Source organism: Rhineura floridana, chromosome 20 (genome assembly GCF_030035675.1).
Source record: "Rhineura floridana isolate rRhiFlo1 chromosome 20, rRhiFlo1.hap2, whole genome shotgun sequence".
Lineage (NCBI taxonomy): Eukaryota > Metazoa > Chordata > Lepidosauria > Squamata > Rhineuridae > Rhineura > Rhineura floridana.
In genome coordinates, this window is record NC_084499.1 from 2,862,371 (window position 1) to 3,404,275 (window position 541,905).

General features: G+C 46.7%; 3 protein-coding genes across 17 annotated transcripts; 2 read left to right on the top strand and 1 right to left on the bottom strand.

Annotated features, from left to right (window-relative positions):
• Positions 1 to 19,472: 19,472 nt before the first annotated feature.
• On the top strand, positions 19,473 to 24,707 carry LOC133373771 (uncharacterized). Of its 3 annotated transcripts, XM_061603952.1 has the most exons (3): positions 19,473 to 19,529; positions 21,793 to 21,914; positions 23,461 to 24,707. In XM_061603952.1, the coding sequence occupies exon 3, from the start codon at positions 23,523 to 23,525 to the stop codon at positions 24,534 to 24,536; it is 1,014 nt and encodes a 337-aa protein (XP_061459936.1). In that variant the 5' UTR covers positions 19,473 to 19,529; positions 21,793 to 21,914; positions 23,461 to 23,522; the 3' UTR covers positions 24,537 to 24,707. The 3 variants fall into 3 exon arrangements, with proteins under 3 accessions (XP_061459936.1, XP_061459938.1, XP_061459937.1); XM_061603954.1 differs by lacking the exons at positions 19,473 to 19,529; positions 21,793 to 21,914 and adding an exon at positions 22,283 to 22,372; XM_061603953.1 differs by lacking the exons at positions 19,473 to 19,529; positions 21,793 to 21,914 and adding an exon at positions 22,692 to 23,072.
• Positions 24,708 to 42,485: 17,778 nt separating this feature from the next.
• Positions 42,486 to 408,525, top strand: DAB2IP (DAB2 interacting protein). 12 transcript variants are annotated; one of them, XM_061604332.1, is made up of 18 exons: positions 42,486 to 42,647; positions 45,352 to 45,433; positions 164,154 to 164,257; positions 205,566 to 205,684; positions 331,974 to 332,127; positions 345,123 to 345,221; positions 348,938 to 349,492; positions 376,097 to 376,241; positions 379,239 to 379,383; positions 384,885 to 385,121; positions 389,934 to 390,135; positions 391,695 to 391,873; positions 393,911 to 394,796; positions 396,569 to 396,721; positions 401,649 to 401,854; positions 403,872 to 403,959; positions 405,572 to 405,642; positions 408,490 to 408,525. In XM_061604332.1, exons 2-18 carry the CDS (start codon positions 45,391 to 45,393, stop codon positions 408,497 to 408,499), a joined length of 3,396 nt encoding a protein of 1,131 aa, XP_061460316.1. In that variant the 5' UTR covers positions 42,486 to 42,647; positions 45,352 to 45,390; the 3' UTR covers positions 408,500 to 408,525. The 12 variants fall into 12 exon arrangements, with proteins under 12 accessions (XP_061460316.1, XP_061460312.1, XP_061460313.1 ...); XM_061604328.1 differs by having other exon boundaries at positions 405,572 to 408,525; XM_061604329.1 differs by having other exon boundaries at positions 401,652 to 401,854; positions 405,572 to 408,525.
• A 20,938-nt stretch (positions 408,526 to 429,463) lies between these two features.
• Positions 429,464 to 523,033, bottom strand: TTLL11 (tubulin tyrosine ligase like 11). 2 transcript variants are annotated; one of them, XM_061603638.1, is made up of 9 exons: positions 522,537 to 523,033; positions 504,682 to 504,778; positions 500,096 to 500,229; positions 494,674 to 495,249; positions 488,488 to 488,583; positions 485,823 to 485,941; positions 442,269 to 442,526; positions 439,803 to 439,912; positions 429,464 to 432,237 (listed from the first exon to the last, which is right to left on the bottom strand). In XM_061603638.1, exons 1-9 carry the CDS (start codon positions 522,951 to 522,953, stop codon positions 431,948 to 431,950), a joined length of 2,097 nt encoding a protein of 698 aa, XP_061459622.1. In that variant the 5' UTR covers positions 522,954 to 523,033; the 3' UTR covers positions 429,464 to 431,947. The 2 variants fall into 2 exon arrangements, with proteins under 2 accessions (XP_061459622.1, XP_061459623.1); XM_061603639.1 differs by lacking the exon at positions 442,269 to 442,526.
• Positions 523,034 to 541,905: the final 18,872 nt, after the last annotated feature.

Genomic DNA, 541,905 nt, shown 5'->3' on the forward strand with positions numbered 1-541,905 from the left:
GGTGACAACCTCCCCTCCTTCTTTGCCCTTACCATCTGACACCCACTTCTGAGCACGGAGGGTTGTTTTAGGTCTGATTGCTCCATAGGAGGGATGGAAAGATCTGTCAACTGCAGTTCTCCCCATTTCTCAGTTTAAATCCAATCTCTCAGATTGAATTTAAGATCCAATCTTAAATGCAGTTCTCCGCATTTTGGCAGCAATTTCCAAATTTTATTTTTAAACCATCCTCATGAAAAATCTCCAGCATTTTACTGCGAATTTCTCCTAACAAACACATTTTTGTAGGCAGTTTTGACTAATGTACACCTTTTTTGCAAGCTTGCCATACAATGCCTTTTTTGGTGTTATTTTCACGCATATATTCATTTTTATTCACACTTTCCCCAACATATGAATCTTTGTAAACGTTGGTTGGCTGGCGACCTGCATTGCAAAACTCAAATAAGTGTGAATTTCAAAGGGTGGCTGTGTTTTGGTTCTCATATTGTTTCGGAAAGTGCAAATTTGATAGCTTCAGCTTAAAATGATTGAATTTCTCACCCCTCTCTGACACGTAGCCAATGGTAAACCTCTCCTCCTCTTCCTCCCTCCACAAATGGGCCCAATCTGTTCTGAATGGCCATCTGTACTACGACCACACCTTGTAGTATCTTCATTGTCAGCTAGCAGTACGTATGAAGAGCCACCTGTTGAGGTCATGTGGGTGACTAGTGTCCCAGGGATGAAGCCTGCTCAGTAGTGGTGTCTCAGCAGTGGAACTGGCTCCCAGTATCAGTTCACTTGGCACCAATATTGATGTCTTCTAGGTACCAAGCAATAATTATCTCCCCCCCCAGGTTTTAATGCAAGGATGAGGCCCTGTGGCCCTCCAGGCCCCAATCCCCACCAACCACAGCTCCAGCTGTCAAGCCCCCACCTGTTACAGCAAGAAAGGCCAATGGTCAGGGACGTTGGGCACTACAGTCTGGCAACATCTGGAGGGCCACCAGTTCCTCACTCCAGTTTTGTGCAGTGCAAAGATGTGCATTGTCTACTCAGAGATAAGCCCCACTATACTGCCAAGAAACCAGGGGTAAGTTTTGAGTAGACATATACAGTGGAAGCTCATAATAACGCATCTCGCTGTACCTGGGATTCGTATATACCACGGGTATAGAATAGAATCATAGAATCATAGAGTTGGAAGGGGCCTTGTAGGCCATTGAGTCCAACCCCCTGCTCACAGCAGGAAATCCACAGCTAGAGCATCTCCCGCAGATAGCTGTCCAGCCTCTGCTTGAAGACATCCAGTGAAGGGGATCCCACCACCTCCCTAGGCAGTCGGTTCCATTGCCGAACTGCCCTTACTGTCAAGAAGTTCCTTCTAATGTCCAATCTGAATCTACGCTCCTGCAACTTAAAACCATTAGACCTAGTCCTCCCCTCTGGGGCAGCAGAGAACAAATCTGTACCCTCCTCTATGTGACAGCCCTTCAGGTACTTAAAGAGTGCAATCATGTCACCCCTCAGCCTTCTCTTCACCAGACTGAACATGCCAAGTATGACGATGTAATGTGGAGCCCCTATAACGCAGATGCAACCTTTGCCCCACACCCCCTGCATTATAACAAGCCTTCAGTGTAAATAGGATTGCACTCTTAGTGACTCTTTTTTAAAGTGTGATCCTATATGAATCTACTCTGAAGCCATTTTCATTGGGTGATCACTCACATGGAAGTGGGGATATTATTTGATATCCTGTCCCTGCCTGCCCACTTCCCCATTCTGGTTTTCTCTATTTCATAGGCATATTTTCTGTTGGCATTTGTTGGTGTACTTCTGCCAGTGTTTATGTTATTCCAGTGGCGCATTCCAAGATCTGCTGATGTAAGGGGTCTTCTGTTGCCTCCGTGGGCCCCTCTGAAGTGTAGAATCGCCCTGCTTTCAAATCAAGGCGGGTTGATCAGTTTCATTGTTGTTTGATGTTGTACACCAGCCTTCCCCAACCTGCCCCCCTCCAGATGTTTTGGACTATGATGCTCATCATTCCCAGCCAGCACTAGCTTGGGAGTTGTCATTCAAAACATCTGGAGGATGCCAGGTTGGGGAAGGCTATTGTAGAAAATTAACATTGTCAGCTGCCTTGAAAATCTGTCACTGAAATGTGGAGTATCATTATTTAAAAGAAAATAAAACTGCATGTTTCTTGGCATTTTGTGCGTGGTTGAACTTGTGATGAGGAACTGGGGGAGAAGTTTGGTTCTGTCTGCATTTTAACCCAAATCTTCCTAATTCATACTTCCTACAGCAAACCAAAATGCAGCGAATTTTTCACTTCTCTTTTGCAGTACTCTAACCAAAAACGGGTACTAAATGGATATGTTAGGGGAAAGTGTCATATAGTAAATGCAATGGGGATTTTGGGGGGGATGGTACTCATCACCAGTACAGACTCATCCCGCCACCTCTCTTTTTTAGCTGCCCATGGTAACCATTTTGTCCTGGCAGCGCCCACAGCACTTTTATCATGGTATGAGTGCCGGCACTTCAAAAAAAACCCTCAAAAAAAGCACTGAGTAATGTATATACAGTAGGGTAGTGGCAATTTCAGAAGTGCAGGGTCTGTTTGTGACAGTCACAGCTATGCCTCCTTCTAAGATTATACAACCTTCTAAAATTATAGCATAATCTGGCCAGGCTTGAGTACTGCTTTCTGCTTCTCTGCCACTGTCACCATGATTTGACTGTCCTTTCTCACTGCCAAAGATATCACTTCAAGATATTGCTTGAATTACTGGATTCAGTGTCTATACATCCATCTCCTGCCGCTACCAAACTGCTTGATGATGAAGATCAGATGCTCTCACAGTCTCTTCTTCTGCAATTACAGAATTCTCACTCTCCACATCTTGCCTTGGCTTTCTGAAGTAGGAACTAACAAAGGCTTGCTTGCAACTGACACTCATTGGGACCCTTCTCAGTGGCTAACACACTCCATTTTCATGCTGATTGGCTCGTAGGACACTGGAGACGTAGGGACCCTGCTGGGACCTGGTTCCCATAAAAGTAAGGGGTCTAAGGGCCCCCCCTGGGACCCTGGACGACTACACCCCTGTGTATATAATAGTGAAAATTGCTTGCAGAGGTGTTTATTAAGAGACATGAGCAGTAAAATGCTGGTGAATTTTCGTGAGGACTTTTAATTTTCAAAATAGCAAACTGATACAGAAATGTGGAGTCGAGATTAGAAAAAATTAGGAGTAACTAAAATTGGAAAATGTGTCTGTTCCTGTTTGTGAGATTTATAAACCACTTCTTAGCTCAAACACTCCCAAAGCAGTGTACAAGGAATTAAAGCATCAAACTAAAGACCAACCACCCTAAAAATAAGCGATTCCAACCTTCTTCTTTTTAACCCTATCAACAGCCAAATACTTACGCAGCAAACAGCAGTAAATATATGTGGAACAGCTGATCAGTCTCAAATTGCACCCAAACAGAATTGTCTTAACCTGTCTCTGGAATGCCGTTCACGAGGGTGAAAAACAAAGATGAACAAATTGTGCAACTCCACCTCTGACTTTTTCACTTCTCACCTTCGAGGCTTGTTCAGCTGAAGAACAAGCACGTGTGTGTGTGTGTGTTTGTGTGTGTGTGAGAGAGAGAGTTTTGCATGCCCACACACATTTTAAACATTTTCTTATTTTTAAAAGTACCAAAGAGTACCATTTATCATAAAAAAATAACATCATGTCTGGACTGACACCGTTACATTTGTCATTTCAGGAATCTATCCCTCCCTCTCTCCCTCCCTCCCTCCCTCCCTCCCTCCAGTTCTGCATAAACCAGTGGTCACATTGGCTTCCTTCTCTGACTTGGACTCAACCATATGCTTTATTTATTTATTTATTTAAGGGATTTCCAAAGCGCAGTTCTCCAACCAAAGAATGTTCACAAAAATACAAATATCAGAGGAAAAGGGGAATGAAATGAATAAATCAGTGAAAATAACATACAAAAATGCATTCCATTAGGAGAAATCGCTTGTAAATGTGCATAGCACTTAAAACTGCACACAAAAATGTGTCTATTAGGAGACATTCGCATTAAAAAGCTGGAGAATTGTCACAAGGACAATCACAAATTGCTGCATAAATGTGGAGACGCAAAGTTAAGGTTGGAAAAGTAAGAAACGGAGGGAACCAGAAATGGACAGATCCTTCCATCCTTAGGGCCACCTCGCATTTGGCACAGACAAAGGAAAGGGCTTTTTGCACAATGCAAAATTATCTTGCAGAATCCATTGCCACACAGCCATAGTGATGGCCAACCGGCTTAGGTGGCTTTCCTTTGTCCTCCTACCTGAGCCCAGGGGTGTAGTCCTCCATGGTCACGGAGGGTCATAGACCCGTTACCTTCTTTGGGGAGCAGGGTCCTGGCCGGGTCCCTATGTTCAGGCCAATCAACCTGAAAAGGGCGTGTGTTAACCGCTGAGAAGAGTGCTTGTCCTTTTGTGCTGATTGGAGACAGAGTGAAAGGAGGTGAGTCAGCCACTGAGAAGACTCCTCTCAGTAGCTAACATGCAGCCTCCCCCCTTTCATGCTGATTGGATCCTAGGGGTCTCTAGGGGTGTTGCAGTGGAGTGTGGACTTGAAGACAACAGAGAGAGAGCAAGGGAGTTAAAATGAGATCGGGGACATGGCTGTGAGGCAGCTATCATGACAATCACTTCTAAATTTGCCACTACACTGCTGCACAAGCCTTTTTACATGGATACATAAATGAGGATTAGATCAATTCATGGAAGATAAGACTGTCAGTGGCTACTAGCTACAATGGTTATGATCTCCTCCACTGTCAGAAGCTATATGCCTCTAAATACCAGTTGTTAGGAATCACTATTGCACTGGAAACACTATTGGTTGCCGGACTAGGTGGCTCTTCATATGTTCTCAGATATGCAGAAGAGATGCTGTGGCCCCTTCCCATATGGAACCTCTGTGTTGAGTGGCAGTCTGCCTCTGAATACCAGTTGCTCATGGCAATGTGTGTCCAGGACAGGCTTATGGGCCCCAGGCCCGAAGGCATCTGGTTGGCCACTGTGGAAAGCAGGTATGAATTGGGGACAAACTCATTTCGTTCATGTTTTAATGTGAACCTACCTAATTCTTTCTTTCCAAAGCAATACTGTGAACTGAAATGAAGGTATCCTTCAAAATCTGCAGTTCCCCAGATATTGCATCATAGTTCTCCAACCTGAATATATATACATATATATGGACCGTGGAGGCTGGTAGCTCCAAGGTCAGCAGGGCAGTAAATCCACTCCAGGTTTTAGTCTAAACTTTCAAGGAGCTGTCCAAGGTACTGATTCACTGTTCCATTGACCTCAGAGTCACCAGTCTCCACTGCATATATGGGGAAAGTGCACCCCAAAATGCATATGTTAGCAAAAATAACATTCTTCCATTTATATTAGGTAAAAATTGCTGAGGAAAATGTGTTTTGTTCGGCAAAATTGCATACAGATATGAGTATATTAGGAGAAATGGACATGAAAATACAAACAAATCTGTGTGTATACTTTAACCAGGGGATGCTCCTGGATCTATCTTTGTCACTAGAGGCCCAGGTGACCTCAGTGGCTAGGAGTGCCTTTTACCAGCTTTGGCTGGTAAGACAGCTGCGGCATTTCTGGACAGGGATAGCCTGACCACTGTTGTCCATGCACTGGTAACCTCCAGGCTGGATTACTGTAGTGCGCTCTATGTGGGGCTACCCTTGAGGTTGGTCTGGAAGTTGCAGCTGGTGCAAAATGCGGCGGCGAGACTGCTCACTGGAGCAGGGTATTGCCAACATGTCACCCCACTGCTGAAAGAATTGCACTGGCTGCCCATTTGCTACCGCGCCAAGTTCAAGGTTCCCATTTTGGTGTACAAAGTCCTATACAGTTTGGGACCAGGATACCTGACATACTGTCTTATTCCTTATATTCCCAGTCGATCACTACATTCTGCACGTGAGGGCCTCCTGCAGATACCATCTTATCAGGAGGTCTGTTCTGCACAACATAGGAAATGGACCTTTAGTGTGGCGGCACCTACCCTGTGGAATTCTCTCCCCTTAAATATTAGGGACGTGCCATCTCTGTTATCTTTTTGGTGCCTATTGAAGACTTTCCTCTCTCAACAAGCCTTTTGAGACCTATCCCAGTCTGCCTCTGTGTTGGAATTGCTTTTTAATATGTTCTTAAACTTTCTTTTTTTAAATGTTTTTAATCTTAGAAGATTTTTTTTAAGTAACATTTTTGAAGATGTTTTGGTTTAATGTGTTTTAAAGTTTGTTTTTATGATGTTTTATTGTTTTTTGTGCTTTTGTTTGCCGCCCTGGGCTCCTGCTGGGAGGAAGGGTGGATATAAATCAAACAATAACAACAACAACAATTTTGCTCTCTCCATCCCCCCCCCCACCCCAAAGCTGATCAAAGAGTGAAACAAACTGTCTGGAAAAGTGAGGAGCTAGAGAAACCAGATTTGTCCATCCTTAAAAACAGGATGCTGGACTAAATTGTTCTGGCAAGTTTCTCCTTTTGGCCAAATCACCCGTATGTTCATTACAAGGATAAGGAGCAGCTGTGTCTTATCCAGCTACCTGTTCTGCCCTCATCGTAGATTTCCATGTTTTGGCTTGGCGCCTGAGCTGGCTGTGTGGGAAACCAGCCTGTATTGCCAGACTCACCCTAATTTACAGTAACGGAAATATGATTCCCCCCCCTGCCCCTGCTGCCTCTGGGTTGCCTTTTTCACTCCAATTTGCATCTGCTGTGTTTATATTTAATCATTTTTTGACACCGTTTCCTGAAACTGTCTTCGGGAGAAAGAGAGAGCTGTCAAAATATCCATGGGTTTCTGTTTATTAAATCAATATCCTAATCAGCGTCGTGAATGTGTTATCAGTTTAGCTGTTTTACTAGCTGCTTGGTGACAGAGAGAGAGAGAGAATTGTTCCTGGCTATGCACTAAGACTCGGGGGTTGTGAGCAAATTTACAAAAATGATTAAAAATGATCACAGGCAGGGATGGCCTGAGGACCCTCCTTGGCACAGCAGCTTCCTCATCCTGCACCTGAGTCCACCCCCACCGGTGGTGGTGCTCCTCTGACTGGTGTCAGGAGGCCAGCCATCTTACACTTCCCATAATGCCCCAGAGAAATGCTATTTCAGGTGCTCCAGGGCATTGTGGGAATTACTGAATGGCAGCTCACAGTGGCTTGCTGCCTGGCACAGGAGGCACCCCAAGAGCTATCCAAGGATGCCAGGCGCTGTTGGTACTAGCCTGATCAGAAGATATGGCTGCCCTGGCTGCCTATTAGCTACCAGGCTAAGTGCAAGGAACTGGTTTTGGTGTACAAAGCCCTATACAGCTCGGGACCAGGATATCTGAAAGACCATCTTACCCCTAATATACCCAATTGATCACTGCGCTCTGCAGGTGAGGGCCTCCTGCAGATACCATCTTATCAGGAGGTCCATTCCACACAACATAGGAAGTGGACCTTTAGTGTAGTGGCACCGACACTTTGGAATTCCCTCCCCTTAAATAGCAGACAGGCACCATCTCTGTTATCTTTTTGGTGCCTCCTGAAGACCTTCCTCTTTCAACAAGACTTTTAAGTTGAGACCTTATCCCAGTCTGCCTCTGTGTTGGAATTGCTTTTTAAGTTGTTTTTAAAGCTTTTTTTACATGATATTTTTAGAAATGTTTTGTTTTAATGTGTTTTTAAGGATGTTTTGTTATATTTTAAAGTTTGTTTTTGTGATGTTTTAAAGTTTTTTTAGTGTTTTTGCCGCCCTGGGCTCCTACTGGGAGGAAGGGTGGAATATAAATCTAATAATAATAACAATATTATTATTAATAACAACAACAACAACAACAACAATAATAATAACAATAACAATATCAAACATACATACCAAGAGACTGCAGGTATTTATTTATTCATTTAGATGATTGCTAACATAAGAACATAAGAACATAAGAAGAGCCTGCTGGATCAGGCCAGTGGCCCATCTAGTCCAGCATCCTGTTCTCACAGTGGCCAACCAGGTGCCTGGGGGAAGCCCTCAAGCAGGACCCAAGTGCAAGAACACTCTCCCCTCCTGAGGCTTCCGGCAACTGGTTTTCAGAAGCATGCTGCCTCTGACTAGGGTGGCAGAGCACAGCCATCACGGCTAGTAGCCATTGATAGCCCTGTCCTCCATGAATTTGTCTAATCTTCTTTTAAAGCCATCCAAGCTGGTGGCCATTACTGCATCTTGTGGGAGCAAATTCCATAGTTTGACTATGCACTGAGTAAAGAAGTACTTCCTTTTGTCTGTCCTGAATCTTCCAACATTCAGCTTCTTTGAATGTCCACGAGTTCTAGTATTATGAGAGAGGGAGAAGAACTTTTCTCTATCCACTTTCTCAATGCCATGCATAATTTTATACACTTCTATCATGTCTCCTCTGACCCGCCTTTTCTCTAAACTAAAAAGCCCCAAATGCTGCAACCTTTCCTTGTAAGGGAGTCGCTCCATCCCCTTGATCATTCTGGTTGCCCTCTTCTGAACCTTTTCCAACTCTATAATATCCTTTTTGAGATGAGACGACCAGAACTGTACACAGTATTCCAAATGCAGCCGCACCATAGATTTATACAACGGCATTATGATATCGGCTGTTTTATTTTCAATACCTTTCCTAATTATCGCTAGCATGGAATTTGCCTTTTTCACAGCTGCCGCACACTGGGTCGACATTTTCATCGTGCTGTCAACTATAACCCCGAGGTCTCTCTCCTGGTTGGTCACCGCCAGTTCAGACCCCATGAGCGTATATGTGAAATTAAGATTTTTTGCTCCAATATGCATAATTTTACACTTGTTTATATTGAATTGCATTTGCCATTTTTCTGCCCATTCACTCAGTTTGGAGAGGTGTTTTTGGAGCTCTTCGTAATCCCTTTTTGTTTTAACAACCCTGAACAATTTAGTGTCATCAGCAAACTTGGCCACTTCACTGCTCACTCCTAATTCTAGGTCATTAATGAACAAGTTGAAAAGTACAGGTCCCAATACCGATCCTTGAGGGACTCCACTTTCCAAAGCCCTCCATTGGGAGAACTGTCCGTTTATTCCTACTCTCTGCTTTCTGCTTCTTAACCAATTCCTTATCCACAAGAGGACCTCTCCTCTTATTCCATGACTGCTAAGCTTCCTCAGAAGCCTTTGGTGAGGTACCTTGTCAAACGCTTTTTGAAAGTCTAAGTACACTATGTCCACTGGATCACCTCTATCTATATGCTTGTTGACACTCTCAAAGAATTCTAATAGGTTACTGAGACAGGACTTTCCCTTGCAGAAGCCATGCTGGCTCTGCTTCAGCAAGGCTTGTTCTTCTATGTGCTTAGTTAATCTAGCTTTAATCATACTTTCTACCAGTTTTCCAGGGACAGAAGTTAAGCTAACTGGCCTGTAATTTCCGGGATCCCCTCTGGATCCCTTTTTGAAGATTGGCGTTACATTTGCCACTTTCCAGTCCTCAGGCACGGAGGAGGACCTGAGGGACAAGTTACATATTTTAGTTAGCAGATCAGCAATTTCACATTTGAGTTCTTTGAGAACTCTTGGGTGGATGCCATCCGGGCCCGGTGATTTGTCAGTTTTTATATTGTCCATTAAGCTTAGAACTTCCTCTCTCGTTACCACTATTTGTCTCAGTTCCTCAGATCCCTTCCTGCAAATGTTAGTTCAGGTTCAGGGATCTGCCCTATATCTTCCACTGTGAAGACAGATGCAAAGAATTCATTTAGCTTCTCTGCAATCTCCTTATCGTTCTTTAGTACACCTTTGACTCCCTTATCATCCAAGGGTCCAATCGTCTCCCTAGATGGTCTCCTGCTTTGAATGTATTTATAGAATTTTTTGTTGTTGGTTTTTATGTTCTTAGCAATGTGCTCCTCAAATTCTTTTTTAGCATCCCTTATTGTCTTCTTGCATTTCTTTTGCCAGAGTTTGTGTTCTTTTTTATTTTCTTCATTCGGACAAGACTTCCATTTTCTGAAGGAAGACTTTTTGCCTCTTAGAGCTTCCTTGACTTTGCTCGTTAACCATGCTGGCATCTTCTTGGCCCTGGCGGTACCTTTTCTGATCTGCGGTATGCACTCCAGTTGAGCTTCTAATATAGTGTTTTTAAACAACTTCCAAGCATTTTCGAGTGATGTGACCCTCTGGACTTTGTTTTTCAGCTTTCTTTTGACCAATCCCCTCATTTTTGTGAAGTTTCCTCTTTTGAAGTCAAATGTGACCGTGTTGGATTTTCTTGGCAATTGGCCAGTTACATGTATGTTTAATTTAATAGCACTGTGGTCACTGCTCCCAATCGGTTCAAAAACACTTACATCTCGCACCAGGTCCCAGTCCCCACTGAGGATTAAGTCCAGGGTTGCCGTCCCTCTGGTCGGTTCCATGACCAACTGGTCTAGGGAATAGTCATTTAGAATATCTAGAAACTTTGCTTCTTTGTCATGACTGGAACACATATGCAGCCAGTCTATGTCCGGGTAGTTGAAGTCACCCATTACTACCACCTTTCCTAGTTTGGATGCTTCCTCAATTTCATATCTCATCTCAAGGTCTCCCTGAGCATTTTGATCAGGGGGACGATAGATCGTTCCCAGTATTAAGTCCCTCCTGGGGCACGGTATCACCACCCACAACGATTCTGTGGAGGAGTCTGCCTCTTTTGGGGTTTCGAGCTTGCTGGATTCAATGCCTTCTTTCACGTATAGAGCAACTCCGCCACCAATACGTCCTTCCCTGTCCTTCCGATATAGTTTATATCCAGGGATAACCGTATCCCACTGGTTTTCTCCATTCCACCAGGTCTCCATTATGCTCACTATATCAATGCTCTCCTCTAAGACCAAGCACTCCAGTTCTCCCATCTTGGTTCGGAGGCTCCTAGCATTAGCGTACAGGCACTTGTAAGCAGTGTCTCTCTTCAAGTGTCTTTGGCACTTGTGGTTAGGCCTGTGGGAATTTTGCTCTTCTGAATTTATATCCTGTGCCTCTGCTCTCACAATGCCTACTTCTAGGCCTACCCCTTTTAAAATTTCATCATTTCTTTGGTTTTTATCCCGGGGGGAGGTTTATTCCGAACCGGACCTTTCTCAGCTCCTGTCGGGTTTCCCCCCTCAGTCAGTTTAAAAGCTGCTCTGCTACCTTTTTAATTTTAAGTGCCAGCAGTCTGGTTCCATTCTGGTTCAAGTGGAGCCCGTCCCTTTTGTACAGGCCCGGCTTGTCCCAAAATGTTCCCCAGTGCCTAACAAATCCGAACCCTTCCACCCGACACCATCGTCTCATCCACGCATTGAGACTGCGAAGCTGGGCCTGTCTGGCTGGTCCTGCGCGTGGAACTGGTAGCATTTCAGAGAAAGCCACCTTGGAGGTCCTGGCTTTCAGCATCCTACCTAGCAACCTAAATTTTGCTTCCAGGACCTCACGGCTGCATTTCCCCATGTCGTTGGTGCCAACGTGCACCACGACCACTGACTCCTCCCCAGCACTGTCTACCAAACTATCTAAACGACGGGCGATATCCGCAACCTTCGCACCAGGCAGGCAAAACACCTTGCGGTCTACACGCCCATCACACACCCCACTGTCTATGTTCCTAATGATCGAATCACCCACTACAAGGATCCCTCCACCCCCTGGAGATATATCCTTGGCACGAGAGGATAGCTGCTCATCCCCCAAGGAATGGGTCCCTTCTAAGGGATCGTTTCCCTCTTCCTCAGCTGGATGCTGTCCTTCCCCGAGACCATCGTTCTCCATGATAGCAGGAGAGCTATAGCGCCCTTTGCACAGGCCATAGGACAGCGTACGTTAAAAATGAGTAGATAAAATTCCATAACATCAATACAAATAAAACAAAACTATCACTATATTACAATGACTAAAAACAGCAGCAACAGCAGCAGTCTGGTCTGTCCTCTTCCAGATGCTCTCTAAAAAAGCTGCATCTCTTGACCACCTGCCTGAATCTATGAAGAGATGAGGCCAGAGGCCAGGGATGGAAAGTTCTGTCAATTTCATTCCTCTCAGTTTCTCACTTTCCCATTCTGAAATTCAGTTCTCCCCATTTCTGCAGCAGTTTGCCATTTTTTAAAAATCAAAAATTCTTCATTAAAATTCTCCAGCATTTTAGTGTAAATTTCTCCTAATAAACACACTTTTGTGTGCAGTTTTGGCTAATATACACATTTTTGCAAGCACTTTCAGTTTATATAATAAATTTTTGTTATTTTGTTATTTTCACTCATATTTTTATGTACACTTTCCTCTAACATACGCATTTTTGTAAACATTGTTTGGTTGGCGAACTGCACTGCAAAATTCAAACAAGTGTGAATTTTGAAGAAAGGCTGAGTTTCAGTTCTCATATGGTTTCAGAAAGTGCAAATTTGATAAGATTTGGCCTCAAATGCAAAGGGCATTAAATTTCTTGCCCATCCCTGGGCCAGACGCACCTCAAAGGCAGAGAGTTCCAAATTGAAGTTGTTCTTCAAGAGCGGAGGCTTAAAACCAGGCTCTTCTACTAAACACATGCCTAATGCAGCAGCTCAGTGGCTTTAACTGGAAGCAATGAGTAAAATGTTGCATAGCCAAATGCATTTTTACCACACTGTCTTCTTCACTGCATAGGTATGGGTGAATCTGCCAATTTTGGCTTGTCTCTATTGCTCATTTTCCCAATCTTACATTTAGTCCTCCTCCATATTTCTACATCACTTTATAGCCCTCATGAAAATTCATCTGCGTTTTTGTGCAAATGCCTCCTACCGTACACATTTTATATACAGCTTTACCAATTGTACACATTTTTTGAGAAGCAGTTTCTCCCAATGTTTTTAAAGATGTTTTGTTTTAATATATTTTAAAGTCTGTTTTTATGATGTTTTAAAGTGTTTTTAGTGATTTTGTTTGCTGCCCTGGGCTGTTATTGGGAGGAAGGGTGGGATATAAATCTAATAAATAAATAAAATAATATAGTGCATTCTTGCTAGGGTTGCCAGGTTCATGGCCTGAGACTGATCCTGTATCTTTAGGAGAAGAGACAGTCAGCTAAGTGCAGGTGTTCTTGCAACTCTGTAATGGGAAAAACCACAAGGTGGAATTCTCCCTTCCCCCTTTTAAAGATACAGAAGACCTCTAGGTTGCCAGGCTCAGCCTCCAAGAGGTCTTCTGTATCTTTCAAAGTTGTGCAGGGGAAAGGGAGAATTCCACCTTGTGGTTTTCCCATTACAGTGTTACAAGAACACCTGCACTTGGCTGACTTTCTCTTCTAAAGATACAGGATCAGTCTCAGGCCCTGAACCTGGCAACCCTAACTCTTGCATGTTATTTTCACTAATATATGCATTTTATATGCACACTTTAGCATAGTATATGCATTTTTTGTACACATTACTTCACTGGGAGAACTTCACTGAAAGATTTAGAGAAGAGTGAATTTCAAATTGCAAATTGCTTCAGAAAATGCAGATTTGGTTTGCCTTTAAATGCAAACTGAATCAAAATTCTCCCCCATCCCTATCAGTGGGTCAAGTACAAAGAGTGAAAATTAAATGCTCAGCAACTGATTGGCATGCATTAATTTCAGGTATTGATACGGTGTTAGGCAAGGCTCCTGTGCAGCTGAGGGCAAGTACTAAGCAGACCGTCTTCAGTTTATCCTTTATAATGGTGAAGGTGTAGAAAATTATGCAAGGTATGGAGAAAGTCAGCGAGGAGAAATCTCCCTCTCTCAATATACTAGAGCCCAGTGTGATCATCCAGTGGAGCTGAATGCTGGAAGGTTTAAGGCAGACAGAAGAAAGTCTTTCTTCACACAACAGCACTTAGTTAAATTATGGAATTCACTCCCACGATGGGCAGCGATGGCTAACAATGGATGGCTTTGATTAGACAAATTCATGGGAGATCAGAGAGCACTCTTCAAGTACATGAAAGGTTGTCACATAGAGGAAGGCCGGGATCTCTTCTCGATCGTCACAGAGTGCAGGACACGGAATAAAGGGCTCAAGTTGCAGGAAGCCAGATTTCGACTGGACATCAGGAAAAACTTCGTAACTGTTAGAGTGGTACAGCAATGGAACCAATGACCTAGGGAGATTGCAGGCTCTCCAACACTGGACCTTCAAGAAGCAGTTGAAGAGCCACTTATTGGGGATGTTTCAAGTTGGATTCCTGCACTGAGCAAGGGGTTGGACTTGATGGCCTTACAGACCCCTTCTACTACTCTATGATTGTATAAGGCTGTCAATGGCTACTAGCCATAATGGCTATGTTCTACCTCCACTGTTGGGGGCAGTATGTCTCTATATACCAGTTCCTGTGAGGAATCACAAGTGAGGAGGGTGCTGTTGCACTAAGGTCCTGCTTGTGGGTTTCCCATTGAGGAATCTGGCTGGCCACCGTGAGAACAGGATGCTGGACTGGATGGGCTCCGTTTGGCCTGATCCAGCCTCAGAGCTCTTCTTAGGTTCTTGTCAGGTGAAGACAGTTTGCTTAAAACCACTGCAGCAAGTCAACCTTCTCCTGGGATCCTTCGTTAAGGACAGATAAAACTGGATGTCAACACCATGTTTGGTAAAAGAGCTTGGTTTTAAACTTCAGCTCTTGAACCAAGAGTTTCAAGAGCAACTTGCACAGTCTCTTGATTTGTATGTTCATTTTATGTATCCTCTGCTCAGGCTGGTAACAGTACCTGGCATCCTTGGATAGCTCAGACCCCACCTTTCCTCCGAGGAGTTCAAGGTGCCATACATGGTTCTCCTTTCTCCTGATTTTATCCTCACAACAACCCTATGAGGTAGGTTAGGCTAAGGGAAAAATCACTAGCTCAGGGTCTTCAGCTGAGCTTCATGGCTGAGTGGGGATTAAACCCTGGTCTCCCAGGTCCTCATCTAACATGCTAACCACTACACCACACTGTCTCTGCCTTGACTTATGTGTGAGAAAGTAGCTAAAGGTGGTAACAGGAGAAGGTGTCCTTGAAATAGGGTCTAGGCTGAAAGCAAGGTATGGCCTCCACTTTCAGATTCCTAGCTTGCAAGGCCATGGTGTTTCTTTTTTATCATTTCAAATTTCTGCAGTGGCAGAGGGTTGGACTAGATGACCTTTGATATACCTCCCAACTCTATGCTTCCGTGCATCCAAGGGTTTTCTCTGCCCCATTCACCTCTGCAGTCTTCTGAAATAAAATGAATGTAAGGCATCTGGTGAATTAATACTGAATCCCAATTCAATGTCATTTTGCTTGGGCCTTGAAAACAATGAACTCTCCAGAAAGACTCAGATTTCACTTCAGCAGCACCACCTAGTGGTTAGTGGGGGAATCAGCTTTATACATAACTACAAACTTCTGTTCTTTCCCCCCAACCGTCTTTGTCATGTGAAGCTTTTGTTATTTTCTGGGTTTCTGTACTTTTATAACGCTGTGCGGTTGTTGTTTTGCACCTGCAATTTACTGATGTTTTCTGAGCCACACTGCAACTGCCCCTGAAATTAAAAGCAGCCGGGCTAGAAATAATGATAGCCATAGGCCTGAATCTACCCCTGGTTTTTCCAGGACATTCTTTGGCAGGGGAAAGTCTCCCCTTTCCAGCGTGCCCTCCCAGAGCTCTTTTTGCAGAAACGTTCTAGACATCTTTTATGAAAAGAGATTACATTTTCCCTTCCACTTACTGTACCATCTCCGTTTTTTAAAGATGACCTGGATGATATTTGATATTATACAATAGCGAGCTGTCTGTTTCCCCCCTCCAACCCCATCCCAATCTGTTCCCAAAATGTTGTGTGGACAGAGAAAAGAAAGGAGCCTCATTTTATGCAAATAAGAAGACCCTGCGTTTTACAGACCCGGCTAGCCAGCGAAGGGCCAGCTGCATTCATAGCTCTGAAGGCCACAATAGTTTTAGTCTGACATCGATTGTCTGGCATCCTGCACACTCACATTGAGTTCAGTTCTCTGCATTTTGGATCCCTATGTAGCCAAACCACCCCACCCACTCACAAGAGAGAGGTATCTGCAGGGCTGGTGGAACGCCAAGGTTTGCAGAAGTACAAAAAGTCTTTGGGAGTGGCAAAAAAGCCCTAAGAGGAAAGGGGAGAAGAACAACAGCCCCAAAACAGCCCATTGAGGAGGACTGAGCATGCCCAGTGCACATGAAATGTGGACTGATTGTTGCGAGGGGGGATGGAAAACCATGAGGAGAGAGGGAATGTGATGGAGTATCCTGGAAAAGGTGTTGCTGGAGTCCTTAGGGCATGGATGGGGGACCTGTGGCACTCCAGGTGTTGCTGGACTACTAAGGAGAAATTGGACTCAGTTAGCATTTAAAGCCGAAGTTGTCAAATTTGCCCTTTCTGAAACAATCTGAGAGCTGAAACACAGCCACCCTTCAAAACGCACACTTCCCTGAATTTTGCAATGCGGTTCTCCAATGCAGCAACGTTTACAAAAACACATATATTAGGGGAAAATGTGTGTAAAATGAATATATTGCTGAAAATAGCATACAAAATGCATCATATGAGAAATTGCTTTCAAAATGTGCACATTAGTTAAAACTGCTTACAGAGATGTGCATATTAGGAGAAATTCACACTAAGATGCTGAAGAATTTAAAGTTTAAAAATTGCAAATTGTTACAGACCTGAATTTAAGACTGGAAAAATGGGAAACAGAGAGGACTGAAACTGAAAGAACTATCCGTCCCTATATGGACTAACATCTCCCTTCGTTGCTGACCATAGGTCACACTGTCTAGGGCTGATGGGAGTCAGAGTCCAGCAACATCTGGGGGGCCACATGTTCCCCACCCCTGCCTTAAGAAGAACACTGCACAAAGCAATGCTTTGTTGCAGATTTGACTTGTGAGAGCTGAAGTGGAACCTCCCTGTTCAGAGACAGTCTATCCCTGACTATGAGACGCTGAGGACAAACTACAGGAGAGGAACATCAGGCCCTGTTTGGCGAAGCATCTGCTGGCCTCTGTTTGGGGCAGGATGTTGAATATGGCAGACCTTTGGCGTCATGCAATATAAGGCCATTTGGAAACTCTTATAGCCCCCAGCCCTTTGATTCAACAGCTGAGTGAATTTTCAAACAGGCTTGTTAAAAGGACCCGTAAATTAAGATAAATGCAACATTGCTTGCCGTAGTTTTTAATTGAGCTTTCTCCAGAGCTGCTAAGATGGCTTTCTGCTCCATGAATTTTATTGCTCTTCAACACGGCATTCCCTTCTTGCTGTCATCCTGCCATTGGCTGTTCTGTTTTCTCGGCTGGAAAGTCAAGGGCTCCATTTGTTCTGTTCTGGAGGGGGGGGGAGAGAGAGAGAGAAATCCTCGCAACTTGATCCATCGCTCATGTCCCTCTTTTGTAGCAGGAGTTTATCTCAGTGACCCAGCAGGGCTCTGGAGTCTGGACCACAGAAAGAGGCCTTCTTAGAAGTCCCAGAGAGGTCATTTGCTTTGTGTCTTTCCATGTGGGACACTGAGCCCCCCCATTGATGTAGTATTGCTTTACTCCATCATAAGCACTGAGCAGAAACAGAAAGTGTTCCCCTTAAAATAATAATTCTCCAGCACACACTTTGAACTCAAAAACAGCTATGCTATTCTGTCCGACTAGTGCCAATATTAGCAACAGGCGGACCCGTACACTTGATTCAGAGGAGGGGTGGGGGACAAATTCAATTCAGTTTGCATTTAAAGCTAAATTTATCAAATTTGCACTTTCGGAATCAATCCGAGAACACAGCCATCCATTGAAATTTGCACTTATCCAAATTTTGCGATGCGGTTCTCTAACCAAGCAATGTTTACAAAAATGCATATAGTCTGTGAAAATGAATATATTGGTGAAAATAACATTCAAAAATGGGTTATATTAGAATAAATTGCTTGCAAAATGTGTGTACATTAGTCAAAGCTGCTTACAAAAATGTGTTTATTAGAATAAATTCACAGTAAGATTTGCTGGAGAATTTCCAGAGGATTTTTTAAAAAAGATTGCAAATTGCTGCGGAAGCTTGGAGAACAGAATTTACAATTAGAAAATGAAAAACTGAGACAACTGAAATCGACATATCATTCCATCCCTCATTCAGAGGGAGCTTAGTTTGTTCATTCCTCCCAAATCAGAAAGTTGTTCCTTCCCCCGAAAAAACACACTGTACAATTTTAGCAGTGTGTGTGTGTCTCAAATGACAGTTATTTATTTATTTATTTATTTATTAAATTATTTATCTACTGCCCTCTTCATAAGAAGCAACAGTTCCACCCTATTTACCTCTGGGCATCTGGAGTGCTGAGTCCAGTTCTGAGCGCCACTTTGCAAGAGGGGGCATTGACAAATCGCAGTGTGTGCCCAGAGTTAGTTTTGCCAATGTGATGCCTTCCAAATGCTGCTGGATTACAGCTCCCATCGTCACTGACTCTGACCATCGCCTACGTTGACTGCAGATGAGGGGAGTTAGAGTCCAGCAGTATTTGGACGGCACCAAGTAGGGGGAAGCGGGTCCAGAGGAGGTTGACCAGGATGGAGAGGGTTCTGGAGACCAACCCTTACAAGGACTTATCCTCTGTTTACCCAGAGAGGGCAGGACTAGAAGCTATGGCAAGAAATGGCTGGGAAGCGGATTTGGGCTAAACATTACCTTAAGACAGTACAATAGGCTGACTGAGAAGGTGGTGAACTCTCCTTCACTGGAAGTTGTTGTTGTTGTTGTTAATCAATTAATTAATCATCTTCAACAATCATCTCAAGGCAATATACAATAAAAAAGTTAAAAACACAAAAGACAGCAGAAATATTGAAAACAAAACAAAATTGACACCCAAGGCAGAGACCCATTCACTCGGCTGGGAAAGTCCGTTGGAACAAAAATGGTTGTTTCCAGAAAGTGCAGATAGTGGGTAATGTATTTAGGGGAGAACCTGGAGAGCCATCTGTCAGTGACACTGTGGTTGCATTTGAGTGGGAATCTGCATTGAGCAGAGGTCTGGACTAGATGGCCTCTGAAGTACCATCCATCTTCATAATTCTATGATTCTATAGGGAGCAGGGTTGCCAGGTTCCTGGCCTGAGACTGATCCTGTATCTTTAGGAGAAGAGGAAGTCAGCCAAGTGCAGGTGTTCTTGCAACCCTGTAATGAGAAAAACCACAAGGTGGAATTCTCCCTTCCCCCTGCACAACTTTTAAAGATACAGAAGACCTCTTGGAGGCCAGGCCAGGCCTCTCTGTCTATGGCCTTGATCTGTTGTAGCTGAGTTATGTCTTTTCTCTCTTTAAAACAAGCAAACAAACCCTTCAGCAATGTGGTTTATAATGGAACGGCTCCTTCAGTGAGCATAATGGGCCTCTTCTGTTGCATCGTCTGCTGGGGGATTGGGAGGCTGCCTTCAAAGCTCTGCAGGAGAGAGACAAAGCAGAGGTTCTGTGGAATGAGGGGATCTGGGCCAGGGGCTGGGAACAGGAGTTAAGCCAAACTGGGTGTCCTCTTCTGGGCTGGAGGGGGAGGAGGGCCTGGCTAGTTTTCCTCCTTGGCCCCTTCCATTTCTGGGCTGGTGCCAGGAAATCAAGGCTCAAAGCTTGTACCTTTAGCTGTACATCTTAGATCAGGGGTCCTCAAACATTTTGGGCCCTGAGGACACCATTTGAAAATCCAAGAAACTGAATTTTGTGGGCACCGCAAAATTGTCCATTTCACAGAAGGAAAACTGGTGATGCTTGGGGGGAGGGACTCATAGGCACAAACAGCAGGGAAAACACACCTGCCTGCACCCTAAAAGAAATAAGACCAAATGAGGGAAACCAGGCCACATGCACCAAAAGCAGACAACCCATCAACCAATCTCCCCCAGTCTAGAAAACATAATATTAAAAAAATGAGGGGGAGAGGGCCTTGGCAGACACCAAGGGAGTGTCTGAGGGTGCTGCGGTGCCCCTGAGCACCATGTTGGGGACTTAGAGTCTTAGATGACTAGGACATCAATTGCACTTTTGCTCCCAGAATTGCCTAAGTCAGCTGAGCTCCATTCTAGCCTCTGCCCCACAACTCCACCCCCGCAATTGTGGCAGGCGTGAGTCCCCTGCCTTCCCCCTGCCTGCCTGGGTGTTGCCATCAGCCCTGCTCCTTCTTCTGATCGGGGGGAAAGAATGCTTGCAGGGAGGGCAAGACAGCCAGAACCGCCACACTGACAGTAGAACTGTAACTTATAATAATAATAATAATAATAATAATAATAATAATAATAATAATAATAATAGTAATAATAATAATTCCATTTATAGACCACTTACTATCTAAAAGATCTCAAAGCAGTTTACAATACAAAAGGCACAATAAAAAGATATCAACTTAATTTACATAACAATATCCATATCCATAAACACGTACATAAACACAGTACAAAAGTCAGAATTCACCAAGGGAAGCCTGTAAGCCGCCCTTCCCGCTCTATGAGAGTGTCAGAAAACTGAAATTATGTTGACCATGGAGGAGGGCGACAAGCAGGTAAAAGGTTATCGCTCCCCTGGTGCGGCTTGCTGCCGTCTCTCTTGCCGCTCCTTCCTCCCAGGGGGGCGGGTGGGAGCGCCCGCCGGCTGCGAAGATCCAGGACTCAAGCCTCAGTGGGCCTGAGCGTCCATTGTTCTGAAGGTGGAGCATCTTTCCGGGAGACAGGTTGTGATCAGAGAGCAGGACGGGCTTCAGCTGGGGGTTAAAGAGGGTGGCTGTCGTGTTGATGTTGATGAGGGACTGCATGTGACCCCCACAATAGGGAGTTACACAGTGCTCTTTTAGTTATGTTGTCATGGGATACACCAATACACTCACCTCATAAACAGCCAGGTCAATGCCAGCATAAGGAATGATGCCCAAAATATTGGGAATAATATAACCTTTGTAAAAGGCGTTCACACCTTCTCTTCTTAAGATCTTCTTAGCACAGTCAAACATTCCAGAGTATTGTCCTGTTTTACCCACAGCCAGTCTGCTTTAAGACCTTGTGCATGAGCTATGTCTTTCATCCTCCCTCCTCTTCCTTATACCTCTTGTGTCATGTCTTTTTAGAGTGGGAGCCTGAGGGCACAGAGCATCTTTGTACTCATTATAAATTCAGTGGCGGCTCCATGTCACCTGGGCAGTGGAATCCATTCTGGGTTTTAGTCTGAACTTTCAAGAAGCTGTCCAAGGTGCTTCAGTTTCTGCATCACAAACAGATACTTTGCCACTGATCTATGGGCCCTTTGTTGTGTTTCCATGGGTATGGGCTGGCTATGACAGTTGGTAGATTTAAGAAAACAGGTATCCTCTGAGTGTCCCAGTCTCCATGTCTCTTACTTCTTTGTTCTCTGCAATCTGCCTTGCCAAGGAAGAGAGAATTTCAACCATGGCTGGAGGTGCCTTACCCCCTCACTGGGCTGTGCCACTTTGATAAGTGGCCTTTTGCTTCTATATTCACTGCTAGGGAGGGAGGGGGAATCTTGGCAGAATAACCTTGCAACAACAACAACAAAATCCAATTGCCCCCCGGAAGAAAACAATGCATACTGTTACAGGATTGGGGTTGGGCTGGATGTCCTCTCGAGATCCCCCCCATCCCTATGATCTTGTGCCTCTGAGATTTGATTCTGCAGAAAGGGAAACTTCTGAAAGAGGGTGTCCTTGTTTCTTTGTTCTTTTTCCTGGCCAGTTTTTCTTTGGATAACTCAAGAGTTGGCTGCCATAGGAGGCAACGGCTGGAGTCTCTCCTGGAAGGTGAACCAAAGGAGGCAAGTCTTTCTCCCTCCCGTGCTTGGAGGTGACACCATTCAGGTATGTGTGGCCGTGAAGGAGAACAAAGGCAGTCTTGGTGGGCCTGGGAAGGGAGACGGAGGCCTGACTTGCTCTCTGTGCTGAAACCAACCCTATGGCTTTGCCTCCCTCTAGAAACCCAGCAGGGGAGTAAGTTCTATTGTTCACACTGTGAGCCTATTCATCTTGTGTTCAGCCTGTGGGATGTGTAAATAAAATCATCCATCATAAAGATTTCACAAGCCCCCGGTGACATTTATGCCAAGGAAGCCAAACCAGAGATACCCCTTGGGACCCCTGAGATTTTTCGCAGCTCACCATGATCAGGGTGCTCATCACAAAATGCTATATATATATTTAGATGATGTCTCAACCTGTCTGAGGTTAACCACCAGAGGGAGCTGAAACATCTTTTCTGGAAAGAAAGAAAGAAAGAAAGTTATGAAATGTGGAACTGCTTTCTCTGACCTCCTATCAAGGTGGAGAACTTGTGTCCGTACAGGTATTGTTGGATTCCAACTCCCATCAGACCCAGCCAGCATGACCAATGGTTAGGGATGATGGGAGTTGGAGTCCAGCAACATCTGGATGGCCAAAGGTGCTTTAAATGAATGGCTGCCTCCTTTCTCATAGTCCATTAAGAACTCGCCCGTTAACAGAAGCAAAATTATCTTCGTGTCTCCTGGCTAGAGATGGGCAAGGATTTCAATTCAGTTTGCATTTCAAGCCAAATCTATCAAATTTGCACTTTCCAAATCAATATGAGAACTACAACATAGCCATCCCGGGAGACCGGGAGTCGACCAAGGCCTAAGCACCACGGCGTCGTTTTGCAGGCCGTGGGAAGCAATGTCTGGGGCCCGGTAAAGAGCGGGGGTGGGGGTGTTGATGCGGTGGGATTCACCCACGATTGTTCCCGCCTTTGCTGGTACGCTCGGCTGCTTGGTGTTGAATGGGAGCGATTTCCATCAGGAAGGAAGGAGAATATTCCTGCAGGAATATTCGCTCGGCCAAACTTGCTTCCCCCACCAAGTTCTTAGCTTTGATTCAGTCAGCTTCCCAGTTTGTGATTGGAAGGGTCGGTTCCAAATTATAGGGGTCCCTTAGCAATTTTCCTTGAGGACGAGGACATTCTTCTGACCCTTTAGTCGCTAATGGGCTCCGGCTCCGGCTTTTCAGGTGGGATTCAAACTCTTGCCAGCAAATTCAGATTACGGGATTAAATTCAGGTTGCACAATTAGAGTTAATTGGGAAGGACTGTGCAATAAACCCACTAACCCAAAAGAATGGATGGGGAAATGCACTGGGAAGTGTGAGATAATGCTTTCTTCAGAGGGAAACATACTCAGTGTTTTCCCCGCAAACGAATCGGGATGAATCCTCAATAAGCAGGTCATATGGAAGCGCCCAAAGAGAGAGAGACCAAGACCACACATGTTGCCTGCCAAATCTGCCATTTCCTTTTCTGTGTCGGCAGTGGAGGATTGGGTCCATTTTTTTGCAACTGGGTAGTAAAAGATTTTGTTAGCTGTGTACTGTAGTTCAGATTTCATTTTACCTCTGCAGCGCTCAGGGAGGAGAGAAACTGCCAATGTAGCCGCCGCCGCCCGTGTGGTACCTAGTCAATCATGAAGAAGGCAGACAATCTCGCGAAGATATTCCGGCTTAGTCAACTGAGGAGAAGCAGACACCGGCGTGAGGGAAGTTTGGCAGCAGCGCTGGCCCAAAGCATGGCCCTGGCGATCATCGGCACGGCGGGTGCCTACCCCAGCTGGGTGCTGGTACAAAACGCAGAGACACAGATTGTGTTGGGGGCGGCTTGGGCAATAATCCAAAATGACCCAGCTCCCGGCACGCCACTGCTGGGCCCGACGGGGGGCCAGCTCATGCTGGCCATCGCGTTCTGCTGTCTCTTCAGCGTGCCGGCTGGCTCGCTGGCTTTGACGCTGGATTTCTTCGGACGGCAGCGGTACCGATCACTGACCCCGCTGATGCACGGCCTCACCGCTGTGCTGATCGCCTGTACCGCGGCGCTTGGCTCTTGCCTCTTAGCACTGGTCCGTGGACGGATCCGGGCGGATCCGGAACTGAGCGACTTATCTACAAGCCCCGGGCAGAGCCTTTTCCTGGCCTTCCTGGCCTGCACCTTGGCGTCCACCGCTACCGGCTTTAGCTGTGTGTCCCCGGCCCGAGTAGAGCCAGCGCGCTCCTCCTGGGATTTAGGGAGACCTGGCGCACCACGATACTTCCACAGCTCCGTTTCGTCCGAAGGCTCCTCGGTGGGTTCCGACCTATTGCACAGCAAATTTCTCTCCTCTCTGCACTTGGACACCAGCTCAACGGTGGGTGGGCACTCCGGAAAAACGCAATGGTATAACTACATGACCCAGAACCAGTTTCCACCCATCTTTCTGGAGGAGCTGAAGTCTGACACCGAGAGCTCGCTGGAGGATCATTCCTTATTGCGAAGGCAGCAGCAGCAACAATCAGAGGACAGGCACAGTTTAGGGGAGCAGCAGCAGAACTCTCAACAGGAAACGCCCTTTTCAGGGGCACGAGATTCCCCACTGGAGGTACACACGGAGTCAGAAGTGTGGAGTTCAGACAGCCTATTTTTGGGGCAAAGCACCTCAACAGTCTGAAACCATAACCACCACACTACATACAGCCACAAAGGGAGAATGAAGGACAGGGGAAAACCCTAAAAGTCAACAAACCCAACTACCAAACTGTCCATGTCTTGGTTTACTGACAGTTCTTATTGTATTCTTCTTGTTCACCGCCCAGAGAGCTAATGCTAGTGGGGCGGTATAAAAATTTAACAAAATAAATAAATAAATAAATCCTTTGAAATTTGCACTTCTTGGAATTTTGCAATGCAGTTTGCAAACCAAACAGTGTTTACAAAAATGCATATGTTGGGGGAAAGAGTGTATAAAAATGAATATGTGAGTGAAAGTAACATACAAAAAGGCATTATATGACGAGAAATGGTTTGCAAGAATTGTACATTGAGTCAAAACTGCGTACAAAAATGTGTTTATTAGTAGAAATTTGCACTAAAATGCTGGCGAATGTTCATGAGGATTTTTTATTTCAAAAATGACAAATTGAAATGGGGAGAACTGAATTTCAGAGCAGAAGAATGAGAAACAGAGATAACTGGAAAGGACTGAACATTCCATCCATAGAGTCTGGCCTCATCTCTTTATAATTTCAGGCAGTTGGTCAAGAGATGCTGCTTTTTTAGAAGAGGACAGACAGGATTGCTGCTGCTATTAGTAATTGTAATTTAGTGATTGGTTTTGCTGAGTTTTTAATGGACTGTTTTATGGATTTGATGGATTTTTATCTACTTGTTTTTACCTTAGTCAAAACTGTCTAAAAAATAGCGTTTATTAGGAGAAATTCACACTAAAATGCTGGAGAATTTTTAAGAGGATTTTTGTTTTAAAAACTGCAAATTGATGCAGAAATGTGGAGAGCTGAATATAAGGTTGGGAAAATGAGAAACCCAGAGGACTGAAGTTGATAGATCTTTCCATCCCTACTCTTGCCCTTGAAGCAGGCTCAGGTGGGTGGGAATCCTTCAGTCTATGCTGTCCTCCAGGTCTCCCTATTTGGTGCTTGGGACTGTCTGCAGGCTGTGCCTCCTCCCCCAGCTGCACCCCCAATGGCTCTGCCCCTAGCCCTCCTCAAGCGCTCTTGCCTGGCTGGAATGTGCCCTCCAACTTGATAATCTGCTCTGCACTCTCAGAGCTAACCTGGTGCTCTCAGGTGTAATGGAGGATGCTATCTAGGGATGGGGGAGAAAATTGATTCAGTTCACATTGAAAGGTGAACCTCCTTGATGTGAACTTTCCAGATACATGGACAAAGCACAGCTATCCTCCAAAAGCCGCACTTCTCCAAACTTGGCAGCCTAGTAATGTGCACGAAAATGTACATACTGGGGCAAAGTGGGCATAAAAATGATTATCTTAATGAAAACAAGAGACCAAAATGCATTATATGAAGGAACATTCTTTGCCAAAATTAAACCCACACTAAAATGCTGATGAATTTTCACGAGGACTTTTACAAAATATATATCAGAAACTCATGTGGAAATGCGGGAACTGAACTGAAAGATCGTCTTACCCCTTATATGCCCAGTCGATCACTGCACTCTGCAGGTGAGGGCCCCCTGTAGATACCATCTCATCAGAAAGTCCGTTCTGCACAACATAGGAGGTGGACCTTTGGTGTAGTGGCACCAACACTTTGGAATTCCCCCCCCTTTAAATATTAGACAGACACCATCTCTGTCATCTTTTTGGCGCCTGCTGAAGACCTTCCTCTTTCAACAAGCCTTTTAAGTAGAGACCTTATCCTAGTCTGTGTCTGTGTTGGAATTTCTTTTTAAGATGTTTTAAAAGATTTTATTTTTAAGAAAAGATATTTTAAAAAATGTTTTGTTTCAATATGTTTTTAAAGATGTTTTGTTTTAATATACTTTAAAGTCTTTTTAAATATGTTTTAGTGTGTTTTTAGTGTTTTTGCTTGCTGCCCTGGGCTTTTTCTGGGAAAAAGGGCAGGATATAAATTTAATTATTAACAACAACAACAGCTTTAGACTGGAAAGGTCAGTCTAGGTCAACTTCCAGCTGCAGCACTTGAAGGCCAAGAGGGCCAGAGATTGGCAATATTATCCAAGGTGGGTGCAGAGCAGTGAAAGCTGGTAGCTCCGATGTCAGTGAAGCAGTGAATCTGGTCCAGGTTTTAGTCTGAACTTTCAAGGAGCTGTCCAAGATGCTTCAGCATGGCTCATGGTCAGGGACATTGGGAGCTACTGTCCAACATCTGCCTTAGAACATGTCAGAGCCCAAAGTATTGCCAGAAATCGTACCTCAAAATTAGAATGCTGCCTCTTTAACTGAGGGCTGGTTTTCTCCAGGGGGCAGGGCCAAGTGCACCTCTCCCCACAGCTGTATTTCAACACTTAGTTGTTTCTGGTGCAATGCTCTAGGTTTGCACTTGGCCTTAGTTGGGCCTCCAGCTCCACCAAGCTCTGTCCAGGGTCTTGATGCCTTTGTCAACAAGTGTTGTTGTTGTTATGTGCTTCCAAGTCAACTACGACTTATGGCGACCCTATGAATCAGTGACCTACAAGAGCATCTGTCGTGAACCACCCTGTTCAGATCTTGTAAGTTCAGGTCTGTGGCTTCCTTTATGGAATCAATCCATCTCTTGTTGGGCCTTCCTCTTTTTCTACTCCCTTCTGTTTTTCCCAGCATTATTATCTTTTCTAGTGAATCATGTCTTCTCATTATGTGTCCAAAGTATGATAACCTCAGTTTCATCATTTTAGCTTCTAGTGATAGTACTGGTTTATTTTATTCTAACACCCAATTATTGGTCTTTTTCACAGTCCATGGCATGCGCAAAGCTCTTCTCCAACACCACATTTCAAATGAGTTGATTTTTCTCTTATCCACTTTTTTCACTGTCCAACTCTCACATCCATACATAGAGATCGGGAATACCATGGTCTGAATGATCCTGACTTTAGTGTTCAGTGATACATCTTTGCATTTGAGGACCTTTTCTAGTTCTCTCACAGCTGCCCTTCCCCAGTCCTAGCCTTCTTCTGATTTCTTGACTATTGTCTCCATTTTGGTTAATGACTGTGCCGAAGTATTGATAATCCTTGACAAGTTCAATGTCCTCATCGTCAACTGTAAAGTTGCATAAATCTTCTGTTGTCATTACTTTAGTCTTCTTGATGTTCAGCTGTAGTCCTGCTTTTGTGCTTTCCTCTTTAACTTTCATCAGCATTCGTTTCAATGTTGGGTAGTGCCCACCATTACTGATCCCTGCCTCAACCCACCTTTAGGAGCTCTCCACAACCCTTGGGCAGTTTCTCCCCTGCAGGCCTCATTCACAAATAAGAGAGAAGTTATGCTACAGACATGATAGCTTCAATTTCTGAAGCTTGAAAGAAAGGAGTTATGTATTTGTGCTTGGCGCTCCTTGATCAAAGATTAAAACCGGGGCAGACGTACATTTTTGCAATTTATTTGGCGTTTCTTCTTCAGTGATCCCAGTCGTATTCCTGCATGTATGTGGATAGCAAAAGACTTTCAAAGGCTGAATGGCAGATTTGCATCTCTGTTATTCTCCTGTTTTGGAGCCAAGGGTACTGTGCAAAGGCTGGATGTTAGATCTGAGCTATCAAGCAAAATCAATTTGCAAAGTGGCTGGGGAGAGCTCTGTTCACCTTGGGCAATGAGAATTTGGCAAGAGCTTTCTGAAGCTGAGTGCTTCTTTGCAAGCGTGATCATTTGCAATAGAACTGAGCTGTAGAGTGAAGTGCATGTTGCTTAACAAGTAGGCGGTTTCAAAATGCTGCATTTTGATCTTGCAATGAACTACAACTTTGTGAGATTGATGGATATGGCAAGCTGAAACCAGATTATTCAAATACAATTTGTGTGCATGTTTATAGCAGAGTAGCAAGAAACAAGAATGTCAAGATGGTGGATTCTCTGTTTTTGGCTGAATTTCAAAATTGGGCTAAGTGGTATACTAGCTTGAGTTACTGGAATGATTAATATAATATTAAATAAATAACACAACTGAACATGATTTAAAACAACCCAAACATACAATTAAAATATCTTCAATACAAACATATATAGAGATGGAAAGCTTGCATAACAAACACAAATACTCCCTGTCTTATGTATCCAGCCATCTGTGCAGCTGTGGGCAAGCTGCATAGTCCCAAGGAGCCCAGTTGTCCCCCAGCTGGCAGTTGTGGACAAGGAAAAGGCTGGCTTGTGCAGCTGTGGCAAGCTGAGCAGGCCCTAGCCAGCTGGGGAGGACTAGCCTCAGAGGGAGGCAATGGTCAACCCCCTCTGAATACCGCTTACCATGAAAACCCTATTCATAGGGTCGCCATAAGTCGGGATCCACTTGAAGGCAGTCCACTTCCATTTTTTTATGTATCTGAACATGCCAACTTCACAAGGGCAGTAGTGTAGTGGCAAATTCAGAAGTGCTGGGTCCCTTCATGATGTTCACAGCCACCAGCACCCTTTTCTGCTGCTGGGTTGAGAATGAGATCCTTGTTAATGCCTCCTCCCACAACAACAGACGTCCCTAGCAGCCAATAAGCATAAAAGAGGGGAGAGTTAGCTACATGTTAGAAGCCTTTCTCAGATAGGTGGACTAATGTTAGCGTATTGGAAGAAACAAAGACCACCAGTGTTGAAACAATGATCCTCCAACATCAACTTTGCTGGACCGGCCATGTTGTTTGAATGCCTGATCACCGTCTTCCAAAGCAGCTACTTTACTCCCAACTTAAGGATGGAAAACGGAATATCGGTGGACAGCAAAATAGGTTTAAAGATGTTCTCAAAGCTAATCTAAAAAAATGTAACATGAGCATTGAGAACTGGGAAGCCTTGGCCCATGAAAGTCCCAATTGGAGGTTGGCCATTATCAAAGGTGCTGTGGACTTTGAAGAAGCACGAGTACAGGGCGAAAGGGACAAACGAGCTAAGCGGAAGGCACGTCAAGCAAATCCTCATTGCGACCATCTTCCATCTGTAAACCTATGTCCCCGCTGTGGGAGGTTGTGTGGATCCAGAATTGGCCTCCACAGTCACTTACGGACCCACTGTTAAAGACCTTACCCTGGAAGACAATCTTACTCGGCCACAAGTGATCGCCAGCGAAAATGATCAGTGGCTAACACACTCCCCTTTCGTACTGATTGGCTCATAGGATGGTGAAGACATTGGGACCCTGCTCCCAAAAAAGTAAGGGGTATAAGACCTCCCAAGACCCTGGACGACTACACCGCTGCACAAAGGAGTCATATTGCAAGGACTTTGCAAAAGAACAAGGCACACTATCAAGGCAGTCTACATAAGACAGTGAGAAAACTTTCTTCGTCTGTCCTGAATCTTCCAGTATTCAGCATCGTCAGGTGACCCTGTTTGGGTTCTTGTGAGAGCGGGTTTATCCACTTTTTCCACAACATGCACAATTTTCTACATCATCGCAGTCATCATAACCATCATTTATTAATTAAGTTGATGTATAAATTGCTTCCCATGAGGCATTCTGAAGCAATTTACAATATATTAAAAACATACAGGACAGTTACATATATAAAAACACTTGAAACAATCGCATGCATAAAAACATTTTTTAAAAACCAATTATGTATATAAAAACACTTTAAAACAACAACAGTTGTGCATCAATTAAACCCACTACAGATACCAGCTGAGATAAAGATCTCCACTTAAAAAGCTTTTTGAAAGAGGAATCTCTTTAGCAGGTGCAAAAAAAGATAACAGAGAAGGTGCCTGTCCGATACACATCATTCCCCATCACCACCCTTACTCACCTCCGTGCAGTGACGAGCCAAATACTTTTGAGTAGGGATGAGTGAATCTGTCCATTTTTTAGGGTTTTTAAGTCCTCGTGAAAATTCATCAGCATTTTGGTGAGAATTTCTCCTAGTATACACGTTTGTATGTAATGTTGCCTAATATGCACATTTTTGCCATGCAATTTTCCCTAATAAAATGCATTTTGTGTGTTATTTTCATAAAATATATGCATTTTTATGCACACTGTATCTTAATTTATGTATTTTTGTACACATTACTTGGCTGGAGAACTGCATGGCAAAATTTGGAGAAGTTTGAATTTCAAAGGATGGCTGTGTTTTGTTTATTGTTTTTGAAAGTGCGTATCAGGTAGGATTGGCTTTAAATGTGAACTGAACTGAATTTGTCCCCCATTCCTATCCTTGAGAAGCTCTGGAGGAGCCATATTGCTTCACTCCAGTGTTTGGTACTTGGAGAGTTATACTGCTCCTGTACATGGAGGCTCCCTTTGGATTTTGTGGCTAATAACTGTTGGTAGATCCAACCTTAGTTAATTTGCCTCTCCTTCTGGAAAACCTGCCTAAGCTTCAGGAATCCATGCTTCTCTGCTTGTGAGTGTCCGTGTGTGAACTAGGTTTTTGAAGGTAAATCCTGAACACACTTTTTTCTACAGATGAATATCCCTTCCCCTCTGAAAAAGTTACATAAGCATAAAATTATTATTATTATTATTATTATTATTGCCTTCCCTTGGAGTTATTCATATATTTCATCATAGGAGAACTTCCAAAGTTTATTTATTTATTTATTATTTATTTATTTATCACATTTATATAACACCCCATAGCTGAAGCTCTCTGGGCGGTTTACAGCAATTAAAAACATTAAAAACAAATACACAAATTTAAAAACACATTTTTAAAAAGCAATTTAAAAACACATACTAAAATGCCTGGGAGAAGAGGAAAGTCTTGTCCTGGTGCCGAAAGGATAACAGTGTTGGCGCCAGGCGCACCTCGTCGAACTCATCAGTCCATAATTTGGGGGCCACTAAGAAGGCCCTCTCCCTTGTTGCCATCCTCCCAGCTTCCCTTGGAGTAGGCACCCGGAGGAGGGCCTTTGATCTTGAACGTAGTGTACGGGTGGGTTCGTATCGGGAGAGGCGTTCCATCAGGTATTGTGGTCCCAAGCCGTGTAAGGCTTTATAGGTCAAAACCAGCACCTTGAATCGAGCTTGGAAACATACAGGCAGCCAATGCAAGCGGGCTCAGTTTAGTTTAGGTCAAGATTTCTTTTTTTTTTTATCATTAATTTTTATTCAAATTTTCAAAAACATAAAACAAAACAAAAATAATTAAACAATAAAATAAAATGTTGACTTCCGATTTGTCGCAGATCAGTTATAAGTCTACAATATATAACAATCCTGTCTCTTAAATTATATTACAGAATCACTTTCCTCCAGTAGTTATCTTAGTTAATCATCAAATCTCATAAGCATTACTTTATTCTTTCCACAAAAAGTCAAAGAGAGGTTTCACTTCCTTGAGAAATATATCTATCAATTTTTCTCCAAATAAACATATCGATTAATCCATCTCATCAAATTTATTAGGTCCAATAATTTCAATAGCCATTCTTCCATTATCAATGTTAATTCCATCTTCCATCTTCAATAATCCTGTTAAGTCCAATAATTTCAGTAGCCATTCTTCCATTATCAGTATCCCATAATAATCTTGCTGTCATAGCCATAGTCATATAATAAGAGTCTAATGGGAATTTCCTTTTTCACAAATATTTAATCCATCTCATCAAATCTGTTAAATCCAATAATTTCAATAGCCATTCTTCCATTATCAATGTTAATTCCATCTTCCATCTTCAATAATCCTGTTAAATCCAGTAATTTCAGTAGCCATTCTTCCTTTGTCAGTATCCCATAATAATCTTGCTGTCATAGCCATAGTCATATAATAAGAGTCTAATGGGAATTTCCTTTCTCACAAATATTTCCTTGCCATCAATTCTGAATATGTTGCTGAAATATTGTTGTAAAGTCATATCTCTGTTCTTTTTTTTTACATAATGCACTGGCACATCTCTTGAGAGTTTGTCCATTGTCACATGTCTATAGTTAATTCCATAGATTTTTTCTATGTCAAACTCCATCACACCATTCCAGTCCAAAAATTTATCCAAGACATTAATATCTCTAATATCTTCATTAATTTCTTCAGAGACAACGTTGAATTCCAAACAGTAAACTTTATCTCTAATATCCATAAAATCCAGGTCTTTTTCCAATTCCACATTTGTTCCAATCTCCAGGGCTTGCATCTTCTCTTTAATTTTTCTTTTCTCATCTCTGATATCAATCTCCTCTCTCACAAGATCCCCTATTTCTTTAAGCTCCTGGTTCATTTTGCCAAATTCAATTTTCATCTCCATTCTACCCTGTCTCAGGGTTTGTTTCGTTATCTCAATCTCATCCATTATTTTCTGAAACATAATTACTTCCAGATTCTCAGCCACTTTCTTGATTGCCATTCTTAAAACCACGAAGAAGAAAAAACACCACTTCTTATTTCAGCAACAATTGGGTTAATATTTCAGGCCTGATGACATCATAGTGTAGACAACACAGCCTGCCTTATCTCTTGTATGTTCAGGAATGCAAAACAAATTTAGTTCACAGCTTCAGAACAGTTAGTGGCATCGTGAACAAGCAGATTAGTCAAAATGAAATAGACCAAAAAAAAATAGTCCCAGACATATAATACTCCAAAGTTCATAAATCAAATTTATTTATTTATCTCCTCGGAATAGAAATCCCTCATCCGTTTGTATCTTTAAAATTCACAATTCCAGGCCAGCTTTTTGCAATCAAAACAAAGATAAGCTTTTTCAATTTCTTTCCTCCTTAATTTCGTGAATGAAAGAGAAGAGTTATAACTCACCCAGAAATTCTTTATAGCTGATTCATTGACAAATCTCTATTTGCTGCAACAATTTAAACCAGATGAAAAAAATAGAAAGAAAAGTGCTTGCCTGTTAGAATCCGTTTTTCTTTGAAGAAAAGATAAACGTGTCGCTTAATCAGTTAGAGCTTGTTTGAAAATCCGTCCGGCATTGCTGGCTGAACTTTCTCTCATAAATTAATGAAATCCAGTCCTCCCAACTAACACAGGCTTTTGTGGTTAATCTCTACGTTTCTCCCTGCCCGGGAGAAAATCTTTACCAGTCAAAAAGAACGTTCTGACTGATTTTAAAACTGAAAAAGCTTCTTCTGAGATGAGAGCTCGTCTCAAAAGCAGGCACAGGCGAAGTCACCCTTCCCAGAAGTCCAGTTTAGGTCAAGATTTCCAGGGGATCTAAAATCCCCTACCTTCTGCTCACAGGATGCAGCATTTTTTTTAAAAAAAATCATTGTTCATGAAAGCTTGTCCAAAATGCTTTGTGACCCCTGTGGTCAGATGCAGCTTAGCATTTCTTGTAGCTAAGGGAGAAAGACACTTTGAATCAGCTTTAGTCCATTGAAGCTGAATAAATCTGCAATGTGTTCGTGCCAAATGCTATAAATGGGAATACAGAACTGTTCCTTGGAGAGGCCCTTGAGCCCTTTCTGAGCTTTTCACTCACAGTCATTAGCGGCTGCCTGTCGTGGTGTCCCTCAGTGCTCCCAGATGGCAGTTAGAACAGGCGGAGACTTGAACTGGAATGAATTTACTGCCTTCTCCCACAACTCCCCTCTGGAAATTGTGAGGGTGCATATTCTCTGAATATTCTTCAGACAAGCAGCTATTTTGTGAAGATTTTCTATTAAGCATCAGCATGTAACATCCAAAGGCCATGCAATAACACTGCAGTCGGAATTATATTTGATGGCATCTAACAGATGCTATAGCAGGCCTCTGGCTCTTGCATTTAGGCTGTGACCTAATGCATGGGTACCAGGGTCTCAGTCTCATTAAACACTGTTTGGTTAGGGCTTACTTTTGAGGAAACATATACAGTGCCACTATACAGTTTTATATTAATTTCATTCATTCAATTGAGGGGGGGGGGAGAGAGAGAGAGAGAGTTTTTTGAAAGCAACAAACACAACTTCATCCAAGCTTACTCTGGATCCCTATAAGGATTCTGTTAATCACCTAAAACTATATGCATGTAATTGTGATTAACAGAACAGACATTTTTATTGTTCTGCCAAAACGTTTCGGCTTCCGCCTTCATCAACTGCTAACATACAAATGCCGTTACCAAGGTGGCCGTTATAGAGCTTTGAGGATGGAATGCTCAGAGGGGCTTCACCTGCAGAAGCTAAGTCATGGTGGTACTGTCCTCCAGGTTCAGGCCATGCGGTGCCAATGTGTCCAGAGAGTATATCCAAAAGTTCTCCCTTTTAGTCAATGCTGCTGGATCTGTTGGCATCTCTGTAGCTGTTATAGAAAAGTCCAACAGGCTGCGGCCCTCAGTGTTGAAATGTTTTGCAACTGGGTGCTCCACTTTCCCCCCCCAAGATTGCCAATTTGTGGTTTCTGAAGTGTGTGCATAGGTCAGTGGTGGTTTTTCCTACGTATTAGATATGACATCCTGGTCTTTTGCATTCAATGACGTAAATTATATTGCAGGACCTGCAGGTGATGTTCTGTTTGATGTAATATGTCCTGCCTGTCCTAGTGATTGTAAAAGTGGCTGTCTCCCTGAGGTACACACAGGTGATACAAAGTTTGGAGTGACAAGGAAGAGACCCAGGATTGGTGATAGGTGGCTTAAGCACAGCTCTCACCAACAGTCTGCAAATTAGGAGGCTGGCGAAAAGCTACAACAGGAGGCTTGTTGATGGCTCTAGGAAGATGTTCAGAGTTGACTAGCAATGGGTAGCTCGCCCTGATTGCTCAGTGCTACAACAGGATCTCCCTGGCTCATTCGCCAGTTAATGGGCACTTGATAGCCCCATTAACCCACCTGGCCACTCTATTAGATTAACAAAAGGGGACTCATCTGACCAGCAAAGGGAGTTCCTCACCCACAGGTGCAGGGTTCCAAATCAGAGGCTGGAAGGGGACTCATAGAAATCATCCATCTCAACCCCAAACCTATAACAATATATATTTCCCAAACTGCAACATTCAGTAAAATGTCATGGATTTTAAATTTGATACAATTCTGTTTCGGCTCTACCAGCTACTCGATCAAAAATGAAAGTCGAGGATAACAGGTCAACAGTCAAGGTTCAGCCTTCCAAAACACCCCCTCATGATGTAAGAATCAGTTATGGTCCTTTGGTAGTAAAAGGAAAATACACTGCACATGGTCAGAGGCATTCTTTTCTTCAACTCAAACTTTCCAAGTGGGTGGGGCCATGTGCAGCACATCCTGCTGTCTTCATTCTTGTTTGAACACGCTTGCATCCCGTGAGATTGGGTTACCTGGACCAGTGCCATGTTCACATCGCAGTGTCTGAAAGAGGGAATGATGGGTAAGCTTTGATGCACTTGCATATAAATATATACATATAAATGTGTGTACACGGACACCCAATACTAAAGGACTATTTCTGTTACTATTTCTGTTACACACACACACACCATAATCATCTACCCAGATATTGTGGAATGTTTTTAAGTTGCTGTGGCGTAGTGGTTAGAGTGTTGGACTATGACCTGGGAGACCAGGGTTTGAATCCCCACCCAGCCATGAAGCTCACTGGGTGACCTTGGGCCAGTCACTGCCTCTCAGCCTCAGAGGGAGGCAATGGGGAACCCCCTCTGAATACCGCTTACCATGAAAACCCTATTCGTAGGGCTGCCATAAGTCGGGGTCGACTTGAAGGCAGGCCATTTCCATTTTTCACTCTTATATAATATACTAGGAGCTGTGCCCTTGCTCACTCTGCTGGACAAACCCCCTCTCCTCCACCTCCTTTTCTGCTGCCTCTGTGCACACAGACCACCCACATGGTAACCTCTGCCCCTTCCACCCATTCCAGCTACTAAGCACCCTTTTCACCTTCTGCCTTCAGCCCCTTTTGTACTCTTTTTTCGTCTTCACCCCCATTCCCATGCCTCCTACTCCCTCCCTGTAGAGACAGGGAGTGTGATAAGTACTTGAATGTCTCCTTGCTTTTGTCTCTGAAATGTTGGAGGGTGTTAAAGGGTCTAGGAGTACCCTCTTAGATCTCCTTGTTTGATTTTCAGCCAGCTCAGAGAATGAGCTCAGCGTCTATTGGCACAGATCATGCGTCGCCAATGTTCCAGCGGGCTAAGCTGCCCTGCCTCTTCCCACACACCATTGCTAAGCAACACGTGTGAGCAGGTTCTTAGCTTCCGGCAGTCAGAAAGAGGGGGGCTTCTCTGATGCAGTCTGTAATAGAACTATTTTGAAGAGTGCCTGTATTTCCTATCTCCCATACACTTGATTCCACATCCCAAGTACGTCTTAGAGATGGAAAACACTGTGCTTCTGTGGCCCGGACCCATTGTTGTCTCTGTGGTTGGGGTCCCAGGGGGGACTGTGGAATGGGTGGGTGTCTGAAGCTTGAGTGTGCAGAATGTTGGACTATGGGTCTTTGGCCTGATCCGGTAGTATTGTTATGTTTTTATGTTGCAGCAACAAGGTGGTTAAAAGACAGCACTGTCAGCCAGTCTCTGGGCATGGTCTTGGGCAGGGATGGGGAATCTGTGGCCCTCAGATGTTGCTGGGCTACAACTCCCATTGTGCCTGGCCATTGTGTCTGGACCTGATGGGAGCTGGAGTCAAAAATACACAAAATACACTCGGAAATAATCTGGTTCATTGCTCATTCATTGCTCAACTGGGCCCATAACCTGTTGGGTTTTGTGAGATAAAAAAAACAACTGTAGTCCTGTCTCTAGCACAGTAAAATTGGCTAAAATTGGAATTAAGCTCTAACCAGCTCACCACCTCCCCTCACATCATCTGGAGAGCACCACCAAGGAACGACTGCCCTAGAATATGTTAGGGCTGGAGTAGAGGGGTCCTCCTTCTCTTCTGAAAAGGGGCTCTTGGCTGGTCTAAGGCAATGTACCCTCATATTTATACCAGGCTGGGTGTGAGTTAGGGTGAGACTTCATATTGCCTGCCAATCCAGGGAGCCAACACTGCATTTCCTTACAGTGACTGAAGAGGGTGCTAGAGCCTAATTGCACACAGCCCTTGACATCCAACTCAGGGTTTATCCATGTGCGAGCATAACTTTGTGCTAAAGACACTGTTTTTACCTCTGCTTTCTGTTTGCACCGTCCACAGTAAGGGCTCAATGCCAGCTGCAAACACGGTGTTTTCTAGTCACACTTGAGGGGAAGCATCAATCACACAGTTTCCTAAAGACCACACCCTCTAATTTAACATTTCCACTGTCTCTGGTTACCTGGCAACCGAGCATGCTTAGTTTGTTCTACCAGTAAGTTTCATTTTAAACAACAACAACCTGGAAGTGCAATTATTTGTATGTTCACTGCAACAGTACAACTGAAATACAAATCTTTGGTTGAGCAGTGTTATGCTTTTCTGCACAAGTTAGGGGGGGAAAGAAAACAACGGCACAGTTTGCAGCAACATAAAAAAGGCTTGCAGAACAGGAGAAAGCAGCAGAAGTTTTTCTTCAGCCCACAGGAAATGAAATGAAAGAAGGGAGGAGGAGGGAGTGGGCATGGAGAGGGGGGAAATTGACACACCCACCTAAAAGCATCAAAGCAAAATGCCTGCAAGCCTTAGAGATATGGAGTGAAGATTTTTTTCCTTCCCTTTTCGGATTATCAGAAGATTGGATTAGTACAGATTTACAGGAGGAAACTGTGTGGTAGCTTTGGTTTGCCAGTAATGTCATGTGAACCATGTAAATTAAAAGGGGATGCGTAGCACCAAAACCACACTAAACTGCTGTGTAGATGAGCCCTCAGTTTAGCACCACAAAGTTTCCTGAATCTCCTCTGGCTGGTCATCTTAATGTAGCCCATCGGTCATCTTGCAGCTTTCCACCACCTACAGATCTGCTCCTACTCTAGCATCTCACAAAGTGGCAGCAGTTACTAATCCTCTATGCTCAGTCCGTTGCTATATCACCGTTTTGAAATGGCCCCTAATTCACTGCAAAAGTGTTTTTGCAAACCCTCCCCTCCGTGCACATCTGAGAGACACAAAACCGCCCTCTTCCTCTGAACTAATTCCTTTTTGAGCTTTAGACAGAAGCACACAAAAGCACCCAACTCTTTCTCCCTCTCTCTGTCTCTCTCTGGCAGATGGGTCTTTGCAGTTTCAGAAAGGCCTCCTCAGCAATTTAAAAATAGTATGAAAAAGGAGCTAAGAAATTAGCACCATCATTCTGATGCAATCATTTCAGAATACAGTGAGGGCTGTCAGAGCCCTCCTCTCAGATCAGCACTGTGGCATTCAGTCAATCTGTGCAGGCCTCTCCTTCCTCCACAATTAATATCAATCTTGTGTTAGATATTTTGATAGCAAGTATTTGATACACTTCAGTTGCCTCGACCACATTAGATCAGATCAATCAAAGGTCCATCTCATCCACTATTATGTTTCCAACTGGATCCTCTCATGCAGGGGTGAAGGCAACCACCTTCTGTTGCTAGTCATCAGGATCTTGTAATCAGAGTTATGCTGCCTTTGAAGCTGGGGGATCTGTTTTGCTTCTTAGTTTGGGGCTACATCTGGATTCATCCCTGATGCTGGATAATCACTTTTGCACAGCCAAGGCTAGTGCACCAACTGCAACCGTTCCTGGTGATTTCAGATCAGGCCAGGGTGATACAGTACATGCCTTAATCACATCTCATTTGGGCTATTGTAAAACACTCTGCATGGGGCTGCCTTTGAAGGGCATTCAGACACATGAGCTGGCTCAGAATGTTGCAGCCAAACAACTGGCCAAAGCTGTTTATGCAATGCCTGAAATATCATCTTACCCCTTATGTACCCAGTCGATCACTACGCTCTGCAGGTGAGGGCCTCCTGCAGATGCCATATCATCAGGAGGTCCATTCCGCACAATATAGGAAGTGGATCTTTAGTGCTGTGGCACTGACCCTTTGGAATTCTCTCCCCTTAAAGATTAGACAGGGGCCGTCTCTGTTAACTTTTCAGCACCTACTGAAGATCTTCCTCTTTCAACAAGCCTTTTCAGTAGAACCCTTATCCCAGTCTGCATCTGTGTTGCAATTGCTGTTTAAGATGTTTTAAAACTTTTTAAAGATGATGTTTTTATAGATATTTTGTTTTAATATATTTTAAAGTCTGTTTTTATGATGTTTTAGAGTGTTTTTAGTGTTTTGTCTGCCACCTTGGACCCCTTCTGGGAAGAAAGGTGGGATATACATAAACAAACAAACAAACAAACAAATTAATAAAATAACAGATTCACTAATTACTGGTCCATTTCCAGGCACAATTCAAAATGCTAGTTAAGACCGAAGATGTCCTACGCAGCTCGGAACCAGGTTACTTGAAAGACTGCACTCTTCCATATGCGTCTACCTGAGCATCAAGATGTAACGGAGACACCCTTCTGTCTGTCCGACCACAGAAGCACATATGGCAGGGTCCGGAGTGGGACCTTCTTAGTGGCTACTCCCAAGCTCCAGAACTCCCCCTTTTTTGCCAGCAAGCAAAGGTATTTTTAATTTTAAAAATATTATTGTTGTTGTCGTTGTTAGAGTTATTAGAGTTATTAGTCGCTTGATACCCGAAGGTCCCCAAGTGACTTACACAATGTTAAAACAAAACAAATAAACACACTTTTAAAACATAACAATATCACAAAGCAATAGCAATAGCGCTCCCACGCAGCCACAGGAAGGTTTGGCAACATATTAAAAACAAAACATCATCTCAATCTATCAAAAGCCTGGGAGAAAAGATACGTCTTTTCCTGGCACGGAAAAATGTCAATGACAGCTGCAGGCGGACCTCACTGGGGAGCATTTTCTGCAGATGGGGAGCCACAACTGAAAAGACCTTTGAGCTTATAAACCAGGTGTAGGTTACCTCTGGCCTGTGAGCCAAATGCAGACCTCCAAGCCTGTCTGTCTAGCCTGTGGGACTCTCCCAAGGCCATGCCTCTCATGCTCTGCCTCCTCCTTGCGTGTTTTTGCCTGACTTGCAATGTGTCTTATCATAGAATCACAGAATAGTAGAGTTGGAAGGGGCCTGTAAGGCCATCAAGTCCAACCCTCTGCACAATGCAGGAATCCAAATCAAAGCATCCCTGACATGTGGCTGCCCGGCTGCCTCTTGAATGCCTCCAGTGTCAGAGAGCCCACTACCTCTCTAGGTCATTGGTTCCATTGTCGTATGGCTCTAACAGTTGGGAAGTTTTTCCTGATGTCCAGTCGAAATCTGGCTTCCTGCAACTTGAGCCCTTTATTCCGTGTCCTGCACTCTGGGACGATCGAGAAGAGATCCCGGCCCTCCTCTATGTGACAACCTTTCATGTACTTGAAGAGTGCTATCATATCTCCCCTCAGTCTTCTCTTCTCCGGGCTAAACATGCTCAGTTCTTTCAGTCTCTCCTCATAGGGCTTGGTTTCTAGTCTTTGAAGTATGATAATGAGCGTTTTCTATGTGATGGACACACTTGGATTGCTTCTGCTGAGAGTGATCAGGTTGTGCTAGTTATGATTACAGAACATAACCAGGACTTCACATCTGAACCTGGAGACAAACTATAGCGTAGTGGGAACTTAGGATTTGCTTGGTCTTAGCCAGACTTTGTCCGTCAAGCTTCATGGCTCTCCAGGGTGGAGAAGGGAGCCTTTCTGTACCATCCCCTGACTGCTACCTGAGTAGGGATGGGCGAGAAATTTGATTCAGTTCACATTTCAAGCCAAATTTATCAAATTTGCATTTTTTGAGACACTTTGAGAACTGAAACACAGCCATCCTTTGAAATTTGCACTTATTCCAATTTTGCAATGTAGTGTGCCAACCAACCAATGTTTTACAAAAATGCATATGTTAGGGGAAAGTGTTCATAAAAATGAATATATGAGTGAAAACAACATACAGAAATGCATTGTATGATAAAATTGCTTGCAAGAATTTGTAATTATTCAAACTGCATACAACAATGTGTTTATTAGGAGAAATTCACACTAAAATGCTGAAGAATTTTCATAAGGTTTTTTTTAAAAAAACATTGCATATAGCTGCAGAAATGTGAAGAACCGAAATTAAGATTAGAAAAATGAGAAGCTGAGAGGACCAAAACTGATGGGTCATTCCATCTCTGCGCCTGAGATCCTTCCATGCTGGGAACTGAACCAGGGACCTTCTGCGTGCAAAACAGGTGCTATGCAGCTGAGCTATGGGCTCTCTCCAAACAGCAAAGCCTTTAATGTAGTTTGAGAAGAATTTGCTTCCGAACAGGGCAGTCATACATCTGCAGTATCATCCCAGGCAGGTCTACTCAGAAGAAAGCCCCACTGAGTTCTCCCAGGTAAGCGTGTGTAGAATTGCTGCTGCCTTATTTTGTCCCATTTTGTCACCTCCAGCCCAAGAGATTGCCCAGGCTTTGGAAGCGCCCCACACACACACACACACCAATCCATGCACAGAGCAGACAGGGCATAAAAGCACTAACCTGTCTCCCCTCATTGTTCCAAGCAACTGGTATTCAGCAGTAGAGTGCCTCTGAACGAGGAGGTTCAGATGAGTTCTCATGGCTGTTGACCAGCTTCTCCTCCGTAAGATGTGCCCTGACAGAGGCCCATTTCCTACACCTGGCTTGGTCCAAAAAGGCACTGCCATGCTTAGCCCTGACCTGGGGCCTGAGTCCTCAGAGGACCAAAGAAGACGTGGCCACTGTTATATTCAGGGTGTTGTGTGTGAGGAGCAGGCAGGGCCTTCTGAATCCAATCCCAAGGATCCCCTTGAGGGGCCCTCTAGGTGTTGACCTGTGGAGGACCCTCTGGGAATGTCTGAGGAGAAGGTGGGGGTGGAGTCCCCCCTGTCCTCGAAAACACTGGTGCCAGAAGCTTTGGGGTCCAGACCGAAGAACAACAGCAGTCCCAGAGTTGGTGGTCTACTTGTGAGTAAAGGGTCTACTTGTGAGTAAGCAACCCCTGGTACTCCTTCACCGCCTGCAGCTGTGGTGAGGGTGTGGTTTAGCAGCCAGAGTATATAAGGCCTTGGTCTTAAGCCTTCCAGGTGTTGCCTCTTTGTAGCCTTGCTTCTGGCTTTAGTTAGTCATCTTTGCTGTGTGGCCTACCTTGTAGAGTTTCCTTGGACTGCTTCTTGACCATGGTTTGATCTGAATGGGTATCGCTGTGTTTGACCTTGGCTTGTTTGGATAGCACTGCATCAGAAACCCTGTCTGTGCTGGTAAGTGTTTTGATGAGAAGCTGATATTTCTGGGGTTGGGACCTTAGCCCCTAAGGGGACCCCTGAAAGTGCTGCAAGCATCTTAAAAATACTTCTCTTTACGATAAAAAGTATGTTGCTTCCAGCATCTGGATCACAGGGGTAGACTGCCTCTGAACATGGAGTTGCCATTTGGTCACCCTAGCAAACAGCCCATTGATAGATCCCCCCTCCAGTTTGTCTAATCTATTCACCCTTTAATGTATCCTAAACTGGTGGCCGAGGGACCCTGCTTGTGCATTGCGTCCATTGGTAAAGTTGCTCACAGCGCCCAATTGCCTTGCTGTCCCTAAATGCTGTTCTCCCCCCCCCTTTGCTATAAAGCAGTGATTAAGAAAATAAAAGCAAACTCTGTTTATTGCTCACACAGCTTTAAGACCAGGGGAATGGCCTAGAAATTTCTGACTCTCCTGTGTCTGAAGGCTACAATTACAGTACAGTCACTGCAGCCCACTAAGTTTCATTGTCCCCCTGTGCAGTGTTTGCAAGTCTTTCTCCCTCTCTCTCGCCAGCCAATCATCTGCCTACCCACTGCCGCTGGGGCTGGAAGTGCCAAGCTGGTTGCACAGCTCTTTTCATAATCTTGAAAGAAAGACTTGGGTGACTAATTCCAATCAGGCCATGTGGAGACACTTTACCCATTGGCTGCTGGGTCGCCTGGCCAAATATTCTACAAGTCGGGTTGGTGTTCTCCTGCCCATCAAACATGCACAGGCCTCCCTGTCTCTGGGTCCTGTCTGAAGGGGGCCTTTTCCTCCATCCCAAAAAAGCTGGTTCCTGTCTCCACTTTTCCACCCCTTTCACTCCCATCAGCCAGATGTCCCTCTTTGCCCATAAGAGTGTCTTGGCACAACAGGAGGAAGCAGGCCAGCACCATCGGGCAGAGTTATACTGCCCCTGGAAAGGGAAGCTCCATTTTAGCTCGAGGGATCTTGCTTATCCTTCAAAGGACAGCAGTGCGATTTGTCATGCAAGGAGAAAGCTGCCCTCCCCAGGTTCCCTCTGGGACCCCAGCTACCATATGGAATTAGCTGCTGCAACAGCAGCTTCTCACTTAGGTGGCTTTTAACGGGTGCTTGCACAGATTTGTGGAAGAATGTGATAACTAAAATGGAACCTCCATGTTCAGAGGCACTATACCTCTATGTATTTTATTTATTTATTTATTAGATTTATATCCTGCCCTTCCTCCCAGTAGGAGCCCAGAAGGGGATGCCAGAAAGGGGAAGCCACAAAGGGGGCTATTGCCTTTGGGTCCTATTTGTGCACTTTTGGCTGTCCCCTGTTGGAACCAGGATGCTACTCCGCCTCTTCCCCACCCCATCTGGTTATCACCAGCACACTGCTCCTGCCCACACCCCATGAAGCGTTTCACTCAGCCAAACAGGCTTCGCTCTTTCTTGGCGCACCCTTTTCTGTGCTGTTCATGGACATTCCATTGCTGACAATTTCCCCTCTGAGCAGTCTGTCTGCAACTGGTCCAAGGGCTTTGCAGTAAGCCAGCCCATAGCTTGGGGGGGGGTGTGGATGGGTACGGGTGGCTGACAGGGGCCAAGTCAAATTCTGATCCTAATCCCTCCGTGGTCTGTTGCCTGGGCTGGATAAGGAGTGCTGCCTCCCGCACCCACCCAGTAACAGCAACCCAATGTTTTCTGAACCCTTTTGTGCCACTTCCCCCCACCCCACCGCTCAGCAGTCCTGTTACTAGTGAAGGCTGGTATCTCCCATGTCGGTAGGGCAGGGAATCGGCTTTCAGCACCTTGGACAGCTCCTGGGCAGTTCGGCCTCCAACCCGGAGCGGATTCCACTGCCCCACTGACACGGGTGCCCATCACCCCCACTGCCTGTTCCTAAGGGCGGGTCGCCCTGCCCCGACCTCTGCCGCTCTCGGAGCCCACGCAAATGCCGGCAGCGGCAGCAGCGCTTTGCCCAAGGAGGTAAATCTGGGACAAGGCACTCCAGCAGCATCGTGCCTCCACTGTCGGGGCAGAGTCGCTGGGGGCCTTGCCTGCCAGGTTTGGGGGGGGAGCCCTCTCTTTGGCCAGCGAGGCGACTGGAGGGAATTATGCGCACGGTACTGGAGGGTGGTCCGATTTAAAGGCAGCCCTGGTCGGGACCAGGAAGACCGGCCGGAGTGGCTGCATGCCCCTGAGAGGGCACCGGAGACCGCCTGCCCCCTCCCGTCCCCCTCGGCCATGCTCAAGCTGGGGGTTCCCCCGAGCCCCGATTCTGCCTGCCCCTCCGCCCTCCCAGAGGCGCTCTCCCCCTCCCGAGAAGCCCGCCACGATGCCTAGTGGTGCCATCCGTCATCCGCGCGTTATGCAACCGCGTGGCCCGGCGGCTCGTGTGCTTGCGCGATGAGCCTTTTCCAGGCTCTGCCAGCCTCGCTCTCCGACGGCTGCTGAACTTTCGTCCCGGGGCCCCGGCGGTCCCGGGCAGGGGAGGCCAGCAAGAGATGCCCTTTCAGCCGCGATGCCGGCAGCGGCCCCGCGAGGCGAGAGGTTTGGCCGGCGGCGCCTCGGGCGCGCGGCCAAGGAAGGGGCCGGTCCCCTTACGGCTGTGGCGCTAGCTCCTCAAGGATCCGGGGTTGGCTGAGGCGACGGCTCGGTGAGCCCTTCGCGGGTTTTCCCGGAGCGGCTTCGCCTACTTCATTTTTCCCGTTCAGATCTCTCTGGGTTGCATCGGAGACGCTGCGCGGCGGGTAATGGATCCAAATCATCCCTCGGACCAAGAGGACGACTCTCGGGGTAAGGGGCGCTTAAACGACGAAGTTCTAGAAAGTCTTTTCTCGGATGTGGCCTCCTCCCGGGCTGGGGTGGGATGCGGCGTGTCTCCGCGGTTGTGGGCCTGTGCTCTCTTCTCTCTGTGTCTTTTGGAGATCTGGAGGGCGGCCGACTGAAGTGTGCGGCTTCCAGGTTTCACTGGGTTCCTCTCTGGGCGGAGTGGATAAGCGAGCAAATGTCCAGACGTGCAGGGCGACGTCCGAGGCCAAAGGTGTATGCTTCTTCTACCTCTGGTGCTTATAAGGGGGGCTTTTGCTTCCGTGGGGTTTGTGGAGGGCTCACCATTGTTGAGGAGGTCGCAGCATCACAGCTGTGCAACCACCGGACTTGCCTTTGGCCAGAGGTGAGAACCTAATCTTTAGTCTCCCAGCCTGGCAAAAGTTATATTCAGGGTGTGTGTGTGTACACATCTGTAGTATAGTGGCAAATTCAGAAGTGCAAGGTTCCTTCAGGTTAGTCATAGTCATGCCCCTCCCCCCTTTTTGCTGTGGGGTTGAGAATGAGATCCTTGTGAATGCCTTCTCCCACAATAGATATCCCTAGGTGCCAATCATCATGGAAGAGGGGAGAGTTAGCTACTGAGAAGACTCTTCTCAGTGGCTGACTCACCTCCTTTCACTCTGATTGGCTCCAATTGGCAGGAAAGGTCAAGAAAGAATGTTAGAAGATCCTTTTCAGTGGCTAAGACACTCCCCTTCCATGATGATTGGCTCACAGGATGCTGGAGACACTGGGACCCTGCTCCCCAAAAAGTAAAGGGTCTAAGACCCCCCCAAGACTCCGCACGACTACACACCTGGTGTACATATCATAATCTTTCAAGAGTGCAGCGTGTGAGAATGGGCACTTCTTGACAATTTCTTCTTTCAAAAATTAAGTTTCTAGATCTCATGGCAGTGCTGCTATGCTTCGATATGGGTAGGCAACTGCACTTCAAATCTCCAAGATCTTGGGACCCTCCGCAGGGCATACTCTCTCCTCACTGGCCTTGCTTTGCCCTCTCCTTGAATGTTTTTGCCTAGCTGAGTGTGTCTGTGAACTCGGATCGTGTCTCTGGCTTGCCTGGATGGAGGGCAAAGGTGGGTGTGAGTGTGTGTAGAAACCAGCTTACTGCACAAAGGTAAAATGTACATTAATCCACCCTCCTACTTTTGCTGCTGGCTCCGCCCACCAGTGGCATGTGGCTCTCGGAAGGGAATGTGGCCCTTGGGCTGGAAAAGGCTACACACACGTGCATGACTCCTGCTGAGAGGAAGGGAAGCAAGCAAGCAAGCTAGAGTAAACTTCCCAGTGGTTGGGTACAAGATTTAATGTTTGCCCCCTTGCCTTTGCTAGCAAAAGTAGAATAAACTACACAGTTGTCCTTAATAGTGCATAATGTATGCAAGTTGTGGAATTTAGCATTTTGGCAGAGCATATAGATGGTCTCAATGCGGATTATTAATATGTTGTGGGGGGTTTTGTATTTGCATAGAGTGCACACTGATTCTGTGGTAATTTCTGATGGGTTGGCAGCGGATTCATGTTGCGTTTTTATTGCTTCCAAAATGGTTTGGGGATTTTGGTGGCATTTGCGTGTATTGTGAATCATGTTCAGTTTGTGTGGGAAGGGCCATTGGAAAGTTTTATGAAGGAAAGACTTCTTGATTCCCTTCTCTGTGCATTGGTTGGGATGGCTGGTAAAATGTCGGAAGATGCCACATACCAGCTCAGATCATCTGTCTGTCCTGCCAGTTCCAGGCATGAAGGGCACTTTGTCATCACCTGACCAGCGGCGGCTGGCGGCTCCATGTCAGTGGGGCAGTGGACTCCACTCTGGGATTTAGTCCAAACTTTCAAGGATCTGTCTCGGACAGCTTCTTGGAAGTTTGGACTAAAACCTGGAGCAAAGCCTATTGCCCCACTGACATGGAGCCATTGCTGCACCCGACCTTTCTTAATTGGAGATGCCAGGGATTGACTCTGGGACCTTCTACATGTGACGCAGGTGCTCTGCCACTGAGTTGTGGCCCCTACCCAAAAGCTCGAGGGAAGAGGGTCTTGAACCCAGGACTCAGACAGTACTGCACAGGGGCCTTATTTATATACCGCTTGATTGTAACAAGCTGTAAGTGGTATACAAGAAATATTAAAGTTACCAACAAAATCAGTTAAAAACAAGTAATTAAAAACCTTTATCAGACGATTAAAATCAGCCATAAACTTACAAGAGATAAAAACACATCAACATCAACGTGTCTGCATAGGCTTGCCTAAATAGAAATGTTTTAAGTAGGCTGCAAAAAGAATACTGTTGAAGGCGCCTGCCAGATGTCAACAGGCGGGCTGTTCCAAAGTGTAGATGTTGTCAGACTAAAATAACATTTTTTTTTACAGTGTAGAAAGAGTTTTGAAGAGGCCGAGTTGGGTACATTACAGGGTAGGCAGTCCTGCAAGTAAACTGGTCCCAAGCTGTTGAGCACCTTCTTGCTTGGGCTGTCTGGCAAAACCACATTAGCACTGCAGGTTTCAGTCCAGGAGATATCACGTGACACGATAAAGCCTTTCTGGTGTCGGATGTATCTGCTGAGTCGGGCTAGGTCCTCAGTCTTGCTATTCCAGAAAAGCTGAGCTGCTTATGGAGCCCTTGGCAGTCCTATTTATACCTCCTATCTGTCTTTCTGCAGGTCACCAGAGCAGACATTGCCCCAAACAGGCGTACAGTTTAACTTGATTGGGTATCAGTAGCTATGTTGCTTCAAAAGGACGCAAAGATAGGGCAAAATGATTGATTGGGTTCAGTGAGCTTGTTGAAGGACTCCAGGATTTCAGGGTTCATTGGCTTCTTCATCAGAGAGCCCAACTCAAATGCTGTTTCAGAAAGACACTCTAAGAGAGCATTCCCCAACCTGGGAATCCAGCAACATTTGGAGGACACATCATCATCCCTGACCATAGGCCATGTTGGCTGTGGATGATGGAAACTGGAGTCGCAGTCCAATCACATCAGTAGGGCACCAGGTTGGGGGAGGCTGGTCAAAGATAAGTTATCCATCAGTGTTATTACTATGATGGAAATTTATTGTTTTGTTGTTCTTTTCTTTGTTACTTTTTAATCTGTGGCATTTATAAGACTGTAAAGTGCTGTGTGGTCATTCTTGTATATGATGCATAGAAGGTCTCCTGGGTTTATAAGGCAAATGTAAAATCTGTATTTGGCCAACATGGCCATTTGCATTACAAATGCATCTTCAACTCTTTTCCAATCTCTCTGACATTTGTATTGACCAGATGTGTCCGAGGGTAGCCCAACAGACACTCCGAGGCGATTTTAAGAGGGCATAACTATCCTTGCAACAACAGTCAAGAGGCAGAAAATTGCAGTAGATTCAAGGCAGAGCTGGTTCAACTTATGGAGGAAATCCTGTTTCTTTCTTTAGGAGAGGGATTAGTTGCTCAGGTTGGTCAGAGATCAGAGCATCGTGCAGTCCAGTCCAGCTTCTGTGAGGGTACAGTAACTTGTCAGTTTGGCCGGGATGAAAACCTCACACTGGTTGGGCTGAGAGTCCAGGATGCAGGGAATAAATGGGCAGGACACTAGAGAAGACTGAAGAAAGTATGCAGTGAAAGGCTGTTGCCAGATAAAAGATCTTAATTGATAGAACAAAGTCATTAATAGTCTGTCAATTAACCCTCAATACATTTGCATATGACTAAAACAAGAGATTTGGAGGGGAGGGGAGCAAACTTTGTTTTTAGATGAAGCATGCATATGTTGCCCATAGGTGTGTATTGGAAGAGGCATTCCTCTCTGTGTGATAGTGGAGAGGAATGCCTCTTCTAAGATGCAGTTGTTTTTCAAATAATTAGTAAGAATTTTAAAATTCCTGCTGGCAGTACAGGATTGCCCAAGCAAGCAACGACCCCATCACGTTGATTCCTAACCAACAAGGGTTGTAGCCATTTCTAGTCCTACTCATAGTGGACACATTAAAATGAATAAGCCTGTTAGTCATGCCCACTCATTTCAATGGTCTACTCTGAGTCAGTCTAGCATTGTATACTAGCTGGGATTTCTTTGTTTAACATCCTGCCATCACTGAAAATGCACAGGGATTATTATGCAACTGAACTCCATGAAATATCAAATAAAATAGGATTTTGGAGCTGGGCTGGCTGCATTTCAGCCCAAGGGCTGCACTGACTCTTGGCAAGCCTTTCAAGGGCCACGTGCCAGCTGTGGATGTGGTCAAAAAGTGGATGTGGCCACTGTGGGCATGGCTACCCCACACTCTTGCACACCACACAGACACCCAGAGCACATAATCAGGTACCCTTAACACAATGGTCCATTACTCTGCTCTTCCTTCCATATGGGGAAGATGCACACAAGTGTCTTTTTTTAAAATCACAGCTACTGTTCATGCGCATGCTAAGTACTAGCAAAGATGTCGTATAGCAGGGTTGGGGAATCTGCAGCTCTCCAGATGCTTATTGGCTCCCAACTCCCTTCGGCATGCACGAGGGCCAGTGGTGAAGAGTGGTGACCGGTGGCTCCACATCAGTGGGGCAGTGGAATCCACTCTGAGTTTGTGGCCACATTCACACCATACCTTTATTCCACTTTAAACAGCGCTTTCCCCCAAAGAATCCTGAGAAGTGTAGTTTGTGAAGAGTTACCTGGGAAGAGGGTTTGATTGTTAGACCACTCTGGACATTGTAGCTCTCTGAAGGGGAACAGGAATCTCCTAACAACTCTTAGCACCCTTAACAAACTACAGTTCCCAGGATTCTTTGGGGGAAAGCCATGACTGTTTAAAGTGGAATAAATGTCTGGTGTGAATGCGGCTGCTCTGAACTTTCTGGGTGCTGTCCAAGGTGCTGACACGGTGCCACCAGCCGCCTCTGTAGCTTAGCAACATCTGGAGGGCCACCAAAGGTTCTCCAGCTTTAGCTAGCCATTCCTCCTTTGTGCTCCTCTGGGTGTTGCTAAGTACTGTGTCGGGTTTGGCCGCTGCAGGAGAAACTGGCTTTGAAATCTCGTTGTATGTGCTGCGCATTGCTGTTCTGCCCGCCCACCCCTTCCCAGACTGTGTCAATCATTGCACACTTATATAATAGTCAACTATATATAGAATAAGTCTTTTCATGATTGTTGTTTGCTGTGACTTCAGAGAAGTTCTGTAGGAAATTGTTCAGCTAAGGAACGTTTGCAAAGGAGGAGGAAGAGTCTTTGAAGAGAATTCCAGGGGAATCTTTAGAAGGGCGCGCACACACACACAGACACACAGACACAGAGGAGGAGATTCAGGAGTGGGGAAAATCCCAACTTTTCCTGTTCCTAGACTTATAACCGGTAAGAACATAAAAAGAGCCTGGCTGTTGGCTCAGACTAAAAATCTATCAGATCTAGTCCAGCATCCGGCTTCATACAGTGGCTAACCAGATCTTTCTGGAAAGCCCACTCCCAGGGGTGTGAAGGCAAAAGCCGTCTCCATTGCTTAGCCCTCTGAGGCACACTGTCTCTGAATGTGGAGGTTCCATTGGACCACGGGGGCTCGTAGCTGTTCAATTAGTCTCATTCCCACTTACAGCGGAGAAGCAAGTGACCAGTGCAGCCACTTTTTTTGTTGAATGAGCCAGATGAACTCTTTGCCAACTCTGTGGTGGAGAGCGGCTGTCGTGAAGGAAGAAGCAGAGCTGTGAGACAGTCCCAGGGCATCGTCTTAAGCACTTGTGGATTCCATCAACATCCAACACACTTCAGCCCCGGCCAGCACAACCAGGGATCAAGAATGATGGGACTTGTAGTCTGCAGCATCTGGAAGGCCAAAGAGTCCTCATGCCTGCTGTACAACATCGAAGGGCTGTGGCTTAGAGGCAGAGCACCTGCTTTGCATGCAGAAGGTTCCCAGTTCAATCCCCACTGGCACCTCCAGGCAGGGCTAAGAAAACTTCGGTATGAAGCCCTGGAGAGTTGCTGCTAGTCAGTGCCAATAACACTGAGCTCAATGGGCCAATAGTCTAACTTGGGACAGGACAGCTTCATGTGTTCTAGTTCAATTCAGCCCTTTATTTAGAACCACAAGGACTAGAATCTTATTTTACATTTAGGTTAAAGCCCACAGTTCAGTTTTAGAACACCTGTTTGGCAGGCAGAAGGTCCTAGGCTCAATCCCCACTGGCTATACAGGCAGAGCTGGGAGTGTCCCTTGCTTGAAAGCCTGGAGTCAATGTAGATAATACTGGCTAGAAGCCATAGGGGACAATGTGGAGGGCATCACCACCCGCTTCACCTCTGCTGGGCTGCGTTGCTGCTGCTTACAGGGAGGTTAACAGGAGAGAGGAGAGGAAGTAGGGAGGTTAGCATGGTGCAAACATACTAATGAGCCAATTGGGCATTTCTGCTGGCACATTTGCACCATGCCGCCATCACCATTACCTTGTGTTAAGGAGCAGCAATGTGACTGACTCGAGGTCAGGTGAGTGGTGGCACCCCATCATGCCATCTTCTATTGGCTAGATAGAGCAGTGGTCTGGCTCAATATAAGGTTGCTTCCTACCAGGCCTGGAGCCAGCAGGTGGCCAGATTGGACACTGGCCAAGGGCCCCTGAGGATCAGAAGGGCCCCTCCTTAGGCTGGGAGGGTGGAGCTCCCACTCCACAATCCATTGGGTCGCGGGTCCCTAAGGAGTTGATGCCCCTGCTGCCAATTTGGGTGAAAGCAGGCATGTGCACACAGTGTGTTAGCATGTTGATCTGCCAAAGTAGAAAGCGGGTGGGGGATGTTAATGTCATCTGCTAGCCTGCTAACATTTCTGATGAAAACAGGAAAGGGAGTGGAAATTGTTGCAGTTTGCATGTTGACCTGTCAGGAACAGAAATCAGTCAAGCAAATGCATCATTGTTATTGTTTTTAAGTCTGCAAGTGATACATAATGAATTACTTTTTACATTGTTTTGATGTTTCCTTTACAGTGAAATGAATGGAAGTTATTTAAATAGCTACATAACTCATGTTGAGTAGTAGGCAGTGAAATGAAGAGTGTAGCATTTGGAGGAAACTGACCTGCAGCGGCATGGAAACAGTGCTGATTGTGACGAATGCAGATTGGAACAGAAATTGCTACCTTCTTACTGATGGAAGTGTGGCAACAGCAATTCCTGTTTGGGTTCTTTTTGCATTCCAGAAGGAAGATAGAGTTAGGGTCCTCCAGCTGGCTAGGCTGGCCTACCTTTACCTGTGCTCTTCTCTACCTAACTTCCTTCTCTTGTAAACTGAAGTGCTGCTCAGGGAAGCTGACCTGCCCCTCCTTCCTTTGTCGTCTTCTTTGATTGTCTGAGAAGAGAGGAGACCTCTTTGTCTTTGCTTTCTCTCCTGAGCCATGAGGGCAATACTCAAGTCTGGGCATTGTGTCTCCAACTTGTGCCTCCAACTTAGCTAGCTAGTTAGAAGTAGGTATGCCTTTCCTATCTGCTATGTATTTCTATAAATAAAGTAGCTTTTCTTATTTTCCCATAAATCAGAATTGACTTGAAGGCAGTCCATTTCCATTTTTAAGTCTCAGTGATCTAAATGCAGGGTACAAGCCTGCTACTTAGGTAAATACACACTGGCACACATGCAGCTCAGACCACTGAGTTACACTGCTTATGCGCAACACTTGCATCCTGCCTTTGCATTTGCATCAGTGGTGACTGGAATGCGGAAAGACAGTTGCAAGAACCTCTTCTGCCCCATCAAAGTTCATTCTCATTCCACATAGTTCTAAACTTTCCTCTTAAAGCCCAAACAGGCATGGTGTTAAATGTGTGAATGTGTGCAGCATGCCTGGTTTTTCCTTGAAACAGTTGTACCTGTGGGGAAACCCCAGCTCCGTCAGGACCCTTTTCCCTGCACCATAGCTCCCCCCCCCGGCACTATCAAAAAAACCTGCTGCTTATCCCAGGTCTGAAGCTTTTACTGGTTCCAAACTCAGCTTGATGCTTCACTTTCTAGAAATTATCTCAAGAAAACTGGAGCTCAAGTGGACCAGAGAAATAATAGATGGTTCGGAGAGGGGGAGACTATCTCATCTCTGTTTCAGTTTGGGAATTTGTATAGCCCCCTAATTTTTTCTGGCCCCTAATTTTTTAAAAATTATTACAGAAAAATCATTTTCTGCCCCCTATTTTTCGTGTCCCCCCCCAAATTTTTCAGCTGGCTACAGGCCTGTCTGCAACTTGATGGTGTCTAACAGTTGTGGACTACAACTCCTATCATCTTTGGCCATTCATCACACTGGCTGGAGGTGATGGGTGTTGTACTGCAAAACATCTATCTAGCACCAGGTTGGGGAAGTACCTGGTATCCCTAAATTTCAGCTGGAGAAGATAACAGTGAATGGAATGCTAGATTTTAAATAGTTCTGTCTGAAATGGGTGACCCCCCCCCCAAACAGGCCAGTAATGCACCACACACAACAAAAGAGCAGGCCTGTGCAATATGAAAAATTGGGAGGGGTTCTGCTCCAATGTTACTTAGCACTGAATGTGTAAATTTAAAAGCATCTCTGAACAATGCCTCTTGTTTTGGTAAGCCTTAGTATGTGGTAAAGGAAGCTGAAGTTTCAGAGGCATAATAAAGCCAGAGGAAGTGTCAAAAGAGCTGAAAGTGGCAGGGGTTTTGGAACCAGGGGGATTATTCTAGAGGACTCTTTCCAACCTACAGAAAGCCCCAGTCTTCAGGGAAATGGGAAAGGATGCATGATTGGTAAGCTGACTGTCTACATGCCCCGTGGCAAATAGGGAAGAGAAAGAAATTTGATCACCTCTAGACTTCATTATTGTTTTTAGGGGGGGGTCCTTTGATGGAGGCACCTGTCATCCCATGGAATGTTTGCGAACATTCCAGCTGAGGGGGAAGGACTGTTGTGGAGTATAAGCAATCAGTGGAAACTGCCATGAAGGAAATGGAAGAGCAGCTTGGCCCAGAAGAAAAGTCTCACCTGAGGAGAGGGGAAATGGGAGCTTGTCAAATATTCATAGAATCACAGAGTTGGAAAGGGTCTGTAAGGTCATCCAGTCCAACCACCTGCTCAGTGCAGGAATCCACCTTGAAGCATCCCTGACAGGTGGCTGTTCTGCTGCCTCTTGAAGACCTCCAGGGTTGGAGAGCCCACCACCTCCCTTGGTCATTGGTTCCATTATCGTACTGCTCTAACAGCTAGGAAGTTTTTCCTGATGCTTATGCGAAATCTGGCTTCCTGCAACTTAAGCCCATTATTCTGTGTCCTGCGCTCTGGGATTATCGAGAAGAGATCCCGGCCCTCCTCCGTGTGGCAACCTTTCAAGTACTTAAAAAGTGCTATCTTATCTCCCCTCAGTCTTCTCTTCTCCAGGCTAAACATGCCCAGTTCTTTCAATCTCTCCTTATAGGGCTTTGTTTCCAGTGACTTGATCATCCATGTTGCCTTCCTCTGAACCTCTTCCAGTTTGTCTGCATCCTTCTTAAAGTGTGGTGTCCAGAACTGGATGCAGTACTCAAGATGACATCTAACCAAATAGAGGGGAACTAGCAGTTCATGCGCTTTGGAAACTATACATGATGGCTGTGCTCTGCCACCCTAGTCAGAGGCAGCATGCTTCTGAAGACCAGTTGCCGGAAGCCTCAGGAGGGGAGAGTGTTCTTGCACTCGGGTCCTGCTTGCGGGCTTCCCCCAGGCACCTGGTTAGCCACTGTGAGAACAGGATGCTGGACTAGATGGGCCACTGGCCTGATCCAGCAGGCTCCTCTTATGTTCTTATACTTCTGTTAATGCAGCCTAAAACAGCATTTGCCATTTTTTGCAGCCACATCACACTTTTGGCTCATACTCAGCATGTGATCAGCACCAATCCTAAGATCCTTCTCACATGTAGTATTGCTGGGCCAAGTATCTGCCATCTTATGACTGTGCATTTGGTTTCTTTTTTCTAGGTGTAGAACTTTGCACTTATCCCTGTTAAATTTCATTCTGTTTTCAGCCCAATACTCCAGCCTATCAAGATCCCTTTGAATTTTTTTTGTCTTCCAAAGCATTAGCTATCCCTCCCAATTTTATATCATCTGAAAATTTGATAAGCATTCCCTGCACCTCCTCATCCAAGTCATTAATAAAAATGTTGAAGAGCACTGGATGGGAAACTGCAAGAAGTGTGAAGGAGGAATTGGCCACCTCGCCTTCAACCTTCTTCCAAGTTACGAATAGGAGGGGTTTTTTTAAAAAAAAGCTGAAGAGCATTAACAGATGAAACTTCATCCATCTTCAGCCAAATGTCCCCTGTGAGCGCACAGCAGGGAGACAAAAATGAAATGAATGGTGTGATTTCTGAATGTGAGCTTGCTACAGCACACCACCCCTCTCCAAAATGAGACAGGGTGGCAGGTTTGGAAAGATCCAGAGACAAGATGCGTTGCACAGGCCAATTAGCTGAGCTGAGGCTCCAAGAGCTTTATTTAGATCAGGCCAGGATAAGTGGGGCAGGGCAGCAATGTCTGCAGCCTCTTGATGAGAGGCTCACAATTCCGGAGAGAACCTTGAAGGATGGCATGGGGCCAGCGGTAGGTTATTTTTAAGGATGGGGCTGGGATACATGAGGAGAGGGACCTTTAGTCCAGGGTTATCTCTGGGTCCCACTTGGCACAGCTAAGATGCTGGATGCCTAATGCACACGCACAGCTCATTGCTCATATGTCTTTGGTTGGCTGAGTCTCCTTGGAATTTAGCTGGGCTGGGCCTCGAAGGAATTAACAAAGTAGGTCTGCTCTGCACTGCGTGAAACTACCTGTGGCCAGCTGCAATAATCTATGCACATGCTGCCCTTGGAATGAGTCACCAGTCCATCTACCTGAGAGGTACCGCTCAGTCTCCGCCACCCTTCTATGCGCCGTCAAGGGCATTCTACACAGAGCTGGCCTTGAAGATGGTTCAGAAGCTTCAACTGGTCCCAAATGCAGTAGCCAAATTACTGGCTGGGGTAGGTTCCCTTTAGGATCCATATACCCCCTGTGTTAATTTATTTATTTATTTATTTATTTATTGCACTTGTATACTGCCCCATAGCTGAAGCTCTCTGGGCGGTTTACAGCTGCACTGGCTGCCAACTTATTTCTGGGCCCAAATCATGGTGCTCGCATTGGTGTTTAAAGCATCAAACAACTTGGACCCCAAATATCTGAAAGGCCACCTCCTTCCCTACCAACTCTCTGGGGTGTTAAGACTGGCTGGAGGTGGGTGGCTGGGGGCTTCTTTAGGTTCTGGGGGTGGCAGACCCTAAGTAATTCCTTCCCCACCAAACTGCATCCAGGGGTGTAGCTTTTTGGGGTCTCAGGGGGGTTTTAGACCCTTTACTATTTTGGGAGCAGGGTCCCAATGCCTCCAGCATCCTACAAGCCAATCACCATGAAAGAGGAGTGTATTAGCCACTGAGAAGAGTCTTCTAACTTGCTTTCTTGTCCTTTCCTGCTGATTGGAGCCAATCAGAGTGAAAGGTGGTGAGTCAGCCACTGAGAAGACTCTTTTCAGTAGCTAATACTCTCTTCTTTCAGGCTTATTGGTTCCCAGGCATTAACAAGGATCTCATTCTTGACCCTATAATATAAAGAAAAGCGGGGAGGGGGCTTGGCTGTGATTAACATGAAGGGACCCTGCACTTTTGAATTTGCCACTACACTGCTGGGTGCATCTGGCAATTTCTTTAAGTAGTTTCCACGGTATCCTCTTTACCCTGGCCTTTGAGAGAGAGATGTATAATAGACCCACCTTATTCTTCTGACTGTAATTAGTTTTAAACTGCTGTTAATAGTTTATTTTTAAATTGTTGTAACCCACCTTATGGTGATGGGAGGGTAAGAAATGGTTCTAATCATACCATCCTGAGTTAGAACATTTGTTCCTCAAGTCCCGTTTCAGACTGGCTGAGGTTGCCTTTCACAGCCTGGTTTCCTCCTGGCCTGAGCCTGGGCAGTTGTGCATGCAAACTACCTGCTCAGCCCCTCTATCTTTAACTGGATTACTTCCCAACCAGATGTTTTCCCTCCAGTTTGGCACACTTTCTTTGGCTCCTGGTTGCCCCTCCCTGCAATACCCCTCCATGGGGCCTGCGAGCTGTTCTCTGGGTCAGCAAGCATCTTTTGCAAGCTTTGTTAAATGTACTTATTTTGGACTGTAGGTCTGGGGTTCAGCCAGCAGAAGGCTGCAGGTTTGGGGGTGGTGATAGTTCAGCTTTTTTAACTGATTCCTTGTCAGGTTTCTTATTGATTATATATACAAATATTCCTCCTCAGCTGTGACCCTCCCTCCAGCTAAACTGTCAGTGCTAACCCTCCACCCCTAACCTCCAAACATATTAAAGGAAGAAGAGAAAATATATTTCTTCGGGTTTTAAAAACTCCTGATTCATATCAGAGATCTGCATAAGCAACCAGTCTCTGAACCATGTTCCCAAAAGGCATCTATAGGCATATCGCCTGCCCTGGTGTATGTACTAAGAAACGTCCTGTTGGAACATATTGTTGTGAGTTTGGGGATTGGAGTGGATGATCCCTGTGAGTCCCCTTCCAGCTTCTGATTTGGAATCCTGTGCCTTGGGGTGAGAGGCTGGCTCTGCTGGTCAGATGAGTTTCTTTTGTTAAGCTAACAGAGTAGCCAGGTTGTTAATGGGTCTATCAGGTGCCCAGCAACTGGTGAATGGGCCAGGAAGACCCTTTTGTCATGGAAACTCTTCAGGAGAGCCTCCCCCCCCTTCCTGGCAGCTAGGAGAGGTTTGTGTTTTTAGTGTGTGTTGAGTGAGTGGCAGAGAATGGCTGGGAACTGGAGGCAGGCAGAGAGACTGGCTCTCTGCACCATGGCTTTAGGATGCCTCCTGTAACACTGATGGAAAAGCTGGATATTGGACTGCTGATGCCTTGAACCCCTCCATCCTAAGCTCAGGTTGGAACGTGTGTAAATAAATTAACCATATTTCATAAAGACACTGCAGTCTCCGCTGACCTTCTTCCCAAAGGAAACCAAGCCCTGGACAAGTGCAGGGACCCCTGGAACCTGACCGCTCGGAGATTGGGGAGGCGCACAACAATATCCTCTTCTGCTGAGGTTTGCAAGGAATGTGGCAGCAGCGAGTACCAAAGGCAAGGCAAGGGCCCTTAGCAGCTTCCAGTGTGCTCTGTGGGCTGAGTTAAGGAGGAAGTTGCCAGCAAAGGACCAACATCATCTGAAGGCTTCAGAGTCTTCCCTTCCAGTGGCCCCCCACCCCCAGCATTCAGAGGCAGTGGGTTGTAGAACATTGCCGTTGTGGCCACTGATAGCCCCATCCTCCATGAATTTATCTAATCCTCTTTTAAAGCTATCCAAGCTGGTGGTGGCCATGGCAGTATCTTCGTACAGCCTACTGTGCAAAGATAAGAGCCTCATCTGTTGCTCCGCCCACCTTTGTCTAGGCCCCACCCATCACTGGCATGTGGCACCCAGTAGGCCGCCCAGAAGGCCATGTGACCCTCACGGGTATTCTTTCTCCTTTTCTTATCATTTTAGTTTGTTTGATGGCAGCCGCAGAGTGTTAACTATGAATGAAAACAGCTTCAGGCAGTAACGTTGTGTGAAAAGGAATCTGCAGCTGTAAAGGGTTGCTAAGTGTCCCTACACAATGTGTTTCTCTCCCCCTCCCACTAGCAACAACAACAACAACAAAAGCTGTGGCTTTTTCCTGAAGGCACTTAAAGCTTTTTAAAAAAATTATTGCTATTATGATTAAATGCCAGTTGCACAGGGAGAGCGTGGGAGAGAAATGTACATGCAGCAGGACGCAAATCTCCTGCCTCCCCTCTGCCTTCCGGCCCCAGCTTTCCATCCTTAACCGTTTTTTTGGGGGGGGGGAGGGAGATGACAAAGGAAACCACTTTTCCAAATTGGTGGTTGGAAAGGTCTGGGTGCACAGAGCACTTTGGATGAAGATTTCATAGGGGCAAAGAGGTCACGGGGGAGAGGAGGAACGCTCCTTTTTTTAAAAAAGTGACACCATCATCCTGCATCCTCTTAAGTCTTCCTCCCCCCCCCCCATCCACCCTCTGTGCAGAGCTGGTTCACCCTATTAGGAACTATAGGGCTCAAACCAGCAATCTTGTGGGGAGGCCATGGGGAGTAGGGATGGGGTGCGCTGCCTAGTCCCGATCCACCTGTATTCTGATAGTCCATCATCCCATCCTGATCCGGCTTTTTTTGTTTCCGCTCGCTTTGGCACTTGACGTTCAATCCGCTGCTTTCTTTTTGTTCCCAAAAAGAATTGCGTAATTTTGAATGTAAATGCCTATGTAAGTGATCATGATATTGCACGTGGTTCCTCCTTCCCCCATTTATCACACCTACACACTTACAAATGCATAAACATAGATGAAATTATGAAGAAAATTATGTGAAATTGGGGGGGGGATCTGTTCCGATTACAGGGCCCACCACAAAAAATCAGTGCCAGTCCGAACAGGGGACTGTTGAATTCAGTCAGAATCTGGTACTGTCCAATTTGGTGGATATTCCCAGTGGCAGAGCAACAGGCTTTGCACATATACAATCTGTGGCATCTCCAGTTAAGAAGGAACGGGTGCCAAATGATGGGGGAGGGAGACCTTTCTCTGCCCAGGACCCTGGGGAGGCACTGCCAGAGAGGGCCAGCCTGAGACATTTGCTGCCTGAAGCTAAGGACAAGATGGACCCTCCCTTGATCCCACCTCTCCTCCACAGGGGCGTCATGTTAGCTTCTGCTGTCTTGGAGAGCCATCACCATATGGAGGAGACAGCTACTCGGCTGTATGGACAAAGAGGATGGCCCTTGTATAAAGTGTCCTGTGAGGAAGGGTGTTTTTAAAGGAATTGTGTCGGGGTGCCCATTTTGTCATTCAAAAGGCTTGCATGTAGAAGCCGCTCTACCTTGTCCAAGGCCTGACATTTGGATTGAGGAAGTGGTTTAAGCTAACACACGCACACGGAGTAAAGACAGCCTTGCAAAATGCATTTGCACATGATACTACCCTAGCAAAATCCTTACTAGCCTGCCCGTTACAATCCAATTAAAGTCTCCTTGCCATACATCCTCGGTAGAAGAATCTATGAATGCGAGACTATTTTCACTGAATGGCATGGGAATTGCTGCTTGAGATTCATGCCCTGCTGTGGCAGAATTCTTACAGGAGGAAAAAAAAAAGAATGAAAATGCAAAGAACCAGACTTCACAGTGTACAAGGACAGATTTTAAGACATTTTTTTTTTCAGAAAGACCGGTGGTTTGTAAGAAGCCTAAGGATGATTGTGTAATGTTGCCCCCTTGTTCTCCTGTTTCCATGCAATTTCATAGAAATTTCATATCTCTGGTCAGCGTTTCAGTGGCTTCCAATCTGAATGTGTGTTCTTGGCTCATTGATTAAATTATGTGTCTATTTGTGTCCACTGGGTGTCCAAAAGCCAGGAGTAGGTGTCCTTGCCCTCAGCAGCTCCTGCCTGAGGCAGCGGCCTCCCTGCGCCTGATGGCAGTTCTGCAGTCAGACTAGATGGAGCTAGGCTGTGGAAGAAGGGCAGCTTCCTGGCCTGTTTCCAGAGGCTGGGAGAGGATTAGGGCGGAAAGCTCAAGGGAAAGTGTGGGAGTGTAGAAGTTAAGGAGGAATGGGAGAGAAGTTCAGTTCAGTTCACGTTTGAAGGCGAACCTACCTAATTCACACTTTCTTCACTCCTGCTTTAAATAGTGACATTAGAAAATTATCAACAGTGGCAGTTGGTGGCTCCATGTCAGTGGGGCAGTGGAATCCACTCCAGGTTTTAGTCTGAACTTTCAAGGAGCTGTCAAAGGTGCTCCTTGTACAGCTCCTTGAAAGTTCAGACTAAAACCTAGAGTGGATTCCACTGCCCCACTGATTAGTAATAAAAATTTCCATATAAAATAACTCATTACTTACTCAGGGCTGGCGCCAGGCCCTTGAGCACCAGATGGCTGTGGCCCCTTCTGGACAGGTGCATGCTTTAATCACTGAGTTGCGCTACCTTTTGCATCACCATTTCAGCACTCATGCCTGCAATCACCCAAGGTGGCCGCAGCGGTGTCCATGTTCATGGAGAGTGTTCTTGCACTCGGGTCCTGCTTGCGGGCTTCCCCCAGGCACCTGGTTGGCCACTGTGAGAACAGGATGCTGGACTAGATGGGCCACTGGCCTGATCCAGCAGGCTCTTCTTATGTTCTTATGTGCCTCTGCTGCCATCTTGGGTGGTGGCAGGCATGTGAGGGTGCAACAGGAGGTGTGTCTAGGCCTATTTAAGCATGCACTAACTGTGCATGTGTGTAGTGGTGGTGTCACCTGAGAGAGTGAAGCTCCCACCCTGTGATCTATGCCATCATCCAGTTGTGCAGGTGTGGGCTTGCATTTACTTGTGACACTTTTAATCCCATGGTCCTTTCAAGGAGTTTGGGTGTGTGTGTGTGATGTTCCTGCTTATATTGTAAATATGGTAAGTGCTGGTTATATAGAAGACATATGGTAAGTGGAGTGAAAGAGGAGGGGGAGTACATGAGCCGTAGAATGCTGGATGATTGGCTGAGCGTTTGAATGGCTGGGAGTATAAATGGAAGAATGACAGTTGAATCTGGGAGGTGAATTGGGAGGTGGTGAGTTGGGAGGTGGATGTTGGAGACAGGTGGATGTTGGAGGGTCGGTGTTGTTGTTGAGAGTGAGTCGGAGTTCTGAGGCCAATTATGCCGCCCAACTAGATCAGCCACACAAGGCCTTCTCTCAATCCCTCCAACCAAAACAGCTAGGTTGGTGGGTACTAGGGAGAAGGCCTTTTCTGTGGTGGCCCCCACTCTCTGGAACTCCCTCCCATATGATCTTCGACATGCCCCTTCCCTAGATGTATTCCGCAAGGCCCTGAAGACGTGGCTATTCCAGCAAGCCTTTGAGGTCATTGGGTAAATCACCATGATTCTGTCATTTATCGTATGTTGTTAATATAATTGCTTTTATATGTATTGATGACTGTCCAGTATTTTACCTATTGTTATTAATGTGATTACATCTGTTATTGTATTTTATCTCTTTTAATGTACGTCGCCTAGAGTGGCTAATTGCCAGATAGGCGACAAACAAATTAAATATTATTATTATTATTATTATAGTAAGAAGTCAAGTACATAATAGAATATAGATGAAACCATACGCTTGTGAAACATTCCTTAAGTAATCTTGTTATTTCTAATTCTTTATAAATATTTCTTGGTTAAACAAAAGCCTGATTCCTTCAGCTGGGAAACACAAACCAGGGGGAATAGCAAAGTAACCAAGGCTGAACAGTTTGTATCGAATGGTGGCAGCGGTGGATCGGAGGAAAGTGCATCCAGTCCCACAGAGAAACCCAGGGCTATATGCTTCAGAGTCAAGGCTGCAGGGGGCTTTGGGAATTACCTATACCCATAGACACAAGGTATCGAGATAGCCAGGCAGAGACTAGGCACAGTCTATTGGCTAAAAGGGTTACAGAGTGTCGGGTGGTGCTGCCTAGCAGTGGGATCTTTTGAGATCGATGCTAGTGCTGTAAAGGGTAAGAATAAACCTGACGTTCCTGTCTGCTGGTAGCCACAAAGTGAGAGCTTCACAGGTGGTGCCGGGGAAGGATGTCACAGGGTGTTCTTGATTCTCTCTCTCTCTCTCTCTCTCTCTCGTCCCCTCGCCCCCTCTTGCACACTTTTCTCCTCGTGAGGCAGGCTGTGCTGAGGGGTGGTGATGGGTCCCAAAGTTATCAGGGACCTTAAGGCTAAGAAGGGATTTGAACTGGTGCCTTCCTGGCCCTAGTTTGACACTCTTAATGTTACACCCCACTTGGGTACCTCCATATAAGCAGGAAACCAGGCCAGTGGTGTGTAAATTGCCTGCTTTTGTAGAGAAATGAGGTTGTGGGATTTACTGCCACTGGAGCTGGGGCGGAGTTAAGTTTTGAAAAAGGTTGGGAGTGTTATGGGAAAGAAAGCCCATCAGGATTGGCCTTGATGAACCTCCATGTTCAAAAGCAGTATGCCTTCTTTTATTTAGTTGATTTCTTTCTCATCCTTCACCATGAGGTCCCAGGGTGAGTTATTATAAGTACCATGTTAAATTCAGTTAAAACATTTACCAGGTTCTGGGGATTTAAATGGCAACGTTCCCCTTGTTCTGCTTTTGAGCCATAGAAATCTTAACTTGCTGAGGTCAGTGGCGCTTCCTAGCAGCAAGATCCAGTGTGTGTTGACTCAGAAGTCAGCCCTGCTGTCCAGCCATGTAGATGCAGATAGGATTGCATCTCTGGTTTCATATCCTTCCAGTCTGGAGATGTTAATGATTATTAATTAGCTGGGCCCGTTTGTGTGCATCTGTTGACTTCACATTTACGTTTTCATCTCCAGCTCTCATTGGAGACATGCAGATGCGTAAGTTGTTGGCGTTAAATATTGAAGGGCCTTCCCTGACGTTTGGCACAGTTGCTGAAAAAGGGCTGCTTGGTATGCCAAGAGGAGAACGCTGTGAAGTTTGCAAAGCGCTGTAGTTTTCACGGCATTTTTGGCTCAGCCTGAGTCTGTGGGCTGCAGAAGTGTGTTGAGAAGGGCCTGAACAGATGTGGACGGGAACGTGCATCTCTTCAGATGTGTTACCAAAGGACAAGTCAAGCAACAGCAAAGCACTTGTAAGAGGCAGGTGAGGTCCAGGTTTTGGTGCCTCATCTAAGGCAAAACAAGCTCCCCTTCATCCATCCTTCTCTAATGTGGTGCCCTCCGGATGTTATTGAACTCCATCAATCCCAGCCAGCCCAGCTGTATTGTCTACTCCAGGATGGCCATCCTGCCCCGGGCTGATGGGAGTTGGAGTCTGAAAACATCTGGAGGGCACCACGTTGGAGAAGGCAGCCCTGGTCCATAAATCCCACCTCCGTCAAGAGGATGATAGTGGCCTCTCAGTCAGGGATCCTCCACCTGCCCGCAGTTACTATAGTACTCCGCAGTTTGTCTAGGGATCAGTCTCTTGGAGGTGTGTGTCAATTTTGGATGTGTTCATTCACACACTGGTTTTGTTCCATTTCCCCATTCATCTGTGAATTTCTAAAATCCGTACAGAAATGTTGCCTCAATGAATGCATTTCTACATGTAAATTGTTCAAAAGAATGCATTTCTTTATGCATTGTGTGTGAGTGAGAGAGAGAGAGCGCGCCTTTCCTCTTCCAACAAGCCTTTTAAGTTGAGACCTATCCCAGTCTGTGTCTGTGTTAGAATTGCTTTTAATATGTATTTTAATATGTTTTTAACCCTTTTCTTTTAAAAGATGTTTTTAAAGTTTTTTTTAATGTTTTTAACGTTGTTTTATTTTGAAGTATTTTAAGGTCGTAGTGGTTAGAGTGTTGGACTACAACCTGGAAGACCAGGATTCGAATCCCCACACAGCCACTGGGTGACCTTGGGCCAGTCACTGCCTCTCAGCCTCAGAGGAAGGCAATGATAAACCCCCTGCTTACCATGAATACTGCTTACCATGAAAACCCTATTCATAGGGTCGCCATAAGTCAGAATCGACTTGAAGGCAGTACATTTACATTTTTTATTATGTTTTAAAGTGTTTTTAGTGTTTCTGTTTGCCACCCTGGGCTCCTGCTGGGAGGAAGGGCGGGGTATAAATAAAATAATAAATAAATAAATAAATAATAGTCACAAACTGTATTGCAGAATTCTGAGAAGTGCAAAGCATGAAGGATGCATACATTCCGATCCATGCATTAGTTTGGGAGGTGCTAATTAGGCCAGTTTGCTTAAACATACAAACAAACAAAAATTCTCCTATGTCTGTCCTTGTCCTTAAGGTCTGTTCTACCCTGGCATTCCACCTCTCTGGAATTCTTTTTAAAATTAATTCTAGAAATTATTTTTACATAAAGTGAGAGCATGTGCAGCCTGCTGCATGATTCAGCTTTGTCTGTTCATTTTCATCTCCCCAACACCTCCACCACCCTTACTGTTTAGGTTACAGTGTACCAAAAGCCACTGTAAACCCACAGAGTAGAGCTATGCTCTGCTGTCGCTCCTAATAGTGTTACTAATGTATGTGTTTTGTATTAGTCAAACAATGCAAAAGGGGAAAAAATAGTGATCTTGAGTGATTCTGTATATGAGTGCGTTCTTCCTTGTCTGTAAAAGGCCATCCAAAAAAAGGTATTGCTTTAAGCTTGCTTTTTTGGCATGTTTGAATCAATGCACAGATGTGCATCAGAAATACAGAAGGGTGAAAGATGCAACAGGACTGAAAAAGCGGAAAACTGCAGTAAATTGCCCAAAATTTTGAAACGCCACTTGGGAAGGGTGCGAGTTCATAATGTGTCTTTCCACTCTGGAAACAAGACCTGATCATTTGGAACTGTGAACTGAGAAATATGGACAGGGAGAATTTTGGAAGTGCCTCTTTGTCTCAGTTCTGTGATCCTTAATTCCTACCCCCTTTGCTGACCCCTTGAGTGATATGAGCTCCAGACAGCTCTCCAAACTTCCGAGGTAACAGTGTCGGGCATCTGGAATTAACCTGGGAATATGGTCTACTCTGGAAGTAGAACACACACACGTATATTTCACCCTCAGCATGGTCATCATAGATGCCCATTCGCTAGGCTATGGTGATTCCATTCCCAGCTCTTGTGGTCGCTAGCCATCGGTAGGCCTGTCCCTCCATAATCTCAGTATGAGCACCAGAGAGCCAGACTTTTGAGATGTGTGCAGCATCTGCAGATCAGCCCGAAGGCCTTTCCACTGGCCTTTTACAGCCATACTATGAGTGAGTGGGTGAGTGCATTTGTAGATCCTTAGTATGTCTTTTGCTCTGGCAAGAGCACATAATAAATAAACAAATAAATACACAAACAAACAAACAAACCCTCTCATCTTTTTCTGAGCCAAGAAAAAGTGAAGACTCTCTGTGGTACCAGGCTGACTTGAGAAGCATGGAAGAAAGTCTACAGCTCCCCCTAAAGCCCTCTGAGCCTCCAATTGCATTCTAAATATCTGAAGCCTGGTACAATGGAGATAAGCTACCATTCCTCTCCTTGGCTGTGAAAGAGGGCAGTGACTCACTCACTCTCTGCCCAGTTGTGTTAGGTCCTGAACTTAGCATAATGTCAAAAGAGCTGGTCCTCTCTCTCTGTAGGGAGGAGTAGGGTCATAGCAAGGATAAACTTCAGCTGGGAGGCAAGATTTGTTGAGCCCCAACTTGAACCATCAGTCCAGGTTGTACAGTTGGGTGTTGCAGGCCTTAAAATAGACGTTGAAATCCCAGACAGCAAGGGTGGTATGTTTAAGCATGAAAGAAGGAAGCAAGCTTTCTAGGAGACCACTGGGAGCTCTCATCACTCGGTAGTGCTATATTTAAAGAGATCATCAAGCCCATGCCAGGCCTGGATGATGGCTTTATTCCCATCTTGCATCGTTTCCAAAAGCCATCCCAAGGAGGAAGGGAAGGGAGGCTAAATGAACTGGTTTCTTCAGTTTCTCATAAACTCTTTGGGATTCGGGAGCAAAGTGTTCTTGCACCACATAAACACAGAACTTTCCACTTATCTTTAATGTTTAATTCATCTTTTTAAAGGAAAAAAGATTGAACACAGAAGGAGAGAAGCAAAGGCTTTGATTGAAATTTAAGCTGCCTCTGGATGTTTCTGCAACGGAATCACTCAAGAACCTTGTTTCTTTAAGCTGTGAGCTTGCTAGTGATGCATTACTAAGGAAAATACAGCCAGCCATGTGATTACGGAATAGTCCACAGTTGTTCAAGGCTGGCAGCATCGGGCCACATTGCCACAGACTTGTCTGTGTTCCATATTTCAGCTGCCTGAGCAGTCATTCTCTCACACCAAGGACACAGAAATGGAAAAGCTTCTCCACATCCTCACAAAATGATAAATCCTGGAGTTGTTTGGGGAAGTCAGGGCAGTTAGGGCTGTTTCCACAATTGACACCTGTACACTGTCCTGACCCATAGAAATGCCCACCACCATGATGCCCCAAGCAAGGGGGAGTCCAGTAGTCCTAGGATTCTAGGCAGCCAGAAAGGTAAGGCAAGGCAGGATCAGCACCTTGGAGAGGGAGCTAAGTGTGTATTTCAGGACCATGGTTAATGATCCAGCAGCTGAGTCAAAACATACATGTTGTCACAGCAGCGTCCTGGGCTGCATTCAGACTAGAGATGGGTGAGAAATTCAATTCAGTTTATATTTAAAGGCGATTCTATCAAATTTTCACTTTCTGAAACAATATGAGAACTGAAACACAGCCACCCTTCAAAATCTGCACTTACTTGAATTTTGCAATGCAGTTTGCTAACCAAACAATGGTCACAAAAAGGCATATGTTAGGGGAAAGTGTGCATAAAAATGAATATACAAGGTAAACTAACACACAAAAACTGCTACTTATGCATTACCAATCTTATGGAGCATTATATGATGAGAAATTTATTGCAAAAATGTGTACATTAGTCAAAACTGCCTGCCAAAATGTGTTTATTAGAAGAAATATGCATTAAAATGCTGGAGAATTTTCATGAGGATTTTTTCTTTAAAAATGTGCAAATTACTGCAGAAAAGTGGAGAACTAAGTTTAAGATGGGTAGAATGAGAAACAGAGAATCGAAATGAACAGATCATTCAGACAGCCATTTATTCTATTTTCCTGACCTCACCTGACAATTCTCACATTTTAATAATAATAATTTAATTTATGTGTCGCCTATCTGGCCAATGGCCACTCTAGGCGACGTACAAATCAGTTGCAGTAAATGCAGCACAATAAAATACACATAAAATACAATATAACAAGGAAACTATAAATAGGAATGATAACAGTTCAGAGTAATAGGCAATTAGTCCTGAAAATTAACCCTCCCCGGAAGTCCCAAAGGCCTGTCTGAAAAGCCAGGTCTTCAAGGCTTTGCGGAATACATTCAGGGAAGGGGCATGCCAAAGATCGTACGGGAGGGAGTTCCAGAGAGTGGGGGCCGCCACTGAAAATGCCCTCTCTCTAGTCCCCACCAACCTAGCTGTTTTCGTTGGTGGGACTGAGAGAAGGCCCTGAGTGGCTGATCTTGTCGGGCGGCATAATTGGTGACGCTGGAGGCGCTCCATCAGGTACAATTTTATTTTGATCTTTCACACAACATAAAAACCACTTCTGGAAATCTAGCAGAATATAGTGGAAGCTTAGCACTCATTTCCATCTTAATTGCTTCCAGAAAAAAAATTGTTTGCAGTTCCATTAACCCAGAAAATTGCAGGAGTAAAGTGATGGAATTTGGGCAGTATTCTGCCATATAGTTCTTTCCTGGCCATTTTCATGAGGGAATCTTGGGGGAACAGAAGTGTGCATGTGTGGAAAGGGGAGGTAGTGACATGTCCAACGGTGTTCATTGTTGTGTCACTCAACACCCGCTGGTACAAATGAAATTTAGCGTGACATGGCAGTATATTGGTCAAAAAGCCACTGTTCCATAATGCAACATGTACTGCAGCATGAAAGGAATGTTAGAAATTGGGACAGATGCGTTACCATTATAATCAGCAAATCTAATGCAATGAACCTCATATTTGAATGCAGCCCTAGAGCAGTGCAGATCTTTATCGCCTGGGCTAGGTATTCATTGACTAGAGGCCTCACTCCAAGAATACTGCATCTGGCCAGTTAAAGGGTCAATGCTTTCCTCTGCCACTGTTGGTTTCTTTGAGGACCTGGTGTTTCAAGCTGTGGGGATACCTCTTCAGGCATCTCTTGATCTTCTGAGGAGTCTATGGACCAACCATCAGATTATGGTGGCAGAGGTTTTCCCTTGGGGCTCAGGGGAGTAGATGCACACTCTGGTGACAACTGTTCCATGCAGTTACCTCCATGGACCCTCATTTGGTGGAGAACTCTGCCGCTGAGGACTCTCAGTCTGGAGCGGTCACACACACAGTGCTGGCTCCTGATTCTGGAGGACCCTGGAGCAAGACGTCTTCTATGAACCCCACTCCCTCAGGGAGTCTACTTCACTTCTATTATCTCCTGGTCCTCCTCTTCCTCATCATTGCTTCCACCTGCTTACTTGCCAGGCAGAGAGCCAATGAGCAAGCAGGCAGTGGCCTCTCCTCCGAACCACCACAGTTATCTGGGCCTGAGTGATGAGCAAGGAGGTTGCAATGGTGGAGGAACTAGTCTTTGGAGGGGGAGAGGTTCATCAGTGCCTTCCCCCAACTGAGATGTGGGCCCTGGGCGGATGTCTGGGCATGAAGTGCAGCAACAACTTTCAAGTGTGAATATGGAGCATCGCACACGTACAACCGCAGACAGTGAAGAAGCCATTGCTCTTTGGCAGAGAGCACCTGCTTTGCATGCATAAGGTTCCAGGCTGAATCCCCCACCTCTCCAGTTAGAGGGCATCAAAATAGCTGAGCTCTTCTCCATCCGAAGCCTTGAAGAGCAGCTGCTAGCATGCGAAGAGAGTTTGGGGTTAATGCAACCTCTTTCACGGATGTTGGTTCACACAGTGAATTGTCAATCACCTGTAGAGCTATCAAGGGTTCCACATGCAAAGGTGAAGCAGGCTGTGAGCTGGCTGTGATGTCCTTCTATGTTAAAAACTGTAAATATGGTAAGTGCGAGTTAATATAGGGATATATGGTAAGTGAATTGAGTAAGAGGGGGGAGTACATGGGCTAGAATGTGGGAGAATGTTGGATGATGATTGGCTGAGTGTTTTGAACGGCTGAAGGTATGAATGAGAGGTTGGTTGGGGAGAGTTGAGAGGAGAGTGATTGGAAAGGAGTTGAAGTGGGAGGCAGTTGGGATTGAGTTGACAGAGTTCTGAGGGAGGTTTGGATTCTATTAGGCTGATATTTGGACAGAATATATATAACTGGAAACACATTTTTCATGTGGCTGTGGTGACTAGGCTGGGGCTATACCATTTGCCCTGTCCTTTCTGGTGTCTAATTCATGCTAGATCAATGGTTCCCAAACATTTGGGAATACCCCATGGGCCACTTGAAACTCGCTGCGAGTTGGCAGACTGCTCAATACATTTTCTGCCTGTTGTAGCAATTGTAATGTGATGTGCTATAGGCTGTATGCCTTTGGATTGCATTTTTATTGCTTCCTTCGTTTCTTATTTATTCTATTTTATTGTATTACAATTTGAGTTCCATAGGATCCAAATTGTGATACAGAAAAATACAATACAAGAAATAAAACCAGCAATAATATGCAGTTAAAAATCAATATGAATATTTCAAGTGACAGATGTGCCAAAAATCAATGTGAATATTTCATGTGACAGATGTGTCATCTCTCATCTTCAACCACAAATCCATAGACATGCCATGGACCTACTGAACGATGCTTGTGGACCACTGGTGGTCCTTGGAGCACACTTTGGGAACCCTTGTGCTAGACAAATAATTAGCAGCAGGGCTGGGAGTGACAAAGTATCTCTTCCTAGTAAATACTGTCATGGGGGGGCAATATTTTGGCATCCTTCTTCTGGATCCACCTAATGTGTAGAGCAAAATACAAGTGTCTAAAATTGTCTGGAGAAGCCAGTCATTTTAATGATTGCTTTATACTGTTTTTAATGCTTTTTTATGGTTTGTACTGCTGTGCACAACCTTGATATTTTATGAGAGGGCAACTTATAAATACTTTCGTGTGTGTATCAAGTGTCCATAGCAGTTAGGTGAAAATGGGAAATGGACTGCCTTCAAGTCATTTCTGACTTATGATGACCCTATAAATAGGGTTTTCATGGTAAGCAGTATTCAGAGGGGGTTTACCATTGCCATCCTCTGAGGCTGAGAGGCAGTGACTGGCCCAAGGTCACCCAGTGAGCTTTATGGCTGTGTGGGGATTTAAACCCTGGTCTCCCAGGTCGTAGTCCAGCACCTTGAGAATGGAAATGGAAGGTAGCTCTGAGTCCAATATTCAGAGTGTGGGAGACGACAAAGTTGTCTTTGGAAGGGCAGATATACTTTGCAGTGGCCACCCAGATCCCTCTGAGAAGCAGGCAAGGAGAACATATATATATATACTGTATTAGTATTCCCGATCTCTATGTACGGATGTGAAAGTTGGACAGTGAAAAAAGTGGATAAGAGAAACATCAACTCATTTGAAATGTGGTGTTGGAGGAGAGCTTTGCGCATACCATAGACCACAAAAAAGACCAATAATTGAGTGTTAAACAAATTAAACCAGAATGATCACTAGAAGCTAAAATGATGAAACTGAGGTTATCATACTTTGGACACATAATGAGAAGACCTGATTCACTAGAAAAGACAATGCTGGGAAAAACAGAAGGGAGTAGAAAAAGAGGAAGACAAAACAAGAGATGAATTGATTCCATAAAGGAAGCCACAGACCTGAACTTACAAGATCTGAACAGGGTGGTTTATAATAAATGCTATTGGAGGTCGCTGATTCATAGGGTTGCCATAAATCGTAGTTGACTTGAAGGCACATAACAACAACTATATATAAATCCTTATAGGGATCCAGAGCAAATTTGAGGTGAAGTTCTGTTTGTTGCTTTCAAAACTGTCTTCTCTCCCTCTCCCTCTCCCCCCTCCCTCCATCCATCCAGCTTCATTTGCTGTGGATCTCATTGGGGCATCTGGTTGGCCACTGTGAGAACGGGATGCTGGACTAGATGGGCCATTGGGCTGATGCACTTGCAAGGGTCTTCTCATGTGTGCCTGCATGTGCGCGCACAAGAGATGAAAGGGGCATTGCTGAGGGGCAAGGTGTCTGCCTTGCGTGCAGAGGATTCCAGGTTCAATCTCCAGCAGCATCTCCAGGTGGGACTGGGGGAGAGGCCAGTCTGAAATCCTTGAGAGCTATTGCCTGTCAGCATAGACGATACTGAGCTAGACAGACCGATAGTCTGACTCAGCTTGTGTGTGAGAGAGAGATTAATATATATATCAGCTATCAAACACCATAGCTGTTGCAACAGAACCGTCTTGCCCTGACGGCCCAGCGGTGTCGCTTGCCTGCCTGCTGCACAAGCGGCAGCCATCAAGCATTGCATGGGTCATTTCCTCAGAAGCCTCTTGGGGCTCCGTCGATGTGGAGTTTGGCGCAAAGTGTGTTCTGCATGTCTTGGAAACCAACGCAAACAGTGGCGTGTGGCCATTTGCAAAGGTAGCTCCCTGCAGAGGCTCACATCCCTCCTCCGGCGCTCTCACCCGGACAGGGTTTTCGACAGATACAATTTCTCTTAAGGCCTGAAAGCAGGGGTAGGGAACCTGTGGCCCTTTCCCTCCAGATGGTGTTGGGCCCCAGCCAGCGTGGCCCATTGTCAGGGGTAACGGGCAGTTGAATTCCAGCAACATCTGGAAGCTCACAGGTTTCCCACCCGCCGAGGGCATAAATTGGCAGTCTGTGCCCTGCATGGTACTTTAGGGTTCATGAAGTGGTGGCTGGTGGCTTCCATGTCAGTGGGGCAGTGGATTCTCCTCTGGGGTTTAGTCCAAACTTTCAAGGAGCTGTCCAAGGTGCTTTTGGCTTGGACAGCTTCTTGAAAGTTCAGGCTAAAACCTGGAGCAGATTCACTGCCCTGCTGACATTGGAGCCACCAATCTCCAGTGGGCTCACTCCAGGGAGAAACAGAGCCAGCAAACTCTAGCTCTCTCTCCATCCAACTCCCTCCCGAGTTGTATGAGGGGCAATACTGAGACTAGAGGTGGGGTGAGAAATTTGGTCCAATTTGCATTTCAAGCTGACTCTATCAAATCCGCACTTTCCGAAACAACATGAGAACTGAAACACAGCCATCCTTCGAAATGCGCACTTATTTCAATTTTACAGCACTGTTCTCTAACCAGTGTTTACAAAAATGCATATATTAGGGGCAAGTGTGCATAAAATGAACATAGTAGTGAAAATAGCATACAAAAATGCATAATGTGAGGCAAAATTGTTTGCAGAAATATGTACGCTGGTTAAAACGGAATACGAAAATGTGCTTATTAGGAGAAATTTGCACTAAAATGCTGGAGAATATTCATGAGGATTTGAAAAAAAAATCCACAAATTGCTGCAGAAGTGTGGAGAACTGAATTTAAGATTGGCAAAATCAGAAGCGGAGAGAATTGAAACCGACAGGTCTTTCCATCTCTAGCTGCGAGTAAGCCCCATTGAGCTCAACGTAGGCTTACGTAGGCGTGCACAGGATTGTGCTATGAATGGTTTTCTCATGCATACCATTGTGCTTCCAGTTCCCCATTCAGAGAGGCAGGCAACAGCACAGCACTAAACCAACTAATGAAACCATGTGGTCTTCTCCATTCAAAAGAAAAGCTACATTGTTTTGTGCCGGTCCAAACCCCACTGCTACGCACTGCATGCACAATTGAACTAAACGTGCAATCGCTTGCACAATTGAACCACTGCTTTTTTTTTTTAAGGGTCTGGCTTTAATATTTGCAGATCTGCTGCCTGTTCAGATGCACGTTGTTATCAGCAAATACACAGTAGGATTTTAATTTTTATTGCTTTAGGGATGGAATATTATCCCAGATATTTGCCACATCCCAAAGAATTGTTCCTTTGCTCCGTCGCCTTTAAGGCAAGAGAAGCCGTGAGCGGAAGAACAGCAGGGGCCCTTTGGCTGGGCACCATTTCAAGACATGCCCGTGTTCTTCTTCTGCGTAATTAATGCCATGTTTTATTAGCAATGAAAGCCGGGCTTGTTTTGTACAAATGCCGGCGCAGTAAAGTGTGACTCTGCAGACAGTAAAAAAAACGAGCATAACATTACTTCTGCGATTTATCGCCTGCCAGAGTTGCTTATTCACTGTGTAAAACAAGTTTATTGGTATATGGCCAATGGCAGCCCAAAAGCCTGCATTAGTTATGTCTCAGGGAAAATGCAGGTCCTCCAACAATTGGCTTGCAAATAAATCTTCAGGGACAAATTTCCACTTGCTGCTGCTGCTGCTGCTATACTCAGCTGTGCTGCAAAAGCTTGTCCTTGGCCCATTGCAATGTTCACCCTTGCTTTGCTCGTACATCTCTGGCAGTCAAACATCGGAAGTTGCCTCAAACCCTTGGTCCATTGTCAACACTGACTGGCAGAGGCAGGAGGTTGAACCAGGAGCCTTCTGAATGCAAAGCAGGTGCTCTTACTGATTTGCAGCCCTTCTCCTTTGCTCCTCCAGCACCACCACCCTCAACATTTCCCATGCGCCATTCCTTTCTTGTGCCTCCATCAATGGCTACTAGTCCTGATGGCAATATACTACTTCAAGAGAGGCCTCTTGCCTTCATGTCCTGCTTGTGGGCAAGGCCGGATTAAGCTGAGGTGGCCCCCCAGGCTGATTGGTGTTTGGGGGGCCCTTCTCCCATCCCATCCCATCCCATCCTATCCCCCTGCTTCACCTACCTTTCTACTTTTTTTGCGGCTGCATGCACTGTGCTCACAGGTTTGCCATCGATCAAGATGGCGGCCAAGGTTTCCCTAAGGGGCTGAAGCCCCTGCCGCCATCTTGGTTGATGGCAGCAATGTGCGCGTGTAGCACGCATGCGTGCCATCAACCAAGATGGCGGCAGAGGCTTCAGCCCCTTAGGGAAACCTCGGCCGCCATCTTGATTGATGGCAAACCGCAAAAAACAGCGGAGAAAAAGGTAAGTGAAGCGGGGGAATGGCGGGCCCCCAAAAGCTCCAGGCCCCTAGGCTTCAGCCTACTAAGCCTAATGGATAATCCGGCCCTGCTTGTGGGTTTCCAAGAGGATTCAGCTGGCTGTGGTGGAATACAGGATGCTGGGCTTTTAGTCCAGTCCACCAGGCCTCTCTTCATGACAGCTAAGAATGGAGCCTCCATATTCAGAGGCAGTCAATCTCTGAATAGCAGGTGCTGCATGGCAAAGAACAATGGAGGGCTCCCCAGAGGTGATCTGACTGATCACTATAGGAAACAAGGTGTTGGGCTAAGTACACTTTTGCACATAAGCGCGTCTTATGTGCTGTGGAGGCAGAAAGAGAATGAATGTGTAGTGCTTATTAAGAGTAGCTTGGCAAGGCTGCCTCTTTGAGAAACGTGATCTTCCATCCATGTCTTCCCAAAGCTATCTATGGCTACCATTGTGGTGACTATATGGTGCCTCTGGGATCAGGGGTGGCATGTCAGTAGGGGTGGAAGGGATTGGCAGTTTGGGTTCTCTCCATTTTTCATTCTTCCCATCCTAAATTCACTTCTCAGCAGTTCTGCAGTAATTTGCAATTGATTTTTTTTTAAAACAAAATCATGAAAATTCTCTTGCATTTTAGTGTGAATTTCTCTTAATAAGCAGTTTTGTAGGCAGGTTTGTCTAACACACACAGTTTTGCAAGCCATTTCTCATCATATAATGATTTTTTTGCATGTTATTATCATATATTCATTTTTATGCACACTTTCCTGTAATATATGCATTTTTGTAAACCTTGGTTGGCAAACTGCATTGCGTGATTTGGATAAGTTTGCATTTGGAAGTATGACTGGGTTTCCGTTCGCATATTGTTTTGAAAAGTGTGACTTAAATAGATTCAGCTTGAAATGCAAATGAAAATGAATTTCTCCTTACATGTTAGTAAACACCAGATGCAGGTGCTCAACCACACGGAGCAACAAGGCTTCCCACTTTGCCAGTATGGAAAGCAGGATGCTAGACTAGCTCAGCCTTCAGCATGATCCAGCAGCCAGGCTGTTTTTATGCTGTCAGTTTTTCTGTCCAAACTTTTTAAAAAGGCTATATGAAAATTGGTATCTGTTTGCATTTCTCCCAGTTATGTCTTTTGCATGAAATTGCCTAATATACACACATTTTGCAAGCTATTTCCCCCCAGTAGAATGCATTTGTGTACATTATTTTATGTTCACCGCCCAGAGAGCTATTGCTAGTCGGGCGGTATATAAATTTAATAAATAATTATTATTATTATTATTATTATTTGTATCATTATTTATATTTGTTAATCATATGTTAACTACATGTTTCCAAGCAACTTACCAGCACTGCTAAAAACACAAATAAAAATATATTATACCATAAAAAAACAACCACTCCCATAACAGCCACTAGGGATGGTACTGAATAGTGGCAAAATCAGATTTGGTATCAAATTCTGGGATGTCTTCAAGCAGAGGCTGGACAGCTATCTGCGGGAGATGCTCTAGCTGTGGATTTCCTGCTGTGAGCAGGGGGTTGGACTCGATGGCCTCCAAGGCCCCTTCCAACTCTAGGATTCTATGATAATCTGCAAGTTCGTCTCATTGTCAGACAGGCTCACACTCTTCACGTGCGTTCGCGGCTGACACCGTACTTTTTTTAAAAAAATCTGCAGCAAGAATTATGTAATTCTTTACATAATTATTTTTGTAATCTGCTGCTGCTGTGAAAATTATACATATACTGTGTACAGCAGCATAAGGAATAATGGAGAAAATTACGTAATTTTTCAGAAAAAATAACCCCCCAAAAAGAGGGAGGACTGGGAATCATGATAACTACCGGAACGCAATTTATGGCAAATCGTAACTGGCAGCCCATTTGATGAATTGAAAAACAGAACAGGATCAGAGAGCAAACCCCATCCAACAGCCACAGGAAGCGGTAGCATATACAGTATACATAGCATGCATATTTTTGTCTGCACTTTGCCCGAACACTTTGCCTTTTGTCTGTGTTCTTTGGTTGGAGAATTACGTCACAGAATTCAGAGATGTGTGAAGTTGGAGAAAGATTCTGATTTTGGTTTAGGAAGTGTGCATTTGGTAAGTCCACATTAAAAATGTGGACTGAATGAATTTCTCCTCCTTCCCGACATGCATCAGAAAAGTAACTCATTCCCAAATGGAAGGAGCAGTTTTGTTTTCCTAGAAATCTCTGCTTGAGTTCCGTGCTAATCCAAGGCTATATTAGGGCTGTGCACTGGATTCGGTAGAGGCCAAGCCAAACTGGGTCCATGCCGACATTTTTGAGCTTCAACCAAGGTGGGTTTTGACAACCATGGATTGCTACGGGTCAGGTTTGATGGCCCAGAGCAACCTGGCAGCTTCCTCTGTCCTTGAAGGGCCATAGCTCAGTGGGAGAGCGCATGGTTTTCGCGCGGAAGATCCTGGGTGCAATCCATGGCATTTCCTGCAAGGCTTCCTGCCTGAGACCCTAGAGAGGGCTGCCAGTCGGTGTGGACAATACTGCGCTAGATGGACCAATGGTCTGTGACTCAGTCAGTGAGCTCTATAGATGAAGGGCGATTTAAACCTGCGTCTCCTAAAAGCAAGTGATGGTTAAACAGAACCTCTGTGTTCAGAGGCAGCATATGCTTTTTTTTAAATAGCATGGCAGAAAAGGGCTGTTGCTTTTGAGCCCTGCTTGTGAGCTTCCTGGGGGGCATCTGTGGGAAGCGAGATGGGCCTTTAGTCTGACCCAGAAACTGGGCTGTTCATTCAGGGATGTGCAGTGAATAAGCCCAGGGCTCTAGAGTATGGCTGTGTGCCGGAATCTGTGTTCAGTGGTGGACGGGGGGGGGAGCTTTGTTCAGGGGGAATTTCTTTCCATTACTCTCTTGCTCCCCATATTTCTGGAGCTTACAGCCTGTCGGTCTGGATGCGCCTACCAAATCTTGGCTTTCATGTCACTTCCTTTCTTTCTTTTTAAAATGCAATAACTTTATTTTACTGGCAGGGAAAGTAACAAGTTCTGCTTAGAGGAGGGGGGTGGCGATGGAAAGCAGCTTATGGGTTGGTGGGGAGAGGAAAGGAAAAACTCACTGGGGGGAGAGGAATGGTGCGGCAGAGACGCAAGAAGCACAAGTTGCCCTGGAAACTGGGGGTTGGAAAACAGAAAACTTTGGTGAGGCTGCTGTAGTAGCCTCCCGCCCCAGCCTCCGTCTCTGCACTCCTGTGTCCCGTTGGCTGCAGGGAAGCAGCTCTGAGGTGAAGATGGAGTCTGCCATGGAAGGGCAAAGGGGAGGCAGCATGGCTCAAGAGGGCACAGCCAAATCCGGCCTGAGGTAGCCATCGGGGGGTCCAGCGTACGTATCTGCTTTGCTATAAAAGGCTGACGGCCTGGGAAGCCACGAGTGAGCTTTATCCAGGATTGGGGTGAGGGAGCTGGTCTGAGGAGGCATCTACAGGTCCCTTGCATCCCCTCAAAGCTGCTGGTTTCAAAGACGTCTGGACCCCAGGAGAGCAAACGGTCCAAATTGGCAGGTCAGTGTTTTGCAGTTGCAACTCCTAGCGATGGGAAGGAACTAGATTCAATTCGCATTCAAAAGCGAACCTGCCAAAAGGTGCCACTTTCCGAAACAATGTGCGGACCAAAACACAGTCTTCTTTCAAAATTTGCACTTCTCCTAATTTTGCAGTGCAGGTTTTTTTCAGCCAAGTCATGTGTGTAAAAATGCGTACACTAGGGCAAAGTCTCCACAAAAATTCACATAGCGGTGAAAATTGTGGTTGTTGTTATGTGCCTCCAACTCAATTACAACTTATGGTAACCCTATGAATCAGTGACCTCCAATAGCAGCTGTCGTGAACCACCCTGTTCAGATCTTGTAAGTTCAGGTCTGTGGCTTCCTTGATGGAATCAATCCGTCTCTTGTTTGGCCTTCCTCTTTTTCTACTCCCTTCTGTTTTTCCCAGCATTATTGTCTTTTCTAGTGAATCATGTCTTCTCATTATGCATCCAAAGTATGATAACCTCAATTTCATCATTTTAGCTTCTAGTGACAGTTCTGGTTTAATTTGTTCTAACACTCAATTATTGGTCTTTTTTGTGGTTTATGGTATGCATAAAGCTCTCCTCTAACACCACATTTCAAATGAGTTGATTTTTCTCTTATCTGCTTTTTTCACTGTCCAACTTTCACATCCATACATAGAGATCGGAAATACCATGGTCTGAATGATCCTGACTTTCGTGTTCAGTGATACATCTTTACATTTGAGGACCTTTTCTAGTTCTCTCACAGCTGCCCTCCCCAGTCTTAGCCTTATTCTGATTTCTTGACTGTTGTCTCCATTTTAGTTAATGACTGTGCCAAGGTATTGATAATCCTTGACAAGTTCAATGTCCTCACTGTCAACTTTAAAGTTACATAAATCTTCTGTTGTCATTACTTTAGTCTTTTTGATGTTCAGCTGTAGTCCTGCTTTTGTGCTTTCCTCTTTAACTTTTATCGTATTCGTTTCAAATCATTACTGGTTCTGCTAAGAGTATGGAATCATCTGCATATCCTAAATTATTGATATTTCTCCCTCCAGTTTTCACACCTCCTTCATCTGGGTCCAATCCTGCTTTCCATATGACATGTTCTGCGTACAGATTAAACAAATAGGGTGATAAAATACACCCCTGTCTCACACCCTTTTCTATTGGGAACCAATCAGTTTCTCCATATTCTGCCCTTACAGTAGCCTCTTGTCCAGAGTATAGGTTGTGCATCAGGACAGTCAGATGCTGTGGCACCCCCATTTCTTTTAAAGCATTCCATAGTTTCCAATGATCTACACAGTCAAAGGCTTTGCTGTAGTCTGTAAAGCACAGGGTGATTTTCTTCTGAAATTCCTTGGTCTGTCCCATTATCCAACATATGTTTGCTATATGATCTCTGGTGCATCTTCCCTTTCTAAATCCAGCTTGGATGTCTGGCATTTCTCGCTCTATATATGGTAAGAGCCTTTGTTGTAGAATCTTGAGCATTACTTTACTTGCATGGGATATTAAGGCAATAGTTTGATAATTACTGCATTCCCTGGGATCTCCTTTCTTTGGAATTGGGATATATATTGAACGCTACCAGTCTGTGGGCCATTGTTTAGTTTTCCATATTTCTTGAACAATTTTCCTCAAAATTTGGACAGATTCAGTCTCAGTAGCTTGTAGAAACTCTATCATCTGTTCCTGGTGATTTGTTTATTCCAAGTATTTTAAGAGCAGCTTTCATTTCACATTCTAAAATTTCTGATTCTTCTTCATATGTTTCCTCCGTGAATGAATCTGTCTTCCTTGCATCTCTTTTATAGAGTTCTTCAGTGTATTGCTTCCATCTTCCTTTTATTTCATCTCAGTCAGTAAGTGTATTCCCCTGTTGATTATTCACATCCCTACTCTTGGTTTGAATTTCCCTTTCATTTCTCTAATCTTTTGGAGCAGGGCTCTTGTTCTACCCTTTTTGTTGTCCTCTTCTATTTCTATACAATAACTATTGTAATTGTTCTCTTTGTCCCTACATACTAGTCGTTGTATTGTTGCTTTTAGGGTTCTGACCGTGTTTCTATCTCCTTTTGCTTTTGCTTTCCTTCTCTCTTTAATCATTTTAAGAGTGTCTTCAGTCATCCATTGAGGTCTTTCTCACTTTTTCACTGGAGGTATTGTCTTTTTGCATTCTTCCCTGATAATGTCTCTGACTTCACTCCATAGTTCTTCTGGTTCTCTGTCAACTAAGTTTAAAGCCTCAAATCTGTTTCTTATTTGATCTTTATATTCTTCTGGGATGTTATTTAGATTGTATTTTCGCATTATGATTGCTTTGTTGTTCTTTAGCTTTACTCTGATTTTCGATATGACCAGTTCATGATCTGTACCGCAGTCTGCTCCAGGTCTTGTTTTTGCAGAAAGTATGGAACTTCTCCATCTTCTGCTATCAATTATATAATCAATTTGATTCCTATATTGACCATTTGGTGATGTCCACATGTACAGTCATCTTTTCGGTTGCTCATAAAATGTGCTTGTAAGAAACAAATTATTGCCTTCACAGAATTCAATAAGTCTTTCTCCTGCTTCATTTCTGTCTCCTAAGCCCCATTTCCCCACAATTCCTAGTTCTTCTCTGTTCCCTACTTTTGCATTCCAGTCCGCCATGATTATCATCATATCTTGTTTTGGTGTGTGATCAATTTCCTCCTGTACTTCTGCGTAAAATCTCTCCAATTCTTCTTCTTCTGTATTTGACATTGGAGCATAGACTTGGATGATGGTTATGTTAATAGGTTTCTCGTTAAATCTCATTGATATCACTGTGACGCCCTTCCCTGGCTCTCCCTGTCAGGTTCCTACCTGCTCGTGGTTACTGCCTGTCTCTAGGCACCACCAGGGACTCCACCAGTCCGGACTGTCCTTTCTTATGGTTTCTCTCCCCGCTCTAGCACAGATCTCAACAGATCCCCCTGCTAGGCAGCACCACCAGTCACGTCCTATAACCAGTAGTCCCAGAGACTCTGCCTGAGTCTCTCTATCTGGTTACCTCTGTGACTGAGTGCTAAAGCTGTCCCAATCCCTTTGATTTACTCAGACTGCTTGTGGTGTTATTCTCTTCACCGCTGCCACCATTTGTTTCCTTTCAGCCTTGGTATTTACCTTACCCTCCCTTCTGGTCTGTGAAACCCCAGCCAAGGATCAGGCCTTTGGTAAACCAAATAAGTATTTTATTATATAACAGAGATAACAAGATTTCTTTAAAAGGCACTTAAGCATATGGTTACATCTATTCCTGAGGTACTGCTCTTAGTATTAATCCGAACTCCACCCTCTCCTCTCAAAACCCACCAAAACAACCCTCTCAAGTCCACAACGTCCACCAACGTCCACACACGTCCACACCACATCCACTTCACATCCACCCAGATTTACCTGACATTCTTCCTTTTATACTCTCAGCCATTTTAAACATTCAGCCAATCATCCAGCATTCTACTGCCCATTCACTCCCCCTTCCTCTTTCATTCTACTTACCATGTATCTTCTAAACAAACAGCACTTACCCTATTTACACTAATACAGGATCATCACAATCACTCACTCAGACCTTGCATTGTAGCTCCTAATTGCTTTTGCTACATCACTTCTCACTATTAAAACAACCCTGTTTCTTCTTGATTTCTCATTTCCTGCATAAAATATTTTGTAGTTGCCTGATCAAAAATGTCCCATTCTTGTCCATTTTAATTCGCTCACACCAAGTATTGTAATGTTGATGTGTTCCATTTCTTGCTTGACAATTTCTAACTTTCCCTGGTTCATGCTTCTCACATTCCATGTTCCTATTGTGTGCATCGTACAACTCCGGACTCGCCTTTCGCATCTGTGTGCATCAGCCTCTGGGCTTCCTTTCGGCTTTGACCCAGCTGCGTCATTAGTCACAGCGCCACTCGTACTTGTCTGTTGTTCTTCCCCAGTACCTCAGTGAGTGCCTTCTGACCTGGGGGTCTCATCTTCCAGCACTATCTCGGGTTGCATTTTGGATACTCTGTTCATAGGGTTTTCGTGGTAAGAGGTATTCAGAGGTGGTGGTTTACCATTGCCTTCCTCTGAGTTTGGATGCATCTTAATCTGGTGTCTCAGCTTTGACCATTCCGCCATGGGTGCCCGCGCTAGGAGTCTCGCCTCTTGGTCTAGACTTCTGACAGCATTGCTCTCAGCTTCTTCAACACTCCCAGACCCCCTCACCACGTTAAGGTGCGCATCCTAAAGGGGGAGTAGTGAAAATAACATGCAAAAATGCATTGTATCAGGGAAAATGCTTTGCGAAAATGAATATTTTAGGCAAAATTGCATGCAAAAATACGAGGAGAAATTTGCGCTGAAATGCTGGAGAATTTTCATGAGCATTTTTTTAAAAAAAAAATTGCAAATTGCTGCGGAAGCATAGACATGTGCTGAACTTAAGATAGGAAAAATGAGAGCAACCAAAATGGACAGATTAGCCCATCCCTAGTTGCAACAGGGGCTTGTGTGGGGTGGGGGCACCAGATTGTTAAACGGACGGGAGATTTTGCGATGACCTCAAGGAAACCAGCTTGAGGAACGTAGAGACAGATGATCCTGCAATAAGCTAACTGGACAGGGGAAATGTTCATTTCTCGTCGTCCTCCTGCTCTTGGCTATATGACTGCTAGTGACAGTGTTCATGGGATGCATGGGTGCTGTTTGGAACACACACCTAGGAAGCTGCCTTATACTAAATCAAACCATTGGTCTCCCAGCCCTACCTGGGGATGTTGCGGATTGAATTAGGGGCCTTCTGCATGCAAAGCTGAGGTTTTACCACTGAGGTACAGCCCTTCCCCATAATGGGTTAAAAGCCCCCTTAGGGAAGAGAGGTGACTCCCTCCTTCTCTTCAGCTTATCTGCCCATTTTCCATCTCTTAAACATTATTTCTGCCTCACTTCTTGGTACAAAGACATTTGGCCTTCTGCCAAACACACAGTCTCCCACCCCTTGACAATCACTGCAACATTAAGCTAAGCCACATATTAATACGAAGCCACACTTGGAATAGACCCATCGAAATTAACTGGCTTAAGCTAGATGGACTGATTGGTTTTAATGGTGCTATTCACATGTGGTTGGATCCAGTGTGTTTTGTATTTAGCCATTTCTTCTTTAAAAAGAAATCTCTACGGGAGTCACAGAGTGAGGATGAATAAAGCTTTTTCAAAAATAAGAAGAGCAACACAACTTTGCAGAATGCTGAGAAACACAAAGCGCACATCTTTCACCGAATGACTTTAGAGTGAAGTACCTTGTCGGTGTACAAAGCAATCACGTTGTCTTAAACTGTGGACAGTTTGTTTGCGTTGGAGGGGACAAAACATCTGGCCCTACCGTTCGGCAGAGTGAAGCGGTCACCTCTCGCAGCTGAGAGGATCTGGAGAGAAAAGGCCTCCCCCCTCACCACTAGCTTGCTGCCTTCAGGTATGGTGTCGGACATGATCCTGCTGCCAGGGTGGAAGACTGAACTGCCAATCCGTTGCATGCCAGCTTCAGTGCATGGAATGGGTGATCGAGGGAAGTGATAGTCCCACTATATTCTGCATTAGTCAGGCCTCATCTGGAATACTGCGTTCAGTTCTGGGCGCCTCATTTTAAGAAAGATATAGACAAGTTAGAGCGGGTTCAGAAGAGGGCGACGAGGATGATAGCCGGTATGGAGAACAAGTCTTATGAGGAAAGGTTGAAGGAACTTGGCATGTTCAGTCTGGTGAACAGCAGGCTGAGGGGTGACATGATTGCACTCTTTAAGTACCTGAAGGGCTGTCACATAGAGGAGGGTACAGATTTGTTCTCTGCTGCCCCAGAGGGGAGGACTCGGTCTAATGGTTTTAAGTTGCAGGAGCGTAGATTCAGATTGCACATTAGAAGGAACTTCTTGACAGTAAGGGCGGTTCGGCAATGGAACCGACTGCCTAGGGAGGTGGTGGGATCCCCTTCGCTGGATGTCTTCAAGCAGAGGCTGGACAGCTATCTGCGTTAGATGCTCTAGCTGTGGATTTCCTGCTGTGAGCAGGGGGTTGGACTCAATGGCCTACAAGGCCCCTTCCAACTCTATGATTCTATGATCCTATGATATGTTTGTTGGTGTGCATAAGCGCTGGCTTGTCCTCCAGTGTTGGACTCAATGGCCTTATAGGCCCTTTCCAACTCTACTATTCTATGATGCTGTGATTCAGGCAGCAAAATACCTTGGGCTAGCTACAGGTGAGTGAATCTGTCCATTCTGGTTTCTCATTTTTAAAAGTCCTCATGAAACGTCGTCAGCATTTCGGTATGAATTTCTCCTCATATACACTTTTCCACAATGGAGTTTTGCCTAATGTTTCAGTGATGTAATTTTACCTAATGTACACATTTCTGTAAAGTACCTTCCCCTGATATAGTACGTTGTTGCATGTTATTTTTTTCTAAAGTGCATTTGCATGCACACTTTTTATTTATTTATTTAAGGTATTTAGATGCCGCTTAATTACCCAAGTTTCTAAAAGGTGTATGTAAACATTACAAAAAGCATACAATGGGATGAAATCCATTTATTTCTAACTGTAGCATATGCATTTTTGTACACATTACTTAGCTGGAGACGTGTATTGCAAAATTTGGAGAATTGAAAATTTCAGAGGTTGGCTGTGTTTTGGGTTTGCAAAGTACAAACTAATCCGAATTTCTCCCCTGTCCCTAGGACTAGCCTAATCCTTTCCATGTTTGCTTGGAAATAAGCCCTATTGGGCACATATGGTCCCATGGGATGCGCTGATAGTCCCCAGTTCAGACAGCTTCTAAAACGGTATATAAAAATCTACAGAGAACCGGCTTATTGGCAGCTATTGGCTCTGACATTAAATGGAACCTTCGGGGGAAGGGGCAAGAGAGTGTCTTAACAATCAATCCCTCTTCCCAGGGAACTCTAGGAACTATAGCTATGCAAGGGGAGCAGGAGGTCTCCTAACAAGTTTCAGAGCCCTTCACAAACTGCAGCTTCCAGGTTTCTTTGGGGGAAGCCATGAATGTTTAAAATGGTATGATACTGCTTTAAATTAGTGCAGATGGGGCCTGACTCTTGCCTGGCAAAGAAACAGCTGGTGGTAATAATGGTGGTGAGGAGGTCGATGAACTGAGGAGGGGGGTCCCATGGCGGGTGTTGCGCCCAAGGGCTTTCAGAACTTGGAGCCAGCGTTGTTGTTCTTCAGGGCTTCCTGAATATGGCTGCAGCTCAGGGACAGAACACCTGTTTTGCATGCAGAAGGTCCTGGGTTGAATCTTCTGCATCTCAAAGTAGGCCTTGGCATTCCACCCCACCCCACCGCACCTGAGACCTTGAAGAGCTGTTGCCAAGTAAGGTCAGCAATACTGAGTTTTATGGACCAATGATCCGACTTGGTCTCTAAGGCATCTCAATATATTTGTCTTCAAATCAGCCCTCTATTTCGAACCATAAGGACTGGAACCTTACTTGATTGTTAGCGGAAGGCCCATAGCTCAGGTTCAATCGCAGGCATCTTCAGGGGTGGGAAAAGATTCCCGTCTGAAGGCCTGGAGAGCCGCTGCCAGTCAGTGCAAATGATACTGAGCCAGATGCACTGTTGGTCTGACTTGGTGCAAGGCAGCTGCCCATGTTTACAGACTCTTGAATATAAAAAACGCTCAGCAGTTTATAAAGGAAAAGCCATAAAACCTATAAAACCAAGACCAGAATACCAATAAGACATATTGCCAATAAACTTTATTATGCTGAAACAACATAGTGAACAGAACAATCTAAAAATTAAGAGACAGGAAAACTCCTGTACAAGTATCTAAGTATTTAATAGGTGTCTAAAGCATGCCACTGTTGATGTCTCTCAGATTGCACAAGGGAGGGTGCCACTGCAGAAAAGGTCCCCTTCCATGTGCTCACTATCTGCCAGCTTTAGCACAACCAGCAGGCCTAGATTTAACCATTCCACACAAGGAGTGTATGTCATTTGCTTTGGCTCTCAGTTCATTTGCAACTCTCCATGTCAGTGGGGCAGTGGGGTGCACACCAGGTTTTAGTCCAAACTTTCGGGGAGCTGTCTCAGGTGCTCCAGCAATTCAGTCAAGCCAGATTCTGTAAGCATCTTTGATTAATATGGTATACTGCAGGGGTTCCCAATTCAGATGGTCCAAGGCATGTGTGTGAAAATGCCATCAAAAATACAATTGGACAGCTTCTTGAATTTTTGGGCTAAGATTTGGACCGGATTCCATTGCCCCACTGACATGGGGCCACCAGCCACCACTGTTTGCCTCTTATTGGTAACTAAACACGTTCAGCCCGAGATGGTCACCTTTTCACTTGAAAATAGCAACAACATTTTTATCTAGGTCAATCAACCATTAAGGAAATATCTTTTATAACTGTATAAATACATAATCACAAAATCAAAAGAGCAAAGGTGAAGATTAAGAACCAACAGGTATTGAATGTCTAGGAGATGGTATTGCTGTCCCTGTTGTGGTCCCCTTTCCACACAGCGCAGCCCAGTAGCAATTCCCCTATGCTGTGTTTTCCTGCCAGAATGTCCCAGGAGAAAAAAAAAACCCTTCCTCAAACCAAAACAAGTAACGCTCTTATAGATTTCCCCCCAAAGATGTAAATGCACAATTGTTCCTCCAGGGGTCAGCAAAGCTATAAGGAATGGTCACAAAAGACCATTTCAGATGCCTGATGGACTGTGAGAGAGTTTTCCCCATGGTTAGAGGGCAGATCTTTAGTGTGTATGTGTGCGTGCATGCGCGAGCGTGCATGTGTGTGTGTGTGTGTGTGTGTGTGTGTGTGTGTGTGTGTGTGTGTGTGTGTGTGTGTGTGTGTGTGTGTGTAAGCACACCTCCATGCCCTTCACAATGATCAACTGGAACAGACTTAATGGTGCCAATTAAGCAAATCTGCATTAAAAAACATACTGCAGAACTTAATTTAGAATTTGCCTTGCCCTGAGTGGGCGTGCCCATTCCTGATGTGCAGGCTGGAGTTCCTTGTGTCCCTGAGTCCCATTTCCTGAAGGGAGAGAGGCAGGTCTTGTAATGGCTTTAAATAACCATTGATGGCCAGGGTGATCACAGGAATTTATTTTATTATTTGATTTATTATTTGATTTATATCCCGCCCTTCCTCCCAGTAGGAGACCAGATGGGATGGAATGCCATCTCATTTTGTTCCTAGCCAGTGGGGCAGTGAAGGGGGGGTGCCTCCTATTTTTCCTGCCCCACAAATTCATCATCCTTCTGAATCCACTGAGGTCATAGAAAAAATGGTGGTAGGGTTTTGGTAGAGCAATGATCCACTCCCTCCCTTTCTCCATGAGGAACTTGGTACAGGCTGGTAGCCAGTCTAAAAGTTTTTTTTTGGGGGGGGGGACAAAGAGAGATAAAAAAAATAAGGGGGAAGAAAAATATCTTTAATGCATGTAATTATTTGGGAAAAAAATAGGGGAGGAGGAAAGATAGGGGACAAGTTCTCCTCACCGCCCCGCCCCACTAGGAACAAAAGGAGATGCCATTCCTATGATCATCCTGGCCCTCAATGGTTATTTTAAGCCATTGCAAGGGCCACTTTCCATGCACAGGGCCATGTGGGCTGTCATGACCATTGGCCACTGGCCCTCGGTGCTCATTCATGTAAGGTCTCCTGTCCTTCAAAAGCCAGTCTGCAAGGACCTTCAGCAAGGTCCTCTGGCATCTATTTGCCAACAAGGAAGCTAAAAATGAACAGTGGTCGTTGCCTCATTTGATAAACAGGAAACTGCCCTCTGCCAAGTCAGGCCGTTGGTCTGTCTGATTCCGTGTTGTCTACACTGACTGGTAGCGGCTCTCCAGGTTTTCAGACAAGTGACTCACCTTGCCTGACCTGGAGATGCCAGGGATTTGAACCTGAGGCATTCTGCATGCAACGCAGGTGCTCTGCTACCAAGCGGCAGGGAAGAGACAGAGTTTAATGCTGGAACACCTGCTTTGTGTGCAGAAGGCCCCACATCAGCAAGTGGGGCCTGGGGGAGGGCGGAGAGAGACGATTTGAAATGTTGGGGAGCTGCTTCCAGTCAGTTGCCAGTCTTTGTAGTCCTGTGCATTTATCGCATTCAGAACGAGAAAACTGCCTTGTACTGAGTCACACCATTGTTCCATCTAGTTCAGTACTGTCTACTCTGACTGGAAGCAGCTCTCCAGGGTTTCAGAACCAGGGGCCTCACCTAGCCCTGCCTGGAGATGCTGGGGATTGAACCTTGGGGCCTTCTCCATGAAAAGCATGTGCTACGTCACTGAGCTCCAGGCCCGCTCTTCAGGGAGGAAAAAGGCTCCCAAAACAGCTTACAGATAAATAAAAGCAAGGTGTGCCCTGCACTCAGGCTTACCATCTAAAAGACGTGGCACAAAAGAAAAAGGGGTGGGGAGGAAGGAGGAAATAAGGCAAGTGACTAGGGTGTCAGCTCTACACTGCATTAGCAGTGTCGGGGGGGCTGGAAATTCCTGGGTCTTTGGCAGGGAAGGAAAGTCCTTAGCCAGCAGTCGGGTTGTAAATCTGCCAGGCCTATCCGAAGCATACTTGCCGAGTCAGAAGTCCAGAAGCGAGGTCAGTGGAGGTCCGGGATCAATTGCCAAGGAGGTCAGTCAAAGAGATGCTGCAGGGAAACTAGGTCTACACAAAGCCACGCCTGACGTTGCAGTCAGCAACAAGCTGCAGCCAAGGTGTGCCTTATAAAGAGCAGGATGGACAGCAGGTGTGAGCCCTCAGCGTTTGGGCCTTAAGGAGACAGGCCTGCTTCTCTTCTGCCTGACCTTCTGCTGTCTACGTTCTGCAGGTGAGGGGGGAGTATCCTGTTCACTGTCTGTGTCTGGCTGCAGGGCCTCTGCTGTCCCTGGGGTGCTCTGCAGCTGAGGGGCAGAAGGAGCTGGATTCTCAGGAGGCTCCTCCATGTCTCCTGCTGCTCCTGGGTCTGCTGCTGTTACTCCCGAGTCATCCTCATCTGAGGAGTCCTCTGACGGGGCCATGACACTATCCCCCACCCCACGACCAACCCTCCGCCTCCCGCCGGGGCCCGGCTAATCCGGGTAGCGCTGGTGGAAGCGCCGGACCAGACGAGGGGCATGCACCTGCGCCGCATCTTCCCATGAGCGTTCCTCAGGGCCGTACCCCTGCCAGTCTATGAGGTACTGGAGGCGGCCCCGATGCCTCCGGGAGTCCAGGATCTGCGCCACTTCGAATTCCTCTTCCCCATTGACTTGTATCGGTGGTGGGGTCCGTGGTTGACTACCCAAGGGGTGAGGCGGGAGAGCGGGAGTCAGCAGTGATCTATGGAAGACAGGGTGAATGCGGAAGGAGGCAGGGAGTTGGAGCCGGAACGCCACCGGGTTAATTTGCTGGGTGATCCGGAAGGGACCTGCATTCCGAGCCTCCAGCTTGTGAGACGGCCGTTGCGAACGCAGGAATTTGGTCGAGAGCCATACCCGGTCGCCTACCTTCAGCGGCGGGCCTGGTTGGCGGTGGCGGTCAGCAAAGCGCTTATACGCGTCCTTGGCCTGCTCCAGCTGCTCCTTCAGGACTGCCTGCAGGGCCTGCAACTCCTGCAGCATGACATCTGCAGCAGGGACCGGCGACGGGGGTCGCACTGAGGGGAAGAATCGGGGGTGGTAGCCGTAGGAGGCAAAGAACGGGGTCTGGCGCGTGGAGGCATGCACGGAGTTATTATACGCGAACTCCGCCAGCGGTAACAGACCCACCCAATTGTCCTGTTGGAAGCAGGTGTAACACCGCAGGTATTGTTCGACGGTGGCGTTGGTACGTTCTGTTTGTCCATCTGATTGAGGGTGGTGGGCGGAGGACAAGTGGATCTGGACGTTCAGGGCCCGAAACAGGGCCTGCCAGAACCGGGCGGTGAACTGGGCTCCTCGGTCAGAGATCAGGTGGTCGGGGAGGCCGTGTAACCGGAAAACCTGGGTCAAGAACAGTTGCGCAGTTTCTGGGGCAGAGGGTAGTCCGGCACAGGGGAGGAAATGGGCCATCTTGGTGAACAGGTCTACGACTACGAGGATGGTGGTCATTCCCCGGGAGGCCGGTAAGTCCGTGATAAAATCCAGGGAGACCGAGCGCCAGGGCCCAGGGGGGTAGGCAGTGGGAGCAGGAGCCCCGGGGGCTTGCCAGGGTGGCTCTTGGCTCGCTGGCAGGTATCACAGGCCGCTACATAGTCCTTGACGTCCGCTTGGACCCGGGGCCACCAGAAATCCCGTAGGACCAGGTGGAGGGTTTTATACGTTCCAAAATGCCCTGCCGGCTGGCTGTCATGGCAGAGGTGGAGCACCTCTCCTCGCAGAGCTCCCGGGGGAACGTACAACCGGTTCCGGTGATACAAGAGGCCCTGCTGCAAGGAAAAGGGGCTGTCCCGGGTGGGCATCCCTGACTGGAGCTCTCGCTGCTGGGCCAGGGTGTAGGGATCCTTTTGCTGCTGTTCCTGCTCCCGGTCCAGGAGGGGTTGTGGTTGGTGTGTAGTGGCGAAGTTCTCTGGGCGGAGGATTGGGCGAAGGGGGCGATTGACCTGCTCGGCTCGGTATTCCGGCTTGCGAGAGAGCGCGTCTGCTAGGGTGTTTCGGCGGCCAGGGAGGTAGGTGAATGTGAACTGGAACCGGGAGAAAAACAGGGACCACCGGATCTGGCGTTGGTTCAGCCATCGGGCGCTTTGCAGGTGCTCCAGGTTTCGGTGGTCTGTTCGTACCTGGACCGGATGGCGTGCCCCTTCCAGGAGATGACGCCAGGTCTCGAAGGCTACTTTGATGGCCAGTAACTCCTTCTCCCATATGGTGTAGTTCTGTTCCGAAGCGTTGAGTTTCCGGGAGTGGGACGCACAGGGGAGCAGGGACTGCTTGCTCCCCACCGGCTGAAGTAGGACCGCTGCCACTGCCTTATCCAATGCATCGGCCTCCACTATGTAAGGTCGGGTAGGGTCGGGTTGCTGGAGGATGGGTTCAGATGTAAAGGCGTGTTGGAGGCACCGGAAGGCCTGTTGAGCGGCCTCGGTCCAAACAAACTTCTCTTTGCCTCGAAGCAGGTCTGATATGGGCGTGGTGAGTTCGGAGAAGTGGGAGATGAACCGGCGGTAATAGTTGGCAAAGCCCAAGAAGCGCTGCATATCTTTGGGGCTTCGCGGAGCGGCCCAGTGGAGGATGGTCTCAATTTTGGCGGGGTCCATCTGGATACCCGAGGGCGAGATCCGATGGCCTAGGAAATCCACGGTTGTGAGGTCAAAGGCGCATTTTTCGAGCTTGGCGAAGAGGCGGTGCTCCCGCAGGCGCTGCAGCACCGCTCGAACGTGCTCCTTATGTTCCGAGGGGTTCCGCGAGTAGATCAGGATGTCATCCAAGTAGATCACCAGGAAGCGGTCTAGGAGGTCCCGGAAGATGTCGTTCATGAAGTGCTGGAAGATGGCAGGGGCGTTGCACAAGCCAAACGGCATCACGGTGTACTCAAAGTGCCCATAACGGGTGCGGAAGGCCGTCTTCCACTCATCGCCCTCCCGCATACGCACCAGGTTGTAGGCCCCTCTCAGGTCTAGTTTGGTGAAAATGCGAGCGCCCCGCAGCCGCTCTAACAGTTCTTGGATCAGGGGCAGAGGGTAGCGATTCCAAACTGTAATCTGGTTGAGGACGCGGTAGTCATTGCACAGCCGGAGTTCCCCACATTTCTTTTTGACAAAGAGGACAGGGGCGGGTGCAGGGGACGTGGAAGGGCAAATGAACCCTCGGTGCAGGTTCTTGTCGAGGAACTCTCTGAGGGCTGCCAGTTCGGGTTCTGACAGGGAATAAAGCCGGCCCATGGGAATCTTGGCTCCGGGGAGCAGATCAATGGGACAGTCGTAAGGACGATGGGGCGGCAACTGGTCTGCCTCTTGCTTCCCAAACACATCCGCGAACTCCCGGTACTGTTCCGGTAAGGCCTCGGGCACGGAGCTTGCCTCCTGGGTCATCAGGATGCGCTCCTTCGGCCTCCAGCAGTTGGCTTGGCAATGGGGGGATCCGAGGGTCAGTCGGCCCGTGGACCACTGGATGATGGGGTCATGCCGCTGGAGCCATGCCAGGCCCAGCACGACCGGGAAGTGGGGTGCGGCAGCCAGGTAGAACTGGAGGCTTTCCTCGTGCTCCCCCAGGGCCATGTTGAGCGGCACTGTCTCCTGTACTACAGGGCCCGAGGCGAGAAGCCGGCCATCAATAGTCTCCACCAGGAGGGGGCGGTGAATGGGTTGACTAGGAACCCGGTGGAGCTTGGCAAAGGACACGTCCATAAAATTGCTGGTGGATCCTGAGTCCAGCATGGCGGGTACTTGTAGGGTTCCCCTTCCGGGGACTGTCAGTGCAATCAACATGGTCAGATGCTTGGGCGGTGAGGAACTGAGGTGGCGGGCCCCTTGAACCATGAGGTTGCCCCGGCTCAGGGGCCTGTGAAGGCCGGGGCATGGGCGTTTCCCGAGGCAGGGGCTGTGGGTCGTTTCGCGGAACACTGGGCTGCAAAATGTCCCAGGGCCCCGCAATACAGGCAGAGGCCCTGTTGCCGGCGTCACAGCTTTTCGGCCGCAGAGAGATGTGGCCGAGCCCCTCCCAGCTGCATCGGTTCTGCCGGGGGTGTAGGGTCCTTGCCGACAGGCTCCAAGGGCCTAGCCACTGGGGCTGATGCTCTGTAGACTGGCCGGGGTCGCTTGGTAGCACGCCTGCTTTCCAGCCTCCCGTCAATGTGGAGACACAGGCATATGAGGGCTTACAGGGTTCCAGGGCGCTCCACCCTAGCTAGCTCATCCAGGAGCTCATCCGACAGCCCCTCCTGAAACTGGTCCATGAGAGCGGCTTCGTTCCAGCCCAGGGTTTGTTGCAATAGACGAAAGTCTGTTACATATTCCCCCAAGGGGCGTCGGCCTTGCCGCAGCCGGCGTATCTGGCGGTTGGCTGTGGCAGATTGGACTGGGTCCTCGAACATAGCCTTCAGTTCTCTGGTGAAGGCGGCTAGGTCGTTGAGCACGGGGCTCCGCTCGAGGAGCAGGGGCGTGGCCCATCTAGCTGCTGCCCCGGTGCAGAGGTTAATCAAGAATCCCACCCGGGTCTTATCATCTGGGAAGGCCTCTGGGCGTAACTCCATGAAGAGCTGGGCCTGGGCCAAGAAGGCTGAGAGCTGGTCGGAAGCCCCAGTAAATTTCTCTGGGAGAGTCACAGGGCACTTGGCTCTCCCTGTAGGGAGAGGGGGTGGGGCTGCTGCTAGCTGGTTTGCAAGCCTTGGACGGCCAACAGCAGCTGGTCTACTTGTGAGCGCAGGAGCAAGTTTTCCTGCTGGAGTTGCTCCATGGTCAGCACTTCCCCCACTCCTTTGTTGCCTGCTTTGTTTGGGCTGACTGCAAACTGTCAGCTCTACACTGCATCAGCAGTGTCAGGGGGGGCTGGAAATTCCTGGGTCTTTGGCAGGGAAGGAAAGTCCTTAGCCAGCAGTCGGGTTGTAAATCTGCCAGGCCTATCCGAAGCGTACTTGCCGAGTCAGAAGTCCAGAAGCGAGGTCAGTGGAGGTCCGGGATCAATTGCCAAGGAGGTCAGTCAAAGAGATGCTGCAGAGAAACTAGGTCTACACAAAGCCACGCCTGACATTGCAGTCAGCAACAAGCTGCAGCCAAGGTGTGCCTTATAAAGAGCAGGATGGACAGCAGGTGTGAGCCCTCAGCGTTTGGGCCTTAAGGAGACAGGCCTGCCTCTCTTCTGCCTGACCTTCTGCTGTCTACGTTCTGCAGGTGAGGGGGGAGTATCCTGTTCACTGTCTGTGTCTGGCTGCAGGGCCTCTGCTGTCCCTGGGGTGCTCTGCAGCTGAGGGGCAGAAGGAGCTGGATTCTCAGGAGGCTCCTCCGTGTCTCCTGCTGCTCCTGGGTCTGCTGCTGTTCCTCCCGAGTCGTCCTCATCTGAGGAGTCCTCTGACGGGGCCATGACACAGGGTGTCAGCAGTGCATGAAAGCAACATTTGCTGGTGCAGCCTTTTCCAACCAGTGTGCCTCCAGATGTTGTTGGACCACAACTCCCATCAGCCTCAGCCAGCATTGCCAATGGTCAGGAAGATGGGAGTTGTGGTCTAACTACAACATCTGGAGGCACACTGGTTGGGAAAGGCTGTGCTGGTGGCTCCATGTCAGTAGGTCAGTGGAATCCGCTCTGGGTTTGTACACCGCCCTGGGAGCTGCTAGCTATAGGGCGGTTTAGAAATGCAACTAAATAAATAATAAATAAATAAATAATAAATAAATTTTAGTCCAAACTTTTAAGGAGCTGTCCAACAGTATTTTCAATGGCATTTTCACAAACGCGCCTTGGACCATCTGAATTGGGAACCCCCGCTGTATGCCATATTAATCACAGATGCTTGACAGAGTCTGGCTTGATTGGATTGCTGAAGTACCTGGGACAGCTCTCTGAAAGTTTGGGTTAAAACCTGGAGAGGATTCACTGCCCCACTGACATGGAGCCACCAGCTGGCAATGAAAGGTTGCCCCCTCTTATTTTCCCCCAAAACAGGTGTTTCGCAACAGTCTGCTCCTGGACATGGAGTAAGATCCATACCTCCTGGTTCTGCATAAAGTGTTGATTCGTATAGGAAGCTGCCTTACCCCACATCAGACCACAGATCCATCTAGTTCTGCTTTGCCTATGCCAGGGGTGGTCAATGCAGGGCCCTCTAGATGTGCTTGGACTCCAGTTCTCATCTGCCCCAGCCAGCATGGTCAATAGGGATGATGGGAGTCGCAGTCCAACAACATCTGAAGGGCATGATATTGGCAACCCCAGGTCAACACAGGCTGGCAGCGGCTCTCTGGGGTTCCACGACAAGTTTTTTACCCAGTTCTACCTGGAGATGGTCCTGAGATGCTTTGTGCGCAAAGCAGGCGCTCTACCCACTGAAATACACCGCTTCCTTGTGGTCCACAACCCAACAGCTGTTTCAATAGCAATGCGGGGATCACGTGGCAGCCATTCATATCCCATCTGTGATATTCCCTAAATGAAACTAGGAGCACTCTTGGGACACCAAGAGTCATGACTCTGGAGGCCCACAAGTTGGTATTTATTCCTTTGGCTGAAGATAATACGAGAGAGACATAATGCCTGTCCTGTTGTGCGTTGCCCTGGTTTAACTGTTCCAGACAAATGTCAGCAGCTGCAGGGCGTGTATATCCATGCATGCTCTAGGACACAGGATTCAGTGAGAATTAACTTGTGGGAGACAGCTGAGAAGATAAGCCCATGAACTTATATTGCATTTGTGGGTGCAGGTGTGCTGACATGTTTTATGTAGACAGGGTGGAAAATCCCTGGCAGATGGGCCAAATGAGGCCCTCCAGGTCTCCCTGCAGTGCTCTCAGACTCTCCCTGGGCAATGCCATTGCTGGCCCTACTCTGCACCTTCCTCAAATGCTTTTGCCTGGCTAGAACCGTGGTATTGCCTTTTTCTGGCCCTGATGGAGAGATGGGGGTGCCTAGAAACCTCTGGCTTTTGCATGGTTGGAATCGGTGGCGGCTGGCAGCTCCATGGCTGTGGGACTATGGAATCTGCTCTGGGTTTTAGTCCATGGAGCCGCCAGCCGCCACTGGCAGGAATGTAACCTTCTCAGTGCAGAGGTACAGGTCACAGCCATAGCTCCGCCCACTCTTGCTTCTGGCCCAGTCTACTTTTGCCTCAGGCCCCACCTCCTAGTGGTATGCGGCCCCCAGAAAGTTGCCTATAAGAGAATGCGGTCCTTGGGCTTGAAAATATTCCCAGCCTTACCCTGGTTGAAGGCACCAGCCCTCCAAACCTCAATATAAGGCAGAATAAAGGCTTGGAGTAAACGGGGACAGTTGGGAGCATCTGCATTCGTGAGGGGGTGAGACACCTTCAGGAGAGGGAGTTTGCCCCTGTCCCAGGCTGGCTGAATAGGAAGCAAACGGCCCTGAGGTGGGGGGGTGGCCCACCTCCTCTGCCTGGGCTGGGATGCTGTTAACGTCGAAAATAAAGTGTTTCCTTTCATTCTGCACCAGCCGGGCCTCTGCCAGAAACCTAATTGTTTGCAGATGATTTTTCTCTTTTATGGTCTGCCAGATTGAAAAGTGGGGGGTGAGGGAGGGAGGGAGGGAAGGAGAGAGCTCCATTCTGCATCCTTTGAGGTGGGCGGGGGGGGCAAAGAGATGTTTGTGCTTGATATTTGTACCATATGCTGTTCCCAAGTTTCATGGTGGCGCCTTTGCATTTTGGAAGACATTCTAGTCTGGTCCGGTCTTGTCAGGGTGGGGCGGGGCGGGGCTGCCTCAAAGACAGAGGACAGCAGAGCTGGGCATGGGACCCCCAGATGGGTGGAGACCGAGACGTTAGAGGTGTTTAAGAAGATAAGGAGGGGTCCTGCTGGATCAGATCAAAGGTCATCTAGTCCAGTGTCCTGTTCTCAGAGTGGCCAACCGGAGGCCCCACTGGGAAACCACAAGCAGGAAATGAGTGCAAGGCAGGGATGGAACGTTCTGTCAGTTGTGCTTCTCTCCATTTCTCATTCTTCCATCTTAAATTCAGTTCTCCGCATTTCTGCAGTAATTTGCATTTTTTTAAAAAAATCCACATGAAAATTCTCCAGCATTTTAGTGTGGTCTCCTAATAAACACAGTTTTGTAGGAAGTTTTGACTAATACACACATTTTTGTAAGCCATTTCTCCTCAAATAATGCATCTTTGTGTGTTAATTTCACTCATATGTTCATTTTGTGCACAATTTCACCTAAGATAGTAGGCAGTTTTTGTAAACACTGGTTGATTGGAGAGCTGCATTGCAAAATTCAGATAAGTGCAAATGTTGCAGGAGAGCCTCTGTTTTTGTTTTCAGATTGTTTCGGAAAGTGTGAATTTGATAGATTCAGCTTGAAATGAGAACTGAATCAAATTTCCCCACCATCACTAATGTGCACTCATGGCATGTGCTGTTTGTCTTTCAGTAAAGTGGTGTAGTGGTTAGAGTGTCAGACTAGAACCTGGGAGACGAGGGTTCAATACCCCACTTGGCCATGAAGCCCACTGGTTGACTTTGGGCCAGTCTCAGCCTAACCTCCCTCACAGGGCTGCTATAGTGACAATAAAATTGGGAGGGTGAGAACCATGTTGGTATGTTACCTTGAGCTCCTTGGAGGAAAGGTGGGATATAAATGTAACATCATCATCATAAGTCCCAGGTTATGGTCTGAAGGCACATAAGGCCATCACCTTGCTGAAGCTAAGCAGGTCTGGGTCTGGTCTGGGTCTGGTCAGTGCCTGGATGGAAGACCATCGGAGGACCACATGTATGCCGCCTTGGGTCCCACGGTGAAAGAAAGGCGGGGTATAAATGTAACTAATAATAAATAAATAAAAATTTTAAAATATGAACTAAAACCTGGAGCGGATTCCACTGCCCCACTGACATGAAGCCACCATTCACCACTGGCAGAAATGCAACCTGCTCAGTACAGAGGTACGAGTCACAAGGAGAATCCCAATGCAACCATATGCACAATCGCATCAAGTTGGCCTTTTGTGGTGTTAAATGTGCACCGGAACCTCAGTAGTGGGGCGAAAAGGAATACACAGATGAACCGCAGCTGGTGCCCTCTCGGCCCACTTTGCAGTTCAATTTTGGAAGGGGCATTTTGGGTGAACCCTGAAATAGGGAGAAGATGATGGTGCAAATTGATCTGCACTATTTCAGGGAGGGGCTACAATGGCAGTGGGTGGCTTCTTGCCTTTTTGCTTTCTTTCGAGGAGTAACTTTAAAACTGGCAGCATTCATAGGCTTTGGCAGCTTAGGAGCATCAGCAAGGCCCTGTCTGTTGCCTCCATCAACTTTTCCTTCTCAGAATGACCCCCTAGAGCTTCAGTGAAGCTGGGTGGGCGAGGGGGAGCAGAGCTCACTTCATGGGCAACAAAGAAGCTGCTGCCAGTTCAGTTTAAGGCACCTCTGTATTAGGGATGGGTAAGAAATGGCAATTCAGTTCGCATTTCAAGTTGAATTTATCAAATTTGCAATTTCTGAAACAATATGGGAACTGAAACACAGCCATCCTTTGAAATTCGCAGTTATTTGAATTTTGTGATGCAGTTTGCCAACCAAACAATGTTTACAAAAATGCATATGTTAGGGGAAAGTGTGCATAAAAAAGAATACATGAGTGACAATAATATACAAAAATGCATTATATGATGAGAAATGGCTTGCAAAAATCAGTCAAAACTGCCTACAAAAAGGTGTTTATTAGGAGAAATTCACACTAAAATCCTGGAGAATTTTCATGAGGGTTTTTTTTAAAAGCAAATTGCTGCAGCAGTGTAGAGAACTGAATTTAACATTGGAAAAATTAGAAACTCAGAACTGAAATTGACAGACCTTTCCATCCCTACTCTGTATGGCAAATTTGACTTTTTGTACACAAAGACCAGTTTTGCATGGCTGTGCTTGGCAGTGTGTCCTGTGCTCTTAGCCACGATATCCAAACTGGGAAGACCCCATCTAGTGGCTTTGCATAAACGATTTCTGAATGCTGATGCTGTGAAGCAAATGAGTTATGGCTGGGCGTTTGAATGAAGGGCGTAAGAGCCCTGCTGGACCAGGTCAAAGAGCCACCTAGCCCGAGGGCTGTGCTCCCTCCCGGGAAACCTTCTAGGGACCAGAAGCCAGTTGTGAGTGAGGCCAGAAATGGTGATGGAATGGCTGCAACTCTTGTGTTTGCACCGGAGGCTACATTCCAACCAGAGCTTGGAAACATCACTTTTTTTAAACTACAACTCCCATCAGCCCCAGCCAGCATGGCCACTGGATTGGGCTGATGGGAGTTGCAGTTCAAAAAAGTAACTTTTCCAAGCTCTGATTCCAACCATGCAGAAGCCAGAGGTTTCTACGCACACCTGTCTCTCCAACTAGGGAAACAAATGCCATGGCCACAGTTCCAGCCAGCCACAAGCACTCGAGGGGGTGCAGAGGGCCAGTGAGGGATGTGGCCTGAAGAAAGAGCCAAGGACTGGACAGAGAGGCCTAAAGAATTGCAGTTGGCCCTCGGTCCTGTTGTTCCCCATCTCTGAGCTAGACTAGCATCCTGCTTTGTACACTGGCCAGCCACATGCTTCTGAGCAGCTCACAAGCAGCCGTGGAGGCTCTTACTTTTGCCTCCGGCTGGTGGGAATCAAGGGGAGAGTGCTCGTGCGCTCAGGTCCTGCTTGCAGGCTTTGTCCTGGGGCATCTGGTTGACCACTGTGAAAACAGGATGCTGGCCTTGATGGGCCCCCTTTGGCCTGACCCAGCTTTAGGGCTCTTCTTATCTTTATTTTATTTTTTTACTTATTACATTTGTATACAGCCCCATAGTCGAAGCTCTCTGGGCAGTTTACAACATAAAAAATCAATATATATTCTACATAATAAAAAAACAATAGTTCACATTTTAAGTAATAACTAAACAATAAATCTCTAAACAATATACATAACATGAGAACAAAATGAATCATATACAAAACAAATGGAAAGAATATAACATATATATCTAAAAAATTACATGAATGTTACACTAAAAGCATATATGCAATATCTTATTCTTGGCATCACCTCTTTTGTCTTCATCATAAGGATGTCACGGAGGTCAAGTGTTCTCTAATTTTCCATTGTGCTTTTCCCCACCTGACCACCATCTTCTGTAAATAGTATCATTATCAACATTTCTTCCACTGTCTTCTTTCTCCAAGACGACCCCAAGACGACTCCAAGTGCGACGCTAAGTGCGCACTTAGCGTAGCACTTTGAGCAAATCCAAGGCGCTGCCTCAGGCAGCCCCTCCCCTTCATATACCCGGAGCAGAAGACGAAAAAGTATGGCACAGTTGTGGGTAAATGGCCACATTTACGTTCTCCATTATATATACCCCCCGAGCTTGTAGCCACTGACATACTTGCGGCACTGAGAATACAGAGAGAAGAGACATTTGGATGGAGCTTGCAAAACCGACAATTTGTTACATAAAAGGGCACTCATCTACAGGACTTTTTACACCGATTGGCGATGTTTCGCCTGCTCATTAACCAGCAAACAACATGAAGATTGCCTTGTTGGTGGAATGTTCTTTTCCACTTAAACTCCCCCAGTAAACTCTAGCCTCTGCACAAAAATATGTGAGATTCAATCCCTGCAGGAAAGCAGCGCTGCAGCGCTAGTGCATTGAAATGTCAGAAAAGCTTTTTGCAGATTTTGAGGGTGTAAAAAACAAAGGCATCGCTGCTTCTGCTTTTCTTGGTTATTTACTGCTAGCCGTGAAAGCTCTAGGCAGACAGCGAGATCACGGAAATTCTTGAAACCACTTGGGAAGGGGGAGAATGAAATCAAATTAAATCCCTTGGAATGTGATCAGAGTTGAAATGGTAGGTGCAAGCCCCCTTGTGCCAACTGAAAAGCCAGGAAGACTGCTGGGTGGGTAAGTGGAAGGAACCTCCCCCAACTCACATTTTGTGATTCAGGTGAGATTCTGACTGGTGATTTCCTGACCTATCATTTATTAGCTTTGCTTCTCTGGTCCTCTGCCATCTTCTGCTCTCATGATCTAGATGAGCCTTCCTCAACCTGCACTGGCTGCCCATTAGCTACCCGGCCAAGTTCAAGGTTCTAGTCTTGGTGTACAAAGCCCTATACAGCTTGGGACCAGGATACGTGAAAGACTGTCTTACCCCTTATATACCCAGTCGATCACTGCACTCTGCAGGTGAGGGCCTCCTGCAGATACCATCTTATCAGGAGGTCCATTCTGCACAGCGTAGGAAATGGACATTTAATATAGCGGCACCAACACTTTGGAATTCCCTTCCCTTAAATATTAGACAGGCACCATCTCTGTTATCTTTTTGGCGCCTATTGAAGACCTTCCCCTTTCAACAAGCCTTTAAGTTGAGACCTTAATACGATTTTAGCTTCTTCTTTTTAAAAAAAAGTTTTTAACCTTTTTTTAAAGATGTATTGAAAGCTTTTTAAAAAGGTTTCGAAAGATGTTTTGTTTTAATGCATTTTAAAGTCTATTTTTATGATGTCTTAAAGTGTTTTTAGTGCTTCTGTTTGCCATCCTGGGCTCCTGCTGGGAGGAAAGGTGGGATATAAATAAAACAATAAATAAATAAATAAAACCTGGTGCCCCCGGTAGGGATGGGTGAGAATTTCGATTCAGTTCGCATTTCAAGCAGAAGTTATTAAATTCACAATTTCTGAAACAATATGAGAACCGAAACACAGCCATCCTTCAAAATTTGCATTTATTCAAATTTTGGGATGCAGTTCGTCAACTAAACAACACTTACAAAAATGCATATATTAGGGGAAAGTGTGTATAGAAATGAATACATGAGTGAAAATAACATGCAAAAAGGCATGAAACGATGAGAAAGGGTTTGCAGAAACGTGTACCTTTGTCAAAATTGCCCACAAAAAAGAAATTTGCACTAAAATGATGGAGAATTTTCATGGGGATTTTTTTAAAAAATGCAACTTGCTGCAGAAATGTGGAGAACTGAATTTAACATTGGAAAAAGGAGAACCTGAGAGAATTGAAAGAGACAGATCTTCCCATCCGTAGCGCCCAGCTGTTTTGGACGTCCATCAGACTCAGCATCATGCAGCCATGCTGGCATGGGCTGATGGGAGTTGTGGTCCCAAACATCTGGAGGGCACCAGGTTGGGGGAGGCTGGTCCAGATACTGTCAAAGAGAACTGAATTTAAGATTGGAACAATGGCAAATGGGGAGAACCAAAACTGACACATCTTTGCATCCCAGTCCGGCAAATAGCTGCCTTGGTACAGAAAGCAGGGATAAGTAGGAAAATTCCACTGGGCAGTAAAATGAGTTAACTGCCAAATGCTAGAATGAGACCCAAGAGGGCCATAGAGGGTTCCTGGCATAATATTTTTGTTTCTGAAAAGGAAACGGGAGAGTCTTGGAGGCCTAAAGCTAAGGTCTGTCTCCTGCCCAGCCCCCTGCTTTCCAAAGTCAAAGGACAATGGGAGTTTTGATGCTCAGAGATTAATCAGCAGAAGATCCAGTAAGATCAAAAGGAAGGACTTCAAGCATTGCTTAACTGTCTTGTGGAACCTCCATGGCCACTGGCTTGGATGGCCTTCAAGGGGGATGAGGTCAACTCACAGAGGAAGACGAGAAGGTCAATCAGTGACTATTTAGTCATGATGTATAAATAGAGCCTCCATGTACAGAGGCAGTCTACCTCAGAATATCAGGCAGGCACCTTCGCTGCACTCTTTTTCAGGGCCTCTTATGTATATAAGTTTTGAAAGCAACAAACAGAACTTCACCCAAGTTTCCTCTGGATCCCTACAAGGATTCCTTGTCTTTTCATGCTGATTGGAGTCAAACAGAGTGAATGAGGGTGAGTCAGCCACTGAGAAGACTCTTCTCAGTAGCTAACACACAGTCTCCTCCCCTTTCATGCTGACTGGTTCCTAAGGACATCTGTTGCAGTGAAGTGTGGACTTGCAAGACAACAGGGAGCAAAGCAGAGGAGGGAAAATGGGAAAGAGGGCATGACATGACTATCATAAAGGGACCCTGAACTTCTGAATTTGCCACTACACTAGTGTTGTTTTTACATACATTCAGTCCTGTGAGAGAAAGTGGCTGTTCAGACAGGCAGGCTTGCAAAGTTGCCTTTCTGGCAGATTTTTATGGCTATGAGGCCCAGGCAATTTTCTTTCTGTTGACTGGAGATTCTTGGGACTGAACAGAGTTCATGGCCAGGGGAGCACAGGTCACCCAGGGCAGCAATAGCCACTGGGTAGTGATGTGTCCCTTGCTGGCTCTTGCGAATGATGGATCTCGGCTTCTCTGTGGCTGGCAGAGCCCTCAGGCTACGAACGGCTGTTTTCGCCCAGGAAGCAAGCAAGCCCACATTAGCATCTCTCTGCAGCCATCTTAGAACTTTCTCTGGTGCTGCTGACCCAGCGGTTTCTGCAGCTCTTGCAAAACCACCAAAGGATGAGAGATAAATCTGAGCTCTCAAAAGCTCAATTGCAAGTAACATTTCCATCCTCCTCTCCACCCCAAAAAAAAAATTGGGGAGGGGTTGTAGCAAAGCCTTTTAGGGACAGAAGCAAACTGCGTGTTCAGTGACTGGAAACCTCTCTTGAGCCAGAGAATATTTGCTAATTTTAGTGGAATGTAAGGCCATTTCTATCTATATGAGTGTAGTTTCAATGAGTGTAATAGAATTATCTAGTCAGGAACATTTGGCTTGGACTTTGGGGCAGATGAAATTTGGGAGCATCCTGAGGGAGTGGGGGGTGGAGGAGAGAGAGAGAGAGAGAGACTGAGAGAGAGAGACCGAGACCATTCATCCATAATGTCCTGGATGCAACACTGTTCCAGAATATTGTGGGCCAATATGGCAGCCACCACCACAAAAAAAATGGCAGTCCAGGCTTCCGGGAAGGGTGACTTAGCCTGTGCCTGCTTTTGAGACGGGCTCCTGCCTCAAAAGAAGCTTATTCAGATATATCAGTCAGTTTTTTTTTTTTTTTGACTGATTAAACTTCTCCCGGGTAGGGAGAAACGAAGAGATTAACCTCAAAGCCTATTTTTGTTGGGACGACCAGATCTCATTAATTTATGGGACGAGGTCCAGCCGACGAAGGTGGGACGGATTTTCAACAACAAGCTCTATCTGATAAAGCGAACGTTCAACTTATCTTCTAAGAGAGAACGCACTAACAGGCAAGCACCCTTCTTTCTATATTTTTCTTTTACTTGACTTAAATTGTTGCTGTTTAAAAGAGATTTGCCAGATTGATCGGTTTTTGACATCTCACTGGGGAGCCATAACTTCTCTCTGCTACTCACTAATTAATAGCTTATCTCTGTTTTTGTTGCAAAAAGCTGTCCTGGATTTGCATTCTAAAGATATACACAGAAGAGGGATTTCTATTCCAGATTTTTATTTTGAAGAATATTATATTGTCTGAGACTACTCTCTTTTTGGTCTATTTTATTTTGACGAATCTGTTTCCTGACGACCGCCATTAATTGTTTCGATCCTGGGAACTGCATTTTGTTTACTTAAGCATGGAGAGATAAGGCTGTCTGCTCTGTTTATACTGTGATGTCACCAAGTTTGGAGTATTAACCCAATTGTTGCTGAAATAAGAAGTGGTTTTCCTATATTTTTCTTTTAAAATGGCAATTAAGAAAGTGGCTGAGAATCTGGAAATAACTATGTTTCAGAAAATAATGGATGAGATTGAGATAACGAAACAAAACCTGCGACAGGGTTGTAAGGAGCTGAAAATTGAATTGAGTAAAATGAAGCAGGAGATTAAAGATATAGGGGTCCCTGTGAGAGAGGTGACCCTGGAAGGGGTCCCTGTGAGAGAGGAGACCCCGGAGATTGGAACAAACGTGGAACAGGAAAAAGATTTGGAGTCTATGGACTTTAGAAACAAAATCTATTGTTTGGAGACACAGGAGATTAAAGGGGTCCCTGTGAGAGAGGAGACCCTGGAGACTGGAACAGGGGTCCCTGTGAGAGAGGAGATCCCGGAGATTGGAACAAACGTGGAACAGGAACAAGATTTGGAGTCTATGGACTTTAGAAATAAAATCAATTGTTTGGAACTCAATGTTATCTCTGAAGAAATTAATGAAGATTCTAGAGATAAAGTTATCAATGGCATGGATAATCTTCTGGACTGGAATGATGTGATGGAGCCCAATATAGAGAAAATCTATGGAATTAACTGCAGCCATGTGACAATGGAAAAACTTTCAAGAGATGACCCAGTGTATTTTGAAAAAAAGAACAGAGATATGATTTTACAGCAGTATTTCAGCAACCTATTCAGAATGGATGGCAAGAAAATATTTGGGATAGAGGTAATTCCCATCAGACTCTTACTATATGACTATGGCTTTGACAGCAAGATTATTATGGAATACTGATAATGGAAGATTGGATACTGAAATTACTGGATTTAACAAGACTACTGAAGATGGAAGATGGAAAATGGAACTAATAGGGATAATAGAACAATGGCTACTGAAATTACTGAACCTAACAGATTCTGATGTGATGGATTAATTGAAATGTTTATTTTGACTATGGTTATGACAATAAGATTATCATAATTAGTAATGAGATGGATTAATCGATATGCTTATCTGGAAAAAAAAATTGATAGATATATTTCTTAAAGAATTGAAACCTCTCTTTGACTTTTTGTGGAAAGAATAAAGTAATGTTTATGAGATTTGATGATTAAGTAAGATAACTACTGGAGGAAAGTGATTTTATAATATGACTTAAGAGACAGGATTGTTATATATTATAGACTTATAACTGATTTGATCTTTGACAAATGGGAAGTCAATATTTTACTCTTTATTTTTTATTTTTGTTTTTTTTTTCTTTTTTTCTTTTTGTTTAACTATTTTTGATTTTGTTTTTTGTCTTTGAATGTTTTATGATTTCGTCTTGTATGTTTTATGAAAATCTGAATAAAAATTATTGAAAAAAAAAAAAATGGCAGTCCAGATTAACAGGACTAAAAGACTAACCTCTAGGTGAGCCCCCACCCCTCAATCTGCCCCGTGCACTGGCAAATTTAGCTTGAAGGATCAGCATGGCCCAGTTAGGCTTGGTTGGGAGAGATTTAGGTCAACATCTCTCCTACTCCATGTCTCACTTTCTGGGATGATCACATCTGGTTGACCCTGTTGCTTGACAGTCGGGGTGTGTCATAAAGATGTCAGTGGCTTGGCAGGCACAGTGTGTGTGGGCTAGGATGCCATGGGGTCCTCGCTTTGAACAGCCTTCCTGATCAATTCCCGTGGGTCAAGAGGCAGGTGACTGGCACATGGCGCTCTACCTTTCCAGAGCGTGTCTCACATGGCAATGCTATAAGCAGTGGCAGCTAGTGGCTCCATAACAGTAGGGCAGTGGAATCTGCTCCAGGTTTTAGTCCAAACTTTCAAGGAGTTCTCCAAGGTGCAGCACCATGGACAGCCCCTTGAAAGTTCAGAACTGGCCCTGCTTGCTGGGGCTGATGGGAGTTGTAGTTCCGCAGCATCTGGAGGGCCAAAACGTCTCCTCACCTGCTATAAGATGTACACAGAATACACACAGAGCACCCAGGAGCAACTAGACCATTTGCAGCTGCTGTGTAGTGTGTGAGTCACTGAATGGCAGGTGGTAGCTTCTCTAGGACGTGCCTTTCACCGCTGGACTGGCTCCACCAGCCCAGGCTGGCCATTGCATCCCTCCTGGACAGGAAGGAGGGCCACTGGGTTCCTGTTCTGCTGAGCCTCACTCCAGCATCAGGGTCTTCCTGAGCCCAGACGTCTGGCTCCGCTTCCTGGCTTCTCCTTCACCCAACTCCTGGTTTCTTGTCTCCCGGCTTGCCCTTTGATCCTGACTTTTTCTCCAGTCATGTCTACTGGCTTATTCTATATTTATTTTTTTAAATTCATAATCCAGCCTTCATCCAAATGGCTTCCAGAACAGGGTACAACAATGCTGTATAACCCATCCTAGAGCAATGAAAACTGAGAGGCAACAGCTAACAAAAAGTAGACTAAAAGACAAATGTAACCCCAATAAAATGCCAGAACAAACAGGAAAAGGCTTAACCTGGTGCTGGGAAAAGTATGCAATGCCAACGGCAGTTGTGCCTTTCTGAGGAGGATGTTCCAAAGCGGTGGGACCCCCCCACAAAAAAATCTTCTTCTCCTTCATGCACGCGTTTAAGCTAGTGGCGACACTTGAGTAAAGGTCTCAGCTAAAGAACTGAATGCCCAGGCTGGAGAATGCAAATGGGAGCCTCCCTCCTTGTTCAGCCATTGAGTAACAGAGGAAGCTGCCATTGGTCCACCTAGCTCAGTATTGTCAACACTGACTGGCAGTGGCTCTCCAGTTAAGAGCATTTCCCTGGTCCTACCTGGAGATGCCAAGGATTGAATCTGAGGCTTCTGCATGCAAACCAAGTGCTCTACCACTGAGCTATGGCCCGTCTCGCCTCAGTCTGCGGGCCCCCAGCAACCTAGCCCTGGCAGTCCCCCTAATTCTGACTCCTCACCTTGCACTATGTCTGGCTCCTGTTTCCTGGCTCCTTCCTGACAGCTGTCCCCGGCTCAGTCTTAACACCTGGGGACCACCAGCTGACCTCACAGGACCTGTCACTGTTCCCGTTAATCATTTCCATAGTGCTGTGTTCTACTTTAACGGGAAAAAGATTTTTTTTAACAGGGTCCTTATCTTCTTGGAGCACTTCTAGAAGTTGGGCATTTACTTCCTGGCTCCTTGAAAAAAGCCTCTTGTGTTTTGCATGGGGGGGGGACTTGCACTCCTTGCTGAGAGCAAAGCCTCTTCAGCCAGGTAAATATGAAAAGCACCTCCCAGAGGCCCCTTGCAGAGGGGTGGGTGGGTGGGTTGCAGAGAGGCAGAGGCCACCACAGGAAGAGTAGGAGTCATCTGTCACCCAGCTGTGCTCTTGCTTGTTTGACCTGAACTTGATGTGTTGATTGGCCCGCTCCCGGGGCCTTCCAAAAGTTACTTTGGGATGCCTTATGTGTGGCTGCAAAACCCGGCATGGACTCAGAGGAGAAGAGTGGCCGAACGATGGCAGCTGATGAGGACCAACTGTGGAAGAAGGAATGTGCTCTGCTGGGAGGCTTCCTGGAGGAATCAGGGTTGGCTACTATGGGAAGCAGGATAGGGGACTTGCTGGAGCTTAGGGGCTCTCCTTACAGTAGCTCAGAATAGAGCCTCCATATTCAGAGGCAGCCTGCCTCGGAGTATCAGCTGGTGGTTATATAAACTGTTGCTGGGCAATTTCTAACTGATAGCAAGGAAAGACTGATTTCTTGGGCCACTCACTGCCTCTCAGCCTCAGAGGGAGGCAATGGTAAACCCCCTCTGAATACCACTTACCATGAAAACCCTCTTCGTAGGGTCGCCATAAGTCAGGACTGACTTGAAGGCAGTCCACTTCCACTTCAGTGAGATCCAGCTGTTCTTCTGCCTCAGAGGTAGGACAGCAGGAGAACATTGAGGGCAAGGGCAGGAAATGCTGCCTAGGTAATCCTAGTCGCATATGGACCCCGTGGATATTTCTGTTCATGTGCTAGATTTGACTCTGGTTTTATTTTGAGAATCTTTTGTAAGCTGTGTTGCGAGCCTCTTGGAGAGATAAAGTGGGATATAAGTATTCTAAAGAAATACACATGGAGGGCTCAAGCCCTGGTTGGGGGACCTTCTGGAGATACCAGCTTGGCCACATGCAAGAAGTACAGTGGCGGACTTGATAGACCTTTTGGTCTGATGTAGGAGGGCTCTGCTTATATTATGATGATTATTATTATTATTATTATTAATTTCTACCCCACCTTTTGGCCAAAAGGCTCTCAAGGTGGCTTACAAGAAAAGCATAAATATAGAAATACACCAATAAAAACAATACAATTTACAAAAATTAAATAACAAATGACATTATTAAAAAGCAGTGAATTACAACTTCCAGTGAAAATACAGTGTGGGGCAGGCGCCTGAAGCAGCAGAAACATGTCAGGCTGCCCCCAACAAAGCTGTGGGTTGGTTCTCTCTCTCTCCTTCTATGCTTGCAAGTCCGACGCCTTCAGCTGAGCTTCTGATCAGCTTCTCTGATGGCAAAATGCGAGTAAGCTTTCCCAGCACCAGCCAGTCCTGCAGAAGCAGGGTAGGTCATGGCCTGGATGTCATTCCCCAACGCGCTGCTGTAGTTTTATCTTCTCGGTGGAGGTGCACCCACTGCCACGCTGGATGAGGGTGAGCCACGACGACGATGGCCGGGATGCTGAAGTTTATGAATTAATAAAGATTAATTACTTAATTAAGAACCTCCCTGTTCACAGGCAGTCTACCTCAAAATGTCAGCTGCTAAGGATATAAAACTAAGGAGGATAGTGGCCATCAGGCTTCTTGTTGGCCATTATGGGAAGCAGGAGTTTTCTGGTGCTCTTAAGCTGAATGTGTGTGGCTGCTGTCCCCATCTTCTTGCTGCACAAAAGCTTCACCTGTTGCATTTCTGCCTTCCACCCAGCAATCAAAAGCACAACAGTCTTCCTAGAATAAAGGCATCAAGCTGAACTCTGCTTGACATGGGGCAGTGTTTGTGTGTGTATGTGTGTGTGATTACATGAATGAATGAATGAATGATGAAAGAGAAATGTTACATAGGATTGCAAGAGAAGACTCTGTACTCTTAGGGCACTGAGATGTGCAGAAGCTCCCTCCCCACAAAAGGATGAAAGACATTGTTCTAGTACAGAACTGTCTAAATTTACAACTATATATTTCAAGAGGGGTTGGCCCCTATTGCAGCAAAAATGAGTCTAGTGGCACCAAATTTATTGTGGCATTAGCATCTATGGACTATGGTCCACTTCATCCAGTGCACAAAGTGGGCTGTAATGGCAGCTCTCTCTGTGTGGGGCCTGTATTGGCTGACCACTTTCTCAAAGACTTTTTGGGCTACGTGTTCGAGGAGCTCTAGAAAGAGGGGCAATGGCACCTCTAGTTGATTGTGACCAGACGTCTTGAAAGAAGGGATGGACGAGTCTGTCAGTGTCTTATAACTTCTCAACTTTCCTGTCTCAGGGATGCAGTTTGCTATATCAGTGTACAGTTCTTTTTTTAAAAAAGCAGAAAAATTCATCCCCATGTTAGTGCACATTTCTCCTATTCATATAAAATTTTCCTGAATGCATTTATTTATTTATTACATTTCTCTCCCACCCTCCCTCTCAAAGGAGCCCAGGGTGGCAAACCACACATTTGCAAAACAATGCCCTTAAAAATAACATAAAGGCATGTTTAAACAACTAAAACAAAAGCATTTTTATGTATGCTGTTTCCACAAATATGTGCATCTTTATGCACCCTTTCCCCCAATATATACATTTGTTGTGCATGTTTGGGTTGGAGAACGGCATCAGCAAAATTTGAAGAAGTGGTAAAATGTGAAGGATCGCTGCCTTTTGGTTCACATATTGTTTTGGGAAATGCAAATTGTATTAAAGTAAGAACTGAATTTCTTCCCCAATCCCTACCTGAAAGAGGTCCCTGATGGAGACAAGGGCAGCCATGGAGACCATATAGATGAATCAGCAAGACACGGGCATCCATAGTGATGATAATCCAGTCCAGGATTTCCCCCCTTCTTAACTAATTCACATAACCATCTCTTGCTTCCTTTTTTAAAAAAGCTTATCTTTGGAGAGGGGGGAGGAGAAGGAGGGGAGAGGTTGTTGGTTATGTTTATCTTGCCTGCTGAGAATTTTCGGTTGTGGCGTCAGTCGTGGACAGTGCTCAGGCTTTTATTTCTGAAACAGCACATGCCTGCCTTTGAGGAGTTTCCATTTTCTTATTGTTGCTTTTTCATGCTCCTCTCCTCCATCCTTTCCTTTCTTCTTATTTTTTTAAATTACTTTCTTCGGTGAACTGAGACAGTAAAAGAAACCGAGGGACTGCATATGCGCATGAGAGGGATTTATTTATTTATTTATTTATTTATTTTTTAAAAAAATACAAGCTGAGAAGAAATGTCGGTGAACGGTAGGAGAAGTTGTGGGAGACCCTCTTACTACTACCGGCTGCTCCGGAGGTCACGACTTCAGAGGCAGCGGAGCCGGTCCCGGAGCAGAAATAGGCCACTTAGCAGGGGTAATTTTCTGTAGCCGATGTTTTGCTTGATTGAAAACGGTTGGCAGGTTTTTCTTTCTTAATCCACTGACTAATAGGCGCACTGATCAGTCTGGGCCCCAGGGCCGGGAGATATAAAAACCAATGGCAGATATAGAATAAGTATGGCGAGATCTTGTACCTTTGGAAGGAGGATGCCAACTTTTGGATTGTTACACAGAACAGTGTCCAGACTGGAAGCTGTGTTGTTAGTCCGTTGCACCTTAAAGACTAACACATTTGTTGTGGCATAAGCTGTAGTGGACTAGAGTCTATTTCATCAGATGCATGAAGTGTTCTCCTGAGTTGTGTATGTGTGTATTAAGGATGGAAAGATCTGTCAAGTTTGATTCTCTCAGTTTCTCAGTGCTAATTTTGAAAGGTGGCTGTAATTCTGTTCTCCTGTTGTTTCAGAAAGTGTGGATTTGATAGATTCAGCTTGAAATGTGAATTGAATCTAATTTCTCACCCATCCCTAGTGTGTGTGTGGTGGTCATTCGCAAAATAGTTGTTGGTGATAAGTTACACAAATATCCTAGCATTGGTAAGCCAGTTAACACATGCAGCCTGACCAGAAAAAAAGACATTTATCCTGATGCAGCCTATACATGATACCATTGAACCTCTTGATGAATTTTAATTTAGTGGTTTCGCATTGAAAATTCCCTTTTAAGTTCATGGTCACTTTAAGGACCAGTGACAGACATCCTGGAAGGTTGAAAAGTTTTCTCCATCGTTTATTAAAGAGTGAATATTGCCAGAACAGGGTGTCAGTCTAAGAACTCGTGTGTGTGTGTGTGTGTGTGTGTGTGTGTGTGTGTTTAGGTGCCATCCTTCTGTTTTTTAAGAATATCTCAGGTTGCAGGTGATGGGACACTTCTCTGCCTAAGAGAATACTGAGCCAGATAGAGAAATAATCTGGCCTGGCATGAGAGCTCCCATGTGCAGGCTCAGGCTTTGGCAAACCTCCAAGGGAAAGGAATTCCTAAGTGAATGGGCAGCCACTGTGCACCTCTTTCTGCATGCTTTTGCAGCCCTGACCAGGTAGATGGTCAACGACTGTGATGGTCCATTGGGTAGAAGGCCCTCTCTTAGGCATGCTGGCCCTAGGCCATGGCCAACTTCGACCCTGGAGTTGAAATTTCTGAATGCTCTGTTGTGTTGGTCTTTCCATTTTAATTGTTTTTCTGTTTCTTGTAAACCACCCTGGGTACACAGGATTGAAAGGTAGCATAAAAATACCCTATCATCATGAATAATATCTAAATAATAAGGGCTGCACCAAGATTCTCCCCCCCCGTCTCTGTGCAGTGTCTAAAACACTGAAAGCAGGAATCTTGTTCAAGACTGCAGTTTTCCAGTGTTTCATCAATCCATGGAGGAAGAAGCTTTGGTAATGCAGAAGAGAAAATAACATGGAGCTGAACACTGCAGTAAACTGCACAGGCACAGAGCTCTGGGGAGAATCATAGAATAGTAGAGTTGGAAGGGGCCTGTAAGGCCATCCAGTCCAACCCCCTGCTCAATGCAGGAATCCAAATCAAAGCATTCCCAACAGACAGCTGTCCAGCTGCCTCTTGAATGCCTCCAGTTGGGCTAGGTGACCTCCAGGTTCCTTCCATCTCTGTGATACTAAACAAGCAAACAGAATGCCAAATAAGTTGGTTGAAAGGTCCCAGAAACCTCCCAAGATCAGGCTGCCCTGATGTTCTTGCCACTTGAAAGAGAGAAGTGTGGTAAAATCAATGATAAGCACATTAGGTGAAAGTAGGTTGCTAAATTTCAGCTGGAGAGAGCACCAGGCTGGCTAATCCTAGCTTATCTCTCAACCTCCGCTTTTGCCATTGGGCATGTGGATCTTCAGGCTGCAACAATAACAAGGCTATGTGTCATCCTTGGCGGCTGCGGCTGCAGTGGGCTTTACCAACCAATGTGTTGTGTATTTGCTCATACGATTCATTCATTCATTCAACTCCAGGCAGCTACTGACCCAATTGCAGTGTTAAAAATAAGATGCTCTCTTGCACTCTCCCTTCCAGGACCCTGAGTGCTTGTTCTTGCTGCCCCTCAGTGCACACATTAATGCAAGCACATATGCGCACATGCGCACATGCAGATATATTTTATCTTGCCCCATTTTGTGCTTTGAGTGTGTTTGCTGGTTTTCTCACCAGGCTGAGTGGAGAGGATAAAATGCCGCAACACAGGTGCAAAGAGGCTGACAGCTTCAGATCTTTGGATGCCAGCATTAAAAGCTTACACAGGTTGCCCATATATTTCTGGGCCAAGTTCAAGGTTTTAGCATTAATTTACGAAGCTCTGAACAAGTTCAGGATACCTGAAGGACCGTCTGATCCCTTATATCCCTGCCTAATCAGTGAGATCCTCGGTGGAGTCTTTGTTAGTGATCCCTTGGCTCAGATGCACAGCTCATATCCACCGGATATTGGTGGATATATTGCATTTGGTATTGCGGGCCTGACTCTTTGGAGATTCCTCCTGGCTGAGATCTATTGAACGTCAAGCATTTTCTATGTCAGCAGGCACTTAAAAGACTTTTTTCTGTTTTTATGATTAATCTTAACTGGTTTTATCCACTGTATGTTTTTTTTGTATTGTATATAAAGTTTTGAAATATATGAATGAATCCCCCCCCAAATGGCACCAAAATATTTCCAGTAGAGATGAGCAATCTCTCTGAAACTTGCCTCAGATTAATCTGGAAATTACCCGAGATCTTTGGTAATTCTTTTAACCAACCAGGCTTGGAAAAATGAACTGCCGGTTTCATTTCAGGGTTTCCTTGTTCTGATGAAAGCAAAGGCCAGACTGAGCCTCAAAGCATAGCTGAGCAGTTCTAAATGGCAGCAGCAGATCTGGTGCTTTTCTAGGAGAGCAAGGCTTCAACTGGCAGCTGGCAATCTTGAGTATCAGATTGCCCCCTTGATTCTGCTCCTGTCCAATCCTCTTGATATTTTAGTGTGAATCTCCTTTGTAAATTGTTTTTTTTAAAAAAAAAATCACTGTAGATTTTTTTAGGCTGTGATTTCATAGTAATAGGTTGCTCAATAGCTATTTTATTGGCTTTGTTTTGTTGTGTGTCTGTGTGTGTGCGTGTTTTATATTAGTTCTGTTCTATCAATTGTGCTGCTGTTATTAACTTTTGGAAGCTACCTTGAAGATTTTACTGGAAAGGCAAGGTATAAATGCATTAAAATGAATAATGAAATGCTCTGATCAGCACACACGTCTCCAAGGTCTCAGGAAGAAGACTTTTCTAGGCCTGTTAGCAAAGATCTATCTGGTGTGGGGAACATTTTACTCTGTCAAGGATTACATGCCGGTGGACTGCAGGGCTGAAGCCAGAATTGGGCATGTTCTCTCTCTCTCTCTCTCTCTCTCTCTCTCTCTCTCTCTCTGTCTTTTTTCACACACCCTCTTCTCTCTCTCCCTCTTCCTACACAGGGGGCTGCAGGGAGGGGGACACCCTTACTTCTATCAGAGATTTTCTGAACTTGCAGAGGACTTTCCTTCAGTATCATCATGGCAAATTCAGAAGTGCAGGGTCCCTTCATGTTACTCACAGCCACACACACACCTTTTTTTGCTGCTGGGTTGATAATGAGATTCTTGTTAACGCCTTCTCCCACAACAACAGATGTCCCTAGGAGGCAATCGGCATGAAAGGGGAGAGTGTTAGCTACTGAGAAGAGTCTTCTCAGTGGCTGACACACCTCCTTTCACTCTGGTTGGCTCCAATCAGCAGGAAAGCAACAGATAGCACATCAGAAAACTCTTCTCAGGGGTTAACACACTCCCCTTTCATGCTGATTGGCTCGTAGGATGTTGGAGACACAGGGACCCAACTGGGACCCTGCTCCCCAAAAAATAAGGGGTCTAAGACCCACTGAGACCCCAGACAACTACACCCCTGCTTTCCCCTCTATGTTCATCACACCATCTGTTTTGGCTCCCCCCCCATTTTTCCGTTTCCCCCCTCCTGCTTTTCTCTTCTTCCCCAGCATGAAATTAGTCCTGGGGCCACATTAAATTAATCTGAGGGCCACGTGCAGCCCTTGGGCTCCCTGCCCCTCTTCTTTAGCTGAAGGTGTTGAGGGCTGCACACGGGGCCATTTGGAGCATAGGAAGCAGCCTTGTGCCGAGTCAGATCCATTGGTACCGATGCCATTGGATCAAAGCCTTTTTCTGTCAAGAATGTGTGTTGATCGTCGTGCGCTGATCTCCCCACATAAAACAAATTCACGCGCAGGCATCTTCCAAACCCTGGAAGACAATCTTACTCGGCCACGACCAATCGCCAATGAATGGATGGATGGGAGTTGCGGTCCGCCCAACATCATCTGGGGATCCAAAAGTTGGGAAAGGCTGGTCTAGGAAGTGTCAACGGGGGGTGGTTCTTCCTCAGTGTGAGGGTCCCTGCAATGTAGCCACAGTTTGCCGCAGTGGCTAGAAAAATGCAAGTTAAACTGGAAGGGGGGATTGCAACTCAGGAAAAGTTTAAACAGCATTTCTAGCCACTGCAGTGAACTGGGCCAGTGGCACAGAGGCTCGCCTGCCCACCTTGCCCAGAGCACCTTGCGCTGGGAAGGACCTCCTTGGCACTTCCGAGAGCAGTAGTGGGGAACACCAGTCCCGGGTGCCGAATGCGGCCCTCCAGGCTTCGCCATCAGGCCCTCAGGGCTCTCTCCCGGGCCACGCCTCCAATCGGCCTTCTTCAAAGCCTTCTTCAAAGCCTCCTTGAGGGTTTGCGCTTGGCTAGAACATGCCCTGGATCTCTGATTGTGCCTCTTATTTCTCAGGATCGAGGGTAGAGAGAGGGTGCGTGAGGGTGTGTAGAAGCCAGCCTATTCTACAGAGGTGGGATTTATCTTTGTTGCTCCACCTTCTTTTGCCTCTTGCTCCACCCACCACTGGCATGTAGCCCTGGGGAGGTTGCCCAGCAAGGAATGTGGCCCTCAGGCTGGAAAAGTTTCCCCAACCCTGTCCTAGAGTGAGGCAGTGAGGAGGGGGTGGCGGAGAGCTTTGCTGGGTGGGGAGTGGCAGCCGCCGGGCTGGCCAGCAGAGGCAAGCGACTTGCAAGCCTGGGGGGCTGCCAATTTGCTGCCCCCGCTGTCTGAGACAGTTGCCTCGGTTGGCCACGTGGAAGGGCTGGCCCTGGTAACTAGCCCAAATAAGCATAATGTGAAGGGCTCACAAAACCCATGAGAAGTCTTTTTTGCCCTCTCTGTCCATGCCGCCTCTTCCCCCCCCCGTCACTTTTTGTCTAAGGGTGCAAGACCCTGCCAGGAACTGCTCGCCATCCCCGGGGTTCCTTTTTTGCCCTTCTGCTCTGAGTCACGCTGTGCTAAATTTTGACACCACGAGGAAATGAGTTTCTCATTCCCACTGATCTTTCCCTGTGAGTGACTCATTACTAGCGCAATGTGACCTGCAGGGCAGAACAGAAGCCCAAACAAGAGCTTAAGAATGAGAAATGTTGGTTGGGGGCGGGAGAGGGGGAAAAGAGCTCTGGAAGTTTGCAGACACAACTGCTGCTGCATTGGTCAATTTTTTTTTAAAGTGGGAGGATTGGTTTCCTCAGCATGGAATTGGCTCCAGGAATTATGCGTGCAGTGGTGGTGATGTGTTGCTTCGGCAAGGGCTTCTTCACCTTCAAGGGGTGGGGTGCGCGCAGCAAGAATTCTCCCAGGCCGCCTTCCACCATTTGGGGTTCCCTCTTCACAATGAGACCAGTAGAGGGCTCTACAGGGCCGTGGGCCCTTTTCCTCGCCTTTGGGACCTGGTGAATGCATGACAACTTGGAACCCCTGGAACCAGGCATGGGGCATTGAACACAAGGCACCCACACCTCCAAATTAAACCAGGAGCCCACAGCCGAGGAATTAGCTGAGTACTTCAAATCCGCATGTGGGATTCAGCTCCCATCCGATCAGGGATGCAGTCTCCCGGGGTCTTGGAGAGTCTTAGACCCCTTATTTTGGGGGGAGCAGGGTCCCAGCAAGGTCCCCATGTCTCCTATGAGCCAATGAGCATGAAAGGGGAGCGTGTTACAGGGCCGGTGCCAGGCATGACTGGGCCCTTGGGCACCAGCCTGCCCCGGGTGCACGGCACCTGCCTGTTCCACCAACCTCTCTCCTGTCTTCTGCAGCTGCGTGTGCAGGGCTGCCATCAACCAAGATGGCGGAGGAGGCTTCTCTAAGAGGCTGATGCCCCCGATGCCATCTTGGTTGATGGCATGCATTATGCTATGTGTGCACACATGCCTTCCACTCAACTAAGATGGCGGTAGGGGCATCATCCCCTTAAAGAAACCTCTGCCACCATCTTGGTTGATGGCAGCCCTGCGCACACAGCAGCAGAAGACAGGAAAGAGGTAGGTGGAGTGAGAAAACAAGCAGGTGGCCTGGAAGCTCCCTCCCTGTGATCAGCAGCAAGGACCCTGCCACATATCGCAGAAGGGGAGCTCTATTCTCCCACCCTAATGAGAGGCCCTTCAGGGCCCCTCTGAGCTGCAGGGGCCCTCGGCCATGGCCCGGCCTGGCCATCCTTTGGCGCCGGCCCTGGTGCGGTGGTTAGAGTGTTGGACTAGGACCTGGAAGACCCAGGTTCAAATCCCAACTCAGCCTTGAAGCTTGCTGGTGACCTTGGGCCAGTCACAGCCTCTCAGTCTAACCTACCTCACAGAGTTGTTGTGAGGATAAACTGGAGAGGGAGGAGAACCATGTACACCACCTTGAGCTCCTTGGAGGAAAGGTGGGATATATATGTGATAAATAAATAAATAAAGTCTGTCATAAGGGCATAAGGTGAGCTCTGTCAGATGGCACCAAGGATCCATCTTCCTGTTTTCACAGTGGCCAACCAGATGCCCCTGGGAAGCCCACAAGCAGGACACGAAGGCAATAGTTCTGTCCTGTTCTTGCTCCAGGGAAACTGGCTCTCTGAGATACACTGCCCCAGAACATGGAGGCTCCACATAACCATGGCCATTAATAACCCTATTCTTTCCCATGTATTTGTCCAGCCCCCTTTTAAAGCCACCTAAGCCAGTGGCCATCACCACGCCTTGTTATGGTGAGTTCCGTAAGCTCATTCTGCATCGTGTGTGTGTGGGGGGGGGGAATCTTTCCTTTCGTCTGTCTTAAATCTCTTCCCAATCCTCTTTGTTGGATGACCTCGGTTTCTAACATTGCAAGAAAGAGAGATTTTTTTCTCCTCATCTGCTTTCTCCATGCCTTTGCAAGATTTACCCCCCCCCGCTTAGTTGTCTTTTATCCTAAATGGAAAAGGCCCAAACTCATTAGCCAGGTGCTGCAGACCTTTGATCATCCCTCAGATCTGGACCTTTAACAGCTCAACAACATCCTTCTGTCTGAGACAGGGTTGTCAGAATTGTATGCAATGTTTCAAATGTGGCTGTACCATTGATTTGCATCAGAGCATTGTGATACCAAGATTTGTATTTGTGATTCTTTTCTTAATATCTTTGCTGGGAAATATTAATATTAATGCACTGCCACTTAGGCTTATTTCTCTCTTTTCTCTCCCTCCCCCCCCCCAAAAAAAATCTTTCCAGCTGCTGGTAATGTCTTAAAATATCAGGAAGAAGAAGAAAAATAAACAAAATCCTTTCCCTACGTGTTTTGTAAATATTTGGCACTAATTGTTTTTCAGCTCCGTTGCGTGGCCTTTTCCTAATTGTCTTGCTTAGTGCAATCCTAGGCATATCTACTCAGAGATACGGCCTGTTGAGGTCAATAGAACTTGCTCCCAAGTAAGTGTGCTTATGGTTGCTGCTTTAATGCAGTTGACAAATATAAGCCTGAAAGCTTTGAGGAGGTAAAGCTTTTTGCCTGGAAATGTGCATCCTGTTGCAACAACCTTGTTGATCTTGGACACTCAGATTCCAGAAGGCTTTTTCCAGCATGTACAGGAAAGGGCACTGCATGAATTCGACTTTCCCAAGAAGTTGGCTGGAGTGTGCGATGTTTGTAGGAAAACACTGATAAATTTACTTTTAAACCACAGCCCAAGAGGTACTAGGGATGGAAAGATCTCTCTCTTTTGGTTGTCTCCATTTTTCATTTTACCAATCTTAAATTCAGTTTTCCACATTTCTACAGCAATATGTGATTATTATTGTTTTTTTAAATCTTATAAAAATTCCTCAGCATTTTTGTGTGAATTTATCCTGATAAACACATTTTAATTATTTTTTAAAAATTAATTTTCAGATAGAAACAACATAAGTACAAAAAAGCAACCCGAGAAGAGAAAAAGAATCCCTCGCCCCCTCACTTTAATAAACACATTTTATAAGCAGTTTTGACTAATGTACACATTTTTGCAAGAAATTTCTGCAAATACAATGCATTTTTGTATATTTTCAATAACATATTCATTTTTATTCACTTTTTCTTATACATTTTTAATTGGTTATAGAATTGCATCACAAAATTCAGACGTGCAAATTTTGAAGGGCAGCTGTTTGGGTTCTCTTACTGTTTTGGAAAGTGCATTGTACGGAGTTGGCTTGAAATGTGAACTGAAAAGAATCTCTCCCCTTCCCTATGAGGCACAACCACCAGACATTTTGGGGAGCCAGTTAGAGAATTCTGAGATTTGGAGTAATTACTTCTTCCTCACAGTTGTGGCCACAAATGCTTTCCATATTTTATTTAATGAATTTTATTTTAAAATTATTACTTATGTGTTGCACCGTGACCTAAATTTCTCTGGGTGGCTTGCAAATGAGGCATAAAATAAAAATCAACATAAATATGAAAAGTGAATTATTTATTGCAGCCCCCAAAATCAAAGCACTGATAGATCAAATGAAGAATCAAGCACAGCATCTCCACTTGGATTGAATACGGCCATTGGCTGCAGCTCTGGACAAAGAAGGCCCTGGAGGGCATGATTCAGGGATGCGAGGAGTAGAGTCCAGGTGCCTTATGTTCTGCACCACTCTCTGCAATCAGTCGAAGTACATTGCCCGCTTAGGCCCTATCCGCACTGCACATTTAAACCAGTATCAGGCCACTTTAAACAGTTATGGTGTTCCCCCAAAGAAGTTTGAGAAGGGTGATGAGACTTTTTAGGAATCGCCTCTTCCCCTCACAGAGCTACCATTCACAGAATTCCCTGGGAAGAAGGACTGATTGCTAAATCGCTCTGGAAAGTGTAGCTCTGTGAGGGGAAGAAGGAGTTTCCTACTCACTCTCAGCACCCATAGCAAACTGCCCTTCCCAGAATTCTTGGGGGGAAGCCCCCCAAAGTGGCAGTATCATGCCACTTTAAATTGTACAGTGCAGATGGGGCCTGCCTCTCTGCTCCGCCACAGCGCCACCCTTCTGATGGTCAGAGCTGGCATTACAGCTGTTCAGCCCAACCGGGGCCATGTCACTTAACGAACCAATAGGGAAGTAGCTGGCTGCATGTCATGCCAGTGGGTCTGACAGAGTAATGGCACAGACTGCCTCCCTTGCCTGAGTCCTCCAGCCCTGCCTCGCTGGCCCTTTGATCCTCATCTGCCCAACCTGGCACCCAACGGCCGACCTGTCTTCTGTCTTTGGCAGCCTGTTCTGGCCTGACCTCCAGCCCGTCTGTGACTCTGCCTTCTGCCTCTACCTATCCTTGCCGGAATCAGAGCCCTGCTGCAGAGTTAAGCCCCAAGACTGACAAGATGCATCCAGCCTTCTCACCCTCCCCCAATCATTAGGTGCTCCAAATGGCTGCTTCTTGGTTCCAAGGTGGCACTGACATTCTAGGCGTTCTCCATTCTTCCATTTTGAAGGATTTCCAAATACACCTTTGCCTTCCATTCCTTTTATTCCTTCATGTCTTCTCTCCCCCTTGTTCTTTGCTGCAGAAATGTGAAGACTCTGGCCCAAGGGCCAAATGTAGCCCTCTAGGACTCCCTATCTGGCCCTTGGAACTCTCCCCACTCACATCTGTCATTGGCTCTGATTGGCGCCCTCATTACATGTCTAGAATGACGTGGTTAGAATGTGTCCTTGGAATCGGATGTCGCTTGTGTGCTTGGATAGAGAAGGATGTTGAAGTGCCTTGGACAGCTCCTTGAAAGTTTGGACTAAAACCCAGAGTGGATTCCACTGCCCCACTGACCTGGAGTCACCAGCTGCCACTGAAACAAACCTACTGTACAAAGATAAAACCAACATTAGTTGTCCCATCCGGTTTTGCTTCTGGCCTTGCCTACCGCTGACATTTGGCCCCCATAAGGTTGCCCGGAAGGGAATGTGGCCCTTAGGCTGGAAAAGTTTCCCTACTGCTGTCATGTGGCGAGGGACCCTATCTCACTGAGTGAGCATCTGCTTTGCATGCAAAAGGTCCCAGGTTTAATTCACAGTGTCTCCAGGTAGATGAGACCTTGGTGGGTGTTGTTTGGCCTTGCCCAGACCTGAAACCTCAGGTCTCCTCAGAGGAGGAGCAGGGGATGTAGCACCCTCCCCAGTAGATCTTTGCACTATTGGCAAGATCTTCTCAGATCGGCAAGATCTGAGAAGCTGTTGGATCCAGACATCCTTCCCCCATGACTGGAGGTCTCCATGCCTGCCTGGGTTCTTGGACAGCTCTCAGACCCCCCAATCCCATCTCTCCTAAGGCCTCAGGAGTCGAGATGGTGAGCCTGGCAGAAGCTTCTGGGCCGCTGGCAAAGTGCCTGCTTAGCTGCATATGAGCCTACATGGAGGAGAAGGAAGCACATGTAAGCACCTGCCTGGATCTGGGTCTAGCTGAGAGCAAGGAAAGGGCGGGGCCTCCAGCTCCTACCTAAGCTCCCAGTTTGAGCAGCTTCACTGCTGAAGCAACAGCTCCAAGCTCCAGCGCAAAAGCTTCCTGAACTGGAGAAATGGGCCGTGAGCTGCTCCCAGTTGGGATGGGATCCATTGTCAGGCGCTGGCTCACAAGCTTTCCGTCGACCTAACAGGCTGGCATCCATTTGAGTTAGTTTTGTATCCACTAGCCACTGATTTTACTGATCCGTGGGTTTTTTCTGCTCTCTGAGGACTGAGGTGTTCTCTGTACTACAAGGGAAGATGAATAACAATTATTATTATTATTATTATTAATAATAATAATAATAATAATAATAATATCCTGCCCTTCCTCCCAGAAAGAGCCTGGTGAACGAGCTTTCATGGGAGTCAGAGGAAGAAGAGAGAGGTGCTGAGGTTCTGTTCCAGCACTGGGTTCTCCTCTCTGCCAGTTGAAGGTTCCTTTGAGCTGCTGAATTAAAGCGGGGGGAGGGGGAAGTCATTTTGTCCAAATTTCTCCATTCGTCTGTCTGAGAGAACTTTGGCCCCCTTTTTTGTCCTTGTGACATCTCTTCCTCTGGATTCTTTGGTCTGGAGGTGTCAACACCGACTTGAAGTCAGCTGGAGGCGTTGGCTGCATGTCAGTGGGGCAGTGGAATCCGCTCCTGGTTTTAGTCCGAATTTTCAAGGAACTGTCCAAGCTGGAGCGGATTCCACTGCCCTCCAGCTGCCGTTGCATGAAATCCAAGAGGAAACACTGCAGAGATGGTCAGGTGAGATTTGATGGGCTTGGGGATAGGAGATGAGAATGGGGCGGGTGAAGGGAGTGCAAATGCTGGTGCACTGAGAAGATGTTTTGACTAGCCCTGGCAGCTGTCTGTGTTGCTGCATAATGAAGAATGGAGGCATATCTCTCTTCCCCTGCCCCCGCCACCCTTTTAAGCTTGGAAAGAAATATTGGCTGCAGTACTGGAAAGGAAATGCAGCGTCCTTGGCTTGGACATTCCTGGGATGAGAACCACATGTTTGAAGATGACTGTGGCTCCGTCAGTTTAGTTCATTTGTTACAATAGGAGCATAGAGGTGACAGACCTCAGAAATAGGGTTGCCAGGTCTCCAGGTTTTGCCCGGAGACTCTGGATTTTGGGGCAGTTCTCTGGGTCTCTGGATGAGGCACCCCAGTCTCTAGACTCTGAGCTTTCATTTTTTTTAAAAAGTGTCTAGGTGGTCTGTTTCAAGAGATATACACCAAAACGTCGGCCACCTCCCCCCCCCAAACTTCTTTTAAATGAGGTCCTAGCTGGCTGCTCTAACCCAGCCCTTCAGGTTTGAAGCCAGTAAGTGAAGTCAGGGGTGTGATTGACAAGGGATTTGTTGACCTCCATGCAATAGCTAGAACCCATTGCAAGTTCAGAAAACTGCTGTCATTTCCTGCTCGACTGAAAATCTTATAAACTGAGTAAGTATACAGCTTTCAACAGTAGCAAAAATCCCTTTCTCTGTGTGTGCACAAGATGTAGAACAAAAAATCACAGTAGCATCATAGTATGCAATTCTTTACTGTAAACAATTTCAGTTACGATTATATTAAAAGTGTACATGCAGGGTTTTTAAAATTACTTGCAGAAACAGAATATTATACATTTTATCTTTCAAATAATTTTTGAACAGAAATTTAAAAGAAGTGCATATACAGCTTATTATTATAGTGTGTTATACTTTTCTAACTATGAGGAATCAAACAAGTTTACATTTTCCTGGAATGTTGAAGGGAAGGTTTAATTGTCTAATTCATGGCCTGTTTTGAAAACTTTTCCAATATGAAGCTTTAATCCTATACTCACTTTTCTGGGAGTAAAGTTGCAATGCGAATCCCCCATACTGGAAGTAAACCCCATTGAATTCAATAGGACTTACTTTTGAGCAGACATGGTTAGGATTGTGCTGTAAATCAGTGGGACTTTTGAGTGAACATAGCAAAGGATTGTGTTTGTGTTGCAAATCTTTCTCTCCCTCTCCAATCCTATTTTGAAAGCAATTAGGCAGGACTTAGGTGTCACTGCTTTTATTTGGTAGGAAACTAACACTGATTTTATTTTTATTTTTAAATGTTCTGCAATGACCAACTGGTTTGACAATAAATTATTATGTGGGGTGTATATATTTTTACATCTCCAGTGTGTGTGTGTATAAATATGGAGTCTTTCCAACAACCCTGTGAGGCAGGGTTGCCGACTAGAAACCAAGGCAGCTCACAACAAGAAATTAATCCATTTAAAATCCAAAACTATAAAACAAGTATAAAACAGTTGCAAAACAGCTTAAAGTGGCATGATTCTGAATTTTGGGTTGGGTGAGTGAAGTTCCTTATCACTTGAGGTTGCAGTCCTGTGCACGCTACTCTCTTTGATTAAGCCCCATGGAATACATTGGGACTTGCTTCTGAGTAAACATGCATAGGATTGCACTATAAATATCTTTATAGGTTGTGTAAATAATAGACATCTTTGACAGTCATGCTTATATAAATAGTTCTCCATATTGTGTTCCAATAAGTACCCGATTTCACACTATGGTTGTACGTTATTTCCTCTAGTGCACCCTTCTTCCTTGGGGTGGTCATGGTCCCCCTCTCTTGTTTTCACTCTGAGGAGCAGATTAGGCTGAGAGATGGTGAGTAAGCCCAACAATATTTGTCAGGCACCTGTTTGGGATGTGTAGTTCAGTGGCAGAGCATCTGCTTTGCTTGCAGAAGGCCCCAGGGTCAATCCATGGCATCCCCAGGGAAGGCCAGGAGAGACTCCTGCCTGAAATCCTGGACAGTCACTGCCAGTCAGTGCGGACATTACTGAGCTAGATGGACCAATGGCTTGACTCAGTATAAGGCAGCTTCCTATGTCTTCTGTCAGCCACCTTGGCATGCCATAGTTCAGGCCCAGTCTTGTTCTTGATGACCATAGCCGGACCACTGGAATTACACAGCATCACATCAGGATGCTCTCTAGGCCTCTGGGTTGTCATCCCTGATGATTAAACGGTATCCATGGTAACCAAGTGAACAGTTTTGGAGTTAACCTGATTTCTCTCTTCCCTCTGCCCTTTCCATCTTTCTGAGCATAGATAAGCCTTGAATACATCATCCTGGACAGAGTGGGAGGCCTTCAGCAGGACACACCTTGATAAGATGAGGGTCACCAGTCTCCAGCTCCCTTCCTTGTTCTCCCCACTGAGTGTCTTCCCTGCCATGGGGTGAGGGGCATTTTCCCAGGAGAATGAGGGGTGGGGGAGTAGGGCGAGCGCACTGGCTGCAAGGCCACAGTGTTGGCCATGGGGTCCCCACCCTGGTGGTGTTTTAAGGGCAGAGATTTAAGGGGTTGCCATAATGCATGTTGGACCTCAGCAAGGATCTGGATCCAGGAGGTCAGATTCTACGACCCAGTAGAGAGCTGGTTGTCAAAAGCAGGGGTATGGTCCAAAACAGGGGGCAGAGGTCAAGGTCCAAGGCAGCAGTTGCAGAAAAGACAGCAAAAGCTGAACTGGGTTGAATTACTAAGAGACTGCAAAGCTAAAGCTTCTCTTCCTCGGGTTTGATTTGAAGCAAGCTGAGACTCTGCCTTGACGGGACCTGGTGGGCTGGGATTGGCCAGGGGTTTGTGGATTCTATCAGCTAACAGAATCCTCAGGCAGTCTAGAAACTGCAGCCTTGGAGTCTAGAGCTCCGACTGCCTGGCTTGCAGTGGAAATGGAGCACTGGTACACCAGGAGGACGGGTGCCCGACCACTGGGCAATGGTGCAGTTGGGTGGTTTTGGACTCGGGATCTGATGGCCTTAAGGGGGCTTCTTTAGATGGCAATGGGTTGTATTCAACCAAGTGCTACTCAGAGCAGACCCATTAACGTGAATGAAATTACATTAGCCCTGCCTCTTAATTTGAATGGGTGTACTCTGAGTAGGACAAGCGTTGCATGCCACCCAATGTCTGTTCCTTCAAAATGTGGTCCTCCAACTCTGCTATATTTGGGGTGCCCCCTCCTGCTCATGCTGCTTAGTGGGACTCCGGGTTTCTGCCCCAAAATCCTGTCCTGGCCGCCCCAATTCAAGAGCCACCCTCCTCCCTAAGCTAATGAATCAAGATGCATTTAAGTTGTGGTTCAGGGCAGGCCCAATTTTGGCATGGAAACTGGACGACTTCTGTTGGGAGAGAGATGCAGGAGTGCACACCCGTTCGTTTTCTAACTTTTGCCATGGTAGCCTCCAGGGACAGCTGTTTGACTTGGGATTTGGGGCATTGTAGTATGGGGGTTATCCGCAGCATGGCTGGCACCAGGAGGTAGACCCATGGCACTTGTGTTGTGGGGTTCCACAGGCTCCCGTCTTGTCCCCTGTGTGATTTTGCATCCATATGAAGAACTGAATTGTTGTCTGGGCTTGCAAATGGCGTGGATAAGGGCCAATAAACTGAAACTCAGTCCTGATAAGATGGAGACGCCCTACGGTGGATGGTTCCCTAATTCAGTAAAGGGAGATTCGACCTGTTTGGGGTGGGGTTGCACTTCCTCTGAAATATCCAGATTGGAGCTTGGGAATACTCTTCGTTCAAAATTTGCCACTTGAGACAAAGCCATGATGGCTATACTTTGTCACTTGAGACTAGGAATGTGCTAGAATTCTGTCCAGTTTGGATTAGGTACTGAATTTTCTGTTAATTTGCTTATTTTCACTCATTGCAGATCAGATTTTTATGTAATAACTTTCTGCCGCTATTTTCAAAAACATTTTTTTAAATTGCCTCTAAGATATCAATATTACGAACAATAATGTTGTCAGTATTTCCTTTCATTTATTCATATTTCCTCTCATTTATCAATATTTTCCTTTTTTAAAAAATTGATGTTTCCTTTCAAAATGTCAATATTTCCTCAAAATATCAGTATTAATACTAATATTTTTTGAGGGGGAAAATGGATTGGTAAAAGCAAGGGATAGCTGACAAAGAAGAAACTCGAATCGATACGGATTAGTTAAGTTGACAGAATGCTTTCAAACCGGCACTGGCCAATGGATCCCATCCCTTCTTGAGACTCGCCACAAAGGCTATGCTCCACCTCCATAGGCGGAGAAAGTATGCCTCTGAATGCCAACTGAATGCCAATTTTGTAAAACGCCCAGAGAGCTTTGGCTATGGGGCAGTATACAAATGTAATAAAATAAATAAATAAATAAATTGCTGGAAACCGCAGGAGGGGAGAGTGCTCTTGCGCTCAGGTCCTGCTTGTGGGCTCCCCACATAGTGCATAGTTAAACTCTGGAACTTGCTCCCACAGGAGGCAGTGGTGGCTACCAACTTGTAGGCTTTAAAAGTGGTTTAGGCAAATTCATGGAGGATAACGCTGTAAAGGGCTACTAGCCATAATGGCTATGCTACGCCTCCACTTTTCGAGGTTTCTGAACATCAGCCGCCGTGGAATCACAAGTGGGGGGAATGCTGTTGTAGTCTGGTCCTGGTTGCAGGCTTCCCATTGGGGCATCTGGTTGGCCACAGTGAGAACATGATGTGGACTAGGTTGGGCACTGGCCCGATCCAGCAGGCTCTTCCTGTGTTTTTATGTGACATGGGTGTCCTCAGTGGCACAGAATAGTTTCTACCGGGTTAGGCTGCTTCACCAGCTGCAACCTATCCTGGACAGGAACAGTGTGGAAATGGTGACTCACGCTCTGCAAGCATGTCATTTAGATGATTGCATTGTACGCAGGGCTGCCCTTGGAGACTGTTCAGAAGCTGCATTTAGTTCTAAATCCAGCAGTCGGAATTTCAACTGTGGCATCTCATTGGGAACGCATCTCAGCAGTTTGGAGAGATCTCCGCTGGCTCCTGTTTGCTTCTGAGCCCAACGTGCTGGCTTTGACCTTTGAATCCCCTCATGGCTTGGGACCCAGGTCCCTTAAGGTCCCTCTGCTCCCGTCTCAACCCACCTGAATGCTAAGTTCTTCCAGTGAGGCTCTTTTCAGAGTCCCTTCATCCTCAGAGATCGAGTGGGTGGCAACGAAAGATGAGGGCTGTCTTGCCTGTGCCCCTCCCCCAGTTATGGGCCTGTCTCCCCAAGGAGGCTTCCTGACACCCACTTTATTTATCATGTAGGTGTCAGGTTAGGGCTTCTCTTGGGCATCACAATGGTTTGTATTTTAAGTCCTGGGAAGGTTGCTATACAGTTAAACGCTGGAAATGAAGATTTCTCTCTGCTTTTTTAAACTGCTGTTTTAATTGTGCAATGTGTTTATTGATTCTGATTGTTTTACTCTCTTTTAATTGGCACAGTAAACCATGCTGGAATACACATTATGAGGGTTGGTATATAAAACAACTTTAAATAAATAAGAAGAAATAAAATGAATTGCTGCAGGAAAGCAAGCAGCTTCCTGGGCCCAAATGGGCTCTCTGCCTTGCTGTGGCCCTTCCTGCTGGATTAGCCACTGCCCTTCCCAGTTCATGTTATAGGTTTCCCCTTCCAGTGTTGGCACCAGGGGTGTAGTCATCCAGGGTCTCAGGGGTCTTAGACCCCTTACAATTTTGGGAGCCAGGTCCCAGCAGGCTCCCTATAACTCCATTGTCCTATGAGTCAATCAGCATGAAAGGAGCATGTGTTAGCCACTGGGAAGAGTCTTCTCACTTGCTTTCTTGTCCTTTCCTGCTGATTGGACCCCATCAGAGTGAAAGGAGCATCTCTTAGTTCCTACTTCAAAAAGCCAAGTTGTGGAGAGTGAGAATTCTGTAATTGTAGAAGAAGCGACAGTGAATCCTGATGAGAGCATCCCATCTACATCATCCAGCACTTTGGTAGTAGCAGGAGACAAATGCTATAGACCCTGAATTTAGTCATTCAAGCAATATCTCTGACAGTGAGAAAGGACAATCAGATGGTAACAGAGAAGCAGAAAGCAGTAGTCAAGCCCGGCCAGATTATTCTATAATCTTAGAAGGCTGTATAATCTTAGAAGAGAGCTTGGCTGTGACTATCATGAAGGGATCCTGCACATCTGAATTTGCCACTTTGCTACTAGTTGGCACTTTGGCCCGCTTCATACATGTCTGGGCGTTGCTTGATTTCCCTGGAGTTACTTGAAGAAGGGTAGCTGTAAGTGTGGCCAGGGCTCCACCGGGCAGCTTTTCTGTCTTGGGTAATATGAAGGTTTGGTCTGTGAAACCAGAGCTTGCACAGGCAATCTCAAGTTGGTGCAGTGAAGAAGCACATGTAGCTCAAGGTCTCTGCTTCATGCCTTGCCTGGCTAGTTCTTCCTTGGCTTCCCAGCCCCTCCATGTTCTTTTGTGGTTCCACACACACCATCTCCAATTGCTGTGTTGGAGAGGCACTGCTACTGGGTTGCCCGGGCCTGCAGAGGGCCCTGCAGCCCAGAGGGGACCCTGAAGGGCCCCTTCTTAGGGTGGGAGGGTAGTGCTCTCGTTCCATGCTCTGCAGCAGCTGTGGCTCCTGACCCTGCTGCGGACTGAGAGGGAGCTCTCAGGCAACCCACCCATATAGATACCATGGGATTCAATCAGCCCACATACATGCCTCACCTACCTTCTCTGTTGCTGTGTTGTGTGCTCTGTGCGCATGTGCATGCCTGCCATCAACCAAGATGGCGGCAGGGGCATCCCTAAGGGGCTGACATCCCTGCTGCCATCTTGATTGATGGTAGGCATGCGCACGCAGCGCACACGACATTCACAGTGATGGGAGAGGTAAGTGGGATGGGTGGGCGTCACCGGCCTGGGACACACTGCTACATCCTATTTTGGAACGGTTTCCTGGCCAAGCTGATGGAGTTCTTTGGAAGTATGTTTAAGCTGTAATAGTCCCTATGTCATTTTAAACGTTGCCAAATTTTTCAGCATTGTTATTGACAGTAGGGCTAATATGCCACTGCTTAGCAGTTTATAGAGCAACCATTTTTAAAGTCTGTTCAATTGTTTGCAATGGTCACTGGATCAATAAGCATGTTCGGTTCGGCTTCTCTGCTTGGTCTCTCTTTTTTAGAAATGCTGTAAGTTGCCTTTTATGCCAGGTTAACTTGCTCTCCAGGAATTTCTCCCTCAGATCCTTTGGAAGTGGAGATGCTACAGAGGATTGAACATGGGGCCTCTTGCGTGCAAAAGCAGTTGTTCTTCCACTGAGCCATGGTCAGATGCTTTGGCTTGACCCTCTTGCTGGATCTACCCAACCCTGGGAGTCTGGTGAGGGGCATGGCCTGGAGAAGAAATGTGGCCTATGGACTGAGGCCTGACAGGCAGGTCTGGAGGGCCGTATTGGGCCCCCAGTTCTGAGACTCCCATCCCTCCTAGAGAGAGACAAGGCTCAAAAAACCCCAAAATGTAGATCATCCTAGGGAGGTATTAGTTTGATGGAGAAGGGAGGGGGCAAAACTGGCAGAAAGACAGGAGATTTTTCATCCTATTATAGTGCGACTGAATGTTCTGTTTGAATGAGGTATATGCTCGTTTTTTAAAAAAAAAACTGGTATGAGAAGCCCTCCCACACAAAATCTCCTATTTTGCAGTGACTTTGCTATAAACAGATGTTCTCTCTCTCTCCCCCCAGAATATACAAAGAGAGAGAAAGAGAATGACTTATTTATTAAACCCCGCCAATAAAATATGTATGATATTTATCTTGATGCGGAGCGGCGCTGGGTGAACAGATTTGCTGTTTGTCGGCAGCACTTGTCAGAGCTCCCTTCTTCTTCCTCTTCTTCATTTTTTTTTTCCGCCTCTCCGGGGTGAAATTGGAAGATGAATTGTAAAACACATCAGAGCGAGATGAAAATGTGAGCTCAGTTTTGGAGAGAGGTTCGGGGGGGCAGGCAGGCAGGCTGCTTGCACCCCAGTTGATCAGGATGATGGAGCGAAAGCAAAGAGGAAGGCTTCATCTCCTCTGTGCCACGTGGCACTTTGGCAAAGAGGGAGGCGGCTCTGGGGAGGTTTAAAATTAGACCCATTTATCACTCTCAAGCAGGTCGGTGCGGGATTTAAAACTGTGCGCTTGCCGCCTTGCAACGGGGGTCTGGGGGGGCAAGTGAGTGCACCTTTTCAAAGCCCATCAAGACAAAGCGAGCTGCCCTGCCTGCCTGTTGAGTGGCTTGTGCATCTTCCTTGGGCCGCCTTCTTTGGCTTTCTAAAGCAGGGCCGAGGGTTGAGGATCAGCAAAGAGCCTCCACTGCCCAGTTGTCATTCCATTCTGGCTTTGTGCAGAGCGCCTGTATGAGCATATGGAGCTGGCAGTCCATCTAGCTCTATGTTACCTTCTCTGACTGGCAGACGCTCCCCAGAGTCTCAGGCAAAGGGAAGCCTTTCATACCCTCTGCTACCAGATCCTTTTAATGGGTGGTACGAGGGTTGACCCTAGGACCCATCTGCATGCCAGGCATACCTCCGGCCTCTGCCCCACCGTATCTTCGCTGCATTCCACTGGCATCTAGGCACTGATCTACAACCTTGGGTCCCCAGGTGTTTGTTGGACTCCAGCTCCCATCAACCACAACCAGCTTAGCCAATGACCAAGGATGATGGGAGTTGTAGTCCAGCAACATCTGCAGGGCCACAGGTTTCCCCACCCCAGCCTTAAGCTGTCCTTACACCAGCCCAATAACTCTGCTGTCCAATTCTTAACACAAAAATTAACAAGTAGAATTTGCTGCTGTGAGCAGTGGTGGGTGATGGCCATTGGCTTAGATCCCTTTAAAGGGGGAGCAGCCCTGTTGATAGCTATTGGCCACATTAGGCCAAAAGAACCTCCATTTCCAGAGGCAGTCTACCTTTACATACCAGCTGCGGGACAACATGAACAAGGGAGGCCTGTTGCCTTCATGCCCTGCTTATGGGCCTGCTCTTTTGCTTCTCCTGCCTGATGCAGGATCTCCTAAACCACTATATTTCCCGGGGGTTAGGAATAAAAGCCTGCAGGTTGATTTGGGTCCTGGAATCTCTTGCTCTAGGAATCAGAGCCCTACTTGAGTTCAGGTTGTAGTCTCGACAGAAGCTGTTCCACTACAGCAAATGGGGCAGGGTCCCACCATCCTCAGTTTCCCCTCAGTCAGCCCCCACCTGCCTGCCTTCTTACTTTGCAACCAGTCCAGAGGGTGGTGGCTCAGTTTCCCAGTCCCATTTTTGCCCTGGTATGTATATATGTATGTATGTATGTATGTATTTATTTTATCATTATTTTTACCCCGCCCTTTTCGCAAACATGGAACTCACGGCGGCTTCCAGATAAAAGAACACATAAAATTAAAAACATACAAAAGTCTAGATTAAAATCGAATTAAACTATTTACAGTATTAAAACCATTCATACATACAATTAAAATAATTCAGACTCAGTTTAAAATAATACAATTAGACAATAGCAATGCAGCACCCTTCAAGCCCTGTCCTTAACAGCCTTCAGTTCCAAAGGCTTGTTGGAATCAAAAAGTCTTTGCTTGCCGACGGAAGAACTCAGCAGGTCGGACAAATAGGGACAAAACTAGATTGAGTTGGCTCTGCCTGTCGATTGGCTCTGGCGCCACCTACTGTTGGCCTCCCTGCCTTCTGCCTCCACCAGCCCCCGCTAGGTTGCACGATGAGGACACCGCGCAGGGCAGTCAGAGCTGCATTTAAAACGTTAGCAAGTTAGCGTCCCTGTTTCCTCTTTTAGAAGAAGTGCAGCCCTCTTGGAGCAGATAAGCAGAGAGGAGTTTGCAGGGCCAGGTCTACCTCCTTTGTAGCGGCGAGAGCCGAACATGAACCTTTGAGCCATTTAATTACCGGGCCTGTTTCTCGCTGTCAAGCCTGATGGCGGTGATGGTTCTGGGAGCTCATACAGTGCAGCAGTTAGAGAGACTGATAAATAACAGCCACCAGGATGTAGAACTCTGATTCGGTGAGAGAACGGAGGGCTTTTAAAAATGTTTTAAAAAATATTTTCCCTTGCTATTGCAAGAGGGAAACAGATGTTCTGTTGACGGTACTTCATTAGCAAGATGAATGAGGTCACCAGAGCAATTGCAGCTGATATTCATCTGCATAATAGACCCAACCATTAAGACTTGACTTTTTCTTTTTCTTTTTTGCAATGCTCTAGGGGAGGGCTGTGGCTAGAGTTTGTGTGTATCTGGGACTAGGGGTAATGTCTGAATAGTCGAAGCCCAAACAGGCCAAGGAGCAAGGGGAGTAGCCATAGCTCAGCAGCAGAGCGGTAGCTTTGCATGCAGGTTCAAACCCTGGCATCTCCATTTAAAAAAAAAACCAGTTAGTAGATGATAGGAAATGCCCCGCTCTCCCAGAGAGCCTGAAGAGCTGCTGCCAGTCGGAGTTGACAACAGCAGGTTAGATGGGCAAATGGCCTGGCCGCGTATAAGGCAGCTGCATAAGTCCATGTGGTTTGAAAAACTGTTGGTGGGAAGTCCCCAAATGGGAAGAGGGGGTTTCAGCAGGTGCCGATGGCCACACAGCACGGCTAAGAAGAGAACCGGCATCAGCTAAAATTCCCTCTTCCACATAAGATAGGGATAAGCTACTTACTCTCGCTTCTGAGATTTCAGCAAGCATTTCTTACACCAATCTTCTTCAACCTTGGGTCCCCAGATGTTATTGGACTACAACTTGTATCATCCCTGATCAGTAGAGATCAGTTCTGCACCAAATTATCTATGTTTTTTTTAGCATTGTTGTAGAATCATGAAATCCCCACCGCCTTGGGGCAGGCTTTCCTCTCCTGTGTTGAGACTGGCTATGCGAGGAGGCACTGTCAACATGATTATCCATCCTCACTTTTTAGCAGTGTGTGTGTGTGTGTGTGAGAGAGAGAGAGAGAGAGAGAGAGAGAGTGAGAGAGAGTGAGAGTGAGAGAGTGAGTGAGTGAGTGAGAGAGAGAGAGAGAGAGAGAGGTCGTGTTTGTCAGCCATGATAGCCAAACTGAGCCTCCATGTTCAAAAGTGGTATATCTCCAATTACTAGGTACTGGGGACAAACAATACGGAACAGCCTTTGCCTTCATGGCCTGTTTTCCTCAGACCACAGAAGGACCTCAGTTCAGTGGCAGAGAACCTGTTTTGCATGTGGAAGGTCCCAGCATCAATCTCTGTCAGATCCTGTTAAAAGGTGACAAGCATGTATGTGTGTGTGGGTGTGCATCATGTTGGCTCCTGCTGTCTTGGAGAGCCATCACCAGACAGAGACAGCTACTCAGCTGTATGGACAAAGTGTCCTGTGAAGCAGGGCGTTTTTAAAGGAATTGTGTCGGGGTGCCCATTTTGTCATTCAAAAGGCTTGCATGTAGAAGCCACTCTACCTTGTCCAAGGCCTGACATTTGGATTGAGGAAGTGGTTTAAGCTAACACACGCACACGGAGTAAAGACAGCCTTGCAAAATGCATTTGCACATGATACTACCCTAGCAAAATCCTTACTAGCCTGCCCATTACAATCCAATTAAAGTCTCCTTGCCATACATCCTCGGTAGAAGAATCTATGAATGCGAGACTGTTTTCACTGAATGGCATGGGAATTGCTGCTTGAGATTCATGCCCTGCTGTGGCAGAATTCTTACAGGAGAAAAAAAAAAGAATGAAAATGCAAAGAACCAGACTTCACAGTGTACAAGGACAGATTTTAAGACTTTTTTTTTTTTCAGAAAGACCGGTGGTTTGTAAGAAGCCTAAGGATGATTGTGTAATGTTGCCCTCATGTTCTCCTGTTTCCATGCAATTTCATAGAAATTTCATATCTCTGGTCAGCGTTTCAGTGGCTTCCAATCTGAATCTCTTCAGATTGGTGCGTTCTTGTTTGGCTCATTGATTAAATTTTGTGTGTCCAATTTGTGACCATTGGGTCTCCAAAAGCTACATCCAAGTGTCCATTTGGACATGCAGACCTTGCTATGAGGGCTATTGTTTTCATGTCCCGCTTGCAGGTATCTCGTTGGCCTTTGTGGGAAACAGAATGGTAGAATGGGCAGGCTCCAACTGATCCACCTGAGTTCTTGATGTTGTTTTGATGATCTGCCCATTAATATTGGATTCATCTGAAGCTGCCCTCCAAGCTTGGATGGAGATCCAGAGGAACACAGGAGAAAGCCAAATGTGTTATGAGAAGGCTGGCAAAAGTTAAATGTGTATGAGAAACCACACACCGCATCTCAGCCCTAACCAGGGGTGTAGTGGCCCAGGGTCTAAAGGGATCTCAGATCCTGTACTGTTTTGGGAGCAGGGTCCCTGTATCTCCAGCGTCTGATGAGACAATCAGCATGAAAGGTATTAGCCACTGAGAAGAGTCTCCTTACATGGTTCCTTGTCCTTTCCTGCTGATTGGAGCCAATCAGAGTGAAAGGAGGCGAGCCAGCCACTGAGAAGACTCTTCTGAAGGCATTCAAGAGGTAGCTGGACAGCCATCTGTCAGGAATGCTTTGATTTGGATTCCTGCATTGAGCAGGGGGTTGGACTCAATGGCCTTGTAGGCCCCTTCCAACTCTACTATTCTATGATTCTTTGTAGCTAACACACTGATACACTCACCTTGCATGCTGATTGGCTCCTAGGGACATCTGTTCTGGGAGAAGGATGCATGTGGGAAGGCCTGAGGAGTGTGGAGATGATGGCAGACAGCAAGCAAGCAAGTGAAGGGGCGTGGCTATGAGGGGGCATGGCATGACTATCATGAAGGGACCCTGCACTTCTGGATTTGTCACTGCACTGCTAACCCTAAAAGATAGTTCCTTCTTTCAGGAATTAAGAAACGTTAGCGCCCTCTAGCGAGGCAGCTGCTTCATTTCATTTGGCACAGTGTGGGCTCAGTGCCACGACCCGCGTGCCACGAAGGGTGCTGATGAGAAGGGAATGGTGCATAAGAAAAAGACGCAAATCTCTCAGGTAGAATATGGGGGCGAGAGGCAAAAGAGGAGAGCAGGGCTCCTGGATCTTTTAAGAAATGTTTGTTGGGCCTGGTTTAAAGGAGATGCTGGCCACAGAAGAAACCCCTCCCTGTTCTGTCGGAGCTTGACCATTGATGCCTTAGGTAAAAGGCAACGGGGGGAATACTTTTAACAGTTAAATAGAAGAGGGAATTGTGGAGGAGGAGAAATGTTGTTCACCTTGTATTTCAATACAAACACACCTACTTTGCCCTTCCTGAAACAATATGTGCATTGACACTAGGGATAGGTGAGAATTTTGTTACAGTTCACATTTCAAGCAGAATTTTGCCAGATCCGTACCTGCTTGCCAAAATTCACCCAAAGGCCAGTTTTTCCAGCTTTGGGGAGGTTTTCCTCTCTCTTTGAAATGTGGTACACAAGTTTGTTAAATCAGTAAATAAATTTAAAAGCATGACACTGGATGTTTTAGTGGGCAAAGCTGGTTGTGTGGAACCCCCCATAGGCAACGTCCCAGCACGTCCAGCTTTGCATCATCAAACCAGGGGATGGAGGAATTGTTCCATCCTCTCCGTGACAGCTGCATGGACCCACACTCCCTGTAAAGCTGCTGCCTGCCTTTTCCATTGCTCATCCTTGTGTAAGGGATCTGGCCTGGCACCAGGAGGACCATCTCTACAAGAAGACCTGTGGCGCAACATGCAGAAGGGCCCAGGTATCTCCAGATAAGGCTGGGTTCAGTTCAGTTTATTATTCACTAATAAGCAAAAACCTTGAGGTTTAAGAATGTACCTGTAGCCAACAGATATTTCTATCAAACTTTTAAAAGCAGGGAAATTGGGCAGCTATAGTGAATGCACCAGGGGAGCATTCTTCCAAGCTACACAAGAAGTGAGTTGGACTGTGAAAAACCAACCCAAATGTCGTGCAAACTCTTGACAGAGGGTTGTTGAGTGGTGTATATTATCCTCTCAGTGGTCCAAATGTAAAAGACCCCTAACCACTCGAAACAGCTCCACTGAACGACTCCCCGCAGATGCAATGGCAGCAGAGAAAAAAGATTTCTTTGCTGTCCGCACTGCCACGGAGTAGGCCTTCAAATAGGCTCTAGCCCGTGTTCGGTCATACTTGCTCCGAGTCTTCCGCCAGCGTCGCTCTAGTCTCCGTCTTATTTGCTTCATCACCGCCAGCTCCTTGGTGAACCAAGGGGCAGGTTTGGCTCCACTACGTGAGAGGAGACGCTCAGGAGCGATTGTGTCCACCGCCCTGGCCATTTCCTCATTCCAGAGGTCAACCAGGGCTTTGACAGGATCACCTGCCAAGGTGGCAGGAAAATCCCAAGAGTCCTCAGGAACCTATCTGGGTCCATCAGGCTCCTGGGGCGGACCATCCTAATGGGTCCCCCACCCTTGCAGAGGTTCTGAGTCCCAGTGAGTCTAAACCCAACCAGGTAGTGATCTGTCCATGACAAAGGAGCCAGAAAAAGATCCTCCACACCAAGAGCACCATCATCATTCTCCACACAGAAAACAAGATCCAAAGTGTGACCAGCAGCATGAGTGGGGCCAGTTACTACTTGGGACAGACCCATGGTTGTCATGGAGGCCATGAAGTCCTGAGCCACTCCTGACAGGGTGGCCTTGGCATGGATGTTGAAGTCCCCCAGCACCACAAGCCGCGGGGACTCAGTGGCGTCACTAGGGTTGGTGTCACCTGGTGCGGTAACTCATGGTGTCACCCCCCTGGACCTCCTCCCGTATCAGACCATACAGAATCCTTAGTAATGTTTTTTGTACTAATGTTACTCGTAAATCGTAATTCCCATATATCACTGAATGTAATGGCAATAGTAGTGACATAAACAACTAGCAAAATTAAAATTACACCTTTAAATTACAATATCATACGCACAGCTCAAATTCTTGCTCTTATTACTAATGGGAGTTAATTATCTTGCATATGCCCATAGTAAATTTTCAGATACTTTCAGACCCTCAGCAATTTTCAAGTGGTCTATGTAGAAGAAAGGTTTGGGAACCCCTGGAATAAGACACCTGCTTATGTCCCTATGCTGCTCTCTCCCCTCATTTAGGTGCCTGGGATGCATGCGTGTGGACACACCTCCTTACAATTATGGAAAGTGATTCTTAATAATAAGTCTCCAGACACAAAGTTACATAGGTATTTATCAGTTGTTTAGTAGAAAATTCAGAGCTGCAGGGTCCCTTCATGATAGTTACAGCCACGTACACCCTTTTTTGCTCCTGGATTCAGAATGAGATCTTTGCTAATGCATTCTCTCACAACAACAAACATCTCTAGGAGCCAATCAGCATGAAAGTGGAGAGCGTTAGCAACTGAGAAGAGTCTTCTCAGTGGCTGACTCACCTCCTTTCACTCTGATTGGCTCCAATCTGCAGAAAAGGCAAGGAAGCCTATTAGAAGACTCTTCTCAGTGACTAACACACTCCCTTTTCATGCTGACTGTAGGATGCTTGGAGACATAGTGACCCTGCTCCCAAAAAAGCAGAGGGACTAAGATCCCCTGGGCGACTACCCTCCTGGTGCTTATGGACATGACCGTAATATATTTTGTGACATGCAAGTTCGATATTATTTATGAAGTGTGTTTAGGATTACACTGATGGCATTCCCAAATATGTACTTTCACACAGACTTTGGTTTTCCATAACACAATATTTGTCCAAGCCTCCACACTTGGAGGGACACTACTTGCACACCCCTTCCATAAGCACATCAAAGTTGGATACACACCTGAACCAAGACCCAGACAAAAGGGCACTCAAAACAAAAAGGTAATTACAGTGGCTGAGTAGATCTTGTACAGTGGTTATACTGACTGGGCAGCCACTGTCCTTCATATTTTACAAAATACTTTTTCCTATACAGAGATTAAATTTCTGTGTATGAAAAAGTAATATATGAAGTGGTCTCAATAGTGAGAAAAGTAAACAAGTGAATGGTGATCCAAATGTTTTTCATTCTCACGTTATGAAGCTAGCTGCCAGATGATGTATCACCTTCCCTACACATGCAGCGTAGACTGAAAAAACAGTACCCAAGCCACCATTCAATACGTGCACATGTTCTTTCCAACATGAATGTACAGGTCTCAAAAAGTAATGTGTGACGAAGTCCTCAAACACCTTATAACATGCCTCAAACATGGTCTCTTGTTCTATCAGCATGCCTTCACACCATCACTCTGCCAAAACATAAGGATAGGTAAATTGCTTTTAGGGAGGTTCACAATTATGATTTCCTATTTATTTAATCTAAAAATATTTAAAATACATAAAAACAGCCAGGGGAAGATATTGGACAAATATAAAATAAATACAAATTAAAAAGGGGGGGAGGTGAAGAGACCTTAAATGTGCTACTCACCATCTCTCAGCCTATCCTCCCCTCAGGATGAAAACAATGGAGAACCATGACCACCCCCAGGAAGAAGGGCACACTTAAAATGTAGAGGAAAAAATCATCTACAGCCATAGTGTGAAATCAAATACTTATTGGGACACAGTATGAAGAAATATTTATATAAACATAACTCTCAAATATGTTTATGAATTACACAATCTGTAAATATATTTATAGTGCAATCCAATGTTTGTTTACTCAGAAGCAAGTCCCAATGTATTCAATGGGGCTTACTCAAGCTGGGAAGTGTGCAGAGAACTACAGCCTCAAGTGATAAGGAACTTGTTCTTTCAACTACCTTATCCCAGTCTGAGTCTGTGTTGGAATTGCTTTTTAATATGTTTTTAAGCCTTTTCTTTTTTTAAAAAAAAATGTTTTTTTAAATCTTTAAAAAAATATTTTCAAAGATGTTTTAATATATTTTAAAGTCTGTTTTTATGATGTTTTAAAGTGCTTTTAGTGCTTTTGTTTGCCGCCCTGGGCTCCTGCTGGGAGGAAGGGCGGGATATAAATCAAATAATAAATAAACTTCATTCACCCAACCCAAAATTCAGAATCGTGCCTCTTTAGGCTGTTTTCCAACTGTTTATTCTTGCTTTATGGTTATTGGATTTTAAATGGCTTTATTTCTTGTTGTGAGCTGCCTTGGTTTCCAACCCTACCTCACAGGGTCATTGGAAAGACCACACACACACTGCAGATATATAAATACATACAGCCCCCCCTATTGTCAAACCAGTTGGTCATTGCAGAAAAATCAGTATTAGTTTTTAAAAAATCAGTATTCGTTTCCTACAGAATAAAAATTGTAATACCTAAGTAAGCCCTGCCTACTTGCTTTAAAATAGGACTGGAGGGGAGAGGGCAGAAAGAGAACACAAACACAATTCTTTTTTACATTCACTCTAAAGTCCCATTGATTTTCAGCACATTCATAACCATGTCTACTCAAAAGTAAATCCTATTGAATTCAATGGGATTTACTCTGGAGATATGGGATTAGCAATGCTTTTACCCCCACAAAAGCAAGTATTGGGAAGGTTTTGAAAACACTGCCCAGGATCTGACTCCTACACACAAGAGGGGGGAAAGCTGAAATGTATATACTTACCCAATTTATGAGATTTTCAGATAAACAGGGGGGAAACCACCATTTTCTGGCCTTGCAATGAGGTTTACTAGACACTGTCACAGGTCAAACAAACACTTCACTGATTAGCTGCAATCCTGAATGGGTGGGGTTAAAGCTACAAAGTGCTATACAGTAGTTTAAAAAAAGATTTAACGGGGTGGCTGACGTTTTTATGTATATCTCGAGAAGCGGACCACCTAGAAACTTTTTTTTAAAATTAAAGCTGAGAGTCACTCCCCTCTGATGGTGTCACCTGGTGCAGTCCGCACCCCCCGCACCCCCCTAGTGACGCCACTGCGGGGACTCCAACAACAACCCTGAGACCACCCCGGTTAGCTCAGGAAGGGAGACTGTTGAGCAGCGGGGTGGGCGGTACACCAACAGAATCCCTATTCTGTCCCAGCCGCTCAGCTTCAAATACACACACTCAAATCCAGAACACTGTGGGACAGGGCACCTGGTCAGGGAGATGGTATCTTGGTAGATCACTGCCACTCCTCCTCCCTGCCCCCCAGGTCTCGCCTGCTGCTGCAGAAACCTGATGGGCAGAGCTGAGTCCCCCAGCTTCATCCAACCAGGTCTCAGTAATACAGGCCAGGTCGGCATGCTCATCCAAGATCAAGTCCTGAATGGCCGTTGTTTTACCATTCACCGACCTGGCATTCATGAGCAGCAATTTCAACCCAGGAGGACTGACTATGCACCAGGCTGCTAGAAATAGAGCCGCTATTTCCCCTGAATGTTTAGTGTCTCTGAGGTCATCTTATAAGGCACTTTAAAAACAACAACAACAAAGAAAAGTATGCCGAATCAGAATGGCAACAATTAGGCCTGACAGTGCTGGAAAAGGAGGAGTCCCAGTTCTGGGATGTTGTTTCCTTTGGTATGAGTGCTGTTAGGCCTATATTAGTTGAGCACATTGTGCAAGTGAATGGTACCTGCACTTTAGTAAGCTTTATGGGACTACTGATATGGAGTTTAGTCCTCGCATCTCCTTTGCAGCATCTAATCTGCCCCGGAGGCCTTCTGTCTCTGAATTTGAGATAAAGATTTGGCCCTTTGAAGCCCTAGAGAATTACTGCTGGTCAGAATAATTGCTGGTCCAATTATCTGAGTTGGTATAAGGAAGCTTCCTAAGAACTGATGTTCTTCTTGTAGAGAACTCGGCCCAGAAGATTCCCCTGTTCTGTTCTGTCCCTGTTTTCTCTCATTAGCTCTGCCCCACACGACACTTTTTGTGCTTTGCTTCTGATTATTTGCGTCTCCCCTTCAGCTCTGTTACATGTGTGTTGCCAAAAGCACCCCCCCCAAAAAAAATGATGGGGGGAAAAAGCAATATTGATGTTCCTCAATTCAAGATCTTTTTTTTTTTGTAGTGTAACTTTTATTGGGAAGATCCTCCGTGGCGCAGAGTGGTAAGCAGCGGTAACGCAGCCGAAGCTCTGCTCACGGCCAGAGTTCGATTCCAACGGAAGGAGGAAGTTGCATCTCCGGTAAAAGGGGTCGAGGTCCACTCAGCCTTCCATCCATCCGTGGTCGGTAAAATGAGTACCCGGCATACCCTGGGGGGTAAAGAAAGGCTGGGGAAGGAACTGGCAATATATATATACGGTCTGCCTGGTAAACGTTGCGAGACATCACCCTAAGAGTCGGAAACGACTCGCACTATAACTGCGGGGACACCTTTACCTTTTTAACTTTTATTGGGATGCTCTTGTGCTTAAGCACTTTGGTAAAACGCTGCACAGACAGAATCCCAATACAACCATATGTACGATCGCATCGAGCTTGACTGTTAGGATGCTTTTTTTTTTATCAGTGTGTAACAGCTGATGAGGGCAGCAGCAAAACTCGGCAGAAAAAGTGTATTGATTCAGTCACATCAAAACAGCTTTTCTTGTGGTGTTTATTTTAACTGATGCATGCTGGTAAGAGAGAGGGAAGATGTACCTGTAATGTGGGAGGGTGTGGGGGAGGAGATGCAAATGAAGCAAAGGAGCTGAAATCCATGGCAAACCACACAAGATAGCTTGCCAGATGCTCTGCACTAAATTCATAAATAAAAACCAGAACAATGGAGAATTCTTAACGCATCAGTGCCACTTTAAAGACAAGGCTGGGTAATTGGGAACTCTGAAATCCAGGTAGATAAACTTGGATGACGAGAATTTCAGAAGCATCCCTCTTTATCATTGGTTGTTTGCTGTATTTTTATTCTAGTTTTCAGACAGTAGTTGTCTCCCAAAGCAACTCAGGGAGAGAGGGAGAGGCATTCCCATCACGCTTGCAACCTCTGGGAGACCAGAGACACGTGGAAAGAAGAGCAGAGGGGAAAGGCTGAGAAAGGGAACCAGGCCTTCAAGGCCATACCAAAGGGGCGATCTTCAAGTGGGCACTTTTGTCCAGCTGGGGCCAGGCTGATTTCCCCTTGTTCTTCCTCTTTTGGCCAAGTGATGAGGCCAGAGTGCCCTTTGCTTCTGCAGTCCCAAGGCAATGGGACGTTAGAGCCGTGTGTCCTTTTTGGCAAGGAGTGGGGAAGTGAGCTCCCTGCAGCTTCTCCTCCTTTGGCCAGGGGATGGGGCCTGGCTGGCTGCCTCCTTGCCTTTGTGTTTTCCCTCGGAGGCAACCTCTCGGCGGTCCTGGGCAAATGGCAGAACCATCCATCGCCGTTTTGCAATAACGTTTGCTACAGCAATGGACAAGGTGCTTTAGAGTGATATGAACTGATTAAGGCAGGCCTCTGCCCCACAAGGCCTCCAATCCAAATTTTGGCAGTGGGAGGAAACAGCAAAGGGAAAAGAGGCAGAGGTGAGGCTCACAAGGAGGATTTGTGGCCTAAGTTTTTCTCTTTCCCTGGCGACTTCTGTTTTCAAAGATAACGTATGCACAGAATGTAAATTCTTTGCAAGGGGGACATAGAAATGTGGGGAGCGTCTTCCTCCATTCTTGTGGTTTGGTTTGGGGCAAAATGCAATTCAAGCTGCTTAGATTATTGTTCGATGGGAAACACCTGAGGATTCTTTGGCAGAGGCTGAGCGGAGAAGGGAGCAGGTAAATCCAGTTCCACCTCTCTCTGCAGAAAACACCACCCCTTTCTCAAGATCAGAAGGTGTCAAAATCTTTCTGCCAATGGGTTGCACAGCAGTGTCGTCAGATGACGAGGGAGCCTCATCTTTCATTGGCTGGGTATGCTTTCGAGGAGAAAGGGGTGCATGCCAAGTTGGGTGTCGTCTTGCTTTTCTGCTAGTTTGGATGCAAACCAGTCTTCCAAGCCTGGCCAGACTTCTTTAGTCGCTCCCAAACTTCCACCTGAACTGATGGCAGCCAGATTCCCTTTTGAAGCCCCTCTGGCTGGAGGCTGTTTCTGGGCTGCATTATAGCAAGGAGACACACACACACACCGGCTTTGCTGCCTACCCTGGGTGCTTCTCCACCTTTCCTGGCTCAAACAGCATTCCGGCATCCAGCACCAAATTCCATTCCAGCACCTGATGAAGTCATCCCCTCCCACTGCTTGGCTTCCTTCCAAGGGCCCACGCCATGGCATGGGGGTCTCTGACGATCCCAGCGGCTTCTTCCCTTAGGTGAGTTGTCCTCAGAGGAGATATTTGGGCAGGCTCTGGCTTTTGCAGATGTACATTCTCCCCCTCCCTCCTCCTCCGGTTGAAATTTGCTTGCAGAGGCCTCCGTAGGAGTCTCCGCCGCTTTCACTAACAAATTCCAGCTGGCTCCTGCAGACCCCCACCCACCCTAGGCCTCCCTCTTCTCTTTTGTTTCCTCTGTCGGTTGATGCCTGCTGCTGCAGACCTCTGCTTGAGCTGCCTTGGACTGCTGTTTACCTGGATTTTCATCTAGAGGAGCGACATGGCATTTGCTGGGTTAATTTAGGACCAGATAGAACGTGAGTTTGTCAACTTGACAGGCCAACAGCACAGCTGCTTTTCCAATCTTAAAGGACTTCCAGAGGCCAAAGCCAGCCTGTCCTGTCTCTGCCATTTTGAAGGGCATTGCAGGCCTGGATTGGCTCCCAGTTTGGCTTTCTGATTGGCTGTGAGCTAGCCGTACATAGAAGCCCTTCCAGGTCTGGTTGAATCTCAGTCTGCAACCTCAGGCCCCATCTGGTCTGCTTTTCCTTCTCTTTCTTTGTCTGTTTCTTCATTTCCAATGTCTATGTCCCGGTGCTCAAAGCAGTAATCAAGAAGGCTAACAAGAAACATAACTGATATTTGGGGTTTTTTTTGGTTTTTTGTTTAAAACGGAAACGGACTGCCTTCAAGTCGTTTCCAACTTATGGGCGACCCTCTGAATAGGGTTTACATGGTAAGCAGTATCCAGAGCAGAGCTTGGAAAACTTTCCTTTTTTGAACTACAACTCCCATCAGCCCAATCCAGTGGCCATGCTGGCTGGGGCTGATGGGAGTTGTAATTTTAAAAAGTAACTTTTCCAAGCTCTGATCCAGAGGTGGCTTACCGTTGCCTTCCTCTGAGGCTGAGAGGCAGTGACTGGCCCAAGGTCACCCAGTGAGCTTCGTGGCTGTGTGGGGATTCGAACCCTGGTCTCCCAGGTCATAGCCCAACACCTTAACCGCTATGCCACACTGGCTCAAATATCATTTAAAATGTTATATCCTGCTTTTCTTATAGATGATTGCTTTGCATGCGTGTGCGAGACAGTATCTCTTGTTTGCAATGTTCGTAACTCGCCTAGCAATTATTATTGATAATAGGCATAATGTATGCACGTTTTCAATAAATACAAAAATGCAAGGTGGCCAACTGTCAAATTAACAAAGATGGTAAGAAAAAATATACACAATATCAGCACAGCAAATAAATGTAAACATTTCACCAGAATTCCCAAACCGATGATAATCAGCAAAAATGAAAACAAAAATAAAAAACAAACCAAAAAAGGGAAATAACTGGGGGTGGACAGATCAATTTATTTCTTGCCTGTGTCATTTTCGCACATGCCCATTTGTAAGTCTGTCCCATTACTCTGCTGCTTGGCTAATAATCATAATAATAATTCACACAAAGCCCCATATTTAAGTTAGTATTTAAATGCACTATTTTTCTCAAAAATGCATATTGTCCCCAAGACATACCTTTTAAAATGATGTTTGATGAGTTTTGAGCTCTAAAAGGATTTGCCGCCCTGGGCTCCTGCTGGGAGGAAGGGCAGGATATAAATCAAATAATAAATAAATTAAATAAATAAAAGGACAGCTCCTTAAAAGTTTTGACTAAAACCTGGAGTGGATTCCACTGCCCCACTGATATGGAGCCACCTGCCACCAATGGTTCAGAAACACGTTCCAGCTAGGCAAATGCATTCAAGGAAGGTGCACAGCAGGGCTAGTGAAGTGTGTGGCCTAGAGAGAGTCCTAAGGGCCGGATAGATAGGCCTGGAGGGCCACATTTGACCCCTGGGCCTGAGGCTCCCTGATCCTGTTTTTAAATTAATCATTTTTCAACTTATTATTATTATTGTTGTTATTGTTATTGTTTTGTTGTTATTGTTATTGTTATTATCTTTATTTATACCCTCCAGATAAAAAGTACACATAATTAAGAACATACAAAAATCTGCATTAAAATGTAATTAAACTACTGAAATATTAAAACCATTTAACAACATTTAAAATACTGCAAACTCAGTTTAAATAGCCATGCAGATAAAACAGTGACAGTACAGCATCCACTTCAAGCCCTGTCCTTAAGACCTTCAGGTCCCAAAGCCTATATGAAGAGAGAAGTCTTTACCTGCAGACGGAAGGACTGCACAGAGGAGGCCATTCTTACCTCCCTAGGAAGGGAGTTCCACAACCTAGGGGCTGCTACCGAAAAGGCCCTATCTCGCATCCCCACCAGTCTAGCTTGTGAAGGTGTTGGGACTCTGTTGGTTCAGACTGCATACAAGTCCATCAAGTTTTGTTTCTGACAGTTACCAGCCAAAAGTCTTCAGAAGGTCACAAGCAGGACAGGATGTCAAAATACACTCTCTGTTGTTTGTCTCCCAGCAGCCAGCATTTAGAGGTAGACTGCCTCTGAACAGAGGTTCTATTTGGCTGTCATGGCTAGTCATAGCCATTGAGGAAACAGTCCATGAAGCAAAGTCCATCACCACATCCTGTGCTGAACTAGGACCTGGGAGACCAGGGTTCAAATCCCCGCTCATCCATGGAGCTTGCGGGGTGACCTTTGCACCAGTCACTGTCTCTCAGTCTAACCTACCTCACTGGGTTGTTGCAAGGATAAAATCGGAAGGGGGAGAACCATGTTTGTATGCCATCTTGAGGAAAGGTGTGATGTAAATATAACAATAAATCAACCAGTCCTTATTAAATCTCGATTAATGATGCATGTACAGGGGAAATGTATGTCCTTTGTCAGTCCTAACAGCATAAGAGCATCCCTACTGGATGAAGCCAAGGCTCTGCCATTGGCCCACCATCCATCTTCCCACGGTGAAACCACTAGATGCCCCTTGAGAAGCCCACAAGCATGGCTTGATGGGAGCAACAGCTCTCTCCAGTCATTTGCCTGTACACTGCCTCGGGATCGACTTGAAGGCAGTCCGTCTCCTCTTTCCACCAAACAGTCATTGAGGTCTCTCCTCATCTGCACATGTGCTACTTTGATCAAACGGTCTTCTAGCAGCAACAATAATAATTCCCTCTAAATGTTGTTGGACTCCAATCAGCAGCAGGGGGGAAGACACTGACTTGATTATGTGCCTTAATCTGCTTTGCAGTGCACTTGAAAAGTGCTTTGTAGTGCACTTGAAAAGGAATGTAAACAGGCAATAATGACAGAGTTCAGAATAAAGATCTATACCAGTGGACACTCATGAATAGCTATTATAATATTGTTAATTATCTGCAAAGCAATATGTAGGAAAAACCACAACTGACCTATGCACACGCTTCAGAAACAACAAATCGGCAATCTTAACCAAAAAAAGTGGAGCAACCAGTTGCAAAACATTTCAACATTGAGGGTCACAGCCTGTTGAACTTTTCTGTAACAGTTATAGAGATGCCAACAGATCCAGCAGCACTGACTAAAAGGGAGAACTTTCGAATATACTCTCTGGACACATTGGCACCACATGGCCTGAACCTGGAGGACAGTATCAGCACTACTTAGCTTCTGCAAATGAAGCCCCTCTGAGCATTCCATCCTCAAAGTCCTGTAACTGCCACCTTGGTAACAGCATTTGTATGTTAGCAGCTGATGAAGGCGGAAGCTGAAACTTTCTGGTATTACAATAAAACCTCTGTTTTGTTAATCACAATTGCATGCATATATAATATCAGAGGAGATCAGAAAAATGACAAGATATTGGAGGAAAAGGGAATCAGATAATTAACAATCATCAGGTGTCCACACTTAAAAACAGAACATAAACAAGTAGAGGATTCCATCCCTACTTTATCTCCATTGATATTTGATTTATGCTTGGAACCATTGGCATGTGCAATCAGACAGAAAAGGGATGTTTATGGTTTCTTCATGAACATGTAGAATTTAAATTAGCTTTATATGCAGATGATTTATTACTATTTATTAATAGACTTGGAATAGTATTTTATTAATACTAACTAGGGATGGGTGGCAGATTCAATGAGGTTCACATTTGAAGCTGAATCTATCAAATCCATACTTTCTGAAATAACATGAGAACCTAATCACAGCCGTTCTTCAGAATTCACACTTATCTGAATTTTGGAATGCAGTTCTCCGACCAAGCAGAATTGGTATATAAAAATGCATATACTAGAGGAAAGCGTGCGCAATATTCATACACTGATTAAAACAATAAACTGCTTGCCAAAATGTGCACGTTAGCAAAACTACATAAAAATGTATTTATTAGGAGAAATGCTGATGATTTTCATGAGGATTGTTTTTTAAAAAATCCCAAATTGCTGTAGAAATGTGGAGAACCAGATTTAAGATTAGAAAAATGACAGAGGGAACCAAAATTGACAGATCATTCCATCCCTAATATTATTAATAAAAATAATATTTTTGGTAGAATTTAAATGTATACAATAAATTGGTCAATTAATGCCATTAGGCAATTGTGAAAAGGGATTTCAAGTCCACGAAGGGTCTACTCCATATTCCTCCAGTTAAAGCAGCTAGATTGGTAAGGACTAGGATGAGAGCCTTCTCAGTTGTGGCCCCCTCTCTATGGAATTCCTTACCAACCAACCTCCGCCAGGCACCCTCCTTGATGTGTTTCCGCCGGGCCTTGAAGACCTGGCTCTTCAACCAGGCTGGGGAGGTGGGTTAGGTTTTTCAGGTTTTGTAGTCATTAGTTTGTGGTTTTTATTTTCGTGTATATGTTTTTATATTGAATGTACCATGTATTTTATTGTACATCACCCAGAGTGGCAGGACAATGTGCCAGATAGGCGTCTAACAAATCCAATAAATAAATAAATAAATAAATAAATAAATAAATAAATAAATAAGTCAATTGCGACTTATGGCAACCCTATGAATAGGGTTTTCATGGTAAGAGGGGGTTTACCATTGCCTTCCTCTGAGGCTGAGAGGCAGTGACTGGCCCATGGTCACCCAGTGAGCTTCATGGCTATGTGGGGATTCGAACCCTGCTCTCCCAGGTCATAGTTGTAAATCACCTTTATTTTATACTGATGATTCTGTAGGTACCCAGAGGTCTTGACACACTTAGGCATTTTGGTTCTGAGATATATTTCTCAAATGATTACATTGAATTTGAATAGGTTGATAAAAGAGGTTTCTGGTGATTTCAAAAGATGAGCATTACTTAAATTTAGAATTTGGGTTAAGGTTAATACACTTAAGTTACTATACTGCCATGGATAATATATATGCTTCATGATTTTTCACTATGTGTTCCCCAAGTATATTTTCAAAAGATGAATAGGACACTCAGGAAGTTTGTTTGGAATAGCTCTCCATCTTGTTTTTCACTTAAGAGAATCCAGGTGCCAGTATCAGGAGGTGCTTTTGATTTTCCAGATATTAGCTTATATCTTAAGGCATATTTGTTATCTCATAAAAATGATTAGTCAGTTTCTCCATCTATGAATACCCCAGCTCAGATAATTTTAGTGATGGTTTATTTGGGTCTTTGGATGGCTAGTGCTGGGGTCTATGTATAAGTAAAAGAAAGGACCAACACCACCTTCAATTTTAGCAACTAGAGAGACATGGCATATAATGGCTCGTCAGTTACCATTCGACCATATGCCCGTGCTAAATTAACTCCACGGGCTAATCCAGATTTGAAGATAGAGGGATAGCGTTTTTTGTAGAAGAAATGGGTTGTGTGAGATATATACATTAGATCAGCTCAGATGGAGAATTTTTGTCGTTTCCTATTTTACAGCTTAAATATCAATTACCAAGGACTGTGGGATAGCAATATCTTCAGTTACAACATTTGCTAGTGTCTATTTATGACCCATCTGCTCTGAGTGCTTTGGCATCTCCTGAACTGTTGGAGGGAATTATTGGTCCTTACAGAAAGTTGAACCCATAACAGTTGTTGATAGACGTTTAACGGATCTTTGTACAATAGAAGTTCAGGAACTCAGAATGATGTGGAATAGAGAATTAGAATGTATCATACAGCCTAAACAATGGAAAATTGCTTTAGGATCTATACAGAATGTTTCCTTAGACCTGAAATCGCGAATGATCCAGCAAAAATTAATGTATCAGATATATTGGGACTCAATAACATTTGTACAGGAAGGCACTGTTCTCTGTATTAATTTTGTACTGGCAAAATCCTTGATCATAGAATCATAGAATAGTAGAGTTGGAAGGGGCCTATAAGGCCATCAAGTCCAATCCCCTGCTCAATGCAGGAATCCTGATATTTGCAAATGTTTGTGTACTTATATTCCTGTGGTGGGGGGGTTAACGGCAGGACAACAAAAGTAGATTTTGTGAACCCTTATGGTTGCTAAGATACTTCGAGTCTGGAAGGATTAATACCCAAAGTCTTATTATGCAATGGACTGAGAACCTCCCTGCCCTGGCTACACTGGAACATATTTCATATAGATGTCAATTTTGAGTTGATGCCTGTTTGGACATCTGGACAGTTTATATTAACTTACATGTTTAAGATGCATTGACTGATGGGTATTGTGCACAAAAGGCATGTTTTGCCTGGGTTTTGAGTGGACCTCCCAGCAGAACCATGTATTCCTGATTCTTAAAGATCTGTGCAGGCTGCCAATTCGTTTCTGGTCTGAAGTCTATTTATTTATTAAATGTCTATACAGCCCCATAGCCAAAGCTCTCTGGGCGGTTTACAACATAAAAAATCAATATACAATATATAATATACAATTCATATTTGGTACAATTAAAAGGAAAAACAATACATCACATTTTAAATAAACATAAGTAGACATAAATCTCAACAATGTACATAACATAATAACAGAATAAATAAAACAAACCGAACATAACAATTATAAAAATATCTAAAAAATATTTTAAAAAATATTCAAGTCAAGGTTTTACAAACGGCAGATAAAGCCCTCAATGACTTGGAACCTAAAGACTTAAGGCACACTCTGCCTGTGTCTGCCTGTGAGTTAAGCTCTTCTGGGAAGACCCTCCTTAATGTCCTCCTGCTTAGAGCTATACACTTGGTGCTGATGCATTTTTTGTGGTGGCTCTCTGGCTTTGCAGGGTCCCCCCTGAAATTCAGGTGGCACCCACACTACTGGCATTCAAATGCTGGGTAAAAACGTGGCTGCTTGTTCAGGCTTTTGGGCATGAAGGCCACTATTGTTTGATACTGTCGTGTTGTTTTATTGCATTTCCTGTGGGCTTTAAACAGGTTTTTTTGTTTTTATTGTGACCTGCCCGGAGGTCCTGGGATGTAGGGCAGAATACAGAGTGCCTCAATAAAATAAATATTCTTGCATGACTTTTAAAACTGTGCATTCTCTGGCAGTACTTGCTTCCATGGACAAGCCTTGGCCGTTCCCTCTTCCTGGTTACTGGAGAGAGCAAATGAGCCTGCTGTGTTTGAGCTCCAGGGCCTCGTTCCTATTCCCTTGTTTTGGGGTTTGTTGATTAGCAACCGTAACCCAGGTGTAAGACTCCACTGGAAGGCCAGGTAGTTCTTGCAGGACAGTGGAGAGCAGTGTGCAGCATTATCATATGCTTCCTTGTCCGGCTGCAGCAGCAGACCTTTCTCTTCTGCCTCACAGCTATGCACAGATTATACCTTCATTTGTCCACTTATTGCCTTGAGATCACAGCCAAATCAGGGGCTTAGCACTCCGGATGGCATTTGCCATCCGCGAGTCGACGTTGTGTTATTAATGTAAAACCCTCCAAATCTCTCTGTAATGATACGAATGGCCTCGGAAACCAGGGAAGTTAACAGTCTGTAAAGGAGGAATTAGAGATGCCGGGGTCGGGATATGAAAGGTGATCCCACTCAGGGGTAATAACAGGAAGAGGGGTTTATTAGCACACAGCAAAAACGCCATGGGCAGAACAGATCGCTGCCGGGAGCGAGGGCTCGCTTCCAGGCTTCTCTGCCAACTTGTCTGCACTCTTCTGATTAAGGCAGAAGGACCCGAGCAAGTCTCCGAAAGATTCGTTCCACTTGCTTTCAAGTGGCATAGCCAAAATTTAATTTCAGAGCAGGGAGTTTTTGCAAGCGATGCTGTAAATGCCATTTGAGTCTTGAGTTTGTTACTTAGGGGCATCGTTAATACAGTGGAACAATTAGGAGTGTGCCAACAAACCGGTGTTTGCCACTGTTGGTGTAGATGAGTCTTGCGTCCTGCCTAATTGAACCAACAGAGGATCTGCGACAATTGCCCCGTGCTCTCTCCTTCAAAGGAAATCACAGTGGTGTAGCACAGGCCGGGACCGTCACACTGCTCAAAGTAGCGGGGGAACCAGGCAATCGCACAGACCTTGCATATCGCCTTGACGTAGTGATGGCCCCCAACTTGGAGGGCTTTAAAAGGTTAGACAAATTCCTGGTGATTCAATTTTACTCAGAGTAGACCCAATGAAATGAATGCACCCAAGTTAGTCATGTCCAGAAATGTCAGTGAGTTTACTGAGTGGGACTAACAGTAGATACTACTCTAAAGTTACTCATGGCCTCTATCCACAGTAGCTATGTTCTACCTACACTATCAGAGACCCTCAGTTTTCCATTCCCACTCTGTTACTAATGCCAGGAGTACCGGTGACATGTGTGGGCTAGCACATAAGAGAGATGTATAAAATTATGGATGGTGTGGAGAAGGTGGATGGAAATAATTTCCTCTCCCTCTCTCATAATACTAGAACTTAGTGGGGTGATCTGATGAAGCTGAATGTCTGAAGGTCCAAGACAGACAAAAGAGAGGACTTCTTCACACAATGCATAGTTAAACTATGGAATTGGCTCCCACAGGAAGAGGCAGTGATGGCCACCAGCTTGGGTAGCTTTCAAAGAAGATTACACCAATTCATGGAGGATAAGCTATCAAAGGCTACTATTCATGATGGCTGTGCTCTGCCAACATAGAAGTATGCCTCTGAATGCCAGTTCCTTGGGATCACAAGTGGAGAGAGTGCTATTGCACTCAGGTCCTGCCCCAGGTATCTGGTTGGTCACTCTGAGAACTGGATGCTGGAGTAGTTGGGGCCCCGTTGGCCTGATCCAGAAGCCAGGCTCTTCAAAGATGGTGATGTTTTTCCTTGGTGTCATTTCATACATCCATCTGCTGGCTCTTGAGTGCAGAGTGATCACTCATAGAATCATAGAGTTGGAAGGAGCCTATAAGGCCATCAAGTCCAACCCCCTGCTCAATGCAGGGATCCAACTTAAAGCATTCCTGACAGGGCTGTCCAGCTGCGTCTTGAAGGCCTCCAGTGTTGGAGAGCCCACCACTTCCCTAGGTCATTGGTCCCATTGGCGTGCTGCTCTAACAGGTGGAAGTTTTTCCTGATGTTTAGCCAAAATCTGGCTTCTTGCATCTTGAGCTCATTATTCCAGGTCCTGCACTCTGGGACAATCAAGAAGAGATCCTGGGCCTCCTCTGTGTGGCAACCTTTCAAGTACTTGAAGAGTACTATCGTAACTCCCCTCAGTCTTCTCTTCTCCAGGCTGAACATGCCCAGTTCTTTCAGTGTCTCCTCACAGGGCTTTGTTTCCAGTCCCCTGATCATTGTTCTCCTCTGAACCTGTTCCAGTTTGTCTGCATCCTTCTTAAAATGTGGTGTCCAGAACTGGATGCAGTACTCAAGATGAGGCCTAACCAGTGCTGAATAGAGGGGAGCCAATACTTCACATGATTTGGAAACTATACTTCTCTTAATGCATCCTAAAATAGCATTTGCCTTTTTTGCAGCCACATCACACTATTGGCTCATATTCAACTTGTGATCAACAACAGTCCCAAGAGCCTTCTCAGATGTAGTATTGCTGAGCCATCTTATAACTGTGCATTTGGTTTCTTTTTCCTAAGTGTAGAACTTTGTAGTTACCCCTGTTAAATTTTGTTCTGTTGTTTTCAGCCCAATGCTCCAGCCTATCAAGATCCCTTTGAATTTTGTTTCTGTCTTCCACGTTATTAGCTATCCCACCCAATTTTGTATCATCTGCAAATCTGATAAGCATTCCCTGTACCTTCTCATCCAAATCATTCATAAAAATGTTGAAGCAATACATGAAGCAGCCCGTCAGTCCTTCTTTTAGTTTGTCAACTTCCCCATGCTCTAAGGTCATCAGTGAAGACACCTCCATGTTCCATCATTAGGAGAAGTACATCATGTGCTTACAAAAGAGAGAGGGCCTTCTCTGTAGTGGCACCCTCACTGTGGAAATACCCTTCCAAGGTTGCAAACTTTTTATTTGCCCAAGGGTTTTACATTATGGTATTACTAGCTAGTTTAATGGGTTTTTTCCTCATGATTCCATTGTATTATTGGGTTGCATTAGGGATGGGAAGACCAGTCCATTTTGGTTCTCCCAGTTTCTCATTTTCCCAATCTTAAAACTAGTTCTCCACATTCCTGCAAGAATTTGCAATAAAAAAAAAATCCTTATGAAAATTCTCAGGCATTTCGGTGCAGATTTCTCCTAATAAACACAATCAATCAATCAAACATTTATTGCTTTTAACCAAAGGCTGTCGCAATAAAAACAGAACAGGATTAAAATATGACAAAATGCAATTTAAAAGTTATACAATTGAATTATATAAGCAGTTATTATAAAATGTGACACTTTTTTGGTAGGCTGCACGTAATTTTTTGGCTCCAACGCATACTTGGCTGTTGCTACTGTTACCTGCATGCAGTTGTCCTTTAGTAGCTCCAGGACAGACTCCTGTGGGCTTTGGGCATAATTTGGTTGGATAAATTGGGCCAGAAAGTTTTGCCTGGGGTCATCATATAAAGGACAAAATAGCAAGCAGTGGACTATATCCTCTGTGACATTGCAACCGGCAACACATTTCTGATCCTCGGAGGGTATCCCCTGATATCTCCCTTCCAAATAGGCCGAAGGCATCAGTTGGAATCTGAGCTCAGAAAATGCTCTGCGGAGGGAAGGATGAGTAAGGCTCTCAAAGTATCTTGGTCTTGTATGGGAGGTGTTGAGATGGGGGAACCATGTTGAAAAAGGAGCTACTAGTATTGACACTCGATCACGGCCCGCCGCACGGTCAAAGACCGTCTAAGGTCTAAGGGCATGCAGGCTGAGATTCAAGAGCTCGTTCTGTGAGATGTTATACTGGGCCAACAGGTCCTGATTAAAGGTAGCCCATCCATCCTTAACCAGTTGCTCTGACCAGCAAAATTTAACAAGAGAGCTATCTGGTTTTTGATATAATCTACGCCAGTATTTAAAATAGGCTAGGTCTATTCTGGCCGCGAGGGTGGGGAGGCCGAGCTCAGCTCTGAGGTGTGCTGCGGGTATACCAGGAGGGAACCCCAGAATCTGCCTCATAAACTTATTTTGTAGTGGTTCTAGTTCCTGGGTGGCGGGTACCCCCCATAATTCGGCCCCATAAAGTATTGAGGCAACTAGTTTAACTACAAAAACGTTGAGCAGTGGAGAAATCAGCTGGCCTCCCTTGGTATAAAAGAACCTTTTAAGTTGGACTAGAGTTTTGATGCCAATCAATTTGGTGGACCTCACATGTGATTTCCAGGAAAGGTTCTCACTGAGGCAGATGCCCAGGTACTTAAACGTGCAAACTTGTTCTAACGAGCAACTGTCAATCGACCAACTCGATATTGCCCTTTTTCTGCCGAAAACCACTATCTTGGTTTTGGAGTGGTTGATGGATAAATGCTGCTCCTTGCAATAGGAGCTCAAGTGGTTTAACATCCTTTTAAGTCCAGTTTTATTTAAGGATAATAGGGCCAGGTCATTGGCATGTAAAGCAAGAGAGAAACCTTACGGAAGCCAACTGAGGGGGGGGGGAAAGCCGGGGAAGACAACGCAGTGTCACGCCCAGGATGTGACTCAGGAACCAGACCAGCGGTTGTAGTTAATTCGTGTTTTATTAGGGTAATGTCCAAACAAAGACTGCGTTTTCTCATGAAGCAATACAGGGATACAGGTCCTGCGGCATTGGGAGAAAGTTGACAGAGCAAGGGACTTCTTCCCGCCTGTTCTTTAAGAAGGGGCCAAACGGGCGCGCAATCTTTCGCTCCTCCTTAACTGCCCCCAGGTACTGCCCGCCTTCCCCCCCTTCTCTCCTGTCTTTTCAGCTGTCTGCGTGTGCGCGGTGAGGGGGGAAGCATCACCCCCTCCTCTTCTGAAGTTTCCGATTCCAGGATGGGGGATAGGGGAGGGGCTGATGGTAAACTGCCTCCCCGCTTTTCAGCTGTGAGCAGCCCTCCCTCTTTCCCCTCTTGCTCTGAGCCTGAAAGAGGGGGAGGCGTGAGAATGTCCAGGGAGGGCTCAGGCTCCCCGTCGCTAAGCGACCTTATCACTGGCAGTTCCTCTGTTTCGTCTTTGCTCCAAAGGGGGGAAGTTCCTCCCCCTTCCCTCTGCCATCCATCCGAATACTCTTCTCCCAACTCTCCGGGATCCAGCTCCCCGGGATTGGGACCCCAGCTCTGCCTTCCGACACGCAGGGATAATATCGTTTATAAAAAAGTAAAATAGAAAAGGGGCCAGTATACAACCTTGCTTCACTCCTTTTCCCACCCGAATATCGTGGGTGAGAAGACCCTGCAACCCTAGACGCACTTGCAATGTGTTGTCCTGGTGGAGAACACAGTTAAGTAAAGCAGTCTCTTGTCAATATCGGACTGGGCCATTTTTTGCCAGAGTAGGTCCCTATAAGATCAAAGGCAGCTGTGAGGTCAACGAAGGCCACATACAGAGATTTGGCCTTTTGTGATCTTCTTTATAAGATGGTATAACACAAATACTTGGTCAATTGTACTCCTACCTTTTCTAAAACCTGCTCGCTCCTCATGCAGGATGTTGGAACTGGATTCCCAGAGGAGAAGTTTGTTAAGAAGGTATTTCTCATACAGGTTAGAAATGATTCTAATAAACACAAGCAATTTCTCATCACACACATTTCTGTATGATATTTTCACTCATATATTCATAGATCTATCAAATTCTGACTTTGTGAAACAACGGGAAAACCAAAACACAGCCATCCTTCGAAATTCGCACTTATTTTGAATTTTTCAGTGCAGGTCACCAAACAAGCAACATTTACAAAAATGTGTGTAAGGGGAAAGTGCGCATAAAAATGAATATATGAATGAAGATAACATTGTAAAACTGCATTATATGATGAGAAATTGCTTGCAAGAATTGTACATTAGTCAGAACTTCCCACAAAAATGTCTTTATTAGAAATTCACACTAAAATGCTGGAGAATTTTCATGAGGGTGTTTTTAAAATAAAATTTGCAAATTGCTGCAGCAGTGTGGAGAACTGCATTTAAGACTGGAAAAATGTGTAACAGAGAACTGATCTTTCCATCCTTAACTGTAGTTGGGGCACTGTAGTTTCATGTGAAGACAAATAAAACCAGAAAATTAAAGCAATGTTTTAATACAGATTATCCCCCAGCTTCCTAGTTATGTTGCGGTGAAAGGCAGTTGCTGCAAGGCACACGCGTTCGCAAACAGGCATGCAGTGAGTGTTCCCAATTTGCCTTGTAAGGGGCATTGCCAAAACGGGAAGCCTCCTTTGGCCTTGTTAGGATTCTCAAATTGGCTTCAGTAGAAAGACTGGTTTTTGGAAAGAGTTGGGAAATGTGGACAATAAATTCCCTTTAATTGACTTTCTCCACGCTGCAGCGTTATACACTGGACACAGCCCTGGAAAGTGCTCATCTCCCCGTTGGCTTGCCTGCTGGGTCGCTAAAAAAACCCAACCCGATGGCTTCATCAGCAGAAGCAGTTACCTGGAGACTGAACTGTCTGCTTTCAAACTTAAGCTGGCATCTGGGAATTGGCACTGTGGTGTCTTCTAGGATATGATGGTGCTTTGTTTCATTTTTAATAATAAAAAACCACTTAGAAATATTTGTTTGATTGCAAATGCGGTAGGCTGAGAGGCAGGATGGAGGACAAGCAGCATTCGGAGCAGAAAGGTCAACAGGGGGACGGGGCCTTTTGCAGCCCTCCCCGTATCTCCTTTGGCCACGCCCATTTAACCTTGTCACAGTCACAGCCCCTCCTTTTAACATATCCCTCCTTTTAAGGAAACAGATGGGAAACAGATGTTCCTTGGATCATGTGTGGAGAGCACTTCCCTCGCCTCTGAGCAACTTCAGGCTGAGCCCATGCTTTGGCATGATACCACATGTTCTCTTTCCAGAACATGTAGTAGGACTCCCATAAATTCCTTGTGGAGTTACAATTGCCAGAGTGGTTCAACAGTCTGTCTCTCTTCTCAGAGAACTCTGGAAACTGTAGTTTTGTGAGAGGAATTCGGGGTCTCCTTAACAACTCTCAGCACCCTTCAGACACTACACTTCCCAAGACTCTTTGGGGAAACCATGACTGTCTGAAATGGAATAATAGTGTAATCAATGTCTGGGGTGCATGTGGCCTTAGAGAAGGTTAAGTTCTGTTGGTTGATGTTGTCTGCTTGCTGATTAATATAATAAAATGTTCAAAATCGCTACACTGAATGTCGAGCTTCATGTAAAAAACAATATGCAGGGCCCCGACTAGCTTTAGTTTGATTGGGATGGGGAGTGAAGGGGTTAGGCATAGGGCTTCATGGAAGAGGTGACTTCTGCGGTGGGATTTTGGGTGGGAAGAGAATGAAGAGGTGTCAATGCTGGTGTCAAGGGGCTCCTGGCAAATTCTTCAACAAAATCAGCCTTTTTCCATTCCGTGTGGCACGTTGTTTCAGTGGCTGCAAAGTGATGGGTTGCAGCGCCAGCACCATGTAAATTGTCCTGTGTGCCTGTTTGTCCCACCCTCCTTCATGAAGGGGAGTATTTTGTGAGTTATCCCCCCACTACTACCTTGCTTTGCCGAAGCAAGGATTGTTCTTCAATGGAGCATTCCCAGCTGCGGGCCGCTGCGGTGTCATAATATTTGTGATTAGGCATGCCCGTTGGTGAAATATTGCACTTGAATGGAGTTCGTGAATGTTTGTCTAAGCACCGTGATTAGTAATGCCTTCTGACTCTCTCTCCCTGTGCCCCCTTTTGCATACTGATTGTCTCAGAAACTGAAGTGTGCTTTTTAAATTCAAGGGCCTGAATTCTTTCCGCTCTCTGAGCCCATACAGCTGTTCCTTCGGTCCTGTTTGTTTCCCAAATGTCAAGTTGAACTATGAGCCGCAATCCAGACAGCTACTTCAGGTGCACCCTGGGGGATCTGGGGATGAGGAGCCAGGGTGTCCAATGATTAGGGACAGTAGTCCCCCACTTTCCTCCTTTCAAATCTATTATTTTTCTTTGTGTTAATTCTGCTCTGTTCGCTTCTTCTGAATGCTAGAGTGTTGAAAGGCAGTTGCATCAGTGCCTGGATTTTTGGGGGAAATTTGCATTTTTATAAACACTGTTTGGTTGGCAAATTGCGCTGTAAAATTCAGACAACTGCGAATTTTGATGGATGGCTGTGTTCAGTTCTCATATTGTTTCGGAAAGTGCAAGTTCAATAGATTAGACCTGAAATGCAAACTGAAATGAATTTCTCACCCATCCCTACTCACAGTGGATCATTAATGAAAGGGATCTCCTTGTTGGAGCAACTAGAGTTTCTTTGATAATATTGTTTGTAATCTTTCAATATTTAGTTAACCTTTGGGTCTGATATCATCAACATTATGAAGATGCTCATTAACTTTCCCTATCTACAATACATTTTGGAAAATTTGACCATTCTTTATGCATTTTGGACACCTCTTAAGATACTGTAATCAAATTTTGCATGATGGTTTCTGATATCAAGGAGCGGGTTTTCATCTATGTGTAGATACAATTGGATGCCATTTTGAACCAAGATGACGGACTGCATCTGTCAAAACTGTACTGATTTTCTGGTTTCTTAGAATTCCTAAGCAACACTGGGTATGAGGCAGCTAGTTACTAATAAATCAAAATATATGGTCCCTTTGAGTGTGGAATTCATTACCTTTGGAGATAAGGCATGTTTCAACAATTTATTCTTTTCGATGCTCACTCAAAACTTTTTTATTTGCCCAAGCCTTTTCAGAATCAACTTCTTAATTATTGTCCGCTGATCATCTTTTAGTGTTGTATTGTTATTTTATTTGTATTACTTTTGGTGTGTGTTTCATACTTATTTTTGTTTTTTTGTACACTGCTCTGATATATTTTTAAATAATAAATGATACAAAAGAGCCCTGTTCAGGCATTCTTAAATTGTATCCAGGGAGAAGCCATCATGCCAACAAGTCCCGCCCCCTCACCCTGAACTTTCCATTTAATGCAAGATCTGACAGGGATTGCAAGCACATTCAACTGGACCAGATTATGATCCTCCTGCAATTGAGAATCCTGCACAATTAGGGTTCCCGATTGCAGGGAGGATGACTGTATCCAGATTCATCCAAACACACCTACAAGCCCCCTTCAGGCATTCCCACTCATTGTGGGAACAATGCCTTTGAGAAAGTGGACAGAGAAAAGTTTTTCTCCCTCTCTCATAATACTAGAACTCATGGACATTCAAAGAAGCTGAATGTTGGAAGATTGCTCCCACAGGTAATGGCCACCAGCTTGGATGGCTTTAAAAGAAGATTAGACAAATTCATGTAGGACAGGGCTATCAATGGCTACTAGCCATGATGGCTGTGCTGTGCCACCCTAGTCAGAGGCAGCATGCTTCTGAAAACCAGTTGCCGGAAGCCCCAGGAGGGGAGAGTGTTCTTGCACTTGGGTCCTGCTTGCGGGCTTCCCCCAGGCACCTGGTTGGCCACTGTGAGAACAGGATGCTAGACTAAAGGGCACTGGCCTGATCCAGCAGGCTCTTCTTATGTTCTTATGTTCTTATGTGAGAAGATTCGGGAGTGAGGAGAGATCTGGCCTCTCTACAGTTGGGATGGGAGGGGGATTCAATTCAGTCCACATTTAAAGCTGAATTTATCAGATTTGCGCTTTCTGAAGCAATATGAAAGCCGGAATACAACCATCCTTTGAAATTCGCACTTATCCAAATTTTGCAATGCAGTTTGCTGAACTTGCATACGTTGGGGGAAAGTGTGCACAAAATGATATATTGGTACAAATAACATACAAAAATGCATTATATTAGGACAAATTGCAAAAAATTGTGTCCATCAGTCAAAACTGTCTACAAAAATGTGGTTATTAGGAGAAATTAGCACTAAAATGCTGAAGGGTTTTTTAAAAAACGAAATGCAAATTGCTGCAGAAATGTGGAGAACCGAATTTAAGATTAAAAAAATGGCAGATCATTCCATCCCTGCTCCACAGACACAATTTAAACACCCTGAACAGGGCTCAGAGCCAGCTCAAGACATTTTGCTGGCTGAGCCAAAAGGCTAGTTGGCGCCTCTCCCCTTCTGCATAGAGAAGCTGACTGGACTGGCAGTTGAATTTATTTCAACACTGTTGACGAGACAGCATCCTCCACGGCATCTGAGGGCACCACCCTCTTAAGAGGCACAGGGCAGCCTAAGTGGCACATTTCTGTCATTCAGCATCTCTCTGCTACTGCCCTCCTCCTTCTATCGCCACCTGAGTCAACTGTCTGCATAATGGTAGGGCTGGCCCCGACAGGGCTTAGGAGAGCCTCTAAAATTCATTCTGGAATTGGAACACATGAGTGTTGCAGCTTTGAGATGTTTCTTCAGGCCACTTGCAGGTCCCCTGCCCCTCAATTACCATAGTGCATGTGTGGTCTGCTAAAACACTCCCCCAAAAAGCATCCTTGATTAGGATGGCATCAGGATCTTTTAACCTGTGAGGACATGTGCTCTGGCCCAGTGGTAAAACACTGCACACGAAGAATCTTGATGCAGCTATGCAGACGATCTCATTAAGTGTGTTTTTTGTGGCACCTTTTCATTGCGCACTCCTGCAGAGCCAAAATGCTATGTTGGTGGCAGGCAGGCAGGGGAGAGAAATGACCTGAAAAAACCGAGAAGCTGCGGCAAAAAGCTCAGCATAAATTCTGGAAATAAAAACTGGAACCTAATGTGTCGGTGCCACTTCAGAAACAGGACTAGGGAATTTGGAACTTACAAAATCTAGGGAGAAATTCAGATGATAAGAATCTTGGAAACATCCCTAGCTAGTGTGTTTTGATCCCCACCCACCCCTTTGGAACAACAGACCAGTGATTCATATAATGCTGGCAATTGTGGTGAGACTGATACTCTCAAATTTGGAAGATTTCCTTTTTATTGCAGCGCAATCCTCTCCTGTGAGATTCCCTCGCTGCATCCTGCCAAACAGACCTCCCACTCCCCCTGCAGCAGCTACTCAGACTTTTACCAACATTCCGTCTCTGAACATCCAAAAGCACTTCTTGAACATTCTGTGACTTTTCAGGCATTTAACCAATAGCAGGAGAGCGAATGAACTCTCAGCCTGTTACAGGGTGGCTCTTCTGCATCTGGAACACTAAGTGTTGGAACCAGGAAGGGGAGCTATCACAATCCAATCAGGACAGGAGGAGGGTTTGCTCCAGGAGATCTGGCTAAGAACTGTTCCTACCTCATAATGGGGGCAGATCTGAACCAGGCCTGGATTCACTCAGTAGTTGTGGGAATTTGCACTTTGTAGTCCACAGAAGGTTGTTGTTGGGAGTGTGAAGAGCCCTAAAGGCCTCTTCCAGTTTGAATGAGACCATCTCTGTTGCCCACACACACACATCTCTGGTAACATGACCTTTGGATGCTTTATTTCATCAAGGACCCAACCGAAGCACTGTCTAGTCCAACGTCCTGCCTTCCTACAGTGTCCATCCTGTTGCTTCTTAGGAAAGCCCACAAGCAATCGCCTTCTCCCACCGTCGGTCCTCTCCAGCCACCTGTGTCCAGAGTCAGTCTGCCTCTGAACATGGAGGCTCCATATAACAGCAGCAGCCATCAGCAGAGGCTTTAACATCAATGCTGGAGTGACAAAACTGTTTTCTTACGCTTTTGTATTGGAATGTTATGTTATTAATTTGATATGTTATGTTATTAATTCGATAGCCTGTTTTATGATGCCTTTAAATGTGATAATGTTTAGGTAATCAATTGCAGTTATTGTTGGATTGTTATGTCTTGAAATGATTTGAAACGATTCTTATGTTTTCGAAAGGATTGTTATTGATGTAGTGATTTGCACTTTTGTGCTATTGTAGCCACTTTGAGCATATTTATATGGAAAAGTGGGATATAAATTCAAATAATAAATAAACAATAGCACAAAGTACAGATGTTGTGTGGAGGATCCAGTCCATGCTGGGAGGGGTGCAGGCACTAGAAATTGCATTCATTCTGGAGATTCATTTTGGACATCCGCCATCTGTCCTTTTGTTCCATTTCGAATGGATATGTTACTTAGTTGGCATACACTCCTTGTCTTGAGCTCGGAAGGGCTCTGACTCTAAACTCCTACGGCATGGAAAGTTGTCAGCGAGACAAAGCATCCTAAGCAACAGACTGAGAGAAGCGCATTTAACGGCATGCCTCTTCCTTCATTTGCAAGTGTGGGGGTTTTTTGTCCCAAGGGTACACACACTGCCTGTAGTGTGGCCCACTTGCAGCGATGTGCTCTTGCTGTCATTCTTGCGCTTGCACACTCCCCTTTCTGGTCTGGTTCGTCTTCTAAATCTCCTTTCCTCCTTACTGTTCACAGAGTCCCCACCAGAGAGGACAGGGCAAAGGCGTGGCATGCCCAGCGGGGGGCCAGAGAAGAACCCCAGCATGGAGCCGGCCGCCACGACACCATTCCGTGTCACGGTAAGTTTCCCTTACTTACTGGCTCGTGTTGGCAGCAGGGGTCTTATTCTGGAAACTTTTTAAAGGAGCCAAACAAAGAGCCACAGACCAGCAAGGGTTAAAGTGAGGTAGCCAGGAAGCATTTGCCCATGTGCGTGGGGCGTGACAACAGTCAAGGACCTTTTGTGGGAATTCTGATTTGCTTCATGCAGCACTAACTTTGGTGTGCTAGCATAAGAGCATAGAAAGCTGCTTTGTACAGAGTCAAATCATTGGTCTTTCAGCGGCAGGGCCAGCACCAGGCATGACTGGGCCCTTGGGCATCAGACGTCCCTGGGCCTAGGTTGTCATGCTTCCCAACACCACCTCCTGATGCAGAAAGCATGGGTTCAAATAAATCCTCCTGCCCCACCTCCCACGTCAACGCTTTAGGGATGCCCCACCGCCATCTTGGGTGCTTGCAGGCACATGTGTGCAGCATGGTGATGCAGCAACGTGGGAGGTAGGTGGGGCAGGCCTATCTAAGCCCCATGCCTCCTACATCGAGGGGGTGTTGTTGCCTGGGAGGGTGGAGTGCCTGCCATGATCTGCAGCAGCGCCTGGTCACTGGCCATGATTTGTCCCAAGACCCAATGCCGGCACAGATTGCAGAATGGGAGCACTGCCCTCTCAGCCTAAGGAGGGACCCTTCTGGGCCTCAGGGGCCCTCTGCCAGTGCCTGACCTAGACACCTGCTGGCGCCGGCCTTGTTCAGTGGTGTTACTGACTGGCAGCAACTCTTCAGAGCTTCAGACAGGGGTCTTTCCCAAATCCACCTGGAGACTCCAGGGACTGAACTTGGGGCCTGTTGCGTGCAAAACATGTACTCCCTCGCTGAACTGTGGTCCTTCCCTGGCACATCCAACAACTCTTGAGCAAAACCTTAGATAGAAGAGCAAACTGCGTGGCTCAGATTTGTTCTCCTTTATTCTATCATAGTTCTCCCCATCCGGGAGCAATCTGAAGTTCTGTGCCTCAAGGGTGCCATCTAGGCTGCAGTACCAGCCTTCCTGATCCTCCTGTCAGCTGATCCCTTAGAGCCAATCACAGTTCAGCAGGTTGTATAACATCAGCCTTAGAGCTAGCATCTCACTCTGAGCAACTCGTCTCTGGTTTGAGGGCACCTCTTAAGTGCCTGATTCCTATCCCCAGTCGCTACCTGGCATTTTGATCTCTGCCATTGCTGGGGAGCTTGTGGCCCCTGAGACGTTGCTGGACTACAACTGCCATCATCCTTAACCATTGGTCGTGCTGGCTGCTGGGAGTACAACAACATCTGCAGGGCCATAGACTTCCCGTCCTTGACCTAGAACCGTGCCAAAACCAGGCACCATCGTCCCCCCCTCTTTTTTTTTAAGTCCAGCATTCTGTTTCCAGTGAAGGACAGCTCTGGGCAGTCAAGGGAGTTTATATAATTGCACAAGGTATGAAGAGTGGCTTCTTGCTTCTGGCAATCCAAGGTAGGCTCAGCATTTAGATGGTTGCCCTGAGCATCCTCTTAAACAGGCGCTGATAGTTCAACCTTTATTGAATTTGTCAAGACAAGTATGTGTCATTGACGTAGGCAGGAGAAATCTCCTGATAGGTCATGCCGTGTATCTATGTGTTCTGCCCGGATAAACCTCCCCTCCTGCTGTCAACATTCCTTTTCAATTGCATGTGGTACATTGAGTTTGATGGAGGATGCATAGGATGTAGGGCAGCTGACTCCAACCACGCACCCTCTAGCTGCTGTTGGACTACAACTCCCTTCCATCTGGACCATAGGCTTGCTAGCTGGGGCTGCGGGGGGCTCCATGTCAGTGGGACAGTGGAATCCGCTCTGGGTTTTAGTCCAAATTTTCAAGGAGCTGTCCAAGGTACTTTAGCACAAGAAGAACACAAGAAGAGCCTGGCTGCTGGGTCAGACCAAACACCCATCCAGCTCAGCATCCTGCTTTCCACAGTGGCCAGGCAGATGCCTACTGGAAGCCCACGAGCAAGCAGACTGTGAGTGCCACAGCCCTAGCAACCGGTCCTCAGTGGCACATGGCCTCTGGATAGCCCACATGACTAATAGCCCTCAATAGGCCCTCACTTCCTCTATGAATTTGTCTAACCCCTTTTAAAACCATGCAAACTAGTGGATTTCACCACATCTTGTGGCAGTGAGTTCCATAAGAGAACAATGTGTGGTACAGAGACGTTTTGTACTGTTTGCTCTCTGAATGGTCAGGGCAGCCCAAAGAGGAGGTCTCTACAACCCTCTGCTGAGTTAGGGATGGATGAATCTGTCAGTTTCAATTCTCTAGTTTCTCATTTTCCAATCTTATTTGATTTTTTAAATTTAAACAAATGTATACACCGCTTGATTGCAATAACACCTCATAGAGGTTTACAAAAGAAATAAAACATTAAAATTATCAATAAAAGACAGAAATGGGTATTTAAAAACATTCAAAACCTAATTAAAATCAACAATAAGCTAAAAACAGATTGAAACACATGTAACTTTTGCATGTCTGGAGAGTCTTGCCTAAATCAAAATGTTGTAAGTAGGCACTGGAAAAGGTACACCGAAGTGCAAACTTCAAAGGACAGCTGTGTTTCGGTTTGTATATTGGTTCAAGAAGTGTGAATCTGGTTGCTTCCCATTAAAATGCAAACAACTGGATTTTATTCTCCATCGCTGCACTCAGTTGCTCAGGTTTGCTGCCCGGCCCTTGAGTATATACTCCCAAACTGGCCACGTCCCTCAACCAGGATTGGTTCCTGGCTTCCAAGGGCGGAGCAACAGAACAGATACCAGTCCCGTGATCAGCTGGGATACAAGCAGGCTAGGCTTCCTCCAGTGGACCTTTCGCAGGAGGCTGTGTGTCCTAAATTAAGTCCCTTCACAGACTCATCACTGCTTGGGTGGGGGAAGGAGAGGGACGAAACTCTGAAGGCCACTTCAGAACTGGCTTCCTTCCTCCCACCCCTCCCAGTTCTTTCTATGGGGAAAGGCCATAGCTCAGTGTCAGAGCATCTGCTTTGTTCAATCCCCAATGGCATCGCCAGGTAGGCGGAGAGAGTGCTCCAACCTGAAACCCTGGAGAGCCACTGCCAGTCAGTGTAGACAATATTGGGCTAGATGGACCAGCTGTCTGATTCAGTGTAAGGTGGCTTCCTATGTCCCTGTGTTCCTTTTCTGCGGCATCAAGTTTCCATGGCAATCCAATCTGTGGACTATTTGATAAAACGATCCATAAAGCGGAACCCAGAGGAAGATCTGAAGAGAGGAGTCAGTATTTGTCTTTAGCGAGGGATGCCTTGTTTGGCTGTTGTTTCTCTTTAAGTCTCTGGAGAGTTGCTTCTCTGAAGTTGAGCAGCTTTCTTGTTCTGCAAGATCTGGAGTGGCCCAGATGTGCAGTTCTACCTTCCCTCCTTAAATAGGAAAGAAACATTGATCGTTACTCCTGCTGGGAATAGCAAATCATTGTGATGATTTGTGGTTAAATAAGATCATTACGTTATGTTTTGTGAGCAGGGCAGTGAGGAACCCATGTGGACTAAGAGTTCCATAGTTTGGGATGCTGTGGGTGTACTGTAAACCAGCCACTAGAGTCTGCATTCCTGGAGATTATTATTATCTTCACAACAGCTCTGCAAAATAGGCGAGGATGAGAATTTGAGTGAGTTCTAGGCTACCAAGTGAGGTTCTTGCGGCTGGTGGGAGTTTTCTCCGCATGGTTTTTCAGACCCTAATTAGGAGGTGACTCCTGTCTACTTAAATCTCTCAGAGATTTTTTGGATATGTGGAGTTGCTTTACCTTATACCGAGCCTGACATCCATTCATTTGGCAATTTGTCCATGCAGATCAGAAACTGTTAACCCTAAGCTACCGACTATTTCCTAAAGATATGATCACACCAAGCTGTCGTTTCCCAAATCAGACCACTTCTGTGCACCAGGTTACTTAACAGCCCCACTCCCTCTGCTCTTGCAAATGAATGAGGGGATAAGGAGGCTTTCAAGTGTGTTTGTGACTGATTAGCACAGAGTCAGAGAGTGGGGGAAATAGCCACACAGAGCCTAGATACTCCTTTCCTTTCCTTTGATGGGGATCTCACTTCATGCTGGTAGTTTAAATGGGAAACACTTGTTTGTGTGTCTAATTTAAAGCTAAAAGTTGCATTCCAGCTGGCTGAAGATCTTTTAATAAAGTTCAGTGTATTTTGCAAGGGGAACCTACGCGGTCAGAACTAAACACCACTTGGTTCAATGAAACTGCTCTGCATAGGATTTCAGTCGTGTTGGCCCTAAGAAATAGGATATTATGGTTTGGACTGCTGCTTGTGTGTGTGTGGGGGGGAGGGTCAACTCAGCTGCCTGTATTTCCGAACTCTCTTTACGGGTGCAGCTGTGGGGTCTACCGTGAGGAGCTTCTGCACTTCAAAATGTACCACTGTGCCACAGGTATCTACTCTTGACCTGCCTTAGCTCCCCCATCAACTCCTATCAGATCCTTCTAACTGGAGATGTCAGGAATTAAACTGGAGACCTCCCTGGTGGCTGATGCCCATTGCGGCTAGCAGGGCAGAAGGCGGAGCCAGAGCCAACGACAGACGGAGCCAACTAATCCTAGGCTGTTTTCACAGGGCACTTTATTTCGTTATTCTGACAATTTCTTATCTGGTAATTTGTGTGTTACAGTTTATCTTTCACACTATGTACAAGCTAGTTCCAGAAATCTTGTGGAATATAGTGCAAGTTTTGTGCTGATTTTCATGATAAATGATATCAGAAATAATCTGTTTGCAAGCTTGGGTACCCAAAAAATCACAGGAGTTTTTTTGCTAGCTGCAGCCACTCACGCGACAGGTGTCCCAGCATGCAGTGCGCTCCTGCCCTTTAGCACTTTGTTGCCTGACAAAAATTGTACTGGCGTTCCGCCTTAGGCGCAGGTAGCAGCAGCGTTTCCCACACACCCTCCTACTGTAGCGGCTGCTGTTGGAAGTGGGGCAAGAGCCACTCCTGTTTGGGTTCTTTTGTTTGTCTTCCAGAAGGAAGATAGAGTTGGGGTCCTCCAGCTGGCTAGGCTGGCCTCCCTTTATCTGTGCTCTTCTGTACCTAACTTCCTTCCGTTGTAAACTGAAATGCTGCTCAGGGAAGCTGACCTGCCGCTCCTTCCTTTGTTCTCTCCTTCAACTGTCCGAGGAAAGGGGAGACCTCTTTGTCTTTGCTCTCTCTCCTGAGCCATGAGGGCAATACACAAGTCTGGGCATTGCGTCTCCAACTTAGATAGTTAGAACTAGGTATGCCTTTTCTATCTACTACGTATGTCTATATATAAAGTAGCTTTTCTTATTTTACTAAGCCTTAAGTCTCAGTGATCTAAATGCAGGGTAAAAGCCTGTTTTTAAGGTAAATACACACACTGGCACACATGCAGCACGGGTGCTGAGTATCTCTGCATATTTCCATAACATCTACACAACTAAACAAAAAAAAGTCAGATACTAAAGGGAGAGGGGGTGCATGGCAACGGGAGGAGATCTTAGTCCTCCCACACAGTGGGGAATTACAGTGTGCATGTGTATAACGGGGAAGGGATGAAAACCAGAAGTTGTTCATTGCAACTGTGTGAAAGACATTTGAGCGAAATGCCAGTGTATCGGCTGAAAAAGCAACTGTTCTTTAATGCAACAGGTGCTGCAGCGTGAAAGGGATTTTAGAAATTGGGACAGAAGTGCTGCCTTTTTAACCTGTTAAACTAATGCAATAAGATCCATGTCTGACAGCAGACCAAGTTTTTTTCCTCCTCCTTCCTGTTGAGTTCCAGAAGGGCAACGTTGAGACCGAGGAGGAGGAGGAGGAGGAGGAGGAGGAGAAGGAGGGAAGCTGACAGACAGTGCCTCCCCCCACCCCAGACTAGTTGTAAACAAGAAGGCGGGCAAATGTAGGGGCTGGCTGTGGGTAGGGATGGAAAGATCTGTCTCTTTCGGTTCTCTCAGTTTCTCATTTTTCAAATGTTAAATTCAGTTCTCTACCTTTCTACAGCGATCTGTGATTTTTTTAAAAAAAATCAGCATGAAAATTCTCCACCATTTTAGTGCGAATTTCTCCAAATAAACACATTTTTGTAGGCAGTTTTGACAAAGGCACACATTTTTGCAAACCATTTCTCAGCATTTCATGCCTTTTTGCCTGTTATTTTCATTCATGTGTTCATTTTTATGCACACTTTCCCCTAATATATGCATTTTTGTAAATATTGTTTAGTTGGCGCATGCATCCCACAATTTGAATAAATGCAAATTTCGAAGGATGGCTGTATTTCAGTTCTCATATTGTTTTGGAAAGTGCGAATTTGATAAATTGTGCTTGAAATGTGAACTGAATTGAAATTCTCACCCTTCCCAGCTGTGGGTAAACTGAGGTAGGTGAGGCACTCGTCCTAACAGACCAGCCTCCACTGATCTGTTCCCCCTCCCCCAATGTCACTCATAAGGGCTCCTTTCAGTTCCCACATTTTTTCTGGAGTGGCTCCTGGGAAGCAAACACCCTCAAGCCCCTCCCGGCTTTGATCAGTTGCTACCCTCCCCTGAACCTACCTTGCAAAGGTGAATCCCGAATCCCGTAAGATATTAAAGGGGTTTTATTAAGCAATATTGTCGCCACATCATATAGACAATATTTTGCCATTTAGTCTCAAATCACTCCCCTCTCCCCTCCACACAAAATGCACTCAAGTAAATTATATTTTAATAGCCTGATTTGGCGCTTCTTCCTTGTGTGGCTTTCGAGAAGAGGCAAGATACAGTGTGATCCGGTGCCCACCTCAGCAGGAGCCCCCAATCTTTAATTGAAAGCTAATTGTTTACTAAACCACTTGAACCAGAAGGGAAAATTACTATAATTTTGGTCTGTGGATGACTCCCTTTTTCGCCCTCCTTTTTAAAAAGAAAGTGGGGATTGAATTTTAAGGAGAATAGGAACATTATCCTCGATGATACATAAACAGAAAGCGATTATCATTAAACTGTCAACGGCAACTGGATTCAGATAACGAGTCTTAGTGCCGGCAAGAAATTATATGCAAATGATTTCTGGAGGATTTATTGGGGGGTTCAATCAGTGCTCTGTGAAGGGGGGAGGACTGAAGATGCTTTCTTTGGGGAAGGTGGGGGGAGCACAGCCAAGGTCATCAGGTCAATGTTTTGCAAAATGTCCGTGGGTGCATAGGTTTGCTGAAACCCTCCATTCCAATAAATGGTACTTCTTTCACGATCTGAGATCTAGTGCAGTCAACAGCGATACAGCACCGTATTTAGGTCCAGCGACTTGGATGGAGGGCTGAGTTCTTTCCAGGGTTTATTGTAACACATAGCTAGATGCATTTTGTGCAGTGTCAAAAAAAATGTGCAGTGTGAAATAAGTTTTTGTGAAGCTGAGCATACAGGATTTAATAAGGAGCTAGGTAGTTCCTGAAAAAGGAATAGATGAGAAAAGATAAAAAGAAACAAAAAATGAAGAAAAATACTGGTTCCTTTCAAATATTCATAACATTTGAATCATAGAATGGCAGATAAATTCCTGCGCAGTGCAGGAATCCAACTTAAAGCATCCCTGACAGGTGCCTGTCCAGCCTTAAAGTAATAGCTCATTTATGCTTTGATGTATATATATATATATATATATATATATATATATATATATATATATATATATTCTTAATGTAGTGATTATACTTTTTATTATGTGTTATGCTATTGCATTTGGACTATTTGTGTGAACCGCTTTGAGCACATGTGGATTTGTGGAAAATGCGGTATATAAATAAATTTAATAATAATAATAATAGTCAGTGCTTCTTTGGTAAAAAAAAAACCAACATATGAGGTGCTGGTACTTATATCTTGCTAAACGTATTGTGGGTGCCAGCAAAAAAAAGGTGCTGGTACTGTATACCATTGAATATTGTCACAAAAAATCCCTGCTAATAGATATTATGCTTGTGCAGCAGGGGAAAACATCTTAGAATAAACCCTGGCTCTTTCCTCAGCCCAACTCAAGACCACCTCCGGGCCCATGCCACATCTCTTCTCTGCCTGGCCCCTCCCCCATCTACCTAATCCCACCTTCCCATTCCTTGACCTCACCAGAATGTGACCAATGGTTTGGAGCTGGCGTTCATAGATAGCAATATAATTTCCATCCAGTGGCAGAGCAGCTGCTTTGCATGCAGAATGTCTCAAGTCCAATATCCAACAGCACCTCCAGGTAGGACTGGGAATGGCCCCATGCCTGAAACTCTGGAGAGCCACTGCCGGACAGAGGAGACAATATTGTTCTAGATGGACCAGCTTTGCGTGAGGCAGGAAAAATTGTGGCGGCGGGCAGTGCCACCCAGCAGCACCACCCAGCAGCACCAGCAGTAGAGTGGGCCCTCTTGGGACTGCAGGGCCTCAAGACATGCCCAAGTAAGCTGTGTGCTGGCGCCAGGCTTGGTGGGAGGGGTCACCCAGTGAAACCCATTCGACCGTGTTTTTGTTACTATTTTATTTTATTTAACAAAATTTATATACTGCTTGATTGTAATAAAACCTCAAAGCAGTTTACAAGCAAACTAAAATGGTGAAATTATGAAGAAAATACCTGGTATTTAAAAACATTCAAAAACTAATGAAAAACAGCAGTAAACTAAAAGCAGATTTAAATGCCTGTAACTTCTACGTGTCTAGAAAGGCTTGCTCAAACAAAAATGTTTTAAGTGCGTGCTGTAAAAAGTACAACAAAGGCACCTGCCTGGTGTCAATAGGCAGGGAGTTCCAAAGTGTAGGTGCTGCCACACTAAAAGATTTATTTCTCACAACTGCAGAATGAGTGGCACCAGTAACAGTACCATTTCTACAGAAGTTCAGTTCTCCTCATTTCTGCAGCAATTGATGATTTCTTTTTTTTAAATCCTCATGAAAACTCATTATTTTAGTGTTAATTTCTCCTTATAAACACATTTTGTATGTTGTTTTGACTAATATATGCATTTTGCATGCTCTTCTCCATAATGTAATGCTTTTTTGCGTGTTATTTTCAGTAATATATGCATTTTTTGCACATTTCCCATAATATACAGTATGCCAACTTGTACATATTGTTTGGTTGGAGCATTGCATCACAAAATTTGGATGTGTGCATTTAGAAGATGGCTGTGTTTCAATTGTGTATTGGCTTGAGAAGTGCAAATCTGGCAGTTTCTCATTTCAGTGCAAACCAGTCAAATGTCTTCTTCCTCCCTACCCTCGGTTACATAGACAGCTGTGTTTCAATTTGTGCATTGTTCTTCAGTCCAAATGCCCCCAAAGCAATGAACAGTAAGACAGAAAAAGAAGCCATAAAAATGCAATAAGTAAAAGCTAGATAGGAAAAGCAGGGCAGCCTTTGCTGGTCTTGTCTCTTCCAGATGTCTTGGACTGCAGCTCCCATCAGGCCCAGTTGTGCTCAGGCTGATGGGAGTTGTAGTCCAAAACATCCAGAGTGGACCAGACTGGCGAAGGCTGGCATAGCAGGACAGGAATAAAAGGTAGCCTCCCCCAAGCTAAAGGGCTGAAGACGAGTACTCTCACCAACCCTACATCCCATGCATGTAGGGGCTAGAAGCCTGAATAATAGGTTTCAAGACAGACGAAATGAACTATGCACATGCATATGTACCATCGTTAGTGTAGTGACAAATTCAGAAGTGCAGGGTCCCTTCGTGATAGTCGTGTCAGGCCCCTCATAGCCACATCTCCTCACTCTCCGCTGTCGTCTCCACATTCCTCAGTCCTTCCCACATGCACCCTTGTCCCAGAACAACAGATGTCCATAGAAGCCAATCAGCATGCAAGGTGAGTTTGTCAGAGTGCGTTAGCTACAGAGAAGAGTCCTCTCAATGGCTGGGTCACCTCCTCTCACTCTGATTGGCTCCAATCAGCAGGAAAGGACAAGGAACCATGTAAGAAGATTATTCTCAGTGGCCAACACTTTGCATGCTGATTGGCTCATAGGATGCTGGAGACATAGGGATCCTGCTGGGACCCTGCTCCCCAAAAAGTAAGGGGTCTAAGACCCCCCAAGACCCTGGACCACTACACCCCTGTACACTATAATTAACTTATGGAACTTGCTGTCACAAGACTATTTTAGATCTCCAAAATTTACGTTTACAAAATATTTAAACAAAAAACTATTTTGAAGATTATCCCATATTAGCTACCACACCCAAACCAAATCTCCAAGTTCCATGGCAGTTTATCTCTGGATTCCAGCATCACAAGTAGCCTTTATAGCAAGGCAAGCTAGTTTTAACTCCTTCCTTCCTTCCTATAGCCTAGACGCTTTAATAGCAATCTCTGAGCAGTTAACAAAAGAAATATGCACCCCCCCCAAATAAACACACACATTAAAGGACCATGAAATAAAATTAAAAAATAACAATAATAACACTTTCAAAGTTACACCTGCCAACATAATATAAAGCAGAAACTGAACAGTGTGGTCTAAAAATTCCTAAAGAGTCAAGGAAAGCACATCTAAACAAGGAAGTTTCCAGTCATCCATCATTCCCAGTAGTGGCTACTCTGAATGACAGCGGCAGAGGGGAGGGCCTTCTAGCGGAACCTTTTGAGTGGGGTTGTCAGGGACTGAAACTAGGACCTTTTGCATGCCAATCTGGTGTGCTCTGCCACTGTGCTGTGTTCCCTGCCCAAACTGTGGGGGGAAGGCTAGTGCCTTAAGATTCCTTGAAACATCTGGTTGGCCACAGGCAGATCTTGAGTACTGTGTGGAACCTCCATTGCCAGAGGCAGTATATCTCAAAGCATGGATATGTGGGGTCATTTTTGCCCAGCTGTGTGGCTTTTAAATTTTTACCAAGTTTGACACTGAGTCCCCAGCATCCAGGGGGTGCAATCAGCCAGGTGGTTACAGAAGTTTGAATGTGACAGATTTGAGTGCTGGAATGTGCTGTGGAATCCACCCTGGGTTTGTCACATATATCAGGTTGGAGACAGCATTGACAGGCTACAGTGCCTGCAGCAGTGACCTGTTTTACTGAATGGATAGGGCATGGCAGAGCTATAGATCTCTCCCCCCCCCCACTTCCTCTGAGAACTTGTCACTGGGGTTTCTGGATATGGAGAAGATTCCTGCGCAGGATGAGCAAATGACAGCAAAATGGACTGTATTGGCAGGGTTGGTTTATGTTGCAGGCAGAGGCATGAAAGGAAGGATTTTATTCCATTCCACCCTTTCTTTTCTGCTCCATTTCTCATCTGGGCTGCGGTGTTAGAAAACAGGAATAGCAGACACCCAATCTCACCTTCCATTTATAGAAAGTAAGGGCCCTACCATATATATAACACACAAATGAGGCATGCTCATTCAGATTTCCTCGGTTGCATGTAGAGATGGTGTAGAATATTTGCAAAATCAGAATTTGGTATCGAAATTCTAGGATAATCCGCAAGTTTGTCTCGCCATCTAATAGGCTTCCACTCTTTGCTTGCGTTCGTGGTTGTCAGTTACATCATATATTTTTTTTAAAAAAATCTGCTGAGAATTACGTAATTATTTATGTAATTATTTTTGTAATCAGCTGCTGCTGTATACATTATATAAATTATACAGCAGCATAAGGAAAAATGGGGGAAAGTATATAATTTTTCAAGGAAAAATAACCAAAAAATGGAGAACCGGTAACTGCGATAACTAGGAGAACACAATGAATGGCGAATCATAACTGGCAGCTCATTTGACAAACTGACAAACGAAACACAATCCGAGAGTGAACTCCATCCCTAGCTGCATCTTTGGATGTCTCCCCCAGAGATGAGCGAATCAGTCAGTTTCTCATTTCCCCTCATTTCCACATCAGTTTGTGACTTATTTTTTAAAAAGACCTCATGACAATTCTTCAGCGTTTTAGTGCGAATTTCTCCTAACATGTACATTTCTGTATGCATTTTGCCTGAGATTTTGCAAGGACATTTCCCCTAGTGAAATGCATTTTTGTATGTTATTTTAATTCATATATGCATTTTATGCATACCCCAGTATGTCCATTTTTTTTGCACGTGTTACTTGGCTGGAGGACAGCACTGCACAATTCAGAGAAGTGCACATTTCGAAGGATGGCTGTGTTTTGGTTCACATATTGTTTTGAAAAGTGCAAATCAGGTAGGTTCACCTTTAAATGTGAACTGAATTACTTTTGTCCCCTGTCCCTACCCTTCTGTGCTGCAAAGTGGAATTTTTTTATTTTATTTTTGGAGGAAAAGTAGTCTCAGTGCCCCTCTTAACCTAAAAGAAGTGGGCTGAAAAAAATCTGACAATTTGGGTTCCTTTTTATATTACACAATATCAGGCTTAACCATGAGTAGCATTAACAAAGAGATCCAGTTAACTCATTCTTCACCCTTTGTAGGACCTGGCCGCAAAGCTCTGCCTCAAAGGGGAAAAGCCACAATACCCCTTTGGCTGAAGAGTCTCCTCTAGTAGCTAGGACAGTGTCATCAACGTACATCCTTCTCAGAAATTTAAATCACAGTTGTCAATTTCTTACTTCAGTTTACCCTACTTCCTTTCTTTTCCTTTTTAAGTGTGTACAAAAAATGCATGTGCGCTTTTAGGTGTATTCCTCCAAATGCACACATATTTGTAGGCAATTTTGCCTAATATATGCATTTTTTTCAAGCCATTTCCCTTAATATAATGTTTGATACTTTATATATATATATGGGTTGGAGAACTGCATTGCCAGATTCTGTGAGCTTGCAAATTTTGGAGGGTTGCTGCCTTTAGGATTGTGTTTTGAGTTTGGGAAGGGTAACTTAGGTAGCCTCCCATTAAAATGCAAACCAAGTGACTTTCTTCTCTGATCCCATTGTACAGACAAAGTAGTAAGCAAGCCCTGTTGGGATTAGACCAAAGGTCCCTCCAGTCTCTTACCTTACCTTCGCAAGCGCGATTGGTGGGGATGCGAGACAGGGCCTTCTTGGTGGCTGCCCCCAGGTTCTGGAACTCTCTTCCTAGGGAAGCACGAATGGCCCCTTCCTTGCTATCCTTCCGTCGGCAGCCAAAGACTTTTTTATTCCGACAGGCTTTTGGACTAGAAGATGTTTAAGACAGGGCCTCATAAGGTCTGTTGTATTGTTCTATGGTCCTATTCTTAATGCTTTAAATTGTCTTAGTATCTTAAGTGTATGTTTCATGGTTTTAATGTCACGAATAGTTTAATTCTGTTTTAATTGTATATTTTTGTATTTTTTTTACCTATGTGTAGTTTTTATTTGTAAGCCACCCTGAGTTCCAGTTTTGAAAAAAGGGCGGGGTAAAAATAAAGATTTATTATTATTATTATTATTACCTGAATGTTAGCAGATTTTTATGCCGTTATTATTGATACAGTATCATCCCACCCTTCCTCCAAGGAGCTAAGGGTGGCATACCCGGTTCTCTTCACACCAATTTTATCCTCACACCAACCTTGCAAAGCAGGTTAGGCAGTAAGCAGCACAGTGACGGATGGATCTGTCAGTTTCAGTTCTCTCAGCTTCTCATTTTTCAATCTTAAATTCAGTTCTCCACATTATTGCAGCAATTCACGATTCTTTTTTAACATGAATATTCTTCAACATTTTTCTGAGAATTTCTCCTGATGAACACATTTTATATGCAGTTTTGACACATTTGAACACATTTTTGCAAGCAATTTCTCATAATATAATGCATTTTGTTATTTTCAACAGTATATTCGTTTTATGCACATTTTCCTCAATATATGCATATTTGCAAACATTGGTTGGAGAATTGTACTGCAAAATTTGGATAAGTGCAATTTTTGAAGGTTGGCTGTGTTTTTGTTCTCATAGAGTTTTGGAATTTGATAGATTTGGCTTTAAATGTGGACTGAATTGAATTTCTCCCCTCATCCCTACCAATTGACTTTATGACTGAGTGACGATTTGAATCCAGATCTTCCTTAGGCCTAGTCCAGTCTCACCCAAACTGGAGCCCTAGTGTTGTTTTGGACTGCAACTCCCATCAGCTCCAGCCAGCATAGCCTTCTCCCGTCAACCCCAGCATCCTATGGCCATGCTGGCCAGGGGCCGATGGGAGTTGTAGTCCAGCTTAGGGAAGGCTGGTTTAGTCTAACCACTAACCTCTAGAGAATGTCAGCAGGAGCTCTGCCTGTGCAACTTTTGTGCCCGGGTTCCTAAGGACTTCCTTGGGGACAGGGCTTAAAGAGCATCCTCACAATCCAGAGGATACCCCTCCCCCTCCATCCCCATGCTACCATGCCAGACATATTAAATTATCTCTCATTTCCTAGAGCCCACAGGAAAAGACAGTTCAAAAGCGAGGCCGTAAGAAGAGGTAATAGGGAATATTAATCCTCATTTTATTCGTTTGGATCAGTGTGTGTGGAATCATAATTGCAGTAACAACGCTTGACATTTTCTCTGCACCTTTCAATGAAGGTTGGCTGGGTGATCTGCAAATCAGCCTGGATTTAACGTGACAACCCGCCACGAGACTGTTTAAATATTGCTGCCTGGAGAATTGTATTCTGGGCCTGTTCGCTGGAAGAGATTGCCTGCAGAATCAAGATTTCTGCTTACTGCTCTGTCCAGTCAGACATCTCCAGGAAGCCAACTAGCATGATGCAAAGCCAATAGCCCTCTTGCTTTTGCTATGCAGTGTCTGGTGTCTGGAGATAGATTGCCACTACTGCTGGAGGTTCCACATAGTCATTGCAACCCGTTTCTTCTCCTCTCTGTGATTTTGTCTAAGCTGGATGTGGGGAAACTCTGACCCTCCAGATGTTGCTGTTCCCATCAGCCTCAGCAAGTATGGCCAATAGCCAGGGAGTTGTAGTTGAGCCAAAACGTTCCCTGCCCCTGGTCTAAGCCATCTAAGTTGGTAGCTTAGCCATCACTGCATCCCTGTGACAGCAAATTCCATAGTTTAACGTGCTGGGTGAATAAGTCCTTCCATTTATCTGTCCTGAATCTCCCAACAGTCACTTTCATTGAATGAACCTGTTGGGTTCCGGTGTTTTAAGGAAGTAAGAAAGAAGCTTTGTCTACTCATTTCAAAAAGGATATTGTAGAGTTGGAAAAGGTTCAGAAAAGGTCAACCAAAATGATCATGGGGATGGAGCGACTCCCCTCTGAGGGAAGGTGACAGAAGAACGTAGGAAGAGCCCTAAAGTTGGATCAGGCCAAAGGAGCCCCATCTAGCCCAGGATCCTGTTTTCACAATGGCCAACGTGATGCTCCAAGGGGAAAGGGAACATGAGCCCAACAGCACTGTCCCCACCCGTGACTCCGAGCAACTGGCATTCAGAGGCATCTTGCCTCAAAGACTGGAGGTCGTGACTAGTAGCCATTGATGAAATAGAAATGGACTGCCTTCAAGTCGATCCCGACTTATGGCGACCCTATGAGTTGGGATTTCACGGTAAGAGGTATTCAAAGGGGGTTGACCATTGCCTCCCTCTGAGGCTAGTGCTCCCCAGCTGGCTAGGGCCTGCTCAGCTTGCCACAGCCCCTTCCTTGTCCAAACTGCCGACTGGGGGGCAACTGGGCTCCTTGGGACTGTGCAGCTTGCCCACGGCTGCACAGGTGGCAGGGCATGTCACCCCTGAGCCACTCCCTATGGGGGTGATCTTTAGCTGGCCCTTGACACTCAATTTGTCTCATCCCCGTTGGAAGCCATCCAAGTTGATGGCTTCAGATTCTACCAATCTTTGGGGCTTTTTAGCTTAGAAACAAAGAGAGCAACCATGCGATCCAAATCCAAAGTCCCACAGGATGGGCAATTTTAGAATAGGCGGATCTTGGGCTGGGCTGGCTCATCCGGGGCTATGCCAATGTAACTTCTTCAGCCCAACTCAGCTGGGGATACACCGGCTTAACTCCCTTAACCTGGCTCAGCCAGTGGAAATTAAGTCAGCAGAATTTACACCGGTGCAAGTCCCCAAAAAGGAATGTTCCGGGGACAGTATTGGGCTAGGGGAGACTTAAGCCATTCCAAACCTTTTTCAGCTCAGTCGTGTGACTTGGCGACTGGCAAAAAGGGTAGTGCAAGTCAAAGTCTATTTTAAAGGCTTCTTTTCCCTTTGCCAGGCTGGGGCCAGCTCAGCCGGTAATTGTCATGCTCCTGAGCAGAGTTTGGAATACGGGATAATTTATGCCATCTTAATTTAAGCCAGTGGAATTTATGCCACCTTCTTATATTTAGGATCGCTCTGCAAGCTGAGGACATGATGGAAGTGTGTAAAATTATGAACCAGCCGATAGGGAGAAAACCTTTTTTATAACGCTAGAAGCCAGGGTCATCCAGCGAAGCTGAATAATGGACACTTCCGTACAGACCAAAGGCTTCTCATGACGCAGTGTTAAGCTATGGAATAGCTATCCCATGAGATGCAGTGAGCGACAGCCACCAGCTTGGATGGCTTTAACAGGGGGTTAGACAAATTCATGAAGGAGAAAGCTATCCACGGCTACTAGCCATGATGGCTATAGATGGCCCCCAGGATCAAAGGCACCAGGCCCCTGGACATGAGTGGGAAGAGGGCTGTAGCTTTCATGCCCTGTTTGTGGACTTCCCAGAAACATTCGGTCAGCCACTGTAAGAACTCAATAGGCCTTTGGTCTGATCCAGCCGGGCTCTTCTGATTTCCTTAATTCCTCCATATCGCACATAATCCTATAAATCTCGGTCATGCTGTCCCTCCACACCATTAGTCACCTTTTTTTGAAAACTCCAAATAATGTTAGCCTTTCCTCGCAGGGAAATTGTCCCTGCCCCCTGATCATTTCGCATCTCCTTTTCTGCACCTTTGACCAACTTCTTTTGAGGTGCAGCGAGCAGAACCATGGAATCATAGAATGGTAGCGTTGGAAGGGGCCTATAAGGCCATCAAGTCCATCCCCCATGCACGGACCCAGCCTAGGCGAGTGCCGCCGTTGCACCGTTCCACTTCTCTCTGTCATTCGGGGGACATTGGTGAGGCGCTGGACATGGGGACAGCCTGCAAGGGTGGGGGGTTTTTTGGCTTCCAGTCAAGTCTCCCTCCCTCTCTCCCTCTTTGTTGTGCCACGTCGCCTTGCACGTCGAGGTGACATTGATTTCTGTCTGCTCTTTCTAACTTCAGTTACCATGGCGACAGATTCAGTTTCTCCTCCGTGCTGTGCCTTTTTCTCCAGTTCGTCGCGCTCTGAAGAGAGACAAACCATTTGGGGAGGAAAAGCAGTGGGAGGCATCTGTACGCCTGGCCCCACTTTCTCCTGGTGGCCACTTTTGATAATGTCAGCAGTGATGTGGGGGCTAATTTGACAAAATGATGGCACAGAGGAGCTGTAATGGCTCTCTGCTTTTGAGACTCTTTTTTTCCAGGGGGGGGGGACAGGTGTTTTGCTGGGGCTGCAGCCTCAGACCTGAGCTGGTGGTCAGTCTTCTCCTGTAATTCAGCCCTCCTTTGATACCTGATTCCCACTTTACATTAAAGAACTGTGGCAAAGGCTGGCAAGTCCCTCAGATTCTAAAATACTGGCCCTCTTTTAGGGTTGGCTGAGGAGGAGAGCTGAGGCAGGGACAGAGCCTAGAGGATGGATGGGCAAAACCTCTCCATTTTGGTGTCTCTCAGTTCCTTATTTTTTCTGTTTTGAAATTCCATTCTCCACATTTCCATGTCAGTTTGAGATCATTGTTTAAAAGTCATGAGCATTCGCCAGTATTTTTGTGCAAATTTCTTCCTATGTACACATTTTTGTATGCAATTTTGCTTAATGTACCTGCTGCGACAAGCAATTTTCCCTAAAATAATGTGTTTTTGTAAGTTACCATCATTCATATATGTGTGTGTGTTTTATGCACATTGCATGTTAGTGTGAATTTATCCTAATACACACATTTTTTGCATGCACTTTTGACTAATGTACACATTTTTGCAAGCAATTTCCTTAATATAATGCATCTTTATTATTATTATTATTGTCTTTATTTATACCCCGCCATTTTTCCAAAACTGGAACTCATGGTGGCTTCCAGATAAAAAATACATATAATTAAAACATACAAAATCTACATTAAAATAAGATTAAACTATTTCCAATATTAAAACCATACACACATATAGCTAAAAGAGTTCAAACTTTGTGTGTTATTTGCATGGTGTAGTGGTCAGAGTGCTGGACTAGGACCTGGGAGACCAGGGTTCAAATCCCCACTCCGCCATGAAGCTTGCTGGGTGACTTTGGGCCAGCCACAGCCTCTCAGCCTAACCTACCTCACAGGGTTGTTGTGAGGATAAAATGGAGAGGGAAGAGAACCAAATGTGTCACCTTGAGCTCCTTGGAGGGAAGGTGGCATATAAATGTAATAAATAAATAAATAAATAATAAATAATATATCAATTCTGATGCTCACTTTCCCCTGCTATATATACCTTTGCAAACGTTGGCTGGTTGCAGAATTACATTGTAAAACTTTGAAGGACTGCTGTGTTTCAGTTCTCATACGTGAAGTTAAATGGGAACGGAATCAAATTTCTCCTGTGTCCCTAGTGGTGGCAGGAGATAATCATAAAAGTCCCTCTTAATAATTGCCATCTTTTCCCCAGAATACCCCAATTATTCAGTCATTCTGAGAGGAACTTATAGGTGCCATGCTGCTGCACCCCCCCAACTCCAGAACAACACAGTATCCAGAGAATTTGTTGGGTTAGGATGTTCAGAAACTGTTGCCCAATTTGTTCCTGCCACCATCACCAGAGACAAGTAAGCTTCCCACCCACCCCCTCACCCCAAATGGTAGAAATGAGTACAAATGGAAATCCCATTTATTCTTCTCTCTGTTATTTTTTGGAACATATGGTAATTGAAGGAAATGGTCCCCATTTTGGTCTTCCTTATAGAGTAGGGACCCTAATCTGGTACTGTCCAGAAAGGTTTTTATAAAAAAGGTCAGAAACAGTTTTCAGTTCTCTTGATATTATTATAGCTATCCAACATAAGGCCCATGGGACCTCCGTGGCTAGGAGTGCTTTTCACCAGCTTTGGCTGGTTAGACAGCTGCAGCCGTTTCTGGAGCAGGATAGCCTGACCACTGTTGTCCACACACAGGTAACCCAATTACTGTAATGTGCACTATGTGGGACTGCCCTTGAGGTTGGTCCAGAAGCTGCAGCAGATGCAAAATGTGGCTGCGAAACTGCTCACTGGGGCAGGGTGTCGCCAATATGTTGCCCTGCTGCTAAAGAATTGCACTGGCTGCTTATTAGCTACTGGGCTAAGTTCAAGGTTCTAGTTTTGGTGTACAAAGTCCTATACAGCCTGGGACCAGGATACCTGAAAGACCGTCTTATCCCTTATATACCCAGCCAGTCTCTGTGCTCTGCAGGTGAGGGCCTCCTGCAGATACCATCTCATCAGGAGGTCCATTCCACACAACATAGGAAGTGGACATTTAGTGTGGCGACACCTACCCTTAGGAACTCTCTCCCCTTAAATATTGGACAGGCGCCATCTCTGTTATCTTTTTGGTGCCCATTGAAGACCACCTTCTTTCAACAAGCCTTTTAAGTAGAGACCTTGTCCCAGTTTGTGTCCATGCTAGAATTACTTTTTAAGATGTTTTTAAGCTTTTTTTCTAAAAAGAATGATGTTTTTAAAATATGTTTTGTTTTATTATGTTTCAAAGTCTTTTGTTTTTAAGATGTTTCAGAGTACTTTTAATGTTTATGTTTGTTGCCCTGGACTCGTGTTTGCTATTTCCTCTCTATCTGCTTGATCCCTCCTGCTCTTTACAGTTATTATTTCCAATTATTCTTTCTTACCTCTATTCTGTTTATTATGTAATAAAACAAAAGAAGGTGGGAAGGAAGGTAAAATGAGTGGAGAAAGGGGGGGCTTAATAGATGAAGTTTATTAAACCAGAAATTAAGATCTGTAAGATGAACAATTGGTACTTCCAAGAAACAGCTGGAGAACTTGCCCTGAGCAATAATCCAGAGCACCATCAGTTCAAATCTCACTTCTGCAAAGACGTGGGGTGGGAAACTTGTGGTCCTCCAGGACTCCAGCTCCCATCAGCCCATATGGCTAATGGTCAGAGATGGTGGGGTTTGTAGTCCAGCAACATCTGAAGGGCCACAACCTTGGCATGGGATCTGTACATAGTTTTAAATAAAGCTTTTTCTTGGGCCTCAGTCCACCCCTCTCTCCAAAAATAAGGTCAACCCCTGCTCTGCAAGGTAGACTGTATTACAGATGGGTGTGGTAATAATATTGGCCTACCTTGCAGGTTTGGTGTAAGGATTATTGGAATAACTTATGCACTTGGAAAGTATTATATAAATGGTAATAAACATTCTTATTAGTCAATGATCTGGATATAGTCCCGGAAAATGAATAAGATTAACATCCCTGATACTGAATGAACTATTTGCTCGTCTTCACAGCAGAGGATATAAGGCAGGTTCCTGTGCCAAAACTAACTTTTCAGGAAGAGGAGTGAGGAAGATAGGCCTAGAACTTTGCCTCTTGGCTTCCCTAACAGAGAAAATAAAAACCAGCAAAACACCAGCTCTGCATGGCATCCATCTGAGAGTTCTCAAAAAACTCAAATGTGAAATTGCTCATGTTCTAACAAAAATATGTAACTTGTCCCTCAGATCTACCTTCATACCTGAGGACTGGAAAGTGGCCAATGTGACACCAATTGTTTAAAAGGGATCCAGGGCCAATCCTGAAAATTACATGCCGGTTAGTTTAAGGTCTATTCTGGGAAAATTGATGGAAAGTATTGTTAAAGATAAAATAATCTAGCGTATAGAAGAGCAAGCCTTGCTGAAGTAGAACCAGCATGGCTTGTGCAAGGGTAAGTCCTGTCTCACTAACCTATTAGGGTTCTTTGAAAGTGTTAACAAGCATATAGAGAGAGGCGATCTAACTGACATAGTGTAATAGGACTTTTAAAAAGCTTTTGACAAGGTATCTCACCAAAGACTCCTGAGTAAGCTTGGCAGTCATATGAAATAAGAGGAGAGGTCCTCTTGTGGATCAAGAACTGGCTAAGTAACAGGAAGCAGAGAGTAGGAATAAATTGACAGTTCTCCCAATGGAGGGATGTAGAAAGCAGAGTCCCCCAAGGATCGGTATTGGGACCTGTGCTTTTTAACTTGAGGGCTCCTACTGGGACAAAGGGCGGGATATAAATCTAATAAATAAATAAATAAAGTTAGGGGTGAGCAGTGAGGTGGCCACATTTGCTGATTATACCAAATTGTTCAGTGTTGTTAAAACAAAAAGGGATTGCGAAGAGCTGCAAAAGTGAGTGAACAGGTGGTAAAATGGCAAGTGAGGTTCAGTGCAAATAAATGTAAAGTGATGCATACAACCCTGGGGTCATAGTGGATAGATCAAGAAGATGTCAAAGCAGTGTGCTGCAGCTGTGAAAAAGGCAAAGTCCATGCTAGGGAGCATTAGGAAAGGGACTGAAAATAAAAGTGCTGGTATCTAGGGATGGGATCCACTTGTTTCCAGTTCAGTTGCATTCCATTGAACTGGAAAGTGGTTCCATTGCATGTTCATTTGTTTCCACTCTGTTCTCCTTTTACCATTTCAGTTTTTTCCTCCTGAAAAATAACAGCACGTTTATCATTTTTTAAACAATGTTTTGCATCCCAAAAGGAAAGGAAAGCAGCTTTCTCTCTGCCTGCCCAGTCCCTGCCAACCCAACTTGCCTTTCTCCTGTTCCTCCTCCTCACCCTGAATCATATTCATCCTCCCCACCCCCAACTATGGGAGAAAGTGAGAGAGAAGTGGAGAAATGTTCTGGTCAATTTCACATTAGCAAACCAAAGAGCAGGCAGGTCAGTTTCACCTATATAGCATGGCTAGCTGCTTACCTGCCACCCCCTGGTCTGCCTGCCTGAAAAATCACAGCTGCCATTCTGGTAGTTTGGAATGGGCTGCCACTGTTTCCCCAAGAGATCTGTGGCATCAAGAGAGACAGGATTGCAAGCTGAGAAGAACTGCATGCCTCCCTGGCTATTGTTTGTTTCCCACTGGCTATGAGCTTCAGGGTGCACTTTTTCTGTGTGTGTGCCTCTGTGTCTGCTGCTGCCGCTGCTGCCACCACCTTCTGTGCCAAATAAAAACTTCAGTATTGGCTCAGCAAACGCATTAAACTTTCCTCTCTCAACACTGTAGGTAATCAATATCATTATATTCAACAAGGAAAAGTCTGGCGTCAAGTGAAAGTCGCAAACACTTGCAGTACATAAGATGTCAACATGATAACAAATGTGCAGACTATAAGGAAAATCCAGTGCCAAATTTGACATTAGTGAAATCTTCACCCATCCCTACCGATCTCATAATGCTGTTATATATATCTATGGTGCAACTGCATATGGAATACTGTGTGCAGTTGTGGTTGCCTAACCTCAAAAAATATTGCAAGAGGTTCAGAAGAGAGCAAACAAAATGATCAAGGGATGGAGCAACTCCCCTCTGCAGCCCTGTAGACACGGTCGGGTAGATGGGTGCACTACCCCCCTGCCCTGAGCTGTGCTCCACCCCTTGGATTTTCTTTTTGAAAATTGCCTTTTTAATTTGTGACATGACCGTCAACGACAGCCTCCGTTTAAAGAATGACAGCTTGTTTTATGAACAGGAGCGATTTAAGAATATGACCCTCGGGGGGAAAACCAGTGAGTAAAGCAGGGTGAGTGCACAACAAAAGCCTCATCTGCAAGAGCTCCCCCAAAAAGCTCACTTTCCCTGACCGAGGGTGGATTTTTTATGATCACAATTACCCTATTATTACTTAAGTGATCCTGAAAAAGCCAACCTGTATAGTGACATGACCCCTGAAGGGTTAAATATTAGAACTTTGTATTATGGGCTAGTGTTAGACTCTACCCCTTGGGCTTTCCCTTGCTCTGCTTTTTAGTTTCAGTTTCAGTTGTGTTCTCTACCCAGCCAGCAATAAAGAAGCAGGTTTGTCTGCAGTAAAAAGTAAGAGTAGTTTATTCTGCAGTTGTTATGATGAGTAGAGCAAGATTGGGTGTTTATTGCTAAATAGTGAAATAAAGAGATAACTTAAAGTGAACTGGGGAAAAATCTACCCTTTTGCTCTTTCAAACCACACATTCTACTAACAATCATAGTGGCTATTTTTACATCTTTTTCTTGACTGCTTGATGGCAAAGCACAAAAAGAGCCCTAGAAAAACAAACAGTACTGTACACACTACAGTTAGCTGGCTGGCTGTCCACCTAGTCTGTAACAGGCCTACTTTCTGATTTTACCTATGAGTGCAGCTCAGCATGAAGCCTTTTCAGGGTTTCTGTGCAGAAAAAAATCAACCCAGCAACTAGTAAAAAAACCCTCCCAATTGCTTTCCACAGTTAGTTTCCAGTGCCTTAGTTAGTCCTTTATATAGCAACCAGTTAAAAAAATATATCCCTTGATTGTCCAACAGGAAGGAAAATCTAAAGGTCAGGAACAAGACTAGAAGGAGGGACTCTCAAGGAGGAGTTAACACCTTTTGGTATCCCCTTGTTCACTGTATCCTTAACATCCTCTTTTCTAATGGAACAAATAATATGCCAGTCATTTAATTCCTGGTATTCATACTAAATTTTCTGTTAACTTGACCCTTACATAGTGTGTACACACACTCTGCTGGAGAAGGAGTGAGGGAAAGGTTACTGCCTTTCCCTTCCCCATGCTGACCCTCACATATTCTCCACTATGGGGAGGGAGAGATTGGCTGGTGCTATGTGCCTCCCCCCCAAAACAGGTGACATGTTAGAAGTGTATAAAATTATGCATGCCATGGAGAAAGTGGATAGAGAAAGTTTTTCTCCCTCTCTCATAACGCTAGAACACATCCAATGAGGCTGACTGTTGGAAGATTTACGACAGACAACAGAAAGCACTTCTTCATGCAGCACATAGTTAAGCTATGGAATTTGCTTGACTAGGAGGCAATGATGGCCACCAACGTAGATGGCTTTAAAAGAGGATTAAACAAATTCATGGAAGGATAAGGCTATCGGTGGCTACGAACCATGATGGCCATGCTCTGACCCCACAATCGGAGACAGCATGCTTCAGAATGCCAGTTGCTGGAAACCGCAGGAGGGGAGAGTTGCTGTTGCACTCAGGTCCTGCTTGTGGGCTTCCCATAATGGGCATCTGGTTGGCCACTGTGAGAACAGGATGCTGGACTAGATGGGCCACTGGCCTGATCCAGCAGGCTGTTCTGATGTTCTTAATCATTTCTTGCTTGTAAGAGTGGGAGAGAGAAACTGTGCATTAAATCCAGTGCTAACAAGTATAAAATAGTTGTAGGGAAGAACTAACATTACTAATCCTAATTGCCACAAAAATCTATGCTGTTCACTCACAGATGGCAAAATACAATTGTTTGTATGCTAAGGGAAGGATGATGTGAAGGAAGCAAGCCAAGGGGTGAGCAGAAGATTGATGGATTGCCAAGCCGATAGCCGTGTTTTCGTGATGTGTTTTGAACATACGTCCTTCCTTAGGGGCTTGACAATTAAATTATTGAAAACAATATGTGGAGTGGATCTTGTGCCATCTTCCCTGGCTTATTCCAGAGGAGATTGTTCAATATTTATGCAATTGGAGGAAGAACAGGGCTCTCTGCATACTTCCTTATCATATTAAATCAACAACACCAGCAGCAAAAAAAAAGGTGTCCCGTTATTAACATTCATCAGAATGGCCAGATATTAAAGCAGTGAATGTATTGTGCATTGCTGGGAGAGACTGAAGCTTGGGGTTTCCTTAATGTCAAACTATCTTGGAAATTTTGAAAGACAAGCATGATTTTTAAAAAAAACTCTCTTGTAACCCCAAGTGTAGTAACTTTTTGCAGTTACTATACTTTCAAGCTTTGGAAAAGCATGTAATGCGCAGTGAGGCTTGTTATCCATTGATTTATTTATTCATTCATTCAATGCCTTCATTGTACTTAATGCTGCCCAGCACTGAGCAAAATGGGCAACCTTCTGCCCCAAAGAGCTTACAATATGATACCTGACATGAGAGGAGAAAAGGAGTAGTAGTGAGGATGGTTAGCCAATGCACTTACAGGTACTTTTGAGTTTGCTCACTATAATGACTGAACTTCTGTTATGATGGAGATGTCACAATTTGGAAAAGGGGTAACAGGCAGAAACAGAGTCCACTCTGGCACAATGGCAGTTGGTGGCTCCATGAAATTTTGGAGTAAAACCTGGAGCTGGTTCCACTTCCCCACTGACATGGAGCCTCCACCTGCCACTGTGCAGTTGGCTGCTAATATTAATTCATTAGAGTTTGGCAATATTAGCAGCATGGAGGCCCTGTACACTGGTGGAGCATCTGCCCTGCCTACAAAAGATCCCAGATTTAATCCCTAGCTGAGTGGCAGCAGTTGATATTTATTTGTTGTTGTTGTTGTTGTTATGTGCCTTCAAGTCGATTACGACTTATGGCGACTCTATGAATCAGCGACCTCCGAGAGCCTCTGTCGTGAACCACCCTGTTCAGATCTTGTAAGTTCAGGTCTGTGGCTTCCTTTATGGAATCAATCCATCTTTTGTTTGGTCTTCCTCTTTTTCTACTCCCTTCTGTTTTTCCCAGCATTATTCTCTTTTCTAGTGAATCCTGTCTTCTCATGATGTGTCCAAAGTATGAGAACCTCAGTTTCATCATATTAGCTTCTAGTGACAGTTCTGGTTTAATTTGTTCTAACACCCAATTGTTTGTCTTTTTTGCAGTCCATGGTATGTGCAAAGCTCTCCTCCACATTTCAAATGAATTGATTTTTCTCTTGTCCACTGTCCAACTTTCACATCCATACATAGAATACCATGGTCTGAATGATCCTGACTTTGGTGTTCAGTGATACAGCTTTGCATTTGAGGACCTTTTCTAGTTCTCTCATAGCTGCCCTCCCCAGTCCTAGCCTTCTTCTGATTTCTTGACTATTGTCTCCATTTTGGTTAATGAGTCCTGCTTTTGTGTTTTTCTCTTTAACTTCCATTAGTATTCACTTCAAAGCATTACTGGTTTCTGCTAGTAGTATGGTATCGTCTGCATATCTTAAATTGATATTTCTCCCTCCAATTTTCACACTTCCTTCATCTTGGTCCAATCCCGCTTTCCGTATGATATGTTCTGCATATGGATTAAACAAATAGAGTGATAAAATATACCCCTGTCTCACACCGTTTCCGATTGGGGACCAGTCGGCTTCTCCATATTCTGTCCTTACAGTAGCTTCTTGTCCAGAGTATAGGTTGCACGTCAGGACAATCAGATGCTGTGGCACCCCCACTTCATTTAAAGCATTCCATAGTTTTTAATGATCTACACAGCCAAAGGCTTTGCTGTAACCTATAAAGCACAGGGTGATTTCCTTCTGAAATTCCTTGGTCCGTTCCATTATCCAACGTATGTTTGCTATATGATCTCTGGTACCTCTTCCCTTTCTGAATCCAGCTTGGACATCTGGCATTTCTCGCTCTATATATGTCGGAAGGCAGAGCTGGGGTCCCAATCCCGGGGAGCTGGATCCTGGAGAGTTGGGAGAAGAGTATTCGGATGGATGGCAGAGGGAAGGGGGAGGAACTTCCCCCCTTTGGAGCGAAGACGAAACAGAGGAACTGCCAGTGATAAGGTCGCTTAGCAACGGGGAGCCTGAGCCCTCCCTGGACATTCTCACGCCTCCCCCTCTTTCAGGCTCAGAGCAAGAGGGGAAAGAGGGAGGGCTGCTCACAGCCAAAAAGCGGGGAGGCAGTTACCATCAGCCCCTCCCCTATCCCCCATCCTGGAATCGGAAACTTCAGAAGAGGAGGGGGTGATGCTTCCCCCCTCACCGCGCACACGCAGACAGCTGAAAAGACAGGAGAGAAGGGGGGAAGGCGGGCAGTACCTGAGGGGCAGTTAAGGAGGAGCGAAAGATTGCGCGCCCGTTTGGCCCCTTCTTAAAGAACAGGCGGGAAGAAGTCCCTTGCTCTGTCAACTTTCTCCCAATGCCGCAGGACCTGTATCCCTGTATTGCTTCATGAGAAAACGCAGTCTTTGTTTGGACATTACCCTAATAAAACACGAATTAACTACAGCCGTTGGTCTGGTTCCTGAGTCACATCCTGGGCCTGACAATATATGGTAAGAGCCTTTGTTATAGAATCTTGAGCATTACTTTACTTGCATGGGATGTAAAGGCAATAATTCAATAATTACTGCATTCGCTGGGATCCCCTTTCTTTGAAATTGGGATGTATATGGAACGCTTCCAGTCTCTGGGCCATTGTTTAGTTTTCCATATTTCTTGACCATTTTTTGTGACACTTTGGACAGATTCAGTCTCAGTAGCTTGTAGAAACTCTATTGGTATGCCATCTGTTCCTGGTGGTTTGTTTCTTCCAAGTATTTTAAGAGCAGCTTTCACCTCACATTCTAAAATTTCTGGTTCTTCTTCATATGGTTCCTCCGTGAATGAATCTGTTCTTATAGAGCAGAATGTATCTGTTCTTTATAGAGTTCTTCAGTGTATTACTTCCATCTTCCTTTTATTTCATCTCTGTCAGTCATTCCGTTCCCCTGTTGATTATTCAACATCCCTACACTTGGTTTAAATTTAATCTTTTGGAATAGGGCTCTTGTTCTACCCTTTTTGTTGTCCTCTTCTATTTCTATACAATAACTATTGTAATAGTTCTCTTTGTCCCTACATACTTGTCGTTGTATTGTTGCATTTAGGGTTCTGACCGTGCTTCTATCACCTTTTGCTTTTGCTTTCCTTCTCTCTTTAACCATTTTAAGAGTTTCTATTGAGGTCTTTCCCTCTTTTTAACAAGAGGTATTGACCGTGCCGTGGATTGCAGAGAGGCACCCCCCAAATATAGACAGTGTTGGCTTAAATAAGCCCATCTACCTCTCCCATCAGTGTGAATGCTGTGTGCACATGGCTGCCTTCACCCAAGATGGTGGTGAGGGCTTTGCTAAGGGGCTGCAGCCCCTGCCACCATCTTGGTTGATGGCAGGCATGTGCACTATGCGCGCATTTCATTTGCACAACACGAGAGGTAGGGGGCGCTTGTTGAAGCCCACGTTGTCTGTATTGGGGGGCTCCTTCTCCACAATCTGCAGCAGGGTTAGCCCCAGCCTCCTGTATGTAGGGGTGTTGGGCTACAGTGCTGCGGGCCTGGGGCAGGCTGGTGCCCAAAGGCCCAGTAATACCTGGTGCCGGCCCTGTTCTTTTTGTGTTTCTGCAAACTGTAGGGTTGCCGCAAACCTGCTGAGAGCTCTCCATTGCATGCAGGTGTTGCTTTCAAACTTCCCAAAGGGCATTTGACTGGCCACTGGGGAAAATGAATGCTGCCCAAAATGGGTCCATATCGGTCTCCTCTAACACCAGGCTCTTTGGATGTTCTTATGCTAGCTAAATGGACCTTCCATTTTCAGGTGCAGTCTACCCCTGAATGCCAGCTGATGGAGAGCAGGAATCAAGAGAGGGCTTTTGCTTTTGTGCCCTGTTTGTGGGCCTCCGAGAGGCATCTGATTAGCCGCTGTAGGGAACAGGGTGCCGGACTAGAAGGCGCCTTTGCTCCAGCACCCAGGCTCTTCAGAATGTTATTTTCTTTCTTTCTTTGGAGGTTTTCATTCTCTAGGGAAAGTTGTGCTGGTGAGAATCCCCTTGGCACTTACATAAGTATGGGAAGAGTTCTCCTAAATGGGTGAGCAACAGCAAACCTTTCCTTGGGGGTGCCACTGAATGAATACACGGCTCAGGAAGGTCCCCTTGAACCCAAAGAGGCATTGTCAAGGTCTCCTGTCAATGATTTCTTTTCATTCCCAGTCAGAGCTACATCTGCCCTTTAAAGGGGGGGAGAATCAGGGCAGGCATCATGATCTGCAGCTGATAGCAAGTGCTCAAGCCAGGATGATTGTGCTTGAAAAAAGTGTCATAGAAGTTTAGATTTATAGGAGGGGGAATACATTTCTGTCAGTTGGCGATTATTATCTCCTTTAATCTCAAAGATGCTCGCCTTCTCTCTTGTGCTTGTGTCTGGGACTTCACAAGTGTGTTTCTGATTGGGATCTAGTGCTCTCCGTCGAAAAATAAATCTCCTGCATTTTATACAGAGTGCGCCAAAGATGGTTAAGCATGAAAGTTATTAGACTGATTTGGAAAATACTTCAAACTTTGTAATGCCCTCTAAATATATGAATTGTCTGGAAGCTTGCAACTTTTTTTTTCTTTTGTAGGGGAGGGGACACTCTCAACGAGTATTTTTATGCATGCTTAAAATAAGTATCTGTTGCCCATGGATCGCTCCCTCCCCAAAGGCTGAGTTCTGCCAGAGAATGTCTGCAAGCTGAGATGTCAGTTGGGGGAAATTAACAGTGTAGGTTCTGGGCAAGAGGTTGGAGTTAGACGAATGATCAGTTTGGCAAGAAACAAAAGCCTAGTCTGTGAGACAGGAGGAACTGTGTGCTGTGGCAAGGGGGGCGGAGAGGCCTACCCCACTCTACCCAAAAAGTCTCCTAGAGCAGCTTATATACAAGGCTGCCCCTTTCTGCAGGCTTACAATCTAAAAAACACAACACAAAAGGAAAGAAGGAGGTGGAGGGAAGAAGGGGGGAAGCACACTCAGGGATTGATTCTTAAAATTAAATAGGTCTTACCATGACCAGCCAGAATGGAAACAGTTCAGGGGCATGGGGCAAATCCTGAGGGAGCTGGTCTTCCAGCTAATCCAATAAACCCTGCTTCTGATCTCTCCCTCTGACTCATTTGCTGGAAGTCAGCAAGGGCCAGACTCCAAGACCAGGAGGGAGTTTGCTGCCATTCCAATTGGGCCGTAAGCAGGCACATGGTCCAGGCAAGGGTTCAAATTCTGGAGCAGAGGCAGGTCTGCACACCAGAGAGGAGGCTCTCCATTCTCTCAAGCTGGGGCCTTTGCAGGCTTGGTGGACTGGGATTGGCCCTTGGGGGGGTCAGCTGACAGAATGCTCAGGCAGGATGGCACCACCCAGGTGGCACCCTTGAAACACAGCGCTCAGTCTGCTGGGGCAGCAGTGGAAACGGAGGGCTGTTGCAAGGTGCCTGATCCAACCCTCTAGCTTCGAGGCACATCCATCTGCCACAAAGTATTAGACAGGATCGTAATTGCACTGGAGCAGAGCTTACAGCTGGCCATTGCATTCAGAGGCGTTTTGGATATCCTGCAACAAGACCTTATCAAGCATGTTGCCCAAACAAAGAAGCCCCTCATCTCCTCCCTTCTCCTTATGCAGTTTTGACTATTGCAAAACCTGTGCCGTGTCTGGCTGGCACAAGAGAGGGGATGCTTCTCAGTGGTGGCTCCACAACTACGGAACATTTCCTTCCCCCCCCCCAAGAAGTGGTTCAATTGGCTCCACCTCTGCAGGCCTTTAAGTGGGTACATTTATTTCAGATGAGGGGGCAGGTAAAAGACATTGTGATCCCCTAGGGTTTTAACTGGCTATAAGGTTTAAAAAAAAAAAAAACTTTGCTGTTTTGATATGATATGATTTCCTTTTTAAAAATGTGTTTTTAAATTTGTATATTTGTTTTTAATGTTTTTAATTGTTGTAAACTGCCCAGAGAGCTTTGGCTATGGGGTGGTATACAAATGCAATAAATAAATATGATGCTGTCTTGGCTAGTCTTCATTATGGCTGTTTTTTTTAAATGCTCTTATTCTTGTATTTTACCAAGAGTTTGTCATTTCTTTGGTGGTCATTTGACTTTAGTATTTTCAACAATGCATGGAAGCCACCCTGCGAGGGCAGCCAAGCCTAAAAGTCAACTTCCAAATATTTTAAATTAACAAATCATGCACCGAGTTCTCTCTACTTACCCACTCCTCTTCACTTTGTGAAACTGTAGGCTGTGCGCTCATACCTGTCATCAATCAAGATGGTAGCAGGGGCATCCGCCCCCTAGGAAGCCCCTGCTGCCATCTTGGTTGATGGCATGCATGCATGCACAGCATGCATGTCATTCACAGGGATGGGACAGGTAGGTGGGGTGTGCTTGTGGGCTTAATGAAGCCAGCACTGACTGTATTGGGGGGGGTGCCTGGGAGCTCCTTCTCCACGATCTGCAGCAGGGTCAGGATCCAACGCTGCATTGGATTGCAAAATGGAAGTGCTACCCTCCCACCCTAAGGAGGGACCCTTCTGGGCTGCAAGGGCCCTAGGCCAGGGCCCAAGGTGGCCGCCCTCTGGCACCAGCCCTGGATATAAGCCTTGTAGCAGAATAGTAACTGACAAGGACAGGGATGCAAGCGCAGCACAGTCCAAACAAATCAGAGACAAGCACAAAGACTCAGTCTAGGTCCAAAACGTGATCCAGAGGCAAGGTCAGTATCACATGGGGTTCAGGCAAGGATTTCCAGGGATTGCTTATTCATGAGGAGACCCCTCCCCTGTGTACATACTTGCTGTTTTTCAGGCTCCAGTGCATCTGCGGTTCTGTTTTTTATAAACTGGGTGCACACAACGTTAGCCATGCTCCGCCCTGTTTATCTCCTAAAAGTGGGCATTTTGAGTTATGATGCACTAGCCAGCTTCTTGCTGGCTTCAAAACTGTTCAGTCGATCAACCCGTTGTGACTCTGAGGTGTGTACAATTGGAACACTTTGCTGTGGGTGATCCTAAATCTCTGACATCAGTGGAGGGGGGCGTTATCCCCATTTCCTGCCAGCAGGTTTGGAACATTTCATTTCTGGTGCTCCTACTTCTACTATTTCCCTCCACCACCCCTTTTACTGCCCAAAAAAAAATATTGGCAGAGCAGCCACCTTGACCCAGCTGCACAAAATTCTTAATGTTACCAGGTTGCAGGGAATGGGCTGCTTGCCGTTAAAGACAAACACACAGGATTTGTTACAATCCTGACCACGTTTATTCTGAAGCAACTTTCTATCGTGACCTTCAATAAATTTTTATTACTCTGATCCTGCAAAAAATTCCCGGGGGCGCAGATGTGTTTTACTTAGATTAGCTGCTGGCTGATCGGAATGCACAGGTCACAACTAAGGTGACTAGTTTCTGTGCAGCCGTTATCGCTTGTCGAAGAAGGATGATAATGTGATTATTTTAATGTTTTGTCGTGAGTTTTTTTATCTTCAGGTGTGCATAAATTATTATTAGTGCTGCGGTTCCCCCCCATGCTTTCTGTATACTGCGTTTCTCTTTTATATTTGCTGCTTGTTGTCCAAAATGAAAATGGCTATTATTCTGAAATAAGTCCCACTTAGTTCCGTGGGACTTGCTTGCAGGCACAGAAAGGAGAGGTTCCTCCCAGCGCCCCCAGGATGGGGCTTACTTGAGGGTGAGCAGAAAGTGCTGGAACAGGCAAAGTGTACAACAGTGCGATTCACAGCAAGCTGTCCCTCGTCTCAGTTGTGATATGGGGGGGAGGGAGCCAGATTGGGGAGAGAAAAGAAGGCATTTGTGTGTGCCAGCCTCATAGTACAATTCTAACCATGTCTAGTCAGGAGTAAATAGCAATGCTGGCGAGGAGAACTGTAGCTTCTGGTATCTTGGAAGTCTGGTAAACACGCACGCACAAAAAACACTTCTGTGCATGTGCAAATGATGCCAGCATGATGACAATATCCTGGGTAGAGAAATAAGCCGGGGATGTGCATAAGGCTCAAATATCCCACCCACCCCTCTCTGCTCCAAGGGTTCTTCAGTGGGTCTCCCCCCAAGGGGATCCCCAGCTCTTGTTCCAGGGGACCCTGCCTGCTCCTCAAGGTCCACAGCCTGTGGGGTGTCCGGCTCCAATGCTGAGGCCTCTGTCTGGAACCAGATCAGGGCTAGGCATGGCACCGTGTAATGACATCACGTGGCACAGTCTGTACGACTAGAGAGTGGAGGGGAGGGGAGGGAGACTGACAAGCCGGAGAGGGAGCCCTCCAACAAGTGTCCTTTGTAATGTCTCATTGTTTGAGCTTCATTTCCTTGCATGTGGTAGGTGTGCGTGCCTCTGAGAGTATGAAGCAAAGCTCAGCTCCCAGACAGTGACTAATATCAGTCTTGATGTGTAGAAGAGTCAGCCCTTGAAAGGGTGTGAAGAATAAAACCTGAAAAGGCCCGACAAGTTGTTCTTTTGGATGGAATCCTCAGAGGGGAGGGGTGGGGGAGGAAACGCCGCCTCCCATCAGGAGGGGAAGGACGGAGAGAGACAATAGGGTGGCCTTCCCCATCAGGAGGGCGTGCTGTAGAGGTGACACAAGAACATCAGCAGAGCCCGGCAGCTGGATCAGAGCAAAGGGCCATCTAGACCCCCTAGTACCATGCTTTGATATCAACTTATTGATGTAAGAACTAGTAGGCATCATTTAATTATTAGGAATTTGTTAGGAAAGTGGTGCCTCTTAATGTATTGTCATTGAAAGTTGTTATTGATGCTTTTAAATAATGCTAATACTTTGTAATCTAATGTTTGTAAATTGTATTGTTTTTCTTGATGTGTATTCTGTATTTGTGTTTATTTTCTGTAAGCCGCCTTAAGGCCCTTTTGGCCAAAAGGTGGCATAGAAATAGAAATACACAATACTAATACTAGTATTGATTGATTGATTGATTGATTGATTGATTGATTGATTGATTGATTGATTGATTGATTAGATTTTGTCCAGCCACTCTGGGCGACGTACATAATAAAATCATCCAAATACATTAAAACATTAAAATCTCAACAATATAATAAACCTAACCCACCCCAAAAGCCTGTCTGAAGAGCCAGGTCTTCAAGGCCTGGCAGAAGCTCATCAGAGTGGGGGCGTGATGGAGACCTTTTGGGAGGGAATTTCACAGAGTGGGGGCCACAATAGAAAAAGCCCTCTCCCTAGTCCTCACCAGTCTAGCTGTTTTAACTGGTGGGACAGAGAGGAGGCCTTTTGAGGCTGATCTTGTTGCGTGGAATCCTTGATGAGGCTGGAGGCACTCTTTCAGATAGACTGGGCCGAGACCATGTAGGGTTTTAAAGGTCAAAACCAACACCTGGAATTGGGCCCGGAAAATAACCGGCAGTAGTAGTAGTAGTCATAGTAATAGTCATAGTCATAGTAGACTATGGACTAGCATCCTGTTTTCTCACAGTGGCCAACATCAAAGGGAAGCCCACAAGCAGGCCATGAACAGCCCTCCACTGCTGTTGCTCCCCAGGACCTGGCGACTCAGGGTAGACTGCCTCTGGACATGGAGTTTCCATTTTACATCATCAGAGCTAGCAGCCGTTGAGAAACACCCTCACCTATTGTCGAATCGTCCTTTGAAAGCCACCTAAAACCAGGGACGTCACTGGTGGCTCTGCTGCTGCCCAGCTCCCCGCTGTCCAGCCCCTCCCCCTCTCCCACCTGGTAAGCGGCAGCAACGTGCGGCGTTGGGAAGCCGGAAGAGCCCCCCTCCAGTCAGTGTGGCCAATGGCCAGGGATGATCCAGTGGAGCTCTTCTCCCCCTGGACAAGCATACATTCGCTTGCTGTGTACCAGGGACGACCCACCAGCCGCTGCCTTTACAGCAGCAAATTCCATGAGTTAATTCTGCATTAGATGACTAAGCCCTTTCTTTTCTCTGTCCTGAATCTCAGTTTCACTGCATGGCCCTCATTTATTATTTCATACATTTCTTTCATGTTCCCCATCTTTTCTTGGGGAGGGAAATCTTATAAGAGTATCAGAAGAGCCTGGCTGCTGGCTCAGGCCAAAGGGGGCCCCTCTAGTCCAGCATCCCGTCCTCACAGTGGCCCACCAGAGGCCCCAATGGGAAGCCCATCAAGGCAGGACCAGAGTACAACAGCAGTGCTCTCCCCATTTGGGATTTCTAGCAACTGGGGTCCAGAGGCATTTCCTGCCTCTGAATAGCCTTTCTTCCTAGGGAAGAGTCCAGCGTGTGTGCACACCCGTCCATCTGTTCCGTCCAGTCATGCCATTTCTCAGGGACAACGGCCGGAAAAGCTGCATTTATTATTGATTGCATCGCATGTATATGCTGCTTTTCCGCCAAGGCGCCCAAGGCAGCTTGCAATGTATACATGCGAGGGGAGAAAGAGCTGTCCTTCTTGTTTCTCAGAGTTTCTCATTTTGCCAGTCTTACATCCAGCACTCCACATTTCTGCAGCAATTTGCAAATGCTTTAAAGAAAAATCCTCATGAAAATTCTGCATCACTGCGAATTTCTCCTAATAAACACAGTTTTGACCGATGTACACTTTTTTTGCAAGCAGCTTCTCGTAATATAATGCATTTTTGTATGTTATTTTCACTCATTTATTCATTTTTTGCCCATTCTCTCCAACATACGCATTTTTGTAAATGTTTTGGTTGGCGAACTGCATTGCAAACTTCGAATAAGTGCAGACTTTGAAGGATGGTTGTGTTTCAGTTCTCATATTGTTTTGGAAAGTGTGAGTTTGATAGATGCAGCTTTAAATGCAAACAGAATCAAATTGCTCACCCATCCTTAGCTGCGGCTGATGGGCGTTGTGGTCCAACAACATCTGGAAGACTCCGAGAGGTTCCCCATCCCTCCAGTATGCACTCTGTGGTGGAACCAGATGGGAAGTAAGATGGGAAGAGAGAAAAGAAAAAGCTTTGCCTGTTAAAATTCAGCCTGAGTTGAAGGCATTCAAAGAAAGGGAAGGAGGGGGTGCCAGAAAAAAAATGTAAACTCTACTCCAGAGAGTGCTGTGCTAGATAAAAGGTGCTAGGTGTAGATCAAAGATCTTTGTGCTTCTTTTTCCCTGAATATATATATATATATATTTACTAATACGCAAAAAACCTTGCGGTTTAAGAATGTACCTATAGCCCACAGATATTTCTACCAAACTTTAAAAAGCAGGGAAATTGGGCAGCTATAGTGAATGCACCAGAGGAGCAGGAGACTTGACCTCCTCTCTGAAATATTGTACTGCCCTACAAAGTTGTCAAAATGCAAACACAATTTGGGTTGCTCTTTCACAGTCCAATCCACTTGCTGTGTAGCTTGGAAGAATTTGGTAACATGTGCCTCTGAGCATATGGTGAGTGGTGGCAACACCTGCCATCTCCAAAGATGGAGAATTATATTTTTGTATGTTTGTTGGTGTTCTTCTTACTTTGCTTCTTTCCTGTGTTACTAATGTTTCTACAGAGAATCTAAACCAGAAAATTTCCTCCCCTCCTTATTCATCCTAGAAATCTGTGTCAAATGTATTTTTATTAATTTCAAAGCCTTTTTATTTGTCATTGTCATGTGATGGTGAAGACAGCCTTTTGTGTTTTATATGGGAGGTTATGGTCTATTTCTATTTTGGGTGCATTAACAGTTGAATCTGAAACTGCAGTTTGATGTAAAATCAGACGGATCACAATACGTTGCTACTTCAGCCATGACTCTAGCTGTTGGAAAAAAGAAGATGCATGTTTTCAGCCTGCTATGTTTAAACCACTTTAAGGCAAGGTGTTCACGATCAATTAAAAACATAGAGCACATCTAGAATTTTGCTAGAATATATTTCACCTTCCACTGTCTTATCTTGTGCAAATTGAGATACTTCTGAGGTCCACTGGAGACTATTTTGCAGAAGTCAGTGCCATTATTCCACAATTATGTTTGGAGTTTTTTTAGGATAAATTTTGCAAAGTGTTGCTGTACTTCACATATTCATAGAAACAAAAGCAAAAGAAAATGATTTCCTATAGGAAACTTCACTAAAATTGCAAAGTAAATCAGACATATTTAAAGTGACCATCTCAACTATATCAACTGTCTTAATAATGTTGCTTCCTCCCGGCTAAAACAAAATCAGCACAGGACGTATCTTCTTTCTATTATTTGGGCTGATTACAGGTGTTGCCACCACTCACCATATGCTCAGAGGCACATGTTACCAAATTCTTCCAAGCTACACAGCAAGTGGATTGGACTGTGAAAGACCAACCCAAATTGTGTTTGCATTTTGACAACTTTGTAGGGCAGTACAATATCTCAGAGAGGAGTTCAGGTCTCCTGCTCCCCTGGTGCATTCACTATAGCTGCCCAATTTCCCTGCTTTTTAAAGTTTGGTAGAAATATCTGTGGGCTATAGGTACATTCTTAAACCGCAAGGTTTTTTGCCTATTAGTGAATTTCCCTGCTTTTTAATCCGGGAGGTAAGAAATGGGATCCTGTGCAAGTTTGCTGAGAATGGATTGATCATTTGCATGCTTATTGAGTTAAGTGGGATTTACACACACACACACCAGGCAATCATGCTTAGGATAGGTGAAACTGACTACAGGGGATGGGGAGGGGGAGGAGGGAGGGGTGGAAAGGCAGAGGGGAGGACTGGGATGGGAGCAGGCAGGAGGGGGAGGGGAGAAGAAGGACAGATGTGGTCATTTGCATGTTTATTGAGTTCAGTGGGATTTACTCCCGTGCAATCATGCTTAGGATAGGTAAAACTGACCGGGGGGGAGGAGGGATGGAGGGATGGAGTGGGCAGGGGAGGCAGAAGAAGGAAGAGGGCAGGGGAGGAGAAAGGGAGAGGAAAGGGGAAGGAGGGAAAAGATAGGTCTGATCATTTGTATGATTATTGAGTTGAATCGGATATACTCCTATGCAATCATAATTAGGATAGGTAAAACTGACCAGGCTGGGCCTGCCAACCAAGATGTCTTCTGTATCTTTCAAAGTTGTGCAGGGGGAAGGGAGAATTTCACCTTGTGGATTTTCCCATTACAGTGTTGCAAAAACACCTGCACTTGGCTGACTTTCTCTTCTCCTAAAGATACAGGATCAGTCTCAGGCCCTGAACCTGGCAACCCTACCTCCCACCCAAATTTAAAACAAAGCTGTCCCCGGCCACATCCACACCAGGCCTCTATTACACTTTGGACAATCATTATTTATTTATCTATTTATTTAGTGTATTTATATACCGCCCCATAGCCGAAGCTCTCTGGGCAGTTTGCAATAACTAAAAACATTAAAAACAAATATACAAATTTAAAAACACATCTTTTAAAAACAATTTAAAACAATTTATCATGGCTTCTCTCAAAGCCATGGCTCAAAGCCAATCATGGTTTCTCTCAAAGAATCCTGGGACGTGTAGTTAGTGAAGGGTGCTGAGAGTTGCTGGGAGACGCCCTGTTTCCCTCACAGACCTTCAATCAGAGTGGCTGACTGTTAACCATTCTGTCAGGGGAATAGGAGTCTCCTCTCAGCACCCTTCACAAACGACACTTCCCAGGATTCTTTGGGGGAAGCCATGACTGTCTCAAGTGAAATCAAGTCTGGTGTGGGTGTGGCCCTCTGATTAGCCAAGCCCAGCAGCTGTGAGGCTTTTAGAACACTGACAGTTGGTCCTTACTGAGCATGCCCGACACTATCATAGGGTTCCAGCCAAAATTTCTTAAATTAATTAAAGATCAGCCAGGCATTTTTTAAACCTTTAAACTGCAGTAAATGAGGTCAGAGTATGGGGCAAGGTCAGTATTAGGATTACATGTACTCTGTGAACATGGCTGATTTTTAATGAATTTCAACAGATTATGAGAACTCTGGCAGAAAAAAGTCCAAAAGGGCTCTAAGGTTTTTCTCTCTCTTTTTAGACTTTGAACTCTCGATTCTCTCTAACTGTTTTGGGTATCGCCATGAAAATTGACAGGGTTGTTAAGCAAACGTTTCTGAGTTCAGAACTATAAGTTTTGCAAGGTGTTGTTTTGAAATGAGCTTATGGGAAGCATCAGAATGGCATTTTCCATTGAACATTGCGGAATGTGAAAAATCCATGCTGGCTATAGTATACAGCCGCTCTCGTGGCTGTATAATATATCCTCTCATACTGCACAATGTTCGTATATAATTTCCTAAGGTACTCTGTAGCCATGGTGATAAGGAAGGTATCATTACCTGAATGGAGAAAGGCAGACAGATAAAGGGAAAAAGCCCAAATGGCTTGTCCTTCCTTTCAAAAATCAAAAAGTGGTGGCGAAGGTCTTAAGTTTGCTATCTGCCACTTTCCAGAATCCTTCCCACGGTCTTTGCTGTTGCACGGAGCAGAGGGCGGTGCCAGAAACGGGGAGGGGGCACGCTGGAGTGCCTCAAATAGTAATTTGCATATTTTAACTCCACTGTAATTTACATGGTGGGCCTCGCTGAGCTTCTGTCATTGTGGAATCCAGGGTGTCAGGCTGCAATGGGCACACAGTGGCCACGATCCCAAGGTCTGTGGGAGCTCTGAGTGAAGCATGCGTTGAGGCTGATGTAGAGCACCACGTAGACCAGATATTTGGGACTGCAGCTGCCATCAGCCCCAGCCAACACTGATGGGAGTTGACAGTCCAAAACATCTGGAAGTCACCAGCTTGGGAAGCTTTGTTTTATGGCAGTCAGGGAGTGCCCCATGACTTAACCTGGCCAAAGATGACTGTTGAGAGGATGGGTGCAGCAGCTCTGTCCTTCAGCCAAAGCTGAAACATAAGGCCCAGGGACCTCAGTGGCTAGGAGCGCCTTTCACCAGCTTCGACTGGTTAGACAGCTGTGGCCATATCTGCACCAGGATAGCCTGACCATTGTTGTCCATGCACTGGTAACCTCCAGGCTGGATTTCTGTAATGTGCTCTATGTGGGGCTACCCTTGAGATTAGTCTGGAAGCTGCAGCTGGTGCAAAATGCGGTGGTGAGACTGCTCACTGGGGGCAGGGTATCGCCAACATGTCACCCCGCTGCTGAAAGAACTGCACTGGCTGCCCATTTGTTACCGGGCCAAGTTCAAGGTTCTGGTTTTGGTGTACAAAGCCTTATACAGCTCGGGACCAGGATACCTGAAAGACCGTCTTACCCCTTATATACCCAGTTGATCACTGCGCTCTGCAAGTGAGGGCCTCCTGCAGATACCATCTTATCAGGAGGTCTGTTCTGCACAACATAGGAAACGGATTTTTCGTGTAGTGGTACCTATCCTTTGGAATTCCCTCCCCTTAGATATTATACAGGCGCCATCTCTGTTACCTTTTTTGTGCCTACTGAAGACCTTCCTCTTTCAACAAGCCTTTTGAGTAGAGACCTTATCCCAGTCTGCCTCTGTGTTGGAATTGCTTTTAAAGATTTTTTTAAAGATTTTGTAAATATATATATAAGTTTTTAAAGATGTTTTGTTTTTAAGGATGTTTTGTTGTAATATATTTTAAAGCCTGGAGGAAGGGTAGGATATAAATTTAATAAATAAATAAATAGGATCTGAGGGGCCAGAGGCAAGTGCATAGTTGAAACCAGGTGTGTGTGGGGGGGGGTGTCACCGTTCAAGAGAGCAGGCACTTAGCTGGTGTCCTCCAAGTAGAGATGAGTTGCTCATACTGGGGCGAAAACTGTGAGGCTGCCTTATAGGGCTGGGTGTGCTGGGACGGGCCCTTTGGGGGGGGTCAGCTGATGGAATGCTAAGGCAGGCTGGCACTGCACCCTAGGTGGCACCCTTGAACCACACAGCTCAGTCTGCCAGGCTGGCAGAGGGAACAGAGCACACAACGGCTCTCCCCTCTCCCAAAATGGCTCCTTTCCCTGCCACTCTTGGACTGTCAGCACTAGTCCCCAAAGGCTGCTTGGGTGAGCCAAGCTAGCAATGACATTGGTTTAAGTCTGTGGTGGAGATGGGCCTTACTTGGTTCTGCCTGCGTTTGCCCCAAGGTGTGCACCTGAGCGGTGGTGGTCATTCTTTTAAGGTGGCCCACACAGCATCCCCCTTTGCTCCCCCATACACACACACATATATATCCAGGTGAGTGTGATTAGCTTGCCCACCTTTCTGTTGGCAGGAGGTTACACCTTTGTCCTGGAGTGTGGCACAGATTGTCCCAGCCCGAGTGATGGGCAGAAGCCCCTCTCCTCCCTGGAGTCCCGCACACACACACCTCCCACATGGGAGTCTTTTGATGTGCCCAGGAGTTGCAATATGCTTGTCTTGTATCTCGGTGATATCTAAAAAAAAGAAAGAAAAGAAAAGTGAGCGGGTGGTTGCCAAGGTAACCGAGGCTTAGGGGAGTCTCACGCCGACGTAGCATCACCGGCAGAAGCTGGATGGCATCTTTGTGCCGCGGCAAAGAGGCAGCACGCATCTCTGTGCCACTGCTGCCGCGGAAGAGCCAGCGTGCAGAACTTGCCTGGCAGATGTCTGTCTGTCTGTCTCTGTCTCTCTCTCTGCCCGTCTCCGTAATTTTCGTCTCCTTCTGTCACCTCACAGGGGTTCCTGAGCCGCCGGCTAAAAGGCTCCATCAAAAGGACAAAGAGCCAACCCAAGCTTGAGAGAAACAGCAGCTTCCGGCACATTCTGCCTGGCTTCAAGAGCGTGGACAATGAGAGGTGAGGGGCCTGGCGGACGTGTCTTTGGTGTCCAAGTGAAGATATTGATTTCCTTTCCCTGCTGCCTGGCGTTGCCCTTCAGGCCAAGCCAGAGCAAAGGGCCCGGTCTGAGGTGACAGGAGGCGGTTCATTTCTTTAAAAGCAATTGGTGATTTAAATCCTTCTCCCCCCCAGTCGTGGGGGCAGTGAAGAGCTTGCTGCTTTCTTTTTTGCAAAACATGTCCAGTGTGATTGGAAACCTGTGCATGGGGCAGGGGGGAGGCAAAATGAAACTGTCCAGTTTGTGGACTGGCGCAGTCACCGAAAACAGAATAGTGCAGGGGATTAGGATGCCGTCTCTGTCAACTGGATGTTGAGCAACACTGAGTAGAGAGGATCTGCACGTTTCTCACCTCTGCTGTGTGGTGGTCTTGCTCCATGATGCTGAACCAGAACAGAATGTTGTGGGGTTTATTTGCCACGCAAGAAGGGTGTGTTGTGGCTAGATACAAAGCTAAATCCAGAGGGATGCGTTTCGCATGCGCCAAATGAGGCACCAGATGAAAAAATGGGCAAGTTGGGGCAAGTCTCGCATTACCTAATGTTTAGGAGCTTATCGGATTATTCTCAGGTTTTGAACATATGTGTAACTGCCACACCCACCAAAAAACCTGAAGTGAGTTTTGTTTTTGAGCTGGAGGTTTGCTCAGAGTGACCCAGTTTTCTATTTTTTTAATTTAAATTTAAATGGGAAGAAACTTGCTTGCAAAGACCTTTTCAGATTTGATGCGAAGAGTAGCACGATATCGTATTGTACCTTGTCAACAGAATTTGTTGCTGCTGCTAGGGGTTTCCATGTGTCAAATAGGCATTCTTACTTAACCAGGGGGCTTTGAAGCAATTCCCCAAGCAAACCTGGTTTGAGCATTATTCTGGAATTGAATGGGTGTGCCCTGCAAAGTATTGCTGTTATGTTTTTTTTAAAAGAATCACTGTCTGGTTTTGGGGTGCCTTTCTACAACTGAAGTGTGGCAATGATGTGTGAACCTCTGAAATGGCACCTTTGTTAGCGCCTAAGAGCATATGGCCTTTTGTATCCCAAAGATATAACGGGTTGCCATGGCCAGGACAGAATAAGGTTTCTGAGTTGGCATCTGGGGCAGGAAGGAGAGCATCCTGAAAAATAATATATTTGTCTGTGTTGGGGGGGCAGGGTGCCAAGCTCAAGGCAAAGGCGATGGATATTGGTGGGTCAGAGGATGCTATTGAAGCGGTAGCTATTGCGTGTCCATTTCCATTTGTCCAGAGATGCAAGAACACACACATGACTTTGATTTCCATCTGAACTGGAGCGAGGCAGGAAAGGACCATTTTGCTCCTTATCAGGAGTCGGAGGCCAATGTCATTCAGCACAAATAGTCTTACATTTCCACTCACTTTGGTTCATTTCTATAAATGAATAAATATGTAATCCAGATGGTGGGGGGGTCCCTGGCACATCTTGGGAGAGGAGCAGTTCAGAGTTTCCAGCAGAGTTCATTCCTGACATTTCTTTTCCTTTTAAAGAATTAGTCATTTCTCATAAGCATCTGTCTTCATTCATATCCAATTGACTACAGATCCCACTGACTGTGGCGAGTTTTCTCTATCTCCAACTCTGTTATATCCACAAAGGCAGTCAGAATAATAGATAGATAGGTGGATATATCCCTTCACAGATCTCACTGATTTCCCCTCTACTTTTTATGCCTTCCTTGACCACGCCCAGTTTCTCTCTCTCTCTCTCTCTCATCAGCGGTTTGCTTAAATCTTTTGCAATGTAAAGAGGTGTCTGCAATAGATCCTGACTTTGAATGGGAACAGATTGTACCCTGCAACATCCACCTTCTGCGTTTGCTTTGACCATGGCTTGGGACGTTTGGTCCACCTTTGGAGGACGTGGCTGCAGCCACCATCTTGTTGATGATTAAGCAATCTCCTTCAGGATCTAGGGTGGGCTGTTTTTTGCTGTGTCTGTCGAGCACTCAGAAGCGCTGTTGTGCTGGACAGCATTGTGTGTGTTTGTGTGTCTTGAGGAAGTAAGTGGAGAGCTGCGCAACAAAGAAAACAAAATATGTTATGATAGCTATATACACAAGTCAAAAGTCTGCTCTAAGAAAATGTGGATTCTTTATGTGCATATTAAGCTGGCTGGTTTGCTTGCTTGCTTTATATATTTGGAAAAAATACATCTCCTGCTTTTCAACTTTGAGAACCCAAAGAGTGTAAGATGTGCATATCATTTCTCATTTGTGCATACTTTATACAGAATCTGCTATTATTTATTTATTTATTAAATTTATATCCTGCCTTTCCTCTCAGAAGAAGCTAGTAATGAGGAGAGGTGAAGAAATGAATGTGGCCCCAGAACCCTGCCTCTTAGCCCCTGGAAATGCTGCTCATCTTCACAACTATGCTCTTCTGACAAGTCACCAAGTATTGCCCACATGTGACACTTAAAAAAAAACAACCTTTCCAGTCTTAAGGACTAGAAACCTGGTTTGCTTGTGTGCACATTTGAAATGCTGAGAATCTTATGTATGTGTATGCTGCATCTGGTACAAAAAATCAAAACTGTGTAAGCATTAAGAAAAGTGGTTTTAAGGGGCTGAAAGGAAACAGTGAAACGGTGTATGTGGTTGATGAAAAATAGCCCCTTATTTTTCCTTTCTCTGGCAACTGTTGCATTAGGAAGAGAGAGAAAAGGGCAAGGCACGATTGTCTGGTGCATCTCTGACGAGGTGCTGCTCTGAGCTTGCTTCTGTCCAGGCTGCCTCAGCTGGAGGTTGGCAGCGGTTGCTTCTCTGCACAAGGTGTGATTGTCTCATTGAGTCCTGCAGAGATGCAGCAAAAATATCTGCCTGTACAGGAACCTTTCCAGCATGTCTCTGTATGAGTCTCTCATCTGATCAGTGACTGGTGGGTATCCATCCCTGAGAATCCCCTGAGGGTTAGGGTTAATTTGTATTCTTAGTGAAATCTTTTTTGAGAGCAAGAGTGACATATGCATCTAATTTAAAGCTGTATCCCAAGTTATCAGAGGTTTGGGGAACACTCTCCTTGGGGCAATTGCTAGTCTGGCATATGCTCCAACTGTTCCTAATTACCAGGCTCTCTAATCCTTAATAAATTATCTTCGTCTCTATTTTGCCCTTCCCTTTCAAGGACCGAAAGGGGAAGGACAGTAGCTCTGTGATAGATAGAAAGGGCGGGGAATTCAATTCAGTTTGCATTTATAGGCAAACAAAAGTAATTCATATTTTCTGAAACAATACACCCACCAAAACACAGCCATCGTTCAAAATTCACTTTCTCTGAATTTTGCAATGCAGTTCTCCAGGTAAATGATGCGTACAAAAATCCGTACACTGGGCTAAGGTGTGCATGCAAATGCATATATCAGTGAAAATGTGCATTGTGAAAATGTGCGTACTAAAAGTGCATTGTATTAGGGGAAATTGCTTTCCCAATATGTGTAAATGAGGAGAAGTTTGCACTAAAACGAACTTTTCATGAAGACCTTGTGAGAGGCCACTTGCTATGCATGCAGAGGGCACCCAGGCTCAATCCCCAGTGAAGTCCCCAGTTTCAAAGGATCAGGTGTCAAGTGGTTTTTCTTTCTTTCCTAACTTAACATAGTGCCTTTTAGGGCCCAATTGCCCCTTCAAAGCAGTGTACAAAATTTGATCGGGTACAATAATAATAACAAAAATAAACCAGAATGAAACAATAATAACCCAGCTGTAATCACATTGTGCCCCCTTCAATAGCAGTTAGAACAATATCAGTGGCCATTAAGAAAAGCAATAATTTATTTTAAAAGACCTAAATAAAAAGCAGTTTCTTAAAGCTTTCCAAAGATGGGGGGGGGTCATTTGTGTTTCCTGGGGGAGAGAGTTCCATAAGTGTGGGGTCAACGGCAAAAAGGTTCTGGATACTTGTCTGCCTAATATCTCTGCTAGATAGGCCAGAAGCACAGGCCTTCCTCTGCCTAAGGTCCCAGGGAGTCACTGCTAGCCAGAGGAGACCATCCTTCGCCAACCTGGTCCCCTCCAGACGTTTGGGGCTACCACTCCCATCAGCCTCAGCCGGTGTGGCCCATGACTAGGGATGATGGCAGGGCAGATGGCAGGAGGACCAGCAGTAGGTGTACTCAGAGCCACCTAATTCTAGTGAACATAAGAAGAGTCCTGCAGCTGGAGTGGGCCAGTGGCCCAGGTAGTCCAGCCTCTCGTTTTCAGAGTGGCCAGCCAGAGGTCCCAATGGGAAGCCGGCAAGCAGGACCTAAGTGCAACAGCGGCTGTTCCCAGGAAGTGATATTTGGAAGCATACTGCCTCCAACAGTGGAGGGAGCACCTAGCCATTGTGGCTAATGGCCACTAACAGCCGTAACCTCCCTATATCCCCATCCTCCTCCCTGCTGAGTTCTACAAGGGCAACATTGTCTGAGAGTAAGTAGGAGGGACCTGACAGGCAGCGCCACCCCTTGGGCTGGCTGTAAGTCAGAAGGCAGCAGATTGAGGGTGATGGGACAGTGGCCAGGTTGATGTAAAGGACCAGCCTCCACTGACGGTAGTCCAGCCCGTTCTGGAGGGCACCAGGTTGGGGGAAGGCTGGAGTCAACAATACTGTGTTAGACAGACAAATCGCCTGACCTAGTAAAGGGTGAGTTGTGGCCCTGCAGAGTTCACCTCCTTGGATCACCTCCAGTATCTGAAATGGGTGCACATTCGTGTCAATGTCTGCACTTGAACACTAAAGCACTACTCATGGGATAGCTTGCAGTTTTGGACACTGCCATTTCTGAGGTGCCTTTCGAACAGGCAGAGCCTCTTGGTGGGTTATGAGGGTGCTGTTTTTTTCCCTACTAGACCTTTTTGTACCCATCATCACAGCAGAGGACAAAACAAATCCAGCAACCAACAAGAGGGGCAGGGAAAATGGGACCCAGGCAGGGAGAGGGTGTAAGAGAAACTGAGCCAGGAAGAAATGGATTCAAAATCCTTGCTCAGAGACCCACTTGCCCGGCGGCCAACCTGTGACCCCAGCCTCAGTTCTCCCATCTGTAAAATGAGAAATAATTATTTTTCCTGGGGCAGCAGCAGAGATAGATTGTAAAGCACTCTGTGTGTGACAGGGCTGGGGAACCTGTGGCCCTCCCGACATTGCTGGACAGCAACTCCCATTATCATCCCTGACCATTGGCCATGCTGGCTGGGGCTGATGGAAGTTGGAGTCCAGCAACGCTGGGAGGGCTACCAGTTCACCACCTTTGGCATATACCTTGCAGAGTCTCTAGCAATGTCTAATCATTGGAGGGGGCATGCTTCAGCTGTAGCTCATGTTGTGAAAATTAGTGTTTCAAGCACATTCCTTTTTTCTCCTCTGCAGGGTGTGGTCTAGACGGCTGTCTTCAGTCTTGGGACCCCAGATATTGTTGGACTACAACTCCCATCATCCTTGGCTGTTGGTCAAGCTGGTTGGGTTTGATGGGAGCTGGAGTCCAACAACATCTGGAGACTCAAGGGTGAAGAACTGTAGTCAAGACATTACCGCTTGATGGATGATTGGGGGGTCCTGGCTCAGAGCAGACAACGGGGCTGGTTGTCCTTTGTGGGGTTGTCCTTCTCCAAGTTGATCCCATGACCTCGTCAGCACTGTTTACAGACCCAAGATGCAATTGGAACAACCCAGGGGGCTGGTTTTTTGGGGGGTGCATGAGCCCAATTTCTGAAACCGAGAACCTCCCCTCCCTGTCAATCCATTGGCCAGTCAAACGGTGCGTTAAAAGCGAGCAGAGGATGCCGTTAAGAGTGGCTGTTTGTTAACAAGCTCTCCAGCACCTTGATTGATGGCCCCGGCTGGTGTAAAGTTCTTATCCGCCTGCACTGGATGTTCATCTCTGCTCTCGGCCACTCCAGTGCCAGCCGCAAATCAAGCCCCCTTGGCAGAAGCGCTCGGCCGTAATTGGGAGGACATTGCTTCTGTGAAATGCATGAAGGGTGACACGGTAGCTCAAGCCAAGCTTGGAACGGGCTCAGCTACCATAGAGAGGGGGGCTTGTCAAGGGGGGGCATTAATTAGCACTGCCTGTTTATTCCAATGGATTGGGCGAAGCTGACCTTTTTTCAGAGGCTGCTGCACAGAACACAAAAAGGGAGAACCATCTTTGTTGACAAGATGGATCTATTTCCTAAATGCAAATTGATCATTGAAATCCAATTTCTATGTCCACAAGGAGGTTGGTTTGGGGCAGGCCCAAGAGGCAGGCGTCAGCAGCAACCTGAAGTAAACAATTCACAGAGAATGGGCAGCACTAAGAGTTTTGTGTGTGATTCAGTGGAAAGAACTCTCTGCTTAGGATCCTGAGTTCGAATCACATCTGTGCCATGAGCACAAGTGTACCATAGCTGCTTCAATGGATTGGGCTGCAGAATCCCATTTCCAGAAGAGTCATCTCTGGAAGTTCACCAGCCAGGCACGTAGGGTGGTGGCCAAACTCTGTTTGGTTGTTAGTGTTGGATAAGCGGAGGTGGACTCCTCCTGCACATAGGGGCTCCATGTAGGTCTCATGGCACTTCAGAGACCTGTCCACTATGATTTCATTTTAAAAGCCATCTGCTTATTATATATTTATGGTATATAATAATTATATCGACCTCCTGACCTCCTTTCAATGGAAGAAAATTGCAAAGAAATATAAAGCAGCAATTTAGAACTGAGTAAAAAGGCTGGTATAGCCCAGTGGGGAGGAGAGCCTGTCTGGGAGTCCAGAGTCTGTGAGTTCAAATCCTCGCTCATGTCTCCTGGGCGTCAAGGGACAGCTAAAGATCACCCCCACGGTGAGTGGCTCAGGGGTTACGTGCCCTGCCACCTGTGCAGCCGTGAGCAAGCTGCAGAGTCCCAAGGAGCCCAGTTGCCCCCCAGCTGGCAGTTGAGGACAAAGAAGGGGCTGGCTTGTGCAGCTGTGGCAAGCTGAGCAGTCCCTAGCCATCTGGGGAGGACTAGCCTCAGACGGAGGCAATGGTAAACCCCCTCTGAATAGCGCTTACCATGAAACTAGCAAGGATGGAACAGCTGGCTGGGCCAAGGAAGTGATAAATGCCTCTTTACGAGAGGGAGTGGTCCCTGGCTGTCTGAAAGAAGTGGCGGTGAGACCACTCCTGAAAAAACCTTCCTTGGACCCAGAGGACTTTAACAACTATAGACCAGTGGCAAATGTTCCATTCTTGGGCAAGGTCTTGGAACGAGTGGTTGCTGACCAGCTCCAGGCGCTATTGGATGAAACCGATTATCTAGATCCATTTCAGTTGGGTTTCAGACCTGGTTTTGGCACTGAGATGGCCTTGGTCGCCCTGTGTGATGACCTATATCGGGAGAGAGACAGAGGGAGTGTAACTCTGTTGATTCTCCTTGATCTCTCAGCGGCTTTTGATACCATCGCCCATGGTATCCTTCTGGAGAGACTTGCGGAGTTGGGTGTTGGAGGCACTGCTTGGCAGTGGTTCCGCTCCTACTTGGCGGGCCGTCTCCAGAAGATAATACTTGGGGAACATTGCTCGACCCCGTGGGTTCTCCAATATGGGGTCCCGCAGGGTTCAGTCTTGTCTCCCATGCTCTTTAATATCTATATGAAGCCGTTGGGTGCAGTCATCCGGAGTTTTGGAGTGCGTTGTCATCAGTACGCTGATGACACGCAGCTCTACTTCTCCTTTTCATCTTCTTCAGGTGAGGTGGTCAATGTGCTGAACCGTTGTCTGGACGCGACAATGGACTGGATGAGAACTAACAAACTGAGACTCAATCCGGATAAGACTGAGATGCTGCTGGTGGATGGTTTCTCTGGTCAGATGGTGGATACATACCCTGTCCTGGACGGGGTTACACTCCCCCTAAAGGATCAGGTTCGTAGTTTGGGAGTCGTTTTAGACTCTTCCCTATCACTCGAGGCCCATGTAGCCTCGGTGGCACGGAATGCGTTTTACCAACTTCGGTTGGTAGCCCAGCTACGTCCCTATCTGAGTAAGGAGGACCTCACATCAGTGGTTCATGCTCTGGTAACCTCACGTTTGGACTACTGCAACGCGCTCTACGTAGGGCTACCTCTGAAGACGGTTCGGAAGCTACAGCTAGTGCAAAATACGGCGGCCAGACTGCTAACAAGAACTAAGCGGTCTGAGCATATAACACCTGTTCTGGCTCGCCTGCACTGGCTTCCAATATGCTACCGGGCCAGATTCAAAGTGTTGGTATTAACCTATAAAGCCTTATACGGCGCGGGACCACGATACCTGCAGGAACGCCTCTCCCGTTACGAACCGGCTCGTACACTATGGTCTACTACGAAGGCCCTCCTCTGGGTCCCGACCCATAGGGAGGCCCGGAGGGTAGTAACAAGATCTAGGGCCTTCTCAGTGGTGGCCCCCGAATTGTGGAATAGTCTCCCCAAGGAGGTACGCCTGGCGCCGACACTATTATCTTTTCGGCGCCAGGTTAAAACCTTTCTCTTCTCTGAGGCATTTTAATCTAAGTTATTTATGTAAATGTTGTAATTGGTATTTTAGATGATGTACTTTTATATTTGTTATATTGATCTTGTAATTTTATTATTGTATATGTTTCTATGTTTGTCGCCCAGAGAGCTGTTTGCTAGTCGGGCGGGATATAAGCTGAATAAAATAAATAAATAAATAAAACACCCTATTCATAGGGTTGCCGTAAGTCGGGATCAACTTGAAGGCAGTCCATTTCCATTTTTCAAAAGCAACAGGAAAAAAAGAAAAAAAATAGAAAAAACGGTTTAAAAGCACATGTACAGATTTTTATATTTTAGGGGGGTTATTCCATAGTTCCAGGAGCCACCACAGAAAAGGCGCTGCTCCTGACAGGTAGCAGCAAATGCAGCCTTACCTCTCTAGAAGACTGAACCTGGAGCCAGGTGTGTGGCAAGACTTAGCAGGTTAGTTGCCACCACAACTTGCAACAGAGATTTTAGGCCAGAAATTCGGCAAGAGCCTCTGCCAGCCTCGGGATAGTGAGCTCCACCCACTTCACATCACATGGCAGGTCTGCGTGATGTGGGTGGGGCTCAAGGTTCCAGGGACCCCACTGTCAAGGCGGTCTCTCTTGCTCCCTACAAAGAGAGACCCAGACATTGCTGCTGGATCTGTTGTAGATCTGATTATTTTAAGGGGTGGGAAAAGGAGAGTTCTTCCAAAGGAGGGGCTGCTCTCCAAAACAGGCAGTGTCTGCATAGGCAGAAGCACATTAACTCTATTGTAAAGCAAGGTGAGTTTAAAAATTGGTCCTTCCGCTTGCTTTTTTCTTTCTCCCTTCCCATCCCTTTTTCCTTGTGTGTCACCTCTAGGGATGGGGGAGAAATTCAATTCGGTTCACATGTAAACCTGAATTTATAAAATGTGCACTTTCTGAAATAATCTGAGAACCAAAAGGCAGCCTTCCTTTGAAATTCACACTTATCCTAATTTTGCGATGCACTTCTCCAACGGAACATATTTTACAAAAAAACGAATATGTTAGGGAGAAGTGTGCATAAAATGAAAATGCGAGTGAAAATATCGTAGAAAAATGCATTATATGATGAGAATTTGCTTGCAAAGATGTGCACGTTAGTCAAGATGGCCTACGAAATGTTTTTATTAGGAGAAATTTGCACTGAAATGCTGAAGAATTTTCATGAGGATTTTTTATAAGCAAAAATTAGCAAATTTCTACAGAAATGTTGAGAACCAAATTCCAGATTGGAAAAATGAGGAACTGAAACTGTCAGAGCCTTCCATCCCTGGTCACCTCTTTTAGACTGTAAGCTGAGGGGCAGGGAACTACAGATTTCCGTAAGTTTCTCTCTACGTTTTTGGCTAAAAAGCAAGGTAGAAATACTTGAAATAAATAAATAAATAGACCACTGCTTCATTATATGCAAAGGGGTAATAACTCAGTTCTCTGGCATCTGCAGGGCTGGGAAAGCGACTTTTCTCTGCTTGTCACCCTGATGGGCATGTCTGATGGGCGGGACCAGGGCCCAAAGTGGGTGTGGCTCCCGCTGCCTTTGTGCAGTGCGCTACATTCCAGGCAAACACTCAAGGTTCCTACACGCATGTGCCTCTTCATCCCAGCAAGCAACAACACGTTCCAACCAGGCTGGAATCATGAAAAGAGGGCATGGAGCAGGGCAGCCAGGGGTATTGCCTGGGAGAGTCCTGAGGGCCGGATGGAGATGCCTGTAGGGCCATATGTGACCCAGAGGCCAGAGGCTTCCCACCCTTGCATGTCTGTTTCCCCTAGATGCAAGATGTTGCTTCAGCAAGGAGCAGCTCAGACAGGGAACCTATGTAGGAGCTGGAGGTGGCACCACTTCCCAGCTGTCAATCAGGCCCTAATCCATGCAGGTGTTTTTCATGTGCTCCCCGTCCCCCTGATAGGGACCTACCCAGGCACTCTCTCCTTTCCTCCTGTGGCCCTGGGAGAGATGCGGAGGAGTGTGTGTGTGAGCACTGACCAAGGATCCTAGGCAGCTGGTGTGGCGATCTCCCATCTTGGGGAAGGGAGGGAAAGGTCCAGTGCAGGGCCAGATTAAGCTGAGGAGGCCCCTAGGCTGATTGATGGTAGGGGCCCCCTTCTTCTCTTAGGCAATATTTTTCTCAAACCCCTTACAATGGTAACAGACTCATGGTATATATAGTTTTATTAATCCATGGAAACAGCCGCAGGAGGGATCGCAGGACAGGAGCTTCTGAGCCGCCCGCTGTCCTGTCCCATTCCATCCCCCCCGCTTCACCTACCTTTCTGCTTTTTTTGCGCGCGCAGGTTTGCCATCAACCAAGATGGCGGTAGAGGCTTCAGCCCCTTAGGGAAACCTCGGCCGCCATCTTGATTGACGCCAAACTGCAAAAAACAGCAGAGAAAAAGGTAAGTGAAGCTGGGGGATGGCAGGCAGTTCAGAAGCTGTTGTCCCGCGATCCGCGGCTCTTGTCCTGCGTCCGTGGATCACTGAAGGAGAGTGGAGCGCCCTCTGTAGCTCCAGGGGCCCTTGTGCCAATGCCCCACCTGGCTGCCCTTTAGAAGCAGCCCTGCCTATACATACAGTATGCACGCCACAAACCGCGAAGATTAAAAACAGCGATCAATACTAAATATCGGCGCAGCGCACAGGCGCACTTATCATATATAAGATAAAATGTTTAATGGACCGTTTTTATTTGGCTGGTGTGCGTTGTCTTTTAAGCCATCATTTTAGAACGTTATGAATGTGATTGCAAAGAAAGAACAAACATTTTCTTTTTGTACATAATGAAAAATCTATGTTATAATTTTTTTTAGCTTATGCACGGGCCCCCAAGAGCTCCGGGCCCCTAGGTTTCAGCCTACTAAGCCTAATGGATAATCCGGCCCTGGTCCAATGGCTTCTCAGGATCATTCATGAAGGGTCCTGCTCCACTTGCTCCTCCTCTGAGGAGACTTCAGATCTGAGGTCTAGGCAAGCTGAACTCTGACGGTGCATGAGGGAGACCGGCTGAGTGCTCTCAATAGCTCTCCTTCTGAATGGTGAGGAAAAACCTGAAAGGAGGGCACCTCTCTCCTGTGCTCCACCTAAGAATGATGGGACCTTGGTTTCCAACTGGGAGGAAGAGTTTCTCCGTTTCTCCTCAATTCTGCAGAAATTTATGAACTTTTTAAAAAAATCCTTGTGATAATTCTTCACCATTTCAGTGCGAATTTCTCCTAAGAAAAGTATTTTATAGGCACTGTTGCCTAGCGTACACATTTTTGTAAGGAATTTCTCCTAATATAATACATTTTTGTTTGTGATTCACTCACGTATTCATTTGTATGCACACTTTAACCTAGCACATGTATCTCCCCGTATGAACCTGCCCGGGCCCTGAGATCTTCAGGAGAGGCCCTTCTCTCAATACCCACGCCCTCTCAAGGACGACTGATGGGGACGCGTGAGAGGGCCTTCTTGGTGGCTGCCCCTAGGCTTTGGAATTCCCTTCCTAGGGATGTAAGCATGACCCCCTCCTTGCAGTCTTTCCGGCATCAAGCAAAGACCTTTCTATTCCAACAAGCCTTTGCTATTGACGGCTGCTAAAGATAGGGCTTGATGGGAACTGCATTGCTAATGTCTAATTCCTCCATGTTTAAACTGGTTTTGATTCTCTCTTAGCGATAAGTATGAATGGTTTTAATATTGGAATTAGTTTAATTTTATTTTAATCTAGACTCTGTATGTTTTAATTATATGTGTTTTTATCTGGAAGCCGCCACGAGTTGGTGGGGTATAAATAAAGACAACAACAATAATAATAATTTTGTAAACCTTGGTTGGAAAACTACATTGCAAAATTCAGATAAGGGCAAATTTCAAAGGATGGTTTTGTTTCAGGTCCCATACTGTTTTGAAAAGTGCAGATTTGATAGATTCACCTTTAAATCCCAACTGAATTTGGTCTAAGGACCAAACAGGATGTAACCCTAAAAGCTTTCCTCACAGCTCCCATGTCTTTTGTTTTACCCTTAATAGCAGCTGTGGGGATGGGGGGGTGAGAAGCGGCAATGGAAGCTTTTCCTCCCAGGTTAATAAGAACGGGGGGGGGGCTTTGGGACAGCAGTGAGGGAGGAAAGGGTTAAAAACCCACACACACCCATGCTGCAGTCCTGACAAAAATCCCCACCCCAAACATGGCTTTTATTCAGATCTCTGCCTGTTTAACAAACTGAATCTTAATGTGTACATCTCAATATTAGTGAACATTTATTTACTTTTCATGCATTCCATCAAGGGATGGAAAAGATCTGTCCATTTCGGTCCTCTTCATTTCTCATTTTTCTGATCTTAAATCCAGTTCTCCACTTTTCTGCAGCGATTTGTGATTATTATTTTTGTTTTAAATCCTCATGAAAGTTTTCCAGCATTTTATTGTGAATTTCCCCTAATAAACACATTGTTATGGGCAGTTTTCACTAACGTGCACATTTTTGCAAGCCATTTCTTGTCACAGAATGCGTTTTTGCATGTTATTTCCACTCATTCATGTTTATGCATCCTTCCCCCTAACAAATACATTTTTGTAAATATTGGTTGGTGAACTGCATTGCAATATTCAAAGAAGAGTGAATTTTGAAGCATGGCTGTGTTTTGGTTCTCTCGTTTTGGAAAGTGTGAATTTGTTAGATTCAGCTTGAAATGCAAATGGAACCAAAATTCTCACCCATCCTAATTCTATCTCCCGCTGCTTTATGATTTCCATCAGGTGACAGCAGAGGGAGGGACAAGGCTGCCAGCTCAGCTGGAAGGATGGGGATGGGAGAGGAATTTGTCTGGTTAGCATTTTAAGGCAAACTTACCAAATTTGCACTCCGCAAACCACTGTGCAAATCGAAACACAGCTTTCCTTTGAAAGTCATACTTTTCCAGATTTTGCAGTGCAGTTCTCTAGCCAAGGGGGAGAAATGTGTGTATTAATGAAAAGAATGTTAAAAATGCACTCTGTTAAGGAGGAAATGCTTGCTGAAAAATGCATATGCTTGGCAAAACTGCACAGAAAATGTCTAAACTGGGAGAAATGCACAGAAAAACACATATGAAATTGAATGCAGGTTTTTTTAAAAAAAAATGCAAATATACGTGGAAATTGGGTGAATCAATTTGGAAAGATTAGAAACTGGATGGAACTGAGATGAGCAGATACAACCATCCCTATTAGATATCAGAATGCTGTAGCACGATTGCTGACAAGAGCGATAATCAGCACATAATACCTCTGTACTGGCTGCCAATTTGCTACCAGGCCAAGTACAAGGTGTGCTTTCCATGTTAGGGTGCCACAGAGTACTTGTAATCAGCCCTTTAGTGTGGCAGCACCTACGCTTTGGAACTCCCTGCCTATTGACATTAGGCAGACACTTTCGTTGTACTCTTTTCAGCACCTGCTAAAAACATTTTTGTTTAGGCAAGCCTACCCAGGCAGGTAGAAGCTATTGTATTTTATATCTGTTTTAACTCATTGTTGGTTTTATTATTTTGAATGTTTTTAAATACCTGTCTTTAACTGTTTTTGACAATAATTCTATTGTTTTAATTCCTTCTGTAAACCTCTTAGAGATTTACAATAAAGCAATATATAAATGTTGTAAATAAAATACATAAATAAATGTTGGAGTCACTGTGGCCCTTGGTCTCTTTCCACTTTTAGGAACAAAGGAATCTGCCTTATACTGACTCAGGCCATGTGGTGCCATCTAACTCAGTACTGATGACATGAACTAGCATTGGCTCTTCAAGATTCCAGGCAATCATTTTTTCCCCAGAAACTGAATTTTAGACCTTTGCATGCAAAGCATATGCCCTACCAATGAGCTACAACCCTTCCCCTGTTTAAAAAAGTATCTTTTAAAATTGTTGTTTTCAATTCACTCTTGAATGCACATCATACCTAGGGCAGATCTACATCATTCATTTAAAGTACATTAAACACACATTTGAAGCACATGAATCCCACCACAGAATCATGGAAAGTGTAGTTTGTTAAGGGTAGTGGGAATAATAACTGTGAGGGGGAACCTATACTTCCCAGGATTCTTTAGGGGATGTCATGCCCTTCAAATGTGAGTTGGATGTGCTTTAAATGTATTGTGTGGATCTACTTAATAAACTTTGCCTGCATGTAAATCATTTTAATTATTTTTTTAAAATGGAAATGAGCTATAAAATTTACTGGATGACCATGGGCTACCCACCATCTCTCAGGCTAATCTGCCCCTCAGGATGAAAACAGCAGAAGGGAACCATGACCACCTCAAGGAAGAAGGGCACACTTAAAATGTAGAGGAAGTAATAATTTACAACCATAGTGTGAAATCAAATACTTATCGGGACATAGTATGGAGAAATATTTATATAAGCATAAATGTCAAAGATGTTTATTATTTACACAACCTGTAAAGATATAAGTAGTGCAATCCTATGATAGTTTACTCAGAAGCAAGTCGCAAATGTATTCAGTGGGACTTAATCAAACAGGGAAGTGTGCACAGGACTGTAATTCAGTGATAAGGAACTTCACTCACTCAACCCAAAATTCAGAATCATGCCACTTTAAGCTGTTTTGCAACTGTTTATACTTTTTATGGTTATTGGATTTTAAATGGATTTATTTCTTGTTGTGAGCTGCCTTGGTTTCCAATCAGCAATCCTACCTTGCAGAGTTGTTGGGAAGACTTCTTATACACACACAAACACTGGAGATGTAAAAAAAACATAGACCCCATATAATAGCTTGTCAAAACCAGTTGGTCATTGCAGAATGGTTTTTTTTAAAAAAAAAAATAACATCAGTGTTAGTTTCCTACATAATGAAATCAAGATACCTATGTAAGCCCTGCCTAACTACTTTAAAAATTAGGATTGGAGGGGGAGAGAAAGATTTACAACACAAGCACAATCCTTTGCTATGTTCACTCAAAAGTCCCATTAATTTACAGCAGAATCCTAACCATGTCTGCTCAAAAGTAAGTTCTATTGAATTCAGTGGGGTTTTCTCCAGGTATGTGGAATTAGCATTGCAGCTTTACTCCCAGAAAAGCAAGTATTGGATTAAAGTTTCATATTGGGAAGGTTTTCCAAACATTGCCCTCTTCAACAGCCCATGAAAATTTAAACTTGTTTGTCTCCTGCACACAACAGGAAAAAAAGTATTTTGGTGCTGCTGAAAGCTATATACTTACTCAGTTTATGAGATTTTCAGTTAAATGGGGAAAAACAACTGTTTTCTACCTTTGCAATGCAATCTAGGTACTGCCTGGAGGCCCAGAAATCTCTTGTCAATCACAACCCTGACTTCACTTATTGGCTACAAACCTGAAAGGGCGGGGTTAGAGCAGCCAGCTAAGAGATCATTTCACAGAAGTTACAGGGGGGGTGGCTGACAATTTTGTGTATACCTCGTGAACCAGACCACCTAGAAACTTGTTTTTTTTTAATGAAAGCTGAGAGTCCAGAGATTAAGCTGACTCACTTGGAGACCTGGACCCAAAAAATCTGGAGTCTCCAGGCAAAAACCGGACACCTGGAAACCCTAAGCACCACCCCATTCTCTTTCCCTGCCCTCTGCTGCCACCCTGGATCAACTGCTCAATTGTAAGCTCTGTGGGGCAGGAGTCTCTGTGTATAAGAAAGTGCCTTGCACAAATTAACAAAGACTGATTCTGAGCTGTAAGGAAGATAAATAAAGTGCCATGCACTAGCTATTTAATAAACAAGCAAGCAGCATTCAGGACTGACTGTGACTTTCAAAAAACAGTTTTGTTCCAGTTTTGTCATTGAACTAAAAACGTTTCTCTTTCTTTTGGTTCAGGACCACTTGGGCTTCCTGTTTTAAAGGCTCCGTGTTGCCCAAGGGGCTGGCAGTGACTCTGTGTTCTCATTGACAGGAAAAAACCCCACCATGACTCTTACAGCAAGGATGGGCAACCTGCAGCCCTCCAGACATCGTTGGACTCCATCCTCCCTGGCCATTGGCCCTGCTGGCTGCTGGGAGTCCAACAATGACTGGAGGGCCACACAGAGGCAGCTGGTGGCTCCATGTCAGTGGGGCAGTGGAATCCGCTCTGGGTTTTAGTCCGAACTTTAAAGGAGCTGTCCAGGGTGCCTCACATCAAAACCCAGAGTACATTCCACTGCCCCACTGACATGGAGTCACCTGCTGCCGCTGCCTGTCCCCCATCTAACTCCAAGGATCCAGTGCTGGACACAAACTAAACTGGGGTGTTTTTCATAGCTGCACTTAAAGCAGAATTGCTTCAGTAAATGCCACCAGCCAGGGGCATCACTACCGGGGTGCGGAGGGTGTGGCCCGCACCCGGGTGTCACCATGAGAGGGGTGACACCCAGAGCTGCCCCGCCCCGCCCCGTTGCCCGGCAAGGCTGCTCCAACTCCTCGGAGGCGGGTGGGTGGGCGAGACCGGGAGCAGCGTCGGCAGGGCGAGGGAGACGCGCCGGCATTCCCAGGCCTTCTCTGGCTGGGTGCCCCTCCGGCGTGTGCCCTCCCAGGGGCATGGACGGGGTGGCTGGTCTTGAGTGCGCGTGCATGCCCAGCCACCTCGTCCATGCCCCTGGGAGGGCGCGCACCGCAGGTCCGCACCCCCCTGCACTCCCGCTAGTGACACCGCTGCCACCAGCTGGAATTTACCAGTGCACCATAAAACAAGGGGAAATTGAATAAGAGGGGAAAGTCTGGTTGAGAGAAAGAGCACCATAAAGAGCTTCAGCACTTTGGATAGCTCCTTGAAAGGTTGGACTAAAACTCACAGCAGATCCCACTGCCCCACTGACATGGAACCACCAGCCACCGGTGGGGCCACAGCTTCCCAATCCCTACCTTGCAGTGTTTTCACAACTATGCCCCACACAGCAAGAGTCCCATTGACTCAGCATCACACATCCTTAGCAATATTTCCAGCAGCCCATAACAAAAACGTGTTGCCACCTCTTTGCTTGTGAGCCACGCTCAAACTTCTTGTACGAAGAACGGGATGTGCTTCCAAACTTACCATCTGCCCCCTTGTTTAACCTTGGCATATTTCCCCCATTCCCTGGGGCCGCTTGCTCTGTCTCCTCAAATGTAAGTAATTTCTTTTTTTAAAAAAATAAATAAATACCCAAAATAGTTTAATTTACTCTATTGATCTCTTTCACAGAGGCTTCTGTTCGGTGTATGCAGAGATTTAATTTAGAAGGAAAAGATTCTTAATTATTATGAAGCTTTGCAGTTCTTTCCCCATCTATTCCCTCTGCAGCACATACCCTTCCTCCCCTCCCCAAGGTTTAATTGCAGATATCATTCTAGGTGCGACAAATGTCCTCTGAGCACACGGCCAGTTCTGTCTGGAAGAAAGGTGCTCTCTCAGATAGTCTAGTCCAAAGCTATTGAAAGTCTTAGAAGTCAAGAACAAAACCTGAAACTTGGCTCAGGAGTGAATAGGCAGAGAGTGCAATTTCTTCAGCACTGGTGCAATAGGCACATATTAAGATGCACCACTGAGATGCCCACTACCAAGGAGAGGTGAGCAAGGAGAGTAGCCAGTTGCTCCTGGCTTCCCCAGGAAAGAGGCAGGGCAAGGCAAGGCAAATGCCAGCATGGTTGAGGAGATCAATGTGTGGGTTCGGGACCCCAGATAGTGCTCCTGCAGCTGAAACCAAACATCCAAGTGTGGTATAGTGGTTAGAGTGTTGGATTGGGACAGGGAGACCAGGGTTCAAATCCCCACTCAGCCATGAAGCTCACTGGATGACCTTGGGCCAGTTGTCGTCCTGTAGCCTAACCTACCTCACAAGGTTGTTGTGAGGATAAAATAAAAAGGAAGAGAACCATGTAGTAAGTGTCTACTACAGACCCCCTGGCCAAGAAGAGGTGGTAGACGGGGCCTTTCTCAAACAAATCTCCGAAATCTCAAGGAGGCAAGAAGTAGTAGTGATGGGGGACTTCAACTACCCGGATATCTGCTGGGAGACAAACTCTGCGAAGCACAAAGCCTCCAACAAATTCCTGATGGGCCTTGCTGGTAATTTCCTCTTTCAAAAAGTAGAAGAAGGAACAAGGGGGTCGGCAATCCTGGACCTGATCTTAACTAACACGGATGAATTGGTCACGGGAATTAAAGCGGTCGGTACCTTGGGGGAAAGTGACCACGTAATGCTGGAATTCGTGATTCTGGGGAAAGCCAAGGAAGAATATAGTCAAACATGGACCTTGGATTTCAGGAAAGCCGATTTTAGCAAGCTCAGGGAAATGATGGGTAGGATCCCGTGGCTAGATAGACTAAAGAAAAAAGGAGCCCAAGAAGTGTGGGAGTTCATGAAGAACGTATTACAAAAAGCTCAATCGCAAACAATTCCAAAGAGGAAGAAAAACGGAAGACATCGGAAAAAGCCAATGTGGCTACACGGAAGACTGGTGGAGGAGGTAAAAGTAAAAAAGAGCATGTATAAAGAATGGAAGGAAGGACGCATCACCAAGGAAGAGTACTGACGAGCGGCTCGGGCTTGCAGGAAAGCGTAAGGAAAGCTAAAACCCAGAATGAGCTGAGGCTGGCGAGGGAAGCGAGGAACAACAAAAAGGGGGTTTTCAGATATGTTCGAAGCAAGAGAAAGACCAAGGAAATGGCGGGACTGCTGCTCAATGAGGATGGCAAAATGTTGACAGATAACAAGGAAAAAGCAGAACTGCTCAATGCCTATTTTGCCTCCGTTTTCTCCCAAAAAGGGAACAGTGTGCAACCTTGCATCGGTAGCAATCTCAGGAAGGGGTCGGGATTGCAGTTCGAGATTGATAAGGAGATAGTCAGGAAATACCTAGTTAACCTAAATGAGTTCAAATCTCCAGGGCCTGATGAACTGCATCCCAGAGTATTGAAGGAACTTGCGGATGTACTCTCGGAACCTCTTGCCATCATCTTTGCGAAATCATGGAGAACGGGAGAGGTGCCGGAGGATTGGAGATGGGCAAACGTCATCCCACTCTTTAAAAAGGGTAAAAAAGAAGATCCGGGGAATTACAGGCCGGTCAGTCTGACTTCAATACCGGGAAAGATATTAGAACGGATGACAATGCTGTGATTAGAAGGAGCCAGCATGGGTTTGTCAAGAAAAAATCCTGTCAAACTAATCTCATCTCTTTTTTTGATCGGGTCACTAGCTTAGTAGATGGTGGAAATGCTGTAGATGTCATCTATCTAGATTTCAGCAAAGCGTTTGACAAAGTCCCCCACGACCTTTTGATTAGCAAACTAGTCAAATGTGGACTACATGGAAATACTGTCAGGTGGATTCACAACTGGTTGGAAAACCGTACTCAAAGAGTGGTCGTCGGTGGCTCTGCTTCGGACTGGAAGGAGGTTTTGTGTGGAGTGCCACAGGGTTCTGTCCTGGGGCCGATACTCTTCAACATTTTTATCAATGACTTAGATGACGGGGTGGAGGGAAGCCTTATGAAATTTGTGGATGATACAAAACTGGGAGGGATAGCTAACACAATGGAAGACAGGAATAAAATCCAAAGGGACCTGGATAGACTAGAAAATTGGGCTGAAATTAATAAAATGACATTCAATAAAGACAAATGCAAGATTCTGCATTTAGGCCACAAAAACAAAATGCATGGGTACAGGATGGGAAATACCCGGCTTAGCAGTAGTGTGTGTGAGAAGGACCTTGGAATTGTAGTGGATCACAAGTTGAACATGACCCAGCAGTGTGATGCTGCGGCAAAAAAGGCAAACACGGTTTTGGGATGCATAAACAGAGCTATAGTTTCCAGGTCGAGGGAAGTAATAGTCCCACTATATTCTGCATTGGTCAGGCCTCATCTGGAACACTGCGTTCAGTTCTGGGCACCTCATTTTAAGAAAGATATAGACAAGTTAGAGCGGGTTCAGAAGAGGGTGACGAGGATGATAGCCGGTATGAAGAACAAGTCTTATGAGGAAAGGTTGAAGGAACTTGGCATGTTCAGTCTGGTGAAGAGAAGGCTGAGGGGTGACATGATTACACTCTTTAAGTACCTGAAGGGCTGTCACATAGAGGAGGGTACAGATTTGTTCTCTGCTGCCCCAGAGGGGAGGACTAGGTCTAATGGTTTTAAGTTGCAGGAGCGTAGATTCAGATTGGACATTAGAAGGAACTTCTTGACAGTAAGGGCAGTTCATCAATGGAACCGACTGCCTAGGGATCCCCTTCGCTGGATGTCTTCAAGCAGAGGCTGGACAGCTATCTGCGGGAGATGCTCTAGCTGTGGATTTCCTGCTGTGAGCAGGGGGTTGGACTCGATGGCCTACAAAGCCCCTTCCAACTCTATGATTCTATGATTCTATGTACATCACCGTAAGCTCCTTGGATGAAAGGTGGGATATAAATGGAATTGGTGGTGGTGGTGATGATGATGATGATGCAAGTTCCTGGAGCAACTAGCTGAGTTTTGCAGCAGACCTGGTTAGCCACTGACTGGAGGTGCCACCCCTTGAGTGTTGCCTGCTGGGCAGTTAAAGAGCCATTGTCTTCTGCTGCTGCCCTTGGCTCCTTCAGGGTAATGGGGTTTCCAGCTGTGGAGATCCCTTTGAGGGTTCTCTTGATCCTTCAAGGAATCTGTGGACCAGCCATCCAGCAGAAGTGTCTCCTCAGAGTTCAGGGGAGGAGAGGTGGATTTTAGTGCCCACGAACCCACACGGGACAGAGCAGGGTGAGCTGCACCCACCTGGGAGCTGCAGTGGCCAGAGGACTCTGCCTTTGAGAAGTTGGGTTCCAAAATGAATGTGTGCCTCAACCTTTTGAGGCCTAGATGTGGCCAATGCCTTGCTGTAATATAAGCCACCTTCATATGATCTTTTGCCTGAATCTTTGCTCCCAACTCAATCCTGGTTCTTAAGGGCATAAGAAGAGCCTGGCTGCTGGACCAGACAAGCAGGGCAAGATCTCAAAACTATAGAGCTGGTTGCAAATGCAATTCAGCTGGCTTTGAGGAGACTGGAATTTAACACAGAAAATGCAGTTACTTGTACCACGGATAAAGCCACCATTAAGAGCTATTATGTGCATTGTTGTTTAATTTTTGCAGCTTGTATTTTATATTTTGTATTGTTTTATTGATGCATTTTTATATTGTATTTTATATTTGTGTTTTTTCTAAGCTGCCTTGAGGGCCTTTGGCCAAAAGGTGGGGAATAAATAAACTACTACCACTGCTACTACTTTTGCTGTTTTTCCTCCCAGGTCCCCGATTTTCCAGTGGTCCAAAGAAAGTCAGATGCTGCCAGCCTCCTAAAATGGGCTGAAACAGAAAGGCTGAGGCATCACCTCAGCTCCAGGGCATTTGGAAAAATGATCCAGTCTGTCTCAAGCAGCCATATAAAATGGCACGGTGGTAATTGGCTCTGTGTGTCAGATAACTGCTATTCCTGACCTTTCCCTGCATGAGCAAGACCATTGTTTGGATGTTCTGATTAATTACAAAAATGTAGCCTCGCACTACAGTTGCAGATGACACCCTTGTGTTGTTGGCCGTAATTTGACGAGACATCACAAGGGGGGGGGGAGGTTTCTCCTACCTAGAGCAAAATCTAGTAAAGCATGAAGCAGTGGTAGTGTTTTTTCTGGGCACCTATGGAAAATAAGGCAGAAAACCTTTAATTTCATGCCTCCTCTCTCTGATATTCACTGTTGCAAATATCTGTAGTATTGTTAGTGGTGTGTGTGTTGTGGGGGATGATGGATCTGCCCCTTTGAAGAATGCAGAAGCTTGTGGCACTGCTGCAACTTTTGATTTTGAGAGGACTAGTCCCCTGAGCGGGGCCAGAGTCTCAGACAGAAAGGACGGAGCTTGGAAGAATCTGGTGGGGATAAATGTGGTGGATTATGGGAGAAGCCAGGAGAAAATATGTGGATTGTGGGTAAATCAAGTGAGAAGATGTGGTGCATTGTGGAAAGAGCATGACAAAATCTGGCACCTGATCGGAGATGTTTGACAGGAATTGGCATTCCCTGTGTTTGCAAACTTTCCACCCCAAGGTGATGATGATGGTTTAATGATAATAAATAATTTTTGCTACTGCTTTTAATTTTTCTTCTTCCTGTGAACTGCTTGGAAGAAGGTATTTGCTAGAAGGTAGTGCGTACATTTTGTAAATAACAAAAGCAGTTGATGCTGGCACCGGCAGTGGCCCAGACTGACTCACCCCAAACTTTGTTTAAAACTGTGATCACTTCTTTATCATCACAAATTTAAATTTCAGTAGGCTTGCCAGGGAGCAGGTAAAGCTGTTTTCAGAGTGGGGTTCAGTCTGCAGGCCCCCTGATGGCTGTCCCTATGATGAAGTTTCTTGTGCACATGTTGCCATGAAGAACGTAAGAAGACCCTGGTTGCTGGATCAGGGCATAGGCCAATGCTAGTCCAGTGTCCTGCTCCCCATAGTGGCTAACCAGATGCCTCCAGGAAGCTCACAATCAGGGCTTAAAGGCAACACCTCTCTCTTGTTTGCTTCCCAACATATAGAATTCAGAGGCCAACTGCATCAGCATCTGGAGGTTCCATTCCCAACTAGCATGGCTAATAGGACATGTGAGCTCTGCTAGGTCAGAATGAATGGTGATCATTCCATGCCCTGTGTATGTGTTTTCCAGAGGCATCTGATTGGCTGCTGTGAGAAGCAGAATAGATCATCATCATCACCGTATTTGATGATGTGCAAAGCTCCTCACAGCAATATACATTAGACAAAATCTTCTGTTCTGATCCAGCAGGGCTCTTATTCTCTTAACCCTCCCTTGATGTTTGCCCCACATACACACAACTGATATTCAGAGGTGTACTACCTCTGAACATGGAGTCTCCATTGATATAACTGGCTAACAGCCAGCAAAGATTGGATTTTTGTGTATGATTGTGACAACTGCCTCCTCAGTATCTTACACTTTGGTAATTATATTTGTCCCATCATGTTTTGCTTTATTTGGAGATTTAAATGCAAGTACAAAGGCTTGTTTAAATCCTGGTGGCATCTCCCTTCCTGCTTGTCTTGAAAATCCCACACCATGCACTCCTGCCATACCTGGGAACAGTCTGTTGTGACAACATCTGTCTACAGACGATGTCTGCAGAACAAAAGCATGCGTTTCCTTGCCTCTGCCCCCGATCCCCTATGCAGAGTTAGTATTACACTAACCCTCTGAGCTTGCAACAAGCCTCAGCTGACAATCTTCACTGTATAAAAGGGAAGGGGGCTTGGTGCCGTCTAGAAGTTGCTGGATTCCTGAGGCTAAGGGTTGGGGGCTTCTCCAAGGCCACAACAAATAGGGGATGCAAAGCCCATTTCCACTCCTCCAGTGGAAACTGGTGACTCCAATCCAAGATGCTTCAGCTCCTTGAAAGTTCAAACTAAAACCCGGAGTAGATTCCACTGCCCCACTGACATCAGTCACCAGCCGCCACTGCACACCCCTCCCCCAATGCCAGCATGGCACGAGTTGGCATGTTTGCTCTGCTGACGCTGCACTTCCCGGTGCCAGATGGCTGCAAAGGCTGATCCCAACTCTCACTGCTTTGGGCCAGGCAACAAAACCGAAATGTGTGTGATGCTTCCCAGATAAACTCAGCAACATATCACGCCCCGTCCTCCAGGTAAGCTTCCAGTTTAAAATCCAACACACAGAAGAGGCAACGTAGGCACGGGAGGAAGAGGGAGGTGGCCGTGAACTGGGGAAGACCCTTGTGTTCAGGGGAGGTGGACCTGGACTCCAACACCCATCAGCCCCAGTCTGTATGGCCAATGATCAGGGATGATGGGAGTTGGAGTCCAGCAACATCTGGAAGGCCCAAGGTGCCCCATCTCTGTCTATAATGTATTTTAAATGGGGCTTCTACCAACTGTTCCACCATTAACATCTCCACCCATACTCTTTCTTTCTTTCTTTGCATCCATTGTTCCTTCCTTCCTTCCTTCCTTCCTTCCTAGATTTATATCCTGCCCCATATCACATGTGATGTTAGAGTGCCTCACAACAAACTCTACAAACGTATAAAAGAGTTTAAAGTTTAAAACCCAAACCCAAATGAAATATTTCCCTCACTCAGTCTGAATACAGCGCAAAGGAGGAGGGGAACCTTCATTTGGCAATTTAAAGAAAGCATACAACTAAGGGCCAGCTGAAGCTCAGAAAATAATCCACAGCCAGGGTGCCACTGCCGGGGAGGCCCCACAGTGTGGCATTGGTTTTCAGATTTCTGCCATTGGCATCCCCAGAAGGACTTCCCTGGCTGATCTCATGGGGCGGGCAGGATTGTTTGGGGAAAGGCATTCCTTCTGGTAACCAGATCTTAAGTCATTTAGGGCTTTGTATTGTTCATATTATAACCTTGAATTGGGACCGGTGATGACTCATAGGCAGTCAGTGCAGATCTTTAATGGCCGGTGAAATGTGGTTCTAGGCAGATGTGCCCATTAATGCTCTGGCCACTGCATTTTGCCCAGCAGCAGTCTTCAAGGGTAGCCCCAGGCAGAGTGAGCTGCAGTAATCCAACCAGGAAGATACCTGGTGATGGATAGCTGTGGCCAGGCTTTCTTACAGCATGAAGCCTGAGGAAAACTGAAATTCAAAAGCAGGCTTGCTTCCTATTTTGCTATTTTTTTTCCTCCCAATAAAGAAGTTTACTGGCCTGGCATCAGCAGTCAGCCAGGTCAGGCACTGGCCGAGGGCCCCAGAGATCATAAGGGCCCCTCTCTGGCCCAACCTGCCCCCCACTAGCCCACCACTTGGCCCTGAAGGCATTGTGCAGGCACCATCTCACTTGGAAGCTGGCTACATGTCAGCCTCCAGCTCCCTGCCACACTTGAGAGCCTCTAAGGAAGAGGCAAAGGGGGTGGTGAGGGGGGAGAGGAGGAGAACAGCACAGCCACTCACCAGATACGAAGTATGGGGGCAGGGAGTGGGGCATTGGCGATGGGGGGAGTCATTTGGCATAAGCCCTGGCATTTGCTGTTTTGTTTTTATTTTTGGTACCCGTCTTCTCAGTTTGCTAATATTTCTAGGGCAGCTTCCGAATGAAGATAACAAAACAACCCAGCAATTTTTAAATACACAGATAAAAAGCAGGATGGCATTACAAAAAAAAAAATCACGTTGGTTTCAAGTAGAGAGCCAGTGCGGTGTAGTGGTTAGAGTGTTGGAGTGGGACCTGGGAGACCAGGGTTCAAATCCCCACATGGCCATGAAGCACACTGGGTGACCTTGGGCCAGTCACTGCCTCTCAGCCTAACCTACCTCACAGGGTTGTTGTGAGGATAAAGTTGAGGAGGGGGTGAACCATGAATGCCACCCTTGAGCTCCTTGGAGGGCAGGAGGGGTATAAATGTAGTAATAAATAAAACTGAATAAATACTGACAAAGAAAACTATTTTAATGCTGGCGTGAACAGCTCGGGTAGGCAAAGATACCTGAGTAGAGAGAGTCCTGAAGGGGAGAGCTGTCTCCTCAGCCGCCACCTGTCTGGCCTCTGAAAGTGGTGGACATCTGAAAAAGGTCCTCTGATGAGGTTTGTGTAGGAGCAAACGTATTATGTTATCACTCCCAATCCCCCAATGCACCCCAAAGGTCCACCTGCATTTTTAATCCACGTGTTCCTGTAAATCAAGTAATAGAGCAAAAGATTTGGAATCCAATTTCACTAGTGGCTGAGAAAGTGCCATTGTGCCATTGATGTACCTGTGTCATGTTTTTAAGTACTGATGTTATCTCTGGGGTGTTCAGCATGGGGGGAAAGAAGTGTGTGGACAGTGCAAATGTAGGGTCATAAGAGCCTAAAAACATAAGAAGAGTCTTGCTGGGTCGCATTGCAAAGGCCTCGGGGAGGCTGGTTTGTGTGCTAATTTCATGTTGGGTGTCCTTTGGCATCAATTGTTTTAGTTGTTCATGGGGTACATTTGCATGTTGTTGTTTTTAATTTGTAACCCACCCATGCCAAAGACACACATGGGCAAAGTAAAAGAGCCCAGCCTCCTGTCACCGACTGTGGCCAGTCAAATACCTCCAGGAACCTGACAAGCAGGGCACGAAGGCAAGAGACCTCTCCCACTGTTGTTCCCCAGAAAATGGTACTCAGAGGTAGGCTGCCTCTGAATCTAGAGGTTCCATACAGACATCACAACTAACAGCCCCAATAGGCCGCTCCTCCTTCTCCATGAATTGGTTTAATTCCTTTTCGAAGGCCATCGCCCCATCTCACGGCAATGAATTCCACAGATTCATTAGGTCTCTACCGGTCCACCTATTTCACTGGAAATCAACAGTGGAATTGGAGAGAAGAATGGGAGAGTCAGGTGCCTGAGGTATATCAGTAGCGGTAGGTTGTTCGCAGTGGACTGGAGGGTTGTGATTTATGGGGAGGAACAGGAGGTACAAGGAAGTGATACAGTTTTCCTTTGCCACACTCTTTGTTCTCAGTCTGACTCCTCCTAATCTCAGAATGCCTTGAGGTGTTTTTTTTAACTTCCCATCTATGATGGACTAGAAACTTACTCCTTTAATGTAGAAATGAAAATTGAGGGGAGATGGTCAGTGCTTTTGTAGGCTGCATGATTCACAAAATCATGACATCTAGGTATAGAATTTCAATCTCACCATAAGCTTACTAACTAAACTGGCCTTTTTACAACTGCGCACACCATGCGCAAATAAACACACACATACAACACATCCTGCTTTCGCTTTCCGATTCCCACATGCCCTCACCCACCCCAGTCTTCCTAACTCTCAAGCTTATGCTAAGAGCCACGCAGGGTTCCCTTCTACATTTCTGGGCAGTAAAGAAAAGCATTAATGATTTTCTCCCTCCCTTCCTCCTTCCCTGCTGGTTTTTATGAAACATCTCTGGGTCTCGGCGGGCCCTGGTGCAGTTGAGTGGCAGGTGACCCCCATGCTGTACATGAGAGATTACACACTTCCCTGCCTGTAAGCCCTTCAGCATCTTTTTCCCCGGGGCAGGGGTGGGGGGAGAGCCCTCTGCAAGGCACTCGATGCTGTGTGCCAGTTATCAAGCACTTCGCCCCACCCTCTGGCCCCCGGCATGATGAATGCCCTGCTGTCCTTGCTGTGAGAGACTCTTGTTCTGCTGCGGATTAATACTGGCGACCTATGGCCGCACAATCAGACAACTGGCTCTTCTAAATTGTCCCTCTCCTGTGGGTGTATGTCTTCAGGTTTGCCTCCCTGACCCACAGTCCCCTGGCCTTCCAAAGCTGCCTTGTCTCTCCATGCCCTTCCTGTCCCTACACCCTGTCTCTGAGTTTCCAATTGCCCCCTTTCCTGAAGCACCTATGACAACTCCTTGAAGTTCAGACTGGAACCCGGAGCGGATTCCACTGCCCCACAGACATGGTGTCACCAGCCACCGGGGGCCGTGAACCATGCTTTCCCATTCACCACCTCTTTCACCTTGTCTATTGCTAGCCATGCCTTCTCCCCAGGATCTTGATGCTCAGGCCATTGCCAGCTCTGTCCCTTGGCATGTCTCATGCCCCAAGGAGGACTCTCGTCCAGACTACGCTCACTCTCGCTCACTGTAGGGACAGCCCCTGGCACATCTTTCTATGCCATCTCAGCCTGAGAACATTCCAGCTCTGGGAATTACTCCCTTGTCATCTCTTTGGCTCCGCAACTCTGCAGCTGCAGAATCAACAACAGGCCCTTCAAGAACCATAGACAGCTGTCCCCGGAGGGGTGAAAGGGAAGACCCTGGCCAGGCTTCTTAAGCCTTCAGAGCCAGTGGAGGCTCGTCCATTTGGGCAAAAGGGTCCCTGCTCCATCAACCTCAGCCAGCCCTCCCTCTCCTGCCTGCCTTTTGGCTTGCCTGCAGTCCGGGGGTGGCAGCACAGTCTGTGAGCTTCCTCCCTCCGCCTTATTCTCAGGGTTGCCCTTGGTAGAACACCACAGGGAGGAGGATGGGGTCAGAAGCAGAATGACTTAGTCATTGGCTCTGGCTCTGCTTTTGGTTGGCCTCCCAGCCTTCTGCCATGCCGGAGGCATGGGGCACCAGCCACCGCTCTTCAGATATTGCCGATCATTTGCTGAGACAACATTTTCTGAAGCTGAGCCAGCAGAGCCCAATGAGAGCTGTCCATGGTCCTGATTTGCCTTGCCTTGCCCGCTGTCCACTTCCCCAGTAACTCCCAAGCCCAGGAGAGAAGGGTATACAGCTTCTTTCAACCATGCTTCCGTTGGGCTCCCGTTTTCCTCATCACCCCTCATTCGTTCTTCCTTCTGTCCTATTTCCCCCTCCTGCACCCAATGTCTCTGTGGATGAGTGACAGACTTCCTGCATCAGGGATTCCTGCGCTATTCAGGGGCCATTTCCGATCTAGGACAGCTTTGCCGGACTCCAGGGAAGTAGCAACAGCCGATTGTGTGTGGGCAGAATGACTCTCTGCTGTTTTTACTAGATTTCTTTCTCGGGGAATCCCCCATCTGTTCCAAAGAAGAGAGATGCATCCTGTCATTAAAATGGGGCGAGATCATGCCAAGTTTTGCACGGAACGATGAGTTATATTTAAAAAAAAACAGGAGCCGAAGGCATATCTCTAAAAAAGAAAGAAAATCTGGTTAAACCAGGGGAGCAGTTGTGTTCCAAGCCTGTGGCTACTCTGGGCAGAGAGGCAGGGGCGCAGGTTTGTGCCGCGAGTTAGAGCATCGTTTTTAATAATGTGTGGTGACATTTCCAGACAAAGGAGGGCTGCTTCAGCCCTAGCAGAATGGCACTTCTCCTTATCAGCTGGCCAGTTGCCCCCTGGACCAGAACAGCCTCGGAAGGCAATGCTTAATTTACAACACAGAGGGAGCAAGGGCCGGATGAACCAGTTGGCAGCCTAGGCACATGCCGGGGGGGGGGGGGGGCTCAGCGATGTAGGGGCCGAGCAGTCTCTGAAGGGAAAGTGATAATAATAATAATAATAATAATAATAATAATAATAATAATAATAATAATAAACTTTATTTCTATCCCGCCCTTTTTCCAATAGGACTCACAGACGCTTACAACTAAAACAACACACCATTAAAACATACAAAGTATACCATTAAAAATAGAATTAAACTTTGAGAAAAATTAAAACCATAAAACATACGTTAAAAACCAGACAATTTAAAATAATAAGACCATATAATGTAGTCACCAATCCTAGGACACTTAATCCTAGTCGTTCTCTATCCCAAATGCCAGTTGAAATAAAACAGTCTTTACTTGTCGCTGGAAAGACGGCAAGGAGGGAGCTAATCACACCTCACTCGGAAGGGAATTCCATAGCCTAGGGGCAGCCACCAAAAAGGCCCTATCTCGTGTCCCCATCATATGTACTTGTGAAGCTGTGGGGAGCACAAGAAGGGCCTCACCTGAAGATCTCAAATCCCGGGCAGGTTCATGTAGGGAGATACGATCTGCCAAATAGCCTGGACCTGAGCCGTATAGGGCTTTGTAGGTCAAAACCAGCACTTTGAATTGTGACCGGAAACAAATTGGCAGCCAGTGGAGCTGTTGTAACAGGGGAGTTGTATGGTCCCTGTAACCAGCCCCGGTTAGCACTCTGGCTGCAGCTCTTTGTACCAATTTAAGTTTCCGAACAGTCTTCAAAGGCAGCCCCACGTAGAGTGTGTTACAGTAGTCTAAGTGGGATGTAGTCAGATCAGGCAGCTCCAGGAATGGGCGCAGCTGGTGCACCAGTTTTAATTGGGCTGCATGCAAGTATTCCATTGAGGCAACCTCTCCCTGGGAGGAGATTTTTCTACCCTGCTTGTTCACAGGGACATCAAAAGGATCCAAGCTACCCAGTCATGACAAACTACACTTACTCTTTTGTATATAACCACTTTCATGCACATGCAACACACATGCACCACACATGCACAAGGTGCAGCCCTGCCTAGACCAAGACCCTGAGATCTTCCCAGAGTAAGGAGAGCAGGATCACTCAAAAGTTCTCCACATTGTCAGTGACCCGGAACAACCATTAATGGGTTTGTTGTTGTTATGTGCCTTCCAAGTCAATTTCAACTTATGGCGACCCTATGAATCAGTGACCTCCAACAGCATCTGTCGTGAACCACCCTGTTCAGATCTTGTACGTTCAGGTCTGAGGCTTCCTTTATGGAATCAATCCATCACTTGTTTGGCCTTCCTCTTTTTCTACTCCCTTCTGTTTTTCCCAGCATTCGAGTGAATCGCATCTTCTCATTATGTGTCCAAAGTACGATAACCTCAGTTTAATCATTTTAGCTTCTAGTGATAGTTCTGGTTTAATTTGTTCTAACACCCAATTATTTGTCTCTTTCGCAGTTAGTTTGGTATAAATGGATTTAATCTTATTGTTGTAAGTCAGATTGAGTTGCTTTGCAAGGAAAGTGACTAAATAACAACAACAACTTCCATACATCTCTGCTGCAGGACTGGAAGCTCCTGTTCCCACTGCCCTCCTCCCTGTTAGCCACAAGATTGACAGCCAGGCAGGACCCTACAGCCAACACCACAGTACCTGGCTAGTTGCTATTTGAGAGGAGGGGGAAAGTGCATGGAAACACTACTTGGATGAGGGCCTGACAGAGGGCTAGGAAGGGGTGGGTCCCCCAGCTCTTATACAAGCTCTTGGCCTGAGCTGCTTTGCTGATGAAGCAACAGGTGCCCCCAAGCTCCATCCTACCTGAACTGGGAGAGTGGTCAGCTGGTTGATTAACCCTTTCGTTAAATTAGGACAACACCTGTTGCCCCAGTTCAGGGTCTATTCAGGTCACCTCATGAGTTTGGAGCAAGGCCCATAATTTGTCAAAGTGGCTGCTCATGGAAGCTTCAGTGGGAGGGGGAGAGAAAAAACCTCTCTGTGCATGCTCAGAGGCAGTCTATGATTAGCCCCATATCCCAAACCTTGAGCCCTTGGGATAAGAAGGGTTAGGAGAGGAACTCCAGTCAACCCCTGCTTGAAAGGAAACCTCTGATCTCTTGTCTTCTCCTCTCTTCCGGTCCTTTGCCTCACACTGAGGTGAGCACACTGAGGTACTTTTGCACCAGGGAGAGTGCCCTTTTGTGCAGGCATGCTTGTGCAACCCCTGTGCAACGTGAGAGTGTCCTGGTGCAACACTGGTGGTGGAAAGGGCAGAGGACAGCTAGCACATAGCAGAGCCTGCAATGCAGACATGGCTTCATTATTTCATTTCCTCTGGCTCTCTTCCCCGGGGCTTGGCCATCTCTGCCCTCATTTCTCTCAGTGTTCTGCATTTATATAGATAGATAGATAGATAGATAGATAGATAGATAGATAGATAGATAGATAGATAGATAGATAGATAGATAGATAGATAGATAGATAGATAGATAGATAGATAGATAGATAGATAGATAGATACGTTCTGGATGCTGTTACTGATTTTATTATAATTTTATATGTTGTATTTACCATCTTGATACACTTCTGTCAAAGGGCAGATTACAAATGTTATAACCACCACCACCTCAATATAGACTCCTCCTGCAGCATCAGGAGCTCAAGTAACCTCCTTCTTGGCAATGGGGCACTCCCACACCTGGTGGTGTGTATGTAGAGGGGTCCCCAAAACAATCCTCCCGGTGGTGTAGCTGTCCAGGGTCTCAGGGGGACTTAGACCCCTTACTTTTTTGGGAGCAGGGTCCGTATGTCTCCTGCATCTAACCAGCCAATCAGCATGATCAGGGAGCATGTTAGCCATTGGGAAGAGTCTTCTAGCTTGCTTCCTCATTTATTTATTTATTACATTTATATACCGCCCCATAGCCAAAGCTCTCTGGACGGTTTACAGCAATCAAAAACATTACAAACAAATATTTTCCTTTTCTGCTGATTGGAGCCAATCAGAGTGAAAGGAAGTGAGTCAGCCACTGAGAAGATTCTTTTCAGTAGCTAACACTCTCCTCTTTTATGCTTATTGGTTCCTAGAAATGTCTGTTGTGGGAGAAGGCATTAACAAGGATCTCATTCTCAACCAGCAGCAAAAAAAGAGGGAGGGCTATGGCTGTGACTATCATGAAAGAACCCTGTACTTCTGAATTTGCCACTACGCTACTGAACTCTCCCAAATTGTGTCCTTCGGTGCCACCCTTTTATTTTTTGGTCCCCCCCTCAGGGTTCACGTCCTCCTCCACCAAAGAAGTGTGGTAACTGGTGCAACAACCCAGCACCTTAGCACACATGCATGGGCCGCATGGTTCAAGCATGCACAAGTGAAAAAGCTGACCCTGTTTGTTGTTAATTTCAGCCCTAATAAAATAAATCAATAAATCCTGACCGTTAGCCTTGCACGCGTGTGCAACCACACACACACACACACAATTAGCAACTGGTCCAGAGGATGAAAAAATAACTGTGTGGCCGAGTGTTTATCTTCTGGAGAGTCAGAACTCCTAAATCAGGCATGGTGAGTCCTGTGGCCTTTCAGATGCTGTTGGACCCCAAGCTGCATCAGCCCTAGCCAGCATGGCCAGTGGTCAGGGATGATGGGAGATGTAGTCCAGCGATATCTGGAGGGTCTCAGGTTCCCTATTCCTGTCTAAGATGATGGCACATGATTGGTTTGTCTTTATTTTATTTATTTGTTACATTTGTATACTGCCCCATAGCTGAAGCTCTCTGGGCGGTTTACAGCAATTAAAAACAATAAAAACAAATATACAAATTAAAACACAAAGAACAATTTAAAAACACAATTTAATTTTTTTAAAAAATAACTTAAAAACACATGCTAAAATGCCTGGGAGAAGGGGAAAGTCTTGACCTGGAGCCAAAAAGATAACAGTGTTGGTGCCAGGCACACCTCGTCAGGGACATCATTCCACAATTTGGGGGCCACCACTGAGAAGGCCCTCTCCCTTGTTGCCATCCTCTGAGCTTCCCTCGGAGTAGGAGGAGGGCCTTGGATGTTGAGTGTAGTGTACGGGTGGGTTCGTGCTGGGAGAGGCACTCCATCAGGTGGTCTTGTGACCTTTATATTCCACATTTTCCCCAAGGCAAGATGGCATGGGGGAAGGACCAGAGCTCAGTGGCTGAGCCTCTGTTTTGCATGAAGGAGGTCTCAGGTTCAGCCCCCAGCAGCCTCTCCAGGTAGGGTGAAACTCGTGCCTTGAAATCCTGGAGAGCCGGTGGCAGCCAGTGCAGCCAGTACTGAGCTAGATGGTCTGAGGCAGCTTTCTGCATTCCTTTCTATGGCATTTGTGGTTCTTCTCACAACAGACTATGAGGTAGGTTGGGCTGTGAGAGACTGACTGGCCCAAAGTCACCCAGGGACGTTCCTAAATGGTTCGTCCCCAAGTCTACCCTGACAGCCTTCCCCAAGCTGGTGCCCTCCAGCTGTTTTGCACTACAGCCCCAGCACAGCTGTGCTAGAGTAGATGACATAGCCGTGCCGGCTGAGGCTGACGGGAATTGTAGTCCAAAAGAACTGGAGGGCACCAGGTTGGGGAAGGCTGCTCTCACCGTTATGTCCGTGGCTGTCTGGTTTGGCAGCAGAGAGAGGAGGGGAGCAACAGCAGCAGCTATGGCGAACGAGAAAAGCAAGAGTGGGGAATGTGGCCGAGTGAATGTGGCCGTGTGGGCAGGTTTTTCAGGGCCAGCGTGGGGAGGGAGGAAAATTCACCGTGTAAAGAGGCTGAGGGACATGGTGAGTTGTGGGAAGAGAAGAACACTGGGGGGGTTGCTTGTGCAAACCCTTCATCTAAGAAGACCAGAATAGGATGGAGACCAATTAAATTTGCACAGATGACTGAGCAGCTCTCCAGTGGGGAACATTGCTCGGTCCCCATCCAGCAGGGTTGGCTCTAAACCAGTGACCTGAATCTGCAATGTGCTTGAAGAAAAGTTCTCCTGGAATGAACGAGTCGCCTGGGAAGGAAGGCAGGAAGGACCGGTCTTCTTTCTTTGTTGGCATCAAAAAGGAAAAGGGTAACCTCAAACAAAGCTGTTTCTAGAGGGCCGTGTATTCAGGTCTGAGAACAAAGACTAAGGAGTATCTGTAATACAGACTCTGTATCACTGTCCTTGTCCATAAAAAGCTAGCAATATGGAACAGGGCTCTACCTTTTGCCTTCTTGCTGATGTGCTGGTTTTCTTGGTGCAGAGAATTTCCTTCTGGCTTACGCCATCACTGAGAATGTGGCCCTTAGTTAATCTGCAGTGTTGATCTGCTGAATAGTTTTGTGCATCGATATTACAAAGTACTGTGTGTGCAACTGTGCCTGTTCATTGGGTGTGCGTGTTTTGAACCCGTCCTCCTGGCAGATCCTTCTCTAATTTTCTGAAGATTAGAACGTGAACCAAACTAATTACTTTTCTTTTGAAAAGCTGCCCCCACACAAAGCCTTTCTTTCTTTCCCCCTTCCCCCAGCACAGCAAATTGATTTATAATTGGCCATTAATTCTGTGCAGCCCATAATTTGCAGAACTACCACCAACAAAAACAAAGTCTGTTGGAAAATCGGGGAAGGCATTGAGAGAAAACAAAGAGGGGCAGAGAAGAGAAATTCAACCTGAACATGAGGCCTTGGCGGGTTGCAAGATGCTGGGGCAAGCTCGGAGAGCACTCACGCGTGTGTGTGCACAGATGCGCATGCGCCCCCACACACAAAGTTTAGACCCCTGTGGTACTAGCTACCATAGAGACAAGAAAAGGTTACAGTCATACATAGCAGGAATATCAGTTTAAAATGGAAATCTGGCATTAGCTACGATTGTCTCTGGATGCAGAGTGGGGTCTTTCTCTGCCGTGGCCATATCTTAGCGCAGGATGAAAGTATTCAGTGTACAGTTTCTAGTGACTGGGAAGTGGGATAGGTAAAAGCAGGGATGTAGTAACCTAGGGTCTTGGAAGGATCGTAGACCCCTTACTTTTTGGGAGCAGGGTCCCAACGTATGTCTCCAGCATCCTATGAGCCGGTCAGCATGAAAGGGGAAGTGTGTTAGCCACTGAGAAGAGTTTTATTTATTTATTTATTTATTTATTTATTTATTTTATTTGTATCCCACCCTTCCTCCCAGCAGGAGCCCAGGGCAGCAAACAAGGCACTCAAAACACTTTAAAACATCATAAAAACAAATCTTAGAATACATTAAGACAGAACAGCATTAAAAACATTATTAAAAACATATTAAGCAATTCTGACACAGATGCAGACTGGGATAAAGTCTCTACTTAAAAGGCTTGTTGAAAGAGGAAAGTCTTCAAAAGGCACCGAAAAGATAGCAGAGATGGCCCCTGCCTAATATTCAAAGGGAGGGATTTCCACAGGGTAGGTGCTGCCACACTAAAGGTCCATTTCCTATATTATACAGAACAAACCTCCTGATAAGATGGTATCTGCAGGAGGCCCTCACCTGCAGAGCGCAGTGATCAACTGGGTATGTAAGGGATAAGACGGTCTTTCAGGTACCCTGGTCCTGAGCTGTATAGGGCTTTGTACACCAAAACTAGAACCTTGAACTTGGCCCGGTAGCAAATGGACAGAAGAGTTTTCTAACATGCTTCTTTGTCCTTTCCTGCTGAATGGAGCCAATCAGAGTGAAAGGAGTTTATTTATTTATTTATTTATTTAATTTCATTTATATACCGCCCTAAGCCTGACGGCTCTCTGGGCGGTGTACACAAGAGATAAAAACAGCACAATATATAACTACAATAAACACAATAAAGTCAAAAACCAAAAACAAACAAATAACAACAAAAAGCAAACAGCATCATAATACAACATAAAAAGTACAGTTAAAATACACTTTAAAAACAGATTAAAATACACTTTAAAAGTTGAGTTAGCTCCTCTGAGAAGACTCTTCTCAGTAGCCAATACTCTCTCCTTTCACACTGACTGGCTCCTAGGGATGTCAGTTGTTGTCGGAGAAGGCATTAACAAGGATCTTGTTCTCAACCTAACAGCAAAGGAAAGGAAAGGAAAATGGGAGGAGGTGTGGTTATGGCCATCATGAAGGGCCCCTGCACTTCTGAATTTGCCACTATACTACTGGGTCAAAGGGCAGCCAAAGAAGATATTCTTTATCAAGGGGAATCAGCAGCGCTTGGAAGATTACTTTTAAAAAGGAATAAATTACAATTAATGTTACATTGCCCTCAAAAACAGATAAATTACCATTACAATTACAATTGTTCTGAAAGGAATGGATTACTTTACCGTCACTCAAAAGTTATCACTACAATTACAGTTAAGTTACTTTTTTTTAAAAAAACTAGAATGCCTACAAGGTGCTGGCCTTGGCTGCTGCACACCTATGTTACCTAAAACAACATTAAAAATGAACACACACATACAGAGGTAGTAGAATAATTCTTTGTATCCATAAGATAGCAGTGGCAGTCTCTGCTGATATGGGAGGCAGAGGCCACCGCTCAGATGTTTGTGTGTCAAACCAAGTGCAACCCACACACACGCACAATCTTAGCCAGCAAACATCATCTCTCTCACTCAACCACCTCCTGGACCCTGCCGCCAGCTGACACCCACCCAAGCAAACATTTTCCCCTGGGGTGCAAAAAAGTGAAAACACTGCAAATGCAGCTAAGTAGCCAGGAAGGGTGGCGGAGGCCACTTTGTGCGCCAAGTGCAAACACAGTATTCACACACACACACACAAATGTTGTCATCTCTCACCTCCACAGTTCTTTATCTCCATTCTGCTGCTGCCTCCTTCTCCTCCTTTATCCATGTTCTTGCCCTCTGGCGCCTTTCTCCCTCCACTCCATTCTTTTCTACCACCATCCATTTTTAAACAATTGTTTTCTCCACTCCACCCCATCTCACTCTCCACCTCCTCCCTCGTCGCCTCCTACCCACCCACAGAGAACGAGGGAAGAGCAATGCTGCACAGAAGCCCAGTTTGAGGCATGTGATTTTCATTCACAAATCAGAGGAGCAGAAGACTTCCCCTGCTCCCCCCCCAAGTAATGCCCAAAAGTAATGCTGGAAACGTTACAATTACTCCTCAAAAGTAATTACTCCTCCTTCTATTGCAATCAAAATATAAAGTAATTACCCGCTCATTCCTCAAAAAAGGCCAGTTTGTGTGGGGATCCTGCCCTCTTGCAGATGACACTACAGCTGCATCTAAGACTATAAGAGTAGCCCTGCTAGTCCAACTAGTCCAATATCTAGTTTTCCACAGTGGCCAGCCAGATGCTTCTGGGAAGCCCTCAAGGAGGGCATGAAGGCAACAGCCCTCCCTTATGGTTTTTCCATGGCAGCTGGTACTTAGAGGTAGACTGCCTCTGAAGATGGAGGTTCCATTGTGCCATTGGGGCCAATGACCAGTGAGACACCTCTTGTCCGTTCATTTTACAGCTATCCAAATGAATGGCCATCACCACATCTTGTGGCAATGTGCTCCATAAGTTAATTCTGTGTTTAATTCCTTTTGTCTGCCCTGCACTTTATGCCAGTCGGTTTCGTTGAATGACCCTGAATTCTAGGAGTGTGTGTGTGTGTGTGTGTGTGTGTGTGTGTGTGTGTGTGAGAGAGAGAGAGAGAGAGAGAGAGAGAGAGAGAGAGAGAGAGAGAGAGAGAGAGAGTCTGTACCATGCAAAATATTATAAATCTCTATCAAGGCCTTCCTAGGTCAACTGGAAATCCCCAAAGCCTCACAGGGAAGTTTTCTGTGCCTAGAAGCCTGTTAGGTTAAAAGTGGCTCAAAGGGGAGGATTGGGGGGAGGTGAGTAGTGATGGTTCCCCCCCCTTCTCCTCAGGTTGGACTCTTTGCCCTGAAACAAGTCCTGGCCAGATAGGAACACTACCCTGGGCCTGATGCTCTTCATCCATGTAGCTCAATTCACTGACTGGCCGGGACTCCCCAAGATTTCAGAGGAGATCTTTCGCAGTCCTGCTGGGAGACGCCAGGTCCTGAACCTGGGACACTCTTCATGCAAAGCAAGTGCACTACTACCACTGAGCTGAATGTGCGTACAGCCCCCGTCTTGAGCATCCTCCTGTGCGCCAGAGTCCCCCTGCGCACTGAAAGAGCCCTTGAGCACCCAAGAGCTTTCTCATGAGTGGAAATGTTTGGGGCATGCCCCTAGCTTATCCCCAAGGTAGTGTGTGGCACTTGAGATCCTGCACTGGGGTCGCCCAGGCATCGCACCCAGACAAGAGGGACTTCTGGGCTCCGTATATGTTATGCAAATCTAGCAAATGGCACAGTGTTGATCTGCAAGCATTTTGGCTACTTTTGCTTTGCTTGTTTAGTGGCAGGAATGAGAAGCCATTGCATGCCATTTGGCAGTAGCCATGACCCTACCCTGTGAGCAAGGCGACAGAGCTTCCGTGTTCAGAAGCAGCATGCCTGGTTCTGAACACCAGATGGCTACGAACAAGGAGGAGGGGGCCACCCTGCCCCATCCTTTCATACTTATCCTTTTGCAGAAGAATCATCGCTGGGCATCATTTGATTTGCAAAAGTGAATATAGGTGTGTTTGTATGTGTATGTCTTACCAAAAATTAAATCCTCTGTGAAGGAGGAAAGCAAAGTTTCCAGGCTCTTAAATTGCTTTGGTGTTCTCTGCTCTGAGTCGACTGCATTTGGAGAGGTGGGGACTTTATTTGCTCTGGCGAGGGCAGTAAACACCGGCAGGTTGCCTTTCCTTTTAAAAAAGATGGAGATTTGATTTTTTGTTGTTGTTGTTTCAGTTGCCTTTCATTTGCCTCCTTCTTCATATGGAAATCAGGCTCTTTGTCTCATCCTCCTGCAATCATCTTGTAAATTCCTTTTTGCTGGACAAAGGGGGTGGAGATCTGCCCGCCACAGAGGAGGGGGGAGGCTCTTTTATAGCTTCCTCCTGATCTCAGTATGTTTTGGCTTTTCAAAAAGCCCAGCTGGCAGGCCCGCCTATCCCATCTGCTTCTGCAAATATGTACCACCTCAGAATAGCATCCTTGGCTGCCTGGTAGCCCAGGACTCAACCCTGGTTTGCCATAACCAGGCCCAATATGCCATGCCCCTTGGGCTCATGACATCATAGCCTGGGGGCAAGCTTCCTCTTCCTGCTGCCATCCAGATTTTCCTTGTTTTATTTTATCTACTAATACCTTTATTTCCCACCTTTCCTCCAAGGAGCTCAAGGCAGCGTACAAACATGGTTCTCCCCTTCCCCATTGTATCTGCACAACAACCCTGTGAGGTTGGTTAGGCTGGGAGACAGTGACTGGCCCAAAGGTCACCCTGTGAGTTTCACAGCTGAGCAGTGTTGTTAGACTACAACTCCCATCATCCCTGACCCATTGGCACTTTCAGCTGGGGCTGATGGGAACTGGATCTTTTTTTAGGCCCTCAGTTTTGCACCTCAGTCATGAAGCTCACTGGGTGACTTTGGGCCAGTCTCTCTCTCTCTCTCTCTCTCTCTCTCTCTCTCTCTCTCTCTCTCTCTCTCTCTCCCCATCCTTACAGGGCCGTTGTTGTTGTGAGGATGGAGGCAAAGGAAAGTCCATGCCTGCATCCTGTCTTGAGCCTTTTGGAAGAATGACACAATTAATGGCCTTGCCACAGACAGAACATTTTTTTAAAAATCATTTGAAGAAATTAGTGCAGTGAATTGTTTTTTTAAAAAATATATATTCCCCCCCCTTTGATTTGAAAACATTTGATAATTTTAGATAATTTGTTGGATGATTTTATGACGTCCGAACTTTCCAGGAGCTGTCCAAGGTGCTGAGCTCCTTGAAAGTTCAGACTAAAACCTGGAGCAGATTCACTGCCCGACTGACATTGAAGCCACCAGTCTGAATTAGCTCTCAAGGGCCTTGCAATTCCTCCCTGTTATCCCTTTTTCTAAACTTTTTTTTTTTAAATATTTTTACTGTGTAACATGCACAGAGGTACTTGTTTTAGCTTTAACGTGCACAGAAGCAATAGCTCTTGTGAACAGATTGCAGGTTTAGGGAGTTTAGGGCCCAATCCACCACATGCAGTGTAGCAGGCTCGGAAAATCCTGTTCACACCTCATTGCTCAAATTCAGCCCTGACAGCAAAAGTCAGAGTTTGTTTTTCCTCCTCTGAAGCTCATCCTAAAATTGCATCTGTGCATATAAATTACCAGGTGCCAGTTTTATGCAAATTTATGCCATGTGCTTGCACCGTGAGTCTTTAAAGTAAATGGTTCCAGACCCCTTGTTCATTCTAAGGTCACATCCACCCTATATATTTAAAGCACTCTTATGCCACTTTAACGGCCATAGCTTCCCCCAAAGAATTCTGTGAACTGTAGTTTATTAAGGGGGATGAGAGTTATTAGGAGACCCCTCACAAACCTACAGTTCCCAGCACCCTTAACAAATTCCCAGAATCTACACCTTTTCCAGTTCTACAATATTCTCTTTTGAGATGGGTGAGCAGAGCTGAAGACAGGATTCCACAGATTACATAAATGCCACAGATTGCATAAAGGTGTTGTGGTACTGACATACAGTATGTGAATAATATTCTGTTTAAACAGATGCTCAGTCTCTGGGTCATTCCGGTTTCTTAATAAAGTGCTTTCAAATTGCTGCTTTGAGCAGATCTTCTTACTGGTGAGTAACCCCTCAGTAGCAATGCAGGCCTGAGTGTTTGTGAGCCACAGTTCTCCCAAGAAAATTGCACATGTGCCCATTGAGAGAGATTTGCGCCCAGCATAATATCCAAGTGATGACTCAGACAAAGATTACAGAGAGAAGCATTCCTAGATGCTTTTTTTTTAATGCACGGATAAATTCACTCTCTTTCTCTCTGGCTGTTCTTGGCCACCTGGCCACCTCTCCCTCCCATTACCCATCCAAATAATGAACTCCAGATCAGTATGAGGTTTAAAAATGCAATATCAAGGAAATGTAAATGTATCACGCAGCTCAACAGGGGTGCAATATCAGGTGCGGTTTTGTAATATAGCTTCACACGTGTTTTGGAAAGAGCTGGCTGTGAAGACTGTTAAAATGTGTCTCTGGATAATTCTTATCTGGGCAGTGCTGTGCCGGTGGGGGTTTGGTACAGATAAGGAGAAATTAAAAAGCGGGATCATAATTGTAGAAAGAAAAGAAACTACACAAGAGAAAAAGGGCTGGTAGTGCGGTGGGACATGATTCTATACAAGAGGAATTGCTTTGAAATAAGTAGGGATGTGAAATGCTGAGGTTAATAATCTGAAAGCCTGATCTTAAACCTTTGTCTCCAGTAACAAGAGACACCTGCAGGATAGGAAACACGGGGAGCTGTTTCCTCAACCTGGGGTCATCTATGGTGCCTGACCCACTTCCAACACCTCCTGAGGCTGCCCCATTCCAACCCATTGGAATTCCTTTCTTCCTGTTCAATCCTGGCTGTTAAAAGTGTTTCCCCCCTTCCTTCAATGTAGTTTCAGAATAATGGCAAGGGACAATCCTGTATCTTATAAAAAAAATACGCTGATATATTTTTTTTGTAGGGGTACTTTCCCCCTGATTATATGGCTTGGGGAAAATAAGATTTCCCCCCAGCTGTCTGAGAATAAATTGGAAGGCTTCTGGTGTGTGTGGCATAGTAGAGTCCAAAAGGAATTACTTTCACTTGCTTTCCAAAACACTAGATGTATTGGTATGTTATACAGAACAAAAGCTCTGTGTACGTTTCTGAGAGTAACTCCATCAAACTCAGTGCGGCGTACCTGCCTAGGCTTGGGAATTCTAATCTGAGGTAGCCGTGGTGTCAACTTAAACAGGATACCTGATGGACTGCCTCTCCCGACATGAACCCACCCGTACACTACGCTCAACATCTAAGGAGATGCCTACTACGAGGGAAGCTCGGAGGATGGCAACAAGGGAAAGGGCCTTTTCAGTAGTGGCCCCCAAATTATGGAATTATCTCCTTGATGAGGTGCGCCTGGCGCTAACACTGTTATCTTTCCGGCGCGAGGTCAAGACTTTCCTCTTCTCCCAGGCATTTTAGCACCTGTTTTTAAATTGTTTTTTAATTTTTTTTTAAAGAAATTGTGTTTTTAATTGTTTTTTGTGTTTTTAAATTTGTATATTTGTTTTTATTGTTTTTAATTGCTGTAAACCGCCCAGAGAGCTTTGGCTATGGGGTGGTATATAAATGTAATAAATAAATAAATAAATTAGGAAATCCATATTGCCTCTGGCCCTACTCTAGCCAGTGTCCTGGCTCCCAGGAGACAGACACTAACACCTGGAGGGGGGGTCAAGCTGACTGGCAGTTGGGGATGTGTCCCAAAATGGGCAAGGACTGATACCCCCAAGCAGCAAACAAGGATCAGGGGGGCCAGAGGCGGGCGTGTAGCCAAAACTAGGCAGGGGAAGATCCAAGGGAGCAATCAGGGAGGAGGTGGCAGTTAGGCAAGGTCTCCAGCCAAGAGATAAGTTGCTCAGGGATGAAGGCATACACTCTGGGGGCGGGGCTTTGTTGGGCCTGGTGGCCTGGGATTGGCCAGTGGGGGGGGGGCTCAGCTGACAGAATGCTCAAGCTGGCTGGTCCTACAGCCTAGGCAGTGCTCTCGAACCACAGCACTCTCTGCAGGAGATAAAGTGCCAGCACGAGGCCACTGGGAGCCCCTATTCAAGGATTTCTGTTCGTTCGTTCATTCGTTCTTTGTTTGTCTGTCTCTTTGTTTGTTTGAGGCATTTATATACTGCTTTTCGGGCAGACCTCACAAAGCGGTTTGCATTTATTTATTTTATCAAAAATATTTATATACCACTATGCTTTTTTTAAAGCAGTTTACAACCTATATAAACACAGAATAAAACCATATAAAAATTAAAATCAGAAACACTAACTACTGTAGGAAAATATTGTCTCAGTTGCCTGCATAAGCCTGGCGACAACACACCCCAAAACCCCGGATGACCCCACTCAGTGGTTTCATGTAGCTGTTAAACAGCATGGGACATGAAATCAAATCCTGTGGCATCTGGCATTCAAGGCTCCATGGGACTGAACAATCCTCCCCAAGCACCGCTCTCTGAAGGTGATCATCCCAGTAGGATTGGAACCACTCAAAAGTGGTTCAGCCCACCCCCAACTCGGACAGGAGAGTTAACTGGGCCCTTCTCCCCCTCCCAACAAAGGTCATCGTGCAGGGTGACCAAGGCCAAAACCTTGGACAGCTCCTTGAAAGTTCAAACTAAAACCCAGAGTGGATTCACTGCCCTGCTGACATGGGAGCCACCAGCCTCCACTGAGTTTATTGTTACCACCCATGCCCATGCCCAGAGCTTGGAAAAGTTACTTTTTTAAACTACAACTCCCATCAGCCCAATCCAGTGGCCATGCTGGCTGGGGCTGATTTATTTATTTATTTATTTATTTATTTATTTATTATTTCAATTTATATACCGCCCTTAGCGAAATAGCTCTCAGGGCGGTGAACAAACAAAATAAAATACAATATATCATAATAAAAATACAAAAACATATACAAACAAACAACGAAAAGCACAGCAAAAACAAAATAAATACTACAAAAATTAAAATACAGATTAAAAGATTAAAAAAGTTAAGAAGATTAAAATGCCTGGGAGCATAAAAAGGTCTTTACCTGGAGCCGAAAAGATGGAAGTGTAGGCGCCAGGCGTACCTCTTCGGGGAGGCTGTTCCACAACTCAGGGGCCACCACAGAAAAGGCCCTAGATCTCGTAACCACCCTCCGGGCTTCCCGATGGGTTGGTACCCGGAGGAGGGCCTTAGATTCTGAACGAAGTGAACGGGTAGGTTCATAGCGAGAGAGGCGTTCCACAAGGTATTGAGGTCCCACGCCGTGTAAGGCTTTATAGGTCAAAACCAGCACCTTGAATCTCGCCCGGAAGCAAATAGGAAGCCAGTGCAGACGCGCCAGGACAGGTGTTATATGCGAAGACCGACTGCTCCTCGTCAATAATCTGGCAGCTGCGTTCTGCACCAGCTGAAGCTTCCGAACTGTCTTCAAGGGCAGCCCTACATAGAGCGCATTACAGTAATCCAATCTTGAAGTTACCAGAGCATGGACAACGGAGGCGAGGTCGTCCCTGTCCAGATAGGGGCGTAGTTGGGCTACCAGACGAAGATGGGAGTTGTAGTTTAAAAAAGTAACTTTTCCAAGCTCTGCCATGCCCCAGGGCAGAGCCATGGAATTGCAAACCGGTTGCACAGCCAAGCCCTGGCAAGATTTGGCAGAGGGAAGGAGCAGGGAGCATCAGGGAGGGAGCTAGAAAGAGACAGTGGCGATGTGCAAGTCAGAAGGGTGACCCACAATGGGGGCCCGCGAGAGAGGCTTCCACACTGTTATATGCCCCCTCCCTGATGGGTTTCCGCCAGGCCTTGAAGACCTGGCTTTTCAGGCAGGCCTACAGGGTTTTTGGGGTGGATTAGTTTTTATGATGTTATTAATTGGAAGGCTGGTTTTAGATTAATTATTGACTGTTTTTTGATCCATATGTTGTATTTATTGTGTTATTGTACGTCGCCTAGAGTGGCCGTTAATTCGGCCAGATAGGCGACTCACAAATAAAATTTTATTTATTTATTTATTTATATATAAATGGACAGGATGATGAAAGTTTTGATCCCTTGGGTGGCCAGAAGATAAGAGACAGGAAGGCAGTTTCGTCATTGTCCTCTTGCATCGTGTCAACAATGCAGAGGTGGTGGAATTTTTCCCGAGGGCGGGTTGTGGAATGATAAATGGCAGAATCGGCCGGGGGAGGGGAGTGCTTGTACTGTTGTTCTCTCTCAGGCCACAGGGAAATGAATCCTCCATGTTTGCAGAGCTCTCCTCAATGCTCTGCTTGATAAGCTGGTGGAATACAAAGCTGGAGGGAAGCCGGGAAGAGGCGGGGAGCGGTTTCTCTTTCTGAAGTGGAAGGCGCCTTGAAGAATGTGCTGGAGAGGGCACTTGCCTTTGGGTCGGAAGACCCGGCTGCCCACCAGGTGACTCCTCGTTGCTTTTCTTCTTCTTGGTGCTTTTGGCTGAACTTTGAGGCAGCCTCAGCCAATCTGATGCCCTCCATATCTTTTGTACTGCAGCTCCCATCTGGCTGTTTCCCCTCTCAGCTTGGTGCAGAAGAGGGAAGGCTTAAAAAGAAAAGCAGTTTGCAACCTGATTCTGTGAATGTTTACCTGGAATGTAGGAAGCTGCTTTAAGCTGACTCAGACCATTGATCCACCTGACTCAGTGCTATCTGCACTGACTGGCAGCATAAGTAAGGACCAGAAGTAAATCCCAATGAGATTTGCCCCAAGGTAACCATAGGAGTATTGTACGTGAAGTGGTGGTGGTGAAACATTCCAGGGTTGGATTGGATGACCTCAAAGGTCCCTTCCCACTTTATAGTTCTATGATTGTGGCAACTTTAAAAACTTTGACGTAATTGCTGATGCCTTGTTTCTTACATGTGATGGACTGTTGGTGTTTGCTTACATTGATTCTGACCTAGTGGAGTATGCTTATGTGAGGAAGTTTGTGGGCTCCAGGTTATGGATAGTGCTCTCTCCACTTTCAAGAACTGCCCGGTTCACTTCAGTGGCAGTGTGTGTGGGTGTCGGTATAAACAAGCTCAGCCCCCTCTGCCAAAAGGGAATGGAGTGTCACTGGGGCACTTAGCTGGAGTTCTGCGAGTGCCTCAGAGGAGTGCACGTGGGGGTCTAGATTGACATGTGACTGGTTTGCCTTTTATGTTTTTAACTTTGTTGCTTTAAACAAGTTCATAATACTACTAGAGCTGATAGACATCCAATGAAGACGAATGTTGGAATAGTCAGAACAGATAACACAAAGTACTTCTTCATGTGGTGCATAGGATAAGCTATGGAATTCACTCCTATGAGAGTCAATGGTGGCCACCAACTTGGAGGGCTTTAAAAGAGGATTAGACAAATTCATGGAGGAGAAGGCTGTCAATGGCTACTAGCCACAGTGGCTATGCTCAGCCTCCACTGTTGGAGGCAGAATATGTGTCTGAATGCCAGCTGCTGGAAACCATAGGAGGGGAAAATGCTGTTGTGTTCAGGTCCTGATTTTATGGGCTTCCCATAACGAATATCTGCTTGACCACTGTGAGAACAGGATGCTGGACTAGATGGTCCACTGGCCTGATCCAGCAGGCTCTTGTTCTTATGTAGGACACAAGCCGTAACCCTCTAATGATGCCACATTATCATTCAGCCAAACACAGATTCTTGGAGAATGTCAGTAGCGCCCTGTTGAATCAAACCAAAGGCACATTCAGCCCAATAACCTGTTCCCCCAAAGTGGCCACCCAGATGTCTCTGGGAAGCCCACAAGCTGGACATAAGGGCAACCGCCCTTCCCTTTCTTGCCTGCCTCCAGAATCTGTTATTCAGAGACATACTTCTTCTATTTGGTCCATGATGGCTGCTCAATGTAGACCTACCATGGACAATGGATCTGTCGACGTCACCACAATATCTCTGTCAATGTGGAGATATCTAAATGGACCCTCCATACAGAGAGGCAGTATACCCCTGAAGCACTAGATGCTGCTGACAGGAAAGGGGGAGGCTGTCCACTTCCCTCACACCCTGTTGGTGGGCTTCCCAGAGGGGTCTGGTTGGCTATTGTGGGGGAACAGGATGCTAGATTAGATGGAACCATGTTCTGCTCCAGGGGGATAGCTCCAGTTCATCAGAAAGACGTGGTAAAGCTTTTCCTGGACTTGACCACTTCAGGCTGTGGGTGGGCGACATCTCCCTGCACATAACAGTACAGCATGCCTAAGAGACGGCTAACTTGCACCTGTGTCCCTAACATGCATGATTCTCTCTCTCTCTCTCTCTCTCTCTCTCTCTCTCACACACACACACACACACACACACACAGAGAGAGAGAGAGAGAGAGAGAGAGAGAGAGAGAGAGAGAGAGAGAGAGAGAGCATTCAGACATACAGCCCTAGAAATGGGATGGATCAGTATTCTTCTGGTCTGTGTCAGGTTTCCATATTTTTTTTCATAGAATCATAGATCATAAATCCATTTTATAAATTCATAAACCCATTCCATCTCATTTTGGTTTTAATCTGTGGATTTTTAAAAAATCCATACAAAAGTCACATTTAAATACATGCATGTTCTCCCCCCCTCCCCATATGTGTTTTGGTGCATTTTGCTATGTGTCTGAGCCAGTCTGTACTGCAAAATTTGGAAAAGACTTTGGAGGCATTCAAGAGGCAGCTGGACAGCCACCTGTTGGGTATGGTTTAATTTGGATTCCTGCATTGAGCAGGGGGTTGGGTTCGATGGTCTTATAGACCCCTTCCAACTCTATGATTATATGGTTCTATGACTGAAAAATTATTACATTTTGATCTATTTATTAGTCCAGGAGGTGCAAATTAGGTCAATTTACTTTAAAAATGGGGACCAAATGAAATTCTCCTCTGTCACAGCCCCCCTGTTTACAGCATGAAGTGGTACAGTCCAGGATAATAATTTTAAAAACCCTCATTGCTGGTGTTTCTTCCACGGATATTCTTGTCCATGTGAGTTACTGCTAGTGCCGGAAGAATAATTTCAGGGTTTATTGCTGTGAATTGGGTCTGAGATTGTTTGTTTTTTAAAATTAATTTGTTATTCTCTTGTCTGATGTTAATGTAAGTCACTTTGGTTTGGTATTTTGCTTTGTTTTAGAAAAGTAGGGTAAACATATTTAATTTCAACCAGTGATGCAGTTGGGTAATTTCAAACACTGATGCAGTTGAGTAAATGGTCTACTGGGGTGGGGTGAATTGTTTCACTTGATTAAAACTGGGACGAGCCAGCCCCTCTGCATCCGGGACCCTTCCTGCTCCTAGTGGATTTCCTACATCGGTGGGGGTTGGACTAGATGACCTCTGAGATCCTTTCCAAATCTATGACTATGATGGGAAAGTGTTTTCAATGAGATTCACCCTAAGCAATGTGGTACAGGCCTGCACAATCTGTAATCCATCAAGCTGAACACAGCTCTCCAGTCATGTACTGTGGTCTCTTATGTGCACCACAACATTTTATATCTGCTCTGCCTTACCCAGGATAGAATCATAGAATAGTAGAGTTAGAAGAGGCCTATAAGGCCATCATGTTCAACCCCCCTGCTCAATGCAGGAATCCAAATCAAAGCATTCCTGACAGATGGCTGTCCTGCTGCCTCTTGAATGCCTCCAATAGTTTTTCGTGTGCCTAATGTTTGGTCGAAATGCACCCTCCTGTAACTTAAGCCCATTAGGTCTAGTCCTGCCCTCTGGGGCAGCAGAGAATTAGTCTTCAGCTTCTTGGACAGCTCCTTGAAAGTTCCGACTAAAACCCAGAGCGGATTCCACTGCCCCACTGATATGGAGTCATCAGCTGCCGCTGCCTGTCCTCCAACTCCAAGGATTTGGTGCCAGACACAAACTAAACTGGGATGTTTTTCATAGCTGCACTTAAAGCAGAATTGCTTTGTAAATGCCACCAACTGGGTTTTACCTGTGGACCATAAAGCAAGGAGAAATTGAACAAGAGGGTGAAGTCTGAGAGAAAGAGCCCCATAAATTTACATGGGGAAGTTATCCTCCGTAATAAACTTACTCGGTTTTTTTAAATTGTGGATAAGTATGGATCGAACTGTTAACACCCCCCAAACACTTAGTGTTTCCATTGGGAACTTGACGCTTTAACATGGCCGGCCTAAATTTATGGCTCAGCCCCACCGTTTGTCTTTTTAAGGGTCCTATTATAGACCGTGTTCTTTGCCTAACTACACGGGATTATTGATTCCTGGGATCAAGCAGCTGCCTCTTCTCTGCTTGCAGATTTTGCAGCAATGTGGGGGTTAGGAAATTAATGTCTGGCAAGGCTTATCGGAGGCTACCCTTTAGGGGTATCAACTTTTCGACAGCCTGATTGTCAAGCCAGTGCCATTGGAGAAATGCAGGCAGCTGAAGGGTGAGTCCTAGCAGGATGAGGGCCAGCACTGAAGGAAAGCCAGCAGCAGATCAGTACCAGGTGTAGGCAAAGGGCACAACCAAAACTGACAACCGAAAGGGCTGGAATAAGGGTGCTGGCAAGCAACCAAATGGGGGTGAGTGGACCCAGATAACAGAGGAACAATCAGAGGTGTCCAGAGCCAGACTTGGGAGTCGCACAGGCAAGGCCAGAGTCTGGCTCTTGCCAGCAAAGCTGCAGGGCAGACCCAGAAGCATTTATAGTCAAGGGCATCCCTCATTAGGGATGTGAGAAGCCATGGATTTCCATTCCAACCCACGCTCGTCGCATGCAGCGCCGGTTCCATTCCACTGCAGTTCGGCTTTCAACAAAAAAAATGACATTCTGAGTCTCACTGTCCACTGTGGCGGAATTGTGTGTAATCGATGGATTACATAATTAATTACGCGCTCAATTAAGTTATCTTTATGCTTTTCCGCACCATCCATTTCAGAGGAAAAGAAGCACGATGGAAATGGGGAAGAGAACCCCATCAATTGCGCATTGTTTGCGGACTGAAAAACAGCAGCGAACGCCAGCCGCGTTTGCTGGATTGATTTCCATTCCAGAGAGAGGACTAGTAAGCAAATGTTGGCAATTTCTACTCCATTTCCATCAAAATCCTCCAACATCCCTCTTCTTCATTGCGCTGTTTTGAGGATCCCCCCCCTTTAAGTTTTATTGTCCCCCTTGGTACAAACCTTCTGAGTTCCCCCAAGCAGAGCTTGGAAATGTTACTTTTTTGAACTACAACTCCCATCAGCCCCAGCCAGCATGGCCACTAGATTGGGCTGATGGGAGTTGTTCAAAAAAAGTAACTTTTCCAAGCTCTGCCCCCAAGCATGTGGATACCTCTCTCACCTGGGTTGGTGCCATCGTGGCTAAATGAGGAGGGTCCACAGTCACTTCTGAACTCTGGGAAGGGAGGAGGGTGAAGGTACATTTGTGGGGGGGGTTGCCTCGTCGTACCTCAAGGTTGGCAGCAGGCAAACCTCTCTGGAGAGTATATTCTCTATGCATCAGCCTTCCCCAGCCTGGTGCTCTCCAGATGCTTTGGACTATAGTTCCCTAGTCATGGCTATGCTGGCTGGGGCAGATGGGAGTCTGTAGTCCAAAATGGCTGGAGGACCCAAGGCTGATGTAGGAGATGTACAAGTAAAGCCACGCAAAATGATGGAGAATAGAGTAACGGAGACGCCCCTGTTCACAGTGACCAAGGAGATACTCCCTTGCAGGGTGGAGGCGGAGGTTATTTCAGATGTCACTCCCAAATGTGTGCAAGTCTGGAGATTAAAACTATGGATGAGGATCTAAAATGTAATCCAAGGAGAAAGCATCCTTTCACAGATGTCTCTAAAAAAAATTGCAGGGAGGCTGGAACGCAGCCTCCATGGTCTGACATCCTTGCAATGCAAAAACACTTGAGCAGCCACTCTCGGGCATCCTTTGTACCTTCAGGGAATACTTTCCACCTTGAGTCATCCCCCTCCACACCTTGAGCCTCTGCACAGCCAAATTGAGCTTTCACCACTGCACACCCCAATTATCACTTCCACCACCCGCCCTTGTGCTTTGCCAATGGGAGGTCTCTTGTGGCAGGGCCAGGGGCCCTTTTGGGGCTGTGCGTCTGCCATCTTCCCATTGAGGAATTTCCAGATCAGGAATGTCAGCATTCCCCTGGCCTCGATCACAGTTGAGGGAAACCGCAGAGCCAAGGGAGGGTGCTGGCTGCACCACAGGAGCAAACCAGAGCCCGGGTGGTGGTCGAAACCCTTCTAGGGACAACAACAGAGTAACAAGAGCAGGAAATAGCACCTAGTCCTCCTTGCTGGGGGCAGTGAGGTAGAGGCGGAAAATGCAGCTAATGCCTCCATCCACAGATATGAGATCAGAGGAGGCATCCATCTTCCCTTTTGTGTAAGAGACAATTCACTGAAAAGTGTGGTTAAATGTTGCTTGCAAGCGTGGAAGGTGAGGGAGCTGGTGGCTAGAATACTTTAGCAATGATGGGAAGACTTTTTTTAGATTCTGGTCCACAGGTTTGTATTAGACTTGGTCAGGCCCAGGGGGATGTTGTTCAGAGGTGGCTCTGGGTGGTCTTTGGGGGGGGCAATGTCCTTCTCCTCCCCATTAAAATATTTATTTATTTAACAAAATTTATATACTGCTTGAATGTAAAGACCTCTAAGCAGTTTTGGAAAAAAACATGCAAATTATCGATAGAACAGTTAAAAACAAGTCATTAAAAACATATTTAAAGCACATGCTAACTAAAAAAAGATTAAATCAGATCAACACCTATGTGTCTGGAAAGGCTTGCCTAAACAGAAAAGTTTTAAGCAGGCACCAAAAGGAATACAGTGAACGCACGTTCCTGGTGCCAAAAGTTCCAAAGTGCAGGTGCTGCCACACTAAAAGAACAATTGCTTCCAAGTGCAGAACAAGTATTATGTGGCACCTGGAATCGTGCCGGTTGTGCAGAATGAAGTGCTTGAGCAGGCACATATGGGGTAAGGCGATCTCAGAAGTGGTCTGCTTATGGTGGACAGCCGGGTGTCCTGCAAAACACAGTGCTGGTGAAAACCCCAACCTCAGCCACTTACCATCTCAATTTTACAGGGGTGTAATGTGTTCAAATCTTATGCAAATCTGTGTGATGGGCTTGTGCTCCGAGTCCTTTGAAGTACCTTGAGGCACCCCTGATCAGACCACTGGCGTACCTAGCTAAGTGTGGTATACTCTGACTGGCAGCAACTCTCCAAGGTGTGTGATAGAGAAAGACTTTGTCAGGTACAGTAATACCTCAATTAGTGAAGTAGATGCGTTTCTGGACTTTACTTCTTTAAAAGAAACTTTGGTATCAGAGGTAGGAATAACATGAAAAGAACAGGACACCACAAAAAAGAAAAGCAGTTCAACATATTTCAGCAAATGTTTTATATGCATGTCTGAAATGAAACAACCAGGTCAGGTTGTTGTACACTCGAGCAGGCAGGCAACAGCATGGCTGTCCAAAAGAATCCACTGTGTACCATAATTGCACACCACCACCCTGCACCTGGTCTCTCTCTCTCCTTCTTTCTCTGCCACCCTCCCCTACACTCGAGCAGACACGTCTGCAGTAAACAGTGCTTCCAACGCACCCAAAGCAGGAAGCACTGTTTACTGCAGAGGTGCCTGCACCACCTGGCAAGGAGCGCCATTCCAGCCATGCGTGAGAGAGCTGCCTTCAGCAGCCACAATCCAGTAGACAGGGAAGCACATTCAGAGTATGCACCCCTCAGCGCCCCCTGCACCCAAAAAAGACTTTGTTAAAAGGAGTTTCTTTCCTGGAGGATGTGTTAACTGGGGCATTACTGTATCTGGTATAGATCCCGTAACTTGTGATCCCGTAACTGGAGAGGGCAGGTACTGAACTGACACGTTTTGCAAGCAAAGCAGGTCTTCTACTACTAAACTAGTGCGTGTCCCCCCCCCCGGAGATTTTTCAATGTCTGTTATGTTTCATAACACATCATTTTATGGCTCTCTGGTTACCATAGGTATTCGATGCTTGTCTGTTCTGTGAGGCCCTTGTGTGACAGGCATATCCAAGGCTGCAAAACTGCAGTTTCACCCAAACCCAGAAATCAACACAGAAAGTGATGCAAATATCATTCTGCTTTCATTTTTAGAAGTTTCTAGTGCTTATGAAGTCTATGCACAAAAGTGTTTGGGGCTATGGGGCAGTGCCTGCTCAAATCTCCAAAACTGGTTGGGGGGGGCACGCAGAGAAGGGGATCTTCAGTGTTCTGCACAATACCTTTCCCCTATCATATATTTCAAAATCAGAAGAAAAAATGGCAAAATGATTATTTTTTAAAAGTAAAGAAGGCCTTCTGAGAGTAATTGGGAAGCACGCACAATTTACAGAGGCTGCAGAATTGGCACAAAAAATTAGCTGGATGTAAAGTTTCAATTTATTTTCAGAACTTCACAGTACTCTCTCCTGCTCTTGCTCTCTCTTCTCTGGGCAATGCATATTGAATTTTCCTGGTCATCATAGGTGCTGTACTAAGCATCTAGGGAAATCCAGCATAGCTGTCAGGGAACACTTCGATATTTGTGAGATCATTCTGTTTGTAGATTCTCTTTAGGCTTTGCCTGGTGCCTGCACTGAACACCACCCCTGCTGAGCTGGTTTAGGCGGAAGTGAAGAAAATATGGGGAGGGAGGGTTTAAGGGTCAGCTAACAAATATGCAGGTGCTCCCTGATTCGTCTACATGTTTATAGCACTGAGGCTGCAGTCCTGTACAGGTTTACTTGGGAGTAAGTCCTGTTGCACTTGGTGTGATTTACTTCTGAGTAGACATGCATAGGCTTGCTCTTGTGCAGCAGCAAAAGCAAAAGCAAAAATGCTTTCCAGAGGCCAAACACATCCATTTCCCACTCAAGGATGAAAAACAAATCCTATGAGGATAGGTTGAAGGAACTGGGTGAGAAGCCAGGGGCTGGGGGGAGGGGCTTGGAGACATCATATGCTCTTCCGGTGATCCCCAAAGGAAGTGGCAGCTGGTGGCTCCATGCCAGTGTGGCCACGGAATCCACTCCGGGATTTAGTCTGAACTGTCAAGGAGCTGTTCTCTGAAAGACTAATTCTCTGCTGCCCCAGAGGGCAGAACTAAACCTAATGAGCTTAAGTTACAGGAGGGTGGATGTCGACCGAATGTTAGGAGAAAGTTAAGCGAGCCCTTGGTTCTGTGGTTGCGCTTAATTTAGTGACTTTTGTGTTGATGTGTCTTGGTGCTGCTTTTAGCCTGATGCTGGACAGAGTGTTGTTGCTTCAATGCTTGTTTTAATGCTGCGTGAGCCATTTGGAGTGACTCCTAAACACATTTCTTTATGGAGCCCTTTGACAATGAAACCAGGGACCCCCTGGCTGGAAAGTCAGGGTAGAAGGGCCGTCTGTTTGAGCTCCCTCCAGCTCTCTGGATTTCTGGCATCAAGCTGGGGGAGGGGGCAGGGATTTGAGCACGTGGACCAAGAAGCCCCTCCGAGCTCCTCTTTGGTTTTATGATTGAACTTCTCAACCAGAGTGGCCTTCCCCAGTGTGGTGCCCTCCAGATAGCTTTCTTTTATTCAAAAACATTTCAGAACCGCTTTTTGGGATGGGAATGTCCAGGCAAAAAACACATGCAGCATCTAGCACAGCACATTACAGTTGTTATAACAGGCATATATATATAAATAGAGAGAGAGAGAGATTTAAGTGGTTTGTGAAGACCCTCAGCAATTTTCAAGTGGTTTATGGGAAAAGGTTTGGGAACCACTGGTACATAAATGTAATCACCCCCTATACAAAAAAAATCTACTGCAAATTTCTGGCGGCTTCCCTTTAAAATGTTCTCATTGACCAGTAGCACCCCCAAAAAATTTTGTGTGACAAAATTCAAGAAAGATCTGAAATGCACAATAATGGAAAGAGAACTAGAGACAATCATGTTGTCATTTGCATGACCCCTCTGGCTTGTAAAAGTAATCAAGACTTGGATCTGGAAAGTCAGTAATATCCAGATGTCACCATTGGCTGCACCCTATTCAACTCTGGCTTTCCTACCCTGGCTCCAACTAGAGGATTAGTAGCTTGGAAATCAAAAACTGGTGACAAGAATTTCAAGCATCTGCCATCCCTCTTGTGTTGTGATCGAGAAATCCACACACATCCGAACCAAAAGTTTAAAGTTGGCAGGGCCGCCGCCAGAGGGCGGCCAGGTTGGGCCCTGGTCAGGGGCCTCTGCAGCCCAAAGGGGCCTATGAAGGGTCCTTCCTTAAGTGGGAGGGTGGCACTCCTGTTCTGTGATCCATGGCAGTATTGGGTCCTGAAACCCAACCCAGCTGTGGATCACAGGCACTTCTTACCTCTCCCGTCAGTGTGAATGCCATGCGCACTGTGTGCCAAGGTGATGGCAGTGGCTTCCCTAAGGGGATGATGCTCCTGCCGCCACCTTGGTTGATGGCAGGTATGCATGCTATGCGTGCTTGTCATTCACATGACATGAGAGGTAGGTGGGGCATGTGAGCAGGCTTGTTAGTCTCGTTCCATCTGTATGGGGGGTGGTTGTTGGGCTAAAGTGACGTGGGCCTGGGGCAGGCTGGTGTGTGCCCTGAAAGTGGGTCCAGTTAATTTTCCCCTCCCCCCCAAAAACACCACTAAACACAAAGTGAAAGACTTCAGTCTGCAGAAGCGTCATGGGATTATGAAGCAGCCTCGGTGCCCTCCTGTTCTCTTTGCATTCAAAGCCGGCTGGAGCTTCTAACCTTTCTTCACAGATCCTTCTGTCTTTCCCCTCCTCCCTTCCCTCAGAGTTCTCTCCCTTGCTAATTAATTCAGATTCAGGCAGATGTTGTAGGTTAACAAGTGTCTATATTTTTGGAAGTCAAAGTCATGCTTTTTAGAAAAAAAACTGTTTCATGCAAACTCTCAGCGACCTTGGAAAAGAATAGATTTTTTTTATTCCTTAAATTGGGGAGTGGGAGAATCAAAAGTTTCTCTGCTTGAAAGAGGAGACCCTGGGCCACTAACTGATTCATCTATTTCTCTCTAGCACAGTCATTAAAGAGTCACTCGTTGCTTTTAAGTGTGCATTTAAGGTTGGGGGGAAATTCAAATTTTATCTCAGTGTATGGAGCGGGTGCCTCTTCTCTATAAAGTGCAAGAAAGCTGGTGTTTGAAGGCCATCTAGGATTTCTGGATTTCTGAGAACTCCTTGAGGAGCATCGGTGTGCTTGGAAAAGGTCCCGTTGCAGACCAAGTGTGGACGTGCTGCTTGAGCAAAGCAGTTGCTGAGGTGAAGGCATTAACCCTCCTAAGTTCAAGAAGCTGGAGAAATATATGCCAGAAGCCCATGTCAGCCGTGACTGCCTAGGACAGGCGTGGAAGAGGGACAGCACAGAGGTGGCAGCCTTAAAATTATGGATGCTTCTGGGATTCTCCTCCTTTGAATTTCCCCCTGGATTCTGGAGTTTTCAAATAACATGTGGCCTTGTTTCTAAAGTGGAGCCGAGAAGTGCAGGATTTCATTTCGGCTGGACACTTGGGCATACATAGTTTTGTCATCGTTTTTGGGTTCCTTCATTAAACAGCCTTTGCCAAGCTGGTGCCCTCCAAATGTTTTGGACAGGCAGTGCTGGCTGGGGCTGATGGAAGTTATAGTCCCAAACATCTGGAGGGCACCAGCTGAGTGAAGCAGTGGTGGCTGATGGCTCTGGGGCAGTGGAATCTGCTCTGGGTTTTAGTCCAAACTTTCAAGGAGCTGTCCAATGCTTTTCAGCACCTTGGACAGCTCCTTCGAAGTTCAGGCTTTGGTTCCCACCACCACCACCATCATATTTCTCTGCCTGCAAATGAAAATGAAATGGACTGCCTTCAACCATAAGTCAATTCCGACTTATGGTGACCCTATGAATAGGGTTTTCATGGTAAGCGGTGTTCAGAGGTGGTTGACCATTGCCTTCCTTTGAGGCTGAGAGGCAGTGACCGGCCCAAGGTCACCCAGTGAGCTTCAGGGCCATGTGGGGATTCGAATCCTGGTCTCCCAGGTTGTAGTCTGACACCTTAACCACTACAAATATGGTGCAAAATTTCAAGAGGCAGACTGTGCCCAGCTCTTGAGAAAACACTTCAAAAACAAGACAAACTTGATGTGGTCGTAATATGTGTTTGTGTCCAGATACTTTTTGTGGGGTGTTCTCACATGTGAATTTGAGTGTGCTGATATAAACTCCATGAAAGAAGTGAACAGTCAGTTGCATTGAGGCCCTTTTTCACAGGGTGCAACCGATGTGCACACCTTTCAATGCAACACAGAATGAAAAGAATCATCTACACCCAACGGCAATCTGTGCATGCTTCAATTCCAGAATTAGTTTTAGCATTTCTCCGAGTTAAACCAGCATTCAGGATGAGTGGAATGGAGGGCTGAGGAACTAGAGAAACAACAAAGACTAAAATCATTCCAGTCCTGTTTAGAAGTTGTGAAAAATGTTGATTCTGAATTCTTCTCATGGACGATTTGCTAGTTTTACTGTGATCCAAATTCCCCAGTGATGCCTCTTTAATAGGCATGGCACCCACTTCTCAATTTTCTGCAGTGGTTTAGTGCTGAAGACCAGAATATCCTGCAAACACTTAATTAAATGTTAAAATGCCAGCTTTCCATATTTGTTATTAAGTGTTACAATCCTTTACTAATGTGTATAACAAGTAGGACCTACAACTAAATGTTGTTCAGGGTTGCAGCCAGGGGCATGCTGGATTTTCTGCACCCTACCTTAAGATTTGTCTAAAGATTTCTTGTACTTCTTCACACTTCATGGTTTCTCCTGAGACTGCACATGGGCGGTACCATCTTGGCTGTAGAAGCAACAGCATTCACAGACTCAGCTTCAGAAACAAAGGAGAGAAGAAGGATCTGCAACAAAATGTTGTAGTGATGAGTTCTCCTTTTCACTGTTCCAGGCAATGAGCCATGCCTTCCTCCAAGACACTCCGCTGCATCCCCCCCCCAAAGTCAGTGCACATTTTGTGCCCACTGAGCATGCTCAGGTCTCTCACTGAACTGTGTTTTTTGGGGGGGAATCCCCCCCGAAGATTTTACCCCCCCCACTAAAGTTTTCCTTGTACTTACGCAAACATTGGGGTTTCCACAAGTCTGCTGGTATCACCCTCTTCTTTCGTGGGTGGTTCTGTTTGGGCTACGTAAAGGATGGCATGGGAAGAATCGGATCAGAATGTAGGATGATGATTTCTCATAATGATCTGTCATTGCTGAGACCATGAGAGGGAGGACAAGCTAAAGACAGCCACCCTTCCATCCCGTGTGGAGACAGCTACAGCTGAAGACACTCTGCGTGCGTACAGGCACTCTTCTAGTGCAAGGCAGTCTAGCAAACCTTTCCTTTCTCCTGCCCCTGATTTTTGAACATGAGGCCATGGTCCATATGCACTGTTCATTTCTAATCTCCCTAAGGCGCCGTGTTTCCATTAGGCGTGTCATGAATAATGTACAGCTGCGGTCCGAATATTTCCATTAAGGGGGCTAGAAGGTGGGCACTCCACGTGAAGTGACTTTGTAAGTCTAGCCTCCTGTTCTTACCGTGGCCAACCTGATGTCCTAATGGCAGGCGCCCAAACAGGGCATGAGCGCTACAGCAGCTCTCCTGCTGTTACTTGGCCCCCAACAACGGATATTCAGAGGCAGACCGGAGATGGGGGTTGGCCCAGTCTTAGTTATCAAAATAACATGAGAAGAGCCCTGGTAGATAAGATGGAGAGTCTGACCTGCCCAATGGTCTGCCTTCCATGATGGCCAATAAGACGCCTTCAAGAAGTCCACAAGCAGGTTATTAAGGTAAAACCCCTCCCCAGTCTTATATCCCCAGCATCTGGTATGCTGAGCTAGACTGCCTCTGTACCTGGAGGTCCTATTTAGCCATCATGACTAGTAGCCTCCTCCTCCTCCATGAATTTGTCTAATCTGCCTTTCAGTAAGACATTGTGTGAATGGCTTTAATTTGAAAGAGGTCCTTTTGTGACTTATAGGGGTGGCCAATATCATCTTAAAGCCCTGATGGGAAGTGCAAGTATGTTTAATCTCTGTGACTTGGTTGCTCCCAAGTGACAGTCCCATGTGCGAAATGGGCTACATGTTGCAGGATACTGTGCTGGATGGGGCCCTGCTCTATGTGCTGATGCCAGCCAAACAGAGCCTCCATGTTCAGCAGCACTCTACCTCTGCATGGCACTTGCTGAGCAACAACAGTGGAAAAGAGCTACACTATGTGTGCCCTGCTCATGGGCTTCCCAGAGGCAGCTGGCATTGGCCACAATGGGAAACAGGATCCTGGACTAAATTGGCCGTTGGTCTAATCCAGGAGGGCTCTTATAACTAGTACGGAGTGTCCTTGCTCTCAACCAGAGAAGCAGACTCAGGACTCGAAGGCTGGTTTTTACAAAAAGCTTTATTCCAGAAGTCGGTACAGGAGCATCAGGCATTCTAGGCATTATTCAGGATACAGAACAGGAGCAGACTAGACATATCTCAGAACAGGGCCGGTTCTAAAGGGCGGCCAGGCTGGGCACTGGCCTGAGGGCCCTGGAGCTACAGGAGCCCCTGAGGGGCCCCTGAGGGGCCCTCCGCTCCCCTTCTGTGATCCATGCCCCCCACGCCCCCCATTTACCTGTCAGCTTGCATTTTAGCATTGCCCTTAATGAAGATGGTGGTTGCAGCTTCCCTATGGTACTGAAGCCGCTGCAGCCATCTTAGTTGATGGCAGAGATGTTCACGCGTAGCACGCACGTGTGCCATCAACAAAGATGGCGGCAGAGGCTTCATTCCCCTTAGGGAAACTGCTGCCGCCATCTTCATTAAGGGCAATGGTAAAGACTAGACAGGTAGGGGGGCCCTGGGGGGGGCGTGGGTCTTCCACTGCAACAGCTATGAAAAGGTAGCAGCAAATACAGGAGTTCGCTGCGGTTGCTCCCCATCAACTGGTATTCTGAAGTAGACTGCCTCTGAACACAGAGGCTCTCTTTGGCCATCATTGTGCATAACAGCCATTGATAGATTTCTCCTCCCCCAGGGATTTTTGAAATCCCTGTTTGGACTTGTCTAAGCCAAGGATGAAGAACCAGCGGCCCTCCAGATATTGCTGGACAGCCATTCCCATCATCACTGCCCATTGGCCAAGGCTGGCTGAGGCTGATGGGAGTTGGAGTCCAACAATATCTGGAGGGCCGCAGCTCCCCATTCCTGATCTAAGCTATGTTCTGGACCCATTTACATTCAGTGCCATCATGACAAGCAGCCTTTTCCAAACTCTGGGTCCCCAGATGTTGCTAGACTACAACTCCCATCATCCCCAGCCAGCATGACCAATGGTCAGGAATGATGGGAATTTGTAGCCCATCAATATCTGGGGATCCAAAGGTTGGGAAAGGCTGAATTCATAGCCAAAAAAATTCCCTTCTTTCTGTTCTCCCTTCAAGAGGTGCATGCCATTTGATGGGGAAGGGATGACATTTCTCGTGGGTTTAGAGAATTTTAATGTATGTTTCCTGCTTGCATTTTATGCCGCCTTCCCTCCAAGGATGCTCAAGCTTGCATGCACAATCTTCTTCCTCCCCATCCCTGTTATCCTCACAACAACCCAGCAGGGTAGGTTAAGCTAAGAGAGAGTATAACTGGATCAAGATGTCTCAGTGAGCTTCATAGATGAGTAGAGACTTGGGCCATGGTGTGAGTCAGGGATGGGCACCCTGTGGCCCTACAGATGTTCTTGGACTCCCGACTCCCATCAGCCAGCATGGCCAATGGTCAGAGTTGATGAGAGTTGGAGTCCAACGGCATCCTTCTGGAGAGTCACAAGTTTCTCATTCCTGGCATGACCTTTTTGCGCTGAAAAGTAAGGGATAGCCACAAGAGATTCTCATCTTTAGTGTCTTCATGCCAGTGGCTTTAGAAAAATCAGCCCAAATGAGAGAGAGAGAGAGAGAGAGAGATTCCCCGCTCTGTCTCTATTTCCTATGCTGTGAATGTGGGTTTCTATCATTGTGACAAGCGTAAGGAAAAATGGCTTGCAGTCTGGAATTATGAGGAAGATAATGCCTTGATCCGACTGTCAGGGAGAGATTAATTCTCTCAAGCAGCAGGCCTGCCGTGTGTTACAGAGGCTTAACACCTGTGGGAATGATGGAACACATACCAGGTTGGGGGGACAGGGAGGTCTGAGTTTATGACACAGCAAGCTGCAGCCAGGCATCCGGGAGAGATTCGGCTTGACTCACATTTTAATGGGAAGACACTTAGCAACATGTGGACCAAACTGCTGCTGTCCTTTAGAATTCGTACTTCTCCGGATTTTGGGAAGCAGTTCTCCAACCAAAATGTATAAAAATTGCATAAAAACACATAGTGAAAATAACATAGGAAAATGAGATGCATTTAAGGAAAAATTGCTCACAGTCTTGTGTATATTACTCCTGGGCTCCTACTGGGAGAAAGGGCGGGATATAAATCTAATAAATAAATAAAAAATATTAGATAAAAATTGTGTACTAGAATGTGTAGAACCAGGAGCAATCCACACTAAAATGCTGATGAATTTTGAATTTTGAAACCACGAGCTGATGCAGAAATGTGGCAAACTGAGTAATGGGAAAATGAAAAAGTGTGGGACAACCAAACTAGCAGATTTGCCCGTTCTCAGCAGTGGCACTCGCTTCTGAGAGGCGCCTCAGAAATTTGCCTTCATCAAATTCCTCCATTGACTTCGGAATTCCAAATTACCCTATCTTGGGTGGTAGTGGTTTTACACTTGTGCACACTTAAAACTTTGCAAAAAAAACCAAAAAACCGCACATCCCTCAGTCTTGACTTGATCGCATGCACAATTAACTTGGACTCCTGCACTGAGCAGGGGGTTGGACCCAGTGGCCTTATAGGCCCCTTCCAGCTCGAGTGTTCTATGGTCCTTTGATTTTGCAATCAAGGTCTTTTTTTGCACAGTGTTCTACTGGGCATGTGTACAATGAGGGTGCATAAAAATACTGCATACCACGGGGGGGGGAAGGAAACTTGATTATCCTATGGTTAATTCAAGAGTCTTTTTGCATGGCGTTTAGCCAATTTTCAGGAACACTCAGCAGGCAGGGAAAGAATATTGATGCAATGATACCTGTGATCACATGATCAGAGATGATTTCTCCCCCCCCTTCCCTTTTGGCGATGGTATTTTATCAATGCTCATATGCCCATCTGTAATGCGGGGTGGGGGTGGGATATGCAAATGAACTGGTGGGGTTGAAAGCAGCGGCAAATGGAGCATGCTGTGATTCCAAAATCCTCCCCAATTGTGGAATAATTAGAGTCTTCCCTAATTAAACTAGAATTTGGATGCAGGGCAGAGCAATGTGGAGAAAGGCTCGTTCTCATCCTTTTAGGCCGGGGCTGGGGAAACCTTTTTCAGCATGAGGGCCACATTCCCTCATGGGCAGCCTCCTGGGGGCCACATGCAATGATCGGAGGGGCAATGGATGTGACCCTTACCTTTGTACAGAAAGCTCCAGGAGGGGGGTCCATCCAGACAAGCTAGAGGCGCTGGAGAGTGGTTAGGGGACTCCCCCAGAGCTACACTTCCCAGGATTCTTTAGGGGGAGCCATGACTGTTAAAAGTGGCATAAAAGTGCTTTAAATGTGTGGTGTGGATGTCACCATTACTGAAGTTCAAGGACACATTTCAGCCAGGCAAAAGAACTGTGGAGAGAGGCCGATGTGGAGCTTTGCCTAGGGAGAGTCATGGGAGAATCCACAGGGGTGTCGTCCGGGGTCCTTTACTTTTTTGAGAGCAGGGTCCCAACAGGGTCCCCATTTCTATAGTATCCTTTCCTGGTGATTGGAGCCAATCAGAGTGAATGGAGGCAAGTCAGCCACCGAGAAGGCTGTTCGCAGTAGCCAGCACCCTCCCCTTTAGTCTTAGTATTGCAACCAAAAGGGGAAACTCAGCAAAGAAAGTTCCTTGCCTTACAGCACCTTTGTACATTTGCCCATGTATGTGCATAGAAAATAGTAGATCTAGCTGAAAGGCAGCACACGGAGATCTGCATTGATCATTGCAATGCAACACTAAGGGAAAGTACTCCGAACAAAGGAAGAGACTGAAAGCTCCTTTTGTTGTATAATCTTAGAATGGGGCATGGTGTGACTACCATGAAGGGACCCTGAACTTCTGAATTTGCCACTCTGCTCCTGGCCTTGGGCCTGAGGCTGTCCACACTCCTGCTTGAGCCTTTCATTTCAACCCTGCCCGAGCTCCTGCCTTTTCAGCTGAGGCTGATCTATTCCAGGCCAGCAGAGGTGAAGTGCTGGGAGTGGGCCTTGGACGCTTGCCACTGGGCTCCTCCCAAACCCAGACAAGTGTGCAATTACGCCACAGCCACTCCCTGAAGTTTCTGCCAAGAGCCATCCCTGTCATTGCCTCGCACTTGTTTGTAGGAAGAGTGGAAGGTGGATGCGAGCCAGGAGCTCTCCGGGGAAGAGCTGGGAGTGAAATAGGTCTCCAGAGCATGTGGGAAGGTTGCTCAAGGACTGGGGTGGGGCAATGGCGATGGATGCAAATCCTCCAGCTGAAAATAGTGATATTTATTTGCATAGACATTTATATCATGCCATAAGTGAGAGGCAGATGTATGGTGAGGAGGGAGAGAAACAGCTCATGACAAGAGAGAGAGTTGAAGAATTTCTAGCTAAAATCTGGAGGTGCTTCCTTGGAGGTTCTACAAGTTGCTTTCCAGGGATCTACCTGCCTCCACTTTGCTCTGCTTGTATATTTGCAAATCAAGTATATTTGCATATTAGAGATGCCTGAGGCCTCCAGTTCCCTCCCTCCCGTTGAAGTCCAAGGGAGGGGCGTAATTGATAGGTGTGAATGAATCTGTGAGTTTTGGTTTCACTCAATTTCTCAGTTTTCTTATTGTAAATTCAATTTCCACATTGTAATCCAACAACATCTGGAGGGCACCAGGTTGGCTACCCCTGGACTAACAGAAGTGTGAACTAGTGAGATGGAGGCTATTGCCAGTGGGATAGACAAACCTGTCAATTCCAATTTCTCTTAGTTTTTCATTTTTCCAATCTTAAATTCAGTCTGCCATCAGTTTGTGATTTTTTAAGCCTTCATGAAAAAACATTGGCATTTCTCCTAACCTACACACTTTTATATGCATTTTTGTCTAATATACTCCTCTTTGCAAGCAATTTCCCCTAATATAATGCATTTTTGTAAGCTATTTTCACTAATCTGTGCATTTTTATGCATGCTTTTCTCCTAACGTTGTACACATTTTTTTGGCTGGAGAAATGCATTGCAAAAATCGAAGTGTGAATGTGGAAAGGTAGCTGTGAACAGTGGCTGATGGTGGCTCCATGTCAGTGGGGCAGTGGAATCCACTCCAGGTTTTAGTCTGAGCTTTTGAGGAGCTATCCACAGCCTGAATTTCTCCCCATCCCTCACTGTTAGGTCCTTTAAGAGACTTGGATCACTGGCCTATCACAGAAATTTGCCTCCAGGCTTACTAAGATAGTGGGTGGGTGGGCTGGCACTGGCACTGGGCTTCAAAGTGTTCCCAGCCACCCTGTAAGAAAAAGTTTTTAAAAGAAGGGGAAGGGAATCCAGGGCCTAGTGGGTCACCCTGTAACAATGTCCCCAGGCCCTAGAACCTCTGGGTGCTCTTGGAACATCTGGGCGCTCCCAAGCTCTGTAGAGCAGGCTGCCACGCCTGATTCTGACCAGGATTGCCCTAGAAAACATTTTGCTCTGCCGTGAGGAAATTGCACATTTGGAGAGGTTCCAGGGCAAGTTGTTCTTGCGGCGCTAGATTTAGCCTTGGTAGAAGGGGCGAGCCTCCCACATCACACTGACCACAGCAGAGCCTTACAATTTTCAGCCTTCCATGAAAATCACGCCCTGCTCTCTTATCTGAGATGAAGCAGAGCTGATGCAGCAATTTGTACAAATCTGGATTCTCTCCTCAACAGCCAGCCAGGCCAAGAGTGAGGGCAGCCTGTTCTTTTGGTGGATGGTCAAGCTTGAACTAAGCTCTGTTTGAGGGATGAACTCTAGACCCTGTTGCAAAAGCCCCAAATTGTGTCAAGTGGAAATCAGGACCTCCGAAGGTGTGCAATGTCACCATTCAGCATTGAAAAGCCCCAGTGACAGACTGGGAGGGGGTGGTCCCAGGGAGGCACGATTTGAGGGATTACCTCCAGACCCTGTTTTGAAAGCCCTAAATTGTGTCAAGTGGAAATCAGGACCTGCAAAGTGCCTTCCATCATCGCTCAAAAGTCCCGGAGAACAGGGGTGTCCTAGTGAGGCAGAATTTAAAATAGTACCTTCTGAGTTCATGCACTTAGACTGCAGTTCGAACCCGTTACCTGGGGTTACTTCTGCGGTTAGGATTGCACTGTTAGTGGCTACGCTACATCTGTATATCACCATTGGTGATGTATGGTTGTGTGTATATGTGTGTGTGTACGTGTGTGTGCAAGAGAGAGAGAGTATATATTGCAGGCTGCTCTCTCTTGCTATCAACATTTGGCAGAGACATCAGCTTCTGCAGCCGCTTTGGCTCCAAGGTTGCCTTGTGCTCCTGCCTTTTACGGTGGTCCCTGCAGATCAGTACCTGAATTATTCAGAGCACACGCCACTACCTGCAGCTTGATAGAAGGTGCACAGTGTGCAGGGCCAATGGGGTGTGTGGTGGCTCTAGCTTTCCATGGTGTCTTGTTTGCCAACTACAGTAGGGCCCCACTCATATGGCGGGTTACGTTCCAGACCCCCGCCGAAAAGTGAAACCCGCCGAAAAGCGGAACTCTGTCAATAAAATGGCTCCCGACGCCCAAAACATGTCGTAAAAATGGAACAAGTGCCATATGAGTGGGGCCTTACTCTAATAGAAAGCCGCCATATTAGCGGAACGCTGAAAAGCGGGCCGCTGAAAAGCGGGCCCCTCCTGTATGTTGGGTCGAGACTGTTCCGCAATCTCTGCTTCCCCAAGGCAATTGGGAGTTTCGGGCTGCAGACTTCCTATCCAGAATCCTTTTTCTAGCAGGGTGAAAGTTCTCGAGGCTTACAGCACTGTGGGTGACATCTATTTATGTACAAATATATCAGCTGAGTAGATGGGAGCAGGCAGCACCCACAGAGTGCCAGCCTTTTTAAAGCTGCGCCACTTCCTCAAAACCCAAAAGGATCCAGTCCTCTGAGTATCCTCATACACCCATTCCAAGATTTCCCTGCAAGCATCCGTCTTGCCACCCAATTGTAAAAAACTTGTTCCCCGCAGCCTCCACCCAGTCAGGCAGGATGCAACTCTAGTTAGTAGCCACTAGACCATCAATGCTCATTAAGTAAGCGGCTTCAGGTGGCTAGCTAGCAATACAGAAGCCTTGAGAGAATATTATTTTTCCATCTCAAGAAGAGAATGCTTTCCAGAATAGTTACTCAGATTAAGACTGGGGGAGCTTCATTAGAACTGAGAGCCCCCCCTCCCAATTTATGCAAGGGCCATAGCTCAGGGGCAGAACATGTGTTTTGCATGCAGAAGGCCCTGGTTTCAATCCTCAGCATCTTTAGGTAGGGCTGGGAAAGTCTCCCTGTCTGAAACCCTAAATAGCCACTGTAAATAATATGGAGGTAGAAGACCAGAAAGCTACTTTATACTAAGCATCACCATTGCCTCATTGCAGCACCATTGGTCCATCTGCCTCAATGCTGCCTACACTGACTGGCAGTCGCTCTCCAGGGCTTCAGATAGGAATGCTTCCCAGATGCTGGGAACTGAAACTGGGATCCCCTGCATGTAAAGATATGGGCCGTTCCAGTATCTACATCAGGGGCAACCAACACAGCTCCCTCGTGATGTTATAGATCCCAGCTCCCATCATCCCAGACCGCTGGCCAAGCTGGGAGGGGCTAATGGGAGCTGTAGTCCAAACCATTGAGAGGGCCCCACCTGGGCTACCCCTGATCTAGACAGACCACTGGCCTGACTTGGGATCAGCAGTGCATTAACAAATTCAGAAGGGAAGGGTCCCTTCATGATAGTCACAGCCACGCCCTTCCCTCTTTTTTTTGCTGCGGGACTGAGAATGAGATCCTTGTTAATGCCTTCTCCCGCAACAACAGATGTCCCTAGGAGCCAATAAGCACGAAAGAGAAGAGTGTTAGCTACTGAGAAGAGTCTTCTCAGTGGCTGATGCACCTCCTTGCACTCTGATTGGCTCCAATCTTCAGGAAAGGACAAGAAGGCATGTTAGGAGACTTCTCAGTGGCTAACACACTCCCCTTTATGCTGATTGGCTCATAGAGAGGTAGGGACCCTGCTCCTAAAAAAATAAGGGGTCTAAGACCCCCTGAGACTCTGGACAACTACACCAGAGGTTAGTGCCTTTGAGCCTGTGCAAACAGGTAACTCATGCCACACCTCTGGGATGAAAGGAAATGACCTATAAGTCCAATGGGGCAGCCTCCAAGCGGAACCTTGGCCCCTGTGCCTCTCGTGTGAGAAAATAAGCTGCGGGCCTCTGACTGAGAGTACGCAATGAAGTGGTTGTAAGGTTTTGTTTTTCCCTGATTACCCAACGTTGAGAACAAGGTGGGAAATCTGTGAATGCTCGAATGTGCCGGATCCTTCCTTCCCACCCACCTTCTGCTTCTCCACAACCAGATCCGAGCGGCTCCTGATGCTGCAAAATGAACTGATATTGAGTGGAGAAGTGCAAGGCAATTGTCTTAATATTTGTTTGTTAATTTGTATTATGTATGCATGTGTATTGTGGTTTTATTGTATATTTTTATAACATTTGCTGTTGTTTTATCTTCTGTACACCGCTTAGAGATTTCTATATATATTAAGCAGTATAGAAATAGCAATATAATGATAACAACAACAACAACAATTGAAGAGGCAGCCCTTTAATTTTAAAGCTTTTTTAAAAATGAATTCAGAGAGATGTAGGGAATGGAGACCCAGCCTTCCGCTATCCCTGCCTTTTTGCCCCATTGGCCCTCTGCGGTTCTAAAGCCGACGCAAATGCCTTCCTTCTCATTCTGAAACGGAGAGGCTCTTTCAAGACCGGCACAGGATGCAACCTATAATCAAGGCATGGATGATGACTAATCGCCATCCCCGCTGACAAGCTCCAATTATTGAGGACGGTGATAATATAATGGGTAGTGTTGATTTGTTTTGTTTTTAAAAAGGTCCGTTAATGAAACTGGGCAGTAATGCACAGACAGCCTTTGCCCGCTCCCTCTTTTTAAAAAACAAGCGCACTCACACTCGCCATGCATGCACATACATACACACACACACTCTTCTCTATCTCGCCTGCATCATTTCAAGCACAGCCAGGCCTTGCGCCTCATCCTCACAATTTGGCAGATCAGCCAGGAATAATTTCAGGCAGCAGCAGAGGGCCAGTGTGAGGCCATCTTCCTCAGCTGCCTTCGTTCTTTCTCAGATATATTTTTGGAACTTGGGATGGCCTGCCAGGGTATGCTTAGTTTGCGGGGGATCCATTCAGAATGGGTCCTCCTCTCCTCCCCCAATCTCTTGGCTTTTCTGCTTCTTGGCCATAAGCAGCACCTTGTAGAAATGGAGAAGGATTTCAGTTCGGTCAGCATTTTAATACAAACTTTCCTAACGCATTTCCTTTGAAATTTGCACTTCTCTTAATTTTGCGGTGCCGTTTTCTAACCAAAATATGAGTACAAAAATGCTTATATTAAGAGGAAGAGTGCATACAAATGCATCTACGAGGGAAAATAACGTACAAAAATGCATTACATTTGAGAAAACTGCTTGCAAAAATGGGTAAATTAGGCAAAAGTGCATACAAAAATGTGTATATTAGGGGAAATGCACACTAACATGCTGAGCAATTTTCCTAAGTTTTTTTTAAAGTTACATACTGATGTGGAAATATGATTAACTGAATTTAAGATTGGAAAAATGAGAGATTGAGAGAAACCAAAGTTGACCGATGTGTCCATACCTCTGGCATCAGCAGACCATCTGCTTCCTGTTGGGCTCCTATAATGCACAGACCTCTCCTTCAATGCATCCTGCCACACCGCTGGTCTCCCATTCTGCACTCGAGCACCAAAATGGTAGTCCAAACCATCTGGAGAACACCTGGTTGGAAATCGGTGGCTTAGTCCTTTCTGGGGAATTGTCTTGGTCACTGAGTAAGAATCACCCATGCCCTCCTGCCTGAGTCCCTATTCTCAACCACGCCCAGAAAAGCAGCTAATACTTATAGAGTTGCACTGGGCAGCCTCCACTGCAGGCAGGCAATTAGGGAAGTGGAAACTGCCTCCAATTGAGTCAGACCATTGGTCCTTCAGTTCAGTGTGCTCTTAGGAGTGGCTTTCCAGGATTTCAGAGGAAGTTCCACCAGGAGATGCCAGAGACGAAACCTGGACCTTTTGCATGTATAGCATATGCCCTACCACAACTTACAGACCTTCTGTTCATTCTTAATTGGGAGGGAGGGATGGTGGAATGATTCAGTCACACTCTATAATGTAAAGCAAAAGTGCAGTGGTGGCGGCTGGCTCCATGTCAGTGGGGCAGTGGAATCCACTCTGGGTTTTAGCCTGAACTTTCAAGCACCTTGGACAGCTCCTCAAAAGTTCAGACTTAAACCTGGAGTGACATCACTCATTAAACCACTGACATCAGAGCCACCAGCCACCACTGAATTGCTGCCTCTCTCTGTGCCGCCAAACAGACATGCGTCACCCGGCTGCTTGCTGCCTGAGCACCTTGTCCCAAGGTTACAAGCTAGGCCCGCTTCCCAACAGCTCAACTTCTCGCCACCCTGCGGACCACTGTTTTTTTTGGGGGGGGGGGAAATGTTCCTTTTCAGCAATTAAGGGTATTGGCACTGCGTTGAAGCAAAGTGTTTGGCCGACCACTGCCAGAAACCATCTCCCTGCGGCAGAACACTCCCTGGCGTCAGCAGGAAAAGTTCTCTGTCAACTCTTCATTTGCGAGAGGACTTTTGGAAGACAAAGGCCCTGCTCAAGCATTTGCAGTCTGGGGGTGAGGGGTAGGGCAGAAAAAGTAGAAATAACCTTGGGCAGCCAGAGGGCGCTCCCAGCACTGTGCCTGTACTAGTGTCGGGAAGGGAGTCCACCTCCAAAACGCCAAATCCCTGAGGCCCTACAGCCGAGGGGCCTGCTGTGTTCTATATCTGCCACTCTCAGCCATTTCACAGATGCCACTGCAAGGCTCACCCACACGGTTTCGCTTCCGGCAGTCTGCTCTCACCAGTTGCCAATTAAATTGCATATTGGAGTCTGCTCTCTTCCAGCAGTCGGCATATAAACACAAGGAAGGCAGCATCTGAATGAACCCAGCCCTGACTGCCGCTGGGTGTGCATGTGAAAAATCTGTCATTGTGTCGGCTTGTTATCTGTTGCTTTTGCATGCAGCATTGTGGGTAATGGCCAAGTTTAAGCGCCTTGCTGTTTGGCTCCAAGCTCGGGCTATGACACTGAGCCAACCATGTTGTAGTTGGTTTTTCTTTCTTCTTCTTCCTCCTGCTCCTCCTGCTCCTCCTTTTTGCAAAATGCTCCAAGCAGAAAAAAGGATTTTGTGTCTGGATTGTCCTTCAAAGGAAGCTGCTTCAAAAATAAGGATGTGATTTCAGCACTCCAGTTTGCATACAAAGATGTGCTGCCTTAACCTTCACACCGTCCACTCCATTGCCATGCAATCTTTTTGCATGTTTACTCAGAAGCCAGCCCCATTAAATTCCGTGGGATTTGACTCTCTAGTAAGGAGGTTTAGGATTTAGGATTGCAGCGTTAATCACAGCACTGTGGGATGGGGGGATGGGGTGTGTAGTTCAGTGGCAAACAGTAGCGGCTCCATGTCAGTGGGGCTCGAATCCGCTCTGGGTTTTAGAGCCAGAGCTCCTTGAACATTTGGACTAAAACCCAGAGCGGATTCCACAGCCCCACTGACATGCATCCACCAGCTGTCATTGGTGGCTACGCATGTGCTTGGCATGCAGAAGTTCCCAGGTTCAATCTCCGGCATCTCTAGGAAGGCCTGGGATGGGAGAGATTCCCATCAAATGCCCTGGAGAGCTGCTGCCTGTCAGTGTAGAGTCAATATTGAGCCAGATGGACCAATAGTCTGACTCAATATAAGGCAGCTTCTTTGTATTTGCTTATTCCGTGCCGCAGTGTTTTAAAATCCACACGTGTCTTTTTTACGCAGGTTAGCTGCACACAAAAACGTAAGAGTTTGTAGAAATCGTGTTAACTGTTCTTAGATTTATTTATTTTTTTGTATTTCAGTTCATTTTTATCTTATCCACCATTTTGATGGCTGCAGACCATGAAGCGGTTTATACATTTGTAAAATAAATAGCTAGCTAGCTTGGACAGAACTTTCCTTCCTGGTTTGCTAGGTTTCTTTCTGTTTAACTCCCCAAGAGTTGTGGGTTTGTTGTTGTTGCTTTAATATAAGGAATCATTCCAACAAGGCCTGCAGTTCAAAGGTGGTACAGTCCTCTCTAGCATGTGAGGGTTCTACCACCTCATTCTGCACCATCTGTGTATGCCAAGCTCCAGGCACCTGGCCTCTGATGGGTCCTTTGCAAAAGTATTAGTCAGTTATTTATTTCAGTGGCGGCTGGTGGCTCCATGTCAGTGAGGCAGTGGAATCCGCTCCAGGTTTTAGATCAAACTGTCAAGGAACTATCCAGGGTGCTGAAACCCACTCCCAAAATGGGTTCAGCACTTTGAACAGCTCCTTGAATGTTCAGACTAAAACCCAGAGCGGGTTCCACCATGCCACTGACATGGAGTCACCAGCTGCCCCTGATTTATTTGTTTGCTTATTAAATTTCTGTCCTGCCCTTCCTCCCAAAAGGAGCCCAGGGTGACAAAGAAGGGACAAAAACCCCAAAACATCTTTTTAAAAAACATTTATATATATATATATTTAAAAAATCTTTAAAAAGCAGTTCCAGCACAGATGTGGGCTGGAATAAGGTCTCTGCTTAAAAGGCTTGTTACAAGAGGAAGGTGTTTGGCAGGCGCCGAGAAGATAACAGAGATGGCGCCTGTCTAATATTTAAGGGTATTGCTTTTGCACTTCCCCATGCTTGTGAGAGTGGTGCAAAAACAGTAGTGCAGGTCATTTCCACAGAAGGCCTTTTCCTTCCTCTTGGTCCTATTAACATAACAGACCACGCACCACAAGAGACCCTTCAAATTTTATTGGGGGCTGGCTGGAAGATGGCCTTCCCTGAGTGTCTTACAATGCATTGAATGGATCCTGCCTTGAACAGGCAATCGAGTCCCATTTACTGAAAAAGGAAGCTTGTCATCACTAATTCCTCCGCTGTGAGGCATGGCCCACCTCATGGTTCAGAGGGACCCTACAAATCCCCTGCTCAGATCTGCTGTTGATCTCCATGCATTGCAAGCCACTTTCTGAGTCTCTGGCCCTCATCAGTCTACCATATAGGGATAATATTAACACTGACCTACCTTACAGGATTGTTGTAAAGCAGACTGATGCATAGAACAAAAAGGACATTTTTTCTTAATAATGTTGTTGTTATTTAGTTTATTTTTTGTAAATTGTATTGCTTTTATTGATGCTTTTTTATACTTGTGTTTATTTTTCTTTGTAAGCCGCCTTGAGGGTCTTTGGCCAAAAGGCGAGGTATAAATAAATTTATTATTATTATTATTAATAATAATAATAATAATAATAATAATAATGTATGCTTGGAACACACCAAAGTGTTCCACCAGTGCTCAAGGAAGAGGGAAAATGCCATACTGAGGCCGACTGTAGCCCTGTCTGTAATTTTATAAAGCAAATTGGTCATCAAAAGTCCACTGTGCACAGTAACCACCAAACTGACTCACGTGCTTACCAAAACACAGCACTGGTGACACAGTACACTGGCTCGGTAACACATTCTCTATTGATGATGGGAGACCAGTGTTGGGGAGGTGGTCAAGGAGAGGTTGTTGCCCCAGAAGAATTCCATTTGTCAGTGATGGCTAGAATGAAGGTGGAGTGGTATTTTTTGATTAGGGCCCTGGAAACCACAAATGAGAATGGATGCAATCACAGCATGACCCAAACAGGAAGGCTGTGGGTTTCTTGGGCCCTGTGGGTGGCTGTGAGATAGATTATATGGATTCCAGCCTTCGCCAACCTGGTGCCCTCCAGCAGTTTTGACTGGGTCTGATGGGAGTTGTGCTCCTAAACAGCTGGAAGGCACTGGGTTGTCAAAGCCTGTCTTCAACAGATTCTTTTCCAGCATGGAGGAATGGGTGGGCCCCGTGGGTCATTCAGTCCACATGTGAATGAATGAATGAATGAAATCCTTTATTTGCATTAGTTGATAAAGTCATTTCACCTAAATGTATAGTTTTAAAAGAAGCTAACCCTGGGAAATTTAGACTTATAGATGCAGATCTGCAAACTCAACCCCCTCTGGAATTTGGTTCAGTCAATTATAAGGTAGACAGCATGACCTCTAACCATTGGCTGAGCTATCGAGCTTTAACTTCATCTGAGCTAGGTAACCCTCCATCAGAAACTGGAAATGGTATAGATACCCTGGAAAGGAAAGTTCCAACTACAAAGAATGGATGTGTTTTTTTTATACAAGACTGGTTCTCTGAGCAAGGTGGAGGCCGAACCGTAAATAACCCTGGATTAAAACTGCTGTCATGGAACATAGTGGGTTGGTGTGCAAAACAGTCTGACAAACAATTTTTGGACTTTATAAACTGTTTTGATGTTATTCTTTTACAGGAAACATGGCATAATGAAACTTTGTTGCTTAATGGGTATAGATGTTATTCTCTGTCAGCCACTCTCTCTGGAAGTGTGGGAGGGCTAGCCTGCTTTATTTTATTTCCATGTATGTGTCCACAGTTCACCTTTGGTGTGCCAGGGAATGCAGTGCAGGCTCCTTCTACATCTGATGGTTTGAGGCTTGTTGCCAAAAGCCAGAATCGTCTGGTGTCCTTCTTAAAAAGTATTTAGGGCTTCAAGAATGGCCAGAGCCAGCGGGGGGGGGGGGTTCCATGTCAGCGGGGCAGTGGAATCCATTCCAGGTTTTATCCCAAACTTTCAAGAAGCTGCCCAAGGGGCTTCAGCACTTCAAACTAAACTAGGAGCAGATTCTACTGCCCAGCTGACATGGAGGCATCACCCAGAGCAAATCATTGGGTCTGTGTATGAGAGGAGGCAGCGCTCACCAGTGCTAATAGCATGTTGTTGTTCAACTAATTGATTAATACAGTTCCCACCCTTGTCAAAACTTAGCAGGGAGTTGGAGTGATCCCCCTACACCTCCCAAAATGCCACTGGCCAAGGGGGATGAGCAAGCACTCAGGGTCCCTCATACATCTGGTGAGTTTCTGCCCCAGGGGAGGTTGGCCCTGCGACTCACTGGCTCAAGGCTTACAACACAGCTGCTGTCAGGTATGGCGTGGGGGAGGACTTTAGGACGGGCATGGTGGGAAGGTCCCAGGTCAGAGGTTGCCCATCCCTGCCCCCCCCATCCCTGCCACTGCAGCTCCACCTCTGTTTCACTCCTCGTGCACCGGCAGTCATACAGCAAAGAGGAGGGCGCCTCTGAGCATCTGCAGAGCGCATTTCCAGAGGCCCCCAGAGGAGGCCCTCCCTGTGCTGTTTGCTCAAGGTTAGAGGCGAACCCGGAGCCTCGGCTGAGCTGGAGGTCAGAAAGCAGAAAGCGGCCTCTCGGGGTCTGCCGGGCCAGAGGTGTGCTGGGACGCCCGCGGGCGCCGCTTCTGCCGCGCGAACGCGCCGTGCAAACCGGATCCGGGCGAGGTGAAGCCGAGCGGCTGTTTGGTGGGGGGTTTCCCTCCCCTCTCCGGATTCCCAAGCGAGGGAAGAGGGAAGGAGGGCGGGCCCGTGGGCCTTGCCTTGCCTTTGTCTCCTCCCTTCTTCCCGCGGAAGCCGGCGGAGGCGCTGGCCGTGGCCGAGTCCGCTGCCGCCGGTGCTGCTGCTGCTGCCGTGGTGTGGCCGGATCGGGGCCCGGAGCGGGAGGAGGAGGAGGAGGCGGATCCGGCCGCTTCCTCCCAGCCCAGGCCGGCCGGCGAGCGATGGTAGCCCGCCGAGGAGGAGGTGGAGGCTGCAGCGCTGCGGGGCGCTCGGCTTGCGGGGCCGGAGACCACCTGGCTTGGGCGGCCAAGGTAGGGGCGCTGCGGCAGGCGCTGCGCCGCACGGCGAGGCGCCTTTCCCCGGGACGGGAGGCCGCCGGCCGGGGCTTCCCCGCGAGTTGCAACGGCGTTTCGGATCTCGCCGCGGCGGGAATCAAAAGCGCCCCCCCGGCTGACTTTCGCGATCCCTCGGGAGTCCGGCTTCCGAGTAAACCCGCCTGCGCTTGCTGTGCCCGGCGGCGAGGCTTCCTCGCGAGTCATCCCCCTTGAACTCCCCGAGATAGGGCGTTGACGGGCTGCGATCCTGGGCGCGCTTCCTCGGAAGTAGGGCCCCAGGGAACGCAGCGGCGCTTGCTCGCTGTAGGGTCAGCCTGCGGGGGACGGGGTTTCAGGGCGGCGGCGGGGAGTTGCTTCTGACAGAAGTGCGCCAGGTTCCCTTGATCCTCACAACAACCCTGCGAGGTTTCTGAGATAGTGACCGCTCTGTGGTCAGTCTGGTAGCGAGGGACGGGGCATCCTGTGGCCCTCCCGATGTTAGGGTGTACCCGCGCCCCGTCAGTCCTAGCCAGTGTGGCTAGTGGCCAAAGGTGCTGGGAGTTGCAGTGCATCATCTGGAAGCTCCGCTGGCTCCCCATCCATGTCGGAAGCGTTTCGGGCTCCCTGGCCTCCGGCTGACATTCTGCACTAGCCTCCCCCAACCTGGTGCCCCCCAGCTGTTTTGGACTACAACTCCCATCAGCCCCAGGCTGCGGAAGGCTGCGCCAACCACGACGCAGCCCCGGGAACCTCATCTGCACCCAGCGCCAGGAAGTCAGTGTCGCCTGTAGGGGGTTTTATCCCATTTTTGTCTCTGCAAGAACTTAGTCCTGCGGTGGGTAGACTTTTTCTGTTCCAATAGGCTTTTGGGAACTGGCTGCAAGGGCTGTTAAATAGGTTGCAGTTTGCCCTGATTTGGGTTTTGTGCTTAAATCCCTATGTTTTAAATGGTTTTAATGTTATAGTTTAGTTACATTGTGATTATAACTTCTGTATGTTTTATTTATATGTTTTAAACTGTATTTAATTTTTGTAAGCTGCCTTGAGTCCCAGTTCCGGGGGAAAGGTGGAGTATAAATGAATATGATGATGATGATGATGGAGACCAGGCAGGAATTCCACTTTTATCTTTTTATTATAAGGATTTGAAGCTTGGTTCCCTTCCCGCCCAGCCTAGGTCCAACCTCTGCACTGTCTGAAACTGCTTGTGGTTATTCCTGTGATCTCCAGCCCTCCACACCAAGATGCTTGCTTATAAAGTATCAGATTAGGAATGGCAAAGTCCCGGGTTCAAATCTCCACTCAGCTGTGAAGCTCAGTGGGTGACCTAGAGCCAGTTGCTTTCTCTCAGCCTAGCCTACCTCACAGGGTTGCTGTGTGGATAAAATTGGAGTAGGATGCTGCCCTGGACTCCTTCAAGGTAGAGTGGGATAGAAGTTACATTAACCATGAAATGGGTCCATGGGTGGGCAGGCCGGCCAATGTGCGAATCCCTGGATTTTCACAACTGCAAAAGCAATGGTGTTTGTGTGTGCGTATAGAAGAGGGGGGGAGGGCTGTAGTTCAATGGTAGAGGTTCTGTTTTGCGTGCAAAAGGTCCCAGGTTAAGTCCCGAAAGGCATCTCCAGGTGCAGCTCGGAGAGACCCCTGTCTGAATCCCAGGAGAACCACAGCGGAGAATGCCAAGCATGACAGACCCATTCTTCTATGTTGATATAATGCTGCTCTAGTGATTGTGATTATTTTTTAAAAAAGTAAATAACAGCAAATGCTGTAAAGAAATACTGCTTTCTCCCTTAGCCTCCTTTTTTTTTTGCAGTTTAACCTCAAATTAGAGTGGGGGGTGGGGGAACTGGGCCAACAGGGTCTGAAAGATAGCCTCTCTGCCTGCCACCCTCCCAGCTTACTTACTCCTGTGGATGGAAAAATCTGTCATTTTCAGTTCTCAGTTTCTCATTTTTCCAATCTTTAATTCAGGTCTTCAAATTTCTGCAGCAATTTGCCATTTTTTTTTAAAAAACAAAATCCTCATGAAAATTCTCCAGCATTTTGGCGTGAATTTCTCCTAACAAACACATTTTTTAAGTAGTTTTGTCTAATGTATGCGTTTTTGCAAGGGCCAGTTCCAGGCATGCTGGGGCCCTTGGGCCCCAGCTTGCCCAGGCCCTGGCATGCACATGCACATGTACACATACATGCGTATGCACACATGCATGCGCAGCCGTGTGGGTACCCCACCTACCTGTCTTCTGTCTTTTGCAGCTATGTGGGCTGCGTGCGCAGCAGTACCATTAACCAAGATGGCGGCTGAGGTTTCCCTAAGGGGCTGAAGCCTCCGCCGGCATCTTGGTTGATGGCACTCATGCGTGCTACGCTTACGCATCTCTGCCATCAACCAAGATGGCGACAGGGGCATCAGCACCTTAGAGAAACCTCAGCCGCCATCTTGGTTAATGGTAGCACTGTATGTGCACTTCACACAGCCGCAAAAGAAGTCAGCAGAGAAAGGTAGGTGGAGCAGGGGAATGGCGGGCGGCTCGGAAGCTCAGCAAATTACAGAAGAGGAGCAGAGGGGCCCGTTAGGGACCCTTGTAGACCCAGAGGCCCTCAGCCAGGGCCCCAGCTAGCCACACTTTGGAGCTGGACCTGGTTTTTGCAGGCCATTTCTTGTCATATGATGCATTTTTGCATGTTATTTTCACTCATATATTCATTTTTATGCACACTTGTCCCTAATGTATGCATTTTTGTAAACATTGTTTGGTTGGCAAACTGCATTGCAAAATTTGAATAAGTGCGAATTTTGAAGGATGGCTGTGTTTCAGTTCTCAATAATGTTTTGGAAATTGCAAAGTTGATAGATCCAGCTTGAAATACGAACTGAATCGAAATCTTGCCCATCCCTACTTACTCCACTGGTTGGTTGCTTTTTTAAGGTTATTTTATTATTTATAAAATCATTTATATGTTGCCTCTGTGGGGAGGGGCTAGTGCAGCTAAGATAGCCTACAGCGTTATGAAAACAATGCCATATATAAAACTGGCCATGGCTCCAGTTTTAGCATTTGTACTTCTGATGCAATTGCTATCAGGGCCAGCCCCACCATTAGGCAGAGTGAGGTGACCACCCCTGGAGGCAAATGCTGGGAAGCAGCAAGGGCAGTGCACATGCATGCATGCTCACACGCGTGCGCGCGCACACACACACACACACACACACACACACACACAAAGTACTGGAATAAAATTCAACCACCACTCTGGTCAACAACCTTATGCAGAAAGGGGTGGCTTTCTTGACCTTTATCGCCAGTAGCATCAACAGCTCAGATTGCCATCACTCATGCAGTTATTCACACTGCATTTCAGTGAATTCTTAAGAGCTGAGTGGAGATTCTAATATCCTTTGATCCAACTGTCAAACCAGGGAATAGGATTTATTCCAGATTCATGACTGTGTGGGAGGGTTTCTGCACGTGCTATAAAGCAGGTGTAGAGAACCTCTGTCTTCCTCTCCCCATGTTGCTGAACTACAATTCCCATCAGCCCCAGCGGCCAGGGAATGGTGGGAATTGTAGTTCAGCAACATCTAGGAGGGGCTGTAAAGGGAGCAGCCCTTTTGAGGGCTGGAAGGGGCAGGAGGGAAAGAAAGGCCCTTGGGAAAGTCCACTCTATCGGTTGCGCCTGATGGCTCAGTGAAGATTTGAACCCAGACCTTCCTGGCCCAGACTGCCTCTCTAAAGGGGGCATAACTAGCGGGAGGGCTGTAGGTGTAGGGGAAAACTGTAGCTTAGCGGAGAGCACCTGGTTTGCGTGCAGAAGGTCCCCAGTTCAGTCCCCAGGTACTGCTGGGAAACACCCCTCTCTGATACTCTGGGAGCCGCTGCCAGTCAGAGTAATGATAATACTAAGCTAGGTGAACGAATGGCTCTTGTGTCCCTCTGTAAATCAGCCTATTTAAATTATTTAAATAGTGGTTATTTCTGCTCCTTATGTTCCTACTTAAATTATTAAGAGCCATTCAGACTGTGGTATTCCCGATCTTTATGAATGGATGTGAAAGTTGGACGGTGAAAAAAGCGGATAAGAGAAAAATCAACTCATTTGAAATGTGGTGTTGGAGGAGAGCTTTGTGCATACCATGGACTGCGAAAAAGACAAATAATTGGGTGTGAGAACAAATTAAACCAGAATTGTCACTAGAAGCTAAAATGATGAAATTGAGGTAATCATACTTTGGACACATCATGAGAAGACAGGATTCACTAGAAAAGACCATAATGCTGGGAAAAACAGAAGGGAGTAGAAAAAGAGGAAGGCCAAACAAGAGATGGATTGATTCCATAAAGGAAGCCACAGACCTGAACTTACAAGATCTGAACAGGGTGGTTCCCAACAGATGCTGTTGGAGGTCACTGATTCATATGGTTGCCATAAGTCATAATCTACTTGAAGGCACATAACAACAACAAGGACTAGAATCTTGCTTCATTGTTAGGGAATAGTCCATAGCTTGGTGTTTGAGCACTTGCTTTGCATGCTGACAGCCCCAAGTTCAATCGTCAGCATCTCTAGGTAGAGCTGGGAAAAGCCTCCGTCTGAAGCTCTGAAGGATTGCTGCCAGTCAGGACGGACAGTACTAAGCTGAATGGATCAACTTGGTCCAAGCTGGTGTAAGGCACCTTCCAATGGGTCTTTTTTTTTTTAAAGACCATTTTGTAGCATCGCTCACCAGGTGGAAAATGTCCCAAGGCTCTGAGCATTGAAACTAAAATGGGGTCATCTTGACTTCTGTCTCCTGGCTGGTACAATGTGAGGAAAGCGTTTGCACTCTTCCCTTCCTGTCACTGTTTTTGTGCTGCTGTCTCCTTTTGCTGGTTAAATAGTCAAAGCTGATGAAAAATGAAGCCAGCTACGGCTGGGCACTTTCGACGACGGAGGCCAGCCCATTTTTTAGCTGCTTCCAAGACAATCACACTGTGGCTTTGAGACCCGCTGAGGTTTGAAGGGGGGTGAGGCGCAACCATTCTCGTTGAGGCGTCAATTTGTTGACATGTTTCTGTTATTCCTCCGTTTCTTGTCTAAATGTACAAAGTGAGCTGCCGGAGAATCAGAGGACAGGAAGTGTTTGGTTTTTTTAAAAAGGAAAGGCGAGAGCCAGCCACCCACAAAAACTGCAGGCATCACAGACTAAATAAAAGCTATGCAGCTTTTAAAAATTGAACTCATTCATTCAGTGATGTGAACATTAACACTCAGCATAAATGGGACGCTTTCAGTTGTGACAGTTGATGTGGAACCCTCACAATGACCCTGTGGAGGAGGCTTGTGTTAATATACCCATTATGCAGAAGGAAAGGTGTTTACCTTTGGGTGCATCTGTAGCTGAGGTGAGGTTGCAGGTTTATAACTGCACCACTGTGCATGCTTCTCGATTCTTTCCCACTGCCCACCAATTCATAGAATCATAGAATAGTAGAGTTGGAAGGGGCCTATAAGGCCATTGAGTCCAACCCCCTGCGCAATGCAGGAATCCAAATCAAAGCATTTCTGACAGATGGCTGTCCAGCTGCCTCTTGAAGGCCTCCAGTGTCGGAGAGCCCACTACCTCCCTAGGTAACTGGTTCCATTGTCGTATGGCTCTAACAGTTAGGAAGGTTTTCCTGATGTGGGATTTTCCCCATAGTTTATTGGGCAATGAGAGGTGGGGGGAAGTAGGGGGAGAGAGGCTCTCTTGTTCTGCAGGTGTTGGAGAAGACAGCACAGCCATGCTGGCTGAGGCTGATGGGAGCTGTAGTCCAAAAACATTGGAGGGTACCAGGTTGGGAAAGGGTGTTCTGTAGCTTCATTTTGGGTCCACTCTACTGCATTGGATGTCTTGGGCCAAAAAGTAGAGCAGAAATATATGGCAGTTTGTCTTACTGAAAAGCAATTCTTCTGAAACCAGGGTCCGTGTCTGCACTGCAAACTTCCCCTGATTTGAGGGCCACAACTTTCCCTCAAGGGGTTAGAACTCTGACAGGTGCTCTATTCCTGGGTGTGATGTGTGGGGTGTTGTAGTTGACGCAGCAGTAGTGCTCTGCCCCAGAAGCATTTCAGAATGCATTAGGAGACAAAGCAGGGTAACTGGAAGGCTTCTGGATCCTTGTTTGCTTCCGTCAGGACTCCTGTCCCATTGAATGGTTGCAGGACAGGCAGCGATTCAACAGACATTGCTATTTTCCTATTGGCAAGAGGAAAACTGCACCAGCTGAGTTTCTGCAGCTGTTACAGGTACATAAAAAAAGTGGTAACTCAGCATCAGGTGTATGTGAGGATTATCAGCGTAGGGGTTTTTGGTATGTAAAAAGCAGCTGGATAGTGCCCGGCTCTGGGTCGTTGCCTGTCCTTGCTAAGTTGCTCTGTATGATTATTTATTTGGAGAACACTCCTCCGCACAATTAAACCGACCCAGCCACCTTGGCAGGGAAGCTTTGTTTGTGTCATGCTGTTTGAAAATTACTATTGCCCAGGTTGCTTTGCAGTCAGCCTCCCCTCATTCTGTGCAGCAAATAGTGCAAGATTTATGTTGCTGCCTTGCCAGATGCTCACCTAAGGTGCAGAGGTGATGACTTGTCCAAAATCAGCTCATGGATTATGATAATGTTTTTTAGAGAGTTGCAGAGACTTTGCATACATTATCTTGGAAATGCTTGCAACAACCCTGTGAGGTAGGCCAGCATTATTTTCCCCATATGCTTCCAACAACCCTGTGAGGTAGGCCAGCATTATTTCCCCCATATTATGGGTGGGGGTTTAGGTGGAAAGACAAACAGCTTGCCCGAGGCAAACTGCCGAGTTCATGGCTCAGCTGAAATTTTGGCTGGCAACCTCACTTTGCACTGTCTTAGCTGTTAGCCAGCATTAGGTGTCTGGTTCTCCAGGGATTCGAACCCATCTCTCTACCAGCTTTTAAGCCCAGAGTCCCAATCCTGGCCCAATTTGAGCCAGGCTGAAAACACATTTTGAATGTTGCCCTTAGCCCTGAGTTATATGAAGTCATAGTAGGGAATGCCTCTGAGCTTCTGCAGAGTGCATGCTGTTTGTCTCCAAGCAGTGGCAACTTGACTGCCTGCATGGTAGATTAGCAATAAGCGTTTCCCCGGTGGAAGGTTCTGGCTTGTCTCTTGTGGCAGTTTTACATCTCTTCGTTCTGAAGTTAAGCATATTGATCTCAATATTTTGTATTCCAGGAAGTAGGGGGGGGCGTGGTCCAAGCTATAGCAGAACTGTCTGTACTCTGCTTTAAAAATAAATTAAAATCCTGCAGCTAGGCAATCCATGTTCCAAGAAAAATAGGATCTGATGATCTGCATAAGTGATGCAAATTTGCATATTTCTCTTATGTTGCATGGCCCTGCCCTGCCCTGAATTTGAGTAGGTGACTTTGGGATGATGATGATGATGATTAGAATTAGAATTTATTACCAGCCTTTCAGCCAAAGGTCCCAGGGTGGGTTACAACAATTTTAAAACACGCAATTAAAAACAGCTAAAAGCAACCTAACCAACATCACAGAAAACATGGTGGTTCCTAAAAATACTCATCTCGGGGTCGAAGGCAGGGTAAAGAGGTGTGTCTTCAGCGTTTGTCGAAAGCTGTACAGTGAATTTGCCAGATGCACCTCAGTGGTGGTGGGGAGCTCCACAGTTTAGGGGCAGCCACAGAGAAGGCCCTCTCCCGGACCACCACCCCCAAATTTCCAAGGGTGGTGGAACTACCAAAACGGCCCCCTCTGCCGATCTCAACACTCTTTCTTAGCCTAACCTACCTCACAGGGTAGTTGTGAAGATAATTGGGGGAGCAGAGAGAGAAAGAGAGAGAGCGCATGCATACTGCTCTGAACTCTTTGGGAAAATAGGATTCAAACATTTTAAGGTAATATACCTTTGCAACGGTAAGGGCTACAGACTTTATTGTTTCAGTGTGGCCACTGAGAATCTCAGAAGCACAAATGCTGCCCCCTCAATATCTTCTGCTTCCTTCCCTACTCTGGAACTGCAATTTGCGAACATACAGCCCTGTCTGCAACTCTTGTTTTTGTACCTTCTAGCCATAAAGCAAAAATAAAAATCCAAGTGCTGTGCAGTACCGTTTGGTGGCTTTGCCAAATCTCTGGACCTGTTAGGGGGTCAAGCAGAGTTGTAGCTTGGGGAGGGGGGGTAAGGGTGCAGATGCCCTCTGCTGAGGTTCTTGGGGGGGGGGGGAGAGCTGGGCCCAGAAGTGCGGACTGCTGCCAACAGATTTACGGCAAAGAACGAGGGACCAGGCGCCAAGGTAATAAAGCCGATGACTTCAGAGGTAGCCTTTAAAAAGCTGATTGCCTCATCGCACAAGCGGCAGAACTGGCAAGACCCACCTGCCAATAACTCTCTTGGTGGGCTTCTGTCACTCGAGTGGGCTTTTTGATTGTCTGGGGGCTGCTGGCAAAAGGCTGGGGGGGGGGAACAGGCACTTGTGCGTTCAGTGGTGCAACTATCTGGGGGGGGGGTTGCCTCTCTTACAGGCTTCGCCCTAATGCTTCCACCCCACCTCGATTCAGAACGCCTCTGCAGAACTCATGTCCTCTTCCCCTTTGTGCTAACCGGGGCTGTGTGTAAACTTCTTTACATGCAGGCAGTCTAGATTCTGCAAAATCCATCACCCCACCCCTCTTTTAAAACGGGGTAGGAAGTGACTCTTGTAGGCAATCTCCAACATCTTGCTTCCCCAATTTAGAGTATCCCCAAAACATGATTCTCCAGCCTTGGACTCCAGCCAGTGCTGGAGATAGCTCATTGATTGAGTTGCCAACCTGTTCCTGCCATCAAGGTGTTTCTCCTCCAAATGTTCAGGTGAAATCTACCCTCCTATAACTTAAGCCCATTAGATGTAATCCTGCTCTCTGGGGCAGCAGAGAACACAGCCTTTGCCCTCTTCCATGGGACAGCTAGGAATGGACTAAACCTGTCAATTTCAGTGGGGGGTTGGTGGCTCCATGTCAGTGGGGCACTGGAATCTGCTCCGGGTTTTAGTCCAAACTTTCAAGGCGCTGTGGACATGGAGCTGCCCTTGCCCCATTTCTCATTTTTCCAGCCCTCAGTACATTTCTACCCATTTATTATGCATCAGTTTGCACATTTTTTCTTTAAGTCCTCATGAAAATTAATCAGCATTTTAGTGCGAACCTATCCAAGTATCTACATTTTTGCATGCAATTTCTCCTAGTATACAGATTTTGCAAAGTGATTTCTCCCTAATACAGTGCATTTTGTATGCTATTTTCACTAATATATGCATTTTAGTGGATGCTTAATCCTAGTGTGTACATTTTTGTACACATTAAAAATGGCTGGAGAACTGAATTGCAAAATTCAGAGAAGTGCAATTTTTGAAGGACGACTATGTTTTAATTGGCATATTGTTTCGGAAGGAGAGAATTAGGGTTGTTGTAGACAATACTGAGCCAAGTGGGCCAATGGGTTGACTCGGTGTAAGGCATTTTCCTATATTGCTCTTCTGTGCTCCAAATCTCCTTGTGATGGTGATGATGATCTATTAAATTTCTATCCCACCCTTCTTCCCAGAAGGAACCCAGGGTGGCAAAGAAGGGATAAAACACTAAAAACATCTTAAAACATCTAAAATTTTTAAAAACGTCTTAAAAATAAAACATCTTAAAAACATATTTTTTATAAAATGTTTAAAAACGTCTAAAAAGCCATTCCAGCACAGACACAGACTGGGATTAGGTCTCTACTTAAAAGGCTTGTTGGAAGAGGAAGGTCTTCAGTAGGTGCCGAAAAGATAACAGAGATGGCACCTGTCTAATATTTAAGGGGAGGGAATTCCAATGGGTAGGCGCCACAACGCTAAAGGTCGGCTCTTGCAACCTTCATACAGCCAGATGTTAAGTGCTCTAGTTTTTTACTTTACCTGCTCTTCAGCAATGCCAATGTTCAATCTAGTCCTTACTGTTAAATCCTATTGCATCGTTACTTCTGACTGCACAGGAGATGTGCAACGGCATGTTGCATTTGAGACTGAATTGTAGCTGGCGAAGCAAAGGAGCAGCTTGGACATTAATTCTGAAGTTGCCATGGAAGGAGAAATCTGTTCACTGGAGGATAAGCCAAAGGAATACTTTACACAAAAAGAATTTCTTGCAACATCTGCTGTCCCCTGCCCTTTGTCCAAGGAGCATACAGTGGAACATTGCCCCACCTTACCCTCACAACATCCGTGTCAAGTAGATAGGCTGAGGGCAAGTGGTTGGCTCAAAGTGAGCTTTGTGGATGTCCAAAGATTTGAAGCATGGTTCCCTTTCCATCCACCCCATCCCAGGTCCAACCTGTACACTGTGCTCATAATTAACCTATGGAATATGTTACCACAAAAAGTGGGGATGGCCACTGGTTTAGATGGCTTCAGAATAACAGTATCCTAAACTAGTAGAGTTGGAAAGGGCCTATAAGGCCATCCAGTCCAACCCCCTACTAAGTGCAGGAATCCAACTTAAAGCATCCCTGACAGGGGGCTGCCCTGCTGACTGTTGAATGCCTCCAGTGTCGGAGAGCCCACCACCTCCCTAGGTCATTGGTTCCACTGCTGTATGGCTCTAACAGTTAGGAAGTTTTTCCTGATGTCCAGTCAAAATCTGGCTTCCTGCAACCTGAGCCCATTATTCCGTGTCCTGCACTCTGGGATCATCGAGAAGAGATCCCGGCCCTCCTCTGTGTGGCAACCTTTCATGTACTTGAAGAGTGCTATCATATCTCCCCTCAGTCTTCTCTTCTCCGGGCTAAACATGCTCAGTTCTTTCAGTCTCTCCTCACAGGGCTTTGTTCCCAGTCCCCTGATCGTCCTTGTTGCTCTCCTCTGAACCCGTTCCAGTTTGTCTGCATCCTTCTTAAAGTGTGGTATCAAGAACTGGATGCAGTACTCAAGATGAGGCCTAACCAGTGCCAAATAGAGGGGAACCAGTACTTCATGTGATTTGGAAACTATGCTTTTTAATGCAACCTAAAACAGCCATGGCCTTTTTTGCAGCCATGTTGCACTGTTGGCTCATATTCAGTTTGTGATCAACAACAATTTCAAGATCCTTCTCACACGTAGTATTGCTAAGTATCCCCCATCTTATAACTGTACATCTGGTTTCTTTTTCCTAGGTGTAGAACGTTGCACTTATCCCTGTTAAATTTAAAGGGGGATTGGGCTGATTCTTGGAGTGGGAAAGATATGCCAATGGCTACAAACCATGATGGTTATGTAGACCTTGGGGTCCATCTGCTGCTGAATGCCAGTTGCTGGTGGAGAATTGAGAGCAGGGGGCATTGCCTTCAGGTTTTGTTTTTGGCTAGAGGGGTTGGTTGGCTGGTCACTTCTGCAAAGAGGATGCTGACCTAAGCTGATCTGCCTTCCCACCTGATGCTGTCATAAGAATGTAAGAACAGCCTGGCTGGATCAAACCGACAGCCCATCTAGTTCAGCATCCTAGTAGCCAATCATGTGCCCATTATGGGAAGCCCTCAAGCAGAACCTGAGTGCAAGAGCACTCTCCTCTGCTGTGGTTTCCAGCAACTGGTATTTGGAAGCATACCTCCTCTGGCTATAGATGCAGAGCGTAGCCAACATTTCCATGAATTTATCTAAACCTCTTTTAAAGCCATCCAAGTTGGTGGCCGTCACTGGATGCCAGAGTTTTAGTGGGATGAGAGAGGGAGAAAACCTTTCCCTATCTGCTTTATCCATGCCCTGCATAATTTTTACACTTCTCTCAGGTCGCCTCTGACTCGCCTTTTCTCTAAACTTTGCTGTGAACCGCCCAGAGAGCTTCAGCGATGGGGTGGTATATAAATGTAATAAATAAATAAATAAATAAATAAATAAATAAATAAAACTATAAACTAAAAAGCCCAAATGCTGCAACCTTTTCCTCGGGTGTTTGGGACTACAACTCCCACCTGCAGGGGTGTTGTTAGAGAGTGGACCCCCAAGTCTTTTATGCCAGGCCCTAGATCTCTTGCCCTTCTTTCCCCCCACATACTTTTTAAAACCTTTTTTTAAAAAAACAACTTTGCTTGCTGGGTACATTGCAAAGTACCCTATCAGTGAGATCCCAGTGGTCCATCATCTTGTTTCACCAAGAGCCACCCCTCTATAAATTTATGTCAATGTATTTGGTCAGCCTATGCCACAAGTCCCTTTTAAGTACCTAGCAACACCCCTGCAGTGTAGCCGCTTGGCTACACTGTCCAAAACATGCCAAAGGCATGAGGTTGGAAAAGTCTGAAGCGGACCTTTGGTCTCATCCAGCAGGACTTACAGGTATATTCTTCAAATCAGGAAGGATCATCAAGGTGAGTGAAGGGAGCCAGTGAGTCTCAGGTGCTGACGGAAACCCTTGGCAGAGGGCGGGCGGGCGGCCAGGCATCCGGAAGGTTTTATCAGGCACTGGCAGGTGTCAGCGGAGGACGCAGATGACAGCATCGGAGAGATCTCCCTTACTGGGCTCCAGCCAGCGGGGATCAGCCTGGCATTGCTAGCAAGGGCGGGTATGGAAAGTGCCCAGTCAGCGTGGCAGTCCGTGATTAATTTGTCGCGGGCTCTTTTCTGCTCTTCTCCTGACAGAGCTCATAAATTCTCATCTGCGCTGCTGCGGCGGCGGCTCTCTGGCCAAGGAGTCAAGTTGGGGGAGCCTCTGCTGGCGGGCCCAGCGTGTGCATGTGAGCAAAGTGAACTGCGGATTACTCTTTCTCCTCTTCGGATCTGCCTCCTCTCTCGTCACCTCCCTCTGTGCACATCCAGCCTTCCAACAAGAGGGGAACAGGGCTCCCGGCAAGTGAGCGCAGGATCAGCCCTTGGGAGTGAGAGAGCCACATCTTTTGAGTCCTCGCGGGGGGGGGTGTCTTTCAATACCAACTCAAACGTAGGTCAAGACCTTGCTCTTTCTGGATGGGGACCCACGGGTGGGAGCATCTGTTTTGCAGGCAAAAGGCCCCAGGCTTTCCATCCATGGTATCTCCCATGCAAGGATCTCAGGGAAGGGAACTCTGCCCGAGAGCCACTGTCAGTCAGAGTAAGAGGCAGTTCTGGGCCAAACAGACCAATATTTCAACTCTGAATAAGGCATTATGTGCATAGAGACTCTCTTGAGGGCTGCGTGTCAGGGGGAGGGTAGGAGCCAAAGTCAAAATGGATGTGGCCAAAGGACATGGTGGGTGACCCATTTTCTTTCTGCCACCTCCTCCCTCTCTCTGCAACCCCCTTTCTCTCTCTGCCGTCTCCTTTGTGGGTGTCATTTTACGAAGCCCCCTTCCCCGGGCTGCAGTCACAGTTGCATTGCACACTGGGGATCCCCCCCATTCCTTTCTGCACATGATCAAAGATTGGCAGCATAATTAGGTTGGAGAGTTCCTACGCTTTGGAACTCCCTGCCCATTGAACTTAGGCTGGCACCTTGCTGTACTGTTTTTGGTGCCCGCTAAAAAAAATTCTTTATTTAAGCTAGCCTCCCGAGACAAGTAAATTTCACATATATGTGAATATGTCGTTTTAATTTCATAATGTAGATTTTTAAAACTGCTGATTTCATTTTGCCAATTTGTTTTAACAACTGATTGCATCAATGGTTTTAATATATATAAGAAATCAGAAGAAGGCTAGGACTGGGGAGGGCAGCTATGAGAGAAGTAGAAAAGGTCCTCAAATGTAAAGATGTATCACTGAATGCCAAAGTCAGGATCATTCAGACCATGGTATTCCCGATCTCTATGTATGGATGTGAAAGTTGGACAGTGAAAAAAGCGGGTAAGAGAAAAATCAACTCATTTGAAATGTGGTGTTGGAGGAGAGCTTTGCGCATACCATGGACTGCAAAAAAGACAAATAATTGGGTGTTAGAACAAATTAAACCAGAACTATCACTAGAAGCTAAAATGATGAAACTGAGGTGATCATACTTTGGACACATCATGAGAAGACACGATTCACTAGAAAAGACCATAATGCTGGGAAAAACAGAAGGGAGTAGAAAAAGAGGAAGGCCAAACAAGAGATGGATTGATTCCATAAAAGAAGGCACAGATCTGAACAGGGTGGTTTGCAACAGCTGCTCTTGGAGGTTGCTGATTCATAGGGTCGCCATAAGTCATAATCGACCTGAAGGCAACAACATGCATATTTCTCCTCATTGTGTATCTAAGAAGAGCATGATACTACCACATTCACACCAGACATTTATTCTACTTTTATTCCACTTTAAACAGTCATGGCTTCCCCCAAAGAATCCTGGGAAGTATAGTTTTTGAAGGGTGCTGAGAGGTGTTAGGAGACCCCCTCTTCCCCTCACAGTGCTACAATTGTCAGAGAGGCTTAATAGTCAATCCCTCTTCCCAGGGAATTGTGGGAACTGGAGCTTGTGGAGGGAATAGGGGTCCCTAACACCTCTCAGCACCCTTAACTACATTTCCCAGGATTCTTTGGGGGAAGCCATGACCATTTACAGTGGAATGATAGTGGAATAAATGTATGGTGCAAATGTGGGCCTTAGTAAGGGAAGCTGGCCAGGGAGAGTTTTCCCAAGTCTGCTTCAGATTGGCCCTGAGCTTGTCGCCTGGCATAGCAAAGTGCATTCAGCCACTGGATACTGCCGGACAACACATTTTAGTTCTATTTGTTTTGCTTGTTTGGCATCCTTTGGGTTTCAGCATTCCTGGGGCAGCATGAGGAGGCGGACATTCTAAAATAAACAGCAGCCAGATTTGTGTGTGGTGGCTTCAAGGTAGCTCAGTCTAGTGGAGCAGCCAGAACTTTGAATTTCAGCAGTAGTACTATTTTTTTAAAAGTCCACATTGTCCCCTCAGCCTATTGGTGGTGGGGGAAAGGGAGCGAGAATCCTGCCCCAGATGTGGATAGGACTTGTTCCTGCCCTGTCCAGTGTTTTATCCTTGGTTAAGGTGTTGGACCAGGACCTGGGAGACCAGAGTTCGAATCCCCACACAGCCAGGAAGCGCACTGGGTGACCTTGGGCCAGTCACTGCCTCTCAGCCTCAGAGGGAGGCAATGGTCAACCCCCTCTGAATACCGCTTACCATGCAAACCCTATTCAGAGGGTCGCCATAAGTCGGGAGCGGCTTGAAGGCAGTCCATGTCCATTTTGTTGCAAAGCAACCCCTCGGCCTTGCATGACAAAGTCCACATTTAAACAGTTGCCAGCCGCTGTGAAGGGAAGTGGAGATAAGCACTTGTAAAAATCCTTTTTCAAAGGCCATTGAGGAATGCAGAGTCCCTGGACTTTAGAGCCCTTCCTTGGCCCTGCCTCTTAAGGGGAGCCGGCCAAGGCATTTTACTGGAAATCCCTAGAGCACCCTCCAGCTTTTTTAACGCAGGCCGCAGTCGTCGTGGGGAAGATCTCCTCCCCAAGCCCCTTTGAACTCAGGAGGGAGGCACCATGTGCACGTAAACACTCGGCTACATAGGCATTAAAACTCCTTCCCTGCAAGGTTGCATGCGCTCTGCTGCTGAGCTGTGGCGCTTTTAATTTTCCCCGAAGCTGGGCGCTGTCTGTCTGTCCGTCCGTCCCTTTAAAAGCCCCCGCGCAAGGAGTTGAGAATATTGGCTTTGTCTGAACTGGCCGGGGATTGTTCCCTGCAGACAGCATGCTGGAACGGTTTCCTGAGGCCAGAGGGAGGTGGGCGCGGGGCCAAGAGCCAACTGCTCACACCATACAAGGAGGTCCGAGAGGATAAGCAGGCTTACTTCCTGCTTGGGGGGGGTAGGGGTTGGAGGATATACCCGCCTTCCCCACCCCCACTCCCCCACCCCATTCTGGAAGGGGCTAGGAAGTGAAGCTCACTATGGTAAGTAAATCCTCCAGGCTTTGCTGTCGGGGTTTGGGTTGTTCAGAAAGCAAACATTCCAGGGGTTGTTTTGTGTACATAACGCAAGGCCGTGCATGCTTTTGCCCTCTCCTTCTGCCTGCACACTCTAAACCTTTCTCCTCGTTCTGTTGGAGTTCTCCAATCTGGTGATTCAAATCCACGCACACAACACAGTTCTAATGATTAAAAAAATGCTTGAAGGCCTAGCCCAAACAGCCAAAATCATGTCTCAAAAACAGGATGTGCTGTTGAGCCGGCCTGGTTGTGTCCGCATTATGCGCAAAGGATGGAATTCCTCGCCTTCCTGTCTCCCGGCGACTCGATTGCGCCTGTAACTTTTGAGGCTAACGAGATGCTAGGAAAGGGGAAATGTCATCTTTTGCCTCGTGGCACTGGGATGCAAGGGCTGGCACTGCTGTCTGCCCTCTTGCAATGTATTGTCATGCTGGGGGCTGCATTTGCCTGGGCTGGTATGTGCCCTCCAGGAGACTGCCTCTTTGCTCTGTGGGGCTTCAGGACATGCCTTTGCTTTGAGAAGGGGTGGGTGGGATTGGAATGATGAAGTGTGGTTTTGTCCCTGCCTAGTGTCTCTGTATATTCAAGAGCTGCAAATATGTGGAACTTAACGGACAGTTTGATTTGGAGGTAGGCTGTGGTCTTCTGGCTGGCAGTCTTGGATCACTGACTGTGTGTTAGCTGCTGTTTTTGTTATAAATGAGCTTCTGAGATAATACTATATGCTGCTTTTCGGCGCAGTGGCCTTGTCGTTCCCCAGAACCGAAATGGAGGAGATGTTGTACTGGTGCAAGGGTTACCTGTAGGGCGGATCCCAGGTAACCTTTTGCCTGTGTCCTCACAATGCTTAATTTCTAATTTCTAGCAGGAAGCCTTGGCTCCTTAAATATGTGCACATAGGCTCAGTGGTACAGGAAAGGGAGCTGTCTGTACATGCTCAGAGGCACATGTATGACATCCATGGCTATTCTGTTTAGGAAAGAGGTGTGGCCACAGATGGGAGGAGGCAGTGCCGAAGAGGTGGGGTTCAAATAGGAGGGGTGGAGTTACAAACGAACGGTTCCTGCAAGAGAAGTTAACTTTCCTTCCCACCCCACCCCAGCCCCACCCTTTCAAGGCATGCCTAAGTGGAGATTTGAATGCCTTGATTCAGAGCACAGAACCCAGGAGTTGACTTTCTCCCACATTACTGGCCCCATATGGCGATCTTCTGAACATCCATAAAGCAACAGGACCTTTTTTTGAGGGCTCGGGGGCTCCAAAGGGCAGGAGCATTCTTTGGGAGGCGTATTCCCTGCCTCCGATAAAAGCTGCTTAAGAAGGAATCGTTAACTTTGTCTTAGCTCAGTCCTGGGTGTGTTTACCGAAGGAGTCCTGCTGAATTTGTGGGACTGACACACCCCATTGAATTTGGCCAAAACTGGGGGGGGGCACACCAAAGTTCAGTAGTGTAGTGGCAAATTCAGAAATGCAGAGTCATGATAGTCAGAGCCATCACCACCCCTTTCTTGCTGCCACGTTGAGAATTAGACCCTTGTTAATGCCTTCTCCCGCAACAAGGGACATCCCAAGCAGCCGATAAGCATCAAAGGGGAGGGTGTTAGCTACTGAGAAGAGTCTTCTCGGTGGCTGACTTAACTTCTTTCACTCCAATTGGCTCCAAACAGCAGGAAAGGACAAGGAAGCATGTTAGAAGATTCTTCTTAGTGACAAACTCACTCCTCTTTCATACTGATTGGCTCATAGGATGCTGGAGACATTGGGACCCTGCTTCTAAAAAAGTAAGAGGCCTAAGACCCCCCAAAACCCTGGATGACTGCACCCCTGTCGAAGTTTTCATAATCTTGAATTTGTTACTGTACCTGAATATCCATGAATTGCTGTTCCCACACACACACTTGGTCTGTGCTTCCTTCAGCCCTATAGCTGTGCTGGCTGGGGCTGACCGGGGCTGTAGTCCAAAGCATCTGGAGGGCGCCAGGCTGGCGAGGGTGGCTTTTGAGTCTGATGAAGGGCTGCAGCTCAGTCGGAGCGCACCTGCTTCAAATGCAGAAGTAGGCCTGAAAGAGACCTCCGCCTGGAACCTGGAGAGCCACTGCACATTGCCATCCACAGCCCTAACCTGGATGGCCCAACTTGGAGCAAGGCAGCTTCTTAAGGGTGCGGGTTCAAATCTGAGACCGGAGGGTTGCCCCAGGAAGCTCTTGTTGATACTGACGAACAGCAACTCTGTCCCAGCCTGAGCTGTAGATGTTGGAGTTGGAGGGCTGGGCCTGGGGCTTTCTTCGTGCAAACCTTGTGCTTTGCCACTGAGCTGCAGCCTTGGCATTGTTCTGGATGAATTAATCTGAGGTTAAAAGAATGTGATCCTGTGCACACTGTAAATGAGAGGGGTTGAAGAGCAGGTGATCGAGGTCTTGGGGAAAGAGGAGTCTCCCCCAACAGCAAGAGAACCCTGTATTTGCTTTCCAGAAGGATTCCCCTTTTTCATTTTATTGCAAGAAGTATAAAGGATTTGGGGGAGGCTGGTGAAAGGGTGGTGGTGCAGGAATTATGTGGTCATCATTGTCTCTTGTGCATCTTTAATTTGCCGGATATTAATACCAACTCTTATGACTCCCTTATGTACTGCAAGGAACTAAATTGTTTTCTTAATGTGAGGAATGTCTAAAATGAAGGGTGCTGGATTAGCACTAGGCTGCCTTGATTTGCACCTCTGACCTGGAAGTAACAGAGTTAATCCTATGTTTGTTTGGAACTAGCTAAGGGTACCCAGTGTGCGTGCGTGCGTGTTATGTATGGAGAAACAGCACTTCGTGTGTGCTCAGAGGTGCTGTCGTCTTTGCTGTGGCTTCCTCCATTCAGGGCTGAGACATGAGCTGCATTCAAATAGCACTTTGTTCCATTTTCCCGACATGTTCTTACCCATTAATTTTCTTGTTTTATGTGATCTTTCACATGACGTAACAGCCACTTCTGCAAATCTAGTGGAAGTTTAGTGCTCATTTCCGTGTTAATTGCTTCTAAAAAAAATCCATTTGCAATCCTGTTAAACCTGGAAAACTGGGAGGTTGGCGTTCCATATATATATATTTCCATATATTTTCCCACTGTTTTCTGGGGATTATGCAACTGCTTCTCACGGAACAAAATTTAGGGAAGTATTTTGGTATGTGGAAGTGCACATGTGCGTAAAGCGTGGAGTGGGGTGACATCCAATGACATCATGCCGACTGGTGTGAATGAAATTTAGCACAACGTGGCAGTATATTGATGAAAACACTTCCATTGAAAGCAATGTTAGAAACTGAGAGAGAAACACTAGCGTTGTAATCAGGAAAAACAGCGCAATAAACCCCATGCCTGAATACAGCCATGGTGCTGAAAATAGACTCGAGTAGGGGTTCCCAAAATGTTTCCCCCATGGACCACTTAAAGGCTGCTCAGGGTCTTGGTGGACCACTTAACGCTTTTCTGCCTGTTGTAGCATTTGTAATGTGCTGTGCTAGAGACTGTATGATTTTTAATTGTTTTTGTTACATCTTATATATTGGGGAAAAAGAAGGAGGGGCCAAAGCCAAGATGCTGAAACGCGTTGGGCTTACAATACAATAAATGTCTATTTTTCCAGCATCTTGGCTTTGGCCCCTCCTTCTTTTTCCTGGTTTGGATGCTAGCCACTTTTTGTTGTTGACATATTATATATTGCCTTCTCTTGTATTACAGTTTGAATGCCATAGAATCCAAATTGTAATACAGTAAAACATAATATAAGAAATAAGCAATAAAAATGCAATTAAAAATCAATATGGGTTCTTAATGCAATAGATGTGCTATCTCCCGTCTTCAGCCACAAATCCACAGACACATTGCAGGCCACCTGAATGAAGCTTGCAGACCACTGGTGGTCCACGGACCACATTTTGGGAACCCCTGGGATAGAGGGCTAAGACACACACCCCTGTGGCTCTTGTGAAGCACCACTTTTATTGGGGGGAGTGCATTTTGCTTCCTTGTGCCTTGGCCACACTGAAGCTCCATTTTAACAATCTGCATTGCTCTGAAAATGTCAACGTTTGAGTCGATTGCTTGCCTTTTTTCTCCTGGCCTCCCTCCCCCCCTCTCTCTCCCACCCCCCCTCTCTCTCACACACATATATCCACAGCTAAGCTGTTTGCATTAATTATTTCCAGCCTTCCCTATAAAGTCAGTTTTGCTGCCCAAGGAAATAATTGGGGCAGATGTTGGCTGGGAGCTGCTTTTCCCATGCTTGGGAAGGGGGGGGGGGAGAGAAGCAGGGCAAGGAAAGAAAGCTAGTTCTGGAATGAGATATTTTCAAACAACTGTCATAACTAGGTCACTTGGATATGGTGGGCGGGGGGCAGGGAGGGATAAAATCCTTGGAAGAAAGCACATTCCGTCTGGGGAATTTTCAAGTTTTGTGCAGATCCGCAGCCCTTTGGAGTCTGAGAGAGGGAGGCAAGGCAACCATTTCCCCCAGCCCACCACCAGCAGGCACATCCCCTTGCCTGTCTTGCCATAGATTCCATTGTCAACAACAAATCGGCCTTCAAGGAATCAAACTGCTTAAAGCTAAAGGGAGTTGTCCTCTCTGCCTCAGAGGTTTCCATGTTTTCAGAGTGTTCTGGGACAGCTGGAGGGTGGGTGCCCCAGATTTTTTCGTGGAAGGATTCCCCTTCCTTTGGTAAGAGGAAGGAGAATTTTGACAGGTTCACCTTCTCCCATTGCAGCAAAGCAACCCCTCACCTTTCTACTATTTGCTGCAGCTACCAAAGGCAATCTTTTGAGGGCTGGTGGGGTGTTAAGCAGTATACCCAAATTCAAATCCCCACTCAGCCACAAACAGCTCCCTTTGGTGTGGTCTCCCTGTGGAGGCTATTGTGACTACCCATTTGCATTTGCCACCCTGAGCTCCTCGGGAGAAGGTTCATGTGCAAATCTGTATATTGATCAGGCCTGACAGAAGGAGGTGTGCATCTCCTGCGATTTACTGCCATTACTTAGCCAGCAGCCGTGAGCCACCGTGTTTCATGGAAAGACAGGAAGGAGATTGCAAAGCTTTGGAGATCCGGCCTTTGAGGCAAGGAATGCATTACTCCTCTGGTTTGTCCAGACTGCTGGTGCTACATTCAGTAATCATAACAATAATAGCTTTCCCTGTGCTGCTTGATTCCAAGGATTCTCCCCATCTTTTTGACATCTTGCACCAAAAATCACTATAATGAGCCATGTATTTTGGTTAAGCCAAATGAACAAATAGTTCTTGATGAGGCACGGCTGGGCTATAAGGGCCGAACTCCAGCTCTCTCCAGGCTCACAAACTTCTGCCTTTGCATGGTTGAAATGTGCGCTACTGTACAAGGCAAGAATCCTGTTCATTGCTCAATCCAGTAGGGATGGGTGAGAATTTCAATTCAGTTCACATTTCAAGCAGAATTTATCAAATTCGCACTTTCCAAAACAATATGAGAACTGAAATACAGCCATCCTTCGAAATCTGCATTTATTCAAATTGTGGGATGCGTGCGCCAACTAAACAATATTTACAAAAATGCATATATTAGGGGAAAGTGTGCATAAAAATGAATATATGGGTGAAAATAACATGCAAAAAGACATGATGTGATGAGAAATGGCTTTCAAAAATGCGTACCTTTGTCAAAACTGCCTACAAAAATGTGTTTATTTGGAGAAATTCGCACTAAAATGGTGGAGAATTTTCAGGAGGATTTAAAAACGCAGACTGGTGCAGAAATGTAGAGAACTGAATTTAAGATTGGAAAAGTGAAAACTGAGAGAACCGAAATTGAGAGTTCTTCCCATCCCTAGGCCCTGCCCACCATTGTATGTGGCCCTCAAGAGGTTGCCCATGAGCAAATGCGGCCCTCTGCTGGAAAAGGTTCCTCCCCCAAGCCACTTCAGGATGTTCCTTGAGTCACACCCTCTTGCAGGGCGGAGGGGCCTAACTGCATAATCCCAGTGCATGATTACTTGGGGGTAAGTCCATATAGAGTGCAGAGGAGCTTACTCTGTGGTAAGTAGGCCCAGAACGGAAACAGAGCCCTGCCGGATCAGGGTAGGAGCCTGCTGGTCCAACTTCTCATTTTCCACAGAAGCCAGGCAGATGTCTCCAGGAAGCCCCCTCGCAGGGCGCACAGCCAAGAGCCCCCTCTCACTGTTTCTCCTGAGTAACTGCTCTTCAGAGAGGACAGCAGCCTTAAAGGAGTCATGTGCCTAATCTTAAAGAGAAGGTGGGAAGAGAAGGCGGCAAATCCAGGAAAGCAGCCCTGTTAGGGGAGATTACTGCGTGGCTGGCTCTTGGTGGCCTGTGTGCTTGTTTCTGCACCTCCTCGTTCCTGCTCAGCCTTTGTACACTTGGACCCAAATCATTACAGAGGTGATGAAATTCAGGAAACCTCTGCAGGCCAAATTAGGATCAGTGAGTGGTCCCAGCTATCTCCCCTCGTCTCCAGTTGCCAGGCTGCATCTATTTCCCAAAGGTGTCATTTGGCTACTTTGGGGGGAGTTGGCATTAAGCCCTTCTTGCTATCCCCACTCCATGCACAGCAGGGACTGGGAACTGGTGGCCCATGGGCTAGATGGGGCCCATGCATCCTTCCCAACTGGCCACCAGCCTCTTGGTGTCTCCTCAGCCGCATCTGGCCATCTGGTTGCCAAATAGAGCCATGAAGGCTACCTTGAGGCACACAGTGGTAAAACTGCACATTGGATTCACATGCACTAGACATCTGGGATTTCCAAAAAGCAATCAGGTCAGGGCTGGTCTACATTCCCCTCATTCCTGCCTCTGTAGGGTGGATGAGGGGCCCCTCTCTTTTTTCATTTTTTTTCCAATCTGCGTTGGCTCCATCCTTTCTACAGAGGTTGAGCAGCTGGGAACCAGACCCATTTCTATAAGATGATTCATTAACGATAAATTAATTTCTCATTTACAAAACCGTAATCCTGTTTGATCGGTGTTACTCAGCCCTCACTTTTCGCTCTTAAAATTCAGTGCACTTAATGGTTCTGTGAGGGTTTATGAATGTTTAAAAATTGCTTTGTTGGTCCCCGAAGTAATTTGACAAGTCTGTCAGCTATTGATTAAAAAAAAAAACACTACCTGGAATTATTCAAGATCCAGAATGACTTGGGGAATTCGATAGAAAGTGTAAGTGAGTGGGGAGGGCGGGGGAGTTATTCCAAATGTGAAAGGAAGGAAGATGTTGGAGAGCAAATATGTTCTTGAAATACTTTCTGAAAAATCCATTACTGCTATGAAATTAAATTGAAATGAGATTCTTGGGAAGGGGCTTCTTGGGGTGAGGTGGTCGGGCAAGGTTTGTTTGCGCACTGCAAGATCTCCAGCGCTCTGAATGGGCCGGTTCTTGGCCCAAGGAAGGAGCCCCCTGGTAGAGGGCAGCTAAGTGGCAGAGCAAGGGCAGAGGTTCATAAAATAATCTATGGCATGAATAGCAGGGATTCAGAGAAGGTTTTTGCCCACTCTGGCAATACTGCAACTCACCGGGGGTGGAAGGGGTGGAGAATCACCCAGTGAAAGGGACTGGCAGGCAAACAGGAGCCAAAGGAAAGATTTCTTCCAACGATGCCCAACGGACTCATGGAACTCACTGCCACAAGATGTGGTGATTGCTCTTCCACTTAGATGGGTTTAAAAGGCAGATTGAGCAAAATCCATGGAGGGTAGATCCCACCAATGGCTTCTGGCCATGCTCGCTAAGTGGAACCTGCCAGTTCTACTGGGAAGCAGGCATGGGAAGGGGCTCAGGCTTTCACGCCCGGCTCATGGCCTTCCTGAACGGGAAGCCAGATGCTGGCCTAGATAGGGCAGGGATGGGGAACCTCTGTAGCCCTCCAGATGTTGCTGGAGCTCCCACCATCTCTGGCCACTGGCCAGGCTGGCTTCTGGGAATTAAAGTCCAATAACAGCTGGCGGGAGTAGCAGCTGATGGCTGCATGTCAGTGAGGCAGTAGAATCTGCTCCCGGTTTTTGTCCAAACTTTCAAGAATTCAGACTAAAACCTGGAGCAGATTCCCACTGCCCTACTCACATGGAACCATCAGCTGCCATTGGCTGGAGAACCCCAGTTTCTCTGCCCCGAGATAGGCTTTTGGCCTGACCCATCAGTTCCCTTGCGTTCTTAAGGAGACTGGAGTGTTGCCATTGACTGTGCTTGGCTTTAGATGAACAGCTGGAGCAATTAGTTGATGCATCCGAGAGCCTATTGGCTGAGCCGTAATTCACACATCACAAAATCTGATCTCCAAGATGAGGAACGTGACGTAGAGGAGGTGGGTCATTCTTTCCCATCTCTTCCTCCATACTCTTTTTAAGTGGAGACGGCAGGGATTGCACCCAGGACTTTGTGCACGCAAAACAGTTGCTCTGCCACTGAACTGCAGTCTCCTACTTTGGTGACTTCGGATCATCCTTTCAGGTCATAAATCTCAAGAAAATTTCCCGTTAATGGCTCTTCCTGCTCCTGCCAAGCTGCTTAGTAAAGTTTGGAAAGAGGGAGGGATCACAAGAGGTAAGCCGTGCAGGGAATGGCATGAGGAAATGGGCCGACTGCGAAAAGGTGCATCATCGCATTTGGCAAAGACAAGCCAGGAGAGTTCACCCAATGGTCCCTGCGAGGCCGCCTTGCCCTGACTTGGAGGCCACTTGCTCAGCATCCCGCTCTTTTGCCTTGGATGGGACAGCAACTTGCCTTTTTGACATCTGTTGAGGCTGTGGGCCACCAGATGGATTTGGAGATGCCAGTTCCTCTCCCCGACTCATGCCCCCACTGCGGGGCTCTCTTGCAGTGCCTGAAGCACTGCTGCCTAGATTTCCAGACTCAAAACGTTTCCCTTGTACGCCTGCAAACATTTATCTTTAGAGCAAGTATGATCCACCCTGAGTGGAGCTTACCCCCTCCCTTCCCCTTTTCTAGCTGACCTGCTGTGGTGGGCTGAGCCCTGGGACAAAGGCCCATCTAGGTCAGCATTCTGTTTTTATGGCAGTAGCCAGCCAGGTGACGTGCGCTAACAGCCCTTTCCCTCTGTTCTTTCCCTGTGACTGGCATTTAGAGGTAGACTGCCTCTGGATCTGGAGGTTCCACTTAGCCATCATTGGCCCTTTGTAGACGTCTCTTCCTCCATGAGTTTGGGAATGAGCAACAGGGGACAGTCATGACTTCCACGCCTTCCTCTGTGAGCGTCGCAGAGTCATTTGGTTGGCCGCTGTGGGGACCAGTGATGTTGGGCTAGATCAGGGTTGGCGGACCTGTGGCCCTCCAGATGTTGCTGGATCTCCAGCAGCCAGCATGGCCAGTGATGGAAGTTGGAGTCCCCATTCCCTAACAGGCCAAATGGACCAGTGGTCTGATCCAGCAGAGCTCTTCATATGCCTTTTTCTGGGTTGGCCCCAAAGGATATTGTGGGTCTGGAAAAGATTCAGAAAAGGGCAACCAAAATGATCAAGAGGTTGGAGAAACTCCCCTGTGAAGAAAAATGGCAACTTTTGAGGCTTTTCAGTTTAGGAAAAAAGTAAGGAGGTGACATGATAGTGGTGTATAAAGTGATATGTGGCTTGGAGAAAATGGGTAGAGACGTTTCCCCCTTTCTCATAACACTCAACTCGTGGGCATCCAATGAAGCTGAATGTTGGGAGATTCAGGACAGACAAAAGGAAGCACTTCTTGAGGCAGCGCAGGGTTAAACTGTGGAATTCGCTCCCACAAGGTGTGGCAATGACCCCCAACTTGGATGACTTTGGAAAATTCATGGCATGGAAGGCTATCAACGGTAAATAGTTACGATGGTGGGTAGTTAGGATGTGACTTCCAGCATCAAAGACAGTATGCCTTGAAACACCAGATTATTTGCCGGGTACCACGGCACAGGGCTGTTGAGCTGATGTCCTGCTGGTGGGCTCCCCAGAAGAGGCACGTGTGTGGCCCCTGTGAAAAGCAGGATGCTCTGCTTAGATGAGCCTTTGCCCTGATCCAGCGGCCAGGCTCTTCTGATGATCTTAAGAACAAGCCAAGAGGGAAGTTGAAACAGAGCTAAGAGTTTCTCACGGCCATGAGTTGTGGAGGTGAGGAAAGCTAGAGGGCCCAGATTGATTGGGATTAACCAGCCACATCTTTGGCTCCAGGCCTCCGATGCGGTTAATTAAGCCGTAGCCGCACGAGCCCATCACCAAGGCGCGCTTTGTGCCAGTCTGCCAACAGAACCCACTCACTTCTCGGGAGCCTTCCTAATTTGAGGGTTGGCACTCTGCGCTCCCTCGATCAGCCAGCGCCGTGTCCCCCCCAACAACAAACGTGCATGGAAATTTGAGGGGGCGGCGAGATGCGCTCCGCCACGTTCGGCGCTCAAAGGAAGCTTGTCAGAAGCAAATTATGACTGCTGCTTGCATGTGTGTATAAAATTAATAATACTAATCCACCCCACCCTCCCACCCTGTGTTAAACTTTGAAGAGGGAGGAACAGCTTGGAATGCAAACCAACAGAAGGATATGCCAGATCAGCTAGGAAAATATCTTGTCTGTTTGTTTTGCTTTTCTGCATTTTGCCTTTTTTTTTGTCCCAGTGACCCACAAATAAACCAGCACTTCATATACTGAAATAAATAAGAACCAACCCTCTGCAACTTGATTACGGTATACAAATCAAGCAGATTTGCATAATTTATTGTGCCTCTGGTAGTGCTGGAGAAGGGGGCCCAGGCACTGGGCAGAATTCTGAAATGCTGGGAGACTCATTGACGTCTCTGGCTTCTGAGGAGACCTGTTGTCTGTCTCACTCTGGGGTCTCCATTGGGGCACCTGTGAACGCCCTAGTGCCCTCTGATACTTCCCTGGTGCATGCCAAGCAACCTTGCCCCTCCCAATTTTATTATTTACGTTGCTGTTGCTTTGTTGGAGGGATGCCTGTTTGTTTTTTTCTCTGTTATTTCTTTTGGGGTTGTCGGTGCTTTGACTACGATGATTCTTTCTAATGTCAAATGGGTGTCTTGTGGTGCCCACAAAATATTTCCAAATGTGCCCCCCGTGGCTCCAAAAGATTGGGGACCCCTCTACCTAGTGCTTGAACCTGCAGCCTTAGACTGGCAGAGCTGGCTGAGTGAACTGCCTGTGAATGTGTGGGTCCAGGAATCGGGGCTTCAGGTGGTCCAAAGGAACACAGGTTTGCGATTGGCAGGCAGTACAGTGTCTATTTATTTTTATTTATTCAATTTATTAGTTGCCCATCTGGCTGGATTAACCGGCCACTCTGAGCGACGTACAAAGCAAAAGCATATAAACCATCAAAACATCAGAAAACATAAAAAAACTTGACAGTAAAAGCTAAACAATAAGGAAGAGGCGACTGAGTTTCAATAATAAGGCTTCTCGCCTGTATAGTCCGAAGATGTAACTGCAGATGGAAGTTCCTGGTGTAAGTCTTCCCCCATTGGCATAAAAACCCGTCTGGGTGATAGTCTAGGGTTGCTATCCAAAGTTCGTCTCCTCTGAATGTCCATAGTGGAGGTCGTATTGAGAATTCTCCAGTGCTGTGCTTCTTATTTCTGACTTTTGTATGGAGTGCTCCGCATGTGCGCTTTGCCACAACTTTTAGTCTCCCCCCCCCCATTATGGATGTGCAGTTGTGCACAGACAAAATGCCACCAAATAGCAAGTTCTGTGCAGTGGTTCCTACGGTTCTGTTGCAATACGTTTTTTCCCTGCTGCATTTTACCACTGAGCTGGCAAACACAGGAGCACACCAGGTCAAACGCTGTTGAAAAAGGACTTCGGTGCAGCTCTGTCGAGATGGCTGCTTCCACCCCCTGCCCTTTACTCCCACCCCGGCTTAACTGCTGCAGAGCAGAGGGGTGGGGAAGCGGCAAAACCAAGGTCTTTCCCCAGCTCCAACTTTATTTTGTCTGCTATCTTATCAACAGTTTCTTTTTTATCCGCTTCCTGTCCCGTGGCAGTTCATTTTCGTCGTTTTGGTTTCACGACTGTGTTTTGGGCCTCTCAGGCTGAACATCAGCTGAAGCTTTCACCCTGCGTGGGAAATAAGCAGAGGGATAAAAATACCCATTAATGCTACTTATACGCGACTGAACACACCATCGTGCCCCTCTCGTTCTTGGAAAGATGTCAGCAGTCTATATCTGAATACCAGAAGCTGGGGGCAAAAGGGAGGGCTGTCATCTGAATCTTGTTTCCAGATGCCTTAGCAAAGCTTACATTAAAGCAGGGGGTGAGGCTGATGGCCCTTCTGTTGTTCTCCTGTCATGTGGTGTTCAGCAGTAGACTGCCTCTGAACAAAGAGGTTCCATTGGCCTGTCGTGGCTGATTAGCCATTGATAGTCATCGTCCTCCACTAATTTATCTAAGCTGGTAGCTGTTGCCACTTCTTGTGGCAATGAGTTCCACAAGCTTAATTAGGAAAATAGGAAGCTACCTCATGGCTCAGTAGCAGCAGCTCTCCAGGATTTCAGCGTGGGGTCTTTCCCAGCTCTACTTGGAGACCCCGGATCTTTTTGGTGCCAAGCAGATGCTCGAACACTGAGCGATTCTCCTTCACCTAAAAATTAAGTCAGATTCTAGTCCTCGTGGTTCTGAATTAAGGGCTGAATTAAACTGGAATGTATGAAATAACCCGAAAGTATTACTGTTAAATTTTTTGGGTGGTACAGTTCCAGAATTTGATTTAGAAATTATTTTAAATTTGTTGACAGTAACAAAAATAACAGTTGCTAGGATATGGAAAAAGAAAGAATCTCTGTTAACCTTGGATTGGTTTAACAAAGTCTGGGAGACAGTATTAATGTCAAAATTAGAAGAGAAAAAACCCGACAAGTAAATAGTTTTGTAGAATGGTGGTCTTTATTTATTATGTTTTGGGACAACAAGATTCAAGATAATATCTATTCATACTCATCATATACATTATTATAAAAGGGAAAGGAAGTTAATATGAAAATCATATAAACAAGATAAATAATTTATCTTTATTAAAAAATCGCATGATTCTCTTTTTTCTCCTCCTTTTCTGTCAAAACATATATAAATCTGTATAATTTTTGTTCTCTTCTTTCTATTCAATTCAATTCAATTTATTGTGCAGTCACAGACCCAATAAGGCAAATCATCAGATAAAAGAAACCCGTCTATAAAACATTTAAAATATACAATAAAATATAAATATAAATATGACTTTAAAATGGAACATTACAGTTTAAAAAAGAGGACCATCTTACGTATTCTTTGAACTGAAAAAAGGAAATTAGTTACTAGCTCTGTGGTCACCTTGTTGGTATCAGCCAAAAGATGTTTCACATACCAGTCCAAAGACCTTCCTTCTACCTTCTGAATGTATTTTCAATTATTAATATGTTAGGGAAAATTAATTGTTTTTAAAAATTGCCTTATTTTTAGTCAGACCATCCAGCTTAGCATGGTCTGGCAGCGGCTGTCCAGGTTATCAGGTAGGGCTGTTCCGCAGCCCTACCAGGAGATGCCGAGGACTTTGAAACTGGGCCCTTCTACGTCTGCCACAATTCCGCATTGTGCAACTAAGTCCTTCCTTAGAGAGGGAGCAACCCTTCTCCCTGACCGCTTTCTCCACACCATGAATACTCGTGTCCCCACCACCACCAGTCATTGGGTTTTGTCTAAACTAAAAAAGCCCCAAACCCTTGACGTCTTCTTATTTATAGGAGCCATGGGCACCTTTGGTCCTCCACCTGGTGGTGGACTACAGCTCCGATCGATCCCTCTGCCGTTGGCAAAGCTGGCTGAGGCTGAAGGGAGTCCTGAAGCCTTCCTTCATAGGGCCGGAGGTGCTCCAGCCTCTTAACTGTTTTAATCCTTTACCCTGGGAGGCAGCCCCGTTGAACTTGGTGGGACTTATTTCTGAGTTGATGTGCGTAGGTGTGCACTGCTCTTGGTGTGGTGTTGTTTTTTTAATGTGCGGGTGAAAGAATGGCACGGCTGTAACAGAGGATTATTTATTTGTTTGTTAAAGCCAACCACTTGCTTACTCGACCCTTGCCCGTCGTGGCTCATTATGAGCTGCAAGGACAGACTGGGCGAGGGGATCAAGGCGGTGGTAAATATGTCCCTGGAAGAGGGAATAATGCCATCAGCCCTCAAGGAGGCAATAATAAAACCAATTCTAAAGAAGCCCTCCTTGGATCCCCAAGATCTGAACAACTTTCGCCCAGTCTCAAATCTGCCATTCCTGGGCAAGGCGGTTGAGCAGGTGGTGGCAAAGCAGTTGCAAGTGCATTTGGAGGAAGCAGATTATCTGGATCCATTTCAATCAGGCTTCAGGCCTGGACATGGCACTGAAATGGCCTTGGTCGCCTTGGTGGATGATATGAGGAGGGCGTTGGATAGGAGCGAATGCACCTTCCTTGTCCTCCTGGATCTCTCAGCAGCTTTTGATACCGTTGACCACAGTATCCTTCTGGACTGCCTGAAGAGGTTAGGCATAGGGGGCACTGTATTGCAGTGGTTCTGTTCCTTCATCTTTGGTAGGTACCAAAGAGTGGCATTGGAGGATGAGGTCTCGGATCCTTGGCCTCTCACTTGTGGGGTGCCACAGGGCTCCATCCTCTCCCCGATGCTGTTCAACATCTATATAAAGCCGCTGAGGGGTATCATCAGAAGATTTGGGCTGCAGTGTCACCATTATGCGGATGACACACAGCTCTATCTCTCATTCAAATCTTCACCGAGGTTGGCTGTAGAAACCCTAACCAAGTGCCTGGAGTCGGTGAGTGGCTGGATGGGAAGGAATAAGCTGAAGCTGAACCCTGACAAAACCGAGGTACTGTTTGTGGGAGACAAAGGAAGGTTGGGGGATGTTGACCTGGTGCTCAATGGGGTACAATTACCCCTGAAAGACCAGTGGGGGTCATTCTTGACTCCCAGCTGTCCATGGAGGCTCAGGTCTCGGCTGTGAGCCGGGCGGCGCTGTATGAATTCCATCAGATACGGAGGCTGCACCCCTACCTTCCCAACCATCTGCTGCCATCTGTGGTACATCCCCTGGTCTCCTCTCGCCTAGACTACTGTAATGCACTCTACATGGGGTTACCCTTGAAAACGGTCCGGAAGCTGCAACTGGTACAGAATGCAGCAGCTCACCTGATTAAAGGCAGCCGCCGGCGATATCACATCACTCCAGTGCTGAAGGAGTTGCACTGGTTACCGGTTGTTTTCCGGGCCCAATTCAAGGTGTTGGTTCTGACCTTTAAAACCTTGTACGGTTTCGGCCCAGTCTATCTGAAGGAGCGCCTCCAACATCATCAGGGATGCCGCTCAACAAGATCAGCCTCAAAAGGCCTTCTCTCTTTCCCACCAGTTAAAACAGCTAGACTGGTGAGGACTAGGGAGAGGGCTTTTTCAATTGTGGCCCCCACCTTGTGGAATTCCCTCCCAAGTGATCTCCGCCATGCCCCCTCTATGATGAGCTTCCGCCGGGCCTTGAAGACCTGGCTCTTCAGGCAGGCTTTTGGGGTGGGTTAGGTTTTATTATTGTTGTTGAGATTTTTAATGTTTTAATGTATTTGCATGTTTTTATTTTGTAAGTCGCCCAGAGTGGCTGGAGAGCCAGTCAGATGGGCGACTAATAAATTTAATAAATAAAATAAATAAATTTATATCCTGCCCTTCCTCCTAATGACAATCATGCTGGGAAAAACAGAAGGGAGTAGAAAAAGAGGAAGGCCAAACGAGAGATGGATTGATTCCACAAAGGAAGCCACAGACCTGAACTTACAAGATCTGAACAGGGCGGTTCACAACAGATGATCTTGGAGGTCACTGATTCACAGGGTCGCCATAAGTCGTAATCGACTTAAAGGCACATAACAACAACAACAAACTTCCTCCTAGAAAGAGCCCAGGGCGGCAACAAATTGGACAAATTCATGGAGGTTAATGCTATCAATGGCTACTAACCATGATGTCTAGGCTCTGCCTCCACTGTCGAAGGCAGTAACCCTCTTGAATACCAGTTTCCAGAAACTTCAGGAGGAGAGAGTGCCCTGCACCCAGGTCCTGCTTTGGGGTTCCCATGGGCATCTGGTTGGCTACTGAGAGAACAGGATGCCTGACTAGATGGGCCATTGGCCTGATTCAGCAGGCTCTTCTTATGTTGGTCTTATGTTAATGCATACATTTAAAAAACTCTTCCACATTAGGTTCTGCCTTAACAGCAACATCCAATTGTGCATGCTTAAAGGTGCATGGGAAGAGGCATGTATGAATGTGCTTTGTTCCCTCACCTCCCCAGCTCTGGACAGCCGCCCTTGTGCTTCTGCAATGCGGCCTTGGCCCTCTTCTCTCTCATATTTCTCCTCTCTTGAGAGCCAGTGTGGTATAGTGGTTAGTGTTGGACTACGACCTGGGAGACCAGGGTTCGAATCCCCACACAGCTTACCATGAAAACCCTATTTGTAGGGTCGCCATAAGTCGGAATCAACTTGAAGGCAGTCCATTTCATTTTTATTTTTTTGGTGAGTCATGTGCTCTGCTTCTGACCTCGTACAGAAGGATGCTGTGACTTGCCAAACTGGTTGGTGCACCAGAAATTCCTTGGCCTGAAGCTATGAAAAGAAAGAGCCCCACACCCCCTCCATGTGTTTTTAAGCAGGTTCAAAAGTCTACATCTCTGTTTAATTTTTGCAGCACAGAAGGAGGAGAGACTTGAAGATGCACCTTTTTCTCTCTCTTCATAAGAAAATCCCTTCCCCAACAGAGAGGGGAAGACTATTGCTGCATTTAAGCATCCAGCAAATTGAGGTTGTAGAGTCCTGAGGTAGTAGCGCCCCTTACATTGGGGTGCGGGGATCTGCAAGTAACTAGTAGAGCAGGGTGAAATCAGCTTTCTCTCTTAGTTTTCTATGTTTGTTTTTAGTTTTTAAGAAAAGAAAGCATTCAAAAATGGGAGCCTCACTGCCTTGAGTCTGAAGTGGTACTGTTCATTCTGAACTGTTAAGGTTTTGTTTGTTTCTCAACCTTCCCCTTGGCTTAAAAAAAGCTCAAGACTGGGCAAACAGCAAGCTGTAGCCTGGCTGAGATTGGTAGCCTCCTCCCTCAGTGGCAGGTAACTCAGACTGAGCGAACGCAGGGCACCTGGGAGCTTTATATTGGGCAGTGGCACTGGATTGGCTGATTTGGTATCATGTGACTCCCTACCAGGAGGATTCTGGGCAGTTTTTATTGTTATTGTTTGTTTCCACCCCTCCTTTTGCCCAAAAGGCCCTCAAGGCGGCTTACAAAAAAATACAAATATAAAATGTAGAAAACCAAGGCATCAGGGAATCTGAACTTCAGCCTTTCTCCCTGATCTGCTAGGTTGTTTTTTTCTTGCAGGGTGGTGGTTGTTTTCTCAGGTGGAGGAGCATTCCAGATTCCCTTATGCCATCCCCCAGGGCACACATCTCCTCATTCCCATCTAATTTATGCTGCACGCTCAGAAGCAGAGCCTCTTATTTACTGTCGAGGAAGCATAAAGCCACCTTCCCCTTTCCTTGCTGTTACTTTGAAGTAAATGAAACTGGAGGCCTTTGTTGCGAAGTGGCTGCAGTAGCCCAGTCCATGCGTGACCCTTTCTGAATCTGAATGGCCAGGCCATAAATCCTGATCTCACAAAAGTACGTAAAGTGGATAAGGAAGTATGTGAAAGATCTACCAGGGCCCTTCCCCACACACACCCCTTTCGCTGTCTTCTTGGCAGTCTTGGGGACTAACTTAATTTGAGGGAATGTCTGGGTTTCGGCCTTGTAAAGAAGGTGTGAAGCATTGCAGGTGGTTTGATTTAATCATTCTTTCTCTGGGCTGTGAGAGCTCCGTTGCTGACGCTGCCAGCTCAAGACTGGGCAAACAGCAAGCCGTAGCCTGTTTGAGATTGGTAGCCTCCTCCCTCAGTGGCAGGTAACTCAGACTGAGCGAACGCAGGGCACCTGGGAGCTTTATATTGGGCAGTGGCACTGGATTGGCTGATTTGGTATCATGTGACTCCCTACCAGGAGGATTCTGGGCAGTTTTTATTGTTATTGTTTGTTTCCACCCCGCCTTTTGCCCAAAAGGCCCTCAAGGTGGCTTACAAAAAAACACAAATATAAAAATACATCAGTAAAAACAATGCAATTTACAATAGGCAATACATAAATAAATTAATGTGGGTGAGAAGAAGGATGGGCACAGGAGAAGTCCAAAAGAGTGGATCTCCAAAAATGGAAGACTTTCCAAGAATGGAAGTCCAAAAGAAAGGAGGAGAGATCCTTTCTCCATGACAACTGAGATGAGTGGATTTTAGTCCAGCCACCACCGATGGCCCCAACCCAGATCATCAGATGGCACCAGTCCCTTCGCTCCAGGCTCACTCCTGGGCGGCTGTATGTGTAAATACTTGAGATAATACAGATCAGTTCTATGTGCACCTGTCCTAGCTGCAACTGCAAGCGATTTCCTTCCCCCAGCCAGCAGCCCCGATGAAGAGCAGGGAGCTATAACGAAATAAGAAAAGCACTACAGCAGGACCAGGCCAGCATCCTGTTCTCACAGTGGCCAACCAGACGCCTCTTGTGGAAGACCCACAAGCAGGACCTGAGCACAACAACAGTGCTTTCCCCATACAAGTGGAAGGACCTGTCAACTTCCGTTCCTTCAGTGTCTCATTTTTCAGATCTTAAGTTCAGCTCTCCATGTTTCTGCAGCATTTTGGCAACTTTTTTTTTTAAATCCTCATGGGGAAAAAATTCAGCATTTTCATGCAAATTTCTCCAAATGAACACATTTTTGTCTGCAGTTTTGACCAACTGCAGTTTGACACTGGTTGGTTGGCAAACTGCATTGCAAGATTTGGAGAAGTGCAAATTTTGAAGGATGGTTGCGTTATGGTTCCCATATTGTTTCAGAAAGTGTGAGTTTGATAGATTCAGCTTGAAATGAGTCCCAACAACTGGTATTCGGAGTCAGATTGCCTCTGATAGTGGAGGTAGTATATCACCTGATCCCCTGGGCTGCTGGTTTAAGCCCCACACTGCCACACAACTGACAGATACCTGTGCCCATCTTTCAAAACAGTTAGGAATTGTTTGTTGCTGTGTTACAAGACATGGGAGGGGACACGGAGAGAGCGAGCAAAATAGGCCATTTCACAGAAACCCAAAAAGGTCTCTTGAGATCTGGGCAGGATACGTCCTATCGCTACTTTCTGGTCCCTCTGGGTTCTCTTTAATGCACAGAGTCATCGATCAAGAGCGAACTCTTGAAGGAAGCCAGAGAGAAGAATGGATGTGTCAGGAGGGGGCTGAGTGATTGATTTACTGGGAAAGTCTGCAGCCTTCAGAGGAATGGATATTTCTGGGTTATGAAGGGCATTTTCCTTTTAGGAGTAATCACACACAATTGCATAATTTGGGAAGGACAGCAGCTCTGAGGCAGGGTGCATGTTTTGCATGCATAAGATTTCAGGTTCAGACCCCCACCCAAGGATCCTTAGTTAAAGGATTCTCAGTAAGGAGGCTAGGAAATGCCGCTGCTTCAGACTTTGGGGAGTCGATATCAGCTACAGCAGACCAGCAGCTTCTAATGTGTGTTCTCAGAAAACCTTGGGGAGGCTCCTTCAGTGAGGAGCTAGGGCATAGATTTATCAGTGGTTAATTGCTGTGGTGACTAAATGGAACCCCCTGCTTTAGAGACAGTCTGTCTGTGAATATCTGATGAATGCCAGTTTGTTTGTTTGTTTGCAGAAAGGGGCAGACAAAGGATGGTTACATTCATGCCATGTTTGTGGGCTTCCCTTTGTGACATCTGGCTCACCTTCATGGAAATCAAAATACAAAGACTAGATTTCTCTTGTTTGACTGAGCACAGTTCTTCTTATGCTGGTTAGAGAATGTCAAACATCTTTCCCTGAAAGAGGTCCACTTACCCGTAGCACTGTGCAGTTGCAGAGGAATCTTGGGTGGGCCCTTGGTTATTTTCTTTATTTTTCGGTAGTTTCATACCCGGCGTTCCTTGGGAGATCTCAGAAACCAAGAAATCAGTGCTGCTTTGAAATCAGCTGCAGAAATTAGTGCAGGTTTGAAAGGTTCAGCCTGCCAACTTGATCCAAAATGGCGACCAGTTATATCCAAACATAGATGAAAGCCTGTTCCTGGATATCAGAAGCTGTTGTGTAAGATTTGGTTATGATAACTTGGAGGTGTCCAAACACATAGAAGACAAACAATTTTCCAAAATATGTAGTATTTAATACAGTAAAACCTGTTTGAAAAGTGGATGTGTCCCTGGATGTTCCTCCTTTAACAGAAACTCTGGTACCAGAGGTAGGAATAACATGGAAAGAAGAGGGATAGGTTCCTACACCCGCTCATAGATGGTGGGGCAGCTTCAACAGGGGCTTTAAAGGTGCCTACCTGGCACCCACCCCTCTCCCTCCACTTCTGAATTATATTAGATCCTTCCCTCCCCAGCCTGGGAGAAAGCAAGAGATGGCTTTAATGCAAAGCAAAGACACAGTCTAGTCAGGTTCACCCTAAAGCAAGGGAATAGTCTTGTCAGTTTCTTGATAGCAAAGCAGGCTGGTCAGTTTCACCTTTAAAAAAAATGGAAAGGAAATGGACTGCCTTCAAGTGGATCAGACTTAAGGCGACCCTATGAATAGGGTTTTCATGGTAAGTAGTATTCAGAGGGGGTTTACCATTGCCTCCCTCTGAGGCTAGTCCTCCCCAGCTGGCTAGGGCCTGCTCAGCTTGCCACAGCTAAACAAGCCAGCCCCTTCCTTGTCTGCAACTGACAGCTAGGGGGCAACTGGGCTCCCTGGGACTATGCAGCTTGCCCACGGCTGCACAGGGGGCAGGGCACGTAACCCCTGAGCCACTCCCTGTGTGGGTGATCTTTAGATGGCCCTTGACGCCCAGGAGACACAAGCAGGGATTGAACTCACAGACTCTGGGCTCCCAGCCAGGCTCTCCTCCCCACTGTGCTATACCAGCTGTACCTTTTAAAAAAAAAGCCTTCCTTAAAACAAGGTTTGTTAACTGAGGTATTACTGTATAGTATAGATTAGTATAATATAGTATAGTATTTAGTATAGTATAGCTTTAAAGCATTTTTGCCTTACTCTTCAGCTGAAAGAAGCTTCCAGAGCAGCTTCCAAATATTTTATTTAAATAAATTGCATTTTGGTATATATATATTGCTTTCAAAACTCTCTCTCTCTCTCTCTCTCTCTCTGTGTGTGTGTGTGTGTGTGTGTGTGTAGTGTACACCATACAAACATTTTTCAACAATAAAAGCACAATAAAATATCAGGAAAAACATCCATAAATATCCATGATATGGCAGTTCATGCCCTCAGGCTTGCAGTCGAAGGCACAACACAAAAGGAAAAGAGATTGGGAGGGAGGAGGAAATTGGTATACTCTGTCTGTAGTTCTCAGTTACAAAGTTTTTTGCAGTGAGCAGCTTGAATGAACCATTTGGAGAGGACAAGTTGCTGGTCTTTTGGCAGAACCATTGGAGAGACCTGCAATCCCGCCTCTTTATTTATTAATTAAATTTATTAGTGGCCCATCTGGCTGGCTCTCCAGCCACTCTGGGCGACGTACAAAGTAAAAACATACAAATACATTAAAACATTAAAAATCTCAACAATAATAATAAAACCTAACCCACCCCAAAAGTCTGCCTGAAGAGCCAGGTCTTCAAGGCCCGGCGGAAGCTCATCATAGAGGGGGCATGGCGGAGATCACTTGGGAGGGAATTCCACAAAGTGGGGGCCACAATTGAAAAAGCCCTCTCCCTAGTCCTCATCAGTCTAGCTGTTTTAACTGGTGGGATAGAGAGAAGGCCTTTTGAGGCTGATCTTGTTGAGCGGCATCTCTGATGATGTTGGAGGTGCTCCTACAGATAGACTGGGCCTCTCTTGTTTCCTACTAGCCTGGTCGTGGTGGAGACTGATGGAGGTATTCTCTTGGCAAAGCCAATGAGGAGGCCCTTCAGCCCCATATCCCTCCCCTCGTGCTTTCACGTCACATGATGCGAAGGTGAGGGCCACGTGAACACTGTCCCAGAATCCTCTGCACCTCCATGGCCGTCCCTTTGATACAGAAAAGGTTCCTCGACAGATGGTCCAAAGGCGGCTTCTTATCTCTCATAAGGTCTTTTCCAGCAGGCTCAGCTTTGATGGCAAAGCCTCTATAAAATAAACTTCATAATTATAGGGCTGGAAATAAAGACTTTGGGCTCCTGGCGTGTTGGCTATGAGCCAGTTTGGAGTCTCTTGGTGCCTGGAATTCTCCCAGCTAAGCAGGTGTTGCTGTGGGTGAGGCCCTACAATGCATTAGGTGCTGTGTGGAATTTGGAAGCCATGCTGAAGCTCAACAGGCCAGCAAGCCAAAGGCCAGCTCAGGTTTTTTGGGGGGGGAGAGGAGGAGTTGCTGCTTGCAGCTGTGTGAAGTGCCCCGCATATTCTCATGCAGAGAGAGCTGTTGGAACGTTCTCTTTAAGAATGAAATTGTCTCGTCCAATTTCATCCGATGTATGCAATTGGACTCCAGTTCCCATCAGCCCCAGCCAGCATGGCCAATGGTCAAGGATGATGGGAGTTGTTGTCCAGCATCATCTGGAGGGCCACAAGGTTCCCCCCTTCCCGGTCTAGTCAGTTTCAGGACTCCCTTGAGCTGCCCAAGAACAGTGGAAGGAACAAAGAAAGTTATTCCACTTTAAACAATTGTAGCTTCCCCCAAAGAATCCTGGAAAGTGTAGTTTGTGAAGGGTGCTGAGAGTTGCTAGGATGGACCCCACTCCCCTCACGGAGCTACAATCCTCAGAAAAGGGGCTGACTGTTAAATCACTCTGGCCACTGGAGCTCTGTCACAGCAATAGGAGTTTCCAATCTACTCTCAGCACCAGGGCTGTGGAGTCGGTATGCCAAACCTTCGACTCCAACTCGTCTATTTTTCTACTGTCCAACTCCGACTCCTTCATAAATGGCAAATGTATATTAACTAGTAATAACAAATTTACTGTAGTAAAATGGTAGCACAAGGCATTTCATCACCACCACGTGAATCATCAGGCTAGATTGACAGAACATAAAATATATTTATTTGATTAAAATTTTGGAACAAGAAAACTTTCCTAAATTTCTATGAAAGTTTTTATTTTGAAGTCGGAGTCGGTACATTTCTACCGACTCCGACTCCACCCAAAATTGCTTCCGACTCCACAACTCCGACTGCACAGCCCTGCTCAGCACCCTTCACAAACTACACTGCCCAGGATTCTTTGGGGAAAGCGTGGATTTTTCATCATCCCAATCACCTGTAATTACTTAAGTGATCCTGAAAAAAATAGCCAGTATTGTAACATTACCCTTGGAGAGTTAAACATTAGAAGCTAAAATGATAGAACTGAGGTTATCATACTTTGAACACATCATGAGAAGACATGATTCATTAGAAAAGACAATAATGCTGGGAAAACCAGAAGGGAGTAGAAAAAGAGGAAGGCCAAACGAGATGGATTGATTCCTTAAAGGAAGCCACAGACCTAAACTTACAAGATCTGAACAGGGTGGTTCACGACAGATGCTATTGGAGGTCACTGATTCATAGGGTCGCCATAAGTCGTGATCAACTTGGAGGCATATAACAACAACAAACACTACAGTTAGTTAGCTGGCTGGCCGGCCAGCCACCTAAGCTGTAACTCACGCTTAATTTGTGCTTTTCCCAATATGTGCAGCTCAGCATGAGGCCTTTTTAGGGTTTCTGGACAGAAACCCAGTAACCAGTAAAAAAAAAAATGCATTCCACAATTAGTTTCCAAATGCTTGGTTCATCCTTTATATAGCAGCCAGTTAAAAGGTTTTCCCTTGATAGTCTGACAGGAAGGAAAATCTAAATACCAGGAACAAGACTAGAATGAAAGACTCTTAAGGAAGTGTCAAACACACCCTATAGAATTTATTTTCTCTCTGCCCTTCCCTAAACTTGTAATATGGATAAGTTTGGTTTTCAGGTAGAATCTAAAACTAGTGCAGCATCAAAGCCAAGCTCAGGAGCTCACTGTCTTTACTAAAGTAGTTCAGTTCATGAAGAATCAGATTTTAGAGACAGGTGAAGGGGACTGTAGCTATAGGCAAAGTCTCTTTTGAGCTTGGTATTCATAGGGATCTCTCAAAACATGGTGAGACAATTCAACAGATTAAACTTCATTCATGTAAGTTAACACACTCTGTGCATGGAGGAGGAGTGAGGAGGAAGATCACTACCTTTCCCTTCCCATGGTCTTGATCGCACATCATCTCCACCAGTGTGTGTGTGGTGACTGGCTGGTGCTATGCACCTCTCCACACACCCCCATTCCCCACTGAGAAATGTGGCTGCCCCACCTAACAAGGAAGGCTAGCTACAGGGCTACGTACAGTTGCCTCAAATGCCTCTTGAATCTCTCAGTCATTGGTTCCCATTGTCATACCACTCTAAGTTTGCCACTATTGGTTGGATCGTTGTTGTTGTTACGTGCCTTCTTGCTTGACAATTTCAAAGCATTTGAAGGATCGTAAGCATTTGCATAGCACTCTGAGAGAGTAAAAAGCACATCAAACCCCATTATATTGGTAAGGCTTACAACTGTCCTGTAAGGCAGCCTCCCCCAAAGTGGCACCCTCCAGATGTTTCAAGATGACAATTCCTATTATGAGCATTGGCCTTCCTGTCAGAAGGTGACAGGAGTTACAGCCAGCAACATCTGGAAGGCAGCAGGTTGGGAGAGGCTGCCAGAAGGGATGTTAATAGTATATTGTCCCCGTATCAGTTGTGAGGCTAAGAGAGAGTATGTGGCTGTTTAATCACTTCATTGCAAAGGCAAGATTCGGACTGCTTGCAGACGTAGGCTCTTAGCCACTGTTCTACTACTTTCAAAGCAGGATGCTGCCTGCCTCGCATTGGAGCGGCACTCTGTAGACGCCCAGAGGACTGGTCTTGAATGTCATTACATATCTTTTTGAAATAATATCTGCACTATGGCAATAGTAATGAATCGCTTGGCAGTGCTGTATGAACCCTGCACAAGGCTGCAATCCTGCACATACTAGCAGGTAAGCCCCACTGGATCCAGTAGGTCTTTCTTCTGGGTATAGATGCACAGGATTGCACAGTAATATGTCCCCCCCCCCAAGCACCCCTGGCCTTCACAGCAGCTCCTTAATCGGCTGAGCTCCTTGGGAGGTGCCGTTTTGTTTTTTGTTTCTGGAAGATGCCAGGTCTCTCATTAAGTCCTGGAAAATTGTCATTGTCTAGGTCTGGGGAAATTCGGGACAAGGTTTCCATGGCTCAGGGGAAGAAGGACCAGGCCAGGTTGCAGCTTGGTTGGCGATCGCTCGTGGCCGAGTAAGATTGTCTTCCAAGATAATTTCCGCCAGAGAAAATTAGAGGCTTTAAACCATTCATCCAATCAGCTCTCCAGGTGGCTGGAGCATTGCGTTGTGCCTCTTAATCGCCCTTTAAGCCGCTCAGCAAATGTCGTTTCCAGTCGTAGTTGCATGCAAATGCCATAAAACACCAAGGTGTCGAGCTCGGCTACAAAATAGGTAGCTTCCATGGAGACTGAGCCCAAATAAAGAGCCACACTTCGGATAATTACTTTTTTTTTAAGCGGGGTCGCTGAAACCATATCATTGTCTTTGGAAAACTCAAAACTTGAAAACAATTTAAAAAATCAAAATAAAAAATGTTGAGGATATATCCCCTTTTTAACAATTGTGGGTAATAAGCCACTGATTTTCCTTCCTCCTTGAGTTTGTCTCATGCCAATTTTAAACAAACAGTGATCTAAGCTAATGGCTGTCACCTTATCTTAACGGCAGCATGAATTTCACGAGATAACGTGTTCTGTGAAATGTCCGTCCTGAATGACTGCCAATCAGATTAATTTCTACTACTACTGTTATGGTTCACATATAAAGTGCATACAACTTCCCAAGTGCTCCAGATATATTAAAAGTGAAGATATTCCTTGCCCGCAGGCTCCCAATCTATGTATTGTTTATGTATTGTTGTTAAGTGCCTTCAAGTCGATTTTGACTTCTTCTTCTTCTTCTTCTTCTTCTTCTTCTTCTTCTTCTTCTTCTTATTATTATTATTATTATTATTATTATTATTATCATTATCTTTATTTTTACCCCGCCCTTTTTCCAAAGCTGGAACTCAGGGTGGCTTACAAATGAAAAACAAATACATATAATAAAAACATACAAAAACCTGCATTTAAAATTGAATTAAACTATATACGACATTAAAACATTTAAACATACACTTAAAATGGTTAAAACAGTGTAAAAATAGTGCAATTAAGGCAGTAAAACAATACCGCACACCTCTTAAATGCTATCCTTAAACATCTTCTATTCCAAAGGCCTGTCGGAATAAAAAGGTCTTTACCTGCTGACGAAAGGACAGTAGGGAGGGGGCCATTCTTGCCTTAGGGCGACCCTATGAATCAGCGACCTCCAAGAGCATCTGTCATGAACCACCCTGTTCAGATCTTGTACGTTCAGGTCTGTGGCTTCCTTTATGGAACTGCATTTTGGATACTCTGTTCATAGGGTTTTCATGGTAAAGAGGTATTCAGAAGTGGTTTACCATTGCCTTCCTCTGATTTTGGATGCATCTTAGTCTGGTATGCTTCTGAAAACCAGTTGCCGGAAGCCTCAGGAGGGGAGAGTGTTCTTGCACTCGGGTCCTGCTTGCGGGCTTCCCCCAGGCACCTGGTTGGCCACTGTGAGAACAGGATGCTGGACTAGATGGGCCACTGGCCTGATCCAGCAGCCTCTTCTTATGTTCTTATGGTGTCTCAGCTTTGACCATTCCGCCTTGGGTGCCCCTGCTAGGAGTCTAGCCTCTTGGTCTAGACTCCTGATGGCTTTGCTGTCAGCTTCTTCAACACTCTCAAACCCCTTCACCACGTTAAGGTGTGCATCCTAGAGGAGGTTGTATGTATTATATATCATTATATATCTTTTTGAAATAATATATGCGTATGCATCAGTCATTTGGCAGTGCTGCCTAAATGCTGCACAAAACTGCAATCCTGCACACACTTACTAGTAAGTAAGCACTAGATTCAGTGGGCCTTTCTTCTGAGTATAGATGCGTAGGATTGTGCTGTAATACTCCCCTCTCCGGCACCCCTGACCTTCACATCAGCTCCTTCATAGGCTGATTATTTATTTTCCGTCCCGTTCCTAATGATCCCTACAATGGAATTTGCCCTTTTTGCAGCAGCCACACACTGGATCTATATTGTGCCACCGAGGTATCTGCCATGACCCCAAGTCAGTTGCTGCCAGCTCAGACCTCATCAGGGTATATTATGTGAAGTTGGGGTGGGGCACCCCCATGTTGCTTGCATCGGATTGCATTTGCCATTTTACTACCCCTTAACCTCACTTTGGAGATATCCTTTTGGAGCTCTTTTTTCTTGTAACCCCCCCCCCCTTGCATTGGACGCTCTGGGCAAACTTTGCCTCCTTGCCACTCCTCGGCAGCTTTGAACAGTGGTTTCAGCAGCTCCTGTGGAAACGGCAGAGGCACCTCAGTTATGCGTGTCTGGCCGGTGCAGCGGGCGCTCGCTTGTAAGCGCACGGATGTTGACATTTATGGCAGATGTGGCTCCCTTCCCCAGCTACAGAGCAGCCAATCAGCAGCCTCAGGAACCAGAGCAGGCGCCAAGCTCACAGTGCCTGTGTGTGCCTGCTCCTTGGCTGCTTTGGTAATGCTAAGAGGGGCGTGAGGAGGACAAAATCAGGTGGGATGCACGGGGCAAGCCAGGTGGCTGGGGAAGGAGGGAGATGGCCCCCTTGCTACTTCTTTTACAGCCTGGAGAAGCCCACTCCTCCTGACTTCTCCCTCCCCAGATGTTCTCCGGCAGGCCACAGCTGCGAGGTGGTTCAGCACTGGACTTCCCTTTTGGTGAGGCCCCAGAGGGGAGGGGAGGGGAGGGGAGGGGAGGCAGGCGAGAGCAAGTGAGCAAAGAAATCTCTCCTTTGGAAAGTGTGGGAGGAGGAGTATCCATCCAAGCTTACACCCCTCTGCTCCTCATCAGCCTTTCAGGAATGTTGGAAACTGCCTTGTAGTGAGTCAGACTGCCGGCCCTTGCTAGCCCAGGGTTCCCTACACGGGCTGGCAGCAGCCCCCGGGGGTTTCAGGCAGGAGATGGCAGGGATTGAACCTGGGGGTTTCTGCATGCAAAGCATGAACTGAGCCTCGCCCCCTTTCCTTCTGCATGACCCTTTCCTCTGCATGGTCAGCCTTTGACCTGTGAGCTCCTAGGGGGCAGGGACCTGCCTCCTGTTTGCTCCGCATGCACAGGAGTAACGTGTCATGAGCTTTGAGCATGCCGTCTCAATAATACGGTTATGTCGTCTGGGGAAAAGAAGCCGTCGTCAATTTTATCCTAGGTGTATTCAACATACTGTAGCCTTAGTACCTGTGAAAGGGTACTCCTTCTCCGTCACACCTGCACCACCACCCCAGCCTCTATTCCCTGCCATTTTCTTGTCCTCCCCCCTCCCCACCCATCAATTGCTAGATTGTAAGATCCTTGCAGCAAGGACCTGCCCTCCTGTACTTCGTAAATGCCAGAGACACTGATGATGCTATAAAGATATTGTTATTGTATTTAATTAATTGCTGCGTTTTGCATGTGGACACAACAGATAGTCCAGAATAATTTTAAAAAGTGTGCTTCTTCTCTTTTGATGCATGCATGCATGTGTCATGAAAGAGGCATCATGCCTGGAAGTGGCATCCCCTCCTATGTGAGACAGAGAAGAAAGGGTGTCTTTAGATGGTGCTTACCACCTTTGGGTTTGTTTGTTTGTTTAGAAATATTTGTGTTGAAAATAACTTTTTTTAAAAAAGCCTCCTGCCTAATTTATCTTTTTGTACAGTTAAACTGAGAGCCAGTGTGGTGTGGTGGTCAGAGTGTTGGACTACAACCTGGGAGACCAGGGTTCGAATCCCCACACAGCCATGAAGCTCACTGGGTGACCTTGGGCCAGTCACTGCCTCTCACCCTCAGAGGAAGGCAATGGTAAACCCCCTCTGAATACTGCTTACCATGAAAATCCTCTTCATAGGGTCGCCAAAAGTTGGAAACGACTTGAAGGCAGTCCATTTCCATTTTTCACAGTTAAGCTATATGCAGTGCTTCATCCATCCATCCATCCATCCATCCATCCATCCATCCATCCATCCATCCATCCATCCATCCATCCATCCTTTCCTCCCAGTAGGAGCCCAGGGTGGCAACTTTGTTGCTTGCCCACAAGTGCAAGTTTCCCCACCCCACCCCACCCCCCAAAACTGACCAGCCCAGGGACGCTCACCTGGATCAGGATCCTAGTGTATGGAAGGGAGAGGGGCACTTTACCTCTTTTACCCCCACCCTTCCCCCCGCTGTGGTCTTGATTTGGTTCAGAGGCCTGCAGTTAACCTGGAGGAAAACAGCTGAGGCCATTGAGGCAAATGGGAGCTTTCTCTTCTGTTCTCTAATATTCTTTGAACTTGCATAGGAAGCTGCCATTTCCTGAGTCAGACCACTGGCCCATCTAGCTTAGTATTGTCTGCACTGACTGGCAGCAGCTCTCCAGGGCTTCAGACAGGAGTCACTCCCAAACCCTAGCTGGAGGTGCCACTGGGGATTGACCCTGGGGCCTTCTGCCTGCAAAGGTGATGCTCTAGCACTGACCTACGGCTCTTCTCCACTTCCGCACTGAGCTTGATGTGACGGCAAAACCGCAAGACCAAGCCTGAAATGCAGCCTCATCCTTCCGACAGAAAGATGGAGAATGGCGCAGGAGTCCAGGGCAGAATCTGCCCTTTCTGTGATTCGCTCTGCAATGGATGTTGCACGCTGCCCCGCATGTACCTGTCTCCAAAGCAGCTGCTTGCTGGGCTTGCGCTGGGGTCCCGCTGATCTGCAGCTCTCGCCGTTTTCCTCCTGCTGCAACCAATGTAGGGACTGTAGCTCAGTGGCAGAGCTCCTGCTTGGCATGCAGAAGGGTCCAGGTTCAACACCCACCCACTCCACACTCAGCATCTCCAGTTAAGTCTGGGAGAGATCCTTCCTTGAAACCCTGGAGAGCCGCTGCCGGTCAGTGTGGACAGGACTGAGCTGCGTGGACCGGGATGAGGCCTGTGTGTGAACCTATGTTCCCGAGGCAGTGGTTCTTAACCTTTTTTGGGTCATGAGCCCCTTTGATGAAAGCTACAGACCCCCATAAATAAATAAGCAAATTTGTTGCATTGGAAATTGGGGTTGTTTTGCACCCAGTTCACGGACCTCCAGAAGCCCCTAAGAGCCCCTGTCCTAAGGCAAGTTTTGCTTTCTTTTACCCTGTTGCTCTGCTCCGCTGTCCCTCCCAAGGTGCCCTGAGTATTTGTTGCTTTGAAGCTGCTCTGGGACCTCAACAATGCCCGTTTGGTCTCTGCCGCATTGTTGCAGCTGGCTTGTAGCTATTCCCACCATTGTCCTAAGAAGCTAGGAGCGGGAGGTGTCCTGGAGCCAGCTTCCTTTCCTCGTTGGCAGAAGGGAAAGGATCCCAGGGAAAGGATCTTCTACCCCACCCCGGCCAGGATGAGTGTTAATCTGGTGCACTTGGATGGAGAATGCTAGGACCTTCTGCATGCAAAGCAGGTCCTCCACAAATGAGCTTTGCCCCTCCCCTTAAAGGTACACTCACCCGCTGAGCAGACCTTGTCCATAATTTGAACCTCTTGCACCCAAAGCAAGAATTATATCTCCTGGACCAAGGATGGGGTCCCTGTGGTCCACCAGATGTTGTTGGAATCATACTCCCATGCAGTGACAGTTGGTGGCTCCGTGTCAGCAGGGCAGTGGAATCCGCTCCGGGTTTTAGCCTGAACTTTCAAGGAGCTGTCCAAGGTGCTGAAGCAGATTCCACTGCCCTGCTGAGAATGGCGCCACGAGACGCCAGTGCCCCATTTCTGATTGTTCCAGCCTAAAGTTAATTTCTCTTTGTTTATACATCAGTTTGCAAATTTTTCTGTAAGAAAAGCCCTCATGAACATCCATCACCATTTTAATGTGAATCTCCCCAGATATATGCATTTTGGTATGCAATTTCTCCTAATATACAGACTTTTGTAAAGCAATTTCTCCTAATATAGTGCATTTTTGTATGTTGTTTTCACTATGCATTATATGCTGAACGCACCTTGGGCAACTCCTTAAAAGTTTGGGCTAAAACCGGAGCGGATTCCACTGCCCGACTGACACGGAGCCACCAGCCACCACAGTTCCCATCTTCCCTGACCATTGGGCTAGCTGGCTGAGGCTGATGGGAGCTGGGGTCCAGCAACATCTAGAGGGCCACGGGCTCCACAGCCCTGCCTTAGACCAGCAAGTGAGGCATGTTTGTCTAACAAGTCTTGTGTTGCTGTTCTGTTGCCTTAGGCTGCAATCTGATACCCCTTTACCTGGGAGTAATCCCCATTGAACTCTGTGGGACTTACTTCTGAGTAGACAAGCATAAGCGTGCCCTGGTAAATAATACTATCTGCAGCTGCCTGCTTGCATTAGAGATTCTTGTTCTGTCTTTTTATTTATGTCAAACATTTTATAAACTGCCCTTCCCCCATGTTTCCAGGGTGATTTTTTTTCATAAGAAAATAAAGTAAAATACAAAAAAAAGCTTCTGTAATTTGATTTGTTTAAAAAGCTATTGATGTACTGTGAGGCGAGGGGAGTCATTGCTGGGCAGGATTTTGAGTAATTTCTGCAGAAAACCAGTTCATAAATATTTGAAACAAATAAGAGGCAGGCCTTGATCCATGTGGATGAGAGCGACTCTGAGCATATGCAGGCTGCATCACAGGCAAAATAGTGAAAGGTATTCAGACCTGTTTGTTTTTTGGTTCAGGGAAAGGAAAAGTGGTTATTATTGCATGTCTAGTTCACCTTTCCTTGAAGGAGCTCAAAGTGGTGAGTGTGTCTCTCCCTGTCCTGGCCAACCCCGTTGGATTCAGACTCAAACTCAGTGGGGTGTTTTTCTCCATTAATTTTAAAAAAGTGAGCTTAGAGCGTTTCATAGACTAGCTTACAGAACACACAAGTCTCTGCCACCCTACACTGCTTTGCTAGGCATGGCTACTCAAGCTAAAGCGTTGTCGCAGCAACTCGGCATGCCCCCTGACACCACTGAAGTAGACGCGGGATGGGCTCTCTACTTGCGCAGGAATTGTCCCCCGGATCAGGCCTGAGCAAGCAAATGGGCATTCCATCGCAAGGGTTGGGGAGGAGGCTCCGTCGGTTCACGTCTGTGCAGCTGCCGACACGTCCTTGGTGACGGGGGTGGAGATAGTTCTGCCACAACCTCCTTCATTGTTTCTGGTCCACCCTAGACTCCTGCTGCTGTTGATGGGACGGCTCTGTATCCAGAGGCGGCTCAGGGGGTGGGACGGAGTCTGGAGACGTGGGGAGTGGCAGCCCTTCATCTGGCTCCGTCTCTTCAGCGGGGACCGGACCCTCGGGGGCGGGATGGTCACTAATCAGACTGCTGCCACCCTCCCTAATCACAGTCCCCTCCCTGGACAACTCATTGAATTCTTCCCCTGGGTATGGATGGGCTAGAATTCCAGCCAATTCGAATCTGGTCCTGAATTTCCCATTGATTCGCTTATTCGCTATTGCTGCAGATCGGATTTTTATGCAGTGATTTTTATGTAGTGATTTTCGGAAGCTGATTTTTTTTTAAAGAAAAATATCTGCATCTAAAATATTGATATTAATATTTATTTTCAATATATCAATATTAATGTCAATATTTTTTCCAAGGGAGGGAAAACAGATCAGTAAAAGCAGCGGCTTGCAGACAAAGAACAAACTTGAATCAATCCTGGCCTGTTAGGTCGATGGGACGCTTTCGAACCAGCACTGGCCAATGGATCCCATCCCTACCCCTGGGTCCTCCTCCTCCTCACTTTGCTAGGAGTTTTCGACGGGGCTGGTGACACTCCCCATCTCCATATTATCCTCACAACAACCCTGTGAGGTCAGTGAGGCTGAGAGTTGGTGACTGGCTGAAGGTCACCCAGTGAGCTTCATGGCTGAGTGCTGGTTCAAACCCTGGTCTCCCAGGTCCTCGTCCAATTCTAGGTTTATAAAATTATGAATGATGTGGAAATACATTGCTTGCCCTCTCAATACTCAGGGTCACCCAGCGAAACAGGCTTGGGACTGACAAAAAGGATGTGCTGCTTCATGCCACGTGTAATTAACTAGTGGAACTCACTGACGCAAGAGCCACGAACTGAGATAGGTTGTATTATTTTGGAAAATGGTTTTAGATAAATTCAGGAATTAGGACAAAGCTTGTCCATTGCTATTGACCTTGATGGCTATATAGAACCTCTGTTTTCAGAGGCAGACTATCTTAGAGTACCATACGTTGTGGACAAACAACAAGAGAGGGCTGTTTTCTTTCATGCCCTGCTTGTGAGTTACCTAGAGGCCTCTTGTTCACCTCTGCAGAGAGTGGAATGCTGGTCTAGGTGAACGTTTTGGTTGGATCCAGGAAGGCAAGTCTCCAGTTCTTACAACCTGCCCCGCACAAGGGGACAGAATCTTTCCAAATCGATGCTGGCTTTCCCTTTCACTCTGCTTTACCAGTGGAGCCACCACTGGCTGTTGTCGGTCCTCTTCAATGTGTCCTTGCTTATCCTGAATGCCAGGCTTAATCTCGCAGAGTCAGACTGCCTGTTAAGTCAGCCTTGTAAATGATCCCACAAAAGTTACCAGCCTGCAAATATGTTTACTAGCCTGCTGGAACTGGCAGAAGAGGAATAGGGTGCTCCTCTCTCCCTCCGGCCAGAGCCCGGTGCCTTACTGTGCTGGGCACAGAAGAGGATGTACAGCTTCATTCCTCCTCTATCAGCTCACTTGCTCACGTGCATGCAATTCCTAGTCGCCAGTGGCTACCAGGCTGGTGCTTAAGTGCAAGGCTGGGTCGTGAGCTTGTGACCTGCCAAGCCATGTGCAAGCCCACCAGCCCTCCTTGGTTTTTTCCTGCCTGCCTGGGCTACCAAAGTTGGTGGGTGTCTCGTCAAGCCCTTGGCCGCTGCGCCCCCCCCACACACACACACACGCACAGAATGCAGCTTATGTTGAAATATAATCCTGGGCTTTGAGTCCAATGTTGCCCTTCCCCCCCCCCAAAGGGGTATTGTGAAAATAGACATTTGGTGTTGTTCATGGTTGTCCATGATACTGGAAGGATCTTGGGGGCTGATCATTATCACAGTGCTTTTTAAATTGATTTTTTAAACACAATTTCATTAAAAAAGAGGAGGCAGGGAACCATCAACTCACATTAACAGAACATTTAAAGATCTATACATCCCTTTTTGTTCACACGTATATATGCCGTCCAAATGTCCAACTATGTGTCCAGACGAAGTTGGCATGTATAGAAAGTACGCCCAAATGTAGCAAGGGTGTTTAGGCCATCAAACCATTGCATAGTTGGCAGGTGTTTGTCCTTCCAGGCTCGAAGTGAAAGGTTGTCACATAGAGGAGGGCCGGGATCTCTTCTCAATCATCCCAGAGTGCAGGATACGGAATAATGGGCTCAAGTTGCAGGAAGCCAGATTTCGACTGGACATCAGGAAAAACTTCCTGTTAGAGCCGTACGATAATGGAACCGATTACCTAGAGAGGTAGTGGGCTCTCTGACACTGGAGGCCTTCAAGAGGCAGCTGGACAGCCATCTGTCAGGAATGCTTTGATTTGGATTCCTGCATTGCACAGGGGGTTGGACTTGATGGCCTTATAGGCCCCTTCCAACTCTACTATGTTTCTATGAAGTGTATGAGTCTCTTTGCTACCATTCGGACATGTAAAGCCCTCTCTTTTCAGCACTGATGCCTCCTCTTCTTCCCCCAGATCCCATCTAATGCCAAGGCTGAAGGAATCTCGCTCCCACGAGTCACTGCTCAGTCCAAGTAGCGCGGTGGAGGCCCTGGATCTCAGCATGGAGGAGGAAGTGGTCATTAAGCCCGTGCATAGCAGCATCCTGGGGCAAGATTATTGCTTTGAGGTAAGGGTTGTGCAACGATGTCCAAGAACTGCTGGCTGGGTGCCCTGATTGGGGGCTGCCTGGAGGCATCTGGTTGGCCAATATTGGAAGCAATATTGGCCAATATTGGCTTGGTGGACATTTGGCCTGATCCATCAGGGTTGTTGTTTTTTTTTACTTTCATATTAGCTGTGATCATTTGGAATGGAACCTCCATGTTCAGAGGCAGTCTACCTCAGAACCAGTGCCTGGAGGCATAAAAATGGGGGGGTGAGGGGTGAGCTCCTGCTTTCGTGCCCTGCTTGCAGGCTTCACAGAGTAATTTGCCTGATCATTGTTGGGAAGATAATAGAGATGAGGTGGGCCTTTTGTTTGATCCATCAGGGGTCTTGCGATCTAGTCAAGGCTAAGGATGGGCATATTTTTGGTCTGTGTCAGTTCTGCATGTGTTTATTCGTATATCCGTTCCATCTCATTTCCGCATTAAGTTGTGGTTAAATCCATGCAAAAATATGTATTTAAATACAGTGTATGCTTTTCAGTGTGTTTTATTGTAATGTATGCATTTCTAAATGCATTTTCCCCCTAAAATATGCATTTTAATGCATTGTGGTACATTTTTTGAGAACTATAATGCAGGTGTGAAATCCAAAGAATAATTACATTCTGATCCATATTATTAATCCGGGAGATGTGAATTGGGTCACTTTGCTTAAAAATGTGGAGCCATTGAAATTCTCTTGCATCCCTAGTCAGGACCCCATTTCAGTGGCAGAAGTAGGATTTTTTCTTTGCTTTAGCCTTACTTCTCTTCCGTTAGCCTCTACTATTCCTGAAAAAGAGCATGTACAGAATGCCTCTCTCTTGGCAATGGCAGTCTGGTGCTAATTAACTGATCAGGGATTTTAAGAAACGGAAACAAAACAAATGAGTCACAACTGCTGAACAGTTTTGATTTGCGAAAGTTTTCCTGTTGAAATTAGCAATGGGATTTTTTTTAAACGGGGGCAGGGGGGATTTTTAATGGAAGGTCACAGCTGGAAGGCTCGCTGAGTTTGTTTTGTGACTATTTTTATGCTGGTTTATTATTTCAGTGCATCGTGTTTTGTATTTTTAAATGTTATTGTTAGGTGGAGTTGGTTTTTAATTGGATACAATAAAGCCGTTTTGTGGAGGAAGTTCTTCAAAAACTGGTACAAACTTTAAAATAAATAAATATGCATAAATAGTGGGTGTGTTTGGCTGCAAAAAGGCCCAAAAATAAAAGATCAGCAGGAGCCACATTTCCCTAGCAATTACAAGGAGGAGGAAGGTTTTTGTGGTTTTTGTGGTTTGTGTTTTTGGTAAATCACACTTGCCTCGATTGTGTCATGCTCAAGAGAGATAAAATGGAGTTAGGCAAAGGATAGATTTGTCACCCGTGGTACCGGAGCTCTTTACAGTTTTTGCTCAGCTCATGAAGGCAGAACAAGGTCTACTTGGAGGAGACTGGTAAATGCTGAGATTTACACCCTTGCAAAGAGGAGGGGCTGGCATCTTGCAATTGTGCCTGATCAAGGAGAATGAAAGGGATGCACATGGGGGGGGGGAACTGGAAGAATATATTAATTGCAGCTCTGAAATGCGCCATGGAGTGCCAGGTCACTGGGTGGCTGCAAACCGACCTATGCGGGAAGGAAGTGAGTTTTGGCACCTGTCTGACTGTGAGTCAGGGCTGCGGTATGCAACTTTTTGCACTTTCCTGGGTCAAAATGTAGCATGGTTAAGAGCTGGGTACAAGTTTCTAGTCCAGAGGTGGGGAACCTTTTCAGCCCCATGGGCCAGATCGTTATCAGGATCTAGCCTCCTGGGGCAAATTTGATAGGTGGGTGGGGCTGCCCACCTGTCAGTCATCTGATCTCACAATGGCAGGGCGTTGGAGTTCCAAAGTCAGGGCTTCAAAGCATCATGTGTGGCCCACATGCACGAGGGAGTTCCACGTGTGCCCAATTCAGGAGGGTTTGGCTGAGCAGTAGAGGTGAAGCCTGCTTTCCCTTGACAGTGCGCCAATGGCAGCACCCGTTAAGGGTCCCAATTGGGTGCTGAAAGCCATGCCTCCCTCTGTCCCTCACCTGATGGCACGTATGACATCAGGTGTGAGGCAGGGAGGTATGGTATGTGGGGGGGGCGTGTTCCTCCCATTCATGTCCTTACGGCCCAGAGATAATCTTTGTTAGGGTGGAGAGGGGAAGCGGGGAATTTCAAATACAGGTTGAGGGACGTTGTGGCATTTTTCTGCCCTCAGGAAATGGGGCCTTCAGTATTTTGTATAGCTATTGCAAAGCGAATTAAGCAAAAGACGGCAACTGGCATGTACCTGCTTAATTGGTTGAGGATACAGAATTTTGAGTGATGGCCTTGACCTGAACCTGCCCCTTTTTCTGTGTGGGAAGACAAGAACTGAGTTTGGCAGCCTTTGCTAACAGGGACTCCATATTGTGACCCAGATGTTGCGGAATGGCACCGTTTCCTTTTAACTTTTTACCCGAAATGTGGGTGTGATGAGTGCCTTTATATAAACTTACACACACACAGTGATTATAATTATTATTATGTTTGTTTGTTTGTTTGTTTCTGACTGGTCAATTGACCGTAATAAATCTAATAACAGTAATAAAGTTTGTTTGTTTATACCCTGCCTTTTGGCCAAGGCCCTCAAGGCAGCTTACAGAAGACACAAATGTCAAAATACAATACAGTAGGGCCCCGCTTCCTGGCACTTCACTTCCCAGCGTTCCGCTAATGAGGCGGCTTTGATTCCCCGTTTTTAAAGCCGATTTTGCAGCATTTTGGCATCATTTTGGCGCCCCATTATATTCAATGGGGTTCCGCTTTACGGTGGGGGTCCGGAACGGAACCTGCCATATAACCGGGGCCTGTCTATATAAGATTACATCAATAAAATAATAAATCAATACAATAAAGTAATACAGTTTACAAAACACAATACGAGAGTCAAATAACAATAACAATAGTGATCAGAGGTGACGGAACCTTCTTTGGAGGGGCAACATTTTTGGACTCCCTTTCCTTGCCAGGAGCCAAATTTCGGCACACCTTTTCAATTGCACTGTGTCGCCAGCTGGAGGCAAGCGAACTGTGTTTCGTCTAGCGATGGTATGTGAGCGACTGAACTCTGGCTTCAAGCACCACTGTTAGGCTTAACATGCATGCTAGTTATCTCTGGATGCCAAGCTTTGCCCCAAATGACAGGTCCTTCTAAATCCTGGCCTAGCCATGTATACCCCACCTGTTGGGTATGCTTTAATTTGGATTCCTGCATTGAGCAGGGGGGTTGGACTTGATGGCCTTATAGGACCCTTCCAACTCTATGATTCTGTGATTTTGTATGTGTATGTTTGGCACCTGTGTTCTCAGTGCTTTCAGTCACAACATTGTTGGCATTGTGGAGTCCTTGGGGTTTTGGGGGAGAACAGAATCTCTTGGTGCACCCAAAGTCAAAAATCCCTTAAAACTCCCCCCCTCAATTCTATCTCCTTGGCCGTAATATCATCCTGTTATCTGCCAGCAGAAATGTAGGTTAGTGGAGGATGTCAGTTTGGCTTAACGCAAGGGCTACGAGGCCACAAGCGTTGCCGTGGATCAGGATTTTGAAAACCTGGTTTGGAAGCTGTGAGGGAGAGATGGCAAGCAGGCAGCGTGACATTCTTTTGCTCATGAAAAAGCATTGGTAAGTGAGAAAATTGAGCTGACACCTCAGAAGAGAAGCTCAACAGAGGAGCGTGAAGTTAGCCTGACCCATCAAAGCCCCAGGGACAGGGCGGTGAAGGAAGGATTTTTGGGTGCTACCGGGGAGGGTGGCTCTTGAGGACCACTTGCTGCTGCACTGTCCTTGCCTTTGGGACAGAGCTGTGAGCATCTCACAGCAACGCAGAATTTGCTATCTGTCTTGGACTTTTGGATGCTGCACCCTCCCAAATGTAAAACAAGTCACTAGTCCTTAAAGTTGCAGCAAGAAGTTAAAAATAATTTAGGCACTGCAGCTCTTGACATCTTAGAGCAGGTAGTTAAGGTCACTTTTTAAATTTATTTAAAATATTTCTATACTTCCCCACCCACCCACTGTTCATCCTCCTAGATTGCAGGGTGAAAACAGCAAGCTGAACCAAAATTACAACAGTAGGCAAAATCTTGAAACATACTAATAAGGCACCTTTGAGGCCCATTGCGAAGATGGTGTCCAGCTTTACCCCCCCTGTGAATACATGTTTGTGGTCAGGGATTCTACCCTATGTCCATGATAGTGTGTGCCACATCAGGAAGGGGCAAGTAGTCTGGTTGATTGACACGGTGTGTGCTGGGACAAAGGGGGGGGATCTTTGTGGGCAAAGTCACTAGAAGCCGAATACTGCAGGGTGAGCAGGAGACTCTTTCCAGCAAAAGCCCAGTTGTAGAGCTTTGTTGCCCTGCTTTACATCTCCTGCAGCCCTCAGAATTAAGCAAACCCCATACATGTAAATGCCCTCTTTTGTGTAATTTATCGGGGCTGCAGAAGTTGGCTGCAGAATTTCTGACCTCTCTTTTCATCCCCCCTGATTTATGAGGGCACGTGGCTCAGGGTCATGCACTCTCTTCTCTAAAATAGTTAAAATTCTGTGTCGTGTTAATCCAAGGAAAGCTGGATCCCTGTGGTCACGATAAACTGCTGAGATTTGCCTGCTGTCCCTTATTTGGCATAATTTGTACAGTTTTGCATAATCCTTTTAAAAGTAATACTAATAATAGGGAGAGGGTTGAAGCTCAACCACAGGAACACTTATTCGATTGTCCCTCTCCCCCAAAAAAATCTGGCTTCAAAGTGTTTCAGCAGGCATCTTGTATCCATAAGGGACTAGGAACTTGATATTTAATTTTTTTAAAGGCTTAAATTCCCTCGAATTTTGCACCCACAGACTGTGCATTTTCCATGCTCCTGCAGAATTGCAGCATAAGCACAGTCCATGTCTGAGCCATGGCCATGGCAGACAGTCTTGGTTCTGTTCTATAGAGATTTGGGGCCACAGAATTGTCAAGAGCAGCTTTAAATTTCTTCCCAGGCTGCATGGAAGGATTTGAGCACCCCAACTTTCCAACATTATGCTTCTTAAATAGTAAGTTAATGATTTCTAAATTGTCATGCAGAACCTGATTAGTGCATGCAAATATCTGCCACATATTTTCACACATTAACAATGCCTTGAGACAAGAAGTGGCTTTGATCACTTTAAAACGGGACTGGGCAAATTCAAGGAGGTGAGGAGATCTCCAGTGCTGGAGAGCAGTCATGATGGCTAACTAGAACCACCACGTTCAGAGGCAGTCTATCTTTGAATACCAGGTGCTAGGGACAAATTACAGGGGAAGGCTATTATCTTCATACCCTGCTTTCCCTGCTAGTGACTTTGCCCACAAACCTTTCTGGAGGTTTTTATGCTAGCTGAAATGGAGCTTCCTTGTTCAGGGGCACGTATACCAGCTGCTGGAGAGCAGCAACAAGAGAAGACTCTTGCTTTTATTCTCTGTTTGGGGGCTTCTGGGAAGCATCCTGATTGGCCAATGTAGGGAACAAGATTCTGGACTGATTCTGAGCTTGACTGCGATGCAGCAGGTCTCTTCTTATTTTAGCTAAGAAGGAAATCCTCCACATCCAGGGGTAGTCTACCTCTGATTATCAGTTGCTGGGAAACTACATTGAGAAGGCTGCTCTTACCTTCCTGCCATGTCTGGGGGCTTCTCAGAGGCATCTGGCTGGCCCTTGTGGAAACAGGGCAGTCTGAATCAGCCAGGCCTCGTGAACAACCACACCTAAACAGCACTCAGAGGGGATCAACGTCCCCTGGCTTAAATTTGGCTGCTGTTCCATACCTCAGATGTTTCACTGGCCATTCACCTGCCTCCTGACACGCACCATCTAGCTCACTATTGTCTGTACTAAGTGGCAGCGGCTCTCCGGGGTTTCAAACTGGAATCTTTTTTCCATCCCTACCTGGAGATGCTGAGGATTGAACCTTGAGACCTGGTGCATGCAAAGCATGTGCTGTGCCACTCAGCAGCGGTCATTCCCTTAAAAAGAAAGTAAGATTCCAGTCCTCATTGTGCTGAGTAAAGGGCTGGTTTAATAGGAGCCTGAAAAATGAAATGGACTGCCTTCACGTTGATTCTGACTTATGGGCGACCCTATGAAGAGGGTTTTTGTGGTAAGCGGTATTCAGAGGAGGTTTACCATTGCCTCCCTCTGAGGCTGAGGCAGTGACTGGCCCAGGGCAACCAGTGAGCTTCGTGGCTGTGTGGGGATTCAAACCCTGGTCTCCCAGGTCATAGTCCAACACCTTAACCACTATACCACACTGGCTGTCAATAGGAGCCTAGGAGGCTGCTTTCTACCAAGACAAGCCATTGGTTCCATCTGGCTTAGTACTGTCTGCACTGACCGCCGGCGGCTCTTTAGGGTTTCAGGCCGGGGACTCCAACTGGAGATGCTGTCAGAGATTCAGCCTTGGGCCTTCCGTGCCAAGCAGATGCTCTACCACTGATCTATGGCTTTCCCCCATCCTGGTGACGTGCCCATGATGTCACCACTGCGCCTGGCCTGTCTGCCGCTTCCCTCTCCCTGCCACCCTCACACTTGTCCTTGGGAGAGGTCGGACTCTGCATATCAGTAAGTAGGTTGGATTGCAGCAGAAGCACCTTCCTGACTTCCTTCCAGCGTCGCCCGACAGGAGCGTTCTTTTGGCAGCAAGCAAACATTGCAGGATAATTTTGCCTGGTGGAAGGGGCCACCCATCCATGGAACGAGGCTAATAAGCAGAAATGAGTTAAATTTCGGAAACTAATGATTTCTTCCCTCCCCACCCGCTGATTGAATTTTGCCCTGGTAAATTTATACCTATGTTTCCCCACTTTTTATCTTTTTTTTAAACAGTCTAGGTTTGATTATCCTTTACTGGAGTTGCTGTGTCTGTTCCGTACGGTGTCTGGGCATTTCCAGAGAGCTCACCCTCCGCTCACATTGTGCCATGCGGATTTTCTGCTGCACACCCAAAAACAGGGATGAACAAATCTGTTGGTTTCTGGTTCTCTCGGCTAATTTTATTTTGGCTTTTTCTTTGAAAGCCCCAGTAAAAATTTGTAATGCATTTTTGGGTGCGTTGCCCCCAACAGACACCTTTTTGCGAGCCATTTCCCCTACGCTGATGCATGTTTGTATGAAATTTTCATCCGCATATATCTTTTGTGTGAAATGTCCCTAATATACACGCCAGCCTCAACTTCAGATGTGCAGAACTGTTTTTATCTTATTACTTTTTCCCATTGCGGAAGAATAGATATATTTGGAATGAGCTCGGCCAGGGGGTTTCCAGAGCAGACCCCCAGCTGCTCTAAACAACTTAATAACTCTCGGCTTTTCAGAGCCAGCAGATGAGCTGATCTCCTTCAGTTTAGAGCAGCCTTCACCAACCTGGTGCCCTCTGAATGTTTTGGACTCCAGCGCCCATCAGTGCCAGCCAGCATGGCTGTATGATGCTCAGGTTGATGGGTGCTGTAGCCCAAATCATTCAGAGGGCACTTGGTTGGGGAGGGCTGGTAGCCGTGCCTCTGGGGGCAAGGGAGTGGGCACTTCTGAGCCTTACCTCTCCTTTGGAAGCAAATGACAGTGAAGAAGGGCAACTGAGGGTTGTTGTTCTTGGAGGGCTGGAACATCTTTTGTACTCATAAAGGAGAAAATGTTTGTGGCTTTTTAATTTGGAACAGGCCGGGGACCCTCTGACCTTTCAGATTTTGTCAGAACACACACACCCTTCATCCCTGATCATTGGCCATGCTGACTAGTACTGTTAGGGGTCTCAACACTCGCTGAAGAAAGGCCAGAGGTTTCCCCCACACCTGGTTTAGAAGTAAGGCAGCTAACATCATCCTGTTTCCTCAGAAGCAAGTCCCTCTGTGTTTGATGTGGCTTACTCCCATGTAGAACAGCCAGAGAGGATTGGGTTCCTGCACCTTTAATAGCTGTCTAGAAAAGGGAATTTCAGCGAGTGTAACTCTTAAAAGCACAGGAGCCAGGTCCTCTTTGGCATCTGGCCACCCTACTCCTGGGTAAATGTGCACTGCAAGAGTGGAGAAACTGTGGCCCTCTGGACAATGTTGGACTCCAATGCCCATTGCCCCACCCTGGCCAGCATGGCCAGTGGTCAGTCGTGATGGGAGCAGAATTGCAGCAGCGTAAGAACATAAGCAGAGCCGGCTGGATCAGGCCAGTGGCCCATCTCGCACAGCATCCTGCTCTCGCAGGAACCAAACAGAACCCTATCATGGGAAGCCTGCAAACAGGCCCTGAGCACAAGAGCCCTCTCCCCTCCTGCGGGCAGAGCCCTACCATCACGGCTAGTAGCATCTGGAGGGCCCCAGCTTAGCCACCCTCAGGTGGGGCATGACTGACTTTTACAAACTCATGCCACAGCATGGAGATGGTGGATGGCCAGAAAGCTCTCTCCCCCCGCCCCCCAAAAAACCATTTTGGCATGTAAGCAGTATATAAATAAATAAGGCTACATCTTGGGGTCATGCAGTGAACCGGAATGGCAAAAGAGCCATGTTGTGGCCATTGCTGATGGCTTTAAAAGGGGGGATTAGACAGGTTTTTGGAGCAAGGGGTCTTTCCGTGGCCGTTAAGCATAATGGCTAAATAGAACCCCAGATTCAGAGGCAGTCTACTTCTGAAGACCAGTTATTGTAGAGCCACTGGGGGGGCTCTATTGCCTTCAGGCCCTGCTTGTGCATCTGGTTAGCCACCATGGGAGGCAAGGTTCTGGTCTAGATGGACCACAGTGGTCTTATAAAGCAAGGCTCTTTTCATGTTGTAGCCTCAGGAAAAGCGTCTGTTGAGGCCAGTGCCAGGAAATGTGCCCAGCTAAGCTTGGGATCGAGGGGACAGGAAGGAGAGAGAGAGAGGAAGGCCAACAGGCCAGCAGCTGGAGCGTTCAGCACCTTGGACAGCTCCACGGACGTTTGGACTAAAATCCGGAGTGGATTCCACTGCCTCACTGATGTGGAGCCACCAGCCCCACATGGAATGTGGATGATTGAAGAACTTCTTTCTCCTGCCTCCAAGAAGTTGGAGTGGTTCTCTGCAGGGGGTGCCACGAGTGGGGGTGGTGGAAGGGGGCGGCTAGGGGTTTTTGAAACAGTCAGTTTCTGATTCCTCAACTGCTGGTATCTGCCAAAAGCTGAGTGTCTGGAGTGAGGATTAGTGCAGGAAAGAGCACCACCTTCGGCCTGGCACAACCGCAGGAGGCACCTAATGGCTTGGCAGGCCCAGCTGGTGCTGCCAATTCCCTTTAATGCAGAATCTCTCCACCAGCCGAAGAGCAAATGGCTCAGTTGATTTCCAGAGAAGGTGATGTTCCCTAGGATGCCTGGGACAGGGTCTGAACTAAGAGCCGGCGGAAAGCCAGCTCCGAAAGCCTCACAGGAGGCGGCTTGCGGGGAGAGGCTTCTCCTGAGCAGGGGATTTGGATCCAGCAGCCCCCTGGAAGAGGACAGGTCTTGCTCAGCCCATGAGGAATCCCTTGGCCTGGTCTGAGATCTCTCAAAGAGGTGTCGTGGAATGTGGTACAGTGGTTAGAGCAGGACTGAGTGCAGCCAGAGGGTCGCATTCCCTCCAAGGGCCACATGCCAGTGGGGGAGGACAAAGGCAAACATTGTGGGTGGATCAATGAATGTGAATTTTACTCTTGTGCAGTAAGGCTACTTTCTGTGCAGAGCGTTACTCTCACAATCACTCTCTGCCCTCCATTCGGTCAAGGAAGCGGCGCAATCAGAGTTCAAGACGTGTTCCAGCCAGACAAAAAGACGTAAGTAGGATGCGAAGGAGGGCCAGTGAGGGGCATGGCTTGCGGAGAGCCCGAGGGAAGGGCCAGAGAGGAAAAGCAGAGGGCGGCTCTGTTTGGCCCCTGCGCCTCTCCCTATCCCTGGTCAGATTGTCAGGCTAGGATCTGGGAGAGTCAACCACGGGGCCACTCACTGGCAGCCGAACCTCCCTCGGAGGGTTGCTGGGAGGATGAATGGGGGGGAGAAGAGCCATGTGCTCCACCTTGAGGCCATTGGAGGAAAGGTGGGATATAAATGTCACTAATTAATTAAATTCAATCTCTATGTTTTGGCTCCGAGCTGCTCCACCGTGCTCCTGGAGAGGAAAGATCTGGACCTCTGCAGTGTTGAGCACTATTTCTTTCTGGAGTGGGTTTATACTCTCCAGCATAGCACAAATGGAAAAGAGGGTCATGCTTGTAACACCTTCCCACTGGTTACAACAAAAATCAATCTCACAGAGAGAGAGGGGGGGGGCTGCCTATTGTGGGCTGTATTCTTTTCATCAGTGATAGTCCGTTTCCCCCAGATTGGGGATCTGTTCTTTTGGGGGAAGACACATTTACAGGGTGGAGGAACCCTGTGGCCCTCAAGCGGATGTTGGACTCCAGCTCCCACTGGCTCCAGCCAGCAGGGCACAAAATAGGACTTGGAGTCCAGCATCGTCTGCTGGGCCACACATTCCCTCCCACCCCTAATATATTAGAAGCCCATCCCTGCCTGATGTAACCGGCTGCAGGGTGTGAAGCGGAAGCAGGTTCTGCATTGCACGATGGCGTAGCATCCATGCTCAGGCGCCGATGTGCATGCACACGAGAGACAGGTTGCAGCCTTCCCCCCTCCCCACGCCATACCAACACATGTCACTTCTCACCCTGGAGAATATATTAAAATGCTGGAAACTCACACTGAGAGAATTTTCAACAAGCCCCCTCCCCAATGGAGCATCTGGGGGTTGGGCCGAAGCAGCCCCCTAAGGCTAGCTGCGGTCTGTTCCTCAAAGGCAGCCTACTCAGGCTGTAGGGAACAGCAAGGCCAAAGGCAGAGCAAGGCTCAGGGCCTGTGAGAAGGGGAAGGCAGGTGACTGATTGCAGTGGGGAAATGCAGAGCGCCAGACAAGCACCTAGAGCCCACCGAGGTCTGTGGCCACCGAGTGGGGCGGGGATGGGCAGCACATTTTCTCAGAGGGCCACTATTGAGAGGTGAGCAGCAGCCAGTGCCTCAGTTCCCCCACTCCACCTCCTCCAAAAAATGGCCTGCTAGCAATTTCGGCTGCACATGTGCCATTTCCTCTTTGCCTCTTGTGCCTCAAGGGATGGAGAGGCTGAATGGCTTTAGCCACGGGGCTGATTTTTTCCAGAGGACTGCAGTGGCTCATTGTGCAGGGGTGCAGGTCGCCAGACGTCTGTGGCCCAAGTCTATGGGTGGCTGACCAGAGCCTCTCCAGGCTATGGAGACTCTCTCACCCAGCGCTGTGTTGTTCTTCTCCAAAGCTTACTTTGGCTTCTGGGTTCTGACCCCCTAGTAGCACCAATGCTGCCATCAGGGATCCCCATGGAGAAAGTGGCAGCAGCGAACCAGTAAAGGGAACCTGTGAGATCTTTCCAGCTAAAATGAGGGTCATCCTACTTGAATCACTCACCAAGTTGTCCTCTGCATGAGCACCCGAGGCACAGAGTGTCCGTCAGTCCCTGTCAAACAGACCCCTCCTGGACCCCAATAGGTACACTGCTTGCAGGCAAAGATGTATTCAGGACCACCCAAGTAGCAAAATATTTCTTCTAGCTATGAAGAAAAGATAAGCCAGGCTCCAAAAAACTTAGGGTAGGTGGCTTGTGCTTTTGTTCTTTTCTGAATAACAAAAGACTTTAAAACACAACCTTTTGTTGTATTTTCATCCCCATATACTGTGGGCAATGCACGATTGACATTGAGAGGGAGTGTTATTTTTCAGGGTGTGTGTATTTGTTCGCTGAATCTGTCAAAATGTTTGTTTGCTGTATTTGTCTTGCGGTGGCTTTAAGCAATACAGTTTGCCCATTCATTCATTCATTCATTCATTCACTGGCTGCTCTTTTGCCATGTGGCTTTGGGGCCTTGCTGTCACATTCCTACCGGCTCTCCTTTTCCACCAGCCTGGCAATTTGTTCTGTCACGGGCAACATCCCTCTCTCCTTCTTTGCTTAATTAAGCAGCCTAACCATCTGATGAACCATCTATTTCCCTGCCCCAAGCTGGGACGCATACAAGTGAGAATTTTGTCTTGCTGTATCTGATCAAATGTTCATCTAATCCAGTGCTCTGTTGCCAAAAGCGTGATGGAGAGTTAACCACTCCCTGTGAGTCAGAATGGAGCCTCCCTATCTAGAGGCAATCTGTTATTATTGTTTTCATTTGTTAGCCACCTCATACCCAACAGTCCTCAAGGTGACTTACAACAAATTTAATGACATACCATATAAAACAGATTTTAAAACATGCAATATAAAAACTTAAAATGTAAATAAAAAGGAATAACTAAAAACAGCCCACCTCAAAAGCCAAAGGCCTGAATGAAAAGGAAGGTTTTGCCTGGCACCTAAAGATTGATAGAGAAGGAGCCAGGCATGCCTTTCTGGAGAGACTATTCCACAGCCAGAGAGCCACCACTGAAAAGGCCTGTTCTCGTGTGGCCATCCCTTGAGCCTCCCATGGAGGGGGCACACAAAGAAGGACTTCTGATGATGAGTGCACGGAGAGGCAGTCCTTGAAGTAGTAAGGTCCTGAGCCACATAAGGCTTTTATAGCTCAAAACCAGCACTCTGAACTGCTGGATCAAAGTGAATTGAGTCAACCCCTGGATGCCAGATGCTGACAGCAAACAGGAGAGAACCATTCCCTTTATGTCCTCCTCCGAAGCTTAGTGGCGCTGATGGGCTCAATGGGCCTTGCTCACATCCAGTAAGGCAATTCATAACTGTAATGGCAGAATTAATAGGGTTAGAAAGGTTCTTGCAGGTCATCTAGTCCACCCTCCAGCTCAACACAGGGTATGCAGTGCAGGATCTTGCAACTACAACTAAGGCCAGCTCAGCTTTTAAGTAACTCTCACTTTCTCTTTCCTCATCCAGGTGACGACAACGTCTGGAAGCAAGTGCTTTTCCTGCCGGTCTGCTGCAGAGCGGGACAAGTGGATGGAGAATCTGCGGCGTGCCGTGCACCCGAACAAGGTAGCAGCGGCGGGCGCAGCTTTGAAAAAGTTTTATCTGCAAGTCTTATTTTCCAAGCCTGCTGGTCCCTGAAGAGGAAGTGGGAAAGCCCCAAATGCAAACAAAAGGAGAGAGGAGACGCCTGAGGGATTGGTCAGGAGCAAGTATTAAAAGCAAAATATTTGTACAGTCCATTAATGATTCATTAACGAGCAAATCAGAAAAGCTCACAGCTTACGAAACAACAACAGCATGGGTGTATCATAAAAAGGAGCATACTGTAAATATTAAGTATAAAATATAACAGCCTGCATAATGGGCAAACTAAGTGGCTTAAGTATTGTAATATAAAAATGTAACATTAATGCATTTATGACCCTGATTCTGTCCATGCTTACCTGGAAGTAAGTTCTGTTGCATTTTGTAGGTAGGGTTGCCGGGCTGGGCCTCCAAGAGGTCTTCTGTATCTTTAGAAGTTGTGCAGGGGAAAGGGAGAATTCCACCTTGTGGTTTTTCCCATCACAGTGTCGCAAGAACACCTGCCCTTGGCTGACTTTCTCTTCTCCTAAAGATACAGGATCAGGATCAGGCCATGGATCTGGCAACCCTGTTTGTAGGACTTGCTCCCAAGTAAGGTGCACAAGGTTGTAGTCTTGACAGTGCAACTGTTGGCATGTCTACTCAAAAGTAAGCCCCATTCAGCTCAACAGGCCCAATGAAGCAGAATGTTGGATGATTCGGGACAGACAAGAGAAAGTCCTTTCTTACACAGTGCATAGTTAAACTATGGAACTCTCTTCCACCAGAGACAGTGATGGCCACCAACTTGGATGGCTTGAAGAGAGGATTAGACAAATCCATTGAGGATAAGGCTATCAAAGGCTACTAGCCACAATGGTTTTGTTGTGCCTCTGCTGTGAGAACAGGATACTGGACTAGACAGGCCACTGGCCTTCTCCAGATGCAGCACTCTTCTGATAACGCTACTCCCAAGTAAGTGTGTCTAGGATTGCAGACTTAATCCTGTTTCTCTTAAAAGAACCACCAACAATATCGCAAGCTCCAGGTTTATATTAAAATAAACGATCCTTTTTAAAAAGAGGTTAGTTTGGGCTATTGTGTCGTTAATGGATTGCACATACGTTTTACTTTTTTAGGTGCCGCTAAAGAAGCGTTGAGAAGCAGTGTGGTGTAGTGGTTAAGGTGTTGGACCTGGGAGACCAGGGTTCGAATCCCCACACAGCCATGAAGCTCACTGGGTGACCTTGGGCCAGTCACTGCCTCTCAGTCTCAGAGGAAGGCAATAGTAAACCCCCTCTGAATACCTCTTCCCATGAAAACCCTATTCACAGGGTCGCTACGAGTCGGAATTGACTTGAAGGCAGTCCATTTCCATTTTCCAAAGAAGCATTATGAGACTCAGAATGCCGCAGACCAGCCTTCAGCAACCTGGTGGTCATCCAGGTGTTCTGGACCACAACTGTCATCAGCTCCACCCGACATGGCCATATGATGCTGCGGCTGATGGGGAGGTATCCCAAAACACCTGGAGGGTGGCAGGTTGGCAAAGGCTGCAGGCTAACAGACCGTCCTCTGCGCATCTTGTGAGGCATCCTATCTCTTTATCTCTGTAGCCAGTCCCATGAAACATTCATCTGCTACTATCTGATGCCACTTTTTAAGGTTCGCAAATTGTTTTTAATAATAGCATTCAGGTTCTTATACACACAAACACACCGCAATATTTATTACATGGATTTTAATGACATTACTGTATAAATGAATAATTGCTCCCACTGGTGGCTGGTGCCCATGGGAACTGGGATGGCTAAAGGCAGGGGACCCTTACGGTAGAGATGGTGTAGAATATTTGGATTCCTGAAATGAGCAGGGGGTTGGACTTGATGGCCTTATAGACCCCTTCCAACTCTATGATTCTGTGAAACTGGATTTGGTATTGAATTCTGGCATAATCCACAAGTTCGTCTCGTCGAAGAGACTCCCACTTTTTGCGTGCGTTCACAGCTGTCGGCGACACCGTAATTTTTTTAAACTCTGTGCCAAGAATTACATAATTATTTACATAATTAGTTTTGTAATCGGTTGCTGCTGTATACATTACATAAATTATACAGCAGCATAAGGAATAACGGAAAAAATATGTAATTTTTCAGAAAAAATAATGAAAAGGGAGAAACGGGAATTGTGATAACTAGCGGAACACAATTTATGGTGCATCGTTAACTGGCAGCCGATTTGACGAATTGAAAAATGGAACGTAAACAGATAGCGAACCCCATCCTATTCCACAGTAGGCAGAGCTAATGACAGGTTTCCATGCTGAGTTCTACAGGAGCAACACAGAGACTGAAGGGGCTTGCTGAAGGCAGTGCCTCACTCACCCTAACAGACTGCTTTCCCTTCCCTTTCTGATCTTCAGGCTATGAGCGTCATTGTTCTTGTATCGCAAAATGGCACCAGCCACGCACAAGAGGGAGATATTAGCAGGCTCAGGGAAAACTCAAGGAAGAACAAAATATCTTTGGGGGGGCCAGGGGAGAGACCTTAAGGGGGGGCCACACCACAAAAGCAGCTTATTGAGGACTGAGCATGCTCAGTGGCAACGGAATGCTTGCCGATTCTTGAGCAGGCCAGGAGTGGAACAGAGCAACACCACGCTGCAACATTTTATTGTCGTTCCCACTTGTAGTAACACGAATAGTTAACTGGAGAGAAGGTGCCATTGGTTTTTTGGGGGGGGGGTTTCAGAAAGTTGGAGGCAGTTTGAAAGAGAGATTCTGTATTGCAGTCAACAGATGGTGCAGGCTTTTTTTCAAAAGCCTCCTAAACTTGTTTAGCCAAAACATGACGGTTACACAAGTTTCTGATTATCTAACCTCTGGCCTGTGGGATAAAAGATATGCAAGTGCCTCTCTCGAGCTACCTTCCGCTCTCAAAGAGAATTATTGTTGCTGTGGGTTCCAAGGCTTGAGCAACCTCCTGCCCCACAGGAAGTCCCCTCCCCTTGCCCACCCTATTGCCTCTGGCAAATCTTCAGGATGACCTCCTCAACATTTACAGGCAGCACCTTTTCTTTCGCCCCCCCTTTTTTTATAGGGTGAATTTTGTTAGGGTAGGTTTGTGCTACATTTCCTCTCCAGGTGGCGGGGCTCCATTTCTGCAGGACTCTCCTATCCAGTCCCCGGCACCTGACGGGAAAAGTGGGCCACCCCAGCCCACTCCTGAAGCCCACGGAAGAAATTGGGGCAGGGGGAAGGGACACCCGCGGGACAGATTCCTTTTATGTACAATTTGTTCTCTTTTCTTTGAAGAGTTTTTTCCCTTTTTTTCGTTCTGAGGCTCTCCTGGCTGCCAAATTGGACATGGTGCAATTCTTTTATTTTGAAGTGAAGTGTGTGTGTTGGGGGGCTGCTTTTGCCAGCCTCCTTTCTTCTTATAAATTGGTGCCAGCGACAAGAAAGCACAGTGATATTTAGAAAACGAGCATAAGCAGAGGTTATTATGCAAATTCCCAAGAGCCGGTAATTTCCTTAAAGTAAGAATGTAATTAAGGATCGGTTTCTGTCCTAACGCGTTCCAAATAATGAAGCCGTTCATTCCTCCAATTTTTGCAATGGATAATTGCTTTCCCCTGCTCACCACACACACACACACAGACACTTACACTTTATCTGCTCTTGACCTTTTTGTTGCTTTGTGCATCTCCTCTTTCCTAGGACAACAGCAGGCGAGTAGAGAACATGCTCAAACTGTGGATTATCGAAGCCAAAGACTTGCCGGCGAAGAAGAAGTATTTGTGCGAACTCTGCTTGGACGATGTTCTCTATGCGCGGACGACGTGCAAGTTGAAAACGGACAATGTCTTTTGGGGGGAGCACTTTGAGTTCAACAACCTCCCGTCCCTGCGGAGCATCACGGTGCACTTGTACAAGGAGACAGACAAGAAGAAGAAAAAAGACAAAACCAATTTCATAGGGCTGGTCAACATCCCGGCGGGCTCCGTCACGGGGCGGCAGTTTGTGGAGAAGTGGTACCCCGTGGCAACGCCCAACCCCAGCAAGGGCAAATCCGGGGGGCCCATGATCCGCATCAAGTCGCGCTACCAAAGCATGAGCATCTTGCCCATGGAAATGTACAAGGAGTTTGCCGAGTACATCACCAACAACTACTTGGTGCTCTGCTCCATCTTGGAGCCGGTCCTGAGTGTGAAGAACAAGGAGGAGATGGCCTCGGCGCTGGTCCACATCCTGCAGAGCACAGGAAAGGCCAAGGTAAGGCTCCCGCACTCGGGTTCAGAGGCGGGCTTGCAGCTCCAGTTCTGACCAGCCGAGAACACTCAGTGGCTAGACCACTGAGGCTGTGGGTGCCTTTGGGTATGTGGTCTCACTAACTGCTTGATTCTGGACTGGTTTCCCACTTGTCGGCCACTTATTTATTTTATTTTATTTATTTATTTATTTATTTATTGCATTTGTATACCGCCCCATAGCCGAAGCTCTCTGGGCGGTTTACAACAATTAAAACCATTAAAAACAAATATACAAATTTAAGAATACATTTTTTAAAAGCAATTTAAAAACACATGCTAAAATGCCTGGGAGAAGAGGAAAGTCTTGACCTGGCACCGAAAAGATAACAGTGTTGGCGCCAGGCACACCTCGTCAGGAAGATCATTCCATAATTTGGGGTCCACCACTGAGAAGGCCCTCTCCCTTGTTGCCAGCCTCCCAGCTTCCCTCAGAGTAAGCACCCGCAGGAGGGCCTTGGATGTTGAGCGTAGTGTACGGGTGGGTTCGTGTCGGGAGAGGCGTTCCATCAGGTATTGTGGTCCTAAACCGTGTAAGGCTTTATAGGTTAAAAACTGACACCATTTTGTGGTGTGGTGGCTTGCAAACTGCCTCCCTTTCAGTGGCTACTGTTTAGACCCTGCATGAGGGACGTCTGTGGCCCTCCAGATGTTGTCGGAGGCCAACTCCCATCGACCCCAGCCAGCATGGCTAATGTTCCGGAATGATGGGAGGAACATCTGGAGAGCCACAAGTTCTCCACATTTGGTTTGGACTCTGTTGGAGCTGCTGTCTTATTCTCAAAGAGTTTCTGGGTGCTCCTCTAAGAAGCCTCGCTGGTGGAGTGTCCTGTGTCCATGATGCAGAGTGGTACGAGAAGGCAGCATTTTGGATTGTGTGATGTATTGCATAGACTGCCATTACTGCTTCCTATTTTAAATTGCAATTTAGTTTTACTGGTCTGGATTAGGCATCATTTTATGCTGCTATTTTTAATGTTTTATTTATTATTTATTTTGTTTATTATTTGATTTATATCCCGCCCTTCCTCCCAGCAGGAGCCAAGGGCAGCAAACAAAAGCACTAAAAACACTTTAAAACATCATAAGAACAGACTTTAAAATACTTAAAACAAAACATCTTTAAAAACATTTTTTTTAAAACTTTCAAGACATCTTTAAAAAAAAAGTTAAAGACATATTGGGGTTTTTTTAAGGTTTAAAAACATTAAAAAGCAATTCCAGCACAGGTGCAGACTGGGATAAGATCTCTACTCAAAAAGCTTGTTGAAAGAGGAAGGTCTTCAGCAGGTGCCAAAAAGATAACAGAGATGGTGCCTGTCTAATATTTATGGGGAGGGAATTCCACGGGGTTGGTGCTGCCACACACATTATTATTATTATTATTATTATTTCCATTTATAGACCGCTTACTATCTAAAAGATCTCAAAGCAGTTTACAATAGAATACACAAGGTACAATAAAAAACATATTAAATTAATTTACAAAGCAAAATACAGAAACAATATCCATATACATAAACATATACATAAACACAGTACAAAAGTCAGAATTCACCAAGGGAAGCCCGTAAGCCACCCTTCCCGCTCCATGAAAGTGTCAGAAAACTGAAATTATGTTGACCATGGAGGAGGGCGACAAGCAGGTAAAAGGTTATCGCTTTGTGTTACATGTTAACTTCTTGTTTTAGATAGTGGCTTTAAAATGTATTTATGAGATTTGGTTGTAAGTGATCTTGGGAAAACTCTTTTTTTTTTAAAACGGATAGGATGGGTTCAGGCAAACCTCCAGCATCCCACGCCTCTCTTTCAGACAAATAAGTTTCAGCTTGGAGAGGGCCCCTAGCTCAGTGGCAGAGCGCTTGTTTTGCATGTAGAAGGTCCCGGGCTCAGTTCCTGCCATCTTCAGTCACTGGTTAATTTCTTGCTCAAAGGAGACTATTTTTTGGGAGAGCAAGTGTGGCAAAGTGGTTAGAGTGTTGGACTATGACCTGGGAGACCAGAGTTCGAATCCCCACTCAGCCATGAAGCTCATTGGGTGACCTTGGGCCAGCTACTGCCTCTTAGCCTAACCTACCTCACAGGGTTGTTGTGAGGATAAAACAGAGGGGGGGGACAACCATGTATGCCACCTTGAGCTCCTTGGAAGAAAGGTGGGCTATAAATGCAATAATAAATATGATATGATATGAGAAAAATCAACTCATTTGAAATGTGGTGCTGGAGGAGAGCTTTGCACATACCATGGACTGTGAAAAAGACAAATAATTGGGTGTTAGAACAAATTAAACCAGAACTGTCACTAGAGGCTAAAATGATGAAACTGAGGTTATCATACTTTGGACACATAATGAGAAGACCTGATTCATAGAAAAGACAATAACGCTGGGCAAAACAGAAGGGAGTAGAAAAAGAGGAAGGCCAAACAAGAGATGGATTGATTCCATAAAGGAAGCAAGCCACAGACCTGAGCTTATAAGATCTGAACAGGGCGGTTCATGACAGATGCTCTTGGAGGTCACTGATTCATAGGGTCACCATAAGTCAAAATCGACTTGAAGGCACATAACAACAACAAAATGACATATGGGATATGATATATTATATTATATTATATTATATTATATTATATTATATTATATTATATTATATTATATTATATTATATTATATTATATTATATTATATTATATTATAATGTTTAGGTCTGGGAATGACCTCTCTTCCCAAGATCTTGGAGAGCTCCTGCTAATCAGAGCAGAGGGCCCATAATTCAGTTGGAAAGCACTTGCTCTGCATGCAGGAAGTCACAGTGTCAAGCCTTAACACCTTTGGATAAATGAGCAGGCAGGTGGGCCTAACAACAGCCCTCTGCTTGAGACCCTCGAGTCCGACTGCTGGTCAGACAAGGCAAGTCGGATCAAAGGTTTGATTCTCCGTAGGGCATCTCTGTAAGCAGGGCTCGTAGCTCAGTGGCAGACGCTTCAGACGCAGGGAAGGTCCATGATTCAATCTGCAGTTGAAGCGGGATGGGGGAAGCTGTGGCCTTCCAGATGCGGTTGGATCATCACCCCTGTCATTCATGCTGGCTGAGGCTGGTGGAGAGTTGTAATCCAACCGCAGGCTCCCCACCCCTGAGTTAAAGGATCTCTGGCAGCAAGAGAGCAGCTGCTGGTCAGAGCTGACAATTCTGATCTGAATACAATGGCCCAACTTGGTAAAAGGCCATATATATTAACCCAGCAGCTGGTTAATTCAGCCTTGCATATGCATCCACCAAAATAAGCCGCCCATGGAAACGACTCGCTGTTCTACCCAAGGCATGCTAACCTCACAATTTTCTGGCCTGGAAGGAACCAAATTTTACCAAGCTTTCCTGCAAATCACCTGGAGGGAAATTTTACACAAACAAGCAGCTACGTATAAACCGTTTCCCCTTCCCTCCTTTTCTCCTTCGTGTTTCTGTTTTGCATCTGTGCAAGGATGACCATGTTTGGAAGGAATGTAGTTGCACCCCAGTGACATCTTCCATGGAATTCTCCCTGAATGAGCTCCTTTATGGAGGAACAAAAGAAAGCCGTCGCCCAGCAAGTTATCTGCTGCTTACACCGTCTGCTTCATTTCCGTGTTTTTTCAAAAAAATGCAAAAAGTACAAATTTACCAAGAAGCAGCAAAGGACTTAAAAGGTGGCAAGAGTCGTGCATTGGTGTTAAAAATGCATATACAAGACAAGCACATGTTGCAGCGCCTTCACACGTTTCTTCAAGGGGCAGATGCTTATGTTTAGGGTTGGTGGAGCCAGAGGGCCGATGCCAAGAGGCCAGGGCAGCCGTGTCAGCACCTGAACGGCAAGTGGGCCACACTGGGGAGCTGAGCCACAGCCCGGAGCTTCACAGGGCCAGGGAGAACTCTGTTGGCCCCCTGGTGCCACCAAATAGTCGGAAGCTGCTGTACCTCCTCTGGCCTTCTGGTAGTGGTGGCACTGAAGCGCAGAGGCCAACTCCTGGTGTGCGGGACATGAGAGTCCTAGGTTCCACTGTCAAGGTCCCCAGTTCAGGACCACCATTTCCACCACCTTGCAGATTATTTAACTTCCTGTAATGTAGACATTGACGCAACACAGTGGAGTCAAGGCTAATGGTTGCCTGCACAGGAAGGGCAGGGTTCCCTCCCTCCAAAAACCAGCCGGTATGCATGATATGGCCACCTGCTGCATCACGCAACAGGGGGAGAGCTCCTCGCGGAGCTCCTGCTCGCATGGAGTGCCCTCAGCATGCTGGGTCCAAGTCTGGCTCCGTTATACAAGGAACCTTTGGCTTTGGTGGGTGCAGCCCAGGATCCAAGAGGCGCATTCTGGCATTCCCAATGGCCTCGGCACTTCTGTAGACCTTCACACATGTGATCTCCACAGCTCCTGCAATGATCCTGCACGGTAGACTGGCACGGCAAAGGGAGGCTGAAGCTGGGAGCTAATCAATGGCTGCCTCCAGGTGAATTGGCGGCCTCGCCGGAATTCAAGCCCAGGGTGTCCCTGGCTCATAGCTCAGGCCCAAAGTAAGGAGCTCCACGTTCAATGGAGATCTGCAAAGCAGAGAAACGCCAGCGAGGAACCTGCGCCACCTGCCACATCCCCCCCCCTGCAGCTGTTTTTGCCCTGGGTGACTGATTTAGGTAATAATCATGATACCTAGAGATGGGCAGGGCCTTCTGTTTCTAGCCTGTGCCAGTTTTGCATGTATTGGTTAATAATAATAATAATAATAATTTAATTACTGTGTCGCCTATCTGGCCGATGGCCACTCTAGGCGACGTACATGTAACAGTTAAAACACAATGTGATAAAATACAATAATACAATATAAACAATATAGCAGCAACAACAGCACTAATGCAGGGTAAGAGGCATTTCAGTCATAACAATTAACCCTCCCCAGAAATCTAACACCTGCATTAGCACATAAATGTGTAACTTTTATTTTGTTTGGGTTTACTTTGCCAGATCCAAAAGAAAGACCCTAAACTTGCTTGAGACCAACTCCAAACTTGGCAACTCATGCAATATTTGAAGGCAGGATTACATCCTCATTAGCAATGAGCTTTAATTCTCATCTCATTAATACCCAACACAAGTCTCTGGGGTAATAAGTCCATTCAATCTCATTGCCGCAATAATCTACTTTTTTTAAAAAAAATCCACATTAAAATATTTTTAAAGTGCATTTCTTTTTTTTAAAAAAAATGTTTTCTGTCAAACTGCACATTTCTTGTCCTAAATTTTGGTACGCTGCTTCAGCTGAAACCTCTCCTGCTAAATGTGGAGAAGTGCAAACTCCAGGTGATAACTGCCTTCCAATCACTAACCCTTTGGGTGGGGATCAGGTCGCTTTGTTGTATCAGACTCCTCAAGAACCAAATTCCGCGAGCACCCCTAAGGCTCGCCTGCCTTACAGACCTGTTGGCCAAGATGAGCCACGTGCAAAGCAATTTGATCGCCGTTGGCCAATTGATATGCTCTCCCTGCACTGCTGGAGACAGGCCGCCCTGAATACCAGTTGCTGGGAATCACAAATGGAGAATGCTGCTGTTGCGCTCGGGTCCTGCTTGCGGGCTTCCCATCATGGGCATCTGGCTGGCCACTGTGAGAGCCAGATGCAGGATGCATGCGTCACAGTTAGGGATGGGATCCATTGGCTGGTGTCAGTTCAAAACCATTCTGTCAACCTGACAGGCTGGCATCGATTCGAGTTTGTTCTGTATCCGCTAGTCCCTGCTTTTACTGATCCATTTTTTTCCCACCTGGACTAAATATTGATATTTTGGAGGAAATATTGATATTTTAAAAGGAAATATCAATATCATTGTTACAACTGATGTTTCAGAGGCAGATTTTTTTTCAAATACCATTTTCCAAAATAGCCACGGAAATTCACCACATTAAAATCTGACCCTCAGCAATTGAGAATAAGCAAATTAATGAAAAATTCAGTACTAAATCTGAATTGGGCAGAATTTTGGACATCTCTAATCTCAGTGAACAGCTGGTATAGCACAGTGGGGAGGAGAGCCTGGCTGGGAGTCCAGAGTCTGTGAGTTCAAATCCCCGCTCGTGTCTCCTGGGCGTCAAGGGCCAGCTAAAGATCACCCCCAAACACAGGGAGTGGCTCAGGGATGACGTGCCCTGCCACCTGTGCAGCCGGGGGCAAGCTGCAGAGTCCCAAGGAGCCCAGTTGCCCCCCAGCTGGCAGTTGCAGATAAGGAAGGGGCTGGCTTGTGCAGCTGTGGCAAGCTGAGCAGGCCCTAGCCAGCTGGGGAGGACTAGCCTCAGAGGGAGGCGATGGTAAACCCCCTCTGAATACTACTTACCATGAAAACCCTATTCATAGGTTAGCCATAAGCCAGGATCGACTTGAAGGCAGTCCATTTCCATTTTGAGAGCCAGTGTGGCGTAGTGGTCAGAGTGTTGGACTATGACCTGGGAGACCAGGGTTCAATTCCCCACACAGCCACGAAGCTCACTGGGTGACCTTGGGCCAGTCACTGCCTCTCAGCCTCAGAGGGAGGCAATGGCAAACCCCCCCTGAATCCCGCTTACCAAGAAATCCCTGTTTGTAGGGTCGCCATAAGTCGGGATCAACTTGAAGGCAGTCTATGGGAATGCCAGTGAAAGGCAGCCACGGAGAGGAGTTCCTGTGGCATGAGGGTCCAACCTCCAAGCATTCACAGCTCCACAGAAATGTCCAGGGGCTCTTTCAGAACCCCCTGAAACAAGTGCCAGCATTGTGAGGTGCCCACAACTGCGGGAGAGTCGTAGCCTTCACATCCCAGGGGACTCCCTGCCACAGCCCAGAGCATTGGTCACTTAGCAAGCCATCTCACAATTTGCTGGCCAGCACACATAAATCATGGCTGCTCTCTGGCTTTCTTCTGCCCCCACCCCGCCCCGCTTCCCCATCCTCCCAAAGAGACAAGCCATCTGATAATGTTTTCTGTAAGAGCTGTTAGTCCAGCTAATTATGACTTTAATCAATTTTATGAGCTCGCACACACAAATGAGCTCTCCCCTCCTCTTGGCAGCAATTATGTTGCTTGAAGAGGATGCAGTACGGTGAGTGGCAGCTCCAGAGATAAGCGCGTGTCTCCCCCCGCAACCCCCCCCCATGTTGTCTTGTGCACAAGAAGGCATATCTCAGCATCCCTAGTAGAGCCATTTTGCCTCTTAGCGGTGATTTGTATTCAAGAAGCGGCAAAGCTTCTCCGCACACATGTGCCCTTTGCTTGGCCCCCTCCGTCCTCGGAGAAGCGAAAGGCTCTTTGCGTGCATCTTTGCATCCTCTCTCGTTTGCCATTTCTTAGACACGAGCGAGGGGCTCTGCTTAAGACGAAAGAATGTAAGAATGGTCCTGCTGGATCAGAAAGAGTCGCATCTACTCCGGTGACCAGTCAGATGCCTCCAGGAAGCCCACAAGCAGGGCTGGCAGTAGGCCTCCCCTGCTACTCTTCTAAGGTAGACTCCCTCTGAACATGAAGGTTTCACTCCTAGCTATCGTAGCTGATAATAAGATGGATCAGGCCAAAGATCCAACCAACCAGCATTCTGTAGCTAATCGGATGCGTCTAGGAAGCCTACAAATGGGGTGGGATGGAAATATGGCTGGTGCTGGGAGGCACAGCATCTCTGAACATGACAGAGGCTAATAGCTTCTGATAAAATTCATTCCCTTGTAAAGCCATCTCTGTTTCTTGGATTACGGCGAAACTGGACAAGGGGCCATCCATGAAATTAGCAGTGTTATGAAAGGCTTTCTAAAAGTAGATTACAGTTACTTGGGCAAGGGGGCGTGCAAGCTGGATTGTGACTCTGGCATGGGGGAGAAGACGTTAACTCTTTCCTCCTGTTTTGGCCCCAGTCTGGATTGGGGGCGGGGACAAACATGCAATTTACTTTTTAAAAAGCTGTTTGTGAGATTTCTGATTGTGCAGCCGGTGTCTCGGGCAGTTTGACCCTCAGTGGATTCCATGTTAACCGAGTGCTGGGTGAAAATGTACTTTATTTCATTTGTCTCTCATCTGTCCTGTAAGAGAAAGAATTGCCCTCCTTGTTTAACCTCCATGTTCAGAGGAGGTCTGCCTTGAAGTACCAGTTGCGAGAGGCATAACGCTAAGGAAGGCTGTTGCATTCGGGCTCTCCTTCTCGGCTTCCTAAAAGCCCTGGTTGGCCATAGTGCAAAGCTACTGAAGGAGATGGACCACAGTGGCCTCAGCCAAGATCCTTAGGGCAGCCCCTCCCTCTGTGGTTCTTTGGGTCATCCCATGTGTGCCCTCCTAACGGGATGAAGGCCCACCCAGAGCCATGACTCATCCAGAGACGCAGCAGGCACACTCTTCTATGAATGGCTTCTTTCGGTAAATTAACTTATTTGTCATGGCACACCAGAGGTTTTTTCATAGCACTCAAATTCAGGACGCTTTCCTCCTTGCATTCATGTTCCGCTTGCAGGCTCCCATTGGGGCATTTGGTTGGCCCCTGTGAGAAGAGGTTGCAGGACTAGATGGACCCTTTTGGCCTGATCCAGCTGTAGGGCTCTTCTTGTGGTACTGGAGGAGGGGTGGAGCCCCCCAAGTACTTCTGTCAAGGAGTCACAATAAATCTTTTGTTTACCTCAGTCCCTGATGAGTGGGGTCTTGCCAGTTGGTGACGGCTAGATGCTCCTTGCAACCCATTTCAGCCAATAATGATCACCTCCTTTCTTCCCCCCAAAACCAGGGAGAGGGTGTGTCCCTCCTGTCCCACAGGGCTTTGGGGTGATGTGTGAATTGCACATTAATCGTATTACCTTTCTCAGCAAAAGCCTTTTAAGGTTAAGTCAACCCTATTAATCAGGATTGCCAATGAGAAGAAACTGTTACTTCAAAGTCAGTCTGTTTGCCAGTCACTTGCGACAGAGCCAAGCTGGCCTCAGTCTGGCATGGTCGGCTTTTCATTTTTTATGACACTGCCCACTGATGTGCTTTTAAATCTGCAGCGCAAAAGAGCATAGTGATTCATTGGCAATCACTCATGACCGAGTAAGATTGTCTTCCACACTAAAGTCTTTATCAGTTGGTCCGTATCCGCAGCCCATGTGCCAGTCCATGACTAGGGACTTCCAGATTTCACAGTCCTGCCCCCGTCGCCATTCGCCAATCATCACAGGACTTTTCTTTTGTTCTGGAAGACGCCTGTGCGTGAATTTGTTTTATGTGGGGAGATCAGTGCATGACAATCAACACACAATCTTGACAGGAAAAGGCTTTGATCCAGTGGCATGGATACCACGCGATTGGAAGTCTTTTATCTGCTGTAGCCTTCATCCGCCTTCACAGCCGTTGTAACGTACACATTGTTATCCTCCACTTGTTCTGCCATTGAGGACTTTCTTGGATCATTCTTTGTCTAGTTCCTCTCTCTTGACCTTACTGTCATGGGTGACCCTGCTGGAAGTACATGACTCCCAACGGCATCGCTCACAGGGTTCACTGGAACACGCAAGCCCACTCACCACTGCAAGGTGACAATGTGCAGATATGGGTACAGCCCGGCACAAGAGTTACACCCACTCCCCCAGATTTTCAAGTACCAGAGAGAGCTCACCGGATGGCGCCAGATCTGCGATGCTTTCCAAGACTCAGGCCCCTCTCTCGGGGCGAACCCATAGTAAGCATCTTTTAACAGTTAAGGTGTCACTCAACAGAATCCTGGAGGTACCTCAAAGGCCGTCTGACCCCTGCTAGTGGAAGAAACCCATCCTCGCAGCATCCCTGAGGGTGACGATCCAGACCCAGCTGAAAACGTCTCCCAAATGACAGTTCAGCGCCTTCTGAGGCAGACTGTGCCATTGTCAAATGGCTCGTACTATCAGCAACAGTGGTGGCACCATGTCAGTGGGGCAGTGGAAACCACTCCGGGTTTTAGTCCAGACTTTCAAGGCACTTTCTAAGGTGCTTCAGCATGGAGCCACCAGCTGCCCTTGGAGGAATTTCTTCTTAATGGCTGCATCGAGACAGTGGTTTATTCCATTTTCCTGATGATTCCTTACCTGATAATTACTACATTTTAGTGTGTAGCCTTCTCCCACAACAACAAGCATTCCAAGGAGCCAATCAGCATGAAAGAGGAGTCTTAGCTACTAAGAAGAGTCTTCTCAGTGGCTGACGCACCTCCTTTCACTCTGATTAGCTTGAATCAGCAGGCAAGGACAAGGAAGCAGGTTAGAAGACTCTTCTCAGTCAACACACACCTCTGGGGCCAGGAAGTGGTCTCTTTGTTAGTGTGAAGCGGAAGCTGGAAAGACACACAGAGAGGCTTGCTCGACATAGGCTGAATCCCTAGCCACGGCTTTGGGGTGGCTCTCTGGAAGCCTGATGGGGAAGCAGGAATTCTTGGAGTGCCAATGATGTGAGCTCCTCCATATCATGCTCAGGTTGTGTATGTGTGTACATAAAGCCATACGTCCTATAAGACACCACAGTCTCCACTGGCCTTCATTCCAAGGAAACCAAGCCCTGGGTAAATGCATGAACCCCTGGAAGTGTTGCATTGCTCGGAGATTGGGGAGTGCACTACAGTATATAAAGATCAGGGAGATTCATGGAGGAGGAGGAGGAGGAGACTATGGAGGGTTATTAGCCGTGAAGGCTATGTTAGAACCTCTATATTCAGTGGCAGTCTACCTCTGAATACCAGTTGCAGAGGGGGGAACAGTGGGGGAGGACTTGCTGCCATCTTGCCCCACTTGAGGAGGGTTTCCCAGAAGGATCTGGTTGGCCGGCATGGGAAGGAGGATGCCCGCATCCGTAATTCCTGCTGCAATAGCTGTGCAGTAGTCGATCCACCCAGCATGGTGATTTTTTAATTAAACTTCAAAATAGTCATGCACGTACAAGGGTACCTCTCGTGGGCCACTAGTGTGCACCAGCCTGCACTTTCGGGATCGTTGTAAACAGGCCAATGGTGCATTGTTAAGATATGTACCTATCTGCCAAACCAGGACCAAATAAAGGACAGGAAAGCAGGGCGGGAGGTCACCTTCCTGCCGTCGCCCAGGATCTGATAACCTGCTCGGAGCTGGGAGACGGCACTTGAGGCTGCCGCAGCTGAGGCAGGTGGAAGCATTCCACTGCTTTAAGTGCTAATAACCCGTTCCGTCACTAATGGCCGAGCTACTAATAAAATTTGCTAACTTTGCAAATCCGCCTGAACCCCCTGATGATTGCAGTTGGGTCTAGAAAGGCTCTGCCGTTCCTTCTCCTTTGTGTTACTTGGGGGGGGGAGCAGGAGAAGGAAGACGGGATTCCCGATGGCCGGGCGCGATCCGCTTGCTGCTCAGCATGGTTCATTCTCCAGGGGGGTGGACAGTGGAAGGTTCACTTTTGCCTTGAAACACTCTTTGCAAGCAAAGCCTGATCTTAAACAGCTCGTCCAATTCTGCATGAGACTGGGCTGACTGTCGATTATTTTCAGACATTTAGCTGCAACTCTTCTTGGCCCAGTGTTTCTCTTTCACCAAGCTCGTTATATTTATCGCTTGTACTTATTTAAAATGTCTTTATGCCACCTTTAAAAGCAGGGATGGAAAGCTGATGGGAGTAGTTGTCCAAAACAACTGGAAGGCCGCAGGTTGAGGAAGTTTACCTTAAATGGCAGATAGGCATTCAAGCACCGGCTCAGCCATTGAATTTCTTCTTTTATTTGTGATTACATTTATATCCCACCTTTCCTCCAAGGAGCTCAAGGCGGCATACAGATATGGTTCTCCCTTTCCTGATTTCATCCTCACAACAACCCTGTGAGGTAGGTTAGGCTGATAAACAGTGTCTGGCCCAGTAAGCTTCATGGCCGAGTGGAGATTTGAACCCTGGTCTCCCAGGTCCCAGTCCGACACTCTAACCACAACACCACACTGCCTCTTGTGGTAGCATCATATGATGAGTTGGAAAGGAACTCACAGCAGGTCATCTAGTCCACACCCCACCCCCATGTTCAGTGCAGGATCAGTCTGGCCCCTTCCCATTTCTTCTGCTCAGCTGTCATATGGACTGCCTTCAAGTTGATCCCGACTCAATGGCGACTCTATGAATAGGGATTTCATGGTAAGCGGCATTCAGAGGGAGTTTACCATCACCTCCCTCTGCGGCTAGCTCTCCCCAGCTGGCCAGGGCCTGCTCAGCTTGCCACAGCTGCACAAGCCAGCCCCTTCCTTGTCCGCCACTGCCAGCTGGGGGGCAACTGGCCTCCTTGGGACTATGCAGCTTGCCCCAGGCTGCACAGGTGGCAGGGCACATAACCCCTGAGCCACTTTAGCTGGCCCTTGACACCCAGGAGACACAAGCGGGGATTTGAACTCACAGACTCTGGACTCCCAGCCAGGCTGTCCTCCCCATTGTGCTATACCATCTGTTCAGCTGTCATAGTTATTCATTTAAATGTGCTGTCCAAAGTTTCCTGCATTTATCTATTTGTTGGTTGCCTCATTTATCTTTTTTTTAAGGGCATTCTGTGCAAAAAGGGGGTGGACATTAAATGCAAAACTGTTCCAGGTATTAGTGGACAGGGAGATCTCTTTGTGACGTCCTAGAGAGAGAGAAGCAATCAGCACTGTAGACAGCCAGATTCTCCTTCAGTCTTGCAGAAAAAAGTGTGTTGGTTGATTCCCCTTCCAGATTTCATTTGTTGTTGTTTTTAATTGCAATTTTGTTTGGTTTTCATACCTGTAAGTCATCCAGAAAACTACATAGAAACATGGGAAGCCTTAGACAAGAGTCAGACCACAGGTCCATCTAGCTCAATACTATCTACACTGACAGGCAGCAGCTCTCCAGGGCTTCAGGCAGGAGCCTCTCCCAGCCCTACCTGCCAGGGATTGAATCTGGGACTTTCTGCACTGCAATGCAGGTGTTCTACCACCGAGTGTGGCCCTTCAGCATAGAGCAGCCATTGTACAAAAATGAAACGAAATGAACTTCTGGGGAGGAGAGATACGTTTTGAATGGCATGTCATGAGACTGCCTCCAGAGAAGCCTCGTTGTTCTAAAAATGTCAGCCGTCTCTTCCTCTAGAAGTGGCTCGTAGTACTGGGGGCTGGATATTAAATCCCTGAATTGTCCTCAGAGAGATGTTCAATAGGGGAGGAAAAACTGGGTTTAAATAACCTCTGACAACTTCTGTATTTCCCATGGGGTGGCAATGCCTTTGACGCTTACCCGTGAAGTTGTAGAATATTCCCAAACGTTCCAGTTGCCCAGGCACAAAGCTGTCGGAATGTCTCCCGTTCAGCTTCTGTGAGGGGAGGAAAAGTCGTCCCTTTGGCTGGGATTAGCGCAAGCCCTGGAGACAGGGGTAGGTTTGTGAGGCAAGTTCGAAAGAGACCCTGGGAAAGAAGGAAGTAAAAGGAGAAGGGGGCACACGAGCAAGATTGCAACTGGCGTTGGGCGCATCTTTTCCTGACACAGAGAGGCGGTAATCCAGTTTGAGGAGCATTAATTTTTTCCCCCATTAAAGTAGCTGAGCTGCTGTTCTCAGCCCAGTAAGCTTTGCAGTTCTCTTGCCAGTCAGGTGAGTTCAGATTGCTCGTAGAAAGAGGATCTTTTATCTGGCTGATTTTTAGCTTCTTAACTTTATGGCCTGTAGCTTTCTAGGCCTGTCTCTCTCTGATCCCTTTAGTCGCTATCTCTCGTGCTCCATCGCTTAATGTTTCTCCTTCTGGGCATCTCCTCCTCCCCAGCCTGACGCACATTTCAATTCCAGTCAGTGGCTGGGCCTGACAAAAGGTGCTGTTTTTTCATTAGCAGTCCCCGACCTTGGCTTTGCCTTGCCAGCCGCTCCTGTCTCTCCACCAACATACTAATTATCTAGGGAGCATTGAGTTTTACAGCATCTCCTTGAACCCGGGGTTTGGCTGGTCTTGTCAGCTGGAAGTTTTTGGCTGAGAAAGAAAACAAGCCTGGTTGCGGGGGTGCGCAGAGGACCCAGAACTATTAAAATCCAGTTGTAGTGACTGCCTCTTCCTCTGAACTGACGTAATGTGTGCAAGGAGGTGAAGTGCATGTGTTTCTGAAGTTATTTAGGAGATAAGCTATTGCTGAATGTCGCATGTGGGAATGGAGCCATAAACCTCGCAGGACCAGCTACAGCCTTCAGGGTAAACATCTCTGATGGAGAGCCAAAGTGATCAGTTTTTGCACACTTGCATTTCAGAGATAGAGTTGCTTTGTTGGTACACCCATCAATTAACCAGTCAGATATCACTCCTTAACAACGTAAGAAGAGCTTGCAGGACCAGTGGCCCATCTAGACAGCATCCTGCGCTCGCAGTGGCCAACCAGGTGCCCATTATGGGAAGCCCACGAGCAGGACCTAAGTACAAGAGCGCTCTCCTCTCCTGCGATTTCCAGCAACTGGTGTTCAGAAGCAGAGTGCCTCTAACTATGGCAGCAGAGCATCGAAATACTCCTACAGAGCGAATTCGCTGAGAAACAAATATCAACGTGCTCAGGGGGAAACCCCAAGATTGGCAGAAGTACAATTTTTAAAAAATTAAAATCCCAATGAGGACCGAGCATGTTCCGTAGCCATGCAATGCAACTTGGCAATTGGGGGGTGGGAGGAGGAAATGGAACATGCAACGATTGTGAAGGGGAGGGAAGAGAGTGGAATGCCCTGATTGGAGGGAATTGCTTGCATCCTACAATAGCACCCCACAGTCTTCTCGGGGTGTCTGTGGATGAAGGAAGGTGCCTTAGAGTAGAGACACACTTAACCGTTCTGCCAGTTCCAGTGTGCCCCCACCTCTATTTTCTGAAAACGGGGGCACACGACATTAGTCAAACCTTGCTCCTTTTTATTATTTATTGACTTATTTATTATTTGATTTATATCCCACCCTTCCTCCCAGCAGGAGCCCAGAGTGCCAAACAAAAGCACTAACAACTTTAAAACATCATAAAAACAAACTTTAAAACACATTCAAACAAAACATCTTTAAAAAGTTTCTTAAAAAGAGCTTTCAAAACCTCTTCTAAGATTAAAAACATTATAAACAAGAAGGTTTAAGAACATATTAAAAAGCAATTCCAACACAGACCTTTTATTCTATCACTTGGTCGGATCAGCTCAAATGCTTGCTTTTTTAAAAAATTCACCTTCAAACAGATTTTGCAGCTGATTTGCAGATCAACCCGTTGCCCCTCCAGGTGGGGCTAATGGAAATGCTTTGCCCGCAGCCTTGTTCCCAGTCAGGCTCTTGGTCCATCTAGATCAATACACTGACTGGTCAGAACTCTCCAGGGTTCCAGATTTTCCCAGTCCTACCTGGAGAGGCTGGGAATTAAGCCAGAGAACTTCTGCATGCCACGCAGATGTCCTGCTGCCAAGCTACAGCCCTTTCCCATCTCCTGCCACCTGACTTGCTGGGGATTGTACCTGGGACCTTTTGCATGCACCCCTGAGTAGAGATGTAAAATTTCTGGAACTTTTGAAGCCATGGGGAAAAAACTTTTTTTCCAGGAAAAAACGGAAATTTTCAGAAAAATTGAAAAGATGCAATATTAGCACGTTTTACAGATTGAAAGTCACTTTGTTACTTCAGGAACATAAAATGTAATTTTGTATAAGTTGGTTTGGCATAAAGTTACCACATTTGGTATATTAAACGTACATTTTATTCAAACAATTATTACAAATTGAAGTTACTTTTTAAATTTTTACTTTTTTTGTAACAAATGGATCTACAAGATCCTGAACTGTAAGGAACACCTGAACTATAAGGAACCTCTTTTGTTTTGCCAGTTTATGAGAAGCAGGCAAAAAACAATTTAAAAAAAACAGAAGAAACCATCAACACTAATAATGTTACACAAAAGTGGTTCTTTGCATCTGGAGGAAGCTCCAAAACACACACCAGATGGGAGACCAAAGTATAAGTCAACACCTTTATTGATTACCAATAGCTTTTGCAAAAGGAGACTAGGTTCTTTGGCTCATGCCTGAGAACCAGTCTAAAGCATGATTACACAGTTACAAGTTATATATGCTCTGAAGCCCTCCTAACACAGCCCCTCCCATCTCGTTAGTAACTTTCCAGGTTTCTCCATTGCCTTGCATTGAGCCAACGCCCTGGCTTTGGTTATCAGTGTTTTTTGCTCATCCGTCCTGTCTCTGCTTTCTCCAGTTGACGCAATGCATTCCAACCACTATCTACTTGAATAATATCCTGTTACATGGACAAGCTGACATTTAAGCATCAAGCACGAAATGAACATGTAGCAACCACAGGCACCTTAGGAATTTTGTTTTTCTGGTTCTATGTTATATCAGGTTAACACATTCTATACGGTATCAAATTAACACTTCATGCACTACAATTCCCATACTATATCTGGTTGCACTACAATTCCCCCCTCAAAAAGCTATTTAGGGGATTGAAACTCTATTTTCTTCCTCACGTGGAAGGCCATGATACATCATAAGCATTTGTTTATGTGTTACACTTTCAACCATGCGTTGTATGATCAAACGAATACATGGAATAAAGCAAGGCAAAATTAATAAAATCAGCAAGATTACACACAATATCATAAATCCACTTCTAAGACAACTAAAATTAGGAAGCCAATTGGTTAGCCAATTCCAATTCCAACCTCCCATTTTTGGGGTTCTACATATGCCACTTCCTCAATCCTCCTAAGATGTTTCTCCAATAATTCCCCATTTTCATCTGCAAATACACAACAATCAGAGACATTCAAATATCCGCAGAGGCCACCCTAGGATGCCAATAAGAAATCCATTCCAAGTTTAATTTGGAGAATACTTTGCTTAAGGGCTTTAATGTCCTCAGCCAGCAGTCGGAAAGCCGCCACAGTTTCGTTGGCAACTATTTCCACTACTGCTTGCAGACGAATAACACGATTGGTCAAATAATGGGCAGTTCTGCCACCAACATTGGACTCCCAAGTTGCAGGGCCAACCCAATCTATTATCCTTTGAGCGGTCCATATTTCTGTTCCCCACTTTTGTTGACCCCCATGTGCTACTTTAGAGATGACAGCCTCAGCCTCTCTGGCTACCCTTTGGTGTACTGGACCATAATTTTTTACATCGGTCCCACTATGAATCGAAATTGGGGGCAACAATAGGGCCATATAACATGTTCCAGTCCAATTGGCTGGGAGCTCTTTATATGCCCGTGAGCCACAGACAAAATGATGTCCCAACCTAGCCCTGATACCTTTGGGAAAAGGTCCCCTATCCCAGGGTCGAGGGCCATTTCGGAATGAGATGGTCTTTCCTCGGTCTTTTAGAGGATCATACCCTCCATCCATGAAAGGGCTTACGAACCTACATCCAGTACAATTGGCATACTTAATGTCACACAGTACCATGTTAGTTTTGTTCTCAGGAGTAACCATATTGCATGACTTGTCCTCTTTATAACGACAGGTATCTGTCCGGGTCCATGTTTGATTAAACCTCTGTGTTGTTCCATCAGAATTCCTTATCCAATGTAACCGATGGGTTTTGTCCCAGTACACCCCTGATGTCAGGTTTTTAGTCCTACACATAAAGGGATTCCAATATGTCCAAAAGGTGTCATTGGTCAGACCCGGACAAGTACATGTGTTCTTTTCTATACCGGCTGCTTTTGACCCCATCTCATCTTCTGTACTGCAATTACACCACTTACCCCAAGGTGCGTTCTATTCCAGTGGTACTGGGAGCAGTTTAAGCCCTCTGGCCACTCGGATCTAGGATGCCATTTAAGAGTAAAGGAACATTTGGAAGTTCCAACTGATACACTCTTCTCACCCTTACGTGGATCTCTTTGGAAACACCATGTTCCCAACTTGGGGCTTACCCAATACCAATTCCTTCTAGTGGTAAAATTATATGTTTTCCATGTGTCATTTGCATTTCCATACTGCACATGTAGGACGGATTCATTATACACATGTCCATATGCAGTCAGGGGAAGAGGCCTAAAGGGGAGGGGATCTATGCTATTCCCTCCTGCATGCGCACACACCCAACAATTGGAAAAGTTGAATTCCTTCACCACTTTTTGCATCAAATGGAAAATTGAATTTTCTGGTTCTTCTTCTGGATTTTCTGGTTCCTCTGCCCCTGTAAATAGAAAAAGCCCCCATATCCACAACAGCCACATCTTATTATACATCCACAAAGTGGTACTCTTCCCTTCGAAATGGATAGGCAGGAGTATACCAATAATATCATTCTACTTCCCAGTATGTTAGGGATCCTAAGAATATCCCCCTGTTTCCTATGTACACTCCTCCAAACAGCCCTGGCTCTGGGTACCTGTAAATGTAAATGAGTGGTCTTGGTTCTCCTCGCAGTAGTTTCCCCCAATCGAATCTTACACCTTCTACTACTGCACTCCTATATGTTCCTACCACATTTGTGAAGATAGGTTTGGATGAACCTCCCATGTACCTTCTTTTTGTTTAAGGCAATCGTTTACAGCAAAAGCAATACAAGAATATGAACACAATCGCAGCTCCCACAAGTCCACCTATTATTCCTGCCCAATTAATTTCCCAAGCAACTGGAACTAAGGAAGGAAAGTCCATTTCACTCCTTTTTCTTCTTGAACCTCACCTTCAGGCTGAGACCCAGCACGATCTCCGATAGCCACTTTTCTTCGGGATTTTTCTCCTGTCCCTCAGCTGTTGGGAGGTCCTGCGCTACCTCTGCCCCTGGTTCCACTGGTGGTGATGCCACCTTGAGTCTGCTGACGTGGATCCACTTGGATGTTCCGTGGATCTTGACCGCCGTATGGGTTGTCAACAGGATCTGTTTCGGATCACTCCACTTGTCTTTAAGAGGTTCCTGCTGCCACTTCCGAACTCGGACCCAGTCTCCAGGCTTACAGGAATGGATAGGTCCCTCCAACAGCAATCTTTGGAACTCTCTTGTGTACCTGTGAAGATCATGTAATACAGACTGCAGGGCAGTTACATATTCAACAACAGCATTTTCACCTAACAATGTATTTACAGAACTACCTTTTCCCTGCCCCAACCGTGGTGGTCTGCCATACAAAACCTCATATGGTGTCAATTTAGTCTCTCCCTGGGGACTACAACGAATTCTAGTTAATGCAATCAGTAGTGCCTCTGGCCATTTTAATTTGGTTTCTCTACAGATCTTGGTCAAAGTCTGTTTTGTCGTTTTATTCATGTGTTCAACTTGCCCAGATGATTGCGGCCTCCATGGAGTGTGTAATTTCCACTGGATTCCTAAAAAGTCACTTCCTTGTTGAACCACCTTGGAAACAAAGTGTGGCCCTTGGTCCGATTCAATACATTCAGGTAACAAGAAGTGTGATATGATCTCCTTTAATAAAATCTTTGCCACAGTCTGCGCTGTTGCATGACGACAAGGAAAAGCTTCCACCCATCCGGTGAGTTGGTCCACAATGACTAACAAATAACGCGACCCCATGGAAATTCAGCAAAGTCTATTTGGATACGCTGGAAGGGATAGAAAGCCCAAGGGCGGCCTCCCATTGGTGCTGGGGGCTTTGGCCCTGCTGCATTAATGGCTGTGCAAGTAGGACATTGGCTGGCTGCCCTTTGAGTCTCTACATACAGTCCCGGTGCAATGATATAACGAATCATCAAATCTCCCAAGGCGCTTCCTCCCAAATGCATGGCTTTGTGCATATTGAGCACTACATTTCTTAACAAAGGACGGGGAATAATAATCTGCCCTCCCGGTACTTGCCACCATCCTCCTGGGAGAAGTTTAGCGTTTGCCTCTTGGGCTCCCTGGATTTCCTCCGGCGAGTATATTGCCTGGTAGCTGGATAGGTCAAGTGATGGAATTAAGCTCCCTCTCTCTCTTGCTCTCCTATCTCCAACACTGCTTCCTTTGAGGCTTGATCTGCCAAACGGTTGCCTGCGTGCAAGATGGGGTCCTTGCACTTACCATGCGCTGGGACATGTATGAGAGCCACTTTCCTGGGTTTTAATAATGCGGACAGGAATGCTTTAATTTCACTGCCATTCTGGATGGGTTGTCCATTACTTCCTAAGAATCCTCTTTCCTTCCACAATGCCTCAAAAGCATGTGTTGTGCCAAAGACATATTTGGAATCAGTGTACACATTGATCTCTTTATCTACATATAAGTCCAAAGCCTTGGTTGCAGCCCACAGTTCTGCCTGCTGTGCTGACCAACTAGGAGGAAGAGCTTGTTTCCATAAGATCTCTTTGCCTTTAACAACTGCAGCTCCGGTACAACGCTTGCCTTCCACTACTCGGCTAGACCCATCTACGAAGACATTATCTGCCTCCTCTATCGGTATGTCCCTCAGCCCTGGCCTTATGGAGGTATCTTGATCTAGAACTTCCAGGCAATTGTGTAACAACTCCCCTGGTTCAGGGATTAAGGTAGCTGGGTTCAAGGTATTGCAAACTGACAGGGTCAGATTATTACGCCCAGTTAGCAGATTCTCATAGGAAGACTGTCTTGAAGGATTGAGAACTTTATCCGCCTTTGTTCCCAATATTCTAGCTACATCATGTGGTCCTGTTATTTCTAACTGTGCCCCCATGACAATTTTCTCAGCCTTTTGCAACAAGCACGCTGCTGCCGCTACCACTCTCAAGCAGGTGGGCCACCCTTTGGCAACAGGATCCAGTACTTTAGAATAGTACCCTATGGGTCGCCATCTGTCTCCCCATTTCTGCGTCAGGACTCCTGAAGCTACTCCCTTGTTTTCGCTCACATACAATCGGTATGGTTTCTGTCCATCTGGTAGGGCTAGCACAGGAGGGTTGCTTAAGGCTTGTTTCAATTCCCTAAATGCTTTTTCCATTAATTTAGTCCATTTCCAATCCTTTAGCCCCTCCTTTGTCAGGGACTCATACGGAACGGCCGCTTTTACTCCAAACTCAGGGATCCATTGCCTGCAGAACCCCACTAGTCCCAAAAAAGCTCTCAGTTCTTTTGGAGTTCTGGGGCTTGGCATACCACATATTGCTTCCCTTTGTTCAGGGCCCAAGGCCCTTTTGCCTTCCTTGATTTGGTATCCCAGAAACGTAACTTCTTCCTGACACCACTGCACCTTGTCCTTAGACACTTTATATCCCTTTTTAGCCAATCCTTCAGAAGAGACTTGGACTTCCCGGAAGTGAGTGCTCAGCTGGTGACTGTCTCTGAGAGATCTCTGCCTCAGAGGAAGCTTTTTTCAGTTTAAAAGCCAGCCAAGAGGAAACTTTGACTGGCTTAAATGTTCTCCAAGGTATAGGAGAACCGATCAGATTTTCCACAGGACTTCGTTGAGCTGTCGGCTGCTGGAATTGATCAGGAAATCCCTGAGATAAGAAGGCATGCCGATCGGCTGAAGATGGAGTCAGGACTTCCAGCAAGCTGTACTGGAAAAAAGCAAACAAATTCTGACTGTCCTTGTGGAGGGGAATCGAGAAAAACGCATCCTTTAAATCCAAAACGGTGAAATGGGAGGCTGTGGATGGGATTTGTGTCAGAATGGTGTGTGGATTCGGGACTACAGGGTGGTCTCTGGCCACTTTAGAGTTAATAATTCAAAGGTCTTGAACTAAGCGAAAGACCCCTGGTTTGCCCGCCTTTGGGACCCCCATTATGGGTGTATTGTGGAGTGAAGTTGTCTCATGTAGCCATCCATCCTTCAGGAACTGTTGGATAAGGGGTTGGAGACCTTCTCGAACCTCGCGTCTGAGGGGGTATTGTTTCACTGGTTGGGGCTTTGCTCCGGGTTTTAAGGTGACTTTCACAGGTTCTGCTTCTAGAGCCCTGGCTGGGTTATCCTTGTGTGCCCATACTATGTCCGGGATGCCCTCTGCCTCCCACTCCAAGGCTGAGGCAGGTTTATGTTGTATCACTCCCCTCAGGGCCATCTGATATGAAGAGCTACAACATTTAGGAATGGTAACTCTCATCAGGTTCCCTTCAAAGGAAATGGAAGCTTACAGTTTTGTTAAAATGTCCCTGCCCAGCAAGGCAACAGGGCAATTTGGGGATACCAGAAACTCATGCTGTATATGTCCATCTCCAATCTTGACCAACTGAGGCCATGTAAAGTGAAGATTTTGCTTTATCCCATCAATGCCTTCCACCTTCTTAACATGGGGGCTTATTTGGTCAGGCTGTGCCCCTGGCAAAATAGAATAAGTTGCCCCGGTGTCAATGAGGGCATTGTATGTTTGTCCCCTAACTCTAAGAGGCACTATCGGTTCTTCTAGCCTCTTGGGGGACAGGCCTGACCACCTTCATTCTGAATCTTCCTCCTGCCCCATCATTTCCCTTTCAAGTTGGCGGGCTCCAGGCTCCGACTTTTTAGGCTGACGGGGACCTGGTGCTCGCTCTTGGCGCCCTTCTCTGTTTCGGGGACAGTCCTTTGCCCAGTGGCCCCTTTCGTGGCATCTTGCACATTCGTCTTTCTCCAACCTACGCCTGGGCCCTCTTTGGGTATTATCTCTCCGTTCAATGGCCATTGCTGCTGCCATGATCACACACTCCTTTTTCCATCGCTTCTCCCCCTCCCTTTTCTCAACTTGGTCTCTATTCACATACACCTTGAAGGCGATTTCCACCAGTTGGGCTATAGGCATCGCAGGAGCCCCCTCAAGCTTCTGTAGCTTCCTTCTGGGGCTGACTGCGCAATATACATAGTGTTAAGGAGATGAAGGTTATCGGGGCTGTCTGGATCCATGGTGCTATACTGCCGGAACGCCTTTTGTAACTTTTGTAAGAACGCTGCCGGATCCTCCCCTGCACCCTGTCGAATCTCATAAATTTTACTCAAATTGCAGGTTCATGGAACGGCGTGTTGAAGCCCAAGGAGTATCAGGTGCCTGTAATTTTCAAGGGGCTGGGGGGTTCCTGTTCGACAATTCCACCCAGGGTTTACACCTGGAAAGCTCTGTGCCACTGGGACCCCATTCTGCTGGGCTGCATCTATCTCTGCCTGCCACCTAGCCTGGCTCATCACCATCGTGCGTTCTTCTGGGCTCAAAAGTGTTTGGAGTAGGGTCTGAACATCAGCCCACGTAGGGTTGTGACTCAAAAATATTGATTGGAATAGATCCTGCATTCTGGTTGAGTCTTCCCGCAGGGTTGGGGTCTGATTTTTCTAGTTAAACAAATCTGAAGTAGAGAACAGGGTATATACATATGACCTTGGGGCTGCAGCATGGGCGGTAGGGTTTGCCACCTCTCTCATAGGGCAGGTCAGATCGGCCATATCTTCTCTTTCCCTTTCCTGCCTTCTCGCCGCCTGTGCTCTCGTCGTCACCCCTGGCCATATGGGGCTGAGGGCGGGTTGTTCAGGTAGCTCACCCACACATGAAGCTAATTCCTGCCCCATTCCATCCCTCAGACTTGTTTGCATTTCACTAAGTTGTCTTTCTAACTGTGTCAGCCGTTGTTGATTCTGAGCCGCCAAAAGTCTCCGCTTCTGACCAGTCGCCTCCAGCTGCCTGGCGTATTCGGCTAACAGAGGGGACGTGAATGGAGTTGATGCTTGCTGTGGTGAGGCTAATATGCCAGACCCACTTCCCGAAGGGGTCCTCTGTGGGGGGTTATACGGAGGTGGAGCAGTGGGTAATACACCATCTACAAAAGGGTCCTCCTCTGGCTGACTTAAAACCGCAGGAGGATCGGACTTAGGCTGGGGCTGGGACTTTTTAACCCCCACGGTTGAGGCCATCATTGCTTTACAACAAGCACCTTTACATTTCTTTATCCAGGGTGGGTTTGTTTCCACCCGATCCTGCCACACATCAATGTAGGGAAATTGATCCCATCTTCCCTCTCTTGCAACTTTTGCATGTACAGCACTTATAATACTTTTATCCCAGGTTCCCCCCTCAGGCCAGTCCAAGTCCCACGTAGTCCATTCCCTATTACAAAATTTAATCAAACCCCATTTGGTAATAGCACCTGCACCATATGCATTTTTAAAATCTTTAAAATTTCTCAAAAAACATCCCAGCAGGTTCTGCAGTTTTTCCTCCCGCGATGCCCCTGTTCCCATTTTACTTGGGTTTTTCAACTGCCTGCTATAGGTCAGTTCCCTGGGCTTTTCAACAGGCTCTCGTCCCACAGGCCCCTCGTGAAGTCGCCCCTACTCCCGCTTCCGCAAGCGGATCTTACCGGGCTTCTCAGTAGGCCTTTTGACTCTCACGACCACCGCACAGTCACCGACAGCTTCCCGTTCCTCCTTAAGGTGTTGGCCCTCTGGTCTCACTGTTGGAGCTCCGGTTGATGCCGCTGCGTCTTCCGCTCTTCGCTCCCTTGGCCTCAAGGCAGGTTCAAACAACCTGGAGTGCTCTCCTTGGCCCGCCAGGGGCGAAGCGGGAGACCAACGGGTCTAGCCAGATCTCCTGGCTGGCTCGCCAGAATTGTTACACAAAAGTGGTTCTTTGCATCTGGAGGAAGCTCCAAAACACACACCAGATGGGAGACCAAAGTATAAGTCAACACCTTTATTGATTACCAATAGCTTTTGCAAAAGGAGACTAGGTTCTTTGGCTCATGCCTGAGAACCAGTCTAAAGCATGATTACACAGTTACAAGTTATATATGCTCTGAAGCCCTCCTAACACAGCCCGTCCCATCTCGTTAGTAACTTTCCAGGTTTCTCCATTGCCTTGCATTGAGCCAACGCCCTGGCTTTGGTTATCAGTGTTTTTTGCTCATCCGTCCTGTCTCTGCTTTCTCCAGTTGACGCAATGCATTCCAACCACTATCTACTTGAATAATATCCTGTTACATGGACAAGCTGACATTTAAGCATCAAGCACGAAATGAACATGTAGCAACCACAGGCACCTTAGGAATTTTGTTTTTCTGGTTCTATGTTATATCAGGTTAACACATTTTATACGGTATCAAATTAACACTTCATGCACTACAATTCCCATACTATATCTGGTTGCACTACAATAACAAAGAAAATTATTTATGGCTCCACTAGTCCTCCACAGCGTCAAGCAGTCATAAAACATCCATTCCCATAAAAAGAACTGAGAAAAAGGGGGGGACCAAGATTCAATGAAACATTTTATTCATCATGCTAAAATAAAACATTCCATAATCCATTTTTTCATTTTTTTTCAATTTTTCCAATTTTTCAGAAAAAACCCAAAAACTGCTTCGGAAAAAAACTGGAGGGAAAATGTTTTTTTTCTGAATTTTTCCATTTTTTTCCCGGGCTTTTCTCTACCCCTGAGCCATGCCCACCTTAACATTACATGGAAGAGAGGTGTCTGAAAGCGGAGATAAAAGGCAACCTTCAAACAAGCCCTCGTCAGCGATGATGGGGTTTACAGCCCAAGAGCACCTTGAGGGCCACACGTTCCCCATTCCTGATTGAGGGGGATGCCATTTCTTCCCCCTGCTGTAGGGAGACATCCTTGCCTCTTTGTGACATTGGGAGCAATTGCACCATTCACCACGCTCTTCTCACGTCTATTTGCATGGAAACAACACTCCTCAGGGTAAGGAAGGGGGGAAAGGCTGCCATGCTCAATGTACCAAGAAGCAACGGACTGTAGTGGTTGTGGGGCGTCTGTGTGGTTTGGCTCAGAGTTTCTAGGGAAAGTGGGCTCTGGGGTCTTCTTTGCAGTCGTTTTTATAAGTGACGTGATTCACTGTCTCTTTTTATTTGCTGCTTTCCCAGTTATCTAATGTGAGAAACATTGGGCAATATTTCACCAGTCAGGGGGTCAAAAAATGTATAATTTGTTTTGTGAGGCTGGCCAAATGGCATCTTTTATTTTAGCTGAATTGTTTATTTTGCTGTGCCACTAACCTGCTGAGAATGGAAATCTTTGGCTAGGTTTTTATAAAATGTTATTTCCCTTGACTTGAGATTATCTGATTTTTAAGGCAGAAAGCTGGTTGCTTGGTGGTTGGCGGGGCCGTCATCTTGACAGGGCAACACAATAGACAGATGTCCAGCAGGGGCATATTTTTCCCAGCATGGAGATGCAGCACTCGGGGGGATTCATCTGTTGGGTTTCTGCCTGTCATGCAACTGTTTGTGGCACCGTTCTCCTGTCTGATCTTGTATCTAGTAGCAAATCCATAGAAGAGAAATTCCCAAAGTAAGTGATTTGCATTGCATTCTGAGCCCAAAGCATACATCTACATAGGAAGGCTGCCTGCTGCCTCTCTGAAGGAGTTTCTGCACTTTCCTTGCTTCCTTCCAGCCTACCCCTGCTGGGTAAATCAACCGAGTCGCTACCTGTGTGATCGGATCATACAAATTGCTCCCACTGTATAGCAAAGTCAAAAAGTTGCCTGTTGAACCTCTGAACGAGTTACTGCTCTGGGGCTGGTTTCCCTCCCATGAGGAAGCCTGTGCAGAAATGCAGGGATATTGCATGCTTCTGAAAGTTTTTGGTGTAAAGGCAATGTGAATTCATGCTGGCAGGGGAGGGAATGTGAATGTTGGGTGACGTCCTACGATCTCATGTTCCACAGATTCTGTTCATCTCACTGTCTTTCCCCCCCTTCCTGCTGCAGGATTTCTTGACTGATCTCATGATGTCTGAGGTGGACCGCTGTGGCGAAAACGAGCACCTTATCTTCCGGGAGAACACCCTCGCCACCAAAGCGATTGAGGAGTACCTGAAACTGGTGGGCCAGAAGTACTTGCAAGATGCCTTAGGTAGGCCCGGGGAAGCCCCTCTGGGCTGATGAGATGAATCCTTCTGGTTTTGGCTGGGATCCAGGAAGCCTGGCCATTAAGAAGTGCCTTGAAGGGGCTAGCCAAGGGTCCTTACAATATTTGTTTATTTGATTTATATCCCGCCGTTCCTCCCAGCAGGAGCCCATACCAGATAATGCTGTGCCAAAATCTGTCCCCTGGTTTCTCCAAGGAGTTGTTCCCCCATGAAAGAGGCTTTTTGCCTCATTCACAAGGCACTTGAGAATTTATTTAGAATTTCAGTGGTTGCAGACTTCTGGGTTTCCCTTTATCGTTACGAGGTGGTCCAAGGGGCGATGTGTATCTTCCGTTCCATTCAGCCTTTCACCAGCCTTTCTGCAGCCTCCCCGGCTGCCTGCGCTTCCTGATCTGAAAAAAATCCTCAGGGGAGAGTGGAAGAATGAGAGGCTGCAGGGTGCAGGCCGTTGGTGATGTGGTTTGTAAAATGAAAGAGAAGGTGGAAGTGGACTGCCTTCCAGTCGATCCCGACTTATGGGAACCCTACGAATAGGGTTTTCAGAGAGGGTTTGCCATTGCTTCCTTCTGAGGCTTAGAGGCAGCGACTGGCCCAAGGTCACCCAGTGAGCTTTGTGGCTATGTGGGGATTCAAACCCTGGTCTCCCAGGTCGTAGTCCAACACCTTAACCACTACACCACACTGCCTCTCAAAATGAAAGAGAAGACATTCACAAACACCTTGCTTTGGAGGTGGCTGACAGTAAGCTTGCACCCATGAGAATGCCACCAAAATGTTTCTCTCCCCTTTGATTGTTTTCAAACGCAATTCCTTTTCTCGTTAATCGATGGCGGGTGGGGAATGGAATAAATGTTTGGCACACCACTAATTGTACCTGACCATTAAGAACTGCCTTAAGGGGTCAGAGTAAAGTGTTCTGCTTCCGCCAGGAAGCCCCCAAGCAAGGTGTGCATGGAAGGGACCTCTCTTGTTGTTGCCATGTGCCATTTGGTATTCAGAGGTGGGCTGCCCCTGGAGATGGAGGCTCCATTGAGCTAGAGCAGGGGTCACCACTCTGTTTTGGACCCGTGGGTGCCAGTCACAAAACGGCTGCACTGGGGGGCATGGCATAACACAGAATTAGAGAGAGTACAGTCATTGCTGATTCTCCCCCACCCCCCACAACAATCTCATCTGTGCCATAGGACATCAGCTATATCCCGCTGGTCCTGATTGTGGAGGTACAACTGTTAAGGGCCCAAGAACCCTGTTTTCCCCAGGGCTGATCCTCTGGCAAAGCATAGACTGCCATCCTATATCCACTGTGCTCACTTACTGGCTAAAAACTGACAGGCTGGGGCAGCTAAGCAAGTTCATTTCTCAGAAATCACTTAGGTTACCTACATTTTTTGCTTCATAACTTTCCAGGAGGACTAGAAACTTACTTAAAAAAAAAGAAACCTCAGAGTCTGGGGTTCCTGCCTGGGGCACAAATATAGGCCTTTGCAGGCATCATGGCACCCATGGGTGCTGGGTTGGCAACCCCCAAGGTACAACATAAGGACCTGAGAAGAGTCTGGCTGCTGGGTCAGACCAAAGCACAGACAGATTCAGCACCCAACTTCCACCAGGGCCCAACCCAGACACCCCAAAGGGAGGCCCCCTAAACAAGGCACAAAGGCAACAGCCGTCCCCTGCTAATGCTCCCCAGCATCTGATATTCAGAGGTAGACTACTCTTAGCCTGCAGGCTCTACATGATCAACACTAGTACCACAGATAGACTTATCTGTCAGGAGCTCACAGATTGGCATCCTCCTGGGTATTCTGGGGCATGCTGCCTTTGCACATGGAGGTTTTGTTTAACTGAAGCTGGCCCAGTTTCCTCCTCTGGCAGACACTGAAGGAAATCGTAGCTTTCATGCCAGTAAAGAGCAGGCATGGTGATGGCTGAGCCCTTATAAATTGTGTAACTTCTGGATACAAATGGGTGATGACATAGAATCGTAGAGTTGGAAGGGGTCTGTAAGGCCATCCAGTCCAACTCCCTGCTCAATACAGGAATCCAACTTAAAGCATCCCTGACAGGTGGCTGTCCAGCTGCCTCTTGAACACCTCCGGTTTTGGAGAGCCCACCACCTCCCTAGGTCATTGGTTCCATCGTTGTACCGCTCTAACAGTTGGGAAGTTTTTTCCTGATGGTTGAATGCTTTTGCATTGGTGGGGAGGGGAGCGAGATCCTGGCCCTTGTGACCCCCCCACTGTGGTTTTCCAATAACAACAGACCCCCAAAGATGGGAGTCATGGCAGCCGGAGCGCTCAAGGTGGGGTGGGAGATTGCCAAACTCTGCCCCCATTCCCAGTAATCTCCTGATCTTTTAGCCTTTTTTTATAGATAATCTCTTTACATACTTGCCTTCAGCCGAAAATCATTAGGAGGCTGAAATGGCCAATAATCTTCCTGCCTTCACTCCAGCTGAATCTCCTTTAAGATCCTCCACCCCCCTGCCCCAGACGCACAAACCTCTTTCCAGAGTCTCCCTCTCCATCTCCTCCCCTCTTGGCGTGCATTTTATGATATTGTTGAATCTATTTACAGTCACACCATCATTGATGTAAACTGTACTTTCACAAAATGAACAGATAGAGAAAACGCAAAGGTGTGGATGGGAGGCACGTTTCTGCCTCAAGGACCTTACAATCTAAACATGTGTTTTTATAGGAAAAGCACAAGCGGTGAAATAAGTGGCTATCTCAAGAAGGAACGTTTGGTCTGCAAAGGGTGCTCCTTTGCCTTTCTTCAGCACCCCATCTGAGACTCAAAAAGGTGTTACCCACACTCTTTCAAGCATAACTTTGCAGCCATGAGGGCTGGTAACTTAAAGCTCTGTTTCTCAGGAAGCCCAATTCTGTACCCTTTACCACCATTTGTGCTTTCTTTGGACTCCCACAGAACTCCTGACTTCCCCCCCCCCCCATTTATATTCCTCCCGATGCTTTCAGGGGAGTTCATAAAGGCACTGTACGAATCGGACGAAAACTGCGAGGTGGATCCCAGCAAATGCTCATCTTCGGATCTCCTAGAACATCAGAGCAACCTGAAGATGTGCTGCGAACTGGCGTTCTGCAAGATCATTAACTCGTACTGGTCAGTGTGTGGTGCTGGTGGAGTGGGTGTCTTGGCAGGGGTGGCGCAGGAAGGAGGTGCACAGAAAGGGCAATAGGCCTCACCTTCCACCTTTTCTCTGCACCTCTTTGATTCTGCACCTCCATCTCAAAAATGTCCCTCTGGAAAAAAAAACCCAACAACCTGACCGATAGATTTTCTTCATGGGCTGACTCTGTCCTCATAGTTCCATAAAGCAGCCTTCACCAACCTGGTGCCTGTGTTGACTACAACTCCCATCAGCCTTGGCCAACAGCTGGCTGGGGCCAGTCACTAGGCTGCTCTCGTGAGGCAACTGGGGCAGTGCCCCAGCAACCTGAGCCTGCCCACTGGCAGCCCCCACCTGCCCGCTTTTCCTTACGTACAACCAGTCTAAGAGAGTAACGCTGCTTGGCCTCAGTGTTGCCCTTGTAGAACTCATAGAATCGTAGAGCTGGCAGAGTCCAGTCCATCCCCCTGCTCAATGCAGGAATCCAAATTAAGCCATACCCGACAGGTGGCTGTGCGGCTGCCTCTTGAAGGCCTCCAGTGTTGGAGAGCTCACCACCTCCCTAGGTCATTGGTCCCATTAGTGTACTGCTCTAACAGTTAGGAGGTTTTTCCTGATGTTCAGCTGAAATCTGGCTTCCTGTAACTGCAGCCCATTATTCTGTGTCCTGCACTTTGGGACAATTGAGAAGAGATCCTGGCCCTCCTCTGTCTGGCAACCTTTCAAGTACTTGAATAGTGCTATCCTATGTCCCCTCTTTCTCTTCTCAAGGTAAAACATGCCCAGTTCTTTCAGTCTCTCCTTATAGGGCTTTGTTTCTAGTCCCCTGATCATCCTTGTTGCCCTCTTCTGAACCCTTTCCAGTTTGTCTGCATCCTTCTTAAAGTGCGGTGTCCAGAGCTGGACATAGTTCTCCAGATGAGGCCTAACTAGTGCTGAATAGAAGGGAACTAGTACTTCATGTGATTTGGAAACTATACTTCTGTTAATGCAGCCTAAAATAGCATTTGCCTTTTTTGCAGCCACATCGCACTGTTGGCTCATATTCAGCTTGTGATCAATGACAACTCCAAGATCATTCCCACATGTCGTATTGCTGAGCCAAGTATCCCCCATTTTATAACTGTGCATTTGGTTTCTTTTTCCTAGGTGTAGAACTTTGCACTTATCCCTGTTAAATTTTATTCTGTTCTTTTCAGCAAAATGAAATTTAACAGGGATAAGCGCAAGTTGGAGAGGAGGACGGGGCAAAACTAGACTGAGTTGGCTCTGCCTGTCATTGGCTGTGGCTCCACCTCTGGTTTGGGCTCCCTGCCTTCCACCCCACCAGTCCCAATGGGCAGTAGCCACCATTGGCTGGGGCTGATGGGAGTTGTAGTCCAAAACATGTGAAGGGCACCAGGTTGGTGAAGGCTGCCGGTGACAAATATTTTTGTTAGGCTGTGGGGTTTTTTAAATCATTGCTATCAAGGAAAGGTGGGGCAGTTTTAACGAAATAATTGTCAATACAAGTATATTTTGACCAGAAAGGTAGCCCTGTTCCTTAAGTATGTGTGTTAACAAAATCCAGGTGCAAATTATTAGGGTGAGGAGGTACTCTGCTCATGCTCAGAGGTAATTATGTTTGTTTTCTCTCTCTAAAGAAGGGACATCACAGTGAGTGTATGATACTCCTGGTGGGGGGAGGTTGCCAACTGACTAGAAAAAGTGGGTCCTGCACTTGTGTTTTTAACACAAGGCCTCATCTTGAATACTGCATCCAGTTCTGGTCTCCGCACTTGAAGAAGGATGCAGACAAACTGGAACGGGTTCAGAGGAGGGCAACAAGGATGATCAGGGGACTGGAAACAAAGCCCTATGAGGAGAGACTGAAAGAACTGGGCATGTTTAGCCTGGAGAAGAGAAGACTGAGGGGAGATATGATAGCACTCTTCAAGTACATGAAAGGTTGTCACATAGAGGAGGGCCGGGATCTCTTCTCGATCATCCCAGAGTGCAGGACACAGAATAATGGACTCAAGTTGCAGGAAGCCAGATTTCGACTGGACATCAGGAAAAACTTCCTAACTGTTAGAGCCATACGACAATGGAACCAATGACCTAGAGAGGCTCTCCAACACTGGAGGCATTCAAGAGGCAGCTGGGCAGCCACCTGTCGGGTATGCTTTAATTTGGATTCCTGCATTGTGCAGGGGGTTGGACTTGATGGCCTTACAGGCCCCTTCCAACTCGACTATTCTATGGTTCTATGATTCTATGAACACTTGAGGTGCAAAAACAACAACAGGTGAACCTTTTTACAGCACACTGATAAACAGTACCTGCTGATCCCTGCAAACAGCAATGAAAGAAACAAGGGTAGAGACCATTTGAAAAGTTGGCAACCCCACTTATAAGAGCAGTTGGGAAGACCAACTATGCCTGCGAGAGGTTGTGTTGCATCTCCTTATGCCTCAGCTATAGATGCTTACCTGTAATCTCCCAAGACACGGAGGGCTGAGCCTCTGGGACATCAGGGTGACCCTGAGCCAGTTCCAACATGCGTTCTCATTGGGGTGTTACATTTTTAAAATACATTGTTGGGCTGCCGCAAAGTCAATCTAAAGATAGCCTAGACAATTAACCCAGGGGGAAGCCGTGGTTAGAGCGAGCCGGTGGATGCTCTGCTGCTCCACTTGGCTGTGAGGAGGAAAGTCCCGAGAGGCAGAAATGAAGGGAGCAAATATTGTTGAGATGCAGCTGTAAGCGGTGGAGAAGAACCAGTGGGGGCCAGTCAAATGTTGTGTAACTGCAACTCCCATCAGCCGTGGCCTGATACGGTTCTGCTGGCTGGTGCTGGTGGGAACGGTAGTCCAAAATAGCTGGAGAGCGCCAGGTTGCGGGGAGGCTGCTTCAGTCAATGAAACAGGTTAGCTTAAAAAACACGAGGGTGTGCTAAAATGGTGGTCCAATTAATCAAGTGCCAGTGTAACAATTTTAGAAAATAATAATCCAAGTACCTATACACACTGCAGGCGATGAGTGCTGTCTTGGAAGCGGCCATCTCCTCCTGCATGGAAAAAGAGACAGTGGAACTGCCTCTTTTAAGAGGATGCAACACAATCCTGCACCATGTCAAAACAGGGGTGGTGTAGAGACGGTTTAGTGCACCCTTCGCCAACCTAGTGCCCTCCAGATATTTTACACTAAAACTCCCATCAGTTCTGGTGGGAATTGTAGTCCAAAACGTCTGGAGTGTGCCAGGTTGGCAAAGACTGATTTAAAGTCTAAAATTGGTCTAGAGTTCTTGGGGCGGGGGGGTTCCCTCAGATGCAAATTTTTGCACGTTTTACTAATAAACTGAAACTATCAGTTGCCATATGGATGAAATGTAATAAAACCCGTCAAAAACCTCCAATGTAATCAAGTACTACTGCTGAATAAGTGAATCAGAACCAAAACCCAGCAAACCCAAGTGAAACTAGTCCCCAACCCAACAGGCAAAACTGATCACAATCCGATTAACAAAACAATAAATAATGAGGAAAACATTTAGCTAATTTAAAAAAAAAACACATTGAAATGATTAAAAGGCTAACAGTGCAGTCTTAGACAAGTCGCCTCGAAAATAAGCCCTATTGAGTTCAGTCGGACTTACTCCCAGATAAATAGCTATAGGATTATTTGTTTGTTTGTTTGTCTGTTTATTAAATTTATATCCCACCCTTCCTCCCAAAAGGAGCCCAAGGTGGCAAACAAAACCACTAAAAGCACTCTAAAACATCTTAAAAACAAAGACTTTAAAACATATTGAAACAAAACATCTTTAAAAACATCTTTTAAAAAAAGCTTTATAAACATCTTAAAAAGCAATTCCAGAAGAGACACAGACTGGGATGAGGTCTCTACTTAAAAGGCTTCTTGAAAGAGGAAGGTCTTCAGCAGGTGCTGAAAGGATAAAAGAGGTGGTGCCTGTCTAATATTTATGGGGAGGAAATTCCAAAGGGTCTGTGCCACTACACTAAAGGTCTGCTCCCTTTGTTTTGCGAAATGGACCTCCTGACAAGATGGTAACTGCAGGAGGCCCTCACCTGCAGAGCGCAGTGATCGGCTGGGTATATAAGGGGTAAGACGGTCTTTCAGGTATCCTGGTCCCAGGCTGCACAGGGCTTTGTACACCAAAACCAGAACCTTGAATTTGGTCTGGTAGCTGATGGGCAGGATTGCAGGCTAAGGTTCATTTAATTGGGAGACAGTCCTAATATCTTATAACTACGTACACAGAGAGTGATAATCTACTACATATTTTGGAAAGTTATTTGCCTGTTTGCTAGGCATTTAGACACCTCCTAAGATAACTATAACCCAATTTTCCCTAAGGAACAGGTTTTTGTCTGTTTCCATACAATTGGATGCTATTTTGAATGAAGATGGCAGATAGAGCCTTTCAAAAGTGCACTGATTTTAACCACTGATTTCAAAACCGCACTGATTTTTGGTTCCTTAGAATTCCCAAGCAGCCGTTGAGTTCAAGCTTCCTTTCTACAGAGATTGGTACCATGAAGCAGTTTGCACCCTAACTCCTGCCAAACTAGAGCGGGTGGGGAGCCCCATTTTAGCAACAGTTTAAATGCCAATGTTAATCTCCCGATTGTTCCTTTGTATCCATGTTGGTACCTGCCCAACTCCTGGCGTCACATATAACGTCCGCTTTGGGGCTGGTGAGCATGTATTGCGAGGAATAGACCCATGGGCCAAATTGTGACTCATGCCGGGCCAGATTTGGTTTGTGGGCTGGAGGTTCCACATCCCTGATGTAAAGAGAGACATACGCAGATGGATAATGGTATTCTTTGCACGAACCCTACAAGGCCAGTCAAATTTACCTTCATATCGCAAGTTGGTGTGGGTGTGGGAGATCTATATGCTTGCAACCATGGCAAGCTTTTTGCAGACATTACCGATCATTTGAAGGGAGCACCAAGCGCCAGGTTGGCCGAACGGATCTGCTCCTTGATGCCCTGTAGCAACATCTGTAGAGCGATTTTGCTGGAAGAAGGTTCGGTGTGCATTGATACATGGTTTGTACAAGGCTCTGGGCATCAGCAGATTTTTGAGAGGGAGGAGGAACCATGTTACTAAAAAGCCAGCTAATGGGCTGGGCTCTCATTACTGACAGCCCTGCTAAGTGGATTCTGTCTCTTTCCTTCCAAAATGTAAACTTGCACCTGATAGCATTGCATTTGGTGACATTCTTCCAGCTGTCCAGAACTGTTCCAACCTTTTGCCTATGTGGTTTTTTTGGGGGAGGGAGAATTCTACCCCTTCAAAAGGGCTAATGTTGACGCAAGCAAGCGAAACTGGAAATTGTTTGGTGGAGCCAAAAAAATCCTGTATTTGATTTGTGCTGGAGGACAGGGTCTTCCATCCCTTTGAAGCCCCCCACAGGTGCCCTGTCCCCAGCTTCCAGGAGAAGCGAAGCACCTTGCACCCACCTTTTCCCCTGTCTTTGCAGTGTCTTCCCGAGGGAGCTGAAGGAAGTCTTCGCCTCGTGGCGCCAGGAATGCAGCAACCGTGGCCGCCCGGACATCAGCGAGCGCCTTATCAGTGCCTCCCTCTTCCTCCGCTTCCTGTGCCCAGCCATCATGTCGCCCTCCCTGTTTAGCCTTCTCCAGGGGTACCCTGATGATCGCACAGCCCGCACGCTGACCCTCATCGCCAAGGTCACGCAGAACCTGGCCAACTTTGCAAAGTAAACCTTTCCCGGGAATTCCTCTCACTTAAATGTCCAGCTTTGATCGAGAGCTGCCTTAGATCCAGAGTTCTTACTCCTGCCATTTTGCCAGCATACATTATGCAGATCAATGCAGTTTGCATGTGTTTTGTTCTGCCAGCTAAGTGGGGGAGGACACCGAACCCTGAGCGTGAGAAATCTTATTTGGCCACCTCTCTGGCTTTTTAGATTTCAAACTGATATTGGCAACAATAAAGGCTAGAAACTAATAATTGTAAATAATAATAATTAACCTGAAATCTCTGGATGCAGTAGTGCACTCTGCAGCTTTTCTGCACCTACTGAGTCAGACCAATAGCCCACATGCTCTCTGCTCCTTCTGACTCTCTCAAGGCCTTCAGGAAAGATCTTTTCTAGCTGTGCTCATCTGGGACCAGATTGAAATGGGGTTTTCAGGGGCTGAAACCAGAGCTCTGATTTCTTTTAGTTCTTAACTCAGGGGTGGGGAATCTCAGGCCAGAGGGCTGAATGCAGCCCTGCAGACTTCTCTCTTTGGCCCTTGGGAGTCTGCCAGACCACACCCCTCCCACTAGGCCACACCCTTCTTTGGCTCTTCTCCACTCTCTCCTCGAGGGCCTGGCTGGAACGTGTCCTTGAACTGGGACAATAACTCGTGCTTGTGTAGAAAGCAATGGCGACTGCTGGCTGCATGTCTGTGAGTCAGTGGAATCTGCTCCGGGTTTTAGTCCTAACTTTCAAGGCCCTGTCCAAGGTGCTGAAACAAATATACAAGCTTTAAAGCAGGGGGAACGGGACAAAACTCACACTTCAGGGAGGAAATAGGTGATCCAGTTTATTTTTGCAACTACCTTTTTGGTTGCGATGGAAACAGCTCATGAGTGGTGCCAGGACAGGGAACGCTTTGTACCCCAGACTTGGCTCGAGTTCTCTCCCCCCCTCCGTTACATACTAAGGTCTCAGTGCTATGAATTTTTAAAGCCCCTGAAACCAAGAGGATCGACTCTGAGAAACAGCCACACCGTCAGTTTTCTAAGCTAAGCTTGGAGGTTTGGGGAAAACAAAGAGGAAACGATTTCAAGAAATCTCTCCACCAGCTTTGCTCAAGAGCTCTGAGCTGCTTATCCTGAGCTGTGAGATATATATCTATATAATAGAAGCAGCAGCCACTGCAGCAGTGAGGTCTCAGAAAAGCAGGAGGACAGTTTGCAGACTAAAGTGCCTTGGGAAGAAGTCTGCTTGAACAGAGGAGACGTGCGGCTGCGTCGCACAAGTTAACAGAATCAGCCCTCCTCCACCATCTCTCTCTCACACATGCGCATGCACCAGATTGCTGGACAGTCCTCTTCTCTGACAACATAGCTTTCAAATCTGGCAGCCTCCACACCACCCAGGATTCTTTTTGATGCAGGTGACATTGTGCAGGCCTCAGGCACCTGCGCTGCGAAAGGGGATGAAATTGCATCATTGAGAAGGCCAGTGATTGGCTTTTGGGCGTATCGGTCAGGACAGGCTCCAGGCCCTTCTGCAAAATCCAGCTCTTGCCCGACACCATGCAGACCCTGCCCTCTTTCGCCACCCCCTTCCGCTCCCTGATCCACAGACCCTCTGCCGCCTGCCCCAGCAACAGCGCACAGGGCATGGGCCTGAGCTGAGTGCTAGAGCACTTGCTCTGTACCCACAAGGTCCCATTTTCAATGCCTGGCATTTCCAGTTAAGGACAGAGAAAGACTCCTGTCTCAAATTGCTGCCAATCAGTGTAGGTAATACTGTGCTAGATGGACCATGCTATGATTTTATACTGGAGTCCTTCAAGAGGCAGCTGGACAGCCATCTGTCAGGAATGCTTTGATTTGGATTCCTGCATTGAGTGGGGGTTGGGCTTGATGGCCTTACAGGCCCCTTCCAACTCTACGATTCTATGACCAATGGACTAATTCAGCATAAGGTTGCTTCCTTTGTTTCTGCTGGGGAAAAGCCACAGCATCCTGGCAGAATTTTGCATTCAGAAGGTCCCAAGTCCAGTTCCTGGCTTCTCAGGGTAGAGCTGGGAATGTCCCCTGGCTCTAACCCTAAGGCAGGAGTTCCCAAACTTCCCCCCCATGGAGCACTTGAAATCTGGCGTAGGTCTTGGTGGACCACTTTTTCTGCCTGTTGTAGCAACTGTAATTCCATAGAATTCAAACTGTAATACAATATAAAAGAAAAAAACACAATTCAAAATCAATATGCACATTCAACGTGACAGAGGTGCTGTCTCCCACCGTCAGATCCGCAGACCACCTGAATGGAGCTGATGGACCTCTGGTGGTCCGCGGACCACAATTTGGGAACCCCTGCCCTAGTGGGCCGCTGCCAGTCAGTGGAGACAGTACTGAGCTAGATGAACCAATGATCTGACTCCATCTAAGGCAGCAACTCCATTTATATTAAATCTTAAACCTTAGAAGATGTTTTGATAGCTTTTTTTTAACTAACATTTTTGGAGATGTTTTGTTGTAATGTGTTTTAAAGTTTGTTTTTATGATGTTTTAATGTTTTTAGTTGGCAAATCCTCCTCCTGGCTTCAATGTTTGCTGCCCGGGGCTCCTGCTGGGAGGAAGGGCGGGATATAAATCAAATAATAATAATAATCATCATAGAATCATAGAGTTGGAAGGGGCCTTGGAGGCCATCCAGTCCAACACAGCAGGAAATCCACAGCTAGAGCATCTCCCGCAGATAGCTGTCCAGCCTCTGCTTGAAGACATCCAGCGAAGGGGATCCCACCACCTCCCTAGGCAGTCGGTTCCATTGCCGAACCGCCCTTACTGTCAAGAAGTTCCTTCTAATGTCCAGTCTGAATCTACGCTCCTGCCACTTAAAACCATTAGACCTAGTCCTACCCTCTGGGGCAGCAGAGAACAAATCTGTACCCTCCTCTATGTGACAGCCCTTCAGGTACTTAAAGAGTGCAATCATGTCACCCCTCAGCCTTCTCTTCACCAGACTGAACATGCCAAGTTCCTTCAACCTTTCCTCATAAGACTTGTTCTCCATACCAGCTATCATCCTTGTCGCCCTCTTCTGAACCCGCTCTAACTTGTCTATATCTTTCTTAAAATGAGGGCGCCCAGAACTGAACGCAGTATTCCAGATGAGGCCTGACTAATGCAGAATATAGTGGGACTATTACTTCCCTCGACCTGGAAACTATAGCTCTGTTTATGCATCCCAAAACCGCATTTGACTTTTTTGCCGCAGCATCACACTGCTGGGTCATGTTCAACTTGCGATCCACTACAATTCCAAGGTCCTTCTCACACACACTACTGCTAAGCCGGATATTTCCCATCCTGTACCCGTGCATTTTGTTTTTGTGGCCTAAATGCAGAATCTTGCATTCGTCTTTATTGAATTTCATTTTATTATTATTATTATTATTAATAATAATAATAATAAATTGGCCTTTTATTCAGAACCATGGGGACTGGAATCTTACTCCATTTTCAAGGGGACAGCAAGAGCTCAGTAATAGAGCACCTGCTCTGCGTGCATTTAGCCCCTGGTTTATTTATTTATTTAAATATTTATTTATTTATTACATTTATATACCGCCCCATAGCCAAAGCTCTCTGGGCAGTTTACAGCAATTCCCTGGTTCAGTCCCTAATGGGAGAGGCTGCTGCCTGAAACACCGGGACAGTTGCTGCCAGTCAGTGTACACAACACTGAACTAGATGGGCCAACGGTCTGACTAGGTGTGAGGCAGCTTCTGATGTGCGTATATGCACAGGGGCTCCTGGTCCCCTGTCCTGTTTCTGCTTTTCTGTAGACCCCATTTTTCTCCTTGGCCCTGACTGTTCTTCCTTGGTTCTGTTCCTCTGCCACTCGGGTCCCCCGGTGTCCTTCTCCCAGCCCCAGAGACACCCCAGCTCCTGCATCTGATTCCCCTTACCTCCCCCACATTGAAACTCTGGGGGTCCCCTTCCCACAGGTCCCGATCGCATTTTGCAAGCCAATATTTTGATATGTGTGAGTCAGCTTCAGCCATGTATAATGAATGTGCTCAACGAATTGCAGGGGATCTCCCCCCACACCTGCACACATTGCTGCCGCCCGGATTAACTTAAGCCCCTTGACCTGTAAAGTGGAGAGGTGGACATCTAGAGCAGTGGGAGCCTTTCATCTCTCCTCCTTCGGGAGAGCCATCAAACCCTAGTCAGAAGTGCATGGACAGGCTTTGAACACGTGGGTTGACCGTCAGACATAATCTCACTGGCTAGGGGCACTTTTGGGTGGGGCCAAGGGCACCAAGCGCCGGGTCTTTTGCCCTGGGTCCCAGATCTACTCTGTTCTCCCTCCTTTTTTAAACTTGTTTTCTTTGCTTACAAGGTTGCTGGGAATGCCACCCCAACACCATCTTAATTGGCCCACAGGCAAATTTGTGCCATGGGTCTCTGCCCCAAGTCTTTGACGCACCTAGCATCGCCCTAAACATTGGCTATTTAGCTCTGCCACTGGTGGATCTACGGCGACATGCTAACCGCTTTTTTTTAAAAGATGTTTTTAACGTTTTGTTTTAATGTATTTTAAGGTCTTTTTATGATGTTTTAAAGTGTTTTTGGCGTTTCTGTTTGCCGCCCTGGGCTCCTGCTGGGAGGAAGGGCGGGATATAAATCAAATAATAAATAAATTAATTAATTAATAAATAAGCCACTTTGCCTGTTGCATCCGAGGCTCATAAAAGTGTCAGAGGCGGCGGGCTGCTACATCAGAGCCAAAGGCTTTCTGACTCCACCAACCAGACTCCTCCTATGGTTGTCACAACAGGTTTGGCAGCAAAGAAGAGTACATGTCCTTCATGAACCAGTTCCTGGAACACGAATGGACCAACATGCAGCGGTTTCTGTTGGAGATCTCCAATCCGGAGACGCTTTCAAACACCGCCGGCTTTGAAGGCTACATCGACCTGGGCCGGGAGCTGTCCACCTTACACTGTCTCCTCTGGGAGGTTGTGACTCAGCTGGACCAGGTATTGGCTGGTTGGTTTGTTAAATTTCTAGAGCTGCCCAACAATAAATATTTTAAATCAACAGTAAACAGTATGTATGTATTTCAAACATTTCTTAACCACCCCTTCATGGGAAAATTCCAGGTCAATATGCAACAATGGGAAAAACAATTTGCATAACCTATAACTATGATATATTTAAGCAAGCAGGCACCGCAAAATAGGAGTAGGCATGAGATTAAAAAGCTTAAAACAGTTCTGATTAAAATTCCACGTCTTGTCGTTCTATTTGCAACCCACGGCCCCATTTCAAGGTAGTGGCATTGCTGCTGTGATACAGAGGGGAAAGATAGGGTGAGGCGAGGAAAGAGCCTGGAAATTGCCACCCCTCTCCATTTTTGTCTTTGCCACGAGGCTAGGCCTCAGTGAGGCCATTTGGCCCTTGCCACACCTGAAATTTGGGTCAGAAGCAAAAAGGCAGCGATAAAAAAAACAGGGCATATACAAATTGCTTGGCACAGATGCAGCATAAAAAAATTTGCTGCCTGGAATTAAAATACAGTTTACAAGCCTGGGAGGGACTTTTAAAAAAAGCCTTTCTCCCATGCCAAAAAGAAGGTGCTAGTTGAGCCTATCTGGGAAGGATCTTCCTCAGCCCAGGTGGTCAGTGACTGCTCATCTCACTTTTCATGAGCGAAGAGAATCTGAGTGAGAAATGGGCGTTTCCACATGGACAGAACACAGGAACTGGGTGCAACTTTCCTATCATCCCAAAAGTCCTTTTTTTTAGCACTGTCTAGTTAATGGAACAACAAAGGAAATGATGTGGGGGAGGTGTCTGCCAGGACAGCCAATGTGCACAGGACAGAGATGCAGCAACACGGGTACACACACGCACGCCAGAGTGAGCAGCTGTTTTAACACAAGGCTTTGGGGCCCTCCAAGATGGAGTCTCTTTGAACCAGACTAATAATAATATTACTAGTATTAATAATAATAATAGCTCTCTTTGTTCCTTGACAGATCGCTCCGCTGTGAATTTGTTTGATCCACCAGCCCACAGACCTCATTAGGCTTGGCATGGATCCCAGTTTGGCCCATGAAGCCATTTCCCCTAAACCATGCCCACCTGGCAGCTGTTACCTCCACCTGGCAGGTGAGGGGCAGTTGGAGACAAGGCGGCCACCAGCGCATGCTCAGGAGCCTTAATGTGTGCTCCTGATGGTGCACTGGCCACATCGATCAGCTGATTGGCGCTGAGAGCGAGCTGCGCTACTGAGCTTGGCCACATACATGCACGACTCTGCCGCTCTCCTGCCACCACAGAAAAAAGGACCTTGAAGTCAGCATGGATCAGGTTGCAGGCACTCACTTGAAGCTCCCTGGAATCCAAGTGCCCCATCACCTGCCATTAAAGCATGTGGGGTGGGGAACCACTTGTAATCAGCAGACAACAAGACAGCATTAACAAAACCTTTGACAAAAGAGCTGGAAGCATCTATATACAGCTTGTCTGGCTAGGACCCAGCTAGTGGTAACATGCAGAGACAGTTATTGCCTCTGCTTGTGTTTCCTTCCAGAGCACGGCGGCAAAACTTGGGCCATTGCCACGCATTCTGAGGGATGTCAACGCAGCCCTCAGCAACTCGTCCTGCGTGCAAGTCTCAGTCATGGCAGATCACGCCGCATCAACGCCAAACGCCGGCAACAGCATCTCCATGGGGCTGCAGAAGATGGTGATTGAGAACGAGTTATCTGGGTAAGGACAAGGAGAGGGGGCTGCACAGAGATGAGCCCTGCCAGGCGAGGGGAAATCATTTGCAGAGAAGCTGGCTGAGGCAGCCCTTGAGAATTGCAGGAGGGCACACAGCCCGGGGCGGCGGGGAGGCTGAAAGGTGGCAATGGCTGCGGACGGAGACTTTGCCCACAAGAGCTTTGTACTGCTTCCTGCAGCTTCCGGTTTTGAGGAGTTGAAAACAAAACATGGCCGGCACAAATCGAAAGGCTGCCCTCGTGGCAAAGAGATCCTAGCTGGAAGCTGCATGTTGTGTAATTCTTTAACTAAGGATGAGAGAGAGAGTTGCATCTTCTCCAGGCAGGGGAGGGCATGTGTGGCAGTTTACACAATGTTCACAGAAATCCACCCTTGCACATCTTGCTCTGAACTGATGCCCCGTCCTTGTAAAATCATGGCCGCCTTTGATCTGTGCCTGCGAGCATTAGCTGCTGTCATTGGAAATCAATTGCTCACCCACTTGGTGATTTGCAGCCAGAGAACAGAGGCTCTCTTAAAAATGTCAAAATCTGGTGCCATGAGGAGCTGCAGGGTGTTCCAGCCTCACACCCCTAGGGGGAGGGGCAGCTTCCCAACACGTGCAGATGTTTACCTTCTAGCTTTTCGGCTTCTGGCTTTCACGTTAGCACAGACAGTAGTAGAATTGCAGGTGGGAAAACTACCAGGATGAGGGAGTTATCAAGACCTGCTCCCAGTCATAGCAAGACAAGCTCCAAGATTAAGGCATGATGTGGCCACATCCGCAGCCACCATCTTGGCTTCCCCAAATGGTGACGTTGCAAGGCATTGTGAGCAATAAATAAATAAATAATGGCCAACTCCGCAAACCTAAGCTGGTACCAGAGCCGCAGCTGCTGGGGACCTGGAACTGAGACCTCTAGGGTGCATCGCACAGTCACAAACCCAGGAAGCATGCAGTGAAAATGACGAGAAAAGAGACCTCCGTCACAAAGATGCTGAAGAGTAATGCCCAATGCATTTCAGCCCCAAAAAAGGCCTTCCTCGGGGGCTTGCATGTCTCCTTGCAAACAGTTTCAAAGTCACTGCGAGGCAAAACTCCCAAAGAGTTCAGTTTGGAGCCCACAGGCATCTCCGTCTCCTGTGGGTCCCAGCAGTTCAGGTTGCTGAGCGATGACACTGGCCTCGGCTCACAAGCATCCACTTCTTGGAGGTGGGCCACAGGTGTCGTGTCGACCAGATAATCCAACCAGCTGGTTGACAACCAGCAGTGGAGCCAGGAGGGGGAATTGCCAGCAGGCTGCACTGAATTCTGCCCGGAACCTTATGTAAGCTCCCAGGAGAAACCAAAGGGCCCTTGATGGAGGCCTGGAAGCGCCCTTCCTCCGGGTGCAGGACCGATGGGAGTTCTGGGACTCCTTGAGGGCATCTGCAGGTAACTCCTAGTTGCCCAGCCACGCTGTCAGTCTCCGTTCCTTCTGATGGTGCACACGTGCACAGAATCTCAAGAGCGCACCAGCGGCTGAGGCTGACTTGCCGGCAGCCGCAGTCAGCACCTGGGAAACAGTACGCGGTACAAAGGGGAAAATAATAGAGGCCTAGGAACATAGGAAGCTGACTTATACTGAGTCAGGCTTTGGGTCCATCTAGCTCAATACTGTCTGCACTGACTGGCAGCTGCAGCCCAGGGTTTCAGGCAGAGCTTTCTCAGCCATACCTCACAATGAACTCAGGGCTGTCTGCATGCAAAGCGGGTGCCCTGCCACTGAGCTGCTGCTCTTGCCACGCTGGTGTTGAGGGCTAGTTGACGTGTGGAACAACATCTCCAAGCCGTCATCCTCCTGCCAGCTTTCCAGGAGGAGCCCACCATTCCCACAGGGTGCACAGGGTGCATGAGCTTCCGCGATGCCGTTTGTTTTGCCTGCTTGCCTGCCTGCTTTCCCGTGACCAGGAGCTGCTGCCTCTCAGGGGGCAGCCATCGCTCTTCTCTTTCCTTGGTCTCCTCCTTCTTCTGCTCCTTATGCATTTTTATTTCCCCCACAGTCTGATAGATTTCACACGGTTACCGTCTCCAACCCCTGAAAACAAGGACTTGTTTTTTGTCACAAGGTCTGCGGGGGCCCAGCCCTCGCCTGCCCGGAGCTCCAGTTACTCGGAGGCCAATGAGCCCGACGTCCAGATGTCCAATGGCAACAAAAGCCTCTCCATGGTGGACTTGCAAGACAATCGGATTTTGGACAGTGGGGCCGCCATACCGGGGCCGGCCGACCCGCTCAACGACTGCCAGTCCTCTGTCGGGCAGGTCCCAGGCGCCTGGAGCGCACGAACTCAGAACAGCGTGGCCGCCATGGCCACCGTGCGCAGAGCAGGCCAGACGCCGACGACGCCCAATGCCGAGAGTGCCCCTGGCCGGCCCCAGCTCTTGGCACCCCTCTCCTTCCAGAACCCGGTCTACCAGATGGCAGCAGGACTGCCCCTCTCGCCCCGGGGCCTGGCGGACTCTGGCTCCGAGTGCCACAGCTCGCTCAGCTCCCACAGCAATAGCGAGGAGTTGGTGGCAGCCGGCAAGCACAGCTTTGGCAACCCCACCGTCGCCACCGCCACCGAGGACTTCAACCGGCGGGCAGGGGAACTGGCGCGCCGGCAGCTCTCGCTAACAGACAAGGCCGGGCAACCGACCATGCCCCGGCAGAACAGTGGTGGCCCCCAGAGGCGGATAGACCAGCCACCGCCCCCTCCACCACCCCCTCCCATCACGCGGGGCCGGACGCCGCCCTCCTTGCTTAACACCATGCAGTACCCGCGCCCCTCCAGCGGAGGGATGCTCTCCTCCTCACCCGACTGGCCAGGCAGTGGGGCGCGACTCCGGCAGCAGTCCTCCTCCAAGGGCGACAGCCCGGAGATGAAGCAGCGCACAGTGCACAAGCAGGTCAGTGCGGGCAGCCTGGAGGGGTCAGCCTTCAGGGTGGACAGAAGGGGGAGCTAGCAAAGGGGCGGGGGGAGGCAGCCTCGGAGGCACGAAGGCCCCATGAGTCCAAATGCTGCCAATTTCCCAGCAAAACTCTGCACCATCTCAGGTCTGTGATTCGTGGGAGGGGCTGGTCCCACATTTCTTGTCCTCCTCTTGCTGTGCAACTGCCGCTTTGCCCATACGTGTGCCAGCTTCCCCATCCCATGCCACGCTGAATCCAGCACCATCTCATGGGCTCGGTCTGCTCAGTTGCCAGATGCCAAAAACAACCATTGTGGATTAGGTTTGTTCAGCTAGGGCTGGAGAGAGAGAAGGAGAGAGTCACACCCGGACAGACAGACAGACAGATTCACACACACAAACACATGTCTGAGGGTCATTTGATACGAGGCCATGTTTTTGTGGGGTGTTGCTCAGAACAGCTGACGGGGGGGGGGAGGCCCCGGGTGGGTTCAACGATGCTTCAACAGTGCTACACCACTGGGCGCTCCTGGACCGTTTGTGCTGCCCGGCTGTGGTCTTTACTCAAACATGATCTTGACTGCTGCTCGAGTGATTCAAAAACCTGCCAGCTCCGCTTGACCAGAGACTACAGTAGGAAAGGAGTGGGGGGGCAGGACTGAGCTCTTTTTTCCTGCATCCGAGGCTGGTGCCATAGCCCCCTCCTGACTGGCATCGTTCTCGCTTGTTAGCAGCAAACACAGTAAATAATGAAACTGCTTGTTCAGATTCAACCGTGCTAATAGTTATTTGTGGGCCAATTAAGCCCCCATCACGTGGCCACGTGCTCGCGGCTGGCGGGTTGAGAGCTTGTGCAGCTTCCTCTACGCTGGCGATGAGGAGGACCGTCTCTCCCTCCTGATCACTTAGCCGGCGGGGTTGCAAGCAGGAGCTGTGAGCCAGGCTGTCTCCCCTCCAGAGGTCAGCATAGCCAAGAACTGATTTGGCTATCTTAGGGAAGCCATGGCCCTCTCAGACCCAGGGATAGGTGTAGAGGGAGCCAAGAGTGTGTGTGCATTATTTAAAACTTTCAGCTCAAGAATTCAGCGGCGGGGGCTTCAGGGGGCTAAACTGAGAGTGGCAGGGCTAAATCTCCGAAGAGGTTCAGGAGCTGGGCAGTGGCTCCCTTTATTGCACAGTTGTTGTTACTGCCGACAACACGCTTCTTCAAGGCAGTGCCAGCAGATGGCAGCCATTTTTCCCATAATGCCCTAGACATTAAGTGTCCTTCCAGGGAGGGGCAGCAGGATTTCTTTCAGGAATAGCCTGGAACATCACTACTTCTGAGGCATTAAAAATACTGCTCTCTAGTGATCAGACACCAGCCTTTAACTTCTTAAGAAAATTCCCCCATCATCACACACACAGGAAAAGTGTAGTCTCTGTAATCACCACCAGCAAATGTGAGGGGGCTATGTTTTGACTCATCCCCAGATAAGAACTTCGCATTTAGAGTGGGCCGCTCGTTTAGGTTCACACGCTCAAAGTAAAGTGTTTCAGGTGGACAAGTGAAGTTTGCCTCCAGTTTACATTCCTAGAAAAGACTTGGCTCCAGGAAGGTCGGGAAACCAGGGTCGAGGGCCAGCATCAAAACAAATGTCTACTAAACCAAAGGCCCAAGCGTTGGGTGTTTGGGACATGTGTTCTCTCTGTGTAGCTTCATGTCCATTTTGGTTTCCACTTTTTTTTCCCCCTCCCTCTTTTCGCTGTGGTTCTATGTTTCGTTTTAGGCCCCTTCTCCTGTGAATCCCAATGCCCTGGACCGCACAGCCGCTTGGCTTTTGAATATGAACGTGCAATTTTTAGAAGAGGAGAGCAGTGACCCAGAACCAAAGCACAGGGATAAGATCCGGAGTAAAGACGAGTTCAGCCAAGGGGAAAAGGTAACGCTGTATGGGACGCAAAGGTGGCGTCTCCAGAGAGAGAAAGAGAGAAGTAGTTGGTTGCCTTTGTAAACTTCAGCTCCCCCTCTCCCCACCACCCTTGTGCTTTGAACCCCAAGACCTTGCAAAGGGCAAAGTTGCTCAGGAGTTGGGACATATTCTATGCACGCTTCCACTTCACATAAAAATTAGGATGGTTCTAACCAGAGGAGAGTAGTGACTTCGATGTCAGCACCTTGGAGAGTTTCTTGAGAGTTGAGACTAAAACCCATAGCAGATTCACTGCTCTGCTGACCTGGAGCCACCCATCTCCACTGGCTCTAGTGTAGGGGTGGGGAACCTGCAGCCCTCCAGATGTTGTCAGATTACAACTCCCATCCCCCCTGAGTATTGGCCGTATATGCTGGGGTTGAGGCTGATGGGAATTGGAGTCCACCAACACCTGGAGGGCCGCAGGATCCCACCCTTGTTTTGATGGGAGTGTGAACCGTGAGACGCAGCTTCACAGGAGGAAGAGCTGAGCCCCTTTGTGATTCCCAGACCAAAAAAATGCAGGGATCTCCGTCAAGCAGGAAGTGCTCTTTTGCATCTTCTGGACTAAGGGAAATACTGGACACTGCCACTCCCTAAGCCAGGCCATTGCTCTCATGTGGCCCAGCACTGCCTGGTCTATGCCAGGCAGCTGCTCTCCAAGGTCGACCCCAAAACTGTTCAACTGGAGGTATCTGAGATTGCATCAGAGATCTTCTGCGTGCAAAGCAGGGGCTCTGTCCTTGCGCTGTGGGCCCACCCCCTTCCTCCCACTGCACAGGCCTGGATTAAGGTCTCGCCTCCAAAGCGAGGCTCATCTCCCCTGCCACAGCCCAGCCCAGCCCAGTGCAACAAACTGGCTGTAGCTTAGTGATTGAGCAGACACTTTGCCTGCTCCCGGTGCCATCTCACAGACTCATGCTGCCGTTGCCAGAGACTGAAAACAGTTAGTTAGTTTAGTTCGGTGAAGGCTGGAAAGACCATCAATAGCTCCCTTGCTCACCCCCAGCACGCACACCCGGAACTGAGGCTAATGTGGAGGCTGTGGTGCTCTGCTGGAAGAAGCTGAAGTGGGGGTTCCACCATAGCTTACATGGGGGTCTGCAGGCTACAGCATCCGGTGTTCCTGGTCCATTTTTGCTCTCCTTCTGTTGCCTTTGTTCTTGAAAAAGCTGCTGTAGCGATTCAAAAATCTGCAAGACCCATTTGACTGTTGAGGGGGCATGCAACTGAGGTCTCTTTCTTCCCCCCCCCCTGCACCTGGGCCCTAGCCCCCCTCCTGGGACTCATCTGTGTCCTTCTCGCCTATTAGCAACAAAGGCAAACAAATAATGAAAGTGCTTGTTCATATTCAACCATGCTGATTGGTACGTGAGGCCAATTAAACTCCGATCACGTGGTCCCTCAGATCCCATTCATGGTTGGTGAGTTGGACGCATGCTCAGCTTCTCTGCCCCAGGACGAGCCTGCCTCTCACTTCTCAAGGTCCCCACTTCGATTTCCAGCATTATCTTTAAAAAGGGACTTCTGCCCCAGGACAGCCCCTGCTAGTCTGAGTCATCCTCCAATATGACACTCCTCCGTAAGGTCAGCCTTCCCCAACCTGGTGCCCTCCAGATCTTTCAGGCCACAACTCCCATCAGCACGGCCATACGATGCTGGGGCTGGTGGAACACTGGAGGCTGGCTTATACTGGTCCATCTAACTCAGTATTGTCTACACTGACAGGCAGTGGCTCTTCAGGCAGGGGGCATCCTCAGTCCTGCCCAGAAATGCTGAGGGCCGAACCTGCCACCTTCCGTGTACAAAGTGTGGGGCTGATGGGTGCTGCAGTCCAACACATCTGGAGGGCAGCAGGCTGGGGAAAGCTGCATATATTCGAAGTCTTCTTAACCTGGTTCTGTGCAAAGCACCGTCCTGTGTTCGAGACCCGGTGCGGTTAGATCTGATGGGAAAGGGGGAAAAGAGGCCTTGTATCCTTGTGCAAGAGGGGGAATGTCCTCAATGAGCTGCCCATCTTGCAGCAGGGACAGAGAATTTGCTGACATGTCCTCATCCGTGCAGCAGTTCAGAAAAGCACAGGACTGTCCGTTTGGACTCTGCTGCCCTGCGTCCACCATCACCAGGCACTCCCCCATCCCTTCTGGGGAGGGGGTGTAAGATGTCCTCCAGGGGCCCGCTAGAAGCACCCCACTCATCACAGGCACTTCTTCACATGGTCACAGGACAGCTGGCTGAGGCCGACCACTGGAAATTTTGCCAGCATGGTCTGCTGACAGAGGTACACACCCGTGTTTGAAAATATGAGCCTGTTTCCACACACACACCGTCTCTGTTGATGCTGCACTTGCCATCAGCAAATGCATGAAGGCTAAACCTTATAAAAGGCCACCAATGATGGCTAAATGGAGCCTCCACATCCAAGGCAGTCTACCCCTGAAGCCTAGTTGCTAGGGGCTATGGATGGGAAAATCTGTCCGTTTTGGTTCTCTCGGTTTCTCATTTTTCCAATCTTAAATTCAGTTCTTTAGTTCTGCAGCAATTTGTGATTTTTTTTTAAAAAAAAACCCTCATGAAAATTCTCCAGCATTTTACTGCAAATTTCTCCAAATAAACACATTTTTGTAGGCAGTTTTGACTAATGTACACATTTTTGCAAGCCATTTCTCATCATATAATGCATTTTTACAATGTTATTTTCACTCGTGTGTTCATTTTTATGCACCCTTTCCTGTAGCGTATGCACTTTTGTTAACATGGCTTGGTTGGCGAACTGCCTTGCAAAATGCAAATAAGTGCAAATTTCGATGGTTGTGTTTCGGTTCCCATATTTGCTTCGGAAATTGCAAACTTGATCGATTCCGCTTGAAGTGCGAATTGAAGTTCTCACCTGTCCCAAATAGGGGCCAAGAGCTGTTTCTTCCATGGGCTTCCCAGAGGTGTCTGGTTGGTCACTGGACTACTTGAGTCCAATTCAGCCTGGCTCTTCTAAGAACTTAGGAAGCTGCCTTATATCGAGTCAGGCCAGTGGTCCATCGGCTTCAATGCTGTCTGCACTCACCGACAGCGGCTCTCCACAGTTTCAGCTAGAGGGACTTTCCCAGCCCTACTGGGGGGATGCCAGAGATTGTACATGGAACCTTGAAAGGTGGAACATGGAAGCTCTGAGCAAAGTGAGCTGGTTGGTCCACCACCATCAGCCCACAGACGACTACGCACACGGTGCCCTCCTCATCTCCCCCCCCCAATGCTCTCCAATTAGGAGAGCAGTGGGTTATTTTCTCCCCCCCCCCCCGGGTAAGGAAGGGGCCTGGGGTGCCTGGATGAATAGCTGCTCCGAGCATTTTGATAATCCCAGACCCGTGCCTCCGAGAGCCGCAATGCACCCGTTCCTGGCATTGTTCATTCACTGCCTTTTTGTTACGCTGTTGTCATTCTCTTGCTGGCCTTTGAGAGCTCTATTAGCATAATCCACGCCCCACCACCGCCGCCACTGCCAGGTGAGACCTGAACGGGAGCAGCAGCCACCGGTGCGCTCGCGCCTGTTCCATTTCTCCCCTTCTCCTTTTAAAGGCGAGGGTGTGTATTTCAACTTCTCTGCCTGACCTTCGCCTCTTTCTCCCTCGCTCTGCCTGCCTTTCTCCCGCCTCTGCTGATGCTACCCCATTAAAACTGGGCGACAAGAAAGTGTCCCGATTCCTAAATCCCCGGCTCCATGTTTCTTTGTCTGAAGCTTTTCTCTCCCAGCTTCGCTCTGGAACTGGAGCCACGAGCACCTTGCCGCATCTTTCCGCTCTGTCAGTTTGTTTGTATCTTTCTTGCCACCTCCCTGCTACGAACGCTCACTGATGAAAACATTGCCAGAAAGAAATCTTGACAGGGTCGCCTGGAGGTTCTCTTACCCCAGAGTCTTTCCAGTGCCCTGTCTGCGCAGTAAAGCGCTATGATGCCACTTTGAGCAGCCGTGGCTTCCCCCAGAGAATCCTGGGGACTGCAGGTGGTTAAGGGTCCCAAAGGTTGTTAGGAACCGTCATCGTCCCCGGATCTCCTAGCACAGACCTACAGTTCCCAGAGTTCCATGGGAAGAGGGATTGGTTGTTAAATCACTCTGGGAAATGTAGGTCTATGAAGGGGAGTCTCCTAACAGCTCCCTTAACAAACTACAGTTCTCGGGATTCTTTGGGGGAAGGCATGACTGTTTACGGTGGTGCGTGCACTGATAAAACACCGCAGGAAAAGGATCCTGATGCTGTTTTATGTGCAATTGCATTTGTGTGGGTATTGCAGTGTTTTAATCAATGTTGGCTCCCCTGCATATCTCAGATGCACAGGAGGTTGCAGCGGGAGACAGAACAGGCCCACAAACAGAGAGAATTAAAAGCTGCAGCAAACTGTACATGCGGTGAACAAAATTTGGGATTATTTGTTTTCTTGAGCAAGACCATGGAGGTTTCATAATGCACTGTTTCCGTTTAGGAAACAGGACTAGATAATTTGAAATTTCAAGATCCAATCTGGAGAAATGTGGATGAGATGAGAATTTTGGAAGCACCAAAGCTCCTGGTTTCCAGCTCCCCACAGCCAGCATGGCCTGTGGGTCAGGGACGATGGGAATTGTAGTCCAGCCACATCCAGAGGGGCACAGGGAGCCCGCCCCTGACATTCTCACCTTCAATACACGTCCACGCTAACAGTGGTTCTCCGCCTGGCGTGGGTTCCCAGGGCAGCTTGGTGGAGATGGCCAGGCAGAGGAGGAAGGGCTTAAAGCAGCCGGCCAGGGTAGCTGTGGTTCCTGACCCCAGGCATGGAGCAGGGCAGGGAAGGTTGCAGGTGGCTAATGGCAACGGCACTGACAGCAGCATCTTCTGCTTGTCCCCCACCCCACCCCTCCTTGCAGCAGTATCAGCAAGATGTGGTGGTGCTCCAGGACAAGCTGCGCATCTCCAACAAGAAGCTGGAGGAATATGAAGCCCGCTTCAAGTGCCAGGAGGAGACCACCCAGAAGCTGATGCTGGAATATCAGGCCCGGCTGGAAGAGAGTGAGGAGCGGCTCCGCCGGCAGCAGGAAGACAAGGAGATCCAGATGAAGGGCATCATCAGCAGGTAAGAGCCCAGCCGGATTCCCAGAGAGCAAAATCTCCAGCTTCTGTTTAGAACCCCATATCAAGTTTCTAGTCCTTAAGTGTTTATTACTGTAAGCTGCCTTGGTTGATTTTTTTTTTACAGCGTCTAAAATAAACAGAAGTCTAGAAAGGAGACAGATGTACTATGAAACGAAAGTCCACCTTGGGGTGCTTCTGCCATGGGACAGGCCCCCCCCTCCTCTTGAGTTCATGATGAAATTATAGCATGCATCCCAGTAATCCATAGTCTAGCTCAGCCTCCAGTCTTGCCCCTTCCCCTCGCCCCATCTCCTAGCATTCTGTCTACAAGTCCCAAAGACTTGGAGAGTTGGAAAGGGACCATTGGGGTCATCTAGTCCAGCCCACTACTCAAATCAAGGCCTGCACTGTGGGATGCAAGAATGCCATCTTGACAAGACAGCCATCCTACCTCTGCTGAAATACCTCCAGAGAAGGAGAGCCCACCCACCTCCTGAGACAGACTGCTCCACCGTTGAGCAACACTTACTGCTAGAGGCTTCTCTTACTCTTTAGCCAAAATCTGTTCCCCTGTTATTTCCACCCCTTGGCTCTAGTCCTGCCCTTTTCTGGGGCAACGGAGATCAAGCCTGCCCAACTGCAATTATCCTGCTCCGAGAGAGAGAGAGAGAGAGATTTAAAAAAAGATAAACTGCACCTTGGATTTCAGGACAGCAGGCAAAATAATTTAAAATCTACAATGCAATCTATAAAACATAAAGCATTAAACCAAAATGTATTAAAATTAAGAGGAATTAAAACTATTCATGCAATAAATTTAAAATATTTGGGCAGACAGAGCAGGTTGAAACTGGTGCCAGAAAGAATACAAGGGGCTATCATAGACAAGGCCATCTTTTTTTTCTTTTTGCACATGCATAATTAACTTCTGCTATAGGTGGAGGCGAAGGGGCGGGCTGTGGAGTGCCCCCCCTCCAGGCCTCCCTCCCTGGCTTTTGGAACTCTGCCCATGCCCTTCAGCAACCCTCCCTTGCATGCTCCTCAAGTGTTTTTGTGTGGCTGGAAAGCATCCTTGAATTCAGACAATGCCTCTTGCTGGCCTGAATGGAGCAGGGGGGGTTGGGGGGGTCAAAACTAGCCTTACTATACAAAGGTAAAAAAATTAACAAACATTGCTCCACCCACTGTTGCCTCCGGCCCCGCCCACCATTGACTTGTTGCCCTATGACACATTATCACACTTACATGTTTCCAATGAGAGCAGAATAATCAATATTTTCATTCGAACCAATCAGAGCAACATAATTCAATTCTTGTCTCCAATGCACCTCTTTCTCCTGCAGCCACAAAGGGCCATTGGGTGCCCATAGTACGAAAAAAACCAACAAACCAGTTGGTTTATGTTGTAAATATGTGAAATGGGCCCCTAGAGGGACAGGCCTAGTGGGGAGGGGTTGTGGGGCTCAGTGGATAGAGCACCAGCTTTGCATGCTTTGTTCCCAGGCTCAGTCCCGATGATCTTCAGGAAGGGCTGGGAATGACCCTCTGTCCTGAAACCAGCCAGTGTGGACAGTACTAAGCTAGATGGACCAAGAGTCAGATTCAGCAAAGGCAGCTTCCTGTTGCCTTTCTGCTCTGCCTGTGGGCGCCTGGTTGGCCACTGGCGGAAGCAGCCTGGTGGACAAGATGGACCTTTTGGTTTGTAGCTCACATCCCATCCCACCTTGCACCATCCTTAGACATTACCAGGGGAGGGAGGAGGGAGGGGGTTGGGATTTCTGTTTCCGCCAGCCGCCAGCCACCCTTTACAATGCCTACCACCACCCTGTGATAGATGCCTCTCTGTTCCTGTTGAGGACCCATTTTGAATCCTTTTGTTCTAAGAGAGGTTCTTTTCCAGTCTTCCATTGACGGCTTGGTCAAGGCTTGTGGCCATTAAGTGTAGAGGTCGCAAATCAAGGTGAAACGGCAAAATAAAACAGATAACTTTAAAATCCCTGCTCATTTTCCACCAACAGGCTGATGTCAGTGGAGGAGGAGCTGAAAAAAGATCACGCAGAAATGCAGGCAGCTGTGGATTCCAAGCAGAAGATCATAGATGCACAGGTAGGTGCCTCTGAGTGGAGCTGCCTTGGTGGCTGGAACAGGCTAAGGAAGCCTGTAACATCCAACCACCAGATAGGTACATAGTTTGGGGTGGTTCTGTAGCACCAGGCAGCTCCAACACCTTGTTGCTCCCTCTGCTGTCTCCATGCCTGGGTTGCCAACTTCTTAAACCTGGCTCTGCTCTTCCGCCATTTAACAGCTGGAAATTTAACTGGCAAAGTGGTTGACTGCCACCAAGAGGAAGCGGTGGGAGCATCTTTCCCTGCTCTGCTTCCCCCTGACAGGCTGCAAAGGAGAGACAAGCAGACCCAGGATGAAGGTTGCAACCTTGTCCGTAAGGGAGTAGTGAACAGCTGAGAGAGAGAGAGAGAGTTATCCAAGAAGGCTCCTGGGATTTGCTTAGCTTCTAATTTCGAAGATGTGTCCCTCCTCTGCAGCTCTGCGCCATTAGCGGGCAATCAGAGAAGCTGCTGGGCTATGCAAAGTCACTGCTTGGCTGGTTTATTAATTAGTCTCTGGGTACTATTCAATATCGAAAATCAGACGTTGGGATATCTTCATCAGCCTGCCATAAACCACTTCTGGCCAAGGGGAAAAGGGATGGTTTTGAGCCCCACACAGTGTGTGCAAGCCAGAAGACAGAAGGAAGATTGCTGCCCCTGGTCACTGGGACATTTTCCTTTTGCCATTTACTGGGGTGCGATCCCTGTGCTGCATGACTCTTATGATGGGGAGGAGAGAAATAACACTAAAGTGCATGTATTGGGGCTCTCAGTCAGTTTGAGAGTGTTAAGCCGATTCATTTTCAGCGCGGGACTCGGTTAAGGCAGGGCAGCTAAGTTTTTCAGACCTGAGGGCCACATCGCCACCTCCAGGGCCCTCATGCCAGTGGTGCACATGACCACAAAGTGGGTATGGCCACCCCACAACTGACACGTTTACGCGTCCCAAGGATGGGTGAGAATTTCAACTCAGTTTTCATTTCAGGCTGAATCTATGAAATCTGCACTTTCAAAAAAAAATATGGAAGCAAACGAGAGCCATCCTTTGAAAATTACTCGAATTTTGCAGTGCAGTTTGCCAACCCACCGATGTGTGCAGAAGTGCATATGCTACCGGAAAGGGTGCACAAGAATGAAAATAACATAGAAACATTTATTATTTGATGAGAAATTGCTTGCAAAAATGTAAGCATTAGTCAAAGCTGCCCACAAAAATGTGGTTATTAGGAGAAATTCACACTAAAACACTGAAGAATTTTCATGAGATTTTTTTTAAAAAATCACAAATTGCTGCAGAAATATGGAGAACTGAATTTAAGTTTGGAAAAATGAGAAACTGAGGGAAATTAAATGGACAGAGTTTTCTACCCTAGTGCGCGTGCATTACATATGCATCAGAGTGTACTCATGTGGGCCACAGATCCTCCCCCCCATTCACCAGATGATCAGTCCCCACTGCTCAGTCTTCCCTTTAAAACAAAACAAAAAACAAAACCTTTGCCATTTAGAACAAACCAGTGGCCTGACATGGCAAGAGGCAACTCCCTATGTTCCAATGGTGGTCTTTTTCTTTCTCTCTCTCTCTCTGTTCCCCACCCCCTTCGCTGCAGGAGAAGCGCATCGCCTCCCTGGACGCAGCCAATGCCCGGCTGATGAGCGCCCTCACCCAGCTGAAAGAGAGGTACAGCTCGCAGACCCGTAATGGGATCTCCCCCACAAACCCAACCAAATTGCAGATCACTGAGAACGGCGAATTCCGAAACAGCGGCAATTGTTAAACCTGGTGGGAGTGGCCTGCTGCAGGAGATTGAGAGAGAGAGGAGAGAGAGAGGAGAGCCTGTTCAGAGAGAGAGAGAGCGCACAGGAGCAAGGTGGAGGGGTGAACCCCATTGTTGCAGGGATGCTTGCTGCTTCCCACCCCACCAGCCCTCCCCAAGCGGGGAAGGAAAGAGAGAACCCACAGTCCTCTTCACCAAAGATGGCACACCGGAAATACATGGCTGTCCCCGAGTTCGAGGGGCGGGGAGACTGCGGAGGTCGTCACCCATGTGAAGCAGAAAGGGGCTCCGTCGCCGGTTAACGCCTTTAAGCAGCAACACAAAAAAGGAGCGGGGAAAGCAACCACCCCCTTTTCTACTCCAGCTGTCCGAGGGGAGTGTGTTAAAACCTGGGCCAAGGCACGAGCTAAGCAGGACTCCCATGAGAGGTTGCAGGATGAAGCCTCCCCCACCCCTCCCAACCTCCCAGCACTTGCGCAGCTGCAGCGCTGGGGAGCCCTGCCCTGCCCTGCCGGCTTGTTCTCGCTAGCTGGGTTTGGCCACCTTCCATCTTCCCGTTTCCATCTCTGCTATGGACTTTGTCCTGGTCTCTGTCCCCCAGGGTTCAACAGTTCCCTAGGAGGGCACAGACTGTGATGGATGCAAGAGAGTTCCCCACCTCTTCCCCAAACTGCAAGATATGCTTCCTCTGTAGAAACAGTCAGGGCATTATGCACTGGCAGGAATTCCACATGTGCATCAGGGGGTGCCCTGAAATCAGAGCCTCCACACAAGGAGGTGTCATCCTCACAGTGGAGTTGAGAGGTTTGCTGTGTCTTCTGCAGTAGCCAAGGATAAGGGCCCGTACCTCCTCGAGGAGCACCTGTTTTGCATGCAGAAGGTCCCAGGGGCGACTCTTGGCAACTCCAATTAAAAGGCTCAGGGATCAGGAGATCATAGAATCATAGAATAGTAGAGTTGGAAGGGGCCTATAAGGCCATCAAGTCCAACCCCCTGCTCAATGCAGGAATCCAAATCAAAGCATTCCTGACAGATGGCTGTCCAGCTGCCTCTTGAATGTCTCCAGTGTCGGAGAGCCCACTACCTCTCTAGGTCATTGGTTCCATTGTCGTATGGCTCTAACAGGAAGTTTTTCCTGATGTTCAGTCGAAATCTGGCTTCCTGCAACTTGAGCCCATTATTCTGCGTCCTGCACTCTGGGACGATCGAGAAGAGATCCCGGCCCTCCTCTGTGTGACAACCTTTCATGTACTTGAAGAGTGCATTCATATCTCCCCTCAGTCTTCTCATCTCCAGGCTAAACATGCCCAGATGGGGAAAGACTAGAAGTTAGTGCAGAGCTCCGACTGTGTAGGTGCCGTCCCCCAATGGCAACTCCACTTGAAAAGGGTCTTTGCCAGAGACCCCAGGGAGCAATTCTGATCTAAGGCAGCTTAAGGATGGCGTCTCTACCATGCTGGACTTTTGGGGGCCTCTCTACCATGCTGGAGACAAGGGCCACGCTGAGCTAGGTTCTTCCCCTCTCTCACACACACACAGACACAGTCTCATGTACCAGCATTTACTCACCAGCATGTCTGCCAGAGAGTACACCGTACCTCCTGCTGGCTAAACTGGCCTTGTCTTGCACTTGCCCCCATCTGGAGAAGTAGCCACTCCTTTCTCCTCCTCCCCCCTCTTTTGATAAATTATCCTTAACTTTAAAAAATGGGAGTGCATCAAGGGCAGCGCTAACTTTCGGAGAAATGCCACACTCCAAAAGTTGCAGGCCGGCACTATAAAGCCTTTAGGATTGCAGTCCACGCCAGTGTCGACCACACAAGGGGAGGCCACATCTCGCCCAAGTCTCGGTGTTGACTCTGCTAGGCAGGCTTCTGTTGGATGGCTTTTTGGCCCAAGGCTGTCGGTATGAATATCAACATGGAAGCGAAGACTGGGAGGCTGGGAGGTGGCAAAGATTCACCACTTTTCAGTGTTAGGTGCGAAGCTCCTTCGTCACCATTCTCCCACTTGGAACGGAGCGTTCTGCAGCCTCAGATGATCAACACAGCCAACATCAGTGGGATTTATGGGGATGGGCCGTAGCTCAGTGGTAGAGCACCTGGTTTGCATGCAAGAGGTCCCAGGTTCAGTCCCTGGCAACTCCAGTAAAAGCAGGCTCAGGTGATGGGGGAGCACCATTTGTTCTTAGCTGTCTTCAGAGGAAGCCAGTCCGCCATTCTTGCCAAAGGTTAAGGGTGCAGGAGCAGATGTGTAGACTCCCAGAGGATCCCAAGCGTAGGCAGAGTCTGGTGTAATGTAGAATTTCGATGAATCCCAGCACTGCTAATGCCCCAGCCTTCTCTCCTGTGGCCAAATGGGGAGATCAAGGCAATCCCTGTGTCGTTGATGATGCCAAGAAAAAACCAGCCCTCTCTACAGATGTGCCACAGTCCGGCTTCCAGTTCCCTGCATCCTGCCAAATCCATCCTTAATGAGGTGGGGGGCAGGGAACATTTGAAATGGGGCGCGTTCCCCAACACACACACACACACACACAGAGAGATTTCCTGTCTAGTTTAGCTTTTGGAAGGTTTGACAGGGCTGCATTCTGAGAATTCTTGGTGTCGACGCTATTGCTGCTACTAACAACCAAGCAACAGGAGGAAGAGGAGGAAGGAGAAGAGGAGGAGGAGGAGGAGGAGGCGGGGTTAAACACCGGCTGCCCGGAAGCATGAAGATCAATAACTGTTATCTCTTTTCCTCCACAGTCTGCGTTAGGAATAAAAACAGTCAAACCCCCCAAAGCAGTCCACTTTTCTGGAATACAATCCTGTTTTAATTGGGAGTGGGTGCAGCACGGGAAGTTAACTGCTCCGAAGGCCTCAAAGGGAGTAACGGCAAGGACAGCAGCCTCTGAAAATGTCTCTTCCCCTGATCAGAGCCATCGTAACCCAGGATTAGCTCTCCCTAACTAATCCCCCAGGGAAGGGGTCAGCATCACGGGAGGGGGCTACACTACTAACCTCCAGCCAGCTTGTGGGTTGGTGTTGGTGCAGTCCTGATGAGCCCTCCGAGTCTTGTCAGTCATCCATCGCAAGACCTGGGCTGTGAACACGCTATCGCCTACAGCAAAGCGTTTCCATTGGCCACACCTGGAGGGGGAACAGGTTGATCCGCCAATCAGTTGAGAAATCGCTTTGAAGCTGATTTTTTTTAAAAAAAAAAAGATTGCACTAAAGCTGATCTCGCCAGGTTTTACAGTAAAAAGGGGCAGGTTCGACTAGCGTCGGGTGCCCCCACTGTCAGAAAAGAGATGGAGACGCACTGGATCCGGCAGAACAGTGATTGTGTTTCTACCCGTTGTGGGTGGCTAGGAGGGTACAGGATCATAGCAGCCTGTTCTGCCTTTTGACAGAGGGCTCAGTCCATGTACCCACATTCTGGCGCACAGAGTCTAAAAGGACCAGCACCGACTTGAATTGCTCATGGCTCCAAAGTGGGCTTGAAGCTGCTGTGTGCCTAGCATGGAACGGCAGCATCTTGTAGGTCAGTGCAAACGTTGCACCCAGTTCCCTTCCCCAACCTCAAAACGTGGATTGTTACAAAAATGGACTTCTCTTCCCTTCCCCCCCCCCGGCCAACCCACCAAAAAAGGAGACGTGGTTTCAAACTTAATCTGAACACAAAACTTGAAGCCTCACATTATGCACCACTATCCTACTTGGGACTGAACGTTTTGCAGCCTCAGACAATCATTTTATTTTGATGCACCCAGATCTCTCCACAGGGCAAAGAAACCACTATCGTGCAGCAGGCACCACAATGTGTGAACATTAAGAATTTGCTACTCCTCACACTTGCCCTTTCCCCCTGCCCAGTGCAGGGGTCCACTATAGGGGTGGAACTACAGACTGGCAAGGGGGGGAATTTTTCACATTAATAGATCTGGCCACTGGCTGAGTTCATGTCCCAGAATGGGGACCAGTCCAACTAGAGCCTGCAGAAGTATTGCAAAGTTTTCACTATATAATTTAAAGCCCCTTGCAGGAATCTGTCTGCAAGGACCTCCATACAAAGGACTTGTGGGTTGTTGTATGTTCGTAAACATTTGGGGTATTCGCCTCTGGAAGCTACTTTAAAATGCCAGGGAGGAGTTTGCAGGGGGAGCCTTCCTGCAGGCATTTTGGGGATGGTATACTTCTCCTTGCCTGAGGTCCACCACTGTTGGTTTCAGTTTACGGGGGCTTATCTCTGGCAGGTGGCGTTCTGTTGGGGGGGGGAGATCCCATTGCCCGGGCACCTCTGGTACCCGATCCTGCTTCCCCACTTACGCATGGGAGTTGCATGACCAACGTGGCTCATAAAATTAAACTGATGGTGGCGTAATGAAGGTCTCCTCTGCTTTTTGCACTTTCCTTTGCTGCAGTTCTTTCCTTTCAATAGAGACGTCAGCTGCTTGTCAAATTCCACTTAACAGGTTTGGTTTGTCTGCAGCGAAGGAGGCTCGTCCTTTGGGAGATGACCTTCCCTTTAGTTTACCTCTTAGTTTAGCCCTTCCCTCTCAGATTCAAGGAGGAAGGGCAGAACACCTTAGCAAACAAACCCCAGGTTCCATCCAACCTCTTAGGGCTTTCCAAGTTTGCAAGGCCCATCTCAACTCTCTTTCTGGTGCCTTGTTTTGTTATTTATCAAGCTGTGGACAGGCAGGAGGGGCTGCCCAAACATCATCCCTTGGATAACAAATGGTGTGTGTCCACCTTGTGGAAAGGAGAGGTGTCCCTGGACATTACGACTGATCCTCGTTCTTGAGTTTTCTGCCATAAGAACTTGGTATATAATGCAAACAATCTGTAAGTCTTTTTATTAATAATAATGATCATGATAATATACAGATCTTTATGACTAGAAATCATACAGGTTCTCTTTTGTAAACAAACAGAGTTCGTGATTGTAATGTGCCATTTTTGCCTAACGACTGTACAAAGCAATTTTCATTCCAATGGTGCGGCTGCTTTGGCCGAGATCTTCAGCGTACGGTTGCTGGTACGTGGTGATGGGGACATCAGGCTCAAATCTATCAAAATGCAAAGTTCAGGTTCCCAAGATAGCTATTCTGGGATGGGGGGACCCAGTTACTGGTTTTGCCATCAATGGAATCCAGTCAGTCCTGCAGACTGGGGGCAGGGGAGAGGTTCTTGGCTTCCAAATTGCAAGATAACTAGGGTTCTTCCAAGCAGGGCTTAAATATGGATTGTTGGGGTATCAGAAATGGGGCATTGGCCATGGCTTGCTTTAGTTTTTTTAACTTAATTTTCCCCATAAAAGAAAAACCTGGGTTAAATAAGGAGGAAAATACAGGCTGTTATTTTGATGCCAATGACGTCTTCTGGATGCGGCAGAAAACCAACACTGGCATGCACCAGTCCCATAGTCTGAAAGCACCCCTGTTTGACATTTGAGCTAAGCAGGCTCAGTGGCGATAAGTGATGGGTTTGAAGGGACATGACCTCCTGCACATGAAGCAAAAAAAGGGCTGCGCACAGGCCATACTTGCCATCACTTTTTTCCTGGGCATAGTTGATGCAGACAGCGTGATAAACCCTGCTTTGCAGTTTTGGCCAGGGCTGCATCAGGTAGTTTCTGTAGCTCCAATGGGATTGGTGGAGGTCCAGACATTCCCCAATGCGTGCGTACATACACGCGTACATGATCCAGGAACTGGGCACTGCACTTAAAAGGCAGTGAGAGATTTTTTGCTTTGCAGTAGAAAGTGTCCAGTGTATATATCCTGACATAGAAGCACATTGCTATGTGCATTTCAGCAAGAGGAGCAACCACATGGCTGAAGAGGGATTGTGCATGAATCTCTCCTCCACTGGAACAAGTGGGATGCCCACAGGCGCACACAGGTGTGTGTGTTTGCGTTTGATTTCTGTGAAGGCCATCAAGGGAGATGCATTTTGTTGCTGTATTGTGCTTCACCGCCAGCTGCTTCTTCCCTCAGCCTGGTTGACCAGACTTTGCAAAGTCTAGCTGAAGAAAGCAGTTAATCCGGTCCCAGGCCAAACAAGTTTTGCAACGGAGCAGGACTCTTTTGAAAAAGCCCATGTTAATCTCCTGGAGAGAACAGCCCATGTGCAGAATGAAACTGAGTCTGTTTTTGGGGTTCCCCACCCAGCAAGACCTTAATCTGCACCGTTCAGCCTTTGTCTACCTGGTGCCCTGCAAATGTTTTGGACTATAACTCAGCTGTAGTGGTTGGGGCTGATGGGAGTTGTAGTGCAAAATATGTGGAGGGCACCCCAGGTTAGCAAAAGCTAGTTTGGCCCATTGGCTGTCCATCGAGGTGCCACAGAAGAGTCTGTCCCAGTGTGTTCAGCTGCCTGAACAGGCACCCTCTTGAGCTGCTTTGAAGGACTCTGGCCAGCCATGCTCCCAGTTGAACCAGCCCCGGGGTAGTCACAGAACTGAAGGCATTTTACTTGGGAGTGAAAAGGGCCAGATGTTTTTAACTGAGCTCAGGCAGGACAGGCAGAAAAGCTATTGTGCATGGACAGTCTGAACCCAATGCAAGGAAGAAGTATACTGAGCAATCTTACTTTGGAAGAATCTGGTCCCCAGATTCTTCCAGGTCCCCATGCGCTGTAAATGTTCTGTAGTTTGGCATCCAATATGCACAAGTCTCCGTGTCCGCCTGGTTAGGTTGGTTCCTTTTCCCCTCCCTTTCATCTCTGCATCACTGTGTCCTAAGATATACCTCTCTCTCTCTCTCTCTCTGTATATCTGCTTAGGCCAATCCTTGCTGTTAAAGCAGTTAAAAATAATGTTTTATACCCTCTTGTAAAGGAAACCAAGCAAAAAATAATAATACTTTTTTTTAAGTATGTTTTAAAAAGTATTGATAATAATATGGAGCCGAGGGGCAAGGCAGGCCAAATCTATTTCATGCTCTTTTAAAAACAAAAAACTGTGTAATAATGTACAGAGAAAGTAGTTGGTGTTGAAAAGGGGGGGATTAAATGATGTGGCCGTGCAATTTATGTACATTTGCAATTAGAAAATATTAAAGATTTATTTAGCTATTTTATTCAAGTTTCTCTCTGCGGGATACTTATTTGCTCAAACGTTAGAAGCAGGAAAGTTGCTCCGTTGGCCAACACTCTTTTGCTGCTCTGTTGCGCAGGATGTTGGGTTGCTGGAAACAGTGGAGATGGGTGGCTCCAGTGTCAGTAGGATAGTGAATCCGCCCTGGGTTGTAGTCCAAACTTTCAAGGAGCTATCCAAGGTGCTAGCAGTTTCTTGAAAGTTCAGACTAAAACCTGGAGCAGATTCACTGCCCCACTGGCTGGAAAGTCTTCAAGTACTTCCATTTCCTGGTCTTGTGGCTGGAGAAAGCAGAGCGGCACATTACACTCCACACTGGTACAAGCCGCCTCCATTTATCTAAGCTATTTATATACTGCTTAATTACTGACCTTTCTAAGCAGTGTATATAGAAATGAAAAAGCATGCAATTGATGAGATCAATGAAAATTAATCATAAAACCAGACAATTTTCCTAACATGCCTGTCGAAATAGAAAGGTCATTGTCAAGCTCTTGAAAGTTCCACACACATATAAGTGTTTGGATGAAAGAGTGTACACTCATTGATTTGTACAGCTCAGCTGTTGCCTACACAGGCGCATGTCTACTGTGTGTGCACTGAACATTACATGCAAGTAGCTGTATGACTGTCGAGCTCAACTACTTATGTATGCAAGTACACAGATGGTACATTTGTTGAAAGGAACTCCTGTGCAACAGAGGGTAATAGGGACCCTTAGAAGGCGAGAAAGGGCATCTGGGGCACCTGACCAAGCGCACTGCAATTTCACACATTCTTTGCAGGGTGCCATGGTGGTTAAAGTTGTACACCATCAGAGTTTCTTGAGAAGACATACCCAGAGAGAACCATTAATGGGGAAAACTCAGAGGGCTTTTTGGCAGTCCCCCCCCCAAGCAGTGGGGGAAATTCTGCCCTTGCCCCACTTTAGACCCCTGTAAGCATAACTTGTCACCGTCAGGTGTATCCCAACTGGTGCTTGCCTGCAAACCACTTCACATTATCACAGATTGCATGGCAGTTGTTGCAAAGGGGCGACATGCATCTCAAATTCCCAAGGCTCAGTTGAGGGCAGACCCTCCAGAAGCCAGATTTTGGGGGTGGGGGAGAACTGGGGGGTCATCCCAAGGGGTCAGAGGCATGTAATGTAGTCCAGGAAATACTGGTATTCAAGACCCCAAAGGCAGCAGTACTTGCAAACACCTGTTTGTGAAGTCGCTGGTCCAGAGTGGAAGTTGAGGAACCAAGTGAAGAGGTAGCAATTTCCAAAAGCCTGGCGGGGTCGCTCTTGGCTCCCCATTTCATCCGATTCAGTTGGGCTGGCAATGTGCAGTACCCCTTCCTCCCATTCTTGGGGAGGCGCTGTGGAGCAGCAAAGCTCAGTCCAGTCTGCTCCCCTCTCTCTGCAAAGTGCCCCCCGTAACACAGACAGACATCATGGTTGCCCTCCTGCCTGATTCCCTGGGCTTGAGCTCGCTGGTGCTTTATCTAAGCTGTGGGGGCCACAAGGGGGTGCAGCTCCACCGCATGCTGCTGAGCACCGCCTCGGGTTTGGAGATGCACATCTCCTCCTTGCGCTGCCCTGGTTGCTGTAACAAACACCACAGGAAGCTGCCTTGTCAGTCCAGAAGTCCATCTAGCGCCTCGTTGGCTCTCTGAGGATTGAGGTGGGTCTCTCCCAGCCCAAGCTGAAGATCCTGGAGATTGGACCTGGGACCCTCTGCACTGAAAACAGACTCGGGAGTCTACCTGCTGTGCTCTGAGTGGCTGTTTCCGCCCCACCCATTGGCCCTGGCCACCATTCTTGACTGCTAATTTCTTGATCTACAAGAAGATCTACCCTATTACAAGCTACAGAAAGAACGTCCACAGAAAAGGGGACCGTTGGACCCGAAAGCTGACAGCCAGGGCAATGTAGTGGCTAGAGGGTCAGACTGGGACCTAGGAGATGGGGGTTCAAACCTCCACTCAGCCATGAAGCTCAGAGGGGGACCTTGGTCCAGTCACTGTCTCTCAACCCAACGTACGCCACAGGGTTGTTGCAAGGATTCAGTGGGAAGGGGGACAACCACATATGCCATCTTGGAAGAAAGGTGGGATATAAATGTAATTAATATAATCTGCTTTGTGGGGAGAAGGGGCACCTCAAGACCTCAAAGAGAAATCTTAGTAACAAGCTGGTAATAGTTTGCCAGTCTTGGCTTCCTCATTCCCAGTGGTGGCTGGGGGCTCCACATCAGTGGGGCAGTGGAATCCGCTCTGGGTTTTAGTCCAAACTTCCAAGGAGCTGTCCAAGGCACTGCAGCTCCTTTGGAGGTAGCAGCACGCGGGGGGGGGGGTACAGTGAACTCGGCAAATGCTTTTCAGGTATCTGCAACAGCTACTGCAAGGGAAACATACACAAGCCAAAGTTGAGAAGAACAAATTGTCCCTCAAGCAAAGATTATTCAACGACCAGAGCTGACAGCACATCATGCAAGCACAGCAGAGCCACAGAATTCGATGCCACAGAATTCAGGCTCTTGGTAATCAATTTTTATTTTTATTTTTAAAAAGCTAAGCGTCTAGTTCTCAGGCCTCAACATGTATAGGAAAGAGCTGGTGAAGCCTCCCAAGCCAAAGCGGGGCGCAAGCGGCAGGGGTTCGGTCCCTGGAGCATCTCGTAGCCCTTTCCCACCAGGGGTGTAGCCATCTAGGGTCTCAGGGGGTCTCAGACCACTTACCATTTGGGGAGCCAGGTCCCAGTGGGGTCCCAATGTCTCCAGCATCCTGTGAGCAAATCAGCATGAAAGGGGAGTGTGTTAGCTACTGAGCAGAGTCTTCTAACTTCCTTGTCCTTTCCTGCTGATTGGAGCCCATCAGCATTAAAGGAGTTCAGAAAGCCAAGTTGTGGAGAGTGAGAATTCTGTAACTACAGAGGAAGAGACTGTGAATCCTAATGAGAGCATCCCATCTACATCATCAAACCAGTTAGTAGCAGCAGGAGATAAATGCATAGACCCTGAATTCGGCATTGCAAGCAATGTCTCTGACAGTGAGAAAGAATGGTCAGATGGTGACAGCCACAGAGAAGCAGCAAGCACAGATAATCTCAGAAGGTTCTATAATGATAGATGTGACTCTCCTGAAGGGACCCTGCACTTCTGACCTTGCCACTAGACTATTGCCTCGTATGGCTGATGAAAGTGGGATAACTCATACACACTAAGAAACATTTGCAAGGAAGGAGTCTTTCAACACAAGCCCTGGCGATCCAGAGGGCGAGGCTGTGGTCCCGTGTTTTGCGTTCTGTGCCTCCCTGCGGGTAGGAGCAGCGCCCTCAGTGGTGACAAGGCTTGCATTCATTTAGGCAGGGCGTGGCGTTCAGCTGCCGACACTGCTGGTGTTCCCTGGGTCCGGAGGGCTCAGCGATGGTTGACAGAAGTCCTGGCCCTTTGTGCTGGGTTTGTGTCCCATTCCAGCGCCAAAGTGGGAACAGTGAGACCTTGGTCCTCTTCCATGCAGCCCCACATGGTAGCCAAAGGAGCCACGCCTGTGCCACCTTAGCCGCATGCCCCTGTTGGCACAGGAGACGGCGCCGCTCAGCTCCCCAGGTCCAGCAAGGCAACGTATTGGCCTCCGGCACGCCATGTCTTGGCTTATTTTGATCTCGGCAGTCTGACTCCCGCAGCCCTCTGAGGAGCTAATTATGGTGCTGTGAACGGGGCCCAGGTGCTAATATTTCCCAGCATTTAATGAGCCAAGCTTGCCTGTGACTTCCTTTTTTAAAAAGGGGAGGGAAGAGCAGCAGTAGGTTGGCAAGGGCAGCTGCCTGCGGGGGGGGGGGAGGCCCACAAGATGCTTTCCTTCCCTCCCTGGAGGGTAGGCCCACCGACAGGTGCTGTGACCTATTTGGGCTCCTCTATCCCCTTGGTTCCCCCCCCTTAAAGGCTTTTTTGTACCTCTGCAAACCTCACGCATCACCCCCACCCTGAGTCTGCTGATGCCACCTCCTTTGTGCACGGGCAGCTGGTGGTGAGTGCTAGTTTGGCTACTTAAGGATTGGCACTCAACGTTGTAACGTGAGAATCAGAAGGAACAAAGTAAGAGCAGCAACGAAGTGTTGGAGTAGGGCATTCATTCTCCTGTTCTAGATTCCAGGCACTCTTATTCCATTCCCTCTCCCCCCCCACCTGCAACCTGTTTTCTGGCTCTCCCTCCCCCCCCCCACCGCCACCACCCCAGGTCCATGATGATGCTGATTCCTTATCCTTGTGGGCTGGGGGTGTCATTTTGGCTACCTAAGGGTGGCACTCAGAGAATGAGTTTGCCATCGGTGTGCAACCATTTATGCCTCAGCTAGGGAACCTGGGAGAGCCCCAAAGATGTTGTTGGCCTCCAGCACCCATCTGCCCCATCCAGCCTGGCTCAATGGAAGCTGAAGTTAACCACATCTGGAGGGCCATACAGCTGATTTAAGGGGGGGCTCAAGGCAATGACCACCTCCACCGCTCACCATTGGAAATGCAACTTGGCAGCTTCTGATATCCCAGAGGAGGACCCATGACCCTGACTCCCAAACTTCATAAGGGCCAGAAACATTTAAACGGCTGTCTCCCTCACAGGCAGCTCTGCTTACACAAGCACTGAAAAATCCTTTCATATGGACAGAGCTGCCTTAAGGTGAATCAGACTACGGGCCCACTGAGTCCACCAGGACTGTCAGCTCTGATGGGCAGCACTGTTGCTTTGTGTACCAAAGGGATGAGTTAGTGCTTTTTGGCCTGATTGGCTCCTGGAGCTCTTCCAGTTGTAGCTGCTGGACGGAGCTTTCCCTCCTGTCTAGCTCTGTTGCAATAGAGGAAGGCCGTGTCTGAAAGCCTGGTGATGTGCTCTTTTCGCCCTTGACCCCAACTCAACAGTTTTCTGGGGTCTCTGAAGGGTGGTCTTTCTCAACCCCTAGTAGTCCCTGGACCCTTTTGCGTGCAAAGCAGGTGTTATCCCCCTGAGCGGAGAGCCCTCCTTGGGCCAGGAGGCCTCCTGCTGGGTCTCTGGCAAAATCCAGGGTATGGGGAGAGAAAGACGGTTTTGGAGCAGAGGACGTCATGCAGGGGCAGAGAATTCACACGTGATGGTGGCAAAGAAATATTACCCTCAACGGGCATCTCACATTGATGGCTTGAAGGAGGGATTTAAGGAGCCCCTTGCTTTGAGTAAACTCTCCTCCGAGGGTTCAGTTACAGCTTCGTTTAGAGGTGAGCCCGGCGTTCAGGGCTGGGAATGTAACCACCGCAGCGCTGAGGTTTTGGCAGCTCTCTGGCAGCTGAGGCCTCGCTGCCACCCGAGTCTCCAGGCGTGCTTGTCACACGGAGAGGAGTTGTCAGCAGGAAGAAGCGAGACTTGCAGTTGCAAATCATTTTGACAGATCCGGGAGGGGAGGATTGAGTGTGGGGAGAGGGAAGGATGGAAGAGGATCCAGAGAGCAGTCCCAAGTCCCAGTTTCATCAGCATTAATGATGTTTCTCTAACTACTAGTTCTTCTCATTGAGGATTTGTAACCCATTTCATATGCAAGAGGGTAAAGTCCTTACCCTTGCTGCATGGCACCTCCCTCTGCTATTATTATTATTATTATTATTATTATTACTACTACTACTACTACTACTAATACTACTAATACTACTAATACTGATACTACCCACCCTTCCTCCCAGCAGGAGCTCAGGGCGGCAAACAGAAACGCTAAAAACACTTTAAAACATCATAAAAAGACCTTAAAATACATTAAAACAAAACGTTAAAAACATTAAAAAAACCTTTAAAAACATATATTTTTTAAAAGGGTTAAAAACATATTAAAAGCAATTCTAACACTGACGCAGACTATGCTATGCACTTGTCAGCAAAGGAATCTGATTTCAGCACCTTGGACAGTTCCTTGAAATTTCGGACTAAAACCCAGAGCTGATTCCATTGCCCCGCAGAGTCATGCAAGGATGCAGGAGAAGAGCCAGGGTAGTATTACCACACTAGGACATGTGGCGGGTCCAGCCCACCACCCTCCAACCTGCCCAGGTGTGGGGCTCCCACCTGCCTCATGGCTGGTGTTACTGGCTCGGACAGTTGCTGGCACCCAGGTTGTGGCTGCATGTTCCTTTTGCGTGTGGCTTATGACACATTACAGAGGATGGGAGGAGGAAGGAGGCACAAATGAAAAGAACATTCTAGAAACATTCTAAGCAGCGAAGACTGGTGGCTCCAAAGTCAGTGGGGCAATGAATCCGCTCCAGGCTTTAGTCTGAACTTTCAAGGAGTTCTCCAAGGTGCTGAAAGCACCTTGGAAAGTCTGGACTAAAACCCAGAGTGCATTCACAGTCTCCGCTGGTTCAACGAAGCAAATGAAAGGACCCTCCTAGAAGCGTTTTTAGAAGCAAATGAAAGGACCCTCCTAGAAGCGTTTTTAGAAGCAAATGAAAGGACCCTCCTAGAAGCGTTTTTAGAAGCAAATGAAAGGACCCTCCTAGAAGCGTTTTTAGAAGCAAATGAAAGGACCCTCCTAGAAGCGTTTTTAGAAGCAAATGAAAGGACCCTCCTAGAAGCGTTTTTAGAAGCAAATGAAAGGACCCTCCTAGAAGCGTTTTTAGAAGCAAATGAAAGGACCCTCCTAGAAGCGTTTTTAGAAGCAAATGAAAGGACCCTCCTAGAAGCGTTTTTAGAAGCAAATGAAAGGACCCTCCTAGAAGCGTTTTTAGAAGCAAATGAAAGGACCCTCCTAGAAGCGTTTTTAGAAGCAAATGAAAGGACCCTCCTAGAAGCGTTTTTAGAAGCAAATGAAAGGACCCTCCTAGAAGCGTTTTTAGAAGCAAATGAAAGGACCCTCCTAGAAGCGTCTTTAGAAGCAAATGAAAGGACCCTCCTAGAAGCGTCTTTAGAAGCAAATGAAAGGACCCTCCTAGAAGCGTCTTTAGAAGCAAATGAAAGGACCCTCCTAGAAGCGTTTTTAGAAGCAAATGAAAGGACCCTCCTAGAAGCGTTTTTAGAAGCAAATGAAAGGACCCTCCTAGAAGCGTTTTTAGAAGCAAATGAAAGGACCCTCCTAGAAGCGTTTTTAGAAGCAAATGAAAGGACCCTCCTAGAAGCGTTTTTAGAAGCAAATGAAAGGACCCTCCTAGAAGCGTTTTTAGAAGCAAATGAAAGGGACGCTCTTAGGAACAAATGAAAGAAACATTCTGCAAGCATTCTAAGAAACATACAAAAGGAACATTCGAGAAGCCTTATGAAAAACAAATGAAAGGGATGTTCCAGAATCAAATGAAAGGAAGGAGGGCAGGATGAATAAGGGCAGCACAAGATAATTATCAAAACGAGAGAGCCAGGGTGGCGTAGTGGTTAAGGCGTCGGACTACGACCTGGGAGACCAGGGTTCGAATCCCCACACAGCCATGAAGCGCACTGGGTGACCTTGGGCCAGTCGCTGCCTCTCAGCCTCATGAAAACCCTCTTCATCGGGCCGCCATACGTCGGGATCGACTTGAAGGCAGTACGTTTACAATTATCAGAATTGGTGACACAAATGTTTTTGCTCCCCATACACATACCTTAGAAGGGGGTTACCCCACGGACAAGAGATATCCCATTGGTGCAGACCAGACTTCCCTGCACCCACCTTCTGAGGATTTTCTCACTAGTTTCCTGTTAGCTAGTAAATTAATTTGGGGGAGGGGATTAAAAAACAACCCTTACAACCCCACCTCGTAATTCAAGGACTGTTCAAGAAACTAAACCCCAGGGAGCAAATGCAACTCACAAACAGGCTCACTATAATGGCAGCTTCCTTAGCCATCTGAAAGGGCAGCTTGCCTGTCACTCTAGGGCTGTGGCGGCTGGTGGCTCCATGTCAGTGGGGCAGTGGAATCTACTCTGGGTTTTAATCTGAATTTTCGAGGAGCTGCCCCAGGTGCTGAAAGCACCCTGGACAGATCATTGAAAGTTTAGACTAAAACCCGGAGTGGATTCCACTGCCTCACTGACATTGGAGCCAGCACATGCTGTAAGGGAAGGAACTTCCTTTGCTGAGTTTCCCTTCTTGGCTGCAATACTAATACTAAATGGGAGAGTGTTGGCTACTGAGAAGAGCCTTCTCAGTGGCTGCCTCACCTCCTTTCACTTTGATTAGCTCCAATCAGCAGGAAAGGACACTGAAGAAATAGGGACTCTGCTGGGACCCTGCTCCCAAAAATATAAGAGGACCCTGGATGACTACACCCCTATTCTGCAGACAAGCAGAAACACAGAGCATCTCTCCCCCCCCTTGCATCCCACCTCTCCCTCTTCATCACTCACAGGTTTCCCAGGTGCTGCTGTGAGGTTTAATTGGATGGCCTCAGCATGCACCACACTGGGATGGAATGAAAAGTCAAGCTGCAGCACCAGCAGACCAATTGACTTTGATGGATCACAGTGACATTTCCCAAACGCCAGTCCCATATTCCTCCCAACATCGTCGCTGTGAGCCAGAAGAGATTGCAGAGCAGAAACTGGTGCCAGTGGTAGTGATGCGAAATGCAAGGAGGGGCCACTGAGGAAAAGCAAATATCTGGGGCCAGCCCTACTATTAGGCAGAGTGAGGCAGCTACCACAGGTGGTAGATGCTCCTCTTTTATATCCTGCCTTTCCTAAAAAGTTAATAGCAGTTACCAAAAGGGGGAAATGCATATATAAATATGAGACAAATCATAAATGTGATAAAAACAAATAATCATCAAGAGAAAAACTAACTGCAGAAAATCAACAAATAAAAACCATTAAATAGAAGAAGCTGCTCAAGGCCAAAGACCTTCCATTAATGGACCATATTCCAAATGGGAGCTTAATATTGCAATTAAGTCATTCGCAATAGCTTTTTTAAAAAAAATTAAGAGGTTTTACCTGGAAAGTGTAAGTACTTCAAGTACACGAAAGGTTGCCACACAGAGGAGGGCCAGGATCTCTTCTCGATCATCCCAGAGTGCAGGACACGGAATAATGGGCTCCAGATACAGGAAGCCAGGGGGAGCTTGCTGTCAAACCCAGTTGTGTCTTCAACCACAAGATACATTTTTGGGGGAAATGAAAAAAGCCACCAAAAAACAGAAAAAAAACACCAAACAATTCACAGCTCAGTGAAAGGCAAATTTAATTCATTCCAGAGTGTTTTAAAAGGTACATTCACTTCCATGCTGCTGTTGCTGCTGCTGCTGCTAAGAAATTATATTTTATCCCATGCCTGGTCAATGGGCTGAACTCCCAGGAACCCAACAGCAGCAGAGCAGTTTTGCTAGAGCTGAAGCAAATATTTGCTTACATTCTGAATGTGTCATGAAAAAGTGCAAATTTGAACATTCAAATTGAAACAGCAAAATGTGAGAAACTCAAACTGGCATCCTGAATATGAAATTTTGACTTCAAGGTCCGAGTGCTTTAGGCTTGTTGCCATCTCTCTTGTTTTAGAGTGTTTTAGTGTTTTTGTTTCCAGGTCCTACTGGAATGAAAGGCGGGATATAAATTTAATTAATAGATAAATAATAATAACCTCTCAATTGCTGTGACAGGTGTCAAATGTGGAATGCTAACTACCACGGGATGTCACCTACCAAACACTGTCAGATACGGCCAAATATCAACTGTCAAGCCATACTGAATCCTCAAATCAAGTGTCAAAATACAGATTAGCAAATATTCAGGAAGCATTCAAGGAAGCATTTTGAGAATGTATGAAACCAGACTTCAGAGAGGATCATTTTTTGGGGGGGGGGGGAGCAAATTTTTGCTCTAGCTTTCTTCGTGTAACTCTACGGAGAGGATGTGAGGCTGTCTCATGCTGCAGATGCAGGAAAAACCAAGAGGAAGAATGAAACGTACAGTCCAGACAGTGTTATTTTTGCAGTCACAAAACTGCAGTCACCCCAAACTGGGTGTCCTCTGCCAGGGTTGGCTGGTAGCTCCATGTCAGTGGGGCAGGGGAATCGGCTCCAGGTTTTAGTCTGAATTTTCAAGGAGCTGTGCAAGGTACACGTTAAAACCCGGAGTGGATTCCACTGCCGTCTGTACTTCAAAAGTTCAAAAGTGAAATTGAATTAAAATTAAAATTCTAGGCCCAGGCAACCAGATATTATGTACCAGGAAACACTGGATTCTGCCATTTGCATACAATTTGCAAAATGAGCAAATGATAAATTAGTCCAAATAGTAAAAAAAAAAATGCAGGTTTTGCTAGTCACAGGTCAGGTTCCATAATAGGTTCCACCCTCCGGTGCTGAGAATCTCTGCAGCTCTGGCTTCTGGAACTTCAGTAGGCACCCACATATTTAGGCTACAGCCTAAAATGGAAACCAAGGCTCTCCAGAATTCAGCACTCGGTGCGACTGCCACGTCTGTGTGCTGCTGTTATAATAATGGCACACTCAGCCTTGATTATACACCCACTGAATTTAAAAAAAATTAAGCTACAAACATGAAAAAATACCTTCACTTGAAAAGTTTCCCTGTTTAAAGGGGAAGGGACTCTGTATGCAGGAGAATGATGTTTGGTGGGGAAAGGACAATCTGGGGCATCCTCTACACACATTCACACACAAAAGCACAAGCAGGATCGGCAAAGTTTGGGACCTGCTCTTCAACAGCAGCCTTCTATAACCTCCCCTTCCCCCACTTTTAAACTACAACTCCCATCAACCCCAGGCAGCACACCGCTCTTGACAAGTTTTTAAGGAGCTGGCTCTATACAAGTCTAAAACGGTGCCTTCTGGGAATGCAGAGGGTCCATCTTTAAGGTCCGCAGGCCCAGCAGAGGTTGAGGTTTCTGTGCCTTTAAAATATAGGGCAGAAGGAGAAAGCCAGCAGGTGTAACTTCTCCCAACATGGCATCACTATGACAGGAGAAGCTGAGCTGGCTGAAATTCTCTCTTCTACACAGTTTTGAAAGGCACGGAAATACCTGGATCACAGCCAGCAGTGCAAGTTTTTTTTTATTTCCCTCTCTCTCTCTGACATGATAAAACGGGGCTCCCTTTTCTCCTGCTTAGAGGTACCAATTAGCTACCTGATCTAATTATAGTAATTGCCAGTACATGTTATACGTCGCACTTTGCACAAATGCCTGGTAATTTCTTGGAATGCTCAGCAGCTGCACAATTCCCAATCAAGAACGTGGGACTTTCTTCCAAGCAATAGGCAGGGATGCTATTTTTCTGTTCTCCTCATAAGCCCTGTGCTGTTAAGCATAACAGAGAAATCCAACAGGTAGATCTTTTCCTAGTATGGAAAACAGTGAGGAAAACTTCACCTTTGGGGATTTTTTCCAAATCATGCTGCAGCTTAACATACAGGACCACAGCCTGGGCACATAAAAAAGAGTCTCTTACTCTAAAGATACCTTTAAAAAAAAACAAAAGGATAAACATATATTATCTAGCTCTGCATGGGGAGGGACACAGATGTGACAAATCAGTTCTCTATCAGTGTTAACTGGGGCTGGTTACAGGGACCATACAACCCCCTTGTTACAACAGCTCCACTGGCTGCCAGTGTTTCCGGTCACAATTCAAAGTGCTGGTTTTGACCTATAAAGCCCTATATGGCCTAGGTCCAGGCTATTTGTCAGACCGTATCTCCCTATATGAGCCTGCCCGGGCCCTGAGATCTTCAGGAGAGGCCCTTCTCTCAGTTCCAACACCTTCGCAAGCACGATTGGTGGGGACATGAGATAAGGCCTTCTCGGTGGCCGCTCCTAGGTTCTGGAACTCCTTTCCTAGCGAGGCACGAATGGCCCCTTCCTTGCCATCATTCCGTCGGCAAGTAAAGACTTTTTTATTCCAACAGGCTTTTGAGATAGAAGGTGTTTAGGACTGGGCTCTACAAGGTTTGTTTACTGTTTTATGCTGTTATTTGTATTATTTTAAATTGTTTTTTAGTATTTTAAGTGCCTGTTTCATGGTATTAAGGTTGCGTGTAGTTTAATTGTATCTTAATTGTATATTTTTGTATGTTTTTAACTACATGTAGTTTTATTTGTAAGCCGCCCTATGTTCCAGTTTGGAAAAAGGGTGGGGTAAAAATAAAGTTTCATTCATTCATTTCATTCTCCTAATAAAAAAAGTTCCCAAAATACAGAACAATGCTCTGAAGTCCAATTATGCAAGGATCAGTGCAGTCGTAATCCAGCTTAAGGAACAGAGCATTAAAAGAATTTAATTAAGAATATGCTGAAGCAATGATCCCTTCAAAATAGAGAATATGAATGGAGGGGAGCATGGGGGGTTGTTAATAGGTTTGGCCAACTTGAGAGGCTCATATAACTGTGTGCTGCTCACTTCTCAACAGGATCGAACCAGGAGAGCCACCAGTAAAGCCTTAGAGCAGCCTTCCCCAACCTGGTGCCCGTCAGATGCTTTGGACTGCAAAGCCCATGGGCTCCAGCACAGGCCTGGGCCTCAGAGGCTCTGCTTCCCTCCTAACTAGAGTCCACTCTCCAGGCCTCCACCTTGCAAGGGCTGTGCCCCCCAAATGAACACCATGTTCCTGTGTGAAGCCTGCAAAAAGGCCTCTCAAAATAGTAATAATACGCTAAACCATTGCCTAGGCCAGGAATGTGGAACAACTGTGGCCTGCCAGATGTAGCTGCCCTCCAGCTCCCATCAGCCTCAGCACGCAGGGCCCATGGACAGGGCTGATGGGCACTGTAGTGCCGCCTTTGGGAGGAAGGGCGGGATATAAATTTAATAAATAATAACAGCAACATCCGGAGGGCCAAAGGTTCCCAACCCATGGCCTAGGCCTTACAAGTGCCAACAGACAGCTCACAGATAAATCCTCACTTCCAGCCAGAACGGGATCCCAGCAATGGGAGGAAGGAGCATAAGAAAAATGCCGGCTGCTGGGAGGACGGGCGGGATATAAATCAAATAAGCAAGAAACAAACACTCTCCTCTTCGTCTAGGACAGCGGTGGCTCAGCTTTTTCCGTCTCAGGGTAGGGATGGAAAGATCTGCCAGTTTCGGTCCTCTCCGTTTCCCATTTTTCCAATCTTAAATTCAGTTCTCAGCATTTCTGCACCAATTTGAGATTTTTTTAAGAAAATCCTCCTGAAAATTCTCCAGCATTTTAGTGCTATTTCTCCTAATAAACACATTTTGTACATAATCTTGACTAATGTACACATTTTTGCAAGCAATTTCTTGTCATATAATGTATTTTTGTCTATTATTTTCAATCATATATAATTAATGTTATGCCCTTTCCTCTAAAATATGCATGTTTGTAAACACTGTTTGGTTGGTGAACTGCATTGCAAAATTCGAGTAAGTGCAAATTTCAAAGAATGGCTGTGTTTCCATTTTCACACGGTTTTGGAAAGTGCAAATTTGATAGATTTGGCGTGAAATGCGAACTGAATTGAATTTCTTGCCCATCTCTATATCAGGGCCACGTTTGCGGTTGGCCAACCCTCTGGCGGTCACATACCATGGCTGAGCAAAAGTGGGTGACACTCAAGTTGGCATTGCCAACCAGCACCCACACTGGCAGACTTGCAGACATACATATCACACATACAGAAGAAACACACTTGCCCCCTATGCAGGCCACACACACATATGGACACACACACACACATATATCGCACTCACTCTCACCCATATATGCAGATGCACATCGCACATACACCTTGCAAATCACATGGCAGTCCAAACAGTGGAGCCTGGTGGCTCTATGCCAGCGGGACAATGGAATCTGCTCTGGGTGTCAGTCTGAGCTATCAAGGAGCTGTTCAAGGTGCTGTTATGAAGTCTGGAGGCAGAGTGGATCCATATTGACACAACAGGCAGATACGGAGAGCAACTTTCAATTTCTATAGAAGTGGACAGATTTAGGGTTCTAAGTGATGGGGAGCTGAAGATTCCACAAAGGTTCTGTCATCAGTTCAAACTGAAGGCAAAAATCAGATGCTGCTTCAGAAAGTGGGAAAGAGGCCTTAAAATAAAATGTAAAAAGCCAGAGCAGAAGTGCTTGTAGGATGCCCAGGAGGGCAAAATCAAAGCTGGCCAAACACACTGACCATTTGCTGTCATTAAGCATAGCAGAGCTGTTTCTCCTCTCAAGTAGGGATGGAAGGATCTGCCAGTTTGGGTTCTCTCGCTTTCTCCTGTTTCCAATCTTAAATTCAGTTCTCCACATTTCTGAAGCAATTTGTGATTTAAAAACCCCCCACAAAAATTCCCCCAACATTTTAGTGAGAACTTCTCCTGCTAGACACATTTGTGTATGCAGAGAGCCAGGGTGGTGCAGTGGTTAAGGTGTTGGACTAGGACCTGGGAGACCAGGGTTCAAATCCCCACACAGCCATGAAGCTCACTGGGTGACCTTGGGCCAGTCACTGCCTCTCAGCCTCAGAGGAAGGCAATGGCAAACCCCCTCTGAATACCCCTTACCATGAAAACCCCTATTCATGAGGTCACTGTAAGTCGGGATCGACGTGAAGGCAGGCCTTGCAGTTTTGATTACCGTACACATGTTTGCAAGTAATGTCTCCTGATATACTGCATTTTGGTAGGCCATGTTCACTAATATGTTTATGCACACTTTCCCCTAATATCTGCACATTTGCAAACATTGCTTGCTTAGAGAACTGCATCACAAAATTTGGATAAGTGCACATGTTGAAGGACGGCTGTGTTTTGGCTCTCATGTTGTTTTGGGAGTGTGAATTTGATAAATTCGGTTTTAAATGCAAACTGAATCCAATTTATTCCGCATCCCTCCCTCTCACCCACAAGAGTGGGGGGAGAGCTGGCTATTTCAGAACCAGATGCACCACAGGATCACAGCCCTGTGAGGTCAACCATGTTTGCCATAAGTGTGATGCACAAAGACTTAGACGGGAGGAGGGGTGCAATCAGCTGTGGCTCTTTGGAACGCATCCCACCCCGCCTTCCCTGCAGATGCAACCCTTGTCCCAGACAATCTGGGAGAGACATAAATCAGCTGGTGAAAAGGGAAAGCAACAACCATTTTCTGGTAAACACTGCCAAAAGCAAGACAAATTCCAGATGTCACTGTGCATGAAGGAAACATTATTCAGTGTGAGCATATCTTCAGATTCTCTTACAGCGGAAAGAGAGGAGAATCGCGCCCTTTCAGCTCTGGCTGTCTTGAGGCAGCTATCAAAACTCAGAACCTGCTTTTTTGCCTTTATAGATAAAATCAACTTTATGAAATTTAAAGCCAGGACCATAAATGGTGCCCCTCCCAGGGGGAGCGGGTGGGTGAGAGTGGAAACATTTTCTATCTAACTGCACAACAGAAAAGAAATAATCTACAAATCTGTTTCACCAGTAGAGGAAAGGGAGACCAGGAGTCAATTCAATGAACGGGTAAGCCTTTACAGTATATTTTGGGCGGCTTGTGGCTTGTGGCCAGGGCCGGCACCAGAGGGCAGCCAGGTTGGGCCCTGGCAGAGGGGCCCTGGGGCCTGAGGGGCTCCTCCTTAAGGTGGGTGGGTAGCACTCTCGTCCATGATCTGTGGCAGCATCGGCTCCTGACCTTGCTGCGGATCACAGAGAGGGAGTCCCAGGCACCCCCCACACATACACACACACTATTCTGCAGGCCCACGAAGGTCACCTGCACGCCCCACCTACCTTTTACTTGAAGTAAAAGCTGATTGCGCTGCTGGCACATGCCTGCCATTGACCAAGACAGCGGCCAAGGCTTCCCTAAGGGGCTAATGCCCCTGCTGCCATCTTGATTGATGGCAGGCATGCGGTACAGCATTCACTTCAAGAGAAAAGTAGATGGGGCGTGCGGGTGCTGGGGCAGGCTGGTGCCCGAGGGCCCCAGCATGCCTGGTGCTGGCCCTGCTCTTGGCAGACACCGTTCCCAAACCAAGCTGGCCTACACCTTTAGGAAAAGCACAAGAATGGAGCACACCCAGACAAAACCGTTGGAGGAGACTCGAGTCTGGGGATCTCCATCTCTGCAAAGAAAGTAGCCGGGGAAGGGCACTGTTCTCCTCAGCACTCTCCTCTCCCAGCTAGGAATGAATTAAAGAGGAGCGCTTCAGCCCTTCCCCGCTTTTCACTGTTTCTCTTCTGCCAGCTCAGGAAAAGCCAGTAGAGAGGCTGCTCCATGCAGCTAGCGAGGCACTGCCACACCACACCCAGTCTGCCCTCGGCCAGCCCCCACTTGCCCTGACATCCAGCCCAGGGGGTGGCTCTGGGGGTCAGCCTCCTCCTCCTCAGTCTCCGTGCAGCCCCTTGTAGACCTCCGCAGGGGCGAGGATGAGTTGGCTCTGCCTGAGACTGGTGCTGCCTCCACTCTGCCTTCTGCCCGCCACTCCCAATGGACACCAGCAACCACCACTGGAGAAAGCAGCTGGGAAAGGGAGGGTCAAGCATCCCACCCATGGCCCTTTGCTCCTCCAAACCACGGCCTCTCCCCTGCTGCTTTTTCAACGTTTGGCAGAGCCACAGATCTGTTGACAGGCCCGCTGTTTGGCTCCCGTTCTGCATCCAGAGTGCCAAGGCCCTGTCCAGGAAAGGGCTGTCCCTTGTCTGCATATCCCTCCGCTGCGTGTCACACTGCCCTCCTCCACGCTTCCTTGCAACCAGTGGTGGCTGGTGTTCATTGGGATGGGGTCGGGGGGGGCGGAAGGCAGGGAGCCCAACCAGTAGGTGGCACCAGTGCCAGTGGCAGGCAGAACTTAGTTTGTCCCCATCTGCCTCCCTGCTGAGTTCTACAAGGGGCACCACTGAGACTTAGGGAGGAGGAAGCTGACAGCCAGGGCTGCACCCTGGACCGGATGTAAGGAAGAAGGCTGGCAGACGGGGCCTGGCTGAGGGCAGGTGGAGGCTGGTGGGGCAGTGCCCCATCTATGCTGAGGGACTGGCCTCAGCTGCTTCTGACACTGCACATGTGGAGGCACGTGGGTGTCACAGCCTGCGAGACACTGGGGTTCCCAGTTTCCTTTTTAAAAAGACGTGCAGCCAGTTGAGCCACTTTGGGCTTAGGAAAAAGAGGGGGGTGCTTGGGGATCGCCATGGGCTGCGTTTCAGGGAGAGGGTGGCGAGGGAAGCCGGTGGGACACTTAGCGTTATAGATTGGCTCTCTGTCCCTTTGCGCTATTCCAATCACTTGCAAAGCCTGCTGGGATTGTGCATTGCAGGAAGGCCGTCGGCTACTAAGCTGCGTCGGCCCAAAGATGCCAAACGCAAAGAGAAAAGATGCCCAGCGGCGACTCAAACATTTATTAGGAGAGCAAACCAGCTGCATGGAGGAGCCAGGCTGGCAAGAGCTGTGGAGGAGGGCAACCACTGGCAAAGAGCTCTCGAGAAAACGGGCAAGCTGTCAACCCAAGACAATGCCAGAAGAGACCCGTTTCCTCTACTGTCTCCTCTAGTGGATCGGCAGCCTTCTCTTACCTTCCTCCAAGATATGGTGCGCTGCCAACCCCCTGCCCTGCCCGCCCCCAGGTGATAGAGGCACCACTCCTCCTCCCAAGCACATTATGATGGCGGCTTCGGCCTCTGCCTCAGTGTTTTCTACGTGATGCACCCAGCGTGCATAGACAGGCACAGCACGTCTCCTCTGTGTGGGGCCAGCCTGACACGAACAAAACTTAAAGCCCCGCAAAACACCTTCTCTTTGCTTCCACTTTGAATCACTTTTGGAGGCACCAATGTTGTGAAAGGTAGGAGATGATTCAGGTGCAAGGCACTTTATATTCTAAGCCAGAAGAAAATCAAAACTCCTTGTGCAGGTGGGGACCCAAATAAAATTCTGCAACCTGTTTTAGAAAAAGTATGCACATGTAAAGCAAATTTGCCTGCTTTGCAAGACATATTTGCTTCTGGTCGCCATGGGGAGACGGCAAGGAACTACGTGGGATGCTGAAGCCCCACACACACTGCCCCAATTTTTGTGGAGATTCCACTCGGGCACTGATACACAAATACACACACGCACACACTTGTAGCTTCCCAGATTTTGTCAGATGTTGCATACACACTTTTCACCTTTGAGGCCTAGAAGATTCCTTTTGTTGCCGTTGCTTTTGTTTTAATGAAAGCTTGTATTTTTGGAATGCTGAATTCTGCACTCAGCACAAATTCACACAATCGCCCAGAGCCATTGAGGGATCATAGGATATGCCGGCAGCCTTCCTTTGGGAGGCTCCGAAAGCCAATGGGCTCGGACCCTAAGCAATGTGCTCATGTGGAGAGCTAACGGACTCCTTGGCTACCTGGGACTAAGGTCTTGCCTCTGCAGCACTAAAGGTGTACCAGGGCTCACACAGAGCTCTGTGGCTGCTCATTTTCCGAAAGCGAGAAGCCCCTCCGCATCCCCTCCCCACTGCCCCCACAAAGCTGAGAATTGTGTGCACTGGATGTAAAGATCTGAAGTTTGGGCTGGCAGCAGCACCCTAAGGCAATAATGGGAAGGCCCTTTCCCAGCTCCAACTCTTTCAAGGGAAGATGCTGAGAACTTCTGCATGCAACAGAGTTCCAACTCACAAGCCATGCCGGGCGTGGGACCTGCCCTCCCCCAGACCTTCGGAATGAAACAAGCCCTTACAACTTGGCTGAAAGACATAAATAGGATTTTAGTCCACCAAAACCTACAATTTCTACCCTTTTCCACACTTTCCAAATCCCACCGTGCAAAGCTCAATGATAGTAGCCTCTTTCTCCTGGGCCACTTAAGACTTCTGCAAGGCGTAGCTGCGGCGGCTGGATTCTCTTCTCCACTGACGCTCTTCTTCTCCGGCGTCGGTTCCGTGATGCTGGCTAGTGCAATGTTGCCAGCCAGGCTTGGCCTTTGTGGGAGATTCTTTCGTAGGATCCAGGATGCAGGACAGCATCACCTTGCCATTCCCACTCTCCCAGGACTCCATAAACAGCCAGCCCTCACCCAGACAGCCGCCATTTGGAAGCCAGACGCTGCACTCCAAAGATCTGGGAGGAGGAGCATCGATCAGGGCAGCAGCAATAAATAAAAATGTGACTCTGAGGCAGGAGGGCTCTGGCGCTCATCTGGCCTCCCACGGCGCTGAAGGCTTCAGGTCTGTCAGACCTTCATTTTTTCCACCCCCCCTAATGAAATGCAGTCTCTTCAGGGACGGGGGCTTCTATAATTAACCAATTTATGGGCTGTGGTGCTGTGGAACTGAGGCGGCGTTGGAGTAGCAGGGCTGAGGTGGAGTCCGTCTTGCTGGCAAGTCACCAGGGCCATGCGCCGTTCGGGGACAGCACGGCTGCAGCTCAGGCGCCTCTCGTCCCAGGCAGCCAAGTTGAACTCGCAGAAGTCAACCAGCAGCTCCACCTGCTCGTGCAGGGAGAGAGACTTATACCTCCTCTGGGCCAGGAAACAGACTGCTTCAACAAAAGCCTGCAGGCCCATCCCTGGAAGGGAAGGGAAGGAGGTGTTAGAAACGGCCTTTCAGCCGAAAAGTTTCTGTCCCACCAACTCTAGGGCACAAGGATGGAAGGATCTGTCCACTGCAGTTCTCCCTGTTTCTCATTTGTTCCAATCTTAAAGTCAGTTCTCCAAAACTTTGCAGCAGTTTGCTCTTTTTAAATAAAAAAAATCCTCATTCAGCATTTTAGTGTGAATTTCTCTTAATAAACACATTTTTGTACATAGTGTTGATTAATGTACACATTTTTGCAAGCAATTTCTCCATTTTCTATGCTATTTTCACCAGTATATTCATTTTTATGCACACTTTCTCCTAACATATGCATTTTTGTAGTTATTGGCTGGAGAACTGCATTGCAAAACCTGGATAAGTGTGAATTTGGAAGGATGGCTGTGCTTCAGTCCTCATGCTGTTTTGGAGCGTGCGAATCTGATAGATTTGGCTTGAATCGAATTTCTCCCCCCATCCCTAACAGGGGGTCACACACAAAGACAAGCTAAGTCTTGCGATGCCAGGGATGTATTCACTGATGGAGGATCTGTTATGTCAAGGAATGTTCACTAACATTCTAACTGCTCGGCTGTGAATGAGTCAGCAACAGAATTTAGATACGCAGTGTGGCTTCTAGAAGGGAAGCCTAACATCCCTTGGGATGGGCATAAGAGCAGGCCAGGAGGCTAAAGGGTGAAAAGGGATACTGCTGGCAATGAGCTGAGAAGCGAGAGGGAGGGAGAAAGCCAGATAGAAAGGGCAGACCTGAAAAAGACAGAGGGAAGGACTAGGTAGGAAGAAGGGAACTGGGGAAAACCTCACACAGGTGTTAGGGGCTAGTAAGGGTTATGTACAACTAAGATGAACAGATTTGGACAGGCAAAGGAGAACTGGGGGCTGGGGGCGTGTGGTCTAGTGAACCAAAGACCACAGAGGCGTGTGATGGGTTGCGTTGGCCTGTATTGTCCACCTCTGAAACTGGCTCTCTGCAGCTGTTCATGGTGGCAGTCAGGACCCTGCCCCGGACTGCCCATCCACACTTAATATTTCTTGGGGGCAACTACACGAGGAATGGGCAATACTTATTTCTCTCAGTTTCTCATCTTTCTACTCTTCAGTTGTTTTCCACATTTCCACAGCAGCTTGCCATTTTTTTTAAAAAAAAGGCCTTATAAGTATTCATCAGCATTTTAGTGTGAATTTCTCCTAATATACATATTTTTCTATAAAATTTCGCTTAATATACACCTTTTTGCAAGCTAGTTTTCCCTAATATAACACATTCCGTGTGTTATTTTTGCATTGATTATTGCTGCTGTTATTATTATTTTGATTTATATACCGCTTATATTTCAACAGAACTCTCTAAGCAGTTTACATGCCCCAACAAAAGGAATCAATACAATCCAATAACAATACAAATCTATGTTCAAAACCAAACAATACTTCTGCTTCTATTAATGTTCATTCCACATTTTAAATAACATAATTAAACATTAGATATCTCTGAACAATGTACATAAATAAGACAATTAAGAACCATAAAAGGAAATCATCTGAAAATACATCAAGATACAACAACATTTTTATGTACCCCTGAGGATGCAGTTTTGTACACAAGGAGAACTGCATTTCAAAATTTGGCCGCATGTGAATCTCAAACAATGTGGTTTGGGAATTGTTTTGGAAAGTGCAAATCAGGTCAGTTCATCTTTAAACTCAAACTGTATTCAATTTCTGCCCATCCCTCAGCTAGACCCAGCTTTTTCACCTCTGACAAGGGAGCTGCTTGAGGCCACTTGCAAAAATATCAATAAACAGGAAAAACACACCTATTTTTTTTAGAAAAACGAAGCAGCAACAAAAGGCAAGACTGGAAACTAAGATCAAAAGGAAGTCCTACACATCAGATTAACAGGGAACGCTCGCCGGAAAGAAAACAATGCAGGATGAAAGAAGAGCACTGGCAAAACGGGAGACAACCGAACCTGCTTGGGCCAGAAGGTCCGTCTCCCGGGTGCCACAGCAGAAAAGGCCCTGTCCCAGGGCCCCACCAGCTGACTCTCAGAAGGCAGACGCAGGCCCAGCGTCAAAGGTCATCACTGTCGGGCATCTGCCGAGGGCCCCCATCCCAGCAGCCCTCGCCCCAGACTTGCTCCTCCACTTCCCATGGCAACCTGCTCACTTGTTCACCTGCCTCTTGCTCTGGTCCGGTGATGACCAATCAGGGCACAGAAGGTGTTGTGCCCAGAGGGCCTCCAGAAAGCTGGATCTAGCCCTCTGCAGGAGTCTCATTCGACGATCTCAAGCTACTGGAAGGTCCTTTAGATACATGGTGGCCCTAAGCCATTAAGGGCTTTAATCCTCCAGAAAAGATGCGCCCTCACAGTGGAGAGCGTGAGACAAGGGGGGCAGTCATTTCCTCCCCACCCCAATCATAGCTGGAGATTTTCTTGTTTCTGTGGGTGGAGGAGAGGGGCTCCCCAGCTCACTGGCAATTGTCTCAGCTTTCCACAGCCTTGTGGTGAATTAAAATGTCTGCCTTATTACCTAACAGCGATTCAGCGGGCAGCTGTACCTTTCACAGGAGTCGGCATCAAGGAAGGAATTTGGACAGAGCTCGCTCGGTTAGCGGCAAGCGCTGGAAGGAGAGCAATTTTCAGATAAGGCTTCAAAGTGTGCGCGTACGTATGTTGTTGCTTTGCACTCTCAATTTGGGCTTATTGAAACAAGTGAGGGGGGAGAGGGAACTCTTCTGAAACACTACTATTTGCCTCAGCTGAGGGCTGCAATTGGGGTCATCCATGGGGTGGGTGGCAAAGAGCCTGCCAGGTTTATCAGAGCTCAGCAGATGCCAGTTTCTAGACACTATTTTTTCAGTCAGGGTGAAGTGCATTGGAAGAAGCAAAGCATACATACTCCCTCTCATCACCTTGTGATCCATGTGCAGAGCATTTAATGAAGGAAAAACATTTGTTCTCTTTCAGTGTTACTGGTGTGGGGGGTGGGCAAGAATGGCGGCCAGTGTGGTGTAGTGGTTAGAGGGTTGGACTTGGAAGATCAGGGTTCAAATCCCCGTTCAGCCATGAGGCTCACTGGGTGTTTCAAGGATAAAATGGGCAAGGGGAAGCCAGGGGTGGGATCCGTCGGCCAGTGCTGGTTCAAATGCATTCCTTCGACCTAACAGGCTGGGATTGATTCGAATTTGTTCTTTGTCCGCAAGCCGCTGCTTTTACCAATCTGGTTTGTTTTTCCTTGGAAAAAATACTGATATTAATATTAATAATTACTATTATTGAAATAATTAATATTAATAATTACTATTATTGAAAGAAAATATCAATATACAGGATTTTTTTAAAAAAATCTGAAAACAGCTGTGGAAAATCACTACATAAATTTCCAATCCACAACAATAACAAAGAAGTGGATTAATGGAAAATTCAGAACCAAATGTGACTGGGGCAGAATTCCAGCGCATCCCTACCGTGCCATGAACTCTCTGGAGAGATAAAAGAGTGAGGAATCTTCTTAGACACCTGAGCTCTCTCACTCTCTCTCTCTCTCTCGCTCTGTGTGTGTGTGTGTGTGTGTGGTTTACTGGTATGTGTGTTTCTTTATAGTCTGATGATGGGGCCCAGGGAGGTTGGAGTCCGCTTGTTAACCCCAGTGGGCAAGTGGCACTTTGAAAAGAGAATGACCCAACAGCTCAACCTCAGCACCACCAAAATGAGCTGTAGGTCAGTTTGGTTGCCATTACTTTGTCTAATATCCTTCTTCTCTAGGTTAGCAATAGTGGTGTGTGTGTGTCCAGGGCAGAGAGCAATACTCAGTGGGTCATTTTGGTTTCAAGCTTACTCCTCCAAGTTTGCTTATTTCCTCCTCCCTCCTAATCTACTTTTCCTTTTGTGTTGTCTTTTTAGATCATACGCCTGATGGCAGGGACAGTTCCCCCCCCCTTTCAAATAAATAAATAAATAGTGATTTATAAGCTGCTTTGGGACCATTTTTGGCTAAAGAGTGGGGTAATAGAAATAGTTTAAATAAATATCCATAATAAGAAGACTGCAATAGAGTCAACTTTGGGAAGAGTAAGCAATGGTCCAACATTGAAATCTCCCTGATTTGGGAATGTCTGACATTTCCTAGCATCCAGAATGCAGGTGCCTGTGCTTATTCGTGAGCAAGGTATGGGTGTTCCAAGGACCCCCGAAATACTTCAGTCAATCTGCACAATGTTGAATTCCATATGATCCCTTCCACTGTAGAGGTACAGTGCAAACAGGAAGCAGACCCTCACACACACCTTACTTAATTATTTAAATTAAATTAAATAGCAATTTATGCCTGACAACAGGCCTCCAAGGCAGCTTGCACAATAAAAGAACATTAACACACCTTGTGAATTAGAAATCCACTGGACATTCTATGACATCACAGAAACACAGCCAGTGGTGGGCCAGGAGAGCCTCATCCTCGACAGATGCAGATAATGATTTCCCATGTGTCTATGGATGATTCATCCAACATAGAGGAGGAAGCACAGCAGATGCCCTTTGCAAAGGCATCTGTCTGAAAGAAATCTCCGTGGCTTGTGATTTGGCAATAAAACTCAGCCCCTATTTCTGCCTCTGCGTGGGGGGAACGGGAGGATTCATCTAAATCCCCCTGACTGATTAACACTCTAATTCCCATTCCCAGTTCCTTGGTATAAAACCTCTTCAGAGATATTAAAATAAACCCCATCCATTACAATTTTTAATAAAACCTGTCAATTAAACCGGCATAAGAGACACAAAACGAACGTTTAAGGGCTTCCTGTTGTTAAGGTTCATTGGGAACCAGAACACATACTAAAAACCTGATGAGGAATCCAAAACAGGGGGGGAGGGAAGAGGGAGAGAGGAGTCCCTTGTCAAATAAATATCATTTTCCAAATGTGGTTTTTTAATTCTGCCTTGTCTCCCTTTTACGGGCCCTCAGCATGAGGCTGTTCAAACCCCATCTTCTGATGGAGCAAATTTATAAGCAGTCACACTGCAAAGCGAGAGGCGTCTGTGGTGCACACCTCCCTCGCTTTGTCCCTGACAATCCCATCCGCGTCCCTGGAAATGCTACACAAACTCAGACAAGGTGGCAGCAACAGCAATCCTGTGTGCACTGACCTGGCAGTAAGCCCCGCTGAACTCACTGAGACTTACAGGTGAGTAAACATACGCACAGGACTGCAGTAGCAGTCATGCTCCAGCAGTGCCCAGCTCCCTACCCAGACCCCTTTGGGACTGCAGACGGACCCATCAGCCAGTCCCCAGACGCCAACACCAACCAGGACACAGGGACAGAGGAACTTCTCCATTCTGTTATTTTATGATCACTCTGCTGGTTTGCTCTGTTCTCTTTGTTCTCCTGCAGTGCACCTTAGACAGCTCCTTGAAAGTCCAGACTAAAACCCGGAGCAGATTCCACCGCCCCACTGACATTGGAGCCAACAGCTGCCACTGTTCTCCTGAATTCCGGTTCAACTAGGAATCCCCCCCCCCAGCTGAGGAAAGGGCCACAGCTCAGTGGCAGAGCATCTGCTTTGCATGCAGAAGGTCCCAGGTTCAGTCACCAATGGCATCTCCAAACCATTGCCCCAATGGCATCTCCAATTGTCCCCTGTCTGAACCTCTGCCAGTCACTGTCAAAAATACTGAGCTAGAGAGGCCTGACAGCGTAAAGCAGTATCTCCTCCTCCTCTTTCTAAAACTAATTCTGGAATCAGAGCACATCTACTGGGCTGGGTGATCAAACAGTCTGATCTGGCAGCTTCCCACGGCTTACTCATCCAGACCCAGTGATGGCCGGTGGCTCCATGTCAGTGGAATCTAAAGCTACTCTTTAAAAGAGCTGTCCAAGCTGCCTTTGGCCTGATCTACCAGTAGGGCTCTTCGGATCTTCTTAAGGTTTTAACAAAGATCAGAGAGGCCCAAGGCAGGCATGCTGGCACAATCGGGTGGCATCTAAGGCGACCACCAGGGAAAGGCAATCGGCATTTAGGCAGGGTCTTCAACCAGCCAGGAGTTGCTTGGACAGAGAGAGGCAAGCTCCCATGTCTGGGATTTTACAAGGATTGGTGGATGGGGACTAGCCATTGACGGTCAGCTGACGAGATGCTCAAGCAGGCTGGAACCGCAGCCTACATGGCGCCTTCAACGCAGGAGCTCAGTCAGCCAGACCTGGCTGTGCAGGAGGAAAGCTGCCAGAGCGCCCTACGCAGTAGCAGCAGCAGCAGCACTTGAAAAGTGGCTTGCAGCCAGGAGCATTTGCGGAGCAGCTGCATTTCGTATGGCCCAGGAGAAGGCAGGCAGCTTCAGAGGAGGTGGAGGAGGAAAGAGAAGGACTCTTGCTACCCGGAATGCAGTTGTAAAATAAATATTTTTCTCATCACCCGTTCTGGCCAGCAAAATAAAGACATAACACCAATAAACAAACTGCACACGCAAATCTGTGCTCGCAACATTCCACAAACAACAGATTCTGCTTATCCGCAGCAAATTTAAGATGCAGAGAAGAAGGGAAAAAGCCCAAGCGCTACTCCAGAATTAACAATGGGCCAGATGGCAATGCTCGCTCGAAGCAATAAATGTGAAAAATAAAGCTTCCTGTTGCTTTGATTGCCCATCAATTTCGGTACTTACTAATGAAATGCAAAAGTTGGACATTTCCTCTAGCTAACTTCGGCAGCAGTTTCTGTACTGCCAGGTTTGCGTGGCCTCCCCACCCCCTCTGAGACTTGGAGATATCTCAGCAAAACTTCAGCAATGGCTTCAGGGGCTTGTTTGGAGGGGGCGGGAGTTGAAGGTGAGGAGCCTCAGCACCTAAAGTGAAACCTGATATGGATAGTTCACCTCAATGGGTCCCTGTTTCAGCTCCCAATATAGCCTCCAGACCCCTTTCTCTTAGTGACAAAGCCACATGGGCTTCGGGTCCTGCCTTGCAATGAATAGCTCGATCGGGAGACCATCTGCATCACCCCAGTGAACTGTGCTATTGAAGTGGATTTCTTGCCTGATAAAAAGACCGACTATTAAACAGTCCCCCTTTCCCGCTGCAGCCAAGAATGATCCTTTTTTGGGGGAGTATAAACCCTCGAGAGCTGTCCAAGGGAAGAGCTCCGGGACTTACGTGAAGGAGGTCTCTGCTGCAAGAAGAGCCCTGCCAAATCAGACCAAAGATCTGCCTAAGAACATAGGAAGTTACTTTACACCAAGTCAGAGCATTGGTCCATGTATCTCAGTCTTGCCTACACTGACTGGCAGCAGCTCTCCCCAGGGTGTCAGGCAGGGTCTCTCTCCTAGCCCTACCTGGAGCAGAGGCGTAGTCATCCGGAGTCTCGGGGCATCTTAGACCCCTTACTTTTTTGAAGCAGGGTCCCAGCAAGGTCCCTACATCAGAGTGAAAGGAGGTGAGTCAGCTACTGAGAAGACTCTTTTCAGTAGCTAACCCTCTCCCCTTTCATACTTATTGGCTCCTAGGTATCTTGTTGCAGGAGAAAATGTTAACAAGGGGACTTGCCTGTGTCCCGCTGGTCCATGCTGAGGCTTCCACTTCCCCTCCGGGTGATGTCAATGTAGAGGATATCTGCAGCTGCCATGCTGAAGCCGCTGTTGCTGATCTTGCTGTTTCTAGCCGGGACAAAGAAAAGATGGGGACGACGAGGGAAAGACAGTGAGAATTCTTTTATATATACAGTAATACCTCCATTAACAGAGTAGACGCGTCCCTGGACATGACTTCTTTAACAGAAACTTTGGTACCAGAGGTGGGCATAACATGGAAAGATTAGGGCCCTACACCTGCTCATAGATGGTGGGGGCAGCTTCAACAGGGGCTTTAAAGGATGCCTACCTGGCACCCACCCACTCCTCCTCGCCTGCCCTCGCCTCCTTCTCCTCCTCCTCTGAATGGTATTGGATCCTTCCCTCCCCAGCCCTGGGAGAAAGCAAGAAATGGCTTTAATGCAAAGCAAAGACACAGGCTTGTCAGTTTCACCCTAGCAAAGGGACAGGCTGGTCAGTTTCACCTTAAAGCAAAACCACACCTTTGAAAGTTTATCCATAACAAACGAAGCTGGTCAGTTTCACCTTTAAAAAAAGGAGCTTCATTCCTGGGGGATTCCTTAACTGAGTTATTTGCATGTGTGTGTCTGTGTGTGTATGTATTAAGGTTGATATTTCAACAACATTCATAATTTTTAAAAACTTTATAAACATCAAGTAAACCGTATACAATTATAATACTGTTATCCTCATTATTTCACCCAAAATATCTATCTATATATATATCTAAATATAGATCTCTCTCTCAAATAAAGTAAAATAATGAGTACCATTTCAAACAAAGAAACAAAACCAATTTAAAGTTGCAGGAGATGATAGTTTCTCTTGGCAGAACTGTATAAAGGGAAACCAACTTTCCTAGGATGTATTCTTGTGAGCACCTCATACTCTTGCTCTTAAATAAGATGGCAATTTAGCCATCACAGCAAAATCCCATACATTGAGAATTAAGGAGGAATCATCCTAGAAAGGAAGTGCAGACTTTGGATGGCACGATGAACTAAAGCATCTCTCAGAGTACAAGACAGAAGACCCGGGTTCAAATCTCACTGCAGCCCAGAACTCATTAGGTGAGCATTAGGTGAATTGATACTCTCTCCGCCTCAGCACCGTCCACCCAAATATCTACCAGTCTTTAAGACAGACTGCCTCTGAACACGAAGGATCCATCTAGCCATTGTGGCTAAAGAGACTGGCAATTTTAGCTAAGGGAGGTCTGCTCAAGTCAATCCCTGAAGTCTCCAAAGGGGAAAGAAAATGTATTAAGAGCCAATATAAATGCACAAGGATGAGTCAAGTTTGTGCAACTAGGTTCAAAAGGAAGTTGGGGGCCAGTGGGTGTTGACTGGGACCTGGGAGACCAGGGTTCGAATCCCCACACAGCCATGAAGCGCACTGGGTGACCTTGGGCCAGTCACTGCCTCTTAGCCTCATGAAAACCGTCTTCATAGGGTCGCCATAAGTCGGGATCGACTTGAAGGCAGTACATTTCCATTTTGATCTGTTGCACCCTGACTGCATTTAGACAGAAAGCTGACTGGGTTCCCCTGCTCAAAGAAGGCAGGGGCAAAGTGGGGAGTGGTCATGCTAAAGATTGGGAAATTTGGGGCAGAGAACAGAAAGGACTTCTTCATGCAGCACGTAGTTAAGCTGTGGGATTCACTTCCACAAGAGGCAGCGATGGCCACCAAATTGATTGATTTTAATAGAGGGTTAGGCAAATTCATGGAGGACAAGGCAATCAGTGGCTACTAGCCACAATGGCTATGTCCTGCTGCCATAGTCGGAGGCAGTGTGCTTTGAACACCAGCCCCTGGGAATCACAAGGGAGGAGAGGGCTGTTGTGCTCACGTCCTGCTTGCCGGACTTCCCAGAGGCACCTGGTTGGCCACTGTGAGGACCCAGACACTGAATTAGATGGCCTTTGGTCTGTTCCAGCAGGGTTCTTGTTAACGTCCTTTTGTTATAGAACTGAGACCACTATCGGTATATAGGATAATGATGCACAGATCGACATAATTCATTCTACATAATTCATTCTGTTTTGGTTGTGAAGTGACCCCAGGAAAGGGTCCTCAGTGGCCACCAGCTACAATGGCTATGTTCTATCTCCACGGTCAACGGCACTATGCCTCTGACTCGCAGTCATTGGGGTCCAACAGGGAAAGAGAGCTGTTACCCCCACGTCCTGCTTGTGGGTTTCCTGTCGGCATCTGGTTGGCACAGCGGGAACAGGATGCTCTGCTCAGCAGCCTTCCGGTCTGATGCAGCAGACAGGCTCTTCTCGCAGTGTTATGGGACCGCATTATTGAGGCATTGGCATGGGAAAACAGCTCCCACCAGTTCATCCATCCATTTGCTCAACAACCTCAGAGGAACTGTGCCCAGATGTTTGACACTGGGGCAACTTTGGGAAATTCACCTTATAAACATGCGGAAAGCTGTGGCCCCCAATTTCATTGTCCCTTTCACACCCAGGAAACGGATGAACAGAGTCGCAATCCGGTCCACCAGCCGTAGGTAGTCAAATTGTTTTGCATACTTCGGGAACACTTGCTTCAAGCAAATGGAGGGTACAGCAGCTTCCGGGTCTTTGCTGCCATCCAGCTGTGGGTTTTCCACTGATCCTTCTTCGAGTAGGTCATCTTTTTCCTGCAGTTCGGGCTGAGGAGGCTCAGCTCTGTGATTCAAACAACACAAATGTGGCATTAATGTGTTTTCTCCTATTTTCCAACCTGTGTCCACACCACCACCACGAAGCAATCGTGTCCATCCGTTAACACCTTGCTGTCAGCATTTTGTATCATTAAAAAATATATAAACAGCTGGTATAGCTCAGTGGGGAGGGGAGCCTGGCTGGGAGCTCAGAGTCTGTGAGTTCAAATCCCTGCTCATGTCTCCTGGGTGTCAAGGGCCAGCTAAAGATCACCCTCACAGTGAGTGGCTCAGGGGTTACGTGCCCTGCCACCTGTGCAGCCGTGGGCAAGCTGGATAGTCCCAAGGAGCCCAGTTGCCTCCCAGCTGGCAGTTGCAGACAAGGAAGGGGCTGGCTTGTGCAGCTGTGGCAAGCTGAGCAGGCCCTAGCCAGCTGGGGAGGACTAGCCTCAGAGGGAGGTGATGGTCAACCCCCTCTGAATGCCGCTTACCATGAAATCATAGGGTCACCTGGGTTAATATTTCAGGCTTGCTTGTATCAATATAGACAATACAGCCTGCCTTATCTCTATGTGTTCAGGAATACAAAACAAACTTAGTTCCCAACATCAAAACAATTAGTGGCGTGGTGAACAAGCAGATTCATCTATAGATTCGTCTATTTCAGATTCGAAATAGACCAAAAAAAAGTTTTTCCCCCCCTCCTCGAAATAGAAATCCCTCTTCCGTTGATATCTTTAGAATGCACCTCCAGAACAGCTTTTTGCGATAAAAACAAAGATAAGCTTTTTCGATTTCTTTCCTCCTTAATTTCGTTAGTGAAAGAGAAAAGCCAAAACTCACCTAAGAATTTCTTCACAGCTGATTCATTGACAAATCTCTTTTTTGCTGCACCAATTTAAGCCAAGTGGAAAAAGAAGATAGAAAGAAGGATGCTTATCTGCCTGTTAGAGTCCGTTTTTTCTTTAAAGAAAAGATAAACGTGTCGCTGTAATCAGCTAGAGCTTGATGAAAGTCCGTCCGGCATTGCAGTTTGAACTTTCTCTCATAAATAAATGAAATCCAGTCCTCCCCACAAAAACAGGCTTTGGGGTTGATCTCTACGTTTCTCCCTGCCCGGGAGAAAATTTTTATCAGTCAAAAAGAGCGTTCTGACTAATTTTAAAGCTGAAAAAGCTTCTTCTGAGACGAGAGCTCGCTCAGAGCCAGCACAGGCAAAGCAACCCTTCCCGGAAGCCTGAAATATTAACCCAATTGTGGCTGAAATAATTTTTGTCTCTGTGGTTTTAAGAATGACAACCAGGAAAGTGAATGAGACCATGGAAGAAATTATGTTTCAGAAAATAATGGGTGAGATTGAGATAATGAAACAAACCCTGAGACAGGGTAGCCAGGAGATGAAAACTGAACTTAACAAAATGACGCAGGAGCTTAAAGAAATAGTGGATTCTGTGAGAGAGGAGTTTGATGGGATTAGAGATGAGAAAAGAAAAATTAAAGGGAAGCTACAAGCCCTGGAGATTGGAACAAATGTGAAATTTGAAAAAGATTTGGATTTTATGGATGTTAGAAATAAAGTTGACTGTTTGGAATTCAACGTTGTCTCTGAAGAAATTAATGAAGATTTTGGTGGTAAAGTTATCAATGTCTTGGATAATTTTCTGGACTGGAATGATGTGATGGAGTTTGACATAGAAAAAATCTATGGAGTTGGCTACAGATATGTGACAGTGGAGAAACTCTTAAGAGATGAGCCAGTGCATTTTGTAAAAAAGAAGAACAGAGATATGACTTTGCAGCAATACTTCAGCAACATATTCAGAATTTTTGACTGGAATGATGTGATGGGGCTTGACATGGAAAAAAATTATGGAATTAACTACAAATATGTGACAGAGCAGAGATGCACCCAGAGCAGAGATGTGACTTTACAACAATATTTCAACAACATATTCAGAATTGATGGCAAAGACATATTTGTGATGGGGGAAATTCCCATCAGACTCTTGTTATATGACTACGGCTACGACAGCAAGATCATCATGGGATACTGATAATGGATGAATGGATACTGAAACCACTGGATTTAACAGGACTATTGAAGATGGAAGATGGAATTAATATTGATAATGGAAGAATGGCTATGGAAATTATTGGACTTAACAGATTTGACGAGATGGATTAATTGATATGTTTACTTGGACTATGGCTATGACAACAAGATTATTATGGGATATTAATAACAGAAGAATGGCTATTGAAATTACTGGACTTAACAGGATTATTGAAGATGGAAGATGGAGTTAATATAGATAATGGAAGAATGGCTATTGAAATTATTGGGCCTAACAGATTTGAATTAGATGGATTAAGCGATATGTTTATTTGGAGAAAAATTGAAAGATATACCTTTCAAGGAATTGAAACCTCTCTTTGACTTTTTGTGGAAAGAATAAAATAATGTTTATGAGATTTGATGATTAATTAAGATAACTACTGGAGGAAAGTGATTTTATAATATAATTTTAGAGATAGGACTGTTATATATTCTAGACTTATAACTGATCTGCGACAAATCGGAAGTCGACATTTTATTTTATTGTTTAATTGTTTTTGTTTTGTTTTGTTTTTTGTCTTTGAAAATTTGAATAAAAATTAATGATAAAAAAAAAATCATAGGGTCACCATAAGTCGGGATCGACTTGAAGGCAGTCCAATTCAATATATATATATATTGCCAAGAGCTTAGGAAAGCAACTGGGTGCAAACATTTGCTCAGGCTCAGAAGAAACCATTTTGCGCAGTGTAAAACAGGAGGCAGCACAGGGAGGCCTTCCATTCAGCCACCACTGGAGCCCTCAAGACAATACCCACCCGCACATCTATGAGACCTTTCGTGCTACTTGGTACGGAGTCAAGACTTGCGGTGTTGGGCTCACCCCAACGCAGCCCTGCACCACTGCAGACCCAGTGAACAGAGCACCCGAAAGAGCAACTGCTTTGCATTGTTCAACCCCCGGGGAGTATATCCAGGGGAGTCTGGGAGAAAAACCTCAGTCTGAAACCTGGAGAGCTGCTGCCAGTCAGTGTGGACGATATTGATCTAGATGGACCAATGGTCTGACTCAGTGTAACACAGATTCCCATTTTCCACGACTTCCCAGTGAGGTGCTTGGCAACTCCCGCCCCTCGCCTGGAAGTTTGCCAAAACGGATCGCTCCGGATGGGCCATCATATATGGAGACTTGGCTACTAAGTTGGGCATAGTGGATCACTAACTGCCCAAAATTGCCTTGGTGCAAATTCTGAATTTAATTAAATGTGGTGGTTGTCATTTAAGCTTTACGGGAACTATTTTCCAGAAGTTGCTGGACTACAGATCCCATCATCCCTGATCATGGCCATGCTGGCTGCAGGGACTGATGGGAGTTGGAGTCCAACAACATCTGGAGGGCACCACATTGGCTATCCCTGCTTTATGGAATAACGAGCCACGTGCCACAGCAGCAGACTAGGGTAGGAGGTCCTCGCCTCTCAGTCCCAACCGCAATGCAGTTGTCTACAGGTTCCAGGAAGGGATGGTGTGGGACACTCCTAGAATAAGCCCACCCACTGGCAGCACCTTGGACAGCTCCTTTCAAGTTTGGACTAAAACCTGGAGTGGATTCCATTACCCCACTGACATGGAGCCACCAGGCGCCGTTGACTCCCACTGAAACCTTTTCCTTCTCTCGAAATGCCTCGTATGCTTGCCACGAGCAGGACCCTTCATTCACCTCCAAATCTTGTCGCAGCTCAAGGTTGCCTGGTTATCCAGGTACTAAAGTGGAACTGGGGAGAAAGTTGCCTACACGCAGCCCAAGTTAATTCTGTTGGCAAGCGCAGGATTCATTGTTTTCTTCAGGTGTGTTCTGGATGCAGCTCATTAAGGGAAAACTACAACTAAGTAGGTCAGGGCCAGGCACCCACGCACACCTATAAGGCTAGATTTTAATTAGGACCTTCACAATATTGTAAGGGTTATTTTCATTCTCTGCTGGAAAACTGCACGTAAGGGTTTTTCTGCTGGCACCTTTCCCTGACCGTTAGGTTAAACAGATCCTGCCCACAAAGTCCTATTACATTTTCTCCTCAATATTCCTGGAGACATCTGCCATTCAATGACTAGGGTAAAATTGATGGCATAATCCCCGAGGCATCCCACACACCAACGTAAGTTTGATTTTAAGAATTAATATAGCTCAGAGACAGGAGCTGACAGTCAGAAAGTCCCCAAATCTCCTGAATTCCCTGTGTCCCAAAAACTGGCACACCTTGTTTTATTGGTAATTAAGCAGTGCAATCCGTGCGTGCAGAGCTTTTACAGCATTGTGAGTTGCCACTGAAGTTTCGCCTAAAGCAAAATTTTAACCAAATTTTGGGGCTTTGTTTTCAGAGGTGGAACACCAGAGGAATTCTGAGGGAAGGCCAACGCCCAAGTACTTGAAAGGTTGTCACCCAGAGGAGGGCCAGGATCTCTTCTCGATCGTCCCAGAGTGCAGGACACGGAACAATGGGCTCAAGTTACATGAAGCCACATTTCAGCTGAACTTCAGGAAAAACGTCCTGTTAGTCGGCCAATGGGACCAATGACCTAGGGAGGTGGTGGGCTCTCCAACACTGGAGGAATTCAAGAGGTAGCTGGACAGCCACCTGTTGGGTATGATTTAAGTTGGATTCCTGCATTGAGCAGGGGGTTGGACTCGATGGCCTTAGAGGCCCCTTCTAAGACTGTGATGATAATGATGGCAGCTCCAAGCTCCTTTACCCCCAATCTGCCTCCATCTTACAGCTTTTGCATTGCCTAAAGCTATAACCCATTTAAGGAGAATTGAATTGATTAAGCATATGTCATTCTCTGATTCTCTGATCCCTTTTAACTGCAGGTGCTGGGGATTTAACCCAGGGCTCTCTACCACTGAACTCTCCCAACACCCCAAAACCACAGTGGGGGGGCACAAGGGCCAGGATCTCACCCCCCTCCCCACCAATGCAAAAGCATTCAACCATCAGGAAAAGCTACCTAACTGTTAGAGCGGTACAAGGATGGAACCAATGACCTAGGCTTTCCAACCCTGGAAGCCTTCAAGAGGCAGCTGGACAGCTACCTATCAGGTGTGCTTTAAGTTGGATTCCTGCATTGAGCAGGGGGTTGGACTCAATGGCCTTACTAGACCCCTCCCAACTCTACGATTCTATGGGATGGATGAGATACACATCCCTGCAAAAGATAGTCCCCTCCCCTAAGTGATGACAAACTAATATTTGACAAGAGAAGAGAGGAAAAGTAGGAAACAGGTATAATCATACATGGCTTGAAAAATAACTGGTGTTACGCACCTGTAGTACTGTACACTAAATACACTAAATTTGCAAGGCAGCAATATTACCCACCCACCCCTCATCCTCCAGTATGTTCTGAAGTTGTGAGAGAGCCCACTACCTCTCCAGGTCATTGGTTCAATTGTCGTATGGCTCTAACAGTTAGGAAGTTTTTCCTGATGTCCAGTCGAAATCTGGCTTCCTGCAACTTGAGCCCTTTATTCCGTGTCCTGCACTCTGGGACGATCGAGAAGAGATCCCGGCCCTCCTCTATGTGACAACCTTTCAAGTACTTGAAGCCTCTGAAGACTTCAGAAAATGCGGCTGTTGTGGGATGTTGCTGCTGGGCTGCTGGTGGGAGATTGCTGTCCAAAGCATGAGACGCCATTGTTGTTTCACCTCCTCTGGCTCCCAGAATATTTCTGAGCTCAACTCAAAGTGCTGGCTATCACTCTTTGAAGCTCTGAATGGTCTGGGTCCAGGATATTTAACAGGGCCACTCACTCCGGCATGGTCCTGCTTGCTCTTTGCAACCTGCTGGGGAGGCTTTCTACCGCCTTTCCACTGAGATACGGTTGGTGGGTTTGTGGGACAGGATCTCCTTGGTGGTGGCACCAAGGCTCTGAGACTCCCTCCCGCAGGAAGCCCACATGTTTTCTCCCCGTTCAGCCTTCCATAGGCTGGTGAAGACCACCTTGATGTGAAGGGTCTTCAGTCTGGATTAATTTTGCACCCTGATTCTGATCGGCTTCTACACACCGTTACTAGGGTGGGAGTTAGTTCTTGTTTCCTCATGATTATTATTTTGCTGTGTTCGATGAATACTGGTGGGTTTTTTTACTATATGCCACTTTGGGGGCTTCTGCCGAAAAGCTGTCCACGGATGTTAAAACAAACCAACAAACAAACCAGTCCACACCATGCAGGTAAAAGCACTCTTATACCTCTTTAACAGTCATGGCTTCCCCCAAAGAATCCAGGGAACAGTGGTTTGTTAAGGGTGCAGAGAGTTGTAAGGAGACCCCCGTGACAAACTATAGTTCCTTTTGGGGAAGCCACAACTGTTAAAGTGGTATAAGGGTGCTTTAAATGTACGGTGTGGACGTGACCTAGCGAGATCAGGGGAATTTGCAAAGAGGGATGGGGGGCAGTGGCAGATCTTTGCCCTTGATTGTTCCACTGGAGCAGGCCCTCTGGAAGAGATCTCCCCAAAAGCAGAGAAACGGGACCAGAAAGTGAGCCCTCTGCTCTTCCCACGTCCTGAAGAATTCAATCGCCTGAGTGGCACAGAGGAGTCGCCTTAAGCGAACAAAAGGTCAAAGCACAAGGAACGCCTTGTGATGCCACCCAAAATAAAAAGGACAGCTTTGTTCACATACTAATGTCTGACCCCAATACATTCATTTCTCTAATTTTGTGGCTCGTGATAGAGCCCCCCCCCCCTTCATAAGCGATCACCAGTGGAGAAAATATTAATGACTTTTGGAGGAAGGAAGGCTGGGAGGAGAGAGAGAGAGGAATATCAATTTGAACAAAGCAAATGAAAATCCAAAAGGCTGATTATCTTTTATACATGATTACTAATTTATTAAGGTCCCCCTCCCACACCTTATCTTCTTTAGTCTCAGTGGCTAACAGATTTTTTTTTGGTGAGGGAGTCCCTCGGCTACATTTCCAACTGCTAATTAAAGGCTTTGAGATTTACAGCTTTGGGGGTGCCAGGGGCCCAACGGCAGCTGTCAAGTTCAAAGACAAAAAAAGGTTTGAGTTGCCAGTGTGAGGCCGATGCGCGCGCACTCACACGATAAAAAGCTCACTTAGGGTATTTCATATTGGAAGGGAGGGACAAGCAAAGAGATTGGGTTTTACACTGCAGTTCTTAAATCAGGCCGCGGTCACGTCCCCTCACGTTAACAGAAAGGGAAGCAATCTCCTGTGATGTTATACCCTCCCACGGCCTAGCTGAGGGTCTCTCTCTGCAAAGTGTGGTGTTTGTACTAAACATCCAGTGGAGCGCCTTCACATACAGGCTCTGCAGATTGGCGTCCTTACCATTGCCAGCCTACATGACAACCTTCCCTAACCCGGTGCCCTCCTTTTGCTCTGGACTACACTTCCCATGATCGCCAGCCGGCACAGAAAATGAACAAAGACCACAGGAGTCGTAGTTGAGGGCATCAGCTTGAGGAAAGCTCATGTACAGTTTAGTGGTTATAGCGTCTGCCTCAGGCCATGGAGATCCAAGTTCAAATTCCCACTTAGCTATAAAAGTTCACTGGGTGAACTAGAGCCATTCACTCTCTCAGCCACACCTACCTCACTGGGTGGTTGTAAGGACTGAGGCAGACGCAGGGGGCAGGGGAGAACTTCATAGGCTACCCTGAGCTCCTTGGAAGGAGGACAGGTTATAAAAATGTAATGAAAATGAACACATAGTTGAATATAAGCCAGCTTGAATGCAACCGAAAAAGAGGGAGAGGTTATGCAAAATAAAGGGAGTGGCTACGCAGACAGGCGCACATATCATTCCAAACAGCTGCAGTCACTATGGGGTGGGCAGGCCGACCCCTATCCTAAGCCAAGCTGAATTGCTTCCAGACAGACCCACTTGATGGCACAAGGGCTCACAAGAGGAAGACAGGAGCAATCCTGCAGCGTGTTCATGCCTTTAATGCCTGCAGATTAGATAATTGTATTGCCAGCATTCCTGGTTCGCCAAGCAGAATGATTGGTAGCTTGTGGCTCATTCGGTGTTCTGCAGTTAAAAAGTGCCTCTTGGACAAATAATAAAGCAAAGCTGGCCTGGGATCTTAGTAACTCGAGACTCTGGAACAGAGCATCATTCCAAATGATGCAAACACATATCTAGAACAGTGGCCCCTATGAAGCTCCCCTCTCAAGGAGGACACTGTACTGCTGTGTGGGTCTATCAATCAAGGTGATCCACAGCTAACTGTGGGAGGCACAATCCAGTTATTTATTCTTTTCTACATGTTTTGGCTATTACTGATATTGGTTCACACCCTTGACAATGGCCACATTCACACCATATCTTTATTCCACTTTAAACAGTCATGGCTTCCCCCAAAGAATCCTGGGAAGTGTTGTGTGTGAAGGGTGCTCAGAGCTCTTTAGGAGAGCCCAGTTCCCCTCACAGAGCTACAATTCTCAGAGTGGTTCAACAGTCAGTCCCTCTTCCCAGGGAACTCTGGGAATTGTAGCTCTGTGCGAGGAAGAGGGGGTCTCCTCTCAGCACCCTTCACAAACTACACCTCCTAGGATTCTGTGGGGGAATCCATGACTGTTTAAAGTGGAAAAATACTGGAATAAATGTATGGTGTGAATGTGGCCAATGTCTTATGCTTGAAGTGTTGGATCAGACACAATTCACTGCCATCTTGAAGACAGCACTCTCCAGGAGGTAGGGAGGTGAGCAAGACAGGGGTGGGTGGAGGGCCACTCTGAAGAGTGAGAAAGCAGTGGCAGACCAGCCAGTCTATTCCCAACTGCTTGCTGGTAGCTATGGCCCACACACAGATGCACTTTAATTGCCTTTGCTTAGGATGGCGAGGGGCAGAGAGGGCAGGTGGCATTTCCCAGTGGGCTGGATTTGGTCCAGAAGGGTCCTCCAATGACAGCCCTCCCCCAAAATACTGTTTGTATACTTGTGTGCATTCATCACCTGCACCAGTCATAGGTCGAGCTTCTGTGATGTCACTGAACATTCACTAATATTCTAACTTCGGAGGAGGAAACTATCAGACCTAGATAAATGCTGGAAAGTTGTGCACTTACATTAGCTTGCTTTAGGAAGAGAACCTCCCTCAGACCAGATGACCCCACTCAAAAGCTGTCAGGAGCTGCAATCCAAAATCTCTCTCTCACACACACACACACAGTCTCATGTTTGTGAGGAGATGGATGCTGTTTTGTTCCATTCCCAACCCATTTGTTTCAACAGCTGTGACAAGCTATTTGTCCCTGGCCTTTCAAAAACAAAACTCCCCTACCTTTTTTGACTTGTTTACACCTTTTCCAACTCCCTCACCGGCTTATATAAACTGCCAAATGACAAGGAATGTCTCCCCACCCCACCCCAAAAATAGTTTGGTCATAAGAAGAGCCTGCCATTTTCAACCAGGAAGCACAAATACGCAGGAATAAAAATAGTACTGTTTAACAAGTTTGCAAAGATATCATGTTTGCCTCCTAATGCAAATGCAAATGCCAGGAATTAGCCCAAAGGACAAGGATTTTAATAGACTTTCACTGAACTCTTGGGCTATATAAAAATATCTTTTAATTAACCCAGACAAATTCATCTGTTCCTCTGTTCACTTATCCTTCCAGAATTCGACCGGTCCCCATCCTGTGAAAAGAGCTCAAAGCTTCTCCCGTACCAAGTTCTGTGGGCAGGTTATTTCTTCAGCCACCCTCCCTCTGAGAAGACCCTTCTTCCCTTAATGCCGTACAAACCTTCCCCCCCCAGAGCCTATTTCTGCTGTCCTTGAGTCATTTACGTGCCCCCCCAGCCAAAAGAGCCCTCCACTTCCCTTGCAGAAAAGACTGCACTGCTTGCGAATGTTTGCTGCTGACAGTTTCTCCTTTGACAGCAAAGAATGTTTGTGAACATCCCATAGCATTGCAGTAGCTTGGATTGCAAGCAGGTGACAGGTTAGACAAGAGTGGAGTTTTTCAGGCTATTTGAGATAGTAAAATGATGGCAGGGACATAGACCTTGTAGAACTTCTACGGAAAAGGAAAAAGTCTCAGTAATAATTCTTCCAACCACTACTACAAGCTGTGTAGATTTGCACTCTCTGGGGTGTCGGGGTGGGGGTGGGAAGGAGAGAGGAGGGGGGAAAGTGTAAACCACTCACAACCTTTTACCAGAGAAGCTAATAGCCAATTCCCATTTTAAAATATCTCGAATTGGCCTGCCCCTCACCACAATATGACCAGCTGAGGATATTCAGCCACATTATAGCACTTTACTGTTGCAGAGGCATCCAAATGTCTACTACTCCAACTCTGCAAAAAAAGTATTAAAAAAGCCCCAGCAGATATAATCTCTTGGGGGGGGGGAGAGAGGAGAGCACCAAGTTGTTGAAAGCACAAACCACATTTTTAAATAGAATTTTCATTTGGGCAGAAGCTTTGGGGAGTGCATACTGATGAACCTTTATTTTCCATACCTGGTGATTAAGTTAATTTATACTTCATGGAAGAGGATCTTTCTCTAATCTCCAGGCAGGCTCAACAGCTGCCAATGATGGTATTTCTCGGGGCCTTTAAAGCCGCTTGAGAGGCGGAGGTAATAAAAACTGGCGAGGCTGCCGAGCTGACACCTGAAGGATGTTTCTCACAGGGAAAGAGCAAGTGGCGCTTAGGCGGTGACGAAGACGTGCCAAAAGCCTCGTCTGCCATCTTTCTGTGTTAGACCTTTCCTCCTCCACAAGCATGTCTATCACAGGCTGTCAGTAACGATAACGAAACTGAGCCTCCTTGTACAGAGGAAGTATATCCAAGCATCAGAAACTTGAGACAAAAAAATAACATATCAAAACATGAAGGGCTGTTGCTTCCCAGCAGCAACATATGACTGACCGCAGTTGGAAACAGGTTGCTAGGCTCTCAATGGACCGTTGGTCTCATCCTGTTATGGCTCTGCAAGGATGAGGCTCCAGACAGTCAGACTGCAGGAGCTTGGGAAAGGGAAGTGGCTGCCAGTCCAAGTGTGTCCAGACAGGCAGAGGTCAGGAATGGGATCTTCCTGCAGCCTAAATGGCACCTCCAAGGCAATAAGCTTGATTGACAGAACAAAGAATTGGAAGCTGAGTGCAGTGGTGACAGCAGGGCAGAACTTTTTGGGGGGGGGGGAAGTCCCTGGAAAAGTCCAGGCTCCCACCCAACAGAACAAGCTGGAGGGCCCCCAAATGCAGCAGGGCTGGCGTACCACATTGTGAAGGAAATATGGTAATATACGTTTTTGTCTAAAGGGGGGCGCAGCTTGGAAGGAAGCCTCTAGAGCAGTGATGGCTGGTGGGTTTCAGTCTGAACTTTCACGGAACTGTCCAAGGTGCTAAAACCTAGAGCGGATTCCACAGCCCTGCTGACATTTTTTATTTATTTTATTTATTTATTTGTTTCATTTATAGACTGCCCATAGCGAGTGGCTCTCTGGGCGGTGTACAAAAAGGTTAAAATACAAAATATCAACAATAAAATCAGACAACAAACAATAAACACAAGCAGCAACTAAAGAAAAAAATAAAAAATAAAAATTTTAGATTATAACATAAACGCTTAAAATGCCTGGGAGCATAGCCAGGTCTTAACCTGGCGCCGAAAAGATAGAAGCGTAGGCGCCAGGCGTACTTCTTCGGGGAGGCTGTTCCACAGTTCGGGGGCCACTACAGAAAAGACCCTAGATCGAGTAACTGTCCTCCGGGCTTCTCGATGGGTTGGTACCCGGAGGAGGGCCTTAGATGCTGAGCAAAGTGACCGGGTAGGTTCATAGCGGGAGAGACATGGAGCCACCAGCCACCACTACTCCAGGACTTAACTATGTGGAGCTAGCACGTGAGCCAAATTAGGGGCACTAGGCCACCTGTTGCTCACCTGACATCATGTGACATCAGGAGGAGGCCAGCAAGAGGAGTACACTGCTTAGAGCCAATCCCTGCCAAAAGCTGTGGGGCTCGCATTAGGCGCCAAGTTGAAGCAGTGCCAAATGCAAGTCGCAAAGGAACAATCAGGAATATGCTACTTACATTTGGCGCTGAATATAAGCCTTGCTTTCTGGTGGGATCCACCCAGAGTCCTATGATGTCAGCTGACTGATAGACGGGCAGCCCCGCCCACCTGTTAAACGTGGCCTGTGGCAGGTTGGCCACTTTTTGATCCACTTCACTGGATGGAGGGGGTTCCCTACCGTAGATTGATCAACTAAGATTTAGCAAGATTAATGGATGGAAGCAAATCCTTAGCGGCTGAGCTGAGAATGAAGGCACAAGAACTCCCTGCTGGCAGAGAAAAGACCGACATTGCTGCCCCCATGATGATACGAGGCTGGGGCTAATGGAAGCTGTAATCAAAAACATCTCAAGGCTAGATCAAATCATCCTGCCAGAGCAACTACAAGGGTTAGTGCGCTGGACTGGGTTTCGTTCCAATCAAACTCTTTTCTGCCGCAAAGCAAACAGCCACACCGGTTTGTGGAAGCAAAGCCAGGCGTCACTGGCCCGATCACGGCGCTGGAAGTCCCAAGGTAATACGGTTCGTTAACTGCAAAATGTTGCTGTGTATCCAAGGCTGAGAACTAAGGAACAAATTATGCCTGAAATGTAAGAGGCTGGGACAACGTTGTTGCCTTAGCTGTATATAAATGACAAAAGGCTGAGCCGTTCTCTGACGAGGAAACATCCGTTCATTTATTTTTCCCCCTTTGAGTGTTACTTGCTGTGGAAGGGATGAAGGCAGAATTTGCAGGAGGGGGGAAATGTGCGGAAGGAGATGGAGAGGTGGGGGACTGGCCCTACACAAAATACTTTTTCTAATCGTACGAACTACAGAGGCAAATGGAACAAGGCTACCTTCACAGTACAAATTCCAGTTCCAAGATAGTCCTCTGCTGAGGCCCAGGTAGACCCCCACCAGATGCAGCCAAACATCCCACTAAACCAGCATCCCATTTCCAACAGCAACCAACCAGGTGTCTCCAGGGATTTCTCAAGCAGATATGTGGAGGCAAGAGCCCTCCTTGTTCTCTGTCCCCAGCAACTGCTATTCAGAGGTAGACTCCCTCTGACAATGGAGGTTCTGCTTAGTTATGTTAACTAAACTCATCATCATCATAATTTTCTGTTATTATTTGTTGAATGTATATTCCACCCTTCCTTCCAAATGAGCCCAGGGTACATGCGTAACAAAACAATTTTACAAACATTCCAAAAACAATTAAAACATTCTAAAAACACAGCTAGAAACATTCTTTCATCCAGTGATCTCAGAGTTGCCAAGAACAGTGTCAGCCACAAAATGCCTGGGTACAGAGAAATGTTTTCAAATTCCTCCTGGAAATCAATAATGATGGAGACAAGAAGGGCATTTCGCAATCAGAGAGTCACCACTGAAAAGACCTTGCCATGGGTCAACACCAACCAGGCAACCCCCATTGGCCACACCAGCAAAAAATAGCTTCACCTGCTGATCACAAAGGTCCAAAATGGTTGATATTGGGGAAGGTGCTCTTTTAAGTACTTGGGCCTCAAGCCATTTAGGTGTTTATATGCTAGCACTAACACCTTGAATTGGGTCCTCCAATAGCTCACTAACAGCCAATGCGGCACTTGCAGAAGCAGCAGCACATGGTCCCATTGGGCTTCCCCACTTACAAGCCTAGCAGACACATTCTGCACTAACAGCAGCCCCTGGGCCATCTTCAAAGGCAGCCCCACACACAGTGCATTACAGTAGTCCAGAATCATAGATCTTTTCAAAGCTATCTGAGGCATAGGCCAAAGAGCAGAGTGAATCTTTCAGATCTTACAATAATGTTTCCAGCGTGTGCCACTGCACCCATTAGCTGAAGGACTTCTCACATAAGGCTGCCGGATCAGACCCAAAGGGCCCCGTCTAATACAGCATCCTGTTCACACAGTGGCCAGCCAGATTCCTCTGGGAAGCCCACAAGCAGACCTGAGCGCAACAGCATTCTCCCATGCTTGAGATTCCCAGAAACAGCTATTCAGAGGCACAATAGTTCCTCCAACACCAGAGGAGAGTCCATAGCCATTATGGCTAGCAGCCACTGATAACTTTATTCTCCAGTGCAAGTGTGGGGAACCTTGGGCCCTCCAGATGTTGGGAACTAGCACCAGCCCTAGCAAGTGTGGCCAGTGGCCAGGGATGATGGGAGTTGTAGTTCAGCAACATCTGGAGGGCCAAAGGTGCCCCACACCTGCTCCAGAGGAAGGAGATCACCTGGATGTTTCCTAATCTCATTCTTCCCCTCCCTGCCGTACATAGCACCCCTGACATATACGGAGATTGACAGCACTTGCTGGCAAAATACACAGCTACCTGCCAAAAAGCGTTCAGTCTCAAATCTGAGAATGGAGAGAAGCAGCAGTGACAAAGAACGGATGCGACAAAACACCACTTTCTTTCTTTCTTTCTTTCTTTCTTTCTTAATTAATTAATTAATTAATTAATTAATTAATTAATTAATTAACTTGTATACCGCCCCATAGCCGAAGCTCTCTGGGCGGTTTACAGTAACTAAAAACAAATACAATTTAAAATACATCTTTTAAAAAACAATTTAAAACACAATTTAAAATTTTAAAACAATATAAAACACATGCTAAAATGCCTGGGAGAAGAGGAAAGTCTTCACCTGGCAACCAAAAGATAACAGTGTTGGCGCCAGGCACACCTTGTCAGGGAGATCATTCCATAATTTGGGGGCCACCACTGAGAAGGCCCTCTCCTTTGTTGCCAGACTCCCAGCTTCCCTTGGAGTAGGCACCCAGAGGAGGGCCTTTGAACTTGAACATAGTGTACGGATGGGTTCATATCGGGAAAGGAGTTCCATCAGGTATTGTGGTCCTAAGCCGTGTAAGGCTTTATAGGTCAAAACCAGCACCTTGAATCGAGCTCGGAAACATAAAGGCAGCCAGTGCAAGTGGGCCAGAATCAGTTTTATATGTTTGGACCATCTGGTCCCTGTTACCAATCTGGCCGCTGCATTTTGCACAAGCTGCAGTTTCCGCATCGTCTTCAAAGGCAGCCCCACGTAGAGTGCATTGCAGTAATCTAATTTAGAGGTTACCAGAGCATGGACAACTGAAGCCAGGTTATCCCTATCCAGATAGGGACGTAGTTGGGCCACCAACCGAAGTTGGTAGAAGGCACTCCGTGCCACCGAGGCTACCTGAGCCTCAAGTGACAGAGATGATTCTAGGAGAACCCCCAAGCTACAAACCTGCTCCTTCAGGGGAAGTGCAACCCCATCCAGGACTATAAGCTTGCAGAGTTTGTTGTGGTTGGAAACAGGGAGAGGGAGCGGGCCTGGCGGGTTGGTTATGCAAGGTTGGTTATGGAAGTTCATGGGGAAGCGAGGGGGGGTCTGGGTTGGGGGAGTGCCATAGCTCAGTGGTAGCGCACATGGTTTGCAAGCAAAAGGTCCCAGGTACATCCCCTGGCGTCTTCCTCAAAAGGGTCTCAGGCAGGAGAGATGGGAGCTGCTCCCAGCTGAAGAAGACAGTCCTCCTGGGCTAGATCTGGTGTAGTGGTAAAGTCTGAAGTACAGGAGCTCCTCACAACGGCTCCCACAGTAAGAATGGAGAAGATCCGTCCATCTCATTTCTCTCCGTTTCTCAGTTTCCCAGTCTTAAATTCAGCTCTCCGCATTTCGACAGTAATTTGCGGGGGGGGGGGTTCAAACAAAATCCTCATGTAAATTTGCCAGCATTTTTGTGTGAATTTCTCCTAATAAACACATTTTTGTAGGCAGTTTTGAGTAATGTACATATTTTTGCAAGCAATTTCTCGCCATATAAAGAATTTTATATGTTATTTTTACTCATACATTCATTTTTATGCTCACATTCCCCCAAAATACACATTTCTGTAAACATTGTTTGGTTGGCAAACTGCATTGCAAAATTCAACCCCCTGCTCAATGCAGGAATCCAGGTCATCCTTGCTGGGGCTGACGGGAGCAGAACAACACCTGGAGGAAAATGCACGTAGTTGGCCGTCGCCAATCTGGTGCCTTCCAGCTGTTTTGGACTACAGTTCTCAGTGGCTGATAAAAAAAATAGCCCAAAACAGCTGGGGGGCACCAGGTTGGCAAATGCTACTCTAAACCATTTCTCAAAAAGCACCACATTTTGTTCCAGAGAGAGAGAGAGAGAGAGAGAGAGAGAGAGAGAGAGAGAGAGAGAGAGGGAGTAGTAATAAAAAGGACGGCTGAGGCTGAAGGAAAATGTGTTTGAATAGATGCTTCTCGAAAATGGGAGCCAGCTCTAATTGGCAAACCTGACAACATTAAAAAGCAGCAGAGGGTAAAACGGAGCAAAAAGAAGCCCAGAAAATGCCAATTAACCCAAGAGCCTGCTACGCTTTGGAGCCCGATGCCGCAGTGGCGAAGAAACGAACGCTTTCAAAGTAGCTGCAGCACGCATCAATTCTCCATCAACACCTCCAAAGAATAAGCAGGACCCCAGCGCTGTCTTGCTCACTTGGCGTATTTGAAGGAGCCTGTGACCCCTCCATAAGCGGCCAGACTCCACCACCTCTCCCCAGACTCCCCGCCCCCAGCATGGCCACCGTCTAAGGATGGCAGGAGCAGTTGGATTACAGTGTCTGGAGGAAAAGAGTCTCCCCAGCCCTGCTGTAAGGCCTTCCCGTCGTCCTATCCAAATGTGGGATTGTTCTTCGGTTTTGAAATAAAAGTGTCAACTCGCTGTCCAGTAGCGGCTGAAGTTGGTTTTTGAGAGGAAACGCTTGAAAGCTCAGGCATGGATTTTGCATCATCTTTCAATGTGGGATTGGGGTGATATGAAATTGTAGCGGACACAGATGGGCTCTCCCCACCTAATACTTCTGCCCTTGTGCTGCCCAAATGTCTCCTCCTTTTCAGTCACTCTGCCCCCCCCACCCCACTTCTCTCTGACTTCTCTATCTGGCATTCCCTGCCAGAAAACTGATGTGATGCCACCTCCCTCTATGCCGACGGGGAACTCTTTGAGGAGGGAGTGTTAACAAGCCCCAGGAAGAGCACCTTAAGTCAGGGACTTGAACCAGCCCATCCACCAGCTCAAAGCTTCTTGCACATTAGGGCCGAGATATAAGGAGGTATACATAAAATGGGGTTTTATTCTATGGTTTACATTAATGGATCATTTATTTTACTTAATTTATTTATTTATATCCCACCCTTCCTCCCTGTAGGAGCCCAGGGGGCAAACAAAAACACTAAAATATCAAAAAACAGACTTTAAAATATATTAAAACAAAACACCTTTAAAGACATATTAAAACAAAACATCTTTAAAATCATCTTTTTTAAAAAAGCTTTTAAAACATATTAAAAAGCAATTCCAACACAGAGGCAGACTGGGATAACGTCTCTACTTAAAAGACTTGTTGAAAGAGGAAGTTCTTCAGTAGGCACAGAAAAGATAACAGAGATGGTGCCTGCCTAATATCTAAGGGGAGGAAATTCCATACAATAGGTGCCACCACACTAAAGGTCCGTTTCCTATGTTGTGCAGAACAGACCTCCTGATAAGATGGTATCTGCAGGAGGCCCTCACCTGCCAAGTGCCAAGATTGACTGGGTATTATTATTATCATCATCATCATCATCATCATCATCATCAACTTTATTTATACCCCGCCGTTTTTCCAAATTGGAACTCACGGCGGCTTCCAGATAAAAAACAGATACAATTAAAACCTACCAAAGTTAAAAGCATATAATACATAAATAAATAAATATAGACAGATATAATTAAAAAATGAACTCTAAAAGGCACAGAAATAAAATAGCATTAAACTGTTTCTGATAATTAAAAACTATACTCATAAAATCAGAATAATTAAAAAATAAATAAGCAAGAACAATATAACCTCCTTTTGGGCCTATCCTTAGCCGCCTTCAGAATCAAAAGCTTGCTGAAATAAGAAAGTTTTTACCTGTCGACAAAAGGACTGCAGAGAAGAGGCCATTCTTATCTCCTTAGGGAGGGAATTCCAAAGCCTAGGGGCAGCCACCGAGAAGGCCCTATCTCGTATCCTCACTAGTTGTACTTGTGCGGATGAAGGTATTGAAAGAAGGGCCTCTCCTGAGGATCTCAGGGCCCGGGCAGGCACATAGAGGGCAATGCAGTCTGACAAACAGCCTAGACCCAAGCCGTGTAGGGCTTTATAGGTCAGCACCAGCACTTTGAATTGTGTCTGGAAACAAACTGGCAGCCAGTGGAGCTTTTTTAACAGGGGAGTTGTATGGTCCCTGTAATCAGCCCCAGTTAACATTCTGGCTGCAGCACGTTGTACCAGCTGAAGTTTCCGAGCAGTCTTCAGAGGCAGCCCCACGTAGAGCACGTTACAGTAATCTAAACGGGATGTGACTAAGGCATGTGTCACTGTGGCCAGATCGGACGAGTCAAGGAACGGGCGCAGTTGGCGCACTAATCTCAAATGTGCAAAAGCCCTCCTGGCCACTGCAGAAACCTGGGAATCCAAATTTAAAGCTGAATCCAGGAGGACACCCAAACTGCGAACCTGTGTCTTCAGGGGGAGTATAACCCCATCCAGCACAGGCTGTATCCCTATTCCCTGATCTGCCTTTCGACTGACCAGGAGCACCTCTGTCTTGTCTGGATTAAGCCTCATTTGTTCACCCTCATCCAATCCACCACTGATGTCAGACACCGGTTTAAAACCAAGACAGCTTCCCGAACAGCCTCTCCCAGCGGTTTCATGTAGATGTTAAATAACATAGGGGACAAAACTGAACCCTGAGGGACTCCACAGGCCAATGGCCAAGGAGTCGAACAGGAATCCCCCAGCACCACCTTCTGGGTTCAACCCTTCAGGAAGGAATGGAGCCATCGTAAAACGGTGCCCCCAAGTCCCATCCCAGCTAGGCGGTCCAGGAGGATACCATGGTCGATGGTATCGAAAGCCGCTGAGAGGTCCAGCAGAACCAACAGGGACACACTCCTCCTGTCCAGTTCTCTGCGTAGGTCGTCCACCAAGGCGACCAAAGCCGTCTCCATCCCATACCCAAGCCTGAAACCAGATTGGAATGGATCTAGATACTCCGTTTCATCCAGGAATCTCTGGAGTTGGGAGGCCACCACACGCTCTATTACTTTACCCAAGAATGGAATATTGGACACTGGCCGGTAGTTATCCATGTTTAAGGGGTCCAGGGAGGGTTTTTTCAATAAAGGTCTCACAACTGCCTCCTTTAGGCACCTTGGAATTCTGCCTTGTTGTAAGGAGGCGTTGACCACTCCTTTCACCCACTCAGCCAGTCCCTCTCTGGCCTTTTTTATAAGCCAGGAAGGGCAAAGGTCCAGCAGACATGTGGTGGCTCTCACATCTCCAAGGATCCTGTCCACATCCTCAGGCTGCACAAATTGAAAAGACAGTCAATCTGAACTTAGCCCGGTAGCTAATAGGCAGCCAGTGGAATTCTTTAGCAGCAGGGTGACATGTTTGCAATACCCTGCCCCAGTGAGCAGTCACGCTGTCACAGTTTGCACCAGCTGCAGCTTTCAGACCAACCTCAAGGGCAGTCCCATATAGAATGCATTACAGTAATCTAGCCTGGATTAATCTAGCCTGATGCGTGGACAACAGTAGTCAGGCTATCCCGGTCCAGAAACGGCCGCAGCTGTCTTATCAGCCAAAGCTGGTAAAAGGCACTCCTAGCTATGAGGTCACCTACGCCTCTAGCAACAAAGACGGATCCAGGAGCACCCCCAAACTACGGACCAGAGGGAGTACGACCGCAACCAAAGCAGGCTGACCAATTATCCAAACTCAGGAATCTTATGGCATGAGAACCTGAAAAGCACAGACTTCTGGGAAGCAGTCCTCAAGTTGACCCCAAGTTTCAGGATGGTCAGATCTGGCCTGCTGACCTCAAGAAGGCAGGTATTAACTGAGTTAACAAGAAATAAGGAAGGTTCCAAATTCCAGGTTCACTCAGGAATAATCCTTTCAATTAAACAATAATCCATGTCCAAGGCAGAGCTGAAGTCAACAAAACTCACACAAGATAAGATGTTACTTTTTAGGCACAGCAATTTACACCTACATATTTATTCGGGAGACTGCAGGTTTAGTTTAAATGTTATACAGGTTGACAAAACAGGACAAAGGTAATTATTTCATGTAGCAGATCACTCACCTGTACGCCCCCTCCCATTTTACAGGCAATTCAATGAGAGCTCAAAACACATTAAGGTTAGGATTTGGGGGAGTCAAATGTCACACCGGGCTCCAACAAACGTCCTGACACCTCGCAGGCTCAACATAAAGCTTGGGACACCAGGCAAGGAAAGCGATAAGAATGATATGCTTGGCCATGTGGCAATATGCAGGAGAGGGGAGCGAGAGAGCCTGACTCTCACCAAGCATATAATTCTTTACCATGACCTTGCGCCCTGATTTCCTTCAGGAAAGATATATATGTGCATATCTTTATTGCTTGCCTTCCTGCTTTCTCTGGTGTGAATCCGTGCAATCTTGGAGTGATCAGGGACAGGGTTTCTATCAAGCTCTTTAAATGAATGGTTCTGTTATGTTAGAAGCAGTTCACATTTTTATTTGTAATTTAAACACTATATTTTTCCTGTTTCCTCTTTTATCTTTTTGTGTGCGCACTTGGGATTGTGGGTGGGTTCACACACACGTAAGAGCAACGAGTGAGTTTCAATTCCAGCAAAAGAACGTGCTACGCTCCCAGGATGCAGTTTGGGCCTCATGTGGACATTACACATTAGGGGGTTCACAGATATACCCATAACAGAGGACATTTAAGGGCCTGTAGCTTGGCTTCAGGGATGGAGCTCTGAGCATCACGCAAGGAGTTGCTTGAGAAGATGTGGCAAGGGGAAGCTACCTTTGTTTTCTCGAGGGCTGAATTCCCTCAGTGGCACTCTGGTCATATGGTAGCAGTGGGGAGGGGGGCTCAAAGCCAGTAGGGGTGGGAGATACCCCTTTCCCCTCTCTCTCTGCCACCCCCTTTTCTCTTTCTAGAACCCCCCTTTCCATCTCTCTTGTTGACACCCCCTTTCCCCCATCTCTCCTGCCCCACCCAGCAAACTACCAGGGGGAGGGAAGAGGTCCTTCTTGCCAGAGGTCTGAACTGATTGCCTGTAGAGGGCTTTTGAAATCAGGCCAAGGGTCAGCTGCAGGTTGCCCACCCCTGATATATGTGAGCCCAGTTAAACTTTGCAAGGATAGGTCAACATCCACCTTCCTCAAAACCTCTCCCAGGTCCTGAAGACTCTGGCCTTGATGATGGACTGGATGGGAGCTAATAAACTGAAACTCAATCCAGACAAGACCGAGACGCTGTTGGTGAATGCCTTTTCTGCACAGATGGTGGATGTTCATCCCATTCTGGATGGGGTTACACTCCCCCTGAAGGAACAGGTTCGTAGTCTGGGGGTTCTTTTCGATCCTTCCTTGTCACTGGAGGCTCAGGTAGCCTCGGTGGCTCGGAATGCGTTCTACCACCTTCGGTTGGTAGCCCAACTACGCCCCTATCTGGGCAGTGACGACCTCGCCTCAGTTGTTTATGCTCTGGTGACCTCTAGATTGGACTACTGTAATGCACTCTACGTGGGGCTGCCCTTGAAGACGGTTCGGAAGCTGTAGCTAGTGCAAAACGCAGCAGCCAGACTGTTGACGAGGACCAATCGGTCCTCACATATTACACCTGTTCTGGCCCGTTTGCACTGGTTGCTGATTTGTTTCCGGGCTAGATTCAAGGTGCTGGTATTGACCTATAAAGCCTTACACGGTGCGGGTCCGCAATACCTGATGGAACGCCTCTCCCGCTACGAACCTACCCGTGCACTTCGTTCGACATCTAAGGCCCTCCTCCGAGTACCGACTCATCGAGAAGCTCGGAGGGTAGTGACAAGATCCAGGGCCTTTTCGATGGTGGCCCCCGAATTGTGGAATAGTCTCCCCGAGGAGGTACGCCTGGCGCCTACGTTGTTATCCTTTCGGCGCCAGGCTAAAACCTTTCTATTCTCCCAGGCATTTTAATTCATGTTAAAGTATTTTAATGTTTTAATGGTTTAGTGATCTTAATATTACATTATTGTTATTATGTATCTGTATTTTTATATTTCGTAATTTTTGTTGATTTATTGTATTATCTTATGTTGTACACCGCCCAGGGAGCCGTTGGTTATGGGCGGTTTATAAATGAAATTAAACTAAACTAAGAACTAAACTTACTTGATTTTATTATATTTATACCCTGCCATTCTTTCATCTAGGAACCCAAGGCGAAATATACGTGGTTCACAGGCAGCCTCCCATCCAGGCACTGACCAGACCCAGACCTACTTAGCTTGAGCAAGGTGGTGGCCTCAGGTGCCTTCAGACCACAGCCTGGGAGCCTGTGACAGTTTTATCTTCCTCAGAAGAGGCGGCAAAGCTGAACAGGGAAGAATATGGAGGAAAGAGAACCTCCTAGACCAAAATAAGATGAGCAATAGGTCTTTTGTGGGAGAAAGATCCCCTAAAACACAAAATCTGTTGGCATGTTATATGTGAGGACGTATTTCCACTCAAAATTGCATTGGCTTTCGGAACCAGTGCAGTGTAGTGGCTAGTGTCAAGCTAGGAGCTGGGATGCTATAGATTCAAAACACTACTTGGCCATGAAGCTCACTGGGTGATCTTGGGCCAGTCACTATCATTCACAGCCTGGCCCAGGCTATCTCACAGGGTTGTTGTGAGGATAAAATGGAAGGAAGGGGGAAGAACCACACAGTCTTTTTCAAGCTCCTTGCAAGAGAGGCAGCATATAAATGAAGTAAACAAACTAAATCAAAATGTAGCTTACGATACTAGCTGAAGGGGGTGTCTGACTTGGGTAAGCCCCACTAAAATTGTGCCAGATCTTCATATTGTGTGTGTCAGGGACACATATCTACACAGATTGGCACAGATTTCAACCATGTGCCTGATGAGGGAATTCGGAGGTGCTTCGAGGTGCCGTTACCTAAAATCCCAGAGTCGCTTAAAATATGCACATTGCTCGAACACAAATGCAAAGACTTACTGACAGCAGTGTTCAGAAACCGTGGCACTTACGAAGAGGGAAAACTTATTCGTGAGCTCTTGGATCAGCTTCTTCCGCCTAGAATACAGACATTTCTACAATCCTCTGCAGGATGCACAATCCCGTGGCAGGGATGTCTGAATGCAATGGCTCCTCTGGGTCACTGGAGATCTGCTAGCGGGGGCTGGAAGTGCACTGCTCCTTCCCTCAAGGAGATCCCAGGTTTCAGGGCTGGGTAGGACTGACCCCTGACCCCACTAGATGTTCCACCAATTTGTTCCACCGATTCAGAAGAGGGCAGCGATTCAGCCAGGAGTGTGGTACATCTGGGGTTTTGAACATGCTGGAAAGCAGCAGCTGTTCTCCATGCCTTGACAGCTGAGCGCTTGTTTACCCGTGGAAGCTTGTGGTGCTGCTTCCTGCTTCTCCACTAATGACTTCTCCCTCTAAAATTAATTTCCTGGACGTGCATCTCGTGACAGCTCTATAGACGGCTCTGACAGCATCAGGTGGCAGGTGCACCTCAGCCCCCTCCTTTCCAAGAGGTGGCTGCTGGTGCTGCGATCGCAGTGCCAGATTAATTCAATCCCCTCCTTCCTTTCCAAATGACAACTCCGTCCTTCAACTAAGTTAACAGCTTGTGGTGGGATTAAATATAAACCTACATCTAACACAGCAAATGGTCAGGACCAGGGAAGGGGCCACTGTGCCCGAACCCAGACTTGGAGGGACGCCTTCTCCAACCAAGGCTACCTCAAGCCAATCGGCTGAAGACTCCTGCTGGAGCTTGAAGTTACGGAGCAGGAAGCCGCCTCGCTCAGTTGACCGTGCACCCAGTGTTGATACCAGTCCCGGCCAATCCACTATGTTCATATTGCCTGCCAATCAGAGGGGCCGATGCTGGATACTGGCATTTCCTACAGAGGGCCCCAGGATGGTAGTCCACTAAGCTCAGCCCCCATCCCCTACCTCCAACATCAGATCCCAAGCCCCAGAGCTGCTGACTCCATCTATCCTCCTGGCCACTGCAGCAAAGAGGAGAATGAGATATACATGCAAGGGGACTGAGCTGCTCAATTTAAATGCAGGGAGGCTCAGTCCCCATCTCTGCTACGTGAAAGGCAGCAGAGGGGTCTTGAACCGGGGGCAGCAAGGCCCAGGCACCACCCTCCCTGCACAATCACAGCAGTTCTCATTCATTTCTTTGGGCATTTAGAACCCGCCTTTCTAGTGTAAATATACCACCCAGGGTGGCTCACAACCCATAAAATTACAGATTTCGTATAGACAATCTAAAACAAATTCAAAAAAAGAGATGGTCAGCAGTTGTTTTGTTTTATGTTATATTAAAAATATAAATCATTAAAACATTTTCTGCCTTCCAGAATGAAAAAAGGTCAAGAACCAGTGAAAATCAGGGAGGGAGGGGGGCCAACTGCACTTCACGGGGCAAAGTGTTCCAAAATACGGGTGCAGTCACAGAGAAGGCCCTCTCTCTTATCCCGGCCGCCCAGCAATGCTCCCACCTCAGTCAGGCCAGGAGATAGAGAAAGACTTATCTGCTCCTAGAAAGGATTAGAATCATAGAATCATAGAGTTGGAAGGGGCCAATAAGGTCATCAAGTCCAACCCCCTGCTCCATGCAGGAATCCAACTTAAAAGCATCCCCAACAGATGGCTGTCCAGCTGCCTTTTGAATGCCTACAAGGTTGGAGAGCCTACCAGCTCACCAGGTAATTGGTTCCATTCTGGTACCGCTCTAACAGTTAGGAAGTTTTTCCTGATGTTTAGCAAAAATCTGGCTTCCTGCAACTTGAGGCCATTATTCTGTGTCCTGCACTCTGGGATGGTCAAGAAGAGATCCTGGCCCTCCTCTATGTGATAACCTTTCAATGAAGAGTGCTATCCTATGTCCCCTCTTTCTTCTCTTTTCAAGGCTAAACATGCCCAGTTCTTTCAGTCTCTCCTCATAGGCCTTTGTTTCCAGTCCCCTGATCATCCTCGTTGCCCTCTGCTGAACCTGTTCCAGATGGCCCCTAAAGTATCTTGGACCTAAGCCATTTAGGGCTTTAAAGATAAATCACCAACCCTTTGGAATTGTGCCTGGAAGCAGATTGTTAAGTTGTGCGGGTGTCACACAATCTGTGTTATTAGACCAATCTCTTGCCACTCTGCAGTACCACCCACGTAATGGCCAGAGGAAGGTAATGCAGCTCATTGGACCAGTGGCCTTATATAACTGTTCCCCCAGGCATGGCTCTTCAGACTGAGTAGCTCATCCCAGGGAGAACCCACTGAGTAGATGCCTCTCGCCTTGTTTTGTTGTCCTTCTTCAGAACCTACTTGGCCCTGAGCCCCAGAACCAGATAAGAAGCATGGCCTGGGAGCTGCTTCCAAAATCCCCATCCTCTTGGCCACGCTGTTTTCATCACAATGCTGCGTGTCACAGGAACAGGAAAGAGAGCAAGCGAAGCAATGGCAATGCGAGGAGGCAGCAGAAGATGCAAAAAGGGCCAGGAGGCCAATCTCAAAAGGCTAAAGGGTTTGGCCATGGCAAAGCTGCAAGGTGGCCTGTGGCTCCACATGCCCAGTGCCTCCCAGCTGCCTCAGGACTTGCACAAGGAACTTCCGAATGCTCATCACGGGGGCTCATAAAATAAGAAAAAGGACGTGCAGTGATTTCACACGGTAGAAATGGGTTACCAAAAGCAGCTACTCTGATGAAGATGATAATGATTTGTTAAAAAAAAAATTAAAAGGAAAAGAAACCTCTCCCAATTTTTCTCCAGGCTAATTAGCACTAATAAAGCAGGACTCAAATATTTCCTTTTGGCACAACAGGGAAGCTAAATCATTAGCGCTGCAGGGAAAGAGCTTGGGTTGATGGGGAAGGAACTTCAAAAACCATTTGCAGTGTACGCAGGCAAAAAGCGATATGCGCAGCTTCCAATTAAACACCAGGCAAGCAGACAGAACGCCTGATGGTGCAAAAAAAAAAAATGTATGAAGCCCCCATTTAAGCCTAAAAATGTAACTGGAAACATCATATTCTCCTCTGCACCCCCGGCAGACACACACAAAAAATCCAAATAAACCACCAGCAATTAAATCCTGCTTTTGCAACATTTTAATTTGACTCTTTGCTGCAAGAACAGACCTGGCAGCCCATTTCTCACCCACCCTGCAAAAGAAGGGCAGTTTGCAAAACCTTTTTGAACAGGTCTTCAGTTGGAAGCACAAATCTGAGCAATGGTTTTACATCAGCCTTCCACAACCTGGTGCCTTCCAGAGGTTTTGGACCACAACTCCCACTAGACATAGCCCGGGGGATCATGTAATGCTGAAGCTGATGGAAGTTGTAGTCCTAAACCTCTGGAGGGCACCAGGTTGGAAAAAGCTGATCTGTGTGAATGACTGTTTGGTCTACCTCAACAAACAGGTGAGAAAACATGGCAAAGGGGAACAAGAGAGTCCACCAAATTCAGAACTGACGTAAGGAAATGCATTATAACCGGAAAGCAAAACTACCTGGAACAACTCGTTGAGGGTACATCTACACCACAGATGTAAACCAGTTTAACCCTCATACCCGTGGAGTCTTAAGTTCTCTGTAGTTCTTCTCTCCAACAGAGAATCCTCACTTCCCAGAACTAACCACAGTTCTTCCCAGGATTCTTGTGGGATAGCCATTTATTTTATTTATTCAACAACATCTGTATACAGCTTCATTGTAAATAAAACCTCTAAGCCATAACAGTTATACCATAACATAAAAATGTTATGAAGTCTGCACCATGTGGATAAGCCCTGTCAAGGCAAACAACCTCATCCTAACAGTTGCGGCAATATTTGTAAAAGCTTGGACATTCAGTTGTGGGAACAGCACCTTTTCTTTTCTGCCGACCTTTCCCAGTGCAAACCTCCTGACTGTTTGCAACAAGTCCTTGCTATCGCTACACACAGCTGTGCAAGATTCCTGGATGGAAAGTTAGGGCCCAAGAGGGAGAATAAGCAGAGATCTGGTCTCCAGGGCCCGCACACATTCCCCAACGCCTGATCCTCTGAACATGGGGGTACTACACAGCCAATATGGCTGCTGCTATTATTATTACTACTACTACTAACAATAACAACAATAACCCACCCTTCACCAGTAGGTCCCAAGGCAGGTCACAACAATATAAAATACATTATTTAAAACAGTTTAAAACAAAATTGCAACCAGAACTAGACAGGGTCCTAAAAAGATACATCCCCAGTGTCAAAAGCTAGGGTGAAGAGGTGCGTCTTCAACATACCAGACGCACCTCTGTGAGAAGGGAGTTCCCCAACTTAGGGGCTGCCACAGAGAAGGCCCTCTCCAGGGGGAAGAGCACACACACACAAGCATCTGAGGGCAGCAGAACTACCAAAAGGCCCACCCTTCTGCTGAGCTCAACACCTGAGATGTTGGAAGGAGGAGGTCTTTTAGATATTTGGGGTTTAAGTTGTTTAGGGCTTTAAACCCTAACGTGAGCACCTTGAACTGGGCCTGGAAACGAACCGATGCAGCTGTTTTAAAACAGGGCTTACATGAGATCTAAAGAGAGCCAGTGTGGCATAGTGGTTAAGGTGCTGGACTACGACCTGAGAGACCAGGGTTCAAATCCCCACGCAGCCACTGGGTGACCTTGGGCCAGTCACTGGCTCTCAGCCTCAGAGGGAGACAATGGCAAACCCCCTCTGAATACCACTTACCATAGAAACCCTCTTCGCAGGGTCGCCATAAGTCGGGACAGACTTGAAGGCAGTACAACCAACAATATGAGATCTAAAAGGAACCCCAGCCAATAATCTGGCTGCTGCGTTTCGGTCCAGTTGAAGTTTCCGAGAGCATGTAGAGCACATCGCGCTAATCCAAACTGGAAGTTACCAGAGTGTGGACTTCAGCACCCAAGTCATCTCTGTCTAGAAAGAGACAGAGCTGGGCGAAACAGATACAGCTGGAAAAGGGCCCTCCTAGCCCTGAGGCCACCCGAGCCTCCAGTGACAGTGCTGAGCGCAGGAGCAGCCTCAGGTTACAGACCTCATCCTTACAGGGGAGTGCAACCCCGACCAGGAGAGGCTGTCTCTCTGCCTCCTAGACTCAGGGACTTGGGATACATAACACCTTTGTCCTTTCAGGATTCAGCCTCAATCCTGGCCCACATCCAGCCCATCACCGCCTCCAAGCACCAGCCATACACTTCAACCGCTTCTCCCGATTCAGACTGAACAGGACTGGGTGTCATCTGCCTACTGATGGCACCTCACTCCAAATCTCCAGATGACAACTCAGATAGATGTTAAGTAGCGTGGGGGACAAAAAGGAACCTGGACGGACACTACAGGGTAATCCCCAAGGTGCCAAACAGCAGCCACCCGTAACTACTTTCTGGAAGCGGCTCTGGAGGTACAAGCAGAACCACTGGAACACAGTGTACCAAACCCCAATTCTCCGAGATGTGCCAGAGGGATACTGTGGTCAACAGAATCAAAAGTCTCCGAGAGGTCAAGGAGGACGAGCAGGGTCGCATTCCCCCTCTCTCACTCCTGAGAAATGTCATCAACCAGAGCAACCAAGGCAATTTCAGTGCCACAGTCAGGCCTGAAGCCAGATTGGAACGGATCCAAGTAACCAAATTCCCTACAAGCATACCTGAAACTGGACTGCCACCACATTCTTGAGCACTTTTGTCACTGGACGACAGTTGCTTAACACTTCTGGGTCCAGGGAGGTTTTCTTAAGGAGCTTTGCCCTCCTTGCAATCCCGTTAAAGCCATCTAAGCTGCTAGCCCTCACCACCACATGTGGCAGCAAATTCCACACTTTAGCTATGCAGTGTGCGAAATATATATATATATTGTCTGTCCTTATTTCCCACCACTCAGCTTCATCAGACAACCCTACTGGGTCCGTCCGTCCATCCATCCATTTCAAAATTATACAATGTATACATATTATGTCAACATTTTCGATAATTCTGTCACCCCTCCACCCTTATGGAATTGCCTGAAAAACCAGTCCGATATGAATCACACCCTAACCTTTTTTCTTTCTATCAAAATTCAACTCAGGGTGGACACATAATGAAAAGCCATGATTCACTAGAAAAGACAAAAATGCTGGGAAAAACAGAATAGAGTAGAAAAAGAGGAAGACCAAACAAGAGATGGATTGATTCCATAAAGGAAGCCTCAGACCTGAACTTACAAGATCTAAACAGGGTGGTTCACGACAGATGCTGTTGAAGGTCGCTGATTCATTGGGTCACCGTAAGTTGAAATAGACTTGTAGGCACACAACAACAACAAAAGGAAGTAAGACTAAGGAATAACTGCTACCTATTAACAGATAACTGGGTTCTATTCAGAAGAGGGGGGAAATTCTGCCCAGAAACTCTCAATCATGACTTCCACCAGCTGAGTTGTCTTTTTTCTTCTGAATTCAAGAAGCCTCCAGTGCTTTAGCCTTTCCTCAAAGGAATGGTGAATCATCCACTTCCTGTATTTATTTAATTTATATCCTGCCCTCCCGCCCTCCCAGAAGGAGCCTGGAGCGGCAAACAGAAACAGTAAAAGCACTTTAAAGCATCTTAAAAATGAAAGACATATTAAAACAGAACATCTTAAAGAACAACTTTGAAAAACAACTTAAAAACCACCTTTAAAAGCAGTTCATAATTCTGGTTGACGTTTATGTCACCTTTTCTTGCTCTACAACATTCCTAGACGGGGGGGGGGAGGGAGGAGGAGGCTAGGCATTGTTTTATCTTTTATTTTTTGTTTTAAAGATAAGAGCCTTGCTGGATCAAACCATCTAATCCGGCAACTCGTCTGACACTGGAGATAGTTCAGTGCCATTGTGGCTGACAACCACTGATTGCCTTATCCTCCATGAATTTGTCTAATCCACTTTTAACGTTGTCCAAGCTGGTGGCTGTCTCTACATCTTGTGGCAGAGAATTCCACAGTTTAACTCTATATGAAAAAGTCCTTCTTTTTGTCTGTCCTAAATCTTCCAATGCTGAGCTGCATTGGATGACCTCGAGTTCTAGTATTGTGTGAGAGAGCGGGGGGGGGGGGAATTCCTCCCTATTCACGCTTTCTCCACAGGAGTCTAGTTCCTGCCTCCATTATTGGCGATCCAAAAATAAATCACTTTGCAGCTCTTGACAGATCTCAAAGCGCTTTTAGAAAGAACTGAGATTCACCGTGCAATTGGGGAGAGGTGGGAATCAAAGCAGGACGTTATTAACTCAATATAAAGAAGATAAACATCACTAGGGAAAGATATCCAGCCTCTGTAAAGGGCGTCAGGATATTGCTCTGAGCCATTAATTTCTCTAGACCATGAAAAGCTTTAGGACAGTACCTTTAAAAACCTTACTTTTGTTCTGATGCTTCATTTGCTTTAATTGAGGCAGTAATTAGAAGTGAATCAAATATATCCCTATAGCGGAAAACTTCACCTACTGGATAGTGGTATATCTACTGCTTATAATGTCAACAGAGACCCACAAGACTTGATCAAATCAAGGAAAACAGAATGTAAACACCGCAAATATTCCCAGATCAGGGTTAGGGGAGAAGAGATTTAAGTCAAGGACACATACAGAGGGGATGTTTAACACACACCATCATGTCCCAATCACACATATACAAAACCCAGAAATGTTGGGAGATCCAATTACGGCTCATCTGTTTCGACTGTAAAACAGTGGAAACCCAAGCCTGCTTGAATGTATGCTGTACCTGATACTGAAGATTCTGCATCATCATCATAAATAGTAGCCACTGACAGTCTTAATGTCCATGTATTGCTCTAATCAACTTTTAAAGTCATTCAAGGTGATGGCCATCACTACATCCTGTGGCAAGATGCCCGCATCATCAGCAGTTTCCCAATGTAAGTTGGCTAACTGCGCTAGAGGGTTGGGGAGCGGAACTGCACATTGAACTGGAATGGTCAACTATGCTTAGAATAACAGCTCCTAATATCACATAGCAAAGAGACTACAATGGCTGTATACAGGAGCATGAATAGGCACTTAAAAACTTAGATGCAGTGAGTAGAAGATATGTCCAGGTGATCAGCCCAACAAGCTTACAGAAGCACCCTTACCCTTCTTGGCTTATTAAAGCTTGCTGAGGGGGTAGGACTGAGTGGATCCAGAGTGTGGTCAACAAGCCTCCACAGGAGAGAGTGGTCCCCGCAATCCTGAAAGAAGTGGTGATCTGACCCTCCTGAAAAAGCCCACCCTGGAGGATCCACGGGTTTCAGACAACTACTGGCCGGTCACAAATAATCCCTCCTTTGCAGAGAAGGTGATCAAGAGGGTTGTGATGCAGCATTTGCAAGTACTCTGAGATGAAACAGATTATCTTGACCCATTCCAATCTGGGTTCAGGCCTGGTTATGGGACTGAATCGGCCTTGGTCACCCTGATGGATGACCTTTATCGGGAAAAAGACAAGGGGAGTACGACCCTGTTGTTCTTACTTGATCTCTCAGTGGCTTTTGATACCATTGACCATGGTATCCTTCTGGGCCGACTTGGTGAGATGCGTATTGGAGGCACTGTTTTACAGTGGTTTCGATCCTGTCTTTTCAGCGTATAGCATTGGGTGATTGTCTTTCAGCCCCCTGGCAGTTGTGCTGTAGGGTCGGCAGGGTACCATCTTGTCCCCCATGCTGTTTAACATCTATATGAAGCCCTTGGGAGCGCTCATCAGGAGATTTGGGGCGAGGTGTCAGCAGAACTCTGACGACACTCAGCTCTGTTTCTTGGTAACCTCTGAATGGGAGAAGCTGTGCAAGCTGTGGACTGGTGCCTAGATTTGGTGGTGCACTGGATGAGGGCCAATAAACTGACTCTGAATCTTAGCAAGATGGAGGCGCCGTGGGTAGCTGGTTCCTGACTCCAAATGATTGGTTAATTGCCTGCTTTGGATGGGGTCATACTCCCTCTGAAAGAATAGGTTCATAGTCTAGGGATTCTCCTGGATCCATCTTTGTCACTAGAGGCCCAGGTGACCTCAGTGCCTAGGAGTGCCTTTTCCTGGCTTTGGCTGGTAAGACAGCTGTGGCCATTTCTGGATAGGGATAGACTGACCATTGTTGTCCATGCACTGGTAACCTCCAGGATGGATTACTGTAATGTGCTCTATGTGGGGCTGCCCTTGAGGTTGGTCTGGAAGCTGCAGATGGTGCAAAATGCGGCAGCGTGACTGCTCACTGGGGCAGGGTATTGCCAACATGTCACCCTGCTGCTAAAGAATTGCACTGGCTGCCCATTGGCTACTGGGCTATGTTCAGGGTTCTGGTTTTGGTGTACAAAGCCCTATACAGCTTGGGACCAGGATACCTGAAGGACCATCTTACTCCTTAGCCTAATCAATCACTGCGCTCTACAGCTGAGGGCCTCCTGCAGATACCATCTCATCAGGAGGCCCATACCACACAAGACAGGAAGTGAAACTTTAGTATGGTGGAGAATTCCCTCTCCTTAAACATTAGACAGGCACCATCTCTGTTGTCTTTTTGGCACCTGTTGAAGACCTTCCTCTTTCATCAAGCCTTTTAAGTAGAGACCTTACCCCCAGTCTGTGTTGGAATTGTTTTTAAGGATTTTTTAAAAAGATAAAAAAAGTTTTGTTTTAAAGACTTTTAAAGATGTTTTATAGATATTTTAAGTGCTTTGTCACTCATTTGCTGCCCTTGGCTCCTTCTGTGAGAAAGGGCAGGATATTAAACAAATAAATATGGGCCTTAAGAGGTTAGCGACGTGATCAAGCAGCATGGACCTTAACTGCCTTTTTTCCCTAACTTTGGGCCATCCCCCTGTAAAGTCCCTCTGAGATATGGGGGGGCAGAACTTAGATATGCAATGGGTGCACCTGAGTTCTCATGAGTGGGTGGTGGGGAGATGGCCTGTTCTGGACGGGGTTGCACTCCCCTGGAAGGGGCAGGCCTGCAGCTTGGGGGTGCTCCTGGATCTAACATTGTCACTGGAGGCTCAGGTGGCCTCAGTGGCTAAGAGTGCCTTTTACCAGCTTTGGCTTGTAAGACAGCTACGGCCATTTCGAGACCGGAATACACTGAACACTGTCAGCCGTGTTCTGGTAAATCCAGGTTGGTCTACTGCAATGTGCTCTATGTGGGGCTGCCCTTGATGTTGGCCTGGAAGCTGCTGATAGTGAAAAATGCAGCATCCCAGATGCTCACTGTGGCAGATTATCATGTTACCCCGAAGGAATTATACTGTCTGCCAATTAGCTACCGAACTAAGTTCAATGTGCTGGTACTGGAGCACACAGCCCTATATAGCTTGCAACTACGACATCTAGATGATGGGCTCATATACTCAACTGATCGCTGCAGATCCAACCAGTCTTCAGGAGATTATTTATTTATTATTTTATTTATACACCGCCCTTCCTCCCAGCAGGAGCCCAGGGAGGCAAACAGAAACACTAAAAACACTCCAAAACATCATTAAAAGACCTTAAAATACATTAAAACAAAACAACGTTAAAAACATTTTTAAAGCTTTAAAAACTTCTTGTTAAAAAAGGTTAAAAACATATTAAAAGCAACTCTAACACAGACACAGACTGGGATAGGTCTCAATTTAAAAGGCTTGTTGAAAGAGGAAAGTCTTCAAAAGGTGCCGAAAAGATAGCAGAGATACCATCTTAAAAGGGGGTCCATTCTGTAAAATGCAGGAATCGAGCCTTTAGTGTGGTGGCACCTTTCCTTTACAACTCCCTCCTGTTACACTTCAGACAGAAGCTGTTTCTCTTGACTTTTTGGTGCCTACTGAAGACGGCTTTGTTGTATTGAAGAAAGGAGGTTTCAATGGAGGTTTCATCCCAGTCTGTATCTGTACTGTATTTGCAATTCTTTTATATATATGAAATTGTTGTGACTGACTTTAATTGTTTTGTTTGTTTGTTTGTTTTGGTTTGTTTGTTTGTTTGTTTGTTTGTTTTGGTTTGTTTGTTTGTTTGTTTGTTTGTTTTGGTTTGTTTGTTTGTTTTGGTTTGTTTGTTTGTTTTGGTTTGTTTGTTTGTTTTGTTTGTTTTGGTTTGTTTGTTTGTTTTGTTTGTTTTGGTTTGGTTTGTTTGGTTTGGTTTGGTTTGGTTTGGTTTGTTTGGTTTGGTTTGGTTTGGTTTGTTTTGGTTTGGTTTGTTTTGGTTTGTTGGTTTGTTTTGGTTTGTTTTGGTTTGTTTGTTTTGGTTTGTTTGTTTTGGTTTGTTGGTTTGTTTGTTTTGGTTTGTTGGTTTGTTTGTTTTGGTTTGTTGGTTTGGTTTGGTTTGTTTGTTTTGGTTTGTTTGTTTTGGTTTGTTTGTTTTGTTTTGGTTTGTTTGTTTTGGTTCGGTTTGGTTTGGTTCGGTTCGTTTCGGTTCGGTTCGGTTCGGTTCGGTTCGTTCGGTTCGGTTCGTTTCGTTCGGTTCGGTTCGTTCGGTTCGGTTCGTTCGGTTCGGTTCGTTCGGTTCGTTCGGTTCGGTTCGTTCGGTTCGTTCGGTTCGTTCGGTTCGTTCGGTTCGGTTCGTTCGGTTCGTTTGGTTCGGTTCGGTTCGTTCGGTTTGTTGGTTTGGTTCGTTTCGGTTTGTTGGTTTGGTTTGTTGGTTGGTTTTGGTTTGTTGGTTGGTTGGTTTTGGTTTGTTGGTTTGGTTTGGTTCGGTTTGTGTTGGGTTCGTGGGGTTCGGGTTGGTGGGGGTTCGTGGGGTTGGGTTGGTGGGGGTTCGTGGGGTTGGGTTGGTGGGGGTTCGTGGGGTTGGGTTGGTGGGGGTTCGTGGGGGTTGGGTTGGTGGGGGTTCGTGGGGGTTGGGTTGGTGGGGGTTCGTGGGGGTTGGGTTCGTGGGGGTTCGTGGGGGTTGGGTTGGTGGGGGTTCGTGGGGGTTGGGTTCGTGGGGGTTCGTGGGGGTTGGGTTGGTGGGGGTTCGTGGGGGTTGGGTTGGTGGGGGTTCGTGGGGGTTGGGTTCGTGGGGGTTCGTGGGGGTTGGGTTCGTGGGGGTTCGTGGGGGTTGGGTTCGTGGGGGTTCGTGGGGGTTGGGTTCGTGGGGGTTCGTGGGGGTTGGGTTCGTGGGGTTGGGTTGGTGGGGGTTCGTGGGGTTGGGTTGGTGGGGGTTCGTGGGGGTTGGGTTGGTGGGGGTTCGTGGGGGTTGGGTTGGTGGGGGTTCGTGGGGGTTGGGTTGGTGGGGGTTCGTGGGGGTTGGGTTGGTGGGGGTTCGTGGGGGTTGGGTTGGTGGGGGTTCGTGGGGGTTGGGTTGGTGGGGGTTCGTGGGGGTTGGGTTGGTGGGGGTTCGTGGGGGTTGGGTTCGTGGGGGTTCGTGGGGGTTGGGTTCGTGGGGGTTCGTGGGGGTTGGGTTCGTGGGGGTTCGTGGGGGTTGGGTTCGTGGGGGTTCGTGGGGGTTGGGTTCGTGGGGGTTCGTGGGGGTTGGGTTCGTGGGGGTTCGTGGGGGTTGGGTTCGTGGGGGTTCGTGGGGGTTGGGTTCGTGGGGGTTCGTGGGGGTTGGGTTCGTGGGGGTTCGTGGGGGTTGGGTTCGTGGGGGTTCGTGGGGGTTGGGTTCGTGGGGGTTCGTGGGGGTTGGGTTCGTGGGGGTTCGTGGGGGTTGGGTTCGTGGGGGTTCGTGGGGGTTCGTGGGGGTTGGGTTCGTGGGGGTTCGTGGGGGTTGGGTTCGTGGGGGTTCGTGGGGGTTGGGTTCGTGGGGGTTCGTGGGGGTTGGGTTCGTGGGGGTTGGGTTCGTGGGGGTTCGTGGGGGTTGGGTTCGTGGGGGTTCGTGGGGGTTGGGTTCGTGGGGGTTGGGTTCGTTGGGGTTCGTTGGGGTTCGTGGGGGTTGGGTTCGTTGGGGTTCGTTGGGGTTCGTGGGGGTTGGGGTTCGTTGGGGTTCGTTCGTTGGGGTTCGTTGGGGTTCGTTGGGGTTCGTTGGGGTTCGTTGGGGTTCGTTGGGGTTCGTTGGGGTTCGTTGGGGTTCGTTGGGGTTTGTTGGTTTGGGTTCGTTGGTTTGGGTTCGTTGGTTTGGGTTCGTTGGTTTGGGTTCGTTGGTTTGGGTTCGTTGGTTTGGGTTCGTTGGGTTCGTTGGTTTGGGTTCGTTGGGTTCGTTGGTTTGGGTTCGTTGGGTTCGTTGGTTTGGGTTCGTTGGGTTCGTTGGTTTGGGTTCGTTGGGTTCGTTGGTTTGGGTTCGTTGGGTTCGTTGGTTTGGGTTCGTTGGGTTCGTTGGTTTGGGTTCGTTGGGTTCGTTCTGTTCGTTCTGTTTGTTCGTTCGTTGGGTTCGTTCTGTTTGTTCGTTCGTTGGGGTGGTTCTGTTTGTTCGTTCGTTGGGGTGGTTCTGTTTGTTCGTTCGTTGGGGTGGTTCTGTTTGTTCGTTCGTTGGGGTGGTTCTGTTTGTTCGTTCGTTGGGGTGGTTCTGTTTGTGGTTCTGTTTGTGGTTCTGTTTGTGGTTCTGTTTGTGGTTCTGTCTGTTCGTTCGTTCTGGGTTGGTTGGTTGGTTGGTTGGTTGGTTGGTTGGTTGGTTGGTTGGTTGGTTTGGTTTGGTTTGGTTTGGTTTGGTTGATGATTGATTGATTGATTGATTGATTGATTGATTGATTGATTGATTGATATCCCACCCTTCCTCCCAGCAAGAGCCCAGGGCGGCAAACAGAAACGCTAAAAATACTTTAAAACATCATAAAAAGACCTCAAAATACATTAAAACAAAACATTTTTTAAAAAGCCTTAAAAACAGCTTTTTTTAAAAAAGGGTTAAAAACATATTACTAAAGAAAACATATTAAACCAATGCTAACACAGACACAGACCAAGAAATATAAAATTGTCATACTTGTTTTTCATTGTTAAAGCACTTTTGAGGTATTTTATAGGAAGTGGTTCATCAACTGAATGAAATAAATAAAAGCAGAATTAAACTACCGCCAAGACTTAGCACGGATGGCTTGAAAGAGGATTAGACCCTTAGCTAACTGGAACCTCCTTGTACAGATGCAAACTGCTTCTGAACACTGGGTGCTGGGGGAAAAGAGCAGGGACTGGCCTTTGCTTTATTTCCTGACTGTGAGATCCCCAGAGCCATTTGCCCTTTTGGGAAGGGCTGAAGGGTAGAGACCTTGCTTTGCATGCAAAAGGTCGCCGGTTGAATCCCTGCATCTTCAGGCAACGCTGGAAAAGGTTTCCTCTCTACAGACAGAGAGAGACAGAGAGCTGCTGCCAGTCAGTGTACTGTAGTCAATAGCAAGCTAGATGGACCAAAGGTCTGATTCAGTGTAAGGAAGCCTCCTACGGTATTAGGAGAAGGGGCACAACTCAGTGACACGAGCATGTGCAGTGCATGGAAAAGGTCCTGGGTCCTTGTCTGAAACTCTGAAGAACCATTACCAAGACAATACTGAGGTGATGGACCAATGGTCTGACTCTCCAGAAGGTAGCTTCCTATGAATGTAGCTGCCACCACTGGAAACAGATTGCTGGGCTTAATGGATGCTTGGCCTGATCTAGCAGGGTGATTTTTGCATTTTTAGGATGGTATCTACTCCCAACATAGATGCAGCAAATCTGCCCTTATATTGATCACAGAGTATAAACAAATGGATAGTACCTCTCTCTCTCTCTCTCTCTCTCTCTCTCTCGGGATGGGCGAGAATTTCGCTAAAATCAAACTTGGCACCGGACTTTCCAATAGTCCACAGGTTCATTATCTTTGCAGCCCAATTCTGATGCTGTGAATTTCCCTGGCTTTTACCAACACTAGTGTTTTAGTATCAAACTTTGCTTTGCTAATGTGAAACCAACCAGACTGGGTGTGTGCTTTGCTAACAATAAACTGACAAAGTTGTCTTTGCTTTGCTATTGTGAAATTGAACAGCCTGGATATTTGCCTTGCATTGCTCTTGCTTTCTCCAGGCTAGGGGGGGGAGGATCCAATACCATTCAGGAGGAGGGGAGGAGGGATTGGGTGGGTGGGCACTGGGCAGAGGGAAGCCACTTTCCTTTCTAAAAGGAAAACAAAGATGTATTGTTATTTTTTCGGGAGAGGGGATCAGATCAGCAAAAGCAAAGGATAGCAAATAAATAAATAACCCCAAAATGGAACCGCCTGCCAGTACAACAGAATGCAATCAAATAGGCACTAACAAGCAGATCCCATCTCCCTGCTCTAGCAAAGGCAGAGCATCAACAGGCCCAAAGGCACACATACACACACACACACACACACACATCCTTTAGGAAGACAAGGGAGGAAACATACCATGTTTGCTCTTTCTGCAGCTCTGAGCAACAGCTTATAGCAAGGTGTTTAATTAAAATCTCAGAGCCTAAAATGTTCAGGCTGCGTTGCAGGGGATCAAGAAGTGTAATTCTCATGCAGATACCAACAGCAGTGTGAAAATAGTAAAGAAAAGTGAAAAACAGAAACCAGCAAAAACAGCAAAGTAGAGAGGAGAAAGGAAGGGTCTAGCAGGGACAGCCAACATGATGCCCTCCAGATGATGATGATGATGATGATTACTCACGGTGAGGTCCCAGGATGGGTTACAACAGTTTAAAATACATCCTTAAAATTTTTTAAAACAACTTCCAATCACAAACATCATAAAAATAGGGTGGGTCCTTTCCCCCCCCTTTTTTAATGTTTTTAATGCTGTTTTGTTTTAATGTATTTTAAGATCTGTTTTTATGATGTTTTAAAGTTTTTTTTGTCCTTTGTTTGCCGCCCTGGGCTCCTGCTGGGAGGAAGGGTGGGATACAAATTAAATAAATAAATAAATAATAAAAATATATATCTCAGGGGTCAAAGGCCAGGGGAAAGAGGTGCATCTTCAGCTTTTGCCATAAACAGTGAGGACTCGGAGGGAGTTCCACAACTTAGGGGCTGCCATGAGAATGCTCTCCCTCAGCCTACCGCCACCACCCTGGGCTTCTGAGGGCAGGAGAACTACCAAGACAGCCCCCCTCTGCCAATCTCAACACCTGACAGGGTCTACAGAGAAGGAAGTGGTCGTTCAGATATTTGGAGCCTAGGTTGTTTAGGGCTGTAAACCCTACAGTGAACACCTTGACCTGGGCCTGGAAACAAACTACAGTTTTGTTGAACTACAACTCCCATCAGCCCCAGCAAGCACAAAGGACAATCAGGGATGATTGGGAACTATAATCCAAAACAACTAGAAGGACCAGGTTGGGGAGGGCTGACCTATATATTGAGGGAAAACAATAAGCCACAGTGATTAATCATTTTAAATAACACAGTTTGAGTTTCATCTACATTTCAAACATGGATTTTAAGTACCTAGGAACACAGGCTTTAAACAGTATCTTTGTAAAAATGAGGGAGACAGAATTAAGAGTTATGGTGCATAAGGACCTTGCAACCTATCATAACGCATTTAACTGTGCGGATTTAACTGTGTGCCAAAGACACACTGCTGAAGATGCCTCTGGACAAATCTCCTGTGCATCCGCACTTGGAACACTGTGTACAGTTCTGGTCACCGTACCTCAAAAATGGTATTTCAGAGTTGGAAAAAGTGCAGAAAAGGGATAGATCAAGCCCCTTATGTGTTTTTTTAATTTAGAAAAAAATATGAATAAGGCAACAATCCTAAGCACACTCACAAGGTAGTAATGCTACAATCCTGTACCCATTTACCTGGAAGTAAACCCCACTGAACTCAGTGGGACTTAGGTCTGAGAAGACATGTGCTGGATTTTGCTGAAAAGGGGTTTATAAAGTGATGCATGGCATGGAGGAAGTGATTATAGGGAGGGCTTTCTTTCCTTCATAATGCTACTAGAACTCGCAGTCTCCCTATGAAACTGACGGGCAGGAGATTCAGGACAGACAGAAGGAGGCCTTCTCTAGGCAATGCAGATTTCACTTCTGGAGCCTGTGGTGGGAGCTATTGGCTTGGATGGTTTTCAAATGATAATGACAATAATAATAATTTGTACAGCACTGTCCATGTACATGTTGCTTTGCAAAGCACAGGGCTTGGGCAACTCTGGCCCATGGGCCAAACCTGCTCCACCAGGCTTCCCCATTTGGTCCACGAAGCTGTTTGGGGGAAGCCACGCCCACCTGCCTTATACTCTATGTGGGGAGGGGAAGAGCAGGGCTGCAAAGGAACCCTCAGGACCTTAAAGCGGGCTCCCTTTGCTGCAGCAAGGCGCACTCCCAATCACCCATCTGGAGGAGGGCTTGCTCACGGAGAGGGAAGCGGTTTCTGTTCAATGGAAACCACTTCTCCCTCCCAGCGCTGCCCTTTGAAATCGCCCCACACAGCTCCTTTCCACCTTCAACATTTGGGATGGAAAGGAGACATGCGGGGAGACCCACAAGGGTTTTTGACGGGCAGGCAGGACAACCCACCTGTCAGTCATGTGACATCAAAATGGTCACATGTGATTGACAGATGAGTTGTCCCTGCCCACCTGTCGAAGTTAGCCCATGGGGTGGAGGCCAGACAAAGATCAGTGTTACTGACTAAGGAGCCAGTTTGTTCTGAACCCAAAGGTGGCGGTCAAGGGGCCACCGAAGCTGAGGCTGGCAGGCAGATGTTCACTGAACCAGATGTCACACCACCAGGGACTGCAGAACTGCAGCCTGGACCCTCACACAGATGCCTTCCCTTGGCCATGAGGAACGACTTCACCAGTCCAAGAGGGCAGCAGGTAGTGCACCGTGCAGGAGAAGCGTCCATCTTTAGGCCACAGGGCTGGCCCTTTAAGAGCCGCCAGTATTCCAAAAGGGGGTGGAGTTTAGGAGAGGTGGGTGGGGTTGGCAGAGGCTCAAAAAGGCCTGAGGTCAGAGCAGGGTGTTCCCTTGGAGCTCTCCGTGGTGCTGCAGCAACCGGCCTGCCTTGTTCCTTTGCCCGGTGGGTTTCACCACACAACTGGGGCAGGGCACCTTCCTGCCGGTTGACCGCTGTGGGAACAGGGTGCTGAGCTAGATGGGCCCTTGGTCTGGTCTAGCAGGCAGGCTCTTCTGGTCCATCATAGTTCAGAAGGAGGCAGTCAACCTCCAATTGCTGGAGGAGGTTGCGCTCGTGCCCTGGTTGTGGGCTTTCCAAGAGGCATCTGGTTGGGCACAGTAGGAAAAAAGATGCTGGTCCTTTGCTCTGGCCCAGTAGGGCTCTTTTGGGGGCATGCTACAAGGGGTGGCAGCTACCACCACAATACTGATATGATCCTTCGTTGCACCAGCATGCAATATACACAGTAAGAACATTGGCAGCTTTCATCTGCAGCCTTTTATCTTAGCAATGCTCCAAGAAAGAGAGCGGCACCTCAGCAGTTATTTCCGGAAGGATAACATTTCACTTTTGGACAGGCTGCTGGGTTCCACCCAAGACTGCTTTTGTGCCGGCCGGCTCCCGGATTGCAGAGGATTTCACAAGGGCCGTGTTTATGCCCTCCAAACAAGGGAGCAATTTTTACATGCAATTTCCACACATTTCAGCCAGGATGAGATGAGCAATTCATCACCGACCCGTCGTGCGGCTTCCATACTGAATGGATATGCAAATCCACTGCTGCGGGATTTCAAGAGCCAGCAATGATGCCCAGGAACCGAAAATATGTAGAACAGAAAGTGCAAATTACTAAGCCTCTTGGATCTAATATTAGAGCGAGCTATTAAAATGAAAGCGCGGCAAGGGAGGGGATGGTGGGGAAAGAGCGGAGAGGCTGGTAATTAAACCTCCACAGCAAAGCTGATATAGGAGCAACACACAGTGGCTCCGGTCCAGCCGGAGCTTCTCCTGAAGGAGAATTGGCTGCAGTGGACAAGCGTTTGTTCTGCCCGTCGTTCCAAGGGGGCTTGCAGAGGGAGCCGTCCCCTTTCCTCTGGGCAGCTCCCATTTACCCCAAGCAGTGGTGTAATGCTGGAACTTCTGAAGGGCAGGCGCTCTTCATAACAACCTCCAAGTCACACCCCAATAGCCACATCCTTCCTAAGACTAGTCGACAAAAGCGAATTTTGGACCAATGCAGACACTGCCGCTTCCCTACCAAGCCAGCCTTTTTGCACCCCATTCCTGCTTTGCTTAGCATTCAGTCTGATGAAGAATCCTGTTGGACTCAAAAGCTTGCTCGCTATTTTGTGACACTTTGGTCAGTCATAGTAAAGGGACATTTATTAATTCTTCAAAATATAACTTGGCAGTCTTAATCCTTAGCCACGCATGCCAATATAACCTATCTTTTCTCTGCATAGCTTATTTGGTTGGTTTCTCTCTGGGAACAAAAAGCTTTTTTATATACTTGCAGAGGTTTGGTGAATAGGTGCTCCAGGAGATTGATTAATTGATTGATTACATTTATATCCCACCTTTCCTCTGGGGAGCTCAAGGTGGCGTACAAACACGGTTCCCCCCTTCTGATTTTATCCTCACAACCCTGTGAGGTAGGTTAGGCTGAAAGACAGTGACTGGCGCAAAGTCACCCAGTGAGGCTCATGGCTGAGTGGAGATTTGAACCCTGCTCTCCCAGATCCCAGTCTGACACTCTAACCACTGCACCACACAGAGCCTCTCATTGCTCACTGTCCATGCTGGGCAGTAAGTGACAACACTCCCCATTCCTGTTCCCCTCCCCCAGAGATTGCAAGAGGCCTTGCCCAGGGGACGGCCCCAGTGTATTGCATCCAACTGTTATAAAAGCAGAGAGCTTCAGCTATGGGGCGGTATACAAATGTAATAAATAAATAAATTAGCAAAGGCTGTATGTACGTCACCTTAGGCAAGAGCACACGGAAGAAAACCCACAGAATTTGGAGCATATATGCAGACTCCCAATGAATCTCATGCTTTCATTTAAAACAAAATTACCAGCTTTTATGACTGCAGAGATATGCCTGCTGAAATTGCAGAAGCCAGAGCAAAGATTAGCAAAATTGGGATAACTGCAGGAAAAGGTATGTGAAAACGAGAGAAAATACATTTGAGCCCTTTGCACAGGTCACAGAATTCAGCTTGCTCTTCATATGCAGAATTCTGGGTGCCTGGCACAGGTCTCCAATACAGGAAGCCACTGCAATATTGGCTCTGCGTTGCATGTAACGGACACTCATCTGATAGAGGACACGACATCAAGACATACTTACAATTTTTCTTCCTTCTTCTTCTTGTGGGGATCCACTAGCCGGAGGGTGTCCCGGATGACAGCGACTTTGACTTCTTCATCAACAGGGCTTGGGATGTACTCAATAACTCCTGGAGAAACCTTGGATTCCAATTGGATACATTGATCAGTGACAAAACTACTCTCCTTACAGAACCTGTGGCCCTCCAGATTTTTTTTCCTTTATTTTTTATTTATTTATTTTATTTTATTTTTGCTGGACTACAATTCCCATCATCCCTGACCATTGGCCGTGCTGGCTGAGGCTGATGGGAGTTGGAGTCCAGCAGCATCTGGCAGGCCACAGCCTCCACAGCCCTGATCTACATCCTCTCTTTGCCCCCCTACCCAAAAAAAAATCCACAATGGAGGCACCCTCTTTGGTCTATATCCGGCACTCTAGGCTACAATTAGAACCGAGGTGGAATTTCTCAGAAGATTATTTTTCGAACAGAATTACTTCCTTTTCTTTTTTTGCACAGACTCCCTTGAAAAAGAAGGCCAATTTGCAGAATTTTCTCTGAACGCTCTCCACCATTTTTATGTGGGTCCCCCAATTCTGCCGCCCCCACAGTGCCCCAGAATAACGCAGCGCCCAAAGTATTGGGAAGGGTGCAAAAAGAGAGGTGCTTGCAGCTGCAGCAGAGAGAGAGAGGGGGGGGAGAGGGGGGGAGAGAGGGGGGAGAGAGGGAGAGGGAGAGAGAGGGAGAGGGAGAGGGAGAGGGAGAGGGAGAGAGGGAGGGAGAGGGAGAGAGAGGGAGAGAGAGGGAGAGAGAGGGAGAGAGAGGGAGAGAGAGGGAGAGAGAGGGAGAGAGAGGGAGAGGGAGGGAGAGAGGGAGGGAGAGAGGGAGGGAGAGAGGGAGGGAGAGAGGGAGGGAGAGAGGGAGGGAGAGAGAGGGAGAGAGAGGGAGAGAGAGGGAGAGAGAGGGAGAGAGGGAGGGAGAGAGAGGGAGAGAGGGAGGGAGAGAGAGGGAGAGAGGGAGGGAGAGAGAGGGAGAGAGGGAGGGAGAGAGAGAGAGGGAGAGGGGAGAGGGAGGGAGGGGGAGAGAGAGAGAGGGAGAGGGGAGAGGGAGGGAGGGGGAGAGAGAGAGAGGGAGAGGGGGAGAGAGGGAGAGGGAGAGGGAGAGGGAGAGGGAGAGAGAGGGAGAGGGAGAGGGAGAGGGAGAGGGAGAGGGAGAGGGAGAGGGAGAGGGAGAGGGAGAGGGAGAGGGAGGGAGAGAGGGAGGGAGAGAGGGGGAGAGGGAGGGAGTGAGAGGGAGAGAGAGGGAGAGAGAGAGAGGCTGCCCTCCCACTGCTAATGGAGAGTCTCACCTCTGAGAAACTATTCCCTCCCACTGGAGCAATTCTGTGAAATAGTCCCCCCTCCCCCAGGTTCTCTGTCCACAAAGCGGGTGGAGGATTTTGAAAGGCCATTTGCACACAGTAATACCTCAAGTTCTGAGGAGCATCACAATTCCAATTAAGTTATGTTTCAAAGCTATATATAATTAGCAAGGACTTTTGATATTTTTAAAAAGTAATGAACACCCCAAAGGTTCTATATTATGATTAACAGCAATGTCCCAAGGAGGTTACAATTTTAAAAATGACACAAGGGGAGGAACACAGAAGCAAAGGTAACGGAGGATGGATATCGATTGTTTCAGGAGTGTATATTCTCTGAGGCTTTTACAGCTTTAAAGAGCTGCTTCTTCTAATGTGCTCTCATCTGGGGGGGTTGCATTTGGTTTGGTTTGGTTTTATTGTATGGTTTTATGGCCAATCGCTCTGGAAGCCATTGTTTGGATGATGGTATAGAAATTTTTAAAAATAAATAAAATACTGCACCTTCACTGATGACGTTCCCAAGGCATTTTACACACACTCAACACACACTCACACACACTCGAAGAATTCAGTGCCATAAAGCATTCAAAAATGATGATTAAACAATGCAAAAATGGAAGGAGCATTTAAAAGGAATGGAAGAGTTTAAAAAAAAGGCCTTCACCTGCTACTGAAAAGATGACAAATGTGAGAGTCACCAGGTGAATCTCCTAGGAGGGAATTCCAAGAAGGCTCTCTCTGTGCGTGGATGCAGTCCTGCATGGTAAAGCTTCATTTACATTGTGGGTCAGAATTGATAAAGCCAAACTAGATGAGATGGAGATTGGCAAACAGCACCCTGTCTCTCTCTAAACCTCCATTTAAAAGCAGCCGTGGGGAACAAACTGACCACAGCACCATTTTCCCCACTGCAATTCTGCCTTTGCCACCCCCTGTTCCAAACAGAAACCCAAAGAGATCCAGCCACAGATCTGTAACGTCTGGGCCAGTTTAGCCCTTAAGGTTCAGCCCAAAGGTACATGAAAGGAAAAAAAGGTGGGTTTTGAAGAAGGAAGAGAGGTAGCATCCTGGGACGGCAGAGTGGAGTTGTGCAAGTCAAAAGGCAGCTTCGGTCTGAAGTCTAAAGTAGCCCGTCTTCTCCAAACTTGTGCACTCCAGGTGTTTTGCACTACACCTCCGATCAGAGCTGACAACTGTGCTGGCTGAGGTTGGCGGGAATTGTAGTCCAAAATACCTGGAGAGCACCAGGCTGGGGAAAGCTGGCCTAAAGAGTAACTCCGCCAGGACTGCAAGAGCTTGTGCGAGAGAGGGAAGGGGCTTACCTCTTTCTCGTGCTCAATTTTCATGCTGGGGTTCGCATTGACTTCCAGCAATATGGGCTTCAGGTTCTTCATCAGGAGAATGTCAAACCCTAAAATCTTTGGACAAGAGACATCAAGAGCTTTTTTTAAAAAAAAAAATCCACTAGACTGGACATAAGCATATTTTAAAAAATCAGCCCTACTGATAATCTCTAAAAGGTATCAGTGTCTCAGACAGGATGGCTGAGTTCACAAATCACACATAGTTAAGGTTTTAGCATGAACGCGCAGGTGGTTTCTGCTTCATGCTTCTCTTAGCATGTGCAATAAACTGTGATCTGTGGCTTAGCATTATGTCCAAACTGGGGGTCACAGTTGGCACATTTGGTAAGCCAAGAGCGTTTGCTGCTCCCATGAGAGGGGCAGCCGCCATTGGCTATCAATGTGGCTACTCCTGATTTGCATCCCTGTTGAGATAATGGCAGGCACCCACTATCCGTACTTTCCGGGAAACAGTTGAAGGTATTTTTGTTTCAGCAAGCTTTTCCAGCTGGATGAAAAGGTCCTTAGGTATTCATCTTGTTTTGCTTTTAAACCCATCTTCAGTTGTTTGTTGGACTATTTTAAAAACCATTTTCGCTATTTTTATGGTATATCTGTAAATCACCTTGAGAGATATGTAAAAGGAGATTAATTCATTCATAATAATCTGTGTATTCATAAACAATTAACAATGGTTTGTCACGGTGGGCAAACACAGCCACTAAGTTACAAGAGGCTTTTCTATATAAATGAAGAACCAATGTGCTCATTTCCTCAAATATAATTTTTATATACTACCTTTCAAATAAATAAAGGCTTTTTTTTTTTACCTGATGAAAACAAACCCCCTTAATCTGCCCAGCTACCTACTTCTACCTGTCAAGGAGAGTTCTTGGAAAAACAAAGTTGTCCAGTGTGAAGCCATACTTAACCACGGCAACTGCATCACCAACATGTCACCCTGCTGCTGAAAGAATTGCACTGGCCACCCATTAGCTACCAAGCTAAGTTCAAGGCTTTGGTTTACAAAGCACTGTACAGCTTGGGACCAGGATACCTGAAAGACCGTCTTACCCCTTATATACCCAGTTGATCACTGCGCTCTGCAGGTGAGGGCCTCCTGCAGATACCATCTTATCAGGAGGTCCATTCTGCACAACATAGGAAGTGGACCTTTAGCGTTGTGGCACCTGCCCTTTGGAATTCCCTCCCCTTAAATATTGGACTGTTATCTTTTTTGGTGCCCACTAAAGACTTCCTCTTTCTACAAGACTTTTAAGTAGAGACCGTATCCCAATCTGCATCTGCGTTGGAATCGCTTTTTAAGGTGCTTTTAAAGCTTTTTTTAAAAGATGTTTTTAAAGATGTTTTGTTTTAAGATGTTTTTAAAGATGTTTTGTTTTAATATATTTTAAAGTCTGTTTTTAAGATGTTTTAGAGTGTTTTCAGTGTTTTTGTTTGCTGCCCTGGGCTCCTACTGGGAGGAAGGGCGGGATATAAATCAAATAAATAAATAAATAAAAATAAAACCACACAAACCTGTTACATGTATGGGTTGTGAGAAAGGCCCTATATGAGAATACTTTTAAAGACATTCCCCCTCTGTAAATAAAAAAGGACAGCACCTAAAATGTATGCAGTGTGAAAAATAGGAACGCTCATTGTAAGAAACAACAGCGTAAATCAGCCTTCTGCAATTTGGCACCCTCCAGATGTTGGAATTCCAATTCCTATAATTCCTGGCCATTGACCACGCTGGCTGGGTCTGATGGGAGCTGGGGAGGGCTGGGGCAAATAACACTCTACTTAGTTGTAAACTAGCAGCTATGTTTAGTGGTCAGATTTGCACCATTGCTTTGAAAACACACAGAGCAGCATCAATGGGAAACAAAGGAGATTATTTTTGTAGTATCTACAAAATGTTTACAATAGTGTAATTAGGGTGCATTTTGATGTATCTTGATATATTTTTATTCCAGTACATTATTTGCTTTTGTAGTCCTTAATTTTATTTCCTGTTCAGTGATATTTGATTATAATTAACATGTGGAATTATTATTGTGGCTTTCAGTGGTTGTGGTTTGGTTTGAATGTGGAATTTGTATCATATCTCTTACATTGATTCCTTTTTATTGGGATTTGAAAACCTCTTAGAAATTTCCGTTCAAATAAGAAGAGGTATATAAATGTAAAAGATTAATAAAATAAACTTGATTTACCCATTCAAATCTGCCTTTTTTCCCTTGCCAGTTTAAATTGCCTTAGCGTTTTTATTTATTTTTAAAAGTATGTTTATTATTGTGTCAATAAAAAATGTAAATGTACTGCCTTCAAGTCGATTCCAACTTATGGTGACTCTATGAATAGGGTTTTCATGAGGATGAGAGGCAGTGACTGGCCCAAGGTCACCCAGTGAGTTTCATGGCTATGTGGGGATTCGAACCCTGGTCTCCCAGGTCGTAGTCCAACACCTTAACCACTACACCACACTGGCTCTCATTGTGTCAATAACATGGTCAAAATGTAAATGCATAGTCAATCACCCTGATTTAAATCAACCCATTCTGTCCAGGGCCCACCCAGGACATCTTTTAATGACATCATAAAGATGACAGATGTTCCTGGCGACGGCTCCTCCGTCAACAGACACTCCAAGCACCCTTCTGAAAACTTTGCAACGCAGACCTCCCTGTTTGGCCTGGCCTTTGCAGGAAAGGGGTAGGGAACTGTCAACGTACCTGGAGAAGCTTCATTTCATTCTACTGGGGAGGGTCTACTGCAGTTACTCAACCGCAACAGTTAGGACAAGGTGGGCTATAATCCTACCTTCCATGTCCTTCCCTCGGGCCCCTTGGACCACAAAGGCTCCCAGAGGGCCAGCATGAGCCCATCGTTCTGCTACAGGGCCCCACCTGCCCGTTACCAAGATTCCTGTGGCAGCTGGTAGGTCCATGTCAGTGGAGCCTGTGACGCCCTTCCCTGGCTCTCCCTGTCAGGTTCCTACCTGCTCGTGGTTACTGCCAGTCTCTAGGCACCACCAGGGACTCCACCAGTCCGGACCTCACTCTCTTATGGTTTACCTATCCGCTCTAGCACAGATCTCAACAGATCCCCCTGCTAGGCAACCACCAGTAACGTCCCAATACTAGTATTCCCAGAGACTCTGAATACTGGTATTGTTATTCTCTTCACCGCTGCCACCATTTGTTACAGTTTCCCTTCAGCCTTGGTCATTACCTTACCCTCCTTTCTGGTCTGTGAAACCCCAGCCAAGGATCAGGCCTTTGGTAAACCAAATTAAGTATTTATTACAGATAACAAAGCTAACAAGATTAACAAGATTTCTTCTTAAGGCACATAAGCATATGGTTTTACTCAATACTAATCCGAACTCCACCCCCCTCCTTCTCCACTCTCTCCTGGCAAACCACTCTCTCAAACCCACCAAACAACCCACTCTTTCTCTTCTCCCCCCAGATTCCACTCTCACTCTTCCTTTTATACGTTCAGCCATTTTAAACACTCAGCCAATCATCTAGCATTCTACTACCCATTCACTCCCCCTCCTCTTTCACTCCACTTACCATGTATCTTCTAAACAACCAACACTTACCATATATACATTAATATAGGAACATCACAGAGCCCGCTCCAGATTTTAGTCCAAACTTTCAAGGAGCTGTCCAAGGCGCTTCAGGACCTTGCCACAGCTCTGACTCCTGGCTCCCCGCTCGCTGGCCACCTACAGCTCTGCTTCAATGGGAATTGGGGCAACGATCATAGAATCATAGAATAGTAGAGTTGGAAGGGGTCTACAAGGCCATCAAGTCCAACCCCCTGCACAATGCAGGAATCCAAATCAAAGCATTCCCGACAGATGGCTGTCCAGCTGCCTCTTGAAGGCCTCCAGTGTTGGAAAGCCCACTGCCTCTGTATGTAATTGGTTCCATTGTCGTATGGCTCTAACAGTTAGGAAATATTTCCTCATGTCAAAACCTGGCTTCCTGCAACTTGAGCCCATTATTCCGTGTCCTTCCATGTTCCGTGTCGATATAAGAGTCTAAGAAGAGCCTGCTGGATCAGGCCACTGGCCCTTCTAGTTCTGCATCCTGGTCCTCATGCTGGACAACCAGATGCCTGCAGGGAGCCCGCAAGCAGGACCTGAGTGCAACAGCACTTTCCCCTCCTGCAGTTTCCAGCAACTGGCATTTAGAGGCACACTAACTCTGAGTGAGCAGGGTGATGGACTAGATGCCCTTAAAGGCCCCTTCCAATTCTACTATTCTATATCTCTTTGACTGTGGAGGCACAGCATAGCCATCATGGCTAGTAGCCACTGATAGCCTTATCCTCCATGAATATGTCTAATCTTTTTTTTAAGCCATCCAAGTTGGTGGCCGATGTCAGGGACCCGGTTCCTACAAAAATCTGTCTAAACCAGCCCCCCCGCCTGATGCCGTCCAGATGTTTTAACTACAACTCCTCCCAGCCCCAGTCAAGCTTACCCATCTGGAGGGCATCAGGCTGTGGAAGACTAGTCTCAACCCTTTAGATCACAGGAGGGCAACCGTGACCCAGAGGCCACACCTTGTCCCTGGACTCATGTTATGCAGCCCTCAACAACTTCTGAAGTTACCGTATTCTTCCATCTCATCAGAGTTTCCCTTCATGTTATTTCCCCAGGTTTCTTAAAAGGGTGACAGCAAGCTGGCCATCTTCTACCTGTGTGCGTATGAGTGCATGCTCACGCGAAAGAGAGATGAGCACCATCAGAAAGGAATTACTTTCACCCGATTGCCAGAACAGCAAATTGTAGTGGTCTGTTTTCATTCAAAAATATGATTTTTAAGTATGCTTATTTGAGAATAAGCCCATAAAACCCAGTGTGGCTCACATCTGAGTAGACTTGTATTTGTTGTTGTTATGTGCCTTCAAGTTGACTACGACTTATGGCGACCCTATGAATCAGTGACCTCCAACAGCATCTCTCATGAATCACCCTGGTCAGATCTTGTCAGTTCAGGTCTGTGGATTCCTTTATGGAGTCAATCCATCTCTTGTTTGGTCTTCCTCTTTTTCTACTCCCCTCCATTTTCCCCAGCATTATGGTCTTTTCCAGTGAATCAGGTCTTCTCATGATGTGTCCAAAGTATGATAACCTCAGTTTCATCATTTTAGCTTCTAGTGACAGTTCTGGTTTAATTTGTTCTAACACCCAATTATTTGTCTTTTTCGCAGTCCATGGTATGCGCAAAGCTCTCCTCCAACACCACATTTCAAAGGAGTTGATTATTCTCTTATCCGCTTTTTTCACTGTCCAACTTTCACATCCATACATAGAGATTGGGAATACCATGGTCTGAATGATCCTGACTTTGGTGTTCAGTGATACATCTTTGCATTTGAGGACCTTTTCTAGTTCTCTCACAGCTGCCCTCCCCAGTCCTAGCCTTCTTCTGATTTCTTGACTATTGTCTCCATTTTGGTTAATGACTGTGCCAAGGTATAGGACTGGGAATTCTAATCAGAGTTAGCCATGGTGAAATTGAAGCAGGGTGATCTTTATTGCAGATTAGTTAATCCAGGATACTTTTGTCTCTGGCTTCCCCCATCACTGGCTCTGCTCAATGCCGGCACGTGCCCCCACCCCAAAAATTATAGCTGAGAGCCAGGTGGGAGACTGTTTCAGCCCAAGGGCCGTGTTCCCCCAGGGGCAACTTTCCAAGGGTCGCACACCAGTGATGGGTAGGCCCCAAGGCAAAACTTGGGTAACGCAACAAGCATTTCCACAGTATGCTGTATTCCAGCCACACAAAAACCAGAGGTTTTGACACACATGCACGCATGCACACGCACACACACAGTTACTTCTCTGCCAGCCAAGCAAAAATACTCAAGGAAGGTGCAGAGTAGCCCTGGGGAGGATGCATGAACTAGGAAGAGTGCCTAGGGGCTGACAGAGAGGTCTCAAGGGCCGGATGTGGCCCCCAGGCCTGAGGCTCCCCACCCCTGCTTGAGAAGTGCAGCCCTTGTCAGACAAAAGGTCCCCCGCCCCCACTTTAGATAATGCAGCACGATAGACAGTCATATCTCAAAAGCTGAGGCCTGGCAATGTAAAAAAAAACAGTGCTTTGTAAAAATGTTCTGATCAAACTCTGGCCTCACCTGGAAGCAAGACGGCCCTGGTTTCCCGGTGGGAATATCAGACTGGTAATAAACCTTCAAGTCGGGGACCATCGCAATCACCGTCTTGATGACCAGCGAAATGATGTCTGACCAGACCTTCCGGACATCGACACCTTTGGCAGAGAGCCGGTCGAGGATGCTGGAAAACGTCTGTTTGCTGCCCGTGTTGACGCTGTCCGAGTGGACGAAGTTCCCACTGTGGACGTTGAGCGAGTAATTGGTCAAGTGCATGAAGACACGGTGGAGGTTCTTGAGGGTCGGCTCCTGATAAGGCTCCGTACAAAACCGGCAGAGTCCATCTTTGGCAATGTAGATCTCCAGCGGGTCTAAAGATTTCAGCAGGACGTACAGGCGGATGTCAAACTTCAGCTTGTCGATCAGGAGAGGCTTGGACATGTACTCCTGTACCACCGCCGGCCTCGTCTGGAGAGTCCCCGTCATGCGGATATCGCCGGGGTCTTTGATGAGGTAAATCCCATCTCCCTGGCAACCACCATCGGGTTTCACAATGAACGTAGGCCTCCATGAGGGTCGAGTGTCTCTGATCATGTGAACCTCAAAGGAAACAAGAAGGCAAAATCTTATCTATCGCATTTTATCTTGCCTGTTTTCCCAGGCGCTCAGGCTTGCGTATATCATTCATTGTTGTAAACCGCCCAGAGAGCTTCGGCTATGGGGCGGTATACAAATGTAATAATTAAATAATGGGCTCAAGTTGCAGGAAGCCAGATTTCGACTGGACATCAGGAAAAACTTCCTAACTGTTAGAGCCATACGACAATGGAACCAATTACCTAGAGAGGTAGTGGCTCTCCGACACTGGAGGCCTTCAAGAGGCAACTGGACAGCCATCTGTCGGGAATGCTTTTATTTGGATTCCTGCATTGCGCAGGGGGTTGGACTTGATGGCCTTATAGACCTCTTCCAACTCTACTATTCTGTGATTCTATGATTCTATGAAATATCATTCACCGTCTCCCACCCATCTCCCATTTCATCCTTGCAACAACCCTGTGAGGTAGGCTATGCAGAGAGACAGGGACTGGCCCAAAGGCGCCCAGTGACCTTCGTGGCTGAGTAGGGATTTGAAGCCAGGGGTCTCCCAACCTTTACCCGATACTCTTATCCACAACAGCACACTGACAAAGAGGTGATGGTTTGAATCTAAGAAGTGCCTTCTGGATCAGGGCAGTGGCCCACTTGGTCCAGGATCCTGTTCCCACAATGGGCAACCAGATGCCCCAAAGATGCCCCAATGGGGAGCCTGCAAGTAGGGCCTGAGCACCGCAGTGCCTCTCCCCTCCTGCAGTTTCCAGCAACTGCCTCCAAGCACGGTTGGGAGACCTCTTGGGAACATCTGCGCCAAACAGGATTTGTTTCATGCCAGCCTGAATTCCTGAGAGGGCCCCAGAAATCTGGTGCCTGGACCACTCAGCTTTGAGCTTTCCCCCATCACAAAGCAAAGACGTTGCTTCCGTCTCAGTCAGGTATTATTTCAGCCCGCGCCGGGGAAGGAGAGAAGGCAACCCTGCTTAGGTTTCTGCTAGAGCAGGGGCTAATCAGTCCTTGATCCACCACACAGAAGAGTCCTCACTTGGCCCTCACTTCTTCAGAAATGCTCTGTCCCAGGCACAGCTGGGAGATTGCAGACATATGTGTAGGAGGGGGCACACCCCACATCCCAGCTGGAATAGCCCAGCCAGAATCATTTTCGGGTGGTGTAAATTTCCAAGAGCAGGACCTTGTCATTATGGCCCTCATAGCCACACCCCAAAGGGAAGCCCAAAAATGCAGGCAGCTATGTTGATCCATTATGATTATTGTTGCTATTGTTATTATACCACAGTTAAGGAATTCTCCAGGAATGAAGCTCCTTTTAAGGAAGGCTTTTTTTAAACGTGAAACTGACTAGCTTTGGTTTGCTAGGGATAAACTTTGCTTTAAGGTGAAACTGACAAGCCTGTGTCTTTGCTTTGCATTAAAAGGGATCTCTTGCTTTCTCCCAGGGCTGGAGAGGGAAGGATGCAATACTATTCAGATGAGGAGAAGGAGGGGAGGGGGAAGGAGGGGGAGGTGTGGGTGCTGGATAGGCACCCTTTAAAGCCCCTGTTGAAGCTGCCCCACCATCTATGAGTGGGTGTAGGAACCTATCCCTGTTCTTTTCATGTTATTCCTACCTCTGGTACCAAAGTTTCTGTTAAAGAAGGAATGTCCAGGGATGCATCTACTTTGTTAACTGAGGTATTACTGTATACCAGTGATTCTCAAACGGTGCGCCACGGCACACTGGTGCGCCGCAAGAGGTGACTAGGTGTGCCACAAATATTATGAAAGCATATTTTAAAAATGAGAAGAAACCCATTTGTATAGTTATTTTTATTCATAGTTTAAAGTATATTAATATATTTTTAATTTTGTACACGAAGTGCGCCAGAAAAAACCAAAAAAGTTTGAGAACCACTGCTGTATACATACACACAGCAGCAGCAGCAATACATAGCTTAACATCCAATTTATTAGGGTCAGAACAATCACTACAGTCCTGTGCTTATCTTCCTGAGAGTCAGCTCCCTTGAATTTAGGGGTGCAACTTGTAAAATACATTAAGCTTAACTAAGGCTCTTCAGCCAGATGAAATGCATCCTTTAGCTTTTTGTTAGAAATACAATCTTGCAAAGAAGTGTTCCCATTTGAACTGCGAGCATGAAGTAGGAGCCCCATCAAAGAAAAAGAAAGAAGTATGCAGCCTCCTCATTCTCTGACTTCCTCTCTGCTTATCTGCCACAAACTTGAAAGCTTTGTTATTACCTCATCCACTTGCCAGAGCTAGGAGAGCCTGTCAATGACTATGGCGCTCCAGCAGAGGTCATCATCACTCCCACTCTGGAAAAAGTCCTGGTCCTTGCTTTCCCCCTCTACAATACCACTAGATGGCATGATTTCTGGGGGATTAGGGATGTCACACACCGAACCTCAGCAGAACCAAAATGACCTGTGGCAAATTATGAGGCTCCAGAGCACACCAAGAGAGAAATCCCAAAACTTTCCCCCACAGAGGAGTCTCTGGGTTTATGGCCACAGTCCACTTCACTGCACTGACCACCGGGAAGGCAGAAATCTATCCACCATTGGCAAAACTGGATGCCGTTCCATAGGGAGTGCACATGAGAAAGCAGAGCACAGGGAACCAAGTCAGCTCAGGAATTATTTCATATTTCATTTAGCCCTTGCTCTTGAACCGAAAAGCCATTAGCAGTTTCCGTATTTCGCAGAATACTGAAATCAGCCATTCAGAAGTGACATCCTAAAACTTTTCCAGCACTTGATGATGGGATTTCATTTTTTTGAGGGTTACATTCCATTCTCTCAAGCTGACAGGTAATGCTACCCACAACTGCCTAGAAGGCCATCTAAAATTAATCCCCGGATGTGCCAATATAAAAACTGCCACCTTTTCCATCGCTTACATTCTCTACCCAACAAGGAACCAGTGTGCTTGCCTTAAGGCCGGAGACAGATCCAGGTATCTCCTGGATCAGACCAATACAGCTACAGTAGGGCCCCACTCATACGGCAGGTTACATTCCAGGCCCCCGCCGGAAAGCGAAAACCGCCAGAAAGTGGGGCCCTACTGTATTCCAGCCACTACGCTCCAGTTGACCGCAATCAGCTGTAGCGCTGGTGCCGCCATATTAGCGGAAGGCCAAAAAACGGGGCACCAAAAAGCGGGGCCCTACTGTATTGTTCTAGAAAGCAAATGGTGTGTGTGTATGTGTGTGCATTCACACACAATCAATTTATTTTTTTATCAGTTAAACTACCGCCCTTTTCAGCTGTTTTGAAACTACACCGAAAAATGGAAAACACTTTAAAAAGCCAGTGGGAAACAGGAGGAAATGGAGAGAAAAGAAGGAACTCTGACGAGATGGAAGAAAAGGGCAGCCACGGGAGGTGTTGAAGGCCACACAAAATGAAGCTGGGGGCCCCACGCGACCCACTGGTGCTCTAAGGTGATCCATTTGAAGGACAAATGCCAAGATGCTAATTAATTAGAACACGGAGGATACGCCTGCGCTACAAAGTAACCATCAGTTTAGGGCTTTGATGAAGCTGCTGAGATTTCTATGGAGGAGGTGCCTCGTCTTCCCCCCCCCCAAAAAAAAAATTTTCCCAAAGCTCCCTAGTGAGATGGACAGTTTAAGTCAGTGATCTTGATATGCCCTCAGTGGTGATGGTCATCTTAGATCCAAAAGCTGCCCCTCTAGAAATACAGTGGGAAAACATTAAAAAAACACCCAAAAATTCCTCCCTCCCCACCCCTTCTTTAGGGCCAAATGGTGCAAAGATCCCACAGAGAAGAGAGGATTGGTGGCAGCAGTGAGCTACCAGCAAAGGATCACCCCCAGGATGTCCCACTTTGAGAAACTTTGAGGAAGGCTTTACATCCTCTCAGCATTAGCAACAGGGGCGTAAAACGTGATGTTTGATAACAAAACTGGTACTTTTCCCTCAAACACAGACGGAAGACCATATGCAAGGCTGTTTTATCGGCCATCTGCTTTGCTCAGAGCAGCAAATCAAAGCCTCCACTGGGCGGGGACAGGAGGGGATTTTGCCAAGGAAGTGTCGCTTAGTTGGGGAGTGTGCCAACTGATACGAGATTCAGAGAAGCGCTCCAGCAGCCTTGGTCAGGACCCTGGTTTGGCGGGGCGATGCCAGAACCTCCCTTTTCCAAGCTGTGAGGACACGTCCAACGAGGAGACTTAGTGCTTTTGTGGGGATCCAGGTGGGTGCCAGCCATGGAGCAGGGATTGCGTTTCATGCTTTGATGGGAGTTTTGGGGTGCAGCCAGAGGCACACAGGAAATTGCCTGTTGTGAGTCAAACCGTTGGTCTATCTAGTTCGGCACTGCACACACTGAGACATATGCTGGAGGTCCCAGATGCATCTTCTGGGAAAAGACTCCAGTCAGAAACTCCAGAGAGTGGCTGCCAGTCAGTGTAGACAACACTGATCCAGATGGGCCAGTGGGCCATGACCAGCTTCCTGTCTTATGACAGCTCAGCCACTGGCCTGCAATTGCCTCTGCTTCTGCAGCGGCCCCTTCCTGTGGGCCCCAATCCTGTTGTGCTACAGAGTGCAGCTTCCATGTGGCTCTGCTGCCTGGAGGCCCAGTGCACACAGGACGGCAGGTGAAGAAACCTGGGCCTGCACATCCAGTGGGGCAAAACTGTAGGATCCAGCGTCTTGCAGAGGCCTCACAGAGGCCCACAGAACGCTGAGCAAAGGGGGGCAGAGCAAGCAGTCCCGCAGAAGCCCCCTTATGCACCAATTCTACCCCATGTTTCAAAGAGCAACACGCTCAGAGCTTAGAGCGCCAAATGCCTGGAGATCAACCTACCTCCGCGAAAAAGATGGCCAGCTCCTCAGGCAGGATCCAGGAGCGGGGATAGAAGTTGTACTCTTCGGGGAAGAGCTCTTGCATCGTCCGCATGGCCCGGCTGAGGGTAATCTTCCTCACCATTTCAGTCATGCCTGAGGGAGAAGGTTAACCGTGAGCAGGGACTCAGCAACTGGCAAAACTAGGCCTGGCCTGGGAGGCTGGGGCCCTCCAGAAATGTGCATAAGAGAAATGGGGGGGTCATGTTGGATCAGCCGTCCCCGAACTGGCTGACCCCAGATGTTGTTGGCAGTGGCAGCTGGTGGCTCCATGTCAGTTGGGCAGCAGAATCCACTCCAGGTTTTAGTCCAAAATTGAAAATAAAATCTGGAGTGGATTTCACTGTCCCACTGACATGGAAACACCACCATCAACAGTGCTGGCAGGTGAGGCTGATGGGAATTATTTTTATTCATCATCATCATCACCACACACCCTTCACCACAAAGTCCCACGGAGGGTGGCAACAATGTAAAATATAACATTAAAAACATCTGAAAACAAATCACAATCATGACTAGAATGAGTTGTATATATAGGCCAGGGTAAAAGGGGCGAGTTGGAGTCTAACAGTTTAACGATTTCTGGAGGGCATCTGGTTCCCTGCACTTTGTTTATAGGGAGGGAGAAAGGGGGGCAGAAGGAGGAGGGGGGCTGTGCAGAGGCGGCAGTGGCGGCTAGTGGCTCCGTATCAGCAGGATACGCTCCAGGTTTTCGTCTGAACTTTCATTTCAAGAAGCTGTCCAAGGTGCTTCAGCTTCAGCACCTTGGACATCTCCTTGGAAGTTCAGACTAAAACCCGGAGTGGATTCCACTGCCCCACTGACAGAGGTGGTCCAGGAGGCCAAATGGCCATTGGCCAAGGAGTGGCATCAGAAGCAGAGGAATGCCAAGGCATCGGTCAGCCAGTCTGGCAAGCCTCCACAGCTGGAAGGGGCAGGCCTTCCAGCATCAAGCAGGCTACCAAATGTGGAAGGATTGGGAAGTCTAGGAGGCATCTCTCTCCCTCCATCCCTGAAGGGCCCAGCAATTCTCCCAACCACGAACTGAAGATGAGAGGAGTAGCCAAGTGAAGTGTCACTGCTGTGACTGGGGCACTGAATGGCCCCAGCCTCATGGCTTCTGTGGGACAACGAGAGCATGGGCCCCTCAGCCAGCCAGTCCCACAGAAAAGGGAAGTTTTATGCACTCTCATATTACTTCCAATAACAATCAATGGTAATAATATCAAAAACAATCCATGGTGATCTCTGTTTTACTTCTCCGCCATTCTAAGTGCCCTGCTGTTCTTCCTGCGGGTTTCCAAGTCACCAGCGGTTTGGCATTCTCTGCTGTAACCTTTTCAGTACAGCTCTTGCTAAAACACAGAAGCCCTCTAATGCAGGTGCATGCTTTGTCCCCTCACACACACACACACACCGCGTAATAACGAGCTTCCGGTTATAGCTGTGCTCCTCTGTGCAGAAGCCAAGGGAGACAGTTAACAGCAGGCTGGAAAAGAGATGAAACCAATTGTAAATTCTCAGCACACGCTTTTCAGATTGCTACACAATAACTGGTATAGAAATTTTTAATGTAGTTTGCTTGTGCAGTTTTCTGGTTTTGTGCAAATCTGAGGGATCAACAGCTGCACCTGGAAATAGTTCAAAAACTGCTGGAAAAGAAATGAAAGCACGGAGGAAGTAGCAGGCATGGAATGGGGGGTAGCAGGGGGGGGAAGACAATTGATCCACTCGCTGAAAAACACCAAAACAAATTCTCTGCGTCCCCAAGTGGAGTGGTATGCAGCTCAATTTCCACCAACCTATCGGGTTATCCCTGTGTTGGGTAAACCCAAATGTACAGGAGGAAAGCAATGAGAGTGGCTTTTGAGGGTTAACGTCATGTGGCCTACGCAAATGAAATGAAGATACAAATGAAGAGTAAACTCTGGTGTGGACAAGCCCAAAGTGTCCCAAGTCTCAGGGTTTTCACTTACAATTATCGAGCTGTCGTTCATTCACTCCAATCCCTGGTCATATATTGAGGAAGGTTTGGGAGCAAATCCGCCAGAGGCAGACGCCGTCCAAGACTTCAGCCAATATTCCATTTGTCATTCCTTGCTTACCCCATGCAAGGAGACAGGAGGGAAAGCAGGGACTGAGCACCCATCAGCCAGGAGCTTTCCTTCAAGCATGAGAGAGATGGCCAAGTTGGCTGCTCTTCAGAGCTAGCAGAGAAACCAGACTCTGGAGTGTCATTAAGTTTGGGGGCACTGCCTTCCTGCCAAGTCCGTTCCAGGGGAGCAGAAATTTGATAGCTATTTGCAGAGCGCAATAAATGGGAACAGCAGAGAGCTGTGATGAATCAATATCTCACTCCTTAGCTCTTACTCCTCAATATCTCTATCTCAATTTATATAGATATATAGATAGAGATAAACAGATAGCTATAGATAGATATATAGATATAAATAAAAATAATCTATTGGAACAAATCTGCCAGAGATTTCCTTCTGAAAATGGCGGCACCATAGCTCAATGGCACAGACTCTGCTGTGCACGCAGAAGGTCCCGAGGTTCGGCCCCCAGCATCTCCAGGTAGGGCTGGGAAGGGCCACATGTCTGAAAACGTGCCGAGCTTAATTGTGGCCCTGATTAGTCCCAGAAGACTGGTCTGCCAGCTAGAGGGGACCCCCAGCTGATGATCTATCACAGCTGCAGAGACAAAGTGTCTAGCTAACAAGTGAGTTAGGCAGCCAAGAGGCTAGTAGTCGTAGTAGTGCACTGTATTCTTTTCTGATGTGTATTTTGTATTGTGTTTATTTTATTTTTTTGTGAGCCGCCTTGAGGGCCTTTGGCCAAAAGGCGGCATAGAAACAGAAGAAATAAATGATAATAAATAATAGAGGTGGAGAACCTTTTCCCAGCCTTAACACTGCATTTGCTTCTGGGCAACTTTCCAGGGGGCACATGCCGGGGGGGGGGGTCAGGGGCAGAGCAAGGAATGAAAAGTTTCCTTCTGTTCAATTGACTTGTTTTTACACAACACTCACCCCTTCCTCTCTCGCTCTCCTCCACCCAGGCAAGCGAAAGGCATGATCAGAGTTCACCGACATATCCCAGCAGAGGGAAGCAACACCCAAAGAAGGTGTGAAGCAGGCCAGTGAGAGGTGTGGCATGAGGAAAGGGGAGAGTCCAGAGGGCCAGGCAGAGAGGCTTGGGGGGCCACACTCAGCCCCCAGGCGTAAAGTTCCACTCCCCTGGATTAGAGCAGCCTTTCCCAACCCTTGGGAGCCCAGATGTCGCTGGACGTCAACGCCCATCAGCTCCTGCAGCCAGCATTGCCAATGGTTAGGGATGAGGGGAACTGTAGCCCAGTAACATCTGAGGACCCAAAGTTTGGGAAAGGCTGGGTTAGGGGGTAAGTACCACCCAGTCATTTAATTCATTAAATCACGGGCTTAGCCTGCTGCAGACACTGTGTAAAAACTTAAGAGTTCCGGAGCAATGCCCTGGGGATGATAAGAGTGGCCGGCAAAGGCTGAAAGCAGACCATGCAAACCACCGAGATGGAACAATGGTCCAATTAGGGGATTGTCCTGTCCTCACCAGGCTCCTAAAGAGGCAAGAGACGTCCCAGCAGAAACACAAGTGAGGGCAGCGCAAGGGCAGCATCCAGGGTCAGTCCGAAGCCAGAGCCAACTCAGGGGTCAGGCACAAGGCAGGGCCAGAGTGGGTCAGGCTCAGGAGCTAAGCGGTCTGTAAGTGCTGCAGGGCAGGGGCAAGGCAAAAGGCAGGTCCGGAGTAGTCCCAGTCCAGGTCTGGCATGAACAGTCCATCCACAGACAGGTCAGGTACAGGGCTGGCATACAGACATTGTTCCAGTAGCTCTTCCACTGGGCTTTTTTATGCTGGAGCAGTTGAACCACACCCTGAACCGCAGCTGACTCCCATTGATCACCTGCAGGCAGACCTTTACTCCTGAGGAGCCCTCTACTCCTGAGACCACTTCTCAAGCCCTCCTCTGGATAGGCCGGGTCTCCATGTGATACCTCTCCATTGGGCTCGGAGGTCATTCAGCCTTGATGGAGAGGCCAAACTTGCCCTGAGTGCAGGGCCATCTGGGCCTCATCCCAGGACCTTGGGACCTCACTCTCAAAGAGACCCAGCCCTGGTGCAGGCTCCAAGCCCGGAGCCTCCTGGCCTTCCTCCGATTAAGACGTCTCTGATGAGGGCTCAGTTGGCTGGGAACTGGCAGGAAGAAAGCAATCTCGTAGAGAGACTTCATGGAAAGGGTTCTGTATCTTTAAAGTTGTGCAGGGAGAAGGGAGAATTCCACCTTGTGGTTTTTCTCATTATAAAGTTGCAAGAAGACCTGCACTTGGCTGACTTTCTCTTCTCCTAAAGATACAGGATCAGTCTCAGGACCTGAGCCTGGCAGCCCTAGCCCTATCACAAGGGAGGGGAAGGTTTGTTTACGTCCATGCTAAAGGGCAGGAAATGACAGCAACGGCCCTCTGCTTTAATGACCAACCACCGTTCTAATTAGCGACAACACTCAATTACCTGGAAATTTGTTGACTTGGCCTGAGTAGATGGCATTATCGTGAAAGGACACGGCATGCCAATAGATGTCGCAGGGCAAACGGCGGCCAAATGGAAACTAGAAGAGAGTGGAAGAAGGAAACAGAAGCAACAATCAATTTTAAAACAGATGCTGTACAAAATTGTACGCCCTTCCCAGAGTTGGAAGTGGTTCCTTTGCACCGGAAAAAGAAACAACTTAGATCTGCAATCCTGTGTACATTTACATGGGAGTAAGCCCCACTGAACACCAAGGACTTAAGGCTGAGGAAACAGGGACGGGCTGCACAACCCTCGCTGTGATCTTGGATATGCTTTCACAGTCTGATGCTGTGCCTATTTTCCTCAGAAGTATGCACCACTGTGTCCAGTTCTCATGAGAGAAATAAAGGGGGAAATGCATATTTGCCTAATTTATAGAGGCTGCAAAATCCAGCTTTTCTTATTGCAGAATTTGAAACAACTTTAGTGCAGAATTTATCTTTTTAAATAAATCATGGAGTGTACTACAGGCTGAAGGAGACATCTGCAAACCAATGTGGTGTAGTGATAAAAGTGTTGGACACAGTACATGGGTAGCCATTGTGGTGCCCCCCAGAAGTTAATGGACTACAGCTCCCATCATCCTTGACCATTGGCCATGCTGATTGGGGCTGATGAGACCTGGAGACCAACACCATCTGGCTACACCTGGACAGCCTTTGCCAACCTGGTGTAATACAAAATATCTGGAGGGCACCAGGTTGGAGAAGGCTGTGCTAGAAAGACCCAGATGCAAACCCCTGCCCGCCATGAAGCGCACGGGGTGACGCTAGGCCAACCACTCACCCAACCAACTCCGCAGGGTTGTTGTGAGGATAATAAATAATATTATTATTATTTCATTTATATCCCGCCCTTCCTCCCAGCAGGAGCCCAGGGCAGCAAGCAAAAGCACTAAAAACATTAAAACATCATAAAAACTAACTTTAAAACACATTAAAACAAAACATCTTCAAAAATGTTACTTTAAGCTATGAAAACATCTTCTAAGATTAAAAACTTTTTTAAAAAGAAAGTTTAAGAACGTATTAAAAAGCAATTCCAACACAGATGCAGACTGGGATAGGTCTCAACTTAAAAGGCTTGTTGAAAGAGGAAACTAAACAACATTTACAAAAATGCATATATTAGGGGAAAGTGTGCATAAAAATGAATGCATGGGTGAAAATAACAGGCAAAAAGGCATGAAGTGATGAGAAAAAGCTTGCAAAAACCTTTGTCACAAGTGCCCACGAAAATGTGTTTATTTGGAGAAATTCACACTAAAATGGTGAATTTTCATGAGGATTTTTTTTTAAAAAATCTGCAGATCGCTGTAGAAATGTAGAGAACTGAATTTTACACTGGAAAATGAGAACCTGAGAGAACCGAAAGAGACAGATCTTCCCATCCCTACCGGCCGACCACTTAACACCGACCTTGCTGATGCATCTACTTAAGCGTTAGCTGACTGTCTATTAAACTGATGAAAGGTTGCTGCCTTCCAGCCCCCCTGCTCCAAATTATGTGTCCACCCCTGGGACAAACAAGTCTGGGCCCCAAAGTTTAACTAGAGCACACAGAGGTATACAAGCCAGCCCTATGATGCAAGAATCGCTCCAGGGCAAACACAGAGCACGTCTCCAGAGCTCATTCCTGGTTGCTGAGAAGCTGGTTCACCGCTGGAACAGCAACATCTTAAAAGCAGCTCATAGGAAAATTACCCTCTGGCTGTTTACTGTTATTTTCCTTGCCAGCTTTTTTTTTCCTTTGTTCCTATGGAAGCATCATGGGCAAAGATGAGGTAGGCGAGCAAAAGGGTCCTTTCTGTAAACTTGCCTCTGAATTATTTCCTTTATTTTTTTTTAAAAAAGCATTTTTTAAGCCTCCGCTTTGAAGGCAACGGGCTTTGGGGGAAACAGGAGGGGGGAGAAATTAATTAGCAGGCTAATTGGGCAAATGCTTTCTTTCTCTCCTACTTAATGGGGAAGGGTGGCACCCACAACAGTCAACAACAGAGGAAGAGGATCTGCGATTCATCTCATTGTTTTATTCAGGGAGACAAAAGGTGTGGGGGGGGTAAGCAAAGAATGTGTGGTTTGGAATGTGTGAAAAAGATTAATTCTTGGGAAAATAATCAACCCCAACCAACCTTCTTTTTTTCTTCTCCAAATGCACCTGGAATACAGATTCGAAGGGGGACAGAGGGGTTGCTCTTCTCCCTGGAATCCTGGTTTTTATGAAGCGATGTTTAAATAAATGCCATCATCTTAATACTGATAAAGGAAAGCCCAGTTGATAGGGCGTCTCTCATTTACGGGGTTTATCAAAGCATTTCACAAAGATAGCACAAAAAGGATTTAAGAGCAGCGAGTGTTTTTAGTCTTGTTAGTTGGGGGAGAGATATTCAGGGGGTGGGGGAGGAAGTGGGATACATACATTACAGACATTTTACAAAGAGCGCTGCTCAGCTAGATCAGACCAAAGGGGGACGGGGCGAGTCCAGAATCCCATTTCACTTGGTGGTCAACTAGATGCCCCAATGGGGAGCCCACAAGCAGGACATAAGGGCGCTTTCCCCATTTGTGATCCCAAGCCACCGGTACTCTAAAGGTAGACTGCCCCTGCACAGGAGGTTTCATGCACCCATGATGACTTATAACCACTGTCACACCCTATTCTCCTCTTCCAATAATTTGGCTGTTGCTCTTCCAGAGCCATCTAAAGGCCAAACTCCACATTAAGTTTAAACAGGCCATTTAAAACAAACTATGATTAAGGCCCGTGGTACGTCTTTCACAAGAAAAAACAGTCAAGCAGGATTGCCTAATCAAGTTCAAGACGATAGTGCCAGGGAGGGGGGAGGGTTAGTCCTTTGCTCTTGCAATAGTACAGGAGGAAATGATTTGATTTCCCCCCCCCCTCACAGCATGGTAGCCCCAATCTAGACCTCCCCCAGTCTCATAGAATAATGAGAGTCAGAAGGAACCTTAGAGGTCATCTAGTCCACCCCCTGGTCAGTGCAGGATCTACAATGCAGAATCCTGCAACTGCAACTACAAGCATCCCTCACAGGTGGCCACTCAGCCTTTGCCTGAATATCTCCAGTGAAGGACGGCACACGGACCTACTGAGGAAAGTTGCCCCACCGTTAAAACAGCTCCTCTCATCAGGAACCTTTCTCCTAATGTCTAGCTGAAATCTGCTTCCCTATAAGAACGTAAGAACATAAGAAGAGCCTGCTGGATCAGGCCAGTGGCCCATCTAGTCCAGCATCCTGTTCTCACAGCGGCCAACCAGGTGCCTGGGGGAAGCCCGCAAGCAGGTCCCTATCATGTCCATCTGTTGGTTCTAGTCCTGCTCTCTGGAGCAACAGCAAACGAATCTGCTCCATCTTTTATGTGACGTAACTGATGGAACTCGCTGCTTCAGGTTACGGCAGTGGCTACTGTTTTAGACAAGCTCATGGAGGAGGAGGAGGAGGAAGTCTATCAAGTGTTAGTATCCATGTAAGCCAAATGAAACTTCCAGGTGCTGGAAAGGACTTTGGGGCAGAGGTTCAGGGCCCCACTTAGCAAAATGGGCAAGAGCCCCCTTCCTTGCAAACACAGCATAGCTGGCTTATTACACTTGGAAGAAAGTGCAATATTGCACAGACTATACACCCATACATACATACAGAGCCTGGAAATACCATTATGTATTTAAGTTAAGATTATTTCTTTTGTAATACTGAATTTATTTTGTTTGCTAAATTGTTTATTTTTGTCTTATTTGAATGTATGTATGTATTTATTTATTTATTATATTTATATACCACCCCATAGCCGAAGCTCTCTGGGCAGTTTACAGTAACTAAAAAAAACATTAAAACAAATATACAAATTTAAAACACATCTTTTTTTAAAAAAATTAAAACACAATCTAAAAATTTAAAACAATCTAAAAACACGTGCTAAAATGCCTGGGAGAAGAGGAAAGTATTGACCAGGCGCCGAAAAGATAACAGTGTTGGCGCCAGGCGCACCTCGTCAGGAAGATCATTCCATAATTTATTGCTATGTTTTGTACACTGACTTCTCTCCCCTACCCCAGTGCTTTTATTTTGAGTGTTTGTTGCAAGCCACTTCAGGCACAGGTCACTGTGGAAAGGTGGCATATAAATAAAGCCAATCAATCACCCATTACGTCCAGAGTCTAAAATTACCTAACTGCACTGGCAGCTCCATGTCAGTGGGGCAGTGGAATCCGCTCCGGGTTTTAGTCCAAGCTTTCAAGGAGCCATTCAGACTAAAATCCATAGCGGATTCCACTGCTGCACGAAGCCACCAGCTGCCATTGCCTAACTGTACCAAATGGACACAAAACGTCCATACCTTTCACTCCTTGCCTGTGAGCGCCAGAGGCATCCAGTTGGCTGCTGTGAGAGACACAACACCAGATTAGATCTTGGTCCAGCCACCAAGGCAAAATCCTTAAAAGATTTGAAATGGAGAGTTTGCGCCTTGAGTAGAGAACACTGGGGGAGGGGGGGGAATGAAGGTCTGCTGTTTTTTACCCTCCAAGAGCGCCAGCAAAGCAAGACAGAGAAGCCGGCGGTATTAGCATGAAGCGCTCTTCCCTGCTACAGCATAACAAATCAGATTATCCCAGCTACAAGGTAATTAATTCTGAAACAAGCGCAAGGAAGATGTCCTCCATGCAGCGGCTCTTCCAACAGCAGAGCGAGAAGGAGCGCTACAAAAAGGGACAGGGGGATGCAAATGGCATTCGATCGGCAACAGGGCAGAAATCCAGTTCTTTCGTTTGTTATTCTTTTCCATTTGCTTCTTACAGAATGCTTTTACTCAAAAAACTTCTAAAGGCAAAAAATGTACCTCGGCAAATGGCAAAACAAGAGATTTGGAGAGCGAGGGAGGGAAACCCTGCTTGGTTTCATTAAGAAACGACACGCTTTTTTAGGATGTATACGCTTGTTGGCAAGCCAAAGAAAAAAAATTAGAGGTTAAATTTCTAACAGGAGGGGTGAGGCTACCAGGAAGCCACACCTTCTGCCCTGACCGAGGACAGGAGCCCGATTTAGGAAATGTAATCTGCACAAGCCCAGAGGCAGGATTCTTATGCATTTTAGATATTTACAAACCATTTTTGCAAGGTTCAGGCCAGTGACTATCCCAAGATTCTACATATACATATTCTTAATTCCTTGGATGAAAGGTTCCAGAGTTTTGGGGGCAACTGACAATAAGGCCCTGCTTTTAGCTACTTCTGTTCTGACTTGTAACTAGGCAGTGGCACACAGCCAAGCCTAAACTGGTGGAAGGGCTCACATTTGCCATTGCTCTGCACCCTTTTGCAGGTGAAATTCCTCCTTCTTCTAAAGATGCAGGAGCCCCCAGGGCACTTTGTCACCTGGCCATGCCACGCCAGGGTTGACAAACACCATTAAAAAGGCTCAAGAGTTTTACATCCATTTCTTGTCTCTTTCCAGGAGAGAGGAAACGACAGTCGAAAGAACCAGATCTGTTTTACCCAGAGGACAGCAGCAGTCACGTTATTTCTGGCTGAGTACACTGTTAAACCACTTTAACATTGTTCACTGTTCACAACACAAAACAAGCACGGGTGTTGACTGTTTACACACATCAAGCAAAACTAGTTTGCCTCGCGCTGGGGTCACAGTCTGATAACGCCTTCCATTCGTGTGGCTCTCACTACTTAGCCAGCAGGGTGCAAACAATGCACAGTCTTCTCAGGTGACTCAGGAAGGTGCAAACACAGGGCAGAAATGAAAAACGCCAACCCTAGAGCCCTTTCTAGGCATTATCAGGGCTAAATGAATGTGCATGGGGGAGAGGGAGGGGGAGATTATATCGTGGCCCTTTCCTCCACCTATGTGGGTTCATCAGAACAACAGCACTCAACCTTTTCAGAACAAGGATCCAACTTTAGCCCAAACATGGGGGCACAATTTTTAATTTTACACTATATATATATATTTGTACTGTATGGTGGTTGCATTGCTGCTGTGACCCACCTTAGCTCAGCACTGGGTCCCGACCCACAAGCTGAAGACTGAATGCATTAGAACATACCGAGGGAGCCTTCACGCCTTCAACAGAAACAAGGACCACGTGAAGCAACCAGGGCCAACCTTCTTCTTCTCCAGATGTTGTGAGCTACAATTCCCATCGCCACAACCATTTGCAGTTGTAGTCCAAAACATCTGGAGGGCACCTGGTTCGGAAAGGCTGGCATAAAAGAAGTAAAAATAACTCACTCTATGGTTACATAACCACACATCGCAGATTTGAACTGGCCAGTCGTGACTGGTGGCTCCGTGTCAGCTGGGCAGTGGAAGCTGAACTTTCAAGAAGCTGTCCAAGGTGTACTTTGCATCGCTCCTCAAAAGTTTGGGCTAAAACCCGGAGAGAATTCCACTGCCCCGCGGACATGGAACCTCGAGCCACCACCAGAACTTGCTTTTGGCTAGTATTTTGCAACACCTGGTTGCAGTGCCCCGTTTTATCCATTGTGCCTGTAAGCCCATAACTAAGGTAACTAATATGATGCGGACGTTCAGGGACAGGGAAAATTAAACTTTGGAACACCACACATAAAACAGATCTCCCCCCCCCCCGGTGAAAAAAAGTAGTATGATTATCTTGAGGAGTAGGGAATGAACAGGCATCAGGAAACCAATGGCTGAAAACAGGACACGTGAAAACAGGACACGACTGCTTGCAGGGCTGTGTGGCAGTGTTGGTGAAACACTGCTGCTGTTACCATGGCAACAGCCACACAGAAACTAAGCCCCACGCTGGTGCCAGAAAGCTGTTCCTCAGTCCTCCAACTCCCCCCCGAGCTGCCCCAAAAAGTCTTGCACAGCCCCATCCTGTGTTCACTTACCCCAAAGTGAGCTCTTCTGACCTCAGTTAGGGATGTGCTAGAATTCTGCCCAATTCAGATTTGGCACCAAACCTCCCATTAATTTGCTTATTCTCCATCATTGCAGATCAGATTTTTACATAGGGAATTTTTGCAGCTACTTTCAAAAAAGCCTTGTTTAAAAAAAAATCTGCCTCTAAAATATTGCTAAGAATGATAATTTTGTTGATATTTCCTATCATTTATCAAGATTTCCTTTCAAAATATTGCTGTTTCCTTTAAAATGATCAATATTAATATCAATATTTTTTTTTGCAAGGGAAAAAGTGGAGGCTAGCAAACAAAAAATGAACTCAAATCGGTACCGGCCTGTTAGGTCCACTGAATGCTTTCACACCAGCACTGGCCAATGGATCCCATCCCTCACTGCAAACTTTTCTTCCTCCTACGCATGCCCAGAGTTGCTGCTGAAGAGACAGGCCCTCCCACCTCCTCATTCGCTCTTGCCTGGAGCTCTGTCCTCAGAAGCCACCTCCGTCTCCTTTCTCGGATCCCTCCCAAAAGCCCACCTCCTTCTTGAAGCCTTTTGAGCAAACCCCCACCCCCTCCCAGATGAAACTCACCACAAGTCCCTGCAACTGCACAGTTACCTTCAGCCATTGTTGCCTTTCCCTCATCCCTTGCCCCACAATTTATTTAACAAATTTATACTCCGCCCAGGATGGCAAACGCACCTATAATTTTTTTAAAAAATACAATTGAAAATAAACTAAAAAACTATATAAAACATCTAAAACCTATTGAAGAACAGATGTGACCAAATCATGCATCTGGATAGGCCCGCTGGAACAGAAACGTTTTCAGCAGGCATCTAAAAGAATCCAACAACAGAACAGAATGTCAACAGGTTCCAAAATGCAGGTGCTCAAGGCATGATTCCTTACAAACGCAGGATGGCCATTGAGCAGCACTTGTAGAAGTGCAAATTCTGCAGGTTGAAGTGACTGAGTCAGCACATAGGGGGTAAGGTGGTCCCTTAAGTAAAATGCTCCCAAAACCATTAAGTACTTTATATACCAATGGCAACATCTTGACTTCAGCCCTGAGGCAAACTCACAGCCAATGCATATCTTTGAAGACCAGCATACACTCACTTCTGTCAGCAATTGTGCTGCAGCATTCTGCACTAACTGTAGTTTCTGGGCCCAGACCATGGCTAAGGCCATGAATGAGAAGTGGAACCTCTATTTTCAGCAGCAGTGTATATACTTGGCTACCACGTGCGTATGGGGGGAGGGGAATGAACAACAGTGAAGGTGCCACTTTTCAACAGAGCTTGGAAAAGTTACTTTTTTGAACTACAACTCCCATCAGCCCCAACCAGCATGGCCACTGGACTGGGCTGATGGGAGTTGTAGTTCAAAAAAAGTAACTTTTCCAAGCTCTGCTTTTCGACTACAACTCCCATCAGCACCCCCCAGCCAGCATGGCTAGTGGTTGATAGAAGTTGTAGGCCAAAACATCTGGAGAGCACCAGGTTGGGGAAGGCTAATGCACATACAAATGAGAACAGACACACCCCTAACCAGAGCTTGGAAAAGTTACTTTTTTGAACTACAACTCCCATTAGCCCAATCCAGTGGCCATGCTAGCTGGGGCTGATGGGAGTTGTAGTTTAAAAAAAGTAACTTTTCCAAGCTCTGCCCTAACCAACCTAGAACTGGTTCAGGTTCAAGTGGTATGTTGTAATATTGCACTTGGAGATTCCTGGCTCCACAACCGGGCTAAATCCACCTTGCGTCTCAAGATTCCCCATAAGAAAAGCAAGGGCTCCCCCTGCAGGCCAGAAAAGTTAGCAGCACTAAATCATGCTGCCTGCTCCAGATGGAACAGAACAGTACCTAAACGGGTAGCGTTTTCTGCTTTCTGAGCTAATTATGCTAATTCCTTGATATTATGCAAATAACATGGCGGACGAAGGTGTCATCTTGTTCCAAAAGGGATTTGTTCAGCGGACTTTTTGGAAGCGTTATCCGTTCTGATTAACACCGACATACATAATTCTCAGCTAGGCTTCTGGTTGCACCTTTGCAAGTGACTTCAGCAAGTCAGGCCGTAACATACCAGTCTCATTAGCACAAAATCCAATTTTAGCCGACCTTGTTTCTACTGCCCTTCCCCCAAACCAACACACGCACATGCGCAGGCACACACACACACCGTAAAGTTGCAAGAATGCCTTTGAGGGCACTTTTTGGCAAGCACATTCAACTATCTTGTTGGCAACACGCTACTCTGAGGAACTGAAGGGGAATGAAGGAGCACATTTGGTGAAACAGCACCCCAAAACTTGATTAAAAGGTAAAGGTGTCCCCGCACTTTTAGTGCGAGTCGTTTCCGACTCTTAGGGTGATGTCTTGCGACATTTACTAGGCAGACCATATATATATGGGGTGGGATTGCCAGTTCCGTCCCCGGCCTTTCTTTACCCCCCCCAGCATATGCCAGGTACTCATTTTACCAACCATGGATGGATGGAAGGCTGAGTGGACCTCGACCCCTTTTACCGGAGATTCGACTTCCTCCTTCCGTTGGAATCAAACTCCGGCCATGAGCAGAGCTTTGGCTGCATTACCGCCACTTACCACTCTGCGCCACGGAGGATCTTAAAACTTGATTGCCCCCCCAAACTCCAAAAGCACGAAGACGCCACTGCTCCTGCATTGGGTGACAATGGATAATCCGCTCTCAACAGGTTTGAAATGACCTGCAGCTAGGATGGAAAGATCTGTTCATTGCAATTCTTTTGTTTTCTCATTTTTCCAAATTTAAATTCAGTACTTCACAACTCTGCAACAATTTACAATTTTTTTAAAAAAAAAATCCTCATACATTTTTGTGCATATTTGTCCTAAAAAGCACATTTTTGTGTGCAGCTTTGACTAACATACCCATTTTTGCAAGCAATTTCTCCTCATATATTGCATTTTCGTATGTTATTGTTACAAATATATTCATTTTTACGCACATTTTCATTTAATATATGCACTTTTGTAAACATTTGGCTGGAAAACTGCACTGCAAAATTTGGATAAGTGTGAATTTTAAAGAATGGCTGTTTGTCGGTTGTCATGTTTCGGAAAGCGTGAAATTCACGGATTAGGCTTGAAATGTGAACTGAATCTAGCTTCACCTCCATCCCTAACGGCGGATCAGGGCCAGTCCAAGCCACCCAGTTCAGACCCACTCTGTCCCATATCGCATTGCCAACCAGTCCAAATGTCACTGCCCCTCTCCCAAATGTCTCCTGCTGACCAATTGCCCGAATAGGATGACATAAGCCTGCTGCATGTGGAGAGGAATATTTATGTATTTATTTATTTTCATTTATTTATAAATATACTGCCCTCTAGCAAAACTTCAGTGCAGTCCTCAGCAACAGAAACACCTTGAAAAGCAACACGAAACAGTCGCAAACTGACTGGCTCCTCATTTAAACAGCTGCATAGGAACAAAAAAGTCTTCAAATGGCGCAAGCGAGGACTGCCGCCGAATATACGGCCAATGCTTTTGTTATTTCTCTACTTTCTACAGAGCAAAGAAAAATGTTATCCTTCAAAGGGGAAACTCTTGGCATGCTCAGAGGTATTTTGGCCTTGCTTTAAAAGGAAAAGAGGAATCTGCTTCCCAAAAGGAGGCGAGTACACTTTACACAAGCACAGAGGCACTCCGCCCTTAGGTCCTTTAAAGAAAAACAACCTTGGGGTAGTATTCAATGCTAGACCTGTTGGAAGTTAATAGGCATGACTAATTTTAATGGGTCTACTCGGAGTAGGACTTAGTTGCATACAACCCTTTGGATGTGAAAGTTGGAAAGTGAAAAAAGTGGGTAAGAGAAAAATCAACTCATGCGAAATGTGGTGTTGGAGGAGAGCTTTGTGCATACCATGGACTGCGAAAAAGACAAATAATTGGGTGTTAGAACGAATTAAACCAGAACTATCACTAGAAGCTGAAATGATGAAACTGAGGTTATCATACTTTGGACACATCATGAGAAGACACGATTCACTAGAAAAGACAATAATGCTGGGAAAAACAGAAGGGAGTAGAAAAAGAGGAAGGCCAAACAAGAGATGGATTGATTCCATAAAGGAAGCCACGGTGCTGAACTTTCAAGATCTGAACAGGGTGGTTCACGACAGATGCTACTGGAGGTTGCTGATTCATAGGGTCGCCAAAAGTCATAACTGACTTGAAGGCACATAACAACAACAAAACAATGGCAATCCCATCAAATGGCAACTGGTGTACTGAAAACAGTCTTGCAAGAATTTACCCATGTAGCAATACTGAATTGTTGGGGGGTGGAGAGAGAGATGGTGGCACTCCTCAGTTGGGGCTGGGAGCTGTTCTGGCTTACCTGGGGCTCAGTAGGGCATACCAGCATGTCACTGTTGAGTAGTCATATGATCATAGAATAGTAGTTGGAAGGGGCCTATAAGGCCATCAAGTCCAACCCCCTGCTCAATGCAGGAAAACAAATTAAAGCATCCCAACAGATGGCTGTCCAGCTGCCTCCTGAATGCCTCCAGTGTCGGAGAGCGCACTACCTCTCTAGGTAATTGGTCCCATTGTCGTATGGCTCTAACAGTCTTTTCTTACGTTCATATAAAATGTTAATGGCATTAAAAGGGGATCAGGCAAATGAGGGGTTAGGCTACCAACAGCTGCTAGCCCTGATGGCTATGCTCTGCCTCCATAGTCAGAGGCCTTTTGCCTCTCAATGTCAGCTGTTGGGAATCACAAGGAGGGAAAGCATTGCTGTTGCGCTCAGGCCCTGCCCGTGGGCTCCGCGTTGGGGCTTCTGATTGACCCCTGTGAGGACAGGATGCTGGACTGGGCAGGCCCCTCTTGTTATGGGAATTTGTATATGCAGAGATCCTCAGCGGTCTGAGCTGAGTGTGTGCCAGGGCGTGTATTTACCTTGGAAGCAGGCGTTTACCCTGCATTGAGATCACTGACACTTAGGACTTAGTAAAATAAGAAAAAACACTTTATTTATAGAAATACATAGTAGATAGGAAAGGCATACCTAGTTCTAACTAAGCTGGAGCAGCAATGCCCAGACGTGGGTGCTGCCATCATGGCTCAGGAGACAGAGCAAAGACAGAGATGTCTCCTTTCTCCTGGACGGTTAAAGAAGAAGATGAAGGAAGGAGGGGTAGGTCAGCTTCCCTGAGCAGCATTTCAGTTTGCAAGGGAAGGAGGTTAGGCAGAGAAGAGCACAGGTAAAGGTAGGCCAGCCTAGCCAGCTGGAGGATCCTCACTCCATCTTCCTTCTGGAATGCAAACACAAGACTCCAAACAGGAGTTGCTCTTGCCCCACTTCCAACACCCCTTTGGCCTGATCCCCATTTGTCGTTGCACGGTTCTTCTTACGATCACAACACAGCATTGGGGGAGGCGTTCTGTCCCATGCGAGAGAAAGGGATGGGGGTGCCTCTTATACAACAACATGAAAAGAGGCATTCCTGCCTGTTTCGGACCCTCTGCTAACACAGAAATGCTGCTGACGGCAGGCCCAAAGTACTTTAAGAACCATTTTCCTAACAATAACTGGACTCAACTAACTAAACTATTTAAAAAACCTAAATAAATCAGGGCAGGGAACCTGTGGGGCCCCTCGAGACTCTGCCGGACTCCCAGTTCCCATCATCCCAGTTCCCATCATCCCTGACCACTGGCCACGCTGGCTGCTGGGAGGGCCCAACAGGTTCCAAATCCCTGGAACAAACAAGTAAATTTAGCTTATAACCTTTTCGGTGTTTTCATAACGCAAGAGGAAGCAAGGGTGTAACCACCGATTTATACTTTGCAAAGGCCAGAAATGCAATGCAGCATCCAACACATTGCAGCTGAAGGCGGCCGGACTCCGAGGCTCAGCAAGATCAGAGATGGCCAGCCAAAGGAGGACTGGAGGACTGCTGTCAAGCAGAAGGACAAAGAAGAGGCAGGCAGGCAGGCAGGCACACCTGCAATGAGGCTGGGAGCCACACAGGTCAGAGTCCGCCTGGCATAAACCCCCGGGCCTGAACACTAGTGGCAATTTTTCTGCTGCTCTATTCTTCTACAGAAAATTTCTTAAAATGCATCGCCCGTGGGCTGCAGCGGTCAGAATGCCAGACTACAGCCTGAGAGAATCAGGGATCGAACCCCCCACTCGGCCATGAAGCTCATTGGGTGACGTTGGACCAGTCACAGTCTCTAAGCCTAACCTACCTCACAGGATTGTTGTGTGGATAAAATGGGGAAAGGGAGCGCCACACACACCACCTTGAGGTCCTTGGAGAGGTATAAATCAACTGATAAATCTAACGAGTGACATAATGAACAGCTGCAATACTGGTCAAATTGAGAAGTTTCAAAAATTATCTTTCATTATTCTGCCCCCACCCCCAAATAAGGTGCCTGGTCTGGCTACTGGACCCCTGCAGGGTTGTAGTAAGACTGGACTCTCTTCTTGGTCCAGATTAAGGCAGTGGACATCATAATGCTCCGCCCCCACCTCAGGTCATTGCCAGCAGTGAGGTCAAGGGCACTGCACAGCATGACAACATCACAATAAGCATTGTGTTCAGTTAGACATTATGAGGAACGGAAGGGGGCGTGACCCACGGCTGCTGCAGCTGCCCCCCCCAGCACTCACATCCTTTGCAGTGCCTAGCTGAGACTTCCTCAACCTTCCTCTGCTGGCAGGGGCTGATGGGAGTTGTAGTCCAAAACATCTAGAAGCCACCAGGTTGACAAAGGCTGAAAAGATCCTCAAATGGAAAGATGTATCACTGAACACTAAAGTCAGGATCATTCAGACAATGGTATTCCCGATCTCTATGTATGGATGTGAAAGTTGGACAGTGAAAAAAGCGGGTAAGAGAAAAATCAACTCATTGGAATGTGGTGTTGGAGGAGAGCTTTGTGCATACCATGGACTGCGAAAAAGGCAAATAATTGGGTGTTAGAACAAATTAAACCAGAACTGTCACTAGATGCTAAAATGATGAAACTGAGGTTATCATACCTTGGACGCATCATGAGAAGACATGATTCACTAGAAAAGACAATAATGCTGGGAAAAACAGAAGGGAGTAGAAAAAGAGGAAGGCCAAACAAGAGATGGATTGATTCCATAAAGGAAGCCACAGACCTGAACTTACAAGATCTGAACAGGGCGGTTCATGACAGATGCTCTTGGAGGTCGCTGGTTCATAGGGTCGCCATAAGTCGAGATAGACGTGAAGGCACATAACAAGAACAACTGACATGCAGCCACCAGCCACCACTAGCCTTTCTTGCGAGATAAGCAGGCTTTGCCTGTCCTCTGTTGAACTTTCTAAATCACCCTTCCCAACAGCGTCTCCTCCAGATGTGGCTGGACACCATCAGCCCCAGCAACCAGCTTGACCAGTAGTCAAGGATGATGGGAGTTTTAGTGTAAAAACATCTGTCGGGAACCCAGTTGGGAAAGGCTGTTTGAAATGTTTAACCACCCTTTCGAAGCAGAACGAGAAGCATTTGAGGAAGACTTGCAGCCTTGCAAAGTTCCTTTGGTCACCAGGAAGAACTGAAAACTCATAAAAAATAACAAAACTGTGTTTTAACACCATACAAAGCCAGGCACAAAAAGTGTGCCAAAAACCCTAGGGTGCAGCTCAACCATATGTTTTACTCAATCTGATATAATCATGAAAAATATTAGATTATCAAGAAATGTAGCTTTATTACTTGAACTATGAATCCCATAGAGATGAAATACAGTAAACATTTTATTTTTATTTTTGAATATGAAGTTGAAAAAGTATAAATATCTGTGAACTTTTGGATTTTACTTAACAACTAAATTTGCATCCATTTCATTGTACAAAGCATCATGTAATTTTGTTTCTCCTTCTCCTTTTCTTATGTAAATATCTGTTCTATAAACACACAATATTAAAAAAAAAGAAAGAAATTGCATTTGCACACGCAATGGCTGATATAAAGCCCTCAAATATTCACATTTAGGCCTGGTTTGCTTAACAAACCACAGGTTAACTACGAGACATCCCACAGACAATCAAACACACAAACCATGGCTTCTTTCCACAAAGTTTGGTTTGTTTTCCAGATACTCATGCCTTTGTAGCTGTGTGGGGTGGCCAAAAAACATGATAAAGGAAGGCTGCTGGGTTTGCACATAGTGCCAAGTCACAGTTAATACAAACCAAGGTTTGTAAGTCAACAAAAAGCTCTTGCTTCAGATCGTGGTTTGTTGGCAATAAACAACAAGCCACTGCACAGGGTTTGGATGATCAAACAAACCATAGTTTAATAAACCATAAACCATGGCTTAGCATTAAGTGTGGCCCAAGACAGTTTTAACTAAGCACTCTAAGAGCAGGGCAGAGGGAACAAGCTTGTTTTACTTGTGCCAGCTTCTCCGATGTTTTAAAACTCTGGAAAATGAGGGTTCTAAGGCACATGGGCAGTCTCCATGAATCCAGGAAGCTCTCTGGTTCTGCTCTCCATGTCCCCCCCCCTGCATATATGGAAATGGTCTGCCTTCAAGTCGATCCCGATTTATGGCGACCCTATGAATAGGGTTTTAATGGTAAGCAGTATTCAGAGGGGGTTTCCCATTGCCTCCCTCTGAGGCTAGTCCTCCCCAGCTGGCCAGGGCCTGCTCAGCTTGCCACAGCTGCACAAGCCAGCCCCTTCCTTGTCCACAACTGCCAGCTGAGGGCAACTGGGCTCCTTGGGACTATGCAGCTTGCCCACGGCTGCACAGGTGGCAGGACACGTAACCCCTGAGCCACTCACTGTGGGGGTGATTTTTAGCTGGCCCTTGACACCCAGGAGACATGAGCAGGGATTTGAACTCACAGACTCTGGACTCCCAGCCAGGCTGTTAATACTAAATATGCACATCTGAAGTAGTCTGAAGATTTTCAGTGACAGGGTGCGGGAGAGGCAAAATGTTATGCCAAATAAGAAAAGCTCTGCAAATGCAATCCATTTACATAATTTATACAGGCTGCAGAATTCACCTTCCTTTTTACAGAATGTGGGTTGCCTGACTGCAGGATTGTCAGAGCTTGAACATAAAACGTTTGGCAAACTCGTGAAGGAAAGATTGAAGGATGTTTGCCAAGAAGGATAGATAGAACCTCCAGCCTCAGAGATAGTATACCACTGAATATGAATTGCTGAGGAACCAACCTACAGGACGGAGACTGTGTTGTCTTCACACTCTGTGGGGTTCCCAGGCAGGCCACCATGTGAAACAGGGTCCTAGATTAGATGGGCCCTCAGTCTCATCCATCAGGCCTCAACAGCCTCCTGCACCCTGGTGCCCTCCAGAGGTTTTGGACCACAATTCCCATCAGCTTCAGCCAGCCCTGCCACACGATGCTGGGGGCTGATGGAAGCACAGCCATGCTAGCTGAGGCTGATGGGAGTTGTAGTCCAAAACATTTGAAAGCTACCAGGGTAGGGAAGGCTGTTCTTAACATTTGCAGCAAGATGAAGTGTGAGGTGCAAGGAAACGCACACCCAGGGCCTCTGTTGGTCTTCAAGGCACTGACTCAAGGACCACAAACTCCTCACAGAGAGACCTGCTGGAGCCCAGTGAGTTGTGGCTAAGTTGCATGGCAACTGACAACAGGCGCTCTGGAATTCAAAGGAACCTTTACAAAGGCAGCCTCTTCCGCATGCAGAAGATGGGCCCTGCCTTGAGATATGCAACTCCATCCCCACAGACATCCACAGCTGCCTTCTCCAGGGTCAGACCCTGGCTCCAATCCCAGCTGGCTCACCAAAGCCTTGGGCAGAGAGAAAACCTCTTACCCATCACCTGCTTCCTAAGAGCCATAAACAAGGGATGCCGGGGCCTTCGATGCAAAGCATGGACCATGCCATTTTTGGGACGGAGCACAGCATTTGCAGGGTTGGGCCTGAGGCAGAGGCCAAGATGGTGACTCTCCCCTACTCCCCCCTCCCAAAAAAAGCATCCATGTACACTGATCGGAGCAACAGCTCAACACAACTGGCAACACCTTCCACTGTACGATGCTATATGAGCATCAGGCTGGTTTAGAGGGCACAGGGCAGACCCTGCAGCGCACACGGTTACGCCCTTTGCTGCCCACCCCTCAAAACAGGCGGGTGCTTCACTCTCCCCAAGTGGAAGGGCCGCCCCCCCACTGAGCACTTGAGCACATGCTCTGCATGCAGGTGTTTGATTTCCACAGAGTGCCAGGAAGGAGCACCCTTGCCACACAGTGCGCAGGTAGAAATGAGCCGGCAGCAGAGCTCGCCCTTGGCATGCAGAAGGTCCCAGCAGCCCCCGGCCGGGGTGGGGTGTTGACGGGAGGTGTAGACGGGGTGGGGTGTTGACGGGAGGGCCCCAGGTCGGAGGAGGCTGCTGTAGCCACCAGGAAGGGAGGCCTTCCCGATGTTGCTGGATGAACGCCCATCAGCCGGCCAACGGGCAAGGCCAAAAGCCCACAAGTTAGCCACTCGTGGCATAAGCCATGCTGAACTCGATGGCCCAGCCCCACCTAAGGCAGCTCCCCATGCCTCCTGGGCTGGGCCTTCTCTGCGAGATCCGGCTCTTGGTTGCCCCCAGTCTGATGCTGGCGGAGGGGGGTGAACCTGCTTGGACGCCAACTCCCACCAGCCTGGCCAACGGCCAAGGTTGCCGGGAGATGGAGGCCGGCGCGCGCTGGAGGGGCCCGCCCCGTGGCACGGCGACTCTGACGCCGGGAAGCAGCTCTTCTAGGGGGGGCTCGTTCTTGCGAGGGAAGGGGGGCTCTTTGGGCCGAGGGCGTGTGTGTGAGGAGGGGGATCGTTCTCCGAAGCCCCCCCCCCCAGCTCCCGTCGGGGCTCACCTCTTTCCAGCGCAGCTGCCGCAGGCTGAGCTTGAGCGCCTCCAGCGAGGTGCGCGCCTTGGAGCTGTCCACTGTGACGGGGCGCGGGGCGCGGCGGGGGCGCGGGCGAGGCCCCGGCGCGGCGGTGGAGCCCTTTTTCCGCCTCGACGCCCGCGCCGCCGCCGGAGCCGCTTTGGCCGAGCAGCCCCGCCGCGCCCGGGCCGAGGGCGCAGCGGCAGCCGGGCAAGGGCCTCCGCTTGGCGCCGCCGCCGCCGCGTCCTCCGCCGGCTCCGGCTGATGCCCGGCCCGGCGCGCCGCTTCCTCCTCCGGCTGATGCCCGGCCCGGCGCGCCGCTTCCTCCTCCGCCGCCGCCTCCTGCTCTCCCCCGGCTGCCTCCAAGAGGCGGGCGGCGACGTCTGCTCCAGGCGGCGTCTCCATCCTCCGGCCGGTCGCGGGCCAGGGCGGCGGCGGCGGCTCTCGCGGCGGCTCCCTCCTTCCTTCCCCTCAGCTGCCGGCCCCGGGGAAACTGAGCATGCTCCCCGGTGGAGCCGCTCCGCGCCCGATGAGCCGTTGTTGCCCGGACAAAGCGGCCGCAGCAACCGCGCGCCCAGCCCCAGAAGCGCGCCTCTCCTGGCGCCCTCCAAGGGCCTGCCTCGCACCGGCTACGACCACGGATGCCCCGGTTGCCCCAGGCAGCGTGGCTTCTCTTCCCTTTGCTTCTGCCTCAGTTTCCCTCAAGGCGCCTTCGTACCTTGCCGGCCCGCCTTTCTTTCTGTGCCTCCGTTGCCCTTTTTGGCGATACTTCGTCTTGGTCTGCCTCTCAAAGGCGCCTTTTTTATTTTGATATATTGATTAACTGTATCGGCCGCTTTTCCTCACAAAGGTGAACCCAAAGCGGCTTAATCAATAAAAACATGAAAACCAATACGAAAAACTCAAACTATAAACAAGTTTTTTTAAAAGCACAATGCGTAAATATAACAGGCGGTGGAAAAGCCCACCTCCTGGAAGAGGCTACAACATCAATAGCTCTCCCCAAAGGCCCAGTTTCCCATCAGGGGGCTTGCCTTTTTTCTTTTTTTTTAACAAATTAAAATAATTTCATTGAAAAATTAAAATAAAAGTGTGCAATGGGGAATCCTATGGGCAGGCAAATGGATGTGACTCCAGTATCTAGTGTTGGTGAAATCATAAAAGGAAGCCACTGGGCCTAAGCAGCAGAAACTTCTGCAACTTTGGGCAGTCTAGGGTTGCCAGGCTCAGGGCCTGAGACTGATCCTGTAGCTTTAGGAGAAGAAAAAGTCACCCAAGTGCAGGTGTTCTTGCACCCCTGTAATGGGAAAAACCATAAGGTGGAATTCCCCCTTCCCAACTTTTAAAGATACAGAAGACCTCTTGGAGACTGGGCCCGGCTTCCAAGAGGTGTTCTGTATCTTTAAAAGCTGTGCAGGGGGAAAGGAGAATTCCACCTTGTGGTTTTTCCCATGACAGTGTTGCAAGAACACCTGCACTTGGCTGACTTTCTCTTCTCCTAAAGATACAGGATCAGTCTCAGGCCCTGAGCCTGGCAACCTTATGCGGCACAGAAGGCCCATGGAGTTCAATTGGAAGGACAACAACAAATGTGATTAGATATCTAAACAATCATTCATATAACCTTTTGACATTGAAAAGTCCAAATATAGATAAACTTCTGGTAAAAGCGCAAACAGGAGCACTAGATTCTGGCATCATAAAAAAAGAAATAAGGATGCCACCAAATTCAACGTGTTCTGCTGAAAATAGAGGTCTGATGACCAAATGCAATTAAATAGTTCCATCAATAACCTGGGAGAAATTTGTCTATTCACCATGCCTGATCAATATCCATATCAATATGTGTCTGCTTAGTAGAAAAATGTGTAACAATTTCTAGAGGAGTAGCCGGATTAGTCTTTTACAGGAAAAAGAACAAAATCTTGTGACACCTTACATTTACAAATTTATTATCACAGAAGCTTTCCTGGATTACAGTCCACTTCCTTAGATAAATAATAGTAATAAAACAATAACAATGTATCTATTGTTGGTCCTACACACAGTAGACCCATTGAATGGACATGGCTAAGGCGGCAACCCAATAGAGGTCTACTCAGAAGTAAACTCCATTGGGTTCAATGGGACTTAATCCCAGATAAGTGTGTATTGGATTGCAGCCTTAGGTAGATACAATCCAATAATTTTATTGAGACTGACCAGTATTTGTGGTACATCCTTTAAGTGTGTATGTGCTCGTTCTTAAAGTAATGATGCTAGGACGTCTCTCATTTGAGTAAGTCAAGACAAAACAGCTGCCAGGCAGTAGGGTTGCCAGGTTCAGGGCCTGAGACTGATCCTGTAGCTTTTAAAGATACAGAAGACCACTTGGAGGCCAGGCCTGGCAACCGAGAGCTCTTCTGTATCTCTAAAAGTTGTGCAGGGGGAAGGGAGAATTCCACCTTGTGGTTTTTCCCATTACAGGGTTGCAAGAACACCTTGGCTGACTTTCTCTTCTCCTAAAGATACAGGATTAATCTCAGGCCCTGAACCTGGCAACCCTACCGGGCAGGGCAGAACAACTGTTCTGCATACAGAAGGGCCCAGGCTCAGTCCCCAGAGGTATCTCCAAGGAGGATTGGGGAAAGGTTCCCTGTCTCAAATCCTGGACGGACGTTGTCAGTCGGTACAGACACTACTAAGGTAGTTGGGCCAACGGCCTGACTTAGTATAAGGCTGTGTACAAAGCCCATCCTGGCCCTTTGAACCAGGGGCCCACAATCAACGCTCACTTCTCCCAGTGCAGCCTCCTTGTGTTTGGCTCTCCAGACTGCCATTCACAACAATTTCCTGTGTGAAGGCATAAGAGTTTCCTGCTCTAACTGGCTTTCTGATTGGGCGAGTATCACATGGGCAAGCTCTGACCAAGGATGACAGTCAGAGCTGCGTGTGTCACAATCCCAGAAAGTGAACAAGTGTGATGTCACAGTAGAGTGTCTGAACTCAGGGAAGACAGTGGCTGGGCAAAGAGTGTGGATGTTCTGGAATCAAAGTGGAAAGGGGTGGCACATCTGCTTTGCATGTAGAAGGGCTCAGGTTCAATCTCCACTCCCAACAGCTCCCTGTAGGATTGGGAGAGACCTCTGTCTGCGCCCCTGCAGAGGTGCTGCCACTCACGGTGGTCCTGGGACCCCCAATGTATGGCATACTCAGACACTTTCTTGGCACCTGCAAAGGCCCCTGCCAATTTTTTTTTAGTTTGCTGGGGGGGGGGTTCTTGGTGGGAGGGATTGCATGGGGGGTTGCCTCCTTTTTTATCTGTGTTTTATTTCTGTGTTTTGAGCGTTGCCAGTTTTTCTCCTATGAACTGGGTAATTTATGGTGCTCACAACAGTTTCTTCAATTTTTTTTTCAAATGTGCCTCAGGCCCTAAAATGCTGGTGTAAGGCGGTGCTCTTTTAGCTGGACAAACCAGTTTGGTATAAGGCAAGCTTCCTACGTTCCTATGCAACAAATAGTTGTAGAGAGCTGAGAATATTTGGAGAATATATTTTATGTAGTTCTCATTATGTTCTGGTCATTTATTACAGTCAATGACCGGAACATAATGAGAACTACATAAAACATGTTCTCCATTGATTGATTGATTTACGAAGCAGATGTGGTTGTAAGGCTGAGCCTGTGTGCAAAGAGGCAGGTGACTTTGTAAAAAAAATATTTTTTAAAGTGTGTTTTGGCTTTTTTTTTAATGTTTATTTTTACCTTCAGTGATGCTAAATATCCCACCCTCTTACCTCCCTTTTTCTAGTCTCTGGGCCTACACAGGAGTGCTTTGACCACTTTTTGTTTGACGCTTTGTTTGAGGCAGGTACAGAAAACACCTGAACTACAACTCCCATCATCCCCTGCAAGAATGGCCATTGGCCTGGGCTGATGGGAGTCGTAGTTCAGCAATGCCTGGCAGGCCAAAAGTCCCCCATACCTGGCTTGGGGGGTTGTGTTCTGCCTGCTTTTGTCTGTGTCAATATAGGCGCAAGTAAGTAATTTTGCCTATTTTTGTGGGTGGCAGGTTCTGAACATTAACTTTTCTTATGGGAAATTAGTATTTCGTGATGCCCATGACAGATTTCCAAATGTGCCCCAGGCCTAAAAAGTTTGGAGGCACTCCTAATATAGGCATTTGTATATTTGGTGGAAATTGTGAACACCATCTCAGATTTTAGAGGAATGAGTGGATGCATCTCTCCAGACAGGATGCTCACAATAACTGTGCAACATTTCAGTCTAATGAGTTACAATTATCCTCCCAACCTATTGCACTGCTGGGAACAGGAAGATTGCAAATATGATTACGTTTATTTCAAGCATTTTATAGCCTGCCTTTCTCTTAACATAATCAGGGCAGCAAATAAAATAACCATGCAACATTCACCCAGCAGTTTAAAAATTCTGAAGTATTTACAACTTATTTTAAAAAGCACAGAGTATATATAAAATGCCCTTTCTCTGAGGGTGTTGTCCACAGTTCCTCTCCCTCATTTTGTCTCCACAACAACCCTGTAAGGTGGGTTAAGCTGGGAGACAGTGACTGGCCCAAAGTCACCCAGTGAGCTTCGTGACTGAGGAGGGATTTCTGAACTCAAGGCTCAAAGGTTTTAAGGTCCATTACAACAGCTGCTACATCAAAAAGGGAACCTTTTGGGAACTAAGGTAACACATTCCGGTAGTGGTCAGGGCCACACACAATCATGTGCCCTTAACACACACACACACACACACAGAGAGAGCTACAGGCAATGAAAACAGAGGTTGTGTTTCCATTGTTTAGTAACTCCACTCAAATTCTACCTTCTATTTTTTAATGATGGTGGTGATATTTAGGCTCGGGGGGGAGGTGGAGCGCTCCAGCACCCTTTATCTGTCCTGGCTGTTCAAAAGGCAAAAAGAACCCAGTAATACCAGCAGAAATCTGCAAATAAGTTCAGCACACAACTGAATGCCAGGCACTGTCTTACACCTGTTCAAAGCCTCAGACTTCAAAATGCAAATGCATCCTTAAAAAATTACATGCCTAAAGTTGCTAAGTGCATGGACAGTTTTTGCAGCCATTCGCCATCAGCTTTGTATGAGCAGATGGGAAAGAGTTTTGGAGACTGGGGGTGGGGCGGGACAGGGGGCAAGGAAGAGAGGAGAAGGGCTGAAAAGCCAGTGTGGTGTCATGGTTAGATGGCCAAACTAGGAAGACTTGGGTTCAGATTCTCACTTGGCTGTAAAGCTTACTGGGGGATGGTCATAAGGTTATTGTGAGGATAGAAATGTGGACCATGTACTCTCCTTTGGGCTTCTTTGAGGAAGGGTGGGATAGAAATGTAATTAGTAAACACAAATAAACATCAAGGAGGAGAGCTTTGCGGACACCATGGACTGCAAAAATACAAATAATTGGGTGTTAGAGCAAATTAAACCAGAACTATCACTAGAAGCTAAAATGATGAAACTGAGGTTATCATACTTTGGACACATAATGAGAAGATGCGATTCACTCGAATGCAGGGAAAAACAGAAGGGAGTAGAAAAAGAGGAAGGCCAAACAAGAGATGGATTGATTCCATAAAGGAAGCCACAGACCTGAACGTACAAGACCTGAACAGGGTGGTTCACAACAGCTGCTCTTGGAGGTCACTGATTCATGGGGTCGCCATAAGTCGTAATTGACTTGAAGGCACATAACAACAAAATAAAAGCCATTTGATGGGGGGATGCCCCAACATGGCCAGCAGGTGGCACTGCAGCTATTTCAAAAAGCCAAACCATCATCACTTCGAAAACAAAGCAAAACTTAAACCTCCTCTGTGGAACCATGCTTTGGTTTGCAAAGCGGGGTGGAGGGAGGGGACAGAAAAGGCACCACGAGAGCAACTCCTCCTTGTTCTCCTGACAAAACTAGTTCACATTTGATCGCTCAACCCTTGATGTTCAACCCTTGATAGTCCAGAATCTCCAGTTCCCCAAATGCACCACTTTGCATCTCTCTTTGCGTTGACTTTCAGCTGCTCCTTGAAACACAAAGCGATCCCTTGCATCGGCGAGGCAGTGAGCGATGCAAGCACCCTCAGGCCACAATTGCTGGGGTGGGTGGCAGTTGTGTAGTGGCAAATTCACAAGTGCAAGGTCCCTTCATGTTAGTCACAGCTGCACCCTCTTCCTCTTTTATATATTTATTTATTTTGCTGCAGGGTGGAGAATGAGATCCTTGTTAATGCTTTCTCTCACAACAGACATCCCTAAGAGCCAATCAGCATGAGAGAGAAGTGTGTTGGCTAATGAGAAGAACTACTGAGAAAAGTCTTCTCAGTGGCTGACTCACCTCCCTTCACTTTGATTGGCTCCAGTCAGCAGAAAACGGCACAAAAACATGTTAGAAGACTCTTCTCAGTGGCTAAAACACTCCCCTTTCTTGCTGATCAGCTCGTAGGATGCTGGAGACATAGGGACCCAGCTCCAAAAAAGTAAGGGGTCTAAGACACACCCACACCCAAGTCCCCAGATGACTACACCTGAAGTGGGCAGCAGGCAGTACATCTCTGGGTGGTTTTCAGTCTGTTGGCACTATAGACATCCCAGTATGGCTGCTCTTAGGACCCCACTCACAGAAACGCCTTTCCCTCAGGGACGGGTTACTTGCTTCAAGAACATGCAGTTGAACATTTCTGGATCAGGCCAAGGTCCATTTCCAGGAGCAGAGCAGATCCATCCAGTCCGCCAGTGGACTAAGCACCTTGGACAGCTCCTTGAAAGCTCACACTAAAACCCGGAGCAGATTTCACTGCCTCACTGACACTGGAGCCACCAGCCACCAATGCAGTCCTCTCTGCAAAGGGGAAGCCCAAGCAATCTGATTTATTATTATTATTATTAATCACTTAGTCATTTTTAAAGTCATGACATAAACTTAAAACCAACAAGGAATCTTGGAATCATAAAGTTGGGCAGGTTCTTGGAAGACACCTACTCCTAGAACTTGGAAGTAACTAGTTACAAGTAACGAATTACTTGTAATTCATTACTTTTTTGAGTAACGAGTGGGTAATTCCTTTACATTTTGATTGTAATAGAACTAGGAGTAATTTTACTACTTTTGTGGAGTAATTGTAATGTTTCCAGAATTACTTTTGGGCATTACTTGGGGGGGGAGCAGGGGAAGTCTTCTGCTCCTCTGATTTGTGGATGAAGATCATGTGCCTCAAACTGGGCTTCTGTGCAGTGTTGGTCTTTCCTCATGCTCTGTGGGTGGGTAGGAGGCGACGAGGGAGGAGGCGGAGAGTGAGACGGGGTGGAGTGGAGAAAATAATTATTTTAAAAAACAGATAGTGGTGGTGAAGAATGGAGTGGAGGGAAAAAGGATCTGGAGGTGAAGAACATGGATAAAGGAGGAGGAGGCAGCAGCAGAATGGAGATAAAGAACTGTGGAGGTGAAAGATCTCTGTCTGTCTGTCTGTCTGTCTGTCTCTGTCTCTCTCTCTCTCTCTCTCTCTCTCTGTGTGTGTGTGTGTGTGTGTGTGTTTACACAAAGTGGCCTCCACCACCCTCTCTGGCTACTGTGCTGCATTTGCAGTATTTTAACTTTTTTGCATCTCAAGGGGAAATGTTTGCTTGAGTGAGTGTCCCTTACTTGGTGGCAAGGCAGGGTCCGGGAGGTGGTTAAGTGAGAGAGATTGTGCTGGCTGGCTGAGAGGGGGGGGGTTGCACTTGGTTTGATGTGGAAAGATCTGAGTAGTGGCCTCTGCCTCCCTCCCCACCTCCCTTACCAGCAGAGACCACCATTGCTATCTTATGAATAAAAATAATTATTCTACTACCTCTGTATGTGTGTGTTTATTTTTAATGTTGTTTTAGGCTACTTAGATGTGCAGCAGCCAAGGCCAGCACCTTGTAGGCGGTTTTTTTTTAAGTAACTGAAATGTAATTGTAGCGATTACTTTGGAGGAAAAGTAAAGTAATCAGTTACTTTCACAGCAATTGTAACTGTAACGGTAATTTATTACTTTTTAAAAGTAATCTTCCAAGCTCTGCCTACTCCAAGGTTTCCCAAACTGTGGCCATGGACCACCAGTGATCCACAAGCTTCAGTCAGGTGGTCTGCAGCATGGCCGCATTAAATATTCATATTGGTTTTAACTGCATTTTCATTGCTTTCTTTATTTCTTACATTGTACTTTATGGCATTACAATTTGAATTCTGTGGCTTGCAAATTGTAATATAATAAAATACAGTATCTAAGATATGAAAGAAGCAATAAAATATTGAAAAATCACACAGCATCTCACAGTGCTACAACAGGCAAAAAAAATCATGAAGTGGTCCGCCAAGACTTTCAAGTGGTCTGTGTGAAAGAAAAGTTTGGGAGCCGTTGATCGAGTCCCAACGCATAATAAATGAAGGATATGCAACGCACAGATTTTGCAATCCCTGACAGGCTTGGCCTCTGCTTAAATGCCTCCGGCGTAGGAGAGTCCATCCACCCCCCAAGGCAGACTGTCCTACTGCCTGAAAGCTCTTCCTGTTGGGAAGTATCTCCTACTTTTTAGCCGAAATCTACTTCCTTGAAGCCTCCAGCTACTGGTTCTAGTCTTGCCTCTGACCAACTGAGAACAAGGCTGGTCCTCCTCCTTGAAGGGTTGACAGCCCTGCAAGTATTTGAGAAATAGTTTTTGTGTCTTCACTTAACCTTCCCCAGCTAAACATACCGAAACTCTTTCAACCTTTCCTCATAGGCTTCCAGGCCCCTCTCCCATCCAGGCCACTGTCCCCTGGACTAGTCACATTTTCTAAAAATGTGGTGCCCAGAATGGGACGCAGTGGAAACCAGAGCTGAAACGAAGTATGACTTCTTTTTAAAGATGTTTTGCTTTAGTGTGTTTTTAAGGATGTTTTGTTGTAATATATTTTCAAATCTGTTTTTATGATGTTTTAGAGTGTTTTTAGTGCTTTTCTTTGCTGCCTTGGGCTCCTACTGGGAGGAAGGGCAGAATATAAATCAAATAAATAAATACATAAATAAATATCTGGACACAAGCGGTTTCATCTACAGATGGGCGAATCTGCCAATTCTGGTTTCTCTCAATCTCTCGTTTTTTTCTAATCTTAAATTCAGTTCCCCACATTTCCACAGCAATTTGCAATCATTTTTTTAAAAGTCCTTATGAAAATTCATCAGCATTATAGGGCAAATTTCTCCTAACATACACATTTTTGTATGCCATTTTGCTCAATATACAAATTTTTGCAAAGCAATTTGCCCTAACAGAATGCATCTTTGCATGTTATTTTCAGTAGTACATACATTTATTTGCACACTTTATCATAGTGTATGCCTTTTATTACACATACTTGGCTGGAGAACTCAGATATCGGCAAAGTGGGGCCCCTTGCCAGTGAATGCACAGGGTCAAGGGTTCTTGCTTTCTCCCTTCCTCCGTATCTAAATAGAGTCCTTGTATGTCAAACGTTAGCTCACCTAAGCTCGCAGGTTATCAACAGCAGTCGTCTAGTGCAGGCGGAAGATACAGAAGACCCCTCTCAAGAATTCTTGAGCCTTGAGAGGTACCAAAAAATGTTCTATTTGGGAGTTAGACTTCAGACAGCAGAAGAGTCTTCATAAAATATGCTATTTATTCATATCTTGCACACTACAATTAATAAAATGGATTCTAGGTAGCCTTAGCCATCATTGCAGAAACAGAAAAATAGAAATAAGTATTGGCATGCGAGAAGTTGCTGGATATCCATTTGACATCAAAGCATAAGACTTTGAAGGCACATCTTAATTAAAACAAGTTACAATAGAGGAGAGAGCCAGTGTGGTGTAGTGGTTAAGGTGCTGGACTACAACCTGGGAGACCAGGGTTCGAATCCCCACACAGCCATGAAGCTCACTGGGTGACCTTGGGCCAGTCACTGCCTCTCAGCCTCAGAGGAAGGCAATGGTAAACCCCCTCTGAATACTGCCTACCATGAAAACCCTCTTCAGAGGGTCGCCATAAGTCTGGATCAACTTGAAGGCAGTCCATTTCCATTTTTTTTACAATAGAGGAAGGGCTGAGTTAAACTCTAAGTTATATTGCAGAGCCAAAGTTACAAAGTACATGGAAATACACATCATAATATATCACCCATCTTTGGACCTCTGCCACGGGAAACTGCTCTGCAATTGCTTTTCAACAAAGATGTGTTTAAAGGAGCTTCTCGGTCTACTTTTAATGGCTGTAAACCACCCAGAGAGCTTTGGCTATGGGGCGGTATATAAATGTAATAAAGAAATACATACGAAACCACTAGAGTAGAACCAGAGGCAAATTCTAGCCGTTAAAGCTATTGCTTCCTCTAACAACAAATTCAGGGGGAAAGTGCCCGTGTGTGTGAGAGAGAGAAACAAGAGAAAAGTATCAGCAAACTCAGCACAACCACAGCCTATTTTTTAAAAAAAACTAAAGGAGGTACCCCCCACAAAAAAAAAGCCTAGTGAGGACTGGGCATGCTTTGCTTCTGTGGAATTTTGAGTGTCAGCTGGATAAGGAAAATTGCAGGGGGAGCGTAGGGTTAGTTACAGGTCCCACTTAGTAGCACCCTTCAGGTCTCACCTTACCTCCGAGGCTTCAGCCCCCTTTTTCCACACGCAGATTCCCCTGAGCTGCTTGCCTTGGCTGGTCCCCACCCCCAGTCCCTCACTGGCCCCGCTTCCGTATGAGGCCAGTGGGGGACACCAGGTTGCAAGCAACCATGCAGAGCAGCAGGTATGTCAGACAGGAGACAGCTGCAGGGCAATGAGGCAGGTCAGGGATGTGCTGCTCCTTCCCACTGTCTCGTTGTCTAATGCCGCCAGCAGTTTACGACATTATCCCATTAATGGGAATGCAGGAGTCCCACTACGCAAGTGTGTCTGACAGCATTTGGTATTTTTTTAAAAATACATTAGCATGGGATTCAGCATTCTTGGAATTCCAACATTACTATTAAAAAAAAAGGAGCAAGTTTCTAGTCCTTCTGATTGCAGAAATAAAAACTGACCAGATGTGGATAAAATATGCAAATTGTCTTAATCTGTGCACTTGCAGAATGCAGCTTCCCACATGGCAGAATTTTTCCTCTGCTTCTCAAACTCACTTGGTCCCTGTGGGATTGCACCTGCCTTGCCTCTTTCTTCAAGGCGTCTCTGGTGGTAATCTGGGGATTTAGAGCAGGATGAGCCCAACCAGGGGCTAATTGCTTCAACACTAGCATTCAGGAACCTCCAAACACCAGACAAGAAGGAGCTCCTCCTGTTAGTGGATGGCAGAAAGCGGCTGTCCGCTTCCCACTCCAGACCTGCTATTTGGGGCCTCATAATTGCGTGAATGAAAAACCTTCAATTTCTCCGTGTTGATAAATGAGGAGCATTATGCCCTGAGCCATACAAGGCCTTGTCTATCCCTGGCACTGATGGCCTGAGAGGCGAGGAAGACCCACCAGCGGAAAGCAAGGACAGCAGCAGAGGCTGAGAAATTTTACAGCTCCTGAGTAGAGAGGGTGGTGAATGCGCTCAATTTGCATCTCTAATGTGACCCTAGCTAATTCGCATTTCCCGAACCACTACACAAATCAAAACACCACTATCCTTTTAAATTCTCACTTCTCTGAATTTTGTGGAGAAGTCTCCCAACCACAAAATGCATACAAAATGCACAGGTAAGGGGGAAAGTGCACCCCAAAATGCTTATATCAGGGGAAATAATGGTTTTTTTTTAAAAAAAAGGATCGTATATGGGGAAATTGCTTGAAAAATGCATATATTAAGGAAAATTGTGTACAAAAATGTCCACACTTGGAGAAATTGACATGGAAAGGTATTTGAATTTTCATCTGGACTATTATTAATTAAATTTCTTTCCCACCCTTCCCCCCAGAAGGAGCCCAGGACAGCAAACAAAGACAAAACATTAAAAACATCTGAAAACATCTCAAAAACAAAATATAATAAAAACATATTTCAAATAAAACTTTTTAAACATATTTAAAAACATATGCAGACTGGGATAAAGGATTGTTGAAAGAGGAAGGTTTTCAGTAGGTGCCAAAAAGACAGCAGAGTTATCACCTGTCTAATATTTAAGGGGAGGGAATTCCAAAGGGTGGGTGTCACTACAGTGAAGTTCCACTTTCTATGTTGTGTGTATCTGCAGGAGGCCCTCCTCACCTGCAGGGCGCAGTGATCGACTGCACATATAAGGGGTAAAACAGTCTTTCAGGTATTCACAAACTCTTGCAAAAATGTGTCAAACTGAACTGAAGTTTGGAAAAATAATTAATGGAGAAAAACAGAAACTGACAGATCAGTTAAACTGACAGATCAGTTAAAAATACCTTTGGTTAATACAGTGGTTCTCAAACTTTTTTGGTTCGCAGCGCACTGTAAAACATAAAAATTTTCTGGCACACTTTGGGTACAAAATTAAAAATATATTAATATATTTTAAACTATGAATAAAAATAACTTAAAAGTTTACAAGTGGGTTTCTTCTCATTTTTAAAATATACTTTCATAATATTTGCGACACACCTAGTCACCTCTTGCGGCGCACCAGTGTGCTGCGGCGCACAGTTTGAGAATCACTGGGTTAACAAGTTATCAGTGGCGATGGGCATGCTTGCTTCCCTGGATCCATGTGCTTTGCTGCTGTTGATATTTTAACATTTTATCTGTTTTACATAACTCCACATGCTTTATCACGTATTCTCATTATTATAGTGTAGCCCACTCTTGGATTATTTATTTTTTTAATGAAGAGCAGGTGAGAAACTTTCTAAACAAACAAACTGCTCTAATTGCACAACTGTCTATCTCCCCAGACAGGTCAGACCACTGGGCAAGGGAGCCTGGAGAGATGGCCCCTGCCCAGGCATGCCCTACTTCTGATGCGTTCCCTGCGAGGGATCATAGCAAGCCTGCACCAACTCGTGATCGAGCAAAGGCAGCCAGGCACTCTGCCTAGTCAAGAAACTGCCCTCCCGCTCCCCCCCCCCACGCACACACAGACCCAGTTTTTGCAGTTCCAGGTAGTCAGTGAAAGGAGGAGGTTGATGAACTCTTGATTGGGCAGGCCATGCTTGACTGGAAGAGGGCTGTGTTCAGTTTGGTGGATCACAACAACCCGTACAGGCCTAGCAAAGCAGAGTGCGCCATTCCTGGAATGTTCCAAGGGAGGCTGGAAAAACAGAAGCCCACCCCATGCCAGAGCAGTAGCTGTGTGTGCTTATCACAGCAAATATAAGAAAATCTCCTCGCACCATCAAGAATAACAGATTTATCATGGCACAGAGGTTTCGTGGATTAGACAGCCTTTGTTAGATGCCTAAGGGGTTGTCCTCAGATGGCAGATTATATATATTTCAGAGACATATAGATCACTTTTCAGGCAAGGAAGAATGCCTCCCAAAGCAGTTTACAACTCTGTTTTTGTTGTTATGTGCCTTCAAGTCGATTTCGACTCATGGCGACCCTATGAATGAGCAACCTCCAAGAGCATCTGTCGTGAACCACCCTGCTCAGATCTTGTAAGTTCAGGTCTGTGGCTTCCATTATGGAATCAATCCATCTCTTGTTTGGCCTTCCTCTTTTTCTACTCCCTTCTGTTTTTCCCAGCATTATGGTCTTTTCTAGTGAATCATGTCTTCTCATTATGTGTCCAAAATATGATCACCTCAGTTTCATCATTTTAGCTTCTAGTGATAGTTCTGGTTTAATTTGTTCTGACACCCAATTATTTGTCTTTTTCGCAGTCCATTGTATCTGCAAAGCTCTCCTCCAATACCACATTTCAAATAAGTGGATTTTTCTCTTATCCACTTTCTTCACTGTCCAGCTTTCACATCCATACATAGAGATTGGGAATACCATGGTCTGAATGATCCTGACTTTAGTGTTCAGTGATACATCTTTGCATTTGAGGACCTTTTCTAGGTCTCTCATAGCTGCCCTCCCCAGTCCGTAAAGACTAAAATATAACATTAAGACCACTTTACCAATTACAATGTACATTTCCTTCAAAAGCTAGCACAAACCATACAATAACAATCACCCAGCCTAGTTTTAATATATTTATTAAATTCGTATCCTGCTCTCCCTCCAAAAGGAGCCCTGGGCAGTAAACCTGCAATAAAATACTAAAAAACATCTATAAAGCATCTTTTTAAAAATCTTAAAAACATCTCTTAAAGACAAAACATCTTAAAAACATATTTAAAAAGAAAATCTTTTTAAATGTCTTTTAAAAAACAGTTCCAACACAGATGCAGACTGGGATAAGATGTCTACTTAAAAGGCTTGTTGAAAGACGAAGGTCTTCAGTAGGCGCCGAAAAGACAATAGCGATGGTGCCTAATATTTAAAGGGAGGGAATTCTGAAGGGTAGGCACCATTAAACTAAAGGTCCGCTCCCTTTGTTGTATGGAACAGACCTCCTGATAAAATGGTATCTGCAGGAGGCCCTCACCTGCAGAGTGCAGTGATAGACTGGGTATATAAGCAGTAAGATGATCTTTCAGGTATCCTGGTCCCAAGTTGCATAAGGCTTGCACACCAAAACCAGCACCTGAACTTGGCCCAGTGGCTAATGGGCAGCCAGTGTGATTTCAGAAACAGACCGCAATATCATTTCTGCAGGTCTTGATTAATGCCTAAAATCCACAGTAAAAAGATGGCATATTTAAAGCCCATTTAAAAGTATTAAAGGATGGGCCTTGCCAGATCTCTCACACAGAATCAAATCCCACAACTGTGGGGTCACCACCAAAAAGGCCTGCATGCCCGCCAGCCTAGCTGCCTTCACAGTGAGCATCTCAACAGGGCCTCCAAGTAAATCTTAAGGTGCAGACAGGGAGGTTGAAGTAGATGCAGATGACCTGTAAGATAATCCATCCCAAAACCATTAGGGCACAGATGGCTAGCCCCAAATTCAAGGGCCTGATCTGCCTCCCCAAGCACATGTTTTTCCTCCACCTATGCAAGACCTCACCAATTTCGGCAGCAGCAGCATAAGAAGAATATGAAAGCAGACACAGCATTTGGAGTGGACAGGGCCCAGGGCCCTGATGGGGATGTAGGAAGTGGTCCTTTAGTGTAGTGGCACCGACCCTTTGGAATCCCCCGCCTCTTATATTTTCGGCGCCTATTGAAGACTTTCCTCTTTCAACAAAGCTTTTAAGTAGGACCCTTATCCCAGTCTCCGTCTGTGTTGGAATTGTTTTTTAAGATTTTTAAAAATGTTTTGTTTTCCTATGTTTTTAAAGATGTTTTGTTTAAATATTTTGAAGTCTTTTGTTTTTAAGATGTTTTAAAGTGCTTTTAGTGTTTTTGTTTGCCACCCTGAGCTCCTTCTGGGTGGAAGGACGGGATATAAATTTAATTCATTCATTCATAAACATGTAAACCAATCCCTCCCTGGTCATCAGATCGATCATTTGACAAGTGAGAGGGAGACTATATGCCTGGAAATGTGTGTACATGCTAGAGTATGCATGAGAGAGTGTGGGATGGCCACACTCACTGCTGGCATGTGGCCCCAAGAATGAATGCCTCTGGCCAAAAAAAGGTTAGCAGCCCCTGCTGTAGGACTCCTAGGGTCATCACCAGCACTTTGAATTGGACCTGGGGGTGCTCTGCCAATGCGTGCAGCTGGTTAAATGTTGGTTTTGGGGAAGGGTCACAGCTCAGTGGCAGAACATCTGCCTTGCATGCAGGAAGCCTCAGATGCAGTCCGCAGCTGCATCTCCCTGCCTGAAACCCTGGAGAGCGGCTGCCAGTCAGTGTAAGACAGTACTGAATCAGATGAGCCAGTGGTCTGATTCAGGATAAGGCTGCCTCCTGTGCTCCTGTGTAATATGTTCCAACCACCTGGCTCCAGGCAACAGCGGAACGGTCGTATCTTGTACTAGCTGAAGTTTCCAGACCATCTTCAAAGGCAGCCTCACATAGTCGCCTGCAGCAAAGCGTTTCCATTGGCCGCTCCTGGAGGGGTAAAAGGGTTGATCAACTGCAAAATCTATTTGAAGTGAATTTAAAAGAAATGCACCCAGGCTGCTCCCACCAGGTTTTACAGCACAAAGGGGCATGGTTTGACTAGTGTCGTGTGCCCCCATTTTCGGAAGAGAGTAGTGGAGACGCACTGGAACCGGCAGAACAGTGAGTGTGTCTCTACCCTGTGTTGCAGTATTCTGGCTTGGACATGACTAGAGTATGGCTAACTGAGGCAAGATCTGTTCTCTCCCGGTAGGGTTGCAGTTGGCATACCAGCCTAAGCCAATAAAAACACTCCCGGTCATCATTGCCACCTGGGCATCTCCAGTTAGCGCTGAATCAGGAGCGCTCCAAAATGATGAACGCCATCCCTTAAGGGGAGTGCAATCCCATCTAAGACCAATTGCAAGCCTTGTATATTTTTATGCATCTGTTTCCACAGGTGAGGGCAGGGTAAACAATGGCACCAAAAGGCCATGAAATGCAACAAATGCAGTCTACATTTCTTTGTATAGAAATGTCAGGTTTCATCTCATGCATTTCCTGATCTTTTGGCCCCTTCTTGTTAGACAGAGATAAAGGAATAGAAATACACTGAATTTTTTTAATGTTTATATTTTGTGCAGACAAGAAATATTTTGTGTGCTCAAGAAAGGAAGCTCAGAATTAAATTACACAATGAGTATAGAACAGAGATAGGGAGCCTGTGGCTGGACTCCCACTCCCATCACCCATCACCGTTGACCACGCTGGCTGGGGCTGATGGCAGCTGGAGTCCTACATCATCTAGAGAGCACCAGGATGGGGAAGGCTGCTTTTAGAAGGACTGCTTGGCTGGATCAAACAAAGCAGTGGTGGCTGGTGGCTCCATGTCAGTGGGGCAGTGGAATCTGCTCCAGGTTTTAGTCCGAACATTCAAAGAAAGTTTTCAAAGTCCTTGAAAGTTGAAACTAAAACCCGGTGCAGATTCCACTGCCCCACTGACGTGGAGTCACTGTCCACTGCTAACATGAAGATCTATCTGTCATAGCTTTCTGTTTGTAGTAGAAGCCAAGCAGAAGCCTGTCGGGTGCCCAGACACAGGGCACTGTAGAGATGGACATTGCCTCAAGGGAAAAGACTGCATAGCTCAGAGCTAAAGCACATGCTTGCATGTGGGTTCAGTTCCTGGTATCTCCTGTTAAAAGGGTCAGTTTGGGGGCACTGTCAGGGGCTAGGCCAGGGGGCTAAAGGCCCACATCGCCTGTCCCTTTTCCCAAGAAATGTTAAAAATATTATTTTGGGGAAAGACCATGGCTCAGTAGGCAGACCATCCCGACCCGCATGTAGAAGGTCCCCAGTTCAATTGCTGGTATCTCCAGGTAAGGCTGGGAAGAGCACCTGTCTGAAATCCTAGAGCGCTGCTGCCAGTCAGTGTAGACAAAAGTGAGCTCGATGGACCAGTGGCCTCACTCAGTATAAGGCAGCTTCCCAAGTACTTTGCATATAGCCTGGCCTTACAAGGAAGCTGGTGTGCAGCAAAGCACTGGAGCAGGGAGACCCTGGCAGTGTACCCACCATCTTAAATCTGCTCAGAGTAGGGTTGCCAGGCTCAGAGCCTGAGACTGGTCCTGTATCTTTAGGAGAAGAGGAAGTCAGCCAAGTGCAGGTGTTCTTGCAACACCGTAATGGGAAAAACCACACGGTGGAACTCTCCCTTCCCTCTGCACAACTTTTAAAGATACAGAAGACCTCTTGGTTGCCAGGCCCAACCTCCAAGAGGTCTTCTGTATCTTTAAAAGTTGGGAAGGGGGAATTCCACCTTGTGCTTTTTCCCATTACGGTGTTGCAAGAACACCTGCACTTGGCTGACTTTCTCTTCTAAAGATACAGGATCAGTCTCAGGCCCTGAACTTGGCAACCCTAGTCTCAGAGGCCTAAGCTTACATCTATACATATACGTTAGTGCAGAAAAATCTGTGTCATAGGCCTGTGCCCTGAATGTTTTAAGCACCCAGCAATACCCCCTGCCCTAGAGGGTCAAAAAATACATTCCTGGGCTGGATGGGCAAATAATTAGCACATTTCTATCTTCACCAAGTTGGTGCCTTCCTGCTATTTCGGACTACAATTCCCATCAGCCCCAGCCAGCACGGACGTATAATGCTAGAGGTGATGGGACTTGTAGTCCAAAATAGCTGGAGGGCACCAGGTTGGTGAAGGCTGTCCTACAGTAGTGTAGTGGCAAATTCAGAAATGCAGTCACTTCATGATAGTCACACCGTGTCTCCTCACAGCCACTCCCACTGTTAAGAGCATACAACCTTCTAAGATTATACAACAAAATCAGCTTTCAGTCTCTTAGTTTATTTGGAGTACTTTCCCTTAGTGAAGCATTGCAGTGATCAATGCAGTTCTCTGTGTTGCCTTTCAGCTAGATCTCCTATTTTCTATGCACGTACATGGGCAAATGTACAAAGGTGCTGTAAGGCAAGGAACTTCCTTTGCTGAGTTTCCCTTCTTGGATGCAATACTAAGACTAAAGGGGAGTGTGTTGGCTACTGAGAAGAGCCTTCTCATTGTCTGACTTGCCTCCTTTCACTATGATTGGCTTCAGTCAGCAGGAAAGCACACTGAAGACATAGAGACCCTGTTCCCAAAAAAGTAAGGGGCCTAAGACCCCCTAGGACCCTAGACAACTGCACCCTTGCTGACCTATGCACTTTGGCTTAAACTCTGAAACTGACCTGATGCTGCAAGGATGTGAGGGCCCAAGTAGTATCTTTGTTTGTATCTGTTTTGCTCCACAATTTAAGGATTAGATTTAGTCCCAGGTTTTGAGCAGTGTAATCACAGTGTGTCTTCATTATAGATAGTTTTATAGTCAAGCTCTGAGGACTAAGAGACCAACAATCAAAATAATGGTTTTGGTCAGAAGAAAAGCCATCCACAGTAAACATGGGCTCTCTATGTAATTATATGTCCTGCTCTCAGAAAAGGGCAGACTAAACTTTTGAAACTGTTTTCCCCCAAACCGCTGTTTATGTTAGCAGCAGGCACCTGCATGCGCCAGATTCCCCACTTGCATGACAGAGTATGATGGAACAATGTTTAACTGCGGGTGACATTTACTCGTTTCCAAGGCCTCTTGCAAAAGAACGTTGGAATTGGCCAGCCGTGAAGAGGCGGCTGGCAGCAGGGAACTGTTGCAGAGGCAAGCTGGCGTGCAAATGATTTCTCACCAGCAAAAAAAAATACCCACCATTGCGGGTGTGATGCAGGCGGTGGTATAGAATGTGTCTTATGTGTGGGATCCCCACCAGTGAAGGCCAGGTGCTGAATGT

Excerpts from the sequence above, each read along its gene's own strand:
- LOC133373771 (XM_061603952.1), top strand. The coding sequence starts at position 23,523 with ATGAAGAAGGCAGACAATCTCGCGAAGATATTCCGGCTTAGTCAACTG.
- TTLL11 (XM_061603638.1), bottom strand. The coding sequence starts at position 522,953 with ATGGAGACGCCGCCTGGAGCAGACGTCGCCGCCCGCCTCTTGGAGGCA. Across the intron at positions 504,779-522,536 it reads GGCAGCTGCGCTGGAAAGAG|TTTCCATTTGGCCGCCGTTT; the intron begins GTGAGCCCCGAC and ends ACTCTCTTCTAG. Across the intron at positions 432,238-439,802 it reads CATGGACCAGCGGGACACAG|GGATGGGCCTGCAGGCTTTT; the intron begins GCAAGTCCCCTT and ends CTTCCCTTCCAG.
- DAB2IP (XM_061604328.1), top strand. The coding sequence starts at position 45,391 with ATGGATCCAAATCATCCCTCGGACCAAGAGGACGACTCTCGGG. Across the intron at positions 164,258-205,565 it reads CGACACCATTCCGTGTCACG|GGGTTCCTGAGCCGCCGGCT; the intron begins GTAAGTTTCCCT and ends GTCACCTCACAG. Across the intron at positions 349,493-376,096 it reads AGAGCACAGGAAAGGCCAAG|GATTTCTTGACTGATCTCAT; the intron begins GTAAGGCTCCCG and ends TTCCTGCTGCAG.